Source organism: Typopeltis vanoorti, chromosome 1 (genome assembly GCF_054136105.1).
Source record: "Typopeltis vanoorti isolate ZY-2024b chromosome 1, IOZ_Tvanoo_1.0, whole genome shotgun sequence".
NCBI classification, from domain to species: domain Eukaryota; kingdom Metazoa; phylum Arthropoda; class Arachnida; order Uropygi; family Thelyphonidae; genus Typopeltis; species Typopeltis vanoorti.
In genome coordinates, this window is record NC_143549.1 from 103187706 (window position 1) to 103690048 (window position 502343).

General features: G+C 35.3%; 3 protein-coding genes across 3 annotated transcripts; 1 reads left to right on the forward strand and 2 right to left on the reverse strand.

The window, feature by feature from the left end:
- Positions 1-16669: 16669 nt before the first annotated feature.
- On the forward strand, positions 16670-36529 carry LOC150110265 (uncharacterized). The gene is made up of 2 exons (XM_090398738.1): positions 16670-17477; positions 31320-36529. Exons 1-2 carry the CDS (start codon positions 17402-17404, stop codon positions 32309-32311), a joined length of 1068 nt encoding a protein of 355 aa, XP_090254864.1. The 5' UTR covers positions 16670-17401; the 3' UTR covers positions 32312-36529.
- A 68907-nt stretch (positions 36530-105436) lies between these two features.
- Positions 105437-156762, reverse strand: LOC150110266 (armadillo repeat-containing protein 2-like). Its single transcript, XM_090392425.1, has 5 exons — positions 156649-156762; positions 141404-141517; positions 134439-134571; positions 111575-111732; positions 105437-105817 (listed from the first exon to the last, which is right to left on the reverse strand). Exons 1-5 carry the CDS (start codon positions 156695-156697, stop codon positions 105669-105671), a joined length of 603 nt encoding a protein of 200 aa, XP_090248551.1. The 5' UTR covers positions 156698-156762; the 3' UTR covers positions 105437-105668.
- Positions 156763-191379: 34617 nt separating this feature from the next.
- Positions 191380-427852, reverse strand: LOC150110267 (armadillo repeat-containing protein 2-like). Its single transcript, XM_090395007.1, has 16 exons — positions 427806-427852; positions 427086-427136; positions 407269-407347; positions 391466-391604; positions 391192-391366; positions 379873-380039; positions 340345-340514; positions 334775-334877; positions 289339-289511; positions 283458-283508; positions 263535-263680; positions 222120-222219; positions 216773-216913; positions 200744-200842; positions 191623-191719; positions 191380-191450 (listed from the first exon to the last, which is right to left on the reverse strand). Exons 1-16 carry the CDS (start codon positions 427850-427852, stop codon positions 191380-191382), a joined length of 1809 nt encoding a protein of 602 aa, XP_090251133.1.
- Positions 427853-502343: the final 74491 nt, after the last annotated feature.

Sequence of the window (502343 nt, forward strand, 5' to 3'; positions counted from 1 at the left end):
ATATTTCGCTTAAAGTTTTTTTTTTTTTTTCCCCAGTCCGTGCTGATTTTCACTCATGAAAGTGATTCAAAAAACAGTCTATCGGAAATTTTTAATCATTACGCTCTGATTGAGTACTAGGCATAGTTGGAAATAGGGATTATTTTAATCCTTTTGATATACATTTAGGAACAATTCCCAAGTATAAAATAATCGAATTAAACTATATTTTTCACTGTATGCAAATACGAACAATATCGTATTTATTATATTTATTGTATCGTACTAATTCTGTGTGGAAAGGGAGTTGCAGCCTTACCACGTCTTCAGCAAAGACTTCACTCCCAAAACTCTACGGTAGAGTGGCCATACGGTGTCCAATAAGAGATTCAAATGGAAAGGGGGGGGGGAACTAACTAATCAGTTAAGCAAAGCAAAGCATACATTTTGATTGGACATCTGAAACTGTCTTCATTACCTCGCCAGGCTCTTGGTGAATCATGTAGAATACTCACAAATAACCTCCATTTATTACAAGGAAAAAAACTTGCCACCAACGAAAATGTCAAATCTTTGACTGCATCAAGGTTTTCTTTCTCTTCCAAGTTATTTTCTCCCCTTTACAAACATAGACCACAGTACAGTCTTTCACTGTGGTCATCAGTCTCCTAAGTACGATGCTGACTACTTTTGTCTTTAGGGGAAGATTCTTTTTTTTCACATAAAAATGTTGCACTATTGTTTGTCCAGAATAATACGACTAAATCGCAATAGGCTGTTTTGATATTCATCAAAAAGACACGGATTCCTCTCGGGGGGGGGGGGAAATAAAGACTCCACAACCTCCCACCGTCTTAGCAGTCGGAACTAGGCCTAGAATATGGTGGCCCTGACTGTCACTATTAGCAGCAGTGATATGGCCACCATATTCTAGGTGGGCCACGTATTTACTTTGAGATGCTGAGCAAGAGCCAAGTCTTGTCAGTATTGGTATAAGAAAGGTAGGAATAAATCGCAGCATGCGGAGAGGAAGAAAAACACAAAGGAATAGATGTATTTATTATTTTATTTTTTCTAGAAGCCTTTTCGTCGAGAGAACAGATAATCAACACACTTCCTCTTATTATTATTTAGCATCTGTATTCTCGTGACCATGTTAGGATGTGTTCCACGTGTGGAACAATCTTCACGGAAACCTAGGAATCCGTTGTCACAACACCAATCTCTAAGGCATCCCCTCCGGAAGCTCTTTCCCCGTCCTAGACTAAGACCGCATTTGTTGACAGGGGGTCACTACCCGACTTTCCCGCTTAGGTAATGTGATCCTCGCACCGAGACTTCCCGTCACTCTGCAGCGGAAGGACAGTCCGACGACAGAAGGTGGTAAGGGATGTTGCATCCCACGTGCCACATCTCTGTTTAGGGAGTACGGAGATGGGAAAAAAAAAAAAAAAAAGAGGTGCACTTTACAGGAAACAATACGGGATGGACACGTCAAGAATGTTGCAAGAAGAGGCGCAATCGTGCCGACTTCGCTTTTAGATGTTCTTGCGTAAGGACAGTTTCCTGTGGTTTGCCCAAACCAAAATAAACATTGTCGCAGATTTTACTTTTTTTGGCTGGAATTTTTAGATGGGAAAATAAAAAAGGGGATATGAATTTTTAACGTATAGTATTATTATTGCAATAGACGGTAAAGATTGAAAAAAAAAAAAAACTACAGATTTTCATCTGAATCTTTTCTGAAGCAGATGGTTACGATGTATGTTTATGTTTCTCGACATTTTTGTGTTCTTTATTGGTTGTTTTGTTTAAGCAGAAAAAATAACTGAAGAGTTAAAAAAAATAAGAAACTGTCTGAAATTTTTAAATTTCAGACAGTTTCTGAAATTTAAATTATTTTTATAAAAATTAAATTATTTTCGCATTTTTTCCCTCGAAAGATTTTATTTATTCCTCTGTGAAATGTTCTGTCTTACAACAGTCCCTTTGTGTGTGTGTGTGGAGGGGGGGGGGAAGATCGTAAGAATTTAGTTTTTCAATCTGTCTCAATCGTCATCTCAAATCTACAAACTAATAAATGAATTTCTCTGTTAACAAATATGCCCAATAAAGATTATTATTATTATTATTATTATTATTATTATTATTATTATTATTATTTTGCTGTTCTTGTTGTCATAGGAATGAATGGGATTCGTATCGCCATAAGAATAGTTAATCATATTATTTATTTTTGTAGGCTTACAATTAATTTCGAAATTTCTTTTAAAAATTATAATGTAACTTATATTTTGGTTTAAAGTTAGTTTGAATAACTTAAATATTTAAAAATATTTTTTTAAATTACAAAATAACATTATATACTTTTTAATATTTCTTATCAGATTATTATAATAATAATATCATAACAAAGGAAGCACATGTAGTTGGTATGAATAATATGAATATCAATAAATATAAAATGTCGATTTTATAATAATTTATATTAATTCATGTATATTAATTCATATATTTTATATTAAGATGAATATCGATTGACATTTTATAATATAAATTATTATAAAATATAAAATATCAATCGTTATTCGTATTAATATTATAAAATATCAATCGTTATTCGTATTAATATTAATATTAATATTAATATTAATATTAATATTAATATAAAATAATATAAAATATTAATATCAATAATATCAATATTAATATGAAATATATGAATTAATATAAATTATTATAAAATATCAATCGATATTCTTCTTAATATAAAATATTAATTCATATATTTTATAATAATTTATATTAATTCATATATTTCATATTAATATTAATATTCTATATTAATATTAATATGAATATGAATAACGATTGATATTTCATAATAATTTTGTAAATGAGTCATTTACAAATATTTTATATCCATTCCCATGCTTTCGTTAAACAAAGAATAAAGTCACAAAATAATATTTTGAAAAGTAGTAATATGTAGGGAAAAAGTTGCAAATTAGAATTAGAATGACGATGGGATTCTTTCATTGAATAATTAAAAAAAAAAACTTTTAAGTTAATTTAAAATTAATCCGACTTTGTCTGTTTTTTTTTTTTTTTTTGCTGAAAATATTTTATGCATCTGTTTATTTGTCTGCCTGCGAAAGAGGTATAGTAGAAACGTCATCTCCCATAATCAACATTATGGCCTATTAAAGCAAATGTGCCAAATATATCTTTCTTTACTTCCTGTTGTTTCTAACAGTCCACTTACTAACATTCAGGATGTTGTTTGTTGAGAGCAGAGAATTACACTATTAATTTCATGGGTTCTAAAACAAGATGCTTGACAAGTTTGTAGGAGGGTCGATCGTTTTATTGTGCGTAAATTTTGAGGAGGAAAAAAAAAAAAAACCTCCAATGACGTGCAAGCCCGTTCCTTTGTGCAGTTAAGTTAATTTTATCGTCTGGCCACAGGTCACTTACGAAGTATGTCTCATCTCTCAACAACCATATATTTACCGGGATATAAGTTTCTTCTAGCAGGCGTCATAACAAAACAAAACCAAAAAAAAAAAAAGCATCCAGAAGAACCCCTTTAAGTCAGTATCGTTTACCACAACTGCGCTGGTTGTCACTAAATAGCTTAGATTTCCTCATTATTATTATTATTTTTTTTCTTTTGGGCTATAAAAATACTAATGAATATTTCCTAAGTAGAAATTTCCTGAATCTTAACCTTTTGTAAAACTTAAGTTTCTGTTACAGATCCGTGACTCTTATTTTATAATAAATGTTAGTTCATAATCCACGTTTCTCCTCATCTCTCTCTCTTTTATTTAACAATCTTTGATTGGGTATTAAAATCCAAGTGTTTTCGTTTGGATAATTCTATCTATGAGTGTAAGCCTGGTTTTCATTTATTCAACTAAATAGTTACAATCATAGTCGAGAAGCGTTCATTATTTTTATTATTATTTGCTTTTATAAGACAATCAAGCTCCGATGAAGAACTTTTAATGAATTACATTTAATCTCAACTCTTCTTATTAATCCACAGTCAACAAGTTCAACGATGCTGTTGTCGCATGACCGTTGTAAAGACCATCGCAAGAATAATATGAGTCATGCAAAGTTCGTTGGTGAATCATTTCCTCTTCTAGGAAGGGTAAGAAAAAAACTCCAACCTTCTGTTGTATTTTTTAATTTTTCCGTCGTCATTACGAACAGTTTTCATAATTTCATTTATATATATATATATATATATATATATATATATCCACGAAACTAAGAAGAATTTTACGAAAGTTCAACATAAAAACTTGTTTCTCTACTCTTCCTAAACTAAGATCGATTTTAAGCAAATACAAACAAGCTCACAACCATCTACAATTCCAAGGAGTGTACAAAATCACGTGTGATTGCGGGAAGCAATACTATGGAAAAAGGAAAAATCCATCCTCCTACGTCTGGAAGAACACCAGGGGGACATTGCCTACAAAAGAACTAGAGCTAGTGCCCTGTCAAGCCATGTACCGTTTTCAGTAAACACAAATGATGAAGGCTGTCAACATGAGATAAACTGGACAACTTCAAACCTTCATATATGCCGTGACGAGGTGGAGCGCCGCATAGTCGAGTCTAAGGAAATTGTTATGGACCCTCATCACATAAATAATAACCTTAGCTATAATCTACGAGACTCTTTCAACTCTGCTATCCGATATTGGCACACTCGTGAAGTCAGACGCACGCAGATGCCCAACAATAGAACTTCAACACGGACTGTAGCTACAGTTCAAAGCTAACTGAATTTTATAATAGTCGTTTTTATAGTGGTACGATGTTTCTTATAGTGTTTACTTGCTTTGTATGTTCCCACGCCTGAAGAAGTCGGACAATCCAATGAAACATGTTGCGTTTTGAATAAATTTAATTGTTATTCTAGTCTCGGTTATAGTCAGTATATATATATATATATTTTTTTTTTTTTCTTTTCTTTTATGTAATTGAGATAATTATTTCTTTTATGTAATTGAAATTCTAAAAGTGTCCTCTTGTATAAATTCTTATTTAAGCATTTTATTTCGGTTCAAAAGCATCGTATAAAATGCACATTCTTGTGTATTTTATATTTCGATCTCTGTATAAATATACGTTCTCCTGGTCTGTTTATTTGAGACAGATATGATATCAGATATGCATGACGTCACATCCTGTTCAGTTGAGCGTACCGAAAGACAACATTTCATAATACTGAATTCTGATAGAATACTGGAACAAGCATACTCAGGAACCCGAATAATATTATATTATTCGTGTTCCTAATTCGCGTTTTAATTAGGAACACGAATAACACCACAACGAGCATTCTTATTTTATTGCTACGAATATTTCTTTATCGTAAAAGCATTGTCACTTCCTAATGATGCAGTTCATTATCAAGTGTTAAATTAGACCCATAGAATAGACGACATATAGACGATATCGCGCTAAAATGCATTTTAGCGCGATATGCGCATTACTAAGTATTGGTGGGCGGAAAGATCTGAATTTTTTCTTTATAAAACGAATACTTGACGTAAGTTTGAAACTTAATTATAACGTGTTTATATTACTAAACACTGTCACTATATTTATTTACTTCTAATATTGGCGGTAGGACATGAATCTTCTCATCTCTTCGTATTTGATCCCTACTGATGTAACTTTTAGGAATCCACCTTAGGCTGTATATTATTACACAGCCGAAGCGAAATATGAAGTGCTCTTTTTTTTTTTTTTTTTCGGCAATTACTTTTTGGCACGACAGTCAGAGGTTATGACGCGTAGGAGGATTAGCGTAGGAGTTGAGGAAACAGGTGCGTGATATCCCCCGTATTGACGGAACTGTTATTCGGTGTTATCCTGAAAGAATTCTTGCAGTATCAGCATATTGAAAGAGTACTCTTACCCCCCCCCCTCCCTCTTTCAACCCAGAATTTCGCATCAAGACATCGCAAACACAACCAGGAAGCCTTCTCAACTTCACTGGCGCGTGCTCGCACACCAGTATAGATATCAGCGCCAACACACATCATTGCCCAAAACGTCTATCATAACAATACGCCAAGTGCGTTCGACCCCCGTAGTTTGTATACATAATTAATGCGGGGCTCGAATGGATGTGTAATTAACTCCCTTCTCAATTCGGCAGTCTGGTGTGTGTGTTCACCAGCTGTAGGCACGTGCGTTTTGCAGTCCCAAGTCGTGTGACGGACACGCGGCTATTTTATTAAGTGTTTCATAGTTCACGGCAAAGTCCGAAGAATCGTAGACACTCATAAATTAGGGTAATCATAGAGATTGCATACTCGTGCGATGGCCTGTTACGGGAAGTCAGTAAACCGGAGGGAGTGAGTGAGTGGGTGGGTGGGTGGAAAGGGTAAGAAATGAAGGTGTAATTGCTTGCTAGACTCTTACGACTATCAAATGAGAAACATGAAAGGAAAATGGAAAGATAGAACGAAGAGAATCAAACTATTAAACTCATGTAATAATATTGTCATGAGGTTGTTCTGATTAGTAGTCTTAAAATGAAACTCTTAAATAATATATATTTAACTATTGATAATTTTAATTTAAAATAGAAGAAAAAATAAATACGATAATATTTTATCTATATTTATCATTTAAATAAAAAAATAATATCACATCTAGAGGTAAGTACCCCCCCTCCTTTGACTATAAATTCCATCATATTTAAAATTTTTTTTTCAAAGATTTGTCAAGTAGAGAGGCCCCCATGATTAAAAGTTAAAGGTTGGATTAACGGACGCAAAGTGTTTAATTGACTTAAAGAAATCAGATTGCATTATTTCATCTGTATGACCACCATCTAATCTACTCTCTATACCACGGTCTATTTGGGACAAGATAAAAGCAAATCTTTTGTACTCCATCATTCTTAATCCATCGGTATTAGTTAGATTATTATCGAAGCAACTAAGACGACGAGGCCATAAATGTTATGATTGTTAACAACGTGGATTCTCTGCTGGCTGATTTTTGTTTTTTTTGTGAGAGAACAAAAAAAAAAGGTTATGGGAGGAAGTTATCATCGTGCTAAACCGGTTAACTCACCTTCAGATGAAATATTCTCATAAAGATTCCTAACACCCCTAGATAAGATTCGAGTCGAACGATGTGTGAATATGCAGTCATCCTTGCGATATTCCTGCTGAGGTTTCTCTAAATCCATTGCATGAGCCACCACACAGGAGACCTCGAGATTCAATTACAACCAATGCTAATACTAATTGACAACGAATTTAAGACGAATAAGGTAAAGTAAAAAAATCTTATGCGGATAATACTGTGTTGCTAGCAGAACATGGAAGAGTATTCAATGTGTGTTAAAGAAAATAGAATTACAGAAGAACAGTCATCATAATCGAATTCCTGATGATGATGATGATTCTTAAAGGAGAATATAGAATACTATTACAGTACTACATCAAAAGTTTACATTATGACTAACCTTCTATTGACAATTTTCTTCCAAATAAATCTGTGAGGATTTAAATTAAATCCTCACAGATTTCAGCTCTTATATTTACATCTTCTAAAGTACTTTTGTCTGCATCTATCCGCTTAGATGTTGATCTTCCTCTGGATCTGTTCTTTGTCATTCTGGCTTTAAACCCTTGTTTTACTAACTTATCCTCTCCCATTCTGTTTTAAGTGGCCATACCACCTACGATTATGTTTGCTCACACATTCCTGAATTCAAAAAATGACTTTCTCCTATTTAATATTTTCATTTTTGAAATACGATCCTGCCATTGATACCATCTGTTTCACTGCCTTATTTATTTCATTACAACTCAATCAGTGGTTTTCAATCTTTGAATAAGTTTTATTTTTAACCAAGCTCTTAGGTGAGTGCATATGTCAAAATTTTAACCACTGTCTTATATACTGCTAGTTTAGTGCTCGTTTTGACTAATTTCTCTCTCTTATTCTATATAAATTTATTCCGTTTACTCACCGCATACTAGTTTCTCTTCTTATGCCGTCTATTTCCATATTTAATTTGCGGTCTTGACTAAATAGGATGCAAATTTTCTATTAAATCCCAAATTACCAATCCATTCCCGTTCGTTCAGTATTTCTCCTCCCAGTTATCTACGCTTTGATCCTTAAGGGATCCCCTTTCTTATCGACATGTATAAAAATATAAATAATAAGAAACATTAATGTAACTGAAGTATTAGATTTGCTTAGATTATTAAATATGGAACAATGAAATTTATTGAGCGAAACCATAACTTTGCATATATAAATCAGCATTAATGAAGATCAGAAATCAAACCATAAGAACATTTACCTGAAAGAATGTCCTTGGAAATAAGCTATCGATTTCAGAATGGTTCATAAAAAAATACAACCCACACAATAAAATTCCGTATAATAAGTTTAATTACAAACAGCCCCCCCCCCACACACACAGAGAGCAGCAGCAAACACACAAACTTTAATATACGTTTCTGAGTAATACGAGACTATACAAGACTAGTTTACTTCCATCTACGCATTACCCTCAATAAACCACATTAACAATGACCAGACACCATTTAGCTGAATTTGCTCGAGTTGTGTTCTCAAACAGCCTACGCGTGCTTAATTATTCAGGAGCGAGGATGCATTTCTGTGCAGTGCAGGCAAATAATAATTAGCGTTATTATTTAACAATAATTGCTCTATATGATCAATTATATTATTATTAATCCCGGTTTCTTAAAGTATATAAATACGCAGGAACAAGATTCAAAGAAATACTCTTATTATTTTTAAATAAAATTTATTCAACTGGTATCCCCCCAATAGAATGGGAAAAAGCAATTGTGGTTCCTATCTTTAAGAAAGGTAATAGAGATGACCCTAAAAACTATAGAGGTATCAGTATACTAAATTCCTGTTACAAAATATATAGCAGAATCTTAAATAGCAAACTAATGAAATATTCCGAAAACTTTATTTTAGAAGTACAGAATGGATTTAGAAAAGGACGATCATGTATAGACCCGACCTTTTGCCTAAAATTAATAATAGAGAAAAGAAGAGAATGCAATTTAGAAACACGTATTGCATTTATAGACTTTGAAAAAGCATTTGACAAAGTTAAAAGAAACATATTATTTAACATATTAAAAGAAAGACAAATACCAAATAATATCCTAAAAGCTATCACAAGTATATATGAAAATAATCAAATACAAATAAGATTAAACCACGAGCTATCATATACGAGAGAGATAAACCAAAGGGTCCGACAGGGATATCCCCTCTCAGCAACACTTTTTAATATATACTTAAATGAAGTAATAATAAAAGGTAATAAAAATTTCCATCAAGGTATTAAACTTTCTCTTACTGTGAACTTAAACACTCTCCTCTTTGTAGACGACCAAATAATAATTACAAATTCTGAAGATAACTTACAGAAAGCTATTTTAAATCTAAATGAGATATCCAAAGATTATGGTATGATAATATCAACAGAAAAATCAAAAACTATGGCCTTTAAAGGACAAGATCCAGCAAGAACTAAAATAGTAATAGATAACAAGATCTTAGAACAGGTGAATTCATTTAACTACCTAGGATGTATGATCATATATGAAAATGAAAAAGATATAAACGTAAAAATTGCAAAATATTTGAAAATAACAGGTGTAATTAACTCTATATTTAAACCAAACCTAGTTCAAAAACAAACCAGGCTAAAAGTATACAATACATTAGCTCTACATTAGTCTTAATGTATGGAAGCGAAATCTGGACAATAAAACAAAAAGACAAACAAAGATTAACAACAGCAGAAATGAAGTTTATGAGAAAAACTGCAAAGTATACCCTATTTGATCACAAAAGAAACGAAGATATTATGAAAGAATTAAACCAAGAACCAGTAATAGAAAAAATTAAAAAATATAAACATAAATGGATGGAACACGTTCAAAGAATGAAAACAGAAAGATTACCAAAACAAGCCTTAAAATACAAGCCATTAGGAAAAAGAAAACCAGGACGTCCTCTTAAACGATTCAACGATGACTTCTAAGGCCGGAACAGACCATGCTAGGCCTAAATCCTTGATACGCATGACGATGATGATGATGACCTAAAACATTAGGACCACTCACCTAATAGCATGTTGGCCTCCCTTTGGCAAGATAACCGCTTGCACCAGTCTTGGCGTGAATTCCTCTAGACCACTGAGCACACTACTCCTCAAGAACATGGAGTACACTATCAGAAATTCTTTTATTTTGACCAATTAGTCAAAATAGACGACCCGGAGGTTAGCAACTAAGTGAGGCACTGACGTCGACCGGTGAATGCTGCGTATCAGAAGATTCCCACAAATGTTCGATGGAATTAGGTGATCAGGAAATCACACAGAATGCTTGGCTATACTCTTCGAACTGTGACAAGTTCTTACTAGAAGGGTCCAATCCATTGAGTCACATCGTCGCCATGTAGGGCAATTCCTGGTCCTAAAGAGTCCCCCAGGAAAGATTGGCGGCCAAAATGTATTTAGTGGATATGAGAGGACCAAAAGATATTCCATGAGAACAATTCTCATGTCAGAATACTGCCAACACTAAACTTTTTTTTTCTTTTTCTTGCCAACTATATAGCCTGGTTCCAGCTTATTGGAAACCTGAAGTGGTTTGAAAAAGTTCTATGTTTGGTTTCTGCATTGCTGAACTATGTATAAAATAAGAATATAACATTAATAAAAAAAAAAAAAAGTAGAAATCCTTAGCTCACGTACGGTACGAATGTACCATAGGTTTACAGAAAATCTTTCCTAGATTGGAGCTGCATTAAAGTACACGAATGGTATGAATACGTGATCTCCAATTCAACATTCCTTTTTTAAACTAAATGCCAAACCTTTTCCAAATATAAAATCTAAGAGCGAAATCTTGATATTTAGTAAACACACACACAAACTGTCCTTGAGTTTCAGAATATTGACAAAATTAAAAGGAAGAATTTTTAGATTTTCGCAAAATTTATTATACTATATTGTGTAAGCGAAAAAAAAATCTGAAACTCTTTCTTCTCTCTCTCTCTCTCTCTTCCGTTCTCTGTAAGGTGATGAATTTCTTATTTTGTAAAATGTAATCGCAAATTCAGAGAAATCCATGTAATTGTTCCAGACTAGGAAAAATTCACCAATAGTTTTTAAAACTTTTAAAAACGGTTGCTGAACTTATAGTTATTGCACTGGAATTGCTAATCGCACTAACGAAGTTATGCAAACTAAATGCAATATAGAATTAGAAGAGGAAGAGGAAGAATTGTTCTGGAATAGTACAACCAGGACCGGAGTTAAAAAAAAAATTGAAACTTCAATCCGATTCACAATTATTTATTTAATTGTATCTTCATAATTTTTGACTAATTTTATATAACGAATAATAATTGACGAAGAAATATTAAACACCTATCTATTTAAATATTTCCTTTTACGTATCGTAAAACATTCTTAGTGTAAGTTTAAGGACAACAATAGAAATTTGAATACAAAAGAACTGATAAACACAAACTTTACAATAGAATCAGTGTAAGCAAGCATTCACTTAATAAGTAGGATCAAATACTATTGGGATGTGCATGGATATGTACTAAAATAATCAATGCAATTCAGGATAATAATATCCCCAAATTTAGGCCAATGCAGTAAGGCTTCAGAAGTACAATTACAACAGGAGTTTGATATCTCATAAGAAACCGTGGCACTATATCGTTGTCAAGTCCATCTTGAGCCAGAAAAGATTTATGACATCTGATAAGCAGAACATGGTTCTGATTTCTTTTTCTTTCTTTTTTTTTTTTTTTTAAACTGATCTTCCTATTTGACCAAAATACGATAAGTGGAAGGAATAGGAAACAGTAAACTACGTAATAACAATAGCAACAGTTTGACTATTATATCTTTACCCAGTGTCTGACACGCCCACACCTTTCATGATTGGTCCAACAACATGACGTCATATCAGATGCAATTGTATTATTCCAAACGATAAAGATTGACTAAAATTAGCTAATCTGTGCAATATTTTTTTTGTGAGGCTATTTGCTACAAAGGTTTTTTTTTTTTTTTTAATTTTTATGAGCTTTCCGAAATTTAGAAACAGTTTTGGAAAATAAGATTTAAACTCCAACAAAATGTAAGGTATCAACTGATTGCCTTCTATTCTATCACCATTTGTCTATTTTTATTACTAATTAATGAAATATAAAATTACCTTTGTGTTTGTTGTCACACGCACTGACATAAGAGAAGTCTGCCGAACAAACTATGTCAGCATTTTAAGAACAAAAGACGTTGTGAAGAAAAAAAAATGTTTTTCTCCAATTAATTGTGAGGGGATAGTAGTAGCTGCAACTATAGTTTCAGGAGATGTCACTAAGTAGGGGGTCCTCTTGCTTAGTTGTGCATCCATTGTTACCTCCCCGAAGCAGGTAGAAAAAAAGCAACAAAACACTTAACGAAAATAACATAATGGAGTGGTGGGGTGGGGTGGGGTGGGGTAAAAAGGAACTGTAATAGGATATTACTTGAATACTGCTGCTTGTGTTTTTTTTTTTTTATTAGGTAATTAAAACTCGTACGTAATAAAATAAAATTATTTTCAGTTCACTGTTTGCCATGGTTTTGATAGCTTAGTACTGTTTTTGTAACAGGATAAAAAAAAATGACGCAAGTAGTGGGGAAAAACGAGGAAAAAAGAAAAAGAAAAAGTTGCTCGTGTTTTGGCATCTGTGCGTAGAAGGTCACGCGGAAGATGAAGACACCGAAATATGTAATGACACGCAAATGTAGTAAACAAAAATAAATAGAATTGAGTAACTTTTTTTTAAGAGTTGCATAAGATTAAAAAAAACGCTTTTGGAAGCAAAACAGTTACTTTTTCTTCTTCCAAAACACGCAGTCAAAGCATATTAATGATTTCTATTTTTATTGATCTGTAATTAGGAAGAAAGAGAATTGAAATGTCCATGATTAATCTTCCGAATGGCCTCAGTAACGAGTAGGATTTCATTACATGGTTAGCTGGTCGAAATTTTATTGACGATGATTTGAAATGAAGCAACGAAAGTGTCTAATAATGGACACTGACATGATGTGGTAATGTCGTTAAAAGTTCACAAAACAAAGTAATCTTTTTCAAACTAAGAATTGAAAAAAAAGAGTGAAGAATTAAAGATACCAAGCAGTTTTATAAACTTGGTTTTAATCCTTTTTTTCCGAGTAAGCAAACAAACAGGTAAGTCAAGTTTTACTTAATAAGGTCAAAGCACCTTGTGGCAACTTGTGTAGATAAAATTTATAAGTTCTGCATTATTTCAACCTTGGCAACTCAGGGTCTGGCTCCCACTAACGAAACCCTCAATAAAGGTCGAAACAGGTTTGGGTAGTGGCCATTCCCTTAATGTATAGCATCATATATGTCCGCAAGGAGATGATGTGCTTTGCATTATGGGAGATACCAAGGAAAGTGATCAGAGCTTACTCCACCTATACCATGAATTGCTTCAGACCTGAAAATACATCAGGCGCAAACTTGACTTACCTGTTTGTTTGCTTACTTAGGAAAAAGGACCAAGCAATTTTATAAATCAAGTTTATAAAATTGCTTGGTACCTTTAGCTTATAGTATACCCAAGGTAAAACACACACACACACACACACACACACACACACACACACACACACACACACACACACACACACACACACACACACATATATATATAGAGAGAGACAGACAGACATTGATATTATACGAAGCAAGCCACTTGGGATACATTTCATGAGACATGAGGATATTTTAACCAAATGCATAATAATAATAACAGACGATTGATCGATGTTAAAACCAAAATATTTAAACATATACATTAAAAAAAATTAAATGAAATTTTATTAAAATTTTGTTAGAAGCTCTCACATTAAAAATGAAGACAAATAACGTGGTATTTGTAAACTCAACAGGAATAATTAACGATTTTATCAAGATTACAAAATGACTGGATTAGAATGCATCAATATTATTGGTCCGTAATCATGAAAAAACAGAAATTAATTTTAAATGATTATTCGCCAAATGGCTGCGGTGGTTAGAATTTCCTTCGTAGGGTTAGTTGGTCGAGACTTCATTTACGACAATGATTTTAATGATGGCATGGTTCCTTAATGATTTTCATGGAGATAAGCGCATTGCAATAGGATCCCTCCCCGCCTTTTTTTTTATTCTTTTTTTAATAATCCAACATTGATCACGAGTTTCTTTCGCGGAAGATTCGCGGAACAATATCGACACACCTTTTTTGGAAAGTAATTAAAACTGCTGTTCGTTTAAATTTTGATTACTTTTCCAAATTTCGTCTTTTTCTTCCTCTCTCAAAAAAAGCCTTCGTTCTTCCCTTTACCTTTGATAATGTTCAAATTAACCGCTGCTCCTAGTCTTTCCTGTCATAATCACGTCACTTCTATATCATCCTCAGTTTCCTAAACACTCGGCATCCTTTTGCCTCTCAAGAGGTTACGTCTCTTCTGTCCAGTTGCTTATTCTGTACAAATCTCTTCACAGACTCTTCAACCAGTGTCTCATAGACGATCACTTTCTGCATCGAGTCCCTTCAATAGATATTTTCATTGGAACTGTTCAGCCAGAACGAGCATCCATCATGCTCATTCCTGTTGAACCCACAGCAACGCGAGCAACAGCTGTCCACCATTCTTTTACGTTGGAATTATTGACTCACCGAAGCTGCTACTCGCGTTCATCTTTCATTCTATCTACCTCAGTTTTGTGAAACCGCTCTCCCCCCCCCCCCACGATAGAAATGTTTATCCCTTAAAGACAACCTCTGAGCTCTAGAAAAAAGAATATCAATTGTTTTGCTCTTTAACTCTTGCACACAAACGGCATTTATTGGCTACCTTGCAACTTTTTATTTATGGAAGTGATTTACAAATAAGTTCATTAACTGAAATAAATATCACTAATATATTCGTAACTTTGCCTTTTCGTCCTTTTCTTCAATCTGGGACATCATCGATAGGTTTTAATTACAAGATCGTATCGGAAAATTGAAAATTTCGTTGACCGGTGTTTTGAATGACATCATTATAACGATTATTCTGGTTCAGATTGTTGATGTTTATTTTACTTCTTTATTTATTTATTTTTTTATTGACGACTGTTATAATATTGAAACAGCAATTCTTAGTGAGGTTGGCTTTTCACTCATATAAGGTTTTTATAACTGCATATTTGGGAGCGAAATTATTGCTCCAACTAGAGAAGCGTGATTATCCATCCTCTCAGATGCGACTAGGAAACTCAAAGGGTTTTAACACCCACGTTTTTCAATTTAGATTGATCGAAGGAGTTTTATTACGTTAAAATGATTTCGTTTGAGAAAATGATTACGTTAACATCGCTTACTTTATTGATCGAGGGAAAAGACGAGAACTAAGTGTTGTGTTGATGGAATTAATGAATTCACATTTTTTTTTTTTTCAAATGAATACTACATGTGTAATACAGCGTCTTAAGAAATATATGCGCATAATAACGTGGATGTAAATTCGATATAATTACACTTAATCTGAAAATAAATAAATAGCAATAAAAATTAATAAAGGATAAAATAATAAAAATACCCGCAATGTCACTTGCCATGCTAGAAGTGGTGATGTCGAAATATATTAAAGTTTATTATTTTTTGTGACTTTAATTTTTTAGTACGCCTAACAGCTGCGTTCATTTCTCTCCACGGATGCTGGTCTTCCAAGCACTCATTCATTTTCTCTTGCTTTGGGTAGTTTTATCGAGTGATATTCCTTTTCTTCCAAAGGTTTGCTATTTCATCTTTCAAACTGTGTGAGGTGCTCAAAGTTTTCTTACTTATTTAACACTATCCAAATACATACCTTACTTTGATCCCAACTGTTGTTACATTGCATTTATTCTATTTACATTCATAAGTACGATAGTACTTGTCTCAAATGAAATTTTCACTTTTTTATTTACAGTTTTATAACTTGTCCAATTAGTAATATGATAGAAATGTCAACATTTTCAAAAGATAGCATAAACTGGGCCAAAAAGACTTTGACACAAGGATCCAAGGACAACGAATCGTACTCTCTCTCTCTCTCTCTCTCTCTCTCTCACACACACACACACACACACACACACACACACACACACACACACACACACACACACACACACACACACACACACACACACACCTATAAAATCTATTCTTTCTCACTCTCTCTTTCCTCCCCTGCGTAGTTAGATGGAGGTAAGTGGGTAGACATCCCCTAATGTCTCAAACGTCAGCGCCGGGTTAGCAGTAAGAGTCATCCCAACAACAACACACGCACACACACACACACACACACACACACACACACACACACACACACACACACACACACACACACACACACACATGCACGTACTGCAGTCTCATCTCCTACGGTGAACGCACAGGCCAGCTGGACTATATATATTAGCAACTATTTTTACCATCCAAGCATCCTGCCAGTCAGGGATGCCAGGGATTGGCTGGAGGCCACTATCAGCATCATCCCACCGGTCTCCCCTGTTAAAGCTAATCACTCGGTGTACGTAAGCTGGCTTGCATCTACGTCTGCAATCCCCTAGTGGGTATTTCTAGTCCTTTGATTGAACCACTTGTCTCTCAATTCTTGGCACCTTTCCCGAGTAGCTAACAGTAACCACTATCGCAGAAGCCTTCCATCGTGCAGCCAACCAAATTTCAATTACCATCGTGTGCAACAAATATTTCTTTATCCGCAAACATTAGAAAGACTCCGAAAGTTGAAAAAAAGGGGGAAATTTTGAATCGAAGTGAAGATCTAAAGAGTTTCTACATTCGATGTGTCTTTATGGAGTGACGGATCCGTTATTGTAATTTCGTGTGTTGACTCGACCAAATTACCACTTGTTCGTCATAAAATTAAAAAAAAAAGAAACAGAAAAAAACAACGACAAGCCAACCCCACTACAATTTCAGGGACAAGAAACATTCACTGATCAAGCGTCTCCGAAGGCTAGGACATCTGTTACCGAAATCCGAGACTCTCCGGCAGGCTAGCATCCCTCTCCTGGCTTGCGCTCCCGCACGTTCCTCCACACCACCCTCAGACGCAAGCCACCTCGTGAAGACGCCGGTCAGTATTCTACTTCCGTCCATCTCCTAGACAGTGTGAACGAAGGAAAGAGTAAGGGAGAGAGAGAGAGAACGAGAGAAAAAGAGAGGAGGGCGAGAGAGAGAGAGAGGGAGGGTGTGTGTGTACTAAGAAGAAGAGTTCACATGTGACATAATGCCTCGAGCCTTCCTGATTACAAACAAACGTTATAATTCTGCTGTCGAATATGAGGACATTCAGAATTCCAGAGGTAACTGATCTGTTTTTTTTATATGTTTTATTAAAGAGAAATATCACATGTTTATTTCAATAATTAATTTTGTATTACAACATTATCAGTGCCTTTTCTTTCTTTAAAATGTTCCTTACTATTAGTTAGGTAGCTCAAAGTAGAAAAAGTTGGCATTCGAGCATGATCAGATGAATCTTTGCTCGTGATGCTATTTTGCTCTCTCTCTCTCTCTTTCTCTCTCTCTCTCTCTCTCTCTCTCTCTCTCTCCATCTCTAGAATAGATGTTTCAGAAGATGGAGAAATGGAGACTTTTCAATATGTTGTATATTGATAGATGGTCCCAAGATTCTTATACTCCGGAGGACTCCCACATTAGTACACAAATATTAATACATTTCAATGAAACTGTAAAGATATATTCCCATACGAATTTACAGCAATATATAGGGATAACTAAGACCACGAAGTAATTCCTTAGAGAAAAACTGTCACTTTAACAAATGTCTTGCTTCTTGAAAACAGCAAAGTCGCGTGTTTTCTATCAACTCTAATGCAATGTCCATGTTAAACATTTGTGACATCCTATCGAATATTCATTTATTTATATTTTTTTTTTGTATTCATTTTATTTTGAATGAAACATTTGATGTTTACTTAAAGCGTTAATTTCAATTGATAATTGGATTAGGCAGTATTGCATCGGAATGGCTATGAGATGAAGCCATGGATTTGTTCAACAATTCACTTTGATACGTGATTCTGATATCTGCAGCTGTGAATTTAATCAAAATAATATACTTTTTCCATTTAGTTATATTTAATCTTATTATTTTGATCTTTTTTAAAAATATTATTCCTTGTCAATAAATAGTTTAAAAACATAAATAAAAACGTGTCCAAAATGAAACAGAAGTTCCAGATGGGGAGAATAAAGATGGCAATGAGCAATGCTGATGATGAATGAGACATTTAAATTCGTTTTGAAACTAAACTAAAAAAATGTATACTTAATGAATACTAGTAAGAGTGATAATAATTTCTTTAAAAACTGGAAAGTGGAAAGACATTGATCGAGAAAGAGAAAAAACAATAGACGTTTTTAATATTGTGCAGACAGTATAGACACGTGATCAAGATTATCATTATTACAAGCGCAAATGAATATTTAATTTTTAACACAAAATTAAGTATATAATAATATAAACAATATAATACAGCTTTGATTCTTATTTAAAATTTGATTCTTTTAATCTACCAAGTTTTATTTTAAATAAAATTTAAATATATTTTGAAAATGCATTTTAATTAGGAATTTTGAAAAAAAATAGAATCGACCGCGAGATGCAGTGATTAATGATTAATACCCTTGGATGGTAACGGATGGCAATGCTGTAGCCAATGAAGTTCTAACTGAGGCTCGGCTATTGCTGTTACTCTCCTCCCATGATCAGAGCTTTAATAGCTCAATAGCACCTTATCCCTACACTGTCCTCTACAGATAACGGGGAAGATGAAAAGCATTCTTGCTTCGCCCCTTTAAGTCAGTCCTTAAAGGACTATAATTAGGAATTTTAAGCGATGCTGATTTTCACTTAGGATACTACAAAAGTGTTCAACAGTAGGTATTACAGATTTTATATTTAACTACAGATCTTTGTAATCAGATTACCTATTTCTGTGGAAAGCGTACAAGCACTTGAAGAAAACTCGTAGATAAAACTAAGCATTGTCATTTTTAAGATTTTGACCCGTCCCTTTCCTCTATTACAATTTGTCTCAAATCAATTCCATGTGAACAATATTCTAAACAGGAGAGCCCTTCGCTGTTTCAAATAAATCTCATAAAAAACGAAATGTTATTTCTTGATCGTATAATCCTCGTCATAATTTATAGAAATTGCTTATTGTATAATAAGCAATTTCTATAAATTCTTGAGTCTTGAGTTGGAAAGTATCGTCAATTGTAAAGATTATGTTGTTGTCATCTTTATTTTCTTCATAAGCAGTACTTACCAGACTTTGTTTTTAAACTTATTTCAACACATATGGCTGAGCTTTGATTTTTAGAGATGCTGAGGGCTGTTAGTTTTAAGGGGAACCAATCTTTTTAAGTGATAAATATAAAGTAAAAGATTTCTCATAGATTATTATTGTGAATATATATCTTTATTTGTTTATTATACTTATGTTTTCAATTTTACGTCTTAATGCATTGTTTTTGATTCTAAGAATTTATTAGCATCTGACCTTTAAATCTAGTCAGTCAGATAAAGATCAAAGCTCTCACACGTAATTTTTTGTTTTAATATATATATATATATATATATATAATTAATATATATATAATTAATATATATATATATATATACATATATATATATATACATATATATATATATATATATATATATTATATATATATATATATATATATATATATATATATATATATATATATATATAGAGAGAGAGAGAGAGAGAGAGAGAGAGAGAGAGAGAGAGAGAAATTAAAACTAAAACAAGGAGCTGTTGGTATTTCTGTGACGTAACATATTTTTAGATCCCTCATGTCCTATTTACTACAAACTGTCACGAACCATAACTCTCCCCCTCCAATACTGCTAAGTAATTTATGAACGAACATCCAGATCACTTACCACTGTATCTATGATTTGAGGGTGTGCACTGTTTTGAAATAAGTGACCCCTTAATCCAGCAATGAATACGGCTATTCATGAAAAACATTGGTGTCATTGGCACGCATGCGCTCAATGAATTTTTAGAGAGAGAGAGAGAGAGAGAGAGAGAGAGAGAGAGAGAGAGAGAGAGAGAGAGAGAGAGAGAGATTGCGGAGTAGACTCTGACTATTTATCAGCCATAAAAGCTGGTCAATATAAAAATAAATGTATAATTTTTTATATATATATTTTATATAATATTTACAGTTCAGCGAAAATTGCTTGAACTCATGTGTCGATTTGTTTGTGACAAAAGCAGTGAATGGATATCAAAAATATATTTGAAATCACTGAGCTAAGCATTTAAGTTTTCTTTAGTTTTAGTTTATTTTCCCCTTTAAGTTTTAGTGAACATTTTAATTGAACAGTTTTACATGATTAATATAATAAAATACACATATACATAAAACTGATCTCCAACACATCTTAGGAAGTAGGAAATGGCGTCTTACATGGAGATATGCCCTGAGGGAAAGACGAGATATAACACTCAAAGTGATCAAGATTATTTCAATTTCAGCCTCAATTCGTTGTTTTATAATATGGAAAATTGTTACTTTTAACTACAACTGAAAATATTACTAGCATTGATGGAAATATATATAACGAAAACTGGTGATTGTTTTTTTTCTTCCTCTATTTCTTGCAAATACACAGTACAGCGAACACCATTTTTCCTTCCAGGAAAGTATTTTATTTTCTAGTATACATATATAATTTTCTTTAAGAACGTAAAAAGCGTTTTTGCTAAATCATGACGAATACTTAATATCCTCATCATTCTCATTATATGACTTTTTTTTTTGGAAGTGATATCCTCCCAAATAGAACACTTTTGGCAATCGTTTTGAATAACACACATCGTAGGAAGTAGGAAATGGGAGAATAGGAGAATTTCTTTGATATAAGAAGAAATTAAAAGTTATTCCAAAAAATAAAAAATAATTTATAGTTACACTATATATATATATATATATATATATATATACACACACACACACACACACCAGTTACTAAACAGCACTGAAAATTGTCATAAAATTGGGACCCTATTTCGAGTTCGAATAAACATTCTAGCTCGAATCTCTATTCGCCTCTATTTTGCTTCTCCTTTGTACAATGTTACGCTACCATTGAATTTCCTTTATACAGAATCAGAAACTCCCCCACCCTCTTACTTGCGTGAATATACAATTTTAGAGTAATCATGGTTACAGAATTCATAAGGAAGTTTCACCAATATGATGAGCAATATTTTAAGATGAATCCTACCCATGGGTTGTAAACCTATAACACATTAGCAGCGCAGGCGTCTTAAGGATAAATAATCCGGAGACTCTCCGCTAGGAAAAATCTGTGAATTTTTTTCCCAAGCCACTTTAAGTCTCCAATAAGTAGGAAGTCTTATCTTGGAAGATGAAATTCATCTACCATCTAAAGATATTCATCATACCACAATGGGATTCGACCCGACAGGTTATCAGTTGGAAAAAGAAACAACAGTTCATTCGGCCAACCGATATCGTGTTGATTTTTTTTAATTTGTCGAGTGTAGTCACATAAAAAAATCCCCATTCATCAGGAGGGTTACTTGCTTATAAAATATAAATTATTATTCCGACTTGCTTTCGTTAGATAGAAGAAAAAAGATAATTTAGAGAGAGAGAGAGAGAGAGAGAGAGAGGAGAGGAGTTCCAATTCCCGGAATTATTTTGAGGACTTGCGGCATATGATTTCTTCTGGCTCTTCCACGTTATATGCTTTTTCTGCGTTGACTTCTCGGTTATATATTTGTCATCTTTATTTATGGTGTAATAGGGTAGGAGATAAACAAAAACCCCATTATCAAACCTGGAGTAAAAATAACAGGATGTAAGCAGGAAAAGAAGTTAATCAAGCCTAGTCATCGCTATCTCTTACTATGCACCAATGAATGGATGGTGTAACCAGTTTTCAACTTAGGAAACGTTCACTGTGACTAGCTTTACAAAAATATTGATGTACTTCTGCGTAACTTTCTTAGTAATATTATATGGAACAATTTAAATTGCAATGCAATAAATTATATATATTTTAAAAAGATATGTTATTCTAATACATAGTATCATTTATGGTTTTTCTTTTCTTTTTTTTTTTTTTTTTTTTTGAGTGCGCCCAGAGTGCCAACGTATAACTACCCTTCAGCATGCATGACTGTAATCAGTTCTCTTTTTGATGAAGTAATTTATTTAAAAAAAAAGCAAATTATTTATTCAGCACATCTTTCCGAGTACAGTAGAAATATACACCGATTACTATGCACAAGTAGAATCTATTGTTGTCATGGAAACATGGTAGCATGACGTCACGACTGTGTCTTGGTCAACAACAACAAACAAAACGTTTTAGAGAGAAATATCACTGATGCTTGTAAAATGTTAAAAATGTATAATTTTTTTAAAATTTTATATATTACATTTCTCTTTTTTTTAATACTATGTTATTGTCCTAAACACATTGACCACCTAATCCTGAAACGAAGTGATCAAGTGGTACTAGATCATACCTACGTCTAGACCATGCCCACAACCCTGATCCAATGCTTATAGAGAATGAACTTCAGTTCAGAGGAAAATAAGAAAATTTACTTCACGAGCATTTTCTACAAGTGAACATCTTTTTTGCTTCTTTCTAGTGCTTGTGCTAAAGAACCATATCCAATAATATATATTAATTAGATAATCTTTTAAGTACAATCAAGTTAAAAATCCTCAAATGCTTTCTAATTTTATCACTCTGATATTTGGATTTTTATAATCGTTTCAGCGATTTATTTATTTTCTTTCAGTCGTGCAGTCCGAATTTTAGTGTTAATTTGAAAATTTTAGGCTAACTGTAGAGAGAGAGAGAGAGAGAGAGAGAGAGAGAGAGAGAGAGAGAGAGAGATGATTTTTAATATTACTTTACTAGGAATATGTTTTTCTGCATCCTAAGAAAATCTGCATAAGTAAGAAATATATTTTGTATCTTATATTTTATTATACTGCATTAGAGAGTTGCAGAAACGACTTAAATACTCATCCAACTTCCTGGATAGACACGTGACCTTCTTCGACACTCATTATAACTTCCTGTTGTAAACAGTGTCGAAATGAAATTATGACTTCCCATAGCTGTTTTATTTTTCCCTAAATGGATTACAATTCACTTAAACAGAGTGTGTAATAAAGTTTTGTTTCAAAAATCTGTAAATTTCAAAAACAGTTCATCCTAAAATAACCCAATGGGCAATTATAATAGTTCAAATTTAACATTGATGTGGAAGCAATTGTTTAAAAGAAAGCAACAGAACTTTGAAAAATAGATGCAGATCCAATACATTAATAGAAAATAATGGCATGATTGGTAATCACAGTACATAAAATTTTCATTTATTTATTTGTATTTAAATAAAAGAATGTGTGCTACGTGTAATGTGAAAATGAGCCATAGATGTGTTATATCATTTTTAAAAACACGAATTTTCCTCCCGAAAATTCGTGTTTCCATCCTTCACAATAGACAAACTGGACATAAGGACATGCGCAATAAGCAAGACATAATCCACTGGTCTCATAGCCTGAATTGTTTCAGCCGTAAATCCAAAAACAACCAACCGATTTCACGGTTGGTTGTTTTTGGATTTCTATTTTTTTGTTGTTGATGTTCTTTTTACTTCTTCTTCTTTTTTTGTTGTTCTTTATCCTTGAATTTATTAAGCAAACTTTGTTAAGCGATAGATGGAAGACACGACAGACAGACAAGGTGTGCATTCTCTTACTATCACTCCGATAGTGAAACCTTCCTAAATCTCCTTACAAGTAATTTGTGGACCTTTGAAAAGTACATTTCCAATTAAAGTAACAGAAGAATGAAAAAAAAAAAAAGTACACCAATGCACACGTGCGAATGTGCCGTCTCCTCTACTAATTTCTTTATTTTTTTTTCTTCCTTTCTTTCTCTACTCTTCTATTCCCATGATACTTAATCCTATCGGTGAATCATTCCAGGAAGATTTCTCCGTACAACAGTGATCCATCTTCTCCTTTAACAGGCTACACCTCTGTCACAAGCACTTCCATTCACCGATGGTCACAGCTACTTCCAGTCAACGTGTGGCCCCCACTGCGCTCATTTAGTTCTATCCATGATCTTACGACAGCAAACGAACACTGAGGGAGGGTAGTGGAGAGAGAGAGGGGGGGGGGGAAGAAAGGGGTATCGGCACGCGACTGCTGTATCAAATTTTCGCCGACAAATCCGGAGAAGTGTGAAGTTTGAATAAGGGGTCACAAAAACTTAATATAAATCAGATTGGGTGATTAAGTTGGCGTATTATCTCGTGGCGCGCTCTCGCGGTGACACACTGACTGTCTTTGTGCGCTCCAACACCCACCATGCGGCCCTTCATCGCCAATGTTTACGCGTTCTCGCGCAAGTGAAACACGCTGTCTCCCCAACCAACTTTCTCTCTCTCTCTCTCTCTCTCTCTTACTGACATAGGCAGCAAGGCTTAATGAATCGGCGCACGTTAAGGAAAAGCGGAGTGACGACTAAGATATATCTGTCGTCGCTGACCCCGTTACCGATGACCTTTGGGTCACATCAGATAAAGCATAAAGACGGAGTAATGCTATCAACACTCGACAATCATCGTGTTTTTTATTGAGTCAGACGACTCTTCTACTCTCTCATCCCCTTGTTGTGTTACACGCACATGCACACACATAAACATTCGCATATAGTGTTTGGTCTGTTCAAGTTCTGTACTCTTACATATCATTACCACACTCTCTATCTCCGAAACTTCACCATACAGACTTCGTGTCTCATTAAGGTTTAATTATACAATGAGCAATCCTCAGATTCCTTAAATTACTAAGCATTATTTATTATTTTTTGGCATCACACTTTCATCGCATTACATGATAGTGGACATTGCTTCAATCTTTGAGTTGACTCTCAAATAAGAGTGTTCTTTTTATGTGTTAAATACTTAGATTTGTCTTTAATCTGGCTACACTTTGACTGCATCTTTTAAATTCTTAAGTGAGGTACAGATGATATACTCTAGATGAATAAATTTGAATCTACGGATTGACACAGTGTCTATTTTTGAAGTCCACAATCGTTCTTTGGTTATTTATTATTTGGAATTACAGTCGAAGCATCCACGGCTATGAGACAAGTGTATTACATCTGTTAATTGAGCGTGTACTTCTGACCGGTTTGCGAGATGAAAATCCTGGGTTTCAATGAAGAAAAAGCCTTCTTTTTCTTCTTCTTCTTCTTCTTCTTCTTCCAGTGGCATTAACAGGCACTTAAGCACCCATAGCCTTCCAAGTATCCTTGGATTTCTTAACCATAATACGAGGATTATCCCAACGCTTCCAAGTATTCTTGTCTGTAAATTGCGTGTATTCTACTGGCCGGTTTGTCTGAGGAACAAAAAATCCGAGTTTCCTGGTGAAAGAAACCCCTACCTCCGTATGAGACCGGCTAATCACCTTTAGTAGAAAGAGACCAGGTAGAGGTTCCTCACGACTTGGACGGGAATCGAGCCCAGGCCTTTCCTACCAAAGGGCTTCGTCTATTCCGACTGAGCTACGGAGGCTCGAAGAAAACCCTACCACCTCCATACCATATCAACTGACACATTTCAGTTTAAAAGAGGTTCTTCGTCTCCTAGCCAGGATTCGGACCCAAGTCTTTCTAAACAAAGGGTATATTCTATACTGGCAGAGCTACAACTCTATTTCAGGCTCGGACAAAGTTTCCTGTTTGGTCTCTAGATGAATTGGAAGAACTGGGTTAGCTATCTTAATCTATCCAATTATCTTAGTCAAGCTATCTTAGTTTATCCAAGCTATCATTGTTGAAACAACTTCATTAGTTCCTTGTCCATATGAATGAAAGTAACAACCAAAAAAATTTTGCTTATAAATATGTGATACTTATGAATTAAATACTCACAACTCCTTTTTTCTAGCAAGCAGCGCCAAAGCTAATGTAACACTGTCAAGTTTTGACATGTTTTTAGAAGTGGAAGTGTAAAATTGATGCTTGCTTCGACTTCCACTTTGTACGTTATTGGAACCTCAAAGTTGATTTTAAAAACGAGTTTAAATTAGCCGAATCAGCTAACGAAACTATGAATCCAATGTATTATGTCTGCTGTAGTTGCATCTTTTATCCTGTTTCGATGCCTATTTTTGGGAATGTGAAGCCTGATTTCCCCGAAAAAACAAAACAAAAAAACAAACAAAAAAAAAAAAAAACACTTACCGCACGAGACTGGTTAACTCACCTGCGCTTGAAAAGCCCTTATAAACGTTCCTCGCCTTCTAGACGGGGATTCGAAATTAGATCTTTCCGACAGAAGATCAAATGTGTCGTGATTAGCGGAATACACTACGAAGCTGTCACTGCCTTTATAATAAAAGGCAGTGACACCAGTAAGTAAATATAGCACAGTGTTTCATTGTAACCAATAGATACTTATAGTTAAACGCAAGATTTCCGGTAGAATCACTTACAGAGAAGTGCCGATATCGAGGTGTGATATTACAAGTGTCTCCACTTTGTTCTATCATCGTATTTAGTCAGTAACAAGACTCTTTTGAGTGAATATAAAGATAAGTGGATGTTCTTTGTACCTTCTGCAATACGGACTGTCTATAGATAGAATAGGTTAACTTACTAGAATCAGTATTTGTGATGAAATATGCAATAGATGACGCGCGCGCGCGTGTGTGTGTGTGTGTGTGAGAGAGAGAGAGAGAGAGAGACTTGAGTATTGCAGGATGTTAGCCACCCTGATGAAAGATTGTTGTTCTCATATTTTTCGTGTAGATACCCTTTCAATGCGGTTGTAGTTTGCTGGAATAATATGAAGGCAACTTAAGATTATGAAAAGTGCTATGTCTACCAAATGAATGGTTTTTAAGGTCACTGTCAATATGACCGTTTGTAAAAGGAAGAAAAAACAACAACAACATACATTTATGGAGAAATATGATGCCATCTGAGCTCGCCTAACTCAACTACACTGGAAAAAACATTTTAAGTATTTATTTTTATTTTAGTTTTTTTTTTACCATCAACTCCAATCTGTATCTTTCCATACAAGAGGTGTGTAATCCACCAACTTTATCGTGCAATCATCTATTTCATTTTTCTCCAAGGAATGTTTTGTTCATTTTACCAGATTCAAGAATGCATTTTTAAGGAAATGGCTATGGAGGTTGCTCTTTACTGATAATGTAAACAGAGGATAAGAAAAGCAAGGGTGTGGTCGTAAACTAGGTAAGTGCAATTTAATTATCCTGGGATCTGAAATCCCAGGATAATTAAATTGCATTTCCATCTAGTTTACGATCGTACTCTATATTTGCTTCAGCAGAGCCCTTTTTTGATGCGCGCGCGCGCGCGCGCGTGTGTGTGTGTGTGTGTATAGAGTTAAAAGGGATAACGAAGATATAAGTTGATTAAACCTGTGCTAAACCATCCATAAGACTAATTTAACACGAACAGATTAAAAAAACTGTCAGAACATAAAACTCCATTTCCTTGCAGTTTTGTAAACCACCCAGAGACGCTTTGTGAGTTCTTATGAATGTGCCCTGGTATTTCTGGTCCTTGTCAAGGACGTGCCTTGTATCTTGTCATAAAATTCTAGTGCTTACTCGGGTGTGTCACTGCTGGCAGTTAACCTTTTAAAATTGTGACGTCAATTAATTAAATATCGGAATGTTTCGTTTGCGCTCACTTTATCGGTTGGCGTGTTTTAAGATCAAAGTCGTAAATGCTTCAGAGTTGAACGTTTAAAGGTATGGAAACTTGACAGTGTGTGAAAATATACAGAAACGGTTACAGGTTATTTTCGGATTTTCTTTCTCTTTAAGTAATTAGCAAACGTTATGCTTTATCTGATTCGGATAGGTAAGTGGAAGAAGAAGAAGAACAATAGGATACTGTAGGAGTGCGCTTTAGCGAGAATTTGGAGCAGTAGACAAAAGAGCAAAGTTGCTAATGAAACAAATTTAGAGCAAGGGTGCAAACGACTCGTTTTTTTTTTTTTTTTTTTTTTTTTTATCCACGTCGCCAATTTCACCGTCTGGACACCTGCGTCCAATTCGGGAAGGTCTGCTACTTGGAACCATCTTTTGTTATTCGTTTTAATGAGCTCCGCAGATAGCAGTCCAAGGCCTCTTTGTATACATTGAACTTTTGAAGGATTCAAGCTCGTTCTTTAGCTTCAACTTTGCGTGAGATGTAAGAAAGTGAATTCTTTGCGTAACAGAAGAACCGAATGATGAAAAACAGCTTATGGGATGCTTAATGATACTGCAGAAATTTCACTTAGGAAAGAAATATGATCAAGAAGAGAGCAATGCTACATAGTCGAGATTTTATATCTTCAGTTACAGTGATGAGTTCAACTGTGCATTTGATTCTCTGCTCTGATAGACAAAGGGAGTAAAGCAGAAACCTGGGGGACAGAGGATGGAATGTTAATGATAGGTGTGGGAATGTTAGTGATTCTCTCTCTCTCTGAGTGCCTTTCGTCTTTTATTGTTGTATATCTGTTGGACATCTGGCAACACACGTGTTAATTTTTTAACCTCTTTTTTTTATCCCAGGGGAAGTATTCAGTAGAATGAGAAAGAATATGCCTTGTCGCGCTGCATCCCTCAACCTACTCTATGGATTACCATAACATTTAATATAGAAGATCTCATAGGGAAAGGCGAATGTCTGTTTGTTTGTCTGGTATCCCAGCACAGTTGAACCTGTCATCGCTAAATTTTGTATGACTTCCTACTTCGACTAGAATACTTCAAACTACGTCTCAATTCCATAATTTTAATCTCAATCTTTGCAGGGAGAATGAAGTTATATCAAATCGGTATAAGGCGTTTTCTGGCGTTTTCTCTCTCTTTTTTTTTCTTTAAACGTTTTCCATTTGACAGAGAACAGCAAGTTGAAAAATGGTACTTCAAGATTTTTTTTCTCGTTTTTGAAATCTTATTCCAAAAAAATAATAAAAAGACGTACTTGGTCTTTAGTAGAAAAAAGTGGTTTGAATTTTCATAGGAAAATTAGGCTAAATGGGCCACTGTACTTTTTAATAAGAAAAAAAAACTGGTTATATACGAGGATGTGCTGTAAAGTTGTGATAATCATCATTAAGCAATTGAGGTAGAACCATGTAACTTACACATTATTCTACATATTCCCCACGATTATATTGTGATTATATCAGTTACTTTAATATATATATATATATATATATATATATATTAAAGTACTAATATACATTAGGTACTAATATACGTTAGGTTTATAGCCTTTCGTAGATGGATTCACATAAAAAAATATAAAAAAAAAATAAGGCTTTGGCGCAAAGGGCCTGAAAAGTATGGTACTGATATCTGTGAAATCTGGACTGGTAGAATGCTTCGAGATAGTGGTGAGTATACTCACTAATTGACTACATCGACTACTTTATTTTGTCATGTGGTAGACTCGAGAACAAACTATTGTTATGGAAACAACAAGTGTTTCGCCATATCTGTCTTATGACGTAAGGGCATAAGTGAAATAACTACTATGGGACTCAAAGTTCATGTTCAAAATTAAGATAGCAGTTACGGTAAAAATTTCATCCTACTTTTATTGCATATTCTGCACTAGTTTAAAATTTGGGTACATATTATACTCAAATACAACTATTATGTAAGGGAAACCTCACCATTTGCGAAACTATGATGAAAACGTAAAAGACAAACCTCATTTAAAAATTTTCAGTTTATTACTAAATGAGAACTTTTTGTTTATACAAAACGTAAAAGAAAGAATACTTTTTGTGATCATCTGCGAAGAAAAAAATCAAATGGCACTGACTTTTCAACGTTATTGAACTCTGAAATTGTCGTTAAAAAATACGCGAAGTGTTGAAAACACCTTACATTTCATAGCCAATCTCAGAGGGTGCTTAAAAATAGGCGACGGAGATATTTTATATACGAAAATAACCTACCAGAATAGTATCAAGCAACACACTGAGCACCACCTAACGGAAAGAAATTCACGTTCCATCTTTAGCAATGCATTGATCATTACTCAAGGGGATCTTGCGTCGGTTTTTAGCACGGAGTAACAAATGAAGTAAATTCATGCGTGCATTACTATAAATAAGGCTTCAGTTCGTACGAGATTAATGGAGTGGTAATGTCACACCTACCGTGTTTCTCATTTCCTTACCCCCCCCCCTCACCAGATGTGGGAGTTTAAACAGGACGTTCTACTACCAGAAAACTACCTAGCCGAGTAAAATGAGAGTCAAAAGAAAGAACTGAAATAAATATATCACGTTTAAAGATAAATTATTTTGTAATAAAATTTGTTTGTATTAATTAGTAAAGAGAGGAGAGATTGAAGAAAACGTGTATATTTAAAATTTTAAATGTTGGAAAGATGGCTATAAAATTTATTAAAAAAAAAAGGCAGAAAAAAATTAAAACAAAACAGTTTTTGAAAACTGCAACTTCAGTCGTTAAAACTTGATTGTTGAAATCTACATTACCAGCTTAATTTGATTGTTGAAATCTACATCAATGGCTTCATTTGATTGTTGAAATCTACATTACTGGTTTCATTTGCTTGTTGAAATCTACATTGACTAGCTTTATTTGATTATTGAAATCGACATTATTGACTTCATTTAATTGTTGAAATCTACATTAACTGGCTTTATTTGATTCTTGAAATCTACATTGCTGGCTTGATTTATAAGAAAAGAAATAACAAAAGAGCAACAAAATAATGAAACCCGCAATAGATCATTTGTAATTTTCATATTCAGGTAAATTTCAGTAATCTGATTAAGATGTATTTTGTTGAAAATCAGGCAATAAAATTCAATTAATAAAAACATGAATTAATTGCCTGAAATAATTCTTATTGCTGATCTTTGTCTGAAAGAGAAAAAAAAACTACTATGTACATACTAAAATATAATGATTATACATTAATCGTAGTTAATTAAATGCTACTAAAATGTATTATTTAATGCAACAGTTGGTTTCCTTTTAACTTTCAGAGAATAGTCCTGAACGTCGGGTCAGTACAGCCGAAGGGCCTACAGAAGAGGATGAGCAGACAGACACTCATTCAACACTCCCACTAAAACCAGCCAGCCCTCAATCGCCTGCAAACATATCTCGTGGTCCCGATTATACTCCAGAAGGTCTACACACTCCGTGTCTTCGCTACGAACAAGAAGAGCAGCTTCAACCTCTGGGATTAACAGTACCTCGCGCAAGAAGCGAAGATAAAGAAGACTTCTATGCATCCCGGGAAAGCGTCCGTCGGAATCTGACCTCTCAGTTGCAAGCCGTGTCTAGCCATTACGTGCCAATCGCTTCGGGAAGCGCGTCATCATCGCTTCCTCACTCCGCTCTCATTACCGTCATCAGGCACCTGGTGCAAACGCCGACGATCGGTCTTCCGTCGGCTGTGTGCGAACAGACATTCGCCGGCGATTCCGGCAGTACGGGAGGTCTAATTCTGACCTCACAGGACACCCACGTGTGTCCGGAGTGCGGCAAGAGGTACAGCACCTCCAGCAATCTGGCTCGCCACCGACAGACTCACCGCAGCGTCACGGACAAGAAGGCGCGCAAGTGTCCTCATTGCGACAAGGTCTACGTCTCCATGCCGGCTTACAGTATGCACGTGCGCACCCACAGTCAAGGTTGTCAGTGTCCTTACTGTGGCAAGTGCTTCAGCAGACCGTGGTTGCTCCAGGGACACATCCGCACCCACACCGGAGAGAAGCCCTTCAAATGTCCCATCTGCAACAAGGCTTTCGCCGACAAATCGAATCTCCGAGCACACATCCAGACCCATTCTACCACCAAGCCGTACGTGTGTCAACGTTGCGGAAAAGCCTTCGCTCTGAAGAGTTATCTCTACAAACACGAGGAATCTTCCTGTATGAGACTACATCGACAACAGGAACGTCAGAGGACGACACCTCGAATCCATCCTGTATTGGCTCCAATAAGTTCACCCGTTGAAATTCAAGCTTAGACAACGGAAAACAAGCTCTCGAAGGTTTTTGAGATTATCAGGAGAGGCATCAATCATTCCTCTCGCCATTGTCTACTTCCATCCATTACAATTTCCAGTTTTGGTGACTCCCCTCATATTAGCCATGATTTCCATTTTATTAACCTGGAAGAACGATTTTAATGGCAAAGCCTAATTAATTTTTTAGTGGAATCCACGTACGGTCACAGCCTTATGTGATCATCAACAATTTATATATTAATTCTGACCGTCGATTTCGTAATTCTGTGTGAGTGGATACACTGCACCACACGCCACCACTAATAACACGACTGATAGTCTATAGCAGATCGCTATACAATAATATTTAGCACGTAAAACAAACAAAAAAATATATATAGCTATAGATATATGGTGGAGATAAATATGATCAATAATTTTTTAATAATATTTGAGGTTCTCAAGGTTTAATCTACTGAAAAATTTGTTACTTGATGATTTGCAATAAATTAAAGAGCGGGAAAATCTAACTGTTATGACAATCATTGTGAAATAATCTCGCAAAGAGGGGACGTGTCATTCATGGATTCTAATGACGTATTCAATGACGTACGACGTATACTTCTTTCCCCTCCCCTACTTCTTCAGTTTGCTTTTACAGCAATTAGTGTTAACATGTCCGGTACATGTTGCATAATGATTTATAGCGGCAAGTCAGATTATATGCAGTGATGGCAAGAAGATATTAAAATAACAGTTAAAAAAACCTGCTTATTATATCATGATTCATTTTTTTAAATATCTAATAATAAAAGAAACAAGGTTATAATAACACCCTTTTGGAATGATAGGGGGTTGGATGAAATTTCAGAATGGCAACAATGTCATTTAAACAATTAAGAAGGAAAACAACGATAAGGTTATGACGACAATATTTCATTGTTGCCTTAAATGGAAGATGAACGTGATAATAATATTGTGATGACGAACCCAACAATCTCTCTCTCTCTCTCTCTCTCTCTCTCTCTCTCTCTCACACACACACACACACACACTAGTATTTCTATATGTTATCCGATGTAATACTAAACTGGTTTATTTTAATTAATTTTGCCATCTCTCGTATAAAGATTTATACCAATGCTGCTACTTTGGACCAAGTATCCTAGGGAAGAGCTTTTTTTTTTTTTTTTCACTATTTTTCTTCTTTGTGTGTGTACAGAATGGTCACATCCATTCCAACACATTACTTATGTCACAAGTCATTCCTCTGAATGGTTTCGGCCACTTGTTCAATCCCATGTCTTGTTTACAAGGAAAAAAAAAAGAATAGTTAATTTTATTACTTGTCTTTTCTTCTTTCCTTTCGTTTTGGCTACGTTCAGGAGAAAGAGAAGAGACGATTATTACTGCAAATGTGCCTCGTCGGCATTTTTTTTTTTTATTGTTATTTGGCGACGGTCTTTACACATCTTGTCATCGGAGTCTGCGGGCTATAAATAGCAAACAGACAAAGAACGCTTCACATTCGCTTCTTGTATCTCTAGAGTGTCGGCCAAAAAAAAAAAAAAGTGGGCTTATTCATTCTCTCACTTCCCTGTATCTATTATAAACATAAGCTGACACTTTTATGGTTTAGTGCAATTAAAAGAAATATATTTTAACTCATTTGAACACTTCAGATAAATGTGGATTTTATTAGACTTTCTTGATAGAAAGTGGCAACATCCGGGTAATCAAATCTTTCAAAAAAAAACAACAAAAAAACAGTTGAGGTGAGGCTGACTAGATCCCATGATAGTTTAAGCGTACCTCACAATGACAAAGTAAAATTTGTCCCACTAGTCTAGACACTAACTAAAAGTAGCATCAACGTTATTATAAGCCTATGGTCGGATTTCTAATGTAACTTAAAATGCAAACTATACGCCTTTAACAATAAACGAAATACATTCATAGTAAATCTTAGCGAACTATGTTCTTCCTTCAGATTCGTTAAAAAAAAGCCACAAAGCAGCTGAAAAATCTAGTATTTCATGTCGTCGTCAACATAACTAGAAAAACATCATATTCCAAACTTTCTCCGTTCTCTCCTAACCTAGTCCGTCTTAAAAAATGCTCAAATGAAAACATTGGAAGAGGGGGGATGGGTGGGGAAAACAAGTTTGAAGACGAAACATAACATTATATTTTTTGTACGATATTTGACTGCATTCTTTGCTGTACTTAAAATCCATGTTGATAACTTGTTTATTGCTTTAGCATATCTTGCGAAACAAAGGGACCCGAATCGAATTCAGAACTGCGCGCGAAATCCTGTTGTGTTTTTTCAATATGTTATCCTAAATGTGCCTTTAGAACTTGCAGTTAAGCGAGCTGTTGATTAACTTGCCTTCAAAAAAAATCCCAGGTAGGCCTTCATGATGTGCCTTAGCAAGTTCTGTCCTTACCTAAGGATAACTTTTCTGGTGATGTTAGAGTTAATTTTTATACTTTTATATCAATATTGATATAGTATTTGTGTATAAAAAAAGAAGAAAAATCTCTGGCTGTGTTTGTTTTGAGATTTTTAATTTTTTAAAATTAATAGAGAGAGCCTATGGAAAGCTTTGCAATATAATATTTAAGATGTGTGTGTGTGTGTGCGCGTGTTTTTGAAGATATATTTATATGTGTGTATGTGTTGATAAAACTGATGTCATCTGCTATTGAATTTTGAGATTAATGAGCTCTTTATTTTTTTAAAAAATTAATTAAATATTTTAATCAATTTTTTAAATTTTAATTAAACATTAAAATTATCCTGCTTGTAATTGAATGCATTTTACGGTATGATAATATTCATAATTGTTTATTTAATTTTGTTTTCCGTATAGGAATGAGAAATTCAAGAGAATGAATTATACAGTAACGTAATAATCCAGTGACTGAAATATGACACTATATGCACAGTCCATCATGTGACCGATTTATTCAGTGATATTTGGAGAGAGAAAGAGAGAGAGAGAGAGAGAGAGAGAGAGATTGCAGTCATGACAACAGTTTTCTTAAAAAGAAAATTCACAAAATTTTCTATTTTGAAAAACAATATGTATTTACTTGATTCTATTGCCCAATAGGACTATTATTATGGCTAATAATTAAGAGAATTCTGGGAAAAATAATTAAAGTTTTCTCGAATTTTAACCATCAAATATGTTATTTTGATTCTTTGGCCACAGAGCGTATATCTTCATCAGTTTTTCATATGCAAAGCATCCGCAATGCTGCTCATTCCAGTCACCCCTGGTTAAAATAATTCACATTTTTTGGCCGATGCTTAAATATCAAAAATAATAATACTAAGCTATTCAGCTTTCTTTTATATTATGTTGTCCTTTGTTTTGTGGTGTGAATTTTATATTTAATTAATTTATTTTATTTATTTGTAATCATTTGTTTAGTCCTGTTTCTTCCTTATGACTTTATAAAGTGCTGTTGACAATTGCATCACCAACACAAAGTGGGTTTACAAAATCATAAGGATTACGGATCCGGACAATGACGATATTTTGTTTTTATTGTAATAAAATAATATTTCTATCATAATTAAATTTCAAAACTTCTAAATTAAAAAAAAAAAATTTCTTTTTTTGAAAATATATTCATGTTGATATATCAAGTCAATAATGGTTTTTTTTTGCTTTTTTTTTTATTAAATAAAATCCACTTTTAGTTGTGATGTTTTTATTCCTTCTAACAATGTAATAATGTGCTATACGCGGATGACTGCCTTGTATTGGTAACAATTTGGAAGACCACGTGTTTTTGCATTCTAGAGATGCGTTTAGTTGGCAACTCGCAAACATAGCAGATGTCAAAATTAACGAGTGCGTGCGTCAAATGGTCGGTCTCCAAAGTGCTACCAAAAGGTTCAAATAACAAGGAAGATGTTGTAGGATTGAGTTTTTGTGTAAGACAAAGGGTTCATGCCTGCTGATGAATGTTCTAAAAATTACAGTATCTTTAGTTCCAAGGTCCGGTTACTATATTTAACTATCCAGTGAAGAAGTGCCTGTATTGTTAGTCCAAATAGTCAATGGTATAGTACATGAATGTTGCGCATGCCAGAGAGAGAGAAAGAGTGCATGAGAGAGAGAGAGAGAATTTTTTTGTGTGTACAGAATGCCTTCCTTTTCATTTGCATTTTTTTGTATCAGAATATGCAACATGCAATATTATGCAAAATAAAGAGTTTTGGAATTAGCCTATGCTTGTAATGTTTATTAACATCAATAGTATACCACATGCAGAGATAATTATAGACTTTTTTTTTATTTTGTCAGGAAGTTTAAGGAATGATCGAGTGTTGTAATAGTTGCCAAATAGACGTCTCAGTGGCGCCGTTGGTAGGACGCATGCTTCGTAGTTAAAAAAAAAAACATATTCTAGAATCCTATGAAGGATACCAGGATTCTTTTTTCCTGTAAGCAATTTTCAACCGAGTTGAAGTAAAACTCATCTTAGAAGTTAGATGACAGGATTTTTATCTTTTGGATATCTCTGACATTCCTCCCGTACAAACACTTGTAATTTTATCATTCACTAGATTTAAAAAAAAATCTTTTGTCAAATGCAAAAACTCATAGACATATAAGCAAAACAAACATTCTGTATATATATCTATAGTGTTGCATGTTTTTAAATGCATTAATAGCAGTAATGAAAACAAAACAAACAAACAAAAAACTTTAGATTTATTCGAATCTCGTACGCCTAAATATACTTCAAAATATTATTTTTAGCAGTAGTGACAAAAATTGTCAGTATTCATTCAATTTTTACTAAGTTCAGATTAAAACGGAAGTCCTTATTTGAAAATAACATTTCAGAAGATAAAAATCTTGTCTCCCAACCTATAAGATCCATCCTTTGCATCCATTGTTGTTTCATTATTGCATCATTTCCGCCAAATGCCATTGATATCCGGTTAACAATCACATTGAGGTAACCTTCAGCTCATTATTAGAATCAGTAAAATCGTTAATGGGAGTCCTTTACTCCTCCCCCCACCTTGAAAACCAGCTGTATTTCTTTTTCTTTGTATCTTTCTTTCTTTCTCTGTCTCCCTCACAGTTGATGCAAGTGTTCCCTCCTCCCACAGCCTCTATCAGTGGCTGGCCATTACCGCTAGTCTTTCCCAGATACGAAAATAGAAACATACACGGACCGTGTCTCAACGGTTTGCGACTCCCATTTCTCGAGATGTTTGTGGAATTTGTGTAATTTCCTTTGCTAGGAGGATATGCAGGCATTTATGACAGAGAAGAGCGCCACGAGCCACTCGCATGCGCTTACACACACACACACACACACACACACACACACACACACACACACACACACACACACACACACACCAACTTGCCGAAACACATGCGTTTCCTATCCGCGAGTCATTTAAGACAGATATGGTTGTACAGAAGATTATGAATGCATGATCGTTAAGAAAAGACCAAGTTGCAGCTGCTATCCCCAAATCCACTCATTAGCACGATTCCCATTAGGGGAAATCCTATAGAGCCCTAGTAATCCCATCTTTGGAAGGGGGTGGGGAACGATTCGGTCGTTGAATAGACAGAAGCGCAGAATTAATTAGTCAACAGTGCAACTTTGCTGAGTAGTACAGTACAGAGACTCGATGTTTTTGCACACTTCGTTTCCCCCCCCCCCCGTTTTTTTAAAAATTATTATTATTATTATTATAGAACATTTCCCAACATCGGTGATATAAAATCAATACTAAACCAAAGGATACGTCTACAAATTTAAAATTATTATTTTATAATAACGATTAAGGAATTAAAATTCGTTCATTCTTTTATTTCGATTCCCAGTGCAGTGTAAAATAGATTTAGCTTATTTAATTTAGCAGTAAATGTATTCTTTTATTTCCAATAATTATTTTTTTTATTTCATCATCCCACTCTTTGACATTATGTATTATCCACCTTTTAAATCTGTGGATCCTATTACCAATTAATCGCATTAAAGCATAAAATGTTTCTTACTGTACTGAGAAATTAATCTTGCACTCCCCATTTATTCTATACACGTACTCATTCTTGACAGTAAAAATCGTCTGTAAGGTTTTAAAATTATTTAAGGAAAGATCAGAGGTCAGCTACACTTGACGCCATGAACTAGAATCTAGCTCATGGCCTCGAATGTAGTTGAGAAAAACAAAAATATACAATCTAGCTGCTAGTTCGTATATTTTTCTCTACCACCGGTAATTTCCCGAAGTCTGCTTGCTTGTTCTTGTTTTATGAAATGGAGTTTTCCCAGATAAAATCCATCATATTGAACTTATTCTGCCAATTCAAGTTCGACTGCAAAAGAAAAGAATAAAATTGGTGCCTGGGAGAGGATTCCAATTATTGAAGATCTTCCAACTAAGAAAATGCATCAGCCTTTAGAGTGAGAGAGAGAGAGAGAGAGAGCAACAAACTTGATCAAAAAGTGGCTGGTTCCGTTATTCTTGGTCAAATTTTGAGGAGCATTGTACAGTTATCACGACAATCGTAAAAGAATACGAACGGCATAGGGTTCCTCCGATGAGGGAAATCCCAATGTGCATCTGTGTTCATAAACACCGGTCTTATTTTTAGATCTGAAGAGCATCCCTTTCCACAGACGCACTAGCACTTTTTAATTAGTTTCACGTGCCAGATAGAAGTGGAGCGCATCCAGCGAGCGGTATTCACTGCACTAAAGCCAGAAGAATGGGGACGGAAAGGATGCAAAAGATGGTATCGGCGAATCAGCTTCTCCACTAGTAAAACGGCACGATTAACCGCACCTGCTACTTTGTGTGAAGTAGGCTAATTACATCGTCTCCCTATTTCCTTAAACGAGGTCTTTCATACCAAGAAATGAATACAGTTTCAGAAGTAAACGAATGACGTGGGTCTTGTGACCGCTGCTTAACTAGTTCGAATATCTTCCTCCCTCCCCTCCCTCCCTTCCATCTTAGAATTATTAATCAGCTCTTTCCATCAGAAATGCAGACAACACTCACTTCACGCGAGCTAACGTTCCATGCACGGTAATCTCTCCTCTTTTTTCTAACTATCTGTCTATCTCGCTTCATTCCTCTGCACCACTATCTATCATTCTTCATTTATATTCGTGTCTGTGCCTTTTTTTTCTCTCTTATATATCTGCGTATCTATTTTTGACTTGTGTACACCACATAGATTGACGTTCATAATTGCAACCCTCTGGAAGAGGTTATTCACGTATGCCTTCTTCTTTCCCTTAGAATTGTCGACAACTCTTTTTCGGTTGGCTATATATATATATATATATATATATATATGCACGAAGGTACCGCATGACTGATTGTGACATATATTTAACGGAAGAAAGAAAAAAAAACAGCGTCCATTTTTCTTTCTTGTAGCAAAGTATAATCAAAGGAAAAAAAAAACATGACTTGGAACAGCAGAAGATCATGTGACATTTTGGCAGCCCACTTACTGTCATAGGACAAAACATAAACACATAAATGAAATCCCAGAATTTACGTAACACTATTTAGGAAAAAAAGTACTCAAAGAAGAAAATTAATGGGTTCTAAATCAAAATTAAAGATATTTGTAACTATTTGAAGATCCATTCTATGAATATTCTAAATAATAAATTATCTTATTTATTTCGTATGGTGATTCAACGGCCCCTATTACTGGGAGACATGGCACCACCTCAATTCCCCCCCCCCTATTTTTATCCTGAGCTTGGGACCGGCATAGCTGACAATTCAGACCTATGGCTGGAAGGATCGTCTTACGTATTCCTGACTGTGTTCACGGGGTCGGTTTGCCTGTTTGTGGGATGAAAAACCCAGCTAAACTGTGGAGAAAATCCCCGCTGTCCACGCCTAAGACTGGCTATCTTAGCTATGGCTGAGGAAGATCATTAAGCTCCTCTAGTTGCCGACGGGAATCGAACCTAGGACACTCCTTCCCCAGGTATATGGTTGCGAAGTGCAAAGCCACAGACAATAATAAATTATATAACTAAGGATGAGTTTATATTTGTTTATCTATCCTTATTTAAATTTACACCATCAACCTCCCATCCCCCAAAAGTTTTGCATGGGATGGACTCTTCATTTGAACTTTGTAAAATTTTGATTGACACTATGGGATAGTTTATGTGAATCGTACACAAGAATATTCACCCCCCTTTCTGGAGGTGAAACTCATTCAAGTACTTCATGAACCCCAGTAAACTAGGCAGTGATCCCACACCGAGAGATGAAACTCATATCCTAAATGCATTCACAAATATCCATGACGTAATGGGTGTCATAACCATGACTTATTAGTTGGAGAGTGGAGATGCTATCCACTTAGCCGACTAGTAAAACATAACAAAAACATCACCAAATCTGTCCATCTGACATGGGTTTTATATTAAATCACGAGTTCTATTTGGCAGAGCAACATGGTCATTTTTACTTCTGTATTTTCTTTCTTTCTTTCTTTTTTTGATTTTTTTATTCCACAAAGAATAGCAACCTCAGAAACAAGCATTAATGCTGTTTTTAAGATGTATCTTTCAAAAGTGTATGGGGGAGGCCTATATCCAGGAATGGATGAAAAGAGGCTTAAGAAGAACATTCTAGAAAATTTATTTCAGAATTTTTTCGTAACATTTCAAACCTTCTACGAAAAATTGCTTTGAATTTATTTGGAATTCCTTCATCGAACATTTTGTTCAAATTCCATTAGAGAAATATTCCTGTTGATATGTCTTTTGAGAACAAATGTTTTTAAGAAAGTGTAATGTTCAGAAGAAATCTAATTAATATAAATAAGCAACCCTTAACTAAACATGGTCTTCACTGGTTATAAAAAGATTCTATGGGTACAACAGCGAAAGATTAAGGATCCTCCATAGCGAGTTACGAGGAAGTCCGATTGCCTTTCCACTGCAAACACCTGTGTTCGAATTGTTCGTAATTACAGTCCAAATCAAGAAGAATAAGGCAAAAAGATCAAATAAAACTAAAAAAAAAAAGAACTTGTTCAATGAATTCCATTCGTAACGAAACTATCGAAATATTTAAAAAAAATAGATAAATCGGGCCATGCTTGATGTGCAGGAATATTTGTCTTTTGTTCCCATTTCTGTCATCACTTAACCTCGGGACTGTGATATTGTTTGGCTAATTAAAAACGCGTATAACTTCGTTGCTATGCAGCAGAGCATATATTGCAGGGTGACAAACATATCCCGATTAGGAGAGTTTATGGAGAAAACACAATTCAAGCCATTAAGAAAATTAGACAACTCATTCCTTAGGAAAATCTAGCATATGCAATTCGAATATGCAGTAACTTAGCTAGGAGGAGGGGGCTGTCCGCCGCTGGCGGCACTTTGAACCTTACTCTATACATCGTTTTGATTTTTTGTAATATTTTCTGTGTGTGTGTATTGAGAGGGGGCGGCAAACTCAGGGACTGCCCCGGGAGGCAAAAGCTCTAGCAACACCACTGCGGAGATTTATGTGCATTCTAGGATGAATATCGGGATCTCACTATTACGATATCATCATCATCATCACCAGTACATGCATGACTTGAAGGACCACAACCGCCCAAGTACTTTTGGCTTCCTTAACTTTCCTTTATGATAGGTCGAAGATGGTTAATCTTATGCCTGTCGAATATATGAATATATTTTGTCATGAATTGACTCTTATGGTGTACTGTAGTTTAATTCAGTATTGACAAAATCACAAGGAAATCAAAATCAATGAATTATAATAAATGTAAACATAAACAATTGTATTGTCTTTAAGTATATTAGAATAATTCAAATTTAGAGGAAAGTAAACAAATCTAGGGATGGAAGATCACGTACCATATTGATGGTAGAACAGAAGAGATCTTTTCTATGTCGACCAGAATCGTAAGTTGAAATTATCAGTCCCGGAAAAGACCGAATCCATTTGTGGAAAGTCTTATTGTAGAATAAGCCTGGATTTCGCATTTTATCACCAAACTAAAGCCAGTAGGAAAAACACCGATGGCAATAATACATAGTGGTGGACGAAAAAAAAATGAAGTCGTTAATATGCGAATAGCTCATATTTTGCGCGAGAGAGTAAGAGAAGTCAGGGCTAGCGACGAGACTAACAGCTATCAGAAAGATGCCATCATGTAGTTGTGCAAACTTCCACGCCGTTTGTTAAAACCAGAATGATTTCTTGAGTTGAACCAACCGAAGTGCCGAGTAGATAATGCCTTACTATCAAATGACTGAACTTTCAAATCCCACATGGATTACGGATTCCTGAAAAGTATTTAGTTTCTATATGATTTTCATTAAGATATGACATCAGTAATATTTTTATTGGAGACAAAAAAAAAAAAAGAAATGAAAAATCAAACATGTTAGCCTTTATGGTAAATTTCCCGGACAAACTTCAGAGTAAATTCATTTTTAGAGTAAAGTTTCCGTGAGTTTTCAAGCTCACTGTTAACAACGTTTTGTGTTAGCAACGATTTTCATAAATATTTATGAGTACAAAATTCCCTGTTGTTTGTCCGATGAATGAAAGATTAATTCAAATACCACGTGGAAACTAAATCCAAGAGAAGAGTGAAAGACCGGGACAGCCTACGTTTTGTGAATGAGCTAACCGCTGCTCACACACACACACAGAAAATAAAATATTAAAAAGTTGTCCGAATTCAAGTACCTAAATATGATATAGTATTTTAGAGGGGGGAGGGAGGGAGCCCCAATCATTCTACATGAATTATTCCCAACTGAGTATAATGATCTAACTGCTATAAAGCAGTTAGTGTGAGCAACACTCTTCTTACTGGATTGAAACAACACCTTCATTTATGGCTTAATCACGGATGTGTTATCTTGCAATAAGTATTACATACACACTCTCTTGCTTCTTGAGCGATCATTAATCATTGTAATACTAGAGATGGTTTTAGCGTGTCGTTCTTCGTAGTTCTGTTTTTCATCTGTCAATCTGGTAATTTGTTCTCTTTTTCAACACAAACATGGCCTTTTGCATTCCATTTTGTGGCTCTGTTGAATTAGGAGAGCAATGAAATAACTTGCATGGACGCCGAAGCCTCTCGTATGTCGTTCAGTTATAATTGGATATAAAGAAAGTCAAGTGTCCTTCAACGTTTGAAGGTCACAGACGTGTTCGTTTCATGCATTATGTCTTAATGCTTACTAGTAATGTACCAGATGGTTGAAGAAGAGATGATACATATTTACAATCAAAAAATTTCTCTGAAGTGACGTAACATTGTATGATGTTCTTTAGAATATTATATCATAGATGGGAAAAGGTGAAAAAGTAAAATAAAGATCGAGATAATTAAAGTTGCAGGAAGATGCGAAAGGAAATAGTGTGGACTAATTCAAAAGTAATGTTGAAAATGTCTAAATTAAACAGAATAGAAAAACTAAAACGTGAAGACACAAAATAAAATAAAAATAAAATAATGGAGATGACAAATTTGAAACCATCCCAAAATGTTTCAAGTCTTTATGTGCAGAAAAAAAATAGAAAATAAAAAATACAGAGGAAGTGAAGAGGGAGAGAGAGAGAGAGAGAGAGAGAGAGAGAGAGAGAGAGAGAGATGTGAAATAAAATTAATCTGGACATCTATGAAAATTGAATATTCGAAGTTTGTTTATTCCATGATGGGGGGGGGAGAATTAACTCTGAACACATATGGGGGAGGTTTTATTAATAACTTTAGCTAAGTAAGAAATGAAAAGTCAATATTTGCCCCGAGAAACAGCTATAGTTTGGGAATTTTCTAATCTGATATTGTCTCTGTAGGTTTTTAAGAACGTGGTCAGCATTACGGTGTAAAGTTTTGATCCAAACGCAGAATGTATTGGTGTACTTTTGATTTCGTTCTTGTCAATAAAGTATCACTTGTTACCAGGCAGATGCAAACAGAGCCTGTTGTTGTCATGGAAAGCATGAGAGAATGTCACATGTGCCTCAGTCAATAAATAGATGAATTTATTTTATTATAAAGAGATATATTTCAATGTCGTTTTCGTGTGGATGTGAAAATCCAAGATTTTCAGGTTATTTTCAAGTTATGTAAAGGTTTTTTAGGAACTAAACCTAATGTACTATGTTGTATACTCTTGCAATATGGAATCCACTTAAAATGATGTAATTTGTATTTTCATAAACGTAAATAAAAAAGACAAAAATATAAATAAATTAAAACTGGAATGATACTTTTAAGAAAAATTAACTTTGAAATTAAAAATAGAAAAAAGATAGCGGTTTGTTTGGTCCCTAGAAGGATTTGGATTCCATTAATGAAAATTTATAGAACATTTCATGTCCGAAATATGTCAGGATGGCCGAGCGGTCTAAGGTGCCACACTCAAGGATAGCATCCTTTCGTGTAACACAACCGTGAATTCTGATCCACGAATGAAGGCGTGGGTACGGATCCGAATTCCACTGCTGACAACAGTTTTTCCACGATGAGTCCATGGAGGTTGGATGTTAATAATAATGTTGTCAACATACGAAGACTTTAAGCTTAGGAGTTGCTGACACCTAAAATTATTTTCGAAGTATTAATTGTCTAAATTAAAATGAGCTTTTTCAATGTGTTGTTAAATATATTAGAGCATATAGACTTCCAAATAGTCAAGTGGGAAGTGAGTGGAAAACTACAAATTTACTCAAAATAATTAAAATTTCAGTTAAAAACACGCTGATTTACGGATGTATGAATAAAGCAAAAAGTGACTTATTCTAATAAAATAATTCAAGTTTAAAAACGCAAGATTTACAAAAATTATTTCAAAGGACAATTTTTCTCCCCACAGGAGCAGAAAGTTCTTAGTGTCAACCCTGGAACTAGGTGTCATTGATTCCCCTAAGTGACGATGGATTTATTTCAGACTTGTTTCCGTTATAGTTGCTGTCCTGTAAAAGCCTCAAATGACACCAGTTCAATCTAGATTTACTTGCATTGACCGAATTTCTCAGGAAGATGTCTTGACGCACCCTAAAATATTGCCAGACGACGTGTCCGAATCAGAGAAAAACGCAAACGCAGCTAACGTACTTCTTTCGTTATCCCACTAACAGCTGTTGTCTGGGTGACAGGCGGAACTCCAGTAGCAAGTCCGTTAGGCGCGTGGTGGATAGAAACCAGAGATGAGTTTTCCTCCCTTTAGCCACGTGATCTTCATCCACATTCTCCAGGCCACGATGGGTGGGTGACCGTAGTGCTCGTGCGACAGCCGTAACTTACTAAACCTGCATGTACATGTCAAAGAAAGAGCCGCAAATGTCGTAATAACCGCAGTGTAAAGGGACGGGAGCGCACGCTCTGCATGCGGATGAAGGAGACGTGTGGAAGAACAACGTCATCGCACTTCGATGGTCAGTTCTGTCACTTGAATGACAATTCTCTCTCTCCCTCTCTTTCTCTCTCTGTTATACGTATGCACCTAATTAAAAATAAAATTTAATAAGACATAACAAGAAACACAAAAACTTTGTTAACAAATAGCATAGAATAAAGAAATAAGAGGATTTTATCATGAGGATATAGCAGTGTAACGCATAACGCATAACGAAGGCTACTCGCACAAAAACCATCGGTTTTTGTGCGAGTAGCCTTCCATTTATTTCTACACACAAAAGAAACCGAATGAGCTATTAACTCACGCAGTTTCAACCTTAGACGGACGTACATTTACTAGAAGGGATACTAAGCAAAAAAAGATGGAGCATTTATTTTAACAATGCATATACCATAAATATGTTCACCAGTTCGTCGTTATAATAATAATAATAATAATAATAATAATAAATTATTATTATTATTATTATTTGAACTATAGATTACATTTTTCATAAAAAGAATTTCAAAATTATACAAAGAACATACATTTTACCCGAGAGTATTAATTCATCCAGATTATAAAATGTATAAAAATTACACGTGTCAGTAATTAGAACACAGAAGCGTATATTACAATAGTAGTATGGGAAAAAAACTGACATCAATAAACAGGGTGCCTACATAGCTCATCGGTGTAGACGAAGCCCTCTCGCTGGAAAGAACCGAATTCGAATCCCACCGAGGAAGCGATGAAATTTCATCAAGACTTTTCGACTGAGGCGAGTTTAACTGGTGTCATATAGATATTTTTGGGGGGGGGGGGTTCCTCCCGGAACCTCGATTTTACCACCTTAAAACTGGGCTCATGAACAAACACACAGACACACACAAACACATAAAATATTTACCTCTAGAAGAATTCAGAAGAAGAGCGGCAAGCGGGCTGCATTAATTTACTTAAAATCCCTAATTTGGGGACTCAACCCGTCTAAGGATGTACGAGAACGGATGATTTTCCACAATTCTAAATGCCCTACTCAAAATATTTTGATTGTGTAGATTGTGGTTTCCGTCCAGAGAATTCCGGGAATTTTTCCATTTCTTTTCTCAAGTCAGTCTCAGGAAAAACCACTCGAAACTTTCAAAAATTTAAATTTACAAATCTGAAACACAAAAGGGTCTGATTTATTATAATTTTTAATTCAGCTAAATGATTATTGTATCGTATAGACCAGTGATGGCGAACCTATGACACGCGTGTCAGCACTGACACACTTGAGGGTTTCAGGTGACACACCTTGGATGTTGAAAGATATTGGTATGAAGGAAAAACTGCGATAAATCGTGTAAGATCGCTCTCAGGTAAGGCGAAGGTAGGTTTCGGTTCATTGAAAGAATTATATTTTATACGTAGTTAGCCTATTTCTATTTTATTTTGTAGTTAGAGCTAAAGCTTCTCTAACAATTTTCTCTTCTACATACTCTCGTGAAACTCTATTTTCTGCCTTAAATAATATCAAATCGAAAGGGAGAAATAGATTGAGCAATGATTTGAGCGCTGCCTGTGCAGCATTAAAATGTACACACTATGGCCCTTCTATAAAGCAACTTTCTTCCAATACTCAGCAACAGAAAAGTCATAAAATGTAATGTAAGTTTGTAATTTCAGTTTATTAAATTAATTGTATAATATGAATTCATAGATTTTATATCAATGTCCTATTAAATAAATAGCCTAATATGATATGTATAAGTCACCATCTATGATTATAGTTACATTTATAATGCAAGTGACACATCAACAACGTCAATATTTAAAAAAAAAAAAAAGATGTTTTTGACACACCTGGGTAAAAAGGTTCGCCATCACTGGTATAGATTAAAGACGATCATTAAATTTTTATTACGAATTAAGGAAACTATTTAATGACTGTAATAAATATAATGTTATTCGTTATTTTATAGGGGGATCTGTGTTTCTCTTCAATATAATGCAACAATATTATTATATGACTATAAATCAAGTGCAACGAAATATCCACACGTCATAGACATTTTATTACACTTAGACGCTTCGAGTTTCAGGTCGCTTTTAGAATGACTCCTGTTATCAGATGATTTTAACGAAAAAGAAATTAAATAAAGAATCACTATCCATAGCGAACGTTCAATATAGTGAAGTTATTATTTGTTGGTAAGTTAAAAATTGTAGGTGATTGTTTCATTTTAATCTTTCTTAAGTTTATAACTTAAATTTTTTTTTTTTACTTTATTATCGAAATGAAAATAAATTCATTGGAAGTTTAGAACTTGAAGAAATGTAAAAAATGAAGGCGATATTTAAGTAAATCCAAAATCCTAATTCTAAAAATTAGGACGATCCCGATTCGGGTTAAGACGTGGGACGCTTTTACAGAATACGGAAGAATAGCTTTAGAAGATACAAGTGAAAAACTTTTTCAGATGCAGACGCAAACGATAGTTTTTTTGGTCCTTTATGTAGCTTTTTTTTGTTGCTGACAGATGAAATTGCGACCAAGATATCCAGTGTTTCTTTTCTTCAGAGAATGAAGAACGTTTTTAATACTATTCAAATAGGCAAGTTGGAACAATGGTTGTTTGTTGGCAGCGGATCCTTAGTGAATGTGATCATCTCACCCCCTATTTTAATATTGTTGTCGGCGAGAATCAAAACACTGATCTTAAATCAGAGGTACCCGCACCTTTATGGTGTTTTTAGACCTTCAAGCGATGTATGTTCTGTTTTCAACAAATGGGTATGTAAGAAACTACTGGACAATCTTCTACTTGAGAAAAATGCTCCGTAGTAGACTGTATGTTGCTACCTTATTGGTAGTGTGGCTCATTTCAGTCACCTTTATTTGTACAAAATCACGAAAGTAGTTTTCATGTGAGAATTACCATCATTGTCCTTATAAGGACTGGCTTAAAGGGGCGAAGCAAGAATGCTTTTCATCTTCCCCGTTATCTGTAGAGGACAGTGTAGGGATAAGGTGTTATTGAGCTATTAAAGCTTTGATCATGGCAGAAGGGTAACAGCAATAGCCGAGCCTCAGTTAGAACTTCATTAGCTACAGCACTGCCATTCATTACTCTCCAATGGTATTAGATTGATTGAATCAATCAATCACCCCTTCATAGTCGTAACTACCATCATTGTTCTTAAAGTTCTTAAAAGAACTGGGCGATGGACTGAGTCCTTGACTCTTTATCCCGTCATCTGAATGAAGTAAATCTGTGTGGATGGAGTGTTATTGAGCTAAAAAGCTCTAGTCATGGCTGGGTAACGGCAATAGCCGAGCCTCAGTTAAAACTTCATTGGCTACAACATTGCCATTTGTTGCCCTGGAAGTCCTAAAAAGGACTTTCAGAGACCTTTCCTTTCCCTGATTTACCATCATTGTCCTTATAGTCCTTATAAGGACTGGCTTAAAGGGGCGAAGCAAGAATGCTTTTCATCTTCCCCGTTATCTGTAGAGGACAGTGTTGGCATAAGGTGTTATTGAGCTATTAAAGCTCTGATCATGGCAGGAGGGTAACAGCAATAGCCGAGCCTCAGTTAGAACTTCATTAGCTACAGCATTGCCATCCATTACCCTCCAAGGGTATATTGTTGCCATCATTGTCCCTACCATCATAAGTGATTTACCACCTATCAAGGTCAGCAGGATGACCAGGAGGGACAAGACTCCAATGCCATTAGTGCTGATCGAGATCAGTCAAACCTTTAAACACATATATGACTTGACAACCATCTGTGGATTAAAAATCTCGGTAGAACCGTTAAGGAAGAGAGCTTCTACTGGGCAATGCCATAGATGTCAAAAGTTTGGGCATGCCCAGAAAATGTGTAGGGCCGAATTTAAATGTTTGAAGTGTGGGGTTGGTCACCCAACCAACACCTGTTCTAAATCAAAATCTACCCCTGCTAAATGTGCCAATTGTGGCGGTCCTCACACATCCAACTACAGAGGATGTCTGTACAATCCACGTAACAGGAAATCTGAAGAGGGACCATTCTCTCCTTCCATCAGCTCGCCTACATCTGCGGCTACTTCACAGTCTCCTAAAGTACAGAATAAAAACTCAGACGCCCATCTGTTGAAAACTGAGGTCCCTCAAAAAACGACTCTAAGCTGGCAGCTCAGGACATATGCGGATGTAACCCGCCCTAAACAGACATCATTGAAATAAACTATTTATTACTTATACATGAAGCACATTTTAAAATGAAAGGTGGGGGAATTTTTGAAACCGTTAGATATCTTAAAAAGGCTTATCAATCGATTTAATTTTAATGTGTTTTATTATATTTTATTTACGTTATTATTTTTATTTTATTTTTATTATTCTGTATTTTCTAAAACCAGAAAATTAAAAGATTTTATATGTAGATTGACGGCTGAAGATCACAGTTCAAACAACCAATAGCTCCTTTAACCGTGAATCAATTTCAAAGAATTCTGTATCATCAAAAAACCAGTCAGATATATTCAAGTTAATTTTTATATGAAAAATATGTAAATATCAAAACTTAAAGAATTAAGGGAATCCTGTTTTCGTTTTTACTCTTACTGGACAAGTATTGGAAATAAAATATATTTCAGTATTGTTCGTCCTTCAGATAACTTGTTTTTTCTTTTTCGGATTAGTTCGTATAGCCAGAAAATGTTCAATGACATTCAGAATATTGTGGTTTTAACACAAAATGAAGGGAGAATGAAGAAATTTGGACGTGAAAACTCAGTGGGAAATTTCTCTGCCTTAATCTTGCCATTCATTTAGCCGTTGTGGGCACATTTCATAAAAGATATAATAAATTATTTTTTAAAAAAATAAATTGTCACTATAAAAGTGACAGTTTATAGTCCTGGGAATTCCCATAACATGGAAAAACAATGTCTCATGTGTCGGAAGAGGAAAATGGCCGAGACACTCCGCTTGATGATTAGATCTCTCTACTGGGAATTACTCCAACGCGAATTCTCTCTTGACATTAGCATATTATAAAGATCATGTCGTCAGCATCTACAAAATTAGTTTTTTTTTCTTTCTCTCAGTGTAATACTCATCTCTGAACGACTATTTTCTGTATACACAAGTTACAAATCCGTTGTGCCTTTTAATATTGTTCTTTTAATATTGGCATCCCAAATATGCCCTAAAAACACTTGAATCAGTATAGAGGATAGCTAATAAGTTCTATTAACTATTAATCATTCTCTCTCTCTCTCTCTCTCTCTCTCTCACGCACGCACACACACACACAATTTTCCCCCTCTTTTTCAGATATTTCAGTTTCTGTTGCTTGCATTTTCTGCCAATATTTCCACAGTCACTGTTCATCAGAATTTGCATGCATAATTTCTCCACTCTCTTCTAAATCTGTTAAAACGTGTATTTGCTGTTCAACATTCTTATATAGTTGAACTTCAAAGTCTCAGAATCAGTTTTATACTTTTCATTCATTCCTCCTCCTACTGCTGTCTTTTGGAACACTCTTCCCTCTTCGCTATTTTCTAAACAGTACAATGTACACAATCGACGCATCTTGAAATCTAATGTTAGCAAGTTTTCTATTTTTTCTCCTCTCTCTCTCTCTCTCTCTCTCTCCTTAAATTTCTGCCTCTCCACAGTGCTAATATTGTTGAAGAATCTCTTCTGTATAGGATTACCATAAAATCTGGGATTCATCAATTTGGTTTTTAAAAAAATGTAAAAGAAAACAAAAAGTTAGATACTGTTTCCGGTTTATCAATTTTTTTAACGTGATCCTAATACTTGTGAATGTAATGTAGCGGAGTTCATTGCAAAATTTGTTAAGTGTGAAAAAGAGTGCAGTGTATTCTGCTCAGGAAACATAAAAGAAGCAGAACTTCTCTCTGCAATATCAAATCAAACCAAACAAAGGCCCAGGAATTGATGGTATCAGACCTAAAGATATAAAGCAACATGCAACTAGTTTAAGTCCTATCCTACTAAAATTAATAAATAAAATATTTAAAACAGGACAGATATCAAGTATCCTAAAGACCGCCATAATCACACCCATATACAAACATGGAAAAAGAAATTTAATCAGCAATTACAGACCCATAGAAACATTACCAATTATCAATCAAATTATGGAGCGGATCATACTGAAGAAACTCACAGCCTACTCAGAGACCTTTCATATTATCCCGAAAACACAATATGGTTTTCAGAAAAATAAGGGAACAACATCTCTCTTGGAAGACTTTAGAGACGTAATTAATACCGCCTTAGACAAAAACAAAATTGCCATGGTAGTCTTTATGATCTAACTAAAGCATTCGATACACTCACACATCAACCCTTGTTAGAAAAGCTGAGGCATGTTGGAATAGACTGGCCTCTTCACACATGGTTTACAAACTACCTTCAAAATAGAAAGCATATCACGCGTATCGGGTTAAACCGCAGCAGAGAGCTACTAGTAACCTGTGGAGTACCACAGGGAGCCGTACTCTCTCCCTAACTCTATTCAACATTTACAAGCACGATATTAATCAGTTACCTCTCAAAGGTAAGATATTCCAATACGCAGACGATACTGCAATAATATCCATCCACAATAACGCAAGCATAACCCAAACAAATATGCAACACGACATAAATCTGATCATAGACTGGCTCACGAAAAACTCCATACACCTAAACTCAGAAAAGACAAAATTAATGATATTCAGAAATCCACTGACTCGACCAGTTGATAACAAATATATAACCATCCAACATCCACTTTCCAACATAAAAAACACAAAGAACAGCAAAACCACTACAATCACTCAGGTTGAAACAATACGATACCTTGGAATTTACTTCGATGCAGATATGAACTGGGATAGCCACATAAACAATCTACACAACAAACTCCGAACAATAACTGGCATACTCTACAGGCTAAAAGACACAGTTCCCATACGCCTAAAAAAATAATATACAAAAGCACTATGCCAAAATATACTTAGATACGCTATAACAACGTATGCTTTCTGTGCACCCTAAAAATTAAATAGATTAATGTCACTACAGTACAAAATGACAAAATTGATCTTTTGGGAACAAAGAGAAAATCACGACCTTATAAGCATTGCAATGTCAGAACACAAAATACTGACAGCAAAACATTTATGTCACTATGCAGCTTTGCTAAAACATTATTTCAATGCCAAATACAGGACAGTCAGAAATACATACCGTATAACAAGATCTCAGACTACTAATTATATCACATATAAATACAATAATCACTACGGAAAGGCCACGCGAAACTTCTACATCCCAGACATGATAAACAAATTACCTTTTGAATACAGAAACCTTACAAACTACAATAGCCTGAAAAAAGCTCTAAGGACATACTATGAACAAGAAACACGCACCCAAAATACCATACAAACTTAATGAAACACAATATATTCGTTCAGCTTTCCAGTTCAGCGACGCATCAATATATTCCATGTTATTGTGTGTGTGTGTGTGTGTGTGTGTGTGTGTGTGTGTGTGTGTGTGTGTGTGTGTGTGTGTGTGTGTGTGTGTGTGTGTGTGTGTGTGTGTGTGTGTGTGTGTGTGTGTGTGTGTGTGTGCGCGCGCGCGCGCGTGCGTGCGCGCGAGCGAATTTCTCAATCATAGATTTCGTAGCTTCCCAACACAGCAAAAAAAAAAAAATAAATAAAAACAATAAATAATAACTAACTGGTGTCATCCTCAGATAAGCTTACATATAAGCTTCAAGGATGAAAGCAGAGAAATTAATTCTCATCCAAGATGTATCACATGTAAACCAAAATATGTAATTCATGTATTATATGTAAACAAATGTAAACAAATCTAAGTATCAAATGTAAACAAATGTAAGTAATGTATCATATGTAATCAAATGTATGTGATGTACGTATCACATGTAAAGCAATGTATGTAATGTATGTATTATATGTAAGCAAATGTATGTAATGTAAGTATCATATGTAAACAAATGTAAGTAATGTATCATATGTAATCAAATGTGTGTAATAACTGTAACAAAAGTATGCAATATAGAGTGATTATATCCATTGATATTGTATATATAGAGTGTAAAATTTCAAAGAAATATCTATAATAATAATTATTATGAATATTATAATAATATATGTTGTAAACAGTTATTGTTATTATTATTAGTTTTAAAAAAACTTTATGTACGAGAAAGTATTTGTTATGCATAATTGTCTTCATATAATGTATGTAATTTATCTGAGAAATAATAATAAAAAAAATTATTATTATTATTATTATTTCCCTTTATTATTGTCATAAACGGTCTTTCAGAAACTGAATCCACAGAAAATCTCAGAGACGTAGTTTTAAAGTTAGGCCATGCAATTGACATCCCCCTACAGCATAATGATATTCAGACCATAAATCGGATTCCCAGGAAGAACAAAAAACAAGTCTTGCCACGACCCGCGCCAATCATAGTTCGTCTGACAAGCAAGGCTACAAGAGACAATCTCATAAAAGCCAGCAGACTGAAAAAAAACAGTTGTCAAGGATTTAAATGCATCGCAAGACAATACGCCAATCTTTCAATCTGAGTTTTTAACACCTTTCAATCAGAATCTTTTGAACCAAGCAAGAAAAGAAAAAACAGAAAAAAAAGTATCAATTTTTATGGATCAAAGACGGCAAAATATTCTTGAGAAAGTCACAGACTTCAAAGTCTATACATATAAAAAGCTCGGAAGATATAGATAGGTTACCAGAGTGAAACAAAAGACTCCAACTTAGTTCAAAAAGAAGATCTCAACACAACAAAAATGAACCATCAGATAGATTTAATTACACCAGAATACATCAGTAATTGTACTTTCGAATCGCCTGATTCATGAAAACAACACACAGTACAAGAAAGAGGTCTCTCAGTCTTGCATATTAACATCAGAAGCATCCGAAAACATTGGTTATTGTTACAGGCTTATCTGAGGAATTACACTGATATTATTGATATATTGATTCTAACAGAAGTATCCATAACTAATGACGAAGCGACTGCTTTCCAAATTCCAGGCTTCCAACAACATAGATCATGCCGCCAAACAAAAAGAGGGGGTGGAATATTAATATTTATCAAACAAAAATTAATAGCAAAAGAAACGGCCTATCAGTTTGAGCATGCTGAATCCCTTTGCCTCGAAATCACTAATACCACCAATAGACAGCATCTCATAATACTAAATGCTATTTACAGGACACCAAACCTAAACATGATAAAATTCTTGCACGAACTCAATTGCTGGCTTTTAAGCCAAGAAATATGCTCAACCGAATACCTAATGATAATTGGCGACATAAACATAAATATTGCAAACGAAAACCAGAACAACACTGTACAATACCTAGACACGCTATCCACGTATAATCTAATACCAACAATAACATCATGTACTAGAGAAGAAATATTCGGAAATACTATCACTGCCTCCTGTCTAGATCATATAAACGTCCGAGCACCACCAAACAGTTACACTGCATCAGTCATAAAGTGCAAAATAGCAGATCATTACTTCACCGCTCTAAACCTGCACACCAAGACAATATCCATGCAATGTCCCACAGAAGAAAAGCGACAGAAAACAATAATAGACCAAGAAATAGTCAACCACGAAATAAGAAAAACAGACTGGGAACACCTGGCATCAGATTCGGCAGAGATCTTATACAACAACATTAAACTCACACTGGAGGAAATATATAAGAAAGCCGCAAAGAAAGTCAGAATTCGTTCAAAAACAACACAAAATCCTTGGATAACACAAAACCTAATTCTAGAAATACACAGAAAGGATGCTTTATGGAAAGAATTAAAGCGATATCCAAATAACACAGCTTTAAAACTGAATATAAGATAACAAGGAATCGCCTTACAACACAAATCAGAAATGCAAAAAGAAGCTACTACAGAGACAAACTAACCTCCGCACAAAACAACATGAAACAAACCTGGTATCTGATTAATGAGATGCTAGATTGTGTTCCCAACACCACCGCCTCCGAAACCATAAAACAAAGCTTCATGAAAGACGCAAAACCGATCCAACAACTAGCAAATGCCTTTAACCAATACTTTGCAGACTCCATCCAAGAACTGCACAAAAATATTCCCCCAATCATAAAACATGATCCTCCACTTGGACCACAATCAAAACAGACATTATGGTTCACAACCATAAAAGAAGCAGAACTTCTCTCTGCGATACATCAAATCAAACCAAACAAAGGCCCAGGAATTGATGCAATAAGACCTAAGGATATCAAGCAATATGCAACTAGTTTAAGTTCTATCCTACTAAAATTAATAAATAAAATATTTAAAACAGGACAGATACCAAGTATGCTAAAGACCACCATAATCACACCCATATACAAACATGGAAAAAGAAATTTAATCAGCAATTACAGACCCATAGCAACATTACCAATTATCAATCAAATTATGGAGCGGATCATACTGAAGAAACTCACAGCATACACAGAGACCTTTCATATTATCCCGAAAACACAATATGGTTTTCAGAAAAATAAGGGAACAACATCTCTCTTGGAATACTTTACAGACGTAATTAATACTGCCTTAGACAAAAGCAAAATTGCCATGGTAGTCTTTATTGATCTAACTAAAGCATTCGATACACTCACACATCAACCCTTGTTAGAAAAGCTGAGGCATGTTGGAATAGACGGGCCTCTTCACAGGTGGTTTACAAACTACTTTCAAAATAGAAAGCATATCACACGTATCGGATCAAACCGAAGCAGAGAGCTACCAGTAACCTGTGGAGTACCACAGGGAGCCGTACTCTCTCCCCAACTCTATTCAACATTTACACGCACGATATTAATCAGCTACCACTCAAAGGTAAGATATTCCAATACGCAGACGATACAGCAATAATATCCATCCATAATAACGCAAGCATAGCCCAAACAAATATGCAAAATGATATAAATCTGATCATAGACTGGTTCACGAAAAACTCCATACACCTAAACTCAGAAAAGACAAAATTAATGATGTTCAGAAATCCACTGACTCGACCAGTTGAAAACAAATATATAACCATCCAACATCTACTTTCCAACATAAAAACACACAGAACAGCAAAACCACTACAATCACTCAGATTGAAACAATACGATACCTTGGAATTTACTTCGATGCGGATATGAACTGGAATAGCCACATCTACACAACAAACTCCGAACAATAACTGGCATACTCTACAGGCTAAAAGACACAGTTCCCATACGCCTAAAAAAAATATACAAAGCACTATGCCAAAATATACTAAGATACGCTATAACAATGTATGCTTTCTGTGCACCCTACAAATTAAATAGATTAATGTCGCTACAGTACAAAATGATAAAACCGATCTTTTGGGAACAAAGAGAAAATCACGACCTTATATACATTGCAATATCAGAACACAAAATACTGACAGCAAAACATTTATGTCACGATGCAGCTTTGCTAAAACATTATTTCGATGCCAACTACAGGACAGTCAGAAATACATACCGTATAACGTGACCTCAGACAACTAATTATATCCCATATAAATACAATAATCACTACGGAAAGGCCACGCGAGACTTCTACATCCCAGACATGATAAACAAATTACCTTTTGGATACAGAAACCTTACAAACTACAATAGCCTGAAAAGAGCTCTAAGGACATACTACGAACATGAAACATGCACCCAAAATACCATACAAACTTAATGAAACATAATATATTCGTTCAGGCTTCCAGTTCAGCGACGCATCAATACATTCCAAGTAGTTAGTGTGTGTGTGTGTGTGTGTGTGTGTGTGTGTGTGTGTGTGTGTGTGTGTGTGTGTGTGTGTGTGTGTGTGTGTGTGTGTGTGTGTGCGCGCGCGCGTGCGTGCGCGTGCGAATTTCTGAATCTACGGCTGCAGTGGAAATCAAGCCAATTAAACATAGATTTGATTTCATAGCTTCCGAGCACAGCAAATAAGTCAATAAATAATAACTGATGTCATCCTCAGAGAAGCTCACAAATAAGCTTCGAGAATGAAAGCTGCGAAAATACATCTCATCTTAACCAAGATAATAAAAATAAATAAATAAATAACTAAATGTATCATATATAATCAAAATGTAATGTAATGTAATGTACGTATGTAATGTACGTATCACATGTAAACAAATGTATGTAATGTGGTATCATATGTAATGATAAGTATATAATGTATCATATGTCAAGTTTTAGCTTACTAGTTTGTATTCCCTGAGGATGCCAATAGAAAAAATTGGCGAAAAGTGTAGGAGGATAAAAATAAAGCTACTTGACAAAGATTAAATATATAAAAAAAGTGTAATAATCTTATGAATAATTGTCAAGAAAAAATTCAACATAATGAAATGTATGTAATGTTGTATCATACTTAATCAAAACTATGTAATGTATGTATCATATGTAATAAATTATTATTATTATTTTAAAAAAATTATTAAAGAAAAAAAAATTGACACCTCCAGGGAGTCCAAGGACTCATCGAGGGTCTACAGGTCTACAACTCCGTCTCCACCATTCAATCACAACTGACCACAACTACACTAACGCCATCTACCGCCATCTAATGCCTACCACCATTGGTACTTCCACAGACAATCACAAACATCCATGCCCACGGAGGGATTCGAATCCGCTCTTCAGCCAAAGGGCTGAAGAGCGGATACGCTACCCACTCGGTCAACCAGGCCGACCATCAATAAGATATTCGGTAAAAAAAAAAAGGAAGCAGCAAATATTTCTTTACTGGAAGGAAAATTCAGCACCAGCATGTTTGTTTGCAAAAGCATGAATGGAGTTTATAATGTATGTCTTTTTATTATTAAAAAAAAAGAGGCAAAAAGAAAAGAAAACATCCTGATTTGCGGTTACGTTTTTCGAAGCCTGGTTCTAGGTTGTCTCTGTTAAAGCGAAGCTTAGTCGGTGTTCAAACTATCAAAGATTTTTTTGAACGGTACTTTCCTTTTCATTGTCCATATAGCTTTCATTATTGCATCATTCAGTGTATAGAAATCTGTTGAAGTTATATACGGAATAACGCTTATTAGAAAATAAATATTCAAGTCTTATCATCGGTTGAAATGTTTAATCAGCAGCAAGATTACTTCTTAATCACAGGTCATATACATCAACAAGATATCAACATTTCGACTAAAGAAGACTTCGATCGAATAAATTGAATTTTGAATTACTAATTTGGGACGCAGGATTTCATTTTTATGTGTGTGTTGGTGTCACGTAAGTATTTTAGGATGAGAGATGAGCGATGCGTGCGTTGGGTTTTAACTGAGCGTCTCACTGTTGTAGAGAGTAATGAATGCGAGGAGGAGGATTTGGAGGAAGCACACCATTATTCCTACATAAGGAGTTGCGTAGTTGAAACCTGGCGCATCCATCACACAGAAAGATCATCAAGGGCGTAGTGATGGGGTGGGCGTAAAGAAAAAGCCTGTTGGGTGGGGGTGGGCGAAATATGAGGCAGAATAACTGGATCTCGAGGATGTGTGATGGGAACACGAGTGCCGCAGATATTTGCCCGTTAGGAGGGGGGGGGGAAACGGTGCACTGACTGTTTGTAGTGGTGTCCCTCCGTATGGGTAATCTCCATCTGAGGGATCCAGTTGAATAATCGGGATTTCTTCTTTCTCTTTAGGTTTCTGTCGAATGGATACTCGCATAAAACTGGAGATAAAGACGGAAACGAAGAATAAGCTGGAAAACCGATTGTCGTCATTGCCCCTGGCCAACTGCGTGTTGTACTGGAAAGATTGACAAGCACCCATTGGTTGGAAGAACTTTGTTCGAATCCCATCAAGGATGGGAGGACCGTTTTCTAGAGGGCTTTCAACCAAGGCCGAGTTAGCCTCAGATGTTGGTAGCAGGGTTCCCCCCCCCCCCGGAAACTCGGGTTTTTAATCCCGCTAACCACACTGAAATGGCCTTTCCAGTACATGAATAATGCGCAGAAATAACAGAGAACCTACTACGATTTGTGATGCACAAAGAGCGGAGTTTCCTCATTGTCTGTTAAACAACTGCTAAAATGAAGAAAAAACGAAGAGTATTGAATTGTTTTTAGTGAATATTAGAGTGATTATTTAATCTTTTTAAGATTCACAACTACCGTGATATATGTTCGTGTATCGAACTCATGGTGAAAATAAAGTACATTATCATTTTGTTAATGAGTGTCGTTAGTCTATACCAATACACTTTTGCTGTCATTTATACACCCATTACATATGAATGAATAGAAAACTATTTATGGAATAAATAACATCATTTTGGACGGATTGAATTAACTTAAATAGCAATCTTTTTTTTTTTTTTAATAAATCGATGACAACACAAGTGCATCATTTTCAAAAGTTTACTTTGTTAATCTTCCAGAAAAGAATTGAGACAAGGTGGAGGAGTAAAAATAAATATGTCATCATCATCATCATCATCATCATGCGTATCAAGGACTTAGGCCTAGCGTGGCCTGTTCTGGCCTTACAAGTCATCGTTGAATCGTTTAAGAGGACTTCCTAGTTTTCTTTTTCCTAATGGCTTAAAATATCTTTAAATACGTATATGAAATAAATATGTGTATTAACAAAAAAAATTAGAATATTAAAAGTTAAGACTTAAAAAACACAATAGTAAAACTAAAATAAATTAACAAGAAACAAACTAAACTTTTCAGTGGATGATGTGAGGGAGCACATTTCTTTCTTTCTTTTCTTTTTCTTTTGATGGACGGTGTGAGGGGGGGGAGGAATATCTTTAAAGGGTTAAGCAGGTTGGAATTTATGTAGATAGTATTGCACATCCCAAATGATATTATGCAGTAGTAGCATATTATGATAATATAGACTACATGGGTCAATTATTATTAAGTTTCTTTTTTTTTATTTCTTTCTAAATCGGAAATCACGCGGTCTCAGACACAATTAACATTATTTGGTAAATGAAACTTGATAAAAATTTTTGAGAACATTTTCCACCCTGGTCAAAAGCAAGGGAATTAAACAGGAAAAGATGGATTCTAATGAGTGGTTATTAGCTTCAATTTATTGAGAGCGACTGAACTCAGAGAACTTCTCCATGGCAAAGTCTGTTAACGCGGATATAATCCAAAACATTCGATTTCGACAGCACGGTCCAGAAAATATGGAACTGCACTTTCGCTGGAAATTTTAGTAATACAGAACCTTATCAACTTTACCTATACAAGTTGCTGCAAGGTGTTTTTATTTTTAATAAGAATCTCTGTAGGAGGTGTAGATGTAATTAATTTTTTAACTTGGGGATACTGTATATTAGGGTTACCAAGTAATTTTATAATCTTGGTTATTTAACTCCTAATCCCAAGTAAGCAAACAATTAAGTTTGCGCCTGAAACATAGTTCAAGTCTAAAGATGATACAACATCAGGGCAACTCATTGTAAAAAATTAATTACATCTATATCTCCTCCAGAGATTCTTATTAAAAATAAAAACACCTTGCAGCAACTTCTATAGGTAAAGTTGATAAGGCTTTGTATTACTAAAATCTTGGCATTTAGGGTCTGGCTACTCACTGAGGAGACCTCAAAAAAGGTTTGAAACCGATCTGGGTAGTGACCCCACCCATAATGTATTGCAATATACATATTTTAGTGAGATGTGCTTTACATTATGGGAAAATACTAAGAATAGTGATCAGAGCTTTACCCACCTTTACAATGAGTTGCCCTGGTGTTGTACCATCTTTAGACTTGAACTATGTTTCAGGCGCAAACTTAATTGTTTGCTTACTTGGGATTAGGAGTTAAATAACTAAGCTTATAAAATTACTTGGTAACCCTAATATATAGTATCCCCAAGTTAAAAAATTATATATATATAAATATATATATATATCAAAAAAAAATCAGCTAACGCCTTTTTATTCCCGTATACGGGAGTAGGCGAGGCCATTTAGCCCTATCTAACTTTTTGGAGACTGAGTGGGCAGTTCAATCTCCACTGGTATCCAATCAGAGATAGATAGCCCAAGGCTATCACTAATTAAGCAGTACGCAGTGAAGAGAGACGGCTCAAATGTGCCGCCATCTCGTGGTCCCTAACCCTAACACAATATATTTAATGTCTGAAAAAATGTGGGTCTACGGTCGATTTTCTTGAGTTTACAGGACGAAAAACCCGAATTTCCGGGAGGAAAAACCCGCTTGCCCGTGCCAGAGATCGACTAACTCGGGAACCGGTCGAAAAAAGGCTTAGAAAAATTTCCTCTAGTCACCGGCTAGACTCGAAACCAAGTCTTCCTTCGTGTGGCCAAGCGCTGTGGTATGCAAACGCCACATCCACTGAGCTACACAGGCTCCCTGAGCTACACAGGCATATATATAAAGTTTAAGGGGCTAAATGCATATTTTTATTTTATTTCAAATGAGACTAATTTGTCTCATTTGAAAACTAGAAAACAACGATCCATTTTTAACTTATATTTCATAATAATAATAAAAAAGAAGAAGAAGTAGAAATGCAAGAAGTACACTAAAACGATGAACTTAAAAGGTTTAAAGTATACATTATTATTTAAGAAGCGCAATACCAAGGCAACTCATATTTAAGAGTTCATATGTCCTCGATTAGTTTTGAAACATTATTTGACTGTTGCTTATAAAATAAAATAGACATTTTTTAAATAAAAATGGACAGTTGCATAACTTACCTATAGCTGAGAAAACATTGTATAAAGATTACTCCAGGAATTCGAACGCATTGGAATAACATTGAACATTCTGCGTATTCCAATTATGAGGTATCCAGGATACCTCATAATTGGAATACGCAGAATGTTCAATGGCGTTGTAATATATTATGCGGGACTATATACAACATTTATTATCATCATCATCATCATTATGCAATCCACAAACATATCGGTTATGATCTACTTCTCTGTTGGTGATCTTGCAATTCTTTTCAGTCAGGTTCTCTGCAGCATCTTTTGAGTATTAGGTTTGCATTCTTTGTTTCTCTCTGTGTAGGCAAAGAATTTTTCTTGTCCCATTTCCCTCGTGTTTTACCAAAGAAAAAATTCAAGTTTCTGACCTAAAAATATGAAACCATTTTTATCATAGATGAAATTTGAACCTAGTTCTCTTTTCACAGCACGTGATACATCTTGACATCAATCATTATGCCAACAGAGAGACCTGAAGTGACTTTATGATGGATGTCATCCGTGATACCTGCAGCGAAAAGCATCGCTGCAAGTATCACTGAAAATTCAATTTTGTGTTGAATTCACTGACAACAATGCTGAGAAGCAAGAAAGCATTCGGTTCAAATGGCAGTTTTGTCTCCAGAGACAGCACATTTATGTGAGTGATTAAAGTAGGGTACATGAATTATACGACCTTATTAGACGGTCACAGCCAGATAAAAACGGCAATGCAATACAATAGGTCTAAAAAGAAGCATATTAGATCCTACCAGAAGGGGCTGTAGATCTCGTCGAGTTCCTTCCCGTCAGCCAAGTTACAAGATCCTAGAAGCAGAAGGCGTTGTTTGCGATAAGAATACAATGTCTGGTAAGGGCAGAATGCAAATCTGCATGGTGCTCGCTCACGTTGCAAACTTAATGAGTTATTTCTAGTATAACATAAACTGGATGCATCACAAACACAGGTCAGAGATTTTCCATTTTCTTCTGTATATTCTCAAACTTAAGTTAGACATAACCTCAATTTAGGAGGATTTGAGTGAAACTGTCACTGAACCTAGATTCTTAGCGTGCAGGAATGAATTAGAATTTCGCAGGGAAATTCATCTTAAAACCGACTTCAAGGCTTGATGTCTCAGAAAACTCAAAATCTCTTATAATATTCTATTGTCATCTGAAGCAATCACAGTGGGGGGTGGGGGTGGGGTCTCGGTATTTGCCTTCGGTTGGAAACACCTGAATTAGAATCTAGTCTAGGATGCAAAGAATCGTAAGGGCTTTTCAACTGAAGGTGAGTTAACAGATGTCATACGGATGTGGAAGGATTTTTATCCCGAGAAAACTCGGGTTTTCATTTCCACTAAACAGGCAAATTGGCCAGAAAATATACGCAGTTAACAGGCGTGATTACATTTGCTTAATAGCCTTAGTTAATTTTAACTAACCACCCAGTCCAATCTCAAGATGTCTGTTGTTATCAACATCTTATATATTCTGCAAATATTCTTAGAGATGTTAAAAAATGAAAAAAAAAAAAACATTAATTAAAACTATAATTTAAACATTAAAAACTTAATGAATAAGCTAAGAACATATTCATTGGTACAGTGAAAATATATAATATTTAAAGTCGACTTTAAAATAATGTGTGAAACATAATTTTTAAAAGTACATTATAAAATCAGTGTCAACTTCGAATATATCTTTAAAACAAACAGTTAAGAGGGAATCTACGTAGCTCAGACGGTAATGACGATACCCTTTGACTGGCAACACCTGTATTGGAATCACGTTGAGGATTTAAAAGGACTTATGAAGAAGATGAGCGTTAGTCAGTTTTGCTGGTTAATTCCATGTTCCTATTTTAATATTTAATATTCTAATTTAATCCCGTCTTCGTCCGATCTGACTAGGAAGAGAGGATTAACCCTCCTCCACCTTTGTTGCTATTAATTAGGTTTCTGTGAAGCCATGACATGCCATTGAATCTTAACACTAAAGAGAAGATGGGATAATTAGCAGACAGATTTTTTAAATCTTTTTTCTTCTTTTTCATTATAATTGTTTTCTGAAATATATCCTCAGGGGAGCAGATCACATGCCACACTGATGGCATGTGATTTTTCTGTCAAATGTTCAACATCAAGTAGCTTGCATTTCTATTAGTATAGTTGTAATATAAGTATATAGTACGCCCACAGATACGAGACCCTTCGACACTTGTGCGCATGTCAAAAGAAGGAGAATCCATTCCGATAATAGGGTAATCAATCCATCTTGTGGGATGAGTTATTTATTATTATACGTCGGAAAATTAACTTCTCTCTTATGATCATTGTAGTTTTTAAAGTGATAACTATTTTGCTTGTATAACAGTTCGAAAATTTTACGTATAAAGCACGTGACAAATCGTTCATTGCCTCATTTTTTTCTCCCCATCAACATGAATTGACTCTTCTTGGCAGTCTGCTAACGACAGCTCTCGCTTATGTGGTCGGACTATATTTATATTGCATTATTTTGTAGTATACAATGCAATCTAATTTCAATTGGCGAATATATTAGAATATTCTCTCTCTCTCTCTCTCTCTCTTTCTCTCTGTGTATTCCTGCAGTCTCAGGTTTTCATTCACTATAGTACTACACTTTTTCTACTTTTACTCTTTCTTTCCCCTTTTTTATTTACGACATTGCATTTATCTCTTCATTCATTCACCCATTTTGTTTCTTTCTCCCTTTTGGAATCCCTATATGATGCCCTGTACAAGATTTTATTTTGGATTCCTTATTTCGTTACTCTTTCTCCATTTGAATTAGTATCCAATTACTAAATACACCGGCAAAGATCAAAAAGCATTAAAAAAAAAAAGATACGAAAAAAAATTGATGAAACTCGTTAAGTAATGGTGACATGACGAAACATAGGCCAAGGAGAATTAACCCCGGATACGGAACAAGACATCCCTTTGGAAGACAGAAACAAGCCTGCTGACACGACATCGTTCGCCCCCCCTCTCTACATCAAGACGAAACAGAGCAACTAACCAGCGATGAAGCTGAACGCCATTCAATCTACAACTGACCACCCATGATCAACGGAATAAATCTTCGTCTGAGACGTCTGTCACTTTGATGGAAATGAAAAGACAAGGTCACTGTCATTAACATGGTAAAGTTGGCGATGTCAAGGGCGGAGCTGGCGACGGACAGCATCTAAATCGAACAAAGACATAGTGATTACTTAAGGATGTATCCACGTTAACAAGTCAAAGCAGTGTCCATAAAATCTTACATTTTAATGACACAAAAAAAAACAAATTTTGCTGATAAATGAATGCTTTGAAATTAATTTTAGCAAAAGTAAGAAAGATGAGAAATAGTTGACAAGCTTTTTAATTTCAGATAATTTTAAATTTTGATCTGTAGTTTTAAAACAGTTAACAACAATAATATGTTCGGCTGGTAATTTCTCTTCAGAACTTTTTTAACTTCCTCAAACAACTCTGTTATCAAGGGAAGCTAATGCATGCTGCAATCGATTAAATAAAGAGCGAAAGATGCTTATTTATCTGTGAAGAGAATTGCAAAAACTCTTCGTCTTCCTTCTGATTGGCTTCTTCAGTACCTGGTAGGGTTAAACGCGCTGTTTGTTGTTTGATTACGGCGGGGGGGGGGGGGGGGGAAGATAATCAGACAATCATTAGCAAACGTTACACCTCATATTAAAACTTACACTGAACACCTGATATATATTTATACCAATATTATTGAAATAATATTGGTATAAATATATATCAGGTAGCCGCCAACCCCACTGTTAAGCAAATGAAGCTACGCACAGCGTCAGAAGATAATTCGAAGTAAAGGTGCTTTTTGGCTATTTGGAGTTATGACCGAATCAAAGAGGGCTTGAAGTGAAGTCAGTGTATGATGTCTGTCAACTATGTGTGTGTGTGTGTGTGTGTGTGTGTGTGTTTGTTATTCTGGCCAGTTTTTTTTTATTTTTCTCTCTCTCTCTCTCTCTCTCTCTCTCTCTCTACACATGGAAACTCGGGCTTTTCATTCTTCAAAACTGGCTACGTGAACACGCATATATACAGACATAAACTACCCTTAGGGGATGCAGTAGATTAATGCAGCTGGCAAGCAAGCTGCCTACAACTCCTAATTAGGAGACTCAATCCATCTTGGACGGACGAAAAGTGGAAGATGATGATGATGATGACACAAGCGAAAATAAATAAATATAAACAAAAAATTAAAAAAAGTCTGATCTGGTATCTTCGATCGTTTTCGAGTTAAAAGAAATATGCTTTTTTGGAAAATTTAAATAAAACAATGGGTTACTTAAAAAAAAAATCACCTTTTCGGACTTTTCTTGTCAGTTTGCATACCAAAAGCTACTTTCGTACAAATTTCAACTCACCAGTGCAATGAGAAGTGAGTAAACACAAAATGTTAGATGTATCAGTTTCCTTTAGCTAATGTTATTGTTAGTCATAGGTCAGCAGCTGTTTCGTGTTGTTGTTGTTTTTTTTGAATATATATATATGAGGGGGACGGTCTGGAAAGTGCTGATAAACACTAAGAACAAAACTAATCTTAAAGCAACTGATATAACTACAAGAAAGAACATACGTGGATATAAGCAGTTGCCTTCATAACTCTGCTACTAGAATGTTCTTTCTTGTGGTTATACGGTTGCTTTAAGATTAGTTTTGTTCTTAGTGTTTATCAGAACTTTCCAGACCGCCCTAGTATCTTCTCTACAGCACTGCGTTAATCGGTATTAGACTGAGGCTGTGGATTGTTCATCTCTTACAAACATACAAACTTTCAAGTGTTGAAATTAGCATTCGAAGATAGTTCAATATCCTGCTGTTCTCACTTAAATATATATTTAATACTTTTGCATTCCTTCGTTATTTCTTTTCAAGATGATAATTCACAATTTAATATTTGGTATTTCATAATCATATATGTGCTATAATATCGATTCGAATGCTGTTTGGTATTTTTATTTCGAATAACATTTTAAACAAAATGTTTATTTCTTACCTTAAGAAATACTTTTTTCAAAATTATTAATGTAAGATGTTTCTAAAACCACTGATTATGTGTAAACTTCTTATGTTAATATTCTGCAGTACAGTAGCCCCCCCCCTCACCCGCGAGGGGATACGTTCTAAGACACCCCGCGGGTAGTACCGAACCCTCTAATATAACTTATGTTTTTTTCCTATACATACATGCATACCTATGATAAAGTTAAATTTATAAATTAGGCACAGTAAGAGATTAACATCAATAACTAATAATAAAAGAGAAAACAGTTATAACAACATACTGTAATAAAAGTTATCTGAATGTGAATGGAATCTTAGCCTCAGCACACATTATTATTATTTAGTTATTATTTTATGAAGGCGAGAACTTTCATCTTTTTTTCACTTAAAAGGAAGCACTTTACGGCTTCTCTTTGGCATATCCGAATTGCCAATATCACTACTCTTGCGCTTTGGGGACAAGCACTGCGATATCGCGACAGTCGATATGAAAACCGAGAACTATTCAGAACGGCGCGCAATTCCCGAAAGGTTGCAAGGTGAGTGTAGCTTTCTCCACCTTTCCAAAGAGCTTGGTGTTGGACTACCTTGGGATCAGCCAAATTGTCTATTGCTAAAAGAACTAGCCACACGGCTTCATTTCGCCGATGTAAAATTACACACGCGAAGTGGATATTAGATCCAACATTATTGTAAAGCCGAATGTTTGTAGAGAAAGTTTCGTAAGTTTACCTGAGAGCTTATGAGAATACAATCCTCGGCATCCCTGAGTTTCCTTAGCTTGCACTACTTGACTTAAGTAGCTAAGCTTAGCAACTTGGGGATGCCGAGGTTGTATTCTCGTAAGATCAACTTACGAAACTTTCATAGTTTCTACAAACATTCGGCTTTTGTAGTAATGTTGGATCTAACATCCACTTTGCCGATGTAATTCTAAATTGTTTATTTCTGGAACTTTCCATTTAATATTTTTGGACCGGGGTTGACCGCGGATAACGGTATACACTTTTCAGTCAAAATATTATGTCCGCCGTTCTAATAGCTCACAGGAATCCACCCCACCTTTTTTTTTTTTTTTTTCCCCGCAGCAAATACTGCTATGCAGTGGTATAATACGGCCTACGGGTATCAGGACTCCGGACTCCAAGAGATTACCAGGAAAAACATTCTCCATACCAAGACTGAAGTCTCTTTCTTGTTTATTGCAAAATGACATCGGATGATGCGCGATTAATCTCCTCAGGTTTTTATCTAATCCTCTAACTACCATCCACACGACACAGCTGAAAACAAGATTCATCCGAAAAAAAAGCCAACTTTTTTTTTTTTTTCCAGTCTTCAATGGCTCAATGAAGTGGTGTAGCTAGCTAGAGCTTTTGCCGCCCGGGGAGATCCCTGAGTTTGCCGCCCCTCTCAATGCACACCAAAAATATTACAAAAAGTCAAAACGACGTATAGGGAAATAAATTAAAACACTGTTTATTTTTGAAGTAAAACTTTAATTTCAAAATGTTATTTTTCTTGCTTTACTGCTAGCAAAATCGTCGATGACATTGGCGAAGTCTATTTCATATTAATATAGGTAATTCTTAATCAATTTCATTTAGAAAAACTCCTCTCACAACTAGCAACACTTACAGCAATTGTGAGGAAATTTCGCAGTAGTATTACAATATTTGGAAATGAGTTCAGAGCTGACTACTACCGGGTGCGTCCCCAGGTGGCGGATCGGGGAACAGCCTTCAGATATGGAGGTTAGCTGCGATATAAGCAGAGCAATCTGGCGAATAAGCAGCCGTGGACCAACAGCGACTGAGCTATCAGGGCGTGGGGAAGCAGAAGTGGCAACTCTGTCTCACTTAAAACCTCACAAAGCCCAATGACAACTCGGTGACATGGCGAGTAGTGCCGCCATTAAATAAGTACCTGCTGGGGTCACCGCCCCTGACATTGGGAAGCAGCATTGTCAGTACTGACACAAGGTTGAAGCCAAATGATGACGGAAAAGCTTGTGATCAGAGATTTGCAGATGGCAATATGATTATATTGTGTACGTCTGTAATACTGCGGAGCAGAAAGCAAATGGAGAAACTACTGCTCTACCTTATCTCCAGAACAACCACCATGGCGAGCCAACCCTTACAATTGGCCCCAAGTTCCCGGCGTCCCTTAAATTGGACAGGGGTGCGAAGAATCTCCGGGCTCAAAATGGTGTCCACTTTTAAAATTGCAACTTGGAATGTCAGAACTCTGTATGAAGCTGGCAAATTAAGAAATGCCACAAGAGAAATGAAGAGGCTGGGCATCCGGATATTGGGAATTTGCGAGACAAGATGGCCAGGATCTGGAAAGTGTCAACAAGATAATATGACAATGTATTACTCTGGGAATGATGAGAACAAACATCGACATGGTGTAGCTGTAATAGTAGATGAAGAAATCAATAAATCAGTAATAAATTGGATTCCATTTTCTGAAAGGATAATGCTGTTAAAACTTAAGGGAAACCCCGTTAACATAAATATCATCCAAGCTTATGCACCCACAGCTGACAAAAGTGAAGAAGATGTTGAAGAGTTTTATGAACACCTAAAAGAGATTAAAAACCTAACAAAGAAACATGATATAAACATAGTGATGGGTGACTTCAATGCAAAAGTGGGAAGAGGGGGTGATGGAGAAATTGTTGGCGAACATGGCTTAGGCACCAGAAATGACAGAGGAGATCGCCTAGTCCAATTCTGTCAGGAAGAAGATCTAACAATAGCAAATACCTGGTTTAAACTTCCACCCAGAAGACTGTACACTTGGAAATCGCCTCAAGATAACCAACATAATATTGAGTGCAAAGACTTATCCTGGAGCAGATATCTCATCAGACCACAATCCCATAGTTGCAGAAGTACGTCTTAGATTAAAATTAGCTAAAAAATCACAAAAGAAGAAAAAGAAAATTGATGTAGAAAAACTGAAAGACCCGAACATAAATAAAAGTGCCAAGACACAGCTTAACCTGCGATTACAACAGATTAACATATAAGAAAATAAAAGTGTGGAATCTCTTTGGAATAGCTTAAAGAATGCCATCGTAACAACAAGTATTGAAGAAGTAGATTATGTGAATAATATAAAACAACAGGAATGGATGACAGATGAGATTCTTTCTCTTATTGATACAAGAAGAATGTATAAAAACAAAGACCTTGCCAGGTATACAGAAACACATAACATCATCAAGAAAAAAATAAAAGAAGCCAAGGAAAATTGGATGAAAAATTTATGTACTGAAATTGAACTGCTTCAGAAACAACATGATAATTTCAATCTGTATAAGAAAATCAACGAAATTTCCGGAAAACTGAGGAAAAAGCAAATAATGTCTCTAAGAGACGAAAATGGAAAAATAGTTCTAGAAGAAGAGAATAAAGCACAGATTTGGATAAAATATGTAACAGAACTTTTCAATGATACTAGACAGAAGCCTATAAATATAAAAGATAACATTCAAGGACCAGCAATCATGAAATGCGAAATAGAGAATGCTATACAAACAAGTAAAACAGGAAAAGCCAGTGGACCAGATGGTGTGCAAACAGAATTTTTAAAATTAATCGAACCAGATAACATCAAACTTCTTGAAAAACTATTTAATAAAATATATGAAAGTGATGAATTTCCATCAGATTGGCTCAAATCTACATTTGTCACTATCCCAAAGAAACCCAAAGCGAATTCCTGTGGTGACTTCAGACTTATTAGTCTAATGAGCCAAACATTAAAAATATTTTTGAAAGTAATTCAGAATCGCATTTATAGAAAAAGTGAAGAAACTCTAAGTGAAACACAATTCGGCTTTCGGAATGGTTTTGGTACTAGAGAGGCCCTTTTCTGTACCCAAATATTGATACAAAAATGCATAGAAAAACAGAAATCTGTCTTTATGTGTTTCATAGATTTTGAAAAAGCATTCGACAAAGTCAGACACACCAACTTAATAGAAATCCTTCAACAAATAAGGCTAGACGAACAAGACATAAGACTAATAACAAATCTGTATTGGAATCAGTCAGCTACCGTTCAATTAGACAACATTACCACCAGTGATATTAACATCAAAAGAGGAGTGAGACAAGGATGTGTGCTCTCACCACTCCTGTTCAACATATATGCAGAGGTAATCTTTAAAAAAGCATTGGAAGAATGTCCAGAGGGAATCACAGTAAATGGAAAGATTGTTAACAACGTACGATATGCAGATGACACCGTGCTATTTGCAGATAACATTATGGATCTCCAAAAACTCGTTGACAGAGTATACATAGAAAGACAAAGAATGGGAATAAATATAAACATCAACAAGACAAAATACATGATCATCAGCAAACATCCAGCCTCATCAATGAAACTGACACTCAATGGGAAAAATATTGATCAAGTGTCAAGATATAAATATCTTGGTTGCTGGCTTAATGAACGGTGGGATCCAGAAATAGATATAAAGACAAGGATTGAAGTTGCACGGCAGTCCTTCATGAAAATGAGAACACTATTCTGCAATAAAGACCTAAACATGGAAGTCAGATGCCGAATGCTGAAATGCTACGTGTGGTCTATTCTGCTCTATGGAGTTGAAACATGGACATTGAAGGCGACAACCATCAAGAAAATCGAAGCCTTTGAAATGTGGCTATACAGAAGAATGCTAAAGATATCATGGACAGAAAAAATTACCAATGAAGATGTCTTAAAATCCATTGGCAAAGCTAAACATCTTGTACAAATAATCAAGAAACGAAAAACATCATATCTTGGACACATCATGAGAAACAGCAAATACCAACTTCTACAAACTATTTTGGTAGGAAGAATTGATGGCAAAGGAACTAGAGGAAGAAAAAGAATATCATGGTTTGACAACATCAAGACGTGGACAGGAAAGAGCAGTGCACAACTGCTCAGATTAGCACAAGAGCGCAGTTTGTTCGCCAAGATGGTCGCTGACCTTCGATAGAAGATAGCACAATAAGAAGAAGGAAATGAGTTCTCGAGACTGTATTTTAGAATTAACTGCAAAAGTTCAAAAAGATTCAACGTGTCGCCCGAGGCGGATCGCTCCCCATCTCCCTCCTTAGCTACGCCTCTGCGTCTCTGAGATGTGAACTACAGAAATAATCGTCGGAGATTAGAGCATGGTACCTAAAGTAGGGGACCTACTTCGGGAAGCTTATACCGAGGTGGATACGTTGGATTTTAGTCCGAGTAGCCTCCTGATTAAATTCTATGATTAGTTGTTCCACAGTTTTTCATCTATGGGGCTGCACAAAGCGAAACAACCTTCGTTCACCACGATCGATGAGGCGTGGGCGCCCACCATTGGCACGTCGATTACTGTTCTTCCCGGTATCTTACTCTTACCACTCTTGGAACACTGTAAGCACTGCGTGAAATCCAATATTTTTTCTTGCTGTCACCCTTCAATTGGTAAGACCAGGGTTGTAGAGTATTAAAAAAAAAAAAAACTGTCTAATCCTGTCTTTTTGAAGTACATCAGAACATTTTCTTTGCCGATGTTGATTAGCAAATTCGAATGAACATTACGTAATATACCTCTAGTATCGTATCTACTTGCTTCCAGTGACCTGAATGCCATTGGCACTAGTGGTCATAATATTTTGACTGGGCTGTGTATTTTATACCAATATTTTAAATGTTTATTATTATGTCGTTGGCACTTCCGGGGAGTCTGAGATTTATCGATGGAGGGCCGTGGAAGGTATAATTCCTTGATATCGATCATCTCTCTTTCTCCTTAAAAACATTTACTGAGCACTCATAATATCCACGGGCTGTTTATTTCATTCACTCACTACACGCCATGAAAAGAACCTTGGATTTACATTATTCTTGACCCCACCATTATTACTCAGCAGTCCAGGGATTATCCTGAATTCTTTCCTCACCTATCATGAGCTGCAAAATTTCACTGTAAGAATCTCCTCTCATCCTCCTATCTCTGAATGATTGGAGATCTTAGGTTTGTCTTGTTACATTTGTATATGAATAGGAATTACTATTGCTCTTCCATTCCTTTGACGTGTTTCCTGCTGAATATATTTTATTAAAAAATAATGTATTTTCAAAATTTTATTTATTAAATGAAAACAAACAAATCAAATATTTATATAATTCTGAGTTATCTTCTCCTAGTAACTCAATCATTTCCTGATATTATATATCACTTATCTCCAAGACATTATTTAGACATTGTTTATCATTTTAAAGGCATACTGGCAGCTAAGACCATGATGTAACGAGATCTTATAGACCAGTGGTGTTCAACTTTTTTTACTACGCGAGCTACTTTTCTATAAAAAAGTTATTCGGCGATCTACTCTCTTATATAGATCACGTTCCCCCAACCTGATATCTGATTACGCACAAATAAACAACTAAAAAAAAATACACAACTAAAAACTTTATTTGTGTATTTAAAAATTTATTTATCACTTTTAATTATTTTAATACAACAAAAACAAATATATTGGAATAAAATATTTATTTTTTTCTATTTTGGAAAACCAAAGGTAGAAAAAACAACAGATTGTTTACAAACTCACAAGTTACAGGAAATGCTGGTTGATTAAAAAAAAAAAGTTAATGTGAAATTTGGCATTGTTTGGACCTCGCAACATTTTCATAGTCAAGTTGATATGAAGAAGTGGCCAATCGCAAACAATCATCCAAATGATCATTTGTAATTTGGTTTCTTAATTGATTTTTTATGACGATCATATTTGAAAAAGCGGATTCTGACAAATATGTCGATCCGAAACATGACTGAATTTTTCGCGCAATATCAGTTAATTTTGGGAATTTTTAATGTGCATACTTCCAAATAACTTCATTGTTTATTGATTTAAATGTAAACTATTCTAAATGTTTATTATCTCAAGTTCTACTTCAGCTTGGTTTATATCAAACAGCCCACTAATTTTATTTGAAATTTCTGTGATGTTCAAGTTTTCTTGAAATGGATTATTGATAAAAGATACAATCATTTCAGTTTTATTAAAATCTTTAAATCTTGAATTTACTTCTTCCTCAACTAATTCTATTTCACGAATAAATCCTTTTAAATCATAGCGAAGCATTTCTTGATTTTGTCCAAAAATTTTAATAAATATGGGAGATGTCTAAATTCGCAGTCATTTATATTTTTCTTTAAAGTTTCCAATATTTCATTTTGACTGTCTTTACTCAAATAGTGTACTCTATTGTTTCGTTGTAGGGCCCTTTCAACATGATTTTCCATAACGGGATCAAACTTCGCAAACAGTTCGACTAATTTTAAAAAATTGCCGTTATTCCTTTCATATAATTTATCAGATGATCTGCGAAAAGCTAAAATTTGACTACCAAGGAATTTTATAATTTCAATCAAGAGTTCTAAAACACTCGTCCAATGTTTCTTTTCCATTTCCTATATGCTTTGAGTCTGTCAATGAATAGTAGTTTTGTTTTTTAAATTTTTATCAAGTTCCTTCCATTTTAAGAAATTTTTCATATGAGTTAAACTAGTCTCATGTCTATGCAAAGTTGTACTTACATTTCTCCAATCGTCATAACCTTCTACAAGACTACTTGATTCGGTAGGTGCGAAAAGTTTGCAACAAAAGCAAAAAACAGAATTTAAAGTTTCGGAATAAATGAGCCATGTTCTTGGCACGAGCTCACCGTTTTCCATTTTTCTATTATAATACGTGTCGCCAAATTTACGACCATGGGTATCTCTGGAATATATTATATTTTTCTTTTGAACAGGCCCCATTTCAATTAAAACAACTCGTAATTTTTCATCAATATTTCCCCATTCACCTGGATCTTCTAAATTTACAGAGACTAACTGTGTTAGTTTCGCGGTCAACTACAACTAAATCTTCTCCTAACTGTTTTTCACTTAAAACATGCGTCTTGTTATCTTGTTCAATAGTTGCAATAGTACTTTCATGAAAACTGGATGATGTGCACGGTTCTTCAACTCTGATTTCTGATGTATCGAGTTGGTTACAATCTGCATCAGAATATTTTAATATTTTAACAAATTTATTAAGAGCCCCAGTTTGTTTATTAATATCTGCTTCTTTCGCAGCATGACGCTTACGATTTTGTGCACCGGATAACGTTTTTTAAATTTTTGATTCCATTTCTATTTTATACCCACAAGAAATTATTACACAACACGACACAGAGACGAAATAATAGTTCGCACTGTGCTACGGTCAGTAGCCTACTGAGATGCGTACCATATGATTGGTTAACTAGCAACAAATGTTTTGTGCGAAAATTCGTTTCTACGCATAAAAACCGTTCACCGTTTCACTTTAGATAGACTGCTGTAGACACAACACACCTGTAGGGAAGCATTTAGCCTGCTCTTGCTGCAAAATTGTAAACAGACGGCTGATCAAAGAGGCGGCAATATACAATTTTTTTAAATTTTTATTCGGTGTATCCGGCCTTATTTATTTTAATATTGATCATGCTAAGAATTTTTTGTTTTTATGATAAAAATTTTGTTTCTTAAAAATGAACTTATGAACCGTGCCCCGGCGGCGGCGCCCGCATGCCCTCTTCCGTCGGCCCTGATTATAAGCAAAGTGTAAAAATTCGATTGTAGCTTAAATATTAAATATTCCAAAGCACATCACAACGATCTTTTACTTAGGTTAAGTCCCATGTGAATATTGTAAACAAATAAACTTTGTTTGTCTGGTATAGTTTGTATTAGATGTTTTTGTAAATAACTCTTTTGAAGCTAACTGTATATACTGCTTTAATATATACAGTCTAAGAACATGTTAGAGTGTTAAAAACAAAGGCAATGTTTTTGCCACCGAAGCTGTACATGGCTGCATTAGAAAGATTGTTATTGAAACTTGTATGTATCAGAAAGGCTTGCAAGCTCTAAGTACAAACATCTCCGAAGTCAGTCAGAAAGAGTTCAAACAACTTTCTGATGGCTGGCAACTTACAATGAAAAGAAAGCAGAGGAGAACAAAAGGCGTGCCGAACTTGAAACTTAAGATGAAAAGAAAGGTTCCGGTTCCAGAATTGCTGCCAGAGAGGAGGCCACCCGGTCCAGAGTCACCGTCAGAGAGAGAGAGAGAGAGAGAGAGAGAGAGAGAGAGAGAGAGAGAGAGAGACTGCCCGGTTCTACGTTGCTTGAGAGAGGAGTTTCCCACTTCCAGAAAGGAGCTTCTCGGTTGGAGACGTCGCTAGAGAGAGACTACTTCTAGGCCGCAGACAAGGTTTCAAATTGCCGAAAGGAAGAGTTCCAATTGCCGGAGAAAAGTTTCCAGGCCAGGTTAATGTCAGACATTCACCAGTGTGTTGCGTTTTCATTACAATTTGATGAATCAAACGACTTCACTGATATTGCTCAGTTAATGGTATTTATTCGCATGGTATTTCAAGATTATTCAAGTAAAGAACTTTTGAAAATTATACCATTATTTTCTCTTCTCCCCTAGTCCTTCCATTATTGGGAAGGACTAGGGGAGAAGACATTTTTTCGGCATTTGATGAATTTGTGAAACAACACAAACTTCCGCTTTTTAAACTTGTGTCTATTACTACTGATGGTACTCCTGCAATGATAGGTAATAAATCAGGTTTCATTTCATTATGTAAAAGCGTCCAATTTTACATATCGAGAATGACAAATATCGAGATTTTTTAACGTACCACTGTATTATTCGCCAACAAGTACTGTATAGTAAAAGATTAAACACAAAAGGTGTTTTTGATATTGCATTTAAAATTGTAAATTCTGTTCAAGGAAAAGCCATGCAACGGCGGTTATTTAAATTACAGGCAGATGATGATAGGGAACTTCTGTTGTACAAGTATGTTCGCTGGCTCACCAGAAGTCAATTTTTAGAAAGATTTATTGTATTAATTAAAGATATAAAATTTTTTCTTGATGAAAAAGGAGATATTTATCTACAATTAAGTGAAATATGGTTGTTACACTTATCATTTTTAGTAGATTTCTGTACGAAATTAAGCAATTTAAATTTACAAGATAGAGTTACAAGATAGAGACAAAAATTTAATTGACATGTTAAGTTCAATAAAAACTTTCCAACAATACTTACTTTTATTAAGTAACGCAATCAGGGATACAATTTTATTATTAATTCGAAAATCTAAATATTATTCCATAATTTTAGACTGCACACCTGATGCAAGTAAAACAGAACAAATGACCATTATTAGTCGCTTTGTTTCCTGTGACAATGGAATTGTCAAGCTCAGGGAAAACGTTTTAGGTTTTGCTGATATATCAGATTCCACAGGACGTAGTTTATGTGCAACAATAATGGAACAACTGAAAAAATGGAACATTCCCATTGAAGACATGCGAGGTCAAGAGTATGACAATGGGGCAAATATGAAAGGGAAAAAATATGGGCTCCAAAATTTGCTTTTGAACAAAAATCCTTGAGCTTTTTACGTGCCCACACTCTAAATTTAATCATTAACGATGCAGCCAAAGTGAATGCAGATACAATTAGTTTCTTTGCAATTATTCAAGAAATATACAATTTCTTTTCATTCTCTTGCAAACGTTGGGTAATCCTTTTAAAGTTCGTAAAAAAATTAACATTGAAACAGCCATCAGAAACGCGATGGGAAAGTAAAATTAATGCAATCCGCCCTCTACGATATCAGTTAGGAGAAATTTACGATGCACTTTTTGAAATTTTAAATAATGAAAATTTTAATAAAGAAACTCAGCATGAAGCACGAACATTATGTGCTAAAATAAAGGACTACAAATTTATTTGCTTTCTTGTACTTCGCATGATTTACTTAACAGAATAAACCCTGTGGGTAAAATGCTTCAAGATAAAAATATGAACATTACACTTGCTTTAGAATCTATCGAAAAGTTAAAAATATCCTTACAAGAGTATCGATTAGATACAAATTTTAAAGAAGTACGAAAAACGGCAAAAGAACTGAGTGAAGAGGTGGATGGAGAATAAGAATTTAAAACTGGTACGGAAGTTCGACGACGAAAGAAGACACGACAATTTGACTACGAGCGTCATGACGAAACGCCACAATCGCCAGAAGATAAATTTAGAGTGAATGTGTTTTATACACTTCTAGACGTTGCAATGTGTTCGTTAACAGAACGTTTTGAACAACTAAAAACATATTATGATAATTTCAATTTCTTGTATAGATTATACAAATTAATAACAAAGATTTACGAAAAAATTGTGACGATCTAGAGATTCTCTTGAAGGGACAGCGACAATAAAGACGTAAATGCAATACAACTATATGACGAGTTATGTGTTTCCGGGATATTTTTCGGAAGGATACTTTAAATATTCAAAATCCTTTCGATATTCTTAATTTTATTGTGTCCAATAATTTATCTTTCCCTAACCTTTCAATTGCTTTAAGAATACTATTAACCTTACCTGTTAGTGTAGCGAGCAGTGAACGTTCCTTTTCCAAGTTGAAATTGATTAAAACCCTACTTTAGAACAAGTATGTCACAAAAAAGGCTTGTTAGTTTGGCGTTAATAGCTATTGAAAATGATATACGTGCGAAATTACACGTTAAGACCATTATTTCTAATTTTGTGAATATGAAATCAAAAACTCTAAAATTTTAATAAAAGAAATTTCAAGTATATTTATGTAATTTAATTTATTTTCTGTTATTCGATAAAGATGTGATTTTTTTTGAATACTTATATTAAATGTTCTAATTATTTCTGAATTATTTTCTTATTTTCTCATCTATCTTGAGTTTCTTTTATTTTCCAAAAAGATAGTTCCACTTATAAAAATTATTAAAACATTTTTACAAGTTACTAAGAATTTAGTAACTTGTAAAATGCAAGAATTTTTTAAACTTTAGTTCAAATAAATTTTAACTTTAATTAAAATTCATTTTAATTTTGTTAGTGATTCGGGTCGGTGAGAAGGCTATAATCCCCGTATCATTATATTCAACGATTAAAGTGAAGTGGCTTTATCAAAATTTGCTTTAACGTTTGAGAATTTTTTGAATATTCGGGTTTTTGTTTTTAGCGATTATCCTGCCTAGTCAACACCCCCGGTTCGTTATACTTAGCGAACCAACGTGTAGCTGTTCTGTCAAAATTTATTTAAGAAATTTCAAATAATTTAAATTTTTATTATCGTAAAAGAACCACACACGCCCGGATCGTTACAGGGACGCTTAGATAGAAATTGCATGCGGGCGGCAAAGACCCTAGCGCCGTTTCTGCTTATAATCGTATTCACTCGGCTCGCTGTTTGACTTTCACTGATCCAAATTAATTCATTTACCCGGACTTATAAGAAAATTACTGATTTGACAATTTTAACGAAAAATAAATAAACAATAGCAATACACTTAAAGCGACTTAAAATTAATACAAAATAATCATAAATAAAATATTATGTTTTCAGTTTTGATTAAATTTGTAAGTAAGGAGGAATACTCAAGAGATCGACCAAAAATCGCTCCGCGATCGACGGGTTGAATACCCCTGTTATAGACCATGAAAATTAAGGTTTGCATAAGTATACAAAAAGTTTAATTTTGATTAAGCATTAGAAATAGAATAGAACAGATTTCCGCATGTTATTGAAATGTTCGCTATTGAAGAGAGAAATTATAGTTTAATGTCATTTCTAGAAGAGCGCAAATGCACACACAGGGAGAATTAATGGTTTATGAAACAGTTTAGGACGTCTCAAATACTACTTCCTGCACACTGATCTAACACACAGCATGACTTTTCACCATTTGACTGAATTATATTATTCTTAGTGTATGTTTTATATATGTTTAATGCTGCAACTAATCTGTAAGCAGATCCACTTACGTAGGACAATCGAAAAGGAATGCACGTTACGAGTAAGGAGGGGGAGGGGGTTAAAGGGTGTTAGTTACACAGTCCAGCACAATTTTTGCTGACTTTTATATGAGACTTGTTTTTTTACTAATTTGGGTGCGCTGATTTCAAATATCAAACCCATTTTTCTCTATCACGTCAGGTTTTTCCTCTATGGCATTTTCTTTTTGCTAATTTGTAAGTTTTTTATATTTTTAAGGAGGCAGTACTATTTAGAGGATCAAAAAAAAATAGATTTTTTAATATTATTTTCTGAAAGTATGTACTTTTAAAAATCTGTTCCTAACTTTTTATCAAGAAATTCGAAAAATTCCCGAAGATATAGCCTATTATTCAAAGCGGTGCGCAGATCAGAATCGGAGCGCTCACCGCTCTCGCTTGTTAGTAAACGAATAAATGCGTAAGAACCTGCAACGGCACGTACTGGCGCTTTAAATGCGAGAGAGGCCGATAATTAGATACATAACTACTTAACAATATTCATTAAAAATCACAAGAATATTTATAAAAAAAATAACAATTTTACTTACACATGAGCTTCAGGGAATAAATTTTTGTTTGTAGCAATTTCTGCTGTGTGTTCTGTTTTGGCAATCCCTTTGAATACTCCAACAGTAGTCGGCCATCATATGAGAATCCCATCTTCCAGTTTTTAAGTCTTGACAAGCGAGAGTGGTGAGCGCTCCGATTCTGATCTGCGCACCGCTTTGAATAATAGGCTATATCTTCGGGAATTTTTCGAATGTCTTGATAAAAAGTTAGGAACAGATTTTTAAAAGTGCATACTTTTAGAAAATAATATTAAAAAATCGATTTTTTTGATCTTCTAAATAGTGCTGCTTCCTAAAAACTATCAAAAACTTACAAATTAGCAAAAAGAAAATGCCATAGAGGAAAAACCTGACGTGCTAGAGAAAAATGGGTTTGATATTTGAAATCAGCGCACCCAAATTAGTAAAAAACAAGTGTCAGATCATAATCAGCAGAAAATTTTTTTTTTTTTTTTTTTTTGTTGGCCAGTGTTATGTTTCTTTGCACCCACATACAGTATAAGACCGAGTTGTCTCAAATGAAACTTTTTTTCTTTTTTCTAGAAAGAGGAAAATGTTAATAGAACCAATAATTCGTAGGCGGCTAGTTTTATGGGCTATGGAAAACTGAAATATGCGAAAAAATAACTATAAAATATGATGCAGTAGCGCACTCGGGATTTAATCTTGGGGTGTGTGTGTGTGGGGGGGGGGGAAATGAGTAGACGATTTGAGAATACACACTACGCATCGCATACGACCTATGACTGAGCATCTGCAATGATCGTTAATTCATAAGTAGTATAGAAAAAAAAGACACGACACAACATAAATAAAAAAAAAAAATTTAATTAGGAAAAGATTTTTGGATAATTTTCTAGTGTTTTTTCCCTTTTTCTTTGGGGGGAGCCAGGCCCCCCCCCTTCTGGGTACGCCACTGATGTGATATAATGTTCTTTATACGTAATACTACAACACATGGGAAACTCTCAAGTTTCTGATTTTAGTTTTTAAAACATAACATTAAATGATGGCATATCAAAACTATGCTTCTGAAATCTGTTTGTAATTGTAAATTCATAAAGAAATACTAAGTTATTGCACTAAGAGACGTGTGAAACTATTCTACTGTTCAATGTCTAGCTTCAGAGAAGTGCAAATTTCCAGAGTGTACACAAAATTTGCATAATGTTGTTGTCCGTTGGAATATTAGTACTGTCCTGGATATTTTTTGCCATATGTCTAACCGAAGCACCTTTGACACTTCCTTCGAATGCTAATTATCACTTTCGCTTAGCTTCTTGAAGAAACAGGAAAGTAAGCAAACGAAAGAGAAAAGGTTAATATGAAAACATCCGTACAATTTATACCGTCAGCACGATCAACTGGCTCCGGAAGTCTACTTCTAGTTTAATGATGACCCCGTAGGATGCACCTGACTAAACACACACACTGCCCTGCAACTCTTTACCATCCCGTGTACTGGAACTCGCGCGCCCTCACTTCTCATTTATTTGTTCTATTTCAAAGGCACGCGTCTGGAGTCTCCACGTGCTTCTACTCCAACCATCGTAGTGGTCACTGGTAGTCAGTTCCAAAGTGCAGACACGGAAGTATGACCTCTCGAATAGTAAATCACTCACCAGGGCGACCAGCTTCATTTACCACCGGTAGTATTGCTACTTCACACGTGCTCTTCTCGTTTTATTTGATATTCATTCTTTAGTTGCAGTGAACCGACAATGCACTGGATTTAATGCATTTTGATTTGATTTCTAAGGAAGCCATCGAAAGTACAAATTTGAAGAACAAGCCACCAAATGAAAATATTCCCGCCACCTGTTGGCAATAAGATCGAGTTACGATTACTTCAGGTTTATTTTTACATTTCGCTCGAAGTCTTGGAAGCTAGCGCAAACCAAATTTTCTATTATACTACCCCCCCCCCCCCCCCAAACTGAAACATTTACATCAGCTCCTAATGGAGACACTTGGAAACATGGAAATAGCCAGGTTATGGATATAAGCAAATAAAAACAAACAAACAAATATGCACATTTCTGCATGAAAAACCTGTAGTATACATGACAAGCCAGCAGTATTAATTTGGCTCCTAGTTTGTGATGCTCCTTGTTTTGATATATCTACATATTCATCATTTATATTATTTGTTTCTATTCATATTCTAGCTATTCCATGTTTCCAATTTATACATTTTAATCTCTTCATACATTTCTGGTGCTTTATTTCCAGCATTATTTTCTTTACAATACTGATTTCAACCCTGTTACAAGTTCTGTATTAAAAAAGCTTTAAATAATTAAATGCTCATGTGATCATTTATCTTTTTTTTTTCATATTTCTGAATCTTCAAAAACAAACTAATTATATTTTAAAATTATTAGATTTATTAACCTTGTAAGATGATTAATATTAGGACATTTCTTTTTTCAGCAAGCTTAGCTAATGTAATAATTTCTTTTTGTATATGATTATTTCAAATTTTATGTTTTTGCATATTTTAAAATAATACTTTTAAGACAACTTCCACAACCAATAACTTTTTTTTCTTTCTGGAAGCTAGTGCAAAGGTTGACATTTTTGCGTTTTTTTGATGATTTTATGTATTGTGCATTGAAAATAGAATAGCAATATAATTAAGATTTTTCACCAGTCTTCCTGCAAAGCTTTCAGCAGGACCTCAAGAGATTCAGAGTATTCTCTTGGAGTTTTCAGTGGGCCAGAACTTATCTCTTAGAACTTCACATTTACTTCAGCAAAATTGGACCATATTGCCCACTTGTGGCAAAATGGTCCAATTGAAACAATCTGAGACCAACAAAATGTTACTTCATATACCAAGTTTTACAGCCTGGTGGTTATATCAATGAAGGAATATTTTAAGAATGCTAACAAAAGAAAAGCAAATCAATAACAAAAATGTCATATCCATTAAATTCTGTTTTTGTTACAAATGCAACTCCCCCCCCCCCCCCCGCCATTTAAACTGTAGCAAGTATGAAAACAATCTAATATGCTAATCTTCATGAATACTTTCTCAATACAAGTGCATCATATTTATATTGATATTTATATATATAAAAATGCATATATTATTATATAATATTTATTTATTTAATCCAATGTTACAATATTATTAGCCAGTGTGAGAGCATTGGGTTAACACTCAATAATGGTAGTGAATTGATATTGCAAGTAGTCCAATCTATCTATTTCTCCCTTCCATCTGCTTCAGACGGGTTGGGTCTCATCATAATGAGGAGTCACAGCAAAATAATGCAACCGGCATGCCACTCCTCTGCTGCGTCCCTATTGGAGGTATTCATGACTGTAGTCCGTGTGTGTGTGTGTTCACGGAGCCGGTTTGCCTGCTTGCGGGATGAAAAAACCCCAGCTAAACTGGGGGGAAAATCCTACTGCCTGTGCCCAAGACCAGCTAACTTGGCTATGGATGAGGAAGATCCTTGAGCTCCTCACGTCTCTGACAGGAATCAAACCTAGGCCACTCCTTCCCCAGGCATATGGTTGCGAAGCGCACAGCCATTAGGCTAACCACATGGACAAGTAGTCCAATACAAACCAAAATTGATACTAACTCAACAAAGTGTTAGTTTGTATATCAAATTTTATCAACATTTATTCAGCCAAAGAAGAGTATCATGTCTATACATGGATGGTTGTTATTGTTAGCATATGGGGATATCCAGGATACCAGTATTGGCATGTGGATCCAAGATGCCATATTGGTCAGAGGGTATTATGTTCTAGGCTAGGAAATGACAGTGCAGGATGCCATCTTGAAGTGTTCTATGTCTAGATATGTGTGGTTACTGGCCAGTTTTCCTGTTTTGAGAGATGAAAAACCCTAGTTTCCAGGAGGGGAATTCCACCACCTCTATGAGACTGGCTAACTTTATCAGGTCAAAAATACCTATAGGCTTCTTATGTCATAGGCAGGAATCAAACCCAGGTATTTCTGACCAAAGGGCTTTGTCTATACTAACTGCTACAGAGGCTCGATGGATGGTTAAAACAAAACTAATATGTTTTGATAGGCCAGATTTTGCAGATTTATTATTAATGATGTAAGATCAGTACTTTTAGGTGTGATGTTGCTTACACCTAAAAGCTGCTAGTTGCTGTAATGTGGTTCTGTGTATATATCAGATGTATGTATATTCTTGAAGATGACTAATATAAAGGTTGAAACGTCAAATTTTATTTTGAAAGTTTTTATCTCAAATGGTAGTTGACTCCATAAATGTAATATTTGACAGTTCTTCCTTTGCCAAATACCTCACTTTTCATTATTTACAAGTTCAGCAAATTATTATTATCTTTGTTGTACAAGTCTGTTTACAAGCTCTTTCCTTCTTTTTTTTACTTCTTCCATAAAAACTTTTTTCCTGAAATTACTTTTCTGTAACTTGATTTATTTTTAACAGATTTTTCCTCTCTCTCTCTCTCTCACAGTGAGTCTGCAGACTCTTCAGTGAATGCATAAATCAGACCTGTATTTGCTGAGTGGCAGTCTCCATATGTACTATCTTCTTTTATGTTGTTTCAAGTAAGTGTTTGCAATAAAGGAATTATTTGCAACCAAAAAAAACTCATTCTTTCTTCTGCTTCATTTCTCAATACTCAACAAATTTTCCACTGGCACCTAGCTCTTTCTTTTCTCACTTTTGGATTCCAATCTCCCAATACGAGTAGAAAAATCTGCCATATCAATATTACACACTATTTGTTGCAATCTACTGTAAAATTCTTCTATTTCTTAACTATATGAGTGTGAAATTCACTGGATATGATTTAGATTATTTTGTCAGATACTGTATTGTATCTCTAAATGTTTTTTTTTTCATACTATCTTTTTAAGGTTCATGGACAATTCATCGCAGGAACTATTCATCGTGGAAAAAATTCGCTGAAAACATTATTCGCTAGAAAATTGAAATGATATTGCATTGATACCAATATATAAAAAGTAAATGCAGCGCAAGATAAATCTCACAAAATATAGTTTATGTATTATTTATTTAGAGTTTAATTAAATTTTCATATTTTTATTCTTATACAGTGAAAGTAATATATTTATTTATCAGTATTTCAGTTTTGTTGTAATTATTATTATTATTTGATACCTCCAGGGAGTCCAAAGACTCATCGAGGGAGAGTGTGCCAACAGCATCGAACGATTGTCCCCCTTCCAACTACTAACCATGCTCAAACTTACTTAACTGAGCCATTAGTAGCAGAGGCTCTACTTATCAACCAACCTTTATTGGCATTTTATTATTCATTTTAACTTGGACCAGAACCCTGCTCTAGAGACCAAACATGGAAACCATTCAAGCCACTTCAGGCCTCCAATATGCAATGCTGTGGTCTCACATGAAACGATGAAATTCATCTCTTACCCAAAAACAATATATAATTCCCCCCCCCCCCCCATTAAAGAAGATTAAATATAAAATCTAAAATTTTTTAGTGTTATAAAGAAGGTGACTTGTTTCAATAACTGAAACACGCCACCTTTTGAATTAGTTCAGATAAAAAATATATCACACCTGGATGGATGTCTAAATGCACAGAACAGAAAAATAGTGAGTGGTTAGAAGAATGAATATTCTTAAATATTGTGCCCTTTCTCCTTAACTATTCTTAAGTATTTTATTATTCCTATTAACTATTCTATTAATAGTTAGAATAGTTAATAGGAATATGTAAATAGTTAACTATAAATATTAGTTGGATATAATTATTATCCCTAAATATTCTTGAACATGGTGCTCTTTCTTCCTAAACATCCTATCCCAGTTCTGTAACAATTAATATTCCATCTACAGAACCTGTAATAAGAAAGAATATTAATAACTTTATATTGAATAAAAATTTTCAGAAAGCTAAATATAATCTAATATTAAATAATATATGAAATATTTCTTAATTTTCTTTAAACATTTTTAAAAGAAATATTTTATCAGAGACGAGGACGAATTAAATTACAGCCTAATCCAATAAGATCTTGATGCTAGTATATTACCTTTAAAATTTGCAAAAAAATTTATTTCAATTATTCTAACTTTGACAATTATATATAGTAATACTTTATGTAATTATTTTAAATAAAGTCTTTTTAAATTTCATATAAATCAGCAATTTAATTCTATTCAACTACTTCTCAAATATGTTTAATCATCATCATCATCAAATTCCTGACATGTACCGTAAAGTGGTGTACAGAATAGGATAGTACTACATGAAAAACTTACATCACCACTGACTTCCTATCTACAATTTTCCTTTAAATCAATCTGTTACCTGACTTCAACATTATCTTATATTTCTGTTCTTCTAAGGCACTTTTTACTTTCTCTTCTTCTAAGGCACTATATCGATCCACCTATTCCTTGGTATTCCTCTGGATCTTTTTCCTGCCAACCTGACAGAGAGATTACCTGAGATTAGCTCTGCTAACACATTCCTGCACGCTAATAATATCAAGTTCTTTCCTAATATCCTCATTTTTTTGGTGCCATCTGTTCACACCCCTAATCTTTCTCAGGACTCTCATATCTACAGTTTCTAGTCTTTGGTCAAGCGTTTTATTTCTAACCCAGCTTTCAGATCCATAAGTTAAAATTGGCTTGAACACTGCCTTGTATAGAGGTAATTTAGTGTTTTGAATAATTTCTCTCTTATTCCATATAAATTTATTCAGTTGACTTCTTACCATACCAGCTTTGCTGATTCTGTTGTCTATTTCCATATTTAGTTTACCATCTTCACTAAACATCGTACCTAAGTAGCTGAAATGTTTTACTTGTTCTATAGATTCTCCATTCACAATGCAGTTGATATTTTCAATGCGTCTGCCTATTTTCATTGGCCTTGTCTTGCTATTGCTGACCTTCATACCATATTTATTACAACAGTTATTCAATTTAGTTAGGGAATCTTGCATACTTGTACCAGATTTATTCAGAAGTATAACATCATCTGCATAAAGTAAAGAGCTGAGATTAACATCTCTAATTTTGATATCAGGTTTACTACCACTTTCCTTCATAATGTGATCCATATAGATAATGAATAACAGAGGTGATAATGTACATCCTTGTCTGACACCAGATTTAACATTAAACTGTCTTCCTGTACTTCCTTCAATTTTAACTGCTGGCTTATAACTTATCTGGAAAATATGCTTTTTCCAGATCTACAAAGCTTAAATATAAATCTTTGTTACATTCCCATGATTTCTCAACTATTTATCGGAAAGTGAAAATCTGATCCCAACAGCCTCTATTTGGCCTGAATCCGGCTTGTTCTTCACCAAGCTTCCCTCCCACAATCCTTCTCAACTGTTACTCAAGTATACTTGCATAAATCTTACCAGGAACACTCAGTAGGGAAATATCTGTAATTCTCACATTCAGTTTTATTTCCCTTTTTATATATGGGTACTATTAGAGCTCTACTGCAATCATCTGGAATTTGTCCATCTGTCCAGGCCTTCTGAGCTATGCAGTGCAGCCACTATAAGTCTTTTATACCTCAATACTTGAGCATTTCCTTGTCCAGACAATTCATCGTGAAGACTATCATCGCAGGAAAATTAATCATGGGAAATATTAATTGCACAAAAATTCTTCGCAGATATATATGGAAAAAAAAAAAAAAAAACAGAAATATTTAAAAAAATTTAAGAAAGATTTCTTAAAAATATAAAAAAAAATAAATATTTTATATATTATTTAATATTTCGATTATATTTAGCTTTCTAAAAATTTTTATTCCGTATCAAGTTATTAATATTGAAGTCCGGCTAGCTCAGTCGGTAGAGCATGAGATTCTTAATATCGGGGTCGGGGGGTTCGAGCCCCACGTTGGGCTTAACTTTTGCCAACCTGACTGGCCGAGTGGTTAGCATATCTGCTCTCCAGCCAAAAGGCTGCGGGTTCGAATCCCACCAAGGGCATGGATGCTTGTGATTGTCTGTGGGAAAACTAGTGGGGTCGGCAATAGATGCCGTAGAGGTAGTTGCGGTCAGTTGGTGGATAATTAGTGAATGAGTGGTGGAGACAGTTGTAGAGCAGGTGCCCTCCCTCAATGAGTCTTTGGACTCCCTGGAGGTGTCAAATAATAATAATAATATTCTTTCTTACTACAGGCTCTGTAGATGGAATATCAATTGTTACAGAACTGGGATAGGATGGTTAGGGAGAAAGAGCACCATATTTAAGAATATTTAGGGATAATAGTTATATCCAACTAATATTTATAGTTAACTATTTACATATTCCTATTAACTATTCTAACTATTAATAGAATAGTTATTAGAAAGAATAAAATACTTAAATATTGTGCCCTTTCTCCTTAACTATTCTTAAGAATATTTATTCTTCTAACCATTTACTATTTTTCTGTTCTATGCATTTAGACACACATCCAGGTGTGATATATTTTTTTTATCTGACTAATTCAGAAGGTAATGTGTTTCAGTTATTGAATACACGTGTATTTTGAAAATGACTCCTCTTTTCCTGTATATGAATGATATGTTGTATGCTTTTTTCGTTTACAGAGCTAGTTAAAGATCATAGGTGCACTTTTGAGTAATTATTTTGAGAAAATGATAATAAAATTACGTAAATCGGCATAAGCTAAATTGCGATCTGCAGGTGTAATACTACTCTTAACCTTTTCCTCCAATATTGGAATTTGAGCAGGATTTCTGAACTAGGTTAAAATGAATAAAAATTACAATGAAACAGAAATTAGGAGACTCACTGATCAATAAATATATTACTTTTATTGTATAAGAATAAAAATATTATGAAAATCTAATTAAAATCTAAGAAATTTAAAATTTTATCTTTAGTCTTCTTTACTGGGAATATATATTTATATATAGATGCATTCTCCCAAGGTAAATAAGTAATTAATTACTTCTCTTGTGAAATGTTCAAAAATAAATTGTAATCAGAAATATCAGGTTGTTAACAACCAACTAGATAGCATACCCTCTCCCACCAATGAGCTGTGTATTCGAAACTCGCAATGGGCACGGATGTTTGTATTGTTTTAGGATAAGAGATGAATTTCGTCATCTGATGTGAGACCACAGCACTGCTTATTGGAAGCCCGAAATTGCTTGAGTGGTTTCCATGTTTGGTCATGGAATTTGAGCAAGATTTCTGAACCAGGTTAAAATGAATAAAAATTACAACAAAACAGAAATTAGGAAACTTACTGATCAATAAATATATTACTTTCAATGTATAAGAATAAAAATATTATGAAAATCTAATTAAAATCTAAACAAGTAATAAATACATAAAAAAAAAACATATTTTGTGAAATTTATCTTGCCACATTTACTTTTCATATACTGGTATCAATGCAATATCATTTCAATTTTCTGGCGAATAATGTTTTCAGCAAATTTTTCAACGATGAATAGTTCCTGAATTTTCCTGCAATGAATTTGTCCACACTGTGTTGAATTGTCCATGAACTGAGCATATCTGGTTGAATATCATCTACTCCAGTTGCCTTTCCACATTTCAGGCTTTTGATGGTTTTCAAGTATGGAAATGTATTCTTGTTTGCATGCCTATTGAGTGTTTTTTTACCACTGTGCTGTCACTGATTGTTTCATTTAGAAATTTTTCAAACTAATTCCTTTTACAGCACTCTTTCCTCCAAAATTCTTTGAGCTTTCTCAACAACCTCCAGAATATCTTGCCACCTTCTTGATATTTATTTTCTATGTTCTTACCAAAGTCTTCCCATGACTTTTGTTTAGTTAGTTTTACAGAGTTTAGCCTTTCTTCAATTTGTCTCTGTATTCTCTAAGAACACAAGCTGACTTATTTGTCAGGAACTTTTGATATGCTTTCTTCTTTTTATTCACTGCCTCTTTAACTTTCTGTGTCCACCATGGAGTTGATTTTCTATCCTTGCAGACAACCTCACCACATGCCTTTCTGGCTAAATCAATCAATGTTTTCTTCAGGATCTGCCACTCAAACTCTTTCATTTTTTCTTCAATAATGTTTGTGTATTTTAGTCCACAGTTCACATCTGAAAGCTGCTCAATTTTAATTCACTTTAAAATTTTTTTAAATGTCTTCCTTTTAATATATAATTCAGTTTTATCTTGCTCAAGATGAAATGGTGATCACTTCCAATTTCAAATCTTCTGTACATGCTAGTGTCCTGCACCAGTGAGAAAACATCACTATCAACAATAACATAGTAAATGAGACTTTTCTTATTCCTTGCTTCTCTCCATATGAATTTGTGCACATTTTTTGTGTTGGAACATGGTGTTAGTAATAACCAGTCCATGTCTGAGCAGAAACTCAACAGGTATTTGCCATTATTATTAATTTTGCTTTTTTTTTCCAAAATTTCCCAAAATATTTTTGTATGTCAGACAATCATTTCCTATTCTGTTATTTAGATCCCTAACAAGGATCAACTTTTCCTTTTTCATCATGTCAGTTGCTCTCTCTAAAGCCTCAAAAAATTCCTCCACTTCTATCTTAATAGAACCTTCTATGGGACCATAGGCACAAATAAGTCTCATTGTCCAGTTCCCCATTCTGATATTTGCCCACATCACTCTATTTGATATCGCCTGCCATTCAAGAAGATTAGCTTCGTATTTAGTGTTGAATACTATAGCTAGTCCTTCTTTTCCTTGATTGTCATTGCCCGAATATAACATTTTGTATTTGTTGCTCAAAAAGATCTCAACAGTTTTGTCTTTTTATGTTTCAGTCACCCTTATGTCGATCTGGTACTTATCCAATTCCTCAGCTAGCTCCATTTCTTTGCCATTCAGGCCTCTTATTTTGATAGCACTGATCTTGAACTCTGTTGATGTTGAGTTAGGGTGTGTTTAAGGATTTGTTCCAGTAGCTAACTTTTCATTGTTCACTCTGGTTTCCTGGTGAACCATGGAATGCATTGCCTGATGGAGTGGTGAGAGCGAGAACGGTCAATGAGCTTAAGGAGTGGTATGATAGACTTTGTGTTTCTTAAGGGGATGGGGGGGAACCTCCCCTCGATGAGTCTTGATAGACTTTGTGTTTCTTAGGAAGGGCCTCCCACGATGAGTCTTTTGACTCCATGGAGGCCTGAATAATAATAATAATAATAAAACAAAGAGCGACTTGTTTAACTGGCGACGACCCAGCCGGCATGAAATTCTATCATGTTGTACCATCATTTTATATTGTGGTTTAAGCCAATAAGGATGCAATTTGGTCAGCTAAATCTCAAATTACCAGCCCATCCTCATTCATTCAGTATCCAGGTAGATACCTAACAAGGTGCTCCATGAGAAGGTGAGGATTGGATGTTAGGTCAGAAGCCCTGGTCAGATTTCTGCATTCCTTTAAATGCTATGTGGAGGTTTCCTCTCAGTTATAACAGTTTTGATCCTTAAGCATCCCAAATATGTTTAATGATTTTTAAATTCACTACATTGAAAAATTATCAGGAAACCTGAATGTTTCAACAAATCTTTTTTTTTTTTTAACATAATCCAGTAACTCTCTACACTCGAGATTAATCATGAACTTTTTCAAGCCACTTCAGGCTTCCAATAATTGGGGTAGTGTTATCACATTGAGCTGTGAAATTCACTGTCCATCTTAAAATGGCTTTCACAAACATCCATATCCATAGTGGATTCAAATTCAAGGCATGTTAATTGGAATAGGGATGCTATCCGCTCAGCCAACCAGGGTAGTTTATAAAAGTGCATATATTCACATTTTTTACATCATATTTGTTCACTACTCTTATTTTATATATACCTCTTACATTAGCACACAACAGCTCATTTCAGACCTGTAAGAAACCATTTCTGTCATCACTCTCGAATGCCACCTCATCAGACCATGACTTGGCCCAACTTTCCCTTTCCATTGCTGTAATTCCATACTTTCCTCAATAAAGAATGATCCTACTCTGTTTGAGGCTATCCTTATAACACCTATAGGATCTCTCTCTCTCTCTCTCAACATTACTATGTCATATATATGAAAATATAATGTAATAAAAAACATTATTAAAAAAATGTACGTATGTAAATATCTGTGCTATAAATAATTTTTAAAACATTAAATGTAAACAAATAAATTAGTTACTATAATCTGTATGCTACATCTCCTGTTCCAATCACTGTTTTGACTTGTGTACCAGTTTGAACTCATTGTAAGGTTTAATGGAATGAATACAGCACATATAAATAAATAATAGTTTAATCAATACTATACGTCATCTCAGTCACTGAAACATTGTCAGGAAAATTTTAATATTGTTGGCCTGACAATGTCTCAGAAACTGAGATGAAATATAGGATTGATTAAACTAGTGTGCTTCATTATTATTTATATATGCTGTATTCATTCCATTAAACCTTACAATAAGCATCTCTTATTGTAAGATTTAATGTAATTTACATGTAATCCCAGTGGCCCATTATGACCACTGGGATTACATATAAATGGTCTCAGTCTGAAACACATAAGCCTCTATATATCTCCTGATCTTATGTATCCCCCTATGTATCTCATCCTTCAAAACCCTTATTGGTTTAATGCACTCTGATAGGCAATGTTTGTTGAATATTTTTCAAATGCATTATTTGTGAGACCTGAAAAGTAATAACATTATGAATATATTTGGTCTAATTAGGGTGTTGTGAGTTAATATCATAAATAAAAATCATGAACTTAGAGTATGCAGCCTATGCAGTTTTACTTCAGGTTTACCATCTACAATCTGTTACAATGAAGTATGAATGGCTCTAATCAGTTTTTTTGAACAGCATAGTGGATTGTGCATTTGTGTTAGCCGAGTGTTTGTAAAGGCATGTATATTGCAGTTTTAGTGAAATTTTTGCTATGCAATCTCTCTCTTTTTATTTCTTCCTATAGATTGTGTTATATAGTTTATTGGTCAAAAGTGTTTTTATTATTATTATAGTAATCCTATAGAACCTTGATTAATAAATGATGTTTAAAGTTTCACTAGGCTCTATCACAGTTAGCTCCTTAGTCTCCCAGATCCATCTTTTTAACTGCAACATCACTATTAATCTTCAAAGTGTATTAATACATAATAACTTGTGAAGTCATTTAATTGCTTTATATCAGCAAATCACTTTTTTCCAGAAGTCTGTTAATTGCATATGTGATTTTCCTGATTAGCTTAATTATGGTTGTTTTTCAAAGTGCTACAACATCCAACATTAACATTACAACTATTAATTTTTCAAGTTATACATAATTTTTATGATTGCAGAACATTAGGCATTTTTTTCTCTAAGAATGAGACTGACACTGTTTACTGATAAAACTTCAAAATTTATTCTTATATTTTATAATGACATTAAAATTTAATACATTATATATAACATAACAAGACCAACATTATGCCAATAATTAACAAGATCTAATATCAACAAAAATAGTATAGATCTTGCACAATAATATCACAGTCAAACTAAACAAAAATAACCTTTGAAATGACTAGTTTTAATTTAGAACATTTAAAAATTAAATTTTTCTAAAATGCTTTTAATACTTTATTAACAGAACGTGCATTTCAGTATAAGATAACATGATATTGTGCAAGTCATGTCACTGTCTACAACTAAGAGCACTTTATTATTCAAATATATAGGTAATTAAAAGTATTAGCATTTCTTGGCAGTGTTTTAGAAATTGTGCAAAAGAGTATTCAAAACTTATGAGTTTGCTTATAATTTATATAAGAAATAAAATATTGCAATTTAATCTTATAATCACACAATAAAGTTGATTTTTTGTCACATATAATAATACATCTTCACTATTTACATAAGCAATTTGCTATGCTTAAAAAGTTAATTTCTTCAACTTCTATTTTACACACACACACACACATATATATAATTTATTTATTTGTATGCATAAAAGGTCATCTGTTATATAGTAGCTAATATCTCCAAAACTAATTACATCAAACATGGACGGAAGTGATCTAAAACAGATCTCTTTAATATATCACATCTGAGAATATAATTTTCACCTATCATATTGAGTACAATATTCAATCCAAAATTTACAGCAAAACAGCTGCTCCATGCAAATAACATATATAGCTTCTCTTTTACATTTATACAGATTCATGATTCACTTTAATTATAGTGAGCTATTTGATAAAGTCCACTTAATAATTGTAAATTACTCAGTGATATTTAGAAGACTTAAAAAGTAAAGCTTGTATGAGTGAAGTAGGTCATCAGTTACTTTGAATATCCAAGTGGACTGGCAGTTTTGGGGCGGTAAGCAGTTTGATTAACCTCCCTACCAGCCGGGGTGGATGAAATAGTGAGACCAAATTGCACTTCTTATCCATGTTATTTAACGGGTGTTACAGAATCGTATCCAGATTTAGCTGGATGTCTATAGACATCATGGCTGGTTGGGGGGGGGGGTAAGCCATAAAAGCAAATACAAATATAATGGTTATTTTAGACTTCTTTCCGAAAACTATAAAGCTGGATAGCGTTGTGCATATCACTTCTTGGAAGTAATTCAAGAAGATAATCCTGAAATTCCAACAACAATTCTATGTGTTATACATACTGAAGACAGTGACCAGCAATCCAATACATTGCAGACTGATTATTTAGAAAAACAGATCATTGTTTTAACTGAATAATATCTGCATGCCTATTGTAAATGAAGCCTATTGGCTCTTTATATTTAAGTAATATCTGCATGCATTTGTTCCCTCAACTGATAACAATATATCTGGAAGAATTCAACACTTAGTATGCTTCAGATCTAGAAAAGTATGAACCTGAGCCTAATACTGAACCTGAGGTAATATGTTTCACAAAGCATACTTGCTTGAAAAAAAAAAGGGGGGGGGGATGAAGGGAGTCATTACAAAAATGATATAAAAAGAGAAACAAACATGTAAAGTTCCAGTTATACAGTGCAGTATTTAATGTTAATTGTATGACATATCTTTAATAATTAAAAAAATTTAATTATTAAAACGACTTGCATATTTGTGTGCAAATTTTGTTTCTTCAAAACATATCCCACAATGCTTTAAAATGCAATACTAATACACTGGGGTTTTCATCAAAAAGAAATATTAGGAATTACTCCTTACAAGTATTTCAGAAACATCAAAATAAAACAGAAATATTATATATATATATATATATATATACACACACGTGATATTTATAGCCTAGCATATTTCATGATTTAATAAAGTTCCAGAGAAGGAAGACTGTCAGATGGGGGAGAAAGTATTTAATGCATTTGCAGAAGTGCAGCTCTTCTAAAATGGCATCCACTTATTAGACTGATATTTATGCTAGAAGTGCATATGCTGATCTTTGAATGTTCTGAGCATCAAATACAGAGCTTTAAAAAAAATTTTTCTTTTTTTATATTAGCACACACTGTTAACAAATTGTGAAGCTAGTATAGTAAAGCTTCTTCCCAATGAAAGAAGTTTCTTTCTCTCTCTCTCTCCCAGAAAGTCATGCAAAGGACAAGTGTGAGCTTGTTGTTTGGCACTAAAATACTCAATTCATTCATCACAAAATTCACACTGAAATCTGATGTTCCACCTAAATAAAAATCGGGCGGATCACCAGATTTGCATTATGCATTAAGAATACTTTATTTTCTTTTTTTTTCTTTAAGGTGTGTGTAATTAAATATCCATCTTAGGAAATATTTTCATGTGTAACAAATAGGTACGGTCTATTTGTTATTCCCTATATGGAACCCCTGTTTCTCGATTTGACAACATTCAAGGTACTACACATTCCAAGAAGAAATTACATTAAAATCAATGTATTTGTGTCCTTGAAGTTATTTATCTTCTGCTCATAACAAAAATCAAAGAATGGATACAATTAGCTTCCAATATACTTCACCCATTAATATATTAATTTCTGCACATTTCTTTCAACTTCACCAAGACACCAAGTAATTCTAAAAAAGATAAATAACTGGGATGCTATAGGACATTACAATACTATATATTCATTCATCACAAAATTCACACTGAAAACACCTAAATAAATATCATTTTTGGGTTGCTGCTCAACTCATCTATTAACGATATTTCATTAATAGATTATCTGCTTATGATAAAGTTCAGAGGAGTTATAAGGACTGATGAAAATGTGAATCAGGAGGATTTAAATAGACTTTAATATGAATGAGTAAAGGTGGTTGCATTGTTATCAGATCACAAAATGGACTACTGTTAGAATTTGGTCACCTAATTTCATTGTGATGAGACTGTAGAGGATATATAGAAGAGTGACTAAGGCAATATTAGGGATTCTGGACTGTTAGTTATGTAGAGCGGTTGAGGAAATATAAATGGCAGAGTTGTCAACAAATAAAAAGAGGTAATATGACAGAGATAGTTTTGATGAGGGCATTTTACAGGATTAATACAAATGAAATTATACACAGAATGGAGGGTGAGAATGCAGACTGTCCCTGGAAGTTGTGTGGGAGTGTAGTTTAAAAAAAAGAAGACTTTTTTATATGGAGAGTAATGGGTAAGTGGAATGCATTGTTGGAGTGTATTGTGAATGGGTTTCATGTTCAGTATGATAAATATGTTGCTGGTTGAGTGAGATCTTCCATGATGAGTCTGTTGACACCATGAGCCTTCTCATCAAACATTAATACAACAGGCCAGTACTACAATAAAATTTGTCTGTAGGATGCTTTGTGGTGTAATTTCTTTCTGTTTAGTATTAGTGTTACAGGCCTCTAACGATTCATAAGATCCATCCTGAAGCCAAAGTCTCTATCAATATTTTTGATATATTTCTTTGAACATATTCAGCACTGATGCACTCACCACACATGGATATCACTCAATTATACTTATCACTCACTCTCTCTCTCTCTCTCCATGCAAAGAATCTACTTTTCATTCTCTTATCCTGAAACGAACCATACACAGCTTCCAGGAAAAACTTCATATTCCCACCACTAATTAACTGTGTAATATTTCCCCTACATCTGATAAGCTCTTCTTTCCAGCTTATCTGACTTAATCATATTGACCTCTCCTTTTACTATTTGCAAAATCAATTTCTGAAAGACATAAAAAATCACATAATGATTTTTTTTGTCTTTCAGAATTCTTGAAATTTCAGAAAGGATTCTTGGTTTGTTAAAAATATTACATGATTTTATTAATCTCAAACTATTCCAAGCTCTATGAAAACTTTAGTCCTTTTTGTTAATACATATGATCAATATCACTTCTTACATTTCACTCAGCTACAACAGCACAGCTAAATTTTTAGCACCCCTGGGAAATGCATAGCTAGGCACTTTTTACAGTCAGTATGACAATTTCAATAATTGGTAAAATATTCTACCACTGGCACTTTTCTGACACCAGCACCCCTGGCCAACTGCCCCAATGCCAAAGCATTCCTATGTCTCTGCTCAGCCAATTTATATTTTCTTCCGCTTCAAAAGTAATCTATGCAACAGATCACCTAAGAGAACAACATAGTCTAAAACAAACATCAGTACACATCAGCTTCATTCTTTTTACCTTCACTGTGTGTTGCAGGTAAGCACATTTCTTCTAAAATCTAGGTGACATGTTCTTTTTAATTTTTTTTTGTAATAATATAATTTCTATATGGTTCTTTATAATTTTTTGTCAAATTCTCATCTAAAATAAATGGTGAGATAAAAGTTAGTTATAATTAGAAATGCTCTATTAGAATATAAGCTTTGTTATATTTTTGATATTAACATTGTTTTCATTATACTCTGGTAACTGAGAGTGAGTATGCAGGGCCAGCTCTAGGCTTAGGCACAAGTGGCACCAGCCTAGAGGCAGTGGTTTGGGGTGCCAACATCGTAAAAAAAAGTAATAGTATTAGTTGAAGTAACAGTCGAAGCATTGGTGGTATGAGCAGTTCCCCCCCCCCCCCCCAAATGCTCTATGTGCACTTTTTTGGCAGTAACGATAAACTGCTTTTAACAATAATAAAGAATTTTATAATGCCTGTCTTGTCTTACAATGCATTGATAAAACTGGCCTAGGGGTGCCACATACCCTCGAGCTGGCACTGTGAGTATGTGTTGACTTTATAAATTAATTTCTGTTATTTTCTTAGTATTAAATAGCGCAGAAAATCATTATTTATTTTCAAATATTGTGATGCTTAGCCAAGGAATAACACATGAACAAGTATCTTATCTTATGCCACACACACACAGTATTTGCTTAAGTGAATGCATTCAGCTATCACTACAGCAAACTTGTAGGAACCAATGGAATAACTTACTTTATAATCAAAACTGTTTACGTAACATGAACATAAGTACCCTCTAATAATGTAATCATCAGCTGCAGTATCAAAGTATTTTTATAAGATTATACATAAGTAGCAACAATACAAGAGATGAAGCGGCTACTCTAACAAATGAAATTTTTGATAAAAAGGCTGTTGCATAAACTGAAGAATATGGGTTTGGAATATAAACTCTGGACTTGGATGAGTGAATGGTTGACAGACAGATATCAAAAAGTGGTATATGGTAGGAGTGAATCTGCCAGATTTAAGGTGACCAGTGGGGTACACCAGCATTCACTCCTTAGACCATTGTTCAATCTATATATTAATGCCATTAGGAAGGATCTAACAGGAAATGTTCAATTATTTGCTGATGATGCAATTTCCGAAATGGGAATGAAATGTTGTCCATTGTATGACTGACTTGTGACAAAATCGAAAATGATGCATTTGACTATAAAGAACAGATTTTGCTTCAAAAATTGTTGATAATGCACACATTATACAACAATAATAAACCTTGTATTAATGCAATCTGAAATTTTGAATAATTCCTTTTCAGTCTATTGTGACCAAGGCATTAATATTTAATATGCTTTCTATTCTTATAGGATCTCTCTGTGTTCAACACTCACTATAATAAACTTGTAGGGACCACAATAATAATGTTATAGCAGAGAGTTTGCTATAGTGAATTTCCTTTAACGTAGTACTGATGATAGGAGACTTTGGCCAGAACTTTCCAGCAGTTTCACTGTATTGGCATCCTGCTTATTTTTAGATAATAATAACAATTATTAATTTTACATGACGCCTCCAAAGACTCAGCGAGGGAGGACACTTACTCTACAACTCTGTTTCCATCCGATTCCCCAACTACAATCATCATCTACACAAATGCCATGTATTGCACACCACCACTAGTATTTTCACAGACAATCACAAACATCCATGCCCATGGTTGGATTCAAGCTCACAGCCTTTTGGCTGGAGAGCAGATAAGTTAACCACTCGGCCAACCAGGCCAGCTGAGTGGTTAGCATATAATAAAAGATTACATGTTTAAGTTGGTACTACTGCAATGCAAACTTTTTTTTTTTTTTAATTTAGAACATCATATGTGAATAAAAAGAGTGTGCAAAAGAGTTAGCCATACCCTTGTTGTGGTTATTTAATGAGAGTCTTGCAGTGGGTAAGGTTTCTAAGGTGTGGAAATTAGGCAAAATAATAACTCTCCACAACATGGTTTGAGAACAGAAGTTTCCAATTATAGACTAGTCTGTATATCTGCAGTTGCAATCAAAGTTTTGGAAAAATTGGTTAGAAATAAAATAGAATACAGGATTGGATTAATGAACATAAGTTTCTCTATGATGGTCAGAATTGGTTTGTGAAGGGCAGATCTGGTTTTAGCAATCTCCTTATGTTTTATGATAAGGTGACAAATGTGTTGGATAAGGAAGAATCATATACAGTGATGTTCTTGGACTTTGCAAAAGCATTTGATAGATTACCAAATGATAATTGGTATACAAGCTGCAGAGGATAGGAACAGATAGTATATTGGTTAGATGGATCAGAGATTGGCTCTCTAAACGATACCAGCAAGTTGTGTATGATGCAGCTGTATCTCACAAAAGGAAGGTGACCAGTGATGTGTCTCAGGGTTCTGTTCTTGGGCCCCTACTGATAAATTGCTTGTTAATGATATTTCATGTGGATTGACTGGGAATCTTCAAATGTTTGCCAATGATGCAAAGTTAGGTAGACTTATCAGGAGTAGTGCTGATGTTATCTACAGGAAGATTTGAATAGACGTTTAGCTTGGATAAATGAGTGGGGTTGAAGTTTTAATGTTAATAAATGAAAGGTGTTAAACTTTGGGATTCAGAAATATAAGGCTACATACTATATTAGTGGAGCTATACTTCAGGAAGTGGATGAGATTCAGGATCTTGGAGTGATGGTGGACAGTGAACTGAAGTTCCGAGGGCATATTGCACAAGTTGCAAAGAGTGCACATCGTATTGCTGTTATGATAAAAAGTACATTGCCACAGGGATAAGGAGGTAGTGGTGCATTTATATAAGGCATTGGTCAGACCACATATGAACTTTTGTGCTCAAATTTGGTCACCTAGTTTACATTGTGATGTGAAAACACTAGAGAGGGTCCAAAGACGAATAACCAAAGTGATATCAGGACTCTGGAGTTTTTATTATGAAGAGTGTCTGAGAGAACGTGGATTATAGAGGTTGGCAGATAGGAGGAAAAGAGACGATATGATAGAGACCAAGTTAGTTAAGGGATTCTATCAGATTAATACAGGAGAAATTATAAAAATAGTGGATGTTAAGATGGGAAGAATAAGAGGCAATTCCTGGAAGTAGTATAGAGGCGTGGTGAAGAGGGGAGTGAGAAGTAAATTTTTTACATGGAGAGTTGTTAGTGAGTAGAATGCATTGTGAGTGTAAGTTGTGTAAATAACTTCAAAGCTCATTATGATAAACATGTTGCTGGTTGAGTGGCCCACCCATGATGAGTCTGTTGATTTCATGGAAGTTACCAAATAATAATAATGATAATAATAAACTGAAATTAATTGCCCTCAACCAACTAGCTGCTCATTATTATATTATATTATAATGTTCTATTATAATATAATATTTATATTGCGAAATATTATTTTTTAATATACATACAACTTTGAAATATATATACACATATAAATTAAATAATTTTGTACCAGTGAAATAATTTTGAAAGGCTTTCACCTATTATACTAACTATTATTACTAACCACAATATTTTTATATATTGAAAATATAACACTTTTTAATATTTATATATAAACCTGCAACCCTCCTCTTGCTAATACTGTGGATCAGCCCCTACCTCCCCTAACTTAATTTTATGCCTTTAAGAGTACAGAAAGCTTAATCTTACATAAGGAAATACTGTAAACAGTGAAACACAGTGAAAGGGTTATAATTATAGAAATAACAAAACAATGTTTATTGTTTGATAAATTCAACTGCTAAAACAGATACTGGAAAAGATAAAGTTGGCTTCTTTTTTTTTTAAATTTTGTTTTTAATACAGTACATATTCTTTTTTCCTCTATCAACAGTTACTAAGTACTGATCTATGATCAAAAATGACACATGATAAATTCTCTTGGAAGAAGTGTATCTAGCTTTCATCTTATAATTACCATAGTAATATAATTAAGTAGTATCTATAGTATTAGTAACCCTACTTTGTACATTTTATTCAAACACAAATATAGACATTCTGACAACTACTGAATAATTGCATCTAAGCTGCTTCTTCTCAAGAGCTTATTCAACTGATCCTCAGAAATGCTAAATTTAATGAGTACCTCCTCCAGTTGCAGGTAACTCAAAGCTTTCTTATTAAACCAAAAAATCATGAAAGCAAAAACAAACAAATAAATAAAATAATAATGATAATTAATATATCTATCTTATTTTTGAAATTTGAAAGGTCTTTCCAATACTACTACTTAATGTATGAAATTTCTTTTTTATTTATTTATTTACTGAATAAATTTATATGCTTTAATAAAACTTGATAGTATTCTGAACTCAAGATTGTAATTATATTTTAGATTATTATAAGATGAATTGGAGCTATATAGCTATGTGAAGAGACCATTTTCTCATTATACCACCATTCAAAAATAAGTAAAATGAACATCAAAATGAATGAATGCATGCATTACTACTATATTCTTTATTATAAAAATTGTATAATTTTAATTCTAAAATGATTTGAGTATTTTTTAAGTCAGATAGAGAAGAGAGAGATAAAATATACTTTCAGGACAACAAAAGCAATAATTTTAGTTTCAAAATTATATATAATTAATATATATATATATCAAAACAGAACTATGAAATAAAACAGTTCATTTTGTAATATGATCAGCAAAAATCCTGTTACCGTAATATACTAAAAATATGAAAAAAAAAAAGGATAATTTTATGTAAAATTAACCAGAAAAATGAAAAATATACTTGAACTGAAATTTTATATTGGCATTTATTAGTTGACCAGATATTTATAAAATATATAAGTGCCAATATAAAATTTCAGTTCAATATTTAAGAAGTGACCAAATACAACACAGAGATGAAAAATATACTTGTATATTTTTAAGTATTAAATTGCACCTAAGTTATAGTAGAAAGGGGAAAAGTCTACCTTTTACATCATTATAATTTCTGCAACAATTATTAAATATTTTCATATAAAAACATTATATATTAACTACTCAAAAATTTATTAATGCTATTTATTTCATTACCAGTAGTTTATACTCACAGCATGAAATTATTCAGATTGTAATGCTTTTGAAGCCTGCCTGCAAAAGACTTGGGTCTTTTGCAGGCTTAAGCAGATTCAGCCTTCAGATTTTTTTTATTTTATTTTATTATATTTTTTTTTTTTGGGGGGGGGGATCCTATTTTTAAATCTGCACATATTACAATTTCAAAGTTATAATGAGGTTATTTTAGTAATTTATGAATATCAGAATGATTCAATGATTCATCAAGGAGAGCACGTTTATATTTAAAATATGACACAATCCTTCAATACAAGCGAAAAAAGAAAGATTCATATTAATTTAGGTAATGTACATTTGCTACCAAGATACAATAGACAGACATGATTTTTAATGAATATATTCATGGAAAAACATTCATTCTTATTAGCACTTATTATCAGGTTATGTCAATTTATAGATAATTCAAAATTTCAAATATTATAATTTCATAGAAAAGCACACAGTCAGTTAAAAAAATGAGATGAAATTTTTCCTATTTGATGTTAACAATTATGACTGTATGTTTAATATTTAAATGTTTAATATCACACCTTCCTGCCCCCCCCCCTCACTATTTCATTTACACAAACATACAAATTTGTCATTATAAAAAAGACTTTCTCCCAAAAATGTGAGAATTTCAGAACATGTATATGAGCATTAGATATAAAAGACATGTTTGTTAAAGAACTGTATCACGTTCCAAGATCAGACAATTCAACATACATAAGAAAGATTAATGACCAGTGTGGTCAACAAGAGAACCTATAGAGATGTAAAGATTGCTCAGCATCTACACAGCTATGAGCTGAGTGCTGAAATCCTTATAGGAACTATCTCAACATGAAAAAAAAATAACTATCATAATATTTTTGAGAAAAACTATCACCTTCAAATTAGACTAACAGTAAAAAATAAATATAATGCTTCTATACAATGACATACCAGTAAAAAGTCTGTGAAAACTTTTATACCTAATATATATCTTTTTACAATTATACTAGCCATGACGATCATAAAAATCCAGATCTGAAAATCATGTTTGCAAAAATCATGGAATGAATCATTGAGGTGGTGATCAGCTTCATACTGATTTTCAGTACCAGATAATTATTAACTAGTACTTTGTGGAACTCAGCAAGAGTTTAAATGATCATGGATAAATAATTTTCCATTACTATAAAAGAGTAGAAGGTTGAATTGACTTTTTGTGTAGTAGAATGTGTGCTATGGTAACAACATTGTGAAAACTGACACAGACATTAAATTGAGTTATTCAAAACACAGTCTTCTCCACATACTCCATAACTATATCTCCCTTAATACGTTCATAAAATAATGAATTTTTGAAACAATATAACAATCTTAGCTTTGGACAGTGTTCAAAGTGATATTTTAGTTTTGAAACAATATGGTTTAAAGAAATATATCAGACTTAAAATTAAATTTAAAAGGCTCTTCGTTAATCTTATCTTAACATAACACACAATGTTAAAATAAATAAATCCTGGCTGATTTAGAATTTTACAAATGACAAACAGGGACATTTCAAGAGTTAATCAGGATATCAGGAATTTTAAACACCATGCAGTTTTGGCACATGAATGTACAAGTGATGCTGCAGCAAAAATTGATATATCTTACATTGATGCATGTAAGATGTATCAATTTTTACAAGACTGCATATTAAAATAATTAGATAGTCACTGAAACAATCATTAACAGCTGTATAAACAAATCTTTAATAAATGCAATTCAAAATAATTTAAATGTTTGTAAAATTATCCATAAGTAGTTTATACTGATTTCATTACTGTAACATGAATCATAATTGCTCTAATTCTCCTTTCAGAAGACTCAGAAGATGTTCTGCTACTGGATAGTATTCTTTCTCCCAAAACAATTTCAAATGTGTATGGTCATCATCCTCATCATAATTTTCATCCTCTTCATCAACATCTAGAAGTGTGCTATCTATGGATTATGATAAGGTCATATTAAAATAATAACATATTATTTGAAAAAAAATGATGGCACAAATGGTAAAAGTAACTTCATTATGTTCAACTTTTCAACCTTTTTTAAATATTTTATTTAAATATTTCAAACTGCATTAGGGAATATTTCAGTAATCTTTAATGAGATTAAAAAAAATCAGAGCCCAAACTGTTAGTTTGTGGTACTGATACTAAGCTACATGTACTTTTAGTGCTGAATGATAGCATGTAAGATGATGTCAGCCAACTGTAATGTTAAATCAGCATCACTGGGATTTCTGCCATGTGAGGTTCACCCAATGCCAGCAACACAATGCAATGCCACAACTGATACATGATGAAAATCACTAAGGTCAGCAGAAGTTTTAAATTTGATTTCTGTGGTTTGGATATAAACATTTCTAATGGCATATCCACTGTGCTAAAACTGAGCCAAAACTAGCCCAGCATTGTTAATTTTTTTTTTTAATAGCAAAATGCCATGCCATTAGGAAAAAGAAAACAAGGATGTCCTCTTAAACGATAAATATTTTATCGTTTAAGAGGTTGACTTCTAAGGCCAGAACAGGCCATGCTAGGCCTAAATCCTTGATATGCATAATGATGATGATGATGATGATGCAAAATGCCATGATTTATACTAGTTAAATCTCAAACTCAGGTAACTGGCTGCTGAAGTATAAGATCAATTACTAACTGAAAAAGTTGATATATATATCATATATCACCCATCCATTACGTAAGAGCAAATGTGTTATGTCTGTAGATATGCATGTTCATGGGGTCAGTTTGCCTGTTTTGAGGGAGGAAAATACTGAGCTCCATATTAGACTGGCTAACACTCATCTTTAACTAAACAGACCTGATAAAAGTTCTTCATATCATAGACAGGATTAAAACCAAGGTGTTTCCAACCAAGGGCTCCACTGAAACCAAACAAGCTACACTAGCTCTTGATATGTGTGTGTGCATGCACACATGGATATATATCTTTTTTTTTAAATTCTATTCATAAAAGGCTAGAAAGCCTATACCACATTTGGTGCCAAGGGTGGACTAAGATAATCTCAAGAACTCTGTTCCAAGGCAACCATGGTATTTTTCCAAGCTACTTCAAGCCTCCAATGTAATGATTTTACACTGAGCAATAAAAATTATCTACCACTTAAAGACTAATAGACATCCAGGCTGCAATCTGATTCAATCCACAGCCTGTTAACAGAAAGTGGATATACTATCTATTTGAGTAGTGTTTTCAACATTATTTCTCAACATTCTTCCACACTCCATGTGTGTGTTTTGTCTAGTAAAACAACCTTTTGTCTGCAGATTGTCTAGTAAAACAATTTTTATCGGCAATAAAAGCTATTCACCCTCCTTTCAGATAAAAGTTGTTTACCATTCATCATTCTACTATTTCTGTATGGAATCTTCTGAACAAACTGTTCCAAGTTCCTTTTCTTTAAAACTTAAATTTTGGATGATGTTTTTGTAATTTGGTTTCCCAGCCATCCAACCATAAATATCCTCCATATTCATTATAGCACTTAATGGTGTAAACACCAAGGAAAGAAAAATTAATTTATTTAAATTACTTCACCAGTTTTTCTACCCATCATCTTCAGAGCAGAAATTACTACAACCGTGACAAGCATGCAGCACTCAACTAAATCACTGTAGAAACAATTCAAATTGTAACTGAAAACATGTTCATATCCTAAAATGGCACCTTCTAAGAGCAAGATAACTATAAAGTTAATCTGGAGAAGTCTGGCTATCTGCTTTCAGAATAACTGTATACCACATCTTTGACAAAAATTAATGCAACCATACTTGTTGAGGTTGGTGGGGGGAGTGCTTCATAGCCACTGCCAATTCTAAAAATAGTTTAGACTATTTTTACTTCTGTAGGTCTGAGACCTACAGACACTTCTGTGTAATACTGATGTTTTCTTCCATTTAATCCAATGTGAAGGAGTAGCCACAGCATGGTCTGCCATGTCTGATATAAGATGATCACACATATAATTTTTGTGTTCTTTGAGGCAGATATTAAATGATTTATTAGTCTGTCCAAAGTAGGTTAAACTGCAGGCATAAGGAACTTTATACACTCCAGGATGTGCAAGAGGATGAAGATGATCATTAAACCAGCTGAATGAATGGTATGAAAGTAGCATGGAGATCATATTTGAAAAATGTATATGGAATAAGAGAAATTTGAAAATACTAAGAAGTATATAAGATAGTCATCAAACCAATTTTAACTTACGGATTTGGGAGTTGGATTAGAAAAGAAGCAGCTTATCAAAGACTACAGACCACAGGTGAGAAAATTTTGTGGCTAAACAAATAACATCATCATCATCATCATCAAATTCCTGCCATGTACCCTCAAGGGGTGTACAGGATATGACAGTACTACATGAAAAAATTACATCATTACTAACTTCCTATCTACAATTTTCCTCCAAATCAGTCTGTTACTTGTCAAGACTCCAACATTATCAGATCTTATATTTCTATCGTCTAAGGCACTTTGTACCGTATCAATCCACCTATATCTTGGTCTTCCTCTGGGTCGTTTTCCTGCCAACCTGGCAGAGAACACTTGTTTTGCTAATCTTTCCTCTCCTATTCTATTTAAGTGACCATACCATCTGAGATTAGCTCTGCTAACGCATTCCTGGATGCTGACAATGTCAAGTTCTTTCCTAATATCCTCATTTTTAATATGATATTGCCATTGATGCCATCTGTTCACGCCTCTAATCTTTCTCAGGACTCTCATATCTGTGGTCTCTAGTCTTTGGTCAAGTGTTTTACTTCTGACCCAGCTCTCAGATCCATAAGTTAAAATTGGTTTGAACACAGTCTTGTATACAGCTAATTTAGTGTTCCGACTAATTTCTTTCTTATTCCATATGAATTTATTCAATTGACTTCCCACGATACCAGCTTTGCTGATTCTGTTGTCTATTTCTATATTTAGTTTACCATCTTCAGTAAAAATTGTGCCTAAGTAGCTGAAATGTTTTACTTGTTCCACAGGTTCTCCATTCACAACACAGTTGACATTTTCAATGATTCTGCCTATTTTCATTGTCTTTGTCTTTTTATTGCTGACCTTCATACCATATCTATTACAACAGCTATTCAATTTAGTCAGAGAATCTTGCAGACTTGTAGCGGATTTATTTAGAAGTATAACATCATCCGCATAAAGCAAAGAGCTGACATTAACATCTCCAATTTTGATATCAGGTTTAATACCACATTCCTTCATAATGTGATCCATATAGATAATGAATAACAGAGGGGATAATGTACATCCTTGTCTCACACCAGATTTAACATTAAACCATCTTCCTGTACTTCCTTCAATTCTAACTGCTGACTCACAACTCAAATAAAGACTAAGTATTGCTTGATATAATGCCCCATTGACACCATATAACTGCAGCGTATTGAATAGCTTCTCTCTTGGCACCTTGTCATATGCCTTTTCCAAATCGACAAAACTTAAATACAGATCTTTGTTATATTCCCATGCTTTCTCGACTATTTGTCGTAAAGTGAAGATCTGATCCTGGCAGCCTCTATTTGGCCTGAATCCAGCTTGTTCTTCACCAAGCTTTTCTTCCACAATTCTTCTCAACCGTTTCTCAAGTATACTTGCATAGATCTTGCCAGGAACACTCAGTAGGGAAATACCTCTGTAATTCTCACATTCAGTTTTATTTCCCTTTTTATATATGGGTACTATGAGAGCTCTACTCCAATCATCGGGAATTCGTCCCTCTGTCCAGGCTTTCTGAACTATGCAGTTCAGCCACTGTAAGACTCTTATACCACCATACTTCAGCATTTCTGGTCGAATATCATCTACTCCTGCTGCCTTTCCACATTTCAAGCCTTTGATGGCTTTTTCTACTTCAAGTATGGATATGTATTCCTGACTGCATGCCTGGTCAGTGTTTTTTATCACTGTGCTGTCATCACTGCTTGTTTCATTTAGCAGTTTTTCAAAGTAATTACTCCATACTTCAAGGATATCTTTTTCTCCTGTTTTCATTTCACCTTTATCATCTCTAATTCCTTTTACAGCACTCTTTCCTCCATTCCTAAGCTTCTTCAACAACCTCCAGAATATTTTGCCACCTTCTTGATATTTATTTTCTATATTCTTGCCAAAGTCCTCCCATGACTTTTGTTTAGCTAGTTTTACACACTGTTTAGCTTTCTTACATTTGTCTCTGTATTCTGTAAGAGTAAAAGCTGACTTATTTGCCAGGAACTTTTGATATGCTTTCTTCTTTTCCTTCACTGCCTCTTTAACTTCCTGTGTCCACCAGGGAGTTCTGATTTTTTTATCTTTGCACACAACCTCACCACATGCCTCTCTGGCAGAATCAATCAATGTTTCCTTCAGAGTTTGCCACTGAATCTCCAAGGTTTGATTCCTGTTCTCAAACTCTTTCATTTTCTTTTCAATAATATTTCTGTATTTTAGTCTACAGTTTACATCTGAGAGCTGCTCAACTTTTATTCGCTTTAAAACTTTCTTACATGTTATTCTTTTCAATATGAAATTCAATTTTATCCTGCTCAAGACTAAATAGTGATCACTTCCAATTTCAAATCCTCTGTACACTCTGGTGTCCTGCACCAGGGAGAAAACATCACTATCAACAATAACATAGTCAATGAGACTTTTCTTATTCCTAGCCTCTTCTCTCCATGTGAATTTGTGCACATTTTTATGTTGGAACATGGTGTTAGTAATAACCAGTCCATGTCCTGAGCAGAAATCCAACAGATATTTGCCATTATTATTAGCTTTGCTCTTTTCTCCAAAAAACAAATAACATTAGTGGCATAATCATAGTAAAAATGAAGATATTAGAAAGGAGCTTGATGTCTTGATAAATTCAAGAATTTGTGAGTAGAGCTAATTTGTATGGTATGATCATTTAAAGAAGACCAAGATCCAGGCAGATTGATGCATTCCACAGAGTCTTAGAATACTGAAATATCAGATGTGACTATATTGGAGATCTAACAAGTAACAAATTAATGTGGATGAAAATTGTTGATAGGAAGCTAGTAATAATGCAGACTTAATCATTTAGTACAACGAAGGTACATATCAGGCATTTGATGATGAACGATTAATTTCATTTAGACAAATCTTTTGTTGAGCAGTTTTTATTTTACTCTTTAGCACAGTTTTCTCTTACACTAGATGTCAGACATTGTATGTATGTTATAATGAGGTGATAGCATATATTTTGTTTCCTTGACCTACTTGTCATGCAAAATTATTTACAACTTGAATTTATTATAGAGGCTAGGCTTAATGTAGAGACAAACTGCTGTCTCTTAAATTGATTGGTTAGTTGTTACTATACCTGCGCAACTAAGGTTATGTGTGATGAGTACATTATGCCTTAAACTGTATCAGTGCTATGGTCATTTTGCTTGTTGTTTGGGATAAAAAACTCACAATTCCAAGAAGCCAAATCCTACAACCTCCTGGTAAGTTAGATGGTAACATGAAGGTTTCAGTTGAAAAGTCCTTATATTTTTCTCTCTTGAACCTAGGTTTTCCAACCAAAGGATGTCACTGCAGATGATTACATTACAGAAGTACTTCTAAATTAGCTTTAAGATTTTGATAACATAATCAAAATGAAACAATGAGCTTTCATCAGAAGTGTGATTAAAATCTTACCTAAAGATCCTTTTAAAAGTTTTATTAAGCAGTTTACTTCAACATGGGTAAATGGAATACAAGAGGCATCTCCTTTACAATAGTTCCACAATACTTGACATACTAAACCTGCCAATTTCCAGTCAGTATTTAGTGAATACTTCAGGACACTAACAAGTCTGCAAAATATTTATATATCATATTAACAGAAATAATTAAATTAAATGCTTGTATTTAAATAAGGGTTATTTTTATTACTGAAAATTGTACTTAGAGTATTAATATACTCATCACTTTATATACACTGATGCTTTGTTTCACTACTTGCTTAGAAAAATATCACAATCAATAATTCTATAAGAAGTTTTCATCTGGTCTGTTACTACTTCTATAATTTTACCAAATGATAATTATTTCATCACTATTCAAATATGCCCAATCCTAAATACAATGCAATGCATATTTTAACAAGATATTAACTTCCTGTTTTCATAAAATAAGATGTATTTTTTATGACAAATCTTATTAATTGAGAGTATTATTATTATTATTATCAGTCTATTATCATTATTATTCCTTGCATTCAGTGCAAAATTCTTGCTCATACTGTTTGATAATGTTAATCCTATATTTTTTAAAATGAGAATTGTTTTCTGTTTGTTTTTTGATAAGTTAGAGCTGTTGCAGATATTATTATTCTTATTATCAGAGTGTGTGAGGTGGATAATGTTAAATGGATGGTATTTTTACCATCTGTTTCATGAAGTGGATAACTGATGATTAGGGATCAGTACAAGAGAGAGAGAGAGATTGAAAAGTAGCAGCAGGCTTGAGTCTTTGATGTAGGGTAGAATAAAAGGGGTGTGGTGAACCCGAGGTACCTGAAGCTGGACCATGCCTTATTTCATGTAATATATATCTGTTATATAATCTGTAGACTGGTTGGTGGCCCCTTTTCTTCTTGCACCTCCCTCCAATGTGCTCTTAGAGTATTCAAACTAGGTGTGATTCTTTCCTATTTTACTATTTTCTTTCATCTCATGCAGTGGGAGTCTGCCTTCTCTAGCAGGCTAAAGACAGGAGAGGAGATGGGTGCCACCTGTCTATATCTACCCATATTACACTATGAAGATAGTTTTACAGCATTCTATGCCAGCTTAGTCATTGCACGACAAAGAAGGACCACGCCACTTTCTGGGACCACCAGGGGATGGTGGTGAAAAGTCATCTACTGGTAGCATACAGATCAACAAAGAGAACTCTTTTCAGCTCAGGAAAAGTTTTATGGCTGGTACCTGGAATGTGAGAACACTTCAAAAAAATGGCCAACTCAAGCTACTATAACATGAACTCTCATACTATCATTGGTCTGTCATGGAACGTTGCAAGATCAGATGGTCACAGGCAGGAGAACTGATTACAGATGAGGGAAACTGTTTGCTTTATTCAGGAACACAATGAGGAAGAGAAAAAGAGAGAGTTGGTTTTTTGATTCATAAAACTGCCAAAAGGTATGTGATGGATTTTAAACCTATAAATAGCAGAATCACTCTTGCCAGACTGAAAGGAAAACCAGTGAATGTATCAATAATACAGGTCTATGCACCTACATCATTATATGATGAAGATTATATTAATGACTTCTATGGACAAATTTACAGTGATAAAACAAATTCCAAACAAAGACTATCTCATTGTAAAAGGAGACAAAAATTGATATAGATATTGAAAGGAATTTTCTACCCCCATTGTGGTGCATTTGGTTTTGGTGAAACCAATGACAGAAGATACAAACTTATTAATTTTGCCATTCAAAATAATTTAACAATTACTAATACTCTATATACTCATAAGCCATCAAGAAAGTAGACATGGATTTCACCTAATGGATCTGTACATAATTTAATTGATTATATATTTGTTCGGATAACACACAAAACATCAGTTAACCTTCCTAATACTAGATCTTTCCCAGGAGCTGACATTGGCAGTGACCACAACATGGTCATTGCTACCTTGAATCTAAAATTAAAACAAATAAAAGGTAACCAAAGACAATGAAAAAGATATAGTGTTGAGAAGTTGGAATCGCCTCATATCGGAAAACAATATAAATTGCATAACTAATTCCTCGAATACTCTCCTAGAAGAATTCATAAGTACTGATAATGAATATAAACTATTTTAGAAGCAGCTGATACCATAATAGGAAAATCTCACAGAATAAACAAACCCTGGATTACAGAAGACATTTCACAACTATGTGATCAAAGGAGAATCTTAAAATCCACTACAAACATGGATAATGATAGCAGGGGAAAATATAAAGAACTAAACAAAATAATAAGAAACAAAATTAAAACGTGTGGTTAGCCTAGTGGCTATGCACTTTGCAACCATATGCCTGGGGAAGGAGTGTCCTAGGTTTGGTTCCCGTTGATGATACGAGGAGCTTAAGGATCCTCCTTAGCCATAGCCAAGTTAGCCGGTCTTGGGCGTGGACAGCAGGGTTTCCCCACCAGTTTATCTGGGGTTTTTCATCCCGCAAGCAGGCAAACCGGCAGCCATGAATATTGCCCTTAGGGGATGTGGCAGAGGAGTGGCAAACCGGCTGCATTAATATGCCAGTAACCCTTCATTAGGAGGGGACTCGTCCCATCCTAGGACGGACGAGAGGGATAGATAGAAAATCTGGATTCCGAACAAATGTGGAAAGATTGAAGAGGAACTACATTGAAACAAACCTAGAAGTGCTTTGAAGTCCAAATGATAAGGAGATTAACAAAACCCTTCAATAACACAAACTAGTCAATTGAGGATGAAAATGGCAAGCTTTTGATTGGAAAGGATGAAATCTTGCAGCACTGGCATGATTACTCAGCTAACCTTTTCTTAGAAGACAGTAGCCTTAATAATCAAAATTTAAAAGACATAATTCAAATGACATTGGATGAAGCAGACTTCCCTATTTTAAGAGAAGAAGTAGAAGCAGCAATTAATTCTTTGAAGATGGGAAAATCACCAGGCATATTGAATAACTTCAGAACTACTGAAATCATGGGAGAAAACCTATCATTGGTACTCTGATCAATATCTTCCAAGGTGGAACAATGAATCACGGCCAGAAGTTTGGTGCACCTCTGTTTTGATTCCTATTCCTAAAAAGGGAATAGTACAAAATGTAGCAATTTCTATCAGTTTCATCAGTCATCCAAGCAAAATTTTCCTAAAAATCTTATGCTCTAGGATTGAGAAGAAAATAGAAAATATACTTTCAGAGAACCAAGCAGGATTACATAAAAACAAGAGTACAATAGAGAATTTATTTACAATACATCTCATTGGATAAAAATATATTGAACATAATAAAATACTATGCCATAATTTTTCACTCACTCACTCACTCTCTCTCTCTCTCTCTCTCTCTCTCACACACACACACACACACACACACACACACACACACACACACACACACACACACACACACACACACAAAGGCCTTTGATTCAGTATGGCATGAGGCACTGTGGAGAATACTGAAAGAATATTGAATGGATAATAAAATAGTATGCCTAATTAAAACTTTTGGCTATTCCTCACAAATGTTAATAGAAATCAATGGTAACTACAGCAAGCCTTTCAAACATGGAAAGGGGTGTGTGTGTGTCGAGGCTGCATACTTTTGCAGATGCTTTTTAACCTTTATCTGAAAATATAATAAACTTAGCCCTGGAAAACAGTGGTATTGGAATTACAGTTGATAGCAAAATAATAAATAATCTCAGATTCATTGATGACACTGACCTAACAGCAGAGAATGAACATCAGTTACAAGAATTAACAGAGAGTTTCTAAGGCACTTAGTGAATTGGAAGAAGAAAGACTCACCTACTTGAGAAGCATACAACACAGAGATGGCTGGTCTAAACATGACATTAAAACATGCATTGCTAAAGCAACTGTTGCTCTTCAGAGATTAAAGCCACTTTGGAAGGAAAATAAAATACAGTTAGCTACAAGACTCTATCTCATCAAAACCCTTTTTAACTCTGTCTACATGGATGTGAGAGTTGGTCATTGGTTCCCAGACGATGGCAATGTAATATTGCGGTAATATTGGAAGGTAGCGAATAAAGTTTTTTTTTTTAATTAATATTTTAGTATACGTAATTTCCTGAAAAATTTAAAGTCATGTGTAACCAACATATAAGTTTATCTACAAGAATTTGAAGTCATATTCACTAAATTGTATTCAGCTGCCATCAACCCTTCAGCATGGAAGAAAGCTCATATACAACCATTACAAAAAAAGGAAATAAATGTTGACCAAACTATACCTATTGTTTTCACATCAGTTTTGTCTAAAGTAATGGAGAAGATCAACAGAGTAACTTCTTCAACACTCTGAGAACTGATATCTAATTAGTGATTACCAGTATGGATTTTGCCACTCTAGATCCACAGGTGATCTCCCTGGCCTATATCACTCACATTTGTACCATTCCATGGAAAGGTTTAGAAATCTGTGCCATTGCTCTTGATATCTCCAAGGGGCTTTTGATAGGATCTGGCATCGAGGGCTTCTTAACAAGTTACCATCATTTGGACTGCCTCTGTCTTTGTGTAAATGGATTGAGAGTTTTCTCTCAAAATCAATCCCTACATGTAATGATGGATGGTGTCCCTCAAGGCTCTGTCATTTCACCCACCTTCTTCCTAAATCAAGTCATTTATATAAATCACATAAATGACCTACTCTCATTGATTGCAAATCCTATTCATAGTTTTGCTGATGATAGCACACTCCACTCATCCTACTCATATGAAAAGCCTTGCAGTGCTCAAACATTTCATGCTTGAAGATCATCTATAATAAATGCCCTGAACAAAGATCTCTACAGTATCCTTGATTGGAGCAAGAGCAACCTAGTCAGCTTCAATACTTCCAAAATACAGTTTTGCTAATTTTCCCATAAAAAAGACCTCCGATCTTCTCTGCTTACATTTGATAATCCTCAGCTAAACAGTCAAGACTACATCTCTTTTCTCAGACTGACTCTTACTCCAAACCGTTCCTGGCATAATCATATCATAAAGAGATTCCAAAAAAATTGTCATCCTTTTCCAGTCAAGACAGTACTTCTGTGCCGAACAGCTACTCTGTATAAATCCCAAATTCAACTAACATTGGAATACTGCTCTCATTATGGCATGGTGCACCTAAGACATCTCTAAAAATTCTTGATGTCCTTGTGGCAGAAACACAAGGACATCAAGGATGTTGGTGAAGTGGATGTGGAAATTTTTTTTGTAAGAATTAATGTTGTAGGTTATGGGTTTTTTTTTTTGTTTCATTTTTCTATTTTTTTATGTTTTCATTTGGTTGGATTTTTTTGTTTTTTATCTTTGCTAACTCATGGATAGTTATGGACAAGTTTCTTGATCTGCACCATATTTTCATCTGTTTGGGGAAGCAGGGATTTTTCAAGTTTTCAAGATTTTTCATTCCACAGAACAGGTAAAAAAACACATGCAATTAATAGACACAATATATATATATTTATGCGGAGGTTTCTGTGGTTAAGAAGTTCAATCAAATTATTCCGGTTTTGTGACCACATTTTTATTAAAAAAGACCGTTTTTTAAAACTAAACAAGTACTAAAAAACAAACCCCACAAGTTTCATTAGTCGTCAGACTAACATCTTCAGGGGTAAAGATAACTAACAGTTTAAGGCACAAACTACAAGTACAACATAAAAATGACTTTCCTGCCAGTTGAAAAAAAATATCAAAATCTCTTCATCCTCCAAAACCTTTACATCACCCAATGAAAAAACCAGGAGTTTATAATATTCACTGTTCCTGTGGCATCTGCTACGTAGGCCAGACGGGAAGATAGGGAGAAATTCACATGAGTGAACATCAAAAGGATGTACAAAAAAAGAGAGAAAATAAGTCTGGCTTCGCATTTCACACAGCTTCTACTGATCATGATGTACTCTGGGACAGAACAAACATGTCCTACATTGATAAAAACTGTTTCACAAGAAAATTCGTAGAGGCAGCAAATATAATTAAAATTCCTACACAATGTAATAAAAAATCAAGGCTTGATTTTAAATCAAGTTTGGTCAGCGTTTATTAAAAATTTACCCAGTTCAGACCTCGGACAGAGTGAAAGTGAACCACAGAACACGACATCAAATAGCATTGTTTCCAGCTAACACGTATTAACGGCTGTATAGATCTGTTATTTGGTTTTTTAACGAACTTTTATGATGTTCATAATACCAATAAATGAACTTGTTTTTTCGTAATTTCTTATAGCCATGAGACCAGTATATATATATATATATATATATATACTGGTCTCATGGCCTTCACTTCTTTGGTGATAATCCAACCAAGGTTGTTGATTTATGGCTATTTCAACTGAAAAAACAATCAAATGTTTGAATTCTGCTCATTATTTTCTTTCCGATAAGGTATTTGAAAAGATCCTTAAATGAGGTAGTATCTGAATGTGTCCCTAGAGTTTGAAAAAAATAGGGTAGGAGTGAAATAAGGTTGTACATCATACAACCTTATTAAGCAAGACCTCCATAAAAAGAAGATGATGTGGAAGGAATATTGTGATAATAAATATGAGAGTAGTTATGACATATATAAAGTGCAGGCCAGAATGCCCAGATTCGAGACCCTTTGACACTTCTGCACATGTCAACAGGAGAAGAATCCATTCCGATAATAGGGTAATCAGTCTGTATTGTGGGATGAGTTGTTTATTATTACACGTCAGAAAATTAACTTCTCTTTTATGATCATTGTAGTTAACTATATTGTTGTATAACAGTTGGAAAATTTTACCTATAAAGCACGTGATTTTGCGTGTTGGCAACCAATTCATACGTCTTTCATTTCTTTCTCCCCTTCAGCATGAATCGACTATTCTTGGCAAGACGCCAAGCAGAGATCTACAAACTGTGGGCGAAACTATAGTGTTGTATGGAAAACTAAATCAGAGTATGAAAAGAACCTGATGTGCAGGCTAAAAGCAACCGAAAAGAATTTTATTGCTATACTGCAAGTAAAAGCAGAAATAAATATGGAAAAATAACTTTTGTGAATTCAGACATATTACTCTTTTGTCAGAAGTGGGTGAAATTTTTTAAATGAGTGCCTGTTTTGCTGAGATATGTAACGTGGTAAACAATGCCACCACTAACTGGATGTTGAACAGACAGGCGAGGTTCAACAGCTGTTGCATAACCTGGATAAGAATTTGGAAATAGGGACAGACAGAATATCAGCACTCATGATACAGGAATGTTCAGCAGAATTGGCTAGGCCTTTGGCATGTTTGTAGAACTTTAGTCTCTGCTCAGAAGAGATCTCACAGGAACAGAAAGAATGTATGACAGTTCAATTGTATAAAGGTGGTGCAAAAACTGATGTGTCTGACTGCTGACCGATCAGTATCTCTGAAGTGGTGGTGGTGAAGATTTTATAGAGGTTGGTAAGAACTCACATACAGAAATGGGTTGATAGACAGACAAGCTATACTCATATTTTATAATAATGTTACTGCTGAGCTGGAAAATATGGAATTGGAATATAAACTATTGACTTGGATCAGTGGATGGTTGACAGACAGATATCAAAAAGTGATATACAGTGATGTGAATCTGCCAAATTTAAGGTGATCAGTAGTGTACCCCAGGATCAGTACTTGAACCATTTTTTTTTTTTAATATTTATCCCATACATGAAAGGCAGAAGAGCTTATAGAAAACAGATGCCTTGTGAGGGTAGGGTAAGGAATAGAGTAATCTGTTGATATTCTTCTTCAACTTTTAACAATTGTAGTCTTTTGGAAATGCTTCATGAGGGAGGGTGTTCCACAGAATTGAGGTGGTGGAAGGAATGATGATGACTGGGAGTAGCAGATTTGGTAACTATGCAGTTGGACTGTAATAGGATGTTGAACAGCCGTAGCATGAGTTCCTATAGATCGGACATAAATAGGAGACATAATGGATGCTAGTTTGGCTGAACAATGGCAATGGAAGTATCTGTAGAAGAGAGTCTATAAGAGAAATATCATTTATCAAGTGGACTGCCCTTTTCTGAACTTGTAAGAATAAATCAAGGAACTTGTCCATAACTATCCATGAGTAAGGAAAAAAAAAAAAATCCAATCCAAAAAACCATAAAAAATCCCATCGACATTACTTCTTACATAAAAAGAAAAAAGATTCCACATCCACTTCACCAACATCAATGGTCTAAACAGCAATATAAACAACATGCACCAGTCATCTAAACCAGAAATACTATTCTTATCAGAACCCCAACTGCCCAAACTATACATTACACAGTTATTTCTGCCACAAGGGCAGCACTTGTGCATTCATCAGAACTAACATATGCCAGAGATTGCAAAACTTTGAATCCCCACTATTTGATCTACTTTGGCTCAAAATTTCCCTACCACCCAACTTGTTCTTTTCATATGCTTTCCCTATTGCTCTCCAAACTCTGTTAACCACTCTGACCTCTTCAGCTATCGCTCTGTGGAATCTCAACCTTCACAATTCATATTGGCTTCTCTCCTCCAGTTTCACTGATCAAGTAAGCAAAGATGCTGAGGCGCTTGTCATTAGCAAAGACTTATCACAGACGATCAATCTTCCGATCAGAATACCTGACAATTGTCTCCAATTTGACAACAGATTTGACCTTTTCCTAACAAGCTTCCCTTCAAGTATACCGTGGATGTCAGTTCTCCTCTTGGTAACTCAGATCACAACTTCATACAAGTCTCTTTTGCCACAAAACAACCATATACCAGTTCTCAGTCTTGTGTCCTTTGATAATACAAGGTGCCAAATGGGATGACCTCTGTGACTTCTATTCCTCCTTCCCATAGTCAGATTACTGATCAAACACTTGCCCAGATCAAATAACAGAAATCATCCTGTTAAGGATGATTTCTGTTATTTGAACAGCCTCTCAAACTCCAGCTTCTCACTCTGCTTGTACTGCAGCTCGCAACAGCTGTAAAAAGAATCATCACCAGATATAAATCAGACTTTGAGAGGGCCAAATGCTGTAGACTTGCCTCGTGCCCAGGTTTCCACCACTCTCAACATCTGGATGGTACTGTAGTTACCTCACTGACATCACTCTTCTCATCCAGTTCTTGCACTGATGACCTGGGCAATGTTCCATTCACTCCAACAAGAATGGCTATAATTAAAGATATCAAGAAATTATATACTTTGGTTTAATCCTTTATCCAAGTGTTAGCAAACAAGTTTGTGCCTGAACTATTTTCAGGACTGGGGCAACTCGTATATAGAAGCTTATGACTTCACATCACTTGCCTTAGTATCTAATGCAAAGCACATATCCTTATGGGTATGTATAATGCTATGCATTATGGGAAGGGTCACTACCCAGACCGGTTTCAATCTTTATTGAGGTCTTGTCAGTGGGTGATACTAAGGTTGAAGTAATGTCAAAGTCATATTTTCATATATGAGTAGCCAAAAGGTGCCACACCATATTATTAAAATACTCTGGATTACAGATAGTTGTTGTAAGTTTTTCCATGTAAGAGATAACAAAACAGGGTGGAGAAGCCATAATCAAGAACTATACCAACTATATAGATCCTCACTACAAAACTAGTTTTATCAATTAGCAGTGGGGATTGCACACAGACTGCAGACTGAAATGGCTTGGGCATGGAGAAAGAACAACAGACTAGAGGAATATTACAGTGACATTGGAAAGATAACATCCAAAAAGACTTGGTTGAGAATTGGATTCCAGACTGAAATGGAAACTTCCAATCTTTTCTGTCCGCTCAGGACAGAAAACAGTTGAAGAAGATTGCACTTACAGCAAAGAACCTTAGAGGGTCAGTATTATCCCAGAAGAAAAGTGTCTCTCTGACTTCACTACTAGTACAACCTCACTGATAAAAGCAAATTCTGAGAATTACACAAATTTCAACTAATTTCCTATCTGAAATGGTTTGATTTTTACTCCAGAGATGTGATACAATAAATTTAATACCATTGGTACAATAAACAACAGAGAACAGAGATGCATTTTTGTCTTACCTTTTCTGTTGTCACATATTTCCTTGATTTGCTATTGCTAGTTCTTACATAGTTTGACAGTTTTGGTAGGGAAAATCCATTTGATCAAACTTTCCTTTATCTTTCAAATAGTACTTTTCACAGTTCATTCTAGTACCATACCGATGGCTTTTTTTTTAAAAATCTGCAAAGAATAAGTGAGCACTTCTTTCCCATATTATATTATTTTCTCATCTGCCTGAGAGTGAAAATTTGATCTTGGTACCTCTATTTGGGATATTTTGGGGTAAATTTGAGATATGAAGATGATACCACCTTGCTAGTAGAATGAAAAGAAGATCTGGAGGAACTTATTATGAAAGTTAAAGAAGACGGTGCTAAATATGGCCTTAAACTTAACCTCAAAAAGACAAAAGTTATGGCAACATGTGAACTTAATGATTTTGAAGTAGATAGGGAGAAAATGGAAGTAGTTAACAATTTTGCGCTCCTAGGATCCCGAATCGATAAAGATGGTATTGTACTGAAGAAGTTAGAAGATTATTACTCGGAAAGAAAGCAATGACAAATTTAAGCAAGATCTTTAAAAATAAAGATATTAACCTCGCAACAAAAACCAGAATCATGAAAGCAATGGTATTCCCTGTGGTACTGTATGGATGCGAAAGTTGCACCCTGAGAAAGAAGGAAGATAAATGCATTTGAATTATGGGTTTGGAGATGTTTACTAAGAATACCATGGACTGCAAAGCAAACCAATAAATCAGTGATAGACAGAATAAAGCCAGACTGTTCCCTTGAAGCTATGATCATCAAGCAAAAATTATCATACTTTGGTCATATTATGTGAGCAAATGACAGTCTGGAGAAGATGATGATGCTTGCTAAAGTTGATGGAAGTAGGAGAAGAGGAAGACCAAGAATTAGATGGGTGAATGGAGTTAAAGAAGCAACTGGAATGCACCTGGAAATTCTGAAAGATATGGCCAGGGGCAGATTTCAATGGAGAGTGTATGTTCATTGAATCACCAGGAGTCGAAAACGATTCAGTGGAACATAACAACAACCTCTGTTGTTGTTATGTTCCACTCAACAACCATCCAAACAGAGGTACACAGGTACTATCTTCCATTTGCTTTTCTACTTTAATCCTAAAGTCTAGCTTCCAGTATTGAGCATAGATTTTTTCTTCATCAGATATTCCTTTTTTAAAAATGGGGACAATAACTGAAATGTTTTAATCTCTTGGTGTCTTCTACTCTTTCCAAGGTAGTCTTAACATGTTTAGTTATCATCTTAACACTTTACCCATGTACTTGGACATTTCAGGAGCAAACATGATATGCAACTGTTTGTAGATGCAAAATTGAGGAGGGCAATGGAGTCAAGCAGATGTTAGGGCCTTACAGGAGGACTTGAATAGATTGTATGAATGGGCAGGTAAGTGGAACTATCACTTCAATGTTGCAAAGTGTAAGGTTCTGAAATTTGGTAAGCAATGACAGGATGCAAAGTATACACTTGGTAAGGAAACATTAAAGGAGATAGAGGAAATGAGAGATCTGAGAGTGGTGGTGAACAAAGACCTGAAATTCAGGGGCCACATTGCACAAGTTGTGAAGTCGTCACATCAGCTAATGACAATGTTGAAGAGGACCCTCACATGCAGAAATAAGGAGGTTATGATGTCATTATATAAGACCTTGATCAAGCCTAATAGTTATTGCGCACAGATTTGGCAACCAGATTTTCATGGTGATGAAGATATATTTCAAAGGGTCCACAGAAGATTTACAAAGGTGGTCAGTGGTCTTTGGAATGTGAAGTATAGGGTGTCCCAAAATTCACTTAATATTTAAATTTAGCACCATTTGTGCAGTAAAGTGTTGCCAACGAGAAAAAAAAAAGACAGCGTGACAGCTGACAGTTCAGGGTTATTAAAAATGGAGCGCTACATGAAAGAACAATGCATTTTCATTGTTGAGCAATATTTTAAAAATAACGAAGGTTTGACAGCTACAGTTCGCAATTTTCGTACAAAATATGGTCGGAATAGTGATTTAACTTCATCAACTCTGAAAAGATTAAAAAAAAATTCAAGGAAACTGGATCAATTAGTGATCTTATACACTCTGGCCGTTCTTCAACAAGTCGTTCAACAGAAAACATCGAAGCAGTTCGTGAGAGTGTTGCTGAGAGTCCAGGAACATCAATTCGGCACCGTGGTCTTGAATTGGGCATTTCGAGAAGCTCTCTACAGCGTATTCTCACGAAAGATTTGCATCTTTATGCTTACAAAGTTCAACTGACTCAAGAACTGTGGTCAGTAGGCTTCACACAGCGAAGAGAGTTCGTTGAATGGATTATGGAACAACAACAAGTGGATGCTTATTTTTCGAACAAAATCATCTTCAGCGATGAGGCTCATTTTCATCTTGATGGCTTCATTAATCGACAAAATTGTCGCATTTGGGGTTCAGAAAATCCACAAGTGATTGTTGAGAAACAAATGCATCCACAATGTGTCACTGTTTGGTGCGGATTTTGGGCTGGAGGCATCATCGGTCCATTCTTCTTCGAAAATGCAGCTGGTAAGGCAATAACAGTTAATGGTGCTTGCTATCGCAACATGATAATCCATTTTTTGTGCCTAAATTGCAAGATATGGATGTGGACGAGATGTGGTTTCAACAAGACGGTGCCACGTGCCATACAGCCCGAGAAACAATTCAATTACTGCATGAGTCATTTCCTGGTCGTGTAATTTCCTGTTTTGGTGATTAGAATTGGCCGCCCAGATCATGTGACTTAACGCCGTTGGACTTTTTTCTTTGGGGTTTTTTGAAGTCTAAGGTTTATGCCAACAAGCCCATGACCACCCACGCCTTGAAGGAGGAAATTGAGCGCTGTATCAACGAAATTCAGCCACATTTATGCAAAACGGTCATGGAAAATTTTGACAAAAGAGTGCGTATGCGCCAGCAAAGCCGTGGAGGCCATTTACCTGATATGCTATTCCATGCATAACCCTATATTGCATACTTTATGAATCAATAAGAAATTACAATTTTTAATTAAAAACCTGTGTTTTCTATCAAAATTACTTCTTGCGTGAATTTTGGGACACCCTATATGAGGACAGATTGAAAGAATGAAATTGCAAAGTCTCATGAGGAGGAGGGATATGATGAAGACATATAAGTTAGTCAGGGATTGTTATCAAGTTGATATGGAAAAGATTTTTCATAGAATGGGAGAGGGGGTAGAACAAGAGTGTGAGCAGAGGAGTGAGAAGAGGATTCTTTGCATGGAGAGTGGTTAGTGAGGGGAATGCATTGCCTGAATGTAGACACATTGGGTTAGTTTAAGGCATGGTTGGATGAGCTTTGTGTGGTGTCCTAGTGTGTGTGTGTGTGTGTGTGCCTCTTGTGATGAGTCTCTGACTCCATGGAGGTCAGATGTTAATAATAATAACTTGTCATGTCCTATTGATTTCCTAATTATCATTTTATAAACAGCTATGTTCATTTCCTCTTCCATGATTACATCTTCTCCATGGCACTCTGTTGTTTGTTCTCCAATGTCAGTCTTTTCTGTTCCTGAATGCTCTAATAATTGTGAAAAGTACGAGGGACGTCCAGAAAGTAAGTTTTGCTTTTAATATTTTCACTGCAGCACTGCAATTGCAATGGTGCACATGTGTGCTGAGTTTGTTGATTCCTTAGCAAGGCATTGGGGCCATTTTCAGACATTCTTGCAGTGCGTACGCTCTTGGTGTGTGTTTATAATGTCTAAGAAAATCACACGCGGCAACAAAAATTACAGTCAACTCTTTGTATTGTAGATAAGTACTTTGCCACCAATTTTTTTTTTTTTTACTTCTCTTTTCACCTGTTCTATCCACTATGTCTGTTTCCTTTTTTTTCTCCTCCCTTTGACTTTCTGATGAAGGTCAAATCTCTGCATGTGCACAGGATTTATTTACAGGCAAGTCAAGGATTAGTTTTATTTCTCGTCTGCCTGAGAGTGAAAATTTCATCTCGATACCTCTGTTTGGGATATTTTGGGGTAATTTATGGTATGAAGTTGAGGTATATATAGCTTCCTTCTGTATCAGCTAACCAATTATAGTCTGAAGTGGCAAAGATTTTATATAGTGCAGAGTTACAACACTAAACATCCTGAGATCTGAATTAAAAGCCTTACACTCTCTAAAGAACAACCAGAATATTACGATTTCCAAGGCAGACAAGGGAAATTGTACTGTCATTATGGGTGCATCACAATATAATCATAAGATCAACTTTCTGCTCCAAGATTATCAGAGATCCCGCCAAGTTCCAAGTAAACAAATTAAATCAGTTGCTACACAGCACAAACTTGCTGGAGGATTATACCATCTAAAGATTCATGCTAGAATGCCCAGACTACATAGTATGTCAAAAAAAAAAAAAACAGAATTCCCTGAGACCAGTAGTTGACTGTATTGACAGTTCTACATGTAACTTAACAAAATATATCTAACTTACTCTCCAGTAGAATGGAAATATTGCCTTCTAGTATAAAAAAATACCATGGATTTCATTGCTAAAGGGAAAGACCTCCACTTTTGCTGCTCTGATCTCACAGTGCTTATATGTTCACATATAAGTGCTTATATTATCACAGTGCTCACAGAGCTTATGTGTTCCCTCTTTGCCAACATTCCATTAGATATAACAATTCAAATGCTCTCTAAGAACTTAGCTGACATTCTTGAATTATATGATTTTACTATACACTCCAGGTACTTTTTCTGACAAGGGAATCTATACAACTTGGAATAATTTTGCTTTCTCTTCAACTGTGATCATCCATTCTCCCTCCACTTGGTTTTGTTATGTTGACAATGTGTTCACTATTTGGCCACACACAAATGGAGAACTAGATAATTTCTTAGACAAAATCAACATTTTCCCCAGAATTAAATTTACATTAGAAAAGGAAAATAATGGGGTCCTCCTTTCTTGTATTCTCAGGTAAAGAGGGAAGTGGATGGCACTCACAGCTTTTCAGTCTAAATGAAGCCTACATTCATCAGAGACGTTTTGTACCATCCTTCACAATCAGCAGTCAAGATTCTTGCCCACAGAGCACGTGCCATCAAAACAACCATGATTCTGAACAGATATTTTCCATCTGAAGTACAATGCATCTTTGACAATTATTCTCCTACCAATAGCCCATCATTAGATAACAAGAGAATCTCCATTTATTACATAAAATGCTCTTGGAATGCATTTCAAAAGTCCTAAAAAAATTTCAATTTCAGATAACTTTCAAACCAATAAACAAGATTTCTTTTATCCAATCTTCCAGAAAAGAAATTTCTGCACTTGACTCACCCGGGAGTGTACCAAATTCCTTTTTTCTGCAGTCTTTCCTATTTTGGCCAGACTGGTCATACCATAAACATTCGACATTCAGAACATATAAAATACATCTGTTTCCTCCAGGCTGAGCAATCTGGTCTTGCAGAATATGGAGTGTCTACTAGTCACAGGATCCTATGGGACAATACAAAAAATTCTTTACATAAGTTTGTTCAAATTCCAGTCTCAAGAATGTTATGAAGCACTTCAGAATCAAGCCACTCTTAATTGGAATGAAGGTCTAAAAATTTCCAAATTCTGGGAATAGTGACTCTGAACAATTACCATTAATTCTACTTTCAAAGTGCAATATATATTGGTCATGTATACACAAAAAAGTCCCCAACCCAATTTTTTTTATATAATTTTCTCTTTCTCTTTCTCTCATTCAGAATATATATTCTGAACATTCATTTTTACTCGGTGGAAAATATTATAAATTATTTTAAATGACTGATACCGAGAGATAAAGAGATGACATGGTTTATTTAAAAAGATACTACTAGTTTACTAGTTTCGCTGAATGGATCAACTTCTTCATCTAGTACTGTTAATGCAATTTTTAAGTCTCTGTTATTTTTTGTATATTTCTTTGTTTGTGATACCCGAAGAAGTTGATCCATTCAACGAAACTATAAACTAGTAGTATCTTTTTAAATAAACCATGTCATCTCTTTATCTCTCGGTATCAGTCATTTAAAATAATTTATATATATATATATATATATATGAATTTGAAATAACCTATATATATATATAGGTTATTTCAAATTCAAGTATCCCTATTCAGAGTAATCTGTGGAGAGAACCAGTAAAGAAATACTCTCAAACTTGGTGGGTACCCTAACCAGATATGGGAAAGAGATACTAACAATAAAAAAAATATTAGTTCAAAAATGACCAATAGAGGAAACATGGCAATGGAGAAAATTACATTCATGTGAACAGAATGGTATGTGATTGTGAAATAATTTTTGTAGAAAGGCTTATACGTTGGCAACACATGACTATTAAATTATTTAAGGAATTTACAATGTATACTGGAATATTAATTAAAAGAAACTTTAATAAATACTTCCTATATTTCAAACATGGCTCAGATACACTCCACTCCTTCTTAACACACTTAAACAACCAACACCCCAGAGTCCTGTTCACCTTGGAAAAAGAGCAAAACAACAGCCTCTCTTTCCTAGACACTCTAATCACTAGCCAGCCTGATGGATCCTTGGTTTTCTCTATTTATAGAAAACCCACCCGTACAGGCAGATACATTCACCAGCAATCCCATCTGCCCACTCCCCTCACAACAATATGGGGTTATTAAAACACTGTATAACAGGGCAAATTTAAACTGTTCAGATGACAATGCACCAACCACTGAACTAAACCACATCCTTAATACTTTCTTAGTCAGTGGCTACAACCCCCCAAAAAATATTAAAACCAGTAAACCACAACCCCCCCCCCCCTCAAAATAAAGATTACACTAAAACTATCCCTATTCCCTACATCCGGGGCACCTAAAAAAATAACCAAAATCCTTAAAAATATGACCTGACTTCTTATTACAGACCATCTTGTTACATAGATGGTTATCTGCTCTACCAAAGACCAACCACTTTCCCTAGACCTACATGGGGTATTCCAGGTCCCTTATAGCTGTAAACTGTCCTACTTTGGCCAAACAGGCAGGACAGCGAATATCAGGATTTTGAAACACAAGGACTACATCCAGTTTCACCAGTACAGCCACTTTGAGCTTGCAGGTCATGCTCTAGATACCCGTCACAGGATACGTTGGAAGAAAGCCAAAGTAATACACTGCAGCAAGTTTAAGTACGAAAGATTATTCATAGAATCAGCCTCAGCTCTAAAAAACGTTCCAAACCTCAACAAATTTGGGCGCATGAGACTGCCCCAAATTTGGGAGACTTACATCATGAGAACATCAGCTCAACGGCTAAGACAACCCAACTCAATATAACCCACTAGGGGGCACCATTAGGACTTTAGGAACAACAGTAGTTTCTTATCTTCTGTCTCATTTGCTTTTTGTAGTGCCTGCGTGCACGTGCCATATCTGTATGTTCCCATGAAGATGGCAATGTGACATTGTCGAAATATAGTAAGTATTTATTAAAGTTTCTTTTAATTAATATTCCAGTATACGTTGTAAATTCCTTAAATAATTTAATAGCGATTGTGAAATAAATTAGCATCAATGACAAACAAAATTATGCGATACAAAAAGCATATGCAGAGCTGACATGCTGCAAGGAAATTCAAATGATCAATAGTGGTGATGTTCAACGTGTTGGCCTTTGTAGAGGACCAATAGCTGATATTGCCATACAGCAGAATGCAATGTAAAACATTCGCATAGAGAGAAGATGCAAAGTCTCGTTGACAATGTTATTGTTGATAGTGATGTTTTCTCTCTTGTGCAGGACACTAGAGGGTACAGAGAATTTGAAATTGGCAGTGACCACCATTTAGTCTGGAGCAGGATAAAACTGAATTTCATAGTGAAAAGAAGAACATGTAAGAAAGTTTTAAAGCAAATAAAAGTTGAGTAGCTCTCAGATGTGAACTGCAGACTAAAATATACATTATTCAAATAAAAATGAAAGAGTTTGAGAACAGGAATCAAACTTTGGAGATTCAAGGGCAAGCTCTGAAGAAAACATTGATTGATTCAGCCAGAGAGGCATGTGGTGAGGTTGTCTGCAAGGATAGAAAAATCCGAACTCCTTGGTGAACACAGGAGTTCGGATACATGCAGTGAAGGAAAATAAGAAAGCATATCAAAAGTTCCTGGCAAATAAGTCAGCTTATGCCCTTAAAGAATACAGAGAAAAATGTAAGAAAGCTAAACACTGTGTAAAATTAGCTAAACAAAAGTCATGGAAAGACTTTGGTAAGAACATAGAAAATAAATATCAAGAAGGTGGCAAGATATTCTTGAGGTTGTTGAAGAAGCTCAGAAATGGAAGAAAGAGTGCTGTAAAAGGAATTAGAGATGATAAAAGTGATATGAAAACTGGAGAAAAAGATATCCTTGAAGTATGGAATAGTAACTTTGAAAAATTGCTAAATTAAACTAGCAGTGATGACAGCACAGTGATAAAAAACAATGACCAGGCATGCAGAATACATATCTATACATGAAGTAGAAAAAGCCATCAAAGGCCTGAAATGTGGAAAGGCAGCAGGAGTAGATGATATTTGACCAGAAATGCTCAAGTATGGTGGTATAAAAGTCTTACAGTGGCTACACTGCATAGTTCAGAGGACAGAGGGACGAATTCCAGATGATTGGAGTAGAGCTCTCATAGTACCCATATATAAAAAGGGAATTAAAACTGAATGTGAGAATTACAGAGGTATTTCTTTACCAAGTGTTCCTGGTAAGATTTATGCCAGGATACTTGAGAAATGGTTGAGAAGAATTGTGGAAGAGAAGCTTGGTGAAGAACATGCTGCATTCAGGCCAAATAGAGTCAGGATCAGATTTTCACTTTAAGACAAATAGTTGAGAAATCATGGGAATATAACAAACACCTGTATTTAAGTTTGGTAGATCTGGAAAAAGCATATAACAAGGTGCCAAGGGGAGAAGCTATTCAAAACGCTAGAGTTGTTTGGTGTCAGTGGGGCATTATATCAAGCAATACTTAGTCTTTATTTGAGTTGTAAGTCAGCAGTTAGAATTGAAGGAAGTACAGGAAGATGGTTTAATGTTAAATCTGGTGTCAGACAAGGATGTACATTATCCTGTCTGTTATTCATTATCTATATGGATCACATTATGAAGGAAAGTGGTAGTAATCCTGATATCAAAATTGGAGATGTTAATCTTAGCTCTTTGCTTTATGCGGATGATGTCATACTTCTAAATAAATCCGCTAAAAGTCTGCAAGATTCTCTGACTAAATCGAATAACTGTTGTAATAGATATGGTATGAAGGTCAACAAGACAAAGACAAAGAAAATAGACAGCAGCATTGAAAATATCAACTGTATTTTGAATGGAGAACCTATAGAACAAGTAAAACATTTCAGCTACTTCGGTACGAATTTTATTGAAGATGGTAAATTACATATGGAAATAGACAACAGAATCAACAAAGCTGGTATGGTAGGAAGTCAACTGAATAAATGTATATGGAATAAGAGAGAAATTAATCAAAACACTAAATTAGCTGTATACAAGACTGTGTTCAAACCAGTTTTAACTTATGGATCTGAGAGCTGGGTTAGAAGTAAAACACTTGACCGAAGACTAGAGACCACAGATATGAGAGTCCTGAGAAAGATTAAGGGTGTGGACAGATGGCATCAATGGCAGTATCATATTAGAAAATGAGGATAATAGGAAAGAACTTGATGAGCTAATCTCAGATAATCTCTCTCTCTGTCAGCTTGGTAGGAAAAAGATCCAGAGGAATACCAAGAAATAGGTGAATTGATACAGTAAAAGTGCCTTAGAAGACAGAAATATAAGATCTGATAATGTTTGGATCAGATAACAGATTGATTTGAAGGAAAATTGTAGATAGGAAGTTAGTAATGATGTAAATTTTTCATGTAATACTATCATATCCTGTACACCCCTTGAGGGTAAATGTCAGGAATTTGATTAGGAAGTTAGTAATGATGTAAATTTTTCATGTAGTACTATCATATCCTGTACACCCTTTGAGGGTAAATGTCAGGAATTTGATGATGATGAATGCAATGGACCTGTTGAAAGGTTTTACACATGATGTGCGATTTGGTCTTTCAAATTTGACAGGTGAAGAACTTCGCCCTTATACACTATACTTTTGAGGCAACTGTAAAGCCAAATGTCACAGGGATTACGGTCTGGTGAATGCAGTGGCCATTTCATAGAAAATGAGTGACTGATTACTTTATCCACTGTGAAATGTTGATGCAATAGCTGCTGAACATCATATGTTATGTGGGAAGGTACCCGACTTGCATCAACACTGTTGTGTTCAGGCACCCTCTTTGATGCAGTTGCAGGATGAAGAAAATGCTCCATATGTCCTGAAAATGCACATGACTATGTCTGACTTTTTTCGAAGAAAAACAGCACAGAAGCAAACTTGGCCATAAATCCTATTTATTTCCCCTTCTACAGACTGCTCTGAATAGGATACTTTAATTTGAAACATCCCATACTGTGACTTTTAGCGAATGTAAGGGAACTTGTTGAATTCACGGGGATCTTCTGTATCTCAGATGCAGCAATTTTGAGTTTATAATGTTCCACAAACATGAAAATGCATTTCATCACTCTATAGGATGTAAAAGGACCAATCCTCATCCATCTCTATGCATGCCAAAAATGTCAACAAATTTCTCAGATGCTGGCATCTCCTGTTTGCAATTCTTGACTATGGCTAAGCTTATATGGGTAACATTGCAATGATTTATGCAAAGTTATCAATACCATTGTGTATGGCAAATCTAATTGTCTTGCTATAGCACGTACACTACATGAATCTAAAGCATTCTCATTTGACTGCTCAACAACTGCAGTTGCAACATCTTCAGTTCAATCACTTGAGGAATTTCAGATTTGCACACTCATCCTGGTTGGACTGTCAAAATGTCTGTCTCTTCAAATCAATGAACCACACATCACACTGCATTTATTGTCACCAGACCTTTTTGCAAGTATTTAGAGATCTATACTCATGAAATGCTGCTGCAGCATTTTCCCTATTCCTATAGAAACACTTCACAAAGAAGGCACATCCAGGAAAAGTGAGACTCATCGCATAATCAAATAACTGCAGAATCAGTCTCAATGGCTCAGGTGGTATAATTCACTATCATTTCTTGCTCACAGTGCCATATATCCACTATCAATCATTTTTTGAACTATTTTTTTAATTATCAAAATTTCTTCCCAATGATCTTTTAGGTTAGGGTACCCACCAATATTGAGGATATTTAGTCTACTGATTTCTTCTACAGACTGCTCTGAATAGGATACTTTAATTTGAAACATCCCATATACATACATACATACATGCATACATATGGGGGGGGGGTTACAGGCGCGTATATACACACACACACAGTTATATATATATATATTCAGATATTCTCAGGTTCACATGTGCAAAAATTGTTTTTATTGACTATGATTCATTATGAAATGTCTAGATACAAATATCTTAATTTAATGATAGTGGTAAATTTAAACTTAGTAATTTTATTGTTAAATTCTGTTCTATACTATACCTTACATAATATAAGTTGCTTTGTTCTCCTTTGTTTAGACTATGTTGGCTTATATTTGTTAATGACATAAGATCTCTGTTTCTACAGTTCTAACAGTACATGTGACTGGCTGGAGAGCAGTAGAACAGAAGTACTTTTTAATCTGTTTAGTTCTTTCTTGCTTCGTGTAATTTCAATATCTCATCGTATGTTTCACACTAACAATGTGATACTCATACGAAATATTAGTGAGTTATATTAAATTCTTTATTTCATAATATAATTTAATGTGTATAGTCAGTTAATTATATTTTTAGTGACAAAATTATATGAGATGACTGCAATGATTCAGTACTGGTGACTGGAATTTAATACAATGTGATATTGGGATCTCAAAATTTGCTGTGTCATTTAAATTTTCACCACGTAAAGTGATAAATTTAGGTAAAAATATTATATGTTCTGCCACACATAATCCAAGAAGAGGTCATTTCAAGAATTATTCTCTAACATACTTATTAGACTTTATGAGAATATGAAAGTACCACCATTTGATGGAGCTTTTTGAATATCCAAAATCTGTAACAGATATATGATGACAGTTCATGAGAACTGTCATCACAGTTCTCATGAAAATATGTTGGAAGATATTTCCAAATTTGAAATTATTTCAATTATAATTATAATTTTAAACTGTATTGTATATAAAAAAATGATAAGAGTCTGTCAATGCCATGCATATCCGATCATATTCGTATACCGTAGTTAGTAAATTTGCAGTTTTAGGTTGAAGACTGACTGCTGAACAATTCCTTCTTTCTTGAGCTATAATTACTTTAATGAAATTTACTTTGGTTCAATTTCAGCTTCAACTGAATCACTTTAATGGCAATATTAAGAAAAATATGCTGGCAGTTATTTACATTAGTAGCAACACAGTATAGTGTCAGTATACAAGAATGTTATTATGAAAAGTTATCATTGTCCACAGTTATTTTCTTACTTAATTTTGTCTCACCTATTGAAGCATTTATAATATATAATATTTGTCAATCTATTGAAGAATGTATATATCTGACACAAAGCATGAATTATATTCAAGGAATTTTATGATCATACTTTGTAATTCCTCCATTTTCATAAAATGCTTTCCTAGTTGTTTTATCCAAAAGAAGATTCAAAATAGCACCACAAGAACCATATACAAGCGTCCTATTTTTGGAATCTAGTTGCATCATTAAAAGTGGCAATACTGAAATAAAAAAAAAACAACTACATATAATAAGTATGCATAAATCTATAGATATATATATATATATGCATATAAAACCCAGGAAAAATTTCAGCTTTATGGGTTGATTGATTTTAAGCAAGAAAAAGTTTTTGAAACATTCATACAATTTCTAACATATAAGGAAAAAAAAAATTAGGATACTGCTGTGTTAACTGTTTATCTTAGAATCTTAGAAGTTATAAAATGTTTTAATATCATCCTAAAACCCAGTTTTAAATTGTTTTAAAATCAATTATTTTAAGAAATGAAGATCACTAAAGTTCTCATAACTGTTGCTTCAAAGACGAGGGGGGAGCAGCTAAAAATAACCAGAATCTGAACTTGCAAGCGCACATTTTCTAGTTATGGATGATGCCACTAGTCATCGTGAGAGTGTAGTTCTCAGCACTAGTCTGGCAAGTAGCATCATCCTGTGTGAACTGGTTCGTTATTCTGGCTGCTTTTTTATTAGTGCTTACAAGCAAGTTTGCCGATTTTGTGATGGCTGACCACAAGGAAAAGAGAGTGTGTGAGAAATTTTGTTTTCTTTTGGATAAAACTGTTGTTGAAACTATTGAATAAAACACCTGAAATTATTGTTTGCTTCAGCAAGCCTTTAAGGACGATGCTTTAGGTAAAATGTAAGGCTAGTGATTTTTCCCATTTCAAAAATGGGGACATGTAAGTTGAAGACTAATCACAATCTGACTGACCTTCGCCAAGCAGAAATGATGACAACATCAAAAAAGGTTTGCCATGGAGTCTATGAAGATTGTCGAGACCATCGAGCAAGTTTCCGAAGAGACAAAATTTGCTGGAGTGCCAGCAGATTTTAATAAAAGATTTATAAATGAAATGTGTGTCTGCTAAATTTGCGCCTCATTTTCTCACAGAGGATAAAAAAAAAATCATGTGAATGCTTGCCACAATTTGAGGGAATAAGTTCTTAATCACCAAAATTTTCTTTCAAAGTTGTGACTAGGGATGAGTCTTGGTGCTATGGTTATGATCCAGAAACAAAACAAGCATCAAGCCAATGGAAACATGCAAATTCACTGAGATCTAAGAAGGCACGTCAAGTTTGATCAAATGTCAAGACGATGTTCTTTTGTTTTTTTGATGTGATATGGTGCACAATTCTTTCCATGTTTCTCCTAGACAGACAGTGAATCAACATTTTTATCTCAATGTTTTGAGAAGACTGTGTGTGTGTGTGTGTGTGTGTGTGTGTGTGTGTGTGTGTGTGTGTTGTGTGTGTTGTGTGTGTGATGAAAACAGCCAGAAATGTTGAGTAGTAGAGATTGGATGAGCACCACAACAATGCTCTAGCCCACACAGCCTTGTCTGTCTAACAGTGCTTGATTAAAAACAAACTGGCAGTTGTTCCCCATCCACCATACTCACTTGATCTCTCTCTTTCTCTCTCTCCATTTGACTTTTTTTTATTCTCATGGATAAAGAAAATCACAAAAGGGCAGCCTATTTGTTGACGTGGATAAAGTGAAAGAAAAGTCACTGGAGGCCATAAACAGTATTCCAGTTGAACAGTTCCAGAATTGTTTCTGGCAGTGGAAAAAACGTTGGGACAAGTGTATTGACTCACATGAGAGTACTTTAATATGGTATTATAGAACATTATATTAAAGAGAATAGAATAAGGTATTATAAACTTTAATAACATTTTTTTATTTAAAAAAAAATTTATTAAAGTAATTAAAGTAATGAAAATAATTCTGGTTATTTTTGGGTACTCCCTTGTATCCATCACTTTATACTGTTTAGTCAAATTTTTGACCAAACAAAGTATGTGTAAAGTATGTTAATACAATGATAAACAGTTAAGTCAGGACATCAGCTGGCCAAGGATAACAACTTTCTCCACCAATCCAATGGGGCTGAGGTGGAGATGATTCCCAATCAACAAGGATTTTGTAACTAAGCTTTTTCCATCACATCACGTCACACCATAGTTCTCTGTTATAAACATGCCAAAGCATAAGTGCAACTAAGTATTGTTCGGTGATAAAAAAAAATAAATCACATTTTATAAAACGAATATAAAAAGCCAAAATTCAGGTATCTGTATAATTTTGTAAAATCTCTCGCGATAAATTAATTTATCGAATTCGATTTTACAGCAGTTTCCAACCATATATAAAATAGAATTTATGTAGTAATTAAGTAAATGTATTATTTTACTGTAAAAATGCATAATTTAATTCCCATTGAGTTGTATGTAAAAATTGAAAAGAGGGGATTAACAGAGATTAGAATGATGACTAAGCAAAAACAAATGTTCAAAAAGTCTTGCGAACATAACAAATTAAGCGCCCATGATATAGACACTCAAACAGAGGGAGCCAAAGTGACATCATCACGCTGGCGGGTAATCCTGGAAACTATGTCCTTTTCTCTGCCAACTCTAATTTAGAAGAGCGTCAACACCAGATAGACTGGAATCTTACAACTAATATCCATAAATGCACTGATGAACTAATAAGACGCATCTTAGAATCAAAAGAAATAGTTCTGGACCCCTCACACATGAACAGCAATTTAAGTTATAGCTTACCTGACTCACACAACGCAGTAATTCAGTTCTGGCACTCTTGAGATAGTTCCCACTCACTAACAGCAAAAAAATTTTTGCCCTATTAATGCAATGCTCTGGAAGGAAAAATCTATAAACAAACCAGCAGCTTAGCTATGGGCAGCCCATTATCTCCAGTGTTAGCCAACATATTTCTCGAAGACTTTGAAGAAAGAGCTATTTCAAGCGCTACATTAAAACCCAAACCGTGGCTGCGATACATGGATGATATCTTCCTCAACTGGGAATATAGTAAAGAGAATTTACAAACCTTCTTAGATCATTTGAACAATCGCCACCAAAACATCAAATTCACATTGGAACTCGAGGTGAATGCAGTCCTTGCCTTTTTAGATTTAAAGATCACTAGGATGCCTGATTGTCTCAAGTTTTCGAAACATTTCTAAAACAACTCACACAGATAGATACTTACATGTCTCTTCTCATCACTTCCCTCTGCAGAAACTCGGTATTATTTCCACTCTGGCCCATCAAGCGAGATCTCTAATTTCAGAAGAAAAAGATCTTCAAATAGAACTTAACCACCTCAAAAGCACTTTCCTAAAAAACGGATACCCACCTCAAAACATTGCAAACCATCTAGACACACATATGCCAACTCGGCAAGAAGATAACTCCAATCCTATTGCACACATTCAATTACTGTACATAAGTTCTCTATCACCAAAATTGGCGAAAATTATGAAGAAATTTAACATTAGAACTTACTTCACTACCCTACCAAAACTTCGTTCTTTCCTGAGTCAACCCAACCTAAAACATAACCAACTTCAGTTCCCAGGAATTTATAAAATCATCTGCAGTTGCAGAAAACCATATTATGGGCAAACTGATAAGTCAGTCTCACTACATCTCGAAGAGCATCAATGTGATATCTCTTACAACAGAATCCGTGCAAGCGCCCTCTCCAGTCATGTCCTTTTCTCTGCCAACTCTAATTTAGAAGAGCGTCAACACCAGATAGACTGGAATCTTACTACTAATATCTATAAATGTGCTGACGAACTTGTAAAGACACATCTTAGAATCAAAAGAAATAGTTCTGGACCCCTCACACATGAACAGTAATTTAAGTTACAGCTTACCTGACTCACACAGTACAGTAATTCAGTTCTGGTGCTCTCAAGATAGTTCCCACTCACTAACACCTCACGCTAGACCTGCCATGCAGATGCTAGTTCAAATTTGACTGTTGTTATTCCTAACTTGTTTATAGGAAAAGTCCATGTTTTATCTTGCTATTTTTCTAGTTTGTGATAATTTGTACACCTGAAGAAGTTGGCAATCCAATGAAACTAGTTGTGTTTTAATTAAAGTTTGTATCTTACCTTATCTCAATGTTCCTAGTCAGTAAAATTATGATTTAAAATGTCTACAAACCGAGTAAATACCAGTTGTAATATATATATATATATATAATTATCAGATTCAGTATCAGTAACTTAATCAAGGAATCAATCGCTTCCTTGATTAAGTTACTGATTCATTCTAGGAATGAACAATTTACAGAGTCATTCTAGGAACCCTGTGTGTGGTGGTGGTGGTGGTGGTGGTGTGTGTATGGGGGAGGGGGACAAGGCATTTTATCAGTATCAGATTTGATTTAAATCATATAAATGAAGCATTTAAAGTAGAAGTCAGAAAGAATTAAAACGTTTGGAGAAGACAGGAAGAGAATTAGAAGAATTGGAGTTGGTACTTAATTATAGATGACTAACTTGCATTAGTCATCTATTATTAAGTGATATTCTTTCCAGAATCATTTTCATTATGGCACCGATATGCATGAGAAAAATGGCGACAAGACATCAACGTTCTTCTTTCACTATGCGTTGTTCCTGCTTCCTATGCAAGGTCTGCATGTTACTTAGATGCAACTTCTTGTTAGTACCACTCCCAACCGACCTGTCGCCTAGCCTGCTGCTGGGGGGGATATATTTTTGACTGTAGCAGCATATGTTCACGGGGCTGATTTGCCTGCTTGTGGGAGGAAAAAGGCCAGATAAACTGGCGGAAAAAACCCTACTGCTCACACCCAAGACCAGCTAACTTGGCTATGGCTGAGGAAGATCCTCAAATTCCTCACGTCTTTGATGGGAATCAAACCTGGGACACTCCTTCCCCAGTCATATGGTTGCGAAGTGCAAAGCCACTAGGCTAACTGTGCGTATAACAAGACATCAACGTTGATTGTTATCAATGTGCGGGATTTAGTTCAATGTAGTGTGTGTTTAATGTATTCATTGCTGAGAGTTAATGGCTTGTGGTGTGATAGTGAAACCCGAGAAAATATTTGTCGGAAAAGTTTTGTAAGTGAATATAAGAAATACAAGTCACAAAAGAATGAAGTGACTGATAATAAAGAATATAAGGTAGGATTGTCAAGGTGTGAAAAATTTAGCAGAAGCAGTGAGTGACAGTGCACAAAATATGAATGAGAGTTTTGAAGGAAATGGTTGAAAGTAATGTGGATGATGAGATGCTAGTGCGAAAAGAAACTGTATGTTTAAGCAGATTCCTTCGTAGGACAAAACGTGAGCTCAAACGAATGGAGAAACGATTGGCATATGGTATGGAAGATGGAGCATGAAAGAAAGAGTGAATGGGAAAAGCATAAAAATGCAAGAGACTGAGAGAAAAGAGATAGTATTGCATGGGGATTTGATTATAAGAGGTGTACTTAATGAGAAAGTGACATGTTTTTCAAGTATACTTGAAAAACATGTGAAGAAAAATTATGGAAGGGAAACTTGAAGAACCATCATTTTTTATTTTGGTTTAACCAATAAGAATACAATTTGGTCGGCTAAATCCCAAATTGCCAGCCCATCCTCGTTCATTCAGTATCCAGGTAGATACCCAACAGGGTGCACCACGAGAAGGTGAGGATTGGACATTAGGTCAGAAGCCCTGGTCGGTTCTCCGCATTCCTTTAAAGGCTATGTGGAGGTCTCCTCTCAGTTATACAGCTTTGACCCTTTAGCACCCCTGATGATGATGATGATGAACTTGAAGAACAAGCTGGATTCAGGTCAAACAAAGGTTGCAAGGATCAGATTTTTGTTTAAAGACAAATAATTGAGAAACCATGGGAATATAATAAGAATCTGTATTCAAGTTTTGAAGATCTGGAAAAGGCACATATCAAAGTTCCAAGAGAAAAGCAGTTCAAAACTCGATAGATATACAGTGTGAATAAAACACTATATCAAGCAATACTCAGTCTATTTGAATTGTAATCCAGCAGTTAGAATTGAAGAAGGTAGAGGAAGATGGCCTGATGCTAAATCGGATGTGAGACAAGGATGCATATTATCTCTGCTGTTATTTATCATCTGTGGATCACATTGTAAAAGAAACAGGTATTAAACCTGATATCAAAACTGGAGATGTTAATCTCAGCTCTTTACTTTGTACAGATGATATTATACTTCTAAATAAATCCAGTACAAGTTTGCAATATTCCATGACTAAATCAAATAACTGCTGTAGTAAATTTGGTATGAAAATCAGCGATAAAAAAAAAAAAAAAAACGAAAACATCAACTGTATGAATGGAGAATCTATAAGTAAAATATTTCAGCTATTTAGGAACAATATTTAGTGAAGATGACAAATTAAATATGGAAATCAACTAGCAAAGCTGGTATGGCAGGAAGTCAAATGAATAAATTTATATCACATAAGAGAGAAATCAGTCAAAACAAAAAACTAGCTGTATACAAGGCAGTGTTCAAACCAATTTTAACTTATGGATCTAAGAACTAGAAACCACTGAGGGGAGTCAACATTAGGGTAGTGAACAGATGGGATCAATGGCAGTATCATATTAAAAATTAGGATATTAGGAAAGAACATGACATTGTTAACATTCAGGAATGTGTTAGCAGAGCTAATCTCAGGTGGTATGGACACTTGGACCGAATAGGAGGGGAAAGGTTAGTAAAACAAGCATTCTTTGCTAGCATGGCAGGAAATAAGATCTAGGCAGCTTGATACAGTAAAAAGTGCCTTAGAAGATACAAATATAAGATATGATGAATAATAACTTAATTTGGAAGAAAACTAAACAAACATTGTATATAGAAAATACATATAGTATGTAATGTGGAATATACATTCACAGATTATTTTCTATTATCCCTTCATTATTTTAATAACTGCATTTTAATACTTCATATGAGAATTTATAAAACATACATTCTTTCTCCAAAAGAAACATCCGTACATCAGGACAACGAGTCAGATTTCCCATAATATTACAAGCTTCTACACATATTTTCATTTGACTATGTGATAACAAAGGAAGAATTCCTAGACAAAAAAAGAAACAAAAAGTGTACATATACAATCTTAATTATAAATTCAATCATCATAACATCTGGTACTAACTAAAATAATAAACAGAACAAATGTTTAAATCCTGAGCAGAAACAATTTACTTAGATAGTACACAGGACCAAACCTGATAGTAATTTTTCAGGAAGCTTCCTGAATCAACTGACAAATAATCCTGCTACTACTGTTGTTTACTTTGCCAGATTGTGCATGGAAGGTCTGAGTAAGCAGCTTGTTTGTTTGTTTGCTTGTTTTTTTGGGTTTAATGGTGCAAAGACAACTATGATTATAATGCATCAAAAATGTGTAATAAATAAGGGGCTCATATAGGTCTAAAAACTATACATAAAAGTCAAAACAACAACAACAACACTCATAAATGAGACATTTCTTAATAGTATACTATTCAAAAATAAGTAAGCCAACATAAAATCAGCATAGAAAAATAAATGTAAAAGATACATATACAAAAAAGATATAAAAAGTATAAAAATATTCAAATTCATAAAACTTTGATTTATCTGTTTTTTTTTTTAAAAAAAACACATTTATAATAACTTAAATTAAAAAGTATATACAGTTATACTTGGCTAACGAGTCACCCTGCTAACGAATTTTTTGGCTAACGAAGATTTTTTCGCTGTTTTTTGGACTCGGCTAACAAATGTTTTAGTGGATGTGTGCGCTAACATAAAGAAGCAAACATGAACGGGCGGGCCATTCCAGATTCCAGGAGCTTATCTTTTCCATTTGTATGTGTGTGTGTGTGACAAAAAAATGAGCTGACCACATCACATAGGGAAGACCCACCAACTCGACTGGGTTGTTTATGTTCGAGACAGCGAGAAGTGAGACACCTCATACCAGTGTCAGTACGGTACACGCTCCGTGTGGCTGTGAATGCAAGAGGTAAGTGTGATAGCATTTATTCTTTACTTGGCTAAATTCTACTATGGGGGATTAATTTATAATTAGTAAATTCTATTCTTATCTAATTAAATAAACAATATGCTATAGGTCATATTTCTTTTATATTTTTCAGAAAAAAAAATTTTAAAAATGAAAAAAATTTTCTTGACAGTGGGTCCAAAAAAAGTAAGCAACAAACCCAAGGGAAGCAGAAAGTTGTTCACAATTGAGCAAAAGAAAGAAATAATTTCAGCATATGAAAGAGGAGGACAGCAATAAAAAGAGAAGAATGCCAACAGGTGACATTAAAAAAATGCTGCATTACTGGGAAGAGTTTCAGTCTTTGGCTATAAAGTGGCATCCCAACAAAGCTGAAATGAACAGACTTTGTGCCTTGGTTGAAGACAAGTGTCTGAATCACTTTAAAAACATTCTGAAAAAAAGAGAAGTTCAATTAACTTTGGACAGATTTTTGACTTCTCCTTTAGCAAAGAGACAGAGGCCAGCTAATGAAGAAGAGGAGACTTACCTTGAATAAACTTTGAAAATTTGGAAGAAGAATAGTAAAACGTTGTGTACATATTTTAAGTTTAATAAAGTGTATATAATAGTGTAAAGATCGTCAGTTTTTCATTCTACTTTCCATTCTCCTTCATCTAATTGGGTAGCTGTTCATCTCAGCCTTTGGTGAATTTTTGCCCTTTTATAGTGTGCTTTTTACTATTTTATAAAACTTATCTTTAAATAGTAGGCAGCATCCAGAACAAATTAAATGATTTTCTATAGAAACCTATGGGAAATCACATTTCGACTAACGAATGTGATTCCAGAACGAATTGTCTTCGTTAGCCGAGGTATCACTGTACAGTCATCCCTTGACTTACGTCCATTCAAGTTATGTCTTTTTGAAGATACATCCGTGATCGCATAATGGAATAAATAACATTTTTGACTATACTTTCGAACAAGACGCAAGTGAGCATAAAGTAAAAAGGTTTTTATTTAGTAACAATGCAGTGGCAACAGCACATTCAGCGGCAACCTCCTTCGGCAGTCAGACTTGGTTTCAACAGTTTCTCTGTTGATTTTGTGTTTGAAAAATATGTTATTTGTGTATTTATTGTTAAATATTTCATGATATTTTGTGCAACATGGGCCCTACACACCCAATTAAAAAACCTAGTGAAGAATCACAGAAAAAGAGGTGAGCAATTGATCTTGAAACAAAGTTGCAAGTTCAATGATACTGACAAAGCAATGACAAGGTCGTCCTATCAGTGATTGGAAAAGCTACTTCCATCATGCATAGAGGACTTGAACCAAAAGTACATACTGCTTAGCACTATGATCATAACCGCTAAGGCACTAAGTCTCTTCAACATGTTGAAGGAGAAAGAAGGACCCGATTACGACTAAGAATTCAACATTTCTTCCAGCTGGTTCATGAGATTTAAGCAGTGTTTTGCACTGCATAATGTGAAAATATATGGTGAATCTGCAAGTTCCAATGAGAAGGCTGCCAAGGAGTTTGTGGAGAAATTGGACAAAATTATTACGGAGGAAAATTATTTGCCACAGCAAATATTTAATATGGATGAGTCCTCCTTGTTTCGGAAAAAATGCCCGAGCGGACAATTCATCCACAAAAAGCTAAAATCTACTCCTGGTTTCAAAGCTCTTAAAAACCGTATTACTATTCTGTTAGGGGTAATGCGACTGGATATAAACTGAAACCATTTCTGATATGGCACAGTGAGAATCCACAAGCCTTCAAAAACATTAGGAAGCATACTCTTCCAGTTCATTAGCAGAGATATAAGAAGTCGTGGATGACTCAAAAATTGTTTACGGATGCCTTAATCAACTGTTATGTGAGTAAAATGGAAAGCTATTGTATAAAAGTGATCGCTCTTGATATTTCCAAGGCATATGAATGAGTCTGGCATCATGGCCTTCTTACCAAGCTAACATCCTATGGTATTCCTCCTCCTCTTTGTGAATGGATTGCAAACTTCTGCTCTAGCCATCCACTATGGATTATGGGGGATGGTTTTCTTTCACCAAATTTTTCAATTGAAGTTGGTGTAATCCAGGGCTCAGTGCTGTCACCTACCCTTTCTTCCTATACATTAATGATCTTCTCTCCAACATCCAATCCTATTTATAGCTTTGCCAATGACAGTGCTCTGTACTCATCTTTTTCATTTTCAAAACCTTGTAGTGCTCAGGTAATTCACACTTCAAGATTTTCTTTAACTAATGTATTAAATAATGATCTTTTTATTCTTTAATGGGGTGAGAATAACCTGGTGAATTTTAATGCCACCAAAATGCAGTCTTATCTCATTTCTAGGAAGAAAGACCATTCCTCTCTCTCCCTCACTTTTGATAATATTCCTCTTGCCAACCAGGACTAGTTTTCTCTTCTTTGGATTAACTCTCACATCTAATCTATCCTGGTACAAACACATTAAGTCCATAGCTTCTTTAGCCTCCAAAAAACTTGGTATTCTTTTATGTTCCAAACAGTACTTTTCTCCTACTCAACTCCTAACACTTTGTAAAGCTCAAATCTGTCTAACCTTAGAATACTGTTCCAACATTTGGAGTGGTGCACCTAGGACCTACTTCAGAATACTTGACTGTATTCAGAAGCAAGCAATTTGCTTAACTGATGATCCCTCCTTCACCAACTCCCTCTGCTTTCTCACAGATGCTCTGTTGTTGCATATCTACAAATCTACCTACAGATATTTCCATAGGGCTGCTCCTCTGAAATGGCCACTAGCATTTCTCCACTTTCCTGTACTCTTTTTTGAACATGAATAGTTGCAAGTCAACACCCACTTACAATTCAACTCCAAAATTGATGAATGAACTTCTCATCATTTGCCTTCAATTCTTACACCTCTGCTCTTTGGAAAACTCTTCCCTATTCTGTCTTCCCCAATGACTATAACCTCCAGGGTTTTAAAAAAATACCTCAACAAATTTCTCCCATCTTCTCTTCCATGTATTTACCCACACACGCAGCATTGTCATGTCATAGGTCTTGGGACCTTTCATGTGTGGGGTCCCCAAAAAATAAATCAATTAAATTGAAATAATGAAGTAAACTTTAAAATACAGGTTGGGTGATCATGATTTATACATGGGTTGCATTCCTCGAACACATATAAATAAAGCTTCACAGAAATTAAGACAAAATTATCCCACAGAAATATATTCATATTTGGGGGAGGGGGGGATGCATTCTGCAAATGCATAAATAATTACCAATGTAACGATTTTTGGCATATTATTTGTAAATAAATTAAAATCAATAGACTTTTTTATGTATTTAACATAAATAAGATAAAATTAGACAAAATTTGTAATGAAAATTTACACAGACTGTATAACAAATTATTTTAATAAAAAATTCAACTGAAAGTTACCTGTATAGTACAGTAAAAAACTGTAAATTAAAGTCAGCATTGTTATCCTGATGCATATCCTCAAAATACATGAGCATAAAAAACAAAATTTTTTTTTAAATAAAAGGTAAAACATTGGACTTTACCTTCTACACCTTCACAAAAAAAGCTCAGTATGAAGCAGATTTATTATTTTAGTCACTATGATCTTCTGATTCTTGAGGGTACATATTATTGAATAATGGTCAGTCTCAACAGTCAATTTTCTCATAATTTTTTATTATTTACAAATATATATTATTTTAATTTTTATTATCATTAATTACATTAGAAGGGTTGTGTTATTTCAAAATTGAGCAAGATAAGACACATAAACCATGAATTGCACTGTATATTATTAATACTGCTATATAGGTACATCCAGGAATTCAAAGGGTTTATTTATGAAATGACATACCAGCAAACCATTCCTCTCACTTTTCAAGAGAGAAAAACCTAGCTCCTGCACACACTTCTCAACTTCCAGAGATCACTCCTTGTTCTCTTTCCCTCCTGTCATATACTGAAAGATTTCACCCACCTATAAAATCCTTTTATCAACATGCATGTCTTTATTAAATCCTGCCAGCTTTGCTTATTCACCAGGGTTTTGTAGTCTACATTTCCAAAAATGTGTCCTCATACCCAACATTCCACAATTCCAATATCATCTTTATTTCTTGCCTATGTATTCACTCTGTTTTTGGAATTCTGGAGACTAAATCTGTCCATAGTGGTTCAGATGCAGTCTATCAAAGCTTTATATATTCTCCTGATCCAAATACATACAGCTGCCATAATTGCATATTTACATCTAAATGCTTACCCATATCCCCCTTGCACGCACGCATGCACACACACACACACACACACACACACACACACACACACACACACACACAAAAAAAAAAAAAACAGAACTAAGTGCCTGCTTTCTAGTTGTGCTTACCTCAAAGTGCCTATCTCAGCAGTAAAAAAGATGGAATTAACTGCATGTTTCCCACTTTCTATGAAGCTGAACAGCAAAACAGCAAATTTCAGCATCCATGCTGTGCAATGCCTCTTAAGCAGAGGAAAATGCCACCTGCCATGGGGGGGGGGGGAACTAGTGGTCATCCAAGAATTTCCTTGGTTGTTCTGAACTTGTACAGAGGAAGGAATTGCTAGATTTGAAAGTTTTGAAAATTTATGAGAGAAAGTTCCATCTAAACTTGCACCCACAAATTTTGGACTATTATGATGAAACTGTCAACTGAACAATCAAAATCCACATCACTGTGCTTGTACAAGCACCATTAAAACTCTAGGATTATGCCATTTTGCACTCGGTCAGTGTCTGCCTTCCTGCTGTTGTGCCTCTGTGTGCATACATTCCTTTCTCTGTGTCTATATAGGTGCCTTGGTTACCAAAGCAAAATATCAATTTAATAATTTAATAACAAAATAAGTTAGTTAATTTCTTTTTCCAAATATTTCTTCCTTTAACACATTCACTCTAGGCATGACACAAATTGTGCTGTTCAGCACTTGCCCATAGGGGGAATGCAACAAATCATCTCATGCATTTGGTTTGCCATCTTCTGGGCATATGAAAAATTGTTATGCATACTTTCTAGAGAAATCAAAACTATATTGAATGGGAAAAAACTTTTTGCATTCCAGTTTAATTCACCAATAATTAAGAAAAATTCTACGACTATTTGTATTTAAAAATTTTTAAAGGTGTAGGTAACTATATTTCAATCAGCATTAATCAGATATGCATCCTTTGCATATGACCAGCATATCTGAGTGAAAGGATACATATGAATAGATTTGTTACAGTCAAATAAATATCCAATAATTTACAGTTGTGGTATTATGGGTGATGCAATAAATTACTCTAGTAGGGAATGAATTATGTATCATCCTATAAACTGTAGTTGTTATGCATGTGAGAATCTATGAAAGGTTCTGTTCTTTTGGGAAAAAAAATCTATATTTGGTTTCTAAAGTAGGGAAAGTGAATTATCAAACACTTATCCAACTCAACCATATTATTAATGTATAAGAATTTACAACCTCCAGATGGAATTCTCACTCACCCACTCTCTCTCTCTCTCACACACACACACACACACACGTATGGAAATGATCTAAATCATAAAACTGGTATAATCTGCAAATGAATACGTAGTTTTGTCAATAAACAGAAGTATTTTCTGTTTAGTCGGCTTATCCACCTGCTAGAAGCAAATAAATAACCACTTTATTATTTCCAAGATCTATTTATTATCAGTAAGTGTTCTTGCCACTGGTCAGAATTCAAAATGACTTGAAACTGATCCCATCTAACACATCTTAAAGCTCCCATTAACAGTCTCTTTCTAACACAGTACGATTGCTATGTAATGAGGTTGCTTAAGGATCAAAGCTGGATGACTGAGAGGTGACTGGGTTTCCCACAATCATGACTTCTGACTGTTTTTGACATAATATTCAACCCTCCTTGCCTTCTGCTACATCTCTTAAGTAGTTATCTGTCTGGATGATGAACAAATTGAGGATGTGCTGTCAATTTTAGATGTTAACCAAACTGTAATCTGTATTAGCTTAAACTAGTAAAACATTTTTTAATCGCAACCAGTGGGAAAAGAGGCTCCAAGGGTAATTTCTCCCATTTCTCTGTAATCATATCCCTAAAAACAGTACAACAGAATCCCACATATGACAGCTGGGGCAGTGCCTAATTAACAAGGCTGCTTGAAACAAGTCCATGTCAGCATCAGAGACCCAGTGTGATCAGCAGTAAATGAGCTATTGCAGTAACTTCAGTAGAATTGAAGATAGGCAGTATTAACATATGAAACATAAATGGATGGCAGATCTAGCAGGAGAATTACAGACAAAGAAGAGAGAATAGGAGAGAATCTTTTAAAAATAAATAGATGATCATTAAATTCAAGAAACAGAGCAGAAAAGAAAGGAATAGGTATAGCATTTAATACTATGCAGAAATATAACCTTCCTGAATGGGAGGCAATTACAAGTTGAGCAATGTGGGTACATTTTAAAATGGGAAACTTGACAATTTGACTGTTTTGTCTCTGTTCCTAGTGAAGGTGCACTTAGTACAGTAAAGGAATTCTTAGTCATTAGAAAAGGCAACTGATATAAAAGAAGAAGAAAAAACTATGATAATTATTTGGAAAAAACAAACAAACAAACATAGGACTAATAATAATGCTGTATCTGCTGGCTCTTTCTTCAGGATGTGGAATAGTCATTGCTATTTATATGAAGAGAGCCCACAAGTAATAAGAAAAAGTCTATTTATGTTATTGTTGAAAGTGATGTCTTCAGACTGTTTCTTCGGTATACAGAGGATATGAAACAAGGTGATACCACCTAATTTTTTTTTTTTTTTTTTTTAATCAGGATAAAAAAAAAAGTGAGTAGTAGCCAAGAGTTAAGGAAAAAGTTTCAAGAAGCTTTCAAATGTGAACTGCTGAATCAAATATTTCCTCAGTAATATATAAATATTACTCGGGGAAAAAGTGTCTGACAACAAGTACCAAACCAGAGATGCTCAGTAGTAAAATCAGAAGAAAACAATAAATGAGTCAGCAGAGGAACAGATAACAGAATAAGCAGTGCTGATATGATGGAGAGCAATCTGATAAATGGAATAACAGAGAAATTAGTTAATACTACATCTAACTAGCAGAATACAGTATGCCTGTTGGATAGCTGTGTTGGTAGCATTTCTATTCTATGACCAACAAGCTCTGTGTTCAAATTCCACTACAGAATGCATTTGTGAGATTTTTAAGAAGCAGAAAATTTTTGCCATCTGGTATAGAACCACTACCCTTCTTATTAGAGGCCCAAAATGGTGTAACAAATACATGTTATGTTTGGGCTCTAGAGCAGGGTTCCAAGATTAACTAACCTTTGGTCCACCTATGATATTAAAATGTATAACACATTCACAGCCTTTGGAATTTACACTAAAAGAAAAAATACAAAACAATATTCAAAGGAATTTAAGTTATAGATATCTGAGAGCTCAGTTAGAAATCAAGTTGATCCAATGAAGATGGAGACTGAAGGTGCGAGAATTGTGAGAAAAGTTACAGGAGTGAAAATATATGATCGATAGTAGAGAACATTAAAAATTAAGATATCAGATAAGATCATGGATTTATTAATATTCACAGTGTAAGTAGAGCTAATCTAAGATGGTGTATGATTTTAAACAGAACATGACAAAAACTATGAGAAATAGTGGAAACATCAACTGCATTGTCAATGGAGAACCTATAAGACGAGAAAAACATTTCAGACACAACTCTGAGTGAAGATAGCAAAATAAATATGAACACAGATAACAGAACAAACAAACGTTGGTATGGTAAGCAGTCAACAGAAAAAAATTATAAGGAATAAAAGAGAAATTGCCAAAACATTAATAGAGCATTATGTGAGAAATATGAGTTTTCAGACAGTGTTTCAAACCAATTTTAACTGATGGATCTGAAAGTTGACTTCGAAAAAGCAATTTATAAGGAGTAGCTATGAGAGTTCTGAGATATGAGAGTTCTGTGTGAAATAAGAGTTCTGAGATATGAGAGTTCTGTGTGAATAAATGGCAGAATGATTACAAACTAAGATATCAAAAAGGAACTTATATCATTAACATACAAAAAACTGTGTGAGCAGAGCTAATCTTTGGAACCGTTTAACTAACCATAATCAGTGATTATGGTCAGTTAAACAAAATGAAACTGCAAAAATGTCATCCACAAATCAAAGCCAGATATAAGGTTGAAGGAAAATGGTACTGAGGAGTTAACTTTCTAGATGCTTCATGAAGTTACCAGTTAAAGATGATGAGAGAGGACAGCTCATGACCATTCCTTTGAGTTTTGAATGATATCTTCACAGTTTGGTCCCACTCAGAGACAAAATCACTACATTTTTTGGATAAAATAAACTCCATATACTCTTATATCGAGTTCACTACTGTACATGAATCCAACAACAGTCTTTCCTTTCTGGATACTTTAATAGTCTATACTTAGACAGGAAATATTGAATTTTCAGTTTATAGAAAATCTTCCTTAACTGGCAGATATGCCCATCCTTCTTTACACCTTAACTGAAGACCAGTATTTTTAAACTTCTTGTACACAGAGCTCTCACAATCTTTTCTGATTCCCTCTGTTAGAAGAATTAAATAAGTCATACTGATTATTAATGGATATAATAAAACAATCATCTAAAAATTATTGACAGACATCATACCTCAACCAGACTATACTTTGACATAAAAAAGAATTTCCATATTCTAAGGAACGTTGGAATAAAATTTGTAGATTTGACATTCAGATGACATATTGCAAGAGTGAGCAAAATAGCTCAGAGGATTACTTGGATGCTGAAGAACACATTGACAAGAAAGACAGGGAGGTTATTATGTCTCTTTATAAGGCTATGATTCAGCCACATGCTGACTACTGTACACAGATTTCGTCATCTGCATTTCTTGGGGATCGGGAGGTGGTGGAGAGGATTCAGAGACGAGTGACTAAGTGACAAAAGAGGAAATATGATAGAAACTAAGTTACTAAAAGGATTCTGTAAGATTGACACAAAATAAATATTTCAATACATATGGAGTAAGGGGAAAAACAAAGGGTCGCACTTGGAAGTTGTCTAAGAGTCTGGTTAGTAAGGGTGTGCAGACCAGGTTTTGCACTCAGAGAGTGGTGAATGAGTGGAATGGATTGCCAGAGGTGGTTGTGAGTGTCCCAACAGTGAATAGGTTTAAGGAGATGTATGATAGGTATTGTGTTAATGGATAGAGTGAGTCTCCTGTAATGAGTTTTTTGACTCCATGGAGTACCCATACAAATAATAATAAAATAACAAGAGTTCGTTGTTATTTTATTATTATTTGTATGAGTACTATATAAAGGGTGGGCAACCTTTATAAGTGTGTGTGCCAAAATTGCCAAATCTCTGATGCAAAATTTTCTCAAGTGCCAACCGAAATTTTGGGGAACATATTATTATTGCTGGCCTGGCTGGCAGAGTGGTTAGCATATCCGCTCTCCAGCCAAGGGGCTGCAGGTTCGAATCCGCCTTGGCCATGAATGTTTGTAATTGTCTGTGAAAATACTAGTGGTGGTGGACAGTAGATGGCACTGGTGTAGATGATGTGGTTCGTTGTAGTTGGTGGAGTAGGTGCCCTCCCTCGATGAGTCTTTGGACTCCCAGGAGGTGTCAGGTAATAATAATAATAATAATTATTATTATTTGATGTCGTTTAAGTATTGGGAAAAACCTTTTCAAATAATCAAAAATCACACCAGAGCAGTAAAATTAAAGAATATTGTATGGGTAATTATTGTAAGTCTAAAATTTTCTCAAGTGCCAACCGAAATTTTGGGGAACATATTATTATTGGCTACAGGTTCGAATCCACCTTGGGCGTGGATGTTTGTGATTGTCTGCAAAAATGCTAGTGGTGGTGGGCAGTAGATGGCGTTTATGTAGATGATGTGGTTCGTTGTAGTTGGTGGCCTCCCTCGATGAGTCTTTGAACTCCCTGGAGGTGTCAAGTAATAATAATAATAATTTGACGTCGTTTAAGTATTGGGAAAACCTTTTCAAATAATCAAAATCACACTAGAGCAGTAAAATTAAAGAACATTGTATGGGTGATTATTGTAAGTCATGTAAGATTGAATGAATGTAAAATTAGTGATGGAATTTTTACTTAAAATTCCTTCTATCCTGTTGGTAGTGTGGATATTTTTTTATTTGCCTTTAAGTGTAATTCTAGCTGCCATATATAGTCACATAATTTAAAGATGCAATTTTTAACATCAGAAAAAGAGTAAACAATAATCCTGATTTTGTTTTGTTTGTTTTTTATAAAGATCAATCACACATAAATTTTTTCAAGTTTTATCAGTATATTACAGTGCACAATCTCAATCGTTTTACTTGACTAAAGCACAATAAAAGAAAGTAAAATTAAATATATTCTTTTATTAATTCTTAATCCCTTATGAGTAGTACATAAAAATTACAGATAAAATAAAATGTTATTTTATCTACCTAACATATTAAACAGAAGTTAATCTTTACCATTTTTTGCAGAAAACATCAAATCAAAACTTGAGAAAGAAAAATAGTGGATGTTTTATTTATTTAGCATCAATGAGACTTACTGCTGCATCACTAATGACAGATAATTTATATCGGGTTTATATTTTGTAACCTTTAGAGATATCCATGTGCTACTAGTTTCATCTGTAAGGCTACTCCTATTAACGAGACTTAACAAAGTTCACTGAGAACAACGATTCACAAGAAAATGTAGATGCAAAAATGGATAGTAATGCTGTTGCAAGGCTTTTTTTTTAAACATACAAAAGTTTCTGGAATAGTATTCCAAGTCCTTAGTACCTCGATTTCTGAACTTCTCTCTGTTACTCACGTTTCTAATCGCTCCTTTTCAGTATTTTCCAAGTCAACTCCGAGGTCAACAAATCTGTCTCCAAATTGAGCTACTTTGAAAATCAATCAACTGCATTTCAAAATCATCCATATTTATCCACGAAAACATCTGCAAGTTTAATTCATCCAGTTTTATAGTGTCTTGATACTTAATGAATTTTGAAGTCTCTTCTGATTCTCCGATCTTAACAAATTTTAGAGAGAACTGCTCAACAGTTGACACAATGATATTTAAAAATAGCTTTTGAAGACTTTTGCAGTCTGTTTTGTCATCCTTTTGGAGATCATTAACATATTTCTTTAGGTTTGGAAAATATCTAAATCTCTCACTGTTCTATATCCCTCTTAAAAACTCATAGTTTCATTTCAAATGCCTTTATATCATCAAGATCCCTGTAGTTCAAGTTCTAAATGTTTGCAAAAATCTGCAAAAACATCAGTTTACAAACCCACATGATGTCATACATTTCTTTATAAGACATCTGTTGATTAGTCAAAAAAGGATTTATCTCATCCATGTATTCAACAATTGTTTCAGAACAAGACCTCAACTAAGCCAACGAACATTGTTGTACATTATTAGTCCTTTGTACACCGAATCAACCACATTCAATAGATTCTGAAATTGTTTTTTATTCAAAGCACATGCAGAAATGTAATTAACAACCTTGGTTACTGTTTGCATCACTTCTTGAAGTTCATTTAGACCAGCTTTTGCACATAAAGTCTCCTCCTGTATGATGCAATGAAAACTTATCAGTGAAACCAACATGCTTTGCAAACAGATTTACAAATCCTGCTTCCTTACCAATCATACTGGGTGCACCATCTGTTGTGATGGATGCTACTTTTGAACTATCAATTTTCCGAATAGATAATTTGTTCATAACTGCTTTACATATTTCAACCCCAGTGGTATGCTCTGGTAGTGTTACAAGGTTAATCATCTCTTTGCATACTTCGCAACACCAAAATCAAGCAAAGATTGCTAACCTAGCTGATGATGTAATGTCTATGCTCTCATCAACACAATAGAAAAGAACTTACATGAAGCCAAATCATTTGTTAATTGTTCTGCTGTATTCTTTTCCAGCTTAAGTATCCTATCCTTCACTGGTTTTCTACTCACAGACAAATGTTTAATACGCTAAATAATTTTTACCTTTTCTGAAAGATTGTCAAAAAGGAAAAGGAGCATGTTCTAGCCATGCCTCTTTAATATGCTGCCCATCATTGAGCAGTTTTCCATGTTTTGCTGCTAGTTTTGAAACCTCAAAACTAGCGGAAACTTTGGAACTACGTGCCTGCCTGAAATAAATTCCGTCCAAGTATTGGATTTTTTTTTTTTTTTTGTCTTGTTCAGTTCACAAGAAATTAATTCTCTTTGTTCTTGGTCACTTTTATTGCTTAAGTTCTTATGAACAGTTTCAAAATGTCTCTTTAGAAAAAGTCCTACAAACAACTGATTCGGAACACAAAATGTATAATGCTTTATTATCTTTCTTAATCATACCAATTTTTTCAAGTCCAGTATTCTTTAAATTCTAATTCTCTAATATTCTCTTCATTTGAATGTCTATGTTTCTTTGCTGGTGATTGTGCATTCTGTACAATCTGTAAAGGGTAGGAAGCAAATAAAAATATACCATTATCAGATATTTATATACATAGCATAAATATGAATAGAAAAAAAGGAGAAAAAAGAAAGGAAGTCAAGAAGGGAATAAAGTGAAAGGCAAAAGGAAAAAAGTAAATTACAACTGAATGACCAAAGTTTTACAACCACAAGGTACATACAAAAAAAAATTGCTTTCTTCAATACAGCTTCCAACTTTAATAAAAATTAGATAATGGGGTATAAAAATGTGGACAGAGACGTATGGACTCTGACAAAAATTATAATTTGGACTCAGAAAATCTCATCATAATTACTCTATGCATACACCTACCAAGTTTAAGTAAACACCAAAAATTAGTACAATTATAAGCCTACCTACACACATGCCAATAACAGAGAAGGGTACGCATGGCATCTAATCATGTGCAGATGACACTTCATAATCCTGAATATTGATAATACATTTCACATAGCTTTAACAATAACTTATGTTTATGGCAATGTAATGTAGTTGGAAGGTCATGAGTGCTTAAGTGCCTGCTAGAACCACTGATGATGATATAGCAATGTAAAGAAAATTTGCATTTATATCTAATAAATTAAACATATTAATTGACAGTATAAATGCTTCCAATCCATATTTTAATGACACGATTTAATTAAATACAAATCCACATATATACAGACACTTTAGAAAACCAATAAATTCTTTACAAAACACGAAAAAATATCTAAAATGATGGTAAAGGAGTCACGCCACGTCTAGCTGCCTGGCGAATGATGCAACAACTGAACAGGAAAAATCTTGTATGCTAGTATATCATGGAGATAGATGCCTTGGAAATAGGATGTTTGTTTCATTTTATTACTTACTATTACTAAAACAGTTGACAGTGATGACTCTACTTAATAAAACTGAATTCTATTAAGTTAAAATATACAACTCAGTGAAGATGTTGGATATGTATTTATTTATTTAATTATTTTTAAGGTGAGCCCTGGGTTGCATGCTGGAAAAAAGTCGTTGGCGTGACACGTTTGGCACGCGAGCCAAGGTTCCCCCACCCAACCTATACACTACCTTCAAACCATTTGTCTTTTTTACTACCTATCTACCAAAGATAAATTACTACCTCTTTAGTTGCTTAGTGGCTAACAAGTTCATGTCAACTTTTTTATTTTGGACAGATGAGACATTCTGCTAAATTTGAATTCAAGTGAAATCAAAGTTTTAGAATCTGAGAAGCCTGGCCTTGCTTACTATGCCACTGAGTTATTTGAAATCAAACAAAGATTCTTCATTCTAGTAGATTTAAATGAGTAGAAAGACTTATGTGTAGGCAGTTCATGTCAAGTTTTTTTTTTTCTTCAAAATATACTTGATAGGATTACTAGTGAAGATGTCATCAACAACAGCTCAGGTTTGACATATTCTAGTGTATGTGAACAATTTGTACATTAGTGGTGATGAATACCTCAGTATATTTACCTGATGGATCAATGAAATGAGAAAATGGAAGTCATACACTAATATTACTAGTAAAAAATAATTAAGAAAGCATTATTAAGCTAGCTTTATGTGTATGAAACCAATCAGTAAAGAAAAAGGAAGTTACTTTCTGCTATCCTCATTTGCCAAACAGCCATCTCAGACCCTACAGGCATGTAATATGTAAGGTTATTGGCAGCGACTAACGTGCTTACAACAACTTCACTGTCCTCAACATAGTTATTACCCTCTTTTTTACATATATCTGAAATTCAAAAAAAATAATTAGTTTTAAATTTAAAAAACTATAAAGGAAAAAAGCCAAGAAAATTACAAGCTGTATTTAATTTTCTGATAATAAATTTGGGAGGATAATCAACTTGAACACAATTCAAATTTTATTACTCTTTTCAGTAGAAATGTTTTACGATCCTAAAAACATTAAATGAGTCAATCAAGATTGGTAACACAGAGAAAGTTTATTTATTTATTTTTTGCTTGTTTATATAATATATTATATTTGACAAGAAATTATATTATTGTTTTAATCCTCTAGCTAAGTGCAAACAAATGAAGTTTGTGTGTGAGGTATCCTCATAATTACTATACTGTATACAGAGGCTACTGACTTAACAGCAATTGCTTCATGCATCAGCTATATAACTATCTGATCCAGAATATTTTAAGAATATAGGGATACATCATTCTACTAACTGTATATGGGGAAAAAATATGACTTCTGCATTAATTTAACCTTAGTATCTTCCTGGTTCCAACTTCCATTGATGAGATCCCAATCAAGGTTTAAAACCAATTTGGGCAGAAACCCTTCCCATAATGTATGGCAACATATAAGTTTGAGAGGAAATTTGCATTATGGAATACTGAGGCAATGGATGTGAAGTGATCATCCCCTATATAGTAGAAGGGTAACCATAACAAATGATATAGTGGAATTGTTTCATTTCATTAGTGTATAACATAGTGACATGAATGATGCTGTGCAACATGTAGAAGGGAGGCAAGTATTAGGAGAATTGGGTGTAAGAATCAGAGGTGTATCAACTGTAGCTTGGGTTAGACATTCATAAGGCTGTGGGAAGGCACTTGGTGCTATGTGGATGACAAAGCACCAAGTATTTTTAAAGAATGTGCAAAAATAATTAGCCATGCCCTGGACCTGGTTATTTAATGAAGGTCTTGCAGTGGGGAAGGCTCCTAAAGTGGAAAGAGGGCCAAAAAATATATCTCTCCACAAGCATGGTTCTAGGACAGAAGTTTCCAATTATAGACTGGTCCATATCTGCAGTTAGTCAAGATGGTGGAAAAATTCGCAATGAATAGAATACAGAATTGGGTTGATGGACATAAGATTATGATGGTCAGCATGAGTTTGTGAAGGACAGGTCTTGTTTCAGCAATCTGCTTACATCTTATTATTATTTTGGTAACCTCCATGGAGTCAACAGAGTTATCATGTGATCCACTCAACGAGCAACAGGGTCTATCATAATGAGCTTTGGAGTTATTACACTACTACCTGCACGCACAACGCACTCAGACAATGCATTCCATTTACTAACAACTCTCCAACTAAAAACTTTACTTCTCACTCCCTTCTTCACCACATCTCTATACAACTTTTACTGTTTATATACTGTTTTTTTATAATTTTTTCTGTATTAATCTGATAGAATCCCTTAACTAACTCGAAGGTCTCTATCATATCTCCTCTTTTCCTCCCATCCACCAACCTCTGTAATTCACATTTCCTCAAATGCTCTTCATAACCAACACTCCAGAGTCCTGATATCACTTTGGCTATTCGTTTTTGAACCCTGCCTCTATAGTTGGAAGTTTGTCTGCAAGGAGGTGTGCCTTGCATTAGGGGATACTAAGGCAAGTGATGTGAAGCTTTGTCCACCTTTGCTATGAGTTGCCCCAGTCCTGAAGATACTTCAGGTGAAAACTTTGTTTGCTTACACTCGGATAAAGGATTAAATTAAATTTATACCTGCCCCCCCCCCCCCCCCCTCTAGTGCTTACACATCACAATGAAAATTAGGTGATCAAATCTGAGCACAATAGTCCTAGTCCATATGTGGTCTGACCAATGCCTTATACAGATGTGCAGTCTTCGCAACACATGCAATGTGCCCTTGGTACTTCAGTCCACTGTCCACCATCACTCCAAGATTCCGAATCTCATCCACTTCCTGAAGTACAGTTCCACCAATACAGCATGTTGTCTTATATTTCTGTATCCCAAAGTATAACACCTTGTATTTATTAATATTAAAACTAAACCCACTCATCTGTCCAAGCTAAAAGTCAATTCAAATGTTGCTGTAGAGAATTAACATCAGCAACACTCCTAAATAATTCTACCTAACTTTGCATCATCAACAAACATATGAAGATCCCCAGTTAATCCGCATGAAATATCATTAACAAACAAGTTAAACAGTGGGGGGGGGGGGGAAGAATTGACCCCTAAGGAGCACCAGTAGTCACCTTTAGTTTCTGAGATACAGCTTCATCATACAACTTGTTGGTATCATTCAGAGACCCAATCTCTGATCCATTTAACCAATATACTACTGTCCTCGTACACCAACTTATCATGTGGTAATCTATCAAATACTTTTGCAAAGTTCAAAAATATCGGCGTATATGATTTTCCCTTATCCAACACATTCTTCACGTTATCATAAAATATAAGCAGATTGCTTAAACAAGACCTGTCCTTCACAAACCCATGCTGACTATCATAGAGAATCCTATGTTCATCAACCTAATCCTGTATTCTATTTCTAACCATTTCCAACATTTTGATATCACAACTGCAGATATACAGACCAATCTATAATTGGAAACTTCTGTTCTCATACCATGCTTGTGGAAAGATATTATTTTGTCTTCTTTCCACACCTCAGGAACCTTACCCACTACAACTCTCATAAATAACAAGTATAAGGGCATGGCTAACTCTTTTTGCATGTTCTTTAAAAATATGTAATGATATGTCATCCATCCCCACAGCCTTATTAACATCTAACCCGAGCAACACTTGATACACCTCCGATTCTTTCACTTTTAATTCTCCTAATTGTTGCCTCCCTTCTACATGTTGCACAGCATCATTCACACCACTATGATATACACTGATGAAGTGTTTATTAAATAATTACACTACAAGGTGATATGCTTTAAGGTTTTAAGATGATGAACATATTGGATAAGGGCGATTTGTATACAATGATTTTCTTAGCTTTACAAAGGCATTCGATAGATTACCACATGAGAGTTGGTATATAAGCTGCAGAAGATGGGATTAGATAACAGATTGGTTTTCTGAAAGATACCAGCAAGTCGTGTATGATGGATCAGTGTCTCAGAAAAGGAAGGTGACTGGTAGTGTGGCTCAGGGTCCTGTTCTTGGTGCTCCTACTGTTTATTTGCTAATGATATTTCATGTAGATTGACTGGGGATCTTAATATGTTTGTTGATGATGCAGTTAGGTAGAATTATCAGGAGTATTGCTGATGTTAATTCTCTACAGGAAGATTTGAATATGAAGAGGAGATATGATAGAGGCCTTCAAGTTAGTTGAGGGATTCTACCAGATTAATACAGAAAGAATTATCAAAAGAGTGGATAATAAAATGGTAAGAATAAGAGGTCATCCCTAGAAGTTGACATGATGTTGTAAGGAAGGGTGTGAGGAGTTGTTTTTTACATGGAGTTATTTGTGAGTAGAATGCATTGCTGGAGTGAACTGTAAATGCAGGGAGTGTTAATAATTTCAAAGTTCATTATGACAGATATGTGGTTGGGTTGAGTGGGTCTCCTATGATGCATCTATTGACTCCATAGCCATGGATGTTGCTGAAATAATAATAATGGTACACTAATTGTGGAGATACTTCACATGCAAACTTTGTTTGCTTATGCTTGAGTAAAGGGTTAAAACAAGAATACAATTTCATGTCAAGTATTAGAATATCTATGGAATCTTACCTGTTTCTGAGACTGAATTATACAGCCTGATTAAAGGAACAGTTTTATTATCTGTGCTGATATCCCATCAGCTCCTATTGCCAAATTCTCGTTCAATCAGGATTTTCAGACCATGCTTTGGATACAGTTCATAGAATCAATTGGAAAGAGACCACCATGTTCCATCATAGTAAATTTAGATGAGAAAAACTGTTTTTGGAATGTGCTGCTGCTCTCAAAAATCAGCTTAATTTGTGTAAATACATTTGCATTAAACTTTCCAAAATATGGGAAATACCAATACTTCGAGATTCCAGTTTACATCCATGCACACAGAGGGCACGCCCCCACCTAGTTATGACTGTAGTCTTTCGTCCATATGTCTCATTCTCTCTCTCTCTAAGTGAGACATGTGGATGAAAGACTATGTGTCTCACTTAGTTTTGTATGTGTGTGTGTTACAAGTTTCATATTGTACTTCCTGATGATGGTTCAGTGACTGAGATGAACTATTGGAAGAATTAAATATTATTTTTAATACTTTCTCAGTGTCACTCCATTAAACCTCTAACGTGAGTTTCTTCCAGCACTTAAGCCTTAACACAAGGACTAGAATCAGATCTGGCATCTTTGAACTCAAGTTCCTTCTGTCACATACTGCTTGAGAAAGTTGTTTTGCAACAACTGAATAAATTCAGTTGCATTCTTCTCATGATCACTACTATCCAGTCAATGTTTGCATGACTAGGTTTATGTAAATTGTCATGGGTGACTTCAATAATACTCATTTAGCACCTATCAGGATGCTAAATGAGTATTATTGAAGGATGATCTGGTGATGCATTTTTGTCATCACCAGCAACCAATGCACTAAGTCTGTAAGAACACTCCACTATGTATTTCATCTTGTTAGACTCTACCGCATACCAGATAGCTTCAGATTTACTGCCACATGGAAAATTGTTATTAGTATATCCTAATTGGACTCAAATCATCCAATATTATTAGCAGCACACCCAACAGTGTGCTAGAGATGGCTCACATGAATCGATTGTTAAATTTTCAAGAATTTTGCAAGCCAGTTGTTAAACCAAGAATGGCTATAAACTGTAGAGAGTATGCACTTCCACAATAGCTAGTAGCATTTGGACTTGTATATGATGACATGGAAAATCCATCTGAGGAACAAGCTTATTTTGGCCCACTTTATGCTTCCTTTCCTACTACCCCTTTCTTATGCAGTAGCCAGCAAGCAATGCTACAGGAAGACCGCTTTTCCGACAAATATCTAGAATCGCAAAGATTTTGCATTTCTATAACTAGAAGTGGAGAAAATGGAGAACCTTACAAATTAAGAACTTAACACGTTTAAAAAATTTTTTTTTTTTTATTAAAATGTTCCCAACACTAATTAATGCCTATAATTTGAGGCACACATACTTATCAAGTGAAAAATTCTATCCTTTTGTTCTTCATATTCCTGGGGTCTGTGTACTGACATAATAAGTTACTTCCAAGCTTTTTTTGTATACTCTGCTCTGTTGTACAACTTACAGATGTCTATTCATATTTTGGGCCTCATTTATGCAGATGATCTTGCACATACTTAATAAGTCGGGTCATTTATAGGTCAAAACTATATAACTGGGAAGAGATTTCCACATCACCTTTAATGTAGAGATTGACTGGGGATTCTGACCTAGTGTCTAATTCTCACCTTTTCATGGTGTTTCCTGTTAGTAGGCATCCACAGGATACTGAACACATGAGAATGGGCTGGCTTGATGGTACAAATGGTACAACATGATGAGATTTCATGCTGGCTGGGGTGTTGCCCAGTTAAACAAGGCCCCCCCCCCCAGCTGTTTCAGTCAGGGAACCAGGTGAAAAGTCAACTACTGGAACAAACTCCAACTCAAAAACTAGAAGAAGAAGAAACCAAACGTCAGAAGAACAGAAAAAGTACGATGTGGACATAATTGGCGAGTAGGAAATGAATCCCACCAGGAATGTTTTGGAAAAATTTGGAGAAAATGTCAAATCTAATAATAATGATGCATGTCAGCTGGATTTCTGCTCGGGATATGGACTAGTCATTACTAACACCATGCTCCAACATATAGGTGTGCACAAGTTCATGAGCAAAGAAAAGCCTCACCGTTGATGGTGATATCTTCATGCTGGCTCAGGATCCAAGAATATATAGAGATTTAAAACTGGAAATGATGATCACCTTATTCTAAGTAGAATAGCAATGAATATTACATAATATAAGAATATGTAAGAAAGTTTTGCAACCATGAGGCTTTTCTGATTTCATGCGTATTCTCTGCACATGAACTTGTGCATATCTTTATGTTGGAACATGGTGTTAGTAATGACTAGCCCATATCCTGAAGAAAAATTGAGCAGATATTTACCGTTATTAGATGAGTAGCATTTAAAGGTAAACTGTAGACTCAACTGTACAAACATTATTGAAGAAAATATGAAACAGTTTAAAACAAGAACCAAACCATGGAATCTCATTGACAAACTGTGAAGAAAACACTGATGATTTAGCTAGGGAGGTATGTGGTGAAGTTATCTGAAAGGATAGAAAAATAAGAACATCATGGTGGACATAAGATGTTAAAGAAACAGTCCTGGACAAGAAGAAAGCATATTGAAAATTCCTAGCAAATAGGTCAGAAGATGCCTTAATAGCATACGAAGAAAAACATAAGACAGCTAGGGTACATGTAAAAGTAGTTAAACTTAAGTAATGCGAAGACTTCAGTAAGAATATAGAAAATAAATATCAGGTAGGTGTCAAAATGTTCTGGATGCTATTGGAAAATCTTATACATGGAGTAATTATACTGAAAGACTGTAAAAAGAAACAAGCAGTAACAGAAGAGTAGTAGCAGGAGTTGAAAGTTTTTCCACTTGGTTATACTATAAATTAAAGATGCCAAGAAATTATATTCTTGGTTTAATCCTTTATCCATGTGTAAGCCAAGTTTGCACATGAAGTAACTTGTGCATGAAGTAACTATCTCTAATCCAGAGTATTTTAGTAATAATGTGTGACACCTTTTGGCTACTTGCACAAGGGTGGTCTGAAAAGTTCTCAGCCTAACAATGAAAAAACAAATTTATAATTTCAAAATTATTTTTATTTTTCAACATAATCTCCCTTAAGACTAATACATTTATTCCAGTGATGCTCCAGCGCCATTATCCCATCCCTGTAGTGGTTCTCAGTAAGATCTGAAAAATACCCCTCTACAGCTGCAATCACCTCTTGATTCGAAGAAAAACGCTGACCAGCAAGGAAGAGTCTTAGTTTTGGGAAGAGATAGAAGTCAGAGGGAGCCAAATCTGGGGAACAGGGTGGATGTTCCAACAATTCATAGTGCAGATCCCTTAATTTTCCCATTGCAAATCATCTTTGTGGGCAGGTGCATTGTCCTGATGAAAGATTTTTTTTTTTTTTTGCAAACCGGGTCTTATCTCACGAATTTTTTCATCTAGTCTGGTTAAAAGATCAGACTAATACCCTTTTCAAGATAATTAATAAACAAAATTTCTTTAGCATTCTCAAACACAGATGCCATGACCTTTCCTGTGGATGGAACCGACTTTGTCTTCTTTGGCGTTGAATAACTGGCTTCTGCCCCCTGTTTTGACTGCTGTTTGGATTCTGATGTGTAACGGTGAATCCAAGTCTCATCCATAGTAATAAATTGACGTACAAAATCAGTTTTATTCTTGTTAAAACGCTCCAAGCACTATTCAGAGATTTTCATGTGAGTGCATTTTTGATCTGCTGTGGGCAAGCGTGGCACTCATCTTGTGCAAAGCTTTTTCATTTGCAATTCTTCATGCAAAATATATCCTACATGTTCTTTTGAAATGCCTAGTCTCAGCAATTTCACGCACTTTGACTCGCCGGTCATCTAATTACTATTACTATTATTACGGGCAACTGCAGGGAGTCATTAGACTCATCGAGGGAGGCCCCAAATCATATTCATCACAACTATCTGACATTCATACAGTATCTATCATACCTCGCCTTAAACTCATTCACTGTCACAGCATCCACTACAGACTCAGGGAGCGCATTCCACACATTCACCACTCTAAAAGTAAAGAACCCAGCTCTAACACCTTTACTAACCACACTTTTGCCCAGTTTCCATGGATGTCCCCTAGTCCTCCCACAACCAGCCCTGTTCACAAAAATATCTTCTGAATTAATTTTATAGAAACCCTTCAGTAATTTGAATGTCTCAATCATATCTCCCCTCCTCTGCCTATCAACCAATTTTTGCAACCCACAAATCCTCAACCTGTTCTCATACGGTTCATTCCACAGACCTGCTATCATCTTGGTCACTCGCCTCTGGATCCTCTCCACCTCCTCCCCATCAAGAAGAAACCTAGGTGACCAGATCTGAGCACAGTAGTCTAGATGGGGTCTTATCAAGGCTCGATAGAGAGGAACAATAACCTGCTTGTCAACGTATTCTTCAGCAACCAAGTGATTTGATGAGCTGTTTTGGTCACTTTTGCAATGTGTCCCCTAAATTTCAATTCCTTATCCACCAACACTCCTAAACCTCGTGCCTCATCAATTTCCTGGAGCAGGGTTCCACCAATGCAGTAAACTGCCGCCAATCTTTTCACCCCAAAATGCATAACCTTACATTTTGCCACATTAAACTGACATCCATTCTCCTTAGCCCAGACCTCCAATCTATCCAAATCATCCTGCAAAATTTTGACGTCATCTGCATTCACTATTGCCCTACCCAACTTCGCATCATCCGCAAACAAATGAACTGTTCCTCTCAGATCATTTCCTATATCATTTATGAACAAATTAAACAGCAGTGGTCCAAGAACAGATCCTTGTGGCACACCACTAGTCACAGGCCGTCTTGTGGACTCTACTCCCGAGTAAACCACTCTCTGATATCTCTCCGTCAACCACCCTCCTATCCATCTCACCAACCCTATGTCCATTCCCATATGCTGCAATTTACTGATTAGAATTCCATGTGGAATCCTGTCAAAGGCTTTGGCAAGGTCCAGTAGAATCACCGTAAACCCATTACCCTTATCCAGTTCAGCCGTCACTGTGTTATAATACGTGAGCAAGTTACTGAGGCATGACCTACCCTTCACAAAACCATGCTGTCCCCGATACAGTATCCCATTTTCTTCAATCCAATCTTGTATTTTCCTTTTGACTATTTTCTCTAAGACCTTGACAATGATTCCTGATATGCTAATCGGTCGGTAATTTACAACAGCAGTCTTGGAACCACCTTTATGCAGTGGAACTATTTTCCCCTCTTTCCACCCGCTCGGGACTAACCCAGACCCGAGACTCAAATTAAACAAAATGGTCAAGGGTACTGACAATTCTTTAGCTGCTTCTCGTACAACACGAGCTAGTATACCATCCAATCCCACAGATGTATTGACATTGAGGTTATGCAATAGACTACTCACCTCCACTTCATTAACCACAATTCCCGTATAATCTACTGGTTTATTCGTTTCTGCAATGTCACCACCTGGATGATATACTTTTGCAAAGTGCTCACTCAGTAACTCAACTATCTCAACTGATTCAGTTACCTCCCTACCATCGGCATTCTTTAAAATCAATCTGCCATGTACATTTTTCCTTTTATTTGCTACATATCTAAAAAACTGTTTAGGATTCTCTTTAGCCTGCTTGGCCAATGTTCTTTCGTAATCCTTTTTTGCTTTTCTTACCACACTCGTCACCCTTCTGGCCTGCGCTTTATACCGTTCATGTGCCTGCCGGTCACCCTTCTCCTTAAATTCCCTCCATAGTTGTTTCTTATTTTGCAACTCAAGCTTAATGGTGTTATTCATCCATTTAACCCCTACTTGATTTATTATTCGGACTCTAGGTATACAGTCAGCCATTGCTTCATGCAAGCACTTCTTAACTACCTCCCATGCACTATCAACTTCTAGTCCTTGCAGTTGTACATGCCATGGCACTGAAGCAATCAAACTCCTAAGCTTGTCATACTTTCCCGCCCGATAATTCCACATGTACCCTGTCTTAATTGAAAATTCTACACCTTTAGCCACCTCCCAAGTTAAGACCCTATGATCACTCTCACCGATTGGTGGCAATGTGGTCATATTTGTTACAGCCAAATCCTCAGATGTAATTACTAGGTCAAGCACTCTCTGACCCCTAGTATTTTCCATTACATGCTGTCGCAGATAGTTATCCCTTAATAACCGCATAAAATCCAGTTCCTTCCTCCCGTGTGTCCTCTCCTCACTCCAATCAATGCGACCATAGTTGAAATCTCCCATAATAATCACCCTCCTTCCACCCATTTCTTCTATTTGCTTGTGCATACTGCCACCACCATCTTTTCCATCACCTGGTCTATAGCAGCACCCAATTGTATATTTAGTTCTGCTAGCCACAATCTCACACCAAATGGCCTCAAATGTGCTCTTTTCTCTATCCTGCAATTCAACTTCTATTCTCCTTGGCTGGAGCTCATCAGCTATCATCAACAATACTCCTCCCCCATTTTATTCTCTCTGTCATTCCTGAACACACTATACCCATCACATTCAATCCCACTAGTTATATCATCTACAGTCAGCCATGTTTCACTAATACCTATAACCTGTGGTCTGGAAGTGCCAACCATGGCCAAAAACTCTTCCTTCTTGTTCCTAATACTCCTAGTATTAGTGTACATGAATTTAAGACCCCCATTAGCCCCAACCCTACCTTGATGCCTTATATTAACTATCCCACTCTGATTTGTTGTCCTTATTTGCTCTGGCATATTATATTCATTCTTACATTCAACTGCCTCCATAAGGACTGTATCTCTACCCCCCCCCCTAACAAATCTAGTTTCCCTGAATTTGCACATCCACTACATTCAGCAACACTTTCTCAAGTCTTCTTACACCGTAACCATTCAAATGCAAGCCATCCATCTTATATAGATCCTTTCGCCCATCAAACTCACTCCACACATCCACAAATTCCACACCACTCGTCATACATAACCCACGCATAAAGTCATTTGCAATTATAGCCCTCCTTTTAAACATTTCACTGTCATACCGTGGCAAAAGACTAATCATTCTAACTCTCTCACTCTTTTCTTTTGCTACCTCAAACAATTCATTCAGGTCTTCTATCATTTCCATTTTATCCCCTTTCAAATCATTCGTACCTGCCACAACAATCATTTCTTTCACCCTTTCCTTTTGCTCTCTAATAGACGCAGTTACGTCCTTTATGGTCGCACCAGGTTGGTACGATTTTGTCAAATCCTCTACTAACACACCTCGTACTAACGAGTCTCCATACAGCACTCTATCCTTCATTTTGTTCATGTTCACATTCATACGTCTATTTTTCCTGTCATACCTTTTATTATTGGTTGGTTCATTCAGTCTACTTTTGTTCATGCACTCTAGCTGCTGTTTTGCTCTTTCTATCGCACTATTCAACAACGCGATCTCACTCAATGCATCTATCTCATCTTTTTTGTTCTCTGAGAAACCATTTATACTATCATTCACACTTTCTACATTCACACTCTCACAATTTTCATGTACAACTTTGCCGTTTCTTGTCATATCCCTATTTCCTTCATTTTGAAGGTTGACAAAAATATCACACTCACGATACGAAATACACTTCAATTCCGCATTCTCCCTACATTTTCTACACACATTCAATCCTTTATCATCATCTAACCACACTCCGACCGCACTCCGCAAAGCGTACATTTCACAGCTAGTACACTGACTCATTTCTTTTATGCTACCGTTCTTTGATAACGATGGTGAACCTTCATTACTGGCCGCCATTTTCCTACGCACAGGTGCCATATTTATCTGTAACGTGTTTTGTCAAATTAAACGTTATAACACACCAAAAATAGACGCACTAAAATACGCAAGGCAAATAAAACAAAACTACACAATATTAAGTAATTTGTATCGATAACTGAAAATGATACTTATCTTATCTGGTGCTTGCACGAACACTACTCATTACGAATTCATCTAGCGGCGACTTCCGACATAGATTATGTTATAAAACACTTTAGTACACTAACCACGTTAATAAAGCTCTAATAATATACCAAAATTAAACACTTAAGTCCATTAAATTGAATCCAAAACACCAATGATCAAGTGCATAATACCATATCATGCACTTGATCAATGATTTCTGGTGTTGTTACACTATTTGGACATTCTTCATGTGGATCATCTTCAAGGCAGTACAGCCATGTTTAAACTCAGCAGCCCATTTCTTACTTGTCAAAAACGAAGGGAAGAGTGCCCATAAACTTTTATGAAGAATTTTATAACTGCACGATATTTAATTTTTCTCGTAGAAAGGCTTATACGTTGGTTACACATGATTATTAATTAACTTAAGGAATTCACAATGTACACTAGGATATAAATTAAATGAAACTTTAATCTATATTTCCAATATTTTGGCAATGTCACGTTGCCATCTTCAAAGGAACTTAAAATAAAGACACATTCCTCATTTACACACAGTAAATGAGGAACGAAGCAAGGAAGCTATTGTTTCTCCTAAAAGTCCTGATGGTGCCCTCTAGCAGGCTATGTAGGTATTCTTGGCCATTGGGATGAAGGTCTCCTGATGTATGTCTCCCAAATTTGGGGCAGTCTCATGCAACCAAAAATAAACATGCCAAGCTTCAACATGGTTGCATGAGACTGCCCCAAATTTGGGAGACATACATCAGGAGACCTTCAGCCCAACGGCCAAGAATACCTACATAGCCCGCTAGAGGGCACCATCAGGACTTTTAGGAGAAACAACAGCTTCCTCGCTTCATTCCTCATTTACTGTGTGTAGTGCCTGCGTGCACGTGTCTTTATTTTAAGTTCCTTTGAAGATGGCAACGTGATTTTTCCGAAATATTGGAAATATAGATTAAAGTTTAATATAATTTATATCCTAGTGTACGTTGTGAATTCCTTAAGTTAATTAATAATAAAGATATTCAATTTTATCCATTTCAAGGGATTACAGCTTCAAACAGTTGTATAAAAAAAACTACTTGATAGAATGACTTGCAATTTCACATGGATGCTTATGACAGATGTACCAACTTAGGAAAAAAAAAATCTTGCTGATATTGTTGCCATCTATGGTCGAGGCTGAGAACTTTTCAGATCATTCTCATATATGGAGGTATAACTTCTGCATTATTTCAACTTTGGTGTCCCTTCTGTGTCTTGATTCCACTGATGAGACCTCAATAAAGGTCAAAACTGGTCTGGGTAGTGACCCTTCCCATAATGCATAGCATTATAAATGTCCATAAGGATATGTGCTTTGCATTATGAGATACTAAAGCAAGTGATGTGCAGTTGTTAGCCTCTGTATACGGGTTGCCCAGTCGTGAAGTTACTACATGCACAAACTTTGTTTACAATTGGATAAAGAATTAAACCAAGAATATAATTTCTTGGCATCTTTAATTCATAGTAGTAGTAATAGGAAATATGCAAGAGGAATGCAAAGAGGGGCGCATATCAATACCTGAGGTGGAAAAAAGTTTGAAATGTGGAAAGGCAGCTGGAGTACACAATATTCGACCAGAAATGCTTAAATATGGAGGTATAAAAGTTTGCGGTGGAACACTGCATAATTCAAAGGGCTTGGTCAGAAGGTCAAATTCCAATGATTGGAGTAGAGCTCTCAAAGTTCCCAACTATTTAAAAAAAAAAAAAAAAAAGTTGGTTGTAAGAATTACAGAGGAATTACTCTACTAGATGTTCTAGGTAAGAATCATGCAAGCAAACTTGAAAAGAGGCTGAGAAAAACTGTGAAAGAGAAACTTGGTGAAGTATCGATTTATTCGGACCAAATAGTCAAAGATCAGATTTTCACTTTATGACAAATAATTGAGAAATCATAGGAATATAAGAAGGTTCGGTACTTAAATTTTGTAGATCTGGAAAAGACATGACAATTTACCCAGAGAAATGCTTTTCAAAACACAACAATTATATGGGTCAATTGGAACATTATACAGAGCAATACATAGTCTATATTTAAACTGTAAATTAGCAGTTAGAACTGAAGGAAATACAGGAAGATGGCTTGATATAAAATCAGGTTTAAAACAGGTGCATCCTGTCACTCATCATTTATATAAATTGCATTAGAAGAAAGTGGCAATAAACCTGTAATAGTAGCCTGTTTAAGCACATTGTTATGTCGGAAAACATAATATTATTATCGTTTAAAATAAGAAATTAATAATCTACCAGAAGTGAACGTTTATGTATAATTTTGTAATATAGTATTGTATAATCTTAATTTAGTATTGTGAAATTTCAGTGTACAAAATATAAAATAGTTACTTAGTCGGAAATTTTGTATAAATAAAACTGTTTAAGCATGTGAACATCTAATCAACTTTGTTAGAAAAGAAATCAAAATAATATACCAAATGTGTACGGCCAACTTCAGTAAGTCTGTTGTGAAGAACTGTGCTTTCCCCCCCTTCACTTTATGGAAAGTTACGAGAGTTTAGTTAGGTTGCCGTGAGTGCTGGGAGAAACGCAAGGAGAGTATGACGCATGCGCGTTCGACGACAGCGGGAAACGAAAGTAGTTTAAAAGCGAGTACATCACTACGTTGAAGGCTTTTTCTCGGAGATGTTTTCCTGCTGCTGTTCACCTGTGTGATGGATCGTCCGGCTGGTAGGAAGCTTCCACGTGGTTCCCTTCATTAGTGGAAAGTATAATCTTATGACAAAGGAAACTACCAGTCGGAGACAAAGAAAGCCCAGCAGACCTAATGGTGGAAAACAAAAATGAAGAGTTCCAGTCGAAATATCAGAGGGGAAGTCAAAGTATTAGTCCGATGAAAAAATTCTGAAGTGGCCCAGAGAATTAATGCAGTGAATCGGTAACGTGAACTTTGTATTTCCTATTTAGTGAATTTATAGTGAGGATCTGAAGTGTGTGGAGAAAGACAATCCTAGAACTGTGGCCGAATATAAAGCAAAAGAATATGACATTTTTTTGTGTTATGTATGTGTAAGAGAATGATTTATGTTACTCAGATCTTGGAAAAGAGATAGAAATGTTAAAATTGGATAGGACTATTAAGGAAAGTTTTGATTGAATTCTAGCGTATTTAAGAGAAAGAGAAAACTAAGTAACTGATCTTTAACCATGGTAGTCTGTGATACTTTAAAAAAAAGTATTGTATTATATAAAAACTTTAAAGTATTGTATTTCTGTGATATATAATTTAGATTTGGTATTCTTGAACATGAATTTTCAAGTGGTTTAGTTAAATATGTGTACAAGAGTGAGATAATATATATGTGTATTCTGATTGAAAGATTGACTAAGTTTACATAAATGACTTGTATGATTCATTCAGTGAAATTAAATTGTTTTGTTTAATACAATGAAGTTAGTTTTCCTTATGTCTAGAGCTACTGCACTTGCTCATAAAAGTTAAACGAACCTAGTAAAGGCGGGAAACATCTGAGGATCAGGTCACAATTGCAAAGTACAAAAATTTTATTGAGAAGAGTGAATGCCGACTGGCTTCTAACTCCCTGGTTTTAATTTCAATTTATCCTAGGACTCAAAGTGGCGCAGCTCGAACAAATAAATTTCTTTGAGTTTAAAAAGGGGAGATAGAACCAGAGCTGAGACAAAGAAGTTGGCGTCCGCCATTAGCAATTCTTTGTCTCACAAGACCTCAGCTTCATTCTTATCAAAGGTACGGCCAAAAGGGTTAGTGAGAATTAAGAATAGTTAATTTTAAGGGAAAGTCGACACGACAATATAACATCATCTGCAGCTCTTTGCTTATGCAGATGATGTTATACTCCTAAATAGATCCAGTGCAAGACTCCAAGATTCTCTGACTAAATTAAATAACAGCAGTAACAAATTTGGCATGAAAAATCAGCAATAAAAACACCAAAACTATGAAAATAGGTAGTAATGTAGGAAACTTCAGCTGCATTTTCAATAGAAAACTTATAAAAGAGGTAAAATATTTCAGCTATTTAGGAACAGTTTTTTTAGATGTTTAATTTGAAAATGTCAAATTAAATATAGAAATAGACAACAGAATAAACAAAGCTAGTATGTGGTTATCCAACTGAAGAAATTTATATAGAATAAGAGAGAAATTAGCCAAAACACTAAACTAACAGTATACAAGACAGTGTTCAAACCAGTTTGAAGTTATGGGTCTGAGAGTTGGGTTAGAAATAAAGTACTTGATCAAAGAATAGAGACTACAGATATGAGGGATCTGAGAAAAATTAAGGGTGTGAACTGACAGCAACAATGGCAGAATCATATTAAAAAAGAAGATATCAGAAAGGAACTTGACATATTAGCAAGAATGTGTCAGCAGAGCTAATATAAGGTGGTGTGGCCATTTAAATAGAAGATGATGAAGGATTAGCAAACCAGGCATTTGAAGTCAAGATGGCAGAAAAGAGACCCAGAGTTAGACCAAGGTCTAGGTGGATTGATTCGGTCAGAAGTGGCTTAGAAGCACAAAAAATTTAGATACAACAATACTGAAGTGCTCACAAGTAATGGACTAATTTGGAGGAAAATTGTTGAGAGATTAATAATAATGTAAACTTAATCATGTAATGCTGTAACAGTAGCCTGAAGATGAGGATATATATAAGGAAATTAATGATGATATTCATATATGTGCCTTACTTATGCAGATAATCTTGCACATGCTTAATAAGTCCAAACCAGACAAACACACAGTTATCATTTCATCATAATCACCCTACATGATTAAGTACATTCATACTAATATCTCTCTTGTCTTATGCAGAGATTCTCACCATTTCTCTCATCTTGATCTAGTTTTCCTCAACTCATTATTTCTCACATCAATAATACCTGAATGTGTTTCTGATATGAAATGCATTCAAGTGCAGACCAACCCTCTTAAATCCATTCTTCTCTCAAATTCACTTCACACATCTAAAAACTCATACCCATTCCTTCAACACAGCCTGTTCACTGGAAGAACAGGCAGTGTTGAAGGAATTTGCTATCAGAGCCCTTCTTAATTCAGTACTATAATATCTGTGCAATATACTAATGATTTTCATTTTCTCACTTTTGACCTTCATTTCTTCCAGCAGTCCTTATTCATATTCCTATCTTGAACAGTTTATTGCTAGTTAAGGTGTTTGTTTTTACACCATATATTTTTTAAATTTACTTTTCTGTTTTTCAATTGCATTTGTTATATTTTTGAGTTTTGCATATAGAAAACAAAGTAGTAACACAATACAGGAAACAGGTTGAACGGAAATATTCATGTTTGCTGATGGTGCAGGGTAGCATAATAGTCCATCAAGGTAGAGTGTATCTGGGCCATGTGGCCAAATAGCGAACACATCATCCACATAACGAAGCCAAATAGTGGGTTTCTGTGGGGTCTATTTGGCTTCGTTACATGGATGATGTGTTCGCTATTTGGCCATATGGCCATACACTCCACGCCTTAACACACTTAAACAACCAACATCCCAGAGTCCTGTTCACCTTGGAAAAAGAGGAAAACAACAGCCTCCCTTTCCTAGACACTCTAATCACTCGCCAGCCTGATGGATCCTTGGTTTTCTCTGTTTATAGAAACCCACCCATACAGGCAGATACGTTCACAAGCAATCCCATCTCCCCCCCCTCACAACAATATGGGGTTATTAAAACACTATATAACGGCAAAATTAATCTGTTCAGATGACAATGCCCTAACCACTGAACTAAACCACATCCTTAATACTTTCTTAGCCAATGGCTACAACTCCCCAAAAAATCCAAACAATATTAAAACCAGTAAACCACAACCCCCCCTCCTCCCCTTCACAATAAAGATTAGACTAAAACTATCACCATTCCCTACATCCAGGGCACCTCTGAAAAAATAACCAAAATCCTTAAAAAATATGACATGACTTCTTGTTACAGACCATATAAAAAGTTGGCATCCCTTATCTGCTCTACCAAAGACCAACCACTTCCCCTAAACCTATCTGGGGTATACCAGATCCCTTGCAGCTGTAAACTGTTCTGCTTTGGCCAAACAGACAGGACAGCGAATATCAGGATTTCAGAACACAAGGACTACATCCAGTTTCACCAGTACAGTCACTCTGGGCTTGCAGACAATGCTCTAGATACCCATCACAGAATACGCTGGAAGAAAGCCAAAGTAATACACCACAGCAAGTTTAAGTACGAAAGATTATTCATAGAATTAGCCTCAGCTCTAAAAAACGTTCCGAACCTCAACAAATTTGGGTGCATGAGACTGCCCCAAATTTGGGAGACTTACATCATGAGAACATCAGCTCAATGGCCAAGATAACCCAATATAGCCCGCTACGGGACACCATTAAGACTTTAGGAACAACAGAAGTTTCTTATCTTCTGCCTCATTTGCTTTTTGTAGTACCTGCGTGCACGTGCCATATTTGTATGTTCCCATGAAGATGGCAATGTGACAATGCCGAAATATAGGAAGTATTTATTAAAGTTTCTTTTAATTAATATTCCAGTATACATTGTATATTCCTTAAATAATTTAATAGTCATGTGTTGCCAACGTATAAGCCTTTCTACAAGAATAGTCTTAGATATCAACTTGGGACAGTTCCATGGAAGGCAGAATTGGGAGGCCGGGATATTATCAGTGCTTGGGAAATTGTGAATGAATATTTGTTAGCTGCAATAGTAAGCTGTATTCCACAAGTGAAGACGAGGACACAATTTAGTGTAAAGTGGATGACAAACAATATCAAACAGGAACTGCAGGTGAAAAAGAGGTTATGGAAGAGATATAAGGAGAGGGGTGGAGAGCAGATGCATGAAGAATATGAGAACTCAGGCCAGGAGAGAGTAACTAGTATGGTAAGGAAGGCGAAACCAACTGGAATATGAGAAGAGACCGGTCCTAAGATCCACAGAAAATCCTAGGGAAGTTTTTAGCTATGTGGCCAGTAGGAGGAGAAATGATTGTGTAAGAATGACATTGTGGGATAAAAATGGGAATAGAGTGACTGATGCAGAGGACATGGTGGAGTTGTTCAATGAACGCTTTATTGGAGTATTTCATCCTGGAGGAGTAAGTTTTAATACTAGAGAGATAGAGCAGGTTCAAGGTTTAGAGGTGCAAGAGGAGAGTGTGTTCCAAATACTCAGTACTCTGGACGTCAGCAAAGCTGTGGGACTGGATGGTATTTCACCATAGGTTTTGAGAGAATGTGGCAAAGAACTGACTCCACTGACCTGGCTTTTCAATGAATGTCTGGCTACAGGAAAGGTACCCAAGGAATGGAAGAAAGGTAAGATAATGCCATTGCATAAGGGTAGCAGACTGGAAGTGTCTAATTATAGGCCAGTTTGTATTTCATCAGTAGTTGTTAAGATCTTGGAGAAATTAGTGAGGAACCATATACAGTATTGGGCAGATGAGGGGGTATGTTATCTGTGAAAGTCAACATGGATTTGTTAATGGTGTTCTTGCTTTAGTAATATGATTGCCTTTTATAATAAAGTGACAAGAGCAGTTGATGAGGGAAAGGCATATACTGCCATTTTTTTTGGATTTTGCAAAGGCATTTAACAGGGTGCCACATGATAAGCTGATATTTAAGTTGAGCATATGGGTTTAGATGTCGGGTTAGTCAACTGGATTCAGGATTGGCTGTCTAGGTATCAGAGAGTTGTGTATGGTGGGACAATATCAAGGAGGCAGAAGGTTACAAGTGGGGGACCCACGGGGTTCAGTACTGGGACCTGATTGTTTAACCTTTACATCAATGACATTGTCAGTGGATTGCAGGAGGATATTCAGTTGTTTGCAGATGATATGAAGCTGGGAAGGGTTATTAGTAATAGAGCAGAGGTGGCAGCCCTGCAAGAAGATTTGAATAAACTAAACAGATAGGCAAATAAATGAGGATGTTGGTTTAATGCAGCAAAACGTAAAGTCTTGAAGTTTGTGATACATTGAAGGGAGGATGCATACTCGATTGTAGGAACTGTACTGGAGGAAGTAGGGGAGACGAGATCTGGAAATGATGATGATGATAGAAACCTGAAACCTAAATGGATGGAACACGTTCAAAGAATGAAAACAGAAAGATTACCAAAACAAGCCTTAAAGTACAAGCCATTAGGAAAAAGAAAACCAGGACGTCCTCTTAAACGATTCAACGATGACTTCTAAGGCCGGAACAGGCCATGCTAGGCCTAAATCCTTGATACGTATGATGATGATGATGATGAAGAAACCTGAATTTTAGGGAACATATTGCACAGATGGTGAAAGTAACCCAGAGGATTGCTGCAATACTGAGAAGGATGCTAACCTGCAGAGATATAAGAGTTATCAGTCCATTGTATAAGATCCTGATCAGACCACACTTAGACTATTGTTCTCAAATTTGGTCTCCAGGATTTGAGGTACAGAGGCAGATAACAAAGATGGTTTCAGGACTGTACAATGTTAGTTATGAGGATCGGCTGAGGGAATGTGGACTACAGAGTTTGGTAGATAGAAGAAGGAGAGGTGATGTGATTGAGACTTTTAAACTGTTGAGAAGTAGTTACAGGGTTGACACTGAGGAGTTCTTTTGCTTGGTGCAACAGTGGGAAGGAGCGATGACAAGGGGCCATCCCTGGAAGTTACGAAAGGAAGCTGTGAGCAAGATGGTGTTACACCCTGATAACCAAGTACGTAAAAATTTCAGTTATCATGGTGTAACATGAAAATAAAATTATAAAGTCCTATGTAAGTTGCTAATACAAAATATTTAAAGACAGAAAATATGCTTGCATCCAAGTAAAATAATTATAGCAGAAATTGTTTATTTAACTAAATAAAAAAAAATAAAAGAAAAGGGAATCTTATTACAAATATAAAAGGATATGGAAAAATTAGGTTAAGTAAGACAAAGAAGATTAGTGATAAAATTTGTATGTGAGAGGCTAGTTTAACACTTGAAAAAAGGAAATTAAAATACTCAAGTAAATTCTAAAAAGGGGATTAATTTAGTATAGAGGCTAGTTTAAAATAAATGACGATCGCTCAAGGTCAATTCCCGAAGTGAGATGTCGTCACGTGAGAATCGCATGCAAGCGAACCGTAGCATGTTTTGGCAGAAAAAAGGTTAGAATCCCCCAACCCACCCGACAGGGCTTTTTTTTTCTGAGAGTTTCTTCACGAAATTTTCATATAGGTAACACGCAGTTTTCCTGAGTGACGGTGTAGGAGTTATCTCCGCCCGAAACAACAAGGAAACAAAGTGTGCGGGAATTCGATTCCGTATTCCTATTGCAAGAGAAGAGGAATGCCGTATAGTCACAAGAAGGAAGAAATTGTCTACGTATCTATGTCATTATCCAGTACTTGTGACGAGGGAAAGAAAACCCATACAGAAGTCCGTGCCCACGTGATGAGTTCCATAGTGATAGAATAGAAGATCCTATGTGTGTCCTTAATTCAAGCACAAAAGATATAGATCGTGAAAACCAGGGTTTGTCCTAGAAAGGTACTGTAAAATCTTGTGTCAATTGGAATCGCATATAGTTGCAATCATTGTTAATTACTGGACAGTTGAAGATATACTAGGACTTTAGTACAAGTCAGAGTAGAATGAGAGTAAACTAGTTTATATTATATGATAAGCATTCATGTGCAAGAGATTTATGTATGCACATGGTATTTCATATGAGAGTATCATAAAGGTCAAATGTATGTATGGGCATAGCAAAAGGATAGTTTAACCTATATTGTTTTGTTTTGTAAGTTAGATAAGGTAAACTGAATATTAATATAAATGTCCATGGTATTATAGCAATATAGAGCATTCTGACTAATATAAGGTTAAGTAAAGTGTTAATTTGTTCTAGGATTAATGTGTATATTTATATGTATAAAATCTGTTATGACAGCATGATCGCAAATTCCCATATAGGATTTTGCCCTAATACTTGTATTTTGCTTGTGTAATTTTGTAATTTTATTCTTAGTATTGAATTGTGTTTTATATAATAGAAATTGAATTGTACCATGCTTTAGATTTTAAATAAACTTTTGTTCATTGATAATGCAGTTGTCTGAAATTGCTGCCTAATGCACCACTTGAAAAATTGTACGAACCTAATCACGTGGAAAATTAATGTGTTAAGTTACGAGATAAAGGGTCACGACTGCATAATAGTTTCACTCTCAGATATATTTTTGTAATTGCTCCTTGTTTTTGAATTATATATCTTGAACTAAATGTCCTGAAAGGTGCAGTATAATATAAATATTAGGGACACTAAGGGGAGAAAAAGCTTAAATATTTGAATTTTGTAATATCTCGTACATAGTTAAGTTTTGAATAAAGATAAGTAGAGATTCACTTGAAAGGATAAAGGAGAGTTTAATAATCATAGATAGTGACACAACAATAGTGAGGAGTTATTTGCATGGAGGTTGGTTGAACTGTGGAATGCATTGCCTGATAGAGTGGTGAGAGTAAGAACAGTCAATGAGTTCAAGGAGTGGTATAATAGACTTTGTGTTCCTAGGAAGGACCTCCTCCCACGATGACTTTTTTTTTTGACTCCATGGTGGCCCGAATAATAAAAATAATAATACAAGGTATATACAACATTGATGGAACCATAAAAACACACATGCACAGTGACAAGCAGAGATAAAGAAGTTATCATGCCTTTTACAAGGCCTTGATACAGCCACCATTATTTGAAATTTTGGTGTAATTGATGTAAATTTTTCAAGTAGTACTATCGTATCCTGTACCCCTTGAGGGTATATATCAGGAATTTGATGATGATGATACAGCCAGATCTGGATTACTGGACTCGGGTCTGGTCAGCCGGTTTCTTGGAAATGAGGAAGTGATGGAGAAGATCTAGAGAAATGTTCCATATGACACAACATTGAGGATTTGTGAATTGCAAAAGTTAGTTGACAGTCAGAAATGAGGGAATATAATAAAAACATTTAAGTTACTAAAAGGGTTTTATAGGATTGATAAAGAGAAAAATATTTCAGCACTGTGTGCTAGAGGCAGAAGAACAAGAGGTCATCCCTAGAAACTGAGTAAAAGTGTGGTTAGCAAGGGTGTGAGGACTAGATATTTTGCTTGCAGAGTGGTGAAAGAGTGGAATGGGTTGCCAGAGTCAGTTGTGAGTGCTTTTGTCGGTTAATTAATTCAAGGAGAGGCATGACAGATATTGTATGGATAGTTTGGATCTCCTATAATGAGCCTCTGGATTCCATGGATTCCCATGTAATATTAATTCTTGTTGTCATCCAGAAAACGGAAACCTGCTTAAGATGAAACCTTAATACAGTCTACCTCTAGTCACTTTATCATTGATGCTCAGTTTCTGCATTATGCCTATTCTATAGGTATTTTCAACAAATGACACTACTATACTGAGTTTGGTACCACCACCACCACAACATTCCTTTACTTTCTTCTATCTTTTACCCTTCTCTTTTATTCCATTTAGCTCTGTTCATTGAAAGAGCTATCCTTATGCTGTTTTCCAGGACTGCAACTGGCTGTTCAGAAAAAAAAAAAAAAAAACCCTACAGATTTCTTCTTTCTTGCTAATCACTTGCCGATACATGGCATTATGTATTATAGGCTTTGTGATTAATACATAAGTTGATCAAGAAAATAACACTTTGTTATAAAGGACTAGCCAAAATAGAAAATACTTCATTTCAAAGCACAGTGTTTAATATACACTATTAGTGAATTCCAAGTTGATAAACAGTTTTCCCCAAGGAAAAAAAAAGTTCAACAATCTGGATAAAATTGATTTGGATTATTTAAAATTTATACTCAAGTGATGGTATTAATGGATAATAAATGTTAGCATTTTATCCTGCAAAAAAAAATTTTTTTAATTTTTATTACATAAATTATTATACTTTTATTAAATAAATCAGTTTGTGTTTTGTCCATACTTGTCAGCCTAATTAAATCATCCTGCAAGCTCGTTACACTACCTTTATTGACTATTATGCTTGCTATCTCTTATGGAAATGTATCAATAAAAAATAAATAAATAAAAATTTTAAAAAAGTTGGTTTAATCACTTTTCTGTATATGCATATTTCTCTAGATAGATAGTACCCAGATAGATAGATAGATGTATTAGTACCTGGTGCAATCCCTTCTTTAAATCACAGTTTCTAGGCTCCCAGATAATGATGATGAAGGTCATCAAATTACTGATATATACCTATAGAGGTGTACAGGATACAATGATAGAACTACATGATTAAGATTAAATTATTATTAAACTCTAATCCACAATTTTCCTCCAAATTAATTCCACGAATATTTGTCAGTGCTCAAATACTGTTAGATCTCATATTTTGGTCTACAAAGGCACTTCATGGTACATCAATCCACCTAGACGTTGGGCTTTTTTTCTGGCATCAAACAGATCTTTCTTCTTTTGTGACCATACTACCTTAGATTAGCTTTTCTTGCACATTCTCAAATGCTAACAATGTCAAGTTCCTTCCTAATATCTTCATGTTTAATATGATTCTGTCACACATGATAAGTGTTCCCTCTCCCAATTCTTCTCAAAATACTCAAATCTGTGGTCTCTAGTATTTGATTTTTTTTTTAAATTCAACTCTGAGCAAGAGGTTGTTTAGAGCGAGGGGGGAAAAAACCTTTTTAGAGGCTGAAGAGGATATGGACCTCGTGTGCTTGTGTCAGTACAGGCTAGATTTGAGTCAACCTAAGAATAAAAAACTGATCCTGGTTGATGCAAAGTGAGGGAGAGTGAAGCATGGTCTTTGTTCTAGAAAGTGAGACAATACTGTGTTTTGGTGGAATTAAAATTCAGCAAGTTATTCTCATCCCACTTGAGAATGGCAAGGAGATCCGTGTTTAATGCATTGGTTAAAGAATATCTTGAAATATGAATTACCTGGGCACTACAATGTGCTGAAAATAAAACAGAAATGTGTCATCAGTAAAGCTATGAATAGGACTGGATATCAGAGAGAGAGAATATTATTATTATCATTATTACGTGACACCTCCAGCAAGTCTAAAGACTCATCGACGGAGGGCACCTACTCTACAACTCTCCGTCTCCACCACTCAATCCACCAACTAACTACAATGCCCCGCAACTATACCAACACCATCTTCCGCCCAACACCACCACTAGTATTTTCACAGACAATCGCAAACATCCATGCCCACGGCGGGATTTGAACCTGCAGCCTTTTGGCTGGAGAGAGCAGATAGGCTAACCACTTATTTTTGATGATTAGATGATTGATATGGATGAATGAATACAGCTGTAGCTTTTTTTGTTGTTGTTATTGTTGAGAAATACACTATACTTGACATGAAATTCTTATTCATGTGCTTGTTTTACCCAAGCATAAGCAAATATTACACAACTGTAAGTGCGATTCATATTATTTACAAATATTTGTGATTTGATGTGAACTTAGCTGCTCTCTCTCTCTATATAAAAGTAACCTAGTTATGATAATATTTCACAGGCAAACATTTGTCTCCTTACAGCTGGACAAAATAGGGATGAAAACAGGAATCTAATTTTTTGTCATTTGCAAAACCATCTAATCCAGTGAATAAAGATACGGACAGGACCAGATTTTTGCCACACAAATAGATGAAAAATTCTGGAAATATAAACCAGGATATGTATGTTTTCTCTTTTAAGGTTGCATAGTGGTCAGCATTTGCTGTAAAAAATTTATGTAGACAAAAACATACATATTGGAATAATTACTTTACATATATGAAATAACACTTGATGTTTGAATTTTGTATCATGATCATCATCAGGCAAACATACATATGCAAAGGACACAAGCTACATGACACTACACAAAAGTACTCGTAAGATAAATCTAAATGCTTTGCTAATCATTTACTGTAGCCTGACCTCTGGTGAAAAAAAATCATAAATAAAAAATTATACATAAATATAATTAACAAAACAAAATAAATTTTTATACATATAAGTATAATAATATATAGATGATAAAAAAAATCTAAATAAATAAAAATAAAGTTTTATAGCAGAACTACATTAAACAAATTTCTACAGTTCTTTTATATTAAGGTTTTCTTGTATTGGGATTCTGCCATCATGTTCTGAATGTTATATAGGTTACATACGGGCCCCTCCAGATTATTAGAATTACTAATGCATCATTCATGTTTAGATTTGAATGATGTTTCAGCATCTCACAATCTTCCTTGAACTTTCTTTCAAACCAGGTTTTAGTGTGTGGTGCAGGAAGTTGGTGTCTTTCCGGCTGATTCTATGACATATTTGAAGTGCATGGTTTGTTAGGTTTGTTTTACCACAATGAAAGCATTCAATGTGGTGTTTATGTTCATCTTTTCTTATTGTGTGCCCTGTTTCCCCCTATGTACAGTAAGTTGCAGGTGCACTGAATTTTGTAAATCCCTTCGTTGGGCAAGGTATGGAAGGAAATCTTTGGATGAATTGAGCATACTTTTTAATTTTGCAGGAGGTTTGAAGGTTGCCTTAATGTTGTATTTATGTAGTGGTCTATCTATTTTTTTCCAATATTTCCTTAATGCATGGTATGATTAAGGCATTCTTATAATGTTTTTTGTTTTTATTGGTATTATTGTGGAGGATCTTGTGAATTGCTTTTCTGTTGTATCCATTTTTTATAAATGTTTGGCTAATAATTTTATACTCTTTCTTTAGAGTCTGCTCATTGAAGCATATTGTTAAGACTCAATGTTTGAGGGTGTCAATTAACCTTAGTTTTTGAGTTAAATGGTGGTGTCAATTTTTATGTACTGGCCTGTATGTGTAGATTTGTGGTAGACTGTAAAAGAAAGGCAGCCTGAGGGAAGATATGTTTTATATAACTTGGAAAAATGCAAATAATGAGGCAGCAAGGAAAACATTACTCAAAACATTAAAATTATATGGTGTAAATGGAACTTTATACAGAGCAATATATAGCTTACACTTAAGTCGAGTCAGCAGATGAAATACACAGGAAAGTGATTAAACATTACTTATCTTTATTTTTATTTTCAATTCTATCTGCTAGACATTTAAAGCAACTTGAATATGGTTTATAATCTACACTGATGAAAGTGTCTTTGATTAAAAAATATTAATCTAAGAATGTAGGAGTTGTCTTTTATTCAGATCAAATTTAAAGGTATTATTCGCAGTTCATTGCATTATGCAGAAGATGTTATTCTTTTAGTTCAATCTTACACACGTCTAAAGACTAATTAAAATATTAAATAACGACTATATGCTGTATAGTCGTTATTTAATAATACGACTATATGTTGTATCAAAGCTGTATAACTGAGAGGAGACCTCCACATAGCCTTTAAAGGAATGCGGAGAACCGACCAGGGCTTTTGACCTAATGTCCAATCCTCACCTTCTCGTGGTGCACCCTGTTGGGTATCTACCTGGATACCGAACGAACGAGGATGGGCTGGCAGTCTGGGATTTAGCCGACGAAATTGTAATTCTTATTGGCTTAAACCAAATTACAAAATGATGGTACAACATGACAAAATTTCATGTCGACTGGGGTGTCGCACCCAGTTAAACAAGGCCCCCGTTGTTTTCACCAGGGAACCAGGGTCAACAGCGAAAAGTCAGCTACTAGAATAAATCTGAAAAAACATCCCAACCTAACATCACCAGAGTTAAAGATCGGTACTATCAACATAAGAAGCCTGAATGGCAAAGAAATGGAGCTAGTTGAGGAATTAGATAAGTACCAAATTGACATAATAGGGGCGACTAAAACAAAAAAGACAAAAATTGGTGAGATCTTTCTGAGCAATAAATACAAAATGTTATATTCAGACAATAACAATCACGGAAAAGAAGGAGTAGCTATTGTATTCAACACTAAATACGAGGCTAATCTTCTTGAATGCCAGGCAGTCTCAAGTAGAGTGATATGGGCAAATATCAGAATAGGGAACTGAGACTTATTTGTGCCTATACAGAAGGTTCTACTAAGGTAGAAGTGGAGGAAGTTTTTCAGGCTTTAGAGAAAGCAACTGACACAATGAAAAAGGAAAAGTTGGTCCTTGCTGGGGATCTAACAAAAGAGTAGGAAATGATTGTAAGACATACAAAAATATTTTGGGAAAATTTGGAGAAAAGAGCAAAGCTAATAATAATGGCAAATATTTGTTGGATTTCTGCTCTGGACATGGACTGGTGATTACTAACACCATGTTCCAACATAAAAATGTGCACAAATTCACATGGAGAGAAGAGGCAAGAAATAAGAAAAGTCTCGTTGACTATGTTATTGTTGACAGTGATGTTTTCTCCCTTGTGCGGGACGCCACAGTGTGCAGAGGATTTGAAATTGGAAGTGATCACTATTTAGTCTTGAGCAGGATAAAATTGAATTTCATATTGAAAAGAATAACATGTAAGAAAGTTTTAAAGCGAATTAAAGTTAAGCAGCTCTTAGATGTGAACTGTAGACTAAAATACACAAAGATTATTGAAGAAAAAATGAAAGAGTTTGAGAACAGGAATCAAACCTTGGAGATTCAGTGGCAAACTCTGAAGAAAACATTGATTCTGCCAGAGAGGCAGGTGGTGAGGTTGTCTGTAAGGATAAAAAAATTAGAACTCCCTGGTGGACACAGGAAGTTAAAGAGGCAGTGAAGGAAAAGAAAAAAGCATATCAAAAGTTACTGGCAAATAAGTCAGCTTGCGCTCTTAGAGAATACAGAGACAAATGTAAGAAAGCTAAACACTGTGTAAAACTAGCTAAACAAAAGTCATGGGAAGACTTTGGCATGAACATAAAAAATAAATATCAAGAAGATGGGAAAATATTTTGGAGGTTGTTGAAGAAGCTTAGAAATGGAGGAAAGAGTACTGTAAAAGGAGTTGGAGATGATAAAGATGACATGAAAACGGGAGAAAAATATATCATTGAAGTATGGAGTAATTACTTCAAAAAATTGCTAAATGAAATGAGCAGTGATAGCACAGTGGTAAAAAAACACTCAATAGGCACACAGTCAGGAAAACATATCCATACTTGAAGTAGAAAACAACTATCAAAGGCCTAAAATGTGGAAAGGCAGCATGAGTAGATGATATTCAACCAGAAATTCTGAAGTATGGTGGTATAAAAGTCTTGCAGTGGCAGCACTGCATAGTTCAGAAGGCCTGGACAGAGGGACGAATTCCTGATGATTGGAGTAGAGCTCTCATAGTACCCATATATAAAAAGGGAAATAAAACTGAATGTGAAAATTACAGAGGTATTTCTCTACTGAGTGTTCCTGGTAAGATATATGCAAGTATGTTTGAGAAATTGTTGAGAAGAATTGTAGAAGAAAAGCTTGGTGAAGAACAAGCTAGATTCCGGTCATATAGAGGCTGTCAGGATCAGATCTTCACTTTACGACAAATAGTTAAGAAAGCATGGGAATATAACAAACACCTGTATTTAAGTTTTGTCGATCTGGAAAAGGCATATGACAAGGTGCCAAGAGAGAAGCTATTCAATACGCTGCAGTTATATGGTGTCAATGGGGTATTATATCAAGCAATAACTGCTGACTTACAACTCTTTATTTGAGTTGTAAGTCAGCAGTTAGAATTGAAGGAAGTACAGGAAGATGGTTTAATGTTAAATCTAGTGTGAGACAAGGATGTACATTATCCCCTCTGTTATTCATTATCTATATGGATCACATTATGAAGGAAAGTGGTATTAAACATGATATCAAAATTGGAGATGTTAATGTCAGCTCTTTGCTTTATGTGGACGATGTTATACTTATCAATAACTCTGTTATGAGTCTGCAAGATTCCTTGACTAAATTGAATAACTGTTGTAATAGATATGGTATGAAAATCAGCAATAAAAAGGCAAAGACAATGAAAATAGGCAGAATCGTTGAAAATGTCAACTGCATTGTGAACGGAAAACCTGTGGAACAAGTAAAACATTTCACCTACTTAGGCACGATTTTTAGTGAAGATGGTAAATTAAATATGGAAATAGACAAGAATCAATAAATCTGGTATAATAAGATGTCAATTGAAGAAATTCATATGGAATAAGAGAGAAATTAGTCGGAACACTAAATTAGCTGTATACAAGACAGTGTTCAAACCAGTTTTAACTTATGGATCTGAGAGCTGGATTAGAAATAAAACACTTGACCAAAGACTAGAGACCACAGATATGAGAATCCTGCAAAAGATTAGAGGCATGAAGAGATGGCATCAATGGCAATATCATATTAAAAATGAGGATATTAGGAAAGAACTTGACATTGTCAGCATCCAGGAATGCGTCAGCAGAGCTAATCTCAGGAGGTATGGTCATTTATATGGTCATTTAAACAGAATGGGCGAAGAGAGATTGGCAAAACATGTGTTCTCTGCCAGGGTGACAGGAAAATGACCCAGAGGAAGACCAAGATATAATTGGATTGATATGGTACAAAGTGCCTTAGACGACAAAAATATAAGATCTGATAATATTGGAGTCTTGACAAGTAACAGACTGATCTGGAGGAAAATTGTAGATAGGAAGTTAGTAATGATGTAAATTTTTCATGTAGTACTATCATATCCTGTACACTCCTTGAGGGTACATGGCAGGAATTTGATGATGATGAATAACTACTATATTTGGTGCAAAATGAAAATCAGCATTAAAAAGATGGAAAAATATTTATAGACAGGAAAACATAAAACATTGATACATTGGTTTATAAGCAATACTACTATGGGTGTTGAACTAGTTTAAAAAAAAAAAACTTAGCTCTCTCTCTCTCTCTCTCTCTATATATATATATGACTACTACTATTAACTCGAAGTTCGGTTATGTTCATTTTCATATAAACTGACTAAAAATCTGAGAATTATAACAAATTGAGATTTATTTGAAAAAGCAACATGTTTCGTCGGGATTGACTTCATCAGGCATTAAGAACATAGAAAGCTATTAAAAGACACTGAAAAAAACATTGAGACACTCTAAAGCTATAATATTCGACTATTTTATTATGACTCAAGTTCATAATACAGTTATTATGAACTTGAGCTACAAGTCTGTGTTAAAGTTCTATTGTTGTACATTTGTGAGTGTGTGGAACCACGCGATCTCCAGTATCTGATAGTAGAGGTGAAAGAGTCAGGGAAATTATAGCTGAGATTATTATTCATATGAAGAGGGTCCAAATTGATTTCTTTTGACTCGACAATGCGACGTTCTACCTCATCGTGGCAAATGTGTAGGTTGAAAGTTGTTGTCCAATTTACTTCATGTTGGCGGCTTTCGTTGTTCGTATTTATTGAAAACAGGATATGGTCTGATAGGACAGTAGCTCTGGTTCTCTTGTAAGCAATGGTGTTCCTCGAGACGTAGGAAAATAGATTTCTCCGTTTGGCCATAGTAAGGTTTTCTGCACTCACATGTGACGTTGTATACACCTGGGAATTGTAGAAGGTTGTGAGATTGTTTGTAGTTGCTGAAACTTGATATTATTTTTGGAAGAGTCAAGAAGCACGCTTCTATGTTAAATTTCTTTAAGATTCTACTCAGTTTTTTGGATAGTGTGCTGATATATGGCAAGGAGATATAACCTTTGGAGTCGTCCTGTGTCTCTACGTTGATGGTGGGATAATTGTTTGTTGATACTTTTTAAAGAGTAGTCATTGCTTTTAAAGGTCCATTTAAGATGTTGTAGTTCTTTTTTTAGTTCTTCTTCATCTGACAGTACACAATCGAGTCAAAAGAAATCACCTTGGACCCTCTTCATATGAACAAATACACAATAGAACCAATAATCTCCTACAAAAGACCACAGAAATTCCACGAAATACACGCTTTCCATACGTTCTTTAACACCCACTCATTCTCCCTAAGGTATATAAAGAAAACTATCCACTGAGACCTATAGTAGACAGCATTGACTCACCCACCTACAGGTTATCTAAATATCTGGCATCATCGTTAAAAGCTTATGCGGGAAAATCTTCTTCTTATGTTAAAAACTCAATAGATTTTGTCTCTAAAATCAAGGACTTAAAACTCAAATCTTCTGGCATCATGGTGAGCTTTGACGTGGTAGCACTCTTTACCAACATTCCGACACAAGAAGTTCTCCATATTTTAAAGAACAAGATTTCAAATAAAATGTTCTCTCTACTATCTCACTGTGTAAACTCTGGCTGTTTTGAATTCAAAGGTAAACTATATAAACAGGTCAAAGGATTAGCTATGGGAAGCCCCCCCCTCTCTCCTATATTAACCAACATTTTTTTCGAGAATTTTGAACAAAAGGCAATCTCCTCTTTTAGTTTAAAACCAAGAATTTGGCTTAGATATGTGGACGATATATTCCTCATATGGGAACATAGTATTGAGGATCTTCACAGGTTTCTCAACCACTTAAACAACCTCCATCAGGATATCAAATTGACCATGGAGATTGAAGAAAATAGTTCCCTCTGTTTCCTAGATGTTAAACTCACCAAGATGCCTGAATCAATAAAAGTCTCTATATTTAGAAAGCAAACACACACGGACAGATATTTGCATGCGTCCTCACATCACCATCCAGCGCAAAAGTTGGGAATTATATCAACTCTTGCAAATCGTGCAAGATCTGTACTGTCAGATGAAGAAGAACTAAAAAAAGAACTACAATATCTTAAACGGACCTTTAAAAGCAATGGCTACTCTTTAAAAAGTATCAACAAACAATTATCCCACTGTCAACATAGTAACGTAGAGACACAGGACGACTCCAAAGGTTATATCTCCTTGCCATATATCAGCACACTATCCAAAAAACTGAGTAGAATCTTAAAGAAATTTAACATACAAACGTGCTTCTCAACTCTTCCAAACATAAGATCAAGTTTCAGCAACTACAAACAATCTCACAACCTTCTACAATTCCCAGGTGTATACAAAGTCACATGCGAGTGCGGAAAACCTTACTATGGCCAAACAGAGAAATCTATCTTCCTATGGCTCGAGGAACACCAGAGAGACATTGCTTAAAAGAGAACCAGAGCTACTGCCCTATCAGGCCATGTCCTGTTTTCAATAAACACGAACAATGAAAGCCGCCAACATGAAGTAAATTGGACAACAACTTCAAACCTATATATTTGCCACGAGGAGGTAGAATGCCGCATTGTCGAGTCAAAAGAAATCACCTTGGACCCTCTTCATATGAACAATAATCTCAGCTATAATTTGCCTGACTCTTTCAGCTCTACTATCAGATACTGGAGATCGCGTGGTTCCACATACACGCACAAGTGTACAACAATAGAACTTTAACACGGACTATAGCTCAAGTTCATAATAACTGTAATTTACAGTCGAATATTATAGCTTTAGAGTGTCTCAATGTTTTTTTCAGTGTCTTTTAATAGCTTTCTATGTTCTTAACGCCTGATGAAGTCGATCCCGACGAAACATGTTGTGTTTTCAAATAAATCTCAATTTGTTATAATTCTCGGATTTTTAGTCAGTTTATATTAAAATGAATATATATATATATATATATATATAAATTTTCCAACTGTTATATAATATAAATATATAAATATAAATTTATATAAATAGAAAAAAAAATAGAAAATTTATATAAATTTTCCAACTGTTATGGAACTGAGGAAAGCAATGCAGAGTTGGATAAGAAACCAAACCCCAAATATATACATATAGTTTGCTCACAGTTGAGAGAACCATAGCTGGTAGAGTGCCGAGAAGAGTCAATTCATGTTGAAGGGGAGAAAAGAATAAGGGATGTACGAATTCGTCACCAATCACGTGCTTAATACGTAAAATTTTCCAACTGTTATGGAACTGGGGAGAGCAATGCAGAGTCAAGTGGATGTTACGACCTTACAAGAGGACTTGAATAAATTGCATGAATGGGCAGATAAGTGGAACTATCAGTTCAGTGTTGCAAAGTGTAAGGTTTTGAGGTTTGGTAAGTAAAAAAGTTTGGTCAGTGGTCTTTGGAATGTGGAGTACGAGGACAGATTGAGAGAATGTAAGTTGCAAAGCCTTGTGAATAGGAGGAAGGGGGGGTGGGGAACATGATTGAGAAATATAAGCAAGTCAGAGGTTGTTATCAGGTTGACATGGATGAGATTTTTCACAGAATGGGAGGGGGGGGGGGGTAGAACAAGAGGCCATTGCTGGAAACTGTATAAAGAGGGTGTGAGCAGAGGAGTGAGGAGTATTTCTTTGCATGAGGAGTGAATGCATTGCCCGAGTGTGTTGTGAATGTAGACATATTTGAATCAGTTTAAAGCATGGGTTGGATGAGCACTGTGTGCAATAGTGTGTACTTCCCACAATGAGTCCCTGACTCCATGGAGGTCATATGTTAATAATAATAAATAAATTTATACAAGCAAAATAGTTACCACATTAAAAACTAGGATGTTCATAAAAGAAAAGCTACTTTTCTCCAATGTGTAATAATATACACTCATACCACGAAACAGATTGTTTACCTTATTACTGGAAAGGATTCGCCTTCTTCTACCATGTGCAGAAGTGCTGAGGGTTCTCTCATCTGTGGTCAAACTATATATATATATATATATATATATATATAGCTCAGAGATGGGTCAGAAACCAAACCACAAATGAGGGTTTTAAGTGAAATTAGAAGCATCCATTTTCAGGACCCCATAAGGGGAACTAATCTAAGTGTTGACATCTCAACTAAATCTGCTTCTAATCCAATTAAAGCTATTAAAAAAACCATATTAATCTAAGAACATAGGAACTGGAAAAAACTTAATTAAAATAAGTTAAATTACAGTAGAATAGCACTTACAGAACTGAAAGTTTATTAAACATAATTTTTTTAACAATGAAAAAAATACTGACTAGTTTTTTTTTTTTTTTTTTGATGCCTTACCCAAAATCTTCAGAACAACTGAAACACAAGATTTTTCTTCAGCAAGGTGACGACCCACACAAGGATTCAAACACATATTGGCAAACACTCGAATTACCTAGAATAATAAAATGTAACTTTTTTTAATACAATAAATATTCTTATAATATTTCTCCCACTATTATTATCACACATGCATATTAAGTACATGTATGTGTGTGTGTGTATATATATATATATATATATATATATATAAACACATATATACTATACTATATTGAAATAAAGACACCTGTTTTAGAATGAAACATACTACAGCTGACACTCATTATAGAAAATACTACTATAACACACAAACAATCAAAAATCATAAAATTCCTATAGGTGCAATGCTATTCTGAAGGAAATTTACTGCAAATTATTCACCATAACAAACATTTTTTTGTTTTTTGAGTTCACTACAATGAGAAAAGAGAAACAGTGGGTATGTAATATGTATATCCTTGTTATGCATGCATATGTATATCCCTGACGTGTATCCTCAAGGGGGGGGGGGGGGGGTTGTACAGGATATGATAGTACTACATGAAAAACTTACATCAATTACCAACTTGATATTTACGATTTTCCTCCAAATCAATCTGTTACCTGTCAAGACTCCAACATTATCAGATCTTATGTTTTATTTTTACTAAATAGCTTAAGGAAATTACAATGTATACTAGGATATATATTAATTTAATTTTTAATACACTTCCAATATTTCGGCAATGTCACGTCACATTGCCATTTTCACAGGAACTTAAAAACAAGACGTGCACGCAAGCACAACAAACAGTAAATGAGGACGAAGAAGGAAGCTATTCTTTCTCCTAAAAGTCCTGATGGTGCCCCCTAGCAGGCAATGTTGGTATTCTTGGACGATTGGGCTGAAGGTCTTCTGATGTAGGTTTTCCAAATTTGGGGCAGTCTCATGCAACCAAATTTGTTGAGGTTTGGACTGTTTCTTAGGGCTGAGGCTGATTCCATGAAAAGCCTTTCGTATTTGAATTTACTACGGTGTATCATCGTGGCTTTCTTCCACTGTATTCTATGGCAGGTATCCAAGCGCATGGTCTGCAAGACCAGAGTAGCTGTATTGGTGAAACTGGATGTAGTCCTTGTGTCCTGAAATTCTGATAATAACTGTCCTGCCTGTTTGGCCAAAGTAGGACATCTTACAGCTGCAAGGGACCTGATATACACCAGGTAGGTCTAAGGGGGGGGGGGAAGTTGGTCTTTAGTAGAGCGGATAAGGGATGCCAATTTATTATATGGTCTGTAACAAGATGTTAAGTCATGTTTTTTTAGGAAAAAAAAACTAAAAAATCCTAAACTAAAATCAAAAAAAAAACATGACTTAACTTCTTTATACAGACCATATAAAAAATTGGCATCCCTTATCCGCTCTACTAAAGACCCCCCCCCCCCCCCCCCCCCGCTCCTTAGACCTACCTGGTGTATACCAGGTCCCTTGCAGCAGTAAGCTGTCCTACTTTGGCCAAACAGGCAGGACAGCTAATATCAAAATTTCAGAACACAAGAACTACATCCGGTTTCAACAATACAGCCACTCTGGTCTCGCAGACCATGCGCTGGATACCCGCCATAGAATACGGTGAAAGAAAGCCACTATAATACACTGTAGTAAATTCAAATACGAAAGGCTTTTCATGAAATCAGCCTCAGCCCTAAGAAACAATCCAAACCTCAACAAATTTGGTTCCATGAGACTGTCCCAAATTTGGGAAACCTACATCAGAAGACCTTTAGCCCAATCACCCAAGAATACCAACATTGCCTGCTAGGGGGCACCCTCAGGACTTTTAGGAGAAAGAATAGCTTCCTGCTTCATCCTCATTTACTGTTTGTTGTGCTTGCGTGCAAGTGTCTTGTTTTTAAGTTCCTGTGAAAATTGCAACGTGACGTTGCCAAAATACTGGAAGTGTATTAAAAATTAAATTAATGCATATCCTAGTAAATGTTGTAATTTCCTTAAGCTATTTAGTAAAAATGCATAACCAACGTCTAAGCCTTTCCACGAGAGTATCAAATTTTATATTTCTGTTTTCTAAGGTACTTTTTACTGTATCAATCCACTATATCTTGGTCTTCCTCTGGGTCTTTTTCCTGCCAACTTGGGAGAGAACACTTGTTTTGCTAATCTTTCCTCTCCCTTTCTGGATGCCAACAATGTCAAGTTCTTTCCTAATTTCCTCATTTTTAACATGATATTGCCATTGATGCTATGTGTTCAATGCCCTAATCTTTCTCAGGACTCTTATATCTTTGGTCAAGTGTTTTATTTCTAACTATGCTGTCAGATCCATAAGTTAAAACTGGTTTCAACACTGGCTTGCATACAGCTAATTTAGTGTTTTGACTAATTTCTCTTTTATTCCATATAAATTTATTCAGTTGACTTATTACCATTCCGGCTTTGTTGATTCTGTTGTTTCTCTCCATATTTAATTTACCATCTTCACTAAAAATCATGCCTAAGTAACTGAAATGTTTTACTTGTTCTATAGATCTCCATTTACAACGCAGTTGACATTTTCATTGTCTTTGCCTTGTTATTGCTGACCTTCATACCCAATCTATTGCAACAGTTATTCAATTTAGTCAAGGAATCTTGCAGTTTTGTACTGGATTTATTTAGAAGTATAACATCATCCGCATAAAGAGCTGAGATTAACATCACTAATTTTGATATCAGGTTTAATACCACTTTCTAATGTGGTATTAATCCTTCATAACACTTTAACACTTTATCCTTCATAATGTGATCAATATAGATAATGAATAATAGAGGGGATAATGTACATCCTTGTTTGACACCAGATTTAACATTAAACCTTCTTCCTCTACTTCCTTCAATGCTAACTGCTGACTTACAACTCAAATAAAGAATAAGTGTTGCTTGATATAATGCCCCATTGACACCATACAACTATAGCGTTTTGAATAGCTTTTCTATTGGCACTCAGTAATACCTTTTCAAGATCTACAAAACTTAAATAAAGTTCTTTGTTCTACGAGGGTGGTCTGAAAAGCTCTCGGTCTAACAATGAAAAAATAAATTTATAATTTCAAAATAATTTTTATTTTTCAACATAATCTCCCTTAAGACAAATACATTTATTCCAGTGATGCTCCAGCCCCATTATCCCATCCCTGTAGTGGTTCTCAGCAAGATCTGCAAAATACCCCTCTACAACTGAAGACTCTTGATTCGAAGAAAAACGCTGACCAGCAAGGAAGAGTTTTAGTTTTGGGAAGAGATAGAAGTCAGAGGGAGCCAAATCTGGGAAAAGGGGTGGATGTTCCATCAATTCATAGTGCAGATCCCTTAATTTTTCCATTGCAAATCACCTTTGTGGGCAGGTGCATTGTCCTGATGAAAGATTTTTTTTTTTTTTTTTTGCTTCTGCAAACTGGGGCTTATCTCACGAATTTTTTTATCTAGTCTGGTTAAAAAGATCAGAATAATATTCCCCAGTTATTGTTTTACCCTTTTCAAGATAATTAACAAACAAAATGTCTTTAGCATCCCAAAACACCGATGCCATGACCTTTCCTGCTGATGGAACCAGCTTTGTCTTCTTTGGCACAAAACCAGCTTCTGTCCACTTTTTTGACTGCTGTTTGGATTCTGGTGTGTAATAGTGAATCCAAGTCTCATCCATAGTAATAAATTGATGCACAAAATCAGTTTTATTCTTGTTAAAATGCTCCAGCACTGTTCAGAGATTTTCAGGAGAGTGTGTCTCCCCCCCATCATATTATTTCTAGTTTCCCTGGTTTTTCACTTCCAAACTCTCACTGAACAACACTTTCTCCAATCATCTAACTCAAAAACCCATTTAAATGCAGTCCATCAGAAATATACAAATCCTTTCATCCGTCAAATTCACTCCACACATCTACACCAATAAGCTGAAGTTCAAAGATCACACAGCAAAAATTGCAAATACAACTTAGAGGAAAATTGTGATGAAACAAACCTAGACATATAAGGATAAGGATAACAAAGATCTCAGATGATAATAATAATAATAATAAATATAAGAAAAAAAAACCTCCTGTTATTTGTAGTTTCCCTGGTTTTGCACTTCCAAACTCTCATTGAACAACCCTTTCTCCAATCATCTAACTCCAAACCCATTTAAATGCAGTCCATCAGGCAAATCCAAATCCAAATAACAAATTGCAAATACAACTTAGAGGAAAATTGTGATGAAACAAACCTAGACATGTAAGGATAACAAAGATTTCAGATAATAATAATAATAATAAATATAAGAAAACCAGTAAAATGTTCTGAAGACTATTGGAAAGGCTTAAAAATGGAGTTAAGAATATTGTAAAAAGAATCAAATATGATACATGGCATGATAAATGAAGATAGTAGTGATAGAACAGTAGTGGAGGAATACAAACAGGAAGACATATCGATACTTAAAATAGAAAAAGCTATCAAAAGCATAATGTGGAAAGGAAGCTGGAGGAGATGATCTAATCTAATCTAATCCTGTGGCCTCCTCTTTAAGAGGGTTGCAGATGATGAACAGTCCACTTCCATGCCTCTCTATCTCTTGCTTCTGTAAGACTCTTGCCGGTCCAATCTTTGATGTTGTCCTTCCATTGCAGTCAGGGTGTTCCTCTCCTTCCCTCCACCATCCCCTGCAATACTATTCTGGGAAGCTCTCCAGAAGAACCCCCTCATCAAATGTCCTGCAAATGCTATATTTCTTCTTTGGATATTAGCCATATAGTCTCTTTTCATTTTGAATCTTTTACTGCATTCAGTCGGTCACTCATCTCCTTATTGATCGTCGAGGACTCACATCTATATGTCCCCATGCTCCAGATCATTGTCTTGAGGATTCTTACTTTCAACTGTTTGTTCAGATTTCTATTTCCTAATATGTGGTATATTTGGAAAAATGCTGCTTTTGCTTTTTTAATTCTGTTCTTAATTTCATAATTAGATCTATTGTCTTCTGTTATCTAACTCTCAAGGTATTCAAAACTTTTTATATTTTCTATTCTTTGTCCGTTCAAAGTGATTTCCATCCCATCATTTCCTTTTCTTGAAATCTTCATCACTTTTGTCTTCTGAATGTTTATTTTCATTTTATATCTCTCATTTCCAACCCTGTTCAGTCTGTTGGAGGAGATGATATTCAATCAGAAATGTTCAAATATAAAGATAAAAGGTTTTATTATTATTATTACATAACACCTCCATGGAGTCCAAAGACTCATCGAGGGAGGGCACCTACTCTACAACTCTCTGTCTCCACCAACCACAACTACCTTCATCATCTACACCAATGCCATCTACCATCACCACTAGTATTTTCACAAACATCCATGTCCATGACAGGATTCAAACCTTTTGGCTGGAGAGCGTATCTCCAGCGGATACACTAACCGCTCGGCCAACCAGGTTGGCAAGAAAGTTGTCTTCATTTTTTTATTACCACATATTAGAATGTCCTTCTGGAATTCAGTCCAAGGACGCAATTGCCGGAGGTCATTTTCCCATCCACCCCTGAATATAGGCTTTCCCTTAACTTTCCAGTTCTATCTGATTTTAGCCAATGTTCACTTTCAACATCTTTTATTCACTAATGCTCACCTTTTACAGTGACTACACTGCATAATGCAGAGGGGTTGATCAGAAAGCTGAATTCCAGATGATTGCAGCAGAGCTCTCACAGAGCTCATCTTTAAAAAGGGGAATAAAGCTGAATGTGTGAATTACATAAGAATCTCTACTATGTACCAGGTAGATCTTTAAGTGTTCATGTAAGATTTATGCAAGCACACTTGAGAAGAGGCTGAGAAAAATTGGAATAGAAACTTAGTGAAGTGCTAAGTTGTTCAGGAAAAATAGCAATGTCAAGGCTTTTCACTTTACAACAAACAGTTGAAAAATAATGGGAATGTATAAGGATCTGTATCTAAGTTTTGTAGATCTGGACACGGCATAGCAACAAGATGCCCAGAAAAAAAACTTCGAAATGCTACAATTATATGGGGTAAATAGAATGTTATACAGAGCAATACATAGTATATATTTAAGTTGTGAGTCAGCATTTAGGGGTGAAGAAAATACAGTAAGATCATTTGGTGTAAAATCAGGTATATGACAAGGGTGCACACTATCTCCACTCTTATTCATCATCTACTGTATATGGATGGTTATGAAAGAAAGTAACATTATACATGATATTAGAACTGGAGATATGAAACTTAGCTCTTTACTTTCTGCAAAAGATATATTCCTAAACAACACATCCAATGCAAGTTTACAGAATTCTCCAACCAAACTGAATAGCAGCTATAACAAATTTGGCATGAAAATCAGCTGTTGAGAATAGGCAGGAACATAAAAAATTTTAGCTGCATTCTCAACGGAGAACTTAGAGAACATGTGAAATATTTCAGCTATTTAAGTCCAGTTTTTGGTGATGAAGGCATATTAAATTTGAAAATATCCAACACAATAAGCATGGGGAAACCAGCTGAATAAGCTTATATGGAATAAAAGAGAAATTTTCTATGTTCTTGCCAAATCACTAAATTAGCAGTACACAAGACAATGTTCAAACTAATTTTAAGTTATAGATCTGAGAGTTTGATATCAAAATTTCAAACTTTCTAAAGATAACAGGAATGATCAATAATATTTTCAAACCTAACCAAGTTCAAAAGCATACAAGAATGAGAGTTTATAAAGTTTTGGCAAGATCTTTCCTAATATACAGAAGTGAATTATGGACCATAAAAACTGTTGGGGGGAAAAAAAAAAGAAACTGGAGAAATCAAATTCATGTGAAGAACAGCAGGTTATACTCTCTGGGACAAAAAAGAAGTACAGAAATATGTAAAGAACTAAAAATAGACTCAGCATTAGACAAAGTATATGAATCCCAAAAGAAGTGGATTGAACATATAGAAAGAATGGACAGTTCAAGACTACCCAAAAAAATACTCTGATATCACTCAATTAGAGGATATAGAAGTCAAGGAAAAGATGGAGTGAGACCAGAACAGGCCACTGAGCCTGAATCCCTGAAAGGATGATGATGGATCTGAGAGTTGGGTTAGAAATGATCAAAGATTAGAGAACAAAGATATGAGAGTTGAGAAAAATCGGGGGACTAAACAGATGATATGTAGAATCATATTAAAAATGAGGATATTAGAAAGGAAAGTCACATTGTTATCATTCAAAAATGTGTGAGCAGAACTAATCTAAAGTGGTATGACCACTTAAATAGAGGAAGAGGAAGGTCTAGGTAGATCAATTTAATCAGAAGTGCCTTAGAAGACCAAAATGTTGGATACGAAAACATTGAAGTGCTGATGAGCAATAGATTAAATTCAAAGGAAAAATAAAATATTAGTAATAATGCAAACTTAATTGTGTAGTACTGTCATACAGTCTGTACATCCCCCATGAGGGTACATATCAGAACATAATGATAATGATAATAGGCTTTGGTTCAGTCATAATTTCGAACAACCCAACAAATCCTTTTATCTTTCTTCTAAGGCACTACTAACAATATCATTTAACTTAAGTCTTGATCATCCTCTTGTTCCCCCCCACCCCAATTCCTACCATTTTGGCATCAAACATCTGTTTGGATAACCTTTCCTCAGCTATTCTGTTGAAGTGACCATACTACCTAAGATAAGCTATGTTTAATTTATGAATGTCAACGATGTCAATTTGCATTTTAATATCTTTATTTTTAATGTGATTCTGCTGCTGCTGCTTATGCATCTGTTCTCTCCCATGGTTTTTATTCATGCAATTCATATCAACAATACCATAATAGGTGTTTTCTTATTTCTTGTGTGTTTTCTCTCCAGTGATTTAGGCATTGGCTTTTAAAATTCCCTCCCCATTAGAGGGAAGACTAGGATTAACAATTGACAATTCTTAATTCATGTGTAGAGGCTTAAGTGCTGTGAGAACATCATGTGGAAGCTTAATGGATTGTATACAGCACTCAGAAAGGATTAAATCAGAATTTAATACTTCCTATATTTCGTCTCAGTCACTGAGACATCTTCAGGGATTACAAAAAAACTAATGTAACATATACACAAATACCACACAATACTAAGCCAAACCATGTGGGTGACTCTAAAGTTCTATCTAGGTAGAGCGCCCTCTAAGGGCGGTTGTAGGTGGCCTGGAATGTAAGGTGGGATCTCTGATAAGTGTTTCCCAAATCTTAGGAAGCTTAATGCAACTGTATTTATTAAGATTTGGTTGATTTCTGAGAGCTGCTGCTGATTCTAAAAATAGTCTCTCTTTTTTGAATTTGCTGTGGTGGAGCATGGTAGTTTTTTCCCATGAGATCCAGTGGATTGTATCCAAGACATGGTCAGCCAGGCCTGACTGACCATAGTCGTGGTTGCAGATGTATGACTTGTGTTCCTCCAGGCAGATGGTTGCTGATCTGCCTGTCTGTCCAAAGTATGCCAGCTTACAGGAACAGGGTACTTTATAAACTCCAGGCACTGAGAGAGGAGGGAGCTGATCTTTTGTAGAACGGATAAGGGTAGCAAGTTTGCAGTGGGGCTTAAATGCTGTGTGTAGGTTGTACTTTTTTAAAATCTTGGCTATTTTTTTCGATAAGCCATGGATGTAGGATATGGTGATGGCATTTCTACATCCGTGCTACAATTCTTAATTCTGTAGCACACTACAGAATTAAGAATATGTGAATGTATTCTAAATGATATGCTTGATATGACCATGTCAAGTAAGTGGCCATGTCAAATACATTAGTAGAAGTCTCTGTAAGGGCTCCCACTAATGAATGCTGAACACTTCATTCAGAATACAATGTTCAGTACACTCACTGAAAGAAAAGATTGTAAGAATCACATGGGCTCTGAAAATAAGTACTAAGAAAGATGAGGAAATAGAATAGATTAGAATTTAGGAAAGCTTATTTCCATCAACTTATCGAATAAAATATTATCTGTCATTATTTCAATTGAAGTAAATATTACTTTACTTGAAACTGTTATACTAACTGATTTCATTAAAATCTAAAATTTCAAATACCTTTATTATAACATCACAAATATCTTCCAATGAGTTTTCTTCATGAGGACTTTCAGAATTTTCTTTACTAACAGAATTCTGCACAGGCCAATTTTTTCTCTAAATACATAAATTTCAGACAATAAAATAAAATCAGTTAATTTATTATGACTTTGATAAAACAGAAACTGATGTCTGAAAATACAGATTATTTTGACAATTTAAATCACAACATAGATACAAAGGTAATCAAAAGTTTCCCTTTAAAAATTAAATGGTCAATAATCTAATAGAGGTACACAACCAATCATCTGGCACCTATGCCAGATGATTGGTTGCGTACCTGTATTAGATATATCAAGGTTTCAGGACCTTGCTGGATTAACTGTTCTGCTTAACAACAGAGGTAACATAATAATAATTCATCAGTACACATCTGACTCACTAATTATACTTCTCCTATGCCTCTAAAACACCATGGACTGCTAGAAACTTAAATATTTAATGTAAGTAAATGTGAATTAAGTGATTAAATGAAATACATTAGTACAAATGGTAAGTGTTTCTTAGTAGCAGTGAAACAGGTTTATTAATTAAACAGGTATTAAATGCAAATTAAATTATTTAATGAAATCCACATTTTAGAAAGAAATGATACAGGTTTATCAGTATAGTACTTAGAAAGAATGTTACAATAATACTGCTTCCAAAGTTTAACATTTAGAGATTACCGGGACTGTAGAACTAATCACAAAAGTCTGTGATTACTGTCTGTTTCATAGCTAATTGATTCATCATGGATCTTTGATGCTGCAAAGGGAACAGAACATCTTGAGGTAAAGTTGTTTAATGTGTGTTGATCTTTTATTTGATGTAATTGTTTATACATCAAATAAAAGTCATTAGCTCTTGTTATGTCATGAAGGTGAGTTGCTTTAACCTTTTGTATAATTCACACATCAACACAATTAACTTTTCAATAATAAGTTTTCATCTACATTTGTTTCATTTTCATTGCTTTTATTATCATGACTTTCATTGTTTTATCTAGATTCAGAACAATATCAATAATTTCAGACTCAGAATAGTGATGAACAACAGATGTTTCTTTGTCAATGTTCATACACTTAGCCAAATGGTCTTAATTAAGTCTACAGGTTTACTGCTATATCCTTGGCAGCAGGTCCCATAATTCGATTTCAATACTCAAGCAACTCATGAACAACTTCTTTCTCCCCTTTGATATGTTAAATTCTATAAAGAAATTGCCATCATTTTCATAAGAATTATTAAAATCAAGATAAGCCACAACTTATGCCAGCATTTCCTCAGTGCTGATGCTTGTACCTTCTCCAGGAACAAGCAATGAATCAAAGCACCACTTGAAAACTTAAGTTTCTGTGGTTTAGCAGTTCTGTGGAAAGTTTTCAGTATTGAGACCAAATTATGATATAATTAAAGAGTTTAATAAAAATAAGCAATTAAAACCCAACATGTTTCATAAGTCATACGATTTACATCATCAAGGATACTGGTATTTAAAAGTTTTATACAACAAAAGCTTATTAACAATTAATTACAGATATTAGATGTTTTTTTATAACTTCACAACTGTAACATATAATTGATAAACCAGAATACAAATGGCAAATTCGTTACTGCATGCATGTTGGAACATTGCTAGTTGTTGCTATGCTTAGGATCCCTACATAATGCAATGTCTGAACACGTAAAAGATGTCAAAAAAAGAAGAGAGCGTAAATCAGGCCTGGCATTCCACACAACCTCTACTGGCCATCAAGTCTCTGGCAACAAACAAAAATTTCATATATTGATAATAACTGTTTCACAAGAAAATTTAAAGAAGCCTCACAAATGCTTAGGTTCCCTAAGCATTCGTGATGCAATGCAATAAAAATCAAGGCTTAATTTTACATCAAGTATGGTCTGCTTTCATCAAAAATTTAACTGCCACAGACCTAGGATATAACACACATGATACCACAGAATGTGATAGCAATAACTAGAAATGTTCCAACATGCATACAGGAACGAATTTGCCATTTGTATTCTGGTTTATAAATTATATGTTACAGGTGTGAAGTTATCAAAAACATCTAATATGCATAATTAATTGTTAATAGGCTTTTGTTGTGTGTTGTGTAAAACTTTTAGGTACCAGTACACCCCTGACAATGTAAGTCGTATGACTTATGAAACTTGTCGGGCTTTAATTGCTTATTTTTTATTAAACTCTTTAATTACATAATAATGTGGTTTCAATACCAAGATCTTTCCGCAATGCACTACTACTTTTTTATATTAAATTCTTTAATAAATGTCTCTACAGGCTTGTGATCATTTAGAACATTTCATGACGTTTGTATCTGACAAACATTTCACGAAAAGTGAGTGATGGTTGGTTTACAGTGTGTAATATTCCTTGGTCTTGGAGTTGCTTATAAACATTTGTCTTAGAGATCAGCTCTAGGATGTACTTGGATTTCATGCATGAAACTTTTCAAACCACTCTAATATAATCTCGGTGGTAATCCAGGCATTTTTATTTACATGGTATATTATGGAGTAAATTTTAATGCCTTTCACCACTCTAGGACATTTACTTTTCCTATCACTAGTAGTTTACACTTGTGTGTGTGTGCCTCGTTGCTGGGGCACCCTAGGACAGTAACGTTATCCTTATACTAACTGAATCCTGTGAGCCCATCTTCCTCCTCAGCTGTTAATATCCTTCATGGTGTGCATCAGCAACACAATGCAATTTCATCAGGATTACACACTTGCTTGGGAACAAGGAGCTCCTTGGCAAATTCACCCACATGCTTGGTGGCCTCCCCCCCCCCCCCTTGTAGAGCTACTGAGTATGTGGGAACATGTACTTAACAGATAAAAATTCCATGATGGATATGAAATAGATGGGGATGGATATGAAACTAGTGATATGGATCAAGGATGGCTAATGAACAAATAGCAAAAATTGATATATGGAGGAGCAAAATCCAGGAGAAATTGGGAGACTAGTAGTGTGCCACAGGGATCTATAGTTGGACACTGCTCTTTAATTTGTACATATGTGATATACGAAACATATTGAAGGGAAATATTCAGTTGTTTGCTGATGATGCAAAGTTGGGTTTGAATCAAAGGATGATTTGAATAGTTTGGCAGTATGACCAAAACATAATGGATATCAATTTAATGTGGAAAATTGTAAAGCTATGCATTTTGGGATAAAAAAAACATTATGAATTGTGTATTACACTGAGAGAACTGTACTCCAGGAAATTGATTAAGCTAGAGACTTAGGAATGGTAGTAGACAGAGAGAGTTACAGTTTAGAGGACATGTTGCTGAGGTAGCTCATAAGATTACTTGGCTATTGAAGAACATGCTGAAAAGCAGAGATAAGGAGGTTACCATTCCTCTTTATAAAGCCTTGATTGGAACATATGGATTACTGGGATCAGGTCTGGTCACCTGAATTTCCTGGGGGAATGAAGAAGTGGTGGAGAAGATCCAAAGGCAAATGACCAAATGACCTCTAGTCCTGTCCCTCTAGCCAAGTGCTGAAATATTTCCTTTGTATTATTCCTATAAAATCCTTTAAGTAACTGAAATGTTTCTATCATCCTCCCTCCGTTTTTTTTTCCTTCTCCTGTGAAACAACTTTTGTAATCCACAAATACAAGCGACCCGTTTGTATTAGCTCATTAGCAATAACCAAAACACTTGTCACTACCAGGTGGAACAGGATAATTTGAAATGGCAAAATAGTTTAGTTTCAAACTTCTAAGGAAGTTGACTGTTATTAAGAAAAAGTCAAGAATTAAAAGAAGATGATCAAAAAAAGTTCTGAATTATTTGTAGACACTGTGTAAAAATACGTGGGACTTCTATATTTGCACAATACGTATTTTTATGTTAGACTCATACATGAGAGGTTGGTTGGTCAACCTATAGTATGTTAGTACTGGATATGGGAATTCTACATACGTCTGCATACAATATACATAAGTCAGTATGAAATGATAATTTACTAATCACGTTTGCAAATATTTCATTTTAAGTGTCACAAAACATCATCAGTATGGGTTAAAGTAAAATAATTTATAGAGTTGTGAAAATAATTGAGATAAAATTCAGTTTTGAGATGGGTGGGGGGGGGGATGTAGTAAAATTTAGTTTTTACATTCTCCTTGCAGCATATTGCATGCATTCTCTGCAAGATATTCCTTAATATTAACATTTCTGTCATAAATGTCGTGCCCAGAGAACACAGATATTATTATTATGATACGAGGGTGGTCTGAAAAGTTCTAGGCCTCAACCATAGATGGTAACACTATCAGCAAGATTTTTTTTTTCTAAAGTTGGTACATCTGTCATAAGCATCCATGTGAAATTGCAAGTCATTCTATCAAGTAGTTTGTTTTATACAGCTGTCTGAAGCAAAAGAGTTGCCTGTATGCCTTGAAATGGATACAATTGAGTATCATGCGGTTATAAAATTCTTTGTAAAAGAAGGTTTAACGACAAAAGAAATTCATTCGAAGTTCATAAAAGTTTATGGGCACTCTACTCCTTCATTTTCGACAATTAAGAAATGGCCTGCCGAGTTTAAATGTGGCCGTACAAGCCTTGAATATGATCCACGTGAAGGACGTCTAAAAAGCGTAAAAACCAGAAATCATTGATCAAGTGCACAATATGGTATTGGATGACCGGCAAGTCAAAGTGTGTGAAATTGCTGAGACTATAGGAATTTTAAAAGAACGTGTAGGATATATATTGCATAAAGAATTGCAAATGAAAAAACTTTGCACAAGATGGGTGCCACGCTTGCTCACAGCAGATCAAACAAGCACTATAAAATCTCTGAACAGTGCTTGGAGCGTTTTAACAAGAATAAAACTGATTTTGTGCATCGATTTATTACCATGGATGAGACTTGGATTCACCAGTACGCACTAGAATCCAAACAGCAGTCAAAACAGTGGACAGAAGCCGGTTGTTCAGTGCCAAAGAAGACAAAGTCGGTTCCATCAGTGGGAAAGGTCATGGCATTGGTGTTTTGGGATGCTAAATTGTTTATTAATTATCTTGAAAAGAGTAAAACAATAACTGGGGAATATTATTCCGATCTTTTATCCAGACTAGATGCAAAAATTTGTGAGGAAAGACCCAGCTTGCAGAATAAAAAATCATCTTTCATCAGGACAATGAACCTGCACACAAAGATGTTTTGGCAATGGGAAAATTAAGGGATCTGCACTATGAATTGTTGGAACATCCCCCTCCCCATTCCCCAGATTTGGCTCCCTCTGACTTATTTCTTCCCAAAACTAAAACTCTTCCATGCTGGTCAGCATTTTCCTTTGAATCAAGAGGTGATTGCAGCTGTAAAGGGGTATTTTGCAGATCTTACTGAGAACCACTACAAGGACAGGATAATGGCGCTGGACGCTGGAATAAATGTATTAGTATTAAGGGAGATTATGTCGAAAAATAAAAATAATTTTGAAATTATAAATTTGTTTTTTCATTGTAAGGCTGACAACTTTTCAAACCACTCTCCTGTCTACTAAGTCCTGGGACTCATTGTGCAATGCCCATGCTAACCAATAATGCTTATCATATTTTTCCTTGAATTCATTTGCTGACAACATTCAACATTTCCTCATTCAGCAATTTCATTCATTCACTATCTGCAAAAAAAAATCTAATCCTTATATTCTTGCTAATCACATTCTTACTTAAATTTCAGGATTAACCCTCCTATGTTCTCCCACCTTAATACATACTAAAAAATTTCCCCTTCATTTACCCTATAAAACCCTTGATCAATTTATGTTCTATCATATCCTCTCATTTCTATCTATTTACCAAATTTTGTAACTCGAGTTTGTAATCAATTCTCACAGTCAATGTATATGATGAATGCTCTCCATCAGTAAATCTTTATAAAATTCAAGTGATTAAATTATGGGAGTCCAGTAGTCTAGATGCAGTTGCATCAAGGCTTATAAAGGTGGCCAATAACCTCCTTATATCTATATATATCTAGATATACAGGGTGTTCGGGATAAATTTGACATATTTATAATTAATTATATTTTTCCGTAAGTTACATGTATTAACACACACTTCTCTTCATTTAAAAGTTTGGACCCTTCTTCATTCACATACAAGATGTCAGAAAGGATGGATAGCTGGAACCCACCTGAATCATGGAAGAGAATAACTTGTATCATGATGATTCGTGCCCGCCATCAAAATAAGGATATTACGACTGCTGCCCAATGCTCCCTGAATACAGTAAAAACAATCAGGCATGAACTAGAGACTTGCAATGGTGACTACGAGGATGTAGCAAGAAGAAAGATCCCTAGCAGACGATCTGATTGCGTTCGTACAGCAGAATTCCTCTCAAATCTGCAGGAACAGGTGTTGAAGAACCCTGGCATTGGAATTCGGGCTTTGTTCGTGGAGTTGCTAACTGTAGTCAAGCCCTGGATAACAAGGGTAGCCAATGGTAGGCCGTATGTATGGCAGCAGGATTCGGCCCCTTGCCACACCTCTGGGAAAAGTCAAAAATGGTTGTCTGAAAATTTCTACGACTTCACCAGTCCAAATGTTTGGCCTCCAAACTCCCCAGACCTTAACTCCATGGATTATTTTGTATGGGGCGCAGTTGAAAAAGACACCAATCGCACTTCCAGTAATACAAAAGCCCAGTTAATGGATAAAATTAAAACAGTTTTTGCGGCCCTTCCCAGGGAGACTGTAGCATCAGCTTGTTCGAGGTTCCGAAGCAGAATTGAAGCTGTGATCGATGCTAATGGTGGTTATTTTGAGTAAATCTTGTTGATAGTATTGTAATTAACTCTGCCTGTAATGTTTTTTTGTCAATTCATTAAATTTAATAGATACAAAGAAGATTTTCTTTTTCCTTACGAAACTGTCAAATTTATCCCGAACACCCTGTATATCTACATTTGATGATGTATATATCTTTATACACATATATTTTTAGATATATTTTTTGTATCTCACCAGGGAGGCTACAGAATCTGTTGCCTATGTTGCATTTTCTACATTGCCAAAATAAGTAGAATTATCCTAATTAAACAAAAAAGGACCTCTGATAAGTTTGGTCTGTCTGCATACCATTGATATTGACCACAGAATCGAATGGCAAGAATTCATCTATTACTGTAGAACCACATTCTGGTATTATTATTATTATTATTATTTGTCACCTCCAGGGAGTCCAAAGACTCATCGAGGGAGGGCATCTACTCTACAACACTGCTTCCACCACTCACAATCCACCAATTGACCGCAACTACACCAACACCATCCACCGCCGACCACCACCACTATTTCTTCCACAGACAATCACAAACGTCTATGCCCACGGCGGGATTCGAACTTGCAGCCTCTTGACTGGAGAGTGGACACATTAACCACTCGGCCAGCCAGGCTGGTATGACAGTAAGTTTAAACATACTTGTGAAGTCATCGTCAAATATTAAAACCTGAAATAAATATCGTGGCATCAAAGCTTCAAGAATTTTGTCTGCTATTGTCAGTATGACAGGAAGTTTAAACACACTTGTGAAGCCATCATCAAATATTAACACCATCACACATAAAAAACTCAGCCCACTTCAAAGCCAGTATAGAAAACCTCTCACTCCAACACACTGACAAAATAGTCAGTTCTGACGTCTCCTCCCTATTCACAAATGAGCTCATCCAAGCCAAATTTCCTCCTGATATCTCAGCCTTATTTCAGTTCACAATAAACTCAGGCTATTTCGCTTGGCAAGGAAAATTCTACAAACAGATAGAGGGGACAGCCATGGGCTCACCACTTCCCCACCTTTGGCCAACTTCTTATGGAGACTTCTGAAGAGAAAGTCTTAAACTCTGTCCCACCAAAACCCATTATTTGGCTTCGTTACGTGGATGATGTGTTCGCTATTTGGCCACATGGCTCAGATACACTCCACTCCTTATTAACACACTTAAACAACCAACACCCCAGTGTCCTGTTCACCTTGGAAAAAGAGGAAAATAACAGCCTCCCTTTCCTAGACACTCTAATCACTCGCCAGCCTGATGGATCCTTGGTTTTCTCTGTTTATAGAAAATCCACCCATACAGACAGATACATTCACCAGCAATTCACCCCCCCACACACAACAATATGGGGTTATTAAAATACTATATAACAGGGCAAAATTAATCTGTTCAGATGACAATGCCCTAACCACTGAACTAAACCACATCCTTAATACGTTCTTAGGCAATAGCTACAATCCCCCAAAAAATTCAAACAATATTAAAACCAGTAAACCACAACCTCCCCTCCCACCTTCAGAATAAAGATTACACTAAATCTATCACTATTCCCTACATCCAGGGCACCTCTGAAAAAATAACCAAAATCCTTAAAAAATATGACCTGACTTCTTGTTACAGACCATATAAAAAGTTATCACCCCTTATCTGCTCTACCAAAGACCAACCACTTCCCCTAGACCTACCTGCACACAAAGGTGTTTTGGCAATGGAAAAATTAAGGGATCTGCACTATAAATTGTTGGAACATCCTCCCCCCATTCCCCAGATGTGGCTCCCTCTGACTTCTATCTCTTTCCAAAACTAAAACTCTTCCTTGCTGGTCAGCATTTTTCTTCGAATCAAGAGGTGATTACAGCTGTAAAGTGGAATTTTGCAGATCTTACTGAAAACCAGATCTTATTGGTCCCTTGCAGCAGTAAACTGTCCTACTTTGGCCAAACAGGCAGGACAGTGAATATCAGGATTTCAGAACACAAAGACTACATCCGGTTTCACCAGTACAGCCACTCTGGGATTGCTGACCATGCTCTAGATACCCGCCATAGAATACGTTGGAAGAAAGCCAAAGTAATACACCGCAGCAAGTTTAAGTACGAATGATTATTCATAGAATCAGTCTCAGCTCTAAAAAACATTCCAAACTTCAACAAATTTGGGTGCATGAGACTGCCCCAAATTTGGGAGACCTGTATCATGAGAACATCAGCCCAACGGCCAAGATAACTCAATATAGCCCGCTAGCGGACACCATTAGGACTTTAGGAACAACAGTAGTTTCTTATCTTCTGCCTCATTTGCTTTTTGTAGTGCCTGCATGCACATGCCAATGTGACATTGCCGAAATATAGGAAGTATTTATTAAAGTTTCTTTTAATTAATATTCCAGTATACGTTAGAAATTCCTTAAATAATTTAATAGTCATGTGTTGCCAACTTATAAGCCTTTCTACAAGAATCAAATATTCTGAAATAAATATCGTGGCATCAAACCTTCAAGAATTTTGTCTACTATTGTCAGGCATTATCTTCTTTCATTACTTGGTAACCAACCAACACTAACTGAAAAAGAGGTGCCCCAGGAAATACATCAAGGGATACATCATGAGGAGAGAGAATTATTTCTACGACTATATACTTTACCAATGATTCATTAATAACTTCTTTCAAGATAGTTTAGGATTTCAGGTTCACAAAATTGTCCAGCTCTTCAACCTACTACCAATGAAAGACCTCTGATATAAATTTCCAACATCAATAAGAAATTCCAAAGTAATTATACAGGCTCTAGACTATTTAAGTTTTAGATTAGGTTTCTCTCACTTGGAAGCAGTGGTATTCTCGTGAGGGCACTCGTGAGTCAAGCTTGGCGGACGTGTGTAAGAAGAGCTCCGGATTGAGATAAGTTATTCTTGGAATAATTAAGTATATATGAGTATTTGTTTGAGTAAGAGCTGCTGTAAAAGTTGTGCACTACTATTATTATTAGTGTGGGGGATTTAGTTTTGCTTAAATTTAATTACGAATTCGTTATTATTAGACCTTAGAGTAGTAACTGGCAAAGGAAACATGGCGGCGGCTTTGTCATTCCATGACTTTAATTTAGACTTCAGTTGTTTCATTTAGTGTGAGGTGTGCTACATGTATGCTTTCGATTACATAAATGATTTTGGATGTATAGGGTGGATGGAAGGAGGGTGTGTGTGTGTGTGTGAAGTGTGACCTGAACGAGGAATTGATGAATGCCAATATGAAATTAATGACAGAAAGTGATAGTAGCGAGAATGTTGCAGGGAAAATGAGTGCACATTCAAAAGAGAAGGATGGTGTGAAAGAGAGGCAAAAAAATGTTTAAAAAATCAGTAAAAAAGAAAACGAGTGATCTGAAAACCATAACAGATGTTAAAAAGGACGAAAGTGAGGCGAGAGTGACAGAAGGGAATGAAATTGAGAGAACGAATGAAACCGGAAATGGCGTGACGCAGGAACCGAAAGTGGAAAAAATCGAAAAAATGAATGCTAGTGAAACTTGGACACATGTTGGACTGAAAGTACGGAAACAGAGAAGGATGAATGAGAGTAAAAGTGAGAAGAGGGGATTGAGAGTTAGAAAATTAGAAAGATTGAATGATAGAGAGAATGTGACATGAGATTCGGAAGTTGAATTGGATTGGATGAGGCAAGAGATGAAATGGATGTGGAATGAAATTAAGAAAATTCGGGTAAAAACTATTAAAACAATCTTGATGACATGAAAGAGTTAATGAAAGATGAGCGAGTGGTGTTGCATGGCGACTCCATTATTAAAGGTGTGCTTGATGATAGGATGCATAAGGTATGTTTTCCAGGTGATAAAATGAGTAGAGTGATTGAGGCATTCGATATGAGGAGGGAGTGAGCAAAGGAGTTGATGGTTTTAATAGGAACAAATGATTTGACAGAGGACAAAGAGGACGCCAGAATGGATATCAGGAGGCTGCTTAGAAGGATAAAAGAGAATAGTGTGACAGGAAGGGTAGTGAGCGTGTTACCTAGGTATGACTGTGGTGAGATGAGGCAGGGAGCAAGAATTATGGATGATATGCTGGCTGAAATGTGTGAGGAGATGAGAGTACAGTTTGTTAATGTGTGTGGAATGAGTTTGAAGGACAAAGTGAACTGTATGGGAGCGATGGACTGCATTTGAATGGTTATGGTGTGAGTCGCTTGGAGAGACTGTTGCTGGAAGGTAGAGAAGTAAGTAGAGAGAATGAATCAGATCAAGCAGGAAGTGATGTGGAAGAGCAGGAGAGATTGAAGAGGTGATTATGAATGGGGAATCGAGTGGTATGAGTATGGAAAATGAGAGAAAGGGTGTGCAAGAGGAGCAGGGAAATGGGGAGGCTCAGGGTGGACAATGTGAGAAGGGTGGATGCTTCAAGAGGAGGTGAGTGCATGTGTAGACAGGAAAGGAATGGGATGACCTGGGATCAAGAGGAAACAGTTGGAATTGGGGAGGATTCTAGCATGAATGGGCAGAAAGGGAAATGGCCCCAGTCGAGCATGGAGAGATTACATCGAGTGAGTGGTATCGGTGGAACTAGCTGTAGATCCAGAAATGAGCTCTTGTGTTTGTATACAAATACTGACAGGAATAGAGATGGAAGGGTATGATGTGTTTCGTGAAGATAGAAGGGGTAAAAAGGGAGGGGGAGTGCTATTGATGATAGAGAAAGAGTTATGTCCATACAAAGTAGAGATGCAAGAGGGGAATAGTGCTAGTGGTTTTGAGGCAGTATGGGGTGAGATAGAGGTTAATGGAATCAAATACTTAGTTGAATGTTGTTATAGACCAGGTAATGTGGATGGTAGTGATAATGAAATGTATAATCAAATTAGCCAAGCAAATAAAAAACGGGTGATCATAACGGGCAATTTTAATTAAGGCAATATAGACTGGAATGATGAGATAACAACTGGAAACTCATTTTCTTTACTGGATGTTACATAGACAGAGGATGTTACTGTCTATGTAACATCCTCTGTTACACAGACAGTATGTAACAGAGGGCACACGAGGATTGAGGGTCTTGGATTTGGTCATCTCATCAGAGGATGAAATTATAAATGAGGTGTCCAATCATTCATCAATTGGTGAAAGTGACTGTGGGGTGATTACCTGGGTGGTTGCCAGCAGTGGGGGGGGGGCCCTCTGTGAGAGAGGGGTATATGTGGAACTGTGGGGGAGGGGACGATTGTGAAGAGCTCAGGAGATGGCTTGTGGGTGTGGAATGGAGTGAGGAGTTAGCTGGAAAAGAGATCAATGCAGCTTGGGGGATTTTCAAAAACTATCTAATAGATGCAATGTCTAAATGTATTTCAAGGGTGAGAAGGTTAAATAAGGTAGGTGTGAGATGGATGAATAAAGAGATTAAGCATGTGATACAGAGAAAGAGGGCATTGTGGAGGCAGCATAAGAGAAGTGGAAATAACCAATTCCATGAAGGCTACAAAGTCCAGGCAGGGAGGGTGACTTGGTTGGTGAGGGTAGCTAAAGAGAGGTATGAACAGCGGTTAGCAAATGATGCCAAAAAGAATCCTAAGGAGTTCTTTTGATATGTAGCCAGCAAAAGAAAGAATGATTATGGAGGGATGACAATGATTGGAGAAAATGGTATAAAGACAGCTGTTGTGGAAGGCTTGATGGAAATATTTAATGTGCAGTTCATAAAGGTCTTTCAATCTTGTGAATGTGACTTCATAGAGAGATTGAGAGCAGTTGATGATGGGGATGAGAGACTGACTGTAAGTGAGAAGAGGTGTATGGGGAGTTGAGTAAACTAGGTGTTAATAAGGCTGTGGGACTTGATAATATATCACCACGTATTCTGAAGGAATGTGCCAGGGAGTTGACACCTGCCTTGACATATTTTTTTTAATACGAGTCTTGCACTCAGTCAAGTTCCTAAGGAGTGGAAGGAGGGCAAGATTGTGCCACTTCATAAAGGAGGTGATAGAACTCAAGCATCAAACTATAGGCCTATCTGTGTGTCAGGTGTTAGGTGTTGTGGTCAAGTTGTTGGAGAAGCTTGTGAGAACTAGGATCCAGAGTTGGGTTGTCAACAATGGTATTATCTTTGATGGTCAGAATGGATTTGCTAAAGGAAGGTCATGTTTAAGTAATCTACTTACTTATTACAATAAAGTGACTGCTTCCTCGGACAGAGGAGAAGGATACACAGTAATATACTTGGATTTTGCAAATGCTTTTGATAGATTAGATCATGATAAGTTGAGAGTCAAACTAGAACAGTTGGGGTTGGATATTAGACTAGTGCATTGGATTGGAGACTGGCTATCTGATAGGTATCAACAAGTTGTGTATGGGGGAGCAATATCCAGGAAAAGGAAAGTCACTAGTGGAGTGCCTCAGGGTTTTAGGGCCATTACTGTTTAACTTGTATATTAATGATATTGGTGAAGATTTGGATGCAGATATTCAGTTGTTTGAAGATGATGCAAAGTTGGGACGATCCATGAAGAGTAGTGAAGATGTTGTGGCCTTACAAGAAGACTTGAATAAATTGAGTGATTGGGCATGGAAATGGGAAATGTGAGTTCAATGTTGCAAAATGTAAGGTTTTAAAATTTGGAAAACAAAGATGGGATGCAGAATTTATGCTTGGTGAGGATATATTGTTGGAGGTGGAGAAAATAAGAGATCTGGGGCTGATAGTGGATAAGGATCTGAAATTTAAGGGACACATAGCCAAAATTGTGAAGACAACACAAAGGCTTCTGGGAATGATGTGGTGGACACTGACTTGTAGAAGTAAGGAGATTTTTGTTCCGTTGTATAAGGCTTTGATTAGGTCACACATGGACTACTGTCCCAGATTTGGTCACCTGGTTTTCAGAAGGATGAAGATGTTGGAGAGGTCCAGAGGAGACTGACTAAGGTAGTTTCTGACCTCTGAAATGTCGAGTATGAGGAAAGATTGAGAAGATGTAATTTGCAGTCTGGTGGACAGGAGGAAGAGGGGAGATATGCTAGAGACCTACAAGTTGGTAAGGGATTGTTATAGGATTAATGCTGGAGAAGTTCTACATAAAATAGTGGGAGATGAGGGAGAACTAAAGGTTATCCCTAGAAACAGTATAAAGAGGGTGTTAGTAGGGAAGTGAGATAACTGGTAATTAATTTACGGAATTAACAACGCATATAAAGTAAATTAATTAAAGATAACTTTAATGAATCACTTCTATATTTCGACAATGTCACATTGTCATCTTCAGGAACATAAAGATATGGTATGTGCACTACAGGAACTAACAAAGCAAATGAGGCAGAAATTAAGACACTAATTTTGTTCCTAAAGTCCTAATGGTGCCCTCTTGCGGGCTAATTTGGTAGTCTTGGCCGTTGGGCTGAAGTTCTCATAATGAAAGTCTCCCAAATTTGGGGCAGTTTCATGCACCCAAATTTGTTGAGGTTAGGAACGTTTTTTAGAGCTGCTGAAGATTCTTTGAATAATCTTTCGTATTTAAACTTGCTGCGATGGATTATTTTTGTCTTCTTCCAACGGATTTTATGGTGGGTATCTAAGGCATGGTCTGCCAGCCCAGAGCGGCTGTACTGGTGAAACCGGATGTAGTCTTGGTGTTCTGAAATCCTGATATTTGTTGTTCTGCCTGTTTGGCCAAAGTAGGACAATTGGAAGGGAAGTGAGAGGCAGGTTTTTTTCGTGCAGAGTTGTGAATGATTGGAATGCCTTGCCTGAGAGTATGGTGTCTGCAAGGAGTTTGAGAGTGTGTTTAAGACATGGTATGATGAGCTGTGTGTGTGTGTGTGTGATAAAAGGACCTCCCAGATGAGACTTGACTCCATGAGGTATTGGGGTGGTAGTAATAATAATAATAATATGTATGTTCCTGAACATGGAGGTGGAATTGCTGAGTGTTGTTTTATAGTAATATTAAACTTTTATTCTTCAGACAGTGGACATGGAATTTAAGTTCAGGTATAATTCCCTGTCCATCACTCATATATTTTTAATATTATTAATTTCTTGCAGAACCTCCAAATATAATATACGAGGTGTGGTTATTAAATAACGAGACAAGGTGCACTGTGAATCATGTACTTGTAGCAATGGGATGCGCTTGTGCCATGAATGACCTTGAAGATTCTAGAAGCGGTTGAGATAAGCATTGTTCACTGTCACTCCTAGTCAGTTATAAAAGAAACACGTGTGAAGTCGTTTTGCCGGGCATCACGCTTTGCACTGACATCTTGGAACGGCTGACAGCAGAGCCAGACTTGCAGGAGAAGATCATCACATGTGATGAGACTGGATTTTTGCAGTACAATCCAGAAACAAAGATGCACTGGAAAACTCTCAAGTCACCGAGAATGAAAAAAGCAAGAATGAGCAAGTCAAAACTGAAGGCAATGCCGATGATTTTTTTCTTTTATATCAATGCCGTGGTAATGGTTGAATGGGTACCAGAGGGTCAGACAGTTAACCAACATTATTACCTTGAGGTTCTGGCCAAGCTGAGAGAACGGGTTAGGATGTAGAAACCCAATCTGTGGAAGAACAACACTTGGATTCTCCATCTGGACAATGCTTCAGCCCACAGTGCAGTGTCTGTAAAGCAGTATCTGGTTGACAAGAAGATCCCAGTGTTGGACCATCCACCTTACTTGCTGGACTTAGCTCCATGCAACTTTTACCTTTTTCCAAAGTTGAAATTCGTATTGAAGGGCACCCATTTTCAGTCAGTGGATGAGGTAAAGGAGAAAACGGCAGCGCTACTGAAGCAGATAACACCCGATGACTTGCAGCACTGCTTCCAATAATGGAAAATTCGTATGCAACAGTGTATAGATAGAGGAGGGGAGTATGTTGAAGGGGATAACAATTAAGTTGTACAATTGTAATAATAAACCACATTTTGGCAACCAGTCTCATTATTTAATAGCCACACTACTTACAGCATTTGATCTCTTTAATACAAAATGCATAACTGCAACAATTACTGAAATGGCAACATAAAAAGTGAAGAAATAGTTTTCATTATTTTTATCTTAGAAATTTATGTTTGCATAGAACATGTAAAATGGAAACAATCAGTTATACTTTTATTGAATTAATAAAATTTTATTCAATTGATAGTCACCTTTGAAAGCATCTGAAGATAGCAATTTAAAACAGTTAGTAAAATTTCCATAGACTGGGGATGTTTATAAAGATGAAGGGCAGCTTCATCGTCCATAGCAGCCAAATTACCCAAGATGAAACACACCCGTAATATTATAGCCTAAATTTTAAAAAGCAATGTTAAAATAGTTTACATATGCTAAAAGACAGTAATTTTATATTTAATACAGTGAGTTTTATATATATTTTATAACACCCATCCACAAAAAATTGTAAACCTACTGTACATTAGTATTAACACCATGAGTTTTTAGAACCTGAGGAAACTATCATATGACCTCTTCCAAACTGACCAATTTTACCAAACTTTAAATGATTAAGGATCCACTTATCCTTCATTGTTGATCTTAGTGCAATAATCATATCAACAATCCAAGGAATATCGTTATTATTCATGGCCATTTAAAAAAATTTATACCTGCGTAGATATACTTTTTTGTAACTTCATTTAGGCTTGAAAATAATTTTTTCCATTATAAAATTAAATCTGCCAATAAGGCATGTAGGAATCTTACATTCCTACATGCCTTTTTCAAAAACAGCAGATGGAAATCTTTTAGTCCTAACACTTTTTTTTTTTTGAAAATTGGTGCAGGTCAAAGAGCAGAGTAGGCCACCAATGATTTCAAGATATCAGGACAACAGTGTGGCACAACTGCTACCATCTCGTACTTCTAACTCTCAATCAGTATAATACTGTCTGAAGCAGTGAGTCCTACAGCCTTTCCATGTTCCAGATAATCAGGTCATCAACGTGTCCAGTCGCCCTTTAACGAGTAGTGAAACACTCATCCTCTCAAAAGGACATGATTTTGCTATAATCTCTAAAAAGATTCTTTATTTAAATTTCCTGGTTAACATTGAACGGAACCTTAGTCATCTCTCCAGTGAAAAGGCTAATTCTCTCCACCTAGAAGTTGCTTCTACACTACTTAAAGTCAAGCTTCCTCCTTCCAACGTATCTCCTTCTGAAAAGAAAGCGCTACATTCCTTAAGAAACAACAGTCTCTTTGTTATCACTAAAGCAGACAAAGGAAGAGCGACAGTAATTATGGATTCTTCAAACTACAGAAGAAAAATTTCTCTTTTACTTCGAGATTGCTCAACATACCAAGAACTTGATCACGAACCCACTAACAGGCAACTGAAGAAATTAACACTAACAGGCAACTGAAGAAATTAAATTCTCTTCTAGATGAGGTGATAAGTTTAGATGCAGACATGATAGAAAGATTAAAAACACATTTTGCAAGACCTCCTAGATTTTGTGGTCTACCAAAAATTCACAAGACAGACATTCCTCTCCGTCCTATAGTTGACTGTATTGATTCACCTATTTATCGCATAGCCAAATATTTAGCAAAATTATTGAATCACATATAGGCAAATCATGCTCTTTTTTGAAAAACTCTTCAGATTTTTTAAATAAATTAAAAACTATCTCATTACAACCTACTGATCTTATGGTGAGCTTCAATGTAAAATCTCTATATACTAATGTACCTCTCAAAGAGACTTTACAATTACTTGCTGACATCTTCCCACAAGATATTGTAAAATTATTCGATTTCGTGATGCACACTGGATATTTCTTGTGTCAAAACAAATTCTACAACCAAGTGGAAGGAATGGCCATGGGAAACCCACTTTCACCTGCTTTAGTCAACTTTTATTTGGAACATCTAAAAGATGTCCTGTTTTCATCTATATTCCCTCAAACATCCTTTTGGGTTAGATATAAGAAGACATCTTTTCAGTGTGGCCTCACAACAGAGATTCCTTACCTTCCTTTTCAGCCAAAATCAATTCCTTACATCCTCGTATTAAGTTTACCATGGAGATTGAAAAAGACAACAAGTTATCCTTTTTAGACATCCTCCTCATCCGCTCACCTTCAAGTATTCTGACAACAACAGTTTACAGAAAACCCACTTTTAAGGACGTTACATTCTCAAACAATCTGCCCATCATCCTTATCAAAAAACAGGAATCATAAAATGTTTAATTCGACGAGCTAGAACTAATTGCTCAACTCCCCATCAGAAAGAACTTCAATTATCAAACATCACATGAAATTAAATGGCTTCTCTGAAAAAAAACTGCACAACATCTGTTCGATTCCTACAATCCAATCCAGAACAAAGAATCAATACGTCAAGTTCCAATTCCATATATTTCCGGGATTTCAGAACCAATTTTAAGAATTCTGAAGAAATATGATTTAACAGCCACTTGGAGTTCCAATTTCATATATTTCTAGGATATCAGAACCAATTTCAAGAATTCTGAAGAAATATGATTTAACAGCCACTTATATCCCTATTAACAAAATATCCACCCATTTCCTCCCTTCTAAAGATAAATGCTCAACTATGTCTCTGCCTGGTGTCTACATCAAGTTCCTTGTAACTGCAATCTGTCGTACTTTGAACATACCGGAACGTTCTAAAAAAGAATAGAAGAACATCAATCATACATTCTTCACAACAAATCCGATAAGTCTGGATTGGCGCAGCATGGGATAGAGACAAGCCACAACATTCTATGGTCCAAGACTCGCCCTTCTACACAGATGTCGCTATAAATTCGAACGTCTATTCAAAGAGAGTGCTGAGGCCTTACTTCAACGCCCTAACTTGAATCAAAATGATTGCATATCCTTTTTTTTTTTTTAATTGAGACCTTTAATTCTTACATTAGTCTAATGTTATCTTTAAAACTGAATTTATAAATTAAGATTGTTATATGAAATTGTGAATTAATACCTAAAATTTATTCATCACTCTGATGAAATTTACCTCTCTTAAATGCTTAGTAATGTAACATCACGTGGCTCGTTCTACTTTTGAATGATCAACTGTTTGTATTCCACCTTGTAAAAACTGTTCCTATCAAGCCACTGAGGATAGTCTGTTAGTTTCAGACTGAAATATTTGGCAAACATTAAAATATTCTTGTTTTAACATGTTTATAATTCTTAAACATGGATCTTTTTCGAGCCACTTCAGGCCTCCAATGGAAGAAACCTTCTCCTTCCTATACAGAAACAGATTTAAAGAAAAGAGACTAATCTTCTACAGCACAACATTCTCCAAGCTTGAACAAATTTGGCTGTATCATGCTGCCAAATAGCTGGGAGACCATCAGCAAGTGCTCATCACTGCACCCATTGAGAACACCAGTTAGGACCATAGCAGCCTGCCTATTACAGTCAGTCTGTGTTTGCCTTCCTACTAGTGTGCCTGAGTGCACATGCTTAATATATCTTTTTGTGCTTGTGAAGATGTGTTAGTGACAAGGCAAAGTATTGGCTTATTAATCTAATTAGTTACATAAATTAGTAAATTATTAACCTTAGATGTCTGTTTTTCCATCAAATAACATGAGTGATAATAATCAACGTTCAATCATCCATAGAAATGAAGCTCTGGTTGGCTCCCCACATTTCTTACAAGCTATATACAGATCTTCTCCCAATTATTTAGCTTTGACCCTTAAAATGAGATATATATGTGTATATATATATATATTTTTTATAAAAATATTTAATAACTAACAAACCGAGAATAAGTTAGAAAACTTTAATGATACAACTAGTTTCGGCTTATTATGGCCTTCATCAGGTATCTTTATAGGTAGAAGAAACAATAATAAAAGACTGAAAATATTAAGAAAACTGAGAAGCACAGGTTAATTGTATCAAAATATTTTTTAAAACTGTATCACAGTAACCAAGTCAATACTTATGAATACACACATATATATATATATATATATATACAGGGTGTTCGGGATAAATTTGACATATTTATAATTAATTATATTTTTCCGTAAGTTACATGTATTAACACACACTTCTCTTCATTTAAAAGGTTGGACCCTTCTTCATTCATATACAAGATGTCAGAAAGGATGGATAGCTGGAACCCACCTGAATCATGGAAGAGAATAACTTGTATCATGATGATTCGTGCCGGCCATCAAAATAAGGATATTTCGACTGCTGCCCAATGCTCCCTGAATACAGTAGAAACAATCAGGCATGAACTAGAGACTTGCAATGGTGACTACGAGGATGTAGCAAGAAGAAAGATCCCTAGCAGACGATCTGATTGCGTTCGTACAGCAGAATTCCTCGCAAATCTGCAGGAACAGGTGTTGAAGATCCCTGGCATTGGAATTCGGGCTTTGTCACGTGAAATGAATGTTGCAGCCTCTACTATGAAGCTTGCACTCAATGAAGACCTCCGCTACTACTCATACAAGCGCCGCAAAGGTCAGCTGCTTACAGAAAAGGCCCGTGAAAAACGTTTGATAAACGCGAAGAAACTTCTAAGCAAAGTGAAACATCCTGCGGAACCACAAACAATCTGGTTCTTTTCCGATGAGAAAAACTTTTGCCAGGATCAAAAACACAACACGCAGAATAACAGATGGCTTGCATACAGTACAAAGGACATTCCTCGTGTAATGCAGACTAAATTTCCCCAAACTGTGATGGTTTTCGGATGTGTATCCTCTGAAGGCAATGTGATGCCTCCGCATTTTTTCCAAGAGGGCCTCAGGTTGACTTCAGATGGCTACGTGGAGTTGCTAAACACTGTAGTCAAGCCCTGGATAACAAGGGTAGCCAATGGTAGGCCGTATGTATGGCAGCAGGATTCGGCCCCTTGCCACACCTCTGGGAAAAGTCAAAAATGGTTGTCTGAAAATTTCTACGACTTCACCAGTCCAAATGTTTGGCCTCCAAACTCCCCAGACCTTAACCCCATGGATTATTTTGTATGGGGCGCAGTTGAAAAAGACACCAATCGCACTTCCAGTAATACAAAAGCCCAGTTAATGGATAAAATTAAAACAGTTTTTGCGGCCCTTCCCAGGGAGACTGTAGCATCAGCTTGTTCGAGGTTCCGAAGCAGGATTGAAGCTGTGATTGATGCTAATGGTGGTTATTTTGAGTAAATCTTGTTGATAGTATTGTAATTAACTCTGCCTGTAATGTTTTTTGTCAATTCATTAAATTTAATAGATACAAAGAAGATTTTCTTTTTCCTTACGAAACTGTCAAATTTATCCCGAACACCCTGTATATATATATATATATATATATATATATATATATATATAAATAAATTTGTGTGTATATATATATATATATATACACACAAATTTATTTATTTTTTATAGTACAATATACACTTTTCCAGTGTACAGACATGGAAACATTCATGTGACTAAAGTCAAAATGTAAAAATGATTTGTCACGGTGCATTACTTTAATTAAATTTCACAAAACAAAAACTTACCAAATTATGCCTGTGTGTTCTTAAAACTTCAACAAAAGTTGGAAAAGAAGTCAAGAAGCAACTTATTATTAAGCTTCCTTCACTGTCCACTGTAAGTTTGCTAACAAAAAAAAAAAAAAAAAAGGAAAAAAGTTGCCTGTTATAATAAAAACAACGGAAATGCATAGATATGAATAACATTTAATAAAATCCCGATTTAGAATTATTATTACTTGAACTTCATTATGTAATATGCATTATACTGCTGAAAAAGTCCTAAATTTCTATATGACAAGTAAGGATTAAATGTGATTCTGCTGCCAGTAGGCAAATGTAGATGTCATTAAGCTGTTCTTTACATTTATTTATTCATTCTTTCATTCTAAAAAATCTCTTTTAGATATATATATATATTCAATAAACTGTTCTCATCAACTTATGACTCTCTTCTTTTCCTCATATTACTTTAAATTCTCTTCCTTTCCTTGACATGAAAAAAAATTTTTTTTTCTCTTTTCTTACATGTATTTTACCATAGAAAGATTGTAAATATCATATCCATTAGTATTATGGATGGGGCAAGGTTTAAATAATCCAAAATCCTACTATAGAGATCAAGCATAGAACAATTCAAGCTATTTCGTTCAATGTGCAGGATGGTGATCTCACACAAGACAATAAAAATCATCTAACATCTAAAATATTCACAGCTATTCATGCCATGCTGTTGGTCTAGAGATGCAATGAATGTGGTCAACCAGGTCAGATGAATATGTGAACAATAATCCTGATATTGTCTCATCAAGATCTTGTACAATTAATGCCTCATTCTTATTTAACAGAGTTTAGGAGAAATTTTTCAAGACAATATGTTTAGATCTTAACATTTTAGACTCAATGGCCAGTTACAGCCAAGAAATATTTGGCTTCACATAAATCTAACTAAAGCTCTGATAAGGCAGTTAATTCTATCTGCATAGTTTGCTATGTCTGTCAAATACAAGTATTCTCAGTCCAATTTGTCTATTTTGTGAAATAAAAATCCTGCCATCAACCACTACCGTACAAGACTAGCTAACTCACCTTCTACTGAAAAAACTCATATGAAGGCTGCATGGTCTGAGATAGGATTTAATTCTAAACCTTTTCAATCAAAGTGAATCACTGCTAATGTCTGAGCTATACAGGTTCTGAAGACTATACTTAGGTCTGAAAAATATAATCAGCTGGAGACATGCAAAAATAACCTTCGCAACTTTTTTTTAATGGTAATCCTATCACCCTATAGAACATTAGGATGGGCAGAAAGGTGAGAATAAAGAAGAAACTTTTATGGAAACAAAGAAAATGCAGTCATGTAATTAACCCATCTGCCTACACTCTCAATAATGGTCAACTCTTGTTACTTAAGAGCTTAAACTTTGTGGCAGCACCAAGAAGGGATAATAAATTGGATTTTATATATTATATTGAACACAGCATAAAATTTCCCCAATATAACTGATAAAACATAATTAGAAATGTCCACCATTTTGTTAAATAAAATGTTGCTCATAGACATGAGCTACCTAGAAGAATTAACCACCATAGAACCATTAAAAGAAAACTAGGATACTATGATTAAAAAAAACTGATAAAGGCAATACTATGTTATATTAAACTGAATAACTTCATAACAAAAAATGAATCAATTAGTTTCTTCAATTAATGAGATTGCCAACAACACCTCATCAGAGGTGTTGTTGGCAACCTCAATACCTCATCAAACTCATCAGATTGAAAAGCAAATCATAGAATTATTTAAGTCAATCACTTTGCAGCCATCAGATACTATTAAAAATTTATTATCACATTATGCTCATGACAGAAATGTATAGACTTCCTAAGATACACAAAAATTAATGTGCTAATTTGGTGATTAGTTGAAGGTACTGATAGTCCTGATTATCAATTAACCAAGAAAACTAATAATGACACTCAAACAGTAAGTCATTCCTCCTCCTATATAAAAAGCACACAACACTTTGTAAATTTGACAAAATTGAGTCAGTTTTAATGTAATCTGCCCTTTTAAAAATTTCCAATCAATATAATTCTTTTTATAGAGGATAAATTTCCTCCCAATTATCACAATCCTTTTTGTGCATATACTACATTTTGGTTAAAAAAAAAGGGTTCAGCTTTGGGGTGGTCACTATTCCTTCTTATTGCCAACTTCTATATGGAAATTTTTCAGCAACATGCTCTTCACTCTTCTAAATTAAAACTCTAAGTGTAGCTCAGATACAGTAATGATATTTTCATTATTTTTCCATGACAGATACCAAACTTTAGACACCTTCATCAGTTACTTAAATAAATAAAACAAATGTATGCAACTCAACATGTGAGAGTGAAAACCAGAACAGATTTCTATCTGGAAATCTGTTCTGGTTTTCACTAGATACACATACCTTCCCTTGAGCAGTCACCAAAAGCCTACACATACCAACCAATATACACAAAAACACTTAGCACCATTTAAAAAATCCAGGTGTTGTCATTAACACCTCAAAAATAGCAAAAAATATTTGCTCTAATAATCAAGCTTGCAGACATGAATTATAAATTATTAGCATAAACAATAGCTGTAGCAAAAACACTATCACCAAAATCTTTCATAATAATGTACCTAAAAACTAAAAGTTACAATAAAACCTTAGCCATTCCATACATTAAATGGTTAACAGAAAAAATAAACAGACAACTGCATAAACAGAACCTTAGGGCTACTTTTAAATCTTCTATGAAATTAAGCAAAATTTATTCAACTACTCTAATAATTTTCTTCCTTCCCGGTCTTCCCTGGAGTGTAAAGGAACATGAACAACTTATCAAATTTAATAACCACAGAAAATGTAGCCCTTCTTGATCATGCGCTGGATACTTTACACAGAACTGAGCGTAAAGGTACCCTGTTGCTTGCATCATATAAAAATATGGGATGAGCAGAAATTTAAAGAGGTCCAAAATTCTAATCAACTACCCAAATATCAACAATAATTATTTATGGCCCAAAAATCTGAATAGGGATGGCACACATTTGATCCAGGTAACTTTTGTTCTCATTATCATCATGAAATTCCTGACATATACCTTTGACAGGTGTAGAGAATATTCCAAAGCTGAGAGTACTATATGAAAAAGTCACATCATTACTAACTTCCTCAACAATTTTCCTACAAATTAATCTGATATTTATCAAGATTCTAATGTTATCATGTACATACAAAACTCGTATGTACAAGGCACTTTTCACTGTGTTAATCCAACATCTTGTCTCCTGTGGGTCCTTTTTCTGCCATCCTGGCAAAGAAAACTTGTTTACTTTTCCTCTTACATTCTGTTCAAGTGGACATACCACTTGAGACTGGCTCTGCTAACACATTCCTGAATGCTAACAATGTCAAGTTCTCTCCTAATATCCTCATTTTTAATATGATACTGCTATTGATTCCATCTGTTCACTCTCCTAATCTTTGATCAAGAATTTTGAATCATTTCTCTTTGATTAAGAGTTTTATTTGTAACCCAGCTCTCAGATCCATAAGTTAAAATTGGTTTGGAAACTGTCTTGTACATACTAATTTTGTGTTTTGACTAATTTCTCTCTTATTCTATATAAATTTATCCAGTTGACTTCCTACCATACCAGCTTTGCTAATTTTGTTGTCTATTTCCAAATTTAATTTGCTATCTTCACCAAAAATTATGCCAAAATAACTGAAGCAAAAACACTATCACCAAAATCCTTCATAATAATATACCTAAAAACAAAAAGTTACAATAAACTTTACATGCAAGATGCAGTTGATGTTTTCAATGTTTCTGCCTATTTTCTTTATCTTTTTAATGCTGATTTTCATATCAAAATTAATTACAGCAATTATTCAATTTAGTAAGGGAATCTTGCAGATTTGATGGATTTATTTAAAAGTATAACTTCATCTGTGTAAAGCAAAGATTAACCTGAGATTAACATCTCCAATTTTGATATCAGGTTTAACATCAATTTCCTTCATAATGTGATCCACATAGATGATGAATAACAGTGGAGATAATGTGCACCCCTTCCTGCCTTGTCTCAACCTGATTCAACATCAAGCCATCTTCCTGTACCTCCTTCAATTCTAATTGCTGATATAACTCAAATATACTTGATATAACGTTCCATTTATACCATATAACTGAAGAATTTTGAACAGCTTTCCTCTTGGCACCTTGTCACATGCCTTTTCGAAAGCTACAAAACTTAAACAGAGATCCTTGTTATATTCCCATGATTTCTCAACTATTTGTCTAAATGTAAAAATCTGATCCTGACCTCTGTTTGGCCTGAACTGAGTGCTTGTTCTTCTCCATGCTTTCCCTCCACAATTTTCCTTAGCCATTTCTCAAATATACTTACATAAATCTTAATAGGAATACTTAGTAGGGAAATTCTTCTACAGAAGAATTCTCAACATTCAGTTTGATTTCCTTTTTTAAAGATGAGTACTTGGAGCGCTCTACTCCAATCATACAGAATTCAACCTCCCTGACCAAGCCTTCTGAATTATGCAGTATAGCCAAGGTAAAACTTTTACTTCCATATTTGAGCATTTTAGATCAAATACCATCTATTCTATCTACCTTTCCACATTTCAGGTTTTTGATGGGCCTTTTCTACCTCAAGTAATGATATGTATTCCTGATTGCATTCCTGTTGAGTGTTTTCTAGCACCATACTGTCACTGCTTGTTTCATTTAGCAATCTTTTAAAGTAATTACTCCAGACATCTAGAATATCTTTATCTTCAGTTTTCATGTCCCCCCTTTATCATCTCTGATTCCTTTCATAGTACTCTTTTATCCATTTCTGAACTTTTTCAATAGCCTCCAGAATATTTTACACCTTCCCGATATTTATTTTCTGTGCTCTTACCAAAATCCTTCCATGACTTTTGTTTTTTTAAAACTATTAGATTTTTAGAACTTTTTTTCTTAGCCATCATAATAATTAGGGTTGTATGTCTCCAGAACATGACTCCAGAACATAACTCAGGCATAACTTGACAATAACAAATGTCAGCCCTTATTTTAAATATCAATTAGGAAAATACTGATGATATAATGAGCCTCCCCAGCTCAATTGGTTATAATGGAGGCCAATGGTCAGAAAAACCTGGGTTTGAATCCCATCTATCATGTGAATCATGGTTCTTCGATTAAAGGTGAGTTTGCTAGTCTCACATTGAGGTAGAGGGTTTTTTTCTCCCTTACAACAGGTAAACACATACATATGTAGAGACATAAAATACTCACCCTTATGGGATGCAGCAAAGGAGCAGCAAACTCTGCATTAATTGCCTAAAACCTCTAATTATGGGACTCAACCCATGTCTGATGAATGAGAATTAGGCAGACAGAATGATGAAGCATTTACCATTATTTTTCATGAAAAGAAATCCAAATATCTACAATATTATTATTATTATTATTAAGAGAGACTTTCAGGGCGTCAGAGACTCATCGAGGGAGGCTACATACTACACACACCAGCTATCATACTAATTCTTGAATTCATTCACACTGCTTGCACTCACAACATCCAAAGGCAATCCATTCCAATCACGCACCACCCTCTCAGAGAAAAATCTAGCCTTCACACTCTTCATGGCAGCCTTCCAAGAAGAATCTCAGCTTCCAAGAATGCCCTCTAGTTCTTTCCCCACCCTCCATAAATTGAAAAATTCCATCAATTGAAATCTTGTATGACCCTTTCAGAAGTTTGTAAGTCTAAATCATATCACCTCCTCTTTCTCCTGTTTGCAGTGTCTGCAGTCTATAAATTCTCAATCTATCTTCATAATCATTATTCCACAATCATGATATCATTTTTAACACTCTCCTTTGTACTCTCTCCAAAACATCAGAATCACAATGGAAACCAGAAGACCAGACCTGCACACACTAGTCCAAGTGAGGTCTTATCGAGGCCTTGTAAAGAGGCAAAATAACATCCTTATCTTTACATGCGAACATTCAGTTCAGCATTGCAATTATTTTTTCAATTGTATTCACAATCTTTGCCACATGGCACCTAAACTTCAACTTCCTATCTATTAACACTCCCAAGATCCCTAGCCTCATCAGTTTCTTCTAGCCTAATTCCACCAATATAATACGACATTGGATATCTAATCATGATGAAGTGAATGACTTTACATTTACTCACACTGAACTGACACTCATTTTCCCATGCCCACAATTCCAGCCTACTCAAATCATTCTGCAAGTACTGCATATCAGCAGCATTCCTGATTACCCTACTTATCTTTGCATCATCAGCAAATAGATGTATGTCGCTTGTCTAATCCTTCCCAATATCATTAATGTACAGATTGAATAACAGTGGACCAGGCACTGATCCTTGTGTACACCACTTGTTTTTATTTATTTCTTTCTTTATTTATTTTTTTATTAATCTTTATACTGGTTATGGGCAGTACTACCCTTACATTGTTCTGTTCCCCTTTTACTGTTGTATAATTGTTAATTACTCTTACAAGTTTATTTTTTTCTTGTTTGTAACAAATTTCTTACTATACGTGATATCACCCAAATACAAGGTATCTAAGCTCTTGCTCCCCTTAGTGTCCTAAAACATTTATATTTTTTTGCTGTGCCATTTAGAACATTTAGTTTATGAAAAGAATCAAAACAAGAAGCAATTTCTTAAATATGTTTAGGTGTGAAACAATTATGCAGTTGTGACCTTGAACTAGCAACTTAATCCCTCCCCCGCGCGGCTAGATTCATACGTTATTACAAGCGGTGCATTGAATGGCAATTTCAGACAACTGAGTTTTCAACGAGCAAAAGTTTATTATACACATAAGCACAATACAATACATTAAAATTTGTTGAAACTTAATTCAATACTAAGCTGAAGCAATACTAACAAAATCCAAATGATAAGTTATAAAATTCTATGTGGGAAGGGCGATTATGCTGCCACAAAAGACTCCATACATATGATAAAAGGATATCCTCTCAAGTGTTAACAATTGACTAAAACTTCTCATCTGTCTGAGCACAATATTATGATACAATACCTTAATTAAACACAATTAGTTTATACACGTTAACTCACAAGACTAATATGGGTTAAACAATCCTATCGCTACGATAGTAACCACATTCAATTCTTCAAACAGCTCTCAGACAAAATATAGATGACATGCATAAGTTTTTAGACACACGATTATTTATCTATTAACACTGACAAGCTTAATCTCTTTCTATTCTCAAATGCACTAAAGTCCTAGTTCAGCTCTCGTTCAAGTCTTTCAATTGATTGGTAACTGAGCTACAATCACAGCTACATTAAGATTTGAAATAATATAAGATTTTTACGATACCGTTTGATAAGGATCTTCTATGCTAGTCTCTGTTCTTAATCGTCTATAATTTCTGAGGACGAATTCTTCTGTTGTGGACCATATATGAGATTTCTCGGATCAAGATGGGCCTTCACGTCTTCAGCACATCAAGCTTCTTCCAAGGAAACACAATGGATCTGCGATTCTGTAGTTGTGAGATTCACTACACGGACACTTACTTCTCCACAGATTTTCCTTTTTTTTGTCAAGAAAACGGTTGATATAACATGCAGTAGTTACCTTTCTTCTCAGCTGTATGGCGTCTCTCCTTTCTATAATAGGGAATTGGGACCGAAATCCCGCTTAGTTTGTTCCTTGTTGTGGCGGAAGGAGAGAACTCCTGACTGTCACTCAGGAAAACCACATAAGACAACCCATACAAAGACTGGAGAACCAAGAGAGAGACTTGGGGGGGGGGGGTCCTAACCCTTTTATACCATGATCCTACTGGCACCTTCTGCAATTACCCCCCCCTGGTGTCTGGATACGCTTTCTGTAACCAGTTAGGGTGGCATTTTACTGCCAAAATTCCCGCAGGCTGTGTGCATACGACTGACTCGTGGCGATGTCCAAAATCGGAACTTTGACCTTACCTTGTTTCTTGCTAACCCTATGAGTCATATTTATTGAACTTTATCAGCTTACCAAAATTTTCTAAGAATTGACATAAACTTATAATCCCTTGTTTCAATTGTTTAACAACGAGCCTTTACATGCAAATTCTTATGACCAATATTCTGTAAGTAAATTATCTTATTTTCATCATATTACAACAAATTTTCCTATGGTGGAAAATTTTCTTTGGCAAATTTTCCTATGCCACACTGGTGGCAAAGCCATGCCACCAGTGTTGGCATGGTGTTGCCACCAGACAAGATTAAACCTTGCAGACTCAGATCTCCCCAGCATCGAATGATTGACCCCTTCCAAGTACTAACTGTGCCCAAACTTGCTTAACTTTTTGCGTGAGCCATTAGTAGCAGAGACTCTACCAACCAACCTTTGCTGGCAATTGTCCACTCATTATATAACCCAAACCCATTTTCTCCAATTTAAGCAACAGTCTACCATGACATATTCTGTCCAAAGCCTTAGCAAAATCCAAAAGTATAATGGTGTATCCATTCCCCTTGTCTAGTTCAATGGTAACATTGTTATAGAATGTGAGCAAGTTGCTAAAACATAACCTTCACTTAGTAAACCCATGTTGTTCACTGCAAAGTAGAGATTCACTGTTGACCCATTTCTGAATGGGAGCCCTAACCAATTTTTCCAAAATCTTCACCACCACTCTTGAGATACTAATTGGTTGATAGTTGGATACATTGGTCTTTGCACCACCCTTGTGCAATGGAATTACCAAACAAGCTTTCCATTCCTGTGGAATCTTCCCTCTGTTCTGAGACTCATATTAAACAGCCTGGTCAAAGGAATGGCCAGTTCAACTGAACACTCTTTTAGCGCATGTGCTAATATTCCATCAGTCCCTATTGCTGAATTATTATTCAATTCGTGCAACAGCTCTAAAACCTCAGCCTCACACACACACACACCTGCGTTTCTTCATCTAGTGAAGAGGTAACAGTGAGCTCAATGTTGCATTCACTCGATAGCTTTTAACAAAATGGTCACTCATTAACTGAACAACCTCATCTGTAACCCTCACACCATCTGGATTTTTAAGAGTTATTCTTTCATATTCATTCTTTCCTTTATATGCAGCATATCAATAGAATTCTGTCGATTGTCTTTAGCATGCAGAGCCAGTTTCTTTTCATACTCAGACTTTGCTTTCCGTACAGCTTGCTGCTTATAATGTTCATAACGTATGTCGTCCTTATATAAACAATATCCCTTCCACATCGTCCTTTTCTTACAAATCTCTTGCTTAATAAGATTACACATCCATTTGACTCCTACTTTGTTTATTCTTTGAAGTCTTGAGACACATTCTGATACTGATCCCATTCCAATGAACTCAATATACTCCTCAGTTGGTCATAATTTCCTGCTTTGTAGTTCTGCATGTAACCCTTTCCGAATGGAACATTTAGAAACTTATTCTTCCCAAATGAGTGCCGCATGATCACTGTCATCACCAACCAGAAGCAGAATAGTTACATCTTTAACTGAAATGCCTTCTTACACTATAATCAAATCTAACACTCTTCACCCTTGAGTTCCTTCTGTCACTTGCTGCTTGAGGAAGTTGTTCAGCATCAGCTCAATAAATGCATTTTCATTCGTCTCATGAGATTCTACTGCTACCCAGTCAATATTTGGATAATTAAAGTCTCCCATTATGATTACCCTTTTCGTGCTCATCTTTTCTATTTGGTGATGCATTTCTTCATCACTAGCAACCGATCCACCAGATCTGTAACAACCCCCCACCACTATGTAATTGATCTTGTTAGATTCCACCCTTACATCAAATAGCTTCAAACTCAGTGGCATATATAATATTGTTAGCAGTAGTACTACAATCATAGGTCTCAACTCTAACTGGATTCAAGTCATCTGATATCATTAGCAGCACCCCCCCCCCTCTCCTCTCCTGTCTATCCTTCCAAAAAATACTGTACCCTTGACACTCAATACCAGTTAGTAGGTCTGATTCTGATAGCCAGGTCTCACTAATACCTACAATCTGAGGTAGCAACATATTGACTAAGGCAACAAACTCTATCCCTTTGTTTCTGATACTCCTACCATTCGTGTACAGACATAATAATCTACCTGCTTGTTCCTTTGTATTGTCTTGTCTGCCTTTCACAGTTGGACAACTTGGAGATCTCTATTCTCTAATGCCTTACATATGTAGACATCTTTGTACACATTTGATGGGTCCGAACCGGAAGAACACAAATCCGAAATTGTTCTCTCCTCATCAACATTTCCATGACAAAGCCCATTCGCGTCATTAACACAGTTATATAACATTGTCGCTCTTACATTCACACCATTCCTCCCTTTATAATTTAGTTTCCCTGAAAATCTTTATCTTTGGTTTTCATGTTAACTTTATCATATCTCTGATTCCTTTTATAGTACTCTTTCCTCAATTTTTGAGCTTTCTAAAGAGACTAGAGAATATTTTGCCACTTTTCTGATTTTATTTTCTATGTTCTTACGAGAGTTTATCCATGACTTTTGTTTAGCTAGTTTTGCATTTTACACTGTGCTTTGATTTCTTACAATTTTCTCTTTATTCTCTAAGAGCATAAGCTGACTTACTTGCCAGGAACGTTCGCTACATGGTCTTCTTTTCTAAAATCAGAATTTCATTTGATAAATATTTTGTCTAGAGAATATAATCTCTTAAGTGTTTAATGGCTCTGAAGTTCTGGGATCACGGACTGCACATCTCCCTATAAATTAATGCGAATTAAAGTAAAAAGACAAGTCCTTGCCTATAAACTCACACCAGAGCTATCAGATCATATAATTTAAACACCAACAGCAGGCATTTCACTTCATGTTTGAAACACTGACAATATCTGTTTTCAATTCATTTTTAAAATAGTAGACAATATCACCACCACATCACTCAAAAGTTGTTTATTTCTTTTTATTTTAACATAGCACCTTGTCTCTCTCTCTCTCTCTTTACTTCCCTCAGTTACTAAATCACAGAGAGCATGCAAACTAATCCATTCTTCCATTTATGTCATATCAAATGATCCCACAGAGAAAAAGGATTAGTCCTTACTCTATATCCCTCCCATTTCATTTAATTCTTCATAACCTCCCCCTTTTTTTCCTTTCTTCTCTCTCTCTCTCTCTCGTATCTTTGTCTTTCTCTACTCTCATTTCAAAATCTCCTTTTGCAATTTCATTCCTGTTAATATATAGCCCACCTCTTACCAGGTCCCTCCATTTCAACTAGTATTATGAGCCAAGATATTTCCTTTTTTTATCCTGCTTTAATAACTGTTTAACTTAATATTAGACTTGGGTTGAGTATTTGGTTTGGCACTCCATGGTAATAGCTGTAAAGAGATTTTCTGCTTGGTTATGAAATATAAATAAGCAAGGGAAACGATGATTGTGTATAGTGGAGTAGTGTGCCCTCCCACAATGAGTCTTTGGACTCCTTGGGGATGTCACATAATAATAGTAATAATATACCTGAAACAGAAATCATATTCTTGTTTTAATCCTTTATTCATAAACTCTGCTACCTCCATATGAGACTAGCTAAATCACTTTCCAGATGAAAAGCCCTTATGAAAAAGGTACTTCTCTGACATCCTAGATGGGATGCAAAGATCTAAGGTCTTTCCAACTGAAGAGCAAATATTACATCATTTTCATCATAATCATTATGCTTGGGCAAAGAATTAAAACAGAAATATAATTTCTTATTAAGTATAATATCCTTTTCATGGCTGTAATATATGGGGATACTGAGTTTACAACACTAAAGTTATAAACAAAGAGGATGTTGTTTAGAAACAGAATTGATTTTTTTTTTTTTTTATTTTGCTCCCACCCACAAAAGGTTGTTTTACAAACCTATAGTACAATTTGTACTGTGGGTGGGCTAAGGATTTTTTTTCTATTTTTAACTTATATTTTTACATAGTCTGGAAACCCTGTTCTAGAGACCAAACATGCAACTTTCTGAAGCCACTACAGCCCTCCAATAAGTGGGACAGTGGTCTCACACCAGGTGGTGAAATGCACCTCCCACCTGACAGGAAAGTTCTGCATGGTCATGAATGAGGTATAACTTGGAGAGAGAGAGAGAGAGAGAGATGCTCAAGTTATGAGTTCCATGATGGACCCATGTTCTCGATCTTCGTTTCTCCACGATTGAAGGTCGCAAAGATGCCACCTTTCTCTATCCTGAGGCAATCTCCTTAATTTTCCTCCTATTGATTTTAATATAGGATCCTCCCATCTCTTAGGTGGTCATAAAAAGAAGAAAAGCTTCCAGCTTTTCTTCTTTTTATGTCTCTGGGATATCAGTCTGTTATTCTTGAAGTCCCATCTATTGTCGTTCATATGTACTATATGTCCTGCCCATCTTTTTTGTTGTTATAGATAGCTTCTACCACATCTTTGAATCCAGATTTTTTCCTCATATTACAGAATCTTCTTTCTATTGCCTATTTGATTATTATTAGACTTTGTTCTTCCTTTTTTTTGTTGTGTTCCCTGTCTCGCTGATGTAGGTCACTGCTGGTAGAATAATACTGTTAAAAAGGTTTGATCTTATTTTGATATCTATTTTTTGGTGTTTGTGACAACATCTTTTACAAACTGGTTAAAAACGTTTCAAGCAGCTTTGTTGCATCTATTTATCTCATTTGATATATACACACTTCAACAGATGTCATCTATGGCCTATTTTCAAAGTTGGATCAAATTATGGTAGCAATGTGTAGTATGATGTTCGCTCAAAAGATATCGTTACTCACATGAATACTAGCATCAACATGTGACTGGTAGGACAGTCAAACAAAATGGCCAGGGCACGATTGTCATTCGAGGAATGCAAGACCATTTTAAAATGGTATTTCAAATTTGAGAATGCTATTGAAGTTCAACGACAATGGAGGCATGAGTTTGCAACACAACTTCCAACACTCCAGATAATTGCACATATTCGTGATAAGTTTGAAACCCATGATACTGTGTGTGATGTGCAGAAGGGAAGATCTGAGAGGCCCCGCACAGCAAAAAGTCCTGCTTTCTCAGCTATGGTGTTGAAAGAGTTTACACGCTCGCCACATAAGTCTACAATACAATATGCATGTGAGACAGGAGTTAGCAGTGCAAGCTTACAGCAGCGCATTCTTAAAGCAGCTAAATGGAAAGTTTACATCCCAAGATTATTACATGCAGAGCAATCCCACTGGACACTTTGGTCAACGTTGTCCAAGCAGAAGTTCACCTTAATAATAAGTGTCTGGATGCTAATGGTAACCACTTTGAGCAACTCATGTAATTGTAGAAGTCAAAGATAACTTGTATTCATCCCTTGATGAATACATTTTTTTGATGAACTCTGTATATCACTGTCCATTCTGATTGCTTGTTCTAAATAAATAGCGCTCACACTGTCTATGACATTTTTTTTTCCAATTTGATTTGTTGGTCATGACAGTATTCATTTTTCATCCACTTTGTCTTGTCAGTATGGATTTGTAATCTTGCCATTCTACAGTGCAAGTCTATTTCATTCAACACTATTTTGTTCAGACAGTTCAGATGAGCTATCAGAACCACATAATCATCAGTAAACAGCAGTATTTTAAGATTCTCTCCAACTGTATTTAAATCTCCATCCAGATTTGTGTTTTTGAGAATGCTTTCCAGACTTGCTGTAAAGAGATTGGGAGAGATCACATCTCCTTATCATACTCCCCTCTTGAGAGGTTTTTCAAGGGATTTGTTTAAAACAGTAATCTGGATTTTCCTGCCTGCATATATGTTTTGAATTAACTTGCTATATGGTTGTTCAATGTTTTAGAGCCTGGAAAACTGCATTATGTTCTACTCCTATTCAAATGCTTTTTTGAAATCAATAAATAGGACAAATTGGAAGTATTCTATGAATTTTTTCAGTTAGTTAGTTTAATGTATGCATATGATCGATTGTGAAGATTGCTTTCTTAAATCCTGTTTGTTCTTTGCTGCTATTTTCATATGGTGTTTTTTTTTTTTTTATTCTATTTAGTATGATTCTTGCATATATTTTATAGAGGTGAAATAATGATTTTTAGTTGTCAACATTCTCTTTTTCTCTTTCATAAGGATGGTTTTAAATGATTTCCATTCCTCAGGTATTCTATCTTCATTCAGGTACCAAGTGTTCGAAGTTTTTTTTTCTTTATTATTTATTTTTTTATTACAGGTACCAAGCGAACCTTGTTACTAGAGCTTTATAAAGAAAGCCATCAAGAGAAGTCATTCAGTTGTATAATGTGTTGGATGTTAAAAAATTATGGCCTGAGGAATTTTATGAGTATCAACAATTTTCTTTTTATATTTCTGCTTTCTAAGGCACTTTATACTATATCAATCCACCTATATCTTGGTCTTCCTCTGAGTTTTTCCTGCCAACCTGGCAGAGAACCGTTGTTTTGTTAAACTTTTTTCTCCCATTCTGTTTAAGTGACCATACCACCTGAGATCAGCTCTGCTAACACATTCTGGATGGCTAACAATGTTAAGTTCTTTCCTAATATCCTCGTTTTTAATATGATATTGCCATCTGTTCGCTCTCCTAATCTTTCTCAGGACTCTCTTACCTGTGGTTCCTAGGTCTTTGGTCAAGCGTTTTATTTCTACTGCAACACTCAGACTCACAAGTAATAATTGGTTTGAATACTGCCTTGCATACAGCTATTTGATATTTTAAGGATACTTGAGACATAAAGACTGAATAATATAAGCACGTAAACACAAGAAAGATATTTAATTAACCAAATATTTCAGTCTAAAAATAGCAGACCATCTTCAGTGGCACTACAAGAAAAGTTTTTAAAAAAATACAAGGTGGAATACTAAAAATAGATCATTTAAAAATAGAACAAGCCACGTGATGTTATATCACTAAGTATTAAAGGGAATATTTTTAAGCAGAGACATGATCGAAATAAAGATATTAATTAATAATATTAAATAACATAAAATTATCATCAGCATCAAATTCCTGCCATGTACCCTCAAGGGGTATACAGGATATGATAGTACTACATGAAAAATTTACATCATCACTAACTTCCTATCTACAATTTTCCCCCAAATCAGTCTGTTACTTGTCAAGACTCCAACATTATCAGATCTTATATTTCTATCGTCTAAGGCACTTTGTACCATATCAATCCACCTATATCTTGGTCTTCCTCTGGGTCGTTTTCCTGCCAACCTGGCAGAGAACACTTGTTTTGCAAATCATTCCTCGTCGATTCTGTTTAAGTGACCATACAACCTGAGATTAGTTCTGCTAATGCATTCCTGGATGCTGACAATGTCAAGTTCTTTACTAATATCCTCATTTTTAATATGATATTGCCATTGATGTCATCTGTTCACGCCTCTAATCTTTCTCAGGACTCTCATATCTATGGTCTCTAGTCTTTTATCAAGTGCTTTACTTCTAACTTACCTCTCAGATCCATAAGTTAAAATTGGTTTGAACACTGTCTTGTTCAAACCAGTTTTAACTTATGGATCTGTTTAGTATACAGCTAATTTACTGTTCCGACTAATTTCTCTCTTATTCCATATGAATTTATTCAATTGACTGCCAACCATACCAGCTTTGTTGATTCTGTTGTCTATTTCCATATTTAATTTACCATCTTCACTAAAAATCATACCTAAGTAGCTGAAATGTTTTACTTGTTCTACAGGTTCCTCGTTCACAATGCAGTTGACATTTTCAACAATTCTACCTATTTTCATTGGCTTTGTCTTTTTAATGCTGCCCTTCATACCATATCTATTACAACAGTTATTGAATTTAGTCAGGGAATCTTGCACACTTGTAGCGGATTTATTTAGAAGTATAATATCGTCCGAATAAAGCAAAGAGCTTACATTAACATCTCCAATTCTGATATCATTTTAATACCACTTTCCTTCATAATGTGATCCATACAGATAATGAATAACAGAGGGGATAATGTACATCCTTGTCTCACACTAGATTTAACATTAAACCATCTTCCTGTACTTCCTTCAATTCTAACTGCTGACTTACAACTCAAATAAAGACTAAGTATTGCTTGATACAATGCCCCATTGACACCATATAACTGTAGCGTATTGAATAGCTTCTCTCTTGGCACCGTGTCATATGCCTTTTCCAGATCGACAAAACTTAAATACAGGTGTTTGTTATATTCCCATGCTTTCTTAACTATTTGTCGTAAAGTGAAGATCTGATCCTGACAGCCTCTATTTGACCTGAATCCAGCTTGTTCTTCACCAAGCTTTTCTTCCACAATTCTTCTCAACTGTTTCTAAAGTATACTTGCATAGATCTTGCCAAGAACACTCAGTAGGGAAATACCTCTGTAATTCTCACACTGTTTTATTTCTCTTTTTATATATGGGTACTATAAGAGCTCTACTCCAATCATCGAGAATTCGTCCCTCTGTCCAGGCTTTCTGAACTATGGAGTGCAGCCACTGTATAACTTTTATACCACCCTATTTCTGGTCGAATATCATCTACTCCTGCTGCCTTTCCACATTTCAAGCCTTTGATGGCTTTTTCTACTTCAAATGTGGATATGTATTCCTGACTGGATGCCTGTTGAGTGATTTTTACCACTGTGCTATCACTGCATGTTTCATTTAGCAATTTTTTGAAGTAATTACTCCATACTTCAAGGATATCTTTTTCTCCTGTTTTCTTGTCACCTTTATCATCTCTAACTCCTTTTACAGCACTCTTTCCTCCATTTCTAAGCTTCTTCAACAACCTCCAGAATATCTTACCACCTTCTTCATATTTATTTTCTATAATCTTGCCAAAGTCCTCCCATGACTTTTGTTTAGCTAGTTTTACACAGTGTTTAGCATTCTTACATTTGTCTCTATATTCTCTAAGAGTATAAGCTGACTTATTTGCCAGGAACTTTTGATATGCTTTCTTCTTTTCCTTCACTGCCTCTTTAACTTCCTGTGTCCACCATGGAGTTCTGATTTTTCTATCCTTGCAGACAACCTCACCACATGCCTCTCTGGCTGAATCAATCAGGGTTTTCTTCAAGGCTTGCCACTGAATCTCCAAGGATTAGTTCCTGTTCTCAAACTCTTTAATTTTTCCTTCAATAATCTTTGTGTATTTTAGCCTACAGCTCACATCTGAGACCTGCTCAACTTTTATTCGCTTTAAAACTTTCTTACATGTTATTCTTTTCAATATGAAATTCAATTTTATCCTGCTCAAGACTAAATAGTGATCACTTCCAATTTCAAATCCTCTGTACACTTTGGTGTCCTGCACCAGGGAGAAAACATCACTATCAACAATATCATAGTGAATGAGACTTTTCTTATTCCTTGCCTATTCTCTCCAATGTGAATTTGTGCACATTTTTATGCTGGAACATGGTGTTAGTAATAAACAGTCCATGTCCTGAGCAGAAATCGAACAGGTATTTGCCATTATTATTAACTTGCTCTTTTCTCCAAACTTTCCAAAAATATTTTTGTATGTCTCACAATTATTTCCTACTCTGCTATTTAGATCCCCAACAAGGACCAACTTTTCCTTTTTCATTGTGTCAGCTGCTCTTTCTAAAGCATCAAAAAATTCCTCTACTTCTACCTTAGTAAAACCTTCTGTGGGACCATATGCACAAATAAGTCTAATTGTCCAATTACCCATTCTGATATTTGCCCACATCACTCTACTTGAGATTGCCTGCCAATCAAGAAGATTAGCCTCGTATTTTGTGTTGAATACTTTGGCTACTCCTTCTTTTTCTTGATTGTCATTTCCTGAGTATAACATTTTGTATTTATTGCTCAGAAAGATCTCACAGGTTTTGTCTTTTTTTTTTTCAGTCACCCCTACAATGTCGATCTGGTACTTATCTAATTCTTCAGCTAGCCATTTCTTTGTGATTCAGGCTTCTTATGTTGATAGCACCGATCTTTAACTGTGGTGATGTTGAGCTGGGGTGTGCTTTCAGATTTGTTCCAGTAGCTGACTTTTCGCTATTCGCCCTGGTGAAAACAATGGAGGCCTTGTTTAACCAGGCGACACCCTAGGTGGCATGAAATTTTGTCATGTTGTACCATCATTTTCTATATTGGTTTAAGCCAATAAGAATACAATTTGGTCAGCTAAATCCCAAATTGCCAGTCCATCCTCGTTCATTCAGTATCCAAGGAGATACCCAACAGGGTGCACCACGAGAAGGAGAGGATTGGACATTATGTCACAAGTCCTAGTTGGTTATCTGCATTCCGTTAAAAGCTATGTGGAGGTCTCCTCTCCCTGATTAGACTTTCCCAGATTTTTGATATAGATATACAGTCATTGCGATTCAGGATAGGATGATGGAGTAAGGCCTCTACGCTTTCTTTGAATAAACGTTCAAATTTATAATGAGATCTATGTAAGAGGCAAGTTTTTGACCAAAGGATGTTGTGGTTAGTTTCAATCCGTGCTGAGCCAATTCAGATTTTTCAGGTTTGTTCTGATGAGTGGAGGATTGATGTTCTTGGATTCGTTTTTCAAGAGAACATCCAGTTTGTCCAAAATAGGAGAGATCACAGTTGCAGGGAATTTGATAAACTCCAGGAAGAGACATAGTTGAGCGTTTGTCTTTAGGAAAAGGAAAATAAGAAGATAATTTGTTAATAGGTGAATACGTAGCTGCTAACTCATATTTCTTCAGAATTCTTGCGATAGGTTCTGAAATCCCGGAGATGAATGGAATTGGAACTTGACATATTGAATCTGTGTTGTTTTGTGGTGGATTATAAGAATCCAGAAGATGTTGAGTACTCTTTTCAGAAAAGCCATTGAGTTTCATGTGTTGTTGGATAGTAGAAAGTTCTTTCTGTAGAAAATTAGAAGTAGAACAATTAGTTTTGGCTCTTTTTATGATTCCTGTTTTTGACAAGGATGATGGGCTGATTCTTTAAGAATATAACGACCTGTGAATGTTGGTTTCCTGTAAACTGTAATTGTAAGAGTATTTCAAGGTGACCGGATGAGGAGAACGTCTAAAAAAGACAACTGGTTGTTTTCTTCCATTTCCATAGTAAACTTTATACGATGATGTAAGGAACTGATACTGTTTAAAAAAGAAGGTAAGGAGTCTTTGTTGTGCAGCCATACAGTAAAGATGTCATCTGTATATCTTACCCAAAAGGATGGTTGAGCGAAAATAGATGAGAAGTGGACTTTTTCTAGATGTTCTAAATAAAAGTTAGCTAAATGCCAACTTTTATTTAGAACATGGCCGTTCCTTCTACTTGGCTGTAAAATTTGTTTTGACATAAGAAATATCCAGAGTGTATTACGGAATCGAATAGTTTTATAGTGTCTTCTGGAAAGATGTCAGCAAGTAATTTTAATGTCTCCTTGAGAGGTACATTTGTATATAAAGAATCTATATCAAAGCTCGCCATAAGATCTGTAGGTTGCAACGAGACATTTTTCAATTTTTCTAAGAAATCTGAGGAGTTTTGTAGAAAGGAACTAGAGTTGCCTATGTGAGATTTCAATAATTTAGCTAGAAATTTGGCTATACGGTAAGTAGGAGAATCAATACAATCTACTATTGGACAAAGAGGAAAGTGAATCTTATGTATTTTAGGAGGACCATAAAATCTAGGAGGTCTTGCAAAATGAGTTTTAAGTCTTTCAATTGTATCTCTATCTAAACTGATGACTTCATCTAAGAGAGAATTTAATTTCTTTACTTGTCTGATGGTTGGATTACAGTCAGGTTCTTGATATGTGGTGCGATCTAGAAGTAAAAGAGAAAGTTTTCTTCTGTAATTTGCTGAGTCCATAACTACTGTTGCTTTTCCCTTGTCAGCTTTGGTGATAATGAGGTGATTGTTTTTTCTCAAGGACTATAAAGATTTCATTTCAGAAAGAGATATTTTGGAAGGAGGAAGTTTGGCCTTAAGTAGAGAAGAAGCAACTTCTAGGCGAAGAGCATTAGCTTTATCACTAGTTAGATGACTGAGATTTCGTTCAATGTTAACTAGGCAATCTAGATATGGTATCTTATTAGGAACAATAGAAAAATCGTGTCCTTTTGACAGGATGAGGGTTTCACCTATCAGTTAGAGGACGTCCGGATATATTGACAATTCAATTATCTGGAGTTTTGAAGGGTGTGAATTGTTTAGACAACAGAGCTTCATATTTCTGGTTTGGATGTTGACTTAGTTTATTATATGCTCTTTGAGTAGAACGTTTAGCCACATTTAGAACTATGTGTGAAAGATGTGGATCCAAGTTTGTGGAAATATAGGTGCGAAGATCAGAAATATGATGACTGTGAATAGCAAGGTCAAGAGGAGACCTCCACATAGCCTTTAAAGGAATGCAGAGAACCGACCAGGGCTTCTGACCTAATGTCCAATCCTCACCTTCTCGTGGTGCACCCTGTTGGGTATCTACTTTGATACTGAACGAACGAGGATGGGCTGGCAATTTGAGATTTAGCCAACTAAATTGTATTCTTATTGGTTAAACCAAAATAAAAAAAACAAATGATGGTACAACATGACAAAATTTCATGCCGGCTGGGAGGTCACCCGGTTAAACAAGGCCCCCGTTGTTTTCGCCAGGGAACCAGGGCGAACAGCGAAAAGTCAGCTACTGGAACAAATCTGAAAACCAACCGCAACTCAACATCACCAGAGTTAAAGAACGGTACTATCAATGAAAGAAGCTTGAATTGCAAAGAAATGGAGCTAGCTGAGGAATTAGATAAGTAGCAGATCCACATAATAGCGGTGACTGAAAAAAAAAAAGACCAAAACTGGTGAGATCTTTCTGAGCAATAAATACAAAATGTTATAATCAGGCAATGACAATCAAGGAAAACAAGGAGTAGCCATAGTATTCAACATAAAATACGAGGCTAATCTTCTTGAATGGCAGTCAGTCTCAAGTAGAGTAATGTGGGCAAATATGAGAATGGGGAACTGGACAATGAGACTTATTTGTGCCTATGGTCTCACAGAAGGTTCCACTAAGGTAGAAGTGGAGGAATTTTTTGATGCTTTAGAAAAAGCAACTGACACAATGAAAAAGGAAAAGTTGGTCCTTGTTGGGGATCTAAATAGCAGAGTAGGAAATGATTGCAAGACATACAAAAATATTTTGGGAAAATTTGGAGAAAAGAGCAAAGCTAATAATAATGGCAAATATCTGTTGGATTTCTGCTCAGGACATAGATTGGTTATTACTAATACCATGTTCCAACATAAAAATGTTCACAAATTCACATGGAGAGAAGAGGCTAGGAATAAGAAAAGTCTCATTGACTATGTTATTGTTGATAGTGATGTGTTTCTCCCTGGTGCAGGACACCAGAGTGTACAGAGGATTTGAAATTGGAAGTAATCACTATATAGTCTTGAGGAGGATAAAATTGAATTTCATATTGAAAAGAATATAATTTGTAAGAAAGTTTTAAAGCGAATAAAAGTTGAGCAGCTCTCAGATGTGAACTGTAGACTAAAATACAGAAATTGAAATATAAATTGAAATTGAAATTGAAATATTGAAAATACAGATTATTGAAAAGAAAATGAAAGAGTTTGAGAACAGGAATCAAACCTTGGAGATTCAGTGGCAAACTCTGAAGAAAACATTGATTGATTCTGTCAGAGAGGCATGTGGTGAGGTTGTCTGCAAGGATAAAAAAATCAGAACTCCATGGTGGACACAGAAAGTTAAAGAGGCAGTAAAGGAAAAGAAGAAAGCATATCAAAAGTTCCTGTCAAATAAGTCAGCTTGTGCTCGTAGAGAATATAGAGACAAATGCAAGAATGCTAAACACTGTGTAAAACTAGCTAAACAAAAGTCATGGGAGGACTTTGGCAAGAATATAGAAAATAAATATCAAGAAGGTGGGAATATATTCTGGAGGTTGTTGAAGAAGCTTAGTAATGGAGGAAAGAGTGCCGTAAAAGGAGTTAGAGATGATAAAGGTGACATGAAAACGGGAGAAAAAGATATCCTTGAGGTATGGAGTAATTACTTTGAAAAACTGCTAAATGAAACAAGCAGTGATAACAGCACAGTGGTAAAAAACACTGACCAGGCATGCAGTCAGGAATACATATCCATACTTGAAGTAGAAAAAGCCATCAAAGGCTTGAAATGTGGAAAGGCAGCAGGAGTAGATAATATTTGACCAGAAATGCTGAAGTATGGTGGTATAAGAGTCTTACAGTGGCTGCACTGCATAGTTCAGAAAGCCTGGACAGAGGGACGAATTCCCAATGATTGGAGTAGAACTCTCATAGTACCCATATATAAAAAGGGAAATAAAACTGAATGTGAGAATTATGGGGTGCTTAAGGGTCAAAGCTGTATAACTGAGAGGAGACCTCCACATAGCCTTTAAAGGAATGCGGAGAACCGACCAGGGTTTCTGACCTAATGTCCAATCCTCACCTTCTCGTGGTGCACCCTGTTGGGTATCTACTTTGATACTGAACGAACGAGGATGGGCTGGCAATTTGGGATTCAGCCGACCAAATTGTATTCTTATTGGTTAAACCAAAATAAAAAATGATGGTACAAAATGACAAAATTTCATGCCGGCTGGGGCGTCACCCAGTTAAACAAGGCCACCAATGTTTTCGCCATGGAACCAGGGCGAACAGCGAAAAGTCAGGTACTGGAACAAATCTGAAAACAAACCCCAACTCAACATCACTAGAGTTAAAGATTGGTACTATCAACATAAGAAGCCTGAATGGCAAAGAAATGGAGCTAGCTGAGGAATTAGATAAGTATCAGATCGACATAATAGGGGTGACTGAAACAAAAAAGACCAAAACTGGTGAGATCTTTCTAAGCAATAAATACAAAATGTTATATTCAGGCAATGACAATCAAGGAAAAGAAGGAGTAGCCATAGTATTCAACACAAAATACGAGGCTAATCTTCTTGAATGGCAGTCAGTCTCAAGTAGAGCAATGTGGGCAAATATGAGAATGGGGAACTGAACAATGAGACTTATTTGTGCCTATGGTCCCACAGAAGGTTCTACTAAGGTAGAAGTGGAGGAATTTTTTGACGCTCTAGAAAAAGCAACTGACACAATGAAAAAGGAAAAGTTGGTCCTTGTTGGGGATCTAAATAGCAGAGTAGGAAATGATTGCGAGACATACAAAAATATTTTGGGAAAATTTGGAGAAAAAAGCAAAGCTAATAATAATGGCAAATATCTGTTGGATTTCTGCTCAGGACATGGACTGGTTATTACTAACACCATGTTCCAACATAAAAATGTGCACAAATTCACATGGAGAGAAGAGGCTAGCAATAAGAAAAGTCTCATTGACTATGTTATTGTTGATAGTGATGTTTTCTCCCTGGTGCAGGATGCCAGAGTGTACAGAGAATTTGAAATTGGAAGTGATCACTATTTAGTCTTGAGCAGGATAAAATTGAATTTCATATTGAAAAGAATAACATGTAAGAAAGTTTTAAAGCGAATAAAAGTTGAGCAGCTCTCAGATGTGAACTGTAGACTAAAATACAGAAAGATTATTGAAAAGAAAATGAAAGAGTTTGAGAACAGGAATCAAACCTTGGAGATTCAGTGGCAAACTCTGAAGAAAACATTGATTGATTCTGCCAGAGAGGCATGTGGTGAGGTTGTGTGCAAGGATAAAAAAATCAGAACTCCCTGGTGGACACAGGAAGTTAAAGAGGCAGTGAAGGAAAAGAAGAAAGCATATCAAAAGTTCCTGGCAAATAAGTCAGCTTTTACCCTTACAGAATACAGAGACAAATGTAAGAAAGCTAAACAGTGTGTAAAACTAGCTAAACAAAAGTCATGGAAGGACTTTGGCAAGAATATAGAAAATAAATATCAAGAAGGTGGCAAAATATTCTGGAGGTTGTTGAAGAAGCTTAGGAATGGAGGAAAGAGTGCTGTAAAAGGAGTTAGAGATGATAAACGTGACATGAAAACAGGAGAAAAAGATATCCTTTAAGTATGGAGTAATTACTTTGAAAAACTGCTAAATGAAACAAGCAGTGATGACAGCACAGTGATAAAAAAACACTGACCAGGCATGCAGGCAGGAATACATATCCATACTTGAAGTAGAAAAAGCCATCAAAGGCTTGAAATGTGAAAAGGCAGTAGGAGTAGATGATATTCGACCAGAAATGCTGAAGTATCGTGGTATAAAAGTCTTACAGTGGCTGCACTGCATAGTTCAGAAAGCCTGGAGAGAGGGACGAATTCCCGATGATTGGAGTAGAGCTCTCATAGTACCCATATATAAAAAGGGAAATAAAATTGAATGTGAGAATTACAGAGGTATTTCCCTTCTGAGTGTTCCTGGCAAGATCTACGCCAGTATACTTGAGAAACGGTTGAGAAGAATTGTGGAAGAAAAGCTTGGTGAAGAACAAGCTGGATTCAGGCCAAATAGAGGCTGTCAGGATCAGATCTTCACTTTACGACAAATAGTCGAGAAAGCATGGGAATATAACAAAGATCTGTATTTAAGCTTTGTGGATTTGGAAAAGGCATATGATAAGGTGCCAAGAGAGAAGCTATTCAATACGCTGCAGTTATATGGTGTCAATGGGGCATTATATCAAGCAATACTTAGTCTTTATTTGAGTTGTAAGTCAGCAGTTGGAATTGAAGGAAGTACAGGAAGATGGTTTAATGTTAAATCTGGTGTGAGACAAGGATGTACATTATCCCCTCTGTTATTCATTATCTATATGGATCACATTATGAAAGAAAGTGGTATTAAACATGATATCAAAATTGGAGATGTTAATGTCAGCTCTTTGCTTTATGCGGATGATGTTATACTTCTAAATAAATCCGCTACAAGTCTGCAAGATTCTCTGACTAAATTGAATAGCTGTTGTAATAGATATGGTATGAAGGTCAGCAATAAAAAGACAAAGACAATGAAAATAGGCAGAATCGTTGAAAATGTCAACTGTGTTGTGAGTGGAGAACCTGTGGAACAAGTAAAACATTTCAGCTACTTAGGCACGCTTTTTACTGAAGATGGTAAATTAAATATAGAAATAGACAACAGAATCAGCAAAGCTGGTATGGTGGGAAGTCAATTGAATAAATTCATATGGAATAAGAGAGAAATTAGTTGGAACACTAAATTAGCTGTATACAAGACAGTGTTCAAACCAGTTTTAACTTATGGATCTGAGAGCTGGGTCAGAAGTAAAACACTTGACCAAAGACTAGAGACTGCAGATATGAGAGTCCTGAGAAAGATTAGAGGCGTGAACAGATGGCATCAATGGCAATATCATATTAAAAATGAGGATATTAGGAAAGAACTTGACATTGTCAGCATCCAGGAATGCATTAGCAGAGCTAATCTCAGGTGGTATGGTCACTTAAATAGAATGGGAGAGGAAAGATTAGCAAAACAAGTGCTCTCTACCAGGATGGCAGGAAAAGAACCCAGAGGAAGACCAAGATACAGGTGGATTGATACGGTAGAAAGTGCCTTAGACGATAGAAATATAAGATCTGATAATGTTGGAGTCTTGACAAGTAACAGACTGATTTGGAGGAAAACTGTAGATAGGAAGTTAATAATGATGTAATTTTTTCATGTAGTACTGTCATATCCTGTACACCCCTTGAGGGTAAATAGCAGGAATTTGATGATGATGATGATGATGTGAGAATTACAGAGGTATTTCCCTACTGAGTGTTCCTGGCAAGATCTATGCAAGTATACTTGAGAAACAGTTGAGAAGAATTGTGGAAGAAAAGCTTGGTGAAGAACAAGCTGGATTCAGGCCAAATAGAGGCTGTCAGGATCAGATCTTCACTTTACGACAAATAGTCGAGAAAGCATGGGAATATAACAAAGATCTGTATTTAAGTTTTGTCGATTTGGAAAAGGCATATGATAAGGTGCCAAGAGAGAAGCTATTCAATACGCTGCAGTTATATGGTGTCAATGGGGCATTATATCAAGCAATACTTAGTCTTTATTTGAGTTGTAAGTCAGCAGTTAGAATTGAAGGAAGTACAGGAAGATGGTTTAATGTTAAATCTGGTGTGAGACAAGGATGTACATTATCCCCTCTGTTATTCATTATCTATATGGATCACATTATGAAGGAAAGTGGTATTAAACATGATATCAAAATTGGAGATGTTAATGTCAGCTCTTTGCTTTATGCGGATGATGTTATACTTCTAAATAAATCCGCTACAAGTGTGCAAGATTCTCTGACTAAATTGAATAGCTGTTGTAATAGATATGGTATGAAGGTCAGCAATAAAAAGACAAAGACAATGAAAATAGGCAGAATCGTTGAAAATGTCAACTGTGTTGTGAGTGGAGAACCTGTGGAACAAGTAAAACATTTCAGCTACTTAGGCACGATTTTTACTGAAGATGGTAAATTAAATATAGAAATAGACAACAGAATTAGCAAAGCTGGTATGGTGAGAAGTCAATTGAATAAATTCATATGGAATAAGAGAGAAATTAGTTGGAACACTAAATTAGCTGTATACAAGACAGTGTTCAAACCAGTTTTAACTTATGGATCTGAGAGCTGGGTCAGAAGTAAAACACTTGACCAAAGACTAGAGACCGCAGATATGAGAGTCCTGAGAAAGATTAGAGGCATGAACAGATGGCATCAATTGCAATATCATATTAAAAAGAGGATATTAGGAAAGAACTTGACATTGTCAGCATCCAGGAATGCATTAGCAGAGCTAATCTCAGGTGGTATGTTCACTTAAATAGAATGGGAGAGGAAACATTAGCAAAACAAGTGTTCTCTGCCAGGTTGGCAGGAAAACGACCCAGAGGAAGACCAAGATATAGGTGGATTGATATGGTACAAAGTGCTTTAGACAATAGAAATATAAAATCTGATAATGTTGGAGTCTTGACAAGTAACAGACTGATTTGGAGGAAAATTGTAGATAGGAAGTTAGTAATGATGTAATTTTTTCATGTAGTACTGTCATATCCTGTACAACCCTTGAGGGTACATGTCAGGAATTTTATGATGATGATGTTTATCAGCTTTAAGTTGGTTACGGATTAATGATAAACTGGTGTTCCGGTAAATATTATGAGCTCCAGGAGATTTTATAGTTTTGTTAATCTTAGCGAAATTGAGAATAATCTTGTTAAGGCGGCATTTTTTTAAAAAATTGATCTTTGCTCGTTACCTACCTTGTATAACTGAAAGTTTTCCTAATTTACCTTTTATTTTGGTGGCATTTTCTCTGTGAAGGATTAAAATTTGATATTTTAAGGATACTTGTGACATAAAGACTGAATAATATAAGCACGTAAATACAAGAAAGATATTTAATTAACCAAATATTTCGGTTTGGAAATAGCAGACCATCTTCAGTCGCACTACAAGAACAGTTTTTAAAATGCTGTGACAACAAGATTATTCCCAATTTCGATAAGATTAAAGAAACTATGAAATTTCCTGGAGCTCATAATATTACTGGAACACTAGTTTATCGTTAATCCGTAACCAACTTAAAGCTGCTAAACATGATCTTGCTATTCGCAGTCATCATATTTCTGATCTTCGCACCTATATTTCCACAAACTTGGATCCACATCTTTCACACATAGTTCTAAATGTGGCAAAATGTTCTACTCAACGAGCATATAATAAACTAAGTCAACATCGAAACCGAAAATATGAAGCTCTTTTGTCTAAACAATTCCCACCCGTCAAAACTCCAGATAATTGGATTGCCAATATATCCAGACATCCTGTAACTAGCGAAATCTTCATCCTGTCAAAAGGACATGAATTTTCTATTGTTCCTAATAAGATACCATATCTAGATTTCCTAGTTAACATTGAAAGGAATCTCAGTCATCTAACTAGTGATAAAGCTAATGCTCTTCGCCTAGAAGTCGCTTCTTCTCTACTTAAGGCCAAACTTCCTCCTTCCAAAATATCTCTTTCTGAAATCTTTACAGTCCTTGAGAATAAACAATCACCTCATTATCACCAAAGCTGACAAGGGGAAAGCAACAGTAGTTATGGACTCAGCAAATTACAGAAGAAAACTTTCTCTTTTACTTCGAAATTGCTCCACATATCAAGAACTTGATTATAATCCAACCAACAGACAACTAAAGAAATTAAATTCTCTCGTAGATGAAGTCATCAGTTTAGATAGAGACACAATTGAAAGACTTAAAACTCATTTTGCAAGACCTCCTAGATTTTATGGTCTGCCTAAAATACATAACATTGACTTTCCTCTTCGTCCAATAGCTAAATTATTGAAATCTCACATAGGCAACTCTAGTTCCTTTCTAAAAAACTCCTCAGATTTCTTAGAAAAATTGAAAAATGTCTCATTGCAACCTACAGATCTTATGGTGAGCTTTGATATAGAATCTTTATATACAAATGTACCTCTCAAGGAGAGTTTAAAATTACTTGCTGACATCTTTCCAGAAGACACTATAAAACTATTCGATTTCGTTGAAAGTTTATTTTCCACTTGGTTAGAGTATAATAAATTTAGTTTAATCCTTTATCCAAGTGTGAGCAAACAAAGTTTGCGCCTGAAAGTATCTTCAGGACTGGGTTAAGGTGATACAACACCAGGGCAACTCGTTGCAAAGGTGGAGCAAGCTACCAACACTCCTATCTTAGTATCTCCTATAATGCAAAACACATCTCCTTGCGGATATGTCTAATGTTATGCATTAAGGGAAGGGCCACTACCCAGACCGGTTTCGACCTTTATTGAGGTCTCTTCAGTGGGAGCCAGGCCCAAGTCGAGATATCAGGCAGAAGCATTAGCAGGTCAAGCTAATGCTTCTGCCTGATATCTCGACTTGGGCCTGGCTCCCACTGAAGAGACCTCAATAAAGGTTGAAACCGGTCTGGGTAGTGGCCCTTCCCTTAATGCATAACATTAGACATATCCGCAAGGAGATGTGTTTTGCATTATAGGAGATACTAAGATAGGAGTGTTGGTAGCTTGCTCCACCTTTGCAACGAGTTGCCCTGGTGTTGTATCACCTTAACCCAGTCCTGAAGATACTTTCAGGCGCAAACTTTGTTTGCTCACACTTGGATAAAGGATTAAACTAAATTTATTATACTCTAACCAAGTGGAAAATAAACTTTCAACATCTTTCTCTAAATCCAGAGTAATTTATAAAAAAGGGTGGCACACCAATTGGCAATTCCTATAGGTGGAGATGACCTGCTAATGCTTCTGCCTGATATCTCGACTTGGGCCTGGCTCCCACTGAAGAGACCTCAATAAAGGTCGAAACCGGTCTGGGTAGTGGCCCTTCCCTTAATGCATAACATTAGACATATCCGCAAGGAGATGTGTTTTGCATTATAGGAGATACTAAGATAGGAGTGTTGGTAGCTTGCTCCACCTTTGCAACGAGTTGCCCTGGTGTTGTATCACCTTAACCCAGTCCTGAAGATACTTTCAGGCGCAAACTTTGTTTGCTCACACTTGGATAAAGGATTAAACTAAATTTATTATACTCTAACCAAGTGGAAAATAAACTTTCAACATCTTTCTCTAAATCCAGAGTAATTTATAAAAAAGGGTGGCACACCAATTGGCAATTCCTATAGGTGGAGATGACCTGCTAATGCTTCTGCCTGATATCTCGACTTGGGCCTGGCTCCCACTGAAGAGACCTCAATAAAGGTCGAAACCGGTCTGGGTAGTGGCCCTTCCCTTAATGCATAACATTAGACATATCCGCAAGGAGATGTGTTTTGCATTATAGGAGATACTAAGATAGGAGTGTTGGTAGCTTGCTCCACCTTTGCAACGAGTTGCCCTGGTGTTGTATCACCTTAACCCAGTCCTGAAGATACTTTCAGGCGCAAACTTTGTTTGCTCACACTTGGATAAAGGATTAAACTAAATTTATTATATTCGATTTCGTAATACACTCTGAATATTTCTTATCTCAAAACAAATTTTACAGCCAAGTAGAAGGAATGGCCATGTTCTAAATAAAAGTTGGCATTTTGCCAACTTTTATTTAGAACATCTAGAAAAAGTCCACTTCTCATCTATTTTCCCTCAACCATCCTTTTGGGTAAGATATACAGATGACATCTTTACTGTATGGCCGCACAACAAAGACTACTTACCTTCTTTTTTAAACAGTATCAATTCCTTACATCATCGTATAACGTTTACTATGGAAATGGAAGAAAATAACCAGTTATCTTTTTTAGACGTTCGCTCATCCGGTCACCTTCAAATACTCTTACAACTACAGTTTACAGGAAACCAACATTCACAGGTTGTTATATTCTTAAAGAATCAGCCCATCATCCTTGTCAAAAACAGGAATCATAAAAAGAGCCAAAACTAATTGTTCCACTTCTAATTTTCTACAGAAAGAACTTTCTACTATCCAACAACACATGAAACTCAATGGCTTTTCCGAAAAGGGTACTCAACATCTTCTCGATTCTTATAATCCACCACAAAACAACACAGATTCAATATGTCGAGTTCCAATTCCATACATCTCCGGGATTTCAGAACCTATCACAAGAATTCTGAAGAAATATGAGTTAGCAGCTACGTATTCACCTATTAACAAATTATCTTCTTATTTTCCTTCTCCTAAAGACAAACGCTCAACTATGTCTCTTCCTGGAGTTTATCAAATTCCCTGCAACTGTGATCTCTCCTATTTTGGACAAACTGGATGTTCTCTTGAAAAAAGAATCCAAGAACATCAATCCTCCATTCATCAGAACAAACCTGAAAAATCTGGATTGGCTCAGCACGGATTGAAACTAACCACAACATCCTTTGGTCAAAAACTTGCCTCTTACATAGATCCCGTTATAAATTTGAATGTTTATTCAAAGAAAGCATAGAGGCATTACTCCATTTTCCTATCCTGAATCGCAATGACTGTATATCTATATAAAAAATCTGGGAAAGTCTAATCAGGATAACTCATTAATTCATATTAATTTTATGTTATTTAATATTATTAATTAATATCTTTATTTCAATCATGTCTCTGCTTAAAAATATTCCCTTTAATATATAGTGACTTAGTTAATAAGTCACTATAGTGCTACTTGTAGTGCTACTGAAGATGGTCTGCTATTTCCAGACCAAAATATTTGGTTAATTAAATATCTTTCTTGTGTTTACATGCTTATATTATTCTGTATACAGCTACTTTAGTGTTTTGACTGATTTCTCTCTTATTCCATATAAATTTATTCAGTTGACTTCCTACCATACTAGCTTTGCTAATTCTGTCTCCATGTGAATTTGTGTACATTTTTATGTTATGGACATGGTGTTAGTAATAACTGGTGCATGTTCTGAGCAGAAATCCAACATATATATGCCATTATGCAATTTTCTCAAAATATTTTTGTATGTCTGACAATCATTTCCTACTCTGCTATTTAGATTCCCAAAAAGGACCGACGTTTCTTTTTTCATTGTGTCAGTTGCTTTCCTCTAAAGACTGAAAAAAACCATAAGAACAAATAAGTCTCATTGTCCAGTTGTCCCATTCTGATATTTGCCCACATCACTCTACTTGATATTGCCTGCCATTCAAGAAGATTATCCTCATAAGTGTTGAATACTATAGCTATTCCTTCTTTTCCTTGATTGTCATTGCCTGAATATAATATTTTGTATTTATTACTCAGAAAGATCTCACCAGTTTTTGTCTTTTTTGTTTCAGTCACACCTATTATATCGATCTGGTAATTATCCAATTTCTCAGCCAGCTCCGTTCTTTGCCATTCAGGCTTCTTATGTCGATAATACCGATCTTGAATTCTGGTGATGTTGTTGTTGAGTTTGGGTGTGTTTCAGGATTTTTTTTTTTTCCAGTAGCCGAGGGCAACAGCATTGTTTTCTGCTGTTGCCCTGGCGAAAACAATGGGGTCCTTGTTTAACCAGGTGACACTCCAGCCGGCATTTAATTCTGCCATGTTGTACCAATTAAGCCAATAAGAATACAATTTGGTTGGCTAAATCCCAAATTGCCAGCCATCCTTGTTTTTTGTATCTAGTAGATACTTAACAGGGTGCACCAGGAAAAGGTGAGAATGGACATTAGGCCAGAAGTCCTTTAAAGGAATGCAGAAACCTCTGCATTCCTTTAAAGGCTATGTAGAGGTCTCCTCTCAGTTATACAGCTTTGAACCTTAATCATCCTGCCTAGTGGAGTAATGTTTTTATAATTCCAATTTTTTTTCGATGGATGGTATGCAGACTGCTGCTGCAGCATGTGGTTATCAGAGAATAGACAGAGGTAGTGTTAGTTCACCAGAAGGAGAATGGAAGAATAAGATATCTAAGAAAGCCAGTTTATTATTCTTTTCTATATCCATCTTAAACTGTAATGTATTAAATCCGACTAGTGTGATATAAACTTTAATTAGCTTTAACTAGTATACTTTTGCTAAATACAGTAAAAATACAAGTGAGAATTACTGATGTTAGTGAATGCTCATTTATCTAACAGTAATATCAAACTGTAGGATAGCTATATAATTATTATTATTATTACACCCTCCATGGAGTCAGCAGACTCATTGTGGGAGGTTTCATTCAACTGACAACATATTTATCATATCGAATCTTAAAATCCTTCACACAAATTGCATTAACAACACATTCTGAATAGGGATCCATTCATCGACAATTCTCCATATAAAAAATCTACCCCTCTTTCTCACATTCTTACATAACTTCCAAGGATGACTTTTGTTTTTTCCCTCTCTTGCCTTCTACTCTTTTTATAATCTCATCTGGATTAATCTGATAAAATCCTCTCACTAACTTAAGTGTCTCTATCATATCATCTTTTCCTGCTATTAACCAAACTCCACAATCCACATTTTTTCAACCTCTCCCCATAGCCAGCAGTCCAAAGTCCTGATATTGCCTTAGTCATTCACCTCTGTACCCACTCCAATGTCTATACATCACACTAAAAACCAGATGACCAGATTTGAGCACAATAGTTCAAGTGTGGTCTGACTATTGCATTATACAGTGGCACAACCACTTCCTTATCCTTACATATTAGAAAACTTCTTATCATAGCAGCACTACGATGCACAGCCTTTGCAACAATAGCAATATGCTTTCTAAACTTCAGTCTACTGTCATCTCAAATCTCTAATGTCATCCAATTTGTGCAGTACAGCACCACTGATACACTACACAGCCTTATATGCCTGCACTCCAAAAATGCAACACCTCGCACTTATTGATATTAAAACTACAACCCAAGTAAAAGTCTATTAAAATCTTGCTGATGGAAATTCATATCAGCAGTGCTACTTATAATACTTCCCAACTTTGCATCATCAGCAAACAACTGAAGATCCCCAGTCAGTTCCACATGATATACTGTTTACAAACAAGTTAAACAGCAGGGCCCAAGAACAGAACCCTGGGACACACCACTGGTTATCCTTCTTTTTTGAGACACTGCTCCATCATACAAAACCTGCTGGTATCATTCAGAGAGCCAATCTCCAATCCATCATACCAATATACTATCTATTTCCATCCTCTACAGCTTGTACACTAACTTATCATGTGGTAATCAACGAAATGCTTTTGCAAAGTCTGAAAATATCACTGTATATGATTCTCCCTTGTCTAACAAATTTGTTATCATATCATAAAATGCAAGTAAATTGCTAAAACAGGAACTACCCTTTACAAATCCTTGCAGACCATCATAAAGAATGCTATGTCCATCAATCCAATCCTATATTCTATTACTAACCAACCTCTCCAACACCTTGACCATAACTGCAGTTATACAGATTGGTATATAATTGGAGACTTCTGTCCTAGAACCATGCTTGTGGAGTGGTACTATTTTGTCTTCTTTCCACTCCTTAGGAACCCTACTCATTGCAAGATGCTCATTAAATATCCAGGTCAAGGGCGTAGCTAACTGTGGTGTACATTCCTTAACAATATGTGGTGATACATCACTAATTCCCACACCCTATTAACATCTAACCCAACCAACACCTGATACCCTATGATTCTTTCACTTCCAATTCTCCTAATACTTGCCTCCCTTCTATATATATTGCAGGCATCATTTACACCAGTATGATATACGCTGATAAAGTACTCTTTCAATAATTCCACTGTAATCTTTGCAGCTGTTATTCTGCTACTATGACTATCCACCATTGTCAATCTGGAATAATTATTCTTTCTTTTGCTTGCCATATGGAGAAAAATTCCCTTGAGTTAACTTTTGCTGACCAACCAATCTCCTCTCATAATACACCTTATCTTTCTTTACGCCTTTTTTGGCTGCACTTTATATTCTACATAGATCCAATCACCAACAACTGTCTTGTATCCCCTCCATAGCAGTTTCTTTTCCAGCACAGCTTCCTTGATTTCGCTGTTCATCTCTATTTCCCCCTCTTGTTTTATTTACTTGCTTAGCCCTTGGTATGCAGTTATACATAGCTTTTGTCAGATACTGCCTTGTGAGTTTCCATGCATTGTCAACATCTTTTCCGCTCAGCTCATCTACCCAACGAACTGATGCTGACTGATGCAGATTTTCCTGTAATCGCTTGCTTTATAATTCTACATATATCCATTTTTGGCAGTAACTTTTTTCTTGTTTCATCACTTCCCAAACAAGCACCTCATGATTACTTTCACCAACAGGCATCAGTGTCAACACCACATTACCAATTACATCTTGTGAAGTTATCACCAAATCCAAAACACTAGAGCCTCTAGTTCCTTCAGTCACATGCTGCTTAAGATATTTATCACTCTTCTTGTTCCCATTACACTATCTCTTCCTTCCATTCTATATTCCTGTAATTAAAATCTCCCATCATGATCACCTTCTTTTTACATGCCCAACTAATTTGTCTAAACATTTTACCATCACTATTCTTTGTATTTCAGGCCTATAACAGCATCTTATCAGATATACTAGCCTGTTAATTTCAACTTTACACCACACAGATTCAAAATCTGTGCACTATCAACTTTTACACTGTGCAGACACAATTTATCTGCAATCATTAACAGCAATCCCCTCCTCTTTTCAAATTTTTATCCTTCCAGAATATTATCTATCCTCCTATTTCTACACCCAACATCACATCCTCCTCAGACAACCAAGTTTGATTTATTCCAATTATCTTCTTGTATATAGATTCAATCAATGCAACAAACTCAGCTCTCTTGTTTCAAATATTCCTTACATTTGTGTACAAACATAACAATCCTGTGTGTTTGAAGCCATTCTACCGCACCAACATTTTGTATTCTAGCTCTATACCACACGTCTCTTCGGTCTGACCTCCTTTCCCTGATCCTGACTCCGATTTCCATTCCTACCTGTCTCATCATCACCTTTATGCATTCCATATCTTGTGCTGCTGTTGCAACCACATCAACCTCATATCCATCTTCCTCTGGTCATACAATCCATTTTGTTGTGCTATCCTGCTTTGCATGTTGACTCTGATTATTTACTACATTGACTTCTTGACTCTGTGCCTTCTCAAAAACAATACCCTTTCTAAATGCCCAACACCAAAACCCATTCAAATGTAATCCCTTTAAACCATTCCAAATTCAAATAAAATTCAGATGGCCTGCAAATTAAAATATAAAAATTAATTAAAGTTAAGAAATTAGTAATGCGGTAGCATTTTGTTGTTAGTTAAACATGTTGGTTTGTTTTTGTAAGTTATGAGCAAGATGATTTGAAATGTTTTTTTTTTTTTTGTTGTTGTTTGGTTACTGAAGTCTTGCTTAGATGTGAAGTAAATTTATTTAAATCAGATATTAACAGTTAGTATAATTTTGCATGAGCTGTCAAAAGTTTTGTAATGTTGGTATTATTTGTATGTAAACAAATGTTGTTTACAAAATATGTTGTCAATAATGAGGGAAGTGAAAGTCACTGCTATACTACTTATATCAGTAGCTGCTATAAGTAGTATAGCAGTCACTGATATAAAAAGTGGAACGAAATTAGAAGAAAAGTTAGAAATAGTAGACAGACAGAGGATATCCTTGTTATAAAGAGGTAAGTGAGATTTTTGTAGTTATTAATCCATATAGGATTTAATTTAATTGAAGCTGAAGGAACCTTATTGATTTCTAGTTCACATACAATGGGCATAGTAAAGTTTGTTTTATTTAGGATTATCAGTCTGACAAGTCATTTCTAACTGTGAATATGGTTTTAGTTATTTCTTCAGAAGCTTTCATATAGAGGGCAGAATTATTCTGAAGTGTTAAAACTGTTATTAAGATTTTAAGAAAAGTGCTGAGACCTTCACATAGAAAGTTAATTCATTCTAAAGGGATGATATGGTTTCTAGTAGTGTATTCAATTAAGCTTGATGCTACTTTCATATAGAAAGTGAAGGTTATAGAAGAGCTGTGAATGAAGACAAAATATGTTTTTTTTCAGTGTTCTGTGATTTTAAGATGCAAAAAGAGTTTTCATTTATGTTGCTGTTTTGTGTTAGTCTTTTTTCTGTCTGAACTCAAGAAAGAATAAAAGTTCAGTGGAAGGCAAGAGAATAAGGTTCCAGGAGTTGTGTCCATATGGGATAACTTTTTTAGTCACATAAACTAACTTATGATTTGTAGAATATACTGGTGCTTGAATAGATAAGTTATATAGATTTGATGTTGTATATATTTTGTTATTTGTAGATTAAGAATTTTTATTTTGGTTAAAAGGTGTTTGAAGACTCAATCTCTTAAAGAGACTTAATGGATTTAAGAGATTAAATAGGAATTAAGGATTAAGTTACATATGAGATATCCTGGAATATGAACCTGTGTGCAAGTTTAGACTAGGAAATGAGTTTCAGCGTTTTCTTTTTATTTTGAAATTAAACGTTTTAACCCCCCCCCCCCCCCCACACACCAGTGAATGTGGGTTTGCAATAACAGAGATAGTCAGTTCACCATAAGGAGAATAAGATATCTAAGGCCAGTTTATTGTTCTATTCTATTTCCATCTTAAAACCGTAATGTATGAAATGTGACTAATCTGATATATTATATATTAATCAGCTTTAACTGGTACTTTTGGTAAATACAATAAAAGTACTAGTGAGAGTTACTGATGTAAATGAGTACTAGTTTATCTAACACTAATATCTAATACATCTAATTAGTATTAACACTAATAGTTCATTTCGCTGATTACAGGAATATTTTTTAAAAATGAGAGAACATTTCTTTTATCCTTATTAAAGTAAGCACTTTTGGTTGTTTTTTAGCAACTGCATATGTGGATTAGTCCTTTGTTATAAAGTGCAGCAACAGAAAATCATATTTTGAATGATAAAATATAAGCAAATGTTATTTAAATTAAGAGGATATTAAATCCCACATTGTTTCAAAACCGAATAAGAAACTCAAAGATCAGAATCAAAGAGTTTCATGCCGAACATAGTAATCTATAAAAGTTTCGGCGGATTGTAGCATAAGCTAAAGCACATAGTTCAACACTAGGGCAACTCGCAGCAAAGGTGCTGTATCGCTGGAATGAAGTCTACTGGTTCTTTATTTAAGTAATTTATGGGTGCACTTTCTGACAACTCGTATAGAAAAGTATATAAGTTCTTTTCGCTATAATCTCAGTATTATCTAGGTCTACCTACTCACTGATGAGACCTCAATAAAGGTCGAAACTGGTCTGGGTAGTGACCTTCCACCATAATGTATAACATCATACATCTCCTAAGAGATGTGTTTTACATTATGGGAAATACTAAGAATAGCAATCAGAACTTTACCTACCTTTGCTGCGAGTTGCCCTAGTGTTGAACTATGTGCTTTAGCTTACGCTACAATCCGCCAAAACTTTTATGGTTTACTATATTCAGCATGAAACTCTTTGATTCCAATCTTTGAGTTTCTTATTCGATTTTGAAACAATGTGGGATTTAATATCCCATTGATTTAAATAATGTCACATCACCGAAATGAAGCCCATTGGCTCTTTATTTAAGTAATTCAATGGGTGCACCTGTTTGACAACTCGGATAGCAAAGTATATAAGTTCTTTTCGCTATAACCTCAGTATTATCTAGGTCTACCTACTCACTGATGAGACCTCAATAAAGGTCGAAACCAGTCTGGGTAGTGACCTTCCACCATAATGTATAACATCATACATCTCCTAAGAGATGTGTTTTACATTATGGGAAATACTAAGAATAGTGATCAGAGCTTTACCCACTTTGCTATGAGTTGCCCTAGTTTGTACTATATGCTTTAGCTTACACTAGTATCAGCCGATACTTTTATAGTTTATTATATTCAGCATGAAACTCTTTGATTCCGATCTTTGAGTTTCTTATTCGGTTTTGAAACAATGTGGGATTTAATATCCCCTTAATTTAAATAATGTTACATCACCGAAATGAAGCCTATTGACTCTTTATTTAAGTAATAAGCAAATGTATCGATTACTTTAAAAACTGGAGTATAATAGCTGAATTATGAAGAAAAAATATATATAAATTTAAATCATAACTGTTAATTTCATTTTGTAATGACCAATTATACAAGGAAACGAAGAAAGTGAAAGTACAAAGAACAGTAGCTTACTATATAAAGAAAAAATTTAGTGATATGATTACAGAATTTCATGTTATTCTCTATAAAGTCCCCCCCCCCCCCACCTTCTTGTCCTTTCTATCATCACAAAAACACTGTACCTTTCCATTTCTATTGCTGTTCTAATTGCAGTTACAGGATTTAAATTTTTTTTTTGCTGGGGGGGGGGGGGGGGAACAGTTCTACCCATTGGCTAAGAAAGTGTTGAGAATGGGGTCAAGTTCAGTAGTTAGGTTACTGCTATCAAGATTGATTAATTTTTCCCTGTAATAGGCTGGCCGAGTGGTTAGTGTATTTACTCTTCAGCCAAGAGGCTGCAGATTCAAATCCTGCCAGGGGCATGGATGTTTGCGATTTTTCTATTAACTGTTTACCATAAGTACTGCTGTAACCTGTGTCCTGGCACAATATGACTCTTGATGTCATTGCACCATAAAAATCAAAAATAAAAACTAACCCTACTATATAGGATTTTTATAATCCCATATTGTTGATGCAGGGGGGGGGTTGGCATCCCTTATCTGCTCCACCAAAGACGAGCCACATTCCTTAGATCTACCAAGTGTCTATCAGGTCTCTTGCAGTTGCAAACTGTCCTACTATGGCCAAACAGGCAGGACAGCTAATAACAGAATTTCTGAATACTTGGACTACATACAGTTCCACCATTACAATCACTCTGGACTTGCTGACCATGCTTTGGATACCAACCACAGAATACACAGGAAGAAGAATTATCAACACATTTGCACAAGAAGATTAGATTACTTAATATATTGCCAGATATTTCAGTTTGAAAATAACAAACTATCATCAATAGCTCGACGTCTATATATCTAACTCTGAATGAGTTAGATATATAGATGACATTTTTGCAGTGTGGCCTCATAACACAGATTCCTTACCTTCCTTTTTAGCCAAAATCAATACTTTACACCCTCATATGAAGTTCGCCATGGAAATTGAAAAAGATAACAAATTATCCTTTTTAGATATCTTTCTCTTACGCTCACCATCAGGTAATTTAACTACATCTATTTACAGAAAACTTACATTTACTGGACGTTACATTCTCAAGCAATCTGTTCATCGTCCTTCTCAAAGGACAGGAATCATTAAATATTTAATTCGACGAGCTAGAACTAATTGTTCAATTCCTCAGCAGTTACAGAAAGAACTTTCTATTATCAAACATTACATGAAGTTAAATGGTTTCTCCAAAAGGACCACACAACATCTGTTCAAATCCTACAAGCCAAACCAAAATAACAAACAATCTCTACGTCGAGTTCCAATATCATATATCTCTGGAATTCCAGAATCAATTTTAAGAATTCTGAAGCAATATGATCTAACAGCTACTTATATTCCTATCAATAAAATATCCACCTAATTCCCATCATCTAAAGATAAACACTCTACTATGTCTCTTCCTGGTGTATACAAGTTCCATGTGACTGCCATCTTTCTCTTTCTTACTTTGGACAAACCGATGCTCTATAGAAAAAATATAAATTCGAATGCTTATTCAAAGAGTGCTGAGGCCTTACTTCACCGCCCTAACTTGAACTGAAATGACTGCATATCCTTGTCAAAAACATGAGAAAGTTTGATCCAAATAATACATTAATAATTTTTTAAAATTTTATTTAATTTTTTTCGTAATAACCTCTAGAAATTACATATGTCTAATGATAACTTTAATATGATTTTATAAATTAAGTTTTTTATATGACATTGTGAACTTATACATGTAATTTACTTCTGCACTCTTATGTTTACATTTCTTCAGTGAAATGATATTGTGATTAGCGATGTAATATCATGTGGCTTGTTCTAATTTTAAATGATCAATTGTTTGTAGAATACAAACAATTGATCAGTAAAAGACTGTTTCCTGTCAAGCCACTGATGACAGTTTGTTATTTTCAAACTGAAATATCTGTCAATATATTAAAATAATCTAATCTTCTTGTGCTAATTCTTAATTTCATGTGACAAGTTTCTCTCAAAAACACTGGAAGAAGGCCACTCTATTGCACTGCAGCAAATAGAAATATGAGGCTTTTTCTGGAATCTGCCTCAGCCATGGGAAACTTTCCAAAACCTCAACAAATTTGTGTGCATGAAACAGCCCCAAATTTGGGAAGCACTCAATCTCAGATCTTCAGTTCAACAGCCAAGACCACCCAATATGGTAAACTAGGTGTGCCATTTAGGACTCTAGGCCTGACTTTAGTTACCTTCCTTCAACCTCATTTATCTAGTGTTAGTGTTTGCATGCACATATCATAGTGCTGTGATCCCTGATGATGGCAATGTAACGTTGCCAAAATATAGGAAGTATTATTTAAAGTTATTATAATTAATATTCTGTTTATGCTGTAATTTCCAGAAAAAAAAACAGTTCCACTTCCCAATCATTTACATCCTTTTTTGTTGTTGTTGTTATTTTGTTTTCTTTACTTTTATTTACATTTTAAGAACTTTTAACTAAAATACTACTGCAGCATGTGTTTTGATTTCATTTTCATAAGTTAGTTTCATATTTATTTGGGAAATGAAACTTCAATTCAGTAAAGAAGAATAGAAAGCTGTTGTTCTTATGTTCTTATCTTACCTGAGTATCCTGACCACTGGTAACACAATATCTGTATCTCCCAAACATAATCCCAAAGTAATGCATAACTGTTCAAGAGCTCCACTTTTAATAAAAACATTATGGTTTCCTTCATCTTCTGCCAAGTTGCGCAAGGCTGTTGTCAACTAAACAATACAAGACCAAAATTAGAATTTAACTAACAATTTCCAACTGAGAAATACAAGATAAAAGAATAGCTAAATAAAATATTAAAAAAGGCTTTGTTTTCTGAGAAGGCACAGAGTCAGGAGGTTAATATAACAAAAGATCAGAGTATACCTGTGAAACAGGATAGCACAAATCAACAAACTGTATGGCAGGAGGAAGATGGATATGAGACTGAAGATGTGGTTGCAGCAGCAAAGGTGATGGAATGCATAAAGGTGAAGATGAGACAGGTAGGAATGGAAATCACAGTCAGGATTGGGAAACGGGAGTGGTCAAACTGAAGAGAGAGGTGTGGTATAGCAGCTAGAATAGCAAATATGGGTGCTGGTAGAATGGCTTCAAACACACAGAGATTGTTATGATTGTACACAAATGTAAGTAATATTCGAAACAAGAGAGCTCAGTTTGTGCATTGATTGAGTTCATATGCTCGTAGATAGCCGGAATAAGTGAAACTTGGTTATCTGAGGAGGATGTGATGTGGGGAATAGAAATAGGATAAATAATTTTTTGGAAAGATAGAAATGTGAAGAGGGGGAGGGGAATGATGTTTAATGATTGCAGAGGAATTGTGTCCACAAAGTCTGGAAGTTCATAGTGCAGGCACAGATTTTGAATCTGTGTGGAGAAGTTGAAATAACAGTATATCTGATAGGATGCTGTTATAGGCCAGGGAATGTAGAGAATACTGATTGTGAAATGTTTAGACAAATTAGTTGGGCATGTAAAAATGATCCTGATGGAAGACTGAGAGTGAGTTTGTTGGATTTCTGAGAGATAAATATCCTAAGCAGAATGTGATTGAACCAACTAGAGTTTTTAATGTTTTAGATTTGGTGATAACTTCACAGAGCCTCCATAGCTCAGTCAGGATAGATGAAGCCCGTTGGTCAGAAAGGCCTGGGTTCGATTCCCATCAGTGATGTGAGGAATCTTTATCTGGTCTCTTTCGACTAAAGGTGAGTTAGCCGGTCTCATACAGAGTTTTTCACCCTGAAACTCTGGTTTTTCGTCTGCCCCAAACAGGAAAACCAGCTCCATGAACACACATGGATTACAGTCAGGAATACGTCCCAGCCATATGCCGGTCCTGAGCCCGGATAAAACTGAGGGGTTGAGAAAAGCAATGGTGAACTAACCTGTAAAATTTCACTAGGAATACTTTGTTGGCAATGCCTACAAAGTCACCTACAGTTGGAAACGACTGAAAGGGAAAACACATCAGAGATAACTTCACAAGATGTAGTTGATAATGAGGTGTTGACACTGCTGACTCATGTGATCATGAGGTGCTTGTTTGGGAAGTGATGAAACTAGTTACTGCCAAAAATGGATATATGTGGAAGTATAAAGAGGGTAATTATAGGAGCTCTGTAGTCAGTCAGCATCAGTATGTTGGGTAGATGAGCTGAGCGAAACAGATGTTGACAGTGCATGGAAACTCACAAGGTAGTATCTGACCAAAGCTCTGAATAGAAAGGTTATATAACTGTATACCAAGGTTTAAGTGAGTAAATAGAGCAGGAGGGAAATAGATAAACAGCGAAATCAAGCAAGCTGTGCTGAAAAAGGAAATGCTATGGAGGAGGTACAAGATAGTTGTTGGTGATCAGATCCATGAAGAGTATAAAGTGCAGGCTAGAAAGGTGACAAGTATGGTAAAGAAAGAAAAAGTGCAGTAGGAGAAGAAATTGACTGATCAACGAAGGTTAACTTAAGTCTATTAAAATCTTCCTGAAGGAAATTCATACCTGCCAATGCAAGGTAATTTTTCTGCCATATGGCAAGCAAGAGAAACAACAATTATGGCAGGTTGATACTGGTGGATAGTCATGGCAGCAGAGTAACAGCTGCAAATGATATACTGGAAGTTTTGAACAAGCATTTTATCAGCATATATCATACTGGTGAAAATGATGCCTGCAATATATAGAAGGGAGGCAAGTATTAGGAGAATTGGAAGTGAAAGAATCAGAGGTATATCAGGTATTGGTTGGCTTAGATGTTAATAAGGCTGTGGGAATTGGTGACATATCACCACATATTCTTAAGGAATGCACACCACAGTTGACTATGCCCTTGACCTGGTTATTTAATGAAAGTCTTGGAGTGAGTAGGGTTCTTAAGGAGGAAAGAAGGCAAAACAGTACCACTCCAAAGTATGGTTCTAGGACAGAAATCTCCAATTATAGACCAGTTTGCATAACTGCAGTTATGGTCAAGGGTTGGTTAGTAATAGAATACAGGATTGGATTGATGCACATAGCATTCTTTATGATGGTCAACAATTGACCATCATAAATCTTCATATTGAGAATTGTCAATGAATGGATCCCATTACCATAATGTGTTGTTAATGCAAGGAGTGTTAAGGATTTTAAGATTTGATATGATAAATATGTTGTCAGTTTAATGAAGTACAATGAGTCTGACTCCATGGAGGGTGTAATAATAATAACTGTGAATCAGACCACAGACTTGTGAGAATTACAATAAATATAAAGTTAAAAAAGTTAATTAACAGATTTCGAATATTTCAAGTGAGATACAGATAAATTAAATGACAGTTACTTACTCCTCTTCACCCCACTTGGGTGCATAGGTCCACCACCATTTTCCACTGGGCTCTGTTTTTTGCTTCTGTTTCTATTTGGTTGCAGTTTTTATTAATATTTGTTATTTCTTTCAGTAGTTTTTTTTTTTCCATGTTTCTCTTGGTGTTCTCCATCTTCTTTTCCCCTGTGGGTTCCAAACTAGAGCTTGTTGTACTATTATTTTAACTTCTTTTCTCAACACATGCCCCAAATGAGTTACACCAAGACTTTATTTCAGAATAGTATAACATAGTATAGAAAGAAAGACCACAACAAATGGATCAAGATAAAAGAAGCAATATTGATTGTAGTAGCAGAAAATTGTATATTGTAAAAACAAAGAGCAAATTAAAAAAAAAACAAAAAAACTGGGTGAGTTAAGAGATACTAGAACTAATGAATAAAAGAAGAACCTGAAACAATAACCCCAATGGGAAAAAAATTATATAAAAGATTAGATAGAAAAATAAAAAATAAATGTAGAGAAGAAGAATGGATCAATAATAATTGCTCAGAAGTAGAGAAATTCGAAAAATAAAATAAAACTGTAGAGTTACATTCAAAGTCAAAATTTCTTAATAACCAAAAGAAATAAGAAGCCAACAGTTAAAAGATAACAATAAGAATGTTATTATAAATCCAGAAGATAGGATACACAGATGGACATAATACCTAATATAACTGTATAATGACCACAGGTCTCGCAAACCTACAATCAGTGTTTATTCAAATAACCCAGGTATACTAAGTGCAATAAAAGAACTACTTAATGGCAAAATGATGAGATGTGGTGGAATATCAGCTAAATAAACAAAAGCAAAAGGCACAGATTTTTAAATAGAAATAATATAGGCATACTTCATAAAATCTATTTGCCATACACCAAGTATATGCCAAATAGATTATATGGTATATAACTTCTTGGTATCTTTAATTTATCTCAACAGTATCCCAAACAATTCAAAGAGTATGCTATTCACTCAACCAAAAATCACATTCCTTCTTTTTAAAGCCACATATCCAAACTGCTTATACTTTTAAAATTCCCATATATCCAAAATATTTATAAATCCATAAAATGAATTTCAAATATTCAAATTATAGAATTGTCTTCACCACTAACTAACAACAAACCACAAAAATTACTAAAACATAGACCAACAATAACTTAGACTGACATGCAACCATGGTATAATGTCATTTATAAGTTTAACTGCCAGTCAAAATGCAATACCTTTCATATTGGTTCTACCATTCATTCTATTAAGGCTCACTTATTGAGCATTATCGCAATTGTAATATTCCCATACTAGTCTACGTACTTTTGACCACAAACACAAACAAAAACATACCATCAATAACAAAAATTCCTACCACTGAGATATCTTTGTATGCAATACAATCTAAACATACCTCTGAATTTAAAAAAAAACACCATTATTAATTTCCAGGGAAATTAATCCAAATTATGTTGTACTGAATCACTAGTAATAAGAACCACCTAATGTGGCATAAACACAAAAGAACCCTATTTACTGTTCTCCTCATGGCAGTTAAACAAAATAAATTACTCCTGAATTCTCTGATCCAACCAAACTCTTCCTAATACGTTTCACAAAAAAAAAAAAAAAAAAAAAGTGCAGCAAGCTCACAGTTAATATTCAGTTATTCACATTCAGTGGTATTTTAACAAAACAGCCAACACCTGTCATGTATGTTTCTAGCTTGCCATGTATATAGCAGGTTTTTTATAACAGTTTAATAACATGACAACTAATATCAGAATTGTTGAACACGTGGACTTTTTTTTTTGCATGGGCATTGATCAAGAGCTATTTAACATCAGTAATTTGTGAGTGTATTGCAAAGTTGAAAAGGCAAAACAAGGTAGGAGTAAAACGAATGAATGAATGAAGAGATTAAGCATGAAATCTGGAAGAAGAAGAAAAAGAAAAAGGCACTGTGGAGGTAACACAAGATGAGTGTTGGTAATGATGAGTTGCATGAAAAGTACAAAAGCAGACCAGGAAGGTAACTTGGTTGGTAAAGGCAGCAAAAGTGCAGTTATGAGAAGAAATTAACCAATTAAACTAAGAAAAATTCTAGCGAGTTCTTTCGATATGAGGCAAGTAGAAGGAAAAATGACTATGCTAGTTGATGACACTGGCAGATTAGTAACCAGTGCAAAGGATATAGTTTGAATTAGTTAATGAGAACCAAAAGAGCACTCATGGAAGACCTTATAAAAAAAAAAGTGCAAGATGGCAGGACAGATAAGAGATCAGCAGGGAAAAACATCTCTGGAAATACTGGAGAGAAAATTAGAAGGAAGAAGATCTCCTAGTACACCAAAAACTTCTTAGGTTGATGATTTAAAGAAATGGATGCCAATGTCCTCCTCATTATTGCCATAATCCATTGGGACGTTCTTATAATTTTAGCAATGTGATCCCAAAACTTCAAATCTCTGTCCACCATCACTCCCATCTCTTTAAAATGTGTCCATTAATTGTATACTCTGCATCCCAACTTTGCCTACCAAATTTCAAAGGCTTGCATTTTGTAATATTCAACTGATAGCTGCAATCATTTGCCCACTCACACTGTCTATTCAAGTTCTCCTGCAAGGCCACAACATCTGCCTTTACTTCTATTAGTCCTTCTCAACTTTTCATCATCAGCAAACAGCTACACATCTCCAGTTAAGCTGGTCCCAATGTTGTTAATGTTATCTTCCTCTTTTTGGATACCACTCCTCCTCCATACACAACCTGCTGATACCTGTCCAACAGCCAATCCAACTTACTAGCCTGTTATCTAATCCCATCTGTTTCAGTTTAGCTACTAACCTTTCATGTGGCAGTCTATCAAAGGCCTTTGAAAAATCTAAGTGCACCACTGTAGATGCATTTCCTTTATCGAGTGAACTTGTCACCTTGTTGCAATACGTAAGCAGATTTCTGGAACATTAATTCTTCTTAAGACCATGCTGACTGTCATAAAGAATACTGTTATTATCAACCCACTTTCGAACCCTAGTCCTCATCAACTTCTCTAATACCTTGACAACAAACACACAGATTGGCCTATAATTTGTAGCCTTATCACCCCCTCTCGTGAAATGGAACAATTTTTCCCACTTTCTATTCCTTTGGGACTCACCCAGTTTCAAGACTCATGTCAAATAGTTGTGCCAAAGATGTCATTAATTTCATGAATTCCCTCAAAACACATGGTGATATACTGTCAAATTTCATTGCCTTATTAACATCAGGTTAACTTAATTTCTCATATACTTCCTGCTCATACACCATCAGTCCCTCCTCTGACATACCCTCTACACTCCAGCTTCTCCTGATGTTACCTTCATGAGGATGAAATACACTGATAAACTGATCATTGAATAATTCAATTATATCCTTCACACTGGTTACCAATCTGCCAGTGTCATAAACTAGCATAGTGATTTTTCCTTCTAACTGCCACATATCGAAAGAACTCACTAGAATTTTTCTCAGCTTGATTGGCTAATTTCTTCTCATGCCAGAACTTTTGCTGCCTTTACCAACCCAAGTTACCTTCCTGACCTACTCTTTGTACTTTTCATGCAACTCATCATTACTAACACTCATCTTCTGTTACCTCCATAATGCCTTCTTCAAGATTTCATGTTAATCTCTTCATCATTCATCCATTTTACTCCTACCTTGTATCACCTTTTCACCTTTGCAATACACTCACAAATTACTGATGTTAAATAGCTCTTGATCAATGCCCATGCAAAAAAAAAAGAAAAAAAAAAAGTCCACGTGTTCAACAATTCTGATATTAGTTGTCATGTTATTAAACTGTTATAAAAAACCTGCTATATACGTGGCAAGCTAGAAACATACATGACAGGTGTTGGCTGTTTTGTTAAAATACCACTGAATGTGAATAACCGAATATTAACTGTGAGCTTGCTGCACTTTTTTTTTTTCTTTTTTTGTGAAACACATATTAGGAAGAGTTTGGTTGGATCGGAGTATTCAGGAGTAATTTATTTTGTTTAACTGCCATGAGGAGAACAATAAATAGGGTTCTTTTGTGTTTATGGCAATTGGGTGGTTCTTATTACTAGTGGTTCACAACAACGTAATTTGGATTAATTTCCCTGGAAATCGATAATGGTGACTTTTTTTTTTTTTTAATTCAGAGGTATGCTTAGATTGTGTTGAATGCAAGGATATCTCAGTGGTAGGATTTTTGTTTATTGCTGGTATGTTTTTGTTTGTGTGGATTTCTTTGTGGTCGAAAGTACGTAGACTAGTATGGGAATATTACAATCACGATAATGCTCAATTAAGTGAGCCTTAATAGAATGAATAGTAGAACCAATATAAAAGGTATTGCATTTTGACTGGCAGTTAAACTTATAAATGACATTATGCCATGGTTGCATGTCAGTCTAAGTTATTGTTGTTCTATGTTTTAGTAATTTTTGTGGTTTGTTGTTAGTGGTGAAGACAATTCTATAATTTGAATATTTGAAATTCATTTTATGGATTTATAAATATTTTGGATATATGGGAATTTTAAAAGTATAAGCAGTTTGGACATGTGGCTTTAAAAAGAAGGAATGTGATTTTTGGTTGAGTGAATAGCATACTCTCTGAATTGTTTGGGATACTGTTGAGATAAATTAAAGATACCAAGAAATTATATACTTGGTTTAATCCTTTATCTAAGTGTAAGCAAACAAAGTTTGCACCTGAAATATAATCAGGGGTAGTGCAGATATATAATAATAATAATAATATATTATTATTATTATTATTTGACACCTCCAGGGAGTCCAAAGACTCATCGAGAGAGAGCGTGCCAACAGCATCGAACGATTGTATCCCTTCCAACTACTATATAGAAGCTAATGACTTCATATCACTTACCTTAATATCCCATAATGCAAAGCACATATCCTTACAGTATGTACAATGCTATGCATTAAGGGAAGAGTCACTACCCAGACCATTTTTGACCTTATTATTATTATATATCTGCACTATTTCATGTATATAATATGAAATACAATAATATGAAATACTATTGTATTTCATATTATATATATGAAATACAATCAATTGAAATCGATTGATTGTATTTCAGGAGCAAACTTTGTTTGCTTACACTTGGATAAAGGATTAAACCAAGTATATAATTTCTTGGTATATTTAATTTATAGTATAATCAAGTGGAAAATTTTCCAACATACTGTTGAGAGTAGAAGATCTCTTTCAAATGAGTAATTTGTTGGTTTAAAACTGTAACTGAAGATGAGTATTTATAAGTGTTAATGAATTGTGTTAAGATGACAGATTTTCTGATACAAAAAGGTGATAGGAGATGAAATGCAAATAATTTCCAATGTTTGTAGGTATGTGGTATCCTTTGATGCTGATATGATATTTGAATCTAGTGAGGGACAAATTCAAGAAGTTTATGGATTTATTTTCTTCATATTCAAGAAATAATTTTAATCTGGGGCTAAAAGTGTTGAAAGAACTAACTACCTCTTGTATGGTATTCACATTTCCAATACAAAAGTAAAAGATAAGCTATTTTTGGCAGTAGACCATTTTCTTGGCCATATGGAAACATAAAAAAAAAATTAAAAAGTCATCATTATCATTTTCCAAGAAAATGAATCCAGATTACATTATTCTGAATCACTAGCAATAAGAACCATCTAATGTGTCATAAACATAAAACCACCCCATTTACATTCTCCCCTCATGGCAATTAAACAAAATAAATTACTCCTGAATACTCTTGACCCAACCAAACTCCTCCTAATATATGTTTCACAAAAATGGCCAACACCCGTCATGTATGTTGATGGCTTACCATGTATCAGTGGTATCGAGTGTCCATTTAGGTTGGGTGTGCTGTCGTGTGGCTTGTGCAACTCATGCTACAAAATTCACATCAATTTGAATATGACTGAATTTTTACTGATGTATGAAAGTTTAAGAGTGCATCGGTGCTCATCTTAATTGGTTTAATGCAATTAATTGGAGGATAACTTTGAATACTTTAATTTATCAATTAATATAATTGTAAATATGGAAAGCTCCCCCCCCCCCCCTGCGATGGTGTCGTCACCTTTGTCACAGTAGCAGGGCTTGCATGTTCCAATGACTCTGAGAGCAATGTTGGCGGTAGCTATGCTATCAGTAGGACCTCCCAAGCTGGACTTGTTAAAGGTGAGGGTCCAAACTATGAGAGACACCCTGGTCCTCCTGGTTGGGAGTGAGCATGAGGCCAACAACCTAATCTTGTAAAAACCTTACTTATTAAGAACCAAGCACCAAATAAGCCTCAATATCGGACTGTTCAAGATGTAACTCGACCTGTTGCTTGGAATAAAGGATTACTATTTGGAACGTGGAATGTCAAAAGCTTATATAGAGCAGATGCACTGCAAACTTTCAGTGACTTAAAAAATATAAAATGGATGTAGTTGCAATTCAGGAAACTATATGGACTGATAGTGGTGAACAAAAATTAGGAGATTATTTGTTATTATATGGTGGAAATATCACAGGAAACATGAACTAGGAACAGGTTTATAATACAAAGAAGGCTATGGGATTCATTCATAAGTTTTGAGGCCATCAATGAAAAGCTTAGTAAAATAAGACTGCTAACAAAAAAGTTCAAAATAACCTTAATCAATGCACATGCACCCACAGAGGAAACTAATCAAGATATAGTCCAACAATAAGCAAGAGCTGTCGTTGGAAGACTGCCAAAAAGAGTCAATTCATGTTGAAGGAGAGAAAGAAATAAGGCGATATACGAATTGGTCACCAACATGCGAAATCACGTGCTTTATATGTAAAATTTTCCAACTATTATACAAGCAAAATAGTTACCACTTTAAAAACTACAATGATCATAAAAGAGAAGTTAATTTTCTGACATGTAATAATAAACACTCATCCCACAATATGGATTGATTATCCTATTATCGGAATGGATTCTCCTTCTTTTGACATGCGCAGAAGTGTCGAAGGGTCTTGTATGGGTGTACTATACATATGAATTCTATGATACTCTGGAAGAAATAATTGATGAAATACCAAATAATAACATAATTATACTTTCAGAAGACCTTAATGCAAAAATAGGAAGAGAAGAAATCTATAAACAAACAATTGGAAATAATAGTCTACATGAAATTTCAAACGATAATGATATAAGGTTAATAAATTTAGCAACATCCAAGAATCTCATAATAAGTAGCACAACATTTATGAGGGAAGACATCCATAAGCAAACATGGACATCACCTGATGGATTAACCCACAACCAAATTGATCATATTTTAATAGAAAGAAGATTTAGAAGTATTCAAACTATTAGAAGCTATAGAGATGCTGATTGTGATTCAGATCATTATTTCGTATGATCAGTAATGAAAGTAAAACTTAACATAAACTATTTTAATAAAAATAAAAAACATCCTAAACTCAATATTGATAATCTGAAAAACAATAACAAGATCAAACTACTCTAGTGAAATAAAAGTAGAGCTTAATAATATTGAAGAAACTGAAAATATTGATTATTTAAATTAAGGGGTGCTTAAGGATCAAAGCTGAATAACTGAGAGGAGACCTCCACATAGCCTTTAAAGGAATGTGGAGAACCGATCAGGGCTTCTGACATAATGTCCAATCCTCACCTTCTCGTGGTGCACCCTGTTGGGTATCTACTTGGATACTGAACGAACGAGGATGGGCTGGCAATTTGGGATTTAGCCGACCAAATTGTATTCTTATTGGTTAAACCAAAATAAAAAATGATGGTACAATGACAAAATTTCATGCCGGCTGTGGCGTCGCCCAGTTAAACAAGGCCCCCGTTGTTTTCACCAGGATGAATAGTGAAAAGTCAGCTACTGGAACAAATCTGAAAACAAACCCCAATTCAACATCACCAGAGTTAAAGATCGGTACTACAAAAGTAAGAAGCCTGAATGGCAAAGAAATGGAGCTAGCTGAGGAATTAGATAAGTACCAGATCGACGTAATAGGGATGACTGAAACAAAAAAGACCAAAACTGGCGAGATCTTTCTGAGCAATAAATACAAAATGTTATATTCAGGCAATGACAATCAAGGAAAAGAAGGAGTAGCCATTCAACACAAAATATGAGGCTAATCTTCTTGAATGGCAGTCAGTCTCAAGTAGAGTAATGTGGGCAAATATGAGAATGGGGAACTGAACAATGAGACATTTGTGCCTATGGTCCCACAGAAGGTTCTACTAAGGTAGAAGTGGAGGAATTTTTTGAGGCTTTAGAAAAAGGAACTGACATCATGAAAAATGAAAAGTTGGTCCTTGTTGGGGATCTAAATAGCAGAGTAGGAAATGATTGTCAGACCTACAAAAATATTTTGAGAAAATTTGAAGAAAAGAGCAAAGCTAATAATAATGGAAAATATCTGTTGGATTTCTGCTCAGGACATGGACTGGTTATTACTAACACCATGTTCCAACATAAAAATGTGCACAAATTCACATGGAGAGAAGAGGCTAGGAATAAGAAAAGTCTCAGTGACTATGTTATTGTTGATAGTGATATTTTCTCCCTGGTGCAGGACACCAGAGTGTACAGAGGATTTGAAATTGGAAGTGATCACTATTTAGTCTTGAGCAGAATAAAATTGAATTTCATATTGAAAAGAATAACATGCAGATATGAGAGTCCTGAGAAAGATTATAGGCGTGAACAGATGGCATCAATGGCAATATCATATTAAAAACGAGGATATTAGGAAACAACTTGACATTGTCAGCATCCAGGAATGCGTTAGCAGAGCTAATCTCAGGTGGTATGGTCACTTAAACAGAATGGGCGAAGAAAGATTAGCAAAACAAGTGTTCTCTGCCAGGTTGGCAGGAAAACGACCCAGAGGAAGACCAAGATATAGGTGGGTTGATATGGTACAAAGTGCCTTAGACGATAGAAATATAAGATCTGATAATGTTGGAGTCTTGACAAGTAACAGATTGATTTGGAGGAAAATTGTAGATAGGAAGTTAGTGATGATGTAATTTTTTTTCATGTAGTACTATCATATCCTGTACACCCCTTGAGGGTACATGGCAGGAATTTGATGATGATGATGATAAATTAAGGGGATATTAAATCCCACATTGTTTTAAAACCGAATAAGAAACTCAAAGATTGGAATCAGAGAGTTTCATGCCGAATATAGCATAATAAACTATAAAAGTATCGGCGATTACTAGCGTGAGCTAATGCAAGTAGTCCTAGAACGTAGTACAAACTCGGGCATTTCGCAGCAAAGGTGGGTAAAGTTCCAATCGCTATTCTTGGTATTTTCCATAATGTAGAAACACATTTCGTAGAAAATGTATGCTGTTATTACATTATGGGGAGAGGTCACTACCCAGACCAGTTTCAGCCTTTATTGAGGCTTCATCAGTGAGTAGCTAGACCAAATTAATACCAAAGGGTATAGTGAAAAGAACTTATATATTCTGCTATACGAGTTGTCAAAAAGGTGCACCCATTAAGTTACTTAAATATAAAGAGCCAATAGGCTTAATTTCGGCGATATAAACATTATTTAAATTAATGGGATATTAAATCCCAGTGTTTTAAAACCGAATAAGAAACTCAAGGATTGGAATCAGCGAGTTTCATGCCAAATATGGTATAATAAACTATAAAAGTATCGGCGATTACTAGTGTGAGCTAATGCAAGTAGTCCAAGTACGTAGTACAAACTCGGGCAACTCTTTATTCGGCATGAAACTCTCTGATTCCAATCTTTGAGTTTCTTATTCAGTTTTAAAACAATGTGGGATTTAATATCCCCTTAATTTAAACAATGTTTATATCACCGAAATGAAGTCTATTGGCTCTTTATATTTAAGTGAAAATATTGATACTCTATGGCAGGGATCGGCAATTCAATACAGGTTGACCATAATTACATAGCATGTGGCCTGTATGTTGAATTATTCAAATAATGCATTTTATAATATGAATAATAAATTAAAAATAATTTTATACCTATACTTCGTGATATTGCCATGCAACTTGGCACGAGTTAACTGTATGAGTCATCATGAGTGGGGATAACAAAGGCGACTTCATCTGACGACAAACAAGATTTGGGCGCACTTTTGCAGTTGCGTTCCTGGTCCGTCTTTTAATATAATTCAATAACATCAATTAGTATTTTCAGAGGATATATATTTGTTAAAAATAATTTCAAAAATGGGTTCAAGAAAACATAAAATTGCAGATGAAGGAAGAAAGTTTAATGATGAATGGAACAGCAAGTACCTCTTTATTGAAAATGGGGGTATTCCATTTCTATCAATGAAAGAAGTTATGGACAATGTAATACAACTATAAATTACATCTGACGCAACGGTCTGAACCACTGCCAATTTCAAGAATTCTTGATAGAAATAGAATCGGAGTGTAAAGACTTTATCTACTACACAGCTGTTAGATGGTTAAGTACAGGTGCTGTTCAAAAATAAATTTTTAATTTACATAAAGAAATAAATATTTTCATGAGGGAACATGAAAATACTGCTCACAACTATCGGATAAAAAATGGATTACGTCTCTTTCATTTATATTAGATATTACAACGTACCTTAATGAATTTAATGTGAACTTGTAGGGCCAAGGTAAATTACTAGTCAAACTGTTTTCTGACATAAAAGCTTTTGAAGGGCAAACTATGTCTGTTGAAGAAACATATGATGGAAGAAAATCTACATCATTATATATGTTGCAAATCTGCATCTACAATTGGATGGCAAACACAAAAGGAAACTTTTGTTGGTATAACTGAAGATTTACAAACGGAATTTTCAACAAGATTTGTGGATGTTCATAAAAATAGCATCGAAATGCGATTATTTTTGAACCCTTTTAATGTCGACATTGATGACGTACCAAACCAACTACAGATGGAAGTTTTGGAACAGAATGAAACATTGAAGAACGCATTTTCGTTAGAAAAAGTTGAAACATTTTATCGATGCTTAGCAAAAAATTTGAAGGATTAATCAGTTTCGCAAAGATGATGATGGTCGCATTTGGAAGCACACACATTTGCGAACAAGCATTTTCTACCATGAGTTTTAGAAAAAGTAAATTTTCTTCTCAACTGACTGATGAACATTTGAATGCTTCGATTCGAATTTGCACATCAGGTTATAAAGTGAATATAGATAATTTGGCTAAGGGAAAAAAATCACAAAAGGCCCATTAATCAGGGAGACAGACACACATATTGTGATGCATAAACTATATTACTTCATTTTTATGTGATAATAAGTTTCAGTTTCATACTTGTTTCAAATCAAAATCAAATCAAAAAATCATGTTTATTTGTAAGCATATTCATATCTCTTACTTTAAATATTTCTGTGTTTTTTAAGATTGATAGATTGATATGTTAAAAATTGATAAATGAAATATTTTTTTCACTATTTTCTTTTAATTAAACGCTTGCGGCCCAATTATTAAAAATAAAAGTCGAATGTGGCCCATGAGTCTGAAAAGGTTGCCGAACCCTGCTCTACGAATAAAATTAAGTGTTATATAAACAGAGCATTTGAAAAAGTTTTAGGATTCCAAAATATTTCATATTATAATACAGAGCTTCTTAAACTGTGGGTCATATGACCCCAAATGGGGTTGCGTAACTGAATGTGGGGGTTGCAAAAAATTTGGCCACAGTAAAAGGTTTCTGAACGTGAAAAAAAAAAAAAAAAATTCAGATTCGAGGCTATTGTTTGTAATTCTTCATGCAAATGGTAAAATTACATGTACACCAAAGAATTGTTTTACAATTAATTTCTTTATGATTTATTATCAGTAAATTTTTGATTTGTAACCTATTTTATAAACCTATATACCTGGGGTCGTGTAAAAATTTCTTGGGTGAAATGAGGTCGTGTAAAAATTTCTAGGGTGAAAAGGGATCACAAGTGGAAAAAGTTTAAGAAGCGCTCTTATAATAAGTGGTTTAATAACAGATGCACAGAAGCAATAGAAATGAAAAAAGAAGCTAAGCTTAAATGGTTTCAGAATCAACATAACAACAATAACTATCAAAACTATAAATCTGCTAGCAGAGAATCAAACAAAATTATTAGGCAAGAAAAAAGACGATATCTAAAAGATTAATTGATAAAACTGAAAAAGAGAATACATATAAAAATGCAAGGAACTTTTTTCAAGGTATAGATAAATTAAAGACAGGCTGTCAATCAAGAACTGCAATAATTAATGATAATAAAGAACAAATGAATGCAAATGACAAACAGATGGCTGAAGGTGGAGGGAATATTTCAAACAACTGCTAAACCGTCAAAATCCCAAAGCAACATTCCTACACAGAATTTACTCTACTTGTGAACCAGAAGTCAAAGTGCATCATTTAGTGAAACAGAAACAAGCATTAAAACTCTTAAAAATAATAAAGCTGCAGGATTTTATAAAGTCACATCTGAATAAATTAAATATGGAGGAAAAGAATTAACTAACAAACTTTTCACACTAATTAAACTCGTGTGGAAAAATGAAAACCTGTCAGAAGACTGGAAAGAATCAATAATCACCATCCACAAAAAAGGCAATAAAAGGAAATGTGAAAATATAGCAACATCTAACTTTTAAATACTAGTTACAAAATCCTGTCTGATATTATCCTAAAAAGAATTATTTGCTATGCAGAGGAGATTCTCGTAGAATATCAAGCAGGATTCAGAAGAAATCAATCAACCACTGATCACCTTTTTACCTTGAGACAAATTCTAGAGAAAAGTTGGGAATACAATAAAGAAAGTCATAATCTCTTCAGTGACTTCCAAAAAGCATACAATAGCATACATCAAGAAAGTCTATGGAATATCTTGAAGGAATTTGGAATACCAGAAAAATTAATCAGACTGGTCAAAATGTGTATACAGGAAAATCAATGCAGAGTCCTCACTAACAACATGAGCCATTCAACATCTCCACAGGTTTAAAACAAGGGGATGCAATATCACCTATACTATTCAACATAGCTTTAGAAAAGTAATTCGAGAAACAATTACTTATCACGCTCTACATCATTCCGGCAGTATGCAAATGATATAACTGAAACCTTTATAAACCTTAAAAAACCTCTTCCAAAAAAAAAAAAAACTTAATATTAACCAAAATAAAACAGAATATTTAAAAGTATCTAGAAATAATGATCTTCATAAGCCATCAACTATTCAGTTTGTTGACAGGATATTGAAAAACTCAATACAATTTAAATATCTAGGCTCTATAATAACTAAAGATAATAAGATCCAAACAGAAATAAAGATGATAATCCAAGCAGGGAATAAATCATATTTCTCACTTCAGCACTTCCTCTCATCTAAAAATCTGTCATATGAATCTAAAATAAATACTCACAGAATGCTAATTAGACCAGTCATATTATATGGTGCACAGACATGGAATATAACAAAAGCTGATGAAGATCAACTACAATGCTTTGAAAACAAAATCTTAAGGAAAATATTTGGCCCAATTAAAGATCCTGTGACAGATGAATGGAGAAGACAAACAAATAAAGAACTCTATGACCTTTATAAGAAGCCACTAATAATAAATGAAATCAGAGCTAGTCGCATCAGATGGTTAGGTGACCTGGAAAGAATGGAGGATAACAGGCTAGTGAGAAGAATCTTTGCTAGACAAAGATGCATACTATCTCCATTCTCAATCATCATATATATGGATCACAATTTTGAAAGTGGCATTAAACCTGATATCAAAACTGAAGATACAAAAAAAAAAAAAAAAAAAAAAAAAAAAAAAAAACTTGGTTCTTAACTTTATGTAGATTGTATTATACTCCTAAACAAATGCAAGTCTTTAGGATTCTTCAACTAAATTGAATAATTGCTCTAACAAATTCAGTAATAAAAAAAAAATAATAACTAAATTATGAAACCAGGCAGGAACATGGAAAAATTCATCTCAATGAGAAGCTACAGAACAAGTAAAATATTTCAGTTATTTAATATGTTCGTGCTAAGCAGTGTTTGAACCTACATAAACTGCTGGCAGGAACTATCTTTAGCATATGTATGCTGCTTCCATGTTGAGTGGTGGCATTTTCACAAAGTTTAAAATAGCATGTTAGTTGCAACTTCTTTTTCAGTAGAATTTTATTTGTAAAATATCATTTGTGAAGTGTCTGGATGATACTGAATATTTCAAATGTAATTCAAACTGATTTCAAGTTTTCTATATATCTATTCTCATATTGATCTTTTTGCTTTACATAAATTGTGTGGTTTCTGTATCCAATAGCTGCATTATAAACAGCTGTAATATTTACTGAATTGAAAATTTGAAAGAAGATGTTAGGACAAATATCTTTAGTAAGCTGCTATGTTTAGTGCTACAATAAATCTCTTTGCTTGCATGCACAGTCTGTGGAAGGGAAGTGTTTTTCCATTATGAGTGTCATTCCAGTTATCTCTAATTACACTAGTTGTTGCTAAATATAATACATACATACATTTATGGTCATTTACATAAGACATTTACAGTCTGCGGACTGTAAATGTCTCTGTTCTGTATTTAGTGATAAACAAAGCTACTTATTTTTCTTGCTTCTGAATTATAGTGTCTGTTGAGGTTGGAATGTTTCTCATGGTTTCTCATCGTGAATAAAAATGAACATTTCTATGTAATATAAGTGGCTTATCTACAACAAAAATACAGTATATGTGAGATATCTATTGCTGATAAAACAGAAGAGCCACTGACAAAAAAAAAAAAAAAAAAAAGCAGGATTAACAAAAGTGTGAATAATTCCAATAATGATTGGATATTATGTCTTATTACCATGCAAAATGTATAATGATCCACAGTAAACAAACGAAAATTCTTAGGAAACAAATCAAAATATAAATAAAACAGAGAAATAAATACACATAACAAGTACCTCCCTATATATATTTACTGAAGTACCAAATGCTTACAGTGGCTGTTTATTATTGGTTGGTTAGTTATACTTTGCAAACAATCTTTCCCTCTCCATGTAAGTTTGTTTTTTAATTATGCCACCATAAAATCACTTATGCATGACTAGAATTTATAGGATCACATGATATTTGCTCCACCCATATAATTTGATTATAATTAAAGAACCATGATGATATGTAGTACATCTGCTGAAACACAAGCATGAAATTCCTGTGGGGCACAGTGTTTTCTATCACTCCCATCAGATAGAAAGTTAGGTTAGAGAGCCCTGATTGCCCTGACATGAACATGTTAAGACAATGTTTAGGGAATATGGTAAGATAAATATGGAAATAGACTACAGAAGAAGCAAGAATGGCATTGTGGGATGCATGTTTAATAAGTTAGAGAATAACAGAGAAATGAGCAAAAACACTAAAACAGCAGTACAGTATTCAAATAAATTTTAAGTTATGGCTCTAAGAGCTGGATTAGATATAAAACAAATGAGGAAAGACTAGAGACAACAGATATGAGAGTTCTGAGAAAAATTAGGAGACTGAACAGGTAGCATCAATGACAGAACTATACAAAAATGAAGGGAACTTGACATTGTTAGTTTTATTAAGAATGTCCGAGCAGAGCTAATCTAATGTGGTATTATGAACGTCATAATGTTACTTTTTTTGAGCAATTCATTTTTCCTCCCACTCTCTTCTGTCTTGGTAGGACTGTAAATGATTAGACCATAAATGGCAATGTCCTTAAATTGAATACTCATTTTCTGAGGGTTTACATGCTTGTGTTGAGGAATACAGCAACATCATCTTTTATCTGCTCTACTGATGATGACTACTTTTTTCCCCATGAATTTTGAAGGTGAACTGGCTAATAATATCTTTTAGGAGATAAAGCTAACATAAGGATACTAGCTATACTGAGACACTGGTGGTATTAGTTTGGTTCTACCATAAGTTATGACTACAGCTAAGGATGATAACTGTTGTTTTGTTGAGCTTCTACAAAGAAAAACTGATCACAGCTTGAAGAGGATGAATCCATAACTGAGGTCTAGCATCAATCAAGGCTGAATTTCTTAATATGCATGTTTTCAAAATTTTTACTTATAAAATTTTTTTGTAGCAGAAAAACAGCAGAAGAAGGAAATTATAAATTTCATTCCTATTCTGTGCATTATTTTCATTCAATCTACATTATAAATAATTTTGGACATCGTCAACTTCCTTCTTTGTTTTTTATAAGACATAAAATCTTCACAGCTAGACAAATCAATTTTGACTCACAGACCAAAGTAGTAGTCAAAAACTAATTCAATATCCACCTTCTCTTCTCACATCTGTGAAGAGGAAATGTATAAGGAATTAGTTTCTGACCACCTCACATATCAAGAACTGTAATAAATTTGATAACTTATACTTACTTTTTTGAATGTTACCAGGAATATATATAATCACTACTCAAAAACAGTGCAGTAGATAAACATGAACCACCAAACCACCAAATCTGCTAGTCAAATAGTTAATTTTCTAGTTCATAAATATCTAATCAGCTAATTATTGAACTCTGTTCGATGAAATAACAAATTCTGCCTATTAAATTTGTCAAGAGAGTAACTATGATTGCAAGAGAACATGAAAATTAGCAGAGTAGCAGATATTGGTAACAAAAGAAAATCAGTATATTAGATCCCAAGAAATATAGGATTGCTTACTTATTTTTTCTATAAGCAATCCATCTGATTGTACATAATACAAATTATCATTTCGGAGGACAGCATTATACTGCTTTTTTCTGAAAAATATGAAACATTATTTTATTTTATTTATTTTTTTGATAATATCAGATTTTCTTTGGTTCAGTAGAAGAAATTTAGAGAAACTGCTTCCTGCACTTTTACCTTCATTAAAAATAAATAAATAAATAAAATAAAATAAAAATTAAGAGATCCTTTACAATAATTTAACTTTTCATATATTTCAGTAACAATATGTATACTTAAGTATTTTTCACAAATATTCCAGTTGAAATATTACTGTTTTAAATTATATACAATACCTGAACAAGAATATTTGCAAGAGAATTGCTCACATCTCGTTCATGTTCAATCTAAAAGAAAACATCACTATAATTAATTGATACACTACAAAGAGAAATACTAAATTACCATTGTATTAATTTAAGACAATCAAAATATAGCAAAGCTTATTTGGTAATGCAGCTAACCTTTTATCCAAATAAAGGCCAAATTAAATCTCACTAATAATAGCAGAAATGTGTGAAAAGAAATAAGTGCAGTTTGTTAATGTGTGGAATGAGTTGAATTGAACTGTATGAGTGATGAACTGCATTTGAATGGTTTTGGTGTGAGTCATTTGGAGAGACTGCTGGTGATAGGAAAAGTAATGAGTGCAGAGAATGAATCTGAGCAAGTAAGAAGCAATGTGAAAGAATGGGAGAGTAAGGGAAGAGAGATTGAAGTGGTGTTTATGAATGAAGTGTGGTAGCATGAGTGCAGAGAATGAGAGAACAAGCATGCAAGAAAAACAGGAAAATGGGGAGACTAAGGGTAGAAAGGGGACCACAGCATGAGAAAGATGCATGTGTAGACAAAAAGGGAAGGGGATGATCTGGGATGTAAGAAACATAATTGGATTTGAAGGTTCTGGGGTGAGTAAGGACAAAAAGAAATGACTAAAGGAAAGTATGGAGAAGTCACATCTAATAAGTGGTATCAGTGAAACTTGATACAGATCCAGGAATGAGCTGTTATGTTTGTATATGAAAACTAGAAGTATCAGAAACAAGGCAAATTAAATGGTTGCATTGAGTTCATTCACCCAGAAATTGTTGGAATAAGTTGAAACATGGCTGTATAAGGATAACATCCTGACAAGAATAGAAATGGAAGGGTATAAAGGGAGGTGGAGTCCTATTAATGATAGATAAAGAGTTATGTCCATACAAGGGAGGGGAGGAATAGTGGTACTGGTTTTTGAGGCAGTATGCTGTGAGATACAGGTGAACAGAATGAAATACAAGGTGTCCAAACTGAACCTCCCTAGTTTCAAAGAACAGTAAAAAATCGAAATAAAGAAATATGTGAAGTTTGGGTTGTTCAAATTTTCCAGAGTCTCTAAAAGTTTTATCCAGATTTTTTTTTGTTTTAACAAAAACTTGGTGAGTGTTCCTTCTCATTTGTACAATTTCAACACAATGGTACATAAACTTAAGTAGTAGTAACACATTGAAACTAGGGAGGTCCAATGTGAACACCCTGTACTTCATTGTACATTACTATACACCTGGTAATGAACAGGAAATGTATAAGCATATGGGAAAAGGTTGATCATTATGGGTGATTTTAATTACGACAATTTAGACAGGGATGATGAGAGAGCAACTGGAAGTAAAGAAAATTAGTTTCTTGAGTTTTTGAGGGAAAACTATCTCAGGAAGGACAACTACCTCAGAGTAACAAAAGTTCAGTATGAGCAGTAGTTAGCTAATGAAGACAAAAAAGAATCCTAGGAACTTTTTCGATATGTAGCCAGCATTAAAACAGAATGCTTGTGGTAGGATGGCAATGATTGGAGAAAATGGTATAAGGACAACTGCTGCAGAGGATATAGTTGAGATATTTAATGAGCAGTTCATCAAGGGCTTTCATTTGTGAATGTGGCATCATGGAGATAGCGAGTAGTGGATGATGGGGGGGGGGGGGAGACGGATTGTAAATGAAGAAGAGATAATGGAGAATTAAGCAAATTTGATATTAATAAGTAAGGCTATGGGACTTCATAATATATCACTGCATATTTTGAAGGAATGTGCCAAGGAGCTGACATCTGCATTGACACATTTGCTTAATATAAGTTATCTTATACTGGATCAAGTTCCAAAGGAGTGAAAGGAAGGCAAGTTTGTACCACTTCATAAAGGAGGTGACAGAATGCAAGCAAATTATAGTCCAATCCATGTATCAAGTGTTGTGGTTAAAGTGTGGAAAGGCTGGTGAGAATCAAAATCTAGAAATTGGGTTGACAACAATGGTATTATCCATGATGGATAGCACAAATTTGCTAAAGGGAGATCATGTTTTAGTAATCTACTTATTTATTAGAATAAGGTGACAGCAGCATTGGACATTGGGAGATGGATACATAGTAGTATAATTTAGACTTGGCAAAGACTTTTGGTAGATTACCACATGATCATAAGTTGATAGTCAAACTACAGCAGAGGAGTTGGATATTAGGCTAGTGCAGTGGATTGGATTCTGGTTCCACTGTATAAGGTTCTGACCATGTCACATTTGGACTACTGTGGACACATTTTGGTCACCTGGTTTTCAAAAGAATGAAGAGATGCTGGAGAGGATCCAGAGGCAATTGACCAAAATAGTTTCTGGTTTGTGAAATGTTGAATATGAAGAAAGATTGAGACGATCTAATTTGCAGAGTCTAGTAGATAAAAAGAGGGGTGATATGATAGAGATGTACAAGTTGGTAAGGGGTTGTTATAGGATTAACATTGAAGAGCTTTTACATAAAATGGTGGGAGATTGGGGAAGAACAAGAGGTCATCCCTGGAAGCTGTATAAGGAGTGTGAGCAAGGAGTTGGAAGCAAGTTTTTTGCATGGAGAGTTGTGAATGATTGGAATGCAGTGCCTGAGAGCATGGTGTCTGCAGAGAATTTGAATGTATTTAAGGCAAGGTATGATGATCTATATGTATGACAAAAGGGACCTCCTAGATGAGTCTGTAACTCCATGGGGTCTTGGGATGATGATAATATTATAAAAACTTTTAATATTAAAAAAGCAATTCAAATCGTCGTGTATTTTTTATAAGGTAGGGATGATATTAGCCAAACTTGATTGAGCCAAAACATATAAGAGAAATGTGAAGCTCAATTATGTGAACTTAAATATGTATATTCAATAACCAAATATGAAACATAAATGAAACTGATAAACAAAGATTTTTGAGATTAAAATTAAAATTATTAAAATGAAAAAGATAAAATTATGAAGACTAAAAATTAAAAAAAAAAAGGAACAAAAACTAGTAAAGTATATATACTGCCCACAAGATGATGTATTGACATTTTGTGGGAATTATCCTCAGATTATCAAGTTATATAAAGAAATGTTCCATTAAGAGATATAGTGAACTGTATAGGCTGTCCATCTTATAAATTCTCAAGCTATATCTAATATTCTCTCTCTCTCTGCTTTTATAGGAAACTCTGCATCTTTAATTAAATTCCATAGATTTCAAGACTAAAATTTCAAGATTACCTTACAACCCACAGATCTAATTAGTTTTGATGTAGTCACTCTTCACAAACATCCCTCTGACAGATACAAGTGAATTGCTACATAATTTTTCTCCCTGATATAGTAAAATTATTTGATTTTGTCATTAATTCAACATATTTCAGAAAATATGTTGAATTAATGACAAAACAAGTTATGCAAGTTATACAAGATATAACAAACAGCTATGGGATCTCCTATTTCCTCAACTCTAGCTAATTACTTTATGGAACATTTTGAACAACATATTTCTATTTCTGAATGTTTTTTCTGCTAAGCTATCAGTTTATTACAGATATGTTGATGATGTTTTGGCTGTATGGTACTTCTCTTTCTGATCTCCGTGATTTTCTTGAGAAAATTAATTCAGTAAACCAAAGAATGAAATTTACACCAGAAGTAGATTTTCTAGTGTAAATAAGCAATTATTATTACTATTATTTTATTATTAGCTACACTATGGAGTCCTTAGACTTATTGAGGGAGACCTTAAACATAATGCTAAGCAGTATCCAACATTAACATAGTATCTATCATACTTAGTTTTGAACTCAGTCACAGTACCCATAACACTCTGGCTACCCATTCCATTTATCACTCTGTTCTGAAAAACTTCCTCTGTATTAATCTAGTAAAACCCTTCAGTAATTTGTATGTCCCAATCATATCATATCACTCCTTTTCTGCCTGTTGACCAATTTCTGTAACTCACAAATCTTCAACTTGTTCTCATAAGGTTCATTCCATAGACCTACTACCATCTTAGTCAGTTGCCTCTCGATCCTCTCCACCTCCTCATCTTCATTAAACCCAGGAGATGTGCAAAAGTAGTTAAGATGGGCTGCTTTAGCCACTTTTGTGATATGCCCTCTAAACTTTAACTCCCAATCTACTAACATTCCCAAATCCCTGGCTTCATCAATTTTCTAGAGTACAGTTCCATCAATATGGTACACAGCTGGTAATCTTTTCACCCAAAAATGTATAATGTTATACTTTTGCCATATTAAATTGACATCCATTCATCTTTGCCAGTCTATTCAAATCATCCTGAAAACTTTTATCATCTTTATTAACTACTGCTCTACCCAATTTTGCATCATCAGAAATAATTGAATAGTTCCTCTCAGATCCTTTCCTATATGAATGACAGAACAGATGAAACACTCAAAGAAATCTCAGCAAGGTTGAGGCTTTCTACTACCATCTTTCACATCATTCACAAGAAGCTTCATATGACAAAGGTCAGTGCAAATGGGTGCCCCAACTTCTCTCCAATTCCAAAGGAGCATCGTGTGACCTGTTTTGAACTCTGCAAATATAGTCTCTCTCTCTTCACTCACTCACACACACACATCACAAGTTTTTAGTAGCTTTATCAAGGGAATCAGAGAGAAGTGCTGAAATACATTGTCACCAGGGATGAAACCATTATCCTTTATTATGATCCTCTTTCTAAAAGGGAATCCATGGGGTGGCACAAACCAGGTGAGGCACCACTGAGAAAAGCCAAGGTCACTCAGTCCACCAAGAAGATCAAGGCAACAATCTTCTGGATTGCTAGGGAATTCTTTTGATTGACTTCAAGGAAAGGAATACTATTTTGAATGTAGAATATTATATGACACTTCACTCCTGCACAAACTGTGCAAAGTCATAAAGGAGAAGAGACGAGGAATGCTGAGTCATGGTGTTTGCCTGTTTCATGACAATGCTCCACTCCATACAGCTATTGTTGCGAAGGGTGCAATGAAGGACTGTGGCTTACAGGAGATTGAACACCCATCTTATAGCCCAGATGATCTAGCACCCAGTGACTACTACTTCTTGTCCTTCTAAAAACTGAAGAAAGATCTCCGAGGAAGAAAATTTGCAGATGACAATGAGGTGAAAGATGCAGATTTAGGCCATTTTACAGACAAAAGTACAGACTATTTTTTCAAGGGCACAGAAATGTTAATTCAGATATGTGAAAAGTGTGTTGAAGTAAAGGAAGATTCTGTTCAAAAGTGACACAGTTGTTTTCTTTCTACCACCTTTCTATCCCTTCTATCGGGGTGGTTCCAAAAGTTAGTCAGTCCGGAAACTTATGGAACCACCGCTTTTGTATGTGTGTGTGTGTGTGTGTGTGTGTAGCGGGAGAGAGAGAGAGACTATATTTACAGAGTACAAAATGTAGAATTTCTGCAAATATTATCAAGGTGGGTTTTGCACTGGGCTTATCATATCACATCAATGGGAATACCACAAAATAAAGTGGTACTTATATGAAATGAAAATTAATAAGTGCAAATAAAACAATCTGACCGTTTAACTTATAAATCATTTCATACCAGTATGATTATGTTCACTTCATATTTTTATCTGTTCCAAATTTTTATGTTATTGATTTCGTTATAAGTTATATGTATTTAAAGGGGTAAATTTTATATTTACATTGTTTTAATTTTACATCATTTTCACATAACCATTTTTCTATACTTTTCTTGACCTAACTGAATGTGATCAATTAAGTTATCTGCTTTAACATAACAAACAATATTTAAAATATTTCCAAATGAGTCATGAGTATATTTACTTCAGATATTCAAAACAGACAATCATTAAAAACTACTTACTGAAGTATTAACTGCACGCAACTGAGACACAAGAATATCTACACAACCTAATCTGGAAAGGTTTTCCAAAAGGCTCTCATTTGCTGCAAGGAATTTTATAGTAGCAACAGCATACAGCATGGCATCTGCATCACAAGAAGGATCCAAGGACTGCACAGCATTCAAATAATGTTCTGCATAACATAACATATTTTAAATTCTAACTACTTAATAAAAATAATGGAGAAATAATTCAGTGATATCATATAAGAATATTTCTACTTTCCATTTAGTATCTACACTAATAATAGATGGCATGTAATGCTATAACAGCATTCAGTAATGACAAAATCAATTATAATCATATGATGGGCATCCCAATTAAAAGGCTGTGAAAGTTTCGTGGTTGATCAGAAAAATCTCAACTTAAGAATTTTCAAGATACGAAAAAATTCATATTTACGAACATTGTATGGATTAATAAATTGGGAGTCTAAATTTGTGTAATGAACACAGAAGCACATGCTTACAAACATTTTACATTGCTTGAAGTTCACCAATATTTTACAAAGTACAATAGATTAATCACTTAACACGTATAAAACCAACAGTAATAACTTCAATGAATTAAAGATACAAATATTTCGTACTGAAAGTAACAGTACATCCTCAGTGTAGAACAAACAGTTAAAGGAATGGAATACAAAGTACAGAACAGTCAGTGGATCACCAATTAAATTGTTGCCGCGTCCCAGAAGATTAATTAATAAAATATTATTAAATAATTCTTTAAGGATAATTATTTCATTGATGGTTGCATACGATAAGAATCTCCCAAACTTTTGGGAGAGAGAGAGACAGTCATTTCGATTCAAATTTGGCCGATGCAAAAGTGCTTCGCAACTTTCTTTAAAAAGGTGTGGATATTTAAACCTGCATCTGTGGAGCAGACAAGCTTTATCCCACTGGATATTATGATTAGTGTCAATGCTATGTTGTGCTAGACCAGACTTATGAAGTTTCATGTATTCGATATAATACTGATGTTCCTTCATTCTTTTTTCCAAGTTACAGGCCAAAGTATGGTAAGTTACTCACATTGTATCTGGTAAACATCAGCCAATGATAGAGGTGCCAGTTTGTCTTTCATAGATATCAAAAAGTGAGAAATTTTGTTGATAGGAAAATATGTGGGAATAAGATGATACTTCTTCACAATTCTGCATAGGTTCTGAGATGCCTGAAATGTAAGGGATTGGAATTCTGCGATCTGTTAAAGAATCCTGAGGTGTTGGGACATAGGAGTCAATTATCTGCTGGATTTGATTAGGGTTGTAACCATTAGATTCCATAAATTTTTTATAGTGAAAAGTTCTTGTTTTAAGCTTAATGGATAGGAGCATACTTTATGTGCTCTATTAATTAAAGATTTGATAATATTTCTGGATGCCCTTTATCTGACGCTGAAACTAGTGCATTAGCTAAAGGCCTTGATTTTGCAGTAATACCTAAAAGCATCCCTTATCTTAATTTTTTACATAATATCGAACGTAATCTGTCAGGACTTTTTAGCGAAGATGCTAATAAACTATGATTCGAAGTTGCTGCTTCACTTTTTAAAAGCAAGTTACCGCCATGTAATTTATCGAGTGCTGAAATCCATGCGCTAACTTCATTAAGAAAAAATAATTTCAAAATCTGATAAAGGAAAAGCTGTAGTGATCATGGATAAGACTGACCATGAGAGAAAAGTAACCAGCCTTTTACAAGATACCTCCACCTATCAAGAAATCAATCATAATCCTACAAATTTGCAAATTAAAAAATTAAATAAGTTGCTTGATGAAGTTATCATTTGGGATCAAAACACCGTGGATAAACTGCACACTCATTTTGGAAGAACTTCTCGCTTATATGGCCTCGCAACAATCCATAAAGAAGGAATATCCAGTAAGACCTATTGTGAATTGTATTGACTCTCCCACTTATCGAATTGCTAAATTTTTGTCACGTTCATTAACTACCCTTACTGGACATTCTAGTCTGCACAGTTAGCCTAGTGGCTTTGCAACCATATGCCTGGGGAAGGAGTGCACTGGGTTCGATTCCGATCGGCGATGTGAGGAGCTTAAGGATCTTTCTCAGCCATAGCCAAGTTAGCCGGTCTTGGGCATGGACAGCAGATTTTTTTTCCCCCAGTTTATCTGGGGTTTTTCATCCTGCAAGCAGGCAAACCGGCCCCGTGAACACACAGATCTACAGCCATAAATACTTAACCCCCCCATGAGGGGGCTCAACTCGCCCTAATAGGGACAGGGGAGAAAAGGGAGGAAACTCCATATGAATAAAATAAACTGGACATTCTAGATCATTCATCAAAAATTTGACACATTTTCTTGAAAAAATCAAAAATGTTCAAATCAAAGAGTCTGACTTATTAGTCAGTTTGATATTGTTTCCCTTTTTACCAATATTCCATTAGCTGACACTGCCAACTTATTATATGATGATTATCCTCTGGATATTGCAAAGATTTTTCAATTTGTCATACATTCAGGATATTTCAGCTGGAAAAACAAGACCTACAAACAAGTTGAAGGTACTGCCATGGATAGCCCTCTGTCTCTACCTTTGGCAAACTATTTTTTTAAAACATATGGAAGACGCCTTGTTTTCATCCATTCATCCCCAACCCTCTCTTTGGTTTCGTTATGTAGATGATGTCTTTGCTATTTAGCCACATGCTGAAGAGGAACTTACCAGATTTCTACAACAGATAAATAGCCTTCACCCCATGCATTCAGTTCACCATGGAAAAAGAAAATTCTGGTAGTTTACCATTCTTGGACATCCTCCTTACAGCACATCCTCTGGTACTTTGTCTACAGGTGTCTATCGAAAACCTACCTTTACTGGCAGATACATTCATCAAAAGTCTGCTCATCACACTTCTCAAAAAATCAGCATTATCAAATCTTTAATTAATAGAGCACATAAAGTGTGCTCCTCTCCATTAAGCTTACAACAAGAACTTTTCACTATAAAAAAAGTTACTAGAATCTAATGGTTACAACCCTAATCAAATCCAGCAGATAATTGATTCCTATGTCCCAACACCTCAGGATTCTTCAACAGACTGCAGAATTCCAATCTGTTACATTTCAGGCATCTCAGAACCTATTGGCAGAATTGTGAAGTATCATCATCTTATTCCCACATATTTTCCTATCAACAAAATTTTTTACTTTTTGATATCTACAAACTGGCACCTCTATCATTGGCTGGTGTTTACCAGATACAATGTGAGTAACTTATCATACTTTGGACAAACAGGCTATTCTGTGGAAAAAAAATGAAGGAACATCAGTATTATATCGAATACATGAAACTTCATAAGTCTGGTCTAGCACAACATAGCATTGACACTAATCATAATATCCAGTGGGATAAAGCTTGTCTGCTCCACAGATGCAGGTTTAAATATCCACACCTTTTTAAAGAAAGTTGCGAAGCCCTTTTGCATTGGCCGAATTTGAATCGAAATGACTCTCTCTCTCTCCCAAAAGTTTGGGAGATTCTTATCGTATGCAACCATCAATGAAATAATTATCCTTAAAGAATTATTTAATAATATTTTATTAATTAATCTTCCGGAACGTGGCAACAATTTAATTGGTGATCCACTGACTGTTCTGTACTTTGTATTCCATTCCTTTAACTGTTTGCTCTACACTGAGGATGTACTGTTACTTTCAGTATGAAATATTTGTACCTTTAATTCATTAAAGTTATTACTGTTGGTTTTATACGTGTTAAGTGATTAATTTATTATACCACAGGTACCTCTAAAGATTAAAGTACAATTGAAAATGTTTAGTCCAAATAATTCAAATAAAGTTCTGCATAACATATTTTAAATTCTGACTATTTTATAAAAATAATGGAGATATAATGCAGATAATGCAGTGGTATCATATAAGAATATATCTGTACCTTTCTTGTAGCAAGGCTTATACGCTGGTTAAACATGATAACTAATAATTAAGGAATTGACGGCGTACACACCATCACACATAAAAAACTCAGCCCACTTCAAAGCCAGTATAGAAAACCTTACACTCCAACATAATGACATAATGGTCAGTTTTGACGTCTCCTCCTTATTCACGAATGTCCCCCCTCAAAGAAACCTTAGAGCTAATCCAAGCTAAATTTCCTCTCGATATCTCAGCCCTATTTCAGTTTACAATTAACTCAGGATATTTCGTTTGGCAGGAAAAATTCTATAAACAGATAGAGGGGACAGCCATGGGTTCACCACTTTCCCCACCCTTAGCCAACTTTTTTATGGAGACTTTTGAAGAGAAAGCCTTAAACTTAGCCCCACAAAAACCTACCATATGGCTTTGCTACGTTGATGATGTGTTCGCTATTTGGCCACATGGCCCGGATTCACTCCTCTCCTTCCTAAACACATTTAAACAACCAACACCCTAGAATTAAGTTCACCCTGGAAAAAGAGGAAAACAATAACCTCCCCTTGATAGACACACTAGTCACCCGCCAACCGGATGGAACCTTGGTTTTCTCAGTTTATAGAAAACCCACCCATACAGGCAGATACATTCACCAACAATCCCATCACCCCCCCCACAACAATATGGAGTTATTAAGACACTATTCAACAGGGCAAAAATAATCTGTTCAAAGGATCAAGCTCTAACCACTGAACTAAATCACATCCATGACACTTTCTCAGCCAATGGCTACCCCCCCCCCCAAAAAAGAATCCAAAAAATACTTAAACCAGTTATCCACAACCCACCTTCCTCTCCCCTTCACAAAAAAGATTACTCTAAATCCATCACCATTCCTTACGTCCAAGGCACCAAGGAAAAATTCAACAAAATCTTAAAAAAACATGACTTGACCACTTGTTACAGACCACACAGAAAACTAGCATCCCTTATCCGTTCCACTAAAGACCATCCACTTCCCCTAGACCTACCTGGTGTATACCAGGTCCCTTGCAGCTGTAAATTGTCCTACTTTGGCCAAACAGGCAGGATAGCAAATATCAGAATCTCAGAACACAAGGATTACATCCGATTTCACCAGTACAGCCACTCTGGGCTTGCAGACCACGCTCTGGATACTTGCCACAGAATAAGATGGAAGAAAGCCACAATAATACACTGCAGCAAGTTCAAATATGAAAGACTATTCATGGAATCAGCCTCAGCCCTTAGGAACATGCCAAACCTGAACAAATTTGGATGCATGAGACTGCCCCAAATTTGGGAAACATTTATCAGAAGAACTTCAGATAACTACCAATATAGCCAGCCAGGGGGGCACCATCAGGACTTTAGAAAAACGTTAGCTTCCTACCTTCGGTTCTCATTTACTGTTATGTAGTACTTGTGTGCACGTGTCTTTGTATTAAGTTCCGAAGAAGATGGCGACGTGACGTTTGCCGAAATATCGGAAAGTATATATTAAAGTTTATTTAATTTATATTTCTAATGTACGCTGTCAATTCCTTAATTATTAGTTATCATATCTCTACCTTCCATTTAGTATCTAGTAACCAGTTATTATAACTAGCATCTAGTATTTATTATTCAGTAATTCTTTCCCATTTCTATGCCATATTTAACATTCTTTAGTTGCTGAACATATTTGACACATTATCTGTGAGCATATTTCAGGTAATAATAATAATAGTAAAAAAACAATGGTCTTAAAAAATCAGCTAACACATTTTTGTTCCTACATAGGGAGTAGGCAAGCCCAATCTAACTTTTTGGAGACTGAATGGGCAGTTCAATCTCCACTGATAGCCAATCAGCGATAACTGGCCCAAGGCTATTACTAATTAATTGATACACAGTGAAGAAGGCAGCTAGCAAGTGCTGCCATCTCGTGGTCCCTAATACAATATTTTTTTTTAATGTCTGAAAATAGTGTGGGTTTGACGGCTGATTTTCTTGAGTTTACAGGAGAAAAAACCTGCTTGCCTGTGCCAGAGTTTGATTACCTCCAGAACTGGTCGAGAAAAGGCTTAGAAAATGTTCCTGTAGTCACTGACTAGATTCGAACCCAAGTCTTTTGTCAGGCGGCCAAGTGCTGTAGAATGCAAACACCACTTCTACTGAGCTACACAGGCCCTCAGTTTTATACATATTTTATACATTACATTTTTATGTTATATATAAAAGCAATGTTATACATATTTATTATTATTATCAGACCTGAAAGAGTCAATGATCCAACAAAGGAGGCCATACATCACTCACACCAGCTGTCATTCTTTTTTCTTAAACCCATTCACATTAGATGCACTCACTACTTCAAAAGGAAAACTGTTCCATCACCAAAAATCTAGCTCTTAATCCTTTTCTTAACGCACACAGTTAAGAAAGGAATAAGGCTAACTGCATACATAAAATGAAAAAATTTATCAACCGATATCTCATAATACCAACTCAAAACTTTACAGACCTCTATCATCCGTGTGTAGAGGCTTAAATGCTGTGAGGACATCATGTTGAAGGTTTAATGGATTGTATACAGTACTCAGAAAAGATTAAAACAGAATTTAATTCTTCCTATATTTCGTCTCAGTCAATGAGACATCTTTAGGGATTACAAAAAAACTAATGTAACATAAATACAAATAAAACAATACTAAGCCCAACCACGTGGGTGACACTAAAGTCCTATCTAGGTGGAGTGCCCTCTAAGGGCGGTTATAGGTGGCCTGGAATGTCAAGTGAGACATCTGGTGATAGGCGTTTCCCAAAATCTAGGAAGCTTAATGCAACCATATTTGTTAAGATTTGGTTGATTCCTGAGAGCTGCTGCTGATTCTAAGAATATCAGTCTAAGAATATATATATATCAGTAGAATTTTGGATTTCCCTGCCTATCTTTGCATCATCAGCAAACAACTGAAGATTTAAACTATAATAATAGTAATAATAGCTTAAACAATGGTCCAAAGACTGATCCCTGTCAACTTAAATCTTGTAGATTCACATCCCCCTATATACCATATTCCAATTCCCTTATACTCTAATTTGTGCAATGGGCTTTCATGTGGTATTCTATAAAATGCCTTAGCAAAGTCAACAGAGTCACAGATTCCCTTTATCGAACTCAACCGTAACATTATTATAAAATATGAGCAAATTGCTCAAACATGATCATCCTTTAGTAAACCCATGCCGTTCCTTGCAAAGTATATTATGTTTTTCCACTCATGTCTCTGTGTGAGTTCTTATCAACCTCTCTAAAATCTTTACAATTACTCCAGAGATACTGATAGGTCAATACTCAAACACCAGTCTTTCATCCACCCCTGTGCAATGAGATTATCATACATTCTTTCCATACTTGTGGGATCTTTCCTAAGCTAAGAATTAAATTATACAAACATGTCAAGAGCCTGGGAAGTTTGGATGAACATTCCTTTAAGCACATATGCTGATATCCGATGTGTCCCAATTACTGAATTCTTATGAAGATTATGCAACAGCTCCAGAACCTTCCTTTTCATGCACCTCTATCTTTTTATCCAATGTAGTAGTACTGTGTACTATGTTACATACACTAGGCAGATAGATCGTGGTGAAGCGAGTAGATATTTGAACCTCATCTGCTTCTGATACTAGGGTACTGTCAATATTCAGTACAAAGAGGGACAAAGTTGCTCACATCCATAATGATCATTAAGCTATATGTGTCCCCTGGGTGGTGCTAAATGAGTTACAGCGATAGGTAGCTAGTCCATCCTAAGAATCTCCTGGCCAATTTCATGATGTCTACTGAATATAGTGACTTGCAGAAACCAGAATTTAGAAACATTGGCCCTACACTACGTATTTGTCAATTAAATATTGAATCTATTAGCAAAGCCAAATGCGATTATCAAAATTATTGTTAACCAACAATGTTGATGTGATTGCTGTCCAGAAAACACGTGCTGCTGATCCTGAACAGGTATTTAAAAGAGGTCACATTCCAGGTTACACTGCTATTGGTGCAACTTATCACGAAGTATATGGAATAGTAACGTACGTGCGAAATTGTCTTAAAGAAGTTTTTCTTCTATCTCAAAATATCAAAGAAAACATACTTACAGTAGCGATAAATTTCAAGATATTACAATTACGAATATTTATAAGCTACCTGGATCACCTTGGCTGGAAAAAATTATTCCTATTGCTGAACATCCTGCAATTTATGTAGAAAGTTTTTTTTTTTTACCTTGGGTATACTATACGCTAAAGATACCAAGCAATTTTATAAACTTGGTTTTAATCCTTTTCCCAAGTAAGCAAACAGACAGGTAAGTTAAGTTTGCACCTTAAGTATTTTCAGGTCTGAGGTAACTAGTGGTATAGGTGGAGTAAGCTCTGATCACTTTCCCTTAATATCTCCCCTAATGCAAAGCACATCTCCTTGTGGACATGTATGATGCTATGCATTAAGGGAAGAGCCACTACCCAGACCGGTTTCGACCTTTATTGAATGTTCAAGTACAGGTCAAACTCCAAAAACTCAGCGTTGTTCCCCTCAGTAACAGGCTCACCCTGCCACTGAGAAGAGCTCTCAGCGTTGGCTCTACCCTGTGGCAGGCTCACCCCCACCACTGAGCAGAGCCGCTCATTTGCTCATATGTCATCTGAGGGTAACAGCAACAGCCATGCCTCAGTTAACTTCATGGGCTACAGCATTGCCATTCATCACCCAAGTATCCAACCGGTTTCTACCTTCATTGAGGTATCGTCAGTGGGAGTGAGGCCGTGAGATGCCAAGGTTGAAGTAATGCAGAACTTATAAATTTTACCTATACAAGTTGCCAAAAACCAGTCTGGGTAGTGGCCCTTCCCTTAATGCATAGCATCATACATGTCTGCAAGGATATGTACTTTGCATTAGGGGAGATATTAAGGGAAAATGATCAGAGCTTACTCTACCTTTACCATGAGTTGCCTCAGACCTGAAAATACTTCAGTGCAAACTTGACTTACCTGTCTGTTTGCTTACTTGGGAAAAAGGATTAAAACCAAGTTTATAAAATTGCTTGGTATCTTTAACGTATAGTATACCCAAGGTAAAAAACTTTCCACATCTTTCTCTCACCCTGAGATTTTTATTTAATAAGGTCAAAGCACCTTGTGGCAACTTGTATGGGTAAAATTTATAAGTTCTGCATTACTTCAACCATGGCATCTCAGGATCTGGCTCCCACTGACGAGACCTCAATAAAGGTCGAAACTGGTCTGGGTAGTGGCCCTTCCCTTAATGCATAGCATCATACATGTCTGCAAGGAGATGTGTTTGCATTAGGGGAGATACTAAGGGAAAGTGATCAGAGTTTACTCTGCCTTTACCACAACCACAAATTGCCTCAGACCTTCCGGTACAAACTTTACTATCCTGCAATTTATATTGGGGGACTTTAATAGTCACCATGAACAATGGAATTATGCTTGAATCAACGAATGTGGTGAAAAAACTTGTTGATTGGATCAAGCTAAATAATCTTCACTTAGTCTTTGATGCCAAAGACAAAGGCACTTTTAGATCTGCAGCCTGGAAAAGAGACTATAACCCTGATTTATGTCTTGTCAGCAAAAATAATTCAGGTCACCCTATGCAAAATTTTAGAAGGGTCTTAACTGACTTTCCTCATAGTCAACATAGACCGATATTAATTGACAATGGTATTTCTATTCCACTTGTAAGATCAAAGCCTATCCCACGCTGGAATTTTAAAAAGGCTGAGTGGAATAAATACACAAATGAACATGACAAATGTATTCGCTGGATATCTCCAATAAGTAGTAATTTTCATCGATTTATAGTTTGCTACCTACTTATTGCCAAGAAAAATATTCCTACAGGTATACTATATGTTAAAGGTACCAAGCAATTTTATAAACTTGGTTTTAATCCTTTTTCCCAAGTAAGCAAACAGACAGGTAAGTAAAGTTTGCGCCTGAAGTATTTTCAGGTCTGAGGCAACTCGTGGCAAAGGTGGAGTAAGCTCCGATCATTTTCCCTTAGTATCTTCCCTAATGCAAAGCACATCTCCTTGCAGACACGTATGATGCTATGCATTAAGGGAAGGGCCACTACCCAAACTGGTCTGGCTAGCGGCCTCTTGGCTTTATCTTGTTTGTACATAAGAGGTATTATGTCTAATACCTCTTATTTCTAAAGGTATTAGGCATAACTATATACAGTTGGAGCGAAGAATATGAATTGCTTTACAATGAATATCACATAAGCAACGACCCAAAAACAGCAGATGAACTTCTAGAAAACTTGGATATATCCCGAAGGAAAAAATGGGTAAATACAGTTGAAGGTATAGACTTTACTCATTCAAGCCATAAAGCTTGAAGCCTTCTTAGGAAACTAGGTGGTAGTGCTCCACTGATTAAAGACTAACCAAGAATCACCCCAGATCAACTAGCTATACATATTGTTAATACATCACGTACCTCAATCAATAAAAAGCATACAAGATATATTAAGAGAAAATTAAAAGAATTTAGCAAGTCTTCACTTATAACTTCAAATTTTGAGGGCTCTTTTACGAAGCAAGAAGTTGAAGAGCAGCCTTATAGGAATTAAAGCCTGGTAAGGCTCCTAATTTTGATAACATTCACATTTGATGTCCGTAGACGCCGTACGGTCACTGCTATACCTCACATGGTTTTGGCAATGATGTCTTCTGCTAGAATAAGTGGTAGGGTCGCAGATTTCTTTTCCAAAAAAGTTTGTAGGCCAATCACAAATATCCATGCCCATGGCGGGATTCAAACCCATGGCCTCTTGGCAGGAGAGCAGACATGCTAACCACTCACCCCAGTTTTTTTTTTTTTTTTTTTTTACATCCAGAAGTTTTGATTAATCTGGGAAGAAATGCAAGATTATGGTTAACTAAGTTCTATACTGACATTCTTTACAACTGGTAAACTCCCCACTATTTTTAGAAAAGCAAAAATACTTTCAATTTTAAAGCCTGGTAAGCCTAATCATAAATCGGAAAGCGGCTCCTGAAGCTGTGACACCTGGATTATGAACTTAGATTTGAATTTATAATGATATATATGTCTTTTTTCTTATTATAACATATTAAGATTTTTACTTTTAACTTTTATTTATTTTATTTTAATTTTCCAACTCCTTGGATTAGATCTATGTTTTCGTTCAAAGTTTTTAACTTAAAATATTTTAAATTCTTGAACATTGTTAATATATAATGACATCATGATTCTCTTTTTTAACATCATCTTTTTGTCATGAGCTATATATGTATGTATGTATGTAGTATTCAGTAAAGTTATTCTTCCATAGTCATCCTTTCTTTTACTTGCAGTATAATGATAAAATTCTTTTTGGTTAGCTTGTGCAGCCAATTTCTTTTCATACTCCAACTTGGTTTTCTGTACAATATTCGTATCTTTTCTGGTCTGCACTTTGTGTATTTCATAACTTCTCTCGCTCTTATTCTCATGATATCATCTTTTTCTTATGGGTCTCCTCTTTAATGAGATTGCACATCCATTCTACTCTCATTCTATTTGTTTTTTGAACACAAGGAAAGCATTCATATACCACATCATTTAAGCATATTTTCAAAGCTTCCCATGCAATGTTAGTATCCTTCTCATTCAACAACTAATACCACAGAACTAAAAATAGTATTCCCAAGAATTTGTCATAATTCCAGATTTGTAGTTCAGCATATAACCTGTCCTAATTAGAACATCCATATAGTTGGCCACTTCCCAGGGCAGTATGGCATAATCACTCACCAACTAGTGACCAAATAGTTGCATCCTTAACTGATACAATGATCAAATCTAACACTTTTTCATTACCTCACTGCCCTTGAATTGCTTCTTTCACATGCTGCTTGAGAAAGTTGTCATGAAGCAGCTGAATAACTTCTCCTTCATTCTCATCATGAGTTTTTTCTGATATTCAATTAAGATTCAGATAATTTAAGTCGCCTATAATGATTACTTGTTTAGAGTCATATGGGTAGTTCAACAGTACATTTCTTCATCCTCAGCAAATGAACTTCCAGGTCTATAGCAACACCTTACCATATATTTCATCATGTTAGCCTCCACCTCACACCAGAATAGCCTCAAACTTATTGCTACATGGAAATTACCATATATGTTAGCATATAAGATGACTCTCAAATACCAAAAAACCCCTTGAAATCATGGGTCATCTTATACGACAAGTATAAAAAGGAAGCTTAATTTCTTGGATGAACATTTAGATAGTTACAATACATCGTTATATAAGAAAATAGTGCCTATTTTCTCTTATAACATTAAAATATATATAAATTTAACTGAGAATACTAAAACTCTTTTAAAAACAGGCACTGTTTTTAAAAGACTTTTAGTATTCTCAGTTAAATGAGTACGAAACATATCATACTAATAAAGTGCGTTTCTTCATTATACCGCCTGGTCGTGTGTTCCACACATTATTTATCCATCATTTATCCAGTTTGCCATTTCAATTACCCTTATTTTAAATCGAGCTTCATACTTTCTTTGTTTTGTTGCTGGTTCCATGATTTTAAATGATAACAATTTTAATAATCCTAAAATTTAAAAAAAATGCAAAATTAATAATTAATTAAAATTGGGGCTAATCACTTTTAATTAGGGTAATTCGCATAAATACTAAATCTATGCTATGCAAAAAAATAACGGATATGCATAGATATAAAAATAATGGATATAACAACAATACCACGTTGCATTAATACAAGAAAGAAGAAATTGGGGAGTCGTCTTATACAACCGAAATAAGCTTAAAACCTAAAAATAGCCAAAAATTTAGACCTCGTCTTATATGCCGACATTTACGGTATTACCATTATTGATTTCATATGTTTCTATCTTAATTAGACTCGAGTAATCTAATATCATTAGTGGTACTCCCTCCTCCTTTAATATCTCTTCTGTCATTCCTGAAAATACTATATCCTTTGCACTTGATTCCAGTTACAACATCTGACTATGATGCCAACAATTTTAAGCTGCAATGTATTCACCAAAGCAACAAACTCAACTACTCTGTTTCTAATAAAGTGGTTTCTAATTATGTCAGACATAACAAGTTACCTCCATACTTTTTCTTATATTTAAATCTATAGTCTGCGAGGTCCAAGTTTAGACATTCAAAATGCCTAAACTCAAATTGTAGTCCATTCATTCAGTAAATTCATAACCATGCTCATTACCATTCCTATCACTTATTAATCTACAAATCCTGGATGCACTTACATACATATTCTTAGCGTTCCTCCCAAGATGATCTAATTTCCTCTGAATCTTTACATTAGATCTCATTCCAATAAATAATTTCTTTAAGTGCCTCCTGATGCCAAATTGATTCAATAATTAAATATACTGTCCATTTCTTATTACCCTTGAAATATGGAAAACAAACAGACCTAAAGTGATTGTGAATGTGCTAAATACGCAAAAAACATTGCTTTCAATAGAAGCTAAACTGGACATAATTAAGTGATCTGAAAATGGCAAATTACTTGCCTCAACTGATTTCAATGTGTTTATAACATCGATTTTAAATAAAAAACAAAAAATTTGTGATTATATTTACAATGCAAGTTCTATTTAGTCCATATAATAAATTTAGTTTAATCCTTTATCCAAGTGTGAGCAAACAAAGTTTGCACCTGAAAGTATCTTCAGGACTTGGGTAAGGTGGTACAACACCAGGGCACTCCTTGCAAAGGTGGAGCAAGCTACCAACACTCCTATCTCAGTATCTCCCATAATGCAAAACACATCGCCCTGTGGATATGTCTAATGTTATGCATTAAGGGAAGGGCCACAACCCAAACTGCATAACTTTAGACATATCCACAAGGAGATGTGTTTTGCATTATGGGAGATACTGAGATAGGAGTGTTGGCAGCTTGCTCCACCTTTGCAAGGAGTGCAATGGTGTTGTACCACCTTACCCCAGTCCTGAAGATACTTTCAGGCACAAACTTTGTTTGCTCACACTTGGATAAAGGATTAAACTAAATTTATTATACTCTAACCAAGTGAAAAATAAACTTTCAACATATTTAGTCCATAATTATTTGTAAATAGGAAACATCTTCATTGCTGAAATGGAATGCTGTTTAAAAATTTGGATTCCAGATCAGAACAGTAAAGCTAACAATTGCTTCTTCTACACTGCGAAGGCATTAACAGAGAGTTAGCCTGCTAAAAACAAATGTACGAAGAAATGAAAAGAAGAAAAAAAGTTAAAAACTTTTATTGTAAAAATATGTAACTAATACTTTTGTATTAATAATAATATGTAATTAACAATATATTATTATTATTATTACGTGACACCTCTATGGGGTCCAAAGACTCACTGAGGGGAGGGCACCTATCTACAACTCTCTGTTTCCACCACTCAATCCACCAACTACAGCTAACCGCATCATCTACACCAATGGCATCTACTGCCCACCTCCACTAGTATTTTCACAAACAATCACAAACATCCATGCCCACGGCAGAATTCAAACCCACATCCTTTTTGGCTTATGAGCAGATACACTAACCACTTGGCCAACTTGGCTGGCATATAATTAATAAATTGTTAATTAATGAATTAAAATAATGAATATTAAAATAATAACTTTCATTCTTTTAAGGTTACACAGTGATCGGCATTCGTATTTCCGAATTTAGGGACACAAAACAGACATGTTGAAAATTATTTTACTTATTATTAATAAAATAATAATAAGTAAAATAGTGGATGATGAAATTATTTAACTTCATCATCCACTCCAGCTATGTTATTTGCCAAAATAAACACTACAGGCAGATTGAAGGTACCTCAATCTGAAGTCTACTCTCACTGGCACTAGCAGATTTTTTACTTTGAGCATTTAGAAGAAATTTGCTTCTCCTCCATACAACCCAAACCATCAATCTAGATATGCTAAATGGATGATGTCTTTTCCAGTTGTCCCCATACAAAGGATACTCTAAAAGCCTTCTTAACAAAAATAAATGGCCTACATCCCATATTGACTTCACCATGGGAGTAGAAAATGATGGTAAACTGATCTTCTTGTATATCTTACTCTCTCTCTCTTGATCTCCTTCTGGTGAACTAACAACCTCTGTTTACGACAAACCAGCCTTTGTTGGCTGCTACATACAGAAGAATTCTGTGCAGAAGAATTCTTCTGTATGTAGAATTCAGAAATTCTACATACAGAATTTGGCATCATAAAAACTTTACTAAATTCAGCTCATGTAATCTGCTCCGACCACTAGGATCTAAAACTGGAACTTCATAATAACATCCTATGTACCATGTAAAAGAACAGCTCCCCCCCCCCTCCCAAAGAAACAAAAAGAATAATATTTTTGTTTCTTATAAGCCTACTTCCAGAGCAGTCCAGAACAAGGAAGGAGGGTTCCAATTCTGTATATTTCAGATATCTCCTGGCTACATTCCTCTAAGGATAAACAATTTTTTTCTTTCCCTTCGAGGCATGTATCATGTGAATGCTACCGCTTGTATTTGGGACAAACTGGTACCCTGTGGATAAAAGATTACAAGAACACCAACCATATATCATGTAAGTGATACTGATCACAAAATCTTCTGGTCAAGAACTCACCTACTCCATTGATGCAGCTACAAATTCAAATGCTTATTCAAGGAGAGCTTTCTAAAATCTGAGAAAGTCTCAATCTAATCAGCCATCGATAGTTTTTTTTTTTTAATTCATTCATATATCATTTTACTACACCTCTCTTACATCTTATATTTGTTGTATCTTTTATACCATTATGCAGATCATTACATTGTTAAAAATTCATTGTTAGTGTTCTACCTTGTTTGAACTGGTTTAAATCAAAAGATCCATCAAAAATAAAGCTTTACTTTATATTCTTGTGTCTACGAGTGCAGAATCCTTATGCAGAATATGATGCACGTTCCTTTGAAAAATCATCTAAAGTATATCATATCACTCCTTAAAACTTCTTCATCATTTGTATTCTCACCACCCAATCAAGTAATATATTCTTCATTCCAACTACCCTGATGGAAAAAAGCCACTTCTCATCCTCTTTCTTACCACTTCCATTAGCAAATTCCAGGTATGGCCCTTGGTTTTTACTCCTTTCCTTTGTTCTACCATATGAAAGATCTTTTCAGTGTCAATCCTGCAACTACTGCTTCACAGTTTAACAGTAACTCTCACATTCTAACCCACTGACAATGTCTTCTTTAGTTAATCACAGTTTTGGCAATGCCAAAAACTCTCCATCCTTGTTACTAATAATTTTAGCATTAGTATGCATGCACTGCAATATCCTGCTGGGCTCAGTCTCCCATCAATCTTTCAAGGAGTGTCTCTTTCAAATCTGAGACCTGAGAAGCTATTCACCATCCTATGATCCTTCTCAATCTCACATTCACTCACATCAAGGGAGTCTGTACACATGCTTACCTACATCCTACTCAATGGCTTTGGTTTCTCAGATTTTGCCCATTCATTTTTACTAAGCAAAACTTTCTCCAAATCCATCAAGAATACAAGTCATTCATTCATCAGACTGACTCCAGACATCTAAGCACTTTATACCATTCCTCCTAAACATATTTGCAATCATGGCCATTCTTCCCAATCCATTCCTATCATACTTTGGAAAGAAACTTAAACTTTTCTCTTTCATCCTTCCTTTTTGCTTCTTCTGGTAACTCTATCACATATCCATTTCATACTTTTATAACCCTCATTCTGACAAAACTGATTAACTATTTTACCTTCACTTTTTGAATTCTGAACTATCACTAATCAGCCTTTCCTTATGTGAAGACACATGGAGAGGCTAATTTAGTCATGCATTCATCAAACATACTCCTAATCATGGAACTAATATAAAATATTAATAAACTAACTAGTAATTAGTGTATTTTTAGGCAGGATAGACAAGACAGCAGAGGACAGATGTGCTAACAATAATATCAGATGATTTGAGTACAGTTAGAGTAGCATGCTATGAATGCTGTATTAGTAACAATTTTCCATGTAGCAGTGAGTTTGAATCTGGTATGAGGATGAGTCTAACAAGATCAAATACATGGTGGGGGATACTGTTAAAGACCTAGCAGATCAGTTGCTGATGATGAAATGCATCTCTGATTAACTATTTTACCTTCACTTTTTGAATTCTGAACTATCACTAATCAGCCTTTCCTTGTGTGAAGACACAAGGAGAGGCTGATTTAGTCATGCATTCATCAAGCACACCCCTAATCATGGAGTAGCATGCTATGATTGCAGTATTAGTAACAATTTTGTATGTAGCAATGAGTTATGAGATTGAGTCTAACAAGATCAAACACATGGTGGGGGTGCTGTTAATATATTATAATACCTAGCAGATCAGTTGCTGGTGATGATGAAATGCATCTCCAAATCAACCTGATGGATGCTAAATAAGTATTAATTTTTATTATCCTGATCTCTAGGGAGTCCAGGACTTATCAAGGAAGGCCATACATCACCCACACCAGCTATCATACCTTCTCTTAAACTCGTTCACACTAGATGTATTACCCATTTCACAAACTATCCCACTCACTATTCTATGAGAGAAAAATCTAGATCTTACGCTTTAACTGCAGATAAAATTCATTAAATGATATTCAGTAACACCTATTCAGAAGTTTATAGACCTTTATCATATCATCCCTCTTTCTCCTGCTTACAAGTGTATGCAGTCCACATAATCCACATTTAATAATTCTCATATAATCTTTTTAACTCTTCTTTTCACCCTGACAAGAGCTTTTTTTATCCCCTCCAAACCCAGGAGATGAAATTTGCACACAACAGTCCAGATGCGGTTGAATATAAAACCTTGTAAAAAGGTAAAATGACTCCCCTTTATCCTTAGATATCAATTTCTGATTAAGAACATGTTAAAATAATTTCTTTACTTAATATTAGGAAAGTAACAATTGACGTTTCGACCTCTGTATCGAGGTCATCATCAGGAAAATACATATGTATAAGAAACACGTTACATGCTACTGCACTTTACAGGGTAAAATGAAACTAAGCTGCTTATTAATTTTTTATCTAGCCTGACCTTTAGTGGGAAACGAAAAAAAAAAAAAAATTAAAAATTAAATAAAATAAAGTTTAAAAAATAAATAAATAAAAATCCTATGGTATGTTTGGAGTGCGTAGTCTGATAGGCCATGTTTTTTTCATAATAAAGATATTTAATGTGTCGTTTATGTTTGTCTTTTCTGATTAAGATAGTGCATCCTGTTTCCCCTATGTATGGTAAGTTACATGTGCATTGGATTTTGTAAGCCTTTAGGTGGGACAGGTGTGGAAGAGGAGGATCTTTGGAAAAACTGAGTAAATTTCTTAATTTTCTCAGGGTTTGAAGGTAGTCTTGATGTTGTATTTATGAAGCGTTCTGTCTATTTTTTCTGAATATGGCTGTGGCATTCTTATAATTTTTTTTTGTTTTTAGTGGGATTCTTATGGAGGATCTTGTGAAGTGTTTTTTTATTATAGCCATTTTTTACAAATGTATGGTTTAATGATTTCGAATTTTTTGTTTAGAGCTTGTTCATTGGAGCAAATAGTTAGTGCTCTGTGTTTGAGGGTGCTAATGACTCCTAGTTTTGGTGTTTGTACTAGCTGTGTAGGTTTGCAGTAGACTGAGGAGAGACAGCCTGAGGGAACACATGTAACGTGTGTCTAGAAAAGGAAGAGAGAGTTGTTTTCAATTTCAATGGTGAATTGGATACATTTGTGTTGTTTATTCAGGTGGCTAAGAGAATGTATTTAATGTTTCGCAGCTGTAGGGCCAAATGGCAAAAATATCATTATCATTGACATAGAGTGACTTTGGGCTTTAGGCTGGCCGAATCTAGAGCTCGTTGCTCCAAGTTTTCTATGTGAAAGTTAGCTATTGGGGGGAAAAGTGATGAGCCCATGACCATATCTTCTTTTTGTAGGTAAAAATTGTTTTGCCACATGAAATACTCAGAGCGGAGTAAGTGGGCAAAGAGGGCCGTGATGTCGGGTGGACATTTTAGCTTGCAAAGTGCAGTAGCATGTAACATGTTTCTTATATGTATTTTTCTGATGATGACCTCAATACAGAGGTCAAAACGTCAATTGTTACTTTCCTAATATTAAGTAAAGTAATATTATTTTAACACGTGTGTTGTGTATCCCTAAATTCTTAATCATGAATGCTGACCACCGTCTAACCTTCAAAGAAAGAAAGGATTTAGATATCAATGTTCATTTAAGCATTGATTGCTAAGGCTTTTGAAAGAAAATATTAGCATGGATAAGAGGATGGTTGACTGACAGATATTAAAAACTGGTATACAGGCAATGTGCATCTGCAAGATTTAAGGTAACCAGTGGTGTATCCCAAAGATTAGCCCTTGGTCCACTGTTATTCAATCTGTACATTAACGACATTGAGAAGAATTTGATAGGTGACATACAGCTATTTGACGATGATGATGATGCAAAAATGGGATAATCAGGAATGCTGCTGAAATGCAGTACTTGCAGAATGATTGAGGAGGCTAGAATGATGAACATGGGAAAATGGATGTCAGTTCAATATCAGTAAATGTAAAGTCATGCACTTTGGTGTGATTAGATATCCAATGTCATATTGTGTTGGTGGGATCATGCTAGAAGAAACTGATCAGGCTAGGGATCTTGGAGTGTTAGTAGAGGAAGTTGTTCAGGGGCCATGTAGCAAAGATTGCAAATACAACTCAAAAGATAATCGCGATGTTGAAACAAACTTTCACATGTAAAGATAAGATGTCATTATTCCTCGTTACAAGGCCTTGATAAGACCTCACTTGGAATATTATACACAGGTCTTGTCTACCGGTTTCCACTGTGATTCAGATACAGTGGAGAGAGAGTGCAACTGAGTGTTAAAAATGATATCAGGATTGTGGAATACTGTTTATGAAGACAGATCGAGAATTTGTAGACTGCAGACACTAGCAAAAAGGAGAAAGAGGGATGATATGATTGAAACTTACAAACTTCTGAAAGGGTGATACAGGATTTCAGTTGATAAAATTTTTCATTTTATGGAGGGTAAGGAAAGAGGACATCCTTGGTAGCTGAGAATGAATGCTGCCAAGAGGGTAGAGGGGGATGAGATCTAGATTTTTCTCTCATAGAGTTGTGTATAACTGAAATGGATTGCCATTGGATGTTGTCTGCAAGCAGTGTAAATGAATTAATGCACAAGTATGACAGCTGTCGCATGTAGTATGTGACCTCCCTTGATGAGTCACTGACTCCTTGGAGGTCTTTCTTAATAATAATAACATTGAATTATTATCTGAATTGTATCTACAATTGTTTCTATGTAATCTTTGAACTTCATATTCCTATGCACCAAGAACTCCAAGATCCCCAGTCTCACCAGTTTTTCATAGCATAATCCCACAATTGAATTTCTCCTGTCAGATTGTTCTCAATATCATTAATGTATAGATGTGGTATTCTATCAAAATGCCTTAGCAAAGCCCAACAGTATCATAGTGTATCTGTTTCCTTTACTTAACTTAGCTGGAACATTATTATAATATATGAGCAAACTATTAAAACATGGCTCCACTTTAGTAAAACCACGCTGTTCCTTGCAAAGTATGGATTGATCGACAACCCACTTTTGTATATGCGTTCATGCTAACTTCTGTAAAATCTTCACCACCACTCCAGAAATACCGATAGGTGAGTAGTTAGACATATCATTTTTTGCACCACGCTTGTATAATGAAGCTATTATACATTTTCTCTCCATTCCAGTAGTATCTTTCTTGAACTAGACTAGAGTTACACACACACACATATCAAGGGTCTAGCCAATTCAAATGAATATTCCTTTAGTATATTGTGCTGATATTCCATCTATCTCAATGCCAAATTCTTATCCAGGTTAAACAACAGCTTTTGCATCTCATTCTTGTGTATCTCTAACTCTTGATCCAATGTAGTGGTGGCATTATGTACCATGTTATATATATATATATATATATATATATATATATATATATATATATGCCTAGTCAACAGATCTTAGCAGAATTAGAACTCATTATTTAAACAATCTCATCAGCTTCTGACAAGTGTACCATCTGCATTCAATAAATTATTCTTCCATACTCATGCTTTCTTTTACTCACAGCATAATAATATCTTTAGCCTATATGGCCTTTTGAACTTCAATTTAGCTTTCTGCACAATATTCTTACCTTTTCTAACCAGCATTTTAAACTCCTCACTCTTATTCTCACAATATTTCTAACACCATAATCTTCTTCTTATGGATCTCTTGCTTAATAAGGTCACATATCCATTGCACTCCCACCTTATTTGTTCTTCAAACTCCACAGACACATTCAGATACTACCTCATTTAAGCAGCTTTTCAAGGCTTCTCGTGCGTTGCTGTTATCTTTGCTGTTATTCTGATAGCTATGTTATCTTTTCCATTCAGTAACTGATACCATGGGACAAAGATAGTAATTCTCCTGAGCTTGTCATAATTTCCAGATTTGTAGTTTAGCATGTAACTTGTCCTAATTTGAATATCCATATAGTTGTCTACTTCCAAGGTCAGTATGACATGATTACTTTCTGGTGGCTATATGGACACATCCTTAACTGAGATCCCTTGTGCCAATCAAATCTAACACTCTTTGACCTCAAGGTCCTTTTTTTATATTCTGCTTCAGAAAGTTGTTTTTCAACATCTCAATATATTCTTCTTCATTCTTATGAGTTTTCTCTTCTGCCCAATTGATGTTTGAACAATTTAAGTCACCCATGGTGATTATTTGCTTATCAGGTAATTTGGTAATGTATTTCATCTTTTCCAGCAACTGAACCACCTGGTTTGTGGCAAAACCCACCATGTATTTCATCCTATTAGCCTGCACTTCACAAAAGATAGTCTCAAACTCATTACTACACGGGGCATTATTACTATTACTGCTTTCATGCATTTCTATTTTAACTGGACTGACTCAGATCATCAGTTATCATAAATAATGTCCCCCTTCCTCTCCTATCTGTTCTGTCCTTCCTAAAAATACTATACCCTTTACAATTTCAGTTATGACATCTGATTCTGATAGCTATGTTTCACTAGTACCAACAGTCTTAGGCCAAAATGTATTCACTAAAGAAACAAACTCAACCCTTTGTTCTTGATATGCTGGCATTTCTTATACTTATATCTACAGTCTTCTTGGTCCAGTTGGGCAACTTTCCTCTTTTTTTTTCCCTTCCCAGACACACTTAAAAAGTCTAAACCCAAAGTGTACATTTCACCCATTGCCAGATACATAACCATTCTGAATGACAATCATATTATTATATTTGCATACTACAGCTGAAATTACACATACATTCTCACCGTATTCTTCTATAATGATCTAATTTCCCTGACTCTCTGCATAAGATCTCACCAAAATAAGTAATTTCTCCAAGCTCTTAATGCCAAATCCATTACACAAGTCTTTTCTACCATCAAACTCACTCTATACATCCAAAACCTCACACTCATACCTTCTACACAGCCTGCACATCGAATCATTTGCATATCATAACCCTCCTCCTTAACCCAGTACTGTTGCATCTTGGTAAAAAAATCAACAATTTTCACTCTCTCACTTTTCTTTCTCACTTCTTCCAAAGTCCTTTCATATTCTCTATCAAACTATACTTGTCACTACTTAAATCATTACTTTCAACAAGCATTCTATCTCTTTTAGTCCCCCCCCCCCTTCTATACCACATTTTTAATTTTTGTCTTTAGGAAGCTCAGAGTAGTAACTCTGTCGGCAAGTGCAAATTTCATGATTGAACCACCATAACCATATTATTATTTCTTTTTTCCTATATTCTAACTAACATACCATGTTATTATTCTTACCAATTTCAGTGCTTTCCTGCCTTTTCTTGTTGTGATTATTTTTCTTATCATGTCTAAGTTTCTTTAAACTTTTCTAATTCTCTGGTTGATTTTCTAATAAAATTAGGTTATCCTCACTTATATTATCAACATCGATGCTGCAATACTTCTGCTAAGTGGGATAAAGATTCTCTTCACTGACATTTATAGTAACTTGCACTTTTGACACTGCTTTGTTCTGACAAGCTTTTGGTGCCATTTTTAAGTCAGTCAGTTATTCACTTTTGGCATCATTGGATGCTGCATGGTCACTCCTGTACCTTATAGGGTTTTGGGAGTGAAGTTTTCTGCTAGAAGAAGTGGTAAGTTCACAGATTTCCTTTTCACAGAGAGTTAGTAGGACAATTACAAATCTCCATGCCCATGGCAGGATTCAACCCACAGCCTCTTGCCTAAAGAGCAGATATGCTAACCACTCAGCCAACCAAGCCATTTTTAAGACCATCTTAAACTAACAATATTTCTACAATTAGCACTAAATACAATAAATCCATTAAAAAGGGCAATAATATACTAAAGATGCAATAATTAATCTTTAAAAAAAAATCGATAAATCATGAATCTCACAAGCGCTGTGATGACATCTACTTTCAAGATAGCCACGAACCTTGAATTATTATTATTATTACGTAGCACCTCCAGGGAGTCCAAAGACTCATCGAGGGAGGGTACCTACTCTACAACTCTCCACCAACTAAACCAACGGCATCTACTGCTTGCCACCACCACTAATATTTCCACAGAGAATCACAAACATCCATGCCCAAAGAGGGATTCGAACCCGCAGCCTTTTGGGTGGAGAGCAGATATGCTAACCACCTGGCCAACCAGATCGGCGATAATTAAATAATCAGATAATTAAAGTCACCCATGATAATGAGTGACTTTAATTATCTGAACATTGATTGAATAGTGGGGAAAATCTCATGAGAAGAATGAAGCTACATTTATTGAGATGTGGTGAAACAACTTCCTTAAGCAGAAAGCAGCTCTAACACTTTTTAACTCAATGTAAAAGAGCATTACAGCTGATTATAGTGTCAGAGTGTAATTCAGTTAAAGACATAACTGTTCTGCCTACAAAGTGACAGTGTTCACTTTGTACTGACCTGGGAAGTGGCTATGTATGTGGATGGTTCGTTCAGAAAAGGTTATATGTTCAACTACAAAGCAAGAAATTATGGCCAACTGAGGAAAATACCAGGTTCAATCTCATAGTATCAGTTGCTAGATCGGAAGGATATTTGCAGTGCTTGGCAAGTATTAAAAAAATACATCAATAGTGCAATACTGGAATGTATCCCTAGGGTTTGAAGAATGAATAAGGTAAGAGTAAAATGGATGTGCAATATTATTAAGCAAGAGATTTTTAAGAAAAAATAATATGGAAAGAAAACTGTGTACGTAAGGTTGATATCAATTATGAAAATTATAAGGTGCAGGCCAGAAGAGTAACAAGTATTGTATGGAAAGCTAAATGTATCAAAAGAAACTGGCTGTACAAAGCCAAAAATAACCACAAAAGAATTATATTTTTATGTTGCAAGTAAAAGACAGAATAAATTGAAAGAATAACTCTACAGAATGAAGATGGTATGCAAATAACAGATGCAGAAGAGACTGTCCAATTAACGAGTGTCCCTTTTGCTAAAAGCTATCAGTATTGATAACACTGATCTCCAGGTTGAAGGGATTCAGAGGAAAGAGATACTAGAGCTGTTGTATACATTGAATAGGAAGGCAATAGGAGCTAACAGGATATCTGCATGGATGCTAAAAAATAAAGGTTCAGCTGAACTGGCTGTGTCTTGACCTGGGTATATATATTTTGAGCCTTGGGACAGGGAAGATTCCACAGGAGTGGAAAGCATGCATGATTATCCCACTGCACAAGCTGATGCAAAGACCAATATGCCTATCGTCCTATCAGCATCTCTGGAGTGAAGGTGCATATTTTGGAAAAGTTGGTAAAAGAAAATTCAAATACAGAAATGGGTGGACAGAAAATTGAGTAACTTGCTCACATTTCATAATAATGTTACAGTTGAGTTAGACAAGGGGAATGGATACAAAATCATACTTTTACATTTTGCTAAGGCTTTTGACACGATACAGCATGGAATAATATTACAAAAATTGGAGAATATGGAGACTTTAAACTGTTAGCTTGGATAAGAGAACAGCTAACTGGCAGATATTAAAGTGATATATATGGAAGATGTGTCAGTAAAATTTAAGATGTCCAGTAGTGTACTTTGGGGATCTGCCTTTGATCAATTTTTATTCAATCTTTATTGAAAAGAATTTAGCAAGAGGTATAGAAATATTTGCTGATGATGGGAAGATACTACACAGATGAATTTGGAAATGTGACTGACATGCAATACTTGTGAAATATTTAAATATGCTATCAGTTCAACGTTAGTAAATGCAAAGTTATGCACTTTAATAAGTTGAGACATACGGAGGCATATTATATTGGTGGAATTATGCTAGAAGAAATTAATCAGAATAGGAATCTTGAAATTTTAACAGACAGGAAGAAGGGGCCATATAGCAAAGACTGCAAATACAACTCGGAGGATAATTGCAATGTTAAAATGAATATTAACATGTAAGGATGATGAAGTCATTTTGCCTTAAAACAACAAAATTACATGATAACCTCAGTAATAAACTTTAATGAAAGTACAAATATTTCATATTGAAAAATAACAGTATATCATTAGTGTGTAGAAACAACAAGCAAATCAAATAACAGGTAAACAAGGTAAAAACAAGAATTGGTTTACCAATTAAAAATGGTTGCTGTGTGCTAGAAATTAATATTAATCTTAATAAATAATATTAAAATTATTTTTGATGTTTACATAAAATAAGAATCTCCCAAACTTTTGGGAGAGAGAGAGAAACAATCATTCCGATTCAGGTTAGGATGATGTAAAAGGGCTTCATAACATTCTTTGAAAAAGGCGTTCATATTTAAAACTGCTTGTATGGAGAAGACAAGCTTCATCCCACCAGATACTGTGTTTGGTGTCAATACCATGCTGTGCCAGACCATACTTTGAGGTTTCATGTATTCAATGTGGTATTGATGTTCATTAATTCTTTTTTCTACAGAGCAACCTATCTGTCCAAAGTATGTCAAATTATATTCACAAGGGATTTAGTAAACACAAACTAAAGAAATAGGTGACAGTTTTGTATTTTGTAGAAGGTGACAGATGAGAAATTTTGTTGACAGGAAAATATGTGCAATTAAAATGATACTTCTTCAAAATTTTATCAGTAGATTCAGAGATATCATAAATATAATGGATTGGAACTCTGTGGTCTGTTGAAGAATCCTTAGATGTTGGAACATAAGAGTCAATTATCTGTTAGATTTGATGAGGGTTGCAGCCATTTATCTTGAATTTTTTTTTTTTGCAAAATATCGAATGCAATCTGTCAAAACTTTCAAGCAAAGATGCTGTTTCACTTTTTAGAAGCAAATTACCTCTGTGTAATTTATCTTCTACTGAAATTGATGTAAATTTGAAATTGTGCATCAATTTCATCACAAAAGAACCATATATTTCAAAAATGGATAAAGGAAACACTATAATGGTAATAGTTAAGGCCAAGTATGAGGATGATTGACTGCCTTTTACAGGATACTACTATCTATCAACAAATTTGCTCTAACCCCTACAAAAACACAGATCAAACAATTAAGTTCCTTGATAAAGCTGTGGGCTGAGATCAAAATACTTTGTAAAGTTACGCATCCATTTTGGAAGGACTCCTCATTTATATAGGCTACCATAAATTCATAAAAGAGGTTGTCCAGTAACATTGTAAGTTATACTGATTCTCCTACCTAGAGAATTGCTAAGTGTCTTTCACATTTATTAACCCTTTAACTGCTGAGAACATATTATTATGGGCTCGGAAATACACGCCTCCCATATTCAGACATTTTTTAGTATGGAAAGAATCGTCGTAAGATATCCAAACTTCGCAGGTAGGTTCCTCCATCTATTGCCAACCAATTGAAGTTTATTTGACTTGGGCTTCTGTCCTTGTATGACATCTAAAGAGAAAAATTTGAACTGGTGCAACTAATCATATGCAGTATGATGCATAAACCACGTAACTGTGGGGATTTCAGGGATGTCACAATATGGCATCTACCAGTAAATATGTGCGTTATCTTACTGATGAATTGTTAACAACAAATGAGTTAGGAGAAGAATTGTCTGAGTTAAGTGAATTGTGTACTTCAGATGAAGAAGATGCTGGTGATGTAAGTGTTACAAGCGAGCAAGATAGTGACAAAAGTCTCGATGCAAACGTGAGTAAGTGAATGCGTACCGAAGATGTATTGTTCAAGTGCCGTGATGATGCATTTACTCTAAGTGTACACGAATTTGATAGCAGTTAATAATCACAGGTAATATCACTGATGATTTTTCAGCTTTAGATATTTTTGAACAATTTTTTACCATAGAACTAATGACAAAAATAACTGACAAAACAAACAAGTTTCATACCTTCACCACAAATAATAGACCATCTACACCATCTCCACGACTAAAGCAGTGGAAAACACCACCCCCTCAAGAACTTTACACTTTTCTAGTTATTACAAAAAACTATTTTTCCACCTTCTGGATATGACCATACTAAATTCCCACTGTCTCTATAATGTAAAATTTGGAAAAAACACAAACTTGGCAGACTACCAACTCATGCTTATCAGGGAAATAATTCAATAGTACCATATCCCCAGAACAACAGGGAGGTTGAAAGGATGTCCATCACCTGGAGATCAACCACTGTGTCTCAAAGAAAGGCATTTCCCTTCTCTTGTACCTTCTACTGAGAAGAAGAAGAATGCAGCTCAAGTTTGTTGTCTGTTCCAATACCACTCTTGAACAGATGAAGCGTCGTGAGAGCCGGTATATGTGCACCAAATGTGACGTTGGACTCTGTGTACAGCCCTATTTTGAAAAATATCATTCCATGCTAAATTTTTAGGATTTTCATACCTTGGCACTTGGTATGCTTAGTAATAACTGTGTTGTAAATAATAGTGCTCTTTATATATTTTGATTAATTTCTACATAAATTAATGTGTGTAATTTGCATAATCAAGTGGACACCCCTTGATTATGCAAATTTTATAAAACACTATTATTGCCATTTTTGTGAGTGAACAAGTGTATATCAAGAATGTATGATGCTGTCTGGACTTCTTACTTCAGTAAGAATTTTAATTGATTTTATTTATAAATTTTTTGAAAAATTAATTCAGTACATGGGGCAATGTCAGTAGAATATAAAATCAGCAGTTAAAGTTAACTGCACATATTGGACAACACAGATCATTCATCAAGACTTCCATACATTTTCTTGAAAAAAATCAAGGATATTCAAATTCTACTTACAAACATTCTCTTATCTGACACTATTAGTTTACTGTAAGGTCCCCCCCCCTCCAATACTGTGAAGATTTTTAATTAATTATACAATCTGGATATTTCAGTTGGAAAAACAAGATTGATAAACAGATTGAAGGTACTGCCATGGGTAGTCTGCTGTCTGCACCTTTGGCAATCGTTAGATCTGCTCTGAGATCCTCATATGCTAAGAAAGTAACAATTAAGAATATATAAACAGCACATCAAACTTGTATGTCTGTTCCTCCATCTGCCATACCTGAACTTTACTATTGTGAGTGCTTCTCTGTTGAATGCATCAATCACATAACATACAGTCTTACTCCAAAGACAACTCCAAAAATGATTCCATTTGATGAGAACCCACTCATCAAAAAAATTACAGCAATGATATCACTTAAAAAAAACCCATCAGACACTGCCACAGAAAAAATTAATACTTTGGTATCCACTGAAAGTAAATTAAACTTACCAATTAAATCTGACATATCAAATGTATTGAAACTTTTACCAGAGGAAGAGATGGACACTGGCTGTCCATACTTCCCAAAAACAATTGATAAATATAAACCTGACAAAGATAATCCTTCAACCTCTAAAAATCCAGACAAGTCTATAAAGCCAAAACAAAAGAAAAAGTAACAAGTATCATTATCAATGATATAAAGATTTTGTTGCAGAAACAGAAAATTTTCTGTTTTATCTACAGGAAACATGCTTAAGACTCAATGAGGACCCTACCTTAAGGATTTTCACAGTTGTGCACAAAGCCAAAACTGGAGGTGGTCCTGTTCATGGAGGAGCAGCTATCCTAATAAGCAGTCATATTCTTTTCCATCATGTCCAACTTAACACTACTATGGAAACAGTAGCATTTTTTCTCTTATCTGTGGGATTTATTACAGTGTGTTCAATTTATTTATCACTGAGGCCGAGTTAAATGAAATCGATCTTAATAATCTTATCTTGCAACTGCCTGAACCCATACTTCTTATGGGTGACTTTAATGGTGACAATACTCTGTGGGGGTAGTGCCAACGCAAATACATTGTGTTGGCACTACCCCACATCAAATCATTGAAAGAATCCTTGACAATAATGACCTCTCTCTTTTTAAATAATAAAACCAATACTTTCTTCCATATGTCACCCTGCTCATATTCTGGAATCAATCTTACAAATGGCTCCCCTTCCATTCTTCCACTGATCATATGGGATGTTGAAAAGAACATAAATGGAAGCTATCACGTTCCTGTTCTTTGGGCAATTTTATAGGAACCATCTTCCCTTCATGAATGCCCATATAGAAAATGGAGGAAGCTGACTAGAATACTTGTTCCCATCTTGCAAAATTTAATGCTGATACCATTACTCAAACACCTATCAATGAAGCAGTAAAGTATGCAACACTGCATCGTCCAGGCAACAACAGCCTCCATTCCAAGAACATCATCTTGATTTCCACCTCTATCTAAAGCCTTGACAGAAACTAGAATGCCAAACAGCTAAAAAAGTTCAACATAGAGCATGGGGATGTTTCAAAGATTACCCCACCCTATCAAGCTTAATATTTTAAAGTGTGCTTGGACCAAAGCACATTATGTGAAGACGTCAAGGTCAAAAACAATCTTGGATCAAATTTTACATAATCAGTGAACCAAATGATCAGTGCAAAAATTGTATGGGATAAAATCTGGAAAACGAAAGGTAGATATAGAACTCACCATTTGTCTGCCTTTACCATAATGGAAGTGTTACTGCTGATCACAAAGCTATTGCAGATACCTGGGGAGAAAATTTTGCCAAAATCTCAGCAACAGCTTCATATCCTTCTCGATTTTTAATACTGAAAGAGCAGCAAAGGCTAAATTTTTCTAATAATGGGCTATACCATCAGCCATTTGTTAAGGAGGAACTAAAAAGGGCTCTTTTACTGTCTCACCCTAGTGCAGTGCAGCCTAATGACATCCATTATAAAATGATAAAACATCTACCATCATCTTATATGGATCTCCTTCTCTTAATATACAATATAATACAATACTTGCAGAGGAAGACTTTTGGGATTCCAAAATGACAACTGACTTTTGGAATAAGTCAGTTGTCATTGCTATCCCAAAACAAGGAAAGGATCCAACACAAGCAAATAATTATCATCCTATAGCTCGAACCAGCTGTCTTTGTAAGATATTAGAGAAAATCGTTAATGCCAGACTTCTGTGGTATTTAGAAAGCAACAATCCAACGATCCAAAGCAATGATTAGAAAGCTCCAATATACAATGTGGCTGTTCTAGACATTGTTCAACTTTAGACCATTTGGTTCAATTAGAAACTTGTATAAGAGATATATTTCTGAAGCAAGAACATCTGGTTTCAGTTTTCTTTGACAACATGGAAAAAGCTAATGACACGCCTGGAGATATGGCATATTAAAAGACCTCTATAACCTAAGTCCAAGAGAACAGCTTCCTGTATTTATTAAAAACTTTCTGTGTTCTGGGCAAACCCTGTAAGTCAGAGTAGGAAGTACAATATCTTGGCCATATCAGCAAGAACAGAGTGTTCCCTAAGAGTGACACTTTTTGCTTTCAAAGTTAACTCAATCACAGAACAACTTCCTCCCACTATAGACACAATGCTCTAGATTAGTGGTTCTTAACCTTTTCAAAGTCAAGGAACACTTTTGATTATAAGAAAAATTTGGGGAACCAAAAGCATTAGGGTCATAAAACTAACAAAAATATGCATGGACTTGACTTTTATAAAAATGGAACATATTTTAATGCAATACTTGAGCTTGTGAGCTTTTGCAGATTTCAGCAATGTTAGGTCTAATATGTGAACCCTATCTTAGTAAGTCTTTCATTGCTTTTAGTTTTTATAATGGTTAATATTGAGAAACCGAGCTCAAACAAATATGATGTTGAAAACTGTAACAAAATTTTCAGTGACCTTGTGGAGGGAACTAGGTATTTGGCTTGGACAAAAATCCAAAATTCCTCGAGTTATTTCAGAAAATTTCATTTTTAGAATATGATCTGTTGACAAGATAATTAATTGTTCTTCTTCTTGTAACAAAAATTCACAACTTGATGTATTAATTGTGCCAAATGGATTTCGTATCCAGTCATAATTCTGTGTATTTCAGGAAAGAAAGTAACTTGAAATCTTTTCTTCCAATATCGTTAAATGTTCTGTTATAACAGAAATAATTCCCTTGAAATTTTTATTATGGAGCGAAGGAAACATATCAACTGTATTTTTTTTCTGATATGCAGTTTTTCCAAAGAGATACTTTTTTTTTTTTGAAAAGCTGACAATTTGTCAGTAGATGTCAAAATATTTTCATTTTTCCCTTGGATACTTGTATTAATGCTATTTAAGTAATTAAAAATATCGTCTAAATATGCCATTTTAGCACACCAAATATTTTGAAGACATTTTATAAAAGCATCTGTACCTTCGTTTTGAAAAAAGACCAATAATTCATTCTTAAGTTCTAAAATTTGGAATAGCACTTTACCCTTGGATAACTATCTTATTTCAGTGTGCTAAAGCAAAGATTTGTACTTGGCTTCCATAGATATCCAAAGTTTTTTAAAAAGGCATAGTTTTAAAGATCTTGACTTGATGTAATTTACAACTTGGTCTAGTACAGGTTTTAATATCGCCAGTAATGTTTTTGAAACTAGGGATTGTCAAAAAACAGTGCGTAGATATAATATTTGGGTTCATTTTCTTTGCAAGGGTAACAAATAATTTAATAGAGCCTACCATTGATGGAGCACCATCCGTACAAATTCCCACACACAGCTCCCATGAAATTTTAAAATTTTCTAAATATGACATAATAGAGTCAAAAATATCTTGTCCTGTTGTATGTTTGGCAAGTTCTCTGCAACATAAAAATTTATTCACTATTTCGTTTTCATTAATAAAACGAACGAATCCTAGTATATGAGCTTTACCGCTAACGTCAGTGGACTCGTCAATTTGTAAAGCAAAATGCTGTTTGGAAAGTTTATTGGTAACTGTTTTCTCAATATCATCTGACATAGCTTTAATTTTATTTTTTATTGTATCGTCCGAATGAGGAATTTTCATAATTTCCTTTTTTTTTTTGGCATACATAATGTTTACTATTTCACAACATGCTGGTAAAATAAGAGACTCTGCTATAGTATGTGGTTTTAATTTTAGAGCAATTAATTCAGCTACCTTATATGTGCAAGTTGTGCCTTATCGAAAATTTTAACAGTCTTTTCAAAATATTTTACTTGTTTAACTTGCATGTCCAACAATCTCTTGAAATAATCTTTAGTTTTTGAAGCAAGATTGGCATGCTTCCTAGTAAAGTGGCATTTCAAATTAGCAGGAACCACTGTGCTATTGGATAGTTTTTCCCCACATACAAGACACTGGGGAACAGGACATTCTTCCTCACTGGTCCATATAAAACCACAACGTAAATATTGGTCCGAATATTGTCTATTAATTTTTCTTATTTTACTATGTATAATGCTGTCTTCTGTGAGATATATTTGCAGCAACGTCATTACTACTACTTCCACTTGCCCATCATTAATATTTGCCTTCCACAGTCCATTTTTAATACACATTAAAAATGGACTGTGAGCTATTACAATGTTACACAACACAAACCACACACATCACTGAATGATTGTAAAAGACACACTCCCCCCTCCTGCAAACATGACTTATAAATGATATTCTATTAGTTTAGAAGTCAACGCACATAGCAGCCGTCAGTTGTTAGGATCAGAGTACCCAATTACACTCAGAACTGTGTCGTGTGACATCTTTCACCGGTAGAACAATTGTAACCAGTTCGCGGACACAAGTTTTTCCGGGGAACACTGGTTAAGAACTACTGCTCTAGATGTTGATGACCACAATTTACTGTCACTCTCATAACATGAGGGCAAATGAAAGACAACTTCAGCAAGCAACTGATCATGTTTCTCTATGGGCTCTTAGTAATAGGTTCAGGTTTTCAACAGAAAAGAGTGTGTAAACACTTCTGTTGAAAACACACTCTTCACCCAGATCCTGAATTAAGAATGGGAAGAACTGTTATTTCAGTAGCAAAAGAAGCCAAGTTCTTGGGATTCATCTCTGAGAGAAAACTTACATTGCTTGTACACATTCATCAACTAAGAGAAAAGTGCAAGAGAGCATTGAATCTCCTGCGCAATCTATCCTCTACTGAATGGGATGCTGATCGATCTTCATTGCTTCATCTTTATTGTGTGCTTATACATTCAAGGCTGGATTATGGGTCTCAAGTCTATGGTTCTGCAAGGCAAAATAGCCTGTGATGGTTGGATTCCATCCCCATCAATCAGGGTATACAGATAGCTACTGGTGTCTTTTGCACATCACCCACTCAAAGTCTTTATGTTGAAGCAAATGAGCTGGCTCTATCACTTAGATGGAAATAGTTGTCTTTTAATTATATCCTAAAGATAAAGTCTCTCCCAGATCATCCTATAGGACTAGTCTCTTTTCTCTGCATTGAAAACCTCAATATAACACATGTCAGACTGCCATACATCCTTTTGGTATGTGTTAAAGAGACTATGCAAGCTGTTGCATGAATGTCAACAGCTTGGTCTCTTTAACACTGCCTACACTAAATATAACACCATCCCTCCATGGCAGGTTTGCACTCCATCCTGCAACCTCTCACGTCAATTAAAGAAGTCTTATACTCCATCATCTGTCTACCTGCAAATGTTTAATGCACACAAAGCAGCCCACTCTGATTTCTTGCCCATCTATGCTGATAGCTCAAGAACTGATACCTGTTGGCTGTGCTGCTGTATTTCCTGACATTACTATCTCCAACCACATCCAACCTGATTGCATTAATTATACAGCAGAGTTGGATACCATTCAGCTTGCACTTGTGCATATAAAAGAAAATCGCTACTAAAAGTGTGCAATTTATACGAACTGATTGAGCTCTTTCAAGACTATCCCCTCTCCTGTATAATCCACATCCAGTGCTGTATGAGGCATTACACCTGTTGTACAAAATGAAAGCCTTTAATTTTGATGTTCAGTTCCTGGATTCCCAACCACATTGAGATTAAGGGAAATGAGACTGCAGATGCTAGATCAGCTCATACTTTCTCCACATGCTGTATGACAGTACCATATAAAGACCACAGACAGTTTATAAAATCAAAACTAATTGCTCAATGGCAGTCATCATGGCAGGAAGCATTGACAAACAAATTATATGACATTAAACCTGAAATTAAGCATTGGCATTCTAATAAATATAGAATGAGAAGAGATGAAATTCTTCTTGCTAGGCTCTGCATAGTTGACAGTCATCTAACACATTCTTATTTATTGAGGACTGATGACCCTCTCATGTGTGAAAAATGTAATATGCATCTTAAAATTTGTCATATTCCAGTGGAGTGTTAGCACTTTACATGAGAGAGAGAGGAATGAAATTTTTACCTATCTAGCCAAGCCATACATACTCAGGCAGACGATATCAGACTATGATAAATTGCATGATTTTTTAACCTTCTGAAAATAATTAATTTGTACAAACATTTCATTGTAATTTTGTTTATACAGTAACACCCGTTTATACGTTCCCACAATTTACGTCATTTTCTGTTGGTCCCATCTTAAGGCCTATTCCTACAATATATTGTTTTCCCACCATTAATGATGTGGACATTATTTCCCGTGATTTGAGGTTTTTTCTCTGGTGGCAACACTGACTTTCGAATCGATTTCTTCTCATTCAAATTGATTTCTGCGGAAATCTGCACATTTCTGTTCCCAGATGGCGTTGTTTTCAGCTGTGGTTTTGTTTCCGCTATCATGGTGACTTGCATGCTTGCAGCAGTGATGTAGTGATGAGCGATACTGTGACTCTTCAATCACAGTACGAATTGATATTGCAGAATTTCTGCTACATAATTCAGTGTGTTATAGTTGCGGTGGTGGATTATCCATGTTGGTAACATGGAGAAAAAAGACAGAAAATGTATTTCGGTAGAAGAAAAGTTGGCAATTCTGTGACGTGTGGATTGGCATGCCAGAACACGTGTGCAATTAGCAAAAGATCTTGGACTCTCCATGTCCACTTTGAACACGATAGTAAAAAACAGATCAAGCATTGAACTCAATGCAAAGCAATCTGGAGTTATGTCAAAAAAACGAAAATATATCCGGACATCAACATACAATGAACTTGTGGTGGAGTGGTTTGTTTCTATGAGAGCGTCGAGTATTCCAGCCGATGGTGCTATACTCTGAGCGAAAGTCCTTGAATTTGCTACGAGGTTGGGGATTAATGGTTTTACTGCGTCAAATGGATGGATTGATCATTTTAAGACTCGTCACAATATTGTGTATAATCAAGTGTGAAAAAGTAATAGTGTTGCAGGGGGAAACCGTAAACCAGTGGAAACATGAACTAAAGACTATTATTCAGGACTACGAACCGAAAAATATTTTCAGTGTTGATGAAACTGGGCTCTTTTATAACATTCTGCCAAGAAAAACATTGTGCTTTAAAGGAGAGAAGTGTCACAGTGGAAAACTCAGCAAGTAGAGGATAACTGTTTTGCTAATGTTCAATGCTGATGGATCAGAAAAATTACCTCCACTGATAATTGGTAAATTTAAAAAGCCAAGGTGTTTTAAGAACGTGAAAAATCTGCCTACTAAGTATGATGCCAACAGCACTGCATGGATGACCAGCAGCATCTTCACATCCACCATGCATGTTCTGGATGCTAAAATGGGGGCAAATCACTGCAAAATACTACTACTGCTAGACGAATGTCCTGCACACCCTGAAGATCTGCAGCTCAGTAACATTAGATTAGATCTTTCTCCCCTAACTGTAAAAGTGAGCTTCAGCCATTAGATCTGGGCATCATCCATGCATGTAAATGGAAATATAGAAAAATGCTTGTTGAAAAAGCTGTGTTTAGGCATGATAATGGTATGGGCCTAAAACAAATGACCATATCAATCCTTGATGCCATGCATTATATGGCCAAAGCATGGTTGCATGTTACTCCTGAAACCATATCCAACTGTTTCCGGAAGGCAGGAGTCGTTTGTGGAAGACGAACAACTACAGGAGGAAGAAGATATGTCAGAGCCCAACAACTGGTATGTGATGGATGAGTCTTCCTCATTTCAAGACTATGTTGATGTTGGTGTGATCACATCAATGGTACCAAGTGTAGAAGACATCCTTTTCAACCACCTTGGTGAAGAAGTGGTTGAAGAGGACTGTGATCAAGAACCTACCAGCCCTTACTAGTAAAGAAGAAATGGAAGCTATCTCTGTTTTGAGGCGATATATTGCAAGTGCATCAGGAGAAGATGGGACATTTAATGCCTTATACACTGTGGAGAGGCAGATGGAACTTATAAGAGTGCAGAAAAGCAAAAACAATCAACAATTAATCAAGATGTTTTTTAAATAGATAAATGTAATTGTAAATTCATTTATTTTCAGTTATATTAAATTTTATAATCTAGTATGTAGAGTCACATACTAGCAGTAAGTCATCTTTTAGCCTTTTTTTAATGTTTTTTACATTTCCTGCTATTTACACTATTTTCCATCAGTTCCCTGGTAAAAAAAAGTGTAAAAAAGGGGTTTTATTGAATATAGATACTGCATTGCTTAACTTAATTTTTCTACATACATATTATTTATTAACTTCTCTTTGACTAATGAGAAGAAACACACGTATAAACCACAGTGAAAATTACTTAATTGTAAATATTTCATCCTAAGTATCTTAGGACATCATCAGTACAGTATTTAAACAAAATTAGGAATAACATACAGTTAGGGCGCATGATTACAATAGAATCTCATGAAAACGTGCATGACGTGCTAAAGTAGTACAACAACAAAAAAAAAAAAAAAAAAAAAAAACGTTAATTATTTAACACAGTTTTGTATGATAATTTCCCATACTTTAGGAATAGTAAGAACGTCGTTGCGGTTTAGGTTTGGTCTGTGTAGTAGGGCTTCAGAACTTTCTTTGTATAAACGTTCATGTTTAAATAAAGATCTACGTAAAAGTTTAGCCTTGTCCCAATGGATCCTATGGTTTGGATTTTCAATTCCGTGTTGAGAGAGGCCAGATTTCTGCGGTTTAAGAAGACGAATGTGGTCTTGATGTTCAGAGATGCGTTTCTGAACAGACCTACCTGTCTGTCCAAAGTAAGATAATTTGCATGAGCATGGAATCTCATAAACACCAGGTAACATCAAGGGTGAGAATTTGTCCTTAGGAGAAGGTAATAAGTTGTAAATTTGGTTGATAGGTTTGTAAGTAGTGGCAAAATTGTATTTCTTCATAATTTTAGAAAGACGTTCTGAGATGCCTTTAACGTAAGGTATGGGAATCCTATGCACTTCTTCCTGTCTGGTTTGATGTATGCAGAAGTGACTGATGGTTTTTTGAGTTGTTTTGGGATTATATCCATTTAGGATGGCTGTATTTCTGATAACTTCTAATTCCTGGTTTAAAGATTCTTCAGAGGAGCAGAATTTGTGTGCTCTGGAAACTAGTGATTTAATAATGCCAGATTTCTGAGATGGATGATGAGCAGAAGAATTGTGAATGTAGCGACCTGAGAATGTAGGCTTGCGAAAGACGGAAGTGGCGATGGAACCGTCTTCTTTTCTTTTGATGTGTAAATCCAAAAAAGAGATACCCTGTGGAGATTCTTTTTCCAACGTAAAGTTGATGCGATGATGAAGAAGGTTAATTTTATCTAGAAACAGTTGTAATTCAGGTTCGGGATGATTCCATACTGCAAATACATCATCGACATATCTTAGCCAAATTTTTGGTTTGGGTTCAAAAGTGAATATTTTTTCCTCAAGGTGTTCTAGAAACAAATTTGCAAGGTTTGGTGATAAAGGAGATCCCATTGCTGTTCCTTCCTCTTGCTTGTAAATTTGACCTTTCCAGGTGAAGTAACCTGATGCAATAACAAACTTGAACAATTCAACTATATCAGACGGAAATTTTTGAGTAAGTAATTCTATTGTTTCTTTATGGGGAATGTTAGTGAAGAGAGAGACAATGTCGAAGCTGATTAACAAGTCAGTTTTTGATAGTTGAATGTCTTTAATTTTTGTGTGAAACTCGGTAGAATTTTTGATTGAAGAGACTGAGTGGCCTATGTGAGGGCGGAGAAGGTTAGATAAGAATCTTGATAACTTGTACGTTGGACAGCCAATACAGTCTACGACAGGTCTAAGTGGAACATTAGTTTTGTGTAGCTTAGGTAAGCCATAAATTCTAGGAGGTCTTGCATGGTATGTCTTAAGTTTTTTGATTGTTTCTTCATCTAAGGAGGAAGTTTCATTAAGTAGCTTATTTAATTTTCTGAGTTGACGATTCGTAGGATCAAAATCCAATTTGGAGTAAGTATTACGATCTCGAAGAAGTAAATTAATTTTTTGGTCATATGAATTGGTATCAAGAACCACAGTGGTATTTCCTTTATCAGCTCTAGTAATGATTAAATTTTTGTTACGTTTTAAGGAAATAATAGCTTTCAATTCCGATGGTGGGATATTTAATTCTGAAGGTTTCGCACTGTAGATCACTTTAGCTACTTCGAAACGAAGTTTGTTGGCTTCAATACTGGAGAGATGCTTGATGTTTCTTTCTATATAGAAATCGCAAATTTATGGCCTCTTGCTAGAACATTTAATTCATCTTTTGTTAGTTGACGGTTAGATAAATTGACTACCCATTTTTCCGTTGGTAATTTGTTAGTGATCTTTTTTGATCGTTTTAATAGATTAAGGTATTTAATATGTAGAGCACTATTGCTTTTATGAAAAGCTTTTTTTCCCGAATTCTTTGAGACAGTTATAATTAATTGTAGCAATTCTTGATTTAACGTATTTGACAAATCTGTTTCTAGTTCTGTAATATTTAAAATATTTGTTGCTAGTTCATGCTTAGACACTCGTAACTGATTGAGTAGTAAGGAATGACTTGCTTTTTGATAGATTTTATGGGCGCCTGGAGATTTGATGGTTTCTTTCAGCTTAGCAAAGGTTGGAATAGGATTATCACGACTGCACTTTTTTAAAAAAGATATTCTAGCTCGTAGCTTACCCTGTTTTAGTTGCAGTTTTCCTAGTAAGTTTGTCTTCTGCGCTGTCATTTCCCCGTGAAGGAATAAAACTTTTTTAAATAACGAAACCTGTGGTGCGTTCATAATGAGAAGAAACACACGTATAAACCACAGTGAAAATTATTTAATTGTAAATATTTCATCCTAAGTATCTTAGGACATCATCAGTACAGTATTTAAACAAAATTAGGAATAACATACAGTTAGGGTGCATGATTACAACAGAATCTCATGAAAACGTGCATAACGTGCTAAAGTAGTACAACAACAACAACAAAAAAAAACAAAAAAAAAAACGTTAATTATTTAACACAGTTTTGTATGATAATTTCCCATACTTTAGGAATAGTAAGAACGTAGTTGCGGTTTAGGTTTGGTCTGTGTAGGGCTTCAGAACTGACCTCTGACTTCAAATCTGGCCTCTCTCAACACGGAATTGAAAATCCAAACCATAGGATCCATTGGGAAAAGGCTAAACTTTTACATAGATCTTATTTAAACATGAACATTTATACATAGAAAGTTCTGAAGCCCTACTACACAGACCAAACGTAAACCACAACGACGTTCTTACTATTCCTAAAGTATGGGAAATTATCATACAAAACTGTGTTAAATAATTAACGTTTTTTTTTTTTTTTTTTTTTGTTGTTGTACTACTTTAGCACGTTATGCACGTTTTCATGAGATTCTATTGTAATCATGCGCCCTAACTGTATGTTATTCCTAATTTTGTTTAAATACTATACTGATGATGTCCTAAGATACTTAGGATGAAATATTCACAATTAAATAATTTTCACTGTGGTTTATACGTGTGTTTCTTCTCATTATGAACGCACCACAGGTTTCGTTATTTTAAAAAAAAATTCTCTTTGACTGTTTATGTACTGCTGTATCCTTTTCTGTACTTTTATTTATATGTAGATATTGTATTGATTAACTTCGTTTTTGTACATTCATATTATTTACTAGTTTATTTTTGACTATTTATGTACTGCTGTAACTTTTGATCTTGTGTATTGCTATAACCTTTGCAGAAATTTTATTTATATATAGATACTACATTGCTAAACTTAATTTTTCTGCATGCATATTGTTTACTAATTCCTCTTTGACTGTTTATGTACTGCTGTAATTTTCTTTATACATATATACTGCATTGCTTGGCTTAGTTTTTGTGCATGTGTATTGTTTACTAGTTTGTCTTTGACTATTTATGTACTGCTGTTATTGCTATAACCTTTGACCTTGTGTATTGCTGTAACCTTTGCTGTTCTTGCACCAATATACCAATCAACCCAAAAGTTTGGGAAATTTTAATTTTATGTAAATATCAAAAACTGTTTTAATATTATTTATTAATATTAATTTCTAGCATATGGCAACTGTTTTTTTTTTACCTTGTTTACCTGTTATTTGATTTACTTGTTGTTTTTACACTCTGATGATATACTGTTATTTTCAGTATGAAATGTCGTACTTTTATTAAATTTTATTACTGTGGTTATTGTGTAAGTTTGTTGCTTTATAGTTATGCCACAGGTACCTTTAAAGATAAGTTATTTTGCCTATTCACCACAAGGCCTTGATATGAGCTCAGTTGGATTACTGTGCATGGATCTGGTCTCCTGGTTTCTGAAGGGACGAAGAAGTTGTGAATGTGTTTAAGGAATATGTTTCTTAGCCACCTGAACAAACAACATGAGCACATACAATTTACTACTGAAACTGAAAAATCATAAGTTGCTCCCTTTCCTGGATACACTAGTCACACGTCTTCCCTCAGGCAGTCTTTTCTCCACTGTTTACTGCAAGCCTACACATACCGGCCAATATATACATGCTAACTCATATCACCACCCTTCGCAAACATGTTGAGTCATTAACAACCTCAAAAACAGAGCGATAACAATTTGCTCTAATGAACAAGCTCTTAAACAAGATTTAAAAATTATTAGAAATACATTTATAAACAATAGCTACAGCAAAAATACCATTAATAAAGTTCTTCATAAAATTTCATCAAAAAAAAAAATAACATAGATTACAGTAAAACCATAGCTATCCCATACATACATTAAAGGATTATCAGAAAAAATTAATAGAATCTGACACCATTATTATCTTAATGCCACTTTTAAACCACCTTTAAAATTAAAAAAACATATTAACTCCTCTAAGGATCCTCCTCCCCCCCTCCAACATTGGCACACCCTGGAGTTTATTGCATCTGTAACTTACCTTATATTGGGGAAACTGGACGTACAATTCCTACCCATAAAAAAGAACACAAATCACACATTAAATTTAACAATTTTGGTGAAGCAGGCCTCGCAGATCATGCTGATTGGAAAAATACTTGTTCTTTACATCATACAAAAACCTGGTATGAACAGAAGTTTAAAGAAGCTTGTGAAATTTTGATTAACCACTCTAATCTTAACAATAATGGTGGCATAAAAATCCCAAGAATTTGGATGGCACACATTCAGCCCACTTAGTTTTCCAGTAAACCTTAACTTTAGGACTCTAAGCAATTTTTCAACTTTTATTGGCCATTATCCATACCAGTGTGTTGTAATTTATATGTGTATATAGGTGATTTTTTATTTTATTTATTAATTTAATTTTTTTTCTTTTTGTAAACATGTTGCTCTCCAGCTTCATTTAATTTTGTAACCTAATAGATAATAATAATAACAGGACTCTAGCTTTGATGTAGTAAAGTTTTTTTTTTTTTTTTTTTACAAAAGAGGTTGGGCCAATAGTTGTAACAGTTGGTCAGTAACTTTAGCATACCATGTAGATTGTAGTGCAGCTTGTTTCTTTGTATATATGCGTATACTCCAGATGATGACCTTAATGTGAAGGTCGAAACGTTGAGTGTTTATTTTGGTTTATATTAAAGTTTTACTCTAACACAGTAGTTGTTTCCACAAGTTTCATGATGTATTCAGTGACTATAATATCAGTAGACTGTAAGGATAATTTTTTTTATTTTTGTCAAAAAATTTGAGAAGTTTTTATAAATGGGTATGAATGGTCAAGCAGAGTGTTTAAGTCAAGACAAAAATTCTAGCTAGCTAGCTAGTAAGTAGGAGAGTCAATGCAGTTAGTAATGGATTCAAGAGAAAAACCTTCTTCATGGATTTTGTGCAGATTATAGGAACTTTATGCTGTTTTACCAAAATGAGTACAGTTTTTTGATATCTTCATCCCAGCTGACAATCTCCAATAGAGCATTCAGTTTGCTTATGTGACTATTAGTGGAGTTGTAATTAATTTCTTGGAAAGCTGTTCTATTGTATAAAAGAAGGGATATGTTTCTGTTGTAATCAGAGGTATTCATAACTACAACGGTTCTTCATGTGACAGCTTAATAGTTAAGTGCCTGTTAAGCCTCAAGAATTTCAAAGCTTTAATTAAATTAAGCTGGAGAGAGGGAGGATTAGAAAAGTAAAGTTTATCTCTGAATAGTAGTAGACACTTTAGAAGAAACTTCAAGATGGAGCTTGTAGGCATCATCAATACAGAGGGTAGATAGGTTACTCTTGATGTTATGGAGTAAATCTAGGTAAGTAATTTCCTTAGTCACTATGACAAAATCATGTCCTTTAGAGAAAATAACTGCTTCTGTTGGAGTAAGAGAAAATCTGAGGATGTGATCTACCCATTTTTTATGAGGGTAGATATAAGTTGATCTTTACTCAGGTGGGAGGGAGTCACTTGTAGTCAAGAAAACATCTGTATTTATTAAGCAACAGCAGCAGCAGAGACCACTTAGAAATGTGCAAAACTAAATTTAGTAGGGAAGTGTCTGAGACAAAAGTAATCTTCTCCAATAGCTCAGAGATGTGGCCAATGTTAAAGGAAAGATCATGTTGGCCACTTGAAGCTGATTACATATCAGGGAGAGGGTGGCACAGATATAAGTTTGAGGGAAAAGTAGGAATAATTTTAGAGTCAAAGTTTTTTTTTTTTTTAAAAAAAAAGAATCCTTGCTCATAATTTACCTTCTTGTACAGGCAGCTTGCCAAATATATCAGTCTTTCTGGTCAAATCTTCACTGTGAAGTTGAGTAACTGAGTAAATGTGATGGATACCAATGATTACAACAACAACAACAGAAAAATATCCCTTCTCTTACACAATAGAACCACTTACCAAGAAACTGATTGCAAGCCCACTAATAGCCAGATCAATAGATCATTAGATCAAAAGCTCAATGGCAGACCCACAATCTGCCAAAAATCCATAAAGAAGATTTCTTCTTAGACCCACTCTTCACTATATTGACTCTCCTATTTGCCATCTAGCAAAAATCTTGTCTTGATTCTGAAGTTTTCCATTCTTGTTCATTTTATAATTTAAAAAAAAAAATCTTCAAATTTCTTTTCTTACAGCATATAGACGTCATGGTCAGTTTTGGCATTCAATCCTTATTTGTGAGTTCCACTTGCTGAAACTCTTCAGCTATTATCACTGACTTTTGTCCAGACATAGCCAAGCAGTTTGATTTTATCATTCACCATGGTTATTGTGTCTGTAAAATTAATTTTATAAGTAGATAGAAGGTATATCACTGGCTCTTCCTCCTGACATTGGCAAACTGTTTGAGTTCATCATTCATTCTGGATATTCTCTCTGTAAAAATAAACACTACAAACAGATAGAAGGCATTTTCATGGAGACACCCTCTTTCTCCTGTCCTTAGCCAATTTATACCTCAAACATCCAGAAGACACCCTGTTCTTCTCCATACAACCTCAAAACCATCATTTTGGGTACGTGATGTAGATGATATTTTCACCACATGCCCTCCCCTGCCAGAAGATATTTCTCTTCTTTCCTAATCAAAATCAACAACCTACATCTCTGTATCAACTTCACTACAACAACAGCACAGAATGTAAAATTAGACTTCTTGGACATCTACCTCTTCCACTCTCCTTCTGGTGTACTGATTACCTCTGTTTATCATAAAGCTTACTTCACTAGTAATCATATACATGATTCAGCACATCATCACATAATGTTAAACATTATTAACATTATCCCAGCTCATTGACAAGCACTCATATAGGCTGATTCTGGTCATTGTCTCAATGAGAACCATGACTGGAATGAGGCTATGACTTCAGTCTGTTTCTACATTGTGCCTTTTATATATTCAATGGGCACTGTTCAATCATTGTCCCCATTTTTGTCAGGCCTACAATAACCAGCAGCAGCTGTTCACCATTCATTTATAGGTCAAATGCTAACCCACCAAACCTACCACCAGTCATCTTTCATTTCTCTCTACCTCTGTTCTATGTAACAGCATCCCCCAAGCAGTATTCCAAACACTAATGAAGGGCTTGGAATACTGTTTGGCATTACTTTTCTATAGGTAAAAGTGAAAAACAGAATAAAGGAAATAAAAGTTCTGTCTTACAGAAAATACAAGAAAAAAAATTTATGACTAAACATTGGCAATTTGAATATAATGTCTTCCACCAAAATAAATAAATAAATAAAAATAAAATAGAAAGAAAAGTAGTTTGATTTTTATTTATTTTTACATCCACTTAAAATTTCATTCTTTAGCCTGTTATTACTTCCTTCAACGTTAACAACTATTATATAAATTTATAAGAAAATTTTGTTCCTTTGAATAATTTAAATCATAAATAAATCTTTACAAAACAGTATTTAATTACAGAGTGCATTACCTAGAAATTTGTTATCCAAAAAAACTGTATCATTTTCCTGATCTCTACTTATTCGGTACAAAAGTTTGCACACATTGGTCAAGTTTCTTCCAGTTACCTTTAACTGAATGATAAATATATACAAACAAACATTTGAATGAATAAGAGCATTACATTAAACTATTTAAAAGATGTATTTCAATTTTAAATATGATCAAGGTATAAATTTAAAAAAACAAGGAGTAGAAGATGTAAAAAAATTAGCAATATATAATGGTATGATAAGTTCAGTGCTCATCTTTCAACATCGTCTGGTTTCTTGTTTTATTAATACACATTTTTATAAATAGTAAATATATATGGAATTCCACTTTCTATTTTTTTTTTTTCCCAGTGGAAATTTCATGTAAAATAAGCATTTGTGAACTGCTTAATGGCAAAAAAATTTCAAAAGCTATGTTATTTCAAGTCATAAAACAAAAAAAAAAGAAGAAAAATTAATTTCGAAATGCTATGTATTACAGAAACTGGTAATGAATGGCTTAAGTAATGAAACTAGTAGGTTTATTAAATAATTATTACAACCTATAAACCCAGTGTTAGTTACATTTTTATTTCTAAGTTAACTATTTGAATTGAAGGAGGTATAGGAAGATGGTTTGATATAAATTCAGATGTAAAGATATGGTGACTTACACCTGATGTAAAATCATGTGGCACTATCTACACATATCACTTACTGTAGCATTTAACCTATCAAAATTAGAGATATTAAACTTAACTCTTTACTTTATATGCAGATGATGCTATACACTCCTAAATAAATCCATGTAAACTGTTCAGGACACTTTAACTAAACTGAATAACCACTAAGAAATTTGGTACGAAAATCAGCAATGAAAGTAAACAAACTTTTAAGGCCAATCTTTTAAGTCCACAAGTCTATGGACTCTATGGAGTAGCCAATAATAATAATAATAAACTGGGAAAACATTTCAGCTGACACAATTTTTACTGAAGACTGCAAATTAAATACAAAAATAGATAATAAAATAAGCTGATATTGCAGAGAGCCAGCTAAATAAATTTATATACATAAAAGAAAAATTTGCCAAATTAGTATAAGCCAATATTCGGAACCAATTTTAACTTTCAGATATGAAATTTGGGTTGGAAAAAAAGTAATTTAGCAAATTAAGTGGATATTGAATCCAACATTATTTCAAAGCTGAATAGAGAAACTACAAGAGTTTCATGTCGAATATAGAAACTATAAAAGTTTGGGTGGATCCAAGCGCCAAGCGTAAGCAAACCTTTCATGAGGGGCAACTCGTAGTAAAGGTGGAGTAAGCTATGATTACTATTCTTAGTATTTCCCATAATGTAAAACACATCTCCTAGCAGATATGTATGATATTATACATTATGGAGGGGGGTCACTACCCAGACCAGTTTTGACCTTTGTTGAGGTCTCGTCAATGGGAGCCAGACCCAGATGTAAAATATTCAGATTGAAGTGATGCAGAACTTATACTTTACTATGAGTTGCTAAAAAAGGTGTGACATCACAAAAGGCACCAAGAATTACTGAAAAAGAGAGTATTGAATCCAACATTATTTCAAAGCCATTATTTCAGTATCCACTTAATTTGAATAATTTTACATCGCCGAAGCGAAGCCTTTTGGATCTCTTTTAAAAGTGAGAATGAAGGTAAACAAAAAGAACGAACGAATGAATTATTGGAGAATAAAAATGATGAGACTGATGCAACGAGTGAGATCGCTCGGTTACGCGAAGCGATACACAGAGTAAATTGGTAGCTGGAGCGTTGGCAAAAATGTTTACCAAGCGTACCGATTAATAAACAACAAACGTATGATAGAAAAAATAAGAGTATGATAGTCAGTGTAAACAAAATGAAAGAGTGAGTGTTGTATGGAGATTCCTTAGTAAGAGGTGTGTTAGTTGAGAGTTTAACAAAATCGTACCAACCTGGTGTGAATGTTAAGGATGTAAGCAAGTCAATTAGAATGCAAAAGCAGCGGGTGAAAGAATTAATAGTGGTAGCAGGTACAAATGATTTGAAAGGAGACAAAATGGCTATGAGTGAGGATGTGAAGGAATTGCTTGAGGTAGCAAAAGAGAAGAGTGAGAGAGAGAGTTAGGATGGTGAGTCTCTTTCTGCGGTATGACAGTGAAGAGTATAGAAGGAGGGCCATAATTGCTAATGACTTTATGTGTGAATTATGCAGGACGAGTGGTGTGGAATTTGTGGATGTGTGGAGTGAGTTCAATGGGCGAAAGGATTTATATAAGATGGATGGTTTACATTTGAATGGATTTGGTGTATGGAGACTTGAAAGGTGATGTCGAATGTAGTGGAAGTAAATGTGCAGAATCAGGGAAACTAGAGTTATTAAGGGGGAGGGGAAGTAGATATGCAGACTTTAGGGAGACAGTTGAGTGTATGAATGTGTGTGTAATATGCCCAAGCGACTATGAAAGACCATGAATCAGAATGGGATAGTTAGTATAAGGCATCAAAATAGGGATGGGACAAATCGCTTCTGCAATTCATGTATACTAATGCCAGAAGTATTAGGAACAAGAAGGAAGAATTTTTGGCCTTGGTTGGCACTTCCAGGCCACAGATTATTGGCATTAGTGAAACATGGCTGACAGAAGATGATATAGCTAGTGGGATTAAATGTGAGGGGTATGGTATGTTCAGGAGTGACAGGGAGAATAAAATGGGGGGAGGAGTGTTATTGACGATAGCTGATGAGCTACAGCCAAGGAGAATAGAATTGGAACTGCAGGATAGAGAAAAGAGCACATTTGAGGCTATTTGGTGTGAGATTGAAACTAGCAGAACAAAATATACAGTTGGGTGCTGCTATAGACCACGTGATGGAATAGATGATGGCGACAAGCAGAGTGGAAGGAGGGTAATTAATATGGGTGATTTCAACTATGGTAACACTGACTGGAAGGAGGAGAGGACACATGGGAGGAAGGAATTGGATTTTATACGGTTATTAAGGGATAACTATCTGCAACAGCATGTAATGGAAAATACTAGGGGTCAGAGAGTGCTTGACCTAGTAATTGCATCTGAGAATTTGGCTGTAACGAATATGACCATGTTGCCACCAATTGGTGAGAGTGATCATGGTCTTGACTTGGGAGGTGGCTAAAGGTGTGGAATTTACAATTAAGACAGGGTACATGTGGAATAATCGGGCTGGTAAGTATGACAAGCTTAGGAGTTTGATTGGTTCAGTGCCATGGCATGTAAAACTGCAAGGGCTAGATGTTGATAGTGCATGGGAGGTGGTAAGGAAGTGTTTGCATGAGGCAATGGCTGACTGTATACCTAGAGTTTGAGTAATAAATCAAGTAGGGGTTAAATGGATCAATAACACCATTAAGCTTGAGCTGCAAAAAAAGAAACTACTATGGAGGGAATTTAAGGAGAAAGGTGACCAGCAGGCACATGAACGGTATAAACCGCAGGCCAGAAGGGTAACGAGTGTGGTAAGAAAAGCAAAAAAAAATGGATTATGAAAGAACATTAGCCATGCAGGCTAAAGAGAATCCCAAGCAGTTTTTTTGATATGTTGCAAGTAAAAGAAAAAATGTATATGGCAGAATGATTTTAAAGAATGCTGATGGCAGAGAGGTAACCGAATCAGTTGATATAGTTGAATTACTGAGTGAGCACTTTTGCAAGAATATATCATCCAGGTGGTGACATTGCAGAAATGAATGAACCAATAGATTATACGGGAATTATGGTGAATGAAGTGGAGGTGAGTAGTCTATTACAAAACCTCAATGTCAATACATCTGTGGGATTGGATGGTATACCAGCTCGTGTTGTACGTGAAGCGGCTAAAGAATTGTCAGTACCCTTGACCATTTTGTTTAATCTGAGTCTCGGGTATGGGTTGGTTAGTACTGTAGTACTCCTGTTGTAAATTACCGACCGATTAGCATATCAGAAATCGTTGTCAAGGTCTTGGAGAAATTAGTCAAGAGAAGAATACAGGATTGGATAGATGAAAATGGGATACTGTATTGGGGACAACATGGTTTTGTGAAGGATAGATCATGCCTCAGTAACTTGCTCACGTTTTATAACACAGTGACCGCTGAACTGGATAAGGGTAATGGGTTTACAGTGATTCTACTAGACCTTGCTAAAGCCTTTGACAGGATACCACATGGAACTCTAATCAGTAAACTGCAGCATATGGGGATGGATAAAGGATTGGTGAGATGGATAGGAGGGTGGCTGATGGAGAGATATCAGAGAGTGGTTTATTCAGGAGTAGAGTCCAAAAGACGGCTTGTGACTAGTGGTGTGCTGCAGGGTTCTGTTCTTGGACCACTATTTTTCAATTTCTTCATTAACGATATAGGAAAGGATCTGAGAGGAAGTGTTCACTTGTTTGCTGACGATGTAAAGTTGGGTAGAGCAACAGTGAGTGCACAGGATGCCAAAATTTTGCAAGATGATTTGGATAGTTTGGAGGACAGGAAAATGGATGTCAATCTAATGTAGTAATGTGTAAGGTTATGCATTTTGGGGTGAAAAGATTAGCAGCAGTATATCACATTAGTGGAACCGTACTCCAGGAGATTAATGAGGCCAGGGATTTGGGAGTATTGGTGGATAGGGAGTTGAGTTTAGGGGGCACATCGCAAAAGTGGCTAAATCAGCTCATCAAATCACGTGGTTACTGAAAAATACTTTAGCAAGCAGAGACAAACAAGTTATTGTTCCTCTGTATCGATCCTTGATAAGACCCCATCTAGACTACTGTGCCCAGATATGGGCGCCAGGTTTTCTTCTTGATGGGTAGGTTTTCTTCTTGATGAGTGACCAAGATGATAGCAGTTCTATGGAATGAACCTTATGAGAACAGGTTGAAGATTTGTGGGTTGCAAAAATTGGTTGATAGGCAGAAAAGGGGTGATATGATTGAGACATTCAAATTATTGAAGGGTTTCTATAAGATTAATCCAGAAGATATTTTTGAGAATAGGACTGGTGGTGGGAGGACAAAGGGGCCATACATGGAAGCTGGGCAAGAATGTGGTTAGCAGGGGTGTTAGAGCTAGGTTTTTTACTTGGAGAGTGGTGAATGAGTGGAATAAGCTGCCAGAGTCTGTTGTGGGTACTATGACTGTGAATGAGTTCAAGGAGAGGTATGATAGATACTGTGTGAATGTCGAATAGTTGTTCTTTGAGTATGAAGTACTATCATAGTATCTTTTACATCTCTTAATTATGCAGTACTATTACGGTATATAGCTAATACATTCCTAGAAAGTACATATTAGGAAATGATATTGAACCAAGGTCACTTCAATACTTAAACATAATATGAGGAATTATATATTCAAAATAAAAGTGAGAGAACAGATTATAACAGAGATAAATATAACAGAAAACCATGTCATGATATTTTTTTATTTCCCAACTCAGAAGGCCAGTAAGCCATGTAGTATCTTGGCCATTGTAAATGGCTAAAAAAAATAATTATTTAAATTTTCCAAAAAAAAATATTTTTTTTTAACTTACACCCAAGATCACCTTGGCCACTTCCACACTTAAAAAAGGATGCAGGGGATTAAGCAATCGAAATAAAGTTTTTAACAGAGCACAGCGTTCAGGAAACATTGTTCCAAGTACTTCCATTTCTTCTAAAACATTATAGATCTTACCAAGAATATTTTCAATATGTCCATCATCTATTTCAGGAGAAACAAAAATACCATGAAAATGCAAATTATGAATACAAATATTTGTTGTAGGTAAAAATATAAAATAACACACTACCCTAATAAAAAAATAACAGTAATATACTTAGAGTATTTTATTTTTTATTTCAGTGTTGAGTCTCCAATAAAAAATTAGAAAATGTAAAAATACTGGGATCACATCAAATGCAATTATAATTGACATACTAACATCATTGCTAAATATATTTTCTTTTGTATCTCTTGTCCAAGAAAGTAACTTAACTTAGCTGCAAATCTAATCTATAACAGCAGAAATTTTAAAAAGGTCTTTTTCAGGAAGAAATAAGTGAACTGGTCTTAAGCAGAGAAAATAGCATTTTCAGTCAGCAATTTACATACATGTTTCATCACACCAAAGAGAATCGAAAATACTTGATAATGACAATGAAGTGATTGCACAAGTGTCTGTAACATAAAAAACATTTTAAAAAAATAGTGCTGCACAGAGGGGCATGAAATCTTCTAGGGAAGAACAAATCTATGCTCAACTAGCAGATCTGTGACTATTTTGTACAGCAGCACGTGTAGATTGATGAAATTTTGAAGTGGGATACTTCTTTGTAATATATACCTCCATTATTTGAGGTTCTAACATGACCTCAAAGATACAGTTGTACACTTCTTCATAATATATTCCTTCCCAGTGATTTCAAAGATACATATCAAAAAAAATTAAAAAATCAGCTAACGCCTTTTATTCCATTATAGGGAGTAGGCAGTCTCCAAAAGTTAGATAGTTAGCCCTATCTAACTTTTGGAGACTGAGTGGGCAGTGCAATCTCCACTGGCAGCCAATCAGAGATAGCTGGCCCAAGGCTATCACTAATTAAGCGATATGCAGTGAAGAGATGGCTAACAAGTACCACCATCTGATTATACCTAGCCCTAACACAATATTGTTAATGGCTGAAAATAGTATGGGTTCTACGGTCGATTTTATTGAGTTTATGGGACGAAAAACCAGAGTTTCCAGGAGAAAAAACCCACTTGCCTGTGCCAGAGGTTGAGCAACTCAGGAACCAGTCGAAAAAAGACTTAAAAAAAGTTCCTCTAGTCAGTGACTAGAATAAAACTCACAATGCTCTCTCTTCAGGTGGCTTAGTGCTGAGGAGTGCAAACAACATAATGGATTTTAAATCTAGAGCATAATATAACTAAGGGAATGTATAATGTTCGTCAATCCACAACACTGCATTCTAGGCTATATGAATTGTTGAATCATTGTCCTTAAGTAACCTGTTACCTTGGTTGTAAATTATGACCAAATAACAAAGAATGAAACCATTATCTCTATTAATTATATGCATTGTGATCTCTGGTGGCTTTGCTTATTTTATGGGATGAAAAACTCAAGTTTGCAGGGGAGAAAAAAGTCCTGCTACCTCATATGAAACTTGGTATGCCATCTTCGGTGAAATGAATAAAAATTTCTTGTATTTTAGACAGAACTCAAACACAAGTCCAGCAAGAGAGAAACAAATATCATGCAACTAAAAAAATAACTCATTGTTCTTTATTTGCTTTACTGTTTTAAAATATTTAATGATACTGTTTAGCTTCAAAGAAACCAAAACTGGATTCTGATTTACATCCCACTCAAATCAGAAACAATAATTTAGTATGATGCTTAAAATATCTTGGGGGGGGGGGAGGGAAAAAGAAAGCTGCAATGAACCTTTCAACACTGCTATAATAAAACATGGCTCCGCAACACTGATGTAATCCAAAACAGATGTTCACTTTTATAAAGATTCATTTAAAAACTAGAGCCATTAAGGAAGTGGTGAAGCACATTATACAGCCTATTCCAGCTGAGTCAATCCTGCCTTCCTGTGGTATGGTCTGTTTTTCACAAATGGGGCTTCAGCAAGGAGAGTTTTGCTGCCTTCAGAGCATATGTTCCCTAGTTGGAGAAAATTCCAATTACACCTACAGATGGTAGATAACCTTCATTGCCCAGTGAAACACCACTGCCCTGCTTATCATAGATATGACATGGCTATAGTCATGGTTCATATCTAGGATCACTGGTTTCTGTCCCCTCCATTTCCTTTTACGTGGAGTGTGGGTAGTGTAAGTCATGTTGGGAATGCTTTGAACATTATAATTATTCAACTACAGAGCAAGTACCTCCTCCATTTGAGGGAGCTGGCAGATGGCAGCTGGTCTAAGTTTCCTCACGCCAGCTGCAAGTTGGTACATGGAAATAAACATGTAGATAAGACTTCAGGAGCATTCCCGATCAGCTAGCAAATAATTCTGCTACTGCTTATTCTGATATGTTGTATCCGGAGAGAATCCAAGTAAAGCAGCTTGCAGGGGACACATGGCCATTCTTGGAATGGAACCTGTGCACTTCTTATGAGAGTTGTGTCAAAAGGTTCTTCACACCTACTACATGGCTTTTTCTACAAATTTTTGTAATATTCTATTGCCATGAAAGACAGCATAAAAAATGTTGTGTCACTGCAGATAAAAAAAAATCTTCGACAAAAATATTATCAAAAATGCAAAAAAATATTGCAAAAAAAAACCAATAACAACATACCAAAAAAATCAACAAAATTCTACATAGATTTGCCAATATCTGGGACTTAATACCAATATCATTGGCATTACCACTTACAGACATTCAAACCAGATATAATACAGGTATCCCTCAATTAACGTGGTTAATTAATTCCTCGATGTTACCGCGTATATCAAAATTGCATTAATCAAATATTATAATCAATGGTAAAAATTACAATTTGTCCATGATCGATTACTGTATTAATAACTCGTTTTATATGGTACTCTTTTAGGAAAGATAAAAAATTAAAGCAAAGTAAATGTTTAATAAATACTTGTATCTAGATTAGTTACTGCAATTTTTTTATCAAAAGTTATCGAGAGTCGTTTGAACAGTTTTAGTTTTTTTCTTATCGGCATAAATTCTACGATAACAAATAAAATGACTCTCCAGACCTCGGAAAAGCAATGAAACATAAAGAAAAAACACTGCAAATATAACACATGATGGTACAAATTAAGTTAATATTGAATCCAACGTTATTTCATAGCCGAATATAGAAACTACAAGAGTTTCATGCCAAATATACAGAAACTAAAAGTTTCAGGAGATGCAAGCATAAGCAACCTTATGAGTAACTCATAGTAAAGGTGAAGTAAGCTCCAGATCACTTTTCTTAGTATTTTCCATAAATGTAAAGCACATCTCCTAGAGCAGTGCTTCCGAAACTTTAGGATGAAAAGGCCTCCTTTGGAAAAATTAAAATATTTCATGGCCCCCATTGAAAAAAAAAATCATAATACAGGCATATCTTATTATAAAATTTATTGTATTTATATTGAATACAATTTATGTTCAAGATTTTGCGTTTGTAAGCTTCTTATCAATATCTTTGAAATGAAACTTATGAAGCAAAATTTGTGAACCAACACCAATGTGTGATTTTTTCCGTTAAAATATAAAAAATAACAAAAAAGAAATAATAAATAATAAAAATTAAATACGTTTCTTTAAAAAAAAAAAGAACTACTTAGTCGTAAAACATTTTAAATTTGTTTTCATTATTTCATGGCCCCCCCTCAACAAAACTTGCGGCCCCCCAAGGGGGCCACAGGCCACAGTTTAGGAAGCACTGTCCTAGATGACATGTATGATAAATAAACCTTTGGCTCTCTATTTCAGTAATGCATGATGGTTTATTTATTTTCAGTTACAATCTAGAAATTACTGAACAAAAAATAAAAAAAAACACAACTAAACCATACTATACTGACATCAGAGTTCGCGGTATCTCTCAGATACAATTTACTGCAAAAATATCACAAACCTTTATATAACATGTGTTAAACCAAACTGAAAGCAAAAAAACAGTGTGGAATATCACTCATAACATATCAATGCACAGCTACTCATGACCTCCAAGTTATACACTGAATTGTGTAAGAATATTTATATTAAACATTTTGCATGTATCTGTCAGATCAGCTGCGAGCTCCACAGGATGAAAGCGCGTTAATCAAAACTCTCGCCGCACATATCAAGGGATTGCCGCAATTAATTTCGGCATGCTAATCAAATCCTGTGTTAAGCAAGGGATACCTGTATTCACTAACAAACATTAAATGGCATCTTCCACATTACATTGTGCATCTTTTTTTTTTTTTTTTAGATCTGATATATTTTGTGCTAAAGGTTATCAAACCTGGAATCTTCTTTATATGATCTGCTTTGATTCAACAGGTTCTTGCCTTCATTTTCTGCCTTTATTACTATCCTAATTCTATTGATTGATTTTTTTGGATTATCTACTTCTGACAGTTGATCATATGGTCTCAAATTACCCAAACAGTGAGATAGTCTTCCTTGGAAATTACAACATCCACAAGTCCGAATGCTCTATTTCTCTAACTTCTCGACCTGGTCGGTTCACTGCATTTCTTAAAAGACTATGTGGAGGTCTCCAAGTTATTCAACTTCGACACTTAAGAAACTCCTTGTCAGAATATTTGAACCCAAAATTCCAAGATTCCTTTAGCTTTATAGTTCAGCTAGAAAGATTTAAGAATTGGCATCACTGTTTTTATTAAGATGATTAAGAACTGTACATAGCATCAAAACTGTGATGATTGCAGTCTGAGAGCACAGTGCTAAATGCAAGAATCAGAATGAATGGCAGGTATATAACAGGAGCAAGCAACAGTCTGAAGACTGACTACAGTGACACAAGAGCGAGTTGCTACATAGATACAGCAGAGTTCTTGGGCAGTGCTACAGCTTTCACTGGAGAGCTGGTAGTTCTAGTGAAGTGACCATTCCAGTGACTGTTGCAGTCATGGTTCAATGAGATGGTTAACAATTCTTACAGTGGCAGTTCTTTCTGTGACCAGACTATGAACAATGTGTATCATTATATGTTAGTCTTGTGTTTCTAACGTATCATACAGTAATTCTTCATGTAGTAGACTTACTCTAGTACTAATAAATCTGTATTCTTATTACTTCTCAAATGATGATCTTGAGAATACATTCTAATACCAGAATTATAATGAAGTTAAACTGTGTGTGTATGTATGCGTGCACATGCAGGATGATTTTATGATATCATAAGATTTTTTTTATTCTTTTTTTTTGCAGCTTTTAGTCTTATCATAGAAACAAGGTGAAGGTAGGAAAATCTGGTTGACAGCAATGAATCTCCATTTAATTGAAATGCCATCGCAAATTATGGATAAAAAAAGCTGTTAAAGAATATTAACAGAAAGTAAGAATTTAATAATTTCTGTTTGAAGAAGATATCAATAACACTTTATATGTACATGACAACTGGCAAATAAATCTGAAATGCTAAGAAATATGGATAGGAGAAAAAAATGTCATTCAGGATAGATGTCTATAATAATGCCTGAAGAGATCAAAGAAACTGAGGAGACCTAATGAACAGTGAAAGAAACATGGAAGATTTCTCAAAAATGAATCTGTTGTATAACATAGCAAGGAGGATTTATATATCTGACTTGTCTATATAAAAAAAATTCAGCTAAGTCTTTGTCAGCTCCTAAAAGAAATGAAAAAGAGTGGTGTTTCCAATTTGCTATGGAATTAAATGAACTACCAGGGCAAGAACCTAACAAGCCAGATTTGGTTTGCTGACAAAATTCATTTTCACTTGGATGGTTAGATGAATAAAATAAAATGCAAATTGTACTCTAAGGAAAATCTATGTTGACATTCCATTATATGCTGATAGAGTCATCACAGTGATCTCTACATAACAAATGTGTTTGAGCCAGGGTTTCTAAATGGAAACATTACAAGTAAGCCATATTGCACAGCTATGGAAAAACCATTATATGGAGTTGTTCTAGAGGTTTTGTACAATCATTTTTCAGAGCAGGATGTGTTGCCACTCCACCAACAAGTTCTGTTAGCAGGTTACTTGACCTCTGGTATTATTATTAAGACAGACCTCCAGAGAGTCAGGGACTCATCAAGGGAGGCCACATAAACATGCACCAGTTATCATATAACTTATTCTTGAATTCATTCACATTTCTTGCACACACAACATCCAGTGGCAATCCATCCCAATCACACACCACCCTATGAGAGAAAAATCTAGCCCTCACCCCATTCTTAGTGACATTCATTCTCAGCTTCCAATGACGCCTTCTTGTTCTTTCCCTACACTCCAAATGAAATCCTGTATGACCCTTGCAGAAGTTTGTATGTCTCAATCATATCATCCCTCTTTCTCCTGTTTGCTAGTGTCTGCAGTCTAGAAATTCTCAATATCCTGATATAATTTTTAACACTTTCCTTTGCACTCTCTCTCCACTATATCAGAATCATAAAAGAAACCAGGAGATCAGACCTGCACACAATAGTTCAAGTGAGGTCTTATCAAGGCCTTGTAAAGAAGCAAAATGACATCCTTATCTTTCGTGTCAAAGTTCCTTTAAGCATTGCAATTATCTTTTGAGTTGTATTTGCAATCTTTGCTACACAGTCCCTGAACTTCAATTTGCTATCTACTAACACTCCAAGGTCCCTAGCCTGATCAGTTTCTTCTAGCATAATCCCACCAATATAATACAACATTTGATATCTAATCATGCCAAAGTGCATGATTTTACATTTACTGACATTGAAGTGACATCCATTTTGCCATGCACACAATTCTAGCCAATTAAAATCATTCTGCAAGTACTCATTAACAATAGCATTAGTGATTATCCTACCTATTTTTGCATCATCAGCAAATAGTTGGATGTCGCCTGTTAAATCCTTCCCAATATCATTAATGAGGACAGACTGATCCTTGTGGTACACCACTAGTTACGTTAAATCTTGCAGACTCACATCCTTCATATGCCACTTTTTGATATCTATCAGTCAGCCATCCTCTTAACCAGGCTAATATTTTATAATCCAAATCCATATGTTCCAATTTATGCAACAGTCTTCCATGCTGCATTCTGTGAAAAGCCTTAGCAAAATACAAAAGTATCATGGTGTATTACTAACTTCCTATCAACAATTTTCCTCCAAATCAATCTGTTATCTGTCAAGACTCCAACATTATCAGATCTTATATTTCTGTCTTTCTAAGGTGCTTTTTCCTGTATCAATCCATCTAGATCTTGGTCTTCCTCTGGGTCTTTTTTCTGCCACCCTGGCAGAGAACACTTGTTTTGCTAATTTTTCTCTCCCATTTTGTTTAAGTGACCACCTGAGATTAGCTCTGCTAACAAAGTTAAGATACACTGGGAAAAAAAACATAATGCATATATGGTGCAATTGTGGAACAAATTTCTCATCTCTGAACAATGTATGTAAATAGGTATATTTCATATTTGCTGATTTTTATTTTAAATTTTATGGATGACTGAAATAGTACATTATCAAATTCCTGAAATGTACCCTCAGGAGTTGTACAGAATAATTATGATAGTACTACATGAAAAAGTTACACCATTACTGACTTCTGAACAACAATTTTCCTCCAAAGTAATCTGTTGTCTGTCAAGACTCCAACATTATTAGATCTTATATTTCTATCTTTTAAGGCACTTTTTACTGTACAAATGCATCTACATCTTGGTCTTTTTACTGCCACCCTGGCAAAGAACACTTGTTTTGCTAATCTTTCCTCTCCCAACCTATTTAAGTGACCATACCACCTGAGATTAGCTCTACTGAAAAATACATTCCTGAATGCTAATGGTAAGTTCTTTCCTAATATCCTTTCTCAGAATTCTAATATCAGAGGTCTTCAGTCTTTGATAACATGTTTTATTTCTAACCCAGCTCTCAGATCCATAAAAGTATACAAGACAGCAGTTTGAACACTGTCTTGAATACAGCTAATTTAGTGTTTTCACTAATTCTTTCTTATTTCCTATATATATATATATATTCAACTGACTTAATACCATCCCAGGTTTACTACTGGGTTGTTTATTTCGATATTCAATTTGCCATCTTCACTAAAACTTGTGCTAAATAGCTGATATGTTTTACTGGTTCCATAGGTTCATCATTCAGAATATTATGTTTTCAATGTTTCTTTCTATTTTCATTATCTTTGTATTCCTGATTTTCATACTACATTTATTACAACAGTTATTCAATATTCAGTCAGGGAATCTTAAAGACTTGTATTAGATTTATTTAGAGGTATATTGTCATCTGCATAAAGTAAAGAGCTAAGATTAACATTGCCAGTTTTTTTTATTATTATTATTATTATTATTATTAAGGCCTCCAAGGAGTCAAAAGACTCATTGCGGGAGGTCCTTCCTAGGAAACACAAGTATATCAGGACTCGTCGTGGGAGGTCCCTCCTAGGAAACACAAAGTCTATCATACTACTCCTTAAACTCATTGACCATTCTCACTCTCACCACTCTATCAGGCAATGCATTCCACGGTTCAACCACCGTCCACCCAAAGAAACCACTCCTCACCCTCATGCTCACAGTTTCCTTTTGTAACTTCCAGGGATGGCCCCTTGTCATCACTCCTTCCCGCTGTTCAACCAAGTGAAAGAACTCTCCCAGTGTCAACCCAGTAACCACTTCTCAACAGTTTAAAAGTCTCAATCATATCATCTCTCCTTCTTCTATCCACCAACCTCTGCAGTCCACATTCCCTCAGCCGATCCTCATAACTAACATTGTACAGTCCTGAAACCATCTTTGTTATCTGCCTCTGTACCTCAAATCCTGGAGACCAAATTTGAGAACAATAGTCTAAGTGTGGTCTAATCAGGATCTTATACAACAGAATGATAACTCTTTTATCTCTGCAGGTCAGCATCCTTCTCATTATTGCAGCAATCCTCTGTGTTACCTTCACCACCTTTGCAATATGTCCCCTGAATTTCAGGTTTCTATCAATCATCAACCCCAGATCTCTTGTCTCCCCTACTTCCTCCAGTATAGCTCCTCCAATAGAGTATGCAGCATCCTATCGATGTGTCCCAAACCTCAAGACCTTACATTTTGCTGCATTAAACCAGTACCTCCATTCATTTGCCCATCTGTCTAGCTTAATCAAATCCTCCTGCAGGACTACCACATCTGCACTATTACTTATAACCCTTCCCAGCTTCACATCATCTGCAAACAACTGAATATCCCCTGCAATCCACTGACAATGTCATTGATATAATGGTTAAACAATATAGGTCCTAGTACTGAGACCTATGGGACCCCACTTAACCCCTCTGCCTCCTTGAAACAGCCCCACCATACACAACTCCCTGATACCTATCGGACAGTCAATCCTGAATCCGGTTGACCAACCTGACATCTAAACCCATGTGCTGCAACTTAAATATCAGCTTATCATGTGGAACTCTGTCAAATGGCTTCGCTAAATCCAAGAAAATGGCAGTATATGCCTTTCCCTCATTTACTGCTCTTGCAACTTTATTATAAAAGGCTAGCATATTATTAAAACAAGCGCATCCCTTCACAAATCCATGTTGACTCTCACAGATAACATTACCCTCATCTACCCAATGTTGTATACAGTCCCTAACTAATTTCTCCAAGATCTTAACAACTACTGATGACACACAAACTGGCCTATAATTTGACACTTCCAGTCTGCTACCGCCCTTATGCAATGGAACTATCTTATCTTCCTTACATTCCCTGGGCACCTTTCCCAAGCCAGACTTTCATTGAAAAAGCCAGGTCAAAGGAGCTGTCAGTTCTTTAGCACATTCTCTCAAAACTCGTGGTGAAATACCATCCAGTCCCATGCTTTACTGACATCCAAAGTACTCAGTATTTCAAACATGCTCTCCTCCCACATTTCTAAACCTCAAAACTGTCCTATCTCTCTCTCTCTAGTATTAAAATTTACTTCTCCAGGATGAACTACACCAATAAAGTGTTCATTGAACAATTCCACTATGTCCTCTGCATCAGTCACTCTATTCCCATCTTTATCCCGCAATGTCATTCTTCCACAATCATTTCTCCTCCTACTGGCTACATAACTGAAAAATTCCCTAGGATTTTCTTTGGATCTTAGGGCCAATCCCTTCTCATATTCCAGTTTCACCTTCCTTACCATATTAGTCGCTCTTCTGGCCTGTGTCTTATATTCTTCATGCATCTGCTCTTCACATCTCTTCCATAGCCTCTTTTTCACATGCAGTTCCTGTTTAATATTGTTTGTCATCCACTTTACACCAAATTGTGTCCTCTTCTTCACTTTGGAATACAGCTTATTATTGCTGCTAACAAATACTCCTTCACCATTTCCTAAGCGCTAATGATATCATGGCCTTCCAATTCCTCCCTCCATGAAACTTCCCCAAGTTGATGTCTAAGACTATTATAATCACCTGCCTTATAATTCCACATATGTTCCCATCTCTTTGATACTCCTGCATGTTATTCATCGTCCAAGTCAAAACCACATGGTCACTTTCTCCAACTGGTGGGGAGAGATGTCATCTCAGTTATTATCAACTCTTCTGATGCTATGACCAAATCCAAAACTCTTGAACCTCTTGTTCCCTCTATTACATCTATAAATCCCATTCACTTATTGCTACATGTATCTTCCTCTCCCCAATTTATACTACTGTAGTTAAAATCTCCCATAACAATCATTCTTCTTCTTGCACTTGCCAAGCTCAACTGTCTAAACATCTCCTAGTCCCCACCCTCTGTGCTCCTTGGTTTGTAGCAACACCCCCCCACCTACCACTTTCCATCATAATGTGCACATCTGATTGAACATCAAACCATCTTCTTCTACCTCCTTCAAGTCGAACTGCTGACTTAGAGCTAAAACAGAGACTATGTATTGCTTGATATGTCTCATTTCAACCATATAACTAGCATTTTGAAAAACATTCCTCTTGGCACTTTATCATATACCCTTTTCTAGATCGACAAAAATTAAAAACAAATCCTTGTTATATTAGCAAGACTTCTCAATTATTTGTCTTAAAGTGAAAATCTGATCACGAAAACCTTTATTTGGCCTGAATCCAACTGTTCTTCACCAAGCTTCCCCTTCCACAATTGTTCTTAGCTGTTTCCCAGGCATACTTGCATAAATCTTACAAGGAACACTCAGTAGGGAAATACATCTGTAATTCTCACATAGTTTTATTTCCCTTTATAATAATAGATGGGTGAAATCTCTACTCCAATCATATGGAATTCAACCTTCTAACTAGACCTGAATTCTGCAATGCAGCCACTGTAAAAACTTTTATACATCTATATTTGAGCATTTCTGGTTGAATATCATCTACTCAGGATGCCTTTTCACATTTTAGGTTTTTGATGACTGACTGCATTCCTGTTAGGAGTTTTCTACCACTGCTCAAACATCTAGAATATCTTTATTTTTCAGTTTGTATGTCACCTTTACCATTTCTGATTTATTTTACAGTACTTTCTCCTATATTTCTAAGCTTTTTCAATAGCATCCAGAATATTTATTTTCTATGTTCTTGCCAAAGTCCTCCCATGACGTTTGTTTAGCTAGTTTTACAAAGTACTTTGCTTTCTTACATTTTTTCTGTATTCTCTAAGAGCACAAACTGACTTACTTGCCAGGAACTTTCAATATGCTTTCTTCTTTTCCTTGACTGCTTCTTTAACTTCTGAGTCCACCATGGAGTTCTGATTTTTCTGTCCTTGCAATAATATTAACTCTTTCACTTTAATTCTTTAATCTTTGTATCAGAAAAATGTGCTTACAATGTATATAAAATCACCCTTTATGTGATGAAAGCACATTTTTCTGATACAAAGATCAAAGAATTAAAGTGAAAGAGTTAATATTTTTGGCCAGAATGAATGATTATAATGAATGAATGAGGTGAAGATTCAAATCGGTTACTGAAAGAAGCAAAAAGAAGACTCAAAGCATAAAGTTTCTAGGTGAATTGTCAAGATATAATAGATATGAAATGAGAATAAAGACCATGATTAAAAATGAGGCAATGATGCATATGATGTGCAGCTTTTAGATGTATGGAGAGAATTTGATGGATAAAAGGATTTGTATATGACTGCTGGATTGCAACCTGAATGAAAATGGAGAAACGTTTCTTCTATAAGAGAATGGAAATAAAAATCAGAGAACCTATGGCTATTGGGGGGGGGTCGCAAGGAAATATACATGCAAGACATCTTTAGACTATCGAGGGGAGAAAGATCAAAAAATGCTGAATGCAGTTATTGAGGTCATAAAACTGAATAGGACACTCATTAAAAGATGAAAGATACATACCTGTGGGTCCAAGGAAAATACTGCAAATGTTGGATTCTGAATGAAGAGAAATGGAAATTGTTAATATATCATTCAGAGTCCAACATAATCTACCATTCCCTGAGCAACATTTGTTTTTTTTAAAACTAATAGTCTCATGCTCATAATTTGCTATTTATGTAATTTCTTCAAGTTATGTTAATCAATATTTATTTATTTATATATGTTTGGGATAAATTACAGTTATGAAAAGCTGTGTATTAAAATATCATTAATTTTGTGAATTTAATTCCTTTAATATAATGTTAGAAACTGTAATATATGTAATTTTGATATATCCAGAAGATTCTTTGTGGTATCACTTGATTGGTTGCTATGAAAAATTATGTTGTTTTTAGTTAGCGCATGTTTACTCTATACTATGCACAAAGCGAAGTTGATGTGAGCTAAACTGGTGAGAACCAGTTTTTGGCGGGAAAAAGGAAGGAGTAGATACAAAAACGAAAGTAAAGACAGAATCAAATAGGAAAGTATAGAGAATGGTAGCAGGAGACGGGAGGTGAATTTTGACAAGCCGAAAACGGTATTTAAAGGACCGGGAATCGCTTGGTATTTTAACTTACCTTTTTCTGAGTTGGATTTTTACCAATCTTCCTAATGCCTAGCAGTGAAACAGTGCAAGAAATAGGTTACTATGTATAAGAAAACGAAGAAATAAGTAGGTAACTTAAACCAAGTGCATAAAGATTATATTCTCCCAAGTCTATAATATATCAGTCGCAGAATTGGAAGACTTTTTTAAGTTTGTGTTACTACATAGCAAAAGTCAGCAAGGACTTAAAAATTGTTGTTCGATCTACTTATGATGTGTTGAAGCTATATTCTGGTAAGATTACCTTTACTATACTTTGCAAGAAGTAACAAAAGTTAATTCCTCCGAAAGTAAATCATTCCTAGTTGCAGTATTCAGCGAGTCAAGATTTAATATGTGATGTGCTAAGACTTTTCCCTCTTCAAATGATAAATGCTATGTTATTGAATTAAGTATTCATTAACTGAATGAGAATACTGTGAAGCCTATTCGTTGTGATTTAGGAATCTTGAACTTACATGAACTTAACTTGATTAACTGAGTCTAGAGAATTACAAATTGAATGTCTGAATGTTCATGAGTTGTATTCTTCTGAATATCTTGAACTGATTTGATATTTATAATTGTTTTGAAATGTAACCTTAATCAGAGTAGAGTTATGATATAAGCTCTTTGAAATAAGAAGGATAAGATCTGTATAATATAATCTTTAATTATAAAGTTTGAGCTCAGCTGAGTAGTATACTAGTGACTTAATGAGAACTTTATATTCGTTCAATCATAATGTCCCTGTTAGAATATTGTGTTATGATGTAATTTATGTGTCACTGCATTAAATAATTTTATTTGAATTGAATCTTGAATTTGCCTGATTTTTTTCATTGCACTGCTCATTAAAATAATTTGAATTTCAGCAGGAACCCTATGTAATAAAAATAAGAACCTCGGCCTAAAATGAACTTATAACCTGATGCAGTTGAAGGTGATTTATCTAAGTTGCTCTTGCAATTTCTGAATATTGAGTGGCGCAGTATAATATAAATTTTCTTCATATTTGATTGATATATCAGCCCTCAACTAATTGAATTTATAACAAGAGATAATAAGAAGAAGATAAAACGTGATTGAGAAGAGTTACGATCCAACAAAATGGCAGTTGACAGGATGTTGATTCACGGATATTAATTGAGAGATTAGATTTTTTATGCTTAACTTAAGAGGAACTTATTCCTAAAACTTTAGTAGTAAAGTCTAAGTGAATCACGGTGAGTTGGTTGTGGAACAAATCAGGCAAAGAATTATATTTTGAATAGTTTTAAACTTGAAGTTGTAAAATTTAAAGTAGTAAATGATAATCCAATATGGCTCTTGCATCTAGCACAGAAATGGAAGACAGTGAATTCTTCAGAATGGTGAACCCCCAACAGTCATTTCCTCACTTTTCAGGAGAGGAATCAGATGATGTATTGTCATTTTTTACCTATATTGAGAAACTCAGAGAGACAGCAAACTGGACTGACTTTCAGTTAGTGATATTGCTCAGAAATAAATTAATTGGTAAAGCAAAAACATTTTTATACTCATCTCCAGTACTTAGAGAAACATTTGAGTACACAAAATTTAAGGAAGCTTTATTATCTCAATTTTGTAAACTGAGAAGTGTTGGACCAAATCTGTGGAAGTTACAAAGGATCATAGAAGGATAAAGAGAGTGTTGCCGAATTCTACAATCGCTTGTTAACTCTTTCTACCAGTCTGAATGTATCCAATGCAGATAAACCTCATTTGGATTGGGCAGTCTATCAACAGTTTCAACAAGGTGTTAAGCCAGAACTAAGGGAAACAGCCTATAAAAAGAAGATAACCACACTAGAGGAATGCCTTATAGCTGTCAAAGAAAAAGAACAGAAGATAGGAGACCTTTGTCCCTCATCCAATGTAGGCCATATAAACATCATAGAAAGGCCTGATTGTTCCTTAGGCCTAAATGAAACCCCAAAGGAGAATAAAAAGAAAGAGGAAGAGAAGAAAATTAATAAGGAGAATTCCATGATTTATAACCACTTATCTGAGAATAATGAACAATCCAACAAGAAGTTAATGAAAGAAGTACAAACCTTAGTTCACCAGGAAGTAGAGAAGTTGCAACAACCAATAATGAATAGTTTTGATGAAGTGATGAAACAATTGGCAGCAATCACTGAAAAATCTCAAGAAGACTACAACCCTACAGCAGATAAAATTAGCGAGATGATCAAACTGGAAGTGGAAAGACAAAATAAACCCATTTTAGCTAATGTGGATAAGGTAGTGCAAGCTCTAGAGAATGTTAGACAACAGATGTCCATTGTTTCTCAACCTCAGACAAGGAGAGAATATCTCATTGATTATAGAGATCCTCCTAAGTGTTTTAGTTGCAATAAAGTTGGACACATTGCTAGAAATTGCTCCTTAAATAAAAGAAATTACCTCTAACAACAAATGAAATTCTAGTTTTGGACACATTCCTCACAGAGAGTATAATAAGTTTTGAAATTTCCCTAGATTGAGAGAATCAATGATGAGGATTACAGGAAATGTCCAAGGTCATAAATGTAACATTCTGTTTGGCACAGGTTGTAATGCCTCAACCATCAGTAAGCAATATTTCCTAAAAATAAGAGATAAATTATGGAAAAACGTTACCAATTTAAGGAGACCTGTGAGAATTACCACTCTCTCTCTGATTCGAACTCTACAGCATATGAGAAAGTTCGCACAAAAATTTATCTACCAGATATTAGACTGTGTGTATATCAAGATTTACTTATTGTCCCTTTCATACCTAGCTTGGGCTCTCACATAATATTAAGAACAAATTTTATGGAGAAGTATCACTTCTCTTGTGACTTTTCAAGAGGTGAAATATCCCTAATGAATAGAAAAATATATGTTAAAAGAAACAATAAGCCTGTATGCACAGGAAGCAACTAACAAGAAGATTTTGTATACCTAATGAAGCAGAACCACTTAATAGAGTGCAATCATCTGTAGATAAACCAACTGTGAAAGATAGTGATACAAACTCTATTGTACTTGATCAGCTTGTAACACAACTTAACACTGACTTGGCATCAAACCTTCAAGTGTCTAATCCTGAACAAGAAATTGGTGTTGGAAATCAACTGTCAGTTGAAATTAATTTCGCTAAAGTAACTGCTTTACATATCACAGCTAAAAATATGAAAAGAGGAAGGAATTACAAAGGAATGAGAATAGAATAGAACAATCACCCAGTCATGAGACAACTAAAACTTAATTCTAGTTACAGAGAACAGAACTTCTCCCCTGAAAGGACACTATCACACTATAAGTGTAGCAATCAAAATTATCCCTATGATAAAAACAACTAAGAACTCAAGTGGAGAAGTGGAGAGAAATAAATACACAGACTGTAGTGAGAAATCTAATTTTATTCAGACTAGGCACTATCTGAAACCTCAAGAAAGAAGTAGAAGGTCTGAATCCTCTGCAGGAGTGATCTGCATGAAAAAGTTTTTCTTAAGAAAAAAAATTTTTCAGAGGAAGAGTAAGCCTTTGTTGGATTCTGAATGAAGAGAAATGGAAATTCAGAGTCCAACATAATCTACCATTCCCTGAGCAACATTTGTTTTTTTTAAAACTAATAGTCTCATGCTCATAATTTGCTATTTATGTAATTTCTTCAAGTTATGTTAATCAATATTTATTTATTTATATATGTTTGGGATAAATTACAGTTATGAAAAGCTGTGTATTAAAATATCATTAATTCTGTGAATTTAATTCCTTTAATATAATGTTAGAAACTGTAATATATGTAATTTTGATATATCCAGAAGATTCTTTGTGGTATCACTTGATTGGTTGCTATGAGAAATTATGTTGTTTTTAGTTAGCGCATATTTACTCTATACTATGCACAAGGCAAAGCTGATGTGAGCTAAACTGGTGAGAACCAGTTTCTGGCAGGGGAAAAGGAAGGAGTTGATACAAAAACAAAAGTAAAGACAGAATCGAATAGGAAAGTAGAGAGAAAGGTAGCTAGAGACGGGCGGGGAACTTCGACATGCCAAAAACGGTATTTAAAGGACCGGGAATCGCTTGGTATTTTAACTTACCTTTTTCTGAGTTGGATTTTTACCAATCTTCCTAATGCCTAGCAGTGAAATAGTGCAAGAAATAGGTTACTATGTATAAGAAAACGAAGAAATAAGTAGGTAACTTAAACCAAGTGCATAAAGATTATATTCTCCCAAGTCTATAATATATCAGTCGCAGAATTGGAAGACTTTTTTAAGTTTGTGTTACTACATAGCAAAAGTCAGCAAGGACTTAAAAATTGTTGTTCGATCTACTTATGATGTGTTGAAGCTATATCCTGGTAAGATTACCTTTACTATACTTTGCAAGAAGTAACGAAAGTTAATTCCTCCGAAAGTAAATCATTCCTAGTTGCAGTATTCAGCGAGTCAAGATTTAATATGTGATGTGCTAAGACATTTCCCTCTTCAAATGATAAATGCTATGTTATTGAATTAAGTATTCATTAACTGAATGAGAATACTGTGAAGCCTATTCGTTGTGATTTAGGAATCTTGAACTTACATGAACTAAAATTGATTGACTGAACCTAGAGAATTACAAATTGAATGTCTGAATGTTCATGAGTTGTATTCTTCTGAATATCTTGAACTGATTTGATATTTATAATTGTTTTGAAATGTAACCTTAAATAGAGTAGCGTTATGATATATGCTCTTTGTAATAAGAAGGATAAGATCTGTATAATATAATCGTTAATTATAAAGTTTGAGCTCAGCTGAGTAGTATACTAGTGACTTAATGAGAACTTTATATTCGTTCAATCATAATGTCCCAGTTAGAATATTGTGTTATGATGTAATTTATGTGTCACTGCATTAAATAATTTTGTTTGAATTGAATCTTGAATTTGTCTGATTTTTTTTTTTTTCAAGATTCAATTCAAACAAAATTATTTAATGCAGTGACACATAAATTACATCATAACACAATATTCATGTAAGTTCAAGATTCCTAAATCACAACGAATAGGCTTCACAGTATTTTCATTCAGTTAATGAATATTTAATTCAATAACATAGCATTTATCATTTGAAGAGGGAAAAGTCTTAGCACATCACATATTAAATCTTGACTCGCTGAATACTGCAACGAGGAATGATTTACTTTCAGAGGAATTAACTTTTGTTACTTCTTGCAAAGTATAGTAAAGGTAATCTTACCAGAATATAGCTTCAACACATCATAAGTAGATCGAACAACAATTTTTAAGTCCTTGCTGACTTTTGCTATGTAGTAACACAAACTTAGAAAAGTCTTCCAATTCTGCGACTGATATATTATAGACTTGGGAGAATATAATCTTTATGCACTTGGTTTAAGTTACCTACTTATTTCTTCGTTTTCTTATACATATTAACCAATTTCTTGCACTATTTCACTGCTAGGCGTTGGGAAGATTGGTAAAAATCCAACTCAGAAAAAGGTAAGTTAAAATACCAAGCGATTCATGGTCCTTTAAATACCATTTTCGGCATGTCAAAATTCACCTCCCGTCTCCTGCTACCATTCTTTATACTTTCCTATTCGATTCTGTCTTTACTTTTGTTTTCATATCTACTCCTTCCTTTTTCCCGTCAAAAACTGGTTCTCACCAGTTTAGCTCACATCAATTTCGCCTTGTGCACAGTACAGAGTAAACACGCGCTAACTAAAAACAATATAATTTCTCATAGCAACCAATCAAGTGATACCACAAAGAATCTTCTGGATATATCAAAATTACATATATTACAGTTTCTAACATTATATTAAAGGAATTAAATTCACAAAATTAATGATATTTTAATACACAGCTTTTCATAACTGTAATTTATCCCAAACATATATAAATAAATAAATATTGATTAAGGTAACTTGAAGAAATTACATAAATAGCAAATTATGAGCATGAGACTCTTAGTTTTAAAAAAAAACAAATGTTGCTCGGGGAATGGTAGATTATGTTAGACTCTGAATGATATATTAACAATTTCTTTCTGTTCATTCAGAATCCAACACAATGCATGCATATTAAAGCTAGAAGCATGAAGAATAATGGTGAGAAGTTTTTGGCTTTTGTTAGCATGACTTGGTCAACAATCATAAAAATCAGGAAGAAGTAGATGGATTAAATATAAGGGATAAAATGTAAGAGATACCATTTACAGGAAGGATAGAAAGAACAGGATGCAAAGGGAATATTGCTAATGGTAGCAGATAAATTACAACCAGCAATGAAACTACATCCGAAAGCAACGCCATCTGGGAACAGAAATGCGCAGATTTCTGCAGAAATCGATTCAAAAATCACTATTGCTACTTAAGAAAAAAATGCAAATCATGGGAAATAACATCCACATCAACTTGTTAATGGCAGGAAAACAATATATCATAAGAATAGGCCTTTAAGACGGGACCAACGGAAAATGATGTAAATGGCAGGAAAACATAAATTGCGGGAATGTAAAAAACGGGGTTTTATTGTATTATCTGTTGTTGCTACAGACTAAGTGTACAAAACAAGATATGGTTCACCTACATTTGCAAGTTAGCTCAATGAGTACAGAGTGAGTAATCATTATTGAAGACATCAACTATGCAAACAACAAACCAGAAGGACGAAAGGGAATATGGAAGAGATGGAATCTATGCGACTAGTGAGAGACAATCACCTAAAACAGCATGTGACAGAAGGGACCTAGACTTTGAGAGTGCTGGATCATATAACAGCATTAAAAAAATCTGTCCAAAAGCATGCTTTGAAAATATTCTCTCTGAATGGCAAAGGTGATCCTCAACATGTTTACCTGAGAAGTGGCTAAGTATGTGGAATTTTCAATTAAGAAGAGATATATAAGAAGAGATATATATATTTGGTACAGTGCCATGACATAAGACATGGCACTGTACCAAATATATCATGACTAATCTATGTGCATTCACAGGGCCGGTTTGCTTGTGGGGGACAAAAAACCCCGAGTTTTTTGTCCCCCACAGTTCACCCCCACAGTTCGGGGTGAACCCCCCCCCTCCCCACCACCACCTCCATATGAGACCAGCTAACTCACCTTTAGTCGAAAGAGAGCAAATAAAGGTTCCTCATTTCAGTGACGGGAATTGAACCCAGGTCTTTCAGACTGTGGGCTTCGTCTCTACTGACTGAGCTACGGAGGATCGACATTAACTGACTGTGGGCCTCCAAACGGAGAAGTTGACTATTGATGACTTTTCAATAGCAATGATGTGAGTGAGTGTAATTAGACGATTGTTTGATGGCTGGGTTGGTTGAATATAGTTTGTTTTTATGCTGCAGCAGGAGCACATCTTTTAAATACATGCCCTTGCTAGCTTGCAAAATCCAATCTTGATTTTTTAAATTCATTTATTAATTCGTTTTCCTTTCCATATTGACTTTTAACGTTCCATGTTCCGTATCTCATGTACCTTTTTCCTCGCTTGTCGTTAACCATTTAGGCAGTTCGGCTATCTCTGTTATTTCTTTTAATGGGTGAAATTTTAAGGTGTGTAGGGGATTAGCCTTCAGCACCCGAGTCTGGTGGTGGGGCTGCCACCTTCGACACCTCCAGACCGGCCTCGAAGGTGGCAGCTTGCATAATTAAACCAGATCTCAAAGAATATATTACTAAATGGCAACTAATAAACATAAGGTTGTTGAAAATCACTATAGATTTTAAATCAGACAACCAAGTATTCACTGTAATTGTTGCATATGGCCCAAACGATAATGCTAATAAAGAAATTAAAGATGAATTCTTCGAACTCTTACAAAAAACAACTGAAGAAGTTCAAGGGCATATCATACTACTAGGAGACCTTAATGGTCAGGTAGGGAATCAAGTATATGAGGAAACGAAACAAGTGTTGGGATCACAAGGAGAAATAACCTGGAATAATAATGAAGAAAAAATAATAAATCTTTGCCTTACAAATAATTTAGTAATAGTGAATATTATGTTCCTCACAAATTCCGAAGACATCATGGAAAGATGGAAACAGTATTTTCAAGAATTATTGGAAGATGCAGGACATGGAAAAAATAGAACCCTAAGAGCAAGACACACAAGCAAAATAGAAGATCAGAGTGAAGAAATTCATGCAAATGAACTGTTAGCAGCAATAAATAAAATAAAACTGGGCAAATCAGCAGGCCATGACTAAATAACACCAGAAAGGTAAAAAATTTAGGAACGAAAGCCATAAAATTTCTTTTACACCTATTCAATGTTGTATGGAAAAAGAAAATTATTCCCAAAGACTGGGAAGTAGCTATAATAATCCCTATATTTAAGAAAGGAGACAACAGTTCAAATGTGAAAACCACAGAGGAACTTAGCTTTTAAGCATTCCAGGAAAATTACCCATATTTTAGAAGCGAGGCTTAGGAATCAAATAGAGGATACACTGGATGAAATGCGATATGGCTTTCGAAAAAATAGAAGCAAGCAGGATCTTATCTTCAGTCTTAGACAAATATCAGAGAAAACATTGGAATATGGAAAAGAACTACGTTCATGTTTTATAGATTCTGAAAAGGCCTTTGACCAAGTTCCCAGACACTTAATATGGCAAACATTAAAAAAACACAAGATACAAGATAACTTAATAGCAGCCATACAAAGCCTCTACAAAAGTAATAGAAATTATGTAAGAACCTGTAATAATAGATCAAAAGAATTTGAAACAAATGTAGGAGTGAGGCAAGGCTGTATCCTCAGCCCTCTTCTCTTCATCATAGTAATGGATGAAATTTTAAAGGCATGCCAAACAAAAAAGTTCCACCTAGGATACAGGAAACTGAAAGAAACCAGGATTTCACACATGGCTCTTGCAGATGATGTAGTGATTCTAGCAAATACAGCTGAAGACTTGCAGTACAATATCAACATTTGGTATGAAGAAACAAAGAAAAGGAATATGACCATAAATAAAACTAAAACAATGATCATATCTAGAAACCAACTAAAACACATAATAAAAATAGAGAATCATCAACTGGAACAAGTCCACTCCTTTAAATACTTGAGATCATATATATAAGAAGATGGTAGACTAGATACAGAAATTAACAACAGGATAAGAGGAGGCAACAAAGCTATTCTATGCAATGAAAGGCTCACTCCTAGATAAGAAAGAAGTCACCCAGAATACCAAAATGGCAGTGTACCGTTCAGTGTTTCTTCCAACATTAACATACAGTTGTGAGTTTCGGTGTTTAACAACAGGAAACACAAATAAACTACAAACAATTGAAATGAAATATCTCAGGAAAGTGGCACAAAAAACAAGACTAGCCCAAATAAGAAATCAAACCATAAGAGACAGCCTTCAAGTTGCACCTCTGAATCAATTCATAACACAAGCCCATGAGATGTTTTGGACATCTTGGAAATGCACCGAGAAGTACAGAAAATAAGAGGATACAGAAAAAACTATAAGAAAGAAAGCAATGTGTAAAAAAGTAATTAAAAACTTACTGGAAGAATTTGATAAGAAGATTGAAGATAATATTCATGTTCTGGAGATAATTCAAAACATTCAATATGGAGAAAAGAGAACTGTCAAATGAATCAGGAATGATAAAGTTAACATGAAACTGAAGATGAAGATATTCTAGATGTCTGAAGTAATTATTCTGAAAGATTGTTATACAAAAAAAAAAAAAAATGTGTGAAGGTTAGTAGAAAATAATCAAGATGAATGCAGTTAGGTAGGTATACATATTAATACTTAAGGTAAAAGTCTCAAAAACTTCAGATGTGGAAAGACAGTTGGAGTAAATGATAATTAACCAGAAAGGTTAAAATATGAAGATATTAATGTTTTACAGTGGCAATACTGCATGAATTTATGGTTTTTTAAAGTTCAAATCTGAATGGAATAAAGGGAAATAAAGTCCTTTCCTTTCAAATCTGAATGGAATAAAGGGAAATAAAGTCCTTTCCTTTAGTGTTGCACGTGATCAGCATTCATTTTACACAAATTATGGACTCTACAACTGTGCTATAAATATTTTAATTTCCCAACGTTTCGACCTTCATATTAAGGCCATCATCTGGAGTATACACACATATATATAGAGACAAGCTAAATTACATTTCACATAGTATACTGAAGAGACAATGATTTTATAAATGGTTAATCTACTGGCCTGACCTCTAGTGAAAATAAAAAAATTACAATAAATAAATAAAATAAAATAAATTAACTACATCAAAGTTATATTCTATTGAAGACAACATCAGAGAAAAATTCTTTCATATAGATTGTTTGTTACAGTAAAATGATGTCCTAATTTAACATAACATTTGTTATATTAGATTTAGGATCCTGAATTACCTATGATCCTATTTATAATTAACTCTTAGGGAAAAAGGTTAAGTGGGTAGAATATGTGCCTTCCATATGTTTGGGATTTTTAGACCATCATTATTGTTAAGATTAGGGTGATTGATAAGAATCTCACAGGCCTCCTTAAATTTACATTCATACCATGTTTTGGTGTGATGTAAACAACAGGCGCTTTTCCAGTCAATTCTATGTAAAGTATTCAGGGCATGATCAGAAAGACCAGCTTGACCATAGTTATTATATTTAATGTGTAGTTTATGTTAGTTTTTTTTTTCTGATAGGAATTGTGCGTCCCATTTCCCTATATAGGGAAATTACAGGTATAATGAATATGGTATACTCCAGGGTGGGCCAATGGAGGGAGTGGATCCTTGGATGAGTTGAATAAGTTCTTTAATTTTGCAGGAGGTTTAAAGGTGGCTTTAAGGTTGTATTTTTGTAGTATTCTGTTTATTTTGTCTGATATCCCTTTAATGTATGGAATGGTTACAGTTTTATTGTAGTCTTGTTTATTTTTAACACGTTCACTGCCAACTACGAGTATACTCGTAGTTGGTATACGAGCCTCACAAGCCAACTACAAATATACTCGTATGTTGCTTACTGACATCCTATGCCAAGCACGAGTTAACCCATAGTATAAGCACCTTAATTTGGACCCTTGGCTTGTGAAGTGGAAGCATGTCTGGGGGCTTGGTAGAAGGAAATTTATTTCAGCAAAAGTGTAGTATATTATATATGAGCCTCACAAGCCAACTATGAATATACTCGTATGTCGATTACCGACCTCCTATGCCAAGCACAAGTTAACCCATAATTTGTAAATCAAATTGCGAATGGTACACTTTAAAACTGAACAAATCTGAAGACAAATCTGAAAACAAACCCCAACTCAACATCACCAGAGTTAAAGATCGGTACTATCAACGTAAGAAGCCTGAATGGCAAAGAAATGGAGCTAGCTGAGGAATTAGATAAGTACCAGATCGACATAATAGGGTTACTGAAACAAAAAAGACCAAACTGGTGAGATCTTTCTGAGCAATAAATACAAATTGTTATATTCAGGCAATAACAATCAAGGAAAAGAAGGAGTAGCCATAGTATTCAACATAAAATACGAGGCTAATCTTCTTGAATGGCAGTCAGTCTCAAGTAGAGTAATGTGGACAAATATGAGAATGGGGAACTGGACAATGAGACTTATTTGTGCCTATGGTCCCACAGAAGGTTCTACTAAGGTAGAAGTGGAGGAATTTTTTGAGGCTTTAGAAAAAGCAACTGACACAATGAAAAAGGAAAAGTTGGTCCTTGTTGGGGATCTAAATAGTAGAGTAGGAAATGATTGTGAGACATACAAAAATATTTTGGGAAAATTTGGAGAAAAGAGCAAAGCTAATAATAATGGCAAATATCTGTTGGATTTCTGCTCAGGACATGGACTGGTTATTACTAACACCATGTTCCAACATAAAAATGTGCACAAATTCACATGGAGAGAAGAGGCTAGGAATAAGAAAAGTCTCATTCACTATGTTATTGTTGATAGTGATGTTTTCTCCCTGGTGCAGGACACCAGAGTGTACAGAGGATTTGAAATTGGAAGTGATCACTATTTAGTCTTGAGCAGGATAAAATTGAATTTCATATTGAAAAGAATAACATGTAAGAAAGTTTTAAAGCGAATAAAAGTTGAGCAACTCTCAGATGTAAACTGTAGACTAAAATACAGAAATATTATTGAAAAAAAAATGAAAGAGTTTGAGAACAGGAATCAAACCTTGGAGATTCAGTGGCAAACTCTGAAGGAAACATTGATTGATTCTGCCAGAGAGGCATGTGGTGAGGTTGTGTGCAAAGATAAAAAAATCAGAACTCCCTGGTGGACACAGGAAGTTAAAGAGGCAGTGAAGGAAAAGAAAAAAGCATATCAAAAGTTCCTGGCAAATAAGTCAGCTTTTACTCTTACAGAATACAGAGACAAATGTAAGAAAGCTAAACAGTGTGTAAAACTAGCTAAACAAAAGTCATGGGAGGACTTTGGCAAGAATATAGAAAATAAATATCAAGAAGGTGGCAAAATATTCTGGAGGTTGTTGAAGAAGCTTAGGAATGGAGGAAAGAGTGCTGTAAAAGGAATTAGAGATGATAAAGGTGAAATGAAAACAGGAGAAAAAGATATCCTTGAAGTATGGAGTAATTACTTTGAAAAACTGCTAAATGAAACAAGCAGTGATGACAGCACAGTGATAAAAAACACTGACCAGGCATGCAGTCAGGAATACATATCCATACTTGAAGTAGAAAAAGCCATCAAAGGCTTGAAATGTGGAAAGGCAGCAGGAGTAGATGATATTCGACCAGAAATGCTGAAGTATAGTGGTATAAGAGTCTTACAGTGGCTGCACTGCATAGTTCAGAAAGCCTGGACAGAGGGACGAATTCCCGATGATTGGAGTAGAGCTCTCATAGTTCCCATATATAAAAAGGGAAATAAAACTGAATGTGAGAATTACAGAGGTATTTCCCTACTGAGTGTTCCTGGCAAGATCTATGCAAGTATACTTGAGAAACGGTTGAGAAGAATTGTGGAAGAAAAGCTTGGTGAAGAACAAGCTGGATTCAGGCCAAATAGAGGCTGTCAGGATAAGATCTTCACTTTACGACAAATAGTCGAGAAAGCATGGGAATATAACAAAGATCTGTATTTAAGTTTTGTCGATTTGGAAAAGGCATATGACAAGGTGCCAAGAGAGAAGCTATTCAATACGCTGCAGTTATATGGTGTCAATGGGGCATTATATCAAGCAATACTTAGTCTTTATTTGAGTTGTGAGTCAGCAGTTAGAATTGAAGGAAGTACAGGAAGATGGTTTAATGTTAAATCTGGTGTGAGACAAGGATGTACATTATCCCCTCTGTTATTCATTATCTATATGGATCACATTATGAAGGAATGTGGTATTAAACCTGATATCAAAATTGGAGATGTTAATGTCAGCTCTTTGCTTTATGCAGATGATGTTATACTTCTAAATAAATCCGCTACAAGTCTGCAAGATTCTCTGACTAAATTGAATAGCTGTTGTAATAGATATGGTATGAAGGTCAGCAATAAAAAGACAAAGACAATGAAAATAGGCAGAATCTTTGAAAATGTCAACTGTGTTGTGAATGGAGAACCTGTAGAACAAGTAAAACATTTCAGCTACTTAGGCACAATTTTTACTGAAGATGGTAAATTAAATATAGAAATAGACAACAGAATCAGCAAAGCTGGTATCGTGGGAAGTCAATTGAATAAATTCATATGGAATAAGAAAGAAATTAGTCGGAACACTAAATTAGCTGTATACAAGACTGTGTTCAAACCAATTTTAACTTATGGATCTGAGAGCTGGGTCAGAAGTAAAACACTTGACCAAAGACTAGAAACCGCAGATATGAGAGTCCTGAGAAAGATTAGAGGCGTGAACAGATGGCATCAATGGCAATATCATATTAAAAATGAGGATATTAGGAAAGAACTTGACATTGTCAGCATCCAGGAATGCGTTAGCAGAGCTAATCTCAGATGGTATGGTCACTTAAATAGAATGGGAGAGGAAAGATTAGCAAAACAAGTGTTCTCTGCCAGGTTGGCAGGAAAACGACCCAGAGGAAGACCAAGATATAGGTGGATTGATACGGTACAAAGTGCCTTAGACGATAGAAATATAAGATCTGATAATGTTGGAGTCTTGACAAGTAACAGACTGATTTGGAGGAAAATTGTAGATAGGAAGTTAGTAATGATGTAATTTTTTCATGTAGTACTGTCATATCCTGTACACCCCTTGAGGGTACATGGCAGGAATTTGATGATGATGATGATGATGACACTTTAAAACAATTTTCCACGCACAATGGTAGTTTTTCCTGGCACACAGGACAATAATAATGTCTCTCGTCGTTATTTGTTTTGTGTACATACTCAGCATGGCTTTGTCGGGGCAATTCTTTTTTTTCTGTAGGTGGTAAAATTTCCAAATAATATAGATCCCAAATCCTGCTGATATTCTGTGATGTTGTAAGCTCATTCATTCCAACAAAAACTGAGATAATCTCTAAATTTTAACACAGTCATTGCATTTCCAGTAACTATATTATAAAATGTATGCGCATTTTTAATGTATATATCAAAAATGTGTATTGCCAATTTCTTTGGCCATCTAATTGTCTTTCGTAAGGCGGAATAGTAAGAAAGCATTTGATCAGAAAGAGTGATGCCTGACATACCCAAATTATAGTCCCTAACAATATTTGGTTTTAACTGAATTTTACCATTCCGATTTTTTGCTTCAACCATTTCAAATTTGTGCATATATGTGAAATGGAAAGCACTTCCCTCTTATCCTTCCATTTGCTGACTAAAACAGGACCTCTTCTTTGCCAGACAAATTCCCCTTCTTTAGTTTCTTTTATATAACATCTGGTAGATTATTTTTCCTATTATTTCGCAGTGTTCCACACACAAGTTTTTCTGTCAGTAAGAGATTCAGTCAGAGCCACAGAATTATAAAAATTGTCCATATGCAATACATAACCCCGGTCTAAATATTCTTCCATCAAGTGAAATACAATATCACATGCGTGACCCATTTTTGCTAAAGAGGATTCAGATTTACCTGTATAAATTTTTATTTTTATCACCAATCCATTCGATTCGCATAGTTCACAGAATTTCACGCCATATTTATGTTTTTTTGTTTTTTTATGTATTTATTGCCGAAACGACCGTCTACCCCCGCCACAACACCATCGACTCATCAATACATACGTTTCTGTTTGGTGTGTAGCTATTTCGCATTACATTATTAAAATGATCTAGGACTGGTCTTAATTTGTGCAATTTATTGTTAGCTGCTTGGGAATTATCTGCAAAATGCAAATAACGCAATAAAATTTGAAATCGATTTTGGTTCATTTTAGAGCGCCAAAATGGGAAATTGTAAAGATGATTTGTACTCCAATAATGCTCAATAGATGGTAAATTACAAGGATCCATACGAAGTAAAAGTCCAAGAAATAATTTCATTTCAGGCATGTCTGTTGCTTTCCAATTTGAAATTCTTTGACTTTTTTTGATCTGTGCTTGCCTTTGCTCAATATTTTGTAAAGCATATAAATTGGTTTGTTCAACTAAAAGTGTGAGAAAATCTTTAGAAAAAAAAAGTTCAACCAACTTTTCAATACTGAAATTTGCAGTGTCAATTTTAAAACCCATAGTTTCAACAAAGTCAAATTGTGAAGGCTCTTGTTCTGAATTTTTCCAATTAGTAAATGTTGATGCATTTGGCTGGATGCAAACTTCATCTTCAGAATTTTCTTCATCATCTGAGTCGCCGCTAGAGTCATCTGTATGATTATAATCATCTTCGGAATCGAAGCCAAATAATTCTTTCCATTCATCATCGCTCATATTAGCGTAAGCTTCTAATTCTTCATCAGTGAGCTTTCTTTTACTGGCCATGGTGTAATTGAAGGTTTTTAGAGACTAGATGCAATAAACCTTACTGCACTGAATGCTGAAAGTCACTAACTCTGAACTCAAGTTACACAGTCATCAGCACATGTAATATATAGGTGGGCTGATATGAGATTACTTGTAGTTGGCGTATGAAACAAAATTCTGTCTGATTAAGCCATCTACGAGATTACTCGTAGTGACCTTGAAGAAGTGAAAGTGCTTGGGGTGCGGTAACAAACTATGCCCGAGGAGTGTGGCAGCGAATGTGGTGAGGTCTTGTACAGAATTTTGTTGATAGTATTTTGGCTGTAACCAAAAAAAATAAAATAAAATAAAATAAAATAAATGAAAGGGAAATAAAGCAAAAAGTGAGAAATACAGAAGAATATCCTATTGAGATTTCCAGGTAAGATATATTCAAGAATACAAGAGAAGCAGCTAAATAAAATTGTGGAAGCCAAACTTGGGGTAGAACAAGCTAAGTTCAAGCCAAACAGGAGTTTGTGAGGATCAGATGTTCACTTTTATTATCATTATTATTAACACCAGGCCTCCATGGAGTCCAATGACTCATTCCAGGAAGTACACATTGATACACATAAAGCCCATCAAACTTTAAACCATTCAGTGAATCTGCATTAACCACAATGTATTTCAACTCACAAGTCACTCTCCATACATTTGTTCCTTATGTCCCTCCAGCTTATACAGCTTCCAGGGATGTCCTCTTGTTCTACTCCCCCCCCCAGTATATGAAAAATTTCTTCCACATTTACCTGGTAACAACCCTTTACCACCTTACATGTCTCATTCATATCTCTCCTCTTATTCATGAGGCTTTGAAAACTGCATTTCCTCAATCTGTCTTCATATCCCAAAGACCAGTAACCACCCTAGTCACTCTTTTCCGATCCTTTCCAGTATGTCCTCATCACCATGGAAACCAAATATGTGCACAATAATCCATACGAGGCCTGATCAAGTTCTTCTACAATGGAACCAGAACCTCTTTATTTCTCCATGTTATGGTCCTCTGCATCATTATCATAATCTGATGTGATGACTTCACAACTTCTGCAATGTGACTTCTGAACTTCAGATCCTTGTCCACCACTTCTCCAAAGTCTCTTGCCTCCTCAACTTCCTCCAAAATTTCCACCAGGTGTATACTTTGTATCCCATTGTTGCCTATCAAATTACAGAACCTTACACTTTGCAATATTGAACTGACAGTTTCATATGGATAGTGTCAAACTTATACAATCTATTCAAGTCCTCCTGTAAGGCCACAACATTTGCTTGATTCCTCATCACTCTCCCTGGTTTTGCATCATCTGCAAACAGTTGTATATCGCCAGTTAACCCCATCCAAATATCAACAGTATACAAATTAAATAACAATGGGCCCAAAAACAGACCCCTGTGGCACACCACTAGTGACTTTCCTCTTGTGGAATAACACATCCTCATACACAACTTGATGATACCTATCTGAAAGCCAGTTGCCTGTCCAACTCACTAATCTATCATCCAATCCCATCTACTTTGGTCACCAACTTGTGGTGTAACCATCTATCAAAAGCCTTTGCAAAATTTAAGTATACCATTGTATATTTCCCTGGTCCAGTACATTCATTACCTTGTTATAATATATAAGTAAGCTGTATTAAATTACTTAAGAAATTGAACAACGTAGCTAAATATAAATTAAAATATATTTTAATAAATATTTCCGATATTTAGGCAACATCACATTGCCATCTTCAAAAGGAACTTACAAAAAAAGGCATGTGCACGTAGGCAATACAACACAGTAACTGAGAATGAAGAGATGAAGCTATTGTTCTCCTGATGGTGCCCTCTAGCGGGCTAAGTAGGTGTTCTTGGCCATTGGGCTGAAGGTCTGCTGATGTAAGCCTCCCAAATTTGGGGCAGTCGCATACAACCAAATTTGTTGAGGTTTGGAGAGTTTCTTAGGGCTGAGGCTGATTCCATAAATAGTCTTTCGAATTTGTATTTGCTACGGTGTATTACTGTAGCTTTCTTCACCAGTATTCTGTGGCGTGTATTCAGAGCATGGTCTGCAAGACCAGAATGGCTGTACTTGTGAAAACGGATATAGTCCTTGTGTTCAGAAATTCTGATATTCGCTGTCCTGCCTGTTTGGCTACCAGAATGCAAGACCAGAATGGCCATACTTGTGAAAACGGATGTAGTCCTTGTGTTCAGAAATTCTGATATTCGCTGTCCTGCCTGTTTGGCCAAAGTAAGACAGTTTACAACGGCAAGGGACCTGGTATACACCAGGTAGGTCTAGGGGAAGTGGTTGGTCTTTAGTGGAGACCTACCTGCAGACCTAGACCTACCTGGTGTATACCAGGTCCCTTGCAGTTGTAAACTGTCTGACTTTGGCCAAACAGGCAGGACAGCAAATATCAGAATTTCTGAACACAAGGACTACATCCGTTTTTCACAAGTACGGCCATTCTGGTCTTGCAGACCATGCTCTGGATACATGCCACAGAATACGGTAGAAGAAAGCTACAGTAATATACCGTCTCTCTCTCTCTCTCTTCTTCTCTTCCGTCTAAGATGGGTTGAGTCTTCTCTTGAGCAGAATCTTCCAGTCTCTTCTATTCCTTGCTGTTCGAAAAATTTCCTTATATGTTCTGCATCCTGAGATGTTCTTTATTAATTTCAGCCAGGTAATTCTTCTTCTGGGTCTTCTTTTTTCAGCTGGAAAAGTATTGATTAAGTATTGAGTATAGTCTGTCTGCATCCATGCGTACAGTGTGTCCAAACCATCTCAGCTGTTGTTTTCTAATTTTTTTCTATTATTGTCTTTTTATACAATAGTTCTTGTCTGACTGTGATGTTTGTTTTCTTTTCTATCCAACTTGTTCTATTTATTTTTTTTAAGCATTTCATTTCAAATGCCAGCAGTTTTTTTCTCCTCTCTTTTTTGAACTGTCCACGCTTCTGCTCCATAGATGACTGTTGGTATAATTATTGCTTCATATAATTTGATTTTGGCTTGCTTAGATATCTTGTTTGTTTTCCAGATTTTCTGTAATTTTCCCATGGTGGTCCATCCTATCGCTATTCTGTGTTTGATTGTTTTGAGTTCATCTATTGTTTCTGTTAGTTTTGATCCAAGGTATACGAAGTTGTCTACTTGTTCTATTTGTTCTCCGTTCAGGGTGGCTGAGATGGTAGTTCCGTTCCTCCCTATTTTCATCACTTTTGTCTTTTGTATATTTATTGTCATGTCATATGTTTTACAGGTTTCGTTTAGCTTGTTGATCAACTTTTGAACAACGTTCATTTGGGGTTCTTGCAAGAAGGACGAGATCATCCACATATTTGATATTATTTATGTTTAAACCAGTGACATTGATTCCAGGCTCATTGTCTATTGCCTTCTTTACAACTTCTTCTAGATATATGTTGAATAGGCATGGGGATAATGGGCATCCTTGCATTACTCCTTTTTGGATCTCTGTGGGTTCTGTTGTGAGTGTGTCCTTTTTAATTATTGCATTTGTCTTAGAGTAATATTTTATCAGAAACTGTATTATATATTTGTCTATTGCTTTTTCTAGTAGAATTTTAAGAAGGATTTCTCTGTTGATGCTATCGAAAGCTTGTTTAAAGTCGACAAAACAACAATATAGTTCTTTATGGTCTTCCCAGCTGAGCTCTGCTAGTTGGTGCAATGTGAAAATTTGGTCTATTGTTGAATAGTTTCCTCGGAAACCAGCTTGTTCTATGCCTATCATTTCTTCATAAATGTTTTTTAATCTATTTTGTATAATTCTTATGAATATTTTATAGGTGTGAGGGAGTAAATTGATTGGTCTGTAATTTCTGCAGTCTCTTTTGTCTCCTTTCTTGTATATTGGGATGATCATTCCAGTTCTCTAGTCATCTGGGATCTCTCCTGTTTGTAGTATTTTATTGAATAGGGTTGTTAAATATTCTATTGATATGCTGCCTCCATATGACCACAGTTCAGTAGGGATAATATCAATGCCTGGTGCTTTATTGTTTTTCATCTGTTTTATTGCGTATCTAACTTCTTCTTGTAAAATTTTTGGGTGATCATTATTTCCTTCTATTGTTGGCATTGTAGTTTTGTTTCCTTGGTGGAAGATAGTCTTAAAATGGTTTGACCAGATTTTTCTTATATCTTCAATATTCCCGGTTTCAGTCATCTTGTTGTTTATCATTGTTACTGCTTTTGCTGAGAATTCTTTTGTAATTTCTCTTACAGTATCATGGAAGACTTTTAGGTTGTTTTGTTGGTATGCTTCTTGACATTCCTTAGCTTTTTCTTCTAACCATTTTTCTTTGGCTTTTTTGCATAGGTTATCAACTTTATTTTTTAGTGCTCTGTATTTTTCTCTATTCTCTTCATTGTTTTGTTGGTTTACAAGTATCTTGGCCTCTCTTTTCTCTTCTATGGTAGCTATGATTTCTTGGGTTATCCACTGTTTGTTTATTTTGGGTTTGGAACCTAGAGTGTCTTTTGCAATTGATAAGACTGTTTCTTTTCCTTCTGCCCAGCATTTTACGCTGTTCTGGAAGATGGAGGGTTTTAATTTCAAGCACATCTGTTCTAAAAATCGACTTCTGCTTGAGCTGTCTTTTAGTTTTGATAGGTTGATGTTTTCTTCTTTTCTGATATTGTTTTTCCTGTTGAATTTTATCTTCACTTTGGCAGTTAACATTTCTTGGTCAGTGTCGAAATCAAAACTTCTTAATGTTCGTACATTATTTACTGATCTTTTCCATTGTTTGTTTATGATGATATAGTCTATGCAGTTCTTTATATTACCATCTGGGAATGTCCATGTATATTTATTATTAGGGCATTGATAGAACAATGTGTTTGTAATCATTAGATCGTTTGCTTTACAGAAGTGGAATAATTGTTCTCCTCTGTTGTTAAGCTCTCCGTATCCAAATTTCCCCATCACATCTTTTTTGTCTGTTGTGAACTGTCCTATTTTAGCATTAAAATCTCCCATCACTATCATGAGTTCTCTATTTTTGGGATTATCTATTTCCTGTTGTAGTTCTTCATAGAAATTTTCTATTTCTTCCTCTGAATGGTTACTGTCTGATGCATATATTTGGATTATTTTAATTGTTTGACCTTTTTCTTTTGCTTGAAGTTTGGCTGTGATTATTCTAGGAGACACTGGGTTTATTTCAATTACTGAGTGTGTAAGTTTCTTTTCAATTAATAATGCAACTCCTTCTCTGTGTATGTTATCTTTTCTTCCTGAGAAGTATAGTCTTCCTTCTGGTAAATCCATGAATCCATCTCCGCACCAATGTGTCTCTGATAAACCTAAACATAATACACCATAGCAAATACAAATTCGAAAGACTATTTATGGAATCAGCCTCAGCCCTAAGAAACTCTCCAAACCTCAACAAATTTGGTTGTATGCGACTGCCCCAAATTTGGGAGGCTTACATCAGCAGACCTTCAGCCCAATGGCCAAGAACACCTACTTAGCCCGCTAGAGGGCGCCATCAGGAGAACAATAGCTTCATCTCTTCATTCTCAGTTACTGTGTTGTATTGCCTATGTGCACATGCCTTTTTTTGTAAGTTCCTTTTGAAGATGGCAATGTGATGTTGCCGAAATATCGGAAATATTTATTAAAGTATAATTTAATTTATATTCGTAGCTACGTTGTTCAATTCCTTAAGTAATTTAATAATGCATAACCAACGTATAAGCCTGTCTACGAGAATATAAGTAAGCTAGTACAACACAATCTCCCTTTAACAAACCCATGCTGACAAGCACAAAGAATACCCACTTTTTGTCTATCTCTCACCATTCTAACCTCTCCAATACCTTAACTACAACTCTAGATATAAAGATCAGTCTATAATTTCTAGTATTAGCCTTACACCACCTTTGTGAGGAGGTGGAACAATTTTACCTTCCTTCCTTCTACTCCTTTGGGACTTATGCTGTTGCAAGATTCTTGTTAGACAGATTGGCCAAGCAAGACTGATACTAACTCCCTGGAACATTACCTTAAAATGTGGTGATATATCATCAAGTCCTATTGATATCTAGCTTACTTAACTTCTCATATACCTCTTGCTCACTCACCATTAAGTCTTCTCCCATTTCATTCTCTACATGAGCTTCTGATTTCATGCTGAGGATGAAACACCCTGTAGAAAAATCATAGGAATATAACAGGGAACTGTATTTCGTTTTGTAGATCTGGAAATGACATACAAGATGGCAAAAGAAAAGTTTTTTTTTAAACACTACAGTTATATGAAATAAATGGAACAAAATACAGAACAATACATAATCTATAAAGTTATGAGCTAGAAATTAGAACTGAAAGGGGATACAGAAAGATGATCTGTTGTAAAATTAAGTATAAGACAAGACCGTACACTATCTCTACTCCTATTCTTCATCATCTACATGTACCACATTTTGAAGGAAAATAGTTATAAAAACTGAAGATGTTAATTTCAGTTCTTTACTTTATGCAAATAATATTATAATCCTAAATAATTAATTACAACTCTGGAGGATTCATTCATTAACTGTTGTAACAAACATGGACAAAAATCAGTAATAAAAATAAGACTATGAAAACAGGCAGGGTCATTAAAAACATCTGCTGCATCCTAAATGGAGAACTTGTAGAACAAGTAAAATATTGTAGCTATTTGGGAAATAAGTTTTAGTTAAGAAGGCAAACTAAATATGAAAATTGACTGAATTTCTGAAAAAAAACTTTATGAATTTCTGGAAAGTCTGGTATAGCAGAGAGTTAACTGAATAATTTTATATGGAATAAGCAGCCAAAACTCTAAACTAGTTATGATACATAAGACAGTGTTCAAACCAATTTTAATGAGAGTTCAGAGAAAAATTAGAAGAGTGAATAGCATCAATGACAGTAACATTAAAAATGAAGATATTAGGAAGAAACTTCACACTGTTAACAATCAATAATATGAGCATAGCTAATCTATGGTAATATGGTCACTTAAACAGAATGGGAGAAGAAAGATTAGCAAATTAGGTATTTAATGCCAGGATCGCAGTAAAAGATCTCAGAGAGAGAGAGAAACCAAGATATAGGTTGAGTGATGCAGTTAGAGGTGCCTTAGAAGAATGAAAGTCAAAATCTGACAATGTTGGAGTTCTGAGAGATAACAAGTTGATCAGCTGGAATATTATAATATAGATAGGAAGTTAGTAATAATGTAAAATGTGGTACTATCATAGTATCCTGTACACACCTTAATTAAGATTACACATCAGGAATTTGATAATGATCATGTTCAACAACAGCCACCCTTTTCCGCTCAAGACATTACTTCTTGTCAATTGCTAATGCAGTACAAATTTCAAATCCGACATATCCTATGGTTCTCATATATGAGTTGGTGAGAAAAAACCTTTATAAAAATGCAAGAAGCCATCCAAAGAGAGCTATCCAGTTAAATGATGCCCCTTCTCTCACAACCACTCTATTTACACCTTATGCCTCTTTTCAGACATATGGACTGTCCTACTAAACTGGTTCCCACCACCATTCCTAAACTTTCCCCTGTTAACACATGAGTAACTGCTAGTCTAAATCTGTTCACATTTCAGCTTCAAATATACTGAACCAACTTCTCATCTTCCTCCATCATTCCATCTATCTCTGTGCTTTGGAATAGTTTCTCACCTACTCCACACAGTTTAAGAACCATAACTTTCTATATTGTAGTTCCTGTTTTTTTTTTTTTTTTATTAAATATTTCCATGCATGAAAGGTTGCAAATTCTGTAGTTTTTCAAAAAACACATTACCAAGTTCTTTTTTTTCTTCTTGACCCCCCCCCCCCCACAAATAAATATATATGATGAATTTATTTGATACAATTGAGGATAATAATTTCCCAGACTTTTGGGATAGTGAGACAGTCATTAGGGTTCCGTTGAGTTTGTGACAATTGCGCTCAATTGTATGTCACAAACCCAATCTCAACCGTAATGACTGTCTCACTATCCCAAAAGTCTGGGAAATTATTATCCTCAGTTGTATAAAATAAATTCAGATATATTTTAATTTAATTTTAATTACAGCCGAATTAATTTTTTTAAGTCCTCAAACATGCTACTGTATGCATAGAGGGATTCCAATGTAAGCATGCACACTAACTGCCCCTTTGTATGTAATTCCTAGTACTGTTTGTGATAACTCTACTGATGATGTCTTAAGATACTTAAGACAAAATATCTACATATTATTAAAATTTAATTACTGCAGTATACATGTGAATTTTTTAGTTATGTAGAATTTTTTAGTTTAATACTCCATGGGTTTCACTATATAATAGATCCCTCACCAGGTTGTTTAATTTAAGTCTCAACACTGGCAGAGTGGCAAGGGGGACAAGACAATCTTATAATCCCACTGTATAATGGAGACTCAGACAGATATCCCAAATTACAGACCATTTAGTATCTTAAAGTGATGATTATAGTATTGGAAAATTATTCAAGGACAAAATCAAGGTATGGATGGAAAGGAACATGAGTTTCCATAGGGGACAGCAGCATGAATGAGATATCCTGTCTTATCCATTTACTTCCTTTCTACAATAAAGGGTCAGTTGAGTTGGACGAGGAAATTGACTATACCATAATACTGCCAGACTTTGCAAAGATATCTGACAGGATATTGCATGGAACACTTTTATATATGTTGGAGCAAATCAGCATGAATACAAAGCTGATGACATGGATAAGAAGGTGGAAAGAGGTTGCATGAATATGGTGGAAATGAATCAGTGTGTGCCACAGGACTCTACCTTTGGACCACCACTGTTCAATTTGTACATTAATGATATTGGTTATGATTTCCAATTGTTTGCCAATAATGCTAAACTAGGCAGAGCAATAATTAATGAAGATGATGGAGGGGTCCTACAAGACAATTTTAATAAAATGATAGTGTGTGCAAAGGATAATGGTTTTAATGTTGAGAAATGTAAGGATATGTGCTTTTGATTGACTGAAGAGACTGCAAGCCGTGTACCAGATTGATGGGACTGCACTAAATGAAATTATTATTATTATTACCACCCGAAGACCTCATGGAGTCAAAGACTCATCTGGGAGGTCCTTTTATCACACACACACACACAGCTCATCATACCGTGTTTTAAACACATTCAAACTCTTTGCAGACACCACATTCTCAGGCAAGGCATTCCAATCATTCACAACTCTGCACGAAAAAAACCTGCATCTCACTCCCCTACTCACACCCTCTTTATACAGTTTCCAGGGATGACTTCTGGTTCTCCCCTGATGTCCCACTATTCTCTGTAAAACTTCTCCAGCATTGATCCTATAACAACCCCTTACCAACTTGTAGGTATCTACCATATCTCCCCTCTTCCTCCTGTCCACCAGACTCTGCAAATTACATCTTCTCAATCTTTCCTCATACTCGATATTCCAGAGGTCAGAAACTACCTTAGTCAGTCTCCTTTGGACCCTTTCCAACATCTCTTCATCCTTCTGAAAACCCAGTGACCAAATCTGGGTACAATAGTCCATGTGTGGCCTAATCAAAGCCTTATACAACGGAACAAGAATCTCCCTACTTCTACACGTCAGTGTCCTCTGCATCATTCCCAGAAGCCTATGTGTTGTCTTCACAATTTTTGCGATGCGTTCCCTAAATTTTAGATCCTTATCCACTATCACCCCCAATTGATGAGGCTAAGGATCTGAGGAGTGATGATGACAGTGAGTTGAAGTTCAAAGCACAAAACACAAAAGTGGACGAAACAGATCAAAGGATGTGTAAGAGATGGAGTGGATTCTGAGGTGAGTGACCAAAGTGGTGAATGGTCTGTGGAGTGCTCTCTATGAGAAAGATTGAAGGTTTGTGGATTGATAGATGGCAAAGAAGGAATGAGATAGAAACAGATAAGTTTCTAAAAGAATTCTACAGAGTAGATGCTAAAGAAATTTTTTAATACATGACCAGATATGAGAGAGCAAGGCATCATCCTTGAAGGTTGAGTAGGAATGTGGTTAGCAAGTGTGTGAGTGCTAGATTTTTTGGATGGAGAATAGTGAAGAAGTTTAAAATGAGAAGAGAAATACGATAGGCACTGTGGTTAGTATCAGTCTCCCTGCAAGAATCTTTGAACCACACAGAGATGCCCAAGTAGTAGCAGTAATAATAATGACAAAATGAATCAAAATAATACTGCTGATAAACCATTATTCTTGTGTACTAATATTTCAGCAGAGAGAGAGCTATGCATCTTTCTGTTTATGTATGTCAATGATACATGAACATTTCGAACTATATTCTATGTTCATCATAGAATATAGTTTGAATTCTCTTTTTTGAGATAACCATTTAATATTATTTTATATAAATATTAATTACTTGTCTTACCTTTCCACTGCTGGGGATCTAATTCCTTCAATAATGGTGCTAATTTTTCAGACAAAACTTGGTGTTGATAAGAATATTCTGATTCTTCATGTATATTATTAGCTTTTAATGACTCCTGACTTGCAAAAGATTCATTGAAATTTTCATCCTCATCCTCTACAGATCCTCTGAATAAAAAAATCATGTTTCAACTTGCAATTTTATTCTCAAAATAAAAGAGAAAGCGAGAGAGAGATATAAACATATGCACTAGGTTTTCATACTGGTTACTGTAAAATATTGTAGAAATCACTATAACTGATCTTTAATTCATGAAGGAGTAAAAGTGGATATGTACTACCCTACCAAAAAAATCATGGCACACCTTGACACTTTCCAGGAAAATGAATTCAACTATATAATATAAACTATATAAATTCTACCAAGGAATCCTTAGTGGTCTCATGCCAGTCTCAAACCTGGATAAAGGAGGTAGGTAGGTCGGTCAGATGAGTGTCGATGCTCTGACTGTAAAAAAAAAAACACAATTGTTATCTGATGCCTATACGATCAACAGATAAAACATGCCGGCTCGAACGTCGCCTGGATCAACAAGGCCCGTGATACCAAAAGGAAACAGAAACTGAAACTAACAGAACTGTTATTAGTAGGAACGTGGAATGGGCGAACACTCTGGATGTCAAGAAAATTAGAATTACTTCGTGAGGAAATGAAGCGATATCGGTGCGATATACTATGATTGGCAGAGGTGTGATGGAAATCATCTGAAGAGATCAATGGATGCGAAATAATATGGTCAGGACATGACACCAAGCACGAAGCAGGAGTTGGCTTCCTTCTTAACAAAAGAGTCGAGAGGCACTGTTAGGCTACAAACCAGTCAATGAACGAATCATTGTAGCAAGATTTCAGGCAAAACCATTTAACATACCAATAGTCCAGATATATGCACCCACATCTGACAGCACAGATGAGGATATTGACTTATTTTACAAAGATCTGACAGAGACAATAGAAACAATACCAAAGCAGGACGTGCTAATTATTGAAGGAGATTGGAATGCCAAAGTTGGAATAGATAATGATGGTCGGGAAAGAGTCACTGGAAAATATGGTTTCATAGAAAGAAATGAACGAGGTGAAAAATTGTTACAATTTGCTGTGGACCACGAGATGATGATCTGTTACACAAGATTCCAACAAAAGGAGTGTAGAAAATGGACGTGCCGATCAAATGATGGGAAAACCAAGAACATGATTTATATGATTACGATTAAAAGAAGATGGATAACATCAGTACAGCAAGGTCGAACTTTTCAAGGAGAGGATATAGACTCGGACCATAGTTTAGTGATTGCAAACATGAAATTGAAATTTAAAATGAAATATAAACCCCAACATCAGAATAGAAGAGATACAGCAGAATAAGTGAATCAGAAAAAGGAAGAAGGTACAGAACAGTGTTAGAAGAGAAACTTAAAAGTGTGGAGAAAGAAAAAAACTCGAATCTAAGAGTGAAAAGAATAATGAAGGCGACAGAAGATACAGTTGAAGAAACAGTACTAGAAGAAGAGAAGATCAAGAAGAAATGGATTAGACAAGAAACACTGAAGTTGGTACAGGAGAAAAGAATGTTGAAGGTAAGAAGGAATACATCAGAACAAATAGAGGAGCAATATAGAAGAAAGTGTAATGAGGTGAAAAAAAAAAGCAGTCAGAATGGATAAGATTAAATGGTTAGAATCCCAATGCAACAATATAGAACAGTACTATGGAGAGCATAAAACAAGGGAGGTATACAAAATGATCAAAACCATTAATAGAAAGTGGCAACCAAAACAGACCGCAATTAAAGATGAAAAAGGCAAAATATTGATGAATAAAGAAAAAAATTGTACAGCGGTGGACAAGATACTGTAGTGAGAAAAACTAGATTTAGATAGCATTGGGAAACTGACTGAAGAATTGAAGCAGATATCACCACCAGGTAATGAGCATGATATGGACATTTTAAGAGGTGCAATAGGAAGGCTAAAATACAACAAGAGTCCTGGTAACGATAACATCACTGGAGAAATGATTAAATATGGTGGTGAAAGTATGGTTACAGAAATGCACCAACTATGTAATATGGTATGGAAAGAAGGGAAAATGCCAGAGGAGTGGGTGAAATCAATATTAGTGACATTATACAAGAAAGGAAATAAGCTAGAATGTAAAAATTATAGAACTGCCTTGACAAGTCACCTTGGTAAAGTGATGATGATGATATTGACAGAAAGATTGAGAACACAATTGGAAGCATACCTTGAGGATGAGCAAGCAGGATTTAGGAAGGATAGAACTACAATTCAACAGATTTTAACAATGAGGTTAATAGCAGAGAAAGCTAGGAGAAAAAAAAAACATATATACTTGCTTTGTTGATTTTCAGAAAGCATTTGACAGTACTGACCAGAAAGTGACATTAGCAGTTCTGGAATCCTATGGAATTGATGAAAAACTAATAGCTATATTAAAAGATGTTTATCAGAATGCAGTTGCAGCAGTTAGAATAGATGATGATTTGGGGAAATGGTTTAGAACAAGCAGAGGTACTAGACAGGGGACCTAATATCACTAAGCATTTTCATCACACATTTAAAAAGAGCAATGGACAAACTGAAGGAAGATGCAAAAAGGAATATCTGTACACGGAATGAGAATTAACAATCTGAGATTTGCATATGACATTGTTATTAATGAAGAAGACGAAAGAGAACTACAAAAAAACACCGAAACTGTTAAATGAGGAAGGGAAGAAATTTGGGCTTGTTATGAACTTGGAAAAAACAAAGACAATGGTATTTGGTGAGAAGAACATGAAACAAAAGATACAAGTGGATGGAATTGTTATAGCAAATGTAGAACAATTCACATATTTGGGAAATAAAATAACATATGATTTGGACTGTAAAAAAGAAATAAAGATCAGGATTGCAAAGGGAAGACAAATCTGAAGGCCATGGATAACATCTGGAAAAGTAAAGTGATCAGCCTGAAAACTAAAAGTACTGGAAACATGCATCATTAGCGGTGTACTGTATGGATCTGAAACATGGGTAATAAACAAGGAATCAAGAAAAAGAATTTTGGCATTTGAAAAAACTTGTTACAGGAAGATTCTAAGAATAGGATGGATACAGAAAATCACAAATGAAGAGCTCTATCGGAAGATACAACCAAAAGAGAATCTAATGCAGAAGATTATAAAATGGAAGCTGCAATTATTTGGACACATCTGTGGAATGAGTGAGGACCAAAAGATAAAGACATTTATATTTGGTATTTTGGATGGTTTAAACAGAAGAGGTAGACCATACAGAGAATGGATAGACAATATAAAGGATTAGTGTGGAATGGGTGTACAGAAACTGCGATACTGTGCACTGGACAAAGAAAGGCGGAAGAAAATAGTGAAGGAGACATCGGACACCAACGGGCAGTGAGCCCATGGTTTGTGATGATGATGATGATATAATATGCAAATATTGTGGTCTATAAAGAATACCAGCAGTTCACTTAGAAAGGAGAGAAGAACATATCCAAAAGTTAAAAAATCAGTGGCAAATGAAATTACTGAACATATTAAATTCTATGCTTATTTAGGAAACATCTACTTTCAGAAGGTGGAAGATGCAAAACAGATCATGAAAATTGCAAAGGCAAACTTTAGCAGATAAAACAATAAAAGTGTCAAGAGAAATAAGCAAAAACCATTAAGGATGACTAAGCACTTTACATAGTCCACTTTTCTTTATGGAGCAGAAATACATGGACAATAAACAAAGATGAGTTCACAGAAGGATCAAAGTTTTTGAGATATGGATATATTAGAAGAGCACTGAAGATCTTGTAGATCCAAAAAACAGGAATGATGAAATTTGGAATGATGAAGTTTTGGAGATAATGGACACAAAAGTGAATATAATAAGAATATATAGAAAAGAAAAACAGTAACAGGCCATACTGTGAGATATGGACTTTAAAATAAAGTCTATAAAGAGATTATTGAGGGTTGAGTAAAAGGAAAACGAAAAATAGGAAGGCAACATACTTGGTTCAAAAACATAAAGGAGGCTTGGCTTAAAGTTCATAGAGAGAGAGAGAGAGAGCAAAAGAATATCCCAAGACAGGACTGTATCAAGATCTTTAATAGTCAACCTTCTCGACAGAAATGACATTTGATGGATGGATGAAGTTCACTTGGAAGTCATTCCAGTCCTGTATTCTAACAATGAACATATGGAAAGAATAAACAGTATTTCAGAGGGAGATGGCAATCAGCTGTCATTTGAGAAAATTGTATTGCTATTTCATAGCAAATGAGCATTTCTGAAACAGAATTTCAAATTAGCTCAAGAGATGACCTTGAAAGCATAAAATGCTGAATGATAAGAAATGATGCTCCTTGAAAAGGTTTGTTACCTTATCTTGCTAACTGCAATCCTGCAAGTGTTTCTATACTGAGAGAGAAAAAGAGAGAGAGAGAGAGAGAGATGTAGCCCACAACTTTACAGAACCGAAAAATCAGTTCTGTAAAGATATGGATGCTCTTCTAGTCTAACCTGTGTGTTCAGGTATGGAGAATGTTTTTTACCATTTTTTCTGAACAACGAAGTTTGAAGGTGCAATAATGAGGAACTATTTCTCACGGTGTGGAAAAAGTTTACATGTTATTTGATAGTGAATGGAATTATGACTTCCGATTCCTGCACCGTGGCACTTTTATGGTACAGGTCTTAAAACACTGATATAAAATATCATATGTTTGAAGAGAATAAATTTAGAACATTACTGGCCAATGTTGTGGTGCAACCTGAATGTTGCAAAACATATTATGTACAGATCTAAACACTCTGCTGTTTAGATCTCCAACAAAAAAATCAGGATTTTCTTTTTCATTATGTCAGTTGCTCTCTAATGAGCATAAAAATTTCTCTTTTCCTTAGCAAAGCCTTCTGTGGGCCCATAAACATAAATCAGTTTCATTGTCTAATCCATTTTAAAATATATACACACATTACTCTTCTTAAAATCACCTACATCTCGAGAAATTTATCTTTGTTGTTTAGTGTTGAATATCATAACCTCTCAATGATCAGTATTGCCCAACAAATCTTATAATTATTTAGCATTCTCTCACTGGTATTAGTCTTCTTCATCTTGGTAAACATCAATTTTGTCAACATGGTTCTTCTCTAGTTCTGTGAGTTCCACATCTTTTCAGTTAATACTTTTCATGGTGATGATCCTACTTTCAGTTCTAAGTTTGTTCCAGAAGCTGACTTTTCACTTTCATCTTGATCCTCTGATAAAAATAGCAGGGTAGGCCAGGTTTAATCAGGCAATACCCCAACGAGTACGACAGTCCACAGCATATCATTATTTTTGTTTGTGGTTTGAATGTAATTGGGTTGGCCAAATTTCAAGCTTCTGACCCACCCATCCATGCAATATATATGCTTCTCTTGCATAGATCATTACTTACTATCTTATATCTCTTTCACTCAGTGTCCAGTTGAACACCTAATAAAAGGGTCCCCAAAAGAAGGCAAGTACTGGAGACCATCTATTACTTACCAAGAATCTTATGGTCATTCTCACTAACTGATGGCAATGTCAATACCTCATTCATAATTACATCCTCTGAGATAATCACTCAATTCAACACTCTAAACTTAACACTGCTTAGTTGAATTCAGAATCCCTGGTTGGGTTTTCAAATTCCTTAAAAAGATTATTCAGACGTCTCCTCCCCGATAATCCAACCACAGTCATATTAATATCAAGCTTGTCTAGCATACACTCCATCATGGGCCCTGCACAACATTATTCATGTATATGAAATACGCTCGGAAAGCATTCATTAAACAATTCCACTATATCCTCTTTGGCAGTTATTTCATCAAGAACTTTGTCGTGCCACCCAACAGAAAACTATCCTTTGATTTTCAATGGCCACTGTTCATTCTGTATATTGCACTTTTTCTTTCCTTATTATTATCCTGCAATATATATGCTTCTCTTGCATAGATCATTACTTACTATCTTATATCTCTTTCACAATGCCGACCTTATTTCACCACTCATCTGATTTACTTCTACTTTATTTATCTACCTGACTCTTGAGATATATTTTAGATATGCTTTAACCAATTCCATTCTCTACAGTGGGTAATCATATTATTAGAGTCACCTCCATAAATTACAGTAACAATTTTACACTTTAACCAGTTATAATAAACGAAAACCTGGTTACACGGAGTTCTTTATATTTTTTTATTAAATAATTATGTTTACTGATTTTAAATATACAGTTGCCAATACTGTACTGTTGGTTTCATAACCTGCCATATGTTTTGTGTTTAGATTCTTAGCCACCACTTGAGAGTCATCTTGTTCAGTTGCATTTGTTTATAAGTTATTGGGGTTATTCAAGCATTTTAATTACTTTTGGAGTGTTCTAATATTTTGATGGTAAGTAGTTTATTTCAAGATTTCTATATGGTTTATAAAGTGTTGCATTGTTATTTTATGGTTTTTTTTATTATTTTCTTGACAGAGTGTATTTTTTATCATGGGCAAGGCCAAAGATCTTTCTCCAATGAAAATTTCAGAAATAAAAATGCTCCTAATGAATACTAAACATTTTCAAAGGAAGATAGCATCAATTGCTAATGTTTCACGAGCATCAGTGGGCCAAGTAAAAAAAAAATTGATGCAAATATTGAATTGGCACCGAAGCGCTTGAAGAAATGTGGCTGAAAAAAAATTACCACCCCCACAGGATGAAAGAAAAATTAGAGATATTTGTGTGGAAAACAGGAAGGCACCTCAGAGGGTTCTTACAAAAATGATGCAAGATGCTGGCATTAGGATATCTTCAATGACAGCTTGTCGATGCATCAAGGACTTAGGCTTGAACAACGAAGCAGGATCAATACATCTAGGTACTGGAAACCAAGATGCTACCCCAGGTACAGGAGTGGGTCCCAAATAATGATTTCACATTCATGCATGATTCTGCTCCTTGCTATAAGGCTAAAAAGTAACAAAATTCTTGAATGACAAAACAGTCAAGGTTCTTGACTGGCCTGGAAATTCACCGGATATAACCCCCATTGAGAACCTTTGGGAACTGAAAGCGGGAAATTTCCAAAGAACTTGTCACCAACAAAGGCCAATTAATAGAGTGCTTCATTGATGTATGGCACAGGAATGAATCAATAAAATTAAACTGTGTCAAATGCATAGACATCCAAGAATCATCTATGGATAACTCGAGAGAGGAAGAATATGATGCCCCCTGAGATCTTACAAGGTGAAGTGGAAATGGCATTGCACAGAAATGAAGAATGGAAAGGCCCCAGGAGAAGATGGAATTATGGTAGACTTCTTAAAATGGGAGGAAGCCCTGTCATCAAACAGCTGACTAAACGCTTTAATAAATGCCTAAAACAGAAAAATTCCAAAAAATTGTAACAATTCACTTCTAATAATAATTTTTAAAAAGGGCAATAAGGAAGAAATTAAAAACTACAGACCTATAAGCCTACTCCCCACCATATATAAAGTCTTCACAAAAATTATAAATAATAGAATAAAATCTAAACTAGAGGGAATGCAATTCTGTGAACAAGGTGGATTTAGAAAGAATTACAATACTTTGGACCATTCACACATTATGACAGCTCATTGAAAAATCAATAAACTGGCCTATATAGACTACGAAAAAGCATTTGATTCAGTTAAAACATCTGCAACACTAAAAGCACTTGAAACCCAGGGAACTGAGAAACCATATATTGAAACACAAAAACATATTTACAATAATGCAACTTCTGTAATTAAATTATATAAAAACAGTGAAAAGTTCCCAATACAAAAAGGCATCTGGCAAGGTGACACCATATCTCCCAAATTATTTACAGCTGCACTAGAGGAAGTCTTTAGAAGCCTTGATTGGGAAACAAAAGGAATAAACATAAATGGAGAAAGGCTGCATCATCTGAAATTTGTAGATGATATTGTCCTAATAGCAGATAATCTTGAAGATCTGGAAGAAAAGCTAAATCAGCTAAATGAAGTCTCCAAAGTAATTGGATTAAAAATAGAGAAAAAACAAAAATAATGATGAATAAATACATAAATCATAGAACTGTCAAAGTTGAAAACCATGAAATAGAACAAGTTACTTCATATGCATATTTGGGCCAATTGTTATCCTTTGAGGATTGCCAAAGAAAAGAGATTGAATGAAGAATTCACCTTGGATGGGTGGCTTATGGGAAAATGAGAGACATATTCAGAAGTGACATCCCTATGAGTCTAAAAAGGAAAGCTTTCGACGAGCGCATACTACCTGTCCTAACATACGGAGGAGAAACATGGACTTTAACAGAAGCCCTAAACAAAAAGCTGAGAACAACACAACATCGTATGGAGAGAAGTATGCAAAAAATAACATTAAGAGATAGGAAGACAAATACCTGGATAAGATCTCAAACAGGTGTCATCGATATTGTAAAATACATTAAACAGGCTAAGTGGAGATGGGCTGACCATATTGCCAGATGCAGTGACGGAAGACGGACTAGAAAAACAACAGAGTCGAGACCAATGAATGGAGGAAGAAGACCGAGAAAAAGGTGTATAGATGAACTGGAACAAATTGCAGGAGTGAGATGGATGGGAGAGACAGAAAACCGAGTGGTCTGGAAAATCATGGGGGAGACCATCCAGCAGTGAACAGAACCAAAAGGTTGAAGAAGAAGAAGAAGAAGAAATGCATAGAAAATATGCCCAAAAGAATCAAAGCAGTAAATCAATTGCAGCAAAAGGCGGCGTTATCAAATATTGACCTCATAATTATTTCTATATACATTTTTCTTTAATTATATAAGCATACTTTACTTTTTTAAGTGTATCATTCAAGGACTAATTTTAATAAAAACAATTTGATATAAAAACATTGACAATGTGGTTTTATTTCTATCCAAAACTCAGAAAATACCTTTTTCGCACTGTGGCTCTAATAACTTGTAGCTCACCCACTGTATCAATCTGTTTTCCTGGCATCATATCATCTTATGGTATTGAATAAGTAAATTCAATAAGGAGTTCTGGTTTAATGTCCACCTTATAATATGCCTCTTAATCAAAATCTTCCCTTGACCACTCACTGAGTCAGCACCTTATGGTCATTCTCACCTATCTACCACTTACCAAGAATGTTATGGTTATTCTCACTAACTGGTGGCAATGTCAACACCTCATTCATAATTACATCCTCTGATATATAATCACCCAATTTAACACTGCTTAGTTGAATTCAGATTATTCAGTTCCACAGAACTGAAGAGTAAGTGAGTGCTGCATATGATGTCTTCTGTTATCAATCTATACTTCCATAATTAAAAGTATTCAGAAATTCTCCATTAGAATCACCCTACTTTTATCTGGCCAACAATTTGCTGACCCATTTTAGTCAATGTCTGAGAATGAGACTACATTCTCTGACTTATTTAGATACCCAGTCATATTCATTTCAACATAATACACACCAAAGAAAGTTGAGATAAATATGTCAAACTGCATTTAAAAAAAAAAAAAATTAAGATATTACACATGTACAGCTCTCTTTTTTTTTTTTACTTGATGTTGTTATCACTTCTAGATAACAACATCAGAGAAAAGAGAATTACATTTTCTAGATTTCTCCATTTCTGTTCTCATCTGTATATCAATCTCAGTTAAAACAAGTTTTGCATATACCAAATAACTCTTAGGCAAAAAAAAAAGTTAATTACTGTGGCATATGTATGAATTTATAGTTATGAATATTCCACAGGTTTCTCTATATAAGGAATAATCCTTGGGTAAACTCACTTAATCAATGCTGCAAACTCACTCATTCCTGGTCATCCTTGGATCAGTAAACAAAATAATCCACTTGAAGACTGCAAGTAGCCTCTTATTTATTTCAACGTCATTTGGTATGATGTCTCATGCTGCCTCACTAGTTGATGATGTCAAAAACTTTCCCCTTCTATCACTATATTTCTCCAGATATGAGAAACCTTACTCTGTTTTACATATCCCATTCACACCATCTCTCTCTATATACCACATCTCTTCCTTGCTCACTTTGCTCATTTACTTCCTCCCTCTGTCTTTTGTTCAGTCCTGCCATAATCATTCTCTTACATTCACTCTTGCACTCACTATCCTCTCATCCCAAACTTGTTTCTCTCTCTCTTTTTTCTTATTACACTATTCTACCTTTATCACTTAAATGTGCAAAACCAAACCCCATTCACAAAATGCACCCTATATCTCTCTCTCTCTCTTTATTAATTTGCTTTATTGCAAAACTTCTTTCCCTTCAAATTCTCTCACACACCCTCACTCATCCCATCATACCACATTATTCTACAAACTTAATGTTACAAACTTTTTATATAGGTCACTTTTTGGTATTTGTGAAGAAACAAACTATTTTCTAGTTCCATAAATACAACTCACATTATATTCATGTATTGGATTGCTAATAGATCTGAAAGGTACATCTGAAACATCTTGAGGATAACACATGAAAATCATGTTACATACCATGCTAGAAAGGAAAGATTATCTGATTTCCCCTCCTATGACATATCCAGTCCTGATAATTTCATTTCATTTTCCTTTGACAACCTTCCAATCAATGCAATCTCAAATCCCAAAATTGTTTACAGTGAAAACTCCATCCAAAACCTTGATACATTTCTTTTTTTTTTTTCATCCATTCTGTTGTGCTGATGTCTCTCATTTTCTATTATTTGTTTCCATCTCTCTCTCTCTCTCTCTCTCATTATAATTTTCATCATATCTACTCTCTCTCTCTCACTCACTCAACCACAGCCTCATTAGATACTTACTAAAAATGGTATAGACAATTGCATGAAAACCCTTTCTTTCTCTTTTATAAAATTCCATTTTCCCATCAAACTCATTCATCATTTGAAACTGCAGATCCATCCCATCTAAGACACATTCTATATTATGCAATTCATCATCTGAAATGAAATTCTCAACTATCTTACCTTGAGAATCCACTTACTACATATCTTTCCAACCGTTTTCTTACACTTCACCCATAACAAGTCTCTCTCTCAGTCTCTATACCAGACATTTTGCCATTTAAAATCTATTCAGAATTTTATCACAATGAGCATACTAGAATATTTATATAGCATAATTAATAATATGAAAATGATTAAATTAAGCATTATGTACTTATAGACATGGGTATCTCTGAGATTTGCATCATCTGTATCAGATGATCTGGAAGAATTATCACTTTTCTGATTCTCACAAGGGACAGCATCAGGAATATCATAGATTTCTCCAACAGAAAAAGAATGATTTTGTTTTGGCTTCTGTATGTCTTTAAGTTTCTTTCTATTATTTCCTAAAAAATGAAAATAAAATAAGAATAAAATTATCATTCAGTAATAGGAATTCTATATATAATTTGTCATGGTAAATTAACATAAACACATCTACATACCAGCAGCAGGAAGTGAGGTCACTGGTGATGAGTCGGCTTTGTGCTTCATTTTGTGAACATTGGATGGACGGGCAATGAGAGGTGTTTTGATTACAACTGGCTCTAACTTTAGTTCTTCAACTACAGGAGTAGATTTTGCCTATTATATAACATGAAAGATATGAAAAAAAAAAAAAAAAAAAACCAGAATAATGAAGAATCAGCTATTTGTTAGTATCAGATGATAATATTTTAATCTTGTTTTGAAGTTTTAAAAATATATATCATTTTTATTGGGGGGGGGGGGGGGGAGAAAGCCTTAAATTTACCTGAACTTCAACTGTTTGGCTCAACAGGAGATCACAGTCAAGTAAATTAGCTTCAGATAATCCTAATTAATGTCATGAAGGCAGTTAATCATCCACATTCTTATGTCCAAGTATGGATTCCATAGATAGTATGTCTATTATACAAGATGAGAAACACAACTTTCCAGAAAAAAAATACCTTGAAAATGATGATGAAACCAGCTATTCAATTAAAAAGTCTTATAAAAAAAAGATTCCTCACAAGGTAGATTGGATTCAAACCCAGGTCTTTCCAACCAAAGAGTATCACCAAAGTTTAATGAGCTATGGAGACCAAAATTTAATTTTATGATATTCTATTTCACTAATATTTCTTGTTTTTAAATTACACTGTTTTGTAGAAATTTAAAAAAAAAAAACTGATTTGTAAATAGTTTTCTATGTCATTTATGTTACTTGTTTTTAGATATCCAAGGCTTAAAATTTCTAGAAAAGATAAAAAGATCATGCATTCAGGAGCAACTTTTTAATGAACATAGCTGTGATTTTTAATATTATGGCAAGACAACAAGCCTATTATATTGGTCCTTAATATGTAAATATCAACATCTTGAGGATATCACACAAACATAAGAGATATACTCATTGTGGTACATGAGTTCTGTGGAAGCAGTAATGAATGCAAGTCAAATGAAGGAATGTGAGTAAGGTACAATGAATGAATACGAGTTTTATGAAATGTAAGAGATGCAAATAGAACAATCCAAGTTTCTCAGAAGAAAAACCCTGCCATCTCTGTATGAGACCAGACCAAACCAGTTAACTCATCTTGCATTAAAAGTCCTTATAAAGGTTCTTTTGTCATTCTAGACAGGACAACACCTAGGTTTTCCAACCAAAGAGAAAATGTTGTGTTGTGCTCACAACTGAGCTACTAAGGCATGATGAGCAGAGCATGACAGATATCTGGTTAGGTGTAAAAACACTAGAAGCAATATGTGGAGCAACTGCATGAGATATGGACTGCAAATGAGGAAGAAAAAGAGAGAGAGAGAGAAAATAGATAAAGATTTGCAAGCTGGAATGATAAAGTGCTAATGATTAGAAATTCAATAATTCCAGATACACACAATAAATGCTGCCACATACACAATTTCAAATGTGTATGTGGCAGTGAAGTCAAACTGGCATTAAGGAGAGAAGATGAGAAAAAAGTGAATTAAAAGCTGGTTATGGCAAGTAATTTGAGAGAGAGAGAGAGGAAGAGAGAGCATAAACTGAATGGCAAGGGGGCAAAAGATGCAGAGATATTATGATATACATGCAATGATGATGATGTAGATGAAGAGTGTGTGTGTGTGTGTGTGTGTGTGTGTGTGTGTGTGTGTGTGTGTGTGTGTGTGTGTGTGTGTGTGTGTGTGTGTGTTACCTAGATACAGCAGTGGCTAGCTGAGAAAACAAGCACTATAGATGAATGAGGTGATAGTCAAAATGTGAAAGAATGAGGGAGAGCAGATTAATGCAATTGTTTGGGCTATGTTTGAGGATTAAAAGGATTAGTATGTTAGGGATAAGTTGCATCAAGTAAGGAATCAACAATGTGGAAAAATTAATGCTTGTTGAGATGAACTTCTTGAATATCTAATGGAAAAGATGCATGAAGAGGGGGTGGAATGGTCACAGATGGAGATTGTTTTATAGATATTGGACAAAGAGAGTTCCAAGGAGCAGTGTAGAACAGAACTGAGACTGGGATGTTGTAAAAAAAATAAGGATTGTACTATTTTAAAGTCTGGGAATACTATTTTAAAGTCGGGAAATGCACTGTTTATATACTGATATCAAAAATATTAGCAATGAAGAGATGGGACAAAAATGAAACCACTTATTTCAGGAAGATAAGCATGTACAGCTAATGATGGCATAGATAGAGAAGAGAATTGTGACAGCATTGGATTTAAAGGCAGAAGTATGAGTTGCTTTGTATGGTGTTGCTATAAACTTGGAAATATACAGCAGATGATAAAACGTTTAGAAAGATAAAAAGCTAGCACAAATCATTACATGGAGATGTAAAAATCTCACATACATGTTTTGTTTATTATGTTCATTTTATACAGTTTTATATATACTTAGTGAAAATTTTATTAACGAGGAATATGTTTTGTTATGTGATAAAGTAATCTAAATCGCATTTAGTAATGCATTATATGCTTAGTATTATCAGAGCTGCCATGTGGTTAAGTGGTAGTGATATAAAAGAAACTTAAATGTAGTTATAAGTAGTAAACTTGCTCACTGTATGTTGTAATCCTTAAGGAGTTACATGGAAATAATTATGTATGTGCATTTTGTATGTTTGCTTTCAGCAGTGTCCATATGTCACTATTACTGTAACATGCGAGCACTGCTGTAGTAATGGTAGCCATTTTGTCACTTGAGTTATGCTTTTAATCTCTGTAACAGGCATGCATGTTAGTTGTGTTTTTAGAACAGCTGTCATTGGGTAACAGGAAGGCTAGCAAGAAAAGAGTAGGCAACAAAGGAAGGAGAGCCAGAAAGGTATAATAAACTGAAGAGTTCTCTAATCTTGGGAAGATTTTTATATGCATATTTAATTATTTAATTCAATGAGACAGGATATGATCTGAAGAGAAATATTTACTTGTTCTCTGATGATGCAAAACTATGTAGAATAAATAGTTAATCAAGGAGATGTAGAGAATGTAGAATGTGGAAAAATGTACAGCTGGTTGAAATGATTGCAAACTGTGTATTGAATTCATGAAACTTCATTACAGCAAACTGATGAGGCTAGAGATTTAGGGGATGATAGTAGACAGTGTTGATGTTCGGAAGGCATATTGTGAAACTGGTCAAAGTATCTCATGGGATTACTTGCTAATTGAAGAATACACTGCCAATAGAGATGAAAGTTATTATTCTTCTTTGATATGGACATATCTGGATTACTGTGCACAGATTTAGTCACCTGGATTTTGTGGAGGGTGAGGAAGGGGTGGGATATCCAGAGGTGAGAGACCAAGACAATGAACTGACTGTGGAATACTGTTACAAAGGGACAGAGAGAGAGAGGGTTAGTGGTTTGTAGAAGTTAGTTGATAGATGGATGATAGAAACATTAAGTTACTAAAAGGATTTTATACAGCTGATGTAGAAAAATTTTTCAGTACATGACTAGAGGAGAAGAGAATAAGGGGGTCATCACTGAAAATTCAATAAGAGTGTAGGATTAGATCAGGACTGAATTTCTCATTTGGAGTGGTGAATAAGTGGAGTGGATCACCAAAGTCTGCTGTGAGTACTTTGTCAGTGAATGAGTTCAAGGAGAAGTGTGATAGATATTATGAGAATAGTGTGGGCCTCTCATGATGAGGCTTTGGACTCCATGGAGATTCCGTTGTGAGGATAATAATAATTTAGGTATTATGTGATCTAGAAAGGAGTCTAAGGTCTCCCTTAAGGAGCCTGTCTAATAATAATATCCTGACTAAATTCCTGAAAAAGTGGCATTACACATTTATAAGGTTCATTTCATCTAAAGTTTTGATAACTGAAAGATCACTGATTATCTTGGCCTGAAGAAAAGTTTAACTGATAATCTTACATATCTGAAATTTGAATGTAAATTTTTCAAGTCTACGGTAAACAGTTTTTTTTAACTTCTTAGTTCTTATTTATTGGACTACATACTTAAATTTGAATCTTGGAAACTTTCTGGTTGTGGTTTTTGTAACTTTTTTTTTTTTAAATCAGACTAAGGTCATTTTTTTATGACTCCCACCCACAAAAGGTTGTAAACCTATATGCATTAGTACAATAGGAGAGTTTAGAATTTTGTTGTCTATTTTTATTAATTATATATATATATATATATATATATATATATATATATATATATATATATATATATATATATATATTGTATTTATTATTATTTTTTGTTTTACCTTTTCCATTCCAGGGTCGTTTTTCCATAGATTCAATCCGATTATCTTTTTCTGTCAGCTTACAAGCAGAATTATGTTCTACTTGTAAGCTGACATGGAATAGTCCAGTAGTATGGCTGCTACCTTAAGGCTTCTGAACTAGTCTTCTTCTGAATTTAAACCCATAGGAGGAATAGGGTATATTGAAGGGAGGAAAGAGTAGATTATAGAAGAATTATAGTAAGGTTTACAGAGAGGGCATAGTTGTAAGAAATGAAAAGACCACATGGCCCTCGAGTACTCTAATAGCATAAGGGTCATAAAATAAGAAGAGTTGGCTGATAAGGCCTTATAGGAAAGATTAAAGTGGATCTACCTCAAAGTAGAAGAAGAGGATAGATCCAGTTAGGGGTCCATGGAGTGCCACTTCCCTTACAATCAAGATGATTGTCCCTTATGGCCCTGTTGGTCCATGAGTCCTTATTCAGTATATTTGGATCACCCCACCATACACACACGCACAATGGGCTCCCCTATCTGCCACCCAGGGGACACGCTCTCTAGGGGTTACAGCCCCCCCCCCCCCCCAAAAGCTAAATGGATGTAACACGTTCAAAGAATGAAAATAGAAAGATTACCAAAACAAGCCTTAAAGTACAAGCCATTAGGAAAAAGAAAACCAGGACGTCCTCTTAAATGATGACTTCTGAGGCTGGAACAGGCCATGCTAGGCCTAAATCCTTGATATGCACGATGATGATAACGATGATTTTTTTTTTTTCACATAATCTGGAAACTCTGCTCAAGAAACAAAACACAGAACATTTTTAACCACTTCATCCAGTAAACAGGGCAGTAGTCTCACATCAGGCAATGAAATTCATCTCCCACCTAAAGACAATCACTAACATCAATGACTATGGTGGGATTTGGACTAGTAGCCTGTTGACAGGAGAACAAATACACTAACAATTCAGCCAACCAAGCTACACATACCGGCCACTGAATTAGAAACCCTTATGCAGATGTACACAAATGTCACTTATTATTATTATTACATAACACCTCTAGGGAGTCCAAAGACTCATCGAGGGAGGGCACCTGCTTTACAACTCCCATCTCCACTAACCATAAATACCTTCATCATCTACACCGTGTATACCACCGCCATCTACTGCCGATCACACCACTATTTTCACAGACAATCACAAACATCCATGCCCATAGCAGGATTCGAACCTGTAACCTTTTGGCCAGAGAGCGGATACGCTAACCACTTGGCCAACCAGGCCAACAAAAATAAAATTTCATTTATTTTTCATTAACATCGAAATATAAAATTGGTCACAATGTCACACAACATCATAATGTCATTTTGCGAGTGATCCCGCTCAAGGATAGACATCAACCGAGCTTTCTTCAGTTCTGGATTACTAGTTTTCATCCTAAGAACTGATACTCGTTAATTTTCAGCGATTCACAAACATGTTCTGTTATTGAAAATTCTGCAACAGCATACTGTTTTCGAATTTCCTGTTTTCTTGTAACGTACAATGTTAACACCAATCACATCACTGCAAGAGTCGAAATGATCCTTACCTTTTTCCTCTGTAGCACAATTAGGAACATTCTATATATTCTATATATGCAAATGCTGCAAGACATCTTCCTGAATGTTTTTCTGACTTGGACTTTCCTCTACTGAAGACACTTAATCTTTAGGGCATAATTAAGAGACAACTGTTTCTATCGAAGTGATAGCACCAGTTCATTTGCTTCAACATAAAGACTCTATATGGGTGATGTGCAAAAGGCACCAGTAGCTATCCATATACCCTGATGATGGAAGGAATCCAACCATCGCAGGTTATTCTGTGTTGCAGAACCATAGACTTGAGACCCATAATCCAGCTTTGAATGTATAAGTGCACAATAAAGATGGAGCAATGAAGCTCATTCAGCACCCTACTCAGTAGAAGATAGAGTGCGAAGAAGGTTCAACGCTCTCTTGCACTTTTCTCTTAGTTGACGAATGTGTGCTAGAAATGTAAATTTACTGTTAAAGATCAGTCCCAAGAATTTGTCTTCTGTAGCTACTGGAATAATAGTGCATCCCATTCTTAATTCAGGATCTGAGTGAAGAGCGCATTTTCAATGGAAGTGTTCATACACTTTTCTGTTGTAAACCTGAAACTGTTACTAAGAGCCCATAGAGAAACATGATCAGTTGCTTGCTGAAGTTGTCTTTCATTTACCCTCATGTTATGAGAGTGACAGTAAATTGTGAAGTTATGAACATATAGAGCATTGTCTACAGTGGGAGGAAGTTGTTTGGTGATTGAGTTAATTTTAACAGCGAAAAGTGTCACACTCAAGACAGAGCTTGGGGAACACCCTGTTCTCGATGATACGATCGCGATAATGTATTTCCCACTCTGACTTGGAAAATTTGCCTGGAAAGAAAGTTTTTAATAAATACAGGAAGGTGTCCTTTAAGAACCAGGTTATAGAGGTCTTTTAATATACCATATCTCCAGGCTGTCATAAGCTTTTCCATATCAAAGAAAACTGAAACGAGATGTTCTCGCTTCAGAATGCATCTCTTATACAAGTTTCTAAATGAACCAAATGGTCTAAAGTTGAACGATGTCGACGAAACCCACATTGTGTATTGGAGAGAAGATTGTTGCTTTCTAAATACCAGAAAAGTCTGGCATTAATCATTTTCTCTAGTATCTTACAAAGACAGCTAGTCAGAATAATGGGTCAATAATTATTTACTTGTGTTGGATCTTTTCCTGGTTTTAGGATAGCAATGACAATTGACTAATGCCAAGAATTTGGAAAATCTTCCTCTGCAAGTATTCAATTGTATAGCAAGAGAAGGAGATCCACAGAAGATGATGGTAGATGTTTTATCATTTCATAATGAATGTCATCAGGCCCTACTGCACTAGGGTGAGATAGTTGGAGAGCTTTTTTTAGTTCCTCCTTAACAAATGGCTGACTATATGGCTCAAGAATATTGATAGAAAAAAATTTAGCCTTTGTTTCTCTTGCTGTTCTTTCAGAATTAAAAATTTAATTCTGTTGCTGCCTGGACAATGCACTCTGTTACATATTTTACCGCTTTATTGATAGGCATTTGATTGATGGCATCAGCATTAAATTTTGCAAGATGAGAGAAAGTGTTCCAGTCCATATAGGTATCTATGTGGTTGAACACGGTTCATGTGAAGACATTGTGCAGAAAACAGGAAAGTGATCACTTCCATATATGTTCTCTTCAACGTCCCATGTGAGCAGTGGAAGAATGGGGTGGGGGAGCAGATTGTAAGATCAATTACAGAATACAAACAGGTAGGCATATGGAAGAAAGTATTGAGTTTATTATTTAAAAGGGAGAGGTCATTATTATCAAGAATTCTTTCAATGATTCGACCTCGTCTATTAGTGTTGGCACTACCCCATAGAGTATTGTGACCATTAAAGTCACCCATCAACAGTATGGGTTCAGGCAGTTGTGAGATAAGGTTATCAAGATCAATTTCATTTATTATTATTATTATTATTATTATTCCTGATACCTCCAAGGAGTCCGAAGACTCATCGTGGGAGGACATCTTCAACTGTCTCTACACCTTACCTCTAATACGAATCAACGCCATCTACCGCCCACCTCCAACACCACCACAATTTAATTCAGCTTTTTTTTACTTGGTGATAAATAAATTGAACATACTGTAATAAGAAATTCCATGGAGAAGTGAATCGCTACTGCTTCCAGAGAAGTATTAAGTTGGACCTGATGGAAAGGAATATGACTACCCACTAGGATAGCTACTCCTCCATAAGCAGGACTACCTCCAGTTCTATCCTTGCATACAACAATGAAATTCCTAAAGGTAGGGTCCTCACAATTGGTCTTAAGTATGTTTCCTGTAGATAGAAAAATTTGGTTTCTGCAACAAAATCTTGATATCACCGATATGCTGTTGAAATCCACAACAGTTCCATTGTACAAATTTTCTTATTGTTTTGGTTTTATAGACTTGTCTGGTTTTCAGGAGGTTGAGGACTTACCTTTGTCATATTTATATTTATCAACTGTTTTGGAGAAGTATGGATGACCAGTGTCCATCTCTTCCTCTGGTAGAGTATTCAATATGTCTAATGTGTTAGGGTCAGTTGGTAAGTTTAGTTTACTTTCACTGGATACTGAAGTATCCATTTTTTCTGTGGGAGTATCTGGTGGTTTATCCTTAAGTGATATCTTTGCCATAATTTTTTTGACAAGTGGGTTTTCATTGAGTGGGATCATTTTTGGAGTTGTCTCTGGAGTAAGGCCATAGGTTATGTGATTGGTGCGCTCAACAGAGAAGTACTTGTGATCATAAGGTGTAGGTATGGTGAAATTATCAGATGGTGGAACAGACATACAAGTTTGAGTTGCTACTGTTACCTTCTCAGTATAAGAGGATCTCAGAGCAGGTGTGATAGTGGCTAGCTTTCTTTTTGTATCCTGGTATGTTATGTTTTGCTCTGTTTTCATTCTTTGTATTTCTTTTTCATCTTTCCATTTCTGACATGTATGACAGTAAGCTGAATGATCTCCCTGACAGTTGACACATTTAGCTTTTTTTTGCACAGCAAGATTTGTTATTATTATTACGGGTATCTCCACGGAGTCAGTAGACTCATCGCAGGAGACCCAAACTAGCAAAACAATATCTGTCATATCTCTTCTTGAATTCATTTACAGACGAAGAGCTCAAAACTAAGTCAGGCAATGAATTCCACTCATTCACCACCCTCCAGGCAAAAAACCTTGTTCTGACACCTTTGTTAACCACACTCTTCTTTAATTTTCAGATTCTTCCATCACTATCACACAGCTGAAACATTTCCCCTGCATCAATCCTATAAAAACCTTTCAGTAATTAAAATGTTTCTAGCATATCCCCTCTTCTTCGCCTATCAACCAATCTCTGCAATCCACAAGCTCTCAATCTATCAATGTAGGGAGCATTTTTTACATCACTCACCAACTTGGTCACTCTTCTCTGAACCCTCTCCACAGCTCCTAATCATGCTCTTTACTACCACATCGAGCACAGGTAGTAGAACCACGACAGGCAGTTTGGGCATGTCCATATCTCTGACATTTAAAGCATCTCAGTGAGTTAGGGATGTACATTCTAACAGGAGAGCTGAGATACCCTGCTTTTACAGATGTTGGAGGCTTAGGTGTATCAAAAGTAAGGATGATGTTCTTGGTTGGAACTAGGTGTATCAGGATGCACCTCACACCTGTCACTCCTTGATCTTTAAGTTCTGAACATATCTCCTCATCAGGAACATCAAGGAGATCCCATTCTGATATCGCTCCTCTATAGGACTTAAGTGTTTTATGAGGTGTTATTGTAATTTCTATTCCACCCATTGTTGCTCTCAATAGTTTCTCAGAATGTTGCTGACACGTTTCCACAAGGACATCACCAGAATGCAATTTCTTAACAGTTTTGGGAGGTCCTGCCAATCCTTCTAAACCTTTTTGAATAAAGAAGAGTGACATTTTCCCTATTTGTTTTTCACCTGTAGCATGAACGATTAAAAATGTTAGTATATTTATGTTAGCATCATATGGCTTTTGTTTCTTACTTCTGTTTCCATATACTGTATCTACGGTATCAGAACTTGGTTGGGACTTTGTTAGGGCCTCTGAAACATTTGAGTATGAAGGATTCATGCTCAAGAAGTTTTTGGTTCGGCACCAGAGCTCCCCACCCCCTCATGGAGCCACATATGGATGCCCACTGCCTGGCAAGCAATGACTGCACTCAGGAGTGGAATGCCAGGGCTATCTGGGACACTATACCGGCACTACAGCAAGCCTAGGATCTCGACCCCAAGACCATGGTGAGAGACTTACTGCAACACCGTTGACCCTTGCAGCAAGCCTACTAGCTGATTGATCCTGGCTGGGCCATCCAGGACTGCCTGTCTTGCCAAAGCAGGTGCCAAAGTAGTGCAAGACTACCAGGATCTCCCTTTCTGGATGTCCACGGGTCACACCACATGGCAAACATGGTGACAGGGCGTTGGATCCCGGTGATGGTGGTCTGGAAAAAAGGATAGTGAAAAAGGCTCAGGAGAAGAAGAGTGAAGAATAAGGGAAGAAAAGGAAAGAAAAAGAGGAAGAATGAAAAGGGCCAGTACCATCACTGGGAGGTCCCCTCCACCACGAACAGGTGCCCCCACATGGAGGGGGTCCTGGAAGAATACCAACAGAGAAGATGGTGCTCAAGATATTCCACAAAATAATTTGGGCATAAAGTGGACATACACAGTTATGAGAAGTCTGTCTTCAACACTTGCAAATTATATCAAAATTTAAGTGCAGTAGTATAGATTCCACATGAAGAAAGTCTGTTGATCAATTATTTTATTTAATTATTTTTTCTGATAACCTTTTAGTTAATAGTTAAAACCTCTAGCAGTTTCAGTACATTACAGTAGCAGAGTGAAATTTAAAAAAAAAAAAATACAGTGAAGTGTAAAGAACATGAACCAGTAGAAGTTTAAATTCAATAAAATAATTGGTTAACAAACAGATTTCATGTGAAATTTATACTACTTAAATGTTGCCCATCCGCAGAAGCCTCACTGGCAAAAACTTGCAAATTATTTTATGGAACATTTTGAACAATATCTCTTCTATGATATTCTTTGAAGACCTACAGTTTAGTACAGCTGATGATACATTCACCATTTAGACTAGTTCTAAAGTTCTGCATAAGAGCAGATTTTTCAATTTAGTGAAAAGACAAAAAGTTGTGAGGCATTATTAAATCGCCCTAATCTTAACAGTCTAATCTTTAAAGATACCTGTGGCATAACTATAAAATAAAATTTCACGATTACCACAGTAATAAATGTTAATAAAAGTACAGATATTCCGTACTGAAAATAACAGTACATTATCAGTGTGTAGAAACAGCAAGCAAATCAAAGAACTGGAATACAAGATACATACAACAATCAGTTTACCAATTAAAAATGGTTGTCATGTGCTAGAAATTAATATTAGTAAATAATATTAACACTATTTTTGCTGTTTACATAAAATGAAAATCTCTCAAAAGTTTGGGGAGGGGGAAAGAGAGAGAGAATCATTCTGATTCAGATTAGACCAATGTAAAGATTTTCACAACTTCCTTTGAAAACTTTCTTTTATGTAAACATCAAAATAGTTTTAATATTACATCATGAAAATTATGGAAACAACTACTGTGTTAGAGTAAAACTTTAGTTTAATATAAACCAAAATAAACACTCGACATTTCGGCCTTCACATTAAGGTCATCATCTGAAGTATACACATATATACAAAGAAGCAAGCTGCACTACAATCGACATGGTATGCTAAAGTTACTGATCAATCGTTAAAACTACTGGCTTGACTTCTGGTGAAAAAAAAAAAAAACTTACTACATCAAAGCTAGAGTTCTGTTATTATTAATATCCATTAGGTTACAAAATTAAATTAAGCTGGAGAGCAACATGTTCACACACACACACACACACACACACACACACACACACACACACACACACACACACACACACACACACACACACAAAAAAAATTACTTATATTAAGTATACATATAAATTATAGCAAACCAGTATGGATAGTGGCCAATAAAAGCTGAAAAATTGCTTAGAGTCCTAAAGACTGGGTTTGCTGGAAAACTAAGTGGGCTGAATGTGTGCCATCCAAATTCTTTGGATTTTTATGCCACCATTATTGTTAAGATTTCACAGGCTTCTTTAAATTTTCGTTCATACCAGGCTTTTATATGATGTAAAGAACAAGTACTTTTCTAATCAATTTGGTGTAGGGTGTTAAGAGCATGATCTGAGAAGCCTGCTTCACCAAAATTGTTAAATTTAATGTGTCGTTTGTGTTCTTTTTTACAGATAGGGATTGTATGTCCAGTTTCCCCAATGTAAGAGAAGTTACAGGTGCAACAGATGCAATAAACTCCAGAGTGTGCCGATTGGGGAGAGGATCCTTAGAGGAGTTGAATATGTTTTTTAATTTTAAAGGTGGTTTAAAAGTGGCATTAAGATTATAATGGTGTTGGATTCTATTAATTTTTTTTGATAACCTTTTAATGTATAGGATAGCTATGGTATTACTGTAATCTATATTATGTTTTAATGAAGTTTTATGAAGAACTTTATTAATAGTATTTTGCTATAGCCATTATTTATAAATGTATTGCTAATAATTTTTAATTCTTTTTTAAGTGCTTGTTCATTAGAGCAAATAGTTATCACTCTGTTTTTGAAGGTGTTAATGACTCCAAGTTTTTGCGAAGGGTGGTGATATGAGTTAGCAAGTGTGTATATTGGCGTAAACAAGTGTGTAGGCTTGCAGTAAACAGTGAAGGAGAGACTGCATGAGGGAAGACGTGTGACCAGTGTATCCAGGAAAGGAAGCGAGCTCTGATTTTCAATTTCAATAGTAAATTGTATGTGCTCATGTTGTTTGTTCAGGTGGCTACGGAATGTGTTTAATGTTTGCAGCTGTGTGGCCAGATAATGAAAACATCATCAACATACTAAGCCACACTGTAGGTTTTACAGTAAAAGAATTTAGAGCATGTTGCTCAAAAGCTTCCATATAAAAGTTAGCAATTGGGGAGGATAGTGATGAGCCCATGGCCATACCTTCTTTTTGTAGGTAAATATTATTTTGCCACATGAAGTAACCGGAATGTAGTACATAGACAAAGAAAGCTGTAATGTCGGGTGGAAATTTGTTCTGTAGGAGAAGAATTATGCCACTGATTGGGGCATTTGCTAAAAGGGCAGAAACGTCAAAACTGACTAATAAATCATCTATGCCGAGTGCTATGTTTTTAATTTTGTTTATGAAGTGTTGTGTGTTCTTTATATAGGAGGGGGAATGAACTACCAATTCTTTGAGTGTTGAAGCTAATTTCTTGGCTAGGTGATAATTAAGGCTGTCCATTCCCTCAACTATTGGCTGAAGTGGAACGTTATGTTTGTGTACTTTGGGAACACCATATATTCTGGGAGAATGGGCGTAATGGGGTATTAGTTTTTTAACAGTGTCTGATGACCAAGAAGTGACAGACTTAAGTAATTTCACAGTTTTTTTTTTTATCCTGTTAGTCAGATTATAGTTCACAAGTTGATAGGTGCTGTTATCTCAGAGACTAGTTGATTCATCTGATGAATGTAAGTTGATCTGTCAAGGACGACCATGGCATTACCTTTGTCTGATTTTGTTATAATTATATGTTGATTACCACTAATTCTGTTTTTGTAAGATTGCTACATATGGTTTTCTTTTTATTCAAAATATTGCTAGTTTCTAAACGAATTTTATCAGCTATATTATTTGGAAGAGACATTCTACTGCGATGTTTAGGTCTTCATCAAGTAATTCAAGTTGACCATTATTTAAGTGTGGTTAGATAGTTTGATCACATGAACATTGCTTGCATGTGGTTGGTTGCTCCTCATCTCACTTGTTTGTTGTTCATGGTTTTATTTACTTATTTATTTCAGTGAGTTATTTGCCAGGGAAGAGATATCCTGATTAGTTAGATTCGTATAATTGGCATTCAAATTTCACCATTTTTTTAAAATATGATATTTGGTTTAAGTTTTTCTTTATTACTTTCCAGAATATGTTTAGTTGAATTATCAGTGATTCTTTCAAGCACATTCAAAATATCTGGATTCATAACTAGAGAGTTCAGATTGTAAATTAAAAACTTGATTTTGGGTCATTGCTAGATTTTTGCAGGCTGTTTGAATTTGTTTTCTAAGTATTGCTTTCTCTTTATGTGCCTAGATACGAAGTGCTTTAGCAGAAGTAAATATCTTTTTCAGCTTCATGTAGTTGGGAATAAGACTGCTGTCTCTACATCTCTTCAAAAATATATTAAAAATAGTATTAATATTATTTATTAATATGAATTTCTAGCATGCAGCAACCATTTTTAATTGGTAAACCAACTGTTGTATGTACCTTGTATTCCTGTCCTTTGATTTTCTTGTTTCTACATTTCAGTACAAAATATCTGTACTTTTACTAAAGTTTATTACTGGTATTATTATGTAATTTTGCTGTTTTCTTATCTTAATAGGTCTGATGAGTTAATCTCCTTTATGAGAAACAGTGCATCTTGATTCTACTCATCATAATTAATTTTTTTGCTTTTTAAATATTTGGAATTAATAATTTGGAATCACTACTGCGACCTTACTAAATCACAGTGCATTATTGTTGATTGTTTTTTCTATTTTGTGCATGAACTGTTGTTCTATTCTATGTTTCTTCTATTCTATGAAATGTTGTTCTATATATGTTTAAGTTATGCATACTATTAATTAGCTCATCTATATAAACTTAAGTTCCCATGCTGAAACAGGTCATTTGTTTATTTCAACACTGATTGCTGTTGTAAATATGAAGGTATGACAGCAAGGTTCGATAATTCTCCTTCTGAGAGATTGCAGAACCTATATCATGCATTTATTTTTATCAAAAGTTTATGTTAATTTCAAATATTCTAAAATTTGTATAAAAATAAATAAACAAACTTGCAAAATATCTCACATAACAAGATATTTTAAATTAAATGATAAACACATTCCAATACAAGAGTGAAAGTAAAAAAAAAAAAAAAAGTTCAAAATGCATTTATCTGAAGGAGAAAAATTAATATTAAATAAAAATTAAATAGAGTAATTTTTTTTTGAATAAATCAGTGATACATGTCAGTGTCAACCATGTATTATACTTTCACTGTTTTCACTTGTTAACTGATAAATTTCTACTATACAATTTCTATCAGATTTATCAAACTGAAAGCAGAGATGCTATCCACATAATCTACCTGTGGATATAATCTCTGCTTTGTGCTATGATGGAGCATGCATATTGTTTTGAGTCTTTATGTGGCACATGTCTCATACTATCCAGTGTGAGACACCACCCTGTTAATTAAAGAAGTGTACAGAAGTTGAACCAGAGCACCTGTTTAGCATAATTTTTTGCTTTATGCAGAAACACTTCCATGAAAAACTGAAACTATGGAGTTTAGTCTGTAACCTCTCCAGCATCAAAAAACCTTAACTCCTGGTCAAAAGAAACCAAGGATGCATAAGGAAAAATACACAACCCTTTCCTGCACTCTTTGATTCCTTTCTATAAGTTTATGTGATATGCCATAATGTTTCTTAGGTTTCCTTTTGCCATTACAATTCCATCTTTTAATGATATCATGCACAATTTTAATAACTTATGGCAGCCTATGACAATAGCAGATTAAAAGTCAGTAAACCATAAATCATGTGTAATTACCATTATCTTTCACAAATGCAGTCATATAGTGCACCTCATTTGCTGTGTTGCATAGTTATTAAGATGCAGTATTTGAGAAAAAAATGGGGCAGCCATATAATTTTTGCAACAGTATATATAAGTGTCATATATATAAAACATTTTCATTGTATTTACCTTTCTAACAGTTAGAGGTTCAAGTTTAACAGCAGATGATGGCCTTTTCTCTACAGGATCATACGTAAGCGATCGAACACTAAAATGCAAATTATGGTTAAAAAATCACACAGTTATAGAGAAGTAAGAGAAAACATATTTAATGAAATTTAAAAGTTGTAATATCTTGAACAACAAACTTTTTACTATGTTTTTTAGATGAATTATTATTATTATTAAGAGAAACCTCCAGTTCCAGCAGATACATTATAGAAACTATATATAGTTTCTATATATAGTCTATATATAGTCATATATATGACTATGCCAGCCTGGTTGGCCGAGTGGTTAGCGTATACGCTCTCCAGCCTTAAGGCTGCAGCTTTGAATCCCGCCATGGGCATGGATGTTTATGATTGCCTGTGAAAATACCAGTGGCGTGGTAGATGGCATTGGTGTAGTTGCAGTTAGTTTTAGTTGGAGAATTGAGTGGTGGAGACAGAGAGTTATAGAGAAGGAGCCCTCTCTCAATGAGTCTTTGGACTTCCTGAAGGTGTCACGTAATAATAATATTATTTGGATTATCTCCAAGTCTTAATGCTAGACTTGGAGATAATCCAAATTCCAAATGCCTTAGGAAAATATGGAGAAATTTGCATGAACAATGGTCAAGAACTATCAGACTTCTGTACTTTCAATATTTTTAAAATAATCAATACTTTTTTTTTCCAAAAAATAACATAAATAAATATACTTGGAATGCAAAAGAACAAGATCTATAGTTGATTATATCATTGCTAATCAGAAACTAGCTCCATGTGTGAGAGATGTAGATGTTTACAGAGGAAGTGAAATTTTTTCAGATCATTATTTAGTAGTCTATAAAACAGAAATACTAGCAAAATGGAGAAAAAACATAAATAAGAAAAAACAAGAAATAGAACAAGTATACAAAATATATCCAGTACAAAAAGAAAGCATTAAAATGCTATATCAATCGTGATTAACAGATTACCTAAAAGAAGCCCAAATCAGTGAAGATACAGAAGAATGGAAAACTAATAAAGATAATCCATAAAGCAGCCTCTGAAGTACTTGGAAAGTAAAATAAAATATTAAAAAGAAAAACTTTAAAAATCTGGAACACAGATATAGAAAATACAATAAAGAAAAACAAATGGCATACAAATCACTCCTTCAAAAACATACAAAGGAAACAGAAGAAATATACAAAAACAAAAGAAATACAGTTAAAACCATAATACAGAAAGCTCACCAAGATTCTTAGGTCAGATTTATTAATAAAATAGAAGAAGACATGCATGGAAGACAAGACATAGCCTACAAAATATTAAGGAAATTAAACAATGAAGAAAGAGATACAGCACAAATCAACATAATACAAGAAAAACAATGGAAAGAACATTATAAGAATTTAATTATTTAATTATTATAAGAACCCAAATTTAATAACAGAAAATAATAATGAAGAAATTAGCACTGATATAGAACTAATAAAATTGGAAGAACTAAAAGAAGCAATAAAAGTATCAAAAAACAGAAAATCAACCAGCTTAGATGGTATACGAGAGTGTTCTGAAAAGTTCTCGGCCTTGACCATAGATGGTAACACTATCAGCAAGATTTTTTTTTCTAAAGTTAGTACATCTGTCATAAGCATCCATGTGAAATTGCAAGTCATTCTATCAAGTAGTTTGTTTTATACAGCTGTCTGAAGCAAAAGTGTTGTCTGTATCACTTGAAATGGATAAAATTGAGTATCGTGCGGTTATAAAATTCTTTGTAATAGAAAGTTTCAACGCCAAAGGAAATTCATTAGAAGTTCATAAGAGTTTACGAGCACTATTCTCCTTCATTTTTCTCCTTCACTATTCTCATTCTCCCCATCTAGACTACTGTGCCCAGATATGGGTGCCAGGGTTTCTTCTTGATGGGTAGGAGGTGGAGAGGATCCAGAGACGAGTGACCAAGATGATAGCAGGTCTGTGGAATGAACCTTATGAGAACAGGTTGAAGATTTGTGGGTTGCAAAAATTGGTTGATAGGCGGAAAAGGGGTGATATGATTGAGACATTCAAATTATTGAAGGGTTTCTATAAGATTAATCCAGAAGATATTTTTGAGAATAGGACTGGTGGTGGGAGGACAAAGGGGCCATACATGGAAGCTGGGCAAGAATGTGGTTAGCAGGGGTGTTAGAGCTAGGTTTTTTACTTGGAGAGTGGTGAATGAGTGGAATAAGCTGCCAGAGTCTGTTGTGGATGCTACGACTGTGAATGAGTTCAAGGCGAGGTATGATAGCTACTGTGTGAATGTTGAATAGTTGTTCTTAACATGATGTTAGGGCCTCCCTCGATGAGTCTGTAGACTCCTTGGAGTTGCCCGGAATAATAATAATAATAATCATTTTCGACAATTAAGAAATGGGCTGCTGAGTTTAAACATGGCCGTACCAGTCTTGAAGATGATCCACATGAAGGAATTGTCCAAAAAGTGTAACAACACCAAAAATTATTGATCAAGTGCACGATATGATATTGGATGACCGTCAAGTCAAAGTGAATCAAATTGCTGAGACTAGACATTTCAAAAGAATGTGTAGGATATATTTTCATGAAGAATTGCAAATGATAAAGCTTTGTGCAAGATGGGTGCTGCACTTCTCAGAGCAGATCAAAAACACACTTGGATGAAAATCTCTGAACAATGTTTGTAGCGTTTTAACAAGAATAAAACTGATTTTGTGCGTCGATTTATTACTATGGATGAGGGATTCACCATTACACACCAGAATCCAAACAGCAGTCAAAACAATGGACAGAAGCTGGTTGTTCAGAGCCAAAGAAGAAAAAGTCGGTTCCATCAGTAAGCATGGTCATGGCATCAGTGTTTTGGGATGATAAAGGCATTTTGTTTATTAATTATCTTGAAAAGGGTAAAACAATAACAGGGGAATATCATTCCGATCTTTTAACCAGACTAGATGAAAAAATTCGTGAGAAGAGATCCCGTTAGCAGAAGAAAAAATCATCTTTCATCAGGACAATGCACCTGCCAACAAAGGTGTTTTGGCAATGGGAAAATTAAGGGATCTGCACTATGAACTGTTGGAACATCTATCCTATCCCCCAGATTTGGCTCCCTCTGAGTTCTATCTCTTCCTAAAATTAAAAATCTTCCTCACTGGTCAGCGTTTTTCTTCGAATCAAGAGGTGATTGCAGCTGTAGAGGGGTATTTTGCAGATCTACTGAGTACCACTACAAGGATAGGATAATGGTGCTGGAGCATCACTAGAATAAACGTATTAGTCTTAAGGGAGATTATGTTGAAAAATAAAAATAATTTTGAAATTATAAATCACTGTTAGGCTGAGAACTTTTCAGACCACCCTCATAAATATAGAGCTTTGGAAATATGGCAGAGAATATTTACATCACAGATTATTAAAATTAATAAATAACTGTTGGAGGAAATGCGAGATTCCATCAGATTGGTTAAAAACTAAGGTTATATCATTTAAGAAAGGAGAGAGATGAGCTGGCCTGGTTGGCTGAGTGGTTAGCGTATCTGCTCTCCAGCCAAAAGGCTGTGGGTTCGAATCCCACCATGGGCATGGATGTTTGTGATTGTCTGTGCAAATATTAGTGGTGGTGGACGGTAGCTGGTGTAGTTGCAGTTAGTAGTAGTTGGTGGATTGAGTGGTGGAGACAGAGAGCTGTAGAGTAGGTGCCCCCCCCTCCCTCCCTCGATGAGTCTGCGGGCTCCCTGGAGGTGTCATGTAATAATAATAATTGTAGGAATTACAGAGAAATAAGTTTATTGAATACAGGTTACAAAATTTACAGTAAAATCCTGCATAAAAGATGGAAATATTGCAAACAATCTACTCTCAGAAGAACAAAATGGTTTCAGACATGGAAGATCCTGTATAGACAATATTTATGTGCTAAAACAAATTATTGAAAAAAGACAAGAATTTAATTTAGAGACTATGAGAAAGCTTTTGATAACATACACAAAGAAAAACTATGGAATATAATGAAATAACAAGGATATCCACTACACTTGGTACAAAGTTTATATAAAGATACAAAAAATACAATTTTAATAACTTATGGCAACCTATGACAATAGCAGATTAAAAGTCAGTAAACCATAAATCATGTGTAATTACCATTATCTTTCACAAATGCAGTCATATAGTGCACCACATTTGCTGTGTTGGTAATAAATTAAGTAATAAATTAACAGAAGAGATTGAAATAAATCAGGGTGTCAGATGGGTTTGTAGCTTATCTCCAATTCTATTCAATATATATATATATTGATCACATTATTAAAATATGGAAAACAATAAAACAAGGTATCCAGTTAACCAGAAGAACTGTTATCAACACAATGCTGTATGCAGATGATCAGATTATTACAAGACAATGAAGATGACCTTGAAAAATCAGTTTGAATTAAACAAAATAGGTCAACAATACAATTTTAAAATGTCACAAAAGAAAACAAAAGTCATGGCGTTTAAAGGTTGGGATCATGTCTGATCAAAAATAGTTATATAAAATAAAATAACAGAACATATGACATTGTTTAATTATTTAGGCTGCATAATAACATATCTAAAGATAAAGATACAGATGAAAAAATAAAGAAATTTCAGAAAATCTGTGGAACGATTAAAAGGAAACTGAATAAAAAAACAAGATGAGAAATTCAGCTAAAATTTTATAAAATAATGGCCACTCCCACTCTGTTATATGGTTCAGAAACATGGACAGTTAAAAAGAAAGATGAAAGTAAAATACAAGCTGCAGAGACGAAAGTTTTAAGAATTAAAGGATGCACAAAACTGGACCGTATAAGATATGAAGACATCAGAAAATAACTAGATCTTTATAACTAGTTATTTTATATTCTATAACTATATACCACGATCTTAACATAAATGAAAAGATCATGGTATAGAGAAAATTTATCTAGTATGGAAAGATATTGGCGACCAAATGAGGTGAATAGATAGAGAAGGGGGGGGGGGGAGAAGAAGACCAGTGAAGCCAGAACAGGCAAATGCCTAATCCTTGAAGAGAAGGAGAAGAAGAAAGACCTCCAGAGAGTTAGGAACTCATCGAGGGGGGACCATACTGTTCGCATCAGCTGTCATACCTGTTTTTGAATTCATTCACGCTACTTGTGCACACAACATACAACAGCAATCCAATCCACTCACATACAATTCTAAAAATCTAGCCCTAACTCCCTTCTTGACCGCATTCCATGGATGCCCTTGCGTCCTTTCCTCATCCCCATAATATGAAAAATTCCATCTACTAAAATTCTATATAACCCTTTTAGAAGTTCGTATGTCTCAATCATATCACCCTTCTTTCTCCTGTTTGCTAATGTTTGCAACCTGCAATTTCTCAATCTGTATTCCGCAATCTTGATATTATTTTTGACACTCTCTCCACTGTATCAGCATCATCACAGAACCCAGGAGACCAGACCTGTGTGCAATAGTACAAGTAATTCTCGTGGAAAGGCTTAGATGTTGGTTATGCATTTTTTACTAAGTAATTTAAGGAAATTACAACGTCACTAGGATATAGATTAAAATAAATTTGAATATACTTCAATATTTCGGCAACATCACGTTGCCATTTTCAAGAAACTTAAGAACAAGACACGTGCATGTAGGTACAACAAACAGTAAATGAGGAAGAAGCAGAACGCTATTATTTCTCCTAAAGTCCTGATGGTGCCCCCTAGCAGGCAATGTTGGTATTCTTGGACATTGGGCTGAAGGTCTTCTGATGTAGGTTTCCCAAATTTGAGGCAGTCTCATGCAGCCAAATTTGTTGAGGTTTGGATTGTTTCTTAGGGCTGAAGATGATTCCATGAAAAGCCTTTCATACTTGTATTTACTACGGTATACTATCGTGGCTTTCTTCCACTATATTCTATGGCAGGTATCCAGTGCACGGTCAGCAAGACCATGGCAACGTGACGTTGTCGAAATATTGAAGTATATTAAAATTTATTTTAATGTATATCCTAGTGACGTTGTAATTTCCTTAAATTACTTAGTAAAAAATAGTACAAGTGAAGTCTTACTAAGGTCTTGTAAAAAGGCATGCACATTTTACATATGTATATTATACAAATTTATACATATTTTCTACACAAAAAATTACAAAAATAAAAACTTTTTTTTACCATCTGTAGTTTTGAATAACACAAATTTAAACTTTTGTAAAACAGGAATCTTTGTTTTTATGTGACTTAATCATTTGAAAGTATAAGGAGCTGTTACTTACTATTAATTTGTTTTGTGAGCATATCAGAGGTTACATGTTCACATTTTGCAAATGTCCCTGTTTGTTCAAATCTGTCAAATAACTTGGACATTTTGTGAATGTTCTATCCTTATGTGTGTATGTGCATGCATATGTGTGTGTGTGTGGGGGGGGTACTGTTTCATGGAAGCATATCAACCATCCAAACATGTTTTGTTGTGTGTGTGAAGAGAGAAGCAAACTTTTAAATTTCCAAAGTACCCCTTCCCTTAAAAAAGGTAAATGAAACTACTTTTGTTGAGGTATGAAATTAGAGCCTCTGTAGCTCAATTGGTGTCATCAGAGTTGTTTGATTCAAAAGACCCGAGTTCAAACATCTATGATGAGAACAATCTTGAGTTTCTGTGTTTACTTCCAGAAACTCAGGTTTTTCATCTCTCAAACAGGCAAACCAGTCCCATGAACACGTATCTACAGACATAAACCACTCATCCAGAGGGGATGCAGCAGTAGACTGCATTAAATTGCCTAAAACCCCAAATTAAGGAATTTAGGCAATCCTTCCAAGACAGGATTCAACCTGTCTCGGAAGTATGAGAATTGGATGGGCAAAGGAAATCGGGGCAGCATCTGGTATTTAATATATATTGTATTATGTGTTGATACTTCTAATAATAGCTAAATGGTCTTTATCAAATACTGTTTGCATTCCAAAGTACAAAAAAAGTGAAAGACCATTCAATGGACTGTTATTTGTACTTCAAAAATATATTATGCAGTACCACAAAGTATAATATCTAAACATACAGTACAATATCCAAATTTCCTGTAAGGTTTACCTACACAGTAAATATCTGCCAGTGTGAAGGCTAACAGATACACAGAGTTTAGATGATAAAAACAAAAAGTATTATACAATATTACTGACACTGCTGTCATTACTGAATGTAATTACAATTCAAAAAATGAACTCTACTGATGGAAAATTAATATGATAATGATACACTATTCAATTACCTTGTTCAAAGCATTATTTAAATATTTCCAGCAGACATGCACAATCATTTATATAATCTTTGTCAAAAAAAAATTAAAATCAATCTGAACTTTTGGATTTGTTGAAATTATTTGGAAAAAGAACAAAGTTATCAGTGTTCCATTGCTGAATGGTAATCAAGAAAGCAATATAAGTATACCGTAATTTTTATTAATTCCTCAAAGCAGAATTCAAAATTTGTATTACTTTGCAATAATGGGAATAAATACAATTCCATTCTAACAGTAACAGTAATAATAAACACCCAAGAGAATGGATATACAGAATAAGCTTGTGACATATATAGAATGAGTGGATGACGAACTCAGTCACCGAACTGAATACATCTTGACTACTGTGATAAGAATACATCTTGACTACTGTGCTATGGTATTGTCATCTGGGTTCTTGAAGTGAGTTGAGGAAGCACTTAGAAACCTGTGAAATTCTCACATAAAAACAGACTGAAGGAATGTGGTCATCAAAGTTTGAAAAAAGGAGTGGAGATATGACAGAAACATACAATTTTGTAAAGGGATCTTACATTACAGTAAATGATAATACATTTATCATTTACAAGGGGAAATTTTGTAGCTCATAGCAAGTGGGGGAATAACTGTGCCATACCTTGAAGGTGAGTAAGGGTGAGATCAAGAAGAATCTGAAGTCCAAATTCTTCTCAAGACTGGTGAGTAAATGGAATAAGATGCCAATGGACACTGTGAGTGCATCTTGTAGTGAATGTTTTCAAAGAAGAGGTAGGTTTGGGTGTTGATGGTTATTCATGACTTATTTTTAATAGTATTAACACCACTAAATTAACCATTTTATAAAATGATGTTTTATTAGCGGCTTATAGTTTGCTGTATTTCAAATCAGCATCATCTGAGCACAACACAGATGTATACACGACAGTTAGTAAGAGAAACAATACAATTATAATGGACAAAAGATCTAAAATGGGTGCTTAAGGGACAAAATGTCATAACTGAGAGGAGACACCCACATAGCCTTTAAAGGAATGCAGAGAATTGACCAGTGCTTCTGACCTAATGTCCAATCCTCACCTTCTCATGGTGCACCCTGTTAGGTATCTACCTAGATGCTGAATGAACAAGGATGGGCTGGCAATTTGGGATTTAGCCAACCAAATTGTATTCTTATTGAATTAAACCACAATACAAAATGATGGTACAACATGACAGAATTTCATGCCGACAGGGGGCGTTGCCCAATTCAACAAGGCCCTATTTTTTCAGCCAGGGAACCAGGGCAAACAGCAAAAAGTCAGCTACTGGAACAAATCTTAAAACACACCCCAATTCAACATCACCAGAGAGTTCAAGATCGGTACTATCAACATAAGAAGCCTGAATGGCAAAGAAATAGAGCCAGCTGAGGAATCTGATAAGTACCAGATCAACATAATACGGGTGACTGAAACAAAAAGACAAAAACAAATAAATACAAAATACTGAGCAATAAATATAAAATGTTATATTCAGGCAATGACAATCAAGGATAAGAAGGAATAGCTATAGTATTCAACACTAAATACGAGGATAATCTTCTTGAATGGCAGGCAATATCAAGTAGAGTGATATGGGCAAATATCAGAATGGAGAACTGGACAATGAGACTTATTTGTGCCTATGGTCCCACAAAAGGTTCTACCTTAGTAGAACCTTTTGTGTGGAGAAATTTTTTCAGTCTTTAGAGGAAAGCAACAGACACAATGAAAAAATAAATGTTGGTCCTAGTTGGGGATGTAAATAGCAGAGTAGGAAATTATTGTCAGACATACAAAAATATTTTGGGAAAATTTGGGGAAAAGAGAAAGGTAATAATAATAGCAAATACCTATTGGATTTCTGTTCAGGACATGGACTGGTTATCACTAACACCATGTTAATAACATAAAAATGTGCACAAATCCACATGGAGAGAAGAGGCAAGGAATAAGAAAAGTCTAATTGACTTTTCTTATTCCTTGCCGCGTTGATGGAGATGATTGGTAGTCGAGGTTTGGTGCAGGTGGAGACAGTTGTATAGTAGGCGTCCTCCCGCGATGAGTCTTCGAACTCCTTGGAGGTGTCACGAATAATAATAATAATAATTTGGTCGGCTAAATCACAAATTGCCAGCCCATCCTTGTTCATTAAGCATCCAGGTAGATACCTAACAGAGTGCAAATAATGTTGCTTGACACCTCCACCATTTAAGAATACAGCAGTAAAACAGTGTTCTGTAGGCTAGCCACAGATAGTACATGGAATAAAACCTGATAGAATTGAATCAGAAGGCTTCCTGGGCAGTAACAAAAAATACTACAGCCACTCACTCTGCCAGATGATGCCTCTAGAGAGTCTTAGTATGGTGGTATGAAGGGGAAAACATAGTACCATTGTCTGGACAGCAGATTGGATTTCCTCAGTTCTTTAGGTGTTCATCTCATATTGCATGTCCCTACTCTTTATTAAATCCTTTTTCCATAAATCAATGAAAAACAATATAATGAAACCGATTTTGCTGCAGATACAAAAAAAAAAATAAATAAATAAATAAAATAAATAAATAAAAAAAATTCCACAAGAAACAGCACAAAAATCATAAGAATCCAATCACCCCCCCCTCTCAAAAAAAGTAACAAAACCACAAAACAAAACAATATAAAACCCACAAACATTACAGATTCTTAAAAACATCCTCCACATTCACTTCACCAATCATTTACAGCCTTAAGAGCACACAAACGATGTATACTACCACATCCAGTTATCCAAATCTATTATTTGTAATGGAAGCTTTAACTGGTAACATCAGCACTGTTATCCATCTGTGCACCCAAATTAAATTACACTTTACAAATTTCCTTCTGCTACAGGGTAGGGTTTGTGCATTCATCAGACCTGACATCCTGTCAGAAAATGCAAAACCTTGAATCCCCCCCCCCACCTACTTTGGCTAAAAATTTCTTTCCCCAAACCATGCTGCATTCATTCAAACTTTACAAATTCTGATAACCACTCTGACTACCTATCTCTAAAGTTTGATTTTCTGTAGTCAAGATACCCAAATAGTGTTATCATCTTCCTTGAGAATTTCAACATCCACAACTTAAACTGGCTTCCCTTTTCTCAATATCCCTGTCCACTTGATCAATGAACAGGGATATTGAGGCATTTGCTATTAGCAATGACTTAATACAGTCAATCTTCCCACTAGAATACCAAACAAACATCACCATCCTGTTAACACCACCACACACCTCTTCTTAATAAGCTCTCCTCCCAAATACACTATAAGTCTCAGTTTTTTCCCTCTTGACAATGCAGACCAGGACCACATCCAAGTTTATTTGCTATGGAACAACTTTTACCCAGCCATTACTGTTTCTATTCTCTTAATCCATACATCTGATCAGCCTGAATAATAGATATGATTGTTACAGAAATGAAGGCTGTTATCCTAAATTCCATACCATATTCCTGGCTACTATCCAAGCTTTGGTTTTCCAATGAGTCTGCCAAAAAAGTTGAAGAAAAAATTCATCATATCATATAAGTTCATGAGACTAAAACTCCAGCATCACAGCTTATACATCAGCTTGCAAAAACTGCAAAAAATGTCAATAAATCTAAATATGATTTTGCAAGGACCAAATGTCACAAACTTGTCTACTATCCAAATGTCAGCCAAGCCTCATGGTCTCCTGCCAAGGCTACTGAGTACAACTTTTGCCCATCCATGTTTCCACTACTCTCACATACAGGTGGTAACATTGCAGCATCACTAAAAACAAGGATAATTACTGGCACCACTTTTCTCCTCCAACTCTTGCTTGGATGACTAAGGCAAAGCAAGAGTTGGAGGAGAAGAGTGGTATCAGTAATTCATCCTTGTCTCCTGACTTCATCAAGAACTGCTCCCCACATGCCATCCCCTAGTCTTCAGTCAGAGAGAAATCAAAAGAATCCTGAATAACTTGGACAGCACCACATAAATCAGTGCTGATGCCATCCTCCCCTACTGTGCTTCAGACCTAATGGCAATCATATATCGTCTCTTCAATCCTCTTCAACTAATATCTGTCCTACAGTAGGGTAACAAGCCTTACTTAGATCATTCAAAAAAAAAAAAAAAAAAAAAAAAAAAAAAGAGTCAAATAACAAATTACCATCCAATTCTCTTAGAAACCATGAAGAAAGTCATCAATAGACAACTTCTTTACCACCTGAAAGCCAAATAACTAATTACTTAGTAGCAATATGGATTCTGTCACTCTCCATCTACAAATGTTCTGCTAGCCTTCACCACCAACCTTCAGGCACAAGCCATGGACAGGTTTGAGAAACTCATGTAATTGTTCTTGACATTTCTAGGATACTGATAAGCTATGCACAGAAACCTGGCCATAATCTTATCAAACCAAGGGTTTATACACTTTCACACTTTGGTGATGACAGTACATTCTATTCTTCTTCTTCCTTATCTGAGGAAACTTGTACTGCCAAATCATTAGAAATCTCAAGATCTTCTATAACCAATGTCCTAAACTCTGATCTCCATGCTATGCTTAATTTTTTATTATTTTATTTATTTATTTTTCATGCTGTTACCAATAAAGGCACTACTAACAGCATAAAGCCTTGTGTTACAAACTGCTCAGTGAAACAGATCTTTCTTGGTTCTTTCTCTTTGGCTAGTACATTCATATAGAAACTTCATGGGACTTCACTGATATCTCAAAATTCAAATAATAACATCTCTGTTTAAAATTTCGGCTACTAGAGGGTCATAAAGTGTGTTGTGTTGGTAAGGAGCTCTGGAAAAGATAAGTCCATTTTCAGTAATAATTGACAATATTTCTTGAATTTTAATGTTGAACTATTTATTTTTGAGATCAAAGCGTGTCTACGTGATTTATTAAATTGTTAGATTTATTATTTATTAAATAGAACACAACAGCGGTACTCACGAGGTCAACCATGCAGACGCCAACCGGTGTGACTAGGAAAGCACTGCAAAAATCAAGTGGCATCAAGGAAATACTTTTTGAAATTGATTTAATGTCATGAGTGTAATATATACGTGGTGGATTGTAAGGGATGTATTTGTGAAGAGAGAGAATGGATGGGAGATGAGGGAAGGTATGGATTTGTAGGAAGTGAGATATATTATTAGACCACAAGGCAATAAATGCGAAACAGATTCAAAAGATAAAAGATGGCATAAATGAAAGAAATGAAAAGAAAATGAAAGCTAGTCAAACTGAGGGAGGGAAAGAATGTACAAGATAAAGTTAGCAAAAGTAAGAATATAGAAGCGAAAGTTAGTGAAAGCAAGAATGAAGAAGCAAAAGTAAGAATATAAAAGTGAAAGTTAGTGATAAGGAAGCAAAAGAAAGTATGAATGAGAAAATAGAAGTATGGTGTGGAAGAACAAGAGTTTCGAGGCTACAGGAGTGAGTGACAGAGAGTGAAATTGTCAGACTGCAAGATTTGATGAAACAGTTATTGAAAATGAAAAATGAAATGAGGAATATGCGGAGTGATATGAGACGTTTAATGGAAACTAATGATAGGTGTGCAAAAGAATAGAATGAAAGAAAAAAGGATAAAAGAGGTGACGAGTGACTCCAGGATAGCAGTGTAGGGATATTCCATAGTTAGAGAATTAGATAATGTGAGAATCCATAAGGTCTGCAATCCAGGAGGGAGAACAAACAGGATAATTCAGGCATTCGATATGAGGAGGAAACAAGCAAGAGAACTTGTGGTGGTTGTGGGGACAAATGATTTAAGTGAACATAAGGAGAATGTAAGGGTGAATATCAGGAGGCTATTGAGAAGAGTGAAAGATAACAGTGTAGTGGGAAAGGCTGTCAGTGTGTTGCTGAGGTATGATAATGATGAGTTGAGATGGAGAGCTGGAATTGTGAATGGTATGCTAGCAGAGCTGTGTGAGAGAAGGGAATACAGTTTTTGAATGTATGGCATGTGTTTGAGAGAAGAATGGAATTATACAGGAGTGATGGGTTGCATTGACTAAATAATTGACTAAATAAATGACTTTGGAGTGAGTGTTGTTAGATGGAAGTAAAGTGCATGTGCTGTACGCAAGAGATCAAAAGTAAGAGATGAAGTGAAAGATCAGGAGAGTGGTATAGGAGCGACAGGAGTGCTTGGCAGTGGAAATGATGGCAGTGTGTGAGAGAACAAGAGAGAGAATGGGAACAAAGAGGAACAGGGAAATGAGGGTAGCCCAGGTGGACAGGGAGACATGGCAAATGGAGAGTGGATGTTAAAAGTAGCCATGAATGTATGTATGAAGGTGGAGTATACTGCAATGTAGGCGGGGAAGAATGAGCAGATATATGTGGTAAGTGGTGATACAGGTGACTGGACAAAGGCAGATGTGGTGGAGAAATCACAACCAACCAGTGGCTTGGATAGAACTGGTTACAGACCTAAAAATGAACTGCTGTGTTTGTTTACAAATGCTAGAAGTATCAGAAATAAGGGGAGGGGGATGAAATGATTTCAGTAATTGAGTTTATTTGACCCAAAATCAATGGAATAAGTGAAACATGGCAGAATGAAGATGATATCATAATGGGAATAGAAATGGAAGGATACAGTATTATTTGAGAGGATAGAAAGAGCAAGAAGGGAGGAGAAGTGCTGTTGATGATAACTTGATAGCTGGAGAATTAAGTCCACATAAGATAGACATGAAAGAGGGAAATAGTGGCACTGGTTATGAGGCAGTGTGTAATGTGAAAGTTGACATATATAGTTGGATGTTGCTATAGGCAAGGGAATGTGGAGGGTGGTGATGAAGAAATGTATAAACAACTTGGATTAGTGAACAAAGGAAAGATAATTATTATGGGCAATTTTAATTATGGTGGTATAGAATGGAATGAAGAAATAGCATTTGAAACAGAAAAAATGAATTTCTTGAGAGATAACTATCTCAGGCAGTATGTAAAAGAGGACACAAGAGAATTGAGAGTTTTAGATCTGATCATATCATCAGAGAATGTTATTGTAAGGGGGGGGGGTCACACTTTCCACCAGTTGGTGAGAGTGATATGAAGCGATCACCTGGGTTGTGGCTAGCCATATGCAGATTTCTGTGATGAAAGGATATATGTGGAATTATAAGGTTGATGATTATGACAAACACAGGTGACAGCTTGGAACTATAGCATGGAATGAGGAGTTGAGCAGTAAAGAAATAAATGCTGCTCAGGAACTGACAAAGGAATACATAACAGTATCAATGTGTGAATGTATTCTGAAGGCCAAAAGGCTGAATAAGGTAGGTGTAAAATGGATGAATGAGTACTTAAGCATGAAATCTGGAAACAGAAGGTAGTACTTTCAAAACAGTACAAGATAAATAATGGTAATAATCAGTTTCATGAAGTGTGTGAATAACGAGCCAAGAGAGAGTGACTCAGTTAATAAGGAGAACGAATGTGCTGTAGGAGCAGAAATTGGCAAATCAGGTGAAGAAAAACCTTACAGAGTTTTTTAGATATGTAGCAAGTAGAAGGAAGAATGATCATGGTAACATGATGTTAATAGTGGATGAAAATGGCAGAATGGTAATTGCGGCAGAAGACACTGATGCGGTATTCAGTGATAAGGGTGTTTTATCCTGATCAGGGTGGAATCATGAGGAGCTTAAGTGTAGAAGACACAGGAGAGGATGGCTTAATTGTGAGTGAGCAGGAGATATTTGAGGAAATAAATAACCTCAATGTCAATAAGGTGATAGGATTTGATGCCATATCACATGTCTTAAGGGAATGTTCCAGGGAATTGGCAGCAGCATGCTTGTTTAATAAGTCTTACAACAGCACAGGTTCCAAGGGAGTGGTAAAATTGTTCTATTGCATAAAGGTGGTGAAAAGGCTATGACTTCAAATTATAGGCCAATCTGTATATCTGGAATTGTAGTGAAGGTACTACAGAGATTGGTGAGAAGTAGGATACAGAATTGTTTTGAAAACAGCAGTATTCTCTGTGGTTATCAGAGAATACAGCTGTATTCTCTTAACACGTGCAAAAACGTTTGAAAGGATCCCACATGACAAACTATTAAATAAATTGACACAGATGGGATTATTCAACACAAAATACGAGGCTGATCTTCTTGAATGGCAGTCAGTCTCAAGTAGAATAATGTGGGCAAATATGAGAATGGGGAACTGGACAATGAGACTTATTTGTGCCTATGGTCCCACAGAAGGTTCTACTAAGGTAGAAGTGGAGGAATTTTTTGAGGCTTTAGAAAAAGCAACTGACACAATGAAAAAGGAAAAGTTGGTCCTTGTTGGGCATCTAAATAGCAGAGTAGGAAATGATTGTGAGACATACAAAAATATTTTGGGAAAATTTGGAGAAAAGAGCAAAGCTAATAATAATAGCAAATATCTGTTGGATTTCTGCTCAGGACATGGACTGGTTATTACTAACACCATGTTCCAACATAAAAATGTGCACAAATTCACATGGAGAGAAGAGGCTAGGAATAAGAAAAGTCTCATTCACTATGTTATTGTTGATAGTGATGCTTTCTCCCTGGTGCAGGACACCAGAGTGTACAGAGGATTTGAAATTGGAAGTGATCACTATTTGGTCTTGAGCAGGATAAAATTGAATTTCATATTGAAAAGAATAACATGCAAGAAAGTTTTAAAGCGAATAAAAGTTGAGCAACTCTCAGATGTGAACTGTAGACTAAAATACACAAAGATTATTGAAAAGAAAATGAAAGAGTTTGAGAACAGGAATCAAACCTTGGAGATTCAGTGGCAAACTCTGAAGAAAACATTGATTGATTCTGCCAGAGAGGCATGTGGTGAGGTTGTCTGCAAGGATAAAAAAATCAGAACTCCCTGGTGGACACAGGAAGTTAAAGAGGCAGTGAAGGAAAAGAAGAAAGCATATCAAAAGTTCCTGTCAAATAAGTCAGCTTGTGCTCTTAGAGAATATAGAGACAAATGCAAGAATGCTAAACACTGTGTAAAACTAGCTAAACAAAAGTCATGGGAGGACTTTGGCAAGAATATAGAAAATAAATATCAAGAAGGTGGCAAAATATTCTGGAGGTTGTTGAAGAAGCTTAGGAATGGAGGAAAGAGTGCTGTAAAAGGAGTTAGAGATGACAGAAGGTGACATGAAAACGGGAGAAAAAGATATCCTTGAAGTATGGAGTAATTACTTTGAAAAACTGCTAAATGAAACAAGCAGTAATGATAGCACAGTGGCAAAAAACACTGACCAGGCATGCAGTCAGGAATACATATCCATACTTGAAGTAGAAAAAGCCATCAAATGCTTGAAATGTGGAAAGGCAAGAGAAGTAGATGATATTCGACCAGAAATGCTGAAGTATAGTGGTATAAGAGTCTTACAGTGGCTGCACTGCATAGTTCAGAAAGCCTGGACAGAGGGACGAATTCCTGATGATTGGAATAGAGCTCTCATGGTACCAATATATAAAAAGGGAAATAAAATTGAATGTGAGAATTACAGAGGTATTTCCCTACTGAGTGTTCCTGGCGAGATCTATGCAAGTATACTTGAGAAACGGTTGAGAAGAATTGTGGAAGAAAAGCTTGGTGAAGAACAAGCTGGATTCATGCCAAATAGAGGCTGTAAGGATCAGATCCTCACTTTACGACAAATAGTCGAGAGAGCATGGGAATATAAGAAAGATCTGTATTTAAGTTTTGTCGATTTGGAAAAGGCATATGACAAGGTGCCAAGAGAGAAGCTATTCAATACGGTGCATTTATATGGTGTCAATGGGGCATTATATCAAGCAATACTTAGTCTTTATTTGAGTTGTAAGTCAGCAGTTAGAATTGAAGGAAGTACAAGAAGATGGTTTAATGTTAAATCTGGTGTGAGACAAGGATGTACATTATCCCCTCTGTTATTCATTATCTATATGGATCACATTATGAAGGAAAGTGGTATTATACATGATATCAAAATTGGAGATGTTAATGTCAGCTCTTTGCTTTATGCGGATGATATTATACTTCTAAATAAATCCGCTACAAGTGTGCAAGATTCTCTGACTAAATTGAATAGCTGTTGTAATAGATATGGTATGAAGGTCAGCAATAAAAAGACAAAGACAATGAAAATAGGCAGAATCATTGAAAATGTCAACTGTGTTGTGAATGGAGAACCTGTGGAACAAGTAAAACATTTCAGCTACTTAGGCACGATTTTTAGTGAAGATGGTAAATTAAATATAGAAATAGACAACAGAATCAGCAAAGCTGGTATGGTGGGAAGCCAAATGAATAAATTCATATGGAATAAGAGAGAAATTAGTCGGAACACTAAATTAGCTGTATACAAGACAGTGTTCAAACCAGTTTTAACTTATGGATCTGAGAGCTGGGTCAGAAGTAAAACACTTGACCAAAGACTAGAGACCACAGATATGAGAATCCTCAGAAAGATTATAGGTGTGAACAGATGGCATGAATGGCAATATCATATTAAAAATGAGGATATTAGGAAAGAACTTGACATTGTCAGCATCCAGGAAGGCGTTAGCAGAGCTAATCTCAGGTGGTATGGTCACTTAAACAGAATGGGCGAGGAAAGATTAGCAAAACAAGTGTTCTCTGCCAGGTTGGCAGCAAAACGACCCAGAGGAAGACCAAGATATAGGTGGATTGATGCAGTACAACGTGCCTTAGACGATAGAAATATAAGATCTGATAATGTTGGAGTCTTGACAAGTAACAGACTGATTTGGAGGAAAATTGTAGATAGGAAGTTAGTAATGATGTAATTTTTTTCATGTAGTACTATCATATCCTGTACACCCTTTGAGGGTACATGGCAAGAATTTGATGATGATGATGATGGGGGGATTGGATAACAGACTTCTGAATTGAATCAGTGATCGGCTATCAGATAGGTATCAGAAAGTTGTATATGGGGATGTGGTATCCAATAAGGGGAAGGTCACTAGTGATGTACTGAAGCAGTCAGTTTTGGGACCATTGTTGTTCAATTTGTATGTTAGTGATATTGGGATGGGTTTAATGAGTGATATGCAAATGTTTGCAGATAACGCAAAATTGGAGAAAGCAATGCAGCGTCAAGCAGATGTTATGGTTTTTACAGGAGGACCTTTAATGTATTCATGTATTGCATAAATGGGCTGGTAAGTGGAACTGCCAGTTCAATCTTGCAAAGTGTAAGGTTTTTTAAAATTGGTAAGCAATGATGGGAATCTTTAAAGAAGGTAGAGGAAATGAGAGATCTAGGAGTGGTGGTGGTGGGCAAGGACCTGAAGTTCAGGTGCCACATTGCACAAGTTGTGAAGACATCACATTGGATAATGGCAATGATATGGAGGATCCTGACATGCAGAAATAAGGAAGTTATGATGCCATTGTATAAGGATTATTGTTAAAGATTGGGTCACTGGGTTTTCATGGTGATAAGGATATATTAGAAAGGGTCCAGAGAAGATTCACAAAGGTGGTCAGTGGTCTTTGGAATGTGAAGATAGATTGAGAGAATGCAAATTGCAAAAGCCTCATGAATAGGAGGAAGAGGGGGGGGAATATGATTGAGACATATAAGCTAATCAAGGAGTATTATCAAATTGACATGGAAGAGATTTTTCATAGAATGGGGGGGTAGAACAAGAGGCCATCACTGGAAACTGTATAAAAAGAGGGTGTGAGCAGAAGGTTATTTGCATAGAGTTAGTGAGTGGAATGCATTGCTTGAGTAGACACATTGAATCATTTTAAGGTGTAGATGGATGAGCATCGTGTGCAATAGTGTGTACCTCCAATGATGGGTCTCTGACTCCATGGAGGTTGGATGTTAATAATATTTTTTGTTTTATTATCTCTGAAATATTTACATATATATACAATAATCTTCTTGAGTGACATGCCAACATGTTATTTTACCAAGTACAGCAAAGTGCTGCAGAATGGGGTTCATTTTCCATGTTAGATTTCTATAAAAGAAAAAAAACAAATTAATTTAATAATGTTATTATTAAAATTAATGATTATATTTGCTTTAATATTAGTATTTAAGTGCTGTAACTACAGCACTTAAATGTAATAAATGGACTTTTTTTGGTTTTGTGTTGATCTCAGTTGAGATGTAAAGTCTCAACTTGCATCCTTGAAGCTTTTTATTAAGCTTATCTGAGAAATAATAATAATAATAAAAAACTTTATTTTAAACAAAGCAGATTCAGTATTCATCAACTAACTAATAAATGAATACAACATGGCCAAATTTAAGGATCTTCAGTCTGCTGGCTCTAAGGATTAAGTGTTTTTATTAAGTGATTCATTTAGATAAGTGATGTAAATGAGGTAGGGATTTTAGTATATCTATGCAATACTTAATGCTTAAAAGTAATGTTCATAAATGCAGTTTAAATAAAAATGTTAAATATTTACCTTACACTGCTTGGTGGACGTGGAGTTTTCCTTTTTTCTCCAAATAAAATCCTGAAAAAAAATTTTGTGTTAAATTAAGAAGCATTAATTGAAAAAAAAAAAAAAGATATATTATAAATAGGATATTCAGGATATTCAAGCCAAAGGTTTTTTTTTTTTTTTTAATGTACAGAGAGTGGCATAAAAGTAATGGGACTGAATTCAAACAGGGCAAAATATGTATAAGGAATATATCTTCTTACTTGTGTCACATATCCCTGAGGAACTGAATAAAAGTCTGCTTGAATTTGTACTCACCAATTCAAAGGAAAGGGATGAGTAATGCACACCTGCTTGTGACCAACAATGATCTTATTCTATTTGTACTTTGAATGCTGTATAAGGAGGCACCTTGTCAGGCAATTCTTCAACCAGAATGTTTCGAATTTGGCTGCCTATGCTTATTTCTTGCCAACAAATGTTTCTATATTTTCATGTAATAATTCCTGGTAATGGTCTTTCCTTCTTGCACAAATTTCTTATTAATTCCTTTGTGTTAAGCAATATTTTGATATAATTTCTAGAAGCCTTTCTGGTCTTGTTGAGATTGGTATTCACAAATTTGCACTTTGTCATTTGGTCTCAGGATCATATTGGAGACACTAAAACCCCAATAATAATGCTGTTTAGGAAACTAGGCTCACTATCAGCAGTTTGAACAAAAGAAAACAGTGAGCAAACTTTGTGCAAATTTCTCTTTCTCCCAAGTCTGTTGTAATTATGGACATTATTAATTCTTTATTCACACTTAACTCACGTGCAGCATTCTCGGGGTTAATCAGCAATTATTCATCAGTAAACTGTGTGTGAAACTAACAACGATGAGAATATCTGCTAAATCCTCTCTTCCCTCTTTAAAATGATTGAACTATCAAAATTCATAGTGAAGAATTTATGGAGACAAAAACACACGTATTGGAGTAATTATTTTATTTATAATTAAGAAAATAACACTCAAGGTTTTGATCTCTGTATTGAGGTCATTATCATCAGGAAAATATACATATGCACAGGACACAAGCTACATGCCACTACACAAAAGCAAGATAAATCTAAATGCTTTGGTAAGTGTTTACCCAAGCCTGACCTCTGGTGAAAAAAAATAATAATAAATAAAAGATATATAAAAATATAAATTGATTAACAAAATAAAATATATTTTTATACATATGAGTATAGTAATATACAGATGATAGAAAAAAAAAAAAAAACTGTAATAAATAAAAATGAAGTTTTATAGCAGAACTATATTAAGCATATCTCTACAGTCCTCTTATATTAAGGATTTTTGGATTGGAATTCTGCCATCATTTTCTTAGGTTGCAAATGAGTCATCCAGATTCTTGGAATTACTAATCCATAATTCTTGTTTAGATTGAGATGATGTTTCAGCATCTGAGCAGCTTCCTTGAAACCAGGTTTTGGTGTGGTGTAGGGACTTGGTGCCTTTCTAGTTGATTCTGTGATATGTTAGAAGTGCATGGGCTGACAGGCATGCACCACATTAAATTCCTCCACCATGGTGGAGGAATTTAATGTGGTGCTTATGTTCATCTTTTCTGATTGGGATGTTGCACCCTGTTTCCCTTATGTAGAGTAGGTTGCAGGTGCACGGAATTTGGTAAACCCCTAGGTGAGCAAGGTAGGGAAAAGGATATTTGGATGAGCTGAGTATACTTCTTACTTTTGCAGAAGGTTTGAAGGTTGCCTTAATGTTGTATTTATGTAGTGTTCTATCTATTTTTTTTGGCCGCCTGGTCAGCGTATCTGCTCTCCAACCAAAAGGCTGCAGGTTCGAATCCCACCATGGGCATGATTTTTGTGATTGTCTGGAAAATGCGAGTGATGATGATGGGCGGGTGGTAGATGGAGTTGGTGTAGATGATGATGGTAGTTGCGGTATGTTGTAGTTGATGGATTGAGTGGTGGAGACAGAAAGTTGTAGAGTAGGTGCCCTCCCTCGATGAGTCTTTGGACTCCCTGGAGGTGTTACGTAATAATAATAATATACTGAATGGCATTATTGTGGAGGATCTTGTGAACTGTTTTTTTTTTTGTTGCAGCCATTTTTATAAACATTCGCCTAATAATTTCATATACTTTGTTCAGCGCCTGCTCACTAGAGCAAATTGTTAGGGCTCTATGTTCAAGGGTGCTGATGATCCCTAGTTTTTCTGTTGGATGGTGGTATGAATTTTTATGTATGTATTGGCCTGTGTGTGTGTGTGTGTGTGTGTGTGTGTGTGTGTGTGTGTGTGTGTGTGTGTGTGTGTGTGTGTGTGTGTGTAGGTTTGTGGTAGACCATGAATGGGAGGCAGCCTATGGGAAGGCATGTTACAAGTGTGTCTAGAAAAGCAAGAGAGTTATTGTTTTCAATCTTGATAGTAAATTGGATATGCTTGTGTTGTTTGTTCAGGTGGCTTAGGAATGTATTTAATGTTTCACAGCTGTGGAGCCAAATGGTAAAAATACCATTAACATATCTGAGCCAGACTTTGGGCTTTAGGCTTGATAAATCTAGAGCTCATTACATGAAGTCTTCCATGTACAAGTTAGATGGAGGAGGAGGGGAGGATTTGAGCCCATGATCATAGCTTATTTTTTGCAGGTAGAAATTATTTTGCCACATAAAATACCCAGAACAAAGTATACTGGCAAAGAGGGCCTTAATATTAGGCAGAAATATGTTCTGTATGAGAAGAATGGTATCAATCGGCACATTAGTGAAAAGGGCAGTTAATCAAAGCTGACTAATAAATCTTTGTTGTTGAGTGTGATGTGATGTTTTTAATTTTGTTTATAAAGTGTTGTGTATTTTTTATGTAGGAGGGGAAAATGACTTACCAACTCCATGAGTGCAGTCACCAGTTTCTTGGTTAAGTGATAATTGGGGATATCAATTCCTTCAACTAACGTATATATAACATATACAGGTAGAAACACATCTAGTTTACCATAGATTGAAAACAACAGCTGTGTTCCTTTTCTAGACACACTTGTCACATGTCTTTCCTCAGGCTGCCTTTCATTCACAGCCTACCACAAACCACAGGCCATCAATAAAATACATCAATAAAAATTCATACCACCATCCAACACAAAATATAGGGATCATCAGCACCCTCAAACATAGAGCCCTAACAATTTGCTCCAGTGAGCAGGTGCTGAAAAAAGAATATGAAATTGTTAGGCGAATGTTTATAAAAAATGACTACAACAAAAAAAACAATTCACAAGATCCTTCACAATAATACCATTAAAAGCCATAAAAAGATTACAAGAATGCCATTGCCACACCATTAGGGGAATATCAGAAAAAATAGACAGAACACTACATAAAAAAATTAAGGCAACCTTCAAACCTCCTACAAAATTAAGAAGTATACGCAGTTCATCCAACGCCACATTAAATTCCTCCACTATAGTAAAATGGACATGTCAGACCATGCACTTTGAACATGTCACAGAATCAACCAAAAAGGCACCAAGTCCCTATACCACCAAAACCTGGTTTAAAAAAGGGTTCAAGGAAGTTTGTGAAATGCTAAAACATCATCTGAATCTAAACAAGAATGATGACTTAGTAATTCCAAAAATCTGGAACTCATTTGCAATCTATACATCCAGAAAATGATGGCAAAATACCAACACAGGAAAAAACTTTAATATAAGAGGACTGTAGACATATGTTTAATGTAGTTTCACTACAAAACTTTTATTTTTATTTATTTACAGGAGCTTTTTTTTCCCCTATTATCTGCATATTAGTATATTATCATCTGTATATTAGATCCTGTGTAGCTTAGTGGAAGCGGCATTTGCACTCCAAGGCACTTCACTGTCCCAAGGAAAACTTAGGTTCAAATATAGTTGCTGGCTAGAGGGACATTTTCTTTCTTTGACCGGTTCTCGAGTTAAATCAATCTCAGGCGCAGGCAAATGTTTTTTGTTTTTTTTTTTGTTCTCCCAGAAACTTGGTTTTTCATCCTGTAAATTCAAGAAAATGGACCATAGAACCTACACTATCTTAGACAATAAATATATAATGTTAGGATTAGGGACCATGTGATGGCAGCACTTGTCAGCTACCTCTCTTCACCAGAAGCTGGATACTGTTTAATGATGGTCTTGGCCAGCTATCCCTAACTGGCTTGCCGTGGAGATTGAACTGTCATTTTCCCCCATCCCAGTCTCCAAAAGTTAAATAGGACTAAAATGGTCTTGCCTACTCGCTGTAAGGGAATCAAAAGCATTAGCATTTTTTTCTTTGTATATTATTATACTGATTATGTACAAAAAATTTATTTTATTTTGTTAATTAATTTATATTTTTGTACATATTTTATTATTTTTTTTCACCAATGGTCAGGCTAGGTAAATGATTAACAAAGCATTTAGATTTATCTTACTTTTGTGTAGTGTCAAGTAGCTTGTGTCCTGTGCATATGTATATTTTCCTGATGATTACCTTAATAAAGAGATCGAAACAGTGTTATTTTCTTAATTATAAGTAAAATAATTACTCCAACACGTGTGTGTTTTTGTCTCCATAAATTCTTTACTATGAATGCTGAACACCATGTAACCTTAAAAGAAATAACTATCAAAATGTTTACATTTGGAATAGAGCCTCATCTTCATAAGATGTTCAGAACATTTCTGTGTCTTTTCTCCAGCTTTATAAAATTTGACCTGTTGTTCCATTCTTTGGTTTCTGAGAGTGACATCAAACACAATGTCACTGTTAAAATATAATAATAATAAATAAATATGTTAATTTTTATCTTGCTCAAAACTAAATGGTCATTACTATCTATTTCAAATCCGCCATATACTCATGTGTCCTGAACCAGCATAAATATATTACCATCAACAGTAACACAGTCAATGAGACTTTTCTTATTTCTAGTGGTTGTTCTCAATTATCTGAAGTTGTTCACATCTTGGCACATGGAATTTAATGGCTATTCAGTATCTTGAACAGAAATCCAGAAGATACCATTAGCTTTGCCCTTTTTCCCAAAATTTTATCAACATGTTTCTATGTATCTTGTATTCATTTCTTACTCTGCTGTTTAGATCTTCAACAAGGACCAAATTTTTCTAATTATACACCAGCTGTCCTCTCTAATGCATCGAAAGATTCTTCCACTTCTTTTTTCTGTAAGATTATAGGCACAAAACTTATTCTTCAATTCCATTTTGATGTTTAGCACATCACTGTACTTGAAATTTCCTACTCTAGAAACACTAATCTAGAAAATTATCAGTGTTGAACATTACTGCCATGCCTTCCTTTTTCTGATTATCACTGCCTGAATATAATATCTTTTAATTCATTATTTAGAAAATCTCACTGCTTTTATCTTCTTTGTTTATTTTCAGTAACACCAATTATATCAATGTAGTACTACTCTAATTCTTTGGAGTATATACCTTGATGGTGCCTATCCTGAGTTGTTCTGCTGATTTCAAGTCTGGGTTCATTCCAGTAGATGACTTTTCACAGTTTGCACTGATTTCTTGATGAAAACTGCAGTGGCTTTGTTTAGACCAATTGGCATAACATTTCATTTTCTTGTATAACCATCAGTGTCTTTTGGTTTAAACCAATACAGAATACAGTTTGGCAAGCTAAATCTCAAACTGTTCACTCACAGTCATTTGGTCAGTACACAGATTGGATACCTTCTAATTGAGTACACTGCAAGAAGGCAAGGATTGGACATTGAATCAGAAGTTCTGGTTGGCTCTTTGCATTTCATAAAAGTTTATGTATAAGTCTCCTCCAGTTATCTAGTTATGACCTTTAACCTGGCTAGACGTAACAGAACTAGAAAAGGATTTATTTAAGCCACAACCCAAAACCTATAAAGTAATAAAATACATGAATAAAGAAATAAAAGAAAAGATAAAAATCCAAACAATAGATTTAGAAAAATGGGTGACCTATTTCCAAAATCTCTGGACAGATGAGAACAATGAATTAAAATTTTATAAGACAAAGAATGACCTAATAGAAAATATCACAATGTTAGAACTGAAAAATATAATAAAGAAGATGAAAAATAGGAAAACGCCAGGAGAAGACAATATAAATATAGAACTCTACAAAAATCCAGGTGAAAAATTTAATGAAAGACATTTGAAATTTTTTAATATGGTTTGGATGTCCGGAAAAACCCCCAACTCTTGGAAAAAAGCACTGGTCATCCCAATCTATAAAAAAGGAAATAAAGACAATTGCAATAATTATAGGGGAATTAGCCTGCTGAATACAGGATATAAAATATATGCAGGAATATTAAAAGAGAAACTAAGCAGCATTGTAGAAAACAAATTACTAGAAGAACAAAATGGCTTCCGAAAAGGCCGATCCTGCATAGATCCAATTTTTACTTTAAAATTATTAATAGAAAAAAGAGAATTTCAAAAAGAAACACATGTGGCGTTTATTGATTATGAAAAAGCTTTTGACAAAATTAGTCGACAAAAATTGTTTAAAATATTAACCAATTTAAACATACCAAACCAACTTTTACAATCTATTCAAGAAATATATACAGGAAATAAAATAGCAGTTAAATTAGAACACACCTCAGAATGGAAAGATATATCAAGATGAGTACGACAAGGATGTACCCTCTCACCTCTGCTTTTCAATATATATATAAATGAAATATTAACAATCTGGAAACAGCATAACCCATTTGGTATACAAATGACCCCGCAAATGAAGATAGATACACTACTATTTGCAGATGATCAAATAGTATTAGCTACATCAGAAGATGACTTACAAAGATCATTAAAATCATTAAATGATATCTCAAAGCAATATAATATGACAATATCCAAAGAAAAAACATAAATAATGGCATTCAAAGGAGAAAACCCAATAAGAAGTAAAATAGTGATAGATAATAAAATACCAGAACAAGTAAACACTTTCAGATACTTGGGATGTGATCTATCATACGAAGAAGAAAAAGACATAGACACTAAAATATCAAACTTTGTCAAAGTAAATGGCATAATAAACAGTATATTTAAGCCATCCCTGGTACAAAAACACATTAGAATCAGACTATATAATGTCTTGTCAAAACCAACTCTACTATACGGAAGCGAAACATGGACCATGAAAAGGAAAGATGAAAAACGAATTCAAACAGAAGAAATGAAGTTCCTCAGAAAAACAGCTGGATATACCAAGTGGGACCACAAAACAAATGAAGAAATCTTACAATCCCTAAAAATCAAACCAATTAATTACTACATAAGACAGTATAAACAAAAATGGCTAGAACATTTAAATCGAATGGACAACAGCAGACTACCAAAAATATTATACAGATACAAAATAAGTGGAAAAAGAAGAATCGGAAGACCAAGAAAGAGATGGCATGAGACCGGAACAGGCCACATGGCCTATATTCCATGTTAGGAAGAAGAAGAAGAACCTGGCTAGAAAAAAGATAGTTCAGCTGTGTGACAACAGCGGTATCATTAGAACAAATGGCACATGCTAAATGTGTTACAGTTTTTAGGATACCATATTGCTAGGCTGGATGGATTTATCTAAGTATCTTCCAGTTGATGTGCTATAAAAATAAAAAAGATAATGAATCATTTGAAAAATGAGCAAATAACGTGTATTTAAATGCAGACAATTATTCTATCATTTTTTTCAATTGTGAATTTGAGTGTTGGCTGTTTAAATGCATTAAAAAAAATTTAAAGTACAGTATCTGAGCCTGGGGCCCAAATAGCAAACATATTATCTACACAGCACAGCAAACTAAACATTTGAATGTATCTGTGTTAAGTGCTTTGTGTTCTACATGTTCTATATAGAAGCCAGCCAAAAAAGAGGAGTAGAAATCCATTGAATTCCATTTTGTTTCTAAATAATGCAATTCAAATAATCTAGGTGAGCAAGTGAGACTTTATTAAATCAAGTAGCAGTACATGAGTAAACAGAGAAGTTATATCAAACTAATAAGTTGGCATTTTTTAGGATGTGGTTTCTTAACACAGATTTGAAATGGACTTGAAATTTGACAGATTTGAATTTTTTTAATAAAGGAAGATTAGCTGTGAGGGGAAGGCATAAAATTCAAAATGGTTGGAAGAAAAAAAAGTTTGACATTTGGTCTCTAGAGCAAGATATTTGGACTATATAATACAAATATCTTGAACATCCACAGTATCATGCCCTTCTGTAAACAGAATATGAAATAAAGAAATAAAATAATGTGAAAATTCACAGAGGAATTTCTCTAGAGAGTGTTCCAGATAAGATTTATGCAAGCATGCTTGAGAAGAAACTAAGAAAGATTCTATAAGAGAAACAAGAAGAACAAGATAGATTCAGACCAAACAGAGATTGTCAGGATCAGATTTTCACTTTAACAAAAATGAGAAATCACGAATATAACAAGGATGTATTTCAGTTTTTTGGATCTGGAAAAGAGATTCACATTATTTTCGATGTTGAGAGTTTATTTTTCACTTGGTTAGACTATAATAAGTTTAGTTTAATCCTTTATCCAAGTGTGAGCAAACAAAGTTTGCGCCTGAAAGTATCTTCAGGACTGGGGTAAGGTAGTGCAACACCAGGCAACTTGTTGCAAAGGTGGAGAAAGCTCTCATCACTCCTATCTCAGTATCTCCCATAATGCAAAGCATATCTCCTTGCAGATATGTGTAATGTTATGCATTAAGGCAAGGGCCACTACCCATACCGGTTTCAACCTTTATTGAGGTCTCGTCAGTGGGAGCCAGGCCCAGTAGTAGAGATACTCCTACTGGGCCTCCTATAGGTTAGGATGACCTCTCATTGCTTCTGCCTTTGTATCTCTACTACTGGGCCTGGCTCCCACTGACGAGACCTCAATAAAGGTCGAAACCGGTATGGGTAGTGGCCCTTGCCTTAATGCATAGCATTATACATATCCGCAAGGAGATGTGCTTTGCATTATGGGAGATACTGAGATAGGAGTGATGAGAGCTTTCTCCACCTTTGCAACGAGTTGCCTGGTATTGCACTACCTTACCCCAGTCCTGAAGATACTTTCAGGCACAAACTTTGTTTGCTCACACTTGGATAAAGGATTAAACTAAACTTATTATTATTTTCAATGTTTATTCATCAACTTTCTCAAAGAAATCGGCATTAAACCTGATATCAAAATTGGAGATGGTAATCTCAGCTCTTTATGAAGATGATCTTATACTCCTAAATAAATATAGCACATCTGCAGAATTCTTTAATTAAATGGAATGACTGCTGTAACAAATTTGGCATGAAAATCAGCACTAAGACAAACATTATGAAAACAGGCAGGAAAATGTGAACATTGAAAACATCAGCCGATTCCTGAATGAAGAACCTATAGAGAAACATTTTTAGTGAAGATAGCAAACTGAATATGAAAATAAACAACAGAATAAGTAAAGCTGATATGGTGGGGAGAAAATTGAATTATTTATGGAATAAGATAGAAATCAATCAAAGAACTAAAATAACTGTATGCATAACAGTGTTCAAACCAATTTTAATTTATGAATCTGAGAATTAGGTTGGAAGTAAAACAGTCCACAGATATGAGAGTCTGAGAAAAATTTAGGGAATAAAGAGATGGAATAAATGGTAGTCATATTAAAAATAAGATAATGAGAACAAATCTGAAACTGTTATCAATGAATGTATGAGCTGAGTTAATTTCTGGTTATATAGTCACTTTAAATGGAAGGGGAGAGGCAAGAGGCAAGTGTTTGGAAGACCTCTGAGTCTAAATGGAATTATGAAGTTATAAGCACCTCAGAAGACTGAAATATGTGATCTGATAACACTGGAGTCCTCACAGATAACACACTAATTTGCAGAAAAGCTGCTGATAGAAAGTTAATAATGTGAGCTCTCTTCATGTAGTGCTATCATAGTATCCTGTGCACTACTTGAAGATACACTATGTTCTCCTCAGGACCTTTTGAATGGGCAAACCACCCGGCTGGTTTTACTGACCGCCCAGCTAATTAATGTTGTGAATTGACATGGCTAAATAATGAGCAAGAATGGAAAAATAATTTAAGATAGATATTTTTTAATTAATAGTGATGAGAAATTGAACTGGAGAGTCTCGATACTCGTGAGACCAGCTCAATTTCTTGCATTGCAAGCCAATCTAGAGAGCTTCGGATATTCACTTTGATGCACACTGATCCGTATGCGGAAGAAGACAAAATCGGGATCTCCAATACAACAGTATCAGTTGCAAAGAAGATCTTTTATGAAAGAGACATAATTACGATGTTTAAAAGAAATAAATTGTGAAAATTGAGCGGATTCGAATCGAAGGCAAAAATCGATGTTAAAAATCTAAATTTATTTTTCTTAATAATGGTTTTTGTCTGAAGATCGTGAGTCGAGTATTTAATATTTTATTTTGTAAAAGAAAATAGGCCTGTGCATCAAATATAGTTGTGATCTCGGGGAATTCTTGAAACTCTCGAGGACTATGATGTCAGTCCCGAGTGATACCAATTCCCATTCCTAGTAATTAATACTTATAAATAGTAAAATTGTGACATAACGCGCATTATCTCGGGTATTACTGTCAGTGCACAATTCAGTGATCTGTTTTGATTAATTTAATAACAATGATATTTTGTATTTATTAAATTACCCCATAATGAGTAAAAAGTCAAGTAAGTTATTTTATGAATGATGAAACTGATAAGCATAGTAGCAAAGACACCAAACCAACAACAGAATCGTCGATTTCTGCAGAGTGTCTTTCAAATGTAAAACGTGCGTCTAAACGCCGCTTATCTGGTATTAACAGTGAGTGGTTTAAAAAATTCCATTGGTTAGTGGTGAAAGATAATGGAATGATGTGTTCCACATGTATGAAATATGGAAAGAGACGACTCACAAACAAGGAAGTGACATGGGTAAATATGCCATGCACAAGACTTCGAAAAGAAAGCTTGGTTGACCATGAACAAAGCAAGTTACACACTAATTCTTGTTCAGATATAATTGAAAAACGTATACTAGACGAAACTGGATTAGGGCAAATTGAAAAATCAATTTCAATTTTGAATAACTTGCAGAGAGATGCTTTTCTGGGAGCTTTAAGATCTATGTATTGGTTAGCAAAAAATGAGTTACCGCATACTACATTATTTAAAAAATTGCTTGTGCATTGCAAGGCTATGGGCTGTTCCTACTTAAAACATCTTAACATTGGCAAAAATGCACATTATACCTCAGAAAGAATAATGCAAGAGTTGATTGATATTTTAGCATCAGAAATTAGATCTGAAATACTGAAAAATATACATTCTGCAGATTATTTCAGTGTTTTATGTGATGACTCTACAGACATCTCAGTTTTAAAACAGCTGATTGTGTACATTAAATATATTTGTCAACTTAGAAACAAGGTCAGGGTTAGTTTTGTATCAACTTGCAATATCATTGATGGCAAAGCTGAGACTATAACTAACAAGGTAATTGAAACCCTTGACAGTCTACGCTTAAAAACTTGTAATCTGGTGGGCCTAAGATCTGATGGAGCAGTTGTCATGATTGGAAAGCAAAAGGGAGTTGCAAAACTGCTCAAAGATAAAACAGATGGACTCATCGTCAACTGTCATTGTGTAAACCACTGACTGGCTCTTGTTAGTGCCCAAACAGCTGCTGAAGTGCCTTATTTAGTCATGTTTAATGATATCTTGAGGCAATTGTTTTTCTTCTTCCAAAATTCCTCAGTCAGGATGACTGGTTTAACCCAAATCCAAAATATACTGAACAGTCCTCAGATTAAACTCAAAATGGCTAGTGACACTAGATGGCTGTCTCATGATTCTGCAATACAGTCTCTAAGAGAATGCATGGTGAGTGTTATAGCTGTATTGTAAAGAGAGGCCACCGAACGAAATGATATCACAGCTGAAGGTTTAAGTAAATATATCAGAACATACAATTTCGTAGCTTCACTAATGATGCTTTTCAGATGTGTTACTGCATTTATCTAACTTGTCTAGATCATGGCAAAGGCAAGATGCTGACTTAACTGAAATAGAGCCAGTCTTAGAAGCCAGAAAACTATCCATCATGGAATTGAAATACACTCCTGGCAGTCATTTTCAAAATATTCATCAGCATCTTTCAGGTGAATGGTCAGACCTTCACACTGATTACTCAGATTCTAATGTTATTATGTTTAAGACTACAATATATGATAAATACATAGGCACAGTTATTAAACACCTAGAAGCAAGATTTCCAGATATGCCAATCATTTCCTGCTTTTCAAGACTTTTCAATGCAGAAAGTCATGATCAACATGAGGCTTCTGAGATTCTTTTTGATTATTATTCTAGAAATGGAAGCATGTAGTTTTAAACTATGAAAGTACTAAACTAGAATGGGCAGTTGCATCAAAAATGATTAATGGACAGTCATACAAAAATCTAGATCCAAGACAAATACTACTGAAATTAGCAACAACATCTGAGCTCAAAGAGTTTTTTCCAAATTTAGCAAAATTAGCTGCTGTTGGACTGGTCATACCTGTGAGCACAGCTGAATGTGAAAAGGGGTTTCACTGTATTAAAAAGGATAAAAACTTGTATGAGAAATCGCATCAGTCAGAACACACACTAAATAATCTGATGCTGATTTCACTGGAGGGACCAGATCCAACAGATTTTAATTACGAAAAAGCTGCTGACAACTGGGCTTCTAAGAAGAAGATAAAAATCAATGTATAGAATTTTAAGCTGCGAGCATTGTAAGGTTTTTCATTACTTAATGAGAAAATAAGAAAAATCCTAGTCTTGTTTGTTATAATTACTACATAAAATATTATCCGGGGTGCTTAAGGGTCAAAGCTGTATAACTGAGAGGAGACCTCCACATAGCCTTTAAAGGAATGCGGAGAACCGACCAGGGCTTCTGACCTAATGTCCAATCCTCACCTTCTCGTGGTGCACCCTGTTGGGTATCTACTTTGATACTGAACGAACGAGGATGGGCTGGCAATTTGGGATTTAGCCGACCAAATTGTATTCTTATTGGTTAAACAAAAATAAAAAATGATGGTACAACATGACAAAATTTCATGCCGGCTGGGGCGTCGCCCGGTTAAACAAGGCCCCCGTTGTTTTCGCCAGGGAACCAGGGCGAACAGCGAAAAGTCAGCTACTGGAACAAATCTGAAAACAAACCCCAACTCAACATCACCAGAGTTAAAGATCGGTACTATCAACGTAAGAAGCCTGAATGGCAAAGAAATGGAGCTAGCTGAGGAATTAGATAAGTACCAGATCGACATAATAGGGGTGACTGAAACAAAAAAGACCAAAACTGGTGAGATCTTTCTGAGCAATAAATACAAAATGTTATATTCAGGCAATAACAATCAAGGAAAAGAAGGAGTAGCCATAGTATTCAACACAAAATACGAGGCTAATCTTCTTGAATGGCAGTCAGTCTCAAGTAGAGTAATGTGGGCAAATATGAGAATGGGGAACTGGACAATGAGACTTATTTGTACCTATGGTCCCACAGAAGGTTCTACTAAGGTAGAAGTGGAGGAATTTTTTGAGGCTTTAGAAAAAGCAACTGACACAATGAAAAAGGAAAAGTTGGTCCTTGTTGGGGATCTAAATAGTAGAGTAGGAAATGATTGTGAGACATACAAAAATATTTTGGGAAAATTTGGAGAAAAGAGCAAAGCTAATAATAATGGCAAATATCTGTTGGATTTCTGCTCAGGACATGGACTGGTTATTACTAACACCATGTTCCAACATAAAAATGTGCACAAATTCACATGGAGAGAAGAGGCTAGGAATAAGAAAAGTCTCATTGACTATGTTATTGTTGATAGTGATGTTTTCTCCCTGGTGCAGGACACCAGAGTGTACAGAGGATTTGAAATTGGAAGTGATCACTATTTAGTCTTGAGCAGGATAAAATTGAATTTCATATTGAAAAGAATAACATGTAAGAAAGTTTTAAAGCGAATAAAAGTTGAGCAGCTCTCAGATGTAAACTGTAGACTAAAATACAGAAATATTATTGAAAAGAAAATGAAAGAGTTTGAGAACAGGAATCAAACCTTGGAGATTCAGTGGCAAACTCTGAAGGAAACATTGATTGATTCTGCCAGAGAGGCATGTGGTGAGGTTGTGTGCAAAGATAAAAAAATCAGAACTCCCTGGTGGACACAGGAAGTTAAAGAGGCAGTGAAGGAAAAGAAGGAAGCATATCAAAAGTTCCTGGCAAATAAGTCAGCTTTTACTCTTACAGAATACAGAGACAAATGTAAGAAAGCTAAACAGAGTGTAAAACTAGCTAAACAAAAGTCATGGGAGGACTTTGGCAAGAATATAGAAAATAAATATCAAGAAGGTGGCAAAATATTCTGGAGGTTGTTGAAGAAGCTTAGGAATGGAGGAAAGAGTGCTGTAAAAGGAATTAGAGATGATAAAGGTGAAATGAAAACAGGAGAAAAAGATATCCTTGAAGTATGGAGTAATTACTTTGAAAAACTGCTAAATGAAACAAGCAGTGATGACAGCACAGTGATAAAAAACACTGACCAGGCATGCAGTCAGGAATACATATCCATACTTGAAGTAGAAAAAGCCATCAAAGGCTTGAAATGTGGAAAGGCAGCAGGAGTAGATGATATTCGACCAGAAATGTTGAAGTATGGTGGTATAAGAGTCTTACAGTGGCTGCACTGCATAGTTCAGAAAGCCTGGACAGAGGGACGAATTCCCGATGATTGGAGTAGAGCTCTCATAGTACCCATATATAAAAAGGGAAATAAAACTGAATGTGAGAATTACAGAGGTATTTCCCTACTGAGTGTTCCTGGCAAGATCTATGCAAGTATACTTGAGAAACGGTTGAGAAGAATTGTGGAAGAAAAGCTTGGTGAAGAACAAGCTGGATTCAGGCCAAATAGAGGCTGTCAGGATCAGATCTTCACTTTACGCCAAATAGTCGAGAAAGCATGGGAATATAACAAAGATCTGTATTTAAGTTTTGTCGATTTGGAAAAGGCATATGATAAGGTGCCAAGAGAGAAGCTATTCAATACGCTGCAGTTATATGGTGTCAATGGGGCATTATATCAAGCAATACTTAGTCTTTATTTGAGTTGTGAGTCAGCAGTTAGAATTGAAGGAAGTACAGGAAGATGGTTTAATGTTAAATCTGGTGTGAGACAAGGATGTACATTATCCCCTCTGTTATTCATTATCTATATGGATCACATTATGAAGGAATGTGGTATTAAACCTGATATCAAAATTGGAGATGTTAATGTCATCTCTTTGCTTTATGCGGATGATGTTATACTTCTAAATAAATCCGCTACAAGTCTGCAAGATTCTCTGACTAAATTGAATAGCTGTTGTAATAGATATGGTATGAAGGTCAGCAATAAAAAGACAAAGACAATGAAAATAGGCAGAATCATTGAAAATGTCAACTGTGTTGTGAATGGAGAACCTGTGGAACAAGTAAAACATTTCAGCTACTTAGGCACAATTTTTACTGAAGATGGTAAACTAAATATAGAAATAGACAACAGAATCAGCAAAGCTGGTATCGTGGGAAGTCAATTGAATAAATTCATATGGAATAAGAAAGAAATTAGTCGGAACACTAAATTAGCTGTATACAAGACTGTGTTCAAACCAATTTTAACTTATGGATCTGAGAGCTGGGTCAGAAGTAAAACACTTGACCAAAGACTAGAGACCGCAGATATGAGAGTCCTGAGAAAGATTAGAGGCGTGAACAGATGGCATCAATGGCAATATCATGTTAAAAATGAGGATATTAGGAAAGAACTTGACATTGTCAGCATCCAGGAATGCGTTAGCAGAGCTAATCTCAGATGGTATGGTCACTTAAATAGAATGGGAGAGGAAAGATTAGCAAAACAAGTGTTCTCTGCCAGGTTGGCAGGAAAACGACCCTGAGGAAGACCAAGATATAGGTGGATTGATACGGTACAAAGTGCCTTAGACGATAGAAATATAAGATCTGATAATGTTGGAGTCTTGACAAGTAACAGACTGATTTGGAGGAAAATTGTAGATAGGAAGTTAGTAATGATGTAATTTTTTCATGTAGTACTGTCATATCCTGTACACCCCTTGAGGGTACATGACAGGAATTTGATGATGATGATGATGATGATGAATATTATCCTTGTTTGAAGTAATTTCTAATAAAATTACTATTTTAATTTGTTATGAAAAAGAGTCTTTCTTAACTCATTCAAAATTTTTGTATGCCAGCTAATGCTTCATTCCACCTGGCTGGTAAAAATTTCTGGGAAGAACACTGATACATATCAAGAATTTGCTAATATGTACTATGATACATGATGTGTCACTTATCCAACTCTAAGATCCAAACCTTCAGCAACATTAATGAATAAATTGTGGGCCACATAATCTTTTTCAAAAGTAGAAATTTTAGAAGTTTCAGCCTATTCATGGATTTTATGAGAATCCTCCTGTTTGTGAAACATGGAGGAAAAAAATGTTGAACATACATCTATTGAAATTTTTCATCATAAAAAATTTCAATAGGTGTATGTTCAACTTTTTTTACTTTTTATATTGATCCCATACACAACGGGTCATGAGACCTATAAACACATCAGTGCTGTGGGGGGGGGATGCAGATGAGGACTGAGATAGAAGTTTATTGATTTTTTTTTTCTTTTTTGAAGAGCTGCAAGTTATAATTCTTTGGGAATACTTCATAAGGAAGGATGTTTCAGAGGACACAGGTGAATGGAATAAAAGAGGAAAAGGAGAAGCAGGTTTAATGTGTTTGCAGTTGCACAGTAAAGGGATGCTAGGCAGCAGCTGCTCTTGTATTAACATGTGCAACTGAAAGTGAAGGAATAATAGTTGCTAATTCACTGGAGCAGTGACCATGGAAGTACCTGTATAACAGACATAGTGCAAAAACACTGCATCTGTAAGAGAGGGGATCATCAATGATCCCCTCTCTTATTGCTCGTCTCTAGATGCTGTCTAGAGACGAGCAATTAGGCAGCATGAAGGATTTTAAGAGAAGTTTTAGGTTCACCACCTTAAACATACGAGCAGTATTATATGCATGGGTGGATTTGGGATTTGCACATAGGAATTGATCGAGTGTAAAGAGCTTAGATAATCCAGAAACTCTTCTCTAGAAAGTAAACATGATACTTTTCAAGCCACATCAGGCCTCCAATAAACCAGGTGGGTTTACAATGGGCAATAAAAATCATCCCCACATCTAAAGAGATTCACAAACATCCATACCATAGTGGGATTCAAACCTGCAGCCTGTTGACTAGAGAGAAGAAAAACAATCAACATGACCAGCCAGGCTAACAATATGGCACTTGTTCCATATTCTATGCCTGAAAGGATTCTTCTTTTAGTTATAAATAATTTATTTAAAAAAAATAAATATATATATATATATAATATACAATAAAATAATTTATTTATAACTATACAAGAAAGATAACATATCCAGAAGTTGCATGACACAGATTCTACTATACAAAAGTAATTTCCAGAATCAGAGCAAAAAATAAACTGGTGAAAAAAGACAATATTAAAATTTCTGTATTATGAAAATACCTTGTGTTCAACTTGTATCCATAGCCTTGCTTTATCAGGGCTATGGATAGAAGTTCAATAATTCATTACAAAAGGTTGTAGTAGTAGTAGTATGTGACATTTGGACACAATGCTAGGGCATTTTCAAATGGTACTTCCAAATACTAATACAGTGATACCTCGGCTAAAGAGTGACTCTGCTAACAAATTTTTCGGCTAACGAAGATTTTTTCTGCTGTTTTTCGGACATGGCTAACAAATGTTTTAGTGGATGTGCGCGCTAACATAAAGCAGCAAACATGAATGGTGGATGGTATGCTAAACACAATACAGCAGAGGCAGAGGAAGAATTCAAAGGAAGCAGAGGATGGTTTGAGAAGTTCAATTGAAGGTCAGGGATCCATAGTGTAATTAGACATGGAGAAGGAGCCAGTGCAAACAAAGAGGAGGCTGAGAAGTTTGTTAGAGAATTTCAGGAGTGGACCATCATTCGTGGATACAAGCCAGAACAAGTGTTTAATTATGACGAAACTGAGTTGTTCTGGAAGCAAATGCCCAAAAGAACTTTCATCACAAAAGAAGAGAAGTGTATGCCAGGGTACAAACCTATGAAAGATAGAATAACTCTTTTATTTTGTGCTAATGCAAATGGTGATCTCAAAATTAAACCAATGTTGGTCTGCCACTCTGAGACACCAAGAATTTTCAAGAAGGAGAATGTTTGCAAGCCCATGCTTAGTGTTTATTGGAAGTCAAACACCAAGGCATGGATAACAAGAAGCATATTCACAGAGTGGATCATGGAGGTGTTTGGGCCCATGGTGAAAAGAAAAAGTACCTGAGAAAAGAAAACTTGCCTGAAAAGGTTGTGCTTCTTCTGGACAATGCTCCAGGGCATCCACCTGGCTTGGAAGAAGATTTGGAGGCAGAATTTAACTTCCTCAAGATAAAATTTCTTCCTGCAAACACCACATCTATTTTGCAACCCATAGACCAACAGGTCATATCAAACTTTAAGAAATTGTATACAAAACACATGTTCCAAAGATGTTTTGATGCAACTTCATTTACCAGTCTGACTGTGAGGGAATTCTGGAAGGATTATTATCATATCCTTCATGCTATTCAACTCATTGCCATGGCATGAGACGAAGTGTCAGTTAGGACACTTAATGCTGCCTGGAAAAAGTTATGGCCAGACTGCTGCAAGATAAGAAGTGCTGTTTTCAGTGTTCAAGATACTGAAGATGCTGCTGGGGAACTTGCTGTTGAAAATGCTGACATTGTAGATAAGATAGTCTCCTTGGGCAAAGCATTACATTTGGAGGTAAATGAAGAAGATGTAGAAGAATTAGTTGAAGAACACTCAAAAGATCTGGCAACAGAAGATCTTGAAGAGTTGAAAAGCAACTGAATCAGGATAGAGACAAGGAAGATAAAGAGTGCTCATCAGAGCTGGAGGACAGCAATAAAAAAGGGAAGAATGCCAACAGGTGACATTAAAAAATGCTGCATTACTGGGAAGAGTTTCAGTCTTTGGCTACAAAGTGGCATCCCAACAAAGCTGAAATGAACAGACTTTGTGCCTTGGTTGAAGACAAGTGTCTAATCACTTTAAAAACATTCTGAAAAAAAGAGAAGTTCAATCAACTTTGGACAGATTTTTGACTTCTCCTTTAGCAAAGAGACAGAAGACAGCTACTGAAGAAGAGGAGACTTACCTTGAATAAACTTTGAAAATTTGGAAGAAGAATAGTATAAACATTGTATACATATTTTCAGTTTAATAAAGTGTATATAATAGTGTAAAAATCGTCAGTTTTTCATTCTACTTTCCATTCTCCTTCATCTAATTGGGTAGCTGTTCATCTCAGCCTTTGGTGAGTTTTTTCCCTTTTATAGTATGCTTTTTACTATTTTATAAAACTTATCTTTAAATAGTAGGCAGCATCCAGAACGAATTAAACGATTTTTTATAGAGACCTACAGGAAATCACATTTCGGCTAACGAATGTGATTCCAGAACGAATCATTTTCGTTAGCCAAGGTATCACTGTATATGCTATTTAACTTTAAGTATAAAAAAAAGCAATTAATGTTTTTTTTTATAATTTAAAGTTAAACAAATTCCTGGATGTATCTCCAGGTTGCCAACTAGGGTATATAAAAAATCCGAGAGAGAGAGAGAGTATGAGAGCAGCGTGGTGATGGTGGGTATACAAAATTATCCTGCACCTGCATGTAAACCACATGTGATAGTGCTCATGCTGTTGTGATTAAGTCTTGGGCTAGTATTTAATAAGGAACATTTATAAGACATACCAAATCTGAAAACATTTCTATCATGTGCACTCTTTTCTGCCTATCAACCAACTTCTGCAGCCCACACACATCCTCAATCTATCCTCATAGAAAAGGTTGTACAAACCACTCACAATCTTGATCACTTCTCTCTGAATCCTCTCCACCACTTCTCATCCCCAAGAAACCCCAGAGAGCAGACCAGAAAATGTTTTCTACCATGGCACAGATTCCAGCTTCCTTTTAAGGTTATCATAATCACCTGCCATGTAGTTCCAGATATACCCCTTCCTGACAGAATAATCCTCATGCTTTATAATCACCCAAGTCAAGCAAGATCACATGGTCACTTTTGCCAATTGGAGGAAATGTAGCCATCTTAGTTATGGATAGCTTTTCTGATCCTATAACCAGGTCCAATACTCTAACACTCCTCCATCACATGCTGCCTCACGTAATTATTTCTCAGTAGGTGTATAAATTCCATTTCCTTCCTGCCATGTGATCTTTCTTCCTTCCAGTCTATATCTGAATAGTTGAAGTTCCCTATAATAACACTCTACCTGCACTCATTTGACTCCCACTCTTAGTGGGAGTCAAAAGAGTCAGAGAGAGAGAGAGAGGGGTTGAGAAGCAAGTTGTGGAAGGATGGGAAGAGAATAGACAGAAAGGTGAGGAAGTGATTATAGCAGAGTAAAGTGATGCAGTGCAAAACGGTGGAGATAAATGAAAATCAGAGACGGAATCAGGGAAATGGGGATGGCCAAAATGAAGAGAGAAGTGCATTATAGCAGAGATAATAAAGAGTGACTGTGTTCATGGGATGACCTCAAAGAGTGGAGAATTGCTATGCTTGTATGCTAATGTATGGAGTATCAGAAATAAAGGGGCTGCGTTTGTAGTATTGATTAAATCAGTATGCCCAAAGATAACTGGCATAAGTGAAACTTGGTTGACCGAGGATGATATACTGTCAGGACTTGAAATGGTAGGATATAGAATTTTAAAAAATAATAGGAAGATGAAGAGAAGAGGAGAAGTATTGTTAATCGTAGCTCAAGAGGCAAAGTGAAAATAGTAGTACATGTGAAGATTTTGAAGCTGTTTGTGTGAATTTGAGATCAACAGAATAGTATAATAGGATGCTGTTATTATTATTATGCAAGACCCCATGGAGTCAAAAACTCAACTGGGAGGTCCTTTTATCACACACACACACAGATCATCATACCGTGCTTTAAACATACTCAAATTTTCTGCAGACACCACACTCTCATGCAAGACATTCCAATCATTCACAACTTTGCATGAAAAAACCTGCTTCTCACTTCCCTACTCACACCCTCTTTATACAGTTTCCAGGGATGACCTCTGGTTCTTCCCTGATGTCCCACTATTCTCTGTAAAACTTCTCCAGCATTGATCCTATAACAACCCCTTACCAACTTGTAGGTATCTACCATATCTCCCCTCTTCCTCCTGTCCACCAGACTCTGCAAATTATATCTTCTCAATCTTTCCTCATACTCGATATTCCAGAGGTCAGAAACTACCTTAGTCAGTCTCCTTTGGACCCTTTCCAACATCTCTTCATCCTTCTGAAAACCCGGTGACCAAATCTGGGCACAATAGTCCATGTGTGGCCTAATCAAAGCCTTATACAACGGAACAAGAATCTCCCTACTTCTACACGTCAGTGTCCTCTGCATCATTCCCAGAAGCCTATGTGTTGTCTTCACAATTTTTGCGATGTGTTCCCTAAATTTTAGATCCTTATCCACTATCACCCCCAATTGATGAGGCTAAGGATCTGAGGAGTGATGATGACAGTGAGTTGAAGTTCAAAGCACACAACACAAAAGTGGAAATTGCATCTTCTCAATCTTTCCTCATGCTCGATATTCCAGAGGTTAGAAACAACCTTAGTCAGTCGCCTCTGGATCCTTTCCAATATCTCTTCATCCTTCTGAAAACCAGGTGACCAAATCTGGGCAAAATAGTCCAATCAAAGCCTTGTATAATGGAACAACAATCTCCCTGGTTCTACAAGTCAGTGTCCTCTGCATCATTCCCAGAAGTCTTTGTGTTGTCTTCACAATTTTGGTTATGTGTCCCCTAAATTTCAGATCCTTATCCACTATCATTTCCAGATCTCTTATTTCCTCCACCTCTGACAATATATCCTCACCAAGCATAAATTCTGCATCCCATCTTTATTTTCCAAATTTTAAAACCTTACATTTTGCAACATTGAACTCACATCCCTATTCCAATGCCCAATCACTCAATTTATTCAAGTCTTCTTGTAAGGCCACAACATGTTCTCTACTCTTCATGATTCATCCCAACTTTGCATCATCTGCAAACAACTGAACATCCCCATCCAAATCTTTATCAATATCATTAATATACTAGTTAAACAGTAATGGTCCCAAAACAGACTGCTGAGGCACACCACTAGTGACTTTCCTTTTCCTGGATATTGCTCCCCCATACACAACTTGTTGATACCTATCAGATAACCAGACTCCAATCCAATGCACTAATCTAATATCCAACCCCAACTGTTCTAGTTTGACTGTCAACTTATCATGATGTAATCTATCAAAAGCCTTTGTGAAATCCACGTATATTATGTGTATCCTTCTCCTCTGTCGAAGGAAGCAGTCACCTTATTGTAATAAGTAAGTAGATTACTAAAACATGACCTCCCTTTAAAAAAATCCATGCTGTCCATCAAAGATAATACCATTGTTGTCGACCCAATTCTGGATCCTAGTTCTCATAAGTTTCTCCAACAACTTAAGCACAACAGCTGACACACAGATAGGCCTATAGTTTGATGCTCGAGTTCTATCACCTCCTTTATGAAGTGGCATAAACATGCCCTCCTCCACTCCTTAGGAACTTGACCTGGTGCAAGACTCGTATTAATAAAATATGTCAAGGCTGGCATCAACTCCTTGGCACATTTCTTCAGAATATGTGGTGATATATTATCAAGTACCACAGCCTTATTAACATCTAGTTTTCTCAACTCCCCATACATGATGGGGAGGAGAGAGTGAGTCTCACCTCCCATCATCAACTGCTCTCAATTTCTCCATGAAGTCACATTCACAAGACTGAAAGACCTTTATGAACTGCACATTAAATATTTCCACCATGCCTTCCACAACAGCTGTCTTTATACCATTTTCTCCAATCAATGTCATCCTTACATAATCATTCTTTCTTTTGCTGGCTACATATCGAAAGAACTCCTTAGGATTCTTTTTAGCTTCATTAGCTAACTGCTGTTCATACCTCACTTTAGCTACCTTCACCAACCAAGTCACCTTCCTTGCCTGGTCTTTGTAATCCTCATGGTATTGGTTATTTCTACTTCTCTTATGCTGCCTCCATAATGCTCTTTATCTCTATATCGCATGCTTAATCTCTTTATTCATCCATTTCACACCTACCTTATTTAACCTTCTCACCCTATGTGGAGTATTGATTGTGAAATGTTTAGGCAAATCAGTTGGGCAAATAAAAAGAAGATGATCCTAATGGGAGATTTTACTAATAGGAATATGGATTGGAAATAAGAGATAGTGTATAGTAACAAGGAGAGTGAATCTGTTGAGTTTTTCTGGAATAACCATCTAAAGCAGCATGTGATGGAAGCAACACGAGGTTTATTGGTGTTAGATTTGGTGATATCCTCACAGGATGTGGTAGTGAATGAGGTATCAACACTGCCATCTGTTGGTGAAAGTGATCATGAGGTACTGGTTTGAAAGAAAAAGTTATTAAGAAGGTCTATATTTGGAACTATAAAGGTAAATCAATAGTAATCAACTAGTATCAATGCACTGGGTTGATGAATTGTGTAGAAAAGATATTGACAGTGTATGGGAAATGATAAGGTAGTATTTAACACACACACACACAAGCAATCCATAACTGTATACCAAGAGTTAAGCAAATAAATAGAGTAGGAGTGAGATGAATGAATGGGTGCAATCAAGCAAGAGATGTTGCAAAAAGAGGTTTGCAAAAGAAGTTATGGAAGAAGTATACAAGACAGTTTGCAATGAACAGATGCATGGAGAATATGAAGTGAAGGAGAGAAAAGTGGCAAGCATAGTTTCAAAAAAAAAAAAAAAAGTAGAATATGATAGGAGATTAGCCAGTCAGGTCAAAGCTAATCTAAAGGAATTTTTCTACTGTGTGGCAAGCAAAAGGAAAAATAATTATAGCAGACTGACACTGGTGATAGTTATGGTACCAATAGCAAATGATATAGTGGAATTATTTAATGAACACTTCATTAGTGTATATCGTAGTGGTGTGAATGATTCTGTGCAACAAGTAGAAGGGAGGCAAGAATTACGAATATGTTAACACCCCTACTGGCCGAGGTGATAAATAGTGAGACTGAATTGTCTCACTTACAGTCATTTGTACTCAGCATGGATAAGAATTGTGTACAAGCTGCACAAGATAGGAATAGACAGAATATTGGTTAGATGGATCGGAGATTGGTACTCTGAATAATACCAGCAAGTTGCATATTATGACACCATGTCTGAGAAAAGGAAGGTGACCAGTGATGTACCTCAGTGTTCTGTTCTTGTCCCCCCCCCCCCACTGTTCAACTTATTTGCTAATGATATTACATAGGGAGCGACTCAGGATCTCCAAATGTTTGCCAATGATGAAAAGTTAGGTAGAATTATCTGACTAGTGTTCATATTAATTCCCTACAGAAAAATTTGAATAGACTCATTTGTCCAAAGCTTGGACAAATGAGTGGGGTTGCAGTTTTAATATTAATAAATGCAAGGTGTTACACTTTGGGATACTGAGATATAAAGCTACATACTGTATTGGTGGAACTGTACTTCAGGAAATGGATGACATTCAGGATCTTGGAATGATAGTAGATAGTCCTTCGGTTGCACATTGCACATGTTGCAAAGACTACACATTGTACTGCTGCCATAATAAAAAGTACATTGACATGTAGGGATAATGAGGTGGTGCATCTATATAAGGCATTGGTCAGCCCACATATGGACTATTGTTCTAAGATTTGGTCACCTAGTTTTCATTATGATGTGGAAACACTGAAGGATCCAAAGACAAATAACCAAAGTGATATCAGGACTCTGGAATGTGGATTGCAGAGATTGGTGGACAGGAGAAAAAGAGGAGATATGATAGAGACCTTTAAGTTATTTAGTGGATTCTATCAAATTAATACAAAAGAAATTATAAAAAAAATTGAATGCTAAAATGGGAAGAACGAGGTCTTCTCTGGAAGTTGTATAAAGATGTGGTGAAGAAGGGTGTGAGGGAGTATATTTTTTAAGTGGAGAGTTGAGTGGAATGCATTTCCTGAGTGCATTGTGAGTGCAGGTAATGTAAATAACTTCAAAACTCATTATGACAGACATGCTGCTGGTTGAGCAAGCCTCCCATGATGAGTCTGTTGACTCCACTAAGGTTGCCAATTGATGATAATAATATTTTGTCATACCAACCTTGATCTCACACCAGTCTGCTTCAAATGAACAAACACCCTCCCAACTATCTCCTATTCTTTTTGGCTGCAATTCATCTGCTATCATCAGCAGATGATACCCTTTCCTCACATCCTATCTTCCCTGAAAATACTAAGTCCGTCATATTCTATCCCTATAACAACATCATCTGACGTTAGCCAAGTCTCACTAATGCCTATAATGTTTGGCAAGGTTACACTAAATGGGCAAAGACTCATCCGTCTTGTTCCTAATTTTTCTGGCAGCAGTATATAGAAACTGCAGTATCCCTTTAGGATCCCAATCTCCCTTACCTCCTGAACTGACTACCCTGTTCAATATTTTGCTTTAGAGACTAGATTCTGCACTTGGTCATTCTCACGCTCACTCTCCTCATGGGTACCTTCAGACATACTCACTTGCTTCCACCCTAATTGGTTAAGTTTTCCTGGATTTACCTTTCAGCATGCTCAGTGAACAAAGCTCTCTCTAATAATAAATTTAGTTTAATCCTTTATCCAAGTGTGAGCAAACAAAGTTTGCGCCTGAAAGTATCTTCAGGACTTGGGTAAGGTGGTAACAACACCGGGCAACTCGTTGCAAAGGTGGAGCAAGCTAACATCACTCCTATCTCAGTATCTCCCATAATGCAAAACACATCTCCTTGCTGATATGTATAATGTTATGCATTAAGGAAAGGGCCACTATCCAGACTAATTTCAACCTTTATTGAGGTCTCTTCAGTGGGAGCCAGGCCCAAGTGGAGATACCAGGCAGAAGCAATAGCAAGGTCATCTCTACCTATAGGAGTTGCCAAATGGCATGCCACCTTTTTTTTTATGCTTCTGCCTGGTATCTCCACTTGGGCCTGGCTCCCACTGAAGAGATCTCAATAAAGGTCGAAACTAGTCCAGGTAGTGGCCCTTCTCTTAATGCATAACATTATACATATCTGCAAGGAGATGTGTTTTGCATTATGGGAGATACTGAGATAGGAGTGATGTTAGCTTGCTCCACCTTTGCAATGAGTTTCCCGGTGTTGTACACCTTACCCCAGTCCTGAAGATACTTTCAGGAGCAAACTTTGTTTGCTCACACTTGGATAAAGGATTAAACTAAATTTATTATAGTCTAACCAAGTGAAAAATAAACTTTCAAAGCTCTCTCTAGACACCTAACACCAAAATCATTTTGGTGTTAGGTGTCTAGAAACTCAGTTCACAGGTCCAGAAATCCTACACAATTACTTCTCTTTCATTTGTTTGCTATCGACCATCCTCCTCAATTTGCCTCTATCATAACATGGCAGGAGACTGACAATCCTCATCTCCTTGCTCTTCATTTTTGCTTCATCCAATATCTCCTTCATGTCCTCCCTCATAGAATACTTCTCTCCTCTCAGATCATTAGTGCCAACCAAGACAATTGGTTCTTTTGCCTTACCTTTTTTGTATATAGATGGCATGATTAATATCATTAATTTTTAGAGCAGGGAAACATGATTTTGTTATACTTTCATTATGTACTCCTCTGATCTCCATACATAGTTTTCTCCTTACCTTGGTTTTCTTGTTTGTTCACATGATGTTGATTGTTACCTTATTCCACCACCTCCTTTCTCTTCTCAGCCCTGCAAATCTTGCTGATTCTGCAACTTTTCGATTTCATGCTTTGTCCTGTGAAGGATAGTATATAAGCACACTATTTCCTTAATTGGTCTCTTTTGTTATCCTATATTTCCACTACTGCATGTTAAATATTAATTTTGATATTAACATTTTTCATTCTACCATCAATAATGTTCTACTCTACTAATGTTAGCTTCATTCTCACCACTTAACTGGCACAATCACTGTCGTAACACTTAATACACATTTGTTCACCAGTTTCACTCTCTTTCCATAATTCCTTTAATTTATGGGATGAATACATCTCTCTCTCACACACACACACACACACACACACACACACTGCACTGCACTGTACAAAATCACATAAATTCAAATCACCCAAAGAATGAACATCTGCCACCATACCAACAATAGCATATTTAAACAAAATATACATGGTTTTACTTACAAAATAAATAACTCATTCAATCACACTCCCATATAAAACAAAAACCAGAATGAGTTAACCTAATATTATTAACAGAACACATTAATGTACCACTTGTGGCCAAGCACCAAATTTAAACATAGATCTTACATTATAAAAATATGATAATGTTTTAGAAACTGATGCATAAGTAAGTTTGTATACAAACCTATTTTTGTCAAGGGGTGTATAAGGACGCTGTGTTTCCATCATCCGTATTGCAGCTTTAGCTTCACTTAAAATCTCAGCTGTAGTCTTATGATCTTGAGGTAAAGAATAAAATGGCTTCTTCACAGCCCGAGACTTAGAATTTTGGGTTGAGGCCATAATCCAAAATAGCCTACAAGATAAAATAATACTCTGATGAAGATGTATGTGAAAACCTGATACATTAAATGTAAAAAAAAAAAAATGTATATACATTTTTTATTTGTTGTCATGTATGTTTTATTCAGTGTCAAAGGAGACAAAAACCATAAAAGCTGTCATTGCTATGATGAATGAGCACTAAATCAATCATAAAATTATAGGACCCTACTAATTATTATAATCATTTTATTTATGCATGCATACCTTCATGAAATCATTTATTAATCACAAATTTAATTCTACATAATGTAACATGTTAGGTTTTAGGTGCTTGGAAGATGACTTAAAGTACAAATATTATCTATGAATACATGCTATTTCCTGAATGAATCAAAATGCTTTGTTTTATAATGAGTGAACCAATAAACAGTCACTAGCATTCCTTCAGTAAATTTTAGTTCTTAAAATATCATTTTGGCTATGTTCCTCCCACTACCGTTATCAACAAAATTTTTTAATTATTATTATTATTATGGGCTACTCCGAGAAGTCCTTACTCACTGAGAGAGGCCCTAAACATCATGTCCTGATATCACAGGAAGCACTATCCAACATTTGCACAGTATCATCATACTTTGCTTTGAACTCATTCACAATCATGGCACCCACAACAGACTCTGGCAACATATTCCATTCCTTCACCACTCTCCACGCAAAAAACCTAGTTCTAACACCCTTGCTAACTACACTCTTACTCAGTTTCTAAGGTTTGTCCCTAGTTCTCACTACCAGACTTGTTCTGAAAAATTTCCTCTGAATTAATTTTGTAAAAACTCTTCAGTAATTTGTATGTCCCAATCATATCACCCCTTTTCTGCCTATCAACAAGTTCACGTAACCCAGAAATACTTAACCTGTTCTCATAGGGTTCATTCCATAGATCTGCTACCAGTTTGGTCACTCAGCTCCGGATCCTCTCCAACTCTTACTCATTGCCAAGAAACACTGGTAATGAGTAAGAGGCTTATCAAGACTTGATAAAGAGGAATAATAACCTGCTTGTCTCTGATCATCAAAATATTCTTAAGTAACCAAGTAATCCGATGAGCTGCTTTAGCCACTTTTGCTATGTGCCCCTTCCCTCCTAAACTTTAACTCCCTATCAGTGGCGCACCCAGAGGGGGGGGGGACAAGGGGCCCGGGCATCCCCCAAAGAAAAGGAAAAAACACTAGAAAAATTTCCAAAAATCTTTTCCTAATTAAAATTCATTTTTTTTTTTAATTTATGTTGTGTGCTACTTATGAATTAGCGATCACTGCAGATGCTCAGTTATAGGTCATATGCGATGTGTAGTGTGTATTCGCAAAACGTCTACTCAACTCAGCCCCCCCCCCCAAAAAAAGGTTAAATCCTGAGCACTCGGGCCCCTCCAAGATTAAATCCTGAGTGCGCCACTGCTCCCTATCCACTAACACTCCCAAATCTCTGACTTTGGGAGTACAGTTCCATCAATGTGGTATAGAGCCGGTAATCTTTTCACCCCAAAATGCAAAATCTTGCACTATGCCACATTAAACTGACATTCATTCTCCTTTACCTAGTCAGCCAATCAATCCAAATCATCCTGAAAAATTTATCATCTGTATTGACTATAGCTTTACCCAGTGGTGAGCTATCATGGAACAAAAAAAAAAAAAAAAAAAAAAGCGTATTTCACACAAAAACTTTTATTAATACAGCTTGTATACTCCTTAATCAAAAAGTATGAGGGGACAATCAACCTGTAAAGGCTATCATTTTTAAACAAATATTTCATGATCTAAACATGAAATATTTGCACACAAATCATCTGTCTCAATCTATAAATAAATAAATATTATCTAAACACAACAATATTGAAATAATTTATATTTCTCTTTTGCTTTTAGACTTCAAGTGAAAATCAATAGCACCAATCAAGGGGCATTATTTTATAGTCCTATTTATTTACGTGATTACCAAAAGTGAATTATTCTTTGTAAAATGGTAGTGCTATAACATTTTATTTAATAAAATTGCTTTGTTAGGTTACCGTATGAGTTTGTTGCTTAATATATTTCAAAAAATTGTTTTTTTTTAAAAAAAAAACGTAAACAAGAAGAACAAGGGACTCGCAAATTTTAAAAAAATTTAACAAAGGGCTCGGACGAGCCCCTTAGCGCTCACCACTGGCTCTACCCAACTTTGCATCATCAGCAAACAACTGAACAATTCCTCTCAGATCCTTTGTATATCGTTAATGGACAAATTAAACAGCAGCAGTCCAAGTCCTGCGGCATGCCACTAGTCACAGACCTTCTCTTGGACTCTACTCCTGAATAAACTATTATCTGATATCTCCCCATCAACCACCCTTCTATCTACCTCACCAACACTATATCCATGTGCTGCAGTTACTGATCAGAATTCCATGTGGTATGCTGTCAAAGGCCTTTGCAAAGTCCAGCAGTATCACTGTAAACCCATTACCTTTATCCAACTCAGCTGTCAGTGTAGTATAAAATGTAAGCAAGTTACTGAGGCATGACCTACCATACAGTAACTTTCTCAGGACTCTCATATCTGCGGTCTCTAGTCTTTGGTCAAGTGTTTTACTTCTGACCTAGCTCTCAGATCCATAAGTTACAACTGGTTTGAACACTGTCTTGCATATAGTAATTTAGTGTCCCAACTAATTTCTCTCTTATTCCATATGAATTTATTCAATTGACTTCCTACTATACCAGCTTTGTTGATTCTGTTGTCTATTTCCATATTTAATTTACCATCTTCAGTAAAAATCGTGCCTAAGTAGCTGAAATGTTTTACATGTTCCACAGGTTCCCCGTTCACAACACAGCTGAAATTTTCAACAATTCTAACTATTTTCATTGTTTTTTTCTTTTTAATGCTGACCTTCATACCATATCTATTACAACAGTTATTCAATTTAGTCTGGGAATCTCGCAAAATTGTAGCGGATTTATTTAGAAATATAACATCGTCCACATAAAGCAAAGAACTGACAATAACTTCTCCAATTCTGATATCATGTTTAATACCACTTTCCTTCATAATGTGATCCATATAGATAATGAATAACAGAGGGGATAATGTACATCCTTGTCTCACACCAGATTTAACATTAAGCCATCTTCCTGTACTTTCTTCAATTCTAACTGCTGACTTACAACTCAAATAAGGACAAAGTATTGCTTGATATAATGCCCCATTGACACCATATAACTGTAGCGTATTGAATAGATCGGCAAAACTTAAATAGAGATCTTTCTTATATTTCCATGCTTTCTCAACTATTTGTCGTAAAGTGAAGATCTGATCCTGACCGCCTCTATTTGGCCTGAATCCAGCTTGTTCTTCACCAAGCTTTTCTTCCACAATTCTTCTCAACCGTTTCTCAAGTATACTTGAATAGATCTTGCCAGGAACGCTCAGTGGGGAAATACCTCTGTAATTCTCACATTCAGTTTTATTTCCCTTTTTATATATGAGGACTATTAGAGCTCTACTCCAATCATCGGAAATTTGTCCCTCTGTCCAGGCTTTCTGAACTATGCAGTGCAGCCACTGTAAGACTTTTATGCCACCATACTTCAGCATTTCTGGTCGAATATCATCTACTCCTGCTGCCTTTCCACATTTCAAGCCTTTGATGGCTTTTTCTACTTCAAGTATGGATATGTATTCCCGACTGTATTCCTGTTGAGTGTTTTTTTACCACTGTGCTATCACTGTTTTTCGTAGATGTTCTTTATTTACGAGTGTCTGGACATCATCATCACTTGAAATCTCTTGGACATCATTTGTATAATTTTCATTGGATACTTAAGCTGATTTGTTATCAAGAAGTCAGTAATAAGACCTTGCATACCACTATTCTGCAATTTTTTTATTAAGTTCATAATACAGAGCTAAACAAATATCCAATTGTCTCGTGAATTTTCCGGAGGGCTCCATTGAGAGATCATTATCCATAAAATAACTTACTTGCCAAGTTCAATCCTTCTGCTAATTTCTTTAAACTGAATTCTTTAATGGATTCATCGCAATCAGAATCTTCTGCAGAACTTTCCCCACCATTTGGTTCGACATCATCTATCAATTGTACCAGTTCTTCCTCTTTTAAATCTATTTCCTCATCAATTAATTCACTAATTTCATTTTCAACCATATTGCCATTACTATAAAAGTAATTTTTTTTACATGAAAAAAAAAAAAAGCATTACATATTGTATGTAACTCACCAAAAATTAAAGTGCTCAGAGCTCGAGATTACTTATGATTTTGAGAAAACATACTTATGATTTTTAATGCGCTTTCCTGCCAGAAAATGAAGACAATTTGCAACAATAAATACTTTATACAGTAAACAATTGACATACATGCGTGCTAAAGGGTGTTTTTTCCCTAATATATATTTGCTACTTATAACTACGTGTGTGACATGGACAGACGTAAATTTAACGAAGATAAAATTTGATTTTAAGTCACGCGTTGACAAATATATAAAAAGATAAAGGGGTCACTACAGTTTGTAGACTGTCTTATATCGAAACCGCGTTGTATAAGTACCGCATTCAACAAGAGATAGTACAATTTGCAGACTGCATTATATCAAAACCGCGTTGTATAAGTACCACATTATACAAGGGTTATATAATTTCTTGGTATCTTTAATTTTAAACTACATAGATAGGAATGAAATAGTCAATTTAATAACTAAATTAAGTATTTACAACCTGAAATTTACCATTTCAAGCCTTCCAACAGCAAGGATGCTCATGTGAGTTAAAGAGGACAGTGACGACCTCTCTTTGGTGATGTTCATTGATTATTGCTGATGAGGCAGTTGCCAAAATTTATGTAGATTTTCACTATCATTTCTGTACTGTTCAACAGGTTTTGTAACACATGAGCTGCTTCTAAAAATAGTCTTTATGATTTAAACTGGGATTTATGTAGTAGCGTTGCTTTTTTTTTTCCTCACCTGATGAAATGGTCTTCATTAAAAGGCATGTTTGAGCTAGTCCACTTTTTGATTATCCTTCATCTTCTCTTCTGTCTAAGATGGGTTGAGTCTTCCCTTGAGCAGGATCTTCCAGTCTTCTCTATTCCTTGCTGTTCGAAAAAGTTAGTTAAAAGTTCTGCATCCTGGAATGTTCTTTATTAATTTCAGCCAAGTAATTCTTGGTCTTCCAGGTCTTCTTTTTCAGTTGGAAAAGTATTGATTGGGATGTAAGGTAATCTGTCTGCATCCATCCTTACTGAATATAATTTTTATGTTCTTTTCTTTTGGGAATGGTGGTCTGTCCTTTTTTTCCCAAAGTACTGCAACAGAAATGATGGTGTAATCTACTCTATACTATAAAATGATAAGCTGAAATTGGCAACGGATGTGATGTCGGCTTGAAACGAATGTAGGCTGTAATGTTTTTGTGTAACGATTTTGTCAAGTTATTTGAAACATTTTGAAACTCAGGGGCTACCCTGAGTGTCGAGTCATCGGAATTCAAGGAGAACTGGCCTACCAGTCTGGAACACGGGAGGTTGGGCGCCGTAGGCGTCAGAGTCCCCTAGTTCTATATAAATTTTGATGCACCACCCTATCTGCCTGTCAGCAATAATCACAAACCATCACTGTAGAGTGCACCACTGTAGTTTTCATGCATGTGACTGTCCTTGTTCTAGACGTCATTGTAATCCTAGTCTCTGTGGAGTGTGTATCTTAAAAATGCCTTTAATAATGCTAGTTTGAGCTGGTGAAATGTCAGGTTGTTTAGTTATTAAATTGGCTATTTCATTCCTGTCTGCATAGTTTATTTCAGAAATTTCACATGAATTACTATAACTGTGGAAATCTGAATATGGAAATATCAAATTATCTGTAATTTGATGCTTCAATTTAAAACCATACTCTATGATACTATCTTACCTAAAGAAGGTAACATAGTATCATAGAATATTTTTGTATCATACAATGTATGTATGTACTCCTTTGTGATTAGTGATTCTTCCAGGTGCTGGACTTACATTAAACAACCACATCAAGGATTCTAGCAATGCTAAGCATACTTCATAAAGCATATGGTGAGATCTCACCCAGTCCCATCACCTTATTAACAACAAGAGTACTTCATAGCCTGAATAACTAGTCCTGAAGTCTTTAATTCCTCCACTCTTTTCCTTCTCCAATCCCCCTTAGTAAGAATATTGTTTTCATGAATTAACATTAAGTACTTCACATTATCGAATAGTTGCGTCTTCTACCATATTCTCCCAAAATCATTTCTTTTCCTACTGCCCACATAATAAAAACACAAGAAATGTTTTTCCATCTTGCTTAGATAGTATCTTACCTTCTTTCCACCCACTCCTTTTTGATTTGATATTTGGCTAGTCACATTGCAGACTTCTATGATGAAAGGATATACATGTGGAAATACAAGGCTGGTGATTATGACAAGCTTAGGAGACAGCTTGAAGTTATAGCATGGAATGAGGAGTTCAGCAGTAAGGAAATAAATGCTGCTTGGGAACCGACAAAGAAAATATATAACAGCATCAATATGTGAATGAATTCTGAAGGTCAGCAGGCTGAATAAAGTAGGTATGAAATGGATGAATGAGGGGATTAAGCATGAAATCTGAAGAAGCAGTACATGGATAATGGCAATAAACAGTTGCACGAAGAGTATAAAGTACTAGCCAGGAGAGTGACTTGGTTGTCAAGTCAGCAAAAGTGTGGTATGCACAGAAATTTTAATTTAGGCAGAGAAAAACCCATCTGAGTTTTTTCGATATGCAAGTAGAAAGAAGAATGATTATGGTAAGATGAGTTAATGGATATAATTGGTGACTGCTGCAGAGAACACAGTTGTGGTATTCAGTGAGCGGTTCATCAGGATATTTCATCCTCAGTGTAAAATCAGAAGCTAAAGTGTAGGGAATATAATGAGAGAATACTTAATGGCAAGCAAGCAAGCAAGAGGTATATGAGGAATTTAAGTAAGTTAGATGTTAATAAAGCAATACGACTTGATAACATATCACCACGTCTTAAGGGAATATTCCAAGGAGTTAGAATGACCCTTGGCCTGCCTATTTAACAAGTCTTGCAACAATACAAGTCCAAAGGAATGGAAGGAAGGTAAAATTGTTCCACTTCACAAAGACGTTGATAAGGCTAATGCTAAAAATTATGGCCTGATCTGTATATCTGAAGTTGTAGTTAAGGTATTGGAGAGGCTGATGAGAGACAGGATAGAAAAGTAGATTGATAACAGTGTATTCTTTGTGATTGTCAGCATGGGTCTGTTAAAAGGAAGTTGTGTTTTATAAACTTGCTTATATACTATAACAAGGGAGATACATATACAGTGGTATACTTAGATTTTGCAAAGGCTTTTGATAGATTGCTACATCATAAGTTAGTAACTAAACTGAAATAGATGGGATTGGATGATAGATCAGTGAGTTGGACAGGCAACTGGCTCTCAGATAGGTATCATCAAGTTGTGTATGCATTATCCTGCAAGAGGAAGGGTACACAGTAATCTATTTCTGGCCATTGTTATTTAATTTATATATTAATGATACTGGGATGGGTTTAACTGTTGATATACCACTACTTGCAGATGATGCAAAACTGAGAAGAGAGTGATGAGGAATCACGCAGATATTGCGGCTTTACAGGAGGAGTTGAATAGATTGTATGAGTGGGCAACAGTGGAACTGTCAGTTCAATAATGCAAAGTATAAGGTTTTGAAATTTGGTAGGCAACAATGGAATGTAGAGTACACATTTGGTGGAGAATTTGTGGACAAGGATGAGAAAACAAGAGACTAGGAAGTGGTAGTCGACAAGGATCCAAAGTTCAGAAGTTATCAAATCACATTATGGCAATGATGCGGAGGACCTTAACGCACAGAAAAAAGGAGGTTATGGTTCCAATGTATAAGGTTATGATCAGGTGTCGTATGAATTATCATGCACAGATTTAATCCCCTGGTTTTCAAGGTGATGAGGACTTATTAGAAAGGTCCAGGGAAGACTGACTAAAGGTAATTGGTGTTTGGAATGTGGGATATGAAGACAGATCGAAGATATGCAATTTGCAAAGCCTTGTGAACAGGAGGAGAAGGAGAGGGGATATGATTGATTGAGATGTTCAAGTTGGTAAGGGTTTATTACCAGGTTAACATGGCAGAAATTTTTCACAGAATGAGAATTGGGAGACAGAACTAAGGGACTATCCCTGGAAACTGTATAAGGAGGGAGTGAGCAAGGGTATAAGGAGCTATAAGGGTATAAGGTTCTTTGCATGGATAGTAGCTGGTGAGTGGAATGCAGAGCAATATACTGCCTATAGTTAATTCATAAGTCAGCAGTTATAATTAACCAGGTATAGGAAGATGATGTAAAATCATATGTTAGACAAGGATGCATGGTGATGCATTGGATAATATGGATGCTTGAGAATTTTCTGGTGAGCCAGTGGCCCATATACAATCTATAATGTGACAAATGGGTGGAAACTTTCAGTTTCAAAATACTTTTCCAGAGCTAATTTATATTTCCAGTCTGTCTCAATGCATGCTATCTCCACTATTAATCATCACTTTTTCAAGTTATGTTATGAAAGAAAGTGCCATTATTATTGAAGTCAGCTCTTTATTGTATGCAGATGTTACACTCCTAAATTAATCCAATACATGTCTTTAAGACACTTATCTAAATACTAAAATAAAGAGCCAAAAGGCTTCAGTTCAGTGATGCAAAATTATAAGCCAAGTGGATATTGGATCCAGCATTATTTCAAACCCGAATGTAGAAAATATGAAAGTTTTGTAAGGTAAGTTGACCAGAGAGTTTATGGGAATACACTGCCTGGCATTCACAAGTTGCATTAGAGTGGACTACTTAGAAGACATAGGAGATGCCCAAGCATCTATATATTCACCTTTTATTAGTCCAATTTTTATAAGGTTTCAAAAATGGACTAATAAAAGGCAAATATATAGATGCTTGAGCAGCACCTATGTCTTCTAAGTAGTCCACACTAAGGCAACTCGTGAATGCCAGGCAGCGTATTCCCAGAAGCTCTCTGGTCAACTTACCTTACAAAACTTTCATAGTTTCTACATTCAGGTTGAAATAATGCCGGATCTAATATACACTTGACTTATATAACTCTATCTAAATTTAATAACTGCTATAAGAAATTTGGAATTAAAAAAACCAGCAATAAAAACTGAAAATAGCCAGGAACATGGAAAGCATCAATTACATTCTTAGTGGAGAACCAATAGTAAATTACTGATTCTCTACAAGTAAAATATTTCAGCTAAAATTATTTAATTAAACTAAAAGTGTATATAACAAATTAAATGTGGGACTAGATAATACACTATAAGTAAAATATTTCTCTATTTAGGCCAAATTTTGTAGTGTAGATGGCAAATTAAAATTTAGAAATAGATAATTCAATAAGCAAAGCTGGTATAGTTGGAAGCCAGCTGAATAAATTTCTATGAAGAGAGTACTTAGTTAAAACACTAAACTTGAAGTATTCAAGACAGTGTTTAAACCACTTTAAACCACACTAACTGCTATGAGAGCTAGATTAGAAATAAAATAAAATAAAAAAACGGAGAACATAGATATGAGAACTTTGAGAAAAATTACAGGAGTGAACAGATATCATTAATGGCAAAATCATATATAAAATGAAAACATTAGGAAAGAAGAAGATATTATTAGCATTCGACAATTATCGCTAAACAAATCACTAATCTATCTCACTACTAAGTCCTGTTCTTATATTTGGGATGGTATGTCACTAAAAATACTTGACTCAGTATAAAAGAAATCAATGCACTCTTTTACAGAGATATTCAGTTTCTGCTACCTTCCTTTTTTAGAAATATTTCAATGACTACTATTAATCAGAATTGGCATTAATAATGTCCTGATTCACCTCTAATTCTATTAAAACATGCATTGGCCATTAAACACTTTTTTTTTTTTTTTTCATGGTTCAACTCCACACCACAGAACAAATTTTTTTTTTGCTTCTTTATGTGTCCTTTCTACTGCTAATTACCTCAAAGGCTGTCCTCTTACATACTTCTTAGAGTACAATCCATAAGCTTTCAAATATGATGTTAATTTCTTCTTTCTCCTAAACATTTTTCTCATTCATGATACTAATATACTGCAGACTTCTATATATCTATATGTTCGCTGAGCATCTACAGATGCCGTATGGTCACTCTGATGCTCGATGCCACACCAGGCCTCGCCATGTAAGCCTCAACTCTCTAAAGATCAGTCCCTACACACCATCCATCCATCTCATTGATGGTCTACCCCTTGCTCTTTTTCCAGGAACTTTACCTTTTATTACTGTTCTGAGAAGTCCCCCTTCCATCCTTTCAATGTGTCCAAAAATTTTAACTTTCTTCTGTCAATATCCTTAAGGAGCCTTAAAGTTCTACTGATCTTTTCTAACACCCATTCATTTGTACGCCTTTCAGCTATATGATATCCTCAACAGCCTTCTGTAAAACCACATCTCAAAAGCAGATATCCGTTTCTTATCTGACTTCTTTAGGTTCCAAGTCTCACATCAATAACTCACTGTTGGAAAAACAACTGTATCCAAAATCCTCAACTTTGTTCGAATGGAGATAGATCCATCCTTCCAGATTTTAGACAGGTCTCTGACTGTTGTTTTAGCCATTCCTAACCTTTCTTCTGAACAGAAATTCTTCACATTAATAATGGATTCCAGGTACTCAAACTTGCTGACTTCCTTGATTCTTTCTCCATTAAGGTACACTTGTTTCTCATGAGCTTCCTTGTTTGTATTTCCTTTGAGAACCATAATCTTTGTCTTGCTAAAATTGAGTTGAAGTCCTCTGTTATTACTGATCTTGTTAACTTTGTCAAGAATTAGTCCTAGTTCTTCCATGTCATTACAAAGGAATACTGTATCATCAACAAACCTAAGATTGCTGATCAATCTTCCACCTATCCTAATTCCTGTTTGGAGCTCATCCAATGCTTCATGCATGATGTCCTCTGCATATATACTAAACAAGTGAGAAGAAAGTAAACATCCTTGCCAAACTCCTTTTCCAACTTGAAGCCAGTTAGTCAATTCAACACCTGTTCTTACTGTGGCTTCTTGCTCCCTGTACAAGTTAGCTATCAACCTGACACTGTTTTGAGGAAAACCCATTTTTTTCAATACTTCCCACAGTTTCACATGCTGTACACAATCAAAAGCTTTAGAGTAGCCTAAGAAATGCATTACTAGAGGAAGTCTGAATTCTTTATATTTTTCTATGATCTGATCTCTGGTGCACTTACCTTTCCTAAAAACCTGCTTGTTCCTTAGGTCTCTGCCTCAACTTTGGCTTCAATCCTATTTAGCATGATCTTCAATAAAATTTTGCTTGCATGATATATTAAACTAATAGTTCTTGTATGCCTTCATATCACCTTTCTTATGTAGTGGTATGAAAACCGACTTCTTCCAGTCTCTAGGCCATGATCCTGCCTCCTATATCCTTATAATCAATCTATGAAATACTCTTATCCCTCCATCCCCTGTGGCCTTAATTAACTCTGCTGGGATTTCATCTGCATCTGGAGCCTTATTGCTGTTAAGCTACTTAACTGCTCTTTCAACTTCATGCCTAAGTGGAGGAGCTTCCAAATCAAAATTTTCCTGGTGAGAGGGCTCCACATTTTCTTTATCCACTCTGCTGCACAGTTCCTCAGAGTATTCTTTCCACCTGTTTTTAATTTCCAACTCTTCTGTCAGTAATGCTCCATTCCTGTCTTTGATGACATTCAATTTGGGCTTAAACTTGTGCTTTAAGTCACGAACTAAATAAAACAACCTTTTATAATTGTGCCTCCTCATTTGGAACTCCATCTCTTCACATTTATTAGTATAGAACTTTTCCTTGTCCTGCTTGATGGCTCTATTGACTTCTCTATGCAATCTCTTATATTCTTCAGTCCCTGTGTCTTTTTGTTTTTCCAGATGCTTTCTTTTGATTAGTTCCCATGTTGAATCTGATATGCATGGGTCTCTTGGTCTTCTTATTGGGCCGAGATACTCTGGTCTCCAAAAAATCATCCAACCAAGTTGATGTTTCTTCTGTGAATCCACTAGGAATTACTCTAACATCCAATCTAGTCGGATGTGACTGACCTGGAAGTTTTCAGAATCTTAGTCTTACTTTGGCTCTTACTAGTTGATGGTCTGTACCACAATCTGCTCCAGGACAAGTATGCACATCAGAGATGCTAGTCATCCACCACTGGAGAGCCAGGATGTAATCAATCTGGTGCCTTAGCCTATCAATGTTAGATATCCAAGTATAAGGTCCATCGTGGATGTTTCTGGAAGCAAGTATTGGTAATAACTAATCTGTTAGCATGAGCAAATTCCAACAGTCTTTCACCAAGGGTGTTACATTCACCCAGACCAAACATGCCACAACCTGGCCTGACTCTCAAACTTTCCACTTCTGCATTAAGTCCTCTAAGATGTAAAGTATGTCTCTCCTTGGTAGGCACTCCAAAACAGTTTGTAAGTTTTCATAGAATTCTCACTCTCTTCTTCAGGCCTATCCATGCGGGGTGCATTAGGGTCTATAACATAATTTTTACTACATTTAAAGACATCTCAAGATGGGGAAATTACTCCAGTAATTTAAAAAAAAAAAAAAAAACACCTTACTTCTATGTTAAACATCACAAAAACAAGAGGTCAAATAGCCCTACATGTTCCAGCAATGAGTGCTAGGGTTGATCTAATGGCAGCCCCCCCACCTTCGTTTCTTCCTTTTGGGGGGGGGGGAGATTTTATTATTATTATTATTTGACACCTCCAGGGAGTTCAAAGACTCATCGAGGGAGAGTGTGCCAACAGCATGGAACGATTGGTTCCCTTCCAACTACTAACCGCGCTCAAACTTACTTAACTGAGCCATTAGTAGCAGAGGCTCTACCAATCGACCAACCTGTCAAAACAATTAACTGTGAGAGATGAGAATAGTGATTGACAGCTTAATATGAAGCTGATTTTTTTTTTTTTTAATTTCCATTCTAATGCATATTCATTTTCCGGAAAACCTGCATAATTATAGAAATTTTCTATCTTCTTATGATGAAAATAGGGCTCTCTTGGCAAGAGTTCACATACCAAGAAAGCCCGGTTTCCATACAGTGAGGATGTATATTTAAGTAGACTTTTTTTTTCAAATTTCAGCACGAAATATAATATACCATAATGCTTATCGTGAAATTACTATTAACAGTAATTACCCTTATTATTAGTTTATTGCCCTTGTACAAAACTGAAACTTTCAGCACTGCTTTTTAAAAGTAAATGCAACACTGCTGACCAAGAAGCCTACATTTGTCCTATGTAACATTTGTGTGCCGAAGTTTATTTGCACACATACAATCCAGCTTTCGAGGTTGAAGTAAAACATATCGGTTCTTTTTGGCTTCTTACTTCGCCGTTTTATATTACGGATGTTACTCGCATATTTATATTTAAAAAAAAAAAAAATGAATGAAAGATAACCTAAAAAGATAAGAATCTAATTGCCATTTAGACGAGATTGTGCGAGAACATTAAATACTGCATCTCTAATTATTCTGTTATTTCACAAACTTGTCGTCTGCTAGAAACAAGCAAAAAACAACAAACATTCCCAATCACCGATACCGATATTTCAGAAATACATTAAAAAATGAAAAAATAATATCAAGCCCTCTGCCGGCAAAAATCTTTTCCTTTTGAATAAACAGAGATGGAAAATTACACACAAACGTCGCCCAATAAATATCCATCTTGGATCTATGAGAAATGTTGATTATTCCTTGAGAAAGTAAAATATTTTTCTGTACTTTGTTAATTATTTCCTTATTTAGTGTGATTTTCAGAATAAAATGTGTTATAATAGCCGCACATGCTATATACTTAAATTTTAAAGAAGAGAGAATAGTATAAAAAATAAGAAGATGGAAGCATATACATTATTTTAATGAAGTTAAGGAGTTTTTTCTGCACTTAGTGTATTAGATAACACATTTTTAATTATTAGAATGATAGGTATCATAATTATAATTTTCCGTAGTTCAGGTTCGATTTTCTCGACGCTGCGCGACAAATCGTTATACAGACTATTTTCAATGAAGGCGAGGTAACTAACTAGACTCATACGGGGATCGTAGATTTTTTTTGTACATCAGAAACTCTGTTTTGTTTTTTTTTCCTCCATTTACCCCCTTCATATTGTCAAAAGGCAATCCATTCCTAACCGGCCTGAGAACACACGCAATTAACAGACAAAAGTTGAATTCATTCACGATAATACTCGCACACACAGTATCCAAAGGCAATCCATTCCAATCACGCATTATTGTATGAGAGAAAAATCTACCCTTAACCCCCTTCTTGAGAACATTCATTCTCAACTTTCATGGATGCCTCGCGTCCTTTTTCACCATCCATAAAATGAAAAATTCCATCTACTGAAATTCTGTTTAACACTTTCAGAAGTTTTCATGTCTCAATCATATCACTCTTCTTTCTCTAGTTTCCTAATGTCTGCAGCCTACAAATTCTCAATTGTTCTTCATAATCAGTATTCCACAATCCAGATATAATTTTAACACTCTACTTTGCATTCTTTCCATTGTATATCACAATGGAAACCAGGAGCCTAGGCCACTGCTCACAGTAATCCAAGAACGGTCTTAACAAGACCTTGTAAAGAGACAAAATGACTTCCTTATCTTTGCATTTCAAGGTTCGTTTCGGCATTGCAATTATTCTCTGAGTTGTACTTACATTTTTTGTTATATGACCCTTGAACTTTTAACTTGCTATCTACTAACATTACAAGATCCCTAGCCGGATCAGTTTCTTCAAGCATAATCCCACCAATATAATAAAATATTGAATATCTAATCACGCCAAAGTGAATGACTTTACATTTACTGACATTGAACTGACATCCATTTTCTCATGCCCATAATTCCATCATATTCAAATCATTCTACAAGTACTGCATATCAGCAGTACTCCTAATCTCCCAATCTACCTATCTTTCCATCATCAGCAAATAGCTGTATGTTGCATTTCAAATCCTTCCCTATGTCATTAATGTAGAGATTGAATAACAATGGAACAAAGCCTGCTCTTTGAGGCACACCACCTTGAATCTTGTGTATTAACACCCACGTATACACGTTTTTGATATCTGTCACTCAACCATCCTTAACCACACTACCGGCCAAGACGTCTATAGGCGTCAAGTTAATCATGGATGCGAATGCATATTAAAATTGTAATACCATTGATATTACATTAAAATATATGACGGATACGAAGCGTATGAGGAAGCGTATTTGACCTATAATTATTATTACTATTATTATTATTAGAAATTAGAAATTGTTCTTGAAACACATGAAAGAAAATGTAATATCATTGCTTAAATTCTATATCATATGTATGCAATTTATCAGAGACAAAATACATTATTAAACTATTAAAACAAAATTATTACATAACACCTCCAGGGAGTCCAAAGACTCATCGAGAGACTGCACCTACTCCACAACTCTTCGTCTTCACTAACCGCAACTACCTTCATCATCTACGTCGACGCTATCTACCGCCTACCGCCACCACTAGTATCAAGACAATCAAAAACATCCATGCCCGTGGAGAGATTCCAATCCGCAGCCTTTTGGGTAGAGTGCAGATACGCTAACCACTAGGCCAACCAGGCCGGCTGGTAAGGTGGTTAATCCATGCGAATAGTTTAGAATCCAGTCCCACATATCCTCCAATTTATGCAGTATTCTGTCAAAAGCATTAGCAAAATCGCAAAGTATCACAATGCATTTATTAACCATGTCTAACCCAGTGGTAACATTATTATACGAGGGCGGTCTGAAAAGTTCTCGGCTTCGACCATATGTGGCAACACTATCGCCAAGATGTTTTTTCTAAGTTGGTACATATGTCATAAGAATCGATGTTAGATTGCAAGTTATTCTATCAAGTGGTTAGTTTTATACACTGAAGCAAAAATGTTCTGTGTATCCCTTGAAATGGATAAAATTGAGTATCGTGCGGTTATAAAATTTTTTGTAAAAGATGGTTTAAAGCCTAAGAAATTCATCCGAATTTCATAAACGTTTATGGGCACTCCTCACCTTCGTATTCGACAATTAAGAAATGGGCTGCCACTTTTAAACGTGGCAGTACCAGCTTTGAAAATGATCCTCGTGAAGGAAGCAGTATAACAACACCAGAAATCATTGATCAAGTGCACGATATAGTATTGGATGAACGTTGAGTCAAAGTGAGTGAAATTGCTGAGACTATAAGCATTTCAAAAGAACGTGTAGGATATATTTTGCACGAAGAATTGCAAATGGAAAACCTTTGCGCAAGATTGGTGCCGCGCTGGCTCACAGCAGATCAAAAACGCACTCCCATCAAAATCTCTGAACAGTGCTTGGAGCGTTTTAACAAGAATAAAACTAATTTTGTGCTTCGAATTATTTCTAAGGATGAGACTTGGATTCACCATTACACACCACAATCCAAACAGCAGTCAAAACAGTGGACAGAAGTCGGTTGTTCAGCACCAAAGAAGAAGACAAAGTCGGTTAAATCAGTTCCATCAGCAGGAAAGGTCATGGGATCGGTGGTTGGGAATCGCGGAATATTATTCAGATCTTTTAACCAGAGTAGACGAAAAAATTCGTGAGAAAAGACCCAGTTTGCAGAAGAAAAAATTATCTTTCATCAGGGCAATTCACCTTTCCACAAAGGTGTTTTGCAATGGGAATATTAAGGGATCTGCACTATGAATTGTTCGAAAAACTACCTTATCCCCCAGATTTGGCTCCCTCTGAGTTCTATCTCTTCCTAAAACTAAAACTCTTCCTCACTGGTCAGCGTTTTTCTTCGAATCAAGAGGTGATTGCAGCTGTAGAGGGGTATTTTGGAGATCTTTCTGAGAACCGCTACAGGGAGGTAATAATAGCGGTGGAGTATCGCTAGAATAAATGTATTAATCTTAAGGAAATTATGTTGAAAAATAAAAGTAATTTTAAAATTATAAATTCGTTTTTTCGTTGTTAGGCTGAGCACCTTTTTAGATCACCCTCATAGAATGTGAGCAACATGCCTTTAATAAACCCATGCAATTTGTTACAAAGTAGACATTCTCTATCAACCCGTTTCTGAATACGAGGTTTAACAAACTTTTCCAAAATCTTCACCACCAGTCCTAAGATACAGATTGTGCGATAGTATGTATGTTAATCCATTGCACAAGGATAGAATGTATGGTAATCCTATTGCGCAAATGTGGTGCAAACACCAACCTTGTGCAATGGGAAAACCATACATTCTTTCCACTATTGTGGAATCTTCCCTGTTCTAAGACTGAAATTACAGCACCTAATTAGAATAGCCAGTTCAGCTAAACACTCATATAGCAACTCTGCTAATGTCTCATTAGTCTCTATTGCCGAATACGTATTCATTTTGTGAAACAGCTCTAGAACTTTCTCCTCATCCACATGAGTTTCCTCATATGGTGAAGAGATAGTGATGAGATCAATATCGCATATACCTGGTTAATAGTTTTTAGGAAAGTGGCTGCTGATAAGTTCAACAATCAGTTCTGCATCAGTCACCAGCGTGCGATCTGTATTCACCAGAAGTTATTCTTTCATATTCACTCTTTCTTTTACTTGCAGCATAAACTACAATTCTTTTGAGTTGTCTTACACTTGCAGAGACCGTTTCATTTCATACTCGGACTTAGCTTGCGATCTTCTCTTCTACATTTAATAATGATGACTGACATCATCATTATGCAGACGAGATTCCTTCTACATCAACTTTTTCTTATGAATCTCTTGCTTAATTAGATTACACATTCATTTCACTCCTACTCTACTTATTCTTTGTATTCTGGGAACACATTCTGATATCGCATAATACAAGTAATTTTAAACACTTCCCAAGCACTGTCTCTTCCCATCCAATAACCAATACCATGGCACAGAATATCCCCAAGTGGTCATAATTTTCCGCTTTGGACTTCAGCATGTAACCTTTTCTGAATGGAATATTCATAAATTCAGTACTCCGAAGTAAGTACCGCATGATCACTGTTCACTGTCAACCAACTGAAGGCAGTTGGTTGACAATAAAAAGTCTTTAAATGAAAAGTGCTCTGATACTATTGACAACGAATTCCTTCTGTCACATGCTACTTGAGGAAGGTGTCCCGCACAGCTCAATAAATTATGTTTCATTCTTCTCCTGAGATTTCATAGTTGCTCAATCAATGTTCGGATAAATAAAGCCCTCCATCATGATTATTCTTTTCGCACCTATTGTATTCATTTGGAGATTCATTTCTTCGTCAGTAGCAACCGATCCACCAGGTCTGTAACAACACCCCACTATGTATTTAAACTTGTTACTCCTTCTTACACCAGATACCTTCAAAGTCACTGCCATATGAAAAACTGTTACTAGTATTGCAGTCATACGTCTAGAATCTAACTGGATTCACATTATCTGATATCATTAACAGCACCCTCCTGCCCTATCTTGTCTACCCTTACTAGGCCACCTGAAGGTGGCCTAGTGCATAGTATGCCTTGGGTGGACAAGTGGGCTTTTTCTCCTGGAAAAATCGAGTTTTTCGTCCCGTAAACTCAAGAAAATCGACAGTAGAACCTACATTATTTCATACAGTAACATATATTGTTAGGTACTACCAAGAGATGGCAGCACTTGTTTTCCCACTCTTCATCGGTGGCTGCTTATAATTAGTGATAGTCATTGAAAATCTATCTCTGATTGGCTACTGGTGGAAATTGAAATTCTAACTCAGCTCCCAAATGCTAGATAAGGTTTAAAGGACTTGCCTAATCCCTATAAGTTAATAATAGGAGTTAGCTGTTTTTATTTTTATTCGAGGAGGAGCTTCGAGGAAGAAAGCAGAAATGCCAACCAAACAAACAAGTATATCAAACAGAATGTACCCAGTAACTTGTATACTGAATTTTTATAGAGAAGTAAAATATCTGTATTAAATATAGAATCTATAAAAAAATATTGAACAAAAAATACAAAAGACGGAATGCAGAAAAATTATGTATATTAATATGAAATCATTACATTACTGTTATTACTGCATTGTATAGTGAATTGTATGTGCAATTGCGCCAATCCATATGTAAATATGGTGGATAAATATTTATGTTAGTTTAAAAATATATATATTTATATTTATAAAGAATTATGTACTCTGTATTTTGTACTGAATCTTTGTAATGTACAGAAAATGTCTTATTGTATATATTTATATATACCGAGTGATTATAAAATAACGTCAAGTTTTCATAGCCCTCTAGCGAGTAATGTATTGGACGAAACACACCAATATTCGGTAGATGTACAGAGTGGAACATGGGGATTCGATTTAACGAAACAAAAAATAGTGCCAAAAGTCTCCAACAGGAGAAATTTTGGCGCTATTTACCGAGTAAAATGCATTAATTTGCATTATTGCGTTTCTTGTGAGCGATCATGCAATAAAAGGAAAGTCTGTGAGATTTCTAATAATTCGTAGACGAGCTGCTTTTCGATGCCTCTTACCTTACGTGAGCGTGCTTCTTTGTTAGTCAAACCCTATTATCAGTGGAACAATAATACCAGTGCTTGTCTTCGTGATTTTAGGCGTATCAAAAATTTACGAAAAGGATCGATTAGCGTAACAAACTTACGAAAACTGATTCAGCGATTTGAAACTACTGGAATTCTAGCAGTACAGGTAGGCAGGGGACATAAACCAATCAATCACCAACAAGTTGAACAAGTTGCAACTGCTATTGTGGAACAGGAGATGATGAATGTGCAGGGTACCAGCACATTCATCATCTCCAGCAGTGCACCAGCAATATCCCGGCAAACGGTTATTGCATACACAACGGTGTGGAAAATCCTACATCAGATGTTGAAGTTTTACCCCTATAAAATCAGTCATGTTCAAGAAAATTGCGCCCTGGTGATGCGACCACACGAATCGATTTATCTTTGAGATTCTTAGCACGCATGGAAATGGATGATGCATGGCCATGTCAAATTTTATGGAGTGACGAAGCGCACTTTTATTTGAACGGCGATATTAACACACGCAACTGTCGCATTTGGGCTGCAACTAATCCGCACGTGTGTCTGCAGATGCCTATCCACTCGCCCAAAGTCATAGTGTGGTGCGGATTTACGGCATCTTTTATCATCGGTCCATACTTTTATGAGGAAAATCGCCAAAATGGAACAGTGACCTGTTCCGTCAACGCTAACAGGTATGCCAATGTGCTACAGAACTTTGTGGTTCTACAACTGCAGCAAAGAGGATGTCTCGATTCGACCATCTTCATGCAGGATGGTGCACCACCCCCACATCGGACTTCAGGTACAGCCTATTTTGCGACAACATTTCTCTGACAGAAGAATCATTAGTCATGCATTTCCCACGCCATGGCCACCGAGATCGCCTGATCTCAATCCTTGTGACTTTTGGCTGTGGGGATTTCTTAAAAGTATTGTGTACCAACGACATGTACCCGATATTCCAACTTTGAAAGATCGAATAACGTTACACGTGAGACAAATCAATTCCGATATGTTGCAAGCCACTGTGGAAAATGATGTGCACCTTATGCAGTTCCTGGAACATCAGAATGATGGTCATATTGAACCTCATTTGTAATTAACAATAAACGGAATGAAATTGATGTATGCTGTCTCTCATTTGCCATTTAGTCATTCATTAGTCACACCTACTAAAATTAATTTGGCAGCGCCAGAGGTTCCCCTGTTGGCGACTTTTGGTACTATTTTTTCGTTAAATCGAATCCCTGCGTTCCACTGTGCACGTCTACCGAATATTTGTGTGTTTTGTGCAATACATTACTCGCTAGAGGGCTCTGAACACTTGACTTTAATTTATAATCACCCGGTATATGTAAACACTCTGCATGATAATAAACCACGGCACTGTAAAAAAATATTTTTATTATTATTATAAAAAATATATAAAAAACCAGCTAATTCTTTTTATTCCCATATAGGGAGTAAGCATTGCTGTTTTAGCCCTATCTAATTTTTTGGAGACTGAATGGGCAGAGTTCTGTCTCCATTGGTAGCCAATCCGAGATTGGCTGGCCCAAGGCTATCCAGATTTAATCAGCATGCAGTGAAGGGCTGGCTAACAAGTGCTGCTCATGGTCCCTAACACTAACCAAATATTTTAATGTCTGAAAATAGTGTGGATTCGTCAGTCGATTTTCTTGAGTTTCTGTGATGAGAAACCTGAGTTTCTGTGAGAAAAAGCCCGTTTGTCTGTCCCAGAGATCGACTAACTCAGGAACTGGTTGGAAAATGGCTTATAAAATGCTCTTCTATTCGACGACTACATTCCAACCCAAGTCTTTCTTTGTGCGATTAAGCATTGTGGAGTGCAAACGCCACTTCCACTGAGCTAAACAGGCTTTATTATTATTATTAGTAGTAGTAGTAGTAGTATTAGTAGTAGTAGTAGTAGTATAAAAATAATAAAATTTAATAAGCTAATGCCTTTTTATTCCCTTATAGGGAGTAGGCGAGGCCTTTAAACCCTATCTGGCATTTAGAGACTGAGTGGGCAGTTCAATCTCCACTGGGACCAATCAGAGATAGCAGCGCATGTCTATCACTAATTACCGGTATATTCAGCCACCGATGAAGAGACCAGCAAATTAGTGCTGCCATCTCTTGGTACTTAACCTAACAGGATATGCTGTTGTCTGAAATAATGTTGGTTCTACAGTCAATTTGCTTGAGTTTGCGGGATGAAAAACTCGAGTTTTTCCGGGTAGAAAAACTTTTTTTGCCTGTGCCAGAGATTGACTAACTCAGGAACCAGTAAAAGAAAGGCTTAGAAAAGTTCATCCAGTCAGCGACTAGACTCAAACTTGTAAGTCTATCTCTGTACAGCCTAGCATAAGAGGATGCAACCACCACTTCCACTGAGCTACACAGGCATCATCATCATCATCATCATCATCAACATTACCATTATTATTATTATTATTATTATTATTATTATTATTATTATTATTATTATTATTATTATTATTATTATTGAGTTCCCGTGTAACTCAGTGGAAGTTGCTTGTGTCGTCCACGGTCCTGGATCGCGCGAATAAATCGCATACCAGAGGAACTTTCACTAAGCGTTTTTCGACCAGTTTCCGAGTTAGTCGATATCTGGCATGGGCACCCGTGTTTTTCTCCCTAATACTCGGGTTTTGCACCCTCTAAACTCGAGAGAAAATCGACCATAGTAGATACCATGTGTAATTTTGTAAAAGTACACATGGCATTGTAAAAAAATACTGTAAAACTAAAACTAGTGATAGTTCAGATATGGCAGGGCTGTCCAACCTTAGGTAATCCGATAGCCGCATTAATAATATCCGCATTAATAAAAAAATAATAATAATATCCGAGGGCTGCATCACAATGCGTATCTAGTAATTTGGTAAGCAGCAGCAACACAACTTCGAAGAATAAAAAATAGGTTGGGAGTAAAATAGATATATAACCTTATTAAGCAACAGATCCACAAATGGCCTATCCATGCTATTCTTTGTGTCTTAATAAATCTAACATAACAATGTCTGCTCCATTTATTAATTCGTTAATTTCACTGTTTCTTCAAATTCTCCAATTGTCATTCATCTCTTTAATTGGTCCATAAATTTTTCTGATTATATTGCTTTCAAAAATCCTACCTGCTCTCTTCTTTTTGAGGTAGAGTCCATGATTCAAATCCATATGTTATTACTGGTCTAATAATCGATTTATAAATTTTTAATTTAGAATTCTTATCTACAGCTTTACTTCCCAAGAATCCTTTACGTATGTGATAGCGTCTATTTCCAGCTATTATTCTGTTATATATTTCTTCTGCTATGCTATTCGTTATTGTTATTAGGGATCCTAGATATTTAAAATGTTTTACTGATTCACAATTATATTCACCTATACTAGATTTAGAAGATATTCTATTTCCATTTCTTCCATATTGCATATATTTAGTTTTTTTGTTTATTAATTTGTAAACCAAATTCTTTTGCATTTAAATCTAATAAAATCTAATTAAAATCTAATTCTTTGATCTTTTTTGGTACGACTAATTATTGCAATATCATCTGCATATGCACAAGTCCGTACAGATTTATTATTAATATAGACTCTTATATTGAGTCTTCTTATTGTATATTCACGTGTGAAATTAAACAAACTTGCAGACAACACATCTCCCTGTCACACTCGGGAACTTATTTTGAATGCTTCTGTTACTCTCCTTGTATTTTAACCCTTGCCTTAGATCCTTTTAGTGTTATTTCAATCATTCTAAACAATTTCCGTGGGTTTCACAATCTTTTAAGATTATTAATCATTTTTTGTCTATTTATTTTATCAAAAGTCAGTTTAAAATCAATATATAGATTATATAATTCTATATTATATTCCATACATTTTTCATGTATATTCTTTACCATAAATGTATTATTATTATTATCATCATTATCATCAGTGGTAGATCTCTTTGGTCTAAAACCAGATTGGTAACTCCTAAAATTTCTTTAGTATATGGTTCTAATCTTCTATTTATTAAACTTGATAAAATTTTATACGTTACAATTAATAATGTAATTCCCCTATAATTACTACAATTTAATTTATCTCCTTATATATATATACAGTATATATATATATATATATATATATATATATATATATATATATATATATATATATATATATATATATATATATATATTACAGACATATATATATATATTGGTTTTGCTAAACGGAATGTTCAGCCGAATTGGCCAGGCCATTCACATGTTTGTATAACTTGAATCTCAGCTCAGGAATGATACCATAGGAATGGAAGTGTATGGTGAAAAAATTGGTGTGTCTAATTACCGACCTATCAGTATCTCTAGTGTGGTGGTGAAGATTTGAGAGAGGTTGGTAATAATTCGGATACAGAATTTGGTAGACAAACACGCTATATTCTGCAAGGAACAGTATGGGTTTATTATAGGAAGGTCATGTTTTAGCAATTGCTCGTATTTTATAACAATGTTATGGCCAAGTTGGATAAAGGAAATGGATACACTTTGAGAATGTTGTTTGCTAAGGATTTGATAGGATACCATAAGAAAGGCTGTTGAATAATCTGGAGAATATGGGATTGGAATATAAATTATTTACTTGGATCAGGGAATGGTTGACAGATAGATATCAAACAGCGGTATACGACAGTGGGTGTGAATCTTTCAAATTTAAGGTGACCAGTGGTGTACCTCAGGGTTCAGTCCTTGGGCCATTATTGTCCAATCTGTATATTACAGACATCAGGCAAGGTCTAACATCAGATGTGCAATTGTTAGTCGATGATGTGAAGATAGATAGGGCAATCAGGAAAGCTAGTGTTATCCAGCACTAACAAAATAACTTGAAAAGGCTGGAAATTTTGACAATCGAAAATGACTGTCATTATAATGTTAGTAAGTGTAAAGTTATACACTTTAGGTGTGATTAGATTTCTAGCGACATATTATATTAGCGGTCTTATGCTACAAAAAACAGAAGAGGCAAGGGATTTTGGTATATTGGTGGATAAGAAATTAAAGTTCAAAGGTCACACAGCGAAAGTTTTAAATACAACTCAGAGGATAATTGCAATGCTCAAGCGAACTTTGACGTGTAACGATAAGGAAGTCGTTTTGCCTGTTTATAAGGCTTTGATAAGATCACACCTGGATTATTGTGTGCAGATTTGGTCTCCCCGGTTCCAAGGGGATAAAGAAGCTGTGGAAAAGGGTGAAAAGAAGAGTTACAAAGATTATACCAGGATTATGGGATTTAGATTATGGGGACAGATTGCAGGTATGTGGATTGCAGACTCTGGTTAACTATAGAAAGAGGGGATGATATGATATAGGTCTATAAACTTTGGAATGGGTGTTATAGGATATCATCTGATCAAATTTTTCGTTATATGGAAGAGGAGTAGAGAACACGTAGGCATCCACGGAAGTTAAACTTGTTCACAGTCAAGATAGGAGTAAGAGCTAGGATTTTCTCTCACAGAGCAGTTATTGAGTCTAATAATTTGCCTTTACGAGCATACTGTTCATTCATATTAAATGCATATTAAATTTGCATTTAATGTGAATGAATTTAATAGAAGGTATGATAACTGGCTTGCATGATTTATAGTCTCATCGAAGGACTGATGAGTCCTGGAGGTGTCAGATAATAATTTATTATTTTTTTTAATATATATAATTTTTTTATTGATTTCTAAAATATTTACACATATACAATGATCATCTTGAGTGACATTCTAACTTATAATGTTTAAAATTCAGCACTAAGTGCTGCATATATGATTAATTTTCAACATTGGATTTCAATTAAAATTTTCAATTTTTGCCTCTATATTATGTATTTACAACACATGTTCTTCGAATATTAACAATGAAGATTGTACAGAATTTTCTGTATAATGAATGACTAATATAATAATGTTAATAATAATAATAATAATAAGAGTATTTTTTTTTCACACTGAGAAGATTTATCATATATAGTATTTACGTATATATACATGAGACATATTTTCTGTACATTACAAAGATTCAGTACAATATGCAGATTTTTTTTTTTTAAGTTTGAGGAAGAGTGATTATACATAAAAATTTCTGCATTTGCATATAAGGATTATTTGTAGACGAGTGAGGCAAGTTAATCCCACCTACTTCGAAGCTTGGGTTAGCTTTTATGAAGAGAGTGGGATTTAGCCTTCACTATTTGTGTTGTTGCTACTGTTTATGTATGGAATGTAGGCATTGGATGCTGGTGATTTGTGATGTGTATATTAGTGTTAATGGTTTCTTAACTTTGTTGGTATATTTTCCAGAGTTCGTTTTTTAATGTTCTGTAGTTATCTACGTGTTTTAACTTTCTTGGTAGGTTGCTGAGTTGCGTGCGTATCTGATGTGATCTCACAAAAGAACCGTATTTGTTGTTGAAGGGTGTGGGGATGTAGAGAGTTGTTGTAGGTCGTGTTATACGATATGTGTCTCTGTTGTTTCGATAGGTGATGTTGAAGTAATTCCTTGTTAATGTCATGTAGTGTTTCGGGTTTTTAATGCTCAGAATTCTGTGTATCGCCATGCTTGTCGGATATTGGTTGTTGCGTGTAAGGTGTCCAGATCACTGTTGACACGATTTTCCTGTGTAGTGTTTCTAATTTTGTTAGGTGGCTGTTTGATGTATTTGCATAGACTGCTATTCCGTATCTGAGTAGCGATTCGCAGATACTGTGATATAGGAGTTTTTTTTTATGTTGGGTGGAATAATGTCTTTAACTTGGAAGAGTTTTGCTGCGATGATCCGGAGTTTGGTGTGTAGGTATTCTATATGTTTTGTCCATTTAAGGTGGGAATCTATATAGAGACCGAGGTATTTTGCGTGTGTTACAGGTTTGATTTCGGAACATTGGCAGGTATTTTTGTTGTTAATGCAGCGGTATGTGTGACAATGTATCGATAATGATGCAGGGCGTATGATTCTTGGGTTGTGTAATATCGACATCTGTGTTTTGGTGCCGTTGATTAGAATTGCGTTTTGGTGGAAGTATGTTGTGATTTTGTTTAGGTCTTGTTGTGCTTTGCAGAGAGCCGTGTTGATTGCTAGTAGTGCCGTGTTCGTCGGCGTATTGAAATATTTGACTTCTTATGGATATGTTATGAATATCGTTAATGTATATGTTGAATAGAGTGGGTGATAATATTGCACCTTGAGGTACATCGTATTTTACTTGTATACTCCGACTGTGACATGTACCTATTTTTGTTACTTGTGTCCTGATTGAGAGGTTGTTCTTGAACTATGTATGCAGTGTTCCTCTTATACCTATTGAGTATAGTTTGGTGAGTAGTACGTCATGTTCAAGTGTATCAAATGCTTTGGTTAGGTCTAGCAGTATAAGGACAGCGTAGTACTTGTTTTTGTCGAGAGCTTTGTTTATTGTGTCGGCGATGTCTTCTAATAAAGTAATGGTGCTTTTTGTTTTCTGAAAGCCATATTGGTTTTGTCAGATGATGTTGTACTTCTGTAAATAGTTCTGTAGTCTGGTGTGTGTTATTTTTTCTAGAATTTTTGAGATGACTGTAGCTATTGGTCTGTAGTTCTGAGTGTCGTTTCGTTTGCCGTGTTTGTATATTGGCGTAATTACTGCAGTTTTTAGTTGTTGTGGAATAATGCCTGTGTCGACTATTATGTTCACGAGTTTCAAAAGTATTGGATTTATTTGTTCAAAGTGTGTTATAAGGTCTGTGAGTCTTATGTTGTGTCTATTCCTGGAGTAGTCTTTGGTTTTAGTTTTAGGATTGCTTCTTTAAGTTCCTGTTTTATTATGGGTGGAAAATACATCGTTTGTTGTTGACTTTGTGTCGGTAGTTTTTTGTTGATCGTTGGTAGTTTGTCTTTTTTGAGTTGTGTGATGTTGTTTGTGAAAGAATGGTTGAATGAGTCTGCTAGTTTGTGTCCTGACCGAAGCTTTTTGCAATAAAATCTTCTGTTGAAGTTTTCTTTTTTCGGGTTACTAATTCGTTGAGTGTATCCAATGTTTGCTTGATGTTGTCGTTATATTCCATGAATTTTTGGAAGTAGTAGCGTCTTTTTACCCTACGAATTTTGTTGTTAGTTTATTTCTTGTGTTTTTGTATAAGGTTTGTAAACGTGTGTTATTGTGTGACTTTTTAAGATTTTTCCATAGATTTTCTTTTTCAGTAATAGTATTTAGTATGTCGTCATTTATCCATGGATTGTTGTCTGTTTGTCGCCTCGTTAGTGTAGGCTTTGTTGCTTTTTTGTATATTTCTGTGAACTTTAGTTGAAAATTCTCGTCTAATGTTACAAGATCGTTTGTTTTAAGAAGGGAATTCCAGTCTGTATTTTTTACTTGGTTATCGACAAAACTCTTTAGTATGATCGATTTTTGTCGACTTTTGTGGTGGTGGTGGGAAGGAGGGGGGGGTAGGAAACGTAATAAAACGAAGTTCAGACAAAGTAGCGATCAGCAATTTTTACGTTAATAACTGATGATGTATATGTATGGATGGGAGCCCGTATGTTGATATGATCAATGCATGATTGTGTTAGTGAGTTATTGAATATTTCTTCTCTTGTTGGGGAGTTAATGGTAGGGTTTATGTTGTACTGACTTAGTATATCAAGATATGTGTTAGTGGTTGAAGAAGCGTGGTCAAGAGTATTTATGTTAATATCTCCTATTAGGATGAGCCTGTGTGTTGTACGCGGTTCGATGCCGCTTAGCCATGTTTCTAACTCGTAAAGAAAACTGAGCGGATTATTATCTGGGGGTCTGTATATTGTGTATATTGTGTATTTGATACTATTGTGGCTATTTGTTAGTTCCAAAATTAGTGTTTCCGCATGTTCGAAGTGAGTTTGTTTTTCTGTCGCATTGTATTTTTCTTTGATAAATGCCACAAAGCCACCTCCTCTTTCGTTTGATCTGCATAAGTTGTAGGTTTGATAATTATTTATGTTGAATGCGTAAATTTCTGTGTCGTTTATTGCAACTTCGTCAGTATTAGCGCATCTATGTTTATCATGGTATAATTGAGCTGTGTTATCAATGTAAGCCAGTGTTTTTTTATACTTCTTATGTTTGTGTGTATGATTGTGAAGTTGGTGTTGGTGGAAATATTGTCTGACCATTTCTTCAAGGAGTCAAAGACCTTGAAGTTTAAGTTTTCTGACTGGATATGTTCGCCTATGTTTGAGATCTCTATTATATAGTTTTTAAATCAGTTCTAATCTTATTCTTAAGGATGTAAAGAGTTAGTGTTTTATGTTGGTAGGCAGTGTAAGTCGGATTCACTTGTAATTATGTATACTCGAGTGTTTTCATTCTTTCTCAAAAATATCTGGGAATACTTTGTCCACAGAAACTTGTAGTTTTTCTCAGTTTTTGTCTTCCTTGCTTGGTATAGAAGATTTTCGAAGTATGAAGTCCAGTGTTCCGTTATATAGATTGGTATTGGGAGTTTCTTATCAGTTAGGATCGTTGTTGTAGGCCTTGTTTTCTTGCTTGCTGTAAGAATGGAGTCTCTCAGATTTCTGTTGGTAAAACGAGCGATGATTGGTGGCGGTCTCTCTTTATTTTTTGTGGGCCTCGGTTGATATAGGTGATATCTGTTGTTGCGATTTGAATTCCAATTTTGCTGCCGATCAGTTGTGTTATGTTACTTAAGTCTTCTGTATTCTCTTTCGTTAGTCCCTCAATTTGACCAAAACACAGATGTTGATAATACACAACCTAAGAATCATGCGCCCCGCACCACTATCGATACACTGTCACACATACCGCTGCATTAACAACAAAAATACCTGTAAATGTCCCGAAATCAAACCTGTAACATGCAAAATACCTTAGTCTCTATATAGATTGCCACCTTAAATGGACAAAACATAGAATACCTACATACCAAACTCCGGATTATCGCAGCAAAATTCTTCCAAGTAAAAGACACTATTCCATCCAACATAAAAAAAACTCCTATATCACGGTATCTGAGAATCCCTACTCAGATACGGTATAGCAGTCTATGCAAACAAATCGAACAGCCATCTAACAAAATTAGAAACATTACACAGGAAAATTGTGTCAACGGTGATTTGGACACTTCACACGCAACAAGATGCAACAACAGGGCCTGTATAGCTCAGTGGAAGTGGCTCTTGCGTCCTCTGCGCTTGGTCGCTCGAAGTTAGACCTAGGTTCAAATCTAGTCGCCGACTGGGGGAACTTTTTTTAAGCCTATCTTCGACCGGTTCCCGAGTCAGTCGATCTCTGGCACGGGCAAGCGGGTTTTTCCTCCAGGGAACTCGGGTTTTTCGTCTCGTAAACTCAAGAAATTCGACCATAGTACCCACATTATTTCAGACAATCAACCACAGGCTGCTACTGATGAAGAGACTAGCAACCAAGTGCTGCCATCTCTTGCTTGCTAACTCTAAAATTAGTGATAGACATGGGCTAGCTATCTCTAATTGGCTACTAATGGAGATTGACCTGCCCACTCCATCTCCAAAAGCTAGATAGGGTATAAAGGCCTCGTCTACTCCCTATTAGGGATTAAAAGGCATTAGCTGATTTTTTTACAAGCAACAACCAATATCTGACCAGCACATGGCTGGTCAGATATTGGTTAGAATCCTGATATAGAATCCTGAGCATTAAAAACCTGAAACACTACATAACATTAACGAGGAATTACTTCAACCTCACCTATCGAAACAACAGAGACACATATCGTATAACACGACCTACAACAACAACTCTGTACATTCCTATCCCCTTCAACAACTCATACGGTTCTTCTGTGAGATCACATCAGATACCAACGCAACTCAACAGCCTACCAAGACAACCTCCCATCCATAAAAAATACCTGTATCTTCAGGTACATTGTAATATACACATCACAAATCACCAGCATCCAATGCCTACAGCCCATCTATAAACAGTAACCACAACATAAATAGTGTTGTTGTTACTATTTATGTAACAACATAAATTTATATCAGTAAAGTATATAACAATAAAGAAGATACCGAAGATATTGATTATTATGTGATAATATCATTCATATAATATTACTATGTAACATGAAAAAAATAATGTAATAAATTATTCTTAGTATTAAAAAAAATGTAAATAATGAGTTTACATTGTATGTTTGTGAGAAATAGGAAATATTGTATAATATTTTAATTGCACATGTGTAAATACTGTTGTATAATCACTCTTTCCGAAACTTTGAAAAAAAAAAAAAAGTAAACTACATGTAATATTGTATAACTTGTGTAACTCTGAACTATATAATTGTAAATTATTACTTGATTGTTATTTTAAAAGATAGCAAAATACTATGTTATCATCATTATTATTGAAATTTCATTATATGCAGCACTTAGTGCTGAACCTTGTAAAATAATATACTGAATGTCACTTAAAATGATAATTGTATATATGTAAATATTTGAGATCATTACTTTGCTAATAATAATAATAATAATAATAATAATAAAAATTATTATTATTATTATTATTATTATTATTATTATTATTATTATTATTATTATTATTATTATTATTATTATTATTATTATTGATATTATTATAATATATATACAAAAAAACAAAGAGAGAGACCGCCACCAATCATCGCTCGTTTTACCAGCAGAAGTCTGAGAGACTCCATTCTTGCAGCAAGCAAGAAAACAAGGCCGATAACAACGATCCTAACTGACAAGAAACTCCCAACAGCAATCTATATAACGGAACACTGGACTCCATACTTCAAAAATCTTTTATACCAAGCAAGGAAGTCAAAAACTGAGGAAAACTACAAGTTCCTGCGGACTGAGGATTCACAGATATTTATGAGAAAGAATGAAAACACTCGAGTCTATATAATTACAAGTGAATTCGACCTACACAGCTTATCAATATAAAACACTATCTCTTCACATATTTAAGAACAAGACTAGAAATAACTTAAAAACTATATAATGGGGATCTCAAACATAGGCGAACATATCCAGTCAGACAATATAAACTTCAGGATCTTTGATTCCTTCAAGAAATGGTCAGACAACATTTTCGCCAATACTAACTTCACTGTCGTACACACAAACTTAAGAAGTATAAAAAAAAACACTGCCTTACATTGATAACACTGCTCAACTACTCCATGACAAACATTGTTGCGCTAATACTGACCGAAGTTGCAATAAACGACACAGAAATTTACGCATACAACATTAATAATTACCAAACCTAAAACTTATGTAGAACAAACAAAAGAGGAGGTGCAACGTGCATTTATCAAACAAAAATACAATGTGACTGAAAAACAAACTCATTTCGAACATACGGAAACACTAATTTTGGAAATCACAAATAGCCACAAACATAGTATCAAATACACAATAAACACATACAGACCCCCAGATAATAATCCACTCAGCTTTCTTCATGAGTAAGAAGCATGGCTAAGCGGCATCGAACTCCGTACAACACACAGGCTCATCCTCATAGGAGACATTAACATAAATACTCTTGACCACGCTTCATCAACCACTTTTGAAACTCGTGAATATTCGACACAGGCATTATTCCACAACAACTAAAAACTGCAGTAATTACGCCAATATACAAACACGGCAAAAGAAACGACTCTCAGAACTACAGACCAATAGCTACACTACCACTCATCTCAAAAATTCTAGAAAAAATAACACACACCAGACTACAGAACTATTTACAGAAGTACAACATCATCTGACAAAACCAATATGGCTTTCAGAAAACAAAAAGCACCATTACTTTATTAGAAGACATCGCCGACACAATAAACAAAGCTCTCGACAAAAACAAGTACGCTGTCCTTATACTACTAGACCTAACCAAAGCATTTGATACACTTGAACATGACGTACTACTCACCAAGCTATACTCAATAGGTATAAGAGGAACACTGCATACATAGTTCAAGAACAACCTCTCAATCAGGACACAAGTAACAAAAATAGGTACTTGTCACAGCCGGGGTATACAAATAAAACACGGTGTTCCTCAAGGTGCCATATTTTCACCCACTCTATTCAACATATATATTAACGATATTCATAATGGCTATAAAAAGTCACATATTTCAGAACTCAGATGACACCGGACTACTAGCAATCCACACAGACATCAACACGGCTCTCTGCAAAGCACAACAAGACCTAAATGAAATCACAACATACTTCTACCAAAACGCAATTCTAATCAACAGCACCAAAACACAGATGTTGGTAATACACAACCCAAGAATCATACGCCCCCTCACCATCGATACTCTGTCACACATACCGCTGCACTAACAACGATGTGTTAGTGCAGCGGTATGTGTTAGTGCACCAACAAGATTACCTGTCAATGTCCCGAAATCAAGCCTGTATTACATGCAAAATACCTTGGTCTCTATATAGATTCCCACCTTAAATGAACAAAACATATAGAATACCTACATACCAAACTCCGGATCATCGCAGCAAAACTCTTCCAAGTAAAAGACATTATTCCATACAACATAAAAAAACTCAAATATCATGGTATCTGCGAATCCCTACTCAGATACGGTATAACCGTCTATGCAACCACATCAAACAGCCACCTAACAAAATTAGAAACGTCACATAGGAAAATTGTGTCAACAGTGATTTGCACACCTGACACGCAACAACCAATATCCGACCAGCACATGGCGACACACAGAATTCTGAGCATTAAAAACCTGAAACACTACATAAACTTAACAAGGAATTAATTCAACATCACTTCAAACCGTTCTTTTGTGAGATCACATAAGATATCCACGCAACTCAACAACCTACCAAGAAATTTAGAAAGCATAGATAACTACAGAACGTTAAAACACGAACTCTGGAAAATATACCAACAAAGTTAATATACCATTTAATATACACATCACAAATAACCACATTCAATGCCTACATCTCATACATAAACAGTACTGACTGTTATATTACATAATCTGCATTACTTGATTATAAGGATTACATGTAAATGAGTGAAGCGAGTTAATCCCACCTACTTCGAAGCTTGGGTTAGCTTTTGTGAAGAGAGTGGGATTTAGCCTTCACTATTTATGTTGTTGTTGTTATTACTGTTTATGTATGGGATGTAGGCATTGAATGCTGGTTATTTGTGATGTGTATATTAGTGTTAATGGTATATTAACTTTGTTGCTATATTTTCCAGTATAATAATAATAATCACGATACTGATATAAAAAAGTGTATATGTAAATAGGCTGTATGATAATAAGCTATGACATTGATATTGAAAAAAAAAATTATGTACATGCCTGTGTAGCTCAGTGGATGTGGCGTTTGCATACCACGGCGCTTGGCCACACGTAGGAAGACTGGTTTCGAGTCTAGTCGGCGACTAGAGGAAATTTTTCTGAGCCTTTTTTCGACCGGTTCCCGAGTTAGTCGATCTCTGGCACGGGCAAGCGGGTTTTTCCTCCCCGAAACTCGGGTTTTTCGTCCTGTAAACTCAAGAAAATCGAGCGTAGAACCCACATTATTTCAGACATTAAATATATTGTTAGGGTTAGGGACCACGAGATGGCGGCACATTTGAGCCGTCTCTCTTCACTGTGTACCGCTTAATTAGTGATAGCCTTGGGCCATCTATCTCTGATTTGTACCAGTGGAGATTGAACCACCCACTCAGTCCCCAAAAGTTAGATAGGGCTAAATGGCCTCACCTACTCCCCGTATACGGGAATAAAAAGGCGTTAGCTGATTTTTTTTTCATATATTTAAAAAATCAATGTACTTTACATTTTATGCTGAACAGAAAATGTAATAGTATGCTTTATTGCATATATGTAAATACTCGTATAATGATAAATAAAATGTTATTGCAGTTCAAAAATTATTATTATTATTACTACTGCTAGCTCATTACTACTATTATTATTATTACATGACAACACCAGGGAGTTCGAAGACTCATCGAGGGAGGGCATCTACACCAACACTATACCGCCCACAACCAGCATTTTCACAGACAATCACATATACGTGCATAAGACGTATCTTCAATAAATGTTTTATGAGTTGATTCATTATCATAAACAGGATGCAGGTTTATAATTGCCATTTCCCATCAATTTAAACTCATTCCTTATGCTAAATGAACACTTTTTGTTTGCATTAGTATCAGTTGGATTTACGTTTGTAAGTATGCTTGATGATACTGATGCCGTTGTTAAAAGATTTATACATAATGGTTAAGCCTTATACAAAAATAAAAAAAATTTTAAAAAAATCCGCAAATGCTTTTAATTCTCCAAAGAGAGTTAGCAAAACATAATGGATGTCACTTTTCCACCTTAAATTGACATCCATTATGTTTTGCCCATACTGTCAGATTAATTTAAATCATAAGCTCTCTAGATTACTTTGATTAACTGATATCATACCCAGCTTTGCATCATCAGCAGACAACTGAATATCACACCTCAACTTATTTTCTATATCATTTATGTACTGTACAAATTAAACAGAAGTTGTCAAAGCATAAATCCCTGCAATCACCACTAGTCAACTGCCTTCTTCTGCATTCTGTCACCTCCATATACTGGTTTTTGGTATCTGTCCACCATCCACCCTTTCATCCATATCGCCAGTTTCCTCTCCATTCCCATTTGTTGCAGTTTACGCAAGGCAGTTCTATGTGATATCCTGTCAAACGCATTACAAAAAGTCAGTAAATTACTAAGGCATGACCCTACCCTTCCCAAAAAGCCATGTTGCCCCTCTCAGAGTATCATATGATTCCAGGAGAGTTAATGTAACAACAACAATAATAGTAATATTCTTATCCAACTATTCTTAAATTCACTTTTTGACCAATCTTCCCAGTACATTTTGTTCATTGGTGCCTTCACACACACACACACACACACACACACACACACACACACACACACACACACACACACACACACACACACACACACACACACACACACACACACACACTCGCCTGCAACTATCCTAATTTCTTTAGTGCTCCTACAGAGGCGTAGCTAGGGGGGGTGCGGAGGGGGGGGTCCTCCCTGGGCGATACTTTGAACTTTTATGAACTTCTAAAATACAGTCTCGAGAACTCATTCCCAAATATTGTAATACTACTGCGAATTTTCCTCACAATTGCTGTAAGTGTTGCTAGTTGTGAGAGGAGTTTTTCTAAATAAAATTGATTAAGACTTATCCAAATTACTATGAATTAGACTTCGCCAATGTCGTCGAATGTTGACATTGGCGAATTTTAATTTCAACATTTTAGAATGTTGAAATTAAAGTTTTACTTCAAAAATAAACATAGTGTTTTAATTTATTTCCCTATAGTCGTTTTGACTTTTTGTAGTATTTTTGGTGTGTACTGAGAGGGGTGGCAAACTCAGTGACCACTTCGGGAGGCAAAAGCTCTAGCTACACCACTGGTTCCATACTTTGTGCTTCCATACTCTCAGTAAACAAAACTCTCTCTAGATAACACCGAATCCATTGTGCAAACCACCAGCATTCAAGGCAGTATACTTATATTTTTACAGAGGTTGGCGGGTCTCAAGACACCAGAGTGCTCCGGAATCCCTCCTCTCCTCGTTGTTTTTGGTCCTTAAATTGGCCCTAATTTTTCATGTCCCCAGCTAGAGCTTCGTGTGCCTATGCATAAGTACGGCCTTGCTAGCATTGTACAAATCTTTCCCTCCATCAAACATCATAGATCCACAAATTGCACATCATTCCTTCTCCACAACCTACGTATTGATTCATTAGCTATCATTGCTCTCTTCTCAGTTCGTTTCTGTCATAGCATGGCAGCAGACTCACAAATGTCACCCTCTCGCTCTTCGTTTTCGCTTCTTCAAATGATTCTTTCACATTCTCCCTCATGCAGCACTTTTTACCTCTCAGATCGTCGGTCGCAGCTAAAACTTCGATTTCTTAAAATTCTTGATATATCTATAAAATCTAAGGATATCTATAATTCTGTAATATGAATCCTTGTAAAGCTCTTTTTAAGTTTTACTCTATTCTTTTTAAGTTTATTTAGTTGTGTGAATCATTAAATTTCCTACTTACGTTCCGTTTCTAGTTTAAACAGCATCTCTTCAATTTGGATAGAGAACGTTGAGTGCTAGTATTGGTGTTTGAGAGAAATTCGTTACAGTTTTTTTTGTTTGTTTGATTGCTTGTTTTGTTTCTGTGAATGTGTGTGTGTTTGTAAATTTAAAATGTTTGAAAATTAATTTCCCTCTAATTTTCAGTCTCACTATAATATCTATATAGCGCCGGTTTCAGCTCTGTGTATGTCCCTAGGTTTCTCTCGTCGAATGGCAGTTTGTTGTTCGTGTCTGGTATTGAAGCTTCGGGGATGACTTTTCCGTAGTGTTTGTTAACTTATTATACTTATACGTAATAAAATTTGTTGACGGTGGTCTGTGTTTTCTGATATGTTGTTGTTCTGGTTACTCTGTAAGCCGGACAGAAGTAATGTTTTTAGCACGACTGTGTAATGGCATAAGAGTATTTCACCTTAAATATTTTGTGTTCTGTCATTGTTGCCCTGTCAGCGCTTCTCTTTGGTCCCAGAATATCAGTTTTATCATTTTATTTTGCAATTATTGTAATCGGTTAACATTGTATGTAGTTTGTATGTAGCTGTGGTATTTTGTTTTCGTAGTGTTCCATGTAAAAATTAGCTAAAGGGGAAGGAGATCCACAGGAAGTAATCTGTAGATTTTTTTCTTGCCATGTTAAAGTAACTTGCAAACATGGTAAATTTGAATAATTCAAAGATATCAGGTGAGAAATTACTTTATTAAATTAAGAGCGTCGCGTCTATTAATGGTACATTAGTAAATAAAAAAGTGACATCGAAACTAACCATCATGTGTGAATTTTTAGGAATGAATTTTAACGAGTTATTTGAAATGGACAAATTTTTTAAAAGTAGTGGTGCCAGTAAGGGAAGAGGGAAAGTGACTTAAGTGTTGAGCAAGTTTATAAGTATAACTGTCTATTTCATCCATTATAGAATGTAGGGAGATATTAGATTTTTGGATTTTAGGTACCCAAGACAAGACAGTGTTGTTTGGGTTCTTTTTTCCAGTAATCACAGAACTCACATCAAACACTGCTTGAAGACGTTCAGAAGGTGAATTGTAACTGCCATGAGGAACCTTGTACACTTTATAAAATCCTTCTTTAGGCTTTTCGAAAACTTTGTTTCCTGTGATGTTGTTGTTGTCGATAGTGTTGACTCCTCCTCCTCCTCCAACTGCACGTATCATATGAAACTCATCGTAACCGGAATCGAGGTTATTAAATTCTCCCGGAAGATGAATTTCAGCAAGAGCAACTTCCCATTTACCTTTAAGTCTGATCTCCTGTGGTCATTCCACTTGAAATTTCGTTTGCATGTTAGTAAGAAACATTTTCATACTGGCGTTACTGGGAAGGGTTAAGTAAAACATCTTCTCTATGAACCCAAGAATTATACGATGAGGGATAACCGAGCCACTTAACAAAATGCTGAAGCTTTCCTTTCTGTTTGCATTGTTTGAGTACTTGTTCGATTAGATACACGTCTTCCGGAAGTTCATTGGGTATATCAGCCTTTTGCAGTTGAGGTTCATAAAAAGTTCCCTCCACTATCTCTCCGTCCCGACCTCGAACTCTATATACTACAGGGTTTCTATTAATAACCTGAGCAATAGTGAACAATTCTCGTGTCCAGTTATCCCAAAACCCTGTTCTAAATTTGTGGATATCATCACTTAAAACCACACTATCACCTACTTGAAATTTTGGTTTGCTAGGCTCCTCTTGGGTTCCGTACAAATATTTCCAAACACGATCCTCGTTGTGAAGGTTAACTTGGGAAGGAGCCATACCGATAGTGCGGTGTGGTGTGAGGTTATAAGTATGTACAAGGGTCGGCAATACATTTGTATAACTTTTACTTTTAGTATACGTCATCCACTTGTAGATCTTTGTTTTCAATGTTCTGATAAATCTTTCTGCAATGGGTGCTTTCATTTCGCTCCTGGTCGTGTAGAAATGAATATTATGGTTCTTAAACAATGCACGAACTTTCTTGTTGCAAAACTCTTTTCCTTGATCAGTGTTTATGTAACATGGCACGTCCTCTTTAAAAATAGACTCGAAAGCATTAACAACAGCGTCTGCTGATTTCTTCTTCAGTGTTCGAACCCACGTAAATCGGGAAAACAATCAATGCATATAAGGAGGAAACACCCCCCCCCCCCATTCTCTTTTCCATAGGATGACATATCACCCAAATCACATTGAAAAGTATGTAAAAGTGTCGGAACTTTGATTTGATTGCGTTTAAACTTTCTTCTAATGGGTTTATGTCTCACATAAGTAGGCTGTGTTGCTAACCAACTTTTCACGGTTTCATGTGGCAAATTTGTGTTTTTCAAAAACTTTGTTACTTCCAAAACTAACTACTGTATTAGGATTATAGTAATCTGCTAACTTTTCGATTATTAACAAGTTTTTTTTTTCTTTGCAGGTGAAAATCAAGAACCATCTCAAAAGTGGCATATACTTGATTTTATAGCAGTGCTGCTAATATTAGTGCATGTGGAAATTGCCATACTCATCTGGGAAGCAGTATCAAAATCACCCAATCGTACATGTCTCATCAAAGAAATGTTACAACAAGAAAAACACCACTTGCATTGGTGATATCTGTGAATTCCTATTTCTGGATATTACATTGTAAATAATATCTGCGAAATAAAATGTGTAAACTTAAATGAACAAACTGCTTCGTTGATGTGTTATGCATATTTAAGTATGATCACTTTTGAAATCATAGTGAATTCACGTCAATTTATTTATTGAGGTTTATGATCTTAAATTTAGACAAGTCAGAATATTCGGATGAATTATGAATAAAATATGAATTCAAATATGAATATAGAATATAAAATATGGATCAGCTATGGGAAAAAAAGTGTGTTTGAGTGACACCAGCATATAATTAAATTATTCAGAAAAGCCTAATCACTGCCGCCACTAGACTCTATTATACTCTAAGATTTCCCATATTCTTTTAACAGGAAAGAAATATCCCAAACTGTATTGGAAAATTAGTACAGCCATCTATAGACAACCAAAGACAAAACATGTATGTCACCCTGGGAAAATTCCAAGATATCTTATCTCAAAAATATCGCCCACAATTCCAGGCAAACCAAAACACCATGAGATATTACAGAGAGACATATGTTCTCCAGAAATTTCCAAACACATAACGTCATGATTTCTTATGTCTAAATAACACCCACAATGCCTTACGCGAACCCAACACACAACGTGATGTTCCTGACAGAAAGACGGAGCACCTAGAGAAATTCCAAACATTCCAAAATTTATCTTATCATTATTCATAACCCATAATGCCATATGCAAACCATTTACTTATCTACAACTCATAACAATACACATTCAAGGCAGTGGCGTCGCTTCCCCCATTCACCCTACCCCTATTTTGTTCATAGTATCCCACCAATCACGACACGATTCCTTATCACTAATATCTTCTTTCTCCATTCAAAACAATAACGTCACTTATTTACAATTAACAAATGATGTCACTTATCTACATCTGATAATAACAAACATTCACGACACGTTCCCTTATCTTATCTTGATCTTATTCAAAGTGTCCCACCAATCATTATTATTATTATTATTGTTCCGGGCAACTCCAAGGAGTCGACAGACTCATCGAGGGAGGCCCTAACATCATGTCATCATGTCAAGAACAACTATTCGACATTCACATAGTATCTATCATACCTTCCCTTGAACTCATTCACGGTCGTAGCACCCACAACAGACTCTGGAAGATTATTCCACTCATTCACCACTCTCCAAGTAAAAAACCTAGCTCTAACTCCCTTGTCAACCACGCTCTTGCCCAGCTTCCATGCATGGCCCCTAGTCCTCACACCACCAGTCATATTTTCAAAAATATCTTCAGGATCAATCTTATAGAAACCCTTCAGTAATTTGAATGTCTCAATCATATCACCCCTCCTTCGCCTATCGTCCAATCTCTGCAACCCACAAATCTTCAACCTATTCTCATAAGGTTCATTCCACAGACCTTCTATCATCTTGGTCACTCGTCTCTGGATCCTCTCCACTTCCTCCCCATCATGAAGAAACCCTGGTGCCCATAACTGGGCACAGTAGTCCAGATGGGGTCTTATCAAGGCTCGATACAGAGGAACAACAACTTGTTTGTCTCTGCATGTTAAAGTATTTTTCAGAAGCCAAGTGATTTGATGAGCTGATTTAGTCACTTTTGCAATATGCTCCCTAAACTTCAATTCCCTATCCACCAACACTCCCAAATCCCTGGCCTCATCAATCTCCTGGAGGTTGATGAGGTTCTACAATATACTGCTGCTATTTTTTTCACCCCAAAGTGCATAATCTTATACTTTGCCACATTAAATTGACATTAATTTTTCCTAGCCCAGTCCTCTGAACTATCCAAATCATCCCGTAAAATTTTGACATCCTGTGCACTCACAATTGCTCTACCCAACTTTGCATCATCAGCAAACAAGTGAACACTTCCTCTCAGATCCTTTCCAATATCATTGATGAACAAATTGAAAAGCAGTGGTCCAAGAACAGAGCCATGCAGCACACCACTAGTCACAAGCCGTCTTTTAGACTCCACTCCTGCAGCATAAACCACTCTCTGGTATCCCTCCTTCAACCACCATCCTATCCATCTCACCAACCCTATATCTATCCCCATCTGCTCCAGTTTACTGATTAGGGTTCCATGTGGTATCCTGTCAAAAGTCTTGGCAAGGTCCAGTAGTGTCACGGTAAACCCATTACCCCTATCCAGTTCAGCTGTTACTGTGTTATTAAACGTGAGCAAGTTACTGTGGCATGATCTACCCTTCACAAAACCATGTTGTCCCCTATACAATATCCCATTTTCATCTATCCAATCCTGCATTCTTTTCTTGATTAATATCTCTAAGACCTTGACAATGATTCCTGATATGCGAATCGGTCGGTAATTTACAACAGCAGTCTTGGAACCACCTTTATGCAGTGGAACTATTTTCCCCTCTTTCCACTCCCTCGGGACTAGCCCAGACCCGAGACTCAAATTAAACAAAATGGTCAAGAGTACAGACAATTCCTCATTTGCTTCTCGTACGACACGAGCTGGTATACCATCCAATCCCACGGATATTGACATTGAGGTTATGCAATAGACTACTCACCTTCACTTCACCACAATTCCCATATAATCTACTGGTTTATTCGTTTCTGCAATGTCACCACCTGGATAATATATACTTGCAAAGTGCTCACTCAGTAACTCAATTATATCAACTGATTCAGTTACCTCCCTACCATCGGCATTCTTTAAAATCATTCTGCCATGTACATTTTTCCTTTTACTTGCTACATATATAAAAAACTGTTTAGAATTTTCTTTAGCCTGCATGGCCGATATTCTTTCGTAATCCTTTTTTGCTTTTCTTACCACATTCGTTACCCTTCTGGCCTGCGCTTTATACCGTTCATGTGCCTGCCGGTCACCTTTCTCCTTAAATTCCCTCCATAGTTGTTTCTTTTTTTACAGCTCAAGCTTAATGGTGTTATTCATCCATTTAACCCCTACTTGATTTATTATTCAGACTCTAGGTATACACTCAGCCATTGCTTCATGCAAACACTTCTTAACAGCCTCCCATGAACTATCAACTTCTAGCCCTTGCAGTTGTTCATGCCATGGCACTGAACCAATCAAACTCCTAAGGTTGTCAGACTACCAGCCCGATAATTCCACATGTACCCTGTTTTAATTGTAAATTCCACACCTTTAGCTACCTCCCAAGTCAAGAGCCTATGATCACTCTCACCGATTGGTGGCAATGTGGTCATATTTGTTACAGCCAAATCTTCAGATGTAATTACTAGGTCAAGCACTCTCTGACCCCTAGTATTTTCCATTACATGCTGTCGCAGATAGTTATCCCTTAATAATCGCATAAAATCCAATTCCTTCCTGCCGTGGGTCCTCTCCTCACTCCAATCAATGCGACTATAGTTGAAATCTCCCATAATAATCACCCTCCTTCCACCCATTTCTTCTATTTGCTTGTGCATACTGTCATCACCATCTTTTCCATCACCTGGTCTATAGCAGCACCCGATTGTATATTTAGTTCTGCTAGCCACAATCTCACACCAAATGGCCTCAAATGTGCTCTTTTCTCTATCCTGCAATTCAACTTCTATTCTCTTTGGCTGTAGCTCATCAGCTATCATCAACAATACTCCTCCCCCCATTTTATTCTCTCTGTCATTCCTGAACACACTATACCCATCACCTTCAATCCCACTAGTTATATCATCTACAATCAGCCATGATTCACTAATACCAATAACCTGTGGTCTGGAAGTGCCAACCATGGCCAAAAACTCTTCCGTCTTGTTGCTAATACTCCTAGCATTAGTGTACATGAATTTAAGGCCCCCCCCATTAGCCCCAACCCTACCTTGATGCTTTATATTAACTATCCCACTCTGATTTGTTGTCCTTATTCGCTCGGGCATATTATATTCATTCATACATTCAACTGCTTCCCTAAGGACTATATATATCTACCCCCCTTAATAAATCTAGTTTCCCTGAATTTGCACATCCATTACATTCAGCAAAACTTTCTCAAGTCTCCTTATACCATAACCATTCCAATGCAAGCCATCCATTTTATATAGATCCTTTCGCCCATCGAACTCACTCCACACATCCACAAATTCCACACCACTCGTCATACATAACCCACTGATAAAATCATTTGCAATTATGGCCCTCTTTTTAAAAATTTTCACTGTCATACTGTGGCAAAAGACTAATCATTCTAACTCTCTCACTCTTTTCTTTTGCTACCTCAAACAATTCATTCAGGTCTTCTATCATTTCCATTTTATCTCCTTTCAAATCATTCGTACCTGCCACAACAATCATTTCTTTCACCCTTTCCTTTTGCTCTCTAATAGACTCAGTTACATCCTTTATGGTCGCACCAGGTTGGTACGATTTTGTCAAATCCTCTATTATGACACCTCGTACTAACAAGTCTCCATACAGCACTCTATCCTTCATTTTGTTCATGTTCACACTCATACGCCTATTTTTCCTGTCATACTTTTTATTATTGGTTATTTATTATCAGTCGACTTTTGCTCATACGCTTTAGCTGCTGTTTTGCCCTTTGTATCGCACCAATCAGCAACGCGATCTCACTCATTGCATCTATCGATGCAATCGTGATATCATGACCCGAATCTTATCTCTAATCATCACCCATAATTCCATACACGAACAAAACAAACAACGTGACGTCACACACACAGATGGTCCTCAGAAAAATTCCTAAGATTCCAAACTCATAACGTCACACACAATGACGTCATCATCTCAACAACCAATCACGTCACGATTCCTTATCTTATCTTGTCAGAAGTGGCTACCCTTCTACTTGCCTCTAATGGTTTTCTATATTATCTTAGAAAGAACTGAAGCGAAAGAAAATGGATCCCAAAATTGTAAACTAATACTGAGTTCAATAAACCTAGTGGCATCTGAATATCCATTTTAATGCTGTGTATCCTCAAAAAGAATTATTAGATCTCTCCGTGATGCCTTTATAAGAAAAATATGGCCTTCAGCATTGTTCTTACTAAATTCAAGGCTAAAAGAATTATACTGAGCTAACTTAAATTTAAATTTGATTTATTATTATTTTTTCAATGAAAGAATGATAGGAGACAAATCTGATCTGACTTCACTGCATCTGCTTCAAGAATTGAAGTGTGAATTTTGGAGTTTCTGTTTAATAAGCTTAATTCTGAAAAAGTTCTTAATATGAGTGAAAAAATTATCCTTTCCAGATAAAACAGCTAACACCATGCAAACAAGGCATGGAGTAATTTTTTTTGTTTTGTTTAATTGTTATTTCTGGAGAGTAATTTCATTTCTTTGCTCAAATTGCAATCCAATGCAAGAGGATTACTTAAAGAAATTGCTGATTACTGGAAATTATGGCATGTACTTTTCCTTAAGAAACAGAGATTCACTTAAAATAGTGAATTTTTAAATAGACATATTTAACTAGTATTTTGGGAATACAAATATTTGGTAACATTAATTTTCATTCTTCCTCTTTTTTGTGTGCATTTTGTATATTTTGACCGTTTTTTATATTACATGCATTTCTGCTATCTGCTGGCATCTTTTATTTCCCATAGAGTAGACGATATTTTAGCTCTATCTAACATTTGGAGAGTGAGAAGTCAATCTCCACAGTCAGCTGATCAGAAATAGTGGGCCTGACTATCACTAATTTTTAACAGCACCCAATGAAGAATGTTTGGTAGACAAGTGACACCATCTCACTAACCCTAACCTTAGTGCAATATATTATTCTCTGAAATAGCATGGACTCTATGGTAGATTTTCTTGAGTTTACAAGAAAAAACCTGCTTGCCTGTGCAAAATTATAGCATTAAATTGTAGCTAAGCATCATATCAGTAATAAGATAAGATGCTCTTCAGGTGGAAATTCAGAAATATGAATCCTGTTAATGATGTGAAGATTCTTTATAAGGGCTTTTCACCTGAAAGCGATTAAAGAATGTTAACCCCATGGGACCACAAATATCTCACATGGAACCAAATGAGTTTGTTTTTGAAAATTTGAACTAACTGAAAATTTACTAGAACAATGATTAATAGTGGTAATATAATGAAATGCAACAAAGTATTAGTGCAAGAAATAACAAATATAATGGTACAAATACAATATCAGAATAAGTGACACTATAGATTCATTAGATAAATAAAGAACAAAAAAAAGAAATTAGTGAAGGAAATACACTGCTTGGAAAGAAGCCGACAGTGCCCATCTTAAGATGTAGGATCTCCTTTTGCTCTGATGACTGCAGCAATCCTATGGGACATACTTTCCACAAACACATAGCAGCAATCAATGGGAATTTTGGACCACTCTTCCTGCAGGAATGTAATGAGGTCCTGGACTGTTGTATGGCAGGTGTCCCTTGACCTCACCTGATTCTCCAGTTCACTACACAGATGTTCAATAGGGTTTAGATCATGGTTCTATGGAGGCTGAGATCAAATGTGATGTTCATTCCTACAAACATCATTACAGTAGGAGCCTTATGATACTTAATCCTGACTCCATTCCTCTTGAATATTCTCTACCACTGTTAAATCACTTCGTTTCATTTTTAACAATCTTTCAAAGTAATGTAGAAACATTTTTAAAATCTTTTGCTTTCCTGAGGTAGCTGTCACATGGTAGTGCAGAATTTCAACTCATGGAACCTCAGCTGTATGGAGAAAGGGAGTAGTTGTTTCTCCATTTCTAAGCGTCTATATCCTTTGAAACATTCTGCCATCTTCCTGCTGCTTAAACTGCTATATTCTTACCAATCTTCCCATGACATTTGTTTAGCTACTTTTACACACTGCTTTACACATTTCTCTATACTCTCCCTGGGTATACACTGCCATGCTTTCTTCTTCCAGGACTGCCTCTAGCTTCCAAGTCCACTCTGGACATAACACAACTTCACCACATGCCTATCTTCATCCTGAATCGTTTTCTTCAGTGTCTGCCACTAAATCTCTGGTTGGTTTTTTATTTTCCAACTCGTTCATTTTTTTCTCCAATAATATTTGTATACTGAATCTACTTCATTTCTGAAAGCTACTCACTTTGATCATTTTTAAAACTTTCTCACATAGTTTCCTTTTCAATATGATATTCATCTTTTAATCACTTTTTTATTTCAAAATCTCCTTTATATTTTTGTGTCTTCCACCAACATTAAGATACCACTATCAACAATAACATAGTCAATGAAATATTTGTCTTCTATGTGAATTTGTGAACATATTTATTCTAGAGCAGGGTGTTAGTAATGACTAGTTCATGTCTATAAAGAAATCCAGCAGGTACTTACCATTTTTGCTCTTTCCTCCAAAAACATTACGATATATCTGGTATTCTCTTCTACTCCACTATTTATTATTATTATTATTCAGGCCTCAATGGAGTCAAAAGACTCATCGTAGGAGGTCCTTTCTAAGAAACACAAGTCCATCAAGACTCATCGAGAGAGGTCCCTCCTGGGAAACACAAAGTCTATCATACCACTCCATAAATGCATTGACCATTCTTGCTCTCACCACTCCATCAGGCAATGCATTCTATGGTTCAACCATCTTCCATGCAAAGAAACCACTCCTCACCCTCTTTCT

Bases quoted from the DNA above. Each gene is read 5' to 3' on its own strand.
- LOC150110265 (XM_090398738.1), top strand. From the start codon at position 17,402: ATGCCTCGAGCCTTCCTGATTACAAACAAACGTTATAATTCTGCTGTC. The intron at 17,478-31,319 runs GTAACTGATCTG...TTTAACTTTCAG, and splicing joins GGACATTCAGAATTCCAGAG to AGAATAGTCCTGAACGTCGG.
- LOC150110266 (XM_090392425.1), bottom strand. From the start codon at position 156,697: ATGCCTGTAGGGTCTGAGATGGCTGTTTGGCAAATGAGGATAGCAGAA. The intron at 141,518-156,648 runs GTAACTTCCTTT...TTTTTTGTCTAG, and splicing joins GCAAATGAGGATAGCAGAAA to GAATTCTTCCTTTGTTATCA. The intron at 111,733-134,438 runs GTATGATCATAA...AATATTTTGCAG, and splicing joins GAAAATGGAGGAATTACAAA to ACTTGTTAGTGTCCTGAAGT.
- LOC150110267 (XM_090395007.1), bottom strand. From the start codon at position 427,852: ATGTCCATAATTACAACAGACTTGGGAGAAAGAGAAATTTGCACAAA. The intron at 407,348-427,085 runs GTAAATATTTAA...TTTGCATTTTAG, and splicing joins CGTCCACCAAGCAGTGTAAG to TGTTCGATCGCTTACGTATG. The intron at 380,040-391,191 runs GTACATAATGCT...TTTTTTATTCAG, and splicing joins AGAGATACCCATGTCTATAA to AGGATCTGTAGAGGATGAGG.